General features: G+C 33.9%; 1 pseudogene across 1 annotated transcript; it reads right to left on the bottom strand.

The window, feature by feature from the left end:
- Positions 1-63,450: 63,450 nt before the first annotated feature.
- On the bottom strand, positions 63,451-64,760 carry LOC306671003 (vesicle transport through interaction with t-SNAREs homolog 1B-like; annotated as a pseudogene). The gene has a single exon. The product of its transcript is annotated as a vesicle transport through interaction with t-SNAREs homolog 1B-like (transcript).
- Between the last annotated feature and the right edge of the window lie 511,956 nt (positions 64,761-576,716).

Below are 576,716 nucleotides of genomic sequence, written 5' to 3'. Positions count from 1 at the left end.
TTAGAGATATTCATTCAGTTTTAATAAACCACAGTCATAAATGACTGACATCATTTAATTCCATTGAGAAGTGTCATGTAATCTCTAAATTACAGGTATTAGGAGGTTAACCCAAACAGTTATGGCAAGTATCTGAGTACTTAAAAATTGATACCTTCACTTTAAACCATTTATTATCTATAGCAAACTTTCTAATTTGTCAATATATCTATTTTGAATGACCTTAGAAGGCTGTCATTTATGCAGCAGCAATTTTATAGCATTAGGGTAGTTTCCATGATATTTAATCTGTGTTCCCTTTGAATAGTAGTCCTATCTCTATTCCTAAGTATATATTTCCAGATACAGGATATTTTTCATAGTCTATTTTCCAGTGTTTGTAGATCCTAATCCTCTGCTGTGGTCAAGTCAAACTGAAGAAGGTTTATACACAATCCAAAGTTTTCATAATCAATACTTATGTTGGTTTCCTGAAATTTCTCTGCATATTAAATTTTTTTAAATTAAAGGCTATTAGTAAAGCTTTAAACATGGACATTATTTTTCATTTTCTTCAGATTTTTCTGATATTTTTCTCTGGCATATGAAGCTATGCACACAGATACACATGCACATACACAGACACAAACACACACACAAACACACACACACCATGGATTTATCCCTACTTTGTAGGCTAGAAGTCAGTGTTTCTCAGATGCCTTTTTTCTGGTGGTAAGCAATCTTTTTTTTCTGATTATATTTCTTCTACCATTTACCTATTTTTCCCTAGTAAATGCTATGATTGTAATCATCCAGCTTATATTTTTATCCTTTTTACTGAAAACTATGGCATTTTCTATTTAGTGCTGCCAGCATTTCTCACTAATGTTTTCCATCCCTCTTTTAGATGATTATTCCATTGAAAATGTTTCCCCATCACCAGAAAATTGATTTTAAAATAGTTAATTCAGAAGACATCAAGGTAGAATGAAAGGTGCTATAGTCTCTTGGTTCTTCGTGTCCTCTCAAGGTTCATCTGCTGAAGCCTGAGTCCTCAGAGTAGCACTATGGGTAGTTGGTGGAGCCTTGAGGAGGGAGATCTACTTGGGAAGAGTTCAGATTAGTGGGGGATGCCCTCAAAGATGACTGTAGGGTTCCAGTCTCCTCTTTCTCTTTCATTTCCTAGTCATGAGGTAAGTAGTTTTGCTCTGCCATGTGTTCCTACCATGATGTACTGCTTTGCCATAGGCTCAAAAGTAAATGGGTCAATTAATCATGGATTGGAATATCTAAAACTGACAATCCAAACAACATTTTTTTCTTTATAAGTTACTATCTAAGGTATTTTTTATAGTATTGGAAAGCTGATTAACACAAAGGGTGAGACAATGAGAGAATGTAAAAGCCATTCAGGGTGGAATACTGTGATCATGATTGAAAAATCATAGTGCTAAATTTCTATAAATAAGAGATAATGCTACATCAGAAAATCTTGAAATGTATCCTGGAAGATCATAGATGGCCAATATTAACTCTTTGTGACCTTATATCAGTCACTGAATTCTTCTGGGACCAAATTTCTCCCTATCCAAAAAAATAGTTTTGGGTCTTTGGTAGTAGTCTCAAAACAAAAACAAAGAAGATATATAGAAAATTGGAGGAGTTTTCAAATAACAGAGGAAAAGAAAATTAAAAAAAAAAAAAGATAAAATGGAAACAGTGACTTAAAAGCCTGGATTTTATTCTATAAGCAATTGTTAGTCATAAAAAATGCATTATAGTAATAAAATTAATCATTTACTGTTTTCCTTTAGATAGCTCTCTCTCTCTCTCTCTTTCATAAACACACACACACATACACACACACACATGGTACAATTATGGTAGAGTTAGTATATTATTATTTCCAAGGATTCTTTAGATACTAGACAAATTTAGGGTGTTTGGAGTTGGTCCCATTCAAAGGACAAAGGGACAAAAGAATTCCACTCCTAGTACTAGCCCTAAAATAGGTCTAGATTAAAACAAAATATTTTTAAAAGATTAATTACATTTAAGTAAAACCAAAATGGAAGTAATGGTAATTTGACCTCCAGTCTCTATTTGATGTTATCTACTTTAGCTCTTATCAGGCTAATATCAGAGACAGAGTCTTAGGGCAAGAGAAACTCACCATTAGACAATCAATTTTTCTAGTTCACTAGTTTTACTCATGCCAACAGTACTAAAGTAAGGGTAACACAGGTGGATGGGTTGTCCCAGCAAATGGATATACTGAATGGGCAGTCAATAGAATCTTAGTGCAACATACCACAAAGGTAAATTGTTGTCTAAACCCATTGTTTGTTTTTTGGACTGTTGGTATCAAAGTGAATTTTTGCTTATTATTCCTGCATTTAAAAACTCTGTGTAGTTCCATGAATTTATAACTCTTACAAACAAGAAAAGTACTTAACTGATTATATTTTCAAGCTTGAGATTCCACATTTCATATAAATTTAGTTTTTACAGATAGTACTATGATTCTTCTTTTTGGTCAGCTACATTTTATTGGAAAGATGAACAAAGACAGAGAATGATAGAGAGACGGGCACATGGGCCAACAGTTGGAGTTAGGAAATGAACAGTGGTGTGAATAACACCAGAAACATAGGGTAATTACAAGAAAAATGTCGCTTGGCTCGTGAATATACACAATGAGTTGTAGAGAATAGATTTACTCCTCTAATTACTCTATGTTGTATTTGGGCCAATACTGAAATGAGTTTGCATTCCCTGAACACATACCAACTGTTGGGGTGAGGAGGGACCCATAAACACACTACATGAAGAAAGAAAAATTGTTTTTTGCATATAATCTCCAATACAAAATGCTGTCCTTGGAGCTTGTTCTGCATTATGACAAATCTGGTCAATGTCTTCAATTCAGATTCATCTTCAGAATTAAAAAGAATTCTCAAAAAAAAAGAAAATCACATTGAGTTTTCTTTTTACTGAATTGATCACCAAAAAAATTCTGATTTTGACCATGTACAGATGCAGAGATAGTCAAAGGAAAAGTGAACTGAATTGCCAAGTGACTTAAATTGTCAATATTTTTGTTAATCTGTAAGAAAAAATTAAAACTGAGGTATATCTGTTATAACTGAATGTGTGTAAAGCATTACATACTAAGAAAGAAGATGGATGTTCAAAGAGAAATGCAGACAAATAAAGTAAGGAGAAAAAGAAAATACCCATATTAAGCTACTATTTCTCCAGCATTTATTATGTATTGGGTTCAGTGCAGATCAAGGAATGTGTCTTGTATTTAAGGTTCAAAGTAATGCAGGTTTTATAGTTGCTAATTTCTCTATTTTTATTCTTATTTTTATATTATATTTTATTGGTTCTTTTTAGTTAGACATGACAGTAGGATCTATTTTGATATAGTTACAGAAGAAATAATCCAATCCTCATAACCAAAGGTGGTATGTTTTCTCTGATAAGTGGAAGCTAACACACAATAAGGGGGATGAGGGAAAAATATGATTTGCATTCCCTGAGCACATACCAACTGTTGCAGGGAGGACGGACCCATAAACATACTGGATACAGAAATAAAAACTATTTTTTACATATAATCTCCAATGCAAAATGATATCCTTAGAACTTGGAGTTCAGAGTTGTTAATTTTTTAATGGGTTAATTATAGTTTATTCAACTGTTTTCTTTTTTTATTATTTTTTTCTTTTTTTGTTTATCTTTTAATTTTTTACAGAATGCATTTTGATTCATTGTACAAATGGGGTACATCATTATGTTTCTATGGTTGTACATGATGTAGATTTATACCATTTGTGTAATTATACATGTACACAGGGTAATGATGTCTGCCTCATTCAGAGTTGCTAATTTTTTGTTGAGTAAGTTGAGGCTTGCAGAGTTTGAGAAACCCACTGTAAGAAGATACAAAATTAGGAAGTAAAAGCTTTAGAATTTGGATCTAGACATGTCTGTTCACAAATCCATGCTTCCCTGACTTCTGCTCTATCTCCCTCAACCCTAATGTCCTCCTTAGGCCTTGTCTGTAGTTGGCGACAGGGCTTGGCTGGTCGGGGCTACTGAGAAGGACCTTCGATGGAACAATGGCACAGGCAAAGCAATTATTGCTCAACTGAACTTTTCTTCATAGAAAGTTTCTGGACAAAAAGTAGGTCTAGAAAGCACACTTTAAAAAATGAAACATAAAGAAGAATGACTTTATGACATTTGTTAGTAAATGGATCCATCTGGAGACTATCATGCTAAGTAAAATAAGCCAATCCCACAAAACCAAAGGTCAAATGTTTTCACTGATATGTAGAAGCTAAAACACAATAAGGGGGATAGGGGAAGAAGAGAAGTTCAGGAGATTACACAAAGGGTAATGAAGGGAAGAGAGGGAGATAGGAACAAGTCAAATAAATCTAACATAATTTTCCTATGTAAACATATGAAAATAACCTAAGTGAATCCCACCATTGTGTGCATCCATAGCAATGCAGCTCTAATTAGAATAAGATATATTCATGCTTGTGTAATTTTATTAGAATGGATTCTACTGTCATGAATAACTAAAAAGAATCATTAAAAAAAAAAAAAAAACAGGATGTAGCATTTTTTGTTATACTGGACGCTCACCTTATCGAAAAGCTAGAACAGTTGAAATCTCAAAGTTTACATCTTCAACCCTGAAGCTACAAATCAGAAAAATCCTTCTTAAAATTTATTAGTGTTTTTGTTAGTTTTATTTTTTCAAAATATAGACTGCTATAATACAGAGAATTCCTGGGAATATTTGATTCATGTGAATTTTTCAGGTTAAAAACAGGAGTTGAGGAGAACTCAAAGCTCTGAGGTACCATCATGAGTAGGCTTGGCCTCATATAGAGGTAACATTATTGATCGAAGTTGAGTCTTCTCCAAAGCAAAATGAGTAGTAGGACTAGATGATTTTCAAGATTCTTTCCAGATATAAAATTCAGTAACTGTAAATGCCTTCATTCATACTTTTTACTGTCTTAGAACCATCAATATTTCTTATGCTTTGGCGATCAATCATCTAACTTATTTTTGGATGCCCAGATCAAAAGAGTAATAGAGAAAGGGAAGCAGTCAATTCTGATTTCTCTGTCATCACCTAACAAGGAGGGGCTAAAGATGTAGTTTTTCTGTGATTATAAAGGGATTGCTGGTCTCTATTTTAATTGATGTTTGCAAACCCAGAATCTGCTTTTACACATTGGGCTGACCTACTTATTTGGGAGATGTATAAATTTCCTGATTCTCCCCCTTTATTCAAGTTGCATTGATCTTGTCAAGTGCATCAACCCTAGGAAATAAAGTCTGATCCAGATCAAAGGTACTTAAACCCTAAGCCAGAAACTTCAAAGTAAAAAAGAAAAGTCTTAAATGGAAATATATACTTTGTAACTTCCTTCTCCTTCTCTATTTCTGTTTCTCTCTTATAGCTCCCCACTTAAATATGTTTCATACTGGATAATATGGTGAACATATCTGTTTCTCCTTCATCAATCTGTAGGTTTGTGAAGGATAAACTGTTATTCATCTTTTATCCTTATGGCCAAGGGCTGAATTGAGCATGCAATTAAAAATTCAGTAAGTGCTTATTCAACAAATTACATCAAGGAGTTGAAATTTGTTCTTTGCTAGTTTAAAAGAGAAATTTGATTTTGGGAATTTAAAGAGAGCATGATGATATAAATACTATTTGTTTATTTCTTAAAAACTAACATTTAAATAAGATTAAATCTACTGCCAGAATCACAAAATATATTTTCTTTTTTAACACATAGGAAATTCGAAGATATCAAACAATCATATGATCTTAGATAAAAGACTATGTAGTCTAAGTCACCTTGAATCTAGGTACTACAATCTGACTAATTTCCAGTCAATAATGTATGAGTGAAAAATGTTGTGTAGAACTTCCAGAAACGTTTTTCAAAGAGACCTGACCCAGCTGGAAGGAGATACCTTCTTGCTTTTCCTACCTAAATCTTAGGGAATGTGGAAATCACAAGCTAACCTCAAGTCAAGATTTTAGAGCCAAACACAGAAAGTGTCTGTGTCCTGAATATTGTATTGGCAAATCATGCCTCCTGTAGACTCCCATTCTAGAGAATTTCTTATGAGTCACTATTATTTTTGTTTGCTATTACAGAAGCTGATCTGGTAATGTCTAACTGACATAGTGCTACATATTCTTTTTAACAATAAGTAATTTCAGTGTACTCTAAGTTTTATGCCAATGTATGCTAACAAACAAAAAATAATTATCCATGAGTGATAAAGAATTTTAGTATAAAATGGGAAACTCCTTCTGGAATAATAAAGAAGATCAATATCAGGACTTCATAGGATGACAGTCATTAATTTTTGTACAAAATGTATTTTTAACGATTATTTTAATCTAAAAGGAGATACAAAAATGTGAATGAAGTTCTTTCCTTTCTCTCACATAATACTCCCATTTCAAGCAACAATCCAGTGTGTGCTGTGGCAGGATAACAAAAATGTACATAGAATGAATAAAACCACTTGGGTATTAGTTTGATTCAGCTCTTGGTCCTGCATTTCATCAAGAGATCTGATCATTCATGCTTCAGTTTCTCAAGTGCATTTTACAGAAGGCTGACCACAACAAGGGGATAAAGAAATCCACTTTGGGGAGCAGTAAAGATAAGTGGCTTCAAGCCTAGGCTAGCCAGACTGCCGAAGTTTGCTTCCTGGGTATGTCATGCTAACAGTGTGCAATTTAGCAAGTTTCTTAAACTCCCAATGTTTCCAGTTTCCCCATATAGCAAACAGGAATAACATTGTTAAAGTAGTAACAAACTGTGTTCTGTGAGTATAAAACTGACTAACATATAAATACTCAGAAATGGTAAATTCCATTTTTTCTTTTCCAGCAATTGAATGTGTAGAAATTAATACTCTATCACTTGTCACCTATGTAACTCAGGGGAAGTAACTTAACATAAAGTCCCACATTTTTTTGTCTGTAGCATATTGATCTATTAGTGCTATTTTGAAGACTAATTGTATATGTAAAATCACTGGTTCAGTATCTGGTTCACAGGAAATACTTGTTATTTTCATTCCTTTGCTTTTTGTCATTGCCCATGGTTGCAGTTATTCTTCCCTTCTCCCACCTCCGCCTCCAAATAGGCAGTCATATTATAAGAATGAGATAAAATTCACCAGTGGGCAAATGCATTCTTTATGAACACCTATATGTACTCACACAGATAAACACACAGACACATACCCTCATACATAATCACACACACTATGTCTATTTAGTAAAAACTATACTTGCTAATAATACTATGTGGAAATTTCACAACAGATGACTTTAAGAAAATCAAATGATACACACATACATGATTTCATATTCTTAAACCTATTCTCTAATGCTGCCTACTTAAAAGTCACACACATAATCTAACTGAAAAGTGATACTCTATTTCTCATGGTTGTTTTTTTGTGTAAAAACACACTCTCCCCCTTTAGAGCAGCACTCTCTTGTAGAGTAAAGAGAGAAAACCTGAACTTGACTTAGAGATTAAGCAATCAGCCAGCTGCCTAATTACCTGCAGGGACTTATAGATCATTCCAGAATATAATTCTGCCTGGGAAACTCTCCTTCAAGCAACATTTGTGTTTCTCATGAATACTGATTTTAGTTCAGAATACTTGTCAAATTATAGAAAATTGGATCTCAGTCCATCTCTAAAATGAAAGGATTAGAAACATGATATATTAGGTCTGTTTTAGTTATAATTTTCTATGGTTTTATGATTCCCTGGATGTTCATTTTGTTATAAAAGGTTGGAAGAGAGAACAAAAAGTGAAAATATGCAGAAGAAAACACTTGTAATTTTGAAGTGGAGCAAGAACCAAGTTCACAGCCCACTGACACATTGAGAAAAATCTTATAATACATTATGTCACTTTTGTTACTGCCCCTTCAATAATGAAAGGAAATCTACAACTAAATATGAGAATGTGTTTGGGGACACCTCTGAGCTTCAAAGTGAGTAATGCAACTTTTCTGATATTTCTGAAAGCTGTGGGAAATTTATACGGATAGTCACTCTCTGCACCTGTGCAGATGCATTATTTGTGTAAGCAACAGGGGTGTAGGCAAGAAGGAAAGATGGGAGGAGAGGACATTTGGGGGCATCTGATAGAGCAGACACTTCTCCTAGCTCTCTGTTGCTCATGGAGTCCCAGTTATACTTTCCTACCATGAATTCTACATTTATCAGCCTAAATCAAGAATGTAAAGTATCCATTCCTCACTTTATGTAAATTGAACAAAGTGAAATTCTGACAGGGATAGAATCCTATTAAAGTTTCAAACATATTTCAGGAAGAACTCTAAATAAATCAAGGTCAACAAGGTGTCTAAATCTAGCTTTTCACCTCTCACTTTCTTGTTGCAGCTTTATGTATTTTTGACTTTTCACTTTCTTTAATGCCTTGCAGCTCTCAGTACCACATGTCATCGGCCAGAATAAAACCTGTAAGAGAAGCTGAGAAGAAATGGGACTTAAATGAAGAATTGAGAAACTACACATGTTCCTTTGAAAGAGTTTAGTTCTTTACCAATGACATTTGGAACAAATTGTTCATTGCCAAAGGGAAGGGAATAAAAGTTTGACAGAGTGGGTTATCCATGCAATTCTTAACTTCTAGAGTTCAGTGATATTAAAAACAAAACATATTCCTCTCCCACAGTATTCCCAATTTTTATGCAGTTCTGGACAAGAATGTGTAATAAATAAATGAAGGAGCACAGAAAAGCTTGGGCTTTATGTGCAATGTATACTACAGAGAGCAAAAATAATGTGTACGCATTTTGTGGATAAGTCAAAATAACCCTAAAATACAGAAAAAAATAAACTTCCTTTCTCCACCTCCATTCCAAATGCACTGTTAAACAGCAAAGACTTCTGAGCAGAGGGGGAATGTGAAAAGCGATAAATAAACTCAAATTAAAATTGGGTTTTAAAAAACCTTAATTAGCTACATATGAAGGCTAACCACTTCTTTAAATAACTCAAAGTAGAAATAGCTGATATTGCAGGTATCACAGAAAACAGGCTAGCTGTTTGAAATGTTTATTATTGTAGAACAGAAGGTCAGAGAGAGAAAGGGTATCTTATTACAATTCTTTTACAAATTAAACATGAACAAGCCATGAGAATAGACAGAAAAGGCTGAATTCAGGTGGTTATATTCCTATTATTTTCTTCAAAAAGCATGCCAACACAACCTCTGATTTTTGAATTTTTTTCCGAAATTTAGGGCTTATATATGCTGTCATTACTTGGGTAATTGTTAACTAACATTAGAGAAAATAGGGAAAAAGAGAGGTTAATTTTCCATTTGGATGTTCATCTACTTATCCTCTGGGTTTTCTCAATGTATGCAAAAAATGAATGCAAAAATATTACCTTCAGGAAGAAGAATAGAACCCTAAGACAGTCTGCTGCCTGGAAAAAAAAATGAGCTGAGGGTCAGAGTTCTGAAAAAACTGATGTTTAAAAGTGAGGTAAATGAAAAATAAGAGTAAAAAAGGATGAAATAGAATGCCAAAGTCAACAGCAGTCATGTAGGATTTTTTAATAATTGAGATTATCTATAATCTAGTTATTCTATGTCTTCATTACACCCACTTTTATTGATATTTCCAAATGAATGGTGGTTGGGACAATGAATATGTTGATGCAGGAATAAATAAGTTACTGGGTTTTCTGCAGACCCAGCTGAATAAGAGACAATTCTCAGCTAATCTGTGAATTTCACCAGTTTATTCTGAGGCTTGACATTGTGTCCTGTGCAATTCTTAAGGTGGAGGAGGTGGAGAAAATTCAGGTGAACACAGATGTGAGCCTTGGGAAGAGTCTTAACCATGAATTAATGCCTCTAAAACAGAGGAACATCTAGATTCAAAACTTACAAAACTTCTAGAAGTAACTTTCAGTTGTACAAAATGCAGGAAACAGAATAGCATGCTCAGTACTATGGGACTTAAGATCAGCAGACTACAGAGACACAGCCACATCAATGTTTATAGCAGCTCAACTCACAATAGCTAAACTGTGGAACCAAGGTAGGTACGCTTCAACAGATGAATAGGTAAGGAAAATGTGGTATATATACACAATGGAATGTTACTCAGCCTTAAAGAAGAATGAAATTTTGGCATTTGCTGGTAAATGGATGGAGCCAGAGAATATCAAGCTAAGTGAAATAAATCAATCCACAAATCCAAAGGCCAAATATTTTCTCTGATATGCATGTATTAATTCATAATAAAGAAGGGGGGCTAGAGAAGAATAGAGGTAATTTGGATTGGTCTGAGGGGAGTGTAGAGGGGGGTAGGAAGGATAATATAATGAATTGGTCATTAATACCCTACTGCATATATGACTAAGAATGTGGTGTGGTCCTACCTCATATACAACCAGAAGAATGAGAATTCATACTCCACTTATATATGTCAGAATGCATTCTCCTGTAATATATGACTAATTAGAACAACAACAACAAAAAAGAATAATATGTTAAGTACTATGGGAATCAAAGGATCAAAATCTAGACTGCAGGGGAATAACACCAAAAATATCACAATTTTGTTAACAAATATATTAATATTTTAAAAAGAGAGAAAGGTCTTAGGTAGATTAAAAGATATTTAGTGGCTAGAAACTGCAATGAGTAAAATCTTGTTAGATGCTAATTAAAATAAATGAAGTCTAATGAAGTGTTTATGAGACAATTGAACACTGAGAATTTGATAACATTAAGAAAACTGATAATGTTTGTGGAATCAATAATGATATTATGGTCATGTTTCAAAAGTGCTTACATTCTGACATTTATCAAAGGTGAAAAGATAGATGTTTGTAAATTTTTCACCATTAGTTAAGTGAATAATAGTAAAGATTGGGTAAGATTGACACAGTTTTCTAAGCTTAATAATGTATATATGAAGTTTATTAGACTAATCTCTCTACTTTTTTTCATTTTTTTATGTTGGAAAATTTATGCCAGTGCAAACTATGTAAGACAAAATTATATAATGAAGCAATTTACTCCATGACATAAATTATATTCAGATACTTGTTCTACATTTATTTTTTCTGTTTTATCACTTTCAATACCTATAACTTGAATATTTATATTGGAATTTGAGTAAGACTAAGTTTGAGGATTAAAAACAGGAAGATCACACAGAGTTCACAGAGAAGTTAAAACCATGTGCTTTCAATTTCTCTTTGAATATAATTCATGTCTCTTATTAAGATTTTCAAGGACACTAGAACCTCCTCTGCCTACTGCTCAAATTTTGATCATATTTTCTAAAGTGGTAGTACCAATATGCTCGACTCCTTTACCAGGGTTTATCTTTTCTTATAGCACTGATCCCTAAGGTACATAAGGTCTCTATAAGGTACATAATATTCTCTATTTCTGTGTTCACTGATTTTCTTTTTCTTCCTCTGAAATATGATATTCTTGATGACAGTATTTTGCTTTGTTGGTGGGCATGATCCTAATATTTAGAACAGGGTTAGCAGATTTTAGGCACTGAATACGTATTTGCTAAAATAAATTCTGGAATTCAGACAAAAGTATTCAAGTATTTTGGGCTTTGATGGAGTAATTCTTTTGATAAGGCACTCACAAGTTTTTCGAGTATGTATTCTGTTTCTGGACTGCAGCGATTGTCAGAAAATGTTGTCTCTATCTTGGGCTGAATGTTTCTCATTCTACTCTCCACTCATAGTTCTGAGTGCTTCCTGCAGTGGATACATAAATGTGCTACCATCTGCCATCGCATAGGATGAGTTCCCTTTCTTAGTGAAAGCTTGACCAAGGGTGTACCCTTGCTTGACAATCAGGGCTGCATATTAGTGTTTATTTGTGACCTATAAGTAGTTATCATGCAAGATTAAGCTGCCCTCCTGGAGAGCTGCCAGAACCATGTCTGACGTCTATTGAATCTCTGCCTTTCTCTCTCCTTGGCTGGACTCCATTAGGGCTGGGTGGAATTTCTTTGTAAATCCAGAAACAGAATGGGCATGATAGAATCTCCTTTCTCAGGGTGAGGAACTCTCCACCACTATGAGCGATTCTAGAAAAAGATAGCACCTCAGTCCCAACCCACTCTTTTTTTTAAGGAAAAACTATCTCTATTTCTACACAGATAAAGTACTTCCTCAGGATAACATGGGTTATCTTATATTAACATGGGCTTTCTTATATTAATCTCATTAGAGACAGGAAAACAAGTGGTTTTTTTTTTTTTTTTTTTTTTGTGGTACTGGGGATAGAACTCAGGGCCTTGTGCTTGCAAGGCAAGCATTCTACCAGCTGAGCTATCTCCCCAGCCCAGGAAAACAAATTTTAAAAAATCCAAACTCAATTCAGAAACTGAAGCTTATTCAGATGCACAAACCCTTATATTCCTAGAACAGAAGAGAGTCAGGGACTTTGTGGGTAAAGTCCCAGACATAATCAACAATGAGGTTAAAAATGTTCAACTAACTTGCTACAATATAAAAGCAAAGCTGTGTGTTGCAAAGGAAATCATGGAGAGGGTTCATATCAACAGTATATTTCATAAGGAATTACTGAGAGATTTGGCTTCTAAGTAATTGCCAGAATTACTTTGAATTTTCCAAAATATTTGGAGTAATGATGAAATATCATCAAGATTTTTGACTAGATAAATTCATTTCTTTAACTTACTGCATAGGAAAAACATATTTCATTCAAGGGTACCCCAAGATAACTAACTACATTATCATTAAAAGAGATTAATGATAATTTGAATGTTTTTAAAGCATAGTTAGGCATATATCACCCCGTCAATGTTTCTTAAAATAATTTTCTTGTTTTTCATTTAAAAAACAGAAAAATTACAGTTGCCACAGGATGTGGAATAGAGAAGAGAAAAAATAATTTATTTAGATGTTCTAAATTGTTTCTGGGAGTTCATTATGATTGTAATCTTCTCCCTCAAAAGAATCTACACAAAAACAGATATACAATTTCTATTTTATAAATGAGGGAACCCCAATTTAAAAATACCATTTATGAAGAGATCCAAGATGGTGGAATAGAGGTGATCATGTTCCTGGCTTTTCTGTGGTGTGAAACCCCGAAAGCAGACAGGGCGAACAAAAAAATGGTGGGGAGTTACTTTACTGGAACCTAAAACTGGACATTCAAAGCAGATGGGGACACAGGAAGTCGGATATAATAAAATAAGGAAAAAATCCTCAGTGGCCCAGCAGGTCAGAAGCTCTAGTCAGAGCGATCCCTCCATGAGCATAGTAGATGGACAAGAGAATTAAAAGAACCCATATTTTTGGGAAGCCAGACATGTCTGGGTAGGGAGCATTTAGAGATCTAGGATATTGCCTGCAGGGGCGCCTGGCTCTCCTTACAGTGCTTGACAGAGTTCCACTGAAGGATGATTGCAAAGACTCATCCTAAAAGGATTGCATGCCAGATATATGCCTCCCTAGCTTGGAGTTTTCCTAATAATATATTACTCACTTCAGTCTGAGGATCTTGCTAGAGGTGATGGGAATAATTCTACAAATTTCCAGGAAAACATCATGGAGAAAAAACACATGTTGAAACCCTGTGATGATTAACCTCACAACAGCAGAATGTTTTTATTATGTTAAAAACCAAACACTGCATTTACTGGCACAGCCAGAACCTTTTGGGGCACAGAAATTTATATATAACAATGTTTCCCCAAGTTCTAAGCACAAAGCACCTCCCACAGTAGCTACTAGATATGGACCAGCTTATTTTATCAATGGCAAGCCCTGGTGATTAAGTAAAGATAATCTGTAAGGTTGCTGTTTTCTCATAATCTTTCGGTAAAAACAATTTCTGCCTATGTTTTGGAAACTTCTTTGATTTTATGAGTCACAAGCCTGTCATCAAAGCCTGAAGAAAAATGTATATAAACCCAGCCTTCCCCAGAATAAAGTGGGATTGATTGCACCAGATCTAGAGTCTGTGTCTTTCATTCTCCATCCATCGCCAACGCTATCTCCCCACACCCCCTTACCAGTGTGGAACCCATGGACCCCTGCTGGGGCTGGACCCCCGGCAATTGCCCAACAAACCTGAAGGATGAGTTGCACCAATGGGGAAAAAAAAAATTCACCATCTCTCCAAGTGGTGTGTGGAGCACAAAGGAAGGAACAATTTGCAGCAGTGGCCCAGGGACTAGCAACTGAGTAAGCCTATTCCTGGCAAATCCTAATTTTGCCCCGAAATACAGGTCCAGAAAATACAGGATGCATGACATAGAGTGTGCTTAAGTGACCATAAGAAAAATCAAACTTAGAGAAAGGTTCACACAAGGGACAACTGGTTGAGGAAACCCACCAGCTTCTGCCCCTCCTGCTCCAATCGGACTGCTTACAAGACCAGCTGGGAGAGATGCATCTCGGGAGGGCAGGGTGGGAGAAATTGGAGACTGAACCCGGGACCCGGAAACATGAGGTCTGCAGGTGATAGAGGTGACTAAGAATTGGCTCCCCCACCACACAAATGAAACTTAGGGGAGCCCTGGGGTAAATTCTTCCAATGTGGATCAGCAAGTACTGGGCCCTGGAGATATTCTGATTTAAAATCAATCCCAATCAGTATTCAATGAAGAGCTTGGAAGGTGTGAAACTACACCTAAGTTTGTTGACTTGGGAGATAGCAAAATGGACTGTGGATTTCACTCATGAATACCTTAGAGGATATTTTCTGGAAAAGAATAAATAGATTATGTTGTGTCACAATTTTTTGTTTGTTTTTTCATTTTGTCCTTTAGCTTGCTTAGAAAGAATAATGTACAAATATTCAATTACCTGTTTTTCTGGCCCTCTTTTCCCCACTCCAATCCCTTACTGTAAAATAATGAGTACTTGAAATTATTAAAATGCTGTGTGCTATAATACATAATTTTTGTTCATGCTAAATTACGGGACAATCAATTTAAACATCAAAATATTTTTCCCTGAAGATTTCACTTATCTGACATCTTAATACAAATGACCCCTTAAGGTCATCATAGGGACATTCAGAAGTAAACCTAACTGAGCAACTCACATCACATATCAAACAGTTAAGGGATGAAAAATGGTATTTCCTTAATATCCATCATAATCGTGAGGCAATTATAGGGTCAGTGAAGAAGGTGGAAAATAAGGAATAATTTCTCTTAATCTAAGTAAACCTAAGGTCCTCAGACCTTAGAAACTATTAGAACAAATAGAAACTATTTGTCCTTATTTTGTTAGTTTTTCTTATGTCCATATTTATTTTTACTTTTGTTATTTTATCATTTTCTATTTTTATATATTTATTGTTTCTCTGGTTATTTTAGTTGGTCTGAGTAAATTTTAAGTTTTAGTCATATAATATTAAACTTAAGAGTTGACTCAAAAATATCTACCCTGAGACTTTTTCAAGATTGTAGAATAGAGGAGGTCACTTTCCTGGCTGCTCTGTGGAGTGAAATGGAGAATTGGAAATCCATATGCAACAGAATGAAACTAAACCCATATCTCTCACCATGCACGAAACTAAACTCAAAATGGATTAAGGACCTCGGAATCAGACCAGAGACCCTGCAGATTATAGAAGAAAAAGTAGGTCCAAATCTTCACCTTGTTGGTCTAGGACCAGACTTCCTTAACAGGACTCCCATAGCACAAGAAATAAAAGCTAGAATCAACCACTGGGATAGATTCAAACTAAAAAGCTTTCTCTCAGCAAAGGAAACTATCAGCAATGCGAAGAAAGAGCCTACAGAGTGGGAGAATATCTTTGCCAATCATACTTCAGATAGAGCACTAATCTCCAGAATCTATAAAGAACTCAAAAAACTCTACTCCAAGAATTCAAACAGTCCAGTCAACAAATGGGCTAAGGAAATGAATAGACACTTCACAGAAGAAGATCTACAAGCAATCAACAAACATATGGAAAAATGTTCAACATCTCTAGTAATAAGAGAAATGCAAATCAAAACCACCCTAAGATTCCATCTCACCCCAATTAGAATGGCGATTATCAAGAATACATGCAACAACAGGTGTTGGCGAGGATGTGGGGAGAAAGGTACACTCATACACTGCTGGTGGGGCTGCAAATTAGTGCAGCCACTCTGGAAAGCAGTGTGGAGATTCCTTAGAAAACTTGGAATGGACCCTCCATTTGACCCAGCTATCCCACTCCTTGGCTTATACCCAAAGGACTTAAAATCTGCATACTACAGAGATACAGCCACATCAATGTTCATAGCTGCTCAATTCACAATAGCCAGACTGTGGAACCAACCTAGATGCCCTTCAATTGATGAGTGGATAAAGAAACTGTGGTATATATATACAATGGAATATTACTAAGCCATAAAAAATGATAAAATTATGGCATTTGCAGGCAAATGGATGAAATTGGAGAATATCATGCTAAGTGAGATAAGTCAATCTCAAAAAGCCAAAGGACGAATGATATCACTAATAAGTGGAGGATGACACATAATGGGGGGGAGGGAAGGGTTAGTGTTAGGGTTAGAGTTAGGGTTAGGGAGGGGGGCAAGTATGGAGGAAGGAACTACTGTATAGAGGGAAAAGAGGGGTGGGAGGGGTGGGGGGAAGGGAAAAAATAACAGAATGAATCAAACAACATTACTTTATGTAAATTTATGATTACACAAATGGTATGCCTTTACGCCATGTACAAACAGAGAAACAACATGTATCCCATTTGTTTACAATAAAAATAAAAAAAAATAAAAAAAAAAAAAAAGCAGACAGGCAGTTTCTCAGCAAGGACTGGCCAGGAAAGATGCATCTGGCTAGGAACTCAGAAGGGCCGGAGGAGAAATTGTTTGGAGACAACCCAAGACCAAGAAACATGGGGTCGGCAGGTGATGTAGGGGACTAAGAATTGGCTCCTCTACCACATGATTGGAACCCAGGGGAGCCCTTGGGTGATGTCCTCCAGCATAGACCAGCAACTACTAGGTGCTGAAGGTGTGATGATTTAAAATCTCTAGATGAATTAGCACTCAGCAAAGAGCCTGGAGCCCACCCAAGCCTAAACCCTGCCTCTAGGAACTCAGCCCTATGGGATTACCACTCTTACTCCAGCAATCCAGAGGGTGGAATATCACACTCCAGAAGACCCTACCTAAAACTGCTGAGAAGAGAAGCTGAGAATATTTTGAATTTCAATGGAAAGAATTCTTTAACTTTACATCAAGATTTTCTTTTAATTCTTTTTCATTATTTGTGACCTTAATGGTACATGTACATATATACAGTTTTCTAATTTTATTCCTTCTAATTTCTAGTATTTTTGAAGCAAGTTCTTTCGCATGGATTAGATTTTGTGAGTGAGGATGTTTGATTAGTGTATTTAGTTCTGATTTTTATGCTTTTATTTTTATATTTTATTTAAATTTTTGCTATATATATATATGTATTCTTTGATTCTATCTTTTCTTCTGCTAACAATCAATCTCTATTGTTCTCTCTTCACTCTTCCTTTAATCTTTTACTTCTGTCTTCTCTCCTCCTTCATAATCATCTCATCCTATGTCTCTTCTGCTCACTTCCTATCCACCATTTGAAAATGTAAACACTTTTGCAAACTTGGTGTTTTTATTATAGGCATAATTGATCATATCATTTCTGTTTATTGTGATAATTAACATTGTAGACACCTTGGTAGGGAACTATTTGGTTTACTGGTGTAAATTGTTTGCATCGTGTGTTGTTATTATTTGTCTCCCCTAAACATAGAGGTACTGGAAATCTTCAGGGACACAATAAATCCACAGGGTAGAAAATCTATTGCCTCATATCCATACTGTTAGATGGACAGGCACACAAACAACATGAAAAAGCAAGGGGACAAATCGCTGCAAGCAAACCCAGAAACTCCAATAACAGAATCCATGGATACCACAGTGGAAGAAATGTCAGAGAAGGAGTTTAGAGTGTACATAGTTAAACTGATCTGGGAAGTAAAAGATGAGGTAAGAGAGCAAATATAGATAGGTAGCAAAAGTTCACTTCAATAGTTAGAGATTCTGGAAAAAAAAAACAGAAATCATTGAAATGAAGGAAATAATAAACCAAATTAAAAATTCAATAGAAAGCATTACCAACAGACTAGACCACTTGGGAGTCAGAAATTCAGGCAATGAAGACAAACAATATAATCTTGAAAATAGAGTTGACCATGGAGAGGAGATGTTAAGAAACTGTGAACAGAGCTTGTAAGAACTATGGAATAACATGAAAAGACCAAATTTAAGATTTATCAGGATGGATGAAAGTACAGAGATACAAACCAAAGGAATGCACATTATTTTCAATGAAATAATATCAGAAAATTACCTAGATCTAAAGAATGAAATGGAAAATCAAATACAAGAGGCTTACAGAACTCCAAATGTGCAAGATTACAACACCCACATCAAGGTACATTATAATGAAAATGCCAAGAATAAAGATAAAAAGGTAAAGGCTGTGAGAGAAAAAGTCAGATTACATATAGTAAGAAACCAATTTGGATCTCAGCTGATTTCTCAACCCAAACCTTCAAAGCTAGGAGGTTTTGGAATAACATATACCAAGCTCTGAAAGAAAATGGATGCCAAATAAGAATCCAATATCCAGCAAAATTAAGCTTCATATTTGAAGATGAAATAAAAACCTTCCATGATAAACAAAAATTAAAAGAATTTATAACCAGGAAGCCCGCACTTCAGAATATTCTCAACAAAATATTCCATGAAGATGAAACAGAAAAAAAAAATAGTAAAAACAAATGAAGGGAGGAACTTCACTAAGGGAATAGTCCACCAAAGGGAAACTAATTCAAATTAAAAACTGGAAATAACTCAAAATGATTGGGAACACAAATCATATCTTGATTGGGAGATGCAGGGTTCCATCCAGATCTGGACATAGGCATAGCACAGTGGCCCTCAGTTTCCTTCAAGTTAGGAGGGGACAGTTGGGCTGGAGTGGGTGGGCTCAAGATTTGCCCTCCTGAGGTTTGATATTCCAGAGAAGTGAAATTGATCCTTAACCAAATCTGTATAGCTACCAGAGATGTGTGTATCCCATTTCTGTGACTTGTCCCCACGAGGTTGTCCCTCACACCTTGGCACTGTCGGATGTGAAGATGGGGATTTCGGTCTCTGGTTCTTGCCTGTCATTCTAGGCTGAGAGCAGCCTCAGCTTATCTGGCAATCTGGCAAAGCCTCTGTGGCCTCAGCCTGGGGAACCAAACCAATGGAGCCAAATGCCTAGTCATTGAACCATCTTGGTGGCTCATGTTCTGTTCAGAGCAACCAAAGGATTGTGTTATGCAATGTTGTTTTGAAATCTGAAAATTTGAAAATCAGCAATATTTTTTCCTGTAAGTTTGAAATGTTTTTTATACTCACCTGTACTGTTAGCAACTACTGTACTGGAAAGCAATTTGATCAATATAAAAGTGTTCAAGCTATAAAACAAACAAACAAAAAATAATAATAATCTTGAACATTAATGGCCTAAAATCATCAACCAAAAGACATAGACTGGCAAATTGGATCAAAAAATAAGACCCAACAATATTCTGTCTCAAGAGACTCACCTCATAGGCAAAGACATCCACAGACTGAAGTTGAAAGAATGGGAAAAACCATATCACTCATACGGATTGCGTCAACAAGCAGAGGTTTCTATCCTCTAAAATAGACCAAGTTATGTAAGTTATATAATTGCAATTATACAATTGTAATATTACTTTAATACAGTTTTAGCATCTGTAGAGTTGTTTTGATAACTCCCTTTCCATTGATATTTTTCTGGCTTTTTTTTTATAGACTTGTTAGATTTTTATCAATTTTAGCTGTATTATTTCTTTTCTATTTCACATATTTCTGCTCCGACTCTTATTTTTCCCTTCTTACTGCCAATTTGAAAGTAATTTGATTATTGATATAGCTTCTTTCTGATACAAATACTTTGTTATAAATGTCCATCTGAATTCTACCTCGTCCCAGAGATTTTGACATTTTCAGGTTTTATTATCACCTAGTTCAAAGCACTTTTATTTACTCATCTTGCACTTTCTTCTTTGATCTGTGAGATATTTATACATGTGTTGTTTAATTTTGAAGTAGTTGAGATGTGGGGGGATGTTCTATATTTCAAGGCGATTGATTTCTAGTGTAATAAATCATGCTGGAAACAGTCTGCATGATTTCAAACTTTTAAAATTGCTCAAAGCTTATTTTATGACAGAATATAGTCTATCATTATTTATTTTCTATTTGTCTTGTTTTGTGTATAGTTCTCTATAAATAAGATGTAGGTCAAGGTGGCTGATAATGGTATTAAGCCTTCTATATGTCATTATTCCTTCTACCAAAGTGAGGGGGTTTAAAATCTTCACATATGATTGTGGATTTGCCTTTCTAGTTTATTAATTTTTACTTCATGTATTTTGAAATTTTGTTATTAGGTACATACACATTTAGGATTGTTATACTTTCTTGAAGAAGTTACCCTATTATGGTTATGAAATGTTCCCCTTTATCTCTGAAAATACTTTTTCTTGATATTTATTTTATATTAATAGCTCTACTTCAGATTTCTCATGCTTATTTTCCCCTTCTTTTGCTTTTAACCTATTAGTGTATTGATATTTAAAGTGTGACATATGTATAGAGCATACGGTTAATGTTTGCTTTTTATAAATGTTGAACATTTATACCTGAGCTGTCAGGCTCAGAGAGATTATTGGAATGCTTTTGTTGCAATCATTCATTCTCTCAGGTATCATTTGGGGTACTATACTAGAAAGTGTGTGGAAATTGTGACCCTCCACTGTGTCTACGTAAAGACATGACTTCTCTCTTAGATGCCATTCTTTATTTCAAGCAAATAAAACAAAATTGAATAGACATGAGAGAATTCTACAGAAGAACAGTAAAGAGAGTGGATTCTACACCCAGATATACTTGCATTTCCTCCACTAACTACTATACTAACTACTAAGATTTGCATATAGTGTGAATTTTCCCTGGAAACATTCATGTGCTGGAAGTTTGGTCTCCAATGTGAAAATGTTAATAGTTTGTGGGACCTGTAAGAGGTGGAACTAGTGAGAGGTATTTAAGTCAGCAGGGACATTGCCCTGAGCAAGAGATTACTGTAAACCTTGTAGAACCCCAGTTAGTTTCTAAGAGAGGATTTTGTTATAAACTGAGGACATGTCAGGAATTTGGTCCCTTTGACCCATAGCCAGTTCCCTTTCCATTCCTCTACTGTGTTGTTTAATACAGCCAAGAATGCTCACCAGGATACTGGCATGAAGATCTGGTAGATTATGAAGTTTGAACTACCTGACCAGCATAGTCAAGAGCCAAATAAACCTCTTTACTTTAAAATTATCCAGCCTTTGGTATTTTGTTAGCACAACAGAAAACAAACTAACGAACTATATAAACAACATTTTCTCCTTTTGTAAAATATGGGCAAATTTAGTAACTATAATGTAGGGTTATTGCAAGGATCACATAAATGAATGTACAGAAAACATTTAAAATGGTGTCTGAGATATATTCAATATAACCTCTTTCAGTTCTTGCAAGTATTCAATTGAATATTTTCTGTCTCCAAAAACTAGTTTCTTTTTTGAAAACCAAATGATATGTTTACATTTTAAGTAAATGTTTTTCTTAATATGAGTTCATATTTACTAATTACATTAAACAGAAAGGATTATATGGCTAAGATAGTCTTTAAAATTAATAAAATCAAATTCAGTTTTATGAATAAACAAATAATTTTATTATTTGTATTATTTAGAACTTTCAGAAATGTAAAACTTATTAGATTCATAAAACTTGAACCAGGATTTTATTCTCATGAAACAATTCTCTCTTCTGATATAAATACTTAAATCTATTTTATTGAAGCTTCGTAAATATCATCATGATTTATGTTGATTTGCAATTACTTTGTTAATATGTTAATCAGGAGTCATATAAACATTTCACCAAGTATCTAGTCCAAACAAAATCTAAATTATAATTTGTTAACCTAAATTGTAATTTGTTAATCTAAATTATTAAATTATTGATACTTCTCTGACTCTAGACTCAAATTTGATATTCATATTTTATTTTTAAAAGTTTGTATTCTTTAATATGTTAAATTTCATTAAGAAGTTATTGACTAAGATTTTAAAAAGTAGTTCTTATATATATATATATATATATATTTTTTTTTTTTTTTTTAAAGAACTAGCACATTGAGTTATATCAATTCCTCATCGTTCACTAATCACACTTCCTTGAACAGGGCTGGATGCTCCATATTGTAAAACCTTCTGAGGAACAAGTAACCTTTCATATCTAACAATTTTTTGGCAGTCAGTGTATTTTAACAGTTATTTATAAAGTAATGCCATGTTGCCTGATAAAATGAGGTTAAGACACACGAGTAAAATGACTATAAATCAAGAATACCTTATTGAATGCTCTAAAGGAAGCAAAAAATGTAATGGGAACAGGACAACAAAAATAAAGTAAGGGTGACTGAGAAAAGGTGCATGAGGAAATGTGTGTTTAAGTTAGTCCTTAACAACTGGACTTGGGTTTTTGTTACTAGACAACAGGAGAAATGGTACAAATGAAGATCCAGGGACCAGAAAGAATTGGATGGATTGAAAAATGACATATAATATAATGTAGTGGTGACATTGGTGCCACTTGGGCACAGTATAATGTGAGAGAAGACCATCAGCAAAAGGTCAGGGTGGCATCCTGGAAGCAGAAAGCAACCCCCACAGACGCTGGTCCTGTTGGCTCCTTGATCTTCAAATTCCTATTGTGCATAATTTTTTAATAAAGAAAAAAGACAAATAGGGAAGAGATGTATATGCTTGGCTAAAGAATGGAGTCATTTTTAGTAAGCCAACGGGTGTCACCAAAGGGCTATTGGATCATGCAGATGCACTGGTGATCTCTACTTTAGCGAGATGACAAGGATGGCAGTGGAGAATGGATGTGCCACCATTTGGGTGAGTTGGTCTCTCTCTAGTCTATTGCAGTTGCCTTATCAGAGCTTTTCAAAGTGAAATTTCTGTTTCTATGACTTATAGCCCTCAGAGGTCACCTATAAATCTACAAAAACACAAAAAATAAATATTCATTTATAGCTACTTGACAGAAAACAACTTTTTTAGGTTTCTCTTTTAATGGATGACATATTGTATTAGGTCCCTGGGGATAAGTAACAAAATGCCACAAATAAGGTGAGCTAAAAAAAAAAAAAAAAAAGGAAGAAGAAAAGAAATTCATTCTTGCATATCACTAGAGACTGGAAGTATGAAATCAGGTGCTAATCCTTTTGGAGGCTCTTCGACTTTTCTTCCTTGTCTCTTCCTAGCTTCAGGTGGCTGTGAACAATCCTCAGATTTCTGTAACTTGTAGATGCAAAACTGTAGTCTGTGTCTCTGTCATTCATATGTTCTACACATTTCTGTTTCTGCGTTTTTCCTTAAAAGGACACCAATTATGTTGTGTTTAGTACTAACCCTACTCCCTGATGACCTTTTCTTAAATGTGTAAAAACGTCCACTCCTAAATAAGGTCACTTTCACAGGTGACTGGGGTTAATGTTAGATATACCTTTTTGGAGGACACAATTCAACCCAAAGACCATACTGACAATATTTTCAACCATGATGTTCAGAAACTTCTGTAATGAAAAACACTGAGCTATCTTTAGCTGCTGGTGGTTCCTGAGGTGATGAAGCCAGAGCTCCTCTCTCAGGAAACATCAGATGATTTTTGTTTGATTCTTCCAGAAAAATCTAACTCATCTGTGCTGCATTTTGCCAAAAGACCAAATTGCTAGTTGTATTCTTTCTATTAATTGATTTAAATATCATATTATTTAAGGAAGTCAGTCATAATCTAGGAAAGTCTTATTCACTATATTTATCAAGAATAATTCTCAAATCTTTTATCTCTTTCCTTAAATCTGATTCTTATTTCCAATTGGCTCTTCCTTTACTTTCCAATCATTATTTGTCCTACTTCCAAACACCTACATACGAAGATAAAAATTAGTGTCAACTGCAAACATAATAAATGCGTGTGATTTTCCATTATCTGAATCACTGATGAAATGTGAAACACTAGGCTTACTGGCACCCAAGAATAAAGGTGGCCATCAATGGCTCCATGTTACTAGTAGACTCAAGTTTACCAAAATATTCTCAAACTTAAATAATATTTTCTTAGCTTAATGATGAACCTTTAGTGAAGGAAATAATCAGAAGGAATGATAAATTTACCTATCAAATTTCAATCTATTAAAACTGTCACTTACTTAAACTAGAGTGGATTGATCTGATGGGTCTTGTGGTTCTTCACAGTTATTGTGTGCTGGTCATTGATACCTGCATCACTTCCTGTCTCTCACCTTCTAAAATTAATCTTTAGAGTTATGTCTTTCATCAAGTCACAGACATTTGTCCACCAAAGAAGCAGTGTGATCCTACAAGTGTATAATTATATAGTGAACATTGTAAACATTGTAAAATACAGTCTTCTTCAGATGCTAACAAGTGTTCTTGGGAGCAAAACATTGTAAAACAAAATATTCATGTTATTCATATTTTCATTATATACTATTTTATCTATAATTTAAACCATTGTCACTCACCAGGGTAGTGGATGCAGAGAGAGAATGAGATGAAAAACTGTTATATTTAAATATCATGACAAATCATAATTATTCATTTTATACAAGAAACAGTAAATGTGAGGTTAACTTTCATTATCTACCCTATTCAGGATGCATTCAAATAGAGAAAAAAAAACTAATAAAGTCTACCTCTTTCCTTAAATCTGATTCTTACTAAATGTTAATCATTTGAAGGCTAAATTTTTAAAAGTAGATACCTTGAACTTATTCTTCCTAATTGAAATTTGGGGTCCTTTGACCAAAATCTCTCCAATTGCACCCTTCCCAAACACCTGTTAATACCACTTTACCCTGTTTCTATAACCTTCAGCTTTTTTTTTGGATTCCGCATATAAGTAAGCTCATTCAGTATTTTACTTCACTTAGCATAATGTCTTCTAGGTCCTTCCATGTTACCACACATGATAGGATTCCATTCTTTCTAAGGCTGAATAGTATTCCATGCATATACATGCCACATTTTCTTTATCAATTTATCTTCTCATGGACATTTAAGTTGAGTCTATGTCTTGGTTTTTTAAAAAATGCTGCAATGAACTTGGGAGTGTAGGTACTTCAACACACAGATTTCATTTCCTTAGGATAAATTGAGATGGCTGGATCAGATAGTAGTTTTATGAAAGCTGAAATTGTGAATGGGGATTTTAGAAAATATATTGCAATAAATCACCTAAATTTTACTGGCAAGTTTGCTATATGTGAGGATTTGATTTACTTTATTTAGTTGTTTAGAACCCTACATACTTTTAAGATAAATGCTTCTATTTTCTTTAGACTTAAATCTGCTATCGTATTCAAGCCATCAAAATATTTTTAACATATAAAGCATACCCCTTCTCCTATGTCTAAACTATCAATTGTTAACTTTGGATTTTATTTACTCAAGTGGAGCAATTACATTACCATGATAAGTGAGTTTATACCAGTAAGTATCAACTATTCCTAAATTCAGCAGTGCTCAGTGAATTTTTACTTTTTAGAAAAGAGAAAAGGAGCATTCAGCACATGTTGCCACAAATTTGTTCAGGTGGAACAGGATTGGGTGGCATAATAGTCAAGTAGCATGCATGATGTGACAGCTTTCAGACAGACGATGACATGGAACTTTGAAGAGAGGAGCAGCTGTATTCTATTGTATCCTGCAATTAAAGTTATTAAGGCAGGAGAAAATCATCTTTACTTCCACCTTCATGATTCTGGGCTGTCTCTCTGCATTGTCCTGACAAAGTCTGAGGTATTGTATATTTCAGCATGACAAAATATAATTGATGTCATGAGCATTTTAAAATTATCATTGTATAATATATGCTCTTATAAACCTTATATTTATTACTGTAAATGTTCAATATCTATTCCAAATCACACTGAAGGTCATGAGAGTCTACTTTAAAAGTGTCCTTGGTGGCAAATGAGTCATTTTAAAAATTGAACGTAGAAATTAATTCCACAATGTCAAAGTTTCTTTTGAGTCTCTTCCAGAAGCTATAAAAATAATAGTGTCTTTTAAAGTCACAATGAGTCAAACACCATAGATTACTCAGTCATTTCTATCATTTTACAAGTTATAGTGTAAAAAACTGGAGATAAAGGTGATAGACTCAATCTCTGGAGCATACTTATTTCTGTGCTACTTCTCTATGTCTTGTTAATAAAAATGCTAAAGAATACTATAGTCCTATATTTAATTCAGATATTTGAGCCTTTATGATAAAATTGTTCCAATTCATTAGGAATAAATATGGTTTAGAAAGAAGAACAACACACAGTCTCTGAATTCTGGACAGAACTGGATTTAAATTTTGGCTCTGTCACTGATTAAGGCTGTGACTTGATTCAAAATGAAAAGATTGCTACAGTAATAGGTTTGAGATTATTTGTTCCCTATTATGTATGTGGGGTACATGTACCTGGAAGACACTGGACACTTAATAGTTCCTGTTGATTGGAAGACCAAGTGAGTGATTAGGTCTTGGAAGAAATTTAGCAGGGCATTTGTGTATTTCTTTTAATTATAGTCCTTTCTGATTTTCATTCTTCATATCCTCTTTTCTTTCCACAGCAGGAGGTGCTGAAATCTATTGGTCCACAGATTAGAATATTTGGGCAAATTATTATTTGTAGCAGGGTCTTTGCTTCCTCTTGTTGAAAGGTACATGGACAGTAGATATTTTACTTGCAAGTTTAATACAAAGTAAACATTTCCTCCCAAACTTTGAAAGCACCTTAAGATAAATAATTCATGTGTCCCTGTCCCACAGAACATTGACCTTCAAATTAGCAAAATCTAGTTTAAAATAAAAACCCATTCTGATACATAATAATGGGGTGAAAAACATAATGATAGGTCCAATAGTAGCTTCCTAAACTCTGATTTCCTGCTTTTCAGCCCTCCCTACAGCGCCCAGCCTGACCTGCTGGGATTATGAATTCACCTGGAAGCTGCTGTGTAAAGGATATGTCAGGGGATGATTCACAGCCTCTAAAAAAATGTCACATTTCTTTTGAGGAAAGCTATCCTGCATGGCTATCATTTTATTAAAAAATCATACTGCTTTTATCCGTTCCTTGTTCAAAATTAAGGACTAGGATCTCAGAAAATTTTGAACCACACAATCACCATGCAAAGATATCCAACTCCCAATGTTATCTTCCTGAACTGACTTTAATAAAATAAAAATTACCTTTTATCTCATAGATTTTTGAATCACGCACAGAGCTTTCCACAGCTGTCACTCTCACACAAAACCAAAGTGACTGCCTTTGTGCAGAACAGAACTAATATGCTTCCCCCCATCTCCCTGGTGCAGAGGACTTTCTGCTTTATGGCTAGCAGGAACTTTTGTGCTGACTTTGTTTGACGAAGTCATACCCTGTTGGCCCTAGGGTAATTAGGCATCTCAGGACTCATCTCAGAGCTCTCCTTGTGTAGTCATATAATATCTTCCCTATTTTTCTTTAAAATGAACAATTTTTACTGTTTCCTTCCAGTTCTAGAAGTATTTTTTTTTTTCCTGTGTTTGGGTATTTGATTCTTATTCCTGGATAAAAGGAAAACATAAGCCAACATAAACTTCTGATTTAAAATGTTTCACCAGATCTTTACAAACATAAGTTTGGCCAATCCTTGGTGTGGTCACCGTTCTTTGATAAGACCTAGTAATTGGTCCTATTTATTTGTATATCAATAGATATCTAGGATGGTTTGGAAACCACATTAAATAAAGGAAAATTCAGTCTGCAAAGCAATGAAAGATTCTGACTCTATCATGGATCTGAAAGGAGATTTTTAGAGACAATGATTTTAGGAAACCATTTCTCTTCATTAATATACTCTTAATGTATTTACTTTGAAATGGGTGCTGTATGTGCATGTGTGCATACACCTTGGCCAACTCTGACATCTGCAATTCAGCATTTGATGTCCTAGTTGTCCTTAAGATAACTACTGTAGAAAGAACAAATAAGATGTCCATGCCTTCCATACTAGTGAAGAGATCTCAATGCAGACAGACTAAGCGGTCTGAGGATACAGCTGAAGACTGCTCCATGATAATGCTCTGGAGCTAATAACTTAGGACTTGAGACATGCAGTAATGAGAGATGAGGAATGTATTCTTTGAGTTGAAATGAAGTGTGTTCTCTGTCAGATGAAGAGCTAGAAGGATGGACCCTGGATTAGAGAAGCAAAGATTAGGAATAAAGGCATCAATAAGGAGAATCCTGTGAAGTATATTTCTTTCTTTGCTCATTTTTTTAGAACCTAGGAACAATCATACTTAGAATCATTTACATTTAGTTAATCACTTACATTTGAGTCTTCTCTGTTGATATCATATTTAGCCCTAATTTTCAGTAAAGGGCGTTACCCACATAAAAACTTTTGTTGGGGAGAAACTAAACAGAAAAACAGCAAAGGCTTGTGTGATCTCCAGTGAGATCAGTGATGATGATGGCCTTTTTCTAAGGAAGTGCTTGGTTTTGGATGGAGATCTAGGTGATGGTGAAGTATGGGCATACCTTAGAAAGAACTTTAAGAGGCAGGAGAGCTGATAAGTGAATGGGGTATTATAGATCCATCTATGGAAATGAAACAAACTTCCTGTATTTCCTGAATATACTAACATCTGGAAGGCAGGGCAATATATATTGAATTAGAAATACATGGAATATTATTCAGCCATAAAGAATAATAATATTATGGTATTTGAAGATAAATGGACGGAGTTGGAAAATATCATACTAAGTGAAATAAACCAATCCCAAAAAACCAAAGGCTGAATGTTTTCCCTGATAAGAGGAGGAAGATATATAATGGGGATGGAAGCTGGGGGTGAGAGAAGACTGGAGAACTTTAGATTACATAGAGGGAAATGAGAGGGAGGCAGGGACATGAAAAATGGAGGAATGAGACAGACATCATTACCCTATGTTCATGTATGACTACACGAATGGAATGAATACATCATATGCAACCATAGAAATGAAATGATGTACCCCATTTGTGTATAATGAAACAAAATGCAGTCTGTGAAAACTTAAAAAAATTAAAAATTAAAAATAAAGAACATCCTGTTAAAAAAAGAAATGTTTTCAAAAAAACTTAATCACACTTTAATTTTAATTACTAATTTTTAATTGATCAATATAATTGTATATATTTATAATAAACAACTGATGTTTTAAAAGCTGTGCATGTTGTAGATTGATTTGAATCATTACATGCCATTTTGTGCAGCAAGAACACTAAAGCTATTTTCTTAGTGGTTTTCAAGAATAGAATACATTGTTCATATCTATATCACCATGTTCTGCAATAGATCTATGGAACTTTTTACTGCTGTCTAACTGAAATTTTGTATTCTTGGACAAATATCCTCCCAATCCCACTCCACACTTAGCTCTTAGTAACTCCAAACAAATAGATAGTAATGTCTGATAAAAAAAGGCTTGTTTCAAATAATTTCAGGCTATACTATTTCAAAACTCTGTGTCACTACCTCATTGACAAATACGTTTGGAATATAAATATATATTTATAAATGTATAAATATAAATTCAGGTGAGAAATTTTCTCGATGCTCAAATTGCAACAGTGAGCACAACATTGAAAATTTATTACTGCTTAAAGTTTTTGTCAATTTGGAAAGGCAGACAATAAAAATCAAAGCAATGTGAAATAGAAGAGAGTAATGAGATATGAGGAAAATAAAGCAAGTTAAGGAAATAAAGAGTGTATAAACCAAGGTTCTCCAGAGAAACCAAACAAATAGGAGTGTGTGTGTGTGTGTGTGTGTGTCTGAGTAAGAGAGAGAGATTTATTTTAAAGAGTTGATTTACATGATTGTGGAACTCAGCAAGTATAAAAGTGTGAAATTTTCAAGCAAGGCCAGCAGGCTAGAAATTCTGGAGGTAAAGGATGGTACAGACTTGAGTTCCAAAGGAATTCCTTCCTTTTTGAACAGACCAAAGTCTTTTATCCTAAGACTTTCATCTGATTAGATGAGGCTCATTCACATTATGGAAGGTAATCCACTTTACTCAAAGTCTATCGATTTAAAATATTAATCACCTCTAAAACATACATTCATGCAACATCCAGACTGGTGTTTGAACAAGAAACTGGGTCCTACAGACTAGGCAGACAAAACGAGTCACTATTAAAGCGACTAGGAGATATTATTTTAAATAAGGTGTGTGGGAATTTCTTTCAAAAGATGGGAAATCTGACGGGAGTGGTGGTGCACGCCTATGATCCCAGTAGTTTAGGAGGCTGAGGCAGGAGGATCACAAGTTCAAGGTCAGCCGCAGCAAAAGCAGGGCATTAAGCAACTCAGTGAGATCCTTTCTCTAAAATACAAAATAGGACTGGCGATGTGGCTCAGTGGTTGAGTGCCCCTGAGTTCAATGCCTGGTACCCAATAAAAAATAAATAAATAAATAAATAAATAAATAAATATGGGGAACTTAAGCAGAAATGTAAAATAAGTGAGAGAATAGTCAAAGATACCTGGAAGAAGATTTCTCCAAGCTAAGACTAGAATGTTTGTTTACAAAGAGAAGACCCTGGGAGAGAGGTGTCAGGCAGTGTTCGAAGAACAATTACCTAACATCCACCATGAAGGAAGTAAAGTGAGCCAGGGAGAGAGAAGATAAGTAAAGAAAGAGCAAAGGGCTACTTGCTCTTTTAAGAACTTGCTGTTTATTTCAAAAGTATTTAGAAGTCATGCACATATTAAACTATATATTGCATGACCTGACTCAGTTATTAAAAAATTCATCATGAATATCATGTGATGAATAGATATACAGGGTCAAGAGTGGAAATGGAAGACAAGCCATAATTCTGTTACAATTTCATGATAGTAAATTGGGAGGCCATGTTAACAGCACGATTGGTGAAGAGGTAGATTCTGAACGTATTTGGAGAATAGACAGAAGGTTTGCTGAAGTATTGGGTAGATTGTAATGCACACACACACACACACACACACACACACACAGTTTTAGGTCTTAGCAATAAGATGAATAATATCAAAAGCTAAATAAAAAGAATTTAAAAAAATAAACAAAAATGTGAAAAAAAATAATATAGCCATTTACTAACCTATGGGATACTAGGGTAAAACTCTAGGGAATCATGATTTCAGTCTGGAGCACAAGTTTAACATTTAGAGGCCTATTACATACCCACAATGACAAATCAAGAGGACTGTTGGATGTAATAATATTGGCAACAAGAGAAGAAATTTGGTATCATTCAGGACTAGATGGAAACATCTAGGGACTCAAGAAGGCATAGGCTTGACATCAGATCTAAGACATTCACAAGTCACTTATTTTTCTGGATAAAAGTTAGAAACATTTGTTGATTTCTAAAAAGAAAAAAAAAATTCTTATTGAAACATCATTAAATTTATTGATTAATTATGACCATTCTGTTATATTTACATCCATCTTTTCATTTTATACCTAAAATGTAATCATATTTAAGGTGGGGAATGAAGAGTGGTATTTCAGTGATGAGGCTGGGGAGATGTGAATGAGGCACTTGGGGAGTACCCAGGAATGTTTTATACATAGATTTATGTAACTGTTAAAACAATCTTGGATATGGAATTATTCACATTTTACGGATAAGGAAAATTGGGAGCTTGGTAAAGTAAACAAATTTGTGCAAAGTTATGCTGCCTTTTTCCTGAAAGCAGAGTCCAAAAGCAAATTTGGAAGGATTTTCATCATGTGATACTACTTTTGGTGATTTTAAGGACTTCACAATATAACAGTTACGTGAATTCATTGTGAATATTATATACATGAAACAGTCGACTTTCATATAAACATAAAATCATGGGTTATTGTGGTGAGAAATGTCCATGCCTTTTTTAAGTTCTTGATGTAAAATAAAACCTGGACTGGCATTGGATTTACTTCACACATGCATTGCATGTTTAGTATCCTAATAACACTGGTGTTCGTCTTTACATAAGAGACCTGCTGTAAAACCCCATTATATGAACATTTTCACCCAATTTTTAAGAACTTTTATAACATAACTAGTGGTCCATATGCTTCTTCCATATGTTTGATGATGCTAAAAGAAAGAACAGAGTAATATAATCCAAGTAAACTAGAAATGGCCTACAGCTAAAATTATCTAAAGAATATATAATACCTAACACTGGAATGGAGAAAGATTTATGATTTCCAGTAAAATAAAATGACTAATAATTTCACCAAATTTGAATCACATACTTAGTACTTTAGTGGTAAGACACTTAAGTTTTAATCACTTTAACTTATAGAGTGTGAGGCTATTTGGTGGCATTAAGTCCTGGCAGGGCCTGTCTCAGTACTCTGTTATTATGCACTTTGGGCACAAATACCTGCAAACCCTTATAGTGGGTATTAACCAATGAATAAAGCAGAACCCAGGGCAACTGAAGGCTATTACATTCTTTTTTGGTCTTAGGCCCTGGAGTCATGGCATGTGTTGGGGGGAGACTTAAAGGCAAATACAAAGCAGTATTAAATAAAGAAAAATCAAGAGCATAATGTAAAAATTCATAACCATTATTATATTTGTCTATATTTACTTATAAAAATTGACCCCCAAAACACATTTGGGAACACACTGCCCTCTCTTTTTCAAAAATTGACATGAAAATTCATATGGCATAAAATTAATTGTTCTAAATTATATAATTCACCAGCATTTAGTATGTTCACAAATTTGGGAGCTATAGCCTATACCAACTTTCCAAAATATTTACTCTAGCCACCTCAAAACCTCTCTACCCATTTAGCAGTCACCCCCATTCTCCCCTCCTCTCAAAATGACAATCTATTTTCTGTATTTATGGATTTTATTCAACAACTCTGAGTATTTCATATAAATGGAGTCATATGACATTTGTCCTTTTGTGCCTGACTTCTTTTACTTCAAATAATATCTTCAAACTCTTCCTACATTGTAGCATGGGAAGGAACATGGCACACCAGAATCCTCCTGCCTCAGCCTTCCAAGCCACTGGGGTTACAGGAGTGAGCCACTGTTCCTGGTTCAAAGTTATCTTTTGATAATTTGATATCTTGGATGCCACAAAAATTATAATGGGATGAAGTTTACTTGTTGACATAAATATGTGTACACATCTCTCTATATATAAAGAGTAAATACAAAGATCACATATATACTCTTCATGAAGAGAAGCATACGTATAAAAGTTTTGATTCAGGTGCTAAGATAGTTTAGCATCACAGTTTATTTCAGAAAGAAAGATAAAATAGAATGTATTGAGTGTCAGGAAGACTTGTGCTGATGGGTGAGCTTCGCAACTATAAAATATCCCAGGAAACAAAAGAAGGGAGTAAAGTGCTATGATTGACAGCAACAGTCAGAGAGATTTTTACCCTCATGTAAATATTGAGACAGCTGCAATATCATGCATTTGTGCAAAAACATTCCCCAAACATGCCATTCTTCCTTATTGCCTTTTCTCCTTACAGATGTCTATTCCAATGAATGCAAACACTCCAACTCTGAAGCATTATATGTTACAATTAAGTTAGGAAAATCCTAAATTTTTTAACAGAATTATAGAATGCTAAAGGTAAATTATAGCTATACATATATATGCATTTATAAAAATTATAAATTATTAGAAAAGTTATTACAATATTTTAAATATGAAATACATCATTCAGTTAAGTTCTTTCTGTTGTGCTTTTTCATTTTAGTAGTAACAGGTGGACAACTGGTCAGAAACCCAAGTCACCTCAATGGAGATCCTCTTTCTACTGGAGGAAAGCTACCTATGGCAAATAGTCATGGCCAAATCATATGGGAAGATAGAGGTAAATCATGTAGAAATAGTGAGACATTAATGAATATGACTGTGTGAGAGCAAAATTTAGGAATGTGAAAAATCATAATGACTGTCTTTCTTTGTGCCCTTTTGGAAATTACATGTCCCAGTGCTTGTTTGAGACAATCTTGCTAAGACAGGCCATGTGTAGTAAGTTTCCTATGAACATGAACTGAAGCATAATCTTAAAAGTAATTTTAATGCTGTCCTAAAAAAAAGTTGTACCATTGATAAGGTTTGTGCAAGGTCTAAAGAAAGGAACACATGTATTATTTACATCTAGCCAGGAGAGCTGGTGCATGCCTAAAATGCTAGAAGCTCAGGAGGCTGAGGCAGGAGCATTTCAAGTTCAAAGTTAGCCTCAACAACTTAGTGAGGCCTTAAGCAATTTAGCAAGATCCTGTCTCTAAATAAAAACAAAAAGTTTTGGGATGTAGCCCTGCACTTAACTGTAGGTTAAGTATTCATGTGTTCAATCCCTAGTGCAAAAAAAAAAAAATTTATATCTATTGTGTTTAGTACGCCAGGTAGTTTTCTTCTGACCAATGCAGATAATTCTTAAGTATCCAAAATGTTAAACATTGGAACCACTTTGATAAAATCCGCAGGTAATTTAAAAAATGTTAGCCAAAAATTGAAACCACTTTTATCATTGATCCTATAATTAAAAAGTACTAATAATACCTAACAACACCAGATTCAGCTTCTATTTGTGCATTTCTTTTTGTTTTATTTCCAGTTTTCAGTCCACAGCTGATGAAGTATTGATGAGAGAGAAAAGAGGGAAGAATATCTTAACTTGGAAATTTGAATTCTTATTCAAAGAGCAAGCAATGCTTGGTTATAATGAATACATTGTCTTGAGAAAATTTTCAATGTAAGTATAATTTTCAGAATATGTTAGAATATTACTCTGTTTAAAGACTATATTTGAGGAGTTGTTGAAAGTCAATACATTTCTGAATTGCTTTCTAATTTAGTCTATGTTTCCAACCCAGGACAGGTAGTTTTTTAGTAACTTCCAAGTTCCTGTGATAATTCACTTTCTCATTCAAGTTAATCAGTAACCACTTTGGATTTATATGTGAAATATGTGAGCATGTGTACAAATTCACAAGGTAAGGGAAGCATAGAATAGAACAGAATAGAGTAGAATAGAATAGAATAAGGAAGATCACATGCTGCTACTTCTGATAAAGACTGTACAGTTTTATCATGCACATAAATTAAAAAAATCATCTCCATTGAAGATCAAATGAATTATTAATATTCATAGATTAATTAAAGTGTTTGTTTTACAATTTTTAAAATTAGTCTGTTATCTATGGATTGTCAAAATGTCAAAGGCCCAAAATCAAGATGTAGATTATTGAACATAAACTGTATGATACCCAAGACACAGACACCAAAGCAATTGCCTCTCCATCTCTTTCTTCTCTTAAGTCTGACAGTTTTGCTCTGTAGTGCTTGTTCTGGAATTATTCTCAAGTTTGATTTTGTATTCTTTAAATTAAATGTTCAACCTGTTCTGATTGAAATTTTAATATAAAGATTAGGAGTGTGATTTTCTCATTTCTTATAGTTCTAAATACATTGTACATGCTCCAAAGTAATTCTTCACTAAGCAGAGTGCTTTCTTCCTACAAAATGTAAACGTTTTTCCTTTGTATAAAGTGATAAGTATTTCACTTTGACATTAAATCTCAGTAACAAGAGACTTTATGAAGATCAGGAACCAAACACAGACTTTTCAAAATCAAACTAATAACTATTAACATCCTACTAAGTCAAGGAGAGAGAAGACTATTGATTTAGAAAAGAACTGTGCCAAAAGTGTTAGACATTGATCTATAATTGAATCAATAATGTCATGAAATCCCACTGAGAAATGTTTTAGTTTATGACAGAAGAGACAGTCATCAGTCCTGATATTCTTTAACCTTAGTGATTGAGATTCATTTTCTAACTCTGAGAAAAAGAGATAAATGATTTCTTTCTTCATAAAAAGAAGTACATAGAAGGTAGAAAAGAATGTGACATGTTAAGTTGTAAAATTTCTAATACTAGAAAAAGTTGACATAACTCAAGCAAAAGTTCATATCTTAGGATAGCATTTGTGAAATGAAACAAGAAAATCTTTTATCAACGGCCCCAGATAATCACAGAAGTGCAGGGCAATCAACACATGATTTACTTTAATTGTGAAATACTTATTTTAATTTGGGATATGTCCTACTGTTTACATTATGAGATCTTTAAGAAAACATGTTTATTGAAATTAGTCCTTCTGAAATTATTGGGTTCTTATTTTCAAAGATATTTCTATGAAGTTATTAAAATGCTTATAAAAGTATAGTTAAGAGATTACCTTTTATATTGAAAAACATCTATATATTTTTTGCTGTTTTTATAATTTTTTACTTCACCTAATTTTATGTACAGAGAAATAGAAAATTATAATTTAATACAAATTTCTTTTGCTAAAAGTTACAATTTGCAACGCAAATAAAACTTTAAAGTGGCCATGTGAGAGTTATTAAAAAGCAAATTCTTTTTTTTCTTTTTTTTAAATAATTTATTTATTTTGATTCATTGTAAACAAACAGGGTAAAACTTATTTCTCTGGTTGTACATGAAGTAGAGTCATACCATTTGTGTAATCATAAATGTGCATAGGATAATGATGTTTGTCTCAATCTCTTATTTTTCCTCCCCCCCACCCCTCCCACCCCTCTTTCCTCTATACAATCCATACTTCCTCCATTCTTGCCTCCCTCCCACCCCCCATTATGTATCATCATCTACTTATCAGAGAGATCATTTGTCCTTTGGTTTTTTGGGATTGGCTTGTCTCACTTAGCATGATATTGTCCAACTCCATCCATTTGCCTGCAAATGCCATAACTTTATTCTTCCTTATGGCTGAGTAATATTCCATTGTGTATATATACCACAGTTTCTTTATCCATTCATCAATTGAAGGGCATCTAGGTTGGTTCCACAATCTAGCTATTGTGAATTGAGCAGCTATGAACATTGATGTGGCTGTATCACTGTAGTATGCTGATTTTAAGTCCTTTGGGTATAGGCCAAGGAGTGGGATAGCTGTCAAATGGTGGTGCCATTCCAAGCTTTCTGAGGAATCTCCATACTGCTTTCCAGAGTGGCTGCACTAATTTGCAGCCCCACCAGCAATGTATGAGTGTACCTTTTTCCCCACATCCTTGCCAACACCTATTGTTGCTTGTATTCTTGATAATCACCATTCTAATTGGGGTGAGAGGGAACCTTAGGGCAGTTTTGATTTGCATTTCTCTTATTACCAGAGATGTTGAACAAAAAGCAAATTCTTTATTAGTCATAGAATTGTGTGTTTGGTAATGAAAACATTGGTTGAAAACCTCATGAGTGTCTAGTTAGTTCACTTTGGAACTACAAAATCATAAAGTTTTATAACTGGATGAGAATTCATATACATGGGGTTAAACTTTACAGTTTCATGTATGAGAAAACTAAAGCACAGAGAGTTTAAGATTCTGTCCCAAGTGTTTGGTTTGCTTATGCCTCCAGGTTTAGAACTATAAACTCCTGGTCTTTTCATCTAGTGCTCTTTTATACAGCATTTTTGATTCATTTATTTTATTTTTTTATTATTTTTTTTTTTTTTGGTGTTGGGGAGTGAACTCAGGAGCACTTGACCACTGCACCACTTCTGCAGCCCAATTTTATATTTTCTATTTAGAGACAGGGTCTGAGTTGTTTAGTGCCTCACTGTTGCTGAGGCTGGCTTTGAATTTGTGATCCTCCTGCCTCAGCCTCCCCAGCCGCTGGGATTACAGGCATGTGTCACCACACTTGGTCCTTCTGATATTTTTTTAAATGTAAGGGCAGGTACTTCCCCATTTTAGCAGCAAACACAATCTAGATTCTGATGCCTTATGAAACCTATAGGTTTTTCTTTTTTCTTCACAGTCACTGCCCCTTGAGGCAAAATTTTCTCATAGACAAAATTACATAAAATACATGTTAGTATTTTTTCCATATGGGGGATCAAACCTGGGGTGCTCTACCAGAAAGCTACATCTCAGTCTTTTCTATTTTTTATTTTGAGACAGGGTCTTGCTGAATTGCTGAGGGTCTTGCTATGTTGCTGAGGCTGGTCTTGAACTTATGATCCTCCTGACTCAGCTTCCCAAGTCTCTGGAATTATAGGTGTGCACCACTGCACACAGTCCTATGCCAGTGTTGTTCTTGTCAGAGGTATCATTACCACCAGCAGGAGACTAATAAGTGAAGACTTCGCAGAAATATGAATAATACAAAATGATCCTTCTGGATAAGAGGACAATGGATATAATTTCAATAATAACTTTATCTTCTAGGTGTAAAATTGGTTCATTTTAATAAAATCAGTTCTAAGATATTTAAAAGAAATTCCTGGCCCACTCAGTTTTTGTCTTTTATCCTAGATGCTGTGAATTCTAAGATGGCCCACCAAGATATCCACTTCTAGCATCCCCACCTTGTTTAGTTTTCTCTCCTTGAGGGTTGGAAAAACCTATGGTTGTGAAGGGATGTAACACAGGCATGGTAACATGTGGTGAAAACCTGTGGGAGATACGATAAAGGATAGACTGAACCTGATCACATTAGACCTATAAATGTGAGTTTAAAGTCAATGGCAGAAGAGATCATAGATGCAGAGGAGCAGAGATATACTCCTTCTCCCTGTAAAGGAAAAACTAATGAGCTATGGGGAGGAATGAGTGACAGGCAATGGAGGGTCTCCCCTAAGTGTGGGGATATAATCCCACTCAACAGTCAGCAAAACAGGGACATCAGTTCTTTAAGAACAGGAAACTAAACCCTGTTAATACTCTCAGTGAGCTTATAAGAGAGCCATGAGCCTCAGATGAAATAGCAATCTCAAAGGATACCTTTGTTTCTGCCATATAAGTACAACAGGACACCATGTCAAAATCCTGACCCATAGATTCTGGGATCATAAATTTGTGTTTTCAGCTATTAATTTGGGGTCCTTTGTTATTTAGCAAGACAAAACTACTGCAGGTCTTTTCAATTTGAGGCAGATGGACGCTAAATATGGCCCCTAATGGTTTTTGATTCCTACTTTAATGTGGTTGTGCCATCTGCTTCCTTTGACTATGAGTGTGTCCTGTGGCTTGTTTCTAATAACAGAATATGGAAAGCATGATAAGATGTCACTCCCGCAATTACCAGGCATTATATATGTCTCTGTCTTGGCAAAGTGGAGGTAGAGACTTTCTTACTGACTTTGAAGAAATAAGTTGTAATACTGTGAAAAGGCCCATAGAAGAGGGTCAAAAGGAATTACAGGCAGCTTCTGGGAGTAGACAGACAACAAGAAAATGGGAACTCTGGTCCTACAACTGCAAGAAAATGAATTTCACCAGCAACATAAAACAGCTTGAACCATCTTTCACCACTTGACCCTGATGAAACTGTAGCCCTGCCTAGATTATATCTAGATTGCAGACTATTGAGAGTCTAAGCAGGGGACTTAAGGAAACCTTTCTGGGCTTCCATCATGGTGATATGAATGAGAAATACCACAACAGCTGATGTTCAGTGTATTGTTTCCTGGACCACTAGACTTAGTTTTAAAACTTAAATAAAAGCTCTCTTCTAAAAGTCTTACAAGGTATAAGAAGAATAATTTCTCGTCAAAATAGGAAAAAAAAATCTATACTTATACATTTGAATGATATTTTTAAAGACACTAACCTAAGTTCTTTTTTCCCCCAATTTTCTCATTTCTCTTTTGTCATTTCATGCCTATAGATTTAGTGACTGAGATTCCCTTATATTGAAACAGATGTGATAGAAAAAAAAGTAGAAAATATGTGACTCTCTGGCTTGGGTATACCAGAAAGTTCAGTCCTTTGAAACATGAAGAGGTTTTAGAATCAATTTTTGAGGAAAGATATCAAGGAAATATAGTGAAGATTTGAGAAAAAGAACTGCATATATCTTCATTATACCCTGTATCCTGGCTCATTCATTATTAAAAAAAAAAAAATACTCACAAGCCTAGGCATAAGAAGGAAGATGGAAAGGAAAGGAGAAAATGAATCTTCTCCATAGAACATAGCTAATCAGGAGGTGGGGCTCCAGAGTTTCATGGATTTGTGATGCTTTTGGACAGAATTCTCTAGGAAGTTGAGAAGATATTCACATGCCTGCAATGATTTTGCATTGGCTGAGTCACTTATTATTGTATAAAGGTGACAGAGAGGTCTTCAGTTGTGAGCATCAAGATGAGAAATGATGGAACATTTTCATCAGGAAGTACCTGGACATCTAATCCCTTTCTTTGCTTTCTGATTTTAATGAGACTATGGAAAACACAAACAGACAAAGAAAAAAGCAAGATATCTCAAGATTATTTTTAAAGATAAAACTTAATGAACATATGCCAGTTCAGGTACTATACTAGTTGCAAGGATGTTAGGGTTAAATACATTCAATAACCTAATGAAGCTCCATTCTAGTGCATGCACGTGTATGTGTGTGTGTGTGTGTGTGTACACATAAGACTGTTGATAAATACAAGGTAAACATACAGTATGTCAGATGGTAGTATAAGAGCTACTGAGAAATGAAAAGTAGAATAAGTAACTGGAATTGAATCTCCCAGGAACTTCAGACTTCTGCTTGCAGCACCTACTTAATATCACTCCATGTATGTTGAATGGACATTTCAAACTATTTATGGTCAAACACAATGTGAAGCCTTCAATTTTTCTCTGTGATATTCTAATCCTCTTTCCATTTACTGAACTTTATTGTAACTGAAACCACTGAAGCTGTTAAACACAAGTTTCCATTTTTCAGTACCTATCATCCTAAAAGCCTCTCTGCCAATATCCCCAAAAATCTTTTTATTCAATAAAAATTTGTCACTGACTTTTTTTGACCCATTAGCAACATTCAGCCCATAAACTACCCAATCCTCCAACATTCTCATAACTCCCAAACTATATATTCTCTAAACTATTTTGTAAGTTCTTTTAACCTTCTAGGGGTTCCCCCTCTGCCTTCTCTCTTTTTATATTGCACTCTTTTATTTTGTAATATTCTTATTAAGCCTTACAAATTTATTTCTCCAATGATACATTTTCTTTTTTTGTTTTTTTATTTTTTAATTTTATTTTTATTTTTATTTTTTATGAACTGAATTTTGATTCATTGTACACAAATGGGCACATACTTTCATTTCTATGAATGTGAACAATGTAGATTCACACCATTCCTGTAATCATACATGTACGTATGGTAATGATGTCTGTATCATTCCACCATTTTTCATACCCCTCCCTCTCATTTCCCTCTACGTAATCTAAAGTTCCTCCATTCTTCTCTCATCCCTCACCTACCACCCCCATTATATATCAAATGACACATTTTCTTGAAACCCACAGACTCAGAATACAATTCTGAAAAGACGGCATTTCTGAGGACATTCTTGGCTCCTTTCTCTTTTTATTCTCCATCCAATATTTGTGAACTTTACCTCATAAAATCTCTGTCATCTTTTTATCTTCTCTGTCCCTCTCATGGAGAGCTTCCCACCTTTCTAATTTCTTTCTGTTTCTAGTCTCTCCTCCTCTTGGGTTTCTTCATGTGTACCTGGTAATCTTTCAAAATGATCAACATTATTATTTTAATTTTCCGATTGAAAGTCTTCAAAATTCGTGTCTGAGGTTTTTTTATAATGACAGAATTCCCTGCCAATAGGTTTACATGTACATAACTATTTGAATTAATTATTAATATCTGGAAAACTTAATGAGCATGTACCAGTATCAGGTACTCAATTAGTTAATAATGTCCAGTAAGGTTACTCTTTATATCAAGTGAAATGAAATAGATTAATTAGGACTGTACAATGCAATAGTTATAATTTGAACATAAGATACTGTGAGACATGAAACATGTGAGACACCAAACAAATTTCACATTTTCTGGCCAATAGATAAATACTGTGTTGTCAAAAGTGACAGACAATGACATGGAGGAACAATAAAACCATATATTTTATTTCTAATAATAATCAATAATAGCTATCATTTTAAGATTCAGAAACTGCTAACAAGAAAATAAAACATCCTTTAGAATTTGCCCTCACGCGTTTATTTTGATTTTTCTAATATTTGAGAAGACTCTCACTGATCCTTGCCAAATGTCATCATAAGACATTTCAAAGATATATGAGTTTTCATTATCACATAACCAGAGATTTTCTGAGTAAACATTTTTTTTTTGGAAAAATATTTGTTAGAAAATCTGTACAAAACCCTCAAAGGCCTAAATCTCCTTATTAAATAAAGGATATGTATTCCATCCAAGTCACCAATGCAATTTGAAATTGTCATAACTCAATGTATGTCAGTGTAATATATGAAGGATGAAAATATCTCTGCATAACCATAAATCATTAGCCTAGAAAGCAACATGATATGAGCCCTAGATAACTACTCTTCCAGAGTCCTTCCAAGGGTGATCTGTACAACAGCTAGAGTCTGAAACTTATATTTATTTCTCCAGAAAGAAAACCTAAACAGTTCCAGTATCATCTGTTTATTTAATAACTCCTCAGTGACTACTAGGACCTTTCCTACAAAACTATAATTATTTATGTAACACTTTGAAGTTCATGAAGGAAGTTCACATTGTACTAAGGCACTTGATTCTCTTTGTAGCCTCTGGTGATAAGAAAACCAGTTTATTATATAACTTTGTAATTAATGGACAGGAGATGGGATAAGAGAATGACTTGTTTAAGATTACATGCTTGCAGAGAGATAGACTTGAGGCATAAGCCAAATCTTATGAATAAAGCCTCATATTCTTTCCAATTTTCCATATTTTGGTCTGATGAAATTTGGTCTGATGAAACATTAATAAAGGTGGAAATTGTTTTATTCAACAAATTGTTTTTATTTTAAAATCTATAACTATAATTCTAATTTACACTGGGCTTACCAAAGCAACAGTGAGCTAATTCCTTGATTAAAAAAAAATCCTGAAATGATATTTTGGTATATAACCTGAGTTCTGGACCATTTTACCTTAGGACAGATATCAACTTTTCTCTGCATTTTAGAAAAAGACAGAGATGTATGACTTTTGCTCAGAAAAACAGATGATACCTATTTTTCAAAGCAGACTGAAAATACTCATGGAAAGAATAAAAACAAATAGCATAAAGATCTTATCACATTTCATGGATGGGGCAACTGGTACATGGTTTTCCTTGAATTAAGTTATCCTGAGTAAATTATTAGAAACTAAATTATGAAGACTGAAAATAGTGAGTGCTTTAGTCAACTTTTTCACTGCTGTGACCAAAAGACCTGAAAAGGATAATTTGAGGAGAAAAGTTTATTTGGGAGCTCACAGTTTCAGAGGTCTCAGTCCATAGATGACTGACTCCATTCCTCAGGGCTGGAGGTAAAACATCAGGGCAGAAAGAGTATGGCAGAAGAAAGCAGCAGGGGAAATGTCATTGGGAAGCAGAGAGAGAGAGAGAATTCCCTTCAGGGACAAAATATAAACCCCAAGGCCACAACCACATCAATCTACCTCTTCCAATTATATAAATCTGCCTCAGTTGATCCCTACTAGGGGATTAATGCACTGATTAAGTTAAGGCTTTTGTAACTCAATCATTTTCCCTCTAAACCTTCTTGCATTATTTCACACATGAGTTTTTGGGGGACACCTAATATCTTAGCTATAAACTACAAAAGTTCATGTTCATCTTATAATGCAAAATGCATTTGGTCCTTTTCTAAGAGTCTCCATAGTCTCAACAGTTCCAAGATTGCCAAAAACCCAAGTCTAGTATCTCCTTTCAGACTCAAGGGAAACTCTTAGCACGGGCCCCTAAAAGAAATAAAAAAAAAAAATTACATGTATCCAATATATAAAGGCAGAGATTAAACATTTCCGTTCCAAAAGAAAGACATAGGGGCATTCAACAAAACAAAACAAAACAAAACAGTTATCGGATCAAAGCAAGACCAAAATACAAATGGGCAAGCAAGTCCTGTAGCTACACATACAGCATTTGGGGCACAAGGCATCCTGATGTTCTCTCCAAAGTCTTGTGCAGCTCCACCCTTTTGGTGATTGCAGCCCACGTGACCTCACTATTGACTTGCCTCTCTCTGCTTCCTGGTGCCATATTCCCAGCTGCTATCCTCTGCCACACATTTCCACCCTAATATGGAGTCTCACCTCAGGCCCCAAGGATTGGAGTCAGCCATATATGAACTAAGACCCTGAAATCATGAGACCCCCAAATTAACTTTGTCCCCTCTAACATTTCTTGTAAGGTCTTTGGTCACATCAGTAAAAAAACTGACCAAAACAGTGGGTAGTGGACCAAATAGGACCCTGTCAGACATGAAGGAGTGAAAATGTCCCTCGTAGATAGGATAGTGTTTTGTAATCCATATGAACAAAATTCTCCTTAAGATGGAATTACATTTCTTCTATCCTTTATACATTTATTTTTGATTTTCACTAAATTAGATAAAATTGTTTTTAATTAGCCTGTTAGAGATATGTCAAAGAAGAACTATGGTACATTTGAAATGATAGCAGAACACAAAAGTAATGTGTGTAATGAATATTCAAAATCTAGATTATAAACTAACATAAGTTATCTAATTCCTCAGCACTGCAAGAACTATAAAGGAGATGATTTTGTTCAGGGTTTTAGGAAATTTAACTCTTAACGTTATATCAGAAACCCAAAATTCACTACTTACCAATTTTGATAGGGAGAAAGAAGTGTTTGATTTTCAGTTTCTAATTGTTCTTGTGAGCAGTCCCCACCTACCTATGAACTCTCTAAGGAATCTGGGCTGAGTACTCCACTATTCAACACAGTGAGTGACACACCTACTTCGACAAATGTGGATTTTAGAAATGAACTAGAATACATTCACACCAATGCATGATGTAGACCCTGATTTTTGGTAGAAATAATATGGATTTTGCATATTCAAAAAATTATTTATGTTACTTGTAAGAAAGAGATATAATGAATCTTTATTAATGGCAAGAAGTTAACTTATTACTGATAGAAAACAGCATATTCAAAAGTAAAGGTACCATTGTGTATCATTCAATAAAATAAAACTATCTTGAAGCAAATGGTCTCTAAATTAATTTAAAGATATAATTAAGTATACAGTTTCATAAATACTATAGTTTCCTATTGGTTTTTTTTCCTGCGTGAAGAGTGTGCTAATAAAGTAACACTGGATATAGCATTAAAGGTACCATAGAAAGAGAACACGTTTCCATTTATCTCCTTGAAACTTATCATTTTGAATACTGACAGCTTGCTTAGTAAAATATTAATTTGAGGACATTGGAAATACCGGAATGATTCCTGAAAACATCACATTAAGTAACTGAGCTTGTGATAAGTTTTATACGAAAGCCAACTAAAGTAATTTAGAAAATTGCTTAAAATTGCAGATGAAGATATTAACAATTCTTTTATTAAAGGATAAAGTGACCATAATACCCAAGGCAATACACTGATTAAAGCAGGTGCAATGTAAGATAACCCATAAGCTCCATAATTCCTTGGATAATAGATCAGTGATTCACTTTAATGTGGTTATTAAGCAATATGGAAAATTGGGTCAAATTAGACAGTGAGATGGAGCTGTCCATACATGACATGATTTGCCATGGAGACAATCAAAGTGACATTTCTTAACCTAACTCTCTGGAGATAACATACTTGCCATCAAATTAGTCAGTTACCTAACCTTTTGGAAAATCTACAACTGTGATCAGTAAAAGAAAATTGCATTAAAAATGGGCAATTACAGCATAATTGTAGGGGACAAATTTTCTTTCTAACAGTAAATTGAAACTGTCTTTTTTGCAGAAGAGAGGGCTTAGAAAAAGACACTAATGGTTATTTGCATAAAATAATGTATCTAAGTCAAATACTCATGATGACTGCTCTCGATAACTGTGATAAACTCTAACATTCATACAAGAAAATGTCCTCATAGGAACACTGTAAGGTTCTAATAATTGGTGATATCAATCATATTTTTGTCAGCCTTTCTGAAATGGAAATATTTAATTTTTCCACAAGGCAAAGCATTTATTTTGCTTTGAAAAGATGACAGGAAATAAAGGCATACCTGCATAGAGTGAGTCTGTGTTAGCTATTCATTAGGTCACAGGTAGGGAAACTTGAAACTTGTTATTTTGATAGGGATGTCCTAGACAACTCTTATTTGTAATTAGGTACTTCCTAAGCAAATGCCACTGAAAAACATATAGTAACACTTGGCTTTCTCTGGTCCCTAAATTAGCTGAAGTCTGTAGGTCTTGAGTATGAATCTGACTAAGGCAACCAGTTTTAATTTGTGTAACTACTACTATAAATACACTCATCTTTTTGGTTTCGTGTTTAAATGACCGGACGTCTCAGCTTACTCATGTCTTACTACAGGCAATGACTCCAATCCTGACCCAGAGTTGGCCTCTTACATAGAGAGAACCTGATTATTGCCTTGCTACAATGTTCTTAGGCAGCTAGACAGTTCCCCAAACAGTGACGATGAACATGCATTCACTGTAAACAGAAACTATTTGTATTCTGCCTGGATGAAGAAAAACTTACTTTCTTGGGGAGCTTAAGATCTTTAAATGATGTCACCCTAATTCTTCCATTTCCCTGAAGTAATAACTCTGCCTGTAATGAGGTTCTTGGCTTTCAGTCTTCATCAGTTGTTTTCAAACCTGAACTTACATCAAAATCATCTGGAAGACTTTATTAAAAGCACAGATTGCTGGACCCACCCACAGAGTTTCTGTTTCAGATGAATTGGGGTGAGATCCGAGAATTTGCATTTCCAGCAACCTCTCAGATTATGCTGATGCAAGCTTTGAGAGCGTTTGTTCTTCTAAACTGGCATCTCTGTTCATTCATTTATATTATTCTCATTCATTCATTGACATTAATTTATCATTAATTAATTTACATAAAAATATAGATATCTATTCAATGCGTTATTATGACCATGTATTCTGTCAAGGCATATTAAATAACTACACAGCTCCTGGCTTCTTTTCCACTTTCTCTAGGTCTTCTTGCTTTCTTAATCCCCGAATGCAGCGATGCTTTCTTCCTGGTCCTTATACTCCCTGGAGGAAATTCAATTTCAAGATCATTTCTCCACACAAGTCTTTATTACCTTCCTTTTTTTCATGCAATTATAATTTCCATTTACTCAGTGCAGGTGATATCATTTCTGTGGAATGAAGAAAGCAATCTACTTAAACTAATACATACTAATGCTTGAGACCTGGTTTGAGTGTTGACATTTTAGAAAAGATGCCTCTAAGCCAACATTAATTTCAAAGACCATGACAACATGAAGTGAAAACTGTCAGGGACTTGAGATGTGTTTCCTCTCTTATAACACTGGGCACCTCTAGTCAACACTGTACATGATTCATTTGGGTACAGAGCACTGGACAAAATAAATTGGTGTAGGCTATTTGAATTATCTAATAACTTTGTAGAATTCATATAAAATTTATGTTTTAAAATAATGTATTGGCATATCCACTCAATCAAAAATTGGAAACTTACAAGCCTCATGATAATCAATAAATCTGCCTAAACATCTGTTTTTATTGGGAATGTTCCAATAAAACATTTATACTTTTATAAAGTGAAGTTATGATTCCTGATATGGCTTGAATATTTGCATCATAATCAAATTCTTATGTTGAAATTATAATCCCTAAGGTGGTAGTAATAGGAGGTCTTTGGGAGGTGATTAGGTCTTTTAGGAAGTGTTTGGGTTTAGTGTCCTTAAGAAAGAGACTGCAGAGAGCTACTTTGGTCGTTCCAACATGTGAGAAGGAACCACTGATGAGCCAGAAAATAGGCTCTCACTACATTACCTGCTAGTGCCTTAATCACAAAATCCCGTTTCCAAAAATTTGAGAAATAAGTTTCTGTTGTTTATAAGCTGTTCAGTTTTATACTATTTGCTGCAGTGATCCAAAAGGAGGGAGATAATCCCTGACTTGACAGAAACCTCGTTTCAATGAATTACACTATAGTATTCCCTTCAGAGCTACATGTGAGGAAGCTGAGAAAGAAAGGCAATAGAACATGTGAACACCCAGGATTCATTCACCTGGAGTCCATCACTAAAACCGAAGGCCACCATGCATTCAAGGGCAAAGTACATGGTCTTACAGGGAGGTGTTCTGAGAATTTACATGAGAAAGACATCACTATTCTAAGAGAGCAAGGAAGGAAGGTAACTTTGCAATCAATTAAATAGATCCTCTGGAATAGGAAGAAAAGGAGCCAGGATGGACACAATCTGGCAGGATTCATTGTCCACTTTCTTTCACTTCTTTCCTCTTTTCCTCCCCTCCTTCTTTCTTTTTAACTCCTCTTCATACTTTGTTTCCTTTTAAACATTACTTTATATTATCTTGTTCTTTATTTTGACTCTGCCAAATAAAAATCTATATATTCTCTAATTATCAGTGTTATTTACTCATTTGGTTATTATAGCCAAGGTCTAAACAATTAAAAATAACAATGCATACATACTCAGTTTATGGCAAGTTTTGAAAATCTTATTTCAACTAAAAGACATTTTTTTTTTTTTTTTTTTCTAAAACTGAATATTGTCTGTCCCTAAGGGTAAGATTCTGGGCAAGTGACCTAAAGACTCTTCAGGGTCTCGCTTTTAACACCTAGCAAATCGGTGGATTAGCAAATAGTTGGCTTGGACAGTTTCCAGTTCTAAAGGTTAAAATCTGTCCTTTATTGTTCTGCCTGAAACATCCTTTTTATTTTTTCACAAACAAATTTCCTCAGTTGTAATAAAAGCCTTTGTCTTCTGCTAACTGCTTCCTACTCTATAAATGTTCGTTTTCAGCACTAGCACCTGGGGCAATTTCTTTTACAAGTGGTTACTTCAGTACAAACTGGAAATATTGTAAGCAGAACCAGCCATGCAGGCAGTAAGTGAAAAATTTTTATGGTAAAATTTCACAAAACGTATTTAGTCCATTTACATTCTCCTGCTGAAGCTTATAAAGCAAGATTGGAAAGGCAGATTTTCGCATTTCCTCAGGCAGAGGTCAGAAGGAACTTTCAGAGGAAACTTGAAGCTTAGGCAAAAATCCAAGCACATAAAAGCACAGCCATTTTAAAACTAGTAAAAATGAACAGTTACTCGGTATAGCAGATGGCAATATTTTATGAACCATTTTGTAACATTATAGAAGCCCCAGCATCTACTAAAATTCAGTTTCATGAATACCATTTAAAAAACTATATTGCTTTTATATATAGTATTTAAGGGCAATGCTATTTTGTGATCCTAAAATGGAGTTGGTTAAGATGTGAAAGGGTTGCCTGATCCTTCAAAGGAAGCTAAGTAGCAGGTCATCATAACACTGAGGCCATTTTTTCCATGATAAGATGACACCATGCTACTGAAGTTACCAGATCTCCGTTTTAGGGAATCTTTCTAGTTCAAGTAGGTAAAGTTGGGTCAATCTCAGATTGTTAGAACACAACTTTTTAATGCACCCTTAACTAATTCATATCTAATCTTTAACAATCTAGCTAAGAGCACATTTACAACATTTTGCTATCAATTTAGAACTAGCAACTTATATAATTAGAGGAATAAACTTAGTGAAAGCCTGAGAGGTATTTTGAATGAAGAAGTGACTTCAAGGTGAGAGTAAAATGTCTAGATCATGGTATTCTATATGTTTACAAATTCCTTCTTCAATTTCTGCCAAATAATATGCAAAGGGGAAGGAAGACTTAAGAGAAACAGGGTTTTAAAGTCTGTGGTGCTTTGCTATCCATCATCCTTTACACAAACACAATGGCATTGATTAATTAATGCGTGTGATACAGGATCAGGGAGTAAGAATGTCCCTTTATTGAGCTAATTTTATAACTATGGGGATAGAACTGTGCATAACTATTGTGGTTCATTTTCAGAGACATTACTAGGAAGTAGACATGATTTCCTGCATTTCATAGTTCAGGCTGAGCACCTTAACTAAGCACCTCTCTAGTAAGCCACAAGGCCAGAATTTGAACCCAGTCCTGTCTGACTACAATGTTCCATGTTCTTTTAATGATGTAATTTGAGTTTCCACACAACACAATGCCAGTGGGTACCATTCATCTGCATTAGCTGTGATAGATCTCCCCTAGAGTTTTGCTGTCTCCTGAAATGTTATAGAAAACCATTTTTTAAGAGCATATATTATATTGGGTGTGAAAAAACCTCCTTTGGTAAATATACCACAGGGAATTTTGCTCTTTGATACATAATGTCATTTTCAAAGTTATTTTGAGATAGCCCAGCCTTCCTGCTAGTTTTGTGTTCATTAGAAAGTAGACCCTTGAAGCTTGGGTTTGCAAACTCATGCTAGTAGTTTCAGAAAAGTCCATAGCACTCTGGGTTAAAAATGGGACAGTGAAAAATCAGCAGATTTTATGCATGGATTTCTTCAAATAAGCAATAGTCTAAATCAAGAATCTACCCAACAAGCAAGGATGCCTTGATCTGCCTAATAAAAAGAGATCTGTTTTAATTGGCTGTGTTGTTTCTTACATCATGAAGGAGGAGTGGGGGTGTATCTATAGGGCAAGTATTTTTTACCCCTCAGCTGCCAGGGACAAAACTGCCAACATTAAAAAAACAGATGGACTGGGGTTGTGGCTCAGTGGTGGAGCGCTTGCCTAGCATGTGTGAGGCCCTGGGTTTGATCCTCAGCACCACATATAAATAAATGAATAAAATAAAGGTCTATCAACATCTAAAAATATTTTTTAAAAGAAACAAAAAGAAGCAAAGAAAGAGTTTGAGCTAAATTATTCTTAATTATCTTATGAACAGTTATTTCAATGCTAAAAATCTTCATTCTAGATTTAGGAAAGAGTGCAAGAGCAAAATAAAAGAATAACTTTTAAAGACATGAAGATTTAATAAAAAGGATATTCCTAGGATAAGGAATATATGATCAAAGAATAAGTGGGAATGATTTCCTTTTGCCCTCTTATGTGATTAGTAGCGTTCTAGTTCTCAACCCAACAGTAATGCTTTTATAGAGTATTGAATTCAAAATCTTTAACATCTCTTGGCCTGTTTCACGAAGTAACCTCATATTTTTTTTTCTTATTTTGTCTTCTTCATCTGTCCATTTTGTTTATAGAATAAAATAGCAAAGTTTTGGACAAGGTGAAAGAACAAAATTTATTAAGATGTTATTTTAAGATTATTAGTGGGTTCAAACATATGTAACACACAGTCCATGCCTGCCCACAAAATTTACTTCCTAGTTGAAACTTAATTTTAAAGTAAAATAGCAAATGTGCAATAGGAAAATTCTCTAAACTGCTTTGCCAGAGTGATCCTTTAAAGTGCAAGTCAAATAATGTCAACCTTTATTTTAAAATGTGACATCCCATCTCGCTAGAATAAAATGCAGCATCCTTGGGTGGCCACAGATGACCTGAGCAGATCTTTCCTTGGCTTCACTGTCCCCTCTCTACTTCACACTAATTCCAATCTGGCTGTAATTTTTCCTTGCTTTACCAGAACAATTCAAGCACACTCCTATGTTAGAGTCCTTGAAATCACTGTTTCTGCCACGTTGAAACTTTTTGCTGTAGATATTTCCATGTCTCACTCTAATTTTATTCATTTCTCTGCTTAACTTTCACCTTACTGGGGATTAAATGGTCCTGAATACCATATTTCAACTAACATCCCCCTTCTTTTTCTGTTCCCCTATGCTGTATGGTAGACTAGTCATTGTTCAAATATATTCTCTCCTCATATTTCTGTCTTTGTGGACAAACTTAACTCCTTATGCCTTTTTACTCTTATACTTTCAGAGCACTGCATTGTTGGGCTTGATCTCTGACATTTCTGACATTGCCACATGAAGAACATGCCCATAATCTCTTGATTCCAAAAGGGAGATGAGAGAAATATGAAGCAGAGATATCCCAGACCAATTATCTCAACTGAGTTCTTCCCCATTCAGTTAGCTACCAAATTGCAAATGCATGAATGAACCCAGTTGGAATCTACAGAACTACTTAATCCAAACCTCAGCTGATCCCCAGATGATTCCAGACACTTGACTGAAATCCATGTCTACTGTTGTAGGACACTGTTAAGATTTTAGTGATTATTATTCAATATTTTGTGACAATGCCTAACTTAGATATCCTGTTTTTTTCCATTATACTCATTATTCATGTAATGTATTTATTAATTTATATATTGTAATGATCCTATTCTTTCTATATATGTACTTCTTCAGAAGAGGAACTTGTTCTGTTGTTTAGTGCTGTTTCTCACTATCTAGAATGGGACCTGGTACTCAATAGTCATTCAATACACATTTGTGAAATTAATGACCTACCACGTATTATTGCATTACCTAAAATGTGGAGGAACTTAGAAGATAAATGGACAAAACAGACATAGGTTATGTCCTCATAGAAATCATAATCTCAAAATAGTTTACTGGTATAAAATAATGTATAATTGACTAAATCTAATTTAGAGCCCTAAGGTCATCTAGCCTCATCAACAAAACTAAATTGCTATTGCAAGAAAAATAGTTTCACTTACAGCATTTCCTATGTAATGACATGAAACTATTTCCCTTTATTTCTATCACCCTATTAAAACAACCAATTCTTATACATAATTGGCCTAACATAATATTTATAAATCAATTATCTCTTTGTTTATGCTTTCCAGAGCTCTATGAATAGACTAACTCTATAATCTTCTCTCTTCTCTTCCTCTCATTCTTTCTCAGTCAAGTATCAGTTGAATATGTAATATTTGCAAAACACTACATAGGAAGTGCTCCAAGTTAGTGAAAGATAGGGAAGAAGAACATGGTAAGATCTTTAAGGACTAGAAAAACAATAACTCTCTTAGGAAGACCTCTACCTCCCAGGATGGTCCACCCTTTCAGGTGGTAAATATGACCATCCACATCTTGTCCCAACATGTTTGTGCAAGTTCAATCTATACAACTCTTTTGCCCCATGAAAAGTTTTAACAGTTCCTAAATATCTTGTTCTTTTTTTGTGGTTCTTCCTTTTGCCTATCAATCATATTTGTTCTATCTCCCAAATAGCCACTAGAAACATCTTTAATTTAAAAAATGACTGTTTATAATTACAGGAAATCTTTGGGTAGCCCGGCTCTATTTTGCCTTATAACCTGTGACCTTAATCTGATGCCTTTCAAGTGTTACTTGGGAAGGATCCACTCACTCTCCATTCATGTCTCTTATAATTATGACTGTATCCTCTGTATATCTATGCTAACTTTTATGTGAGTCTATTTTTTGGATGAAAGTAGCTATTGTGTCAGTCACATTTCTCAAAGGAACTGTTAACCTCTCAGACTTACAAATTATTTAAAATAATGTAAATCTTCTAAAGATAAAATTCTATCCCATTTATTTAATATTAAACAGACATCATTACCCTATGACACCTATGATTACACGAATGGTTATGAATCTACATTGTGCACAACCATAGAAACAAAAAATTGTACCCCATTTGTATACAATGAATCAAAATGCAGTCTGTAAAAATTTAAAAAAAAAAAAGTCTGTACAGTGAAGGAAATGAGAAAATCAGGGAGTAAATGATCATGTGGGATTAAATTCATGAAATGTCCAAACTGCTTCATTGGCTCAATAAAGAGTAGCTTATGTTGACTTGGAACACTCAGGTTAATAGCACAAAAAATGCAGAACTCCCACGAGACCTGAGGGGTGGGTGGAGACAGGATGTACAGAGCCCATAGCAAACTGAATCACATGGAGAAGAAAATGAACCCTGGAAAGGACTTGGGTCTGAAAGGAACTTTGATCACCTATGCCAGTCAGTCTGGGGACATGGGGAGTGATGGTGTATGCTCTTTTAGAACACGTTGCTCTCACCTTAAATTTTTTTCAACTTTGGCCACTGTGAAGGCTCAGGAATCCCTCTTGTAATTTCATTCATATAAAATCTTCATTTGGGGTTGTGCAAATACCATGTAGAGTTTTCTTGGTGCTTTATTTGACCTTCTTAAAATTTTTATTTTCAAGACATTGACAGCATTGATCACCTGCGTCTGTTCAGCATTTTTTAGTGAGACTGACATACTGTCCCTATGCTCACATCTATCAACATCGCTCTGATTTATCGGCTTAATAACAGGAAATCATTGGGTAGCCAGCTCTATTTTGCCTGAACGCTGACCTGTGACCTTAATTTGATGCCTTTCATTTTCTTTGTTCTTTGTTTTTTCATACAAGACCAATTAAATTGAAGCATTTTGAAGAGATCAGATGACAAAAGATGTCATATTTAAGCATCCAAAGTTAATTTTTCTTTTTAGCAGGTAAAATATAAGGGTAATTTTATTCAAAAGAAATCATCATAAATCACTTCAATAATACACTTATTAAAGCAATTGACTTATGCCACCTAACAGAGGTTTTTAAAATCAATGTAGAAGTCCACAATTCCATTTCCTATTTATTAATACATTATGCCAGAAAATAGGATGAGAATTAGGATTAGGCATTCCTTTTTTATAACAAATTTCTTTTCTGAATCTGCCTATCTATTCCTCCAAATATGACTATTTATATTTACATCCATTATCCAGTTCTACAAGTGAAAAATTATATTAAAGACTCCTATACTATGTGTAGAAAACCCCAAAATCTCCAGAAATATTTATATCAATACAGAATGTTTTACTAATTGCTCTATCAGAATAGAAAATAAACAGAAAATAATCATTGCCAAATCTGCTGAATGTATGACATCTTTTTTCTATCATTATTGTTGATGGGAAATGTGAACACAGTTCTATGGAAAAGGCAGCATACACACATATATACACACACACACACACACACACACACACATTATGTCAAATCACAGAGATACATTATACTTTCAGACACTTGATTTTATTCATTTGATGAAACAATCCTATTATGTGATTTAAGAATGTTGGAAAATGTCATCCAACTTCCTTTTTGCATACAAGAACAAAACTTCATGAAGAATCCTATCATCACTTTAGTTAGAACATCTTTATTAGAATTACACAGAATAGCTTTCATGTCAGGGAACCAAGGCATTGAGGCATTGTGTTACAGATAGTTATCACAATTTCCTTGCAATTTATGCATAATTCTCAGCTTATTGTTGAACAATTCAGGAAAACAATAGGCTCATATGATAAAGCAATACATAGATTAGGATAAATGGAAAATTAAATCTTCCTGGAAGCACCTTTAAAAATGTGCATAGTCCAGGAGCAAAATGAGTGCTTCTACTTATGCAATCAAAGAAGGATTCATTGGTTGCCCTGCTACCTACATGATTTCTTTATATAAAATTGATTAATAAATGTTTACTGTCACAAGCAACTTTAAAAGATTAGAGTATCCACTGACAGAGGTATTCACAGGTTGCAGCAGCAGGAACAAAAGCCAGTTGTAGGAGTGTCAGAGTGACTTCCCATGAAGGAAAAGCACTTTGCTGTATTCTAAAGAACAATCGAAATTAGTAAAAACAGATATTAAACATCTTGAAGAGAGCTTACATACTCCTCAGAGGTAAAACTGGAGGCATAGGCAAAGACAACATTAGGAAGCACCACTGCTGGATGTCATGTGAAGGGGTTGGGACTGTAGTAGTTGGTCTCCAAGAAACTACACTTCTCACTATTCATATTCTTCTGTTTTCCTTTTTATTAAATATGAGCTGATGTAGTGATTCACTTTTAACAACAGAATACAGTGAAAGTCATATGATGTATCTTCTAAGGAAGGGTTTGTAAAGAAAACTGAAGCATCTGCAGAGTCCTCCTAGAACACTCACTGCTGGTATGCTTCTCCATAGGACCCAGAAACCATAGTATTACAAGGAGCAAGTCACATGCCTGAGCTATTTGGCTTGTAAGGCTTTACTGGTGTCTTTAAGTGGCTACAGTTTTGGTCAACCTCTAACAGAAGACCCCAAGACAGAACAGACCAGAAGAGCTTTGTCAATTCTCAGTATCATGAGATACTGAGACCATAAACCTCTTTCTTTTTAAGTTTTAGAGAGGTTTGTTACATAACCATATACAACTGTAATGATATTATTTTAAAGATTTTAAATCTGGACCATGTTTTAGAAAAATCACTCCAGCTGCATTAATAAAGATAAACAGAGCAAGACCTCAAAAGCAACTAGCTAAACTAGTTATTGCAGAAACTTTGGTTAATATGAAAAGGGTTCCAACATGAGACACTGGAAAGGAACAGATATAAAAGGAAGTGGCAGATATAATCTACAGGATCTAACCTCTTCATATCTCATTGAATTCAGATGTGAACGGAGTGGTAAATAAAAGGGAAGAATCCAGAATAGCATGAAAGATAGTACATTTTACTTTCTTTCTCCATTCATCCTACAGATGTGCATTGGGCCTTGCTATGTACAAGAAAAGTGAGCAGAAAGAGGAAAGCTTTATAACTAAAAAGAACAAATAAAAATTAAAAATTTTTAAAAAGAATAAAATTATCATGCTGTAGTGATGAATTCATACTCATGTTTACAAGAGCACAGTTCACAATAGTCAAACTATGGAACAAGTCTAGGTATCCATCAACAGATGAATGGATAAAGAATATGTGATACATACACATAAGTAAAAATGAAGTTATGTCATTTGGAGGAAAATGGATGAAACTAGAGACCATTATTTTAGATGAAATAAGCCAAACTGAGAAAGTCAAGGGTTATATGCTTTTTCTCATATGTGGAAGCTGGGGAGGAAAACGGAAGAGGTTGGTTGGGGTTCGGTCATCAAAATCAAAGGGAGATCAGTAGAAGAACAGGACCAGGGGGTGGGAACTGTTAAGGGAGGGAGGAAGTGTTGGAGAGTGACATAGGTCAAATTATATTGTTATAGTGTGTGCATGTATGAATGTGCAACCGTAAATCTCATCATTACGTACTGCTATAATGCACCAATAAAATATATGGGATAACTTCCACTTGGCCATGGTGTATTAAAAACAAAACAAAAAGAGGAAAACTTCCTATTCTCACAAACCTTATCATCTAGTGGGAGAAGATACAAATGAATCACATGTTGTCATTAAATCACCTACTGTAGATGAAGGGGAACCAGTAGGAACACAGGCAACCAGATCAAGTGATGGACAGTAGTAGGTGGATAAGGAATCCTTGACTGAATATAGAGATCTCACAGATGGTTAGTATTAATTATTTGTTGGTTCAGTAGAAATAGTCATTCTACACCCTAGACTCAGCAAATGCTAATCACAAAGGTGAATTACACAAGCGAGGAATTAAAAGGAAAAAAGGGACATGAGGCAGAGTAGAAGTGGATGGGGTTAGAGACAAGTCAGTCAAAGCTCATAAGTTAGGCAGGGTGAAATCTTACAAGCCATGTTAACCATTAGAGGACACTCTGGATTCACCCCATAACACTTTTGTAGGTACACATTTGCATAGTCACCTGAGTCATCATCTGTCCACATTTTTATGTTCTACTCAGGTCTTACCTCCTCTGATGTGCTCTTTGTTACCATCATTTACCTGACAGTCTCCTATTATTTTCAATAGTGACCACATGTCTCCTTATTACTCAGCAACATGTGTAGTGCAGATCCCTTCCTCTCCCATGAAAACATCTATCCTTCATGGACAGCATACGTGTGCTGGTTTTCCTCTCCCATGCCCCGGGTTAATCCTGTCTTATCTAGCTACAAAAAGGAGGCAGAAAGAGGTAGTTGAACAAAGGTAATCTTGATTTTGCTTTATCTTCATGTTAGTTTGCTTGTTTCCAAAATGGAGAGTGTGTTTAAAGGTAGGTAAAAGTTTCTAAGTGAAGCAAAGCAATGGAATAAACAGGAGACAGGTTAATTAATTGTGAGTGTCCAATAAATTGCTTTACTGTTTCCAAGGCCAAGAGAAGTGGATTAGTCTAAAATGACAATGGATTTATTCCTTGTACCTGAATCCTCTGGTGGCCCTTTGACTCTAGTGGACAAATTACTTAGCCCCTCTGTGGCCAGGATTTTCATGTCTAAAGTAGAGACAATAATAGTTCAAGTATCAAAGAGTTGTTGGAAGGATTTAATAATGCAATTCAAATAACAACTTCAACACAGAACTTGGCACATGTAGGGCTTTTCATAAATACCATTTGCTGTCCTTATTTCTTCCTAGAAAAACCATCACAGGCATAACTTGCCATTCCTCTTTAGTTAAGCTCAGATTTGAAAGAAGACATTTCAAAGAGACTAGTTATGGCATTTATAATATACTTCTATAGAGCAATAAAAAAACGTACTAAACATGGAGTCAGTATAAACTCTGTCACCTGAAACAAACCCAATGCCACAAATTGTTTAGACACTACTAGTTAAAATAGTGTAATTTTAACTTTTTAATACACCAAAACATTTTGCTTCTTAATTCCTAATAGTTCACATAACATCCATATAAATCTAGTGTCCTTCTTCCATTCTATAATGACACCATCTATCTGGTTGGATGGAACATGTGACCAGATGGAACATGTGACTGTCAGGGCCATTGTGACAGGAGATAGAAGAATAGAGAAAGTGGCAGTTATTACCTTGTCTGATCCAGAAGTGGCACACATTATTTCTAATGACCTTTCAACAAAACTCAGTCATATGGTTCTGACCTCACCTCAGGGAATACAGGAAAGCACATAGTTTTGGTGAGTACCATTTCTGCCACAGTTCTAAGCATGTGTACTTTATGGTTTGACACATTTTTTAAATAGTAGAGGAAAGCACAGAGAAATATTAACTTCATTTTTGAGCCAATAAGCTTTGGTGTATTTTATTTTTAACTTTTCTGTAAAGAATACATGTTATACAATAATCATGAGCATTTAAAATAATGATTACATAATTTGTCATATCCCACAATTAAAAACTAATTAACAATAGCTGAATTCTTAAGAAGTTTTCAAAAAAGTAAAAGATAAGTCAAGAACATTTTAATTTCTATCCTCCAGTCAATGACCACATCTTAAGAAAATAACTGTATGTTTCACATACCCAATACAAGTTCCTTCCTGATACATTTTGCTAAAGATGATCATAAGGATTATGTTCCCCAGTTTGATCTTTTCTATTGCATATCACTGAATAGGGTATTTAATTATTTTCAACTATACTGAAACATATTCCTAACAGTTTTTCCCATTTATTTTTTTAAATGTTACCATGACATCTGAGCATTATGGCTATTTGTTTTGTAAAGAGAAAAATGAATTCCGATCTTTATGTAAATAAAACAGTATTAAAGCAAATTTTATATCATATAAGAAAAGATATGAGTGCACTCGTTTGAATGTGGTGACTACTGAAGCAGTGAAAAAGGTCTTCATACATCGAAAGTTTTGTTATGACAGAGGATCCTCAATATTCTGAATGTACAAAATTCTGAGTTGGCAAAATGACCTGCATGTCTGAGAGATGCATTCCAGAAAAGGAGCATTTTGAAAGACAGCCAGTGTCTTCTAATAGGAAGTGAAGTGTCTCCAAAATGCAGTATTTTAAGAAGTTTATATGGAAAACATCATAAGGGATATAAATAAAAACATTATTAGATGTCATATATGAGCAACAAATGTTTCGTGCAACATTATACATTCATATAATAGTTTTTTCTTTGAAAACAGTTTCCATGTAACATAAAACAATATCACCTATAATTATTGAGTAAAATAATTATTATGTTTTATCTTCCTAAAATCCCAAACTTTATGACTAATAGCCTGCCTACTCTTTATTCTTTCTTTTTTTTTTTTTTTTCCTTGTTAGAGCTGAGGACTGAACTCAGGGCTTTGTACATGCTAAGCAAGCCCTCGGCCACTGAGCTAAATCCCCAACCCCACAACCTACTTTATTCTTAAAGTAGCATGTACCATGTAATAAAGTTGATGTAAATATTGTCAGACTTTAATTAATAACTTGTTAAGTTTATAAAAGAAAATGAAATGGTCAAGTCCAGACATTTCTGCTTCATCTTGGCAACAAACAAATTCAGACTATAAAAGTTTGACCTATTAAAAGTATCCTGAATTTAAAAATCTATATATAGAAACTGTAAATCCCCAAAATTCATTGGAATAAAATACCAACATTGAAAATAATTCTGAAATACTTAGTAGGTCATAGAATGCCAAGCTCTATACAAAAGCCAAATGTATTCCCTGATAAGTAGATGATGATATATAATGGGGGTGGGGGGATGGGGGAGTGAGAGAAGAATATAGGAACTTTAGATTACATAGAGGGAAATGAGAGAGAAGGGGAGGGGTATGAAAAATGGTGAAATAAGACAGACATCATTACTTTATGTACATGTATGATTACATGAATGGTATGAATCTACATTGTGTACAACTATAGAAACAAAATGATATACTCCATTTGTGTACAATAAATCAAAATGCAGTCTGTAAAAGGTAAAATAAATTAATTAAAAAATGGATATTTAACTAATGTTGGGGTGGATAGGAGGATAGAAAACAAAGGAGAAAATGTGTGGCAGGAAAGAAAAGGCCAATTTTTTTTCTTTGTTATCAAACTTAAAGCACCCTACTTGTATACCAAAGCAATTATTAAAAATCTCTTGATTTAAATCTCCTTTAGTTGGGTAATGATCTTCACAATATGTGAAGGTTAAGTGTGACAGTGTTGCAAATAATCTATCTTTATAACAATGGCTACTTTTCCTGTAAAATGAATTGAAAAATTCATTCAATTTGATTGTATACAGGAACTACATTTAAACAATGGTCTTTCAACCTGATGAATATCAGGATTGTTACTTTCTCAAAACAAAAAATAGAAACATTTATCTTTAGTCAATTCTCAATTATCTACGTGTACATTATCTACTTTGTACATGATCTGCAATTTTAAAATTTCAAGTAATTTCTCCCTATTATTCATCTTTTTTCTTTCAGAAAGAATCACCTGATACCTCAGTAGTAAATGAAAACACTCAAAGAAGAAAAATATAATGGGCCGTAGGTCCAAAATTCTTCATCCCAGATCCTATAACTCATTTCACACCCTAATGTAAGTTATTTTTATTATTCAATATTTTGTAATATCCACAACTTTCCTTTTTTTCTTTTTTTTTTGTTGATACAAGTTTTAATAAGTAGCATACTGTTGGATAAATCACTGACAATATTAAGATAAATTCTAGATTATTGAAGGTAACTTTTCCAAAGCTCGTACTTATTTGCAGTTTTCATTTTTGTAAAAAACTTCTGGTTTTAAGGCTACTTGAAATGACCTTTCCTTCCAAAATTTAAACAACTACCCCAGTGCTATTGTTTCAGTAACTGTTTCATGAAACTGGGGTGTAGAAAGAAGCATAGAGACCCCAGATTCAAAAGTCTAAGGCTGTAGGGAACCCTTGACTAGTTGAGATAGAAATGGGCATTGAACCTTGGAACCTGCTAGAACCTTAGGCAAGCACTATCAGATCTGAGGGTAGCAAGACAGTTTTATTATCAGACCCCCAATCTTAGATATTGCCAATGATCCTTGGGTTAGTGGACAGAGAACCTGAGAGTTCAATCCTCCATTTAGCTTCCCAATGTCACCACTCAGAGGAGGGTCTAATAACTTGCAACACTTGGATGTGGCAGTGGTCCTTGCCTTGTGCCACCTTTCCTCTGCTGCAGTATTTATTCCAAAAGACACTCGTGATATTGTCAATTTAGATATATAAAATGGTTTTAATTTGCAGGATGGCAGTAGTCTGGAAACATTGGTAATATATGTTTTTAATAGCACAAACTCTCCTGATTATTATTTTTGGGATGGGCTCAGGGTGCAGGTTTAGCCAGTGGAAATCAGTGACACAAATCATAAGAGACACAGGTCATGCGCAGGAAATGACAGAAATGCTATGGTAACATGCCTCATCATTGCAGTTTTGCACACTGCAATCAAATATGCTCTGCTAAGATAACACACTAAACAGATACAATGACATTGAATGAATCATGTACTATAATGTAATGTCAATAAATCATTAGGTATATATACCTATGATTCTAGTCTTTAGAGTCACATTAAATATTCTTAACTTGTAATTTGGAATACTAATTTATTCAGATGACTCTCAAAGAGGTAGATTAACTTTACCCAGAATAAGCCCTTAAGAAGTTCTAGAGAGGTTGACTATGTAGAGGGGTATGGGGGAAGATCTGGATAGGTTCTTCCCTTCCCTTTAAAGCCAAAGAAGAGTGAAAAGGACTTGGGCACAAGTTCTCAAACCCTCACAGAAGGCAACCAGAGTCCAAATTAAACAATATATGACTATATCATTCCATGGCCAAGTGTAAGAGGCTGGGCCAGTCTTCTGGGAGACACAAAAAATGTATCAGATATGGAACCTTCCTCAGAACTCAGGCATGAAGGGATGAGAATATAAGTACATTTTAGGGCATGTGGTATGGTAAATGGGGTTGGGGATGTAACTCAGCGGCAGTGTGTGCATAGCATGCAGAAGGTCCTGAGTTTTATCCCCAGCACTCCAAAAAACAAAAACAAAATACAGATAAAGCATCAGAAAGCCTGGCAACTAGGCCTATTATGTTAGTTGAACAGGGATGAATTATTTTATTACAAGTTTCTTGCAGTCCTTCAGCATATAGTGTTTTAACTTGAATTGATAGCTAAGAGGATAAGGTGCAAGGGGCTTTCTTATATTAGATAATTTTATAGTGGAAAATGCTCCTGTTTTACCTTGGCTTGTTCTCCCTGTCCAGGGGGCACAACCCTCACTGAAAGCAGCAGCTAGGGAATTATCTGAGATTCTGTCATACCTTATTCTTCCAGGATTGCTGTCACCATTGGATCTTGTTGAAGTCAATCCTTCAGACAAAGAAGCAAAGGCTAGGGCTAGCCTAACAGTAGATGTGATTGCTTCAAGTGTCGGTCAGACAAGGAAAGGAGGACACACTGTCTACAACCAACTTCCTACTTCCAGTTCAACAATGAATCAGAAAATGAAGAACATGTGAGAATTTAAGAAACTGTGCACTGGCACATTTCACAATGGGCATTCTAGCATTGCAGAGCATTTAAAGAGACAGATATTAAATGGTTGGCTGGACTGACATTGCCTTAATGAGAACATCTATCCATTTTTACAGTTGTAAAGTTTCTCCTCTCCATTTTGGTGACCAACAATACTACTGTAAATGTATTTTTTTTTTTTTTAATTTATAAGGTATTGATATGTTACACTACTATGTAAATCTGCAGAAGTCATAAACCGCATTTATTACCTTGGTATATCATACTGGTCTTGTCAATGTTCCTTCATGTCTATGTGGTTTTTCTGGCTGCCATTCCTCCTCCCAGTCTGGCTACACAGCGCCTCCTTTAACTGTTAGCCCACGCGGCAACATGCTTATTCCATTCCCTAACAACATTCATCCACAGGGTTAAGGTTCTGGTCCACAAACCTTACCCTATAGCAAGTTCAATGCTTGAGAAAGCATTTGTAATAAACCAGGCCTCCCAGGGTAGCTAACTCCAATAAGATGATGATAGAAAGCAGTAGCTTGTTGGTTGTCACTTTTCTGGACATTGAACGGAGAATCTTTCGACTTTTGCTCAAGTTTTCACATGTGTTTACCAGTTTGTTCTTGGTACGTTCCAGCTGGTCTTGTTGTTCCCTCAGCTCTTCTATGATTTCTGAGCCAGTTTGTCTGTCTCTGTAGCAATTCGATGAGAATGCTCAACACTTTGAGTGGCCCTGTTTTTTAGGCTTTCAGTGCCTTGCAGAAGCAATACCCTTTGTGACTGTAGCCGATTCATATGCTCATTCTCTAAGGTATATGTGCTAAACTTCATGTCTCCTCGGCCCCCAGGCATGGCTGTCAAAGCAGTGCTTCTCACCTCCTGATGGAGTTTGCCAAGGTCCTTCCTGTATTTTCGCAGCTTAGACATCATGGGGTTACGGAAAGACAGGGGTGCATACCGTAGCTCTTCCTCCATCTCTGCCAGCGTTTCATTTGCTTCCTGGTGCTTTTCATCAAAATCTTTGATCAACTTCTTCTTCTCTTCCGTCCCAACCGTCCCCAGCAGCCGCTCGGCACCCCTTGTAGGTCTTCACAGAGGCTGCGGAAGATTTCCTGTAGCTTCTGAAATGCTCTGAGGAGGCGGCCTAAGTGGCCAAGGTGAGGCCGCTCTCAAGCAGCGGCCGCCGAGATTCTGGGCACTGGGCCCACTCTTAGCCCAGTGGTCAGCTGCCCAGTCCCGAAGCCATCACGGCGACCACCGTGCCACCACCGCCCAGAACCCACAATTTTTCTTCTGTAATTGGTTCAACAATCAAACGTGAAATGCAAATTTTAGCATAACTCTTGGTATTTGCATACATATCCTCATATCCTTTTGATTATTATAAATCCTCCCAGTAGAAACATGTTTTAAGATATCTGTAGAGCTAGGAAAGGGAAAGCAGTGTCTACAGATGTCATTTACTCTTTGTTCTTATTCCTCAAAAATTATAAAAATTATTATGTATATATTAAATACTTGTTCAGTTCAACAAGTACTCTAGACACAAGGTTTTCACAAATTTGTATTCTAAACCCTAAGGGATATCCTTAAGGATGAGTTTATTTTCCTTTTGAGGAAGACTAAGAACATATAGACAAATGAATGAAAAAAGCTATTGACATTCATAAGGATTGTGAAGAAGACAATATTTGGTATCATATAGAGATTGATGGAGGAGATGGTTTCTCTAGGACAGTTGCAGAGAAGTAACAGATCATCCTGAGAAGCAATATTTAGAAAGACCTGAAGGATTTGAAGAATGCAGTTATGAAAAAAGTGCCACTGAGAATATTCTGAACAGAAAAACAAAGACCTTAAGAAGAGTAAAGAAAAAAAGAACATGTGTCTATGTGTGTGCATTTGTGGATATTCATTCCCTCTTTCAACTAGGATATCTATTTGATCTATCCTTGAAAGTAATTTTTTTTTCCTAATTTCTAGAATTTCTAAAAATTATTTCATTTCTACCTGGGAAAGGATAAACAAGTTTACTTTGTTGTTATTTTCAATTCTTCAGTTCAATTCTCTCTTTTGAGATTAGGCTAAATGTCCCTTTGATTGTTATTGAGGTAGTAAAGGAACTGACTAGGGGAATTTTGGAGTGTATGTTGGCAGCAGTTCCTACAACTAAAATTGCTGTGATCCTTTGGAATAGAATTGGAAGAAAGAGAAAGACAGGCAGGCCTGTGGGTTTGGTACCCTGACCCTCATCCTCCTAGTGTTTTTTTTTTTTTTTTTTTTTTTTTTTTTTTTTTTTTTCCATTCCATTTAAAGTGCCAGTGACACAGGACCTGGGAAATGATTTCAAGCCAGGTGAATATCCAGAGTAGACTCCACACACTATTCATTTAATCTGCATATGAAGGACGTCAATAATCTGTAGGTGAAAGGAAATTTTGTATACCAAAATCTTTATGCCTTCTCTCAAGAAAGTCTTACTGATAAACTTAGGACAATCACAAACATGAATCTGAAAGGCTCGAGAATGTGAAATATATTTGAAATGTGAATAAGGATGACGACCCCCTTCAGCCTATTTTTCTTTACAGCTTCCATTCTTCACCTTCTGTCTTCTTCTTTCTCATCTCCAATCCCACTCAGCTGCCCCATTTAATCATTTTAACGCATTAACAAAAGCTGTTTTTACTTATTCAACAAAGGAAAGTTGAACTGGCCATTACTAAGGGGATGCTTCCATTAGGGACACTAAAGGTTTCTACTGAGTTGTAAATTCCAGCTACCACCAACCCATTCTGTGTTTCTTATGCCAATGGACTTGAAGGCAATAAAAAGGGTTACTATACTGAAGGAGGCAATTGACTCTGGTAACCATGAGGGTCTATGCCTCACAAGGGGATTGTAGAAGAAAATGTTCTGGACTCAGGCCATGCACCAGAGGCATTTGGTACTTTATGCCCAGGAGAAACTGTAAATGAACAATGGCATCAACCATAGCCCAACAAGTGAAAGGTGACAAATGTTTCTGACTACACAGCAATCAAGTTTTGGATTATGGATGCCCACATTTCCTCAGGGTTGGGATCAAGTTCACCAGAACAGGCAGCAAAGGACTTGAGTAATTTGGAATGGATGATGGAGATGAGAGACAACAAATGTCAATTATCCACATGAATAATATAGCCCTTTTTTAGGACTTTATGGAATACTGAAAATGATCACATTTTGGTATTAAAACTGTCATTTTTTTTAAAGAAGCAGTCATGATATCTTGTTCATATATATTTGAATGCCATACAATGATGCAAGCAGATCTTAAAGAACAGGGTGGACAGAATCCTACCCAGATCATTAGTCATCCCATACCTCTTGACCCTGTCCATAGCTTCAAGTCTCAGGAATTTTCACTGGTTTCTTAGTTGGAGCAGTCTTTGCAGTGGATCATGCTATTCCCATTGCAATAAATACATAGCAATTGCCTTCACTACCCTGATGTCACAAATAAAGGAAAGTCATGGAAGGTGTTCATGTACAGAAGTCAAGTTGGACCTATAGATTCTAAGGCATGAAATGATCCTGAATTATCCAAATTGCTTGAACTAGATAATGCAAAAAGAGGCCAAAAAATATGAGAAATTGATGGTAAGAAGAGGACATTTCACCAATGACTTTCAAACTTTTCTGACTTTGAAAATAATATCACACTTCAGTGTAAATATATAATACATTCACATGCACTTACATATGCTTGTGTGCAAAATACAACTGGAAGAAAAAAAACCATAGATAATCTTACTACTTGTGATCACTTTGATATTTCCTTTTTATTATATTTATTTCATTTATAATAAATTTCTGATCTTTGTGAACCATAATTATTTCATAAAATAAATTTGGAAGATTTGGATGCTCATTAAAAAAAATCCAAAAGAATCCCTTACAGTAATAGCTCAACAATATTTTGTGAATATTTTTAAAATCATATATATATATATATACATATATATCTGAATATTCTTATGTATGTTTATGTTTACTGAGTTTTGGTATAATGAAAATGTCAAGTTAAAGGTTGAATGTCCCTACATTAGACTGTGTAAGTTCAAATTAGAAATTGAAAAGAAAGAACTGAGGTAACTAAGCATGAATATTACAACTATAGTGAACCTAAAACTTAACCATGTTAGAAAATCTGACATTTTTTCAAATAATGTTTATTATTTGGCATTTGCACTATCTATCTACTTCTGATTTCCTCTGGTATTCATGATAAAGTCACTTTGGGAAATTCCAGGTGGCTTCAGCTAGATCTAGTAAACAAAGGAAGAGCTATTTGTGTTACACCTGGAGTTATATAAAGAACCATTATGATGTGTGTCCTTGGGAGTTGAGATGTGATAGAAGTTGTTGATGGCCAGGTGAGGGAGTGGAGGAGAACTGGATAAAGGAGCAATCTGAAGAGATTGAATCTCTTCTTGTTAATGCTTACGTAAGAGTTTTTGCTCTTAGTTTCTTTGTTGTTCCTTTTAAACAGGAAAGCTCCTTAAGCAACTGGAGATGGCACAAACACACCACAGAAAACAAGGAGAAAAAAAATTAAAAAGAAATAAAGAGTAGGATTTGGGACAATAATTATTTATTTATTTTAAAAATTATCTTTTACCTAGGGTCACATTGTCTCTCAAAACACCGTTGGTAAATTTCACTATTTTCCATAAGATTTTAATAAGTTTTAAAAGATTTTTTTCCCAAAATATTCTCACAAAAATTTAAAGCTCAATTCAATAGCAATCTTTAGAAATGCAATTTTAAAAAGAATTTTCCCTATCTCAAAGTCATAAAGATATTTCCCTGATTTTTTCCTAAAAATTTAAACCTTCATTTTTTTTTTTTTTTTGTCTTTTAAGATTTTGGCCCTTAAAACATTATATTTTCTGTGTGGTATATATAATGCAAGAGTCATATTTTTTTCCCATCCTAATTTTTTCAATCCTTTTCTTATTATTCTTCAATTGTGGTACTCCAGACATATATCAAGATTATATTGCCTCGTGATTTTGTTTCTGTTCTTTAGGTCTGTTTATTTAGAAATCTACAACTATCATAGTCTTAATCACTAGAATTTAATATATCTTGGTGTTTTTGCTAGTTACCTATAGTGCCATAATAGTTTATTTCAGAATTTAGTGACTTAAGATGACAATAAACATGCCTTCTCATGTTTTGTGAGGGTCAGAAATTCCAAAGTTGTAGCACAGGTTTGCAATTTCAGCTAGACTCTCTGAAGAAGTAAAGTCACATAGTCTTCCAAACCAAGGTCATCTGTAGGTTTATCTGGCCTTCAAGGTTTATCTTTGCCTTCAAGGTTGCTTCCTCACATGACTGGCAGGTAGTATTCATTGTTGGTGAACAGTCCCAATCTCTGTCCACATAGGTTACTCCATGTGAATGGGAGTATCCTTGTAACTTATTATCTGACTTTTCCCAGAGTGAGCAATACAAGAAAGAGAGTCAAAAATGAGTTATCATTTTTATGACTTACCCTGGGCATTACAAGCATCACTTCTTTGTAATCTATCCATTAGAGAAGAATTCCTAAATCTCCATTCCATTCACAAGTCATTTGGTTTTGATTGATTTATTTATTTTTTGCCACAAGATTTGCACAAATTCATATGGCTCCTCATTTTGTGAGATGATCATAAGTTTATTTTTTAGTGCAGTATTTAATAACTTACATTGATAGGTTTTTAATGTTTTATTATAGGTTTATTCAGGTTTCTTTTTTCTGATAAATTTAAATCTCAGGGAATTTTATCCATTATATCATTGGCACAAAAGACTTGTATTTGTTATAAATGTAAATGCTTTGCTTTTTACATATTCTGTCATCAAAAACAAACAAACAAGTACAAAAACCCATAAGACCAACAGCAATGGAGTGTGATTACAGCACATTTATCTTTGTGTTAGGAAAGAATAAAGATATTGTTTCTGAACTTTCTCATCCTTTTCAATAGTAATTTTCTTACATATACCTATTTTTCTCTAGGTTACAAAATGTTTCAATATGCTTACTTTTGTTTATTTTTCATTTACTAACAAATCATGCATTTGGAGGAGTCATTGTTCTGCCACATTATAGAACTTATTAATCCTATTATAGCAATGGTTTGGAGATAACTTCAAACTAAAACTATTCAATGGGCATACACCAATGCTTTTCATTAATTTATGAGTCATTTTTACTTATTAACCATAAAATGAATTTCAATGACATTGGCTATTTGTAGCTGTTCTTAGAGATTAATAAAATGTATGTAAATCATACTGTATAAGTGATGCACAATTTAGTACCAATGTGCTAGATGTACCAATGGAATTGACTACTGATGCAAGTAGTACAAATTTGGTAGTGATGTGAATGTTTGGGCTAAATTTTCTATAAAAGTTCTTAAAATCCTTGTAGAAAAAATGTGGAAGCTACCTTATTATGTATTACCTTCAAAAGGGTTTCAAAAAAATTAGGTGCTTTTAATAACTCACTGGTAAATAGAAAGTCACACAGGGATACAGGTAGACGTGCTGAAATTCTTCTTACTCTATCTTTTTACTTTCTGAGGAATGTTACAGTTTTACCTTGGGATGTGTACAATAAGTCAAATTTTTATGCACACTAACAGAGATGTGTATAAACTTATGAATACTTTCTCCATATTGCATCATACTCTAAACCATCTGAATATAAAGGGTTCCAAATGAACCAAACAAATAAGAGTAAATGAAAAGAGAAATATTTTATATAGAGATGATAATAACAAATTTAGATATAAATTTAGGAATATCTAGAAATTTTGCACTCTAACATAAGAAAATTGTATTTCTCTCACAGTTATGTATGGAGTACCAACCCCATTTTAAGAATCCAATTCAAATTATACAAGATTTGCTATAACTCAGCAAAATCACCACTTATATACAAGTATAGGAAAAGGCTCAACTTGACATACACTTACAGTGCCTCACAATATGATTCTTATACCAACTAGAAAGTGTAAAATTTGACCACTGTCTTTAAATATATAATCTCTATACACTTGGTCCATGGTTTGAGTAACTAAGGAAAAATACCTTTTGATACTTTGATTTCATCTTTTCTGCATTCTTTTCTCAAATTTGTGAATTAGTTGCACTAGGAAATTAGGGATATCTGATTTTTAGAACAGAGATGATAATTCAATAGCATTTACAAATGAAATAAATCATAATGGTTGGTATAACAAAAATAATAAGAAAACATGAATAGAAAAATGGTATCATTAAATTTCTACCTAAGTTTATCAAAAGCAGACTACCTACATAATTATCTCTTTTTTAACTGAATTTTTATCTTCTTACATTTGCAACATTTATTTATCACTAGATTAACAGTAGGATAATCTAAAATTACATTTGGCAATACCAGAATATCTCATGCTAGGTACTAGTTCATTTACAGAATCACACGTCTTCTTAGAACTAAATCTCAGAAGGTTTTGATAACTATCAATGTACTATAAATGCTTATAACTCCTATGTAGTTTAAACATGGTAATGAGACATTTATTGTCTGATTACCAGCACAAAGAAATTCCAGCCTTCTTGTATATTCATAGAGTCAAACCGAAAAAATTATGTTTCTCAGACTTTATTCCTCACATGCATAATGAATGATGTCGCTGTCAGCAATCAATCCAAAATAGCATTGGAATAATGTACACCACAGACAGACATGACATGCAGACAAATAAAAGCCAATATTCATTTCTTTAATGAATTTATGAGTCAACATGGACACTGGCATATTAGAATTAGCTCTCTCCTGTCTATGTGCTTGCCATGTGTTTTACTTTTTCCTTTCTCTGAAGGCAATGAATAGGAGAACTAGTCAATAAAAGGACAGACATCTTAAATCAGCTTATAGGATTATAGTAATGTCAAATATTTACTGGGATTACTGTAGAGAAAAGATAACAAACTTTGTCTAATTTCTAAAATTTTGAATGACTAAATCAATAGGCAAATATATAGGGGATAATTAATTTTTAAATTACTAACTATGCATAAAATTGGTATCAGGAATTAGAATGAAGACCAAATAAAATACATACTGTCCTTTTATTAACTTCCTTTTTGAAATATTTGGGTTCAAACTAAAGAATAGCATAAAGTTATCAACTAAAGTAAATAGATAACACTGATATCAAATGAAAAACAAGCAATTATAAAACAACAAATGAGAATATCTCTTTCCTCTGGTGTTTTAATTTTTGTGTTGCCTAATCTTATATATTCATTAGCTAAAATGTAAGGAACCTCACTCAGTAATAGATGCATTCTATTTCTATTTCTGTGATGCAGCAAAGCCGGATAGGACCAAATGCTTGACATCATTTTCCAAAATATTAAGAAATAAGTGACATGAGATATCCTACTATATGAGTTTTCCATGGTGAAATATATTAGTAAGATAGTGCACACCATCTCTCTTTCTTAAAGAATATGAAAAGTTATTCAGTAAAGTCCTATCTTCATTTTACCTTTTTTAATCACAAAATATTTTTTCCTTTTTTCTTCCTCTCTTTTTTTTCCTTCTCATGGTTGTGGGGCTAGAGCCCAGAACCCCACATATTATACACAAGTGCTCTATGACTGAGTTATACTCCCATTTCTTTTTTCTTTATGTATCAATCATGAATATCCTGCAAATCAATATTCTTTTGTGTACATTTTGCCCAAGATAAATGATAGGCAGATTCTCAGGCAATTTATTTTTCAAGTTGGTGCTTGGAGATAAGGTTACATGAACATGATTGTCTAGAATATTAAATGTTTTCTCCTTCTATAAGCTACTTGAACCAATGAATGTGAACCATTTCTATATGTATTTATATACATATGACTTGCAGCCTTGGTTATACAGTCTATGTAAATTCCTAAATTGTTGATCCTCTATGGTGAAAAAGGAATTTTGCAATCTTAAAAAAATATTTGATATGCATTTTCTATGTGATAGTCACTGTGCTAAAGCTTTATTATTTTATGTAATTAAATTCTTACAATGAAAAACACTTGAAGGAAAGGAAGGTCTCATTTAACAGGGAAGAGACTGAAACTTTACACAAGCAGTTGTTCAATTTCAGCAGGTGGAAACAGGCAAACTAGTATTCAACCTGACCCTACCCTGAAGCCCAATCCATCATGCTCTCCTAAGCTCCAAGCACCTCATGATCTCAAAGAAATTCTTTGTCTTCATGTCCCACAGGAACCTTGATTCCCACCTATTCTGATCACACATACTTCAGCCTGCACAAATAGTGCTTTCTCTGCCAGGAATCAATTTCCGCCCCTTTCCAATTTGACATCGTATTCAATATTTTCCTAAAGTAAGTTGTGACCAAAGAACGCTCGCAGAATGAAAAAATTCCCCTATTTCTGTCCATTTAGCACGTTAGAATATCGTACTTGCTTCCATTTTTGTTATGTTGTGTGCTTTTGACAATAATGACCAAGAACGTGACAGATCTGGATTTCCAGATTATGGTTCCTGATAAGCACTCAACACAGGTTTCCTGAGTGAATGGAGAAATGAATGAGATAAGGAATTAAGAGATGAATAAAAATAACTAAATTTGCTGGAAAAGTCATGTTCTGCATCACTTTTTAGTATTTTTGAAGAAGCACGTATCTATGAACCAAGTGTGGAAACATGGACTTTGACCCAGGTGTCACTAAGCAGGTACAAATGCGCTAATGGAGCCTGCAACAACACATATATTTCTTTATCTCTCTGGGCCTCCTTTTCCTTATCTGTAAAGTAGCAAATTCATACATTGATGTATTAATATATTCATTCTTTTCAGTAATCAAGCTTTAATTGAGGAGCTATTTTCTACCAGGTACCTTAAATACTGACTACTGTACCAGGTGTTACAAAATACAAGTTTATTTTGTTAGAGATAATTTTAATAACCTTCTGTTTGGGGGAAATCAAAGGTGCCTAATTGCATACCTGAGACATATTTGGCAGGTTGCTTTACAAATTAAAAATGTTTATTTGAATTTTTAATATTTTTAACAGAAGCTGGAAAAGAAAAAACTAAATATCTTAGGTTTAATAATTTGAGTTAAATAGTCTCTCAACAGAGTCCAATAACCAGAGATAGCTATATAAGAAGATCAAATTTTGTCAAATTTTTATTTCATACCACCAGATATACCAGAATTCCATTAGAATTTTTAAAAAAGATCATTAACTGACTTTTTCTAAAAATTTTGGTCTTTCACCACATCAACATAAATCTAACAGAAAGAAGGAAAAACAACTTGAAGGTATGAATTCTCCAAGATCAATTTTAAACAGAGCCTTCTGCACTTGAGAAGGACTGTCCTATAGTTGAATATCACAGTTCCTTTTCTCTCTTATTGTCACATTACCATGCAAATTTGTTTAGTTGAAAATAAATTTCACTCTCTACCATTATTATTTTGACTTCTGAGTAGTGCAAACTGGATCTAATGGTTTAGAAAGTCCAAATGCTTATTTTACTATGATAACTATTGATTTATAAAGTGCCTTTCCCTGGATTTAAAGTACTTAAGGAAATTATTAACTCTTTACTAAATGAGAATACTCATCAGTGTCCCCTACTCATGGGAAACAGCAGGTGGTCACACCTAGTAAAATTTCAAATTGTTCCAAAGACAACATCTGAAGTCATGGTTTGATGAAATCTGCAGTTATAAATTTCACAGGTGGCAGTCATGGAATATTATTAGAAATTAATGATTGAACAGCTATCATAATGATTTTCTAGGAAAGGGGCAATCCATGTCTCTTTAGGTCAGTTTTCTAACAAGTAAATCCTACTAAATTCTATATAATAAGAAATACAATATCTAACCTATAGACATGACAGTGGCAGAAACATTCAATGTGCTTAAAAAAATGAACAACATTAAAAGCAGCATTATGTTCCTATTAACCTTCTAAAGACGCAATGAGAAAAATGCTGTTTGTTTGAATGTATGAGGGATATACTCCATTGGCCAATGTTTTATTTTCCTCCTTTTCTGTGTATTTGGAAACCCCATATCTCACCCCTCCTTCCAATGGGAAGAGGCCATGTGACTAGTTCACATGACAGATACAATAGGCTGCATCAAGAGTGATGTGTCACTTTCAGGCTGAAACACTCAAAAGCTTTGCTCCGTTTTCCCAATGTTCCAATATGTTGCACCACCTGCTAAAGCAGCCTGGAATCCTGAGTGGCAATGTGAAGATCAACTTCCCTGGAAAGGCATCTGACTACAGTAGACTTTACATGATAGGTAAGTTATCCTTTGTAGTCTTATGCCATTAAAATTTTGTGACTAGTTGCCACCACAGCACAATCTCAATAATTATGAATGACATCCTAATTATCTTACAAGTTTAAAAGATTTTTTCCTAATAAAAATACCCTGACACATGTTTTTGAAAATGTTTTAACCTCTCTTTGTTAAAACAACAGGAACTAAAGATTTAGTCCAAATGTCACCATTTTAGGATGATTTTTTTAGTCTCTTATTGTTGTTTATAAACCTTAATAGAATAACTCAACATAGATTGTAAAAAGTATCTTCATTAAATTTTACTAATCTCTAAAATTAAAGTCATCATAAACCAGATGCTTACAATTTTCCTTTTTTAAAGTTTGTATTTTCTGAAACATCATACTTTCCTGAGATTACTCACTGTTTATTCATTGGAACTTCATTTTGAACACCCTTTACTTGGGCAATTCTGCACTGTAAAAACTTCTGCTTATATATCTCCCACCTCTATCCCTCAGAATACCTATAGAAGACTTGCTATTTCCCTGAATACTCTGAGTGTTTCTACTATCTGAAGTTATAGGAGAAATAATTTTCATGATGTTGAAGATTATCACAATAAATGACTTTTCCAATTATCGGACTCTCAAAATTCTCCTTTGTACTCAATGTAGTGTAAAGCTGTTTATTGCTTCTTTACTTCAGGGTCAGAAACATTTTTCTACCTCTAGTCTGGCAAGCATGTGTGAACAGGTGGAATATTTACTATGCTGTGAATACCCAATATATATATGCAATAAACTCAACCTTTCTGAAATGTTTATTGTGATTGCTTTATTAGCAACCTAATGGTGCTGAACAAACATTTAAAGACTGTTTTCAGTGTAAGTGCCCTAACTAGTAGTCCTTCATTTAGTTCCACTGATCCAGAAGTAAAATCCAAAGATTGTATTACAACATAATGTACAACAATTAAACTCTGTTTTGCAGGAAACAAACAGAACAGATTTTTGATATGTAAATAATTCATCCTGAAGAGATTGTAGTTAGAGAATTGGCAACTAGCTGTGAGTCTTCAGCAGATTTAGGAAATCCAGCAAATCATGAAAATAAAGTATGGTTGAGAGAGTTCTTACAAAATATATAATAATGTAGAAATTTACTCCCTCTTCCTCAACCTCCAGAGATTAGACCCCAGCTTTATAAATACTGTGTAAAAAATTTTCAGAAGTAAAATATGCCTTTCTATTCACTGAGGATTAGTATGTCTTGTCCATTGAATGACTATTGTGAAAGTATTCCCATGGTCTGTGCAGTGAAGCATACAAAATAAGCTCTTGGGAGGAGAGGGAAAATAGAACTTCAGTTTGATTCATATATTATATCTTGCTTAATTTCCATTTTTAGATATAATTTTATAATCATCATAATTTAGTACAACATGTATATCATCTATCTACCATTTTAAATACATGTATTGGCAAAGCCAAATCATTTTTATGACTAAGGGGAAATGCCTAGTAGGTTTTGAGATCCCTATTTTATTACATGGATAGAAATGTCAAGACATTTCCAATTTTTATGTATGAATGAAAAATCATTTAAAAACATACTTTCATTAAAGACATACTTTTTTTCTATTTTTCTTTACGGTTTAAAAATTACTTTTGAAAGAATATGTCCCTTGTATGGTACCTATTATATAAAAAGTCTGCTATTTGCTCTGAGACTGGGTTCATTATAGTGAATAAGAACATAATGGTTTAGACATGTATTTCATTACTGATTCCCCCACTTTTGATGTGTATGATCTTAGATACTTCAGCTAATATGAACACTGCGTCCTTTGGGTAATAATAGTCTATTTCTCTGTATCACTATTTCCTTCTGTCTCTTCTCTCTCCTTTCCTTTTTCTGTCCTTTTAAATGTAACACATTTACTAAATTAAAGCTAGACCTCAATATCAGTAAAGTTTTCAGTTCAGGAGTAAAAGATAGGCGGTAAGGGATCTAAGCAACCTAGCAGCTATGACTAGACATTACACCATGCAGCCTAGAGCAAGAAGGTCCAAGTAATTCCTTATTATTAACATGAAAATTCATTTAAAGTTAATTTGCTGCATTTCTTCATCTAGTAAAGGCGAGAATTATATCCAGACATGTTGTCTTTCCTGTGGATGTACACTCACACATTTTTTCTCAGCAGCTAATGAGATGAACATGGATGTACTATAACAACAAAGAAATTTATTAGCTCTGCACTGAACTGAGTCCCATTTTGCAAGTATCTAACTCTTGATTTGTTAATCCACTTCTCCTGGAAACTATATTCCTGCTTTCTCATTTCGAACAGCATGAGTGGTTTCTCTCTTTCTCCAAATATCTGGTATTATTTTGACCAACAGTTCCTTTGCCAAAGTTCTGAATTATGAACCAGAAAATGTTTCTTTTAAATTTCTGCCATTTCCATTCAAATTTTTCAAGTCTGGCATACATTACTCATAGGCTTTTCAGTGAAATCCAGCAATGGGAGAACAATACAACCAATATCCAAGATTTCTTAGAACTTTCTTCCAACCTCTCCCACACAGGTAATTCAAAATATATCTGGAATGTTGCATAAAACAGCCAAACATCACCTCTGTAAAAATGAATGCACAATACAATTTTTAGTTCTGCAGGACAAAATATCTTGATTGGTTTTGTTGTAATATAATTGAAATAGAAAATATTTCAATCTATCCCACCATGTTCCAGTATTTAATATTTACCAAGTGTGCTGAATACAGCATAAAACCTTTCAACAAAATAGAACTCAAATCTAAATATTGATATTTTCAGCATGCTTTCTGTTGTATGTGCTTGGCGTTAGACAAGAAATGGGATAATGAGTCAAAACTATGTCACTACTGGCCTGAGAGGCTCGCATTTTATAATGGAGATAGACTCTCAAAGCTCTGTCACGGTCAGTCTGTATTTAGCTCTAGATCCCAAAGTCTCTTTACATGGAATACCTGTGACTCTTTGTCTGCAGGTATTGTCCTGGCATGAGGGTGCACTTGGGCCGTGTTCAGGACAGGCTGAAGAACCAGAGAGTTAGTGCTTTTGCCTGAAACAGATAATTTAATGCCTTTAGGGTGGTAACTCTTAGGTGTGTTCTATACATGCTTCTGGACTTCCCAGAAAAACTGGCTCATTTGCCTTCCATGTAATCTGCTCAGTAAAGCATCCTTTGTAGATTTCTTCCTTTCTTTGTTCTACTTTTCATTCCATTGATTATGAATCCTAGGATTCTTTTCCAAATAAAGTACATATGCCAAAATCCTTGTTTAGAACTTGATTGGGGTTATATATTTAAGGCCTCAGCTCCTATTACCTGAATTTCTCAGTTCTCTTCAGTTATCTGACATTCTTTGCCTTCCTATGCATTTTTTCTCACAGTAGAGCTAGGTTTTGTCCCTGGCAGTTCAGGACTCCCACGAATATAAATGTAGAAGCTGCCACTTCTTCTTAAGGCTAAATCCTGGAAGTGGAATAGTATCTTTCCTACTGCATTCTATTATTTAAAGCAATCCATGGAACCTGCCCAGATTTCAATACAGGGGATAACAACAGGACACGAATACCAGAAGGCAAGGTTTCTTGGGGCCACCACTGTGATGAACTACCCACTGTGGGTGTGTAAAGATCATATCCTTGTGTCAATGGCATTAGTGAAAGGGTAGGAGGACAGTCTAATACTTAGCATATGATTTCACTCACTCTTTAATCACTCATTGACAGGGAGATATTAAAAATAGACCAAGAATAATTAACCAAAACTTTTTATTCCTTTCTTTAATTTCTTTATTAGAAATTATGGAACATCTCACATGTGCCCTGAATTTTGCTAGTTGTGGTTGGAGGTACTTGCCCTTACTGAGCTTGAGAAATTTAGTTGTTTTGGTTGTTTTTGTTTGGCATGAGCCATTTGGCTTGAATACATTGTTTGATACTGTTCTCCTGCCTGGATATCACTCAGCCCTTGGAATCATTATTCCCTTTTATTTCTTCTTCTAGTGCATTTAACTTTCTTGAGAGCCATCTTCTCAGATCTCCCTGATTCACAGTTCTTTTATCTCTTCTTTGTAAGTTAGCAGAATCTAAATTCACATTTATTTTTTCTTTGTTCTCACTAGTTCTAAACTCCATAAGAGCAGAGATCCTAGTCTCTTTTGATTCACCATTTCCCAACACCTACCATAGCCTCTGTCACAGTGGTCATTCAATAAATAGTTTCTGAGTGAATTAAGGAGTATAGGGTGAATGACTAAACCTTAATGGTGGGTCCTGCTGATTATATCTTCTATTTCTTAACATTTACTCTCTGGAAACACACAAACATGTATCCTTCATTGCAATTTTTTTTTTTTTTTTTTTTTTTTTTTTTGCAGCAACATAAGCTTACAACTCAATGGTGAAGGAATGCAAAAATAACTAAAATCCTCAAGTATCAAGTCACAACTTTTAATGACTTTTAATAATCTCTTTACCTCCTTTTTACTCTTGTGAGCCTGATGCCTTGAATTCAGGACTCGTGCCATTTATTTCATATGTTTCAGATAGATTTAAAATGTCTCTTTAATCATTGAATGTATATGTTAAATAAGTCAGTTTATTATTTAACCTGAAATTATAATAGAAATGTTTTTGAATTAACTTTTCAAGTTAATAATTTTACATGCAATTGTAACTATTGGATATGTATTCTAAAATGCAGTTACCCTGGTGACAAAATCTAGCACCTGTGTTAGCCAGCTTTGAGTCATTGTAACCAAAATACCTGACAAGAACAACTTAGAGGAGGAAAATTTTATTTTGGCTTATGGTTTCATAAGTTTAGTCCATGGTTGGCTGAGTCTATTGCTCTGGGCTCAAAGTGAGCAGTACATCATGGTAGAAGTGTGTGGCAGAAGAATGCTGTTCACCTCAAGACAGCCAGAAAGCAGAGAAAGAAAAAGGGGCCTCAGGGAAGATGAACCCATCCAGGGAATGACTCCAGTGACTCACCTCCTCTAGTCACACCCACCTGCCTGCAGTTACCACCATTGGGCCATTTAAACTCAGATGGATTGATTAGATCACAGCTCTCATATTCCAATCACTTCACCTTTTACCATTCCTGCACTAACACAGGGACTTGGAGGAGACACCTAATATCCAAACCATAAAAGAATCTCACATTTCAAACTAATTCTACTTGAGTTATTCTCCAGCTATCACTATGTTTGATTTATTTAAGTTGCTCTTTCTATTCTCAAAATTAGGTAAAACACTGAAAAAAGATGGACAGAATTCTTTATAGGTTTACTTCAGGAAAATATGTGCTACCTTCAAATACATATATTGATCCCATTTAAAAATTTAAAAGTCCAGATAACCCCAAGCTAGACTACACATAAATTGATGTATATCATGTTAATATATATAATTACATATACAATTTATAAATACAGAATAAGTTATAGTTTACTCAATCTACAAAGAGTGACTTTGTGTCCCTCTCTTGAATAATCCCAAATGACAGGATATTTTAGATGAAGTATACCCAGCCAATATTTACACAGTTTTCAAAGGACAGGCTTATATAACGAACCTCTGTTCAGTATTTGCCAGAGAATATAAATTCTTTCTCAAGAAAGAATATTGCCTGTCTTATAAATGCTGTGGCTTGCACAAAATCTTGCAAATCCAACAAAGTTTTAGTTCTTAGTAGACATAAAATTTGTCATTCCAATCCTGGGACTGTATATGCTTAACCTTTTACAGTGAGTCTTACATCCTTGAGAGACATTAGCACACTTGAGAGCACACTTGTGTTTTAGAGTGCAGCAGGACCCTTACCATGTTCTGCCCACATGCCCAGTATCTGAAGGCTTAGAGAAAACTACCTGGCATAGTTATCTATCCACCAGACAAGGACGATGATGGCATTATAAAATGAACGCTAATGACATGAAAAAAGGGCAAATACCCTGTAGCAGCAGACAGTATTTTAGTTTCAATATCATCTTTTTTCTTTGTTTTCATTATTATCTTCAGTATTCACTTGTGTACGTTGTGGGACTTAGACCATAAACAAAAGTGCATAACATTGTAAGTGCTTCCTCTTTGTTTACAGAGAGAAATTTCTGAATTTTTAAGGCACATGTATGTATAACAATTTTCAAACCATCTCAATTTTATGTTATTAAACCATCTGTTCAGAATTCTAAAGAACACTAATATATTTTGGTGTGCTTTAAAATCCACATGTGACATTTTAATTAAATGAAATAAAAAATACTTCCCAAACCATTGGCAAATTTGGGACTGTGTTTGAAATTATTTTAAAAACTTTCTTCAATGCCATCTGCTGATTTATTCCCCTTTAATATCATTTGTACTACTTAAAAGACTAACATTGTATTTTCCACTTTAGAAATCCTAGACAGGGGTTTCCATCTCTGATTATAGAATTGTATTCTAGAATTTTCTAATATTTTGTCCTTATTATGTGTACTCAGTACCTTTCTATAAAATGTTTTTCCTTAGAATAATAAATTTGAGCTCTATTCTATGTGTTACTGTACCAAATGTTTTTCTTTAAAATTTTGCCTTTGAGTAGTTTTAAAATCTTCTGTTTGCTACCATTTCTGGATGGTTTTGAGAGCCAAACTTGGAATCATAGTGATTCATGTGATCTGATGCAAAGACTGGATTCCACCAACTGAGTTTTGAATTAGACATTAAGCAAAGCAGCCTTCAAATATTTAAATATTAGTGTGATAGCATCTTACCTATTTGTGGTTTGAGGGCATATTGCTATATCAATGAACACAGCAAATAAATTGGTCTTCCAATTTAAAATCAATGATTCTACATATTGTCTATCTGGACCCAAGCCCTACATAGCAGAAAATGATGGTCATGCTAAATTTATCTTCCAGATTGTTAAATGTGTGCTGCACAAAAGAAGTGGGCAGGACACTTTGACAGATAAGATGTAGTGTATGATTATCTCCTTGAGTTTGACTTCCTGGGATCTCTTTTGATTTTCTTCTAAATTCCATTGGAGTAGCATCACAAATCATAGGTAAATTCAAGGCAGAAAAAGAGGAATTAAAAAAAATAAAATAAAACAGCCAGTGAACATCATAAAAGGAGATAAGGACATATGAATTCCAATGTACTCACTGTGTTTTTAAGGTTTTGAAATTTTTATAGCCTTGAAGTGATCAGATGACTTGTTTGTATCTTGACTATACAATTAAAAGTTTGGCTATCATGATGTTCCTAGATATGGACATTGAGGATTACCCAAGCAAACACAGCAACGGTACATATTTATTCCACAGTCAAGTTACCTTCTTGTTCTTGTGGTACACACACACACACACACACACACACACACACACACACACACATTTTATGGATAATATCTATGATGTGACCTATTTTCCTTTCTGTTTATGTTCTATTTTAAGGTTAATATGCCAAGAGTAACACATGGAAAAAATAGATTTATACAACTTCAATTTTATTAACCTCAACTAAAATATAGTTTGAGGATTATTTAAAGTGGGTTTGCCAGATAAAATACTGGACACCCCATTAAATTTAAATTTAACATAACAAATTCTTCTTTCATGGGAAATACTTATACTTAATACCCTGTGTTATTTTTCTGTAATTCATATTTAATAGCCATCTTGAAGTTTTATTTGCTAAATCTGGTAACAGTAATCTAACTTCATGCAAAGTTTTAAACTTATAAATACCATGTAAGCACCAAAAACTGTTGCATTTAATTTTGGAAGACATTCTTAATCTACAAGTTATAGGATTTTTAATATGGCATAGTCAAAAATAAAACATTCTGAGCAATTGGCTACTAAACATAAGAAACTAAGTATAAGATACATCAGATAGTAGCTATTAGTCTGTGAAAAACTGTCAAATATTTGGCATGCCTAAAATAATGTTTCTGTAGTTTGATACGGTATTCATAGTTTCCAAATGTTTATCCAAATGCAAAGAAATGATTGCTCAAATTCTGGAGTGAGCGAATCCTTTTATTGTCTCCTCCCTACTTCCCTCTCTTCCTTCCTTATTCCTTATTTTCTCTCTTCCTTCTTTCCTCTATTCTTTCCTTTCTTGTTTTTTTTTTTTTCTCTCACTCTTACAGTTGATCTCAAAGATGGCCTCCAACACAGTATTTCCCGCTTATTCAGATGTTTGTATAGGTTCCTCCTGAATTGAATCAAGGTTGTTTTTCTTTTTTTTTTCTTTAGTGTGCCCAATAGAGTACAGCAATTATAGTGGTATATTGCTTCAAAAGTGTGGTCTTAAAAGATATGCACTTCTGTCACATTCTCCTGGACTGCTAGTTTTGGGGGAATCCAATTGTCATGTCATGAAGGTTCAGATGGTAGGAGACTGAGGTCCTCTCCCCATAGTCAATGGGAAACTGAAATACTGCTCAGAGCCTGCAAGCTCTAGAGTAAACCTTCAGATGAGGAAATCTTGGCTCACATCTTAGCTGCAGCCTCATGAGAGCTTTTGAGTCACAACCCCCCACCTAATGCATCTAAGGTGCTAACTGCACCAATAGTGTGAGAAAATAAATGCTCACTGTTTAAGGTAATTGAGTTTTGTGGTAATTTTCTCTGTTGCAAAATATAACAAAACAGTGAGGAAATCTACTTTAAATTTAGATTTTAAAAAATATCCCATGCTAGTTTCTTCCTTTTATCTAAGAACATTTGAGACTGAATCTCTAGAACAGGTTGTGTACTATTTATACTAAATCTATACCATTGCTCTTCTCTCATCTGAAGTAAAGTTCTTCTATGTCCAAATATGCTGATACACAACACTGTAGAAGACCAAACTCTATACTGCACAAATGACACTCAAATATGACGATTGTTGTTTGTTATACAGTTTAATCCTTTTTACTGAAAGTGTTAATTCTAATGATTCTGAGATCTTTAGGAGTGAATCCTTTCCTTTCCATTCCTTTTTTGTTGTTGTTGTTGCTGGGGATTGAACCCAAGGCCTCAAACATGCTAAGCCTGTACTATATTACAAAGCAGTCCCCCCCAGATCCAATATTCTGGTCTTGTATTGATTAATGTATTTCTAATCCTTGACTTGACAATGTCCCCGAATATCAAAATTAATATCATTTGTGTAAAATAAAACAAATATAAATCCTACCATCATTAAGATACCAATAAATTTAAACAGCAAGAAAACAAAGCAAAGCTTCCTTTATTTGGTATCAGACTAGCATGTAACTCTATCCCTCTATTTCTTTATTTATCATTTTGATGTCACAAAATACTTGTTTGGTACATTAACGAGAGATCATTGCATTTGGTAATATTTTTATTTTTCAAACAAAGGATCAGTTTCTCAGGTTAATGCTTCTGTTTGTTTATACTAAATACTGTTCTGGGAATATCTAATCACATTGTTTTGACCTACTAAGCCTAATCCACTGACATTAATGCTTACAAAGTATAGCTGTAAATATGGGACTCTCAGATTTACAAATATCATCTATGTTTTAGATGACCATAGTACATGGTACATTATTTTTTCTTATAAATTTAAAACCTTTCCACATTTGTAATTCATCTAATTTTAAACACATAAAAGTCTTATTATTTTGATCTCTGTTTCATTACTATAAAATGCTTATAAACTAACACATATGCTAATTTTTAAAAATATTACAGAAATATCTATTTACCAAGTGTTGGGTGTCTTTCACTAATTCATTTTGAATGTTCTTCTTTTGAACTGAGATTAAAGGGCTCTTGTAATGTTTTCATAAAAACCAAAGATGTAGGTCTATTTAAACAGTACACTTTAAACAAAGGTTAACTTCTTCATCAGCTTTTCCCTACACAGTTGATATTCAAAGAATTTTGGCATTTTAAGTTTTTTTAGAAATGAGACAAACTGTTTTCTCCTTTTTCTCAGTTACTCAATGAGCATAAACCCCCTTTAACATAGTTATACATTGTAATTAATTAAATATCAATAGTTATTAACTTATTAGTTTGAGAAGAGTTCAAAAAAGTAAGAAACTTTTATCATTCCACTAATAAAAATTTCAAGAGTTCATGAATAAACAATATAAATATTTTAAATAAGCTTAATTGAATTTTAAAACATTCTAAGCATTTTTTAATAAAATATACATCAAATGTTCTAGCTGGTTTATTTTACTTATTTTCCAAACAAGTATTGAATATTCACTACCTGTGTTTTATATGCTGAACCAAATGCTGGCTTGAAAACACTAGTAGTTAGGATCTCTAATTTTGCAGAGATTTTTCTTTTAATTTTTCAGTGCTGGGGATTAAATTCAGAACCTCATACATGCCAGGTAAGCACTCTACTACGATGTACATCCAGAGTCCGACAGCAGTTTTGATTACTGATCTGATATAAAAATGTCCACCGAGGGGTAAAATGGGCCATTTTAAAATCTCAATATTTTAATATTAAAAAAACAAAATGAGAGGGCTAGTAGAGATTCCTATAGAGTAAAGCTGAGAATTCTGAATCTACAATACTTCACTTACTGTATTATAGACTTTCAGTAATATGGTGTAGTATATGATTGCAAATTGAGGGTACATAGCTGGGTCTAGAGAGAGGTGAATTACACTTGTGGATTCTAAGGGAATCCAGTAAAGCATGGATGGGTGAGTATTGTCAGAAGCTGTAGGTATCCATAGCTTTCTTCAACCCTAATAATTATGTCATGCCCCCACTTCCATATGTGTAAGTAAGTACTAGTTTAGCTAGTCACTCCCTTAGCTAGCATCTATTGACTTGTATATTCAAAAATTATTAGTATAAAACTTTGTTAAATACCAACCTGAATATAGTGCTCATTTAATTACTCATCCATGTGTATGATGCCTAACTTGTAGTCTGCTATAAAAACTGAAAGATTAAACTATTGAATATTCATAGGTAGTTCATAAAATGCACCTGAATCTGACATCACAGTTTTGCTGCTCAAACTACTAATTATATCTTATCTTATAGTTAATTGCCATTTAGAATGACCCAAAGATATAAGAAACACAAAGTTTGTTGTTTTTGTGTGAAGGTAAACATATTGTATGATCAGTAAAATTTACTCAGGTAAAAAGAAAGGATGGCAAAGATTGGGTAGAAAATTATAATTCACTTGATGCAATAATTGGAAAATCACGATCTTTCATCTTTTGTTAAAATATAGTTATTTTGTGGTAATTCCTATCTTAAATTTAATTGATGATAAATTATTTGTTAATAAGAGGGAATAGAAGGTATCCAGAATAGCAAATAAATATATAATGTATACATGGAAATAAAGGTAGTTTCATGTTTTAGATATTAGGTGTCCCCCTAAAACTCATGTGTGAAAAAATGCAAGATATTTTAGAGGTGAAATGATTGGGTTACATGAGCCTTGACCCAATCAGTGAATTAGACTCTTTGTTATTGAAGGCAGGTAGGGTGTGGCTTGAGAAGGTAGGTCACTGGGACATACCTTTGGGGTATATACTTTGTATCTGGCAAGTGGAGTCTTTTTCTCTGCTTCCTGCTGTGATGTCCTGAGCCACTTTCCTCTGCCACACCCTTCCACCAGTGATGTCCTGCCTCAACTCAAACCCCAGGGAATGTAATAAACCATCTGTGGATCGAGGTCATAAAACCCATGAACTCCTAAATAAGCTTTCGTCTTCTAATTGTTCTTGTCAGCTCTTTTAGTCAAAGCAGTTAAAAGGCTTACAGAACAGCTAGCAAATGATATTAGCTATATTTTTCCTATGAGCTTGACTCACTATGGTATGAACTCCTTTTTTAACATCCCTAGAATTCCAGTGAGTTAAAATCTAGTGATATGGAGTGTAATAGTGTAATACAATATTACAATACAGTTAAGTATGCTGTAGAAATTAAGGAAAAAAGGAAATAGTCTTTGATCAAAACCATAAAAATTAAGGAACGGGAAAGGTATGAATCAATTTATAATTATGGCATCTACAAAATACTTTAAAAAAGGAAAATCCATCTCTTACATAATTTTTATCACTGCAGTACTATGTGATTTTACATCAAATGTGGCCTAGAAGACAAAATTACTGTTTATTTTAGGAAAGTAACATTGTTAAGATCTATCCTGTGCAATGGGTGGGAGCCCCAGTGGATTACAGTAAAGGAACATGGAAGGTATTTGGGATTTCTGAATAAACACGCATCTCCCAGGCTGTCTAGCAACACTAGCAAACCAGAAACATGTATGTGTTCTGTACCTACACATGAAAAGATGTGTCCCTTTGGCCTTCCCCCTGCCACTTAGCAAATGTTCTTGATGGGTTAAAGGAAAGTTCACTGTCCTGGTGCCTTGGAAAGGCTGGATGGGAAAAAAACAGTCTATTCAAGTGGTATTTTCATTTTTCTCCTTGACCTTGTCATCTCCCTAGAAATTGGGTCAGTGCTGAATTGGAAGCACAGTAGGAAGGCAACACCTCTGTCCTATGTAATCTGACAATTTTCCAAATGGGCAAGATGCCATGTTAGCAGATGGCAAAAAAACAGAGTCCTGCAAGAAAATAAATGTGTACCCCAATTTATAGTCATATTTATTGTTGAATGTTGAAGTTGCAGTTTCTGTAAGTATTGGACCTCCAAGTTTATGGCATGATACAGTTAGTTCAACTAAGACTTCATTCAAATTTAAGTAGACCAAGATTGGCCATGGTGTGCCTAACTTAGTTTGATTTTAATATTAACTGCTTTTGTGGAAAATCTAGTAACTCCTCTGGATGTATATTATGATACATGTCAACCTGATACATATTAATTTCATCCTATCAAACTGGGAAATCAAGAAGAAATTTAGAAAACATTCCTAAAGTCATTAAAAATTTATCCATTGAATTCATAGTTATATAGTACTAGAAACTGGTCCAAATTCTTCAAAAATTTTATCTCTATTCTCATAATAACTGGAATAATAAGTATTCCATAAATATTAGAACATAAATGGTATCTCCCTTTATTCTCAGCCAATGTAGCTCTAGTTTATAACTTGAGTGCAAAATATGCTACATTGTACTTTTTTTAAGAGAGGGAGAGAGAGAGATTGAGAGACAGTGATTGTGTGTGTGTGTTTGTATGTGTGTGTTCACTGGACTGTGAGCTTTGTGAGTGTAATGCTTCAATAATTTTTCATTCTACCAGTCAGTAGATATTTATTTATTATCTTCATCCTACAGGGTATTTGAATTGAAATTAGATCATCTAGTATTATGACTCCATGTGAGAAGTTACAGAAGAAATTCATCTATGAACTAAAGACCTGCTCTAAGGCCCCTGAAGGCTGATGTGCTAGAGCTGCTGAGGCCAGAAGGCTAGGGACACTACCATGAAGATCATCATGAGCAGTTCAGAAGAGGAAAGGTCAGCAGTCCAACTTCAGGAGGTGATAGTTCCCTCATTACCAATGTCATTGAATCAACTCAAGAGTATAGAATTCCTAAGATGCATCCATTTCTCTTTTTTCCTTTTCTTTTTTTCATAACAATAGTTAAAGGTGAAACCTAGTGTAATACATCAACTCCTAATGTATCTGGAATTTCATGAAATGAATTTTTATAGGAAAAATAAACCTGCATTTTTCTTTTTTTGACTCTGTTACTATGTGGAATGGTGTGTTTCAATAAAGTAAAACTTTTAAAGTCCCTTTAAAGAATGACCATTTTCACAGTATCTTGAATTCAATGTTTCCTTTTCTTAACAAAATTCTTCACTATCTTTATCATTCCAAATAGATGAATAAATGCTGTTGATCTTTATAAACTACTCAAAGATGATTCCAAAGTTTCTTCTGTAGTCCCCCAGAACTTATTTGAAATAAATTTCCCCATGTGTTTTCTTCACAGCATAAAATTTTATAATCATCCATTCCCTCATTTTTCTTTCAGAGGAATCAATTTTAAACAAGCAAATTTGTTAAAGATGGTTCTTACATGATGGAATCATTATGAAAATGATTAATGTGAATGTCTGCTACCTATGGAAAGAGAGAAAGAAAACCAGGTACTTCTGCACACGGAAATTGTAAGGTGTTCTATATTTTAGTATTTTCTACTGAATAGACACAGACTACTGATGCAGAAACACCACCTGGTTCCTTATTTTATACCATAAACTGAGAAAAAAAAGCATCCATTTTCACAGCAGTAAAACTAGTTATAAATTCTAAACTTAAGATAAAAATGTACATAATTTCCCTAATACTAAAGTATCCATATTTTTAAACCTGAAAAATTAAAAATCTTAGGTAAAATATTCATATTCAAGATTGGGCTTGTAGTGACTAAACCTGGAGAAAAGAGGTATACACTCATCAGTGTGACTGATTCAGATGTTCATGCTCAGATGGTTACTGAAAAATCAGATTCTTGGAAGGAATCTGGAAAGAACTTCTGCTCATTTTAAAAGATAACTGTAAAGTCAGATTGCTTTGCAGAAAATGTAAATGTAATAACTAAACAACTACAATTCTGATATAGGTCCAATTCATGTTGGGTAACAAAATATAGTTCAATAGTAATCATTATTTAATAATTGTCAGTTATGTAGATGCATTCAATAAGACATGCTTTCATTTGTGGAGTAGATACAAGAATGCTTATCCCTTTGAACTTATAACATGACAGGATATACTGCTTTTCTTTTTGTAGCCACAAGTCTATATCTGGTAGCTGTCCATTGCTATCCTTATATGTATAGAACTCTTCATGACTTTAAGCTCATTTACCAATCTTCCATTATCTGTTTACTATTTTATTTTTTAACCATTTTGTTAATATCACCTATATGTTAGATCTATCACTTTTATATTTTGGATGATATTCACCCCTCCAGCTCATGTAGTCACTAGCATTACCAGTTACACATATATTTTTAAGCATGAGAGACCAAAATTCCTTATCAGAATGCATAATAAATGTCAGAAAATGAGAACACAGTAATAGAAATGGAGGCTGATGGCAATGCTGCATGTGTGGGCTGGTCATGTGGAGGACTCATGGATGAGGCCATTTGCCCCATAGAAGGCTAATGCTCAGTGATCAGCTTTGAACAGTACAGTCAGACTCAAAGTCTAGAATAACAGGTAATAAGGAAATGGGTAACACACTGGTGTGCACGTGTGCACACATGCCTATTTCTCTCTGGAGCCTGATTCTACCCCTTCTGCTACTGCTTTCTAATATTAACACCATCATGATAAGTATACTCATGTAGGCACCACTGGGTAAGGATCCATGTTTTGTTCAGTGAAATCTCAAAACTATTTCTCCCTATCTCTACAAAATCAATACCTGGTATTAAAAAAAATTACTCTCACATTTCTTTTAGACTTCTCCCAGACCTTTTCCTGTTGTTCCTGTAGTCTTCAGTTTCACTTTCTTTAAAATCAGCTAACCTTGTTCCACCTACAAGCATATTCCTTTATACTCTTTAAAATAATGTGAAGCAAAATAAACAACAAAAGTCAGCTCTGCCTTCAAACTTTATTCTCACATATATCATGTATTATATATGCATACATATATATATACATATATATTTTAATTTTAGATTCCAACATCCTCTGAATTGCATTGGATCTTTGCTTCTTAGCTCATTACATTTAATTTTTGTGATCAAGTGCAGTAGGAAAACTCTCCCTAAAAGAAGGCTACTTCCTATTGTTTTGTTGGCCCCATGGTCATTTCTTCCTTCTTATGAATCCTGCAGGAAATTTATCTCTATTGATTATATTTACATCCTTTCCACATTTCCACAGAATTTCAATTCACTATCAACCTTCCCAAATTTCTGAATATTCCTTGGTATTTACTTTGCTGGCTCCACTTGTGATTCCTTGACTATGAATATACTTTATATTTGAAGCATATCAGATTTTAAAACTAAAGAATAATTGCAAGGCCGTCTACTCTGGGATGGAAGCCATCTAAGTGGTATCATATGCTATGGCTAGAATAAGTAACCTCCAAAGACCTGTATTAAAAGCTGGGTCCCCAAGGCAGCACTGCTGGGAGGCAGGGGAATCTTTGGGAAATGAAGGCTTATGGGAGGTCCTTAAGGAATTAGGGCATGCCCTTGAAAGGGATTCTGCCACCCTACTTCCTTGCTTGTTAATTTTACTTCCTACCCATGAGATGAGCAATTTACTCTACCAGGAAAATGTCACCATCACCATTCTGTACCCAGTCAAAAGCTAAAAGCAAATGGGTCCACCTAATCTTGGACTGAAAACTCCAGAACTTTAAATTAAATAAACATTTTTACTTTGTAAGTGAATTATCACAGGTATTACATTATAGTAATAGAAAGCTAACTAACACACCAAATAATAGAGACAACATTTGCACTAAAAGTTCTTGACACCTTGCAGTTAAATCTCTTCTGATTTTTTTTTCAGATATCTGATTTCTTCTTACATCTCTTCATCCACAAACCTTCAAGCCTTCTCACATTTGTTATAATGGAGTAAATATTCATTTGAATGCACTAACACAAACATTGAGCAAGCTATGCCTTTCAATTTCATCCCTTTTTGTATAAAAATTTAAAGGAAAGTGAAGTAAATCAGTAATTATTCTGATTTCATTCAAATAGTTGATACTAATTGGGAAACTGGGTGCTAAAACCCATACATGCCTAACTTCTTTGTTCTCATTGTAACTATTTTATTTTCAGACAAGATAAGTGGACTCCCTTACAAGCACACAATGAATATGTAAACATACTCTCTTGTAGTTACCTTCAAGGGAAGAACAAGGGTAAATTCATTTCTGTCTAATTTTTTGAGTGTTTACTATGTTAGAGGCATTGGGGTTTTGCTTTGAACACAAAGAAGGTCTCTGTCCTTGAGGAACTCATTGACTGTTAGGAAATGCATAACCACAAGTAGATATTTAAGTATAGAATATAATTCATTAATTCAGTCACCTTAAATTTATGAATAACTACTATAAGCTCAGGCATTAGGTACTACCATAATGAACAACATACACATATATATGTGTGTATGTGTATATAATATACACATACATATGTATATACACACCAACTATATATAGTGTATATGTGTGTATACACACACATATATATAGTTAAATATATGTATGCATATAGATATATTCGTATATAGATTATGTGTTGAATATATATATATATGTATATACATTTATTGCCTCAAGGAGTTTTAGATTAGCTAGAAAGACTCACATTGAACAAGTAATTACAAATATGAAAATATTAGAGTTATTGGTTAGAGTTGCCAGATTTAGAAAATAAAATCACCAAAGCATTACGTTAAATCTGTCAAATAAACAATAAGTCTAATATATATATGTATATATATATATATATATATGGCTTATGCAGTTCTATATTTTATTAATGGACTGTCTAATTTGATTTTGAAGAGTCAGAATGTTAAATGCATATTAACTAGGCAGAGCAGTGGTGGAGAGATACAAGGATAGAAATCTTTTTCAGGAAAATTGAACAGGTAGTAGAAAGATCCAAAGATAGAACAAAACATGGCTCACTCAAGCATTAGAAAGAGACTCATGTGGTTGGGTTATAGAGTGTGAGGAGAATGTGAATAAATTTGTAGAGGGAGATGAGGCTAAGATTTTGTAAGATTTAGTTATGTTATTGATTAAGAACTATGAAAAAGTTAATGCTAGCAACATGTATATGTGATGGGAGACTGGATTTCCAGAAAGGATTCTAGGTGTCTAGGCTATTTAGTATACTTAGTTCTAGTGAGGGGAGGATTTCTTTGCTATGTATATCTTTTGTATTACTTCACAGAGTATTTTAAACATACTAAAATGTAACTAAAATAAGGCAATAAAAATGATGAATGTACATTGTTAATGACACTTAAAATCTACTAGAAAATCTAATTATTACAATTTTGAAGTTTTGATGAACATGAATAAAAATCATTCAAATCACTTATGATTTTATTCATGATATATATTGAAAAATATTTGTATACATTAAGATGATATGAAAATATGACTTAATTTTATATATAGAAATTGTTAAGTTTAATGGCTTACTGCCTATAATCATATATTAAAGATTCAAGTGAAAATAGAAATGTAATCTTTATTCATCCATAATCATGGCTTTGTAAATTCTATTTATAGTTCCTATCAGAAACATGAAACCTCAAGTTCAGCTCCTCTCTGTTGTCTCCCTTAGTCTAAAGTGAACTGGTTAGTCTCCATCATTCTGTAGTGACAATGGGTGGTATGGTTTAGATATGAGTTGGCCCCAAAAGCTCAAGTGTAAGACAAAGCAAAAAAATTTAGAACTAAAATGATTAGGTTATGAGAGCCTTAACCTAGTCAGCACATTAATCTTCTGACAGGGATTAACTGAGTGGCAACTGTGGGTATGTAGTATGTGGCTGTAGAAGGTGGGTAGATGTGGGACTGTCCTTGGGGTTTATGTTTTGTCCTTGGTTAGAGGAGAGTGTTCTCCCTCTGCTTCTTGCTCACCATGTCCTGAGCTGCCTGCCTCTGCCACACTCTTCTGCTATGATGTTCTGCCTCACCTTGGGCCCTGTAGAATACAGTTGCTCATCTACAGACTGAACATCTGAAACCATTAGCCCCAAAATAAACTTTTCCCCCTGTCTTTTGCTCTTGTCAGGTCTTTTGGACACAGCAGAGAAAAAGCTGACTAAAGCAGAAGTTGGTATGAGAAGTGGGGTCATTCCCCTGTGACTAACCTGACCATGTGTTTTAGAAGCTTTAGAAGATTTAAGGAATTTGTGAGAGGAATTTTGGAAAGTTTCTCACCAAAAGCATGAAAAGCTTTAGACTATTGTAAATGGAGCTTAATGAGTAATTCTGGTGGGATGTCAAAAGATCAGAATGTTAACAGGACTGTGGACAAGGAAGACTGGGTTCATGAGGTTTCAGATAAGAAGAATGCTATTGGAATTTGGACTAGAGGCCATTTGTTACATTCTGGCTAAGAAGTTGTCTACATTTGGCCCTTATCTTGAGATCTTCTGTGAGGATGAAGTTATAAGTGATAAACTTCCTAATATGGTGGAAGAAATTTCTAGGCAACATGGTATCTAGGCAGTAACATGAATATTACTTGCAGCGTTTACCCAAATTTATTGTGATAATCATCAGAAGAGGAGAGCAAAGCAAAAAGATTTGAAAAACTTGCAGTTTGGTCAGAAACTAAAAGTAAAACTGGGACTAAGTAACACATGGTTGTTAAAGACATTACAGTCAGTAAAAGAACATTAAAAAATGTGCCTAGAGAAAATAGGAAAGATGGCCTGATTGCATCTCAGGTGTTAGCAAGACCACAACTGTCTCAGACTCCATGGTTTAAAAGTAAAAATTTTTTCGAGAAGGGACCAGTGAGGCAACCGGTGTATACTGGGAGAGCTTAGGAAATTGCTTTACCATGCTCAGCCACCCAGGCACTCAGAGGCTGCGGCAGCCAAGGTCCCTGGAGACCTGCCACATTCTTAAAATGGTGATAGACCTTGGTATCAATCATTGGTGCTTGTTCTGCAGGAGTGCAGAATGCTAGAGGTAGGGGTCATGGAGGCTTCCATTGAGGTTTCAAAGAAAGGCCTGGGGGACATGCCTCAGAGTCTGAGTTCCTGCAAGGGGTCCATGATAGAGTGATGCAGGCAGTCCCTGAGAGAGTGATGCATGAAGAAGTGAGAAGGAAGAAGAAACAGCAGTGGAGTCAACCAAGATTAAGAAATTCCAGTACTATAGAATATCTGCCAAGGAAAGCTGTAGGAGCAGTGAAGCCAGGTGGGTTGCAACCAGGGAGGTCACAGAGATGAGCTACACAAGCCCTTTGGAGAAAACATCATAATGCCATGTGCCCCAGATGGTGGATGTGGAGCTATAGGACTTGCTTGCCCAGTTGGTTGTTGGACTTGCTTTGGCTCCATCCCCTCTTCCTGTGCCCCTATTTCTTTTCTTTTTTTTTTTTTTTTTGAAGTGGAAATGTTTACTCAGTGCCTTTATATATTAGATATATGTAATCTGCCTTTGATTTTTATAGGGGGTCATGCTGATAGTTGTCCTTGAGTCTCAGAGGAAACTTTGGACTTGGACATTCAGACAATCCTAGAACTGTAAAGAGTATGGGGACTCTTAACAATAGGCTAACCGTATTTTGCATTGTGAGATGTGCATGAGCTTTCGAGAGCCAGGGGTGAAATATTATGGTTGAGATATAAGGTGTTTCTCAAAAGCTCATGTGTGAGACAATGAAAGAAAGGTTAAAGGTGAAATGTTTAGGTTATGACAGCCTTAACCTAGTCAGTGCATTAATCCCCTGATAGGGGTTAATGGTGTGATAACTGCAGGGAGGTGGGGTGGTGTTGTAGTAGGGGTGGGAGGGTGCTATTGATGGGGGCATACTCTTGGGGACTATACTTTGTCCATGGTGAGGACAGCAGTCTCTCTCTCTTCTTTTCAGCTCCATGTTCTGAGTCACCTTCTTCTGCCACACTCTTTTGCCTTAATATTCTGCTACAACTTGGGCACAGAGCAATGCAGCCATTTATGGACTGAGACCTGTGAAACTATGAATTCCAGAATAATTTTTTCCTCCTTTAATTGTTCTTGTCAGGTCTTTTGATAACAGCAGCAAAATCCTTTAAATAGTAGGATTGCCTTTTTTGCCCAATCTGGTGAAAACCATTTGCAAAGGGCCTTTAATTTGCAACCATTGAAATGATCATTAAAAATCAGATGAAAGGTCTTTTCTGCTTATTTGTATTTATAATTTTATATCCTATTCATATTTATTTGAGACAAAGTTTAGGCAGTTTTTCTCTTATTTAAACAATGCTATTTATAACCCATCATCTTCTACCAATGAATAAATTTATCATCCTTCGAGTCTATGTTATAGACCTAGTCTTTTCACCTTTTGACTCAAGTCACCTACTGAATTTCTGGACAATTTCTCTAATCAGCAAATACCTAGCTCACAAAGATCTTTACTATCACAAGTGCTGCTATTCTTTTAGGAGACTTTAAAATTCCTGTAGCTGAGCAGCCACGAAGCCTGAGTTTACTGATTCCTTTATCTTGTGGCCAGTGAACCTTACCTCCAATCACTTCCTGCTCTGCCCCATCTTCCTTTAAGACTTGTAAGACCTCACCTGAAAATCACTCAGAAGTTCCCTGGCTATGAAAATTTTAATACAAACATTCAATCATCTGTTCACCAGCTCCCACCTTTCCATTCCTCTTACTCAGTTTCTCCTCACTTGCCATTCCTGTCACAAATGCATCACACCCATTTAACCTTGTCAGATTAACAGCACAGTTTTATCTTTCTTCTCCATTCATCTTAGATTTAACTACTTTCATGTAAATAGCCTCAACTTTCCTTTCCATGTTTTCTTTCCATTCCAATTGTCAAGTAGTATCAGTTACCGGCTTTGCCAAAGGCCCTCCTGGTTCTTGATTGCTGCTGGAGCAAAACAACTATGAATATAGTTACAACTTTAGAGTCTCCACGTGAACTAGGTCTGGAGAAGTTTTTGGCGGTTCTACAAATTCCTTACCTACCCTCTCTTCTGCTCTGCAGAGAGAGACTTTATTCATTCTCCTCATGTTCTCTTCAACTAGCTAAGTACAACTTAAGATGTTATTTTTCTTCGTTTGTTTGTTTGGTTGGTTGGTTGGTTTTTTTGCAAGGGAAGGGACGGATTCAGGGGATTTAATCCACAGGCACTTTATGCTTAGCTATATCTCATCTCCATTCCTTCTTTAATTTTTCATTTTGAGACAGGGTTTCACTAAATTTCTTTTTACTTGTGACCTACCAGACTTAGTCCTGCAAGTCACTGGGCTTATAGGCATGCACCACTGCACCTGGGCCCACCTTAAGCTTTTATAGGGAAAACATAAGCAACATCATGGAAACCCTTCCCATCTCCTCAAGTCCACAGCCTCATTTACCTTTACCATCATTCGTTTTCTCTTTTCCTCCTGTTACAATGGCATGAAGGTTCACTTTACAAGGACAAATCCCTTCAGATATGGCAAGGTTTTTTTCTTATCCCTTCCCATATCTTTAGGTGTCCTACTAGGCTTACGCTCCTCTTTTATCATGATTATTTAGTAAAAACTAATAATAATTTCCCTGGTTTCTTCAGATACAAAATTAAAAAAAAAAACAACCCATACCTTTTCCTTGCTTTGATCTCTTATTTGCCAATCATTTCTTTTCCCTTTATAATCTGGATTTGATGAATAGGTTTACTAAATTTGTCTCTTCTACTTCCTTACCTCACATTCATTCCTACAATATTTTAAAATACATTTTGGAGTATCAAAATGCTTGAAGGATAAAACCTATTTTTATATAAAGAACATCATCACTTTGCTATTCAACAATTCAAGCATGTTTCAGATACTTAGACTAATGCACGTAAGTAAATTTATTTCCTAAGGTAGATGAAACAATTCTTTTATAGCCTTGATCCCATTTATATGAAGAGACAATGCAATTTACTAAATGGTGCCCCAGTGACCTGAGAGGTTAATTCAGATCAAATATGCAAGTAGTTTTTAATCTTTGTTGAGAAGTTGATTCACTGTCTCATGTGACTCTAGTGACCTCCATTAGACCCAGGTCTACCAGCTCATGAGGAAATATCTAAGTATCCACAGTTTCCTTCAGTTATCCACTTAAACTAAATTTTAGTTCCAATTTCCATGTAAACCTCATTAAGCAGAAGGCTGAAACCAAAGTATGCAACCCCTTGATCCAAAGTTAACATGAAGTTATACATTTGGGAGAAGCTAGGGTTGGCAATGAGGACTATTGTGAAAATGAAGAATAAATTCATAAAGATTTCTTGTATAGTTTTTAAAAAGATTTTGTTCCTTTTAGTTTTATTTCATTGCATGTTTTGTATATATGTGTGTATAGTACATACACATACACACACACACACACATATGTATAGCCTGCCATACTATGTATGTTATTAATAACACATTACATGTATTATAAGTACACATACACACACATGTCTATCATGTCAACCGATGCTTGAATAAGTGAATGTGAATTTTTGGTGCTCAATATTTACTCGTCAGGAAGCAAGAATTGAACATAGAATTATGAAGAATAGCAAAAAGACCTCAAGAATGAAACCTCAAGAGAATCATAGCAATTATACACTGAACTAATGTAAAAATTGGGAACTAAATATTATTCTTAGGGGAAAAAAATCATAGGAAGAGATTCATTCAGGACTATTAATACCTGTCCCAATCAGACATCATTTTTTTTAAATAGAGTTGCACAAATTATCAGTCTTAAAATATGTTGTTTTGAAGGATATGCCAAATCCTTTTTTTCTATGAATTCCAGGTGGGATCTCAGTCTCCTCTTGTTTCTGTCATCTCCTACATCCTTTTAAGAATATTGTATCACTAGCTTAAGAATATTGTAGTTCTTAGTTGTGAACATCAAAATTACCGGTGGAGCTTTTAAAGATTATAGATAGACAGACTATCCGCATTTCACCCAAACTAGAGTTGAATCTGTAAGGAGGGGTGAGACATAGCTATTCGAACCTTTAAAAACCAACTCTTTGAGAAATTCTAAGATGCACCCAGCATTGAAAACTATTGCTTTTTTAAAGGAAAAATGATTCAGGCCATATTAATATACAGTTGTGACATAATGATTTTGATTTCAAATCTAATAAAAAACATATGAAACTTTATCAGCATTTTAAATAGTTATCTCTCACCCCATACCTTTTTTTAGACTCTTCCTGTTTCACATTATGCCTGCTCTTGATAGAAGAAAAGAACAATCAGAAACCAATATCTCTGGAAATAAATTATTTGAAATCTAATTTTAAAACAATTACCTTATTCAATAGGCATGTTGAACCTACTTTTGTCTGTTCTCAGAAATCACATTTTAATAAACATTAAATTTTACTACAGAATAGACTGCTGTCCACCTAAACATTGCTGACTGTGGAATCCACAGTAGGAAATTTTTTACTTATTGTTATAACCAAAGGCCTAAATAAATCCCATGGTTTGAGTGAAGTTAAAAACATAGCCATAGGATTTGTTTGTTGCAATATTTTATTACATTGAATACTTATCCCCTCAGTTGGAAAAAAAATCAACCATTTAATGGATGCTTTACATTTAGCATTACTGTGAAACTAGTTATGCCCCAAATAATCTCATTGCTCTCCTGCTGCTAAGAGCTATTAAACATCAGCCTGAATTTCTTGACCATCTCTGGGGATTGAGCAAAAACCATTCCTTGTCAGTTCCTGTTCTCCACATATGGAACACCACTTTCTAGCTGGTGATTGCTTTTACACATTTAAGTATAAGCAATAATGAAATGACAGGTTTCTATGAAGATAAGAAATAATTTCAGTTCAGATATTTAAAAAACAAAATAGCTTCTATCAATTTGAATTTGTAATATTTTTGAAAATCAAAGTAAAATTCCACTATAGAAAAGTAATTTAAAGGAGTAGTAATTCCCTAGAAATAAATGTTATTGTTTGAAGTATATAATTTGTAGTTGATAAATGCAAAACAATAGTGTTATAATATTGATATAAAATGTCAGATAGCAACAATAATGACTATTAAATTTATATGTGCATATGTGTGCATTTATTTATATTAGTTTATCTATTAATGGGCATAGCCATTTTTGTTTTGATTCTTTCTTAAATATGTGTTAAAATGTATTTAGCAAAAATTAAATGGAAATTAGGTTTTCTTTTAAATATTTTATGCTAACACCATATAATGAAGTAGATGAATACTGGTGTTATTTATGAGTTCTATCTGTCTATATGTCATCAGCCCTTTTTTGAATAGTAAAAACTAAATGTATAAAAGCTGAATTCCTAATAATATAATGATAATTTTCAAGGATTTCTCAGAATGGTCAAATAATAAATGGATGATATGCTATAGATTCACCTATGTGATGTCCCAAAAATGAAAGATTCAGTGAAGCAATGTCATGCTAATCTTATTATCTCTCATAGACTGAACTGTATACTAAAATGAGACTGGGTATGGTCCAGAGAATTACAGGTAAGACCATAGAGAAAAGGTTAACTTAACTACTGACGAGAGTGTTTTCTTCATTCCAAATATAATGACCTCTCCACCAACTGATGAATCACTATTACTGAAACAAAAACCTACTAGAATTGGATGCTGTACTTTGAATATCAAATGAACACCCAATCACAAATATAACCATATAACATTGGTTGTAGCTATTCAGTACAATTTGCAAGGATTTAGCTACATGAGTCCCATTACCATTAAAAAAATATGAGGCTAAATAGACTTGACCCTGAAAATATCATGTTTCTTATTTTCATAGAAAGTCCATAATTATGTACAACTTCTTCCTCAATAGCCAGAGAAAAAATAAATTTTTACCACTATAACACAGTGTGATCTAGTTTTCACAGCTTCTATTTGGGAGTAAAGCATGACACACATTTAGAAGGTCTTGCCTGGCCTGAATAAAAAAGGAGTTCAAGTAATAAAACAAGTCACTTTCATCCATTTACATAGGAGGCCAGGTTATAGTAAAAAAAAAAAAAAAGAAAAAAAAGGAAAGAAAAAAAAAACTGTTGACAACTTGATATTTGCTTTGATTTGAACAAAAGTTTTAATTTAAATGTATACAATTAATACCAATTTGTTGTTATATTCACGCAGGAAAGTGATTTAAGCCACAGTATTTCTGCAGTTGCTGCTCATCTTTCAGATCTCCTGATCTCTTGTTTTTCTCAAAATGCTGTTTAGTGGGAGCTTGAAATTAAACCTAAAAGAAATACAAACAACCACACCATGTGGTGCTTGGTTCCATGGTAATTCTTAGTATGCGCATTACCCTTCATGTTGAGTTTTCTGTGCTGACAACTTCACCTTATGATTACCATCACTCCCATCAAACATGCTGTCAGAGAAATCTAAGAAACCAAACACATGGGGTTGTGGAATGAAAAATTAAAAGTGGCCTAGCAGCTCTCTCTCTTCTCTCTTTAAATACAAATGCACACATGTGAAAACATGATTAAAATGTACTGGGTATATTTTAATCATTCTTAATTCTCATAAATGAAGAGAATTATACAGCACAGTATTACACTGTAGAAGAAGAATAATTGAATTCATTCTAGCTCATGAATTTTCCTTTCACCAGAACCAGAACCCAGATAACTGTCTTGAAAAGTGACTCAAACAACAGAAAAACTGTCTTAAAAGTTCTTAACTATATTTTTTCACTAAACGTAACTGTAAATTTGATTATTTTTGACTTAAGAATTTTTATCATTTTTAGGTATCTGTTTGGTTTGAAAATCAGTTTAGTTTGTGTGTAGCAGAAAAAATAAATCCTTGCAGGAATTTTTTTAGAACAACTAAGAAGAGTTAAAGGAAAATATCAACATTGTAGTCTATATATGAATAAACTATAAATTCAAAAATGACTTGAGATTCTTTTGCTGAGGTGTCTTTCCAAACCTACTAGTTTAGGCTCACAAAGATGATTAAGGTGAATTTTGGTTTTGCAATTTTGCATTCTGCTTGGTAATTCTACTGTTTTGTGGTCTGCCTTTGCAGTGTGCCTGTACCACACACTGACCACTTTCTAAGTGCTGATAGTACAAATATCACTTCCCCAAAGAGTTAAATAAAGTCTTCTTTTTATAAAGTATTTTAGGAGAACTTTGAATTTTTCTTGGTATATTAATTTCTCAGTATATTAATCATGAAGGGTCAAGCATAGTGAAACTGAAATCAGAAATATTGATTCCACTTTTAACACTTTAAACTTGACTTTTGCTTGTACATTTGTTTGTTTGTTTGTTTTTTCTTTTCCCTTTTTTATTAGTTACCTGATATATGGAGAGAGTAGCAGAATGGCAATATTATGTACTGCAATGAATACTAAAAAATGAGCTACTAAATTTCTGATCTCTGCCTGAATTTCCCCACTTACGTTATTGCCTGAGGCAAGGTATCTATACTCTTTGAAGTCAGTTGTCTTATGTGCAAAATAAGTAAAATGTGTAAGATGATTTCTAAGGCAGGTTTTTAAGGATAGTATTTCATAACATGTAGTGGTGACCTACAACATTCCAAGTGACAAGGATCTCATTTCCTCTAGTCATTAGAGTCTGCCACTACAATTATTAGGTAAAAGCAGATGACATCATTAGAAGGTGTCCTGTGTTCATGATGATGATACCAAGGTAACTGAATTTGCAAGGAAAGGAAGATAGATTTAACAACCAATCTTTTAATTAAATGCCCTATTAAGGCTAGTCTCTATGTCTTTGAGTAGGTTTTCTTTCATTGATATCATGATTTTTTAAACAGTACATAATGCAAAATTTTACATTATTTCTCATAAATTTTAGGAATTTGAACTCAATTTTATGTCATCTAAAGAGTGGTTCTCATCAAATATACAGAAGAGAGGCAAGAGAAGGTCGACAGGGCAGATAATAATGAACAAGATATTAGCAGGGTCTTCAGGAGCCCTTTTTTAGAGAATTCATCTGATTATGTTGTCTTCACTGGCATGGAAGCTCAATATTCAAGCACTTCCCCTAGCAGGTACAAGTTCCTTCACACTTTACTGTATAAAGCTCTGTGGCTTTGTGCCTTCTGGTTATCATCCCTCCTATTAGTCAATATTTTAAAAATGTTTGTCTGGAGGTGACATCAACAATTTAGTACTTTTCTGACTTCTCAAACTGTGGTAAAAGAAAGTAATTGCAAAAAAAATTCACTAATTTGTCATCATTTAAACTTTTAAAACAAATTTTTAATTATATAAAATATAAAAATTAAAAGGGAAATTATGTAATGTTTCCTTTCTAATGCCTTCTTAATGTAAACATTTTTCCCACACAAGCACGCAGAATGTATCATTAATGATTAAACTGAAAATGGAAGCATATAATTCTTTCAAAACTATTTGATACTTAAAACTTAAATTCCCATTTAAAATGGAAGATGGAAATGAAATGATTGTAGACACATGACTCAAGAATCATAATACCAATTTGCCCAAAGATTTTGATAATTAGTTCACATTCCATTACATATATTCAAGATTTAAAATATTTTTTAAAGTTTTTTTTGTGTTTTAACCATAGCACATGTTCTGATTCAGTTTCCTGGAGAGGAAGTGTTTTCAGAATAGACAATATTAACATATTGCTCTAGTATGATAGAAAAATAGGCCATTTATCATCATGTTTTAAAGGAGAGTTCACGGATCAGCTCCTGCATGCTATTTGTGTGTGAGTTTCCTACACTTTGCATTGCTAAATAATTGAGAACATTAGCTCCCAAACCATGAAAAATTCATTTTAACATGATGTATTATTAATCAATTTAATTTAAAGTGATCTGGAAAGTTCCAATTTCAGTTGTGCTGCTTGAAGATAAATTCAGGCAGTGGTTGATACTTATTAAAATTGTGTAACTCTTTATTGCCTACTTTTTATTTTTTCATAAGTGGGTCAAACACTAATGAAAGTGGCATAAAAATGATAGGTTAGCCATCTTAGTCTACAAATTCACACATCTATGTATATGTATGAGAAAATATGATAACAAATTCAGTCAGTCAATGTTTCACCAATTACAATATTATGCTGTCATTTTATCTCATTTTTTCACATTTTTATTGGTGCATTAACGTTGTGCTTAATAATGGATTTGTTGTTACATATCTGGGCATGTGCACAATGTAATTTGGCCAATATCAGTATCATTCCCTGGCACTTCTCCCTGCTGCCATTTTAAAAGTGTGCATTGATATGTATACATACGTGAGAATTTGAAAACTATGTGGAAATCTTGCCACATTCTAATGCTGACAAAGTTCTGATTAGGTTCATGTTTTGGCTTCCAATTTCACAGAGATTATAAAGTAATTATGAAAATATTCAGTACTTGTAACCAAGGTTAGGAATACATCAATTGCTAATATAGTTCCCATATCATCAAACGTACCATCTAAGACTAAATGTATGTTCTAGTCATATTTCTGTCACTGTGACAAAACAGCTGAGATTAAAAAAAAAAAATAAAGAGGAGGAAAGATTTATTTTGGCTCACAGTTTTAGAGGTTTCAGTACATGTTATTTGGGGCCTATGGCAAGGCAGAATGTCATGGTTGAGCACACTGCAAGGCCAAGCTATTCATCTCATCTCAGCCAGGAAGAAAAAGGGAAATCCAGAAGTGGCCAGGGTTACAATATCTCCTTCATGGGCACACCTTCAATTAACTAACTTCTTTCCACTCCTAACTTCTTCGTCACAGGCTAGTGACGAAGAAGTTAGCATCCGATGGACATTTAATATCCAAACTGTAATAGGTCCCATTAATATATACAGCATAAGGCATAGAGGCGCATGCATGTAATTCCAGTGGCTTGGGAGGCTGAGGCGGGAGGATTGCCAGTTCAAAGTCAGCCCCAGCAAAAGAGAGTCATTAAGCAACTCACTGAGACCCTGTCTCTAAATAGAATACAAAATTAGGGCTGGAGCTCAGGACTGTATTCCCCTGAGTTTAATCCCTGGTATCAAAAAAAAATTTTTTTTTAATTTAATTAAAAAAAAACACATAAAGCACTGTATGATCTCTTGCCTTTTTAAAAACTTCTTGTACTGAGAGTGATATCTGACTCTCATGTAATTTCTTTTACATTTCATTTATCCTATGATGTTTGTAAAGATCCTATTTTTCATTCAAGGCACCATTGCCTTAGGACTAGCAATATGGGAAACCCTCAAAATATCAGTCATGCTAGAACTCTCCAATGATTCATAGGATGTGTTTTATGAATTCCATGATGAAAATGAAAGTTCTGGCCACTCCTCCTTTCTTCTTTCCTTTCTTCCTTCCAAAAAGAGAGAAAGGAAATTTTTCCGATCCTATTTTCAAGTAATTCTTTGGCACCCACTGTCCCCTCCACCCTACAACAACAATGATGCCATGAAACCGTGGTGGAGAAACACATTCAACTGACAGGAAGCATTCTGTGCTCAGCATGACCATCTCTCACAATGAGACAGTACTGTGGTGCCACAGTATGTATGATCTTTTCCCTTACCATAAGTTTTTCCTGTGGCCCTCTTCCAGTTTTGGTGTGGAAACTCTTACAAGTTCCAGTCCAGTGGTATGCCCCCCCAACTATCTGAACCTCAAAAGTAAACAAACTCTGCAGTATACAATTTGAAAAATGGGAGTATACATGTTAATTTCATCACAATTTTAAAGCAGCCTCAAAATAATAATTCATAAGCCATAAGGACAAAAAGACCAAGATATGCATATTCAGACACATACTTGTGTGGGATAAAGACATCTTTGGAGAAGGATAAAGAAAGGGAATGACTGTCACTGGGTGAGAAGGGCATAAATGGAGGATCCCTGACAAACTCGTTATCCTGTTTCACAGGGTAGGTACACAATCTATACAACAGCATTTGCCAATCTTACCACTGCAGGGAAATAGTGAAATACTTTTGGTGTATGTCAAAAAGTCACTTGCTCACCATAATTTAATGCTACCTGAACATAGGCCAAAATTATTCCATGTAATTGATAATTTAAGAGATACTTAACCATCAGAAGGGCAGTTGGAGATGTGTGCACTGGTGCAGTGAAAGAAATGTGTTTTATTTATAGAAGGGATTTTACCTCAAGTGTTATGACAGAAAAATAAAAGAACTGTCTTCAATAAAGTTCAGTTGAAATAACTTTTAAAAATATTAAAAAATTTACTCTGGATAATTTGGCAAAGAAAAGCTTGCAGAATCTCTTTTTCAATGAAGTAGACGATGGAAACATATTTTGTTACTAGAATTTTATTATCTATGCTATGCTATTTTCATTTTTTTATGCCTCTATTACTGCATATGTCACATTTACTATCTGCTGACATATGTCTGTATGGGCAGATCACTTGCCCCTAGAGAGCAAGGACCACATTTCATCCACCATGCTACTCTCACTGGCCATGATAAGAGCCTTCATTTGTGTTTGTTGAATTAAATTGAGTTTCAAGATTCCATCTGGTCTTTTGGACTTCCATAATTCAGCATATTAGCTATTTATAATTTTGGCTCATCTTGGCTTCACAGTCTGCCAAATATTGATCATCTACTTTGGACTTTGCCATCCAAAGAATGACTCAACCCAATGGCATGGCATCACCTAAGTACTATTCATTCATGATAATCTCATCATCATTTGTTGAAATATCCAGTTCCCTGGATTGGAAGGATAGCCTGCAACTTGGGCTCTATTAACAACAGGATTTACAGCATTCACTTGTGAGTTGTTGAGCCATGAGCATAGATTTTCACCCAAAAGATTAAAATCCTACCTCTTGTTAATTGAATTTTTATTATGATTTCCCTTAAACACTGCATTTCATACATCTCATACAATGATAATAATTACAAATGGTTATAAGGATTACTATAAAATCCTGACAATAATATGCTCCTATCATTAAAGATAAGTATGCTCTAATATGTCCCTAAATTGACCTGTTTTTATAGGTAAACATGGAGTGCCACTCACCAAAATAAATTTAGGTAAACTTCCAATGAAAATAAAGTAACTTCATTTTATAGTAGTCAAATATTTTCTTAGTAAAGATAAAAGAGGAATGCTTTCTATGATTCTGGTCTTGTTATAAATAAGTATGGTTTTTGTTTTGATGATATAATAATAATTTATCCAGAGAAATCTTATTAATTGGTAAATAAAAATAGTTTTAAATATGAAGAGAATACATGCAGTGGCAAGAAAAAAATATAAGCCCATATTTAAAAAATGAAAGAGATTAGAATTAAACCATACAATAATGTAACTATAAGCTTGGAATGGAACCACCATTTGACCCAGCTATCCCACTCCTTGGCCTCTACCCAAAGGACTTAAAATCAGCATACTACAGAGATACAGCCACATCAATGTTCATAGCTGCTCAATTCACTATAGCCAGATTGTGGAACCAACCCAGATGCCCTTCAGTTGATGAATGGATAAAGAAACTGTGGCATATATATACAATGGAATATTACTCCGCCATGAGGAATGACAAAATTATGGCATTCGAAGGCAAATGGATGAAATTGGAGGATATCATGCTAAGTGAGATAAGCCAATCTCAAAAAACTAAAGGACGAATGATCTCGCTGATAAGTGGATGAGGACATACAGGGTTGGGTAGGAGGGGTTAGTGTTAGGGTTAGGGTTAGGTTTAGGGTTAGGGATAAGGAGGGTGGTAAGAATGAGGAAGAAAGGAATGTACAGAGGGAAAAGAGGGGTGGGAGGGGAGGGGGGAAGGGAAAAAAATAACAAAATGAATCAAACAACATTGCACACCCTTCCCTTCCCACTGAATACCAAAATTTGATGATGCTCAGGCTCTTATATAAAATGGTAAAACATTTTCATATAATCTATGCATATCATCCTATGTACTTTAAATCATCTTGAGATTATTCATAACATCTAAAACAATGTAGATATATGTAAACAGTTGTTATATTGTATTGTTTTGGGAATACTAACAAAAAATCTGTACTTGTTCAATATAGACACAATAATTTTAAAATATTTTTGACCAACAGTTGGTTGAACACATGGATGTGGGACACACAAATAAATAACTGAAGGGTCAACTATAAAAATAAAAATAAGAAAAAAGAATAGTAGCAAACTTTTAACATTCAGTATTAAATGGAAAATATAAATTCAAGAGGAGGGTTTTAGAGGAAGTCAATCTCATTCATGGCATCAAGATAATTCATATCAAGCTACTCTAGCAAATGAGGTGATGAAATCTTAGTTTAAACTAAGTGAAGATTAAAACAAAGCATGACAGAGGAGAAAATGCTAAAACTCTTGGGCAAGCTGTCAAGATGTTGATGAACTTAGCATGAATTTTAAGTGTAGTAAAAGTAACAATGTTCATATGTACAATGAATCAAAAAATACACTAAACAAAACAAATTTAAGTTTATTCACTGGGAATACAGTTCAGTGGTATAGTGTTTTCCTAGTACACATGAATCCCTGGGTTTGATCTCTAACACCATACACAAAAATTGCCATTTTGATATACATAGCTAATAGATTTTCAGACTGGCATGCAAACTGCTTTAGATTCTACTTGGTTTTAAGTATAAATATATACTTAATTACTCTACATGTATCTACACAGGTCATTTCATTCACAATGTACCATATTTCTATATCTAAACATAATAAGACATGTATTGACTTCATTCAATACCATTATATCCTCAAAGAACACATAAACAAATGGCTTTAAGGGAAAAATGAAAGAAAAATCATGTAAAATTAAAACAAATCACTATTTATCAGAAATACATAGATAAAATTGGAACTATGATCAGTGTATAATTGGCAAAAGCAAAAAATTAGGATAGAGTTGATTCTTTTAATTTTCCATTTTACACTGAACTAATGAATGGAAAAATTAAAAACCCAGATATTACAGGACCTAAGAGAAACAGTATATTTTGTTGTAGCTTATATTTGACTTAAATAAACTTACAAGTAAACAAAAACCTCTGCAAGAATTGGAAAACTCTTTCTCTCTTTTTATATAATTGAGTGTTCACATTTATACTAGTCAAAGAATGAGCTAAAAATACTTGAGTGGACAAAAAGGACATAGAAAGGTTGAAAAACAAAAGAGAAGTGTCAGTGGCCTCAGGTTAAAAGACAGCGTGGGACCTGAACTTAGAATGTAGATTGGATCTGTGAAACTGTCATGTACACGTAAACACATTCACACACGTTCTTCTACCACCAAGGAATACATTTCGGTGTTCTAAATATTTTAGTTTGTCCATTTCCTCTATGAGGCCATCAGAGTATGCACTTAGTACTCATCTTCTTCCTTGCTTAGCCTTGAACCTTTGGGATAAAACACATCATAGAGCTCTGTCCTGCTGTGTGCTATGTCCCATGTAAAACAGATTAGTGCAAAGAGCTGACTGATGGCAGAATATGTCATCTAAATGATCACAAAGAACAATATTGGTGTGCATGAGAATCTGAACCCTCAGGGCCTCATTGACTTTTAGTCAAAAGAAGAAAGGGAATTGCTGGAGCATTTATTTTTCCCAGTGAAATTGTAGTAGAAACACAATGGCCCAAGAAAAATACACTGAGATAATGATTTTGTCTAAACAATGCAAAACATGCATGTGAAAACAAAAATTTTGTCTTCTGGCCAATCTTCCTCACTTTGAATAAACAAAGAGACAGACTCCCCTCAGAAACTGATATGAAATGAGCAGTTTTAAGGATTGCCTTGAACACATGTTGAGGGGAGTATCACTTTTGCTAGAAATAGATTTATACTCTATCATATGTCTTTGCTGAAATCCAAGAATTTACAAAATAATAACCATTTGTTTCACTTATTTCAGGCATATGGCAGAACTGTGCCAAATTTGCCACTGCGTTTTGATTCTGATTTGTTTTTGACACAGACCTAGTATTATTATGTTACAAATGAGAACACAAAGTTCAAATGTGTGTTTTTTTTTTTTTTAATATGCTCAAATTTGGAATTTAGGAATAGAGTTGTAATTTGAGATTTAAGGTTATCTATCTCAGAGACTATGGTTCAAATGCACCTTTATCTCCACAATAATCTATTACTACTTTTGTGTAAGCCTTATGCCAGGTGAGGATTTACACAAAGTAAGCAAGATCAGGTGAGAATTTATAAGGTAAGCAAGTTTTGTTTGATAAATGATAAAATAATTGTTGGAGTAATTTCTCTTCAGAATACTTTGAAATATAATGAGTAGTATAAACTGATAAGGAAAAGATTAACTGCAAGGTTATCTTTAGGAAAAAAATTAGGAAAAGGGTTAATATTATGTAGGCCATTTTTAGAAAATAACAAAAATAATTATGGGCCTTTCATGAAAGATGTCTTTTTTTCCTTTCTTTTTCCCCCCTTCGGTGCTGGGATTTGAACCCAGAGGTGCTTAACCACTGAAACACATCCCCAGACCTTTTAAAATATGTTTTATGTTTTATTTAGAGACAAAGTCTCACTGAATTGCTTAGAACCTTTCTAAAGTAGCTAAGGCTGACTTTGAACTTGAGATCCTCCTTCCTCAGTCTCCCAAGACACTGGGATTACAGGCGTGTGCCATCCCACCCAGCACAAGATGCCATTTCAGATTTGATAAAAGATTTGGAAACAAAAGGAAAAGTATGCCTCTGAAATAGCTCATTGCCAGCTCCTGACACTATCTTTCACAGTTAGATCTGGTCATTATTCATCTTAATACCATAATTTCCTATACTAAATGGATATAAATTTCCATGAGTATTTAGAATTCCCCACATTTCTCAATATATGCTCTTTGGTGTATAGCAAAAAGTTCTGAAAATATCTACAATAGAAACTAAAACAAAATAAGAAATTTAATGTGAAAGCTGAGTTTCTTAAACTTTTTTCACTACAGAACAGTATTTTCATTCAACACTTATTAGTAACTCAGTGTTCACTGCAGAATTCGCTACACTCTAGCATATTAACATTCATGTATCATTGTAACCTCTGAAATGTTATTCAAAATGATAAAGTATGTGAATAGCTTGTGAATAATAGATGGGGGACAAATTTTTACTTTGAATAATCAACATTTCTATATTTTTCAAATGCCTATAAAGATAAAAATATTCTGTAACCACTAATTTACATAAAGATGAAGAAAAAGAATATGGAGATTAGTAGACTTTCATCCCATTGGTTTTATTTTCCCTAAATATCTTATCTTAAAGTGCTTTCCAATTAATCAGAGATAAACTTACATCTGAGATATATTTGTCAAATACATTAATACACTGATGTACACAGGCACATGTTTTTTCCAGTTGTAGTTTGATATTTCTTTTACTCAGATAAATAGATTGGCTTAAATATCTTTTGTCTGTACTGTGTCTTTGTGAAATTAAACACTTTTTGCAAGGTTAATACTAAGCTAAACTAAAGTGATTAAGAATCTATTCCCTATCCTTGAACAAAAACCATGGGGTGTTTCATAGGCTTGAGAAGAGCTGAGTTTTTGGAAGCTATCTGAATTTGGAGCAAAAGCAGGCAACTGGTGAAGACAGATAAAACAGAATCCTGTCCATGAATTTAATGGCAAAAACCCAAACTGCTTCAAGTTGTTATCCGTGCCAGCTGAACCCATATCTCTCAATTCCTTCCAACAACTACTGGTGGGAAACTTATCCAGAGAGATTGGAATCAATGTCTGGATTCAGTAAAATGTTGATTCCATTTTTTTCAAACATTAAGATAATTTTGATGTTATGTATATTGTATTTATTTTGTTATACCTTTAACTATAGGAAAGCCTATCACCTCATCTTACTCTTTCTCATCATGGTTTCTTTTTTAAATGGGTCCCTACTGATTATAAAATCTAACACATTCTTCCTCTTAATATACTTGGAAAAACAATGAACATTTGTGTGTGTGTGTGTGTGTGTGTGTGTGTGTGTGTGTGTGTATAAAGATGAAAATAACAAAAAAAAATAAGTTTTTAGAATGAAGTTTGACTATTTGTTCATATCTGGTGCAATAATTCCCCATCTAATTTCTCAGTGATATCACAATCACCTGATTTTCCTCTTTGTGACACTGATATTATGCTTATTGCCCTTCATACCTTTCATCAGATGGGTTTGCAATAATGGCAAGATGCCTCCTTGAGTATATTTGCATGTACATCTCCTTCCTCTATATACCGTTTCCACTACTCAGTTTGCTTTAACACACTATATTGACTTTTCTTATGTGTCAGACACTTGTCTAGGCATTGGTGACAAAGTAAAATACAAAACAGTGATAGTTCTCATTCCCATTCTCACTGAGAATAAAAAGATATATTTCTTTTTTTAAAAGAAACATCTAACCATTGCCTAATTAACATGCAAGACTTGAATGAGAGTGCTTGTTATGCAGAGAAACAAGGTGGGGTCTTGTCATAGAGTGATGGGTAGGCTATTATAAGTTAGGGGATAAAGAAATGTCTCTCCAGATGAAATGTAAATTAAGAACTGAATTGCAAGAAGGAGTTGACCATGTTTAAAGGTGTCAGAGAGGGGAAAATGGTCCAGAAAGAGGAGTAACTAATGCAAAATAAAAGCAATGTAATTGATGTATCCAAAGAAAATAAAGATGACATAGTAGAGACATTGCAAGCTAGAGCAAAAATGTTAATTCACCATGGGAGGGTAGGGAAGAATAGTTACTTTGTATTTGGAAGAGAGGAGGAAGGGAGGGGATGGGGTATAGGGGCAGAAAGGATAGTAGTGAAATGGACATTGTTACCTCATGTATGTTTATGACTGCATGAACAATGTGATCCTACAGTATGTACAATCAGGGGAATCTGAGGTATGTATGATCTATCCAAATGTATAAATGCATTCTACAGTCATGTGCAACTAATTAGAACAAAAAAATTAATAAAATAGTGGTTTAAGATACATTTTAAAAATCAAGGAGAGGCTAGGCAATTTATGTAGGATAAATGTGAAAAGCATTATAGGTGCAATAAAAAGCTACTTGATAATTTTAAATAGATTTGATACATGATGAAAAGATTATAAATATATATATATCCTTTCCACACTAACTAGAAAAGAATCTTTCTTTACGCAAATATCTACATTGAATTTAACTTCTAAAAAGAGATGCTGAAGCTCTGTATTTTCATACTTCTCACTTTGGATCAATAAATTAAACATGCAAATGATGATCGTTATTCCTAGCAGCAGACTTGAGAAACTAAGTATACACTAGAAACCAATACACAAGTACTTGGATTTTCTGCTACTTGTGTAACCCTGAACAAATCACTTTTCTTGGGAACTTTATGCTTAAATCAGTAAAAGAGGGTGTCCGGTAAGATTACCTAGAGAACACTATAAAAATATTCCTTCCCTTGTGTCCCAATTCTCTTCACATCCTATTCTTTTTGGTCATTTTCTTAATGGAAGAAATGAAATATGAAGTAGTAAGAATCAAGGTTATATTCCCAGCTGTATTTCTAACAATTGGGAAAGACTGAATTTTGGAAAAGTTTCTAATCCAGAAATTAGTTATCATCATAGAAATCATTCCTGTAATGTCCAAGATACCTGATGACAGATGTCTAGCAAAACATACTTATTTTAAAAAGACTGATACAATCAATTCATTAGATCTTTGCTGACAATAAAATATATTTTGCTAACTTGATTAAAGAAAAAAAATGCTATAATCTGGAGATGTTTTGAATAAGTGTTTTGATCTCAAATACTCAGAAAAATATGAAGAAAATCAATAATCAAATGATAAGTTCATATCAAAGGAATATAACTTACAGAGCTCTTTACAACTTAGAATCTGCAGATTTTTTCAGTGTCACAACTATTTCTTATCATACACTGGGCTCTATTTAGTCATATCCATATTTTAAAATCTTACAAGATGGGGAAACACAAGTAACTAAGGGGAAAAAGAGAAACAATAATTACAAAAAGAATGCCAAGAATCTACAATGGATTATAGAAAGATACTAACAAATCCTTTTGATAATGCATGATTAGCCTCTAGATACAAGTCACCCATATATACCACAGAGCAAGGTATAGTGCATCCCCATCCCCCAATCTCATTTATCATAGGCCACCTTTGCTAGCTCTTTCCTCCTCAAGGTTGTTTTTGACATTAAAAGAGTATAGGGAGAAGAAAAGCAAACAGAAAAAGATAAACATGCGGATTAGAGCCCAAAACCCAAGCTTTCCAAATCTTCATGACTGCAGTTCTTACTGATAGTTTCAGATACTTAGATGCAGCCATGTATCTGCTGCTTTTGAGCAAAGAGGTAAAACATTTTGCAGGAATTTGTTAAGCAATAGGAAAAACAATGGACTGATTGCCAGGTATTCTGAATTTAGTCAACACTGCAAATTGATGCATGTCTCAGATTTCAGAGTTTCAGAATCTTCATCTACAAAATCAAGGGATTTTACTAAACTAGACTACATCTTTTTATGCATTCCAAAACTGTATATATTTAGAATGAATCATGCAGGAAGTCATAAAATAAATGTTTATGGGCTATAGCCTTTCTCTCTGACTTCATCTGCAACCTCTTGCCATCTATACTTTAGCCATGTTGACCTTGCTCTTCTTGGAACAAGCAAACTTATTCTGAAAGCAGAGACTCTAAACTTTAAGGAATTTCTGCCTGGAATATTCCCCTGGTTTGTTTTATCTCATCATTATTCAATTGCAGCTGTTGCCTCCTCAAAGAAGCCTTCTTTGACTACTTTACTGAAGTTATCTTTACGCTTCCAGTCCTTTCACCAATTTTATTTCACTTAGCATTTGACATCATCTGAAATTGATACCTCACCTCATTCCAGTCAGAGCAAAAGCTTCAGGAAGAGTGCCAAGTGTTGCCATGTTTAACTGAATGCCAATGGCTTGCATGCTATCACATATATGAGCATTTCACTATACCTTAGTGAAGACAGAATGTTTATGCTTTATCTCCCATTATCAAACTAGACTCAGCATTTTCAAAACCAATACCTTAAAATTCTGGCTCCTCTTAACTTTTGAAATTTCCTCAGTTTCCTCTTGGAATTTTAGAGTCATCTTCAGTTATTTTCCTTGTTTCATCTCTCCAATTTATTCTACCACTGAGTCTTTGCTAGTTCCTCTACCAATTTACATATCTGTATTACTCTATACTTTAATTTGCATGTCCTGAAATATCTGGTTCACCTGAAGTTTCAATCTTCCTAACTCTAATCACTTGTATTAGGTTAATGGTATTATTGTCAAAAGCACATATTTTCTCATCTCCATGGTTTACATATGATTTTATGCACTCTTTTTCTTCCACATTGACTGCTTTACTCTTTATTACCCAAACTCCACACACCTTCCAAAACATAGCTGAGACCCACTTCCTTGTATCCAAATAATCCACTAATTCTCAATGATCTCTCCCTTCTCTAAACTCCAATCACAATTACAAACTCAACACATGTACTAAATACAATTTATTGCAAGCAATTGTTGACATGGGGTTGATTTTTCCAATCTGTTAATATGCTCTTGATTAAAAGTGCTACATTCTTTGCCTCCTGTGTACACAGATTCATCATTCATTAAGTGCATGTATCAATGAGAGGTACAGATCACATCATCTAAAATTCTAGGCTGAGGCCTAGAGAGGTAAGATAATGACTACAATTATAATCCAGGTAGTAGCAGGTGCAGAATTTAAACCTAGTTTTATTAACTCCCAGATCATAGATCTTGTCATCTCAAACTTTTCAATGTATTTATATAGTCTCTTATGAATAATTTATTTGAAATATCCAACTATTTCCTAAGCATAATTGTAAAGACCAAGTGAAATACTTGATAATATGACATAGCATATATACATTCCCTCAGAGTAAAATGTTTGTATTATTTAATATTTAAAATAAATAATTTGGATGCAAGGAAAAATTACAGATTTCAAGCATTATTATGCATCACAATCACCTGATACCTGGAATCTCTGTCCCAATTTAACATGCTAAAAACCCTGGTCCACCAAGTGTGTGTGGTGGTCAAGACCGGGGGCCCAGGGTTACGCCACGTGCATCTAAAGCTGGCGACTGGCAGAGAGCAAATGGCGTTCTGATTATGCCTGGAGAAAGGCAGGAAGCGTTTACAATTGGCTGTATGATAATCAGTTCAGCCGCCTAGCGCGTGGACAGATACACTTTACATGTATGCTTGAGCGAGTGATCACTTGACCTTTAACAGGATTGGATGGACATATCTGGTTACAATTGCTTATGCATGAGACTGCTTATATATTGAGGGTGTTATCTGAATAAACAGGAAGTTGCTTCATGAACTTCTGAAGAGTATGGGTCTTTTGTCCCGCTGGTTGGGGCCGTAAGAGCAAGAAGCAGTGGCGAGCCGCTTGGAGCAACCCGGGCTGGGAGCGGCAGTAATCCGCAAGTGTGTATTGCTCAAAAGACTTTGCAGATGTTTATGATGGTATGGGCTTCTAACCATCCCTTGAACTGCAGTGACTGTCTGCAGCTAACTCACTTATGTAATGCAGTAAAAATAGTGATTGAAGGAAAAACTGAAGCCTCCATGAATGTCATTTAGGTATAGTTTTTCGGAGAATTTAATCTGGTTCAGTTCCATAGTCCTAAAGTCTCCTCAGGTCAAGCACTTACTCTGAGACAGCTGTCACTATTATTGAGAAACTGGGAGCAAAGAAAGATAAAGATTTACTTGTTTTGGTCAATGATTTAAAAAAATGGATTATTCAATCATTATGTGGAGAAAGGGTTTTTTCTTCACAATTCCAAACACTACCAATATGTGTATCACACTGATTTTGCTGTGTTAAGAAAAAAACATTCCCTAATATCATATGATTTCCTCCTGCAGAGAAAACAATGTGCAGAAGTCTTTTAATTGGAAACATGAAACATGAGAAGAATAAATAAATCAATAAAAGCAATGTCTGAACACTGCTGAATGATGTTGAAATCTTCCTTCTATGGAATGTAAGCAAGTCTAAACTCTTCTAAGAAACACTCATTAGCTGTGATAGGAGAAGTAAGACCCTTCACACACCTAACCAAATCTCCACAATTTCCAAATATGTAACCACACATGGTAATAGGGATTTTGCAAGTGTGATTAATGTTAAGAACTTTGAGATAGGAAGATTACACTGGTTTATCTGATGGAGCCCAATATATTCAGGTGAGTTCTTAAAAGTGGAAGAAGATGGAAGAAAGAGTCAGAGAAATTAGAATTAAGAAAGAGTTGATTCCCAGTTTCTTAATCCCCAGTTTCTTCCTTGTACAAGGGCCAGGGGCCAAAAGTCTAGGAAGGTGCCAGCTTCTCAAAGCAGCAAATGGCTCTCAGTTTTTAGTCAATTCGAAAATTTGTGCCTTCATCCTGCAAAATCAAGCAACTGAATTCTGCCAACAAGACCAAATGAGTGGAAGTGTTTTCTTCCCTAGAGCCTCCAGAGAGGAATGCAATGCTGACAACTTGATTTTAGTCACTTGGGTGAGTGGTACCAAACTTGAAACCAAAAGAATTGTGAAATATTGATGGAAATTTCTATAAGTTCAACAGCTTGTTGCCTCCGTGTTGGAAAACTAACACACTGGACTGGTAGGGATGCAAGTAAAAGAGAATATTTGATTGTAAGAGAAAAGAAAGAGAGATATTTTTCCTGATTGCCCAATTGCAGAAATGACTTCAGGTATCACCTCTATGAAATTGCCAAGCAGAGTGTAGATTGATATATGGATGCCCAGTGTTTACCACTGGGACATGAGATCTATAACTGTGGTTCAACACCTTTATGTGAAGAATTAATTAAGTTCAAAGCCAATTCAGGATTTAAATAAATAGGCACTTGAAAATTCTGGATAAATAAAAAAAATCACAAGTAAAATTAAAATTGTTAGTGTATAAGAAGAGTTCTTAGTCAAGAACTAAGTGCATTTGCCTTTGTTTTGTTTCAGGGGCACTGGGGATTTTACTTGTTCAAGTATGAATGCCTTCTTACTATTAAGCTCAAAAACTCGGAAGGTAGTCCCCTGTGGTGACAGAACTATGAGCCTGCCTTTACACAAAAGTTCTCTTGTATTCTAGGGTATAATGAAATTACTTAGTTCACTATCATTACGTAAACTACAACATGTACAATAATTAATCAGTTGTATTAATGCTCTGGAATCTAGAGAATTTTCAATTTATATTTTTAATAATTTTGAACAGTTTTATGATAGTATACACCTTATTCTTGCCAGGATAAAATTTTGATTATATTTCCTCTCCTAAAAAACCAGGGTAATATTAATATTTGAAGCATACATTTGTTCTGAGGATTATATGTAGAACAGCGACTTTTGCTTGTAACCATCATAAATTTCAACCCTTATAGGTCTTGTTAATTGGTTATTCCAACTTAATTTTTTATCAATTTCATTGTCTTTTTAAAAGCCCCATTCAAGAGGCTATTCATTTACATAATAGATATAATTGACTATTCATCTATTTTTTTCATTAATAACACTTCAGGCACATGATAGAAATTGAGGTTAGGAAAAAAATTAAACACAGAATTCTTTACCTTCCAATTGCTAGGATTCAGCATCTTCAGAAGAAGATTGTCACAACACGTTACTTAGAGTCTCATTCAGGACAATATGGTTAAATTATAATAGCCAACATTCTCCAAATCTTGGTGACTTAAAAAGTGGGATAGACAAAGTTACATTTTTTTCTCTTGAAAAGTTGGTTATGAGTTCTGGAGTTCACACAATTTATCCGTGACGACTGAATAAGACGTAAGAACATGTGCTTTCAGAAATACTGTAAAACTAGAAAAGAGCCCAGGTGAAAAAGTGTTTCCCCTTGCATTGTTTTGATCAATGCAAATCTCTTGGTCATGCCCAAACTCAGAAAAGTTGAAAGGTATAAACTTTCATGTGTAAGCAAGAGATTCAGGAATATTAACCTTGTATCACTAATGCCTACATCCCACTTCCATAATTAATTCCTGAACAGATATAGCAAACTATCAAGTAAAATTTGGGACATTCTTATGGATTCAGTTTTGAGTCACAGACAGAATGTGGAACATTCTATGTTATTTTAGAAATATATATATGACACTTCAGTTCTCAATAACAGTGACTATAAATAAAAATATTTTTATTTGGTTTTACAAATAACAAATATTTATTGGAAATGTCATATAAGTAAGTTATTTTTAGTGAAAACTAAGATTTATATTATCTTTAAAAAGACAACCAAATTTGTAATGGCATAACCTTTCAATAGCTTGCTATATTATGAACCTTTTATTTTTTCACCCTACCAAATTATCATATACCTTTTATTTATCCATTTGCCATTAGTGGGGACAGAACCCAGGGCCTCAAACATGTCGTGCAAGCGTTCTACTACTAAACTACATTTCCTGTAGTATATGTTTTTTTTGGTGAGTGTGGGTGGGTACTGGGAATTGAACTCAGGGATACTCTACTACTGAGCCACATCCCTAGTCCAGTTTTGTATTTTATTTAGAGATAGGGCCTCACTGAGTTGCTTAGTGCCTTGCTTTTGCTGAGGCTGACTTTGAACTTGCAATCCTTCGGCTTCAGCCTCCCAAGCTGCTGGGATTACAGGCGTGCACCACTGCACCTGACTATCATATGCTTTTTAAAACAAAAATATCAAAGTATATGAAAGTAATTTTTCTCTACTGTTTCTTTTTTTTTTTTTGAAATTGTATTTCAGTGTCCAAACTGATGGCTGAATTTTCCCCTAGTAATAATTTACTGTACTACAATTAGTTGAAATGGTAACAGCACTTAGGATATTTCCTTTCTATTCCACTTGAAGATCACTTTGCTGTCTAGATGTCAGTATCCCTGTTTGAGTGGGACATTTTTCATTTCTCTCACCACTGAGGAAGGAGAGAATCTACAAATATTAATTTCACTATCTCAGTGGCAGAAATGAAAAGAGTTATTGAGACTTAGTCTGATTTCTCCAGTTCAATAAGTGTCTAGAGATCCTAGGATAGGAAGGACTTCAATCCAATTTTATATTCAACTTTATTCCAGTGTGTCTTTCATGGAAAAATTTCTTAACTATTAAGGGACCATGGGCACCAACTAAGTACGTGATAAATTTAGTTTTCAAGTTCTTGGGATTTTAGAATTTGCATAATGATTCAGACCTGATTATATTCACTATCTAGGAAAAAACGACACCCTAATCTTAACATTCTTCCATCCATTTCACATACACTGAACTTATAAAATAAAGCTCATTTAAAAGGGTCAAAGTTCACCACAATTGACAATAATAGATACTCTGCACACCAGTCTCTTCACAGTTATTTAAAGTTTTATTGAGCTGGGTTACAGCTCAGGGGTAGAGCTCTTGCTTTAACATATATGAAGCTCTGGATTGATCACCAGCACTGAAAAATTAATTAAGTAAAATAAAATTTTATTATCAATAGACCTAACTCATGTCTCTTATACTATTGATCAAGTAGGGAAAATAAAAATACTGAAATGCATATGCACAAAAATAAAGTTAGAAAGTTGAATTTTTTCCATGCAAGTCAAAACATGTCTACCATATTATACTATAATAGTACTATGAACTTGGATTTTTTTTCCAATGTACTCCTGTTATAGTTTTACTAATGTGTGCTCTTTAGGTGACTGTTCAAGCAGAAAATGTTCCTAATGAAAAATAATTCATGACAGTTAGGAATTATGGGTTGACTCACCTGATAGTATATTCTGTAATTCCTTGTACTTCTCAATTCTTAGGGTTATTCTAAATTGTGATTTTATAACTTTATGGATGAGATTTTGCTGGTCTCATTTTAAAGGTTATTTTTATTATGTCATTAATTTACTCAAAAGTCTCCAGGGTCTTTCAGGTACAAAGCTCATTATGTAGAAAGTTCCTCCTGGTATCAGAGAGGAAAGGTGTTCTCACACCTTGCACAGTGTCAGGATTCCCATGCACTTTAGTGTCAACCCAGATCAGCATTTAGGCAAGTTGGTGTGCCTTCATAGTCTCATGTGTGACAGTGACAAAGATTTTCCCGTAAAGTGTTCCTTCCACAAAGTGCTGAGGAATATATGATCCATGTATGGAGAGCCTAACTGCATATGGCACATACTGGACATTTGTCACTTATATCCCTTCCCCTACTTATTTACTACTCAAGACAAAATTCATCTTTGTACCTTTAAAAATTCACTGTAGGGCTGCGGTTGTGGCTCAGTGATAGACACTTGCCTTGCATGTATGAGGCACTGAGTTTGATTCTCAACATCACACATAAATAAATAAAATAAAGGTCCTTTGACATCTAAAAAATTATTTTTAAAAAATTCAACTATAAGAACATTGTCTCTTCAATTTTCCTATTTTGCTTTTGCTCCCTGTGAAAAAATTAGAATGTTATAAAATTATCTTGCACATGTACCTGCACATGGACATTGTAATATTGAATATATTACATTTCTATATAAACAAAACAACTTTACATAGCTATATTTTAAAAGCCATATGACATGTTCTTTCTGAGTAGTTTAAATGATTTTAAGAAAACTTCCTTTTTGAATGTGGAAAATTGAACTGAGGGCTTTTCCCAAACTAGGAAAGGGCTCTAAGACAGAGCTCCACCCCCAACTCCTTAAGTTCAATTTTTTAATGAAATATTCTTGACTTACATGACAACTTTAGTGCCTAATCTTGTGTGATCTCACTTCCTCATCCACTGCAGACTCTCTTCCATTGACACACACAGTTGCTCCCCCAGGCAGCAAATAACATTCTCATTTACTCTCATTTCCATCATTTTGTTCATGTTCCTATCATCTGGATAGTTTCTCTGTTTTCTTCTGCCTATTCATGTTTCATTTATTTAAACATCAGGGAGACCTTAGGTAATTACTCCCATCTTCTTTGATTTATCTCACCTTTAAATCCCTACATTTTCATCTGCATTCCAAATAGAATTATACAAATAATTAACCTGGGTATAATTTAGTATTTTTTTGTAATAGTGTTTTCTTCTCAACTAGATTTATGCTTTGTTAGCATAGAGACATATCTTGAAAGTCTCTTGCATATAACAACTTACTGCACAATGAATTAAAGAAAATTGTGGAAGTCAAAATTCTAAACTAATACAAATAGCTTTATCTTCCTGTTTTTCTTTCCCTCTACATCTGTCACCTACCTATATTCTTATTAGCAAGTCCATGAATATAGTCTCAATTTTGTACTTATCTATTGTATAACAAAAATACAAGTGAAATCCAGAACCATTTTACTGTATGCAAAACAGTACAATATGATTAAAGCTACAAAACTGACATGAGTCTTAAAGACTCAGGTACACATCTCTATCCAAAGTTGCCTCAAAGAACATTAATCCATTCCTTTCTATAACCTGTGGTTTTTAGGTAATTTCTACCTCATGTTAATTTCTGTTTTTTATGTAATTTTATGTGTGCTTTATAATTATAGATATATGGGATTCACTGTGATATATTCATACATGCACAATGCATACCTTGGTCTATTTCCTTTCTCTTTTCCTCCCCTCTTCTTTCCCTGACCTCCTTTAGTCTACTGGTCTCTTTTCCATCTTCATGAGGTTCCTTTTCTTTCCTTTATTTCTTTCTGGTTTTCACATATGAGAGAAAATATTGGACCCTGAGTCTGATTCTGGTTCATTTCTTACCAAGTTCCATTACACTCTTCCTCTTTCCCTAACCTGTCAGAGTGTTTCTCAAGACGAGGACATCTTTCACTTCAGAGAGTTTTATATCTCGTAAGAACAGAAACTCAAATAGGAGTTGGCCAAAGTTCAAAATAACAAAGACACTCAACAAGCTTCAAACTTCTTATAATGTTCTTCACAGTAATTATTTAATTCTCCCCCAATATGCTTCTCCTGTTATTTGAGTATGATATACTACATAATCTTCAATCTTTCTACTATGAAATTTTATGTATAAAAATATGAATAAAATTATCCCCAATCTTCCCAAGTATGCCTCCATTTTTAATGTGAAGATACACTTTTTTTCAATGAGGCTTACTGTTTCAGTAGTTCTGAAGTCACTACAAAACCGCTTGAGACTTATAACAAGTTCTTGGGTTCTGTGCCCAGAGATTCTTATTCAGTCAGCCTGGGTTGGAGCCTGGACATCTTTATTTTTAACAAGCTCCCATGGTGATTTTGAAACTTTGAAATGGGTGAGATCTGGAAAATACTGCATTATGCTATTAGTATGGAACAATCGCTGCCAGCTGTTTGACACTTGGAGGATCCATTTAAGTTGTCATCTCAGGGAAGTTCATAATACATCCTCATGACCAAATTAGTATACCTAAAAATGTGAATTTCAACTAGTTCTTGTTTCTGTACTGAATTCATCCACGAAGCATAATTCTTGACAATTTAGCCAGAATCTGGGGAGCAGTGCTATGACTACAACCACTCTCTTTTTCAAACATGGCAAACTATTGCAAAGGTTTTCAAGTTTAATACATTTGAGATGATTTTTATCCCAGTCTATATAGAAAAAATAGAACTTCATAGATTTAATTTGTACTTGACTATTGTACACTGTAGTCAAAGTTTCTGGTACTTCAATATTATATTCTGCAAAATAACAACAATTGAAAGATAATTGTTCTTTATTGTTTCATGATTAAAAAAAAAAAAAACTGTCAATCGTTGCTTCATTTAATAGTTTTCTAGAAACTACCCCATGCCTAACATGGAAAGCAAACCTTTTAGCTAAGTATAGAAAGGTAGATACTTTATCAGATTTCTAAAATCAATTTAATATCTACTCAGTCATGATTCCCACTTTTAATAAACACAGCAATAAAGAGGATACATTCATCGATTTAGGTTGACTGAAATTTATTTATGGTATTATTAATGTTTATTCTGTCTTATGAAACAAAATAATTTGAACATTAACTTAACTATAAAATTCATGAGTTTTACAAGTTCACTATGCACACTATTCATGAACACAGCCTATGTTCTTACCACAGTGAAGACTGTAGGAAAAACTGAAAACAATTAAAGCAAACTTCAGGAACCCAAGAGACTGTTATCCAAATAATCCCACTTCATAGGAAGTTATTGCAACAATGTAATCAAAAGGGTACATTAATTTTCTAACTTGTAAGTAAGACTTGCATCATTAATGGAACAAACATTCTTTATAATTAAACATAAATGTATAAAAAGTAAAAAAAAGCATAAGTAAGTTCAGTGCCATGTAGAAAAAAAATAATGCTGTGAAAATATTTAATTTCTGAATGAGAATGCTCAGGTTTCCTTTTTCCTTCTTGTTTTTGCAACACTTAAAGATTATTGATTGTGGGAATGTGAATTTAGAGTCTATTGTCTTCCATAGAATTTACTTTAAACCACTGACTCGTATATCATAATTTTTGTTTTATTTGTTAATAAAGTATCTTCACTATTTTTATTAGCCTTCAAGAACAAATGTTTGTCCTAATATTAGAGATAATAAATACATGAAGGAAAATTTTATGAAATTTCCAATTGGAAGAACAATGGAGAAATCATACAACTTGATCCAGACTGGAAGACTATTAAATTATCTTATTTTTCTATTTTAAATGAGTTACATGAGATACATTATACTGTGGAATGCATACTGGCTCGGGACATTGCACATCTAACTGTAAAACAAACTCAGTAAGCAAATAAAATAGCAAATAAAATAGGCAGATATTATTCATCAGTGAAGGTTGATAACAGCTATGAATTTGAATCTATAACCAGATGTTCATTGCCCTGTTTAATCACTGGCAATTACTATATCAATAACAATGAGATTCTATAGTTGAGTCAATATTATTAAATTATTAATGATAATGTCATCTAACATTTGTAATATTTATTATGTTACACCTAATAATAATTGAAAGCTTGCTATTTACTAAGCAGTATGCTAAAGGCTTTACATGGATTATCTAACTGAATTTAATTAACATCTTTTTTTAGTCCCATGTTTTTGTATGTATAGTCCATATTGACAAGAGGACAACAAAAATTACCTTGCTTTATTTATCAGATAGACTTCACTACAGACTTTAGAGCATAGACATTCAGTATCACACAAAACACATTGTGCCCTTGGGGGTTTTAGTTCTGTTGTGGTATGATTGAAGCATGTCAGAAATAGCATATGGGAGAGTTTGGAAGAAAAAAGAGTTATAACAAGAATTTCTTCAAAAAACAAAATAGTAATTTATAGAGACCAGAAATCCAGACTTCAAAGACAGACATGTAAGGAGGAAAAAGCCAAAGGGAGAGAAAACATGATCCATACAGGCTAACAACATGATTTCACATTTACAGGCTTAATTTCTTCCATGGTTTAACATTGTCCAATGAGTTTCATCTTATATGTATTGTTCAGCATAGCTATAAAAATTAGAGCTATAATTATCAGATGGAAACTACCTCTTTAAATATATCTTATTTTCCTGTAAGCTAAAATCATAAGATATAAAATTTATAATAAATCAGTTTCAAAATACATATGCAAATATGTGCAGAATTGCTTGCATGTTTTATTAAATTCTCTAAAATTTTGAAAGTTCTCTTATAGTACCTTGAAGGGTTAAAGCAATAAAAGGTCTTAACATTGTGGAAAAATTCAAGATACTATAATGATAGTGTTTCTGGATCTGAATGAAATATTCCCAAACCCACAATTTTTGTGTGTGTTTGCGGGTATGTGTGTGAGTGTGTGCATGTGTGTAGGGACACATTTGAATGTTTCAACAGAGGTGAGCTGTTATCATTGTTAAGTTCTTGGGATATGACCTAAATAAATACATAAGCACGATGCTTAAATTGTCCTTTTTTCAAGGTAATTATTAATATTTTAGAATTCAAACTAATGGAGAGTGGTAAAAGTTTGAAAACTGTGTAAGGAGGGGTATTTGAGCTTTAAAGAAGGATGACAGAAATTCACTTTTGGAGTTCAACTGAAAACAATAAGCTACAAATAGCTATAGTTATCATTTCCTAAGGTAAGATACAAACTGAAATATTGAAATAATTCTCCGAATACTAGATCTATGTTCCAGTGAAGTCAATGGGGAAGCTAAAACTCATGTTACATGTAATTACATGTAAATACATGTAACTTAATTGTAATATTGGTGTATATAATGAGGGAAAAATAAAGATGGGCTGCCCAGTCCCTTCATAAACAGCTCTTCTGCAGCTTATGTTTATGTTTGTCATACAAACCACCAACTGAAAACTGCCTTGTCTTATGGGGATAATGTATGCCTTTTATTAAAAGATATAGGGGCAAAACATTTTATGGATTCCTTTTTATCAGTGACACTACGAACTCAAGATTTATAAATACAGAGCATATAGGCTGATGATCTCACACACAGTAATGTATTTGGAGAAAATGAATCATAACAAGAAATCATAGTCCAAGATGATATCTTCCTATTGTTTTCAAATATCCTGCTCCTATTTCACAAATTATTTCCATTCAAAACTTATAGTAGAGTCTAATTCAGAGTTCCATCTTGACACTAAACTAGATTTCAGTCATCATTTTGTAAAATACCTGTGTTCTTGCTATTATTTAGAGAAGTTTTAAGCATATGCTATTAAATGTTAGTAGATAAGTTCTCTACTATATTTTTAAAGTTATACTAAAGGTATCAGTTGTGGAGGTTTTTGGTTTGAGATAACAGCTAATACCAGTCAGTAAGTTTATTTCCTCATATTTCAATATCATTTTACTGTACATTTCATAAACTGACCCACACACATCAAATCAATTTATATGGTATAATCTCTGGATGAAATTTAAGTGAAATGTAAGTAAAAGTCCTTTCATTACTGAAATGTGTTTTCTAACCTCTGAACAATACAATGTTTATGTGTAATCTTTGCAAACATATTTACATAGGTTGATTTGTTTGCTTTCTTAAATTTTACTGCTACTCAAAAACTAAAATAGCCATGCAAGTGCTATACTTTAGATTTAGAAGTGCATTAGTGAAAATCCACAGATTAAAAAATGTTTAAAAACGTATGATCTACTTATCTGTAGGCTTAAAATAAAATGTCTTTATTGAAGAGTTGTATGATAGATGAATGGATAGATAGGAGGAAAGCAGCATAAATCTAGTGGGCAGAATTGTAAAAACGTAAAACTGTCAACTACTATTTGCTTTCTTTTAAAAAAATGGAGCTAAAAAAATAAAAGCAAGACACATACTAAAAATTACTAAAAATTTCAAGAACTGTAGTTTAGTTTACCTAGAATATAGATTGGAATAGGATGAAGGAAGTTTAGAGAAGGTGCAGAAAAATAAATTTAAATAGATTTAGTGATAATTGTAGTCACTAAGTTGACCATCTTACATGATCAGTGATTGTTTATAACATGTGTTTTCATGTACACATTTCATTGCAAAATTAGAAACCAAGAGTGATGAGACATAAGGGGAAAAGTCAAAGGTCAATGACTCAGTAATTGCAAAAAAATAAAAAAGAAGCACACGGATAGAAGAGAAAATATTTATCATGATCCATAACATAATTACTTTATGAATTCCTTTACTGGTTTTGCTGCCTGAAATGTTTTCCTACTACAGGTGAAGGTTGATATTGCATTAAGATAGATCTTCCTCAGGTGATACTCTCACCATTTGACCTACATGCTTCTAATTTTTCGTACGACTTCCTTTTGCCTAATGATAAAACCCATACTTCTGTTCAAGAAATGCACAATCCTTTGAGATAGAGTTTCATTCCTAAGACTTTGACTTTCTGTACCTAAGGGACCTGTGCTTGTCACCAACAAACCTTCACCCCACTGCCGCTCATACTGTGGAAGGGCTCAGCTTAAACTTTCTCCTGGCTTCACCCAATTTTGCCTAATTTTTTAATCTTCATTTTTCTCATGTGTGAATGGGAATAATATATATAATATCATGTTCCTTGGTTTGTTTTAGGGCTTGAAAATTTCATGACAGTGAGTTACTGCAGAATATAGCACATATATTCAACAATATTTATCTGTTTTTAATGGATTGCTCCAGCATATGCTGGATAGAGAAGTAAATAAATCAGCAAAAATAATTCATACCTTCATGATTTGAGTAGATATAATTGTTTAATAAACAGTAGTTTCTATCAGTATTAATACTGATTCTTCCAAGATTTGGCTTAAACATTTTTCTCCCAGGAGACCTGCCCTTACTTTTCCTCATCTGCAAGTAAAAAGTAACAATGTGGAAAGGTGGGGACCTTCAGAGGTGAACAGTATAGGTGATTAGAGATGGTTAGTGCATTTTTTGTTTGTTTGTTTGATTTTTGTGGCTCTGGGGACTGAACCACACTGAGCAATCACTCCCTACATTTTTTGAGATAGGGTCCCCCAAAGTCGCTGAGGTTGGCATTCAAATCATGGTCCTCCTGCTTCAACTACATCAGTTCCTGGGATTACAGACTTGCACCACTGTGCCTTGAAGGTTAGAGCTTTTTCAAAAGCGGAGGGAAGTACGTGGGTCCTTTTGCCTTTGGGCTACTCTTTCATGTCAAAAGGAATGGAGCCGCCATTTGACTCAACTATCCCACTTCTCAGTTTATACCCAAAGAACTTAAAATCAGTATACTACAGTGACACAGCCACAACAATGTTTATAGCAGCTCAATTCACAATAACTAAACTACGGAACCAACCTAGATGCCCTTCAACAGATGAATGGATAAAGAAAATGTGGTACACACAATGGAATATTAGCCTTAAAGAAGAATGAAATTATGGCATTTCCAGGTAAATGGATGGAACTAGAGAATATCATGCTAGATGAAATAAGATGATTCACAAAACCAAAGGCCAAATGTTTTGTCTGACAAGTAGATGTTGATCTATAGTGGTGAGGGAGAGTTAGGTAAGAATGAAGGAACTTGGGATTTTGTAGAGGGGAGAGAGGGGAGGGGTAGGGTGGTGGGGATGGGAAGGAAGGTAGAATGAGACAGACATTATTATCCTATATACATTCATGATTACACTACTGGTGTGACTTAGCACCATGTACAGCCAGAGGAATGAGATGTTATGCTCCATTTGTGTACAATGTGTCAAAATGCATTCTACTGTTATGTATAACAAGTTAGAACAAATAAAAAATTTAAAAATGGAAATAAAAAGATGCAGCAACAAAGCACCATTTTTGGAAGAGCAGCCCTCGGAAGATGCCAAATGCTATTACCTTGACCTTGGATGTCTCAACCTCCAAAACTGTGAAGAATAAATCTCTCTTATTTACACACTAGACAGGCAATGAACTTTTCTTCTCTGAGTTTGAATGGGCTGAGATACCCAACTGTCCTCTTCTTTGTTTTAACAACTCACAAAGTTTTTGGGATAAGATGATGATTTCAGTTCTCTATTAAGAGAATCAGCATAACTTTATACTCATTTTTTTGGTACCATAGTCCAGCCTTGCCTACCAAGTGATTTCTTGAGCTCAATCACACTTGAAAAATTACTTTAACATCTGCCACTATAAAGTCAACATTCAAGAGACTGGTCATTCTAAAGGAGGAAAAACAATAACATACCATCTTAAAATAATGTACATCAGTTTTTAAAAGTGTGTCCTTAAAATAAAATAGACTGTCTGAATAAAAGATATAATCCCAATGAGACCAGAATCTTTTTCTTGCCTTGATTATTGCAATATCCTGAGAAGAATATCTGATGTAGAGTAGGTGTTCAATAAATACTTGTAGAAGGAAGAGAGGAAAGAAACAAAGAGCAAGCAATCTGAAGTTAGCTCTGGTTTGCACTATTAAAATAACTAGTGTTCTTCTGAATATTAAACTGGCCTTAATAAATAAAGTGCTTTTCAAATATATAAGAATATATATTTCCAAATATGATAAATACATGTTAAAAATGAGTATCTATTTTACTATATATTAAATAACTTTATATCAAACATATTACTTGGGATGTTATGGTTTATGTTTAAGAAAAGTGGTACCTCATTTTAAATTTAAAGATGCATTCTTTTAGGATTAAAAATAAAAAATAAAACCATTTTGTCTCATTAAATCCAAGTTGTCAGAATTAGACTGTTCAGATTTAGGTTAGACTTCTCTACATTAAAGTTGGAAGTAACTTGTATTCTCTTGGTTAATGAAAACTGACATTGTGCTAAATAATTTCTGATGCAGGACACAAGGAAAAGAATAGTCATAAGGCAGAAGTGATGTAACTTTATATGAAGGACCTAATCTCTTCACATAAACTAGTCTTCATTTGCTACTCTTTCTTCTTAGAAAAATTGATTCAAATATCTAGTTCAAAATCTATGACAGAATAAACTGAATGACAAATTTTTAGGGCAAGGAAAAGATAAATATTAAGGTTGACTATGTGTGATTCCAAGAGCCTTGGAAGGGTGCCTGAGCTTAATAATTATGTGTTTATACAAAATCTATTTTTGTATGTGATTAAATATCTCAATTGTTGGCAGGCTTCCCATACCAGTCAGACATCTCTTGGATGTCCAGCAGCCGATCTAGAGCTCTCTGCCTCAAATGTTTACAAGGCTCAGGTAGGTAAAGTAACTCAAAATGGTTTGATTGTGTGAACTAGACAGCTTTGATCAAATATCACCCTCCCAAATATGGGTCCATTTTTCCAGGCATACTGACTTTTCAAATATTTGAATAAACTATTTTACATGAAATCTGATTTTTAAATATTTGAAACTCATTTCTTCTAGAAGAAATTTTGCACACAAAATCAGAGAGATGAAGTATGTTCTCTGACCTGGACTATAAGAAGATTCGATGTGCATATACAGAGTCCCAAAGGCCAACATTTAGAAGCTTAGGGTTTCAATGCCTAGCTATCTCCCTCCTTTGAACAGCAGGTTTTACAATTTAAATGTATTTTATCTCTCTGCCTTTCCCTTCTGAAATATTCTCTTGACAATAGCAGGGCTCCAAAGGGTTGGCTCAGATGACCTAGACTGCCGATGGTGAACAAATACCCAGTAACACATTATCTTTTCTTGTACATAAAGCAAGGTCCAAAGTACTTATCGAGAATGAACTAGAAAGCCAAATAGCCATACTAGAAAGCCAAATAAAGAAAGACACTAATATTTCCCTATGCATAATGTCCACCCTAGGACAGTTTTAGTAATAATTATTAAAGAACTATTTGAAAAAAAAAATAGAACAATTCATTCACTCTATTGAAATGACCTTATTTGGAAAAGAGCATTTATGTGCTCTTGATTAACATGGCAGATTTATTTATAATCTGTCCACTGAAAAACAAATAATCTATTCTCTCCCTGGGACTTATCAGGGATGCTCTTCTGCCTTTCTGCCTGGCCTGTCTTGTCACATGTTCTGACATCTGCCAGTTTTGTGGCAGACACTGCCAGTGTGAAGTCTAAGTTTAAACCGCTCTATCCTCTGGGAATATCCTCAACAGAAATTTCCCTGACACTTAGACAATACAGAGTCTCTCATTCAGCTTTATATAGAGCAACTTACAGAGTAAAATAACCTGTTTGAGGGGTCACATTTTCTTATTTATGGACTCTTGTCTCTGGCTTATTCTAACAGAATTGGGGATGATTTGATTTTCATTATGAATGATCAGCAACCACCATAAAGTTATCTGACCTGTTGGCAGTTACTCCACATCAGATATGTGAGATGTGTCAGATGCACACCAGATATTCACTTAGCCACACATTAAAAACACACACACACACACACACACACACACACACACAAATAAAAAAAACAGAAACAAAATTGTTCATTATTTGAAATGGAATAGCTACAAATAATTCAAACACTAATCACTGGAAGAAACATTAAATAATTTTAAAACTCTAAATTAACTTGCTAAAATGAAAATTACATGACTATAACCTCAAGCTTATTGCCAGTACCAAAAGCAACAATATGATCATCAAAGGAAAACTACCATGTTGTGATTTATGGGTGCCTTTTAAAGATGAGACTTGTTTATTTAGCAGTCGCTGTTCAGTAATTTTCTACTTATTTATTGCAAAGTTTTATAAAGGGAAATAGTTGAATAGGCAAAGCTCTGTGGTATGACTCCTGTGACACAATATCTAATACGTAGGAGGGTTAAGGACAAAGCATGCTACTTGACCTTGCATGATTTGCATATACTCTCTTCTATTTTTCCCCTATTCTCAGAACATAAACACTGATTTATTTCTAATACTAGTGTTTATTCCATCATTTCTCACATCATTAAAAAATTTTCCACTTTTTCTATTAGCTAACCAATTCAAATTCTTCTTTATTTGATTCTAGTTTAAAATTATGCTAGTCTGTCTATACTAAAAATAAAATGTGAGGAGCTGGGGCTGTGGCTTAGTGGTACAGCCCTTGCCTAGCCATGTGAAGCACTGGGTTCCATCCTCAGCACCACATAAAAATAAATAAATAAATAAATGTTACAAAAAAAGAGTGCTTCAAAAAATATTTGGTATCATCTTTTCTCCTTCCTTCTTCTACTCTGAATCCTAATGGAAGGACTACTGTCCTTCCTCACTTTCCTATACTCTCCAAAGTCCAGGGACAAGCTAATGCTGTCCAGGATGGTTAGCAGGAAGCTACATCTTAGATTCATTGGCCTTACAGCCATTAGCACTGACTTCCTCAAAATCACATTTTCTCCCTTAAACTCTTCCTACATTTCTGACTGTCATTTCTCTCCCTTTCATTGTAGATATTCCCTGTTAAAGAAAATGGAATGGAGAGAATGAAATCATACAATTCACTTTTTTGCCTGTCCTCAGTCTTCCAACATGAATTGTAAATGCTGGGAGAACTGGGACTCTAGTTTTTTTGTCATACTAGTTTTGATATTAAGAATGCTATCTGACATATGGTGGAATATCAAATAAATATTGCCTAGATAAACAAATCATTTCAGATGTCATAATAGAAATAGTGGTTACTTATTCTAAATGATGATACTTTATCTGCATCCTTTTCATATTTCTTACTTTCTAACTTATATTGAGGTACTTTGTGACTATAACTTACTTTGTTCATTAACTCATTAAGCTCCATGAGTCAGGAACCAAGCATCATTCACCTCTATTCATCTCTTTTAGCACTTAGTAAGTAATTTTTCACAAATTAGAAGATCAATAATGTTTGTAGACTAGATGAATTAGGAAATGTGTGCCAAATCTCTTTGTAGCAAAGAGAATATTTAATTGACATTAACAGACATTAGAACTCTGAAGTTGTAGCAAAATATCTGCTAGGAATGAGACTTCAAATGCTTAGCTGTTAGACTGCAATCAAACATTACACTCAATAAAGTCCACTAAAAATTAATTACCCACTAAGACATGTTGTATGCATTAAATCTGCCAACAATTGTTTTCAGTAATACAGTAGCAACATAAGAAAGAGAGTAAACACCTACATAGAATAGAAATGAGAATCCAGAGTGTCTCAAACATGAACAAAAATAAATAACAAGTGGAATAAAGGGATGAGACAAAAGAGAATTGAAATATTTTCTATAAATCAAGGATAATAATGTAAAAAATTGATTGAGTTATTACTAATCCAGGTAACTGAAGGTATTTTATTTTAAAAAATAAAAATTAATTGTTCAATTAAGAAAGCAAAACTTCAGAGTAAGAAGTCGATTGAAGGAGACAGGAAATACATTTTATAAATCACATAAAGTAATATTAATTAGACAAATTTTGAATATTAGCTAAAATAAAACAGAGCTGCAGAGTTATTAATGAACATATTGACTGTTAATCTGGGTCACTACAAATATTATTTCACACAGCTACTTATTCATTTTCAATGTATAAATGACAAGATATCCTCTGGCCAAGTATTAACAGGTATTTAAAAGACATAGTCAGAGTTCAGTTTCAAAGAAACTATTTTCAAACAATTATGTATATTTCATGCATCTCACCTTGAAATAAAATTATTGAATTTTCAAGTTGTCAGAAGTAAAAATTTTCTCTTAATTCTTGCTTTAATGAGAATTTGTTTCAAACTTCCTGATTTAACATACATTTCAAGGCATCATTTTCAGGCATGCATTAAGGACACTACAAGAATAACCCAAGAACTGTTCAAGAAAGAGATAGAAATCATTACAGGACATTTAGGATCCATTTTAAAACTCAGGATCAATTTGTTCCCCTAGGTAGAAAAACACTTTTCACAAAAACATAGAGCTCTCTTAAATATATTTTTTAAAGTATTTTCTCATTTTTCTGAAGTTAAAAGTATTGATTTTCGGTATGTTTCAACTTCTCATTTAAATAAATTTCCATTTGAAAATTTTAGCTTGAAAATTTTAGCTAGAAACTTATTCCTTACAAATTCAAATCTGTCTAGTATGTGTGCCATGTAACTTATAACACTGAATCCTTCTTTTCTTTTAATATCTCAAATTCTCCTGCTCTTTTTTTTTTTTTTTTTTTGGGTGCTGGGGATCGAACCCAGGGCCTTGTGCTTACAAGGCAAGCACTCTACCCACTGAGCTATCTCCCCAGTCCCTTATTCTGTTTTTATTCAGGCTACAGCAGTTCTTTTGTGCATTATTAAAACAATATTCTCATTTATTAATGACCACTCCTGTGCTCAGCCCACACTCCCAGTTCTGTGACTATTACATCCACTATTAGCTGCAATCTATGATTTACATTATCATCTTTTATTACTCTAGGTAAAGTCACAATTGGCTTCTTAAAATTTCCTATTGAATATAATAAAAGATGTCTCAGCATGGTATACAAAGAGGTGGTGATTTAGCTTTCTCTTCAGCAGTCTATACTGCAAACTCTTTCGTATATCTTTGCTCGAGCAATAAATATAATGTTCTAAACATGGCAAGAAATTTAAATTTAATATGGAGGATTCCATTATACATGTGGGCATATTGATGGTTCTGCACCCTGTGATTCTGGAATATTCTGTGTGAACACTTGTTTAATTGTGCATACACTACATTCCTCTGTAATTGTGTTTTTGTGCATCCTACCAATGTCTGAGTTCCTTGAAGTCTGATACTGTATATTACTCCTCTGAAAATCTATAGGACAGATGATGTATATTTTATTTTAATGTAGATATTATATAATTCTTATAAATTAACACATTTTAAAGAAATCAACACATAAGTAAATCTCTAATGCCATGACTATACTTTGGTGTATCAACAAGTCTTATAGCATTTGAAATAACTGACAGCCCAGAAACTAATTTACTTGCTAAGCTGTCACCATTGTTGATATCAATTTAGAGATCTCCTTTTAAGCATGGCTTTAGAAAGACACTTGAAAGTTATCAGTAGAGTGTTTTATTTTTCATTTTTTGTATGGTTTATTCGCTTAATCACAAAATGGAAGTTAAAAATTCTCTAGCTACATCTCTGGTATTTTTATATTGGGCCTTCAAGGCATCTCACATTATGCTACGAGCTGCCACAATCTGTGAGTTTTCTCTAGGTATATTTCCAATAAAGAGACACTGACAAAAATGGAGTGACAGAGGGTGACTTTAAAGTCAACCACTCAGTCAGAGATGTGCTCTTAGAAATGCATTTGTGTTTAGGAACCTAATTACATGCCACTGAGTTAAATTTTAGCAAACTAAAATTGTAATAATGTATTCAACTGAAAAAGTGCTACTAAGTTGAGTTATCGATGATTCTTGGAATCATAATAGCAACATATTTTTACTAGAAAAAGTACACATACAAGATAGTACCCTTTCCCCTCACAAGAGAAAAAATGCAAGCAGTTTGCTAGATATTTTTAGTTTAACACTCTGTCATGCATGTGTTAGACAAGAGCATAGTAAACAGCTATGAACTTTGGTCCTCAGTTTTTCTCACATAGGGAGAGCATTTGCTGAACTGTAAAAAAGGAGAAAATAAAAATAACTTCAAAAAAAGCAGGAAGCAAGGAGGCCAGAGATTAGCAAGGATAAAAAGGACTGAGGGAATGGCTACAATGTAATGACTCTTTCAGATCATTTCAATTTTCCCCAGGTAATATTCAATAGCAATTTCAGCTTCAGAACCCCCACACTTTCTATGTGTAGTATTCTTGCCCAGAATGCAATAACTTCTGCAAAACAACCATATGTAATCTCTTTTGTCAAAAACAGCAACAGTGTCTGAAGCATGACATCTAAATATACCTTAAATCACTCATGTGGCTATTCCATTAATAGCACAATGCAGCCAGAGAAACTTCTTCTATGTCAATGGATTGCATCCTTTAATTTAAAACAGGTAGTGAAAAGATCTTTCAAGTTTTTTTTTTTTTTATGACTTCTTTTCCCATTAGTTTCGAAGATATTAAGGAATGAAATGCCTCCTACAACTTTAAGTTTCTGAATTTCTAAGATAATAAGTTTCAAATAAGGACACAATAAATCCTATACAATTAGAATTTTGTTGAACTTAATTTTCTGAATATCTTAGCAGATTTGATGCACCATTTCCAGATAATGGGATACCACAGACTCTTAGATATTCTTAATTCTGTATTGGATGACTGGAGACAAAGACCCTACAACTATATCTATCTGATTAAGAGTGTAAATGTCGAAGGTAAAAGAATAGTGGAATAGAAGCAAACATGTTTGTTCAAATGGAAAACTTGGGTAAAATTTATGGAATCTTCTACAGAGCAGCTCTCCATATATACAAAAATCCTAATACAAAAGACATTGTGTTAAGATCCTTGGCTGCTTTTGTACCTTTACAAGGCTCATTGCTTTTGCAGAATCTATTGGGACTAAGAAACCAATTTAGACCTAAGCAAATGTTCTGTTCTAGTTCAAGGTTATTGTATGGGGATAAAAGAACTATGGATGATAAAACAGGTTCACTTAGAGTGTGGACAACTAGCTTAATACTAAAATTAAGAGAATTAAGGTAATTTAGAATATTAAAAATTGCTCAACAATTAGTATAAGGACTTTGCACTCCTCTAAATGGAGATAGTAATGTGATATGACACTCTAAGTCTCAAGATTAAAGTTAAATAAAAGCAGATATGAAGAAATGGTAAAATATGATCTAAAAACTATTAGAATCCAGGCACATATGAAGGGTAAGTGGGTGAACCCTGCAAACATGGGGACTGCCGCAAGAGATCTATGGATAACAAAGTCACACATGCATTAATAACTAATAATTCTGATTTACTAAAATCTTACCTAAATGTGCTATCATATGCCCTATTACAATATAACTTTTAACTTAGAAAAACAAATTCTTTTAGGGTTATCAAGAAGACTAAATTACTTCCCAGTTTTGGACTATGATTTGTGCCATTCAGTGGTGACATTCTACTTTATTATGAATATTTAATATTCATCATTTTTTATTCATTTTCTGTTTCCTCCTATTAATTCAGCTTTGTCTTCTCTCAATAATATTGGGTTACTTTTCACACACACTACTGGTGCACTTATATTGAACTCCACTTCATAACTTGCAATCAACTTAACTGTAGGCTCTTTTCCAGGCAGTATGACTCTTAAGGCTAAGGTTGTACCTCATTCTTCCCTGTGATCATTTCAGTATGTGCTGATATACTGAAAGTTCTCAATGTTTATGAGACAATCGACAACAGCAGGCTAAGTGGCCAAGAGTATCTGAGAGCATTATGTGTCCACAAGAGTGTGATATGAAGGTTGTCACCCTTTTCCACCTGCCTTTGCTTACTTCTTTCCTTCCTGGAATGCTGGCATTGCTACTTTGAATGCTGCCTATAAAAACTACATGAACATCATCAGTGAAGATTTTAGGAGGGACAGACATCTCTCAAAGCAGGAAGCAAAATTTAGGTCTTGAGTTGAAGACATTGAACCAATTTTTCAGTTTTACTAAGATCCAACATGAAAAATCACCTTACCTAGAATTTCATGTTCTCAGAAGAAAAAAAAAAAAAAAAGCTTGGTGTTAATTTAATGACATCCCTAATACCTCTTTATAGAGATCCTAGCTCAATGATTCTGTCTAATGCAGCCCATGGACTCCAGAGGAGTTCCTATAATACCTGATGGTCCAGACCACCTGCTTTAGAAAAGAAGAAAAAGACTTATGACAGACACGCTCATAAAAGAAGACTAAAAGAATGGTGGAAGCTTTCTTTTGTTGGACCCACTTCAGAAATGGACTATTATTATCTGAGCCACGGTCTTCGTAAGACTGAGTGGAATTATGACATGAAATAAAACTAAAATAAACCATAAATTCAGGCTTGCACTAGGCTACTGAAACTTCCAGGTGTTCTCAAAACAGCCTTCTTTAAGCAGGCTAGGTTTTTTTTGCTAAGATTTTTAATTCTGTCTATCCTCTCCAAGGAAAGAAACTCAGGGTTTGAAAAACTGAGATAATAAAAAGATACCGGGAGTAAATGTAGTAAGTAGCATTTGGTTATTTTATTTCCTTTGAGGAATGGATTTTTTTTATTACACCCAACATTCATGATATTTGTAAGAATGTAAATCACTGCTATCATTCTTTATTGGGGGCTTGTGGTTGTATGCTAGAGTACTCCCCCTGTACCTGTGGAGGATATGGTCCCCTAAGACCAGTAGGTTCCTGGAGGCATGAATGGTACTATTCTATGCTTTTCCTATGCATACACACCTGTCAGAGGGTTCACTTTATAAATTGGGACAATGAGAGATTAATGGTAATAAATTAGAATGATTACACTAATTATTATTATTAATTGTCATAATAAAATTTTCAGCACTGCTAATCTTATATTTTGGGGTCATTATCAAGTGAAATGAGGGTCACTAGAAAGCTAACACTGCTATATCATAACAGTGGATCTGATGACTGAGACAGCTGCTGGGTAACTAGCAAGTGGGTTGTACATACCATGGAGACATGCTGGACAAAGGAAGACTTTCATCCCAAGTGGAACAGAGGAGACAGGGAGAGATTTCTACTCAGAAAAGCATGTGGTTAAAAACTCGCTCAGATCTGGAATTTTAGAGTTGATCTCATAGAAATTGGGAGTAGAATGGTTGTAGGTAACAGAGACTGGGAAAGTAGAGGGAGAGAGGAACAGGGAAACTTTGAGAGCCGGGTGTTAAGTTAGAGTTAGAGGGGAGCAAGAAGTAGTGTGCATAGTAGGGTGACAACAGACAATACAGTACATTTCAAAAAACTAGAAGAAAGAATTTTGGATATTTTCTCCTTATTAGAAGTTACAAATGTTTCAGGAGGTATATGTTTTTCCTGATGTTAAGCATACAAAATAATATTTAAAAATTGTTACCCATTAATATGTATAATTTTAATGTTTTCTATCAGTTAATTTAAGTTTTTTAAAAAGTCCAACAAAAACTTATGAATTGTTTGTTTATGAAATTTCTATTTGCTATTTTTGGACCACACTTGACCATGAGTAAGTGACACTGGAGAAAGTTAAACCACAGTATAAGGGGGTAATATTGTATAGCTATTGTTCAGAAAAAATGTTTATTTTTAATAGGCTTAGTCTTGCTATCTAAAATAATTTTAACATAAAAATTTTAAGTTATATTTACATTGGCTCAGTATTAAAATAAATAAAATTAACTTTCTTGAAGGGGATTAAAAAAGAATGAAGACATCAGTGATGTTGTTAATGTCATCATTTGAAGATTTCAGACTTCATAGTAACTTATTCTGTAGCATTTCATTTGTTTGATTGTTTGTTTATACATACCAGGGATTAAACCCAGGTGTGCCTAACCAATGAGCCACATCCCCATCCTTTTTTTAATACTTTATTTAGAGACAGGGCATTACTAACTTGCCTAGGCCTTGCTGATTTACTGAGGCTAAATTTGAACTCATGATCTTCCTGCCTCAGTCCCGAACCACTGGGATTTTAGGCATGTGCCACTGCGCCCAGCTCTGTACAATTTTAGATGCTTTATCATTTGTGGTAAATTTCAAGTTGACCGCCCCCACAAAAAAAAAAAAAAAAAAAGATTGTTCTTCCCATCAACACAGTAGAAAAGGGAAATCTTTTTTCCCATGTTGAATATAAATTTACCTTGTGACTTGTTTTGACCAAATACATGACTCAATAGTGTAATCTTGCCTCTAAACCTAGTCCTCAAGAGTATTTGCAATTCTAATTAAATTCTTGGGAGCACTACTATCAGCAGCCATGTGATCAAGCTCTGCTTAGACTATTGGAATGGGGAGAGACATGTGGTACAGTGAACTTCATCCGCAGAGATAATAAAGACGAAAATGCTGAACATAACAGCATTTTATATATCACAGCCCATGAACAAGAACATCACTTACTAAAGCAATACAAACAATCCCAACAAAGATCAGTTTAGCCTGAGCAGGTCAGCAGACAAGTGTAGATAACCAGCAGTTTCAGGAACTGTAGTAACAGTTGTGGTTTTGTGATGTGATTTGTAACATATCAAAAATTCACTGATATTGGGCATGGTGACACATGCCTATAATCTCAGTGACTTCGGAGGGTGAGGCAGTAGGATTGCAGGTTTGAGGCCAGACTCAGCAATTTAGTGAGGCCCTAAGCAACTTAGTGAAACTCTGTTCAAAACTAAAAAAAAAAAAAAATTAAAAATATCGGGGATGTGATTCGGTGGTAAAGCACTTGTTGGTTAAATTCCCACCCCCACCCCCAAATATTGACTGATACATATTTTCTTTAATTCAACAATTACTGAACACCCATTTATTTACTTTGAGCTTGATATCATTTTAGGATCTAGAGATAAACAACTGAACATACCATAGTCCCTTGCTTTTGAGGGATATAGTCACATAAATACAAATTTGAGTTCAATAAAACAAGTTACTATGGTCACCCAAGTGCTCCATTTAAGAAATGCCTCTCCAAAAAAGTATTTGCATTCTAGATCCTTTTTTATGCACTTCTCAAAAATTAAAATAGCCAAACTGGTGACTCTATTTAAACATAGTGTGCTAAGGTAGTACCTACCCTTTCCCAATTACTAAATAGATTAGATTGAAAAGAAATTTAATTAAATTATGTTTTACCCTTCCAGGGTAACAAAAACAAAAACAAAGCAAACAAACAAAATCTCTTCTCATTCAAGCAGGGGCAGGAAAGAGCAAAGTTCTTATCAAAATAGTGAGGTAAATTGGCAATGAGATTTATTCCAAATGGACAGAGACCTTGTAGCTTCCAAGGAATAAAATTGTTTCCTTTAGGTACATGCTCCTGCTTCTTACCTTGAGAAGCCGCCTTATTTGCTGGGGAGAAGTGAACTCAAACTGATGCTTAAACATGAAACTATATTTCTTATCACTGCATAACACTTCTCTATGCTAGCCATGTCCAAGGAAAACCTTCTGGTGTTCAAGGAAGTTTAGCTTCATCTGACCCCAGCCACTGCAAGGAATTGTAGCTGAGTCTGTCCTTGACCTTTCTCACTGGATTACTAAGTGTGCCATCTCTGGCTTCAGGTAGTGAGTATTAAAGTCATGTGCAAGTATAGATCTCAGCCTATTCCAAATGATAATGAATTCAGTGATGGGCAATCCACAGACAGAGGATTCTAACTCACTTGGTTACACAAAGATTTAATTTTAACACCCAATATTTCAATTTATTTTCATCAAATCTGAAACAAGATAATCTTTGTATGTGTACATATAAATTAGGAAATGAATGTTTTGTCATAGTTAAGATATACTTTGGGTATTTGAGCCTTCGAGTCTATTACCATATGGAAAATATTTTCAGACAAAAGGTTAAGGCCTCACAATTTATTTTAAGTAGTTTCTTTGCTCAACCTTGGAAGCAACCATCTGTCAGGAGAGGTAAATCTGAATACCAGGAGTTTTATAGCTTTTCAGATTTCTATGTCTTCATAAAAGGAGACACTGATATTTCTAGGCTTCACATACAGATTCCTCAACCTAATTAGTAAATGCAAACACTTATTTGTATAGCCCTGGAAGTAGCAGTATTATTCTTAATATATAAATCAACAAAAGGCCAATTTAATTTCATCTTGTTTGAGCAAAAAGGGATTGTCATGTACTTTTTCATTCTATAATTGAGCATAACACTCAGTAAAGTTAATAGTAACAAAGAAATTAACACAACTATACATGTATTAACATTTGACATTCAAGAGATGTGTTGAGTGATATTCTTTCCAAAATTTCTTCTGAGTAATCTCTTAAATACACAGCCTTTTAGATGGAGTTCACATCATTATTCTATGATAGCCAGATTAGTTATTTGTATTATGGAAAACATAAAGTAGCCCTAAAAGTGGGTGCAAGTAAGATAAATTCTTGAATATAATAAGTAATTTAAAACTCCTCTACTTTGTAGCAGTGAACACAAATTCCTATGGTCAAGTAATCACTAAGGAACTTGGAAGATTGACGTGATCTAAATTTTTTGAGCAACGTTAATACTATATACACAGCTACAGAAGCAATGGTGAAAAATTCAACTTGAAAAATATGTCTCATTCAATGTGCAAAGATTGTAGGAAACATTTGATGTGCAGTTAATTTTTAAACTTTTTGTTTTGCTTTTTCTCACATCAGCAAATGTGCAGTTAATACAGCATGCGCAAAGACTGGTATATAATTATGTATGTAACAGACTGTAAATACCCTTTCAATTTTTTTCTAACTTTTATCTTTTTGTGTGTACAGAATATTCTGGAATAAATACATGACACCCAGAAGTCTCAGGTAGGAATAGACAATTTTTACTTTAACAAAGCCAAGTTCTTGCATTTCTAATCCTTGCGCTCAAATTCAAGAGTGGCCAAAACATTAACATGGCTACTTTTATGATTTATACACCCATAAACACAAACACACACACTCACATGGTTGGACTCATTATTTATTGCATGTCAACTCTGTGTCAGGGATTGTCCAGGATGTAAGGGATGCTAATTATATTCCATGGTCCTCTCCTGGGGATTGGGGCAGATCCTTCCCTTAGGGTAAATGCAATAAGAGTATAACTAAGTTATCATGCAGATATTGGGGGTTGAATGAGACTCAAGCCATCAGAGAGAGTTGGGAAGGAGAAAATAAATTAGTCCACATTCAGTCTAGTGACTGGTTGGAATAAATAGAGAAAATTTTTGTCAACTCAATTGATTCTCAAGGTAACTGGAAGCATTTTCATGTAGTATGAACCTGGCTTCAAAATCAGCTGTTTTTCTCAGATTTTGTTGCTGCCCTAGGAAAGGCTGTCTTTCATACAATTAAGTGGGTCAATTTGATTTAGTGTTGTACCTGTCTTTTCTTTGTGTTGTGAACCAATAAGGAACTCCTGGTAGAATAGATGCGACAAATCCAATGTTCTCTTATTCTCTTCTGTATATGTCTGCTCTTTGTTTTCTTTGCAAGTACTTTTTAAGCCCTGGTTCTATTTGTGATGATTACCTTGCTACAGATTCTAATAACATAATTCATTAACTTGCTTAAGCAGGTATACATAAATTTGCTAAAATGAAAGGTATTTAAAAAGAGAAGCAACAGGCCCTGCATAATGGTACATACCTGTAGTATCAGCTACTTGGGAGGTTGAGGCAGAATTGAAGTTTTGAGACTTATCTGGACAATTTAGTGAAACCCCATCTCAGAATAAGAAATGCAAATAAAGGGCTGGGGATGTAGCTTAGTGGTGGTAGAACTAGCATGCATGAAATCCTAGGTTCAATTCCCAGCACAGTAAAAAAAAAAAGAAAGAAAGAAAGAAAGAAAGAAAGAAAGAAAGAAAGAAAGAAGTAATACCGTCAAACTTCCCATAAAGAACACTTATTCTTTCTCCTTGATGAGGTAAATTTGCTAGTGATATGAATGGACTATTTGACATACTGATCTAGGGAAGGCACTAAGTCCTGTCCACAAAGTTTATATACCCAATAATGAAGTCATTTCTTGCCATGTTTTGGAATGAATAAAATTTCTGGATTACTTTTTTGCCTCTCAATGTGCTATCTTGTGCAAACCCTGGAATATCAATGATACACTGCTCCCAAGCATGAAGAATATATTCATTTCTATCCAGTATGCATACATGTACTTGAAATAATCAGGTGATATACACACTCTTACTAAATGCAGAACTCTCTAATGGTCAACATAACATATTCTATTTCATTGACAACATTCATTGTGAGCCATTAATTTTATTCTATAATTTATGAATAGGTGACTTGGCAATTTTTAAAATACTCTTCCTGCTAATGGATAGATGATGAAATTTGTGAAGTGAAGTTGTATTATTGGTTGCTTAGTGGGATTCATTCTGGTTTCTGAATGGAAATAGAATTAGGCAGGGAAACAAGCAGGAGGCAACTGTAATGCTCCTTTTGAAAGATAATGTCAAAATTAGCCTAGTATAAGTAGTTGTTGAGAGGAATGTTGTTAAGATGCAGCAAAGATTTAGTAGGTGAACTCAATCTTTCTGAGGGACTATGCGTAGTTGAAGAACTGGGAAAAGGTAGGTAGAGAGACAAACCAGGATGAGAGAAATTTCAGTTTTAAAACATGATTGATATATAACATGAAGAATGCTGATGTCACCAAAAAACTACAGCAAACATCAGAGGATTCTCAACATTAGACATGTTGAATCTGAAGTCCCTCTAGCACATCTATTTAGAGATCTGCATCTGGCATTTGGGTGTTGGAGGTGAGGTTCTGGTAAGAAGCAGGAGAAACAGTCATTAGTATAGTACAGGTTGTTAACATGGATGAAATTACCTAGGAAGAGGCTGCAGAAGGAAAGCAGCAAACCTCAGTTGCAGAACTCAGAAGAATACTATAGGCAAGACAAACCAAGAGGTGACTCAAGAGAAAGTGGGGTGGAATTTGAAGAATCAGGAAACAGTGATGACTTAGAAATTCAGTGAACATTTCCAGGTATTGGGAGAGGTCAACAGTGTGAGTGGCAGCAGGGATGTGCATTAATCTTTGAACAAGGAATGTTCACTGTCTGTGGAATTACAAGACCATTGGCCAAAAAGAGCAAGACATACTTCAACAAAACATCTGAGAAAGAAGCCACATGGCTAGGGGTCGAGAAGAAAGTATGGCTACACTGCTCACACACCACTCTTGTGAGAAGTACAAATGTGAACGAAGCAGAGAAAACAGACAAAAGAGCGTGATGGAGTCAAGGGAGGTGCTTTTATTTTGGTGGTTGGCTTCCTTTCCATTTTTGTTTAGATGTAAATTCAGAGTTTCAGCAATGTATTGGGAAAACAAGATAAAATGATCAAGAAAGGTCATGGAGTTGTGGGAAGAGGACATTTTCACATAGCAAAATATATTTCTATACCTATCATGTGTACCTTCAGGAAAGTTTTAGTATTAATTAGAATGACTGGAGCACATTCAGGCACATTATGAAAAGTAAACAGTATATGTTATGCAAATGAACCATGGCCAAATGTCATTCGGCATCTTCCTTCAGTAGGTAGGGTCTGTGTTCCCCTCCCTTGACTCTCAGTGGACTTGACTTCTTTGACCAAAAGAATACAGAATCTGCCAGTTTCTAAGTCTAGGCCATAAGAAATAGGCAGTTTCTATTTCTTGTCTCTTGGAAGAGTCTATCTGGGAGCTTTTTGCTGCCCTATGGGATCACCAACCCTCCTTATGGGATCATGTTGGAGTGGCCAGGGTAGACCCTGTGGTCAACAATCCCAACTGAGCCCAGCCTTCAGCCATCTCAGCCAAGGTTAATCATGAATAAAGCTGCTTTGACGTTCTATGCCAATCCTTCAGACTGCTCATTGACAACTACTGACTTTAGTCAAAGACACATGGAGTAGAATTCCTGAGATGAAAGCTGATCCACAAAATCATGAAATACAATAGTTCCTGCTTTAATTCTCTAAGTCCTGAGGTAATTTGATATGCAGCAGTAAGTGGAACACATTTTTAAAAATATTAACAATTTTATTTCACATATGACTCAGATTAAACAATTCAACATAAACAATACAAAGAACCCTATTAAACATGTCCAATTCACCCCTCAATATCTTCTTGGCAATTTACTTGTTTGAACTCTTTACTTACATGTTGCCTAGGGGAAAAACAAAGTGAAATTTTTCAGGATTTGATTATGTTTCATTCAATAATGATACATGGCTGTTTTACAACAAAAAATGAGAATCTAGTCTTGATTACAGATTTGAACAGCAAGTAGAAAAAATTCATAATTACAACATTAACAAACAGTATTTTTAAACCCCATTGTCCACACTTTGAAGTACTGTTACCTCAAGAAGAAGAACAAATACCTATCTGTGTGTGTTGATAATATTACCTATTTTGATAACACATATTCCAAACAGATTTGTAGAAATGGATTGATTACTTAATGTTGCATAAAATTATAGTGGAACCTACTTGGTTACCACTTCTAAATAATGCTCCTTCTTCAAACAGTACTCATTTTGAGGAAAAAAACAAATACAGATAATAGCCTTGATATTTAAAGTAGGTTATTGAGGTTTTTATTTCTTCATGGAAATTGGAGACGCTTGAACAAGGTAAACAATATAAAAATCTCCACGTAGTCTCTTCTCTTTTTCATTTTGTGTGGTTTCCTGCAGACTATAATAACCAATTGTTTTATGACTTAAATAATGTTGAATGTGAGCATTTTCACTGTGGTAAATTTGGGCAAAAACCACAGGAAGTAGTGATGCAGTAAATGGAATTTTGCCCATTGAGTCAGTATTATCTCCTATACCCAGCAGTGAGTCAGGACTCATACTGGTGTTTGCATTAATTCTTTTGGATAAATGCAATAGGAAAAAACTGTGTATTCTTCCCCTTCAATTTGTACCCACCTTTCTATCACCATTGATGACAGAAATTTGAGTACAGAAAGTACAGGTAAGAGTTTAATAGACATCTTGGTAGATAGGTGGGTAGCTCCATGGGTAGATGAGACCAGCCCTTTCCACAAGTTTTATGAATTCTGAGATTAGAATTTTAATAGTGGCAGTTATTTTGTATGAAATATAATTAATATAAAGCAAATAATGTCCATTCAACCATCTTCTAGCATCAAAGATAGCTATTTTGACATCAAAAGGAAAAAGTTTAGGTAATTAAAAGTTTAAAGAAATAAGATTTATATAAAATTGCTTAGGGAATCTATTTCTGCTTAAATTCTATGTTGGGTGCACACTCATTTGTGTAACAATAGTAGGATGAGTCTATTATTTTATTTTCTTGTAGCTTAAAATAAAATGTGCTTTTGATTGCAATTTTCATTGCTTGGACTGTAATAAAAAATGCTTGGAAATAATGCTATATAAAGCAACCTGGGCTGGAATGCTCTTCTGCTAATAATTATTTCTCTGCTTAAAAAAAAAAAAAACCTAATTAATGTTAGTTCAATTCAAAGAGATACTTTTATGAAAGTGATCAGATACAGAATATTTTGTCAAAACATATAAACTTTGCAAGTCCTTGCTTTTTATACAGTCAAAATATCTTGAATTTCAAGGGATTATATAACAAAATATTTTTTAATTTAGTCTTACTGACTTAATCTTAAAATCATAAAATGATGGGTAGTCTCTAATATTTCATGTAAAAATTGTTGCTCTGTTCTCTTATTAATGGATAGGTAACTGATTTAGTAAGATAAATTAAAAAGACATCAATTCTCCAGTCATTGGACAGATATTTACTGGTTGCCTAAAGCCAAACAAATATAAAGTTATGAAAAAAATTCCAAAATCTTTAGCCTTTAGAAACTTATATTCTAATGGTGAAATATGACATAAAATATGTAAATGAAATATAGTTTGTCAAATTCTAAGTGCTAAGAAAAATAAAGCAGGTTGAAGGATAGAAATCTGACAGTCTAGAGGGAGGAGGGTCCTACTCTAGGTAGTTTGATCAGGACAATTTTTCTGAAAAGGGGACCGACCCCTGGAGAGAACAGAGCAGATGGGGGAAAGAACCATGTTGATAGTGTCAGACAGACAGACTTCTGACTCAAGGGACAGGCACACCAAGGAACTGAGAAGGAGAAGGACAGCTGACATGGCCATGAACCATGAAGAAAGGTAGGGACAGCCATGTGCATGTACACTGATGGACAGGGAGTGAAGCTGATGAGGGCAGGAGGGGGTGGAGGGTGCCAATCCCAGAGGACCCAGAAGGCCATGCTTAGTTCTCCAGAAGATGATAAGCTATGGCAGTGTTTTGAGCAGAGAAGTGACGTTTTGTCTTCAGTTCTGAAAGAAGACTTTGGCTGTTATGCATAATTAGATACATAATGTGGAATTATATTGGTTATTAATAACAAAGAAAAGTAAATTCAGAATTTTTCATGTTGTGAATCATGGTAAGAGAATGAGACAAATCCGGCTCAAAGGTTCAATTTGATAGGTAGTTTTCAAGATATTTGCAATGCATTTTATGGGTCTAATTGTACTCAGTCTTGAGGTCTTGTCATTATTATAAGTCCTAATGTCAAATATGAAAATTAGAGTTTCTCATTAGGGAATTCTGAAAAGTTCTTGGGTGATCTTCCATTAGCCTCACTTTTACTTCCATTTATAGTCTTGCATGTCTTTCAAGGTCTAAATTGCTGTTCATCTAGCTCTCACCCAGCTATGAGTAATTTCTAATAGACAGATCCCAGTTAGCTTTTGCATAGCAAAAAGCATGTGATGTGCTAATTGCATCTCAATTAGCTTACATCATATCTCTTACAGGATTTCAAAACATCATTGTTACCATATTAAAGGCTCAGAGGAAGGAAGACAAATATTTTTCTCTCCGTATTACTGCGAACAGGAGTCAACTACCTGCTTTTTCACCACATCAAAATGTAAAAGAAACGTATAAATAAATAATGGGATAAGGTGCCCTTCTCTGTGGGCTGTAGAGAATATCACAGAGTGCAAGATGCATTTACTTTGGAAGAGGGTACAGATGACAGGCAGTAGGACCATCCAGGAGAAAAAAAGCCATAGGTTCTCTGCTCTGCCCACCTGAAACAACTGTGACTTGTTTCACTTCAAAATAATTAGAATAAATTGCGGTTTCTACCTGAAAGTCACTCAGCTGGTTTCCTTTAATCTCTCTTAGAGTTGGTTCACAAAGAAGATAGCAGAGTGGCATTGAGATCCGCAGTGGAACAGAGTTGAGGGCAAAAATAAAGGGAATGTATAGCAAAACAAATAGAAAATCTTTAGAATTAGATAAGATGAAAACTAATTGCAATTTACACAATGGGTTGCACTTTCTGTTTGAATTTCAAATATATATTTCTTTAAAAAGACACTGACTGTAAAAGGGGGAAGTCATCAAGTCCAGCAACCTATCAAAGTTTAAATTTCTTAAAGAAAAGAGATGCTATGCAGGCCCAGGATATTCACTGTATATTTTTTTTTTCTTTATTTCCTCAAAGTAGTCAGTAAAGTCAATGAAATACTCTACCTTTTATATGAACAATCAAGTGTTTCCCATTAATAGTTTCTCACCATAATAAAAATAATCAAATAAATAAAAACAATACAGGTGGAATGTTTAAAAATCTCATGAATTATAACCTAGTTGGTCAGAAAATATGAAGTAAAGAAAGGATGCTACTTAATGCCTTCTTTTTGATATCATAAATATGTACTGAGCACCTGTTATTTGATAGAAATTATACTACCTTTGAATAAGAAGGAATTGCTTTCATGAAGCTTATACCAAATGAGGAGAGAGATCACACACAATCGAATAAGTCTATGGAAAGATGATTTCAGAAGATAACAAATAGTGTAAATAAATAAAAAAAATAGGAGAAAATGGTTAAGAGTTACAAGTTGAACTGAGTCATACTTTGGATTCAGGAGTCAGGGGGAGGTGTTTTTGAAATGGCAGTTGAATTGATATGAAAAGACAAGAAACAGTCATTAGAGAGTGTACAGGGCAGAGGTCATGGCAAATGCAACCCCTAGGAGAGAAAGTTTGAGACATCAAGAAAATGGAATTGCTGGAATATGGACTGTGAAAATTCATGATAGGAATTTATTCAATAAATGTAAGCAGGGATCAAAATTTTTATTTTATTTTGGTGTGTGGTAAAGCTATTGAAAAGTTGTAATCTGAGCAAAGACTTGATTTATCTTATAAAAGAGTTACTGTCTGAACTCTAATGTGACAAAGGTCAATGTAGAAGTTATGTTAGAGCCCTGATCCAAAGGAAGGACACAGACATCCTAAAGTGTAAAGTGTCAAGGGAAAAAAATCAAAAGAATAAAATATTTCAAAGTCTCTTAAGCACTTTAGAATCATCTACTAACACATATACAATTGAGGTGCTAATTACAGATCATTCTGAGCCTTTGATTAATATTGGCTCCCTAAGGAGTCTTATTAAGCAAATATTTGCATCATTAAGACTAATTGATTTTCTTTTAGAGACATACAGGCTTTTTATAAGCACATGCACCTAACATAAGAGAAGGATCATGTAGAGAACATTATCTATCACAGTTACCTAGACAGCTTCGGAGCCCTGGAAGCTAAACCAGAGCAGAACATATTCACAGCATGATGCAAAATTAGAATTACTTGTCCTTGTCTTCAGTTTCAATGATATTTAACCTGATGATGATGATGAAAATGCTGTTACAGGACCCTTTAGATGACACAATAAAGTGCTGGTTTAAAGTGTTAAGCATCTTAATTTTAGAATTGTTTTCTATTAGTAGTGATAGATTTAGGACAATTCATCTATCACTTTCTTATAGTCTCTTTTGTGATGAATTGCAAGAAGCCATTGTGTTAGGGGTTCAAGAAGAGGCCAAGGAGTAGGATCATAAATTTAATGGGACCCTGATCCTGATTCTGTGCGTGTGTGTATGTATGAGAGTGAGAACACGTGAGGGCTAGCAGGTGAGACAAAAGGAGAAAGGGACTATTATAAATTTAACTGAGTGCTTACCTATTTCTTCATCCACTTACATCATTTGATCAAGATGAGACAGTTCAGATTCTAAACACAACTGCCAGACCAAGGTCAAGGATATTATTTAGTGTAATTGCTATTCAAATGGCAAGCTTTTAAAAAGACACATCCAGATAGAACTGGGTAGTGTGTCTTCTGATCTGCCCTGTACTTTAGTTCCAGGGAGGACAAGCAAGCTTCAGCATACAGAAGAGTGCTTGGCATAGCACACATCTGTTGAAGGACTTAACAGAAGCAGCCCTCAGGCAAAGGATGAAGGAGTCTGGGGAGGTGAGAAGGAGCTACCCTAGCTAGTTTGGTTATATATGGAATCTCTATAATAGCAAAACTAAAAAGGTCTTCAACTTATGACTCTTAAGAAACATCTGCAAAGGTTCTTATCTAGAATATGCTGAAAGCAACACATTAATCACCTATGTTCATCAATTAGTAGAGTTCTTTTTCCTTTCACAAATGATAGAATTAAAATCTAAAGAATTTTTTCCCATTACTGAAGTATAGCTGATGAGTGATTCCTAGACCTCCAAATTTTAGAATAATAAAATAACTGTTTTAAACACCTTAAGATAGCATTTACCAACATGTTCAATACGATAAAGAAAATAAGGTGGGCTGGGGAGATAGCTCAGTCGGTAGAGTGCTTGCTCTGCAAGCACAAGGCCCTGGGTTTGATCCCCAGCACTGCAAAAAAAAAAAAATAAGGTAACTCTCATACTAACTTTCTCAAATTTAAAAAAGTGTGTTGATTTATGCCACAAAACTAATTTTTAAAATTTACTTCTACAAAACATTCCCATACTATATAATACAAATTTTTATTTTTCACCAAGGAAGTAAAGATTGATTTAAAATACAGTGGAGCTGGGTGTGGTGGCTCATGCTGGTAATTCCAGAGGTTGGGGAGGCTGAGGCAGGAGAATCACAAGTTGATAGCGAGCCTCAGGAACTTAGCTAAGGCCCTAAGAAACTCACAGAGACCTGTTTCTAAATAAAGTATAAAAAGGGCTGAAGATGTGGTCTCAGTGGTTGAGTGTCCCTGGGTTCAATCCCCAGTAGCAAAAAACAAACAAGAGCATGTTATATGTGTATATATATATATATATATATATATATATATATATATATATGCACACACGCACTGAGAAAAGACTTGATTTATCTTATAAAAGAGTTACTGTCTATTAATTTTGGTAGTTTTCTTTGAAATTCTGATCACGGGCAATTTTCAAATGTCTGCTCTCTAAAGAAAATTGATCCTGCCTTTCTTTGCTTTATTCCCACTATATTCCCAGTTCTGAGGTAAAACTATAATCAAAATTTCATCATCAACAGATCAGTTTTTATGAATTTTTTTTGGTAGTTGTAGATGGACAGCATGCCTTTATTTTATTTGTTTATTTTTATGTGGTGCTAAGGATCAAACCAGTGCCTCATGCAGGCTAGGCAAGTGCTCTGCCACTGAGCTACAGCCCCAGACCCAATAGAGTAATTTGAATCTCAATATATAGATTGTGTGCCAAAGCTTGGAAACAACTAAATTAGGATAAATAGCAGGTTCTGTTAGTTTTTCAGCAATGCCCCACTGAAACCAGGCTGAATATTGTAAAATCATTAAAGCTGGAAAAGCACATGAGGCTCCCAAGAGGCTTTCCCGAATCTTCCACAAGAAATGTTGCTTAAGGACTAGATTTGCATAAGTGTCTGCTACATCTGCTTGTTGGTATTGTAAAACACTCCAGTGCACTGTCTTTAGTTTGTTCTATTTTTAATCTTTGAGGTTCCCATGTCAAGATATCTCTAGTTCCAGCATTTATGAAAACAATACGTTTTCAAGACATCAATACAATATGTGAAAAGAAATTTAGAACTTTGTTGTATCTATGGATATTTTATCAGCTGCACTCCACTGACTTAACCATATAGGATTTTTTTTTTCTTTTTTCTCATGGTAAAGAGTCTTAATGGAAACAATTAAGATCAGATGTGGGAAAATCACAGTATTATCACAACATCTTCTTTTGCTTTCAATCCTACTCTCCATAGAGTTTGCCCTTCATCCTCATGCTCACAAGATGGCTGCTCTATCTCCAAGCATTGCATCCATAAGAAAAAGGGGAAAAGACCTAAGGAGACAAACAAAAGGCAAAAATATTCAAGCTAATAGTTTTTCCTTTCAAAAGTTTTGTAAGAAGGACCAAGGAGTGACATCAACTGTATCTCATTGGCCAGTTTGATCATATAACCATGTCTAGTTACAAAAATATTTAGGAAGGTGAGCATTTTAATTCAATACAAAACAAAAATTGAAAAGTCAATTCCCTTTACTTAGGAAAAAAGAGCAAATGATTTTGACAACCAACAAAACTTGCCTTCCCTATCTTATTAACAGAATGCTAATTTGTTCAAAATTTTGCTAACTTCTTTGTTATAGAAAGCTTTTTGTCCCTATATATTTACCACTCATTAAAACTTTCTTTTTCTTCATATCCAAAGTCAATATTTTCCCTAGAACTTCCAGTACATTCCTTTTGCCCTTTCTCTCTTTACACAGACAAGGCCAACCTTAGATCTCAGAGAAAATGGCTCAACAATAATCTTGATGGGGACCAGAAATACTTTCCTGAAACATAAAATGAAGAAAAGGTACTTTTCTCTTCTTGGACAGTATGTTAAGACTGAAAAGGGAGAGGATCCCAATCTGGCTAATCACATGCTTAACTTCAAAAGTATCCTGAATTGGCTTCTAATCAGAAAGCCAGGTTCTGTGAATGGCAAAATGACCAATACCTATCCAAATAATCCAACATGCAACCTCATAGAGAGCTATGCCACTAAGGTGGAGATCAATCACAGCAATCTTCTCAATCAATTCAGTCAAGAATGGATTACATAATGTCTCAGCAGCATGCTTTGTTCTTGACCAAAATTGCATGCTGGCTTTAATGCATGGGGCATGTTTCTGTGTCACATTTAGATTGTGTATATAAATTTAGGAACTTTCTCCCTATGATATGCTGGCTTAATGTATGACAGTGAGATAATCATATTTGATAAGCATAAGTCTTAAGACTTATTAACATTAATATGCTAATATTTGTGGTGATATTAACATATGACATCAATATGTTGAAGACATTTGTAGAAAGAACCAAAGTACTAAGTCAAAAATTCATTACTATCAGTAGATATTTGTGAATGGTCTTCGAAGTTATCCTGAGTTGAGTTAAATTTCTGCTATAACTACTTAGCGCCTCTGTAAATTTTTGTTGTCTTTTTCTCTTTTTCTTTTCTTTCTTTCTTCTCTTTTTTTTTTTTTTTTTTTTTTGGTACCTAGACTAGAACCCAGGGGTGCTTAAACACTGAGCAACATCCCATTCCTTTTTTTGTATTTTATTTAGAGAGAGAATTTCACTGAGTTGCTTAGCGCTTTGCTAAATTGCTGAGGCTGGCTTTGAACTTGCAATCTTCCTGCGTCAGCCTCCTGAGCCACTGGGATTACAGGTATGTGCTACCACATGCAGCCCTCTGTAAACTCTTGATATCTCAGTTTCCTCATTTGTAGATTAAAATAATTCCATTTTCCTAGTAGTATTATTATGAAACTTCAAGAAGATAATAAACCTAAAATGGTGGGAGCAGTTCCTAGCATGAATATACGGTTGTTAGTATAATAAACTAAACTGAAAAAAGAATGAAGAAGGGCTAAGTCATCTAAGATTTACCCATATTTAAAAGAAGATGGAGTTTTCAAAATGATGTATGTATTTGTAAAATATACAAACATTGAAATACGCTGACATTATTTTCCACATCATTCTCTAAACATATTTTAAGCCTTTTGAAGAATTCTGAATAATGTCAAATGAGCAACTAAACAGTGTGTTTTATCAGTAGACTCTTATCAAAGCAAAAATAACCTCTTAGAGAACACGTACACTCAAGAAAATACTAAAAGTAATCTTAGGAAGTAAATGAAGAAGATTTATACCAAAGGAAATATTTATCAAAGAAAGTATAGGGACACCATATTAAGATAAAAATAGAGGAACAAATATCACCAAAGAGTGGTAAATGATGGCAAAAAACCTTTCTTATAATAGAAATTACATTAAGGACTAAATGATGTAGGCCTGAGAAATGTGTAAAGCCACATTTGGAGCAGCTCGCCATTGTGTATAACAGGAAGGGGTCACATGAAAAGCCAGAAGCATTACCAGAGCACTTGGGTTTTGTATGTTTCATTTAATGCTACAAACCAAATAGCCATAATATGCTTTCAGCATTTGCTTGTATTTCCCATTATAGAACAAGAATAATATGAAATACCTAACACAAAACAACATAATAGGTACCTGTAATTCATATCAGGCAACATACTTGCACAAATGGAACTCACTCCTTATTGCATCTCAAAGTGTCTTTCAATTTTAAAGCATCCTGTCTAGCTAAAAAGGTTCATTCAATATTTAAACAGCATTGACTTTCATCTTAAATAAATTGCAAATTGTAAAGCTATTTTCTGAACCGAGACAATTCCATGTTTCGAGGGACATATATTGAGCAAATGTACATGTAATTACTCATTTTACATTCCGTTGCTCTCTCTTTCCAGATAACCCTCATTTGAATCTAAAGAAAAGCTTTGGAACTTCACTCTTTAAGTCAGAATTGGTGATTTATCATAACATCCTGTGTTTCTAACACAACCAGGCTTGAATATGTATTTACTGAATATCTTCAATGATTCAATGTAAAGGCAAATAATAAGTTAGTACTGACACAAGTACTATAATGAAATTGCAAAATAGAGACTATCTTCCCTAAAATGGGAGAGAGAAAAATAAAACAACACATAAAAAGGCTTGGCTACTCATAGGATGAAGAGGTAAAATAGTGTAAAGAGTTCCCTGTGAGTCTTCAGTTTCTCAGGTGGGAAAGAACATCTGAAGAACAGCTAGTGTCTTTTCTGGAGTAAGGAAGAAAGAAATCTCTCCAGCCATGGCCATACTAAAGCCCTCATGTGGAGACATTTAGGTAACATAGCAGAGGTCTGTGAATAGAGGGAATGGCATGCTTATATATGATTTAGTTCCATAGAAGAAGGGTTGTTAGACATCCCATTTGGAAGACTTTGACACAAGGCTCAGAGTATTCATCTTACCACCATACAAGGAACACTTTTCATCCCAGACAAGAATGTTGTTCTTTTGGAAAATTGAGAAAAAAAATTTTTTTTAAATATTTGGGATGACATGATAGTTTCCTTTATGGGTAAGTACATTCTTCAGTATTTATGCACAAATAAACATTTCCATAAAATTTACTTTTATTTGATCTCTTATTTGATTTTATTCAATCTACTTTTATTAATCTATTCCAAACTATTTTTAGTTATTTTATTTTATTTTCTAATTATTCATTGCCAAGTTTTACAATGAAATTTATTTGTTTATTGTTTTTGTATCCTGTCATCTTAATAAGTTCACTCTTCATTCTATGTGGATTTCTTGGTAGATCCCATTGAGATTTCTTGACTCAAAATTGTGTTATCTGTGAATAAAGATGGTTTTGCTTCAGTTGTTAAATGCTCAGTTCAAATGTTTATTTTCTTTTTAATTTTTACAGACTGCATTTTGATTCATTGTTCACAAATGGGGTTTTTAAGTATGACATACATGCAGCTATCATGCCAAACAAAAAAAGAAAGTAAACATAGAGTAACATTTAAAAAAAAATTTAACATTTTAGTGGCATATTGTAAACAGACACAAATGTAGAGAGAATAAAATATAACATGCATACCACGTACAACTTCGTCAACTTTTGCATTCTTTCAGGAAACCCCACCTTCTCTGAAGCTAACTAATATTATTAATATTATCCATATTTAAATTGCCAGATTTGTTTGGCCTCTTTTTGTAGTTCATATAAATAAAATTATACATTATCTACTCTTTTAATTTCACAGTCTTTGTTTTGACATTATATGTATGAGATTAATCTACATCATTGCATATTCCAATAATTCATTCCTTTTGTATTACTGAGTGAAATTGAACTCTATGAGAACAATGTAATCTGTTCATCCACTCTTCCACAGATGGGTATTTGAATTTTTGACAGTTTGGGGCTATCATTAATAAAGTTACTATAAACATTTGTTTTTAAGTCTTTCTGGATGCATACATTCTCAATTTTCTTAGATCAATAGTAGTGAAATCATTTAGTCTTGGCCAGATGTATGCCTAAATCTGTAACAGATTGCACACTGAAGCCCAAAGTGGTTGTATCATTTTACATTTCTATCAGTAAAATTTGAGTTTCAGGTGTTCTACATTCTCATCACCATTTTATCATTCAGTGAAAAATAGTGTTGTAGTTTTAATTTACATAGTCCTCAAGATTGTTGGTCAATTTTTCATGTTTGTTGGCTCTTCTTTATATTTTTTTGTTGTTGTTGACCTGGGGATAATATCCAGGGTGTTCTACCACTGAGCTACATCCCCAGCCCTTTTTCTTTTGAGACAGGGACTAAGTTGCCCAGGCTGGCCTTGAACTTGCCATTCTCCTGCCTCAGCATCACAAGTAGCTGGGATTACAGGCATGGGCCACCATGCCAGGGTTGTTTTTATCTTACTTTGTGAAATATCTGTTAATTGTTTGTTGTTTCTCCTTTTCATGCTGGGGATTGAATCCAGGGCCTCATGCATTCTCTGCACATACTCTACCACTAAGCTATATTCCAGACCCTATTCAAATATTTCAACCTGTTTTTAGTTAGCTCTCAATTTTTAATATGCTTATTTTCAGGAATTCTTTATGTCTTCTGAATATATATATAATGAAAATATTCTCAATGTGTGATTTACATATTCATTTTCTTCATATTGTCTTTAGAGGAAGCATAAATTTAAAATTTTATAAATTATTTATTACTATTTCTTCAAAGTTCCTGCTGAGACTGTGATTGTTATTCTGTTGAATTCATATATCAGTTTATAGAGAATGTATATTGTGAATGATATCAACTCCTCCAATCTAAGAACATTTATTTAGGCATACTATTATTTTTTAAAATTTTGTCTGTGTTTTATAATTTTCTATATAGGTCTTAGGCATATTTGTGAAATTTATTATTAGGAACTTGAGGTTGTTAATACTATTGAAAAGTAGGAATATAATAAATCATAGGATTTCTAATTAAATACAAATGCTCATATAGCATCCTGTATGATTCAGTTTCTTGAATTTATTAACATATTTTATAAAATTATGATCTATTCATGTTTATATAACTTTTTACATATTCAATTTCTTGAAATATATTGACATTTATGTACAAGGATATGATCTATCTTGGTCAATATTTCTTGTGATCTTAGAGAAAATGTACATCCTGCAGTTGCATAGACAGGTGCTGGGTAGGTATCATGAATGTCAAACTGACTTGACATTTTTTCTTGTCTACCTGCATCCCTTACAAGAAAGGTGTGTTGAAATCTCCATTTATAATGGTGGATCTTTTTATTTATTCCTCTAATTCTGTCATCTTCCACTCCATTTTTTTTTTTTTTGACGTTCTGTTACCAGGTACAAATATATTTAGAATTATTTTATCTTCTTGATAGCTTCACCCTTTTATCATTATGTAATGTCCACCTTATCTCTGATAAATTCATGAAGTATATTTCATTTGAAATTAACACAGTTGAAAAAGTTTTAATACTTCTGCTGATAGTGCTTTCCCTTTTACCATACTATAAATGTCTTTATGCATTTGTAGTTAAATTTAGTAACCTACACTAGGAACAGTGGTGCATGCCTGTAATCACAGTGGCTTGGGATACTGAGACAGGAATATCACAGGTTCAAAGCCAGCATCAGCAATTTAGCAAGGTCCTAAGCAACTTAGCAACCCTATCTCAAAACATAAAATGGGCTGGGGATATTGCTCAGTGGTTATGAGCCCTGAGTTCAATCACTGGTACCAAAAACATACATATGTATATGTAATTTACATAGTCCATCACTAGGTCTTACTTTTATGTAAACCTGGCTTTTTTTTTTTTTAATTTGCATGTTGATTCTGTTCCAACTTAGTGTAACTGTTGATATGTTTGTAGTTAGGTTTATAATTTTATTTTTTCTATTTATTTTGCATATTCTTTGATCTTCTTTTTCCTTTACTGTTACCTTTCCAATGGCTCAAATAGCTTGTAGTATTATATTTTATCTCCTTAATTCATATTTTACCTATCATCGCTTCTGCTTTCTTATATGCTTTTCTGTTTTAATTCATTAAAACATTCTTTAAGTAGTATTAAAATAATTGGTAACAAAAGTAAACTTCAATTTGGCCTGTGTTATCCCTTTGTGTTCTTGAGGTCTTATATTTTACTTTTCTGTATGCTGCAAATCACAAAGCGCGTGGTATCTTTGGACATGCTTCAGACCACACAACACATTGTATGCCAGACCAGGGCCCATTCTGTCAGGATACTGTTAACGTGAGAGGTAAATCAATCTACTCTATAGACTCCAGGCCTTCTCTGTTGCAGTTTTTGCTAGATTCCTTTCATTGGTGAAATATTAATTCTAAAAAACAAAATATATCTCCTAATATTTTCTTTTCTGCACACAAAGCCTTTAAAAAAAAAAAGCCACTCCTTAAAATTCACTAAATATTATTTTAATGATTAGGAAGAATTCCAAAGTAGGTCCTTTTATTTTGGGTTATTTGTCAGTTATCCATTTTAAGAATTTTTATTCAACTTTGTGTTTATTCAACCATCTTAGATTGTTCTATGTGAAGTAACATAATCCCCAGTGGCAGTCCTAGTTTTACTACACATGAATTTTCAGGAGGAAGTGAATATGCATTTGAGACTTTTAGCAGAATGTAAAAATTGAGAGCCATGAACACAACCATCCGGTTCCTATCTCTACACTTACAATTTGATCTCAAACCATTCTCTTATTAACTTCCAAACCTCAGTTTCCCCAGTCAAAATGTGGGATATTAATACCTATTCCATAAAATTATTTTGGTAATGAAATGGTAAATGTAATAATACTGCTATTATGTGTAATAACACATGATAAAATCTTTGCCCTTGTCAGGTGCAGCAATTTATGTTTAACTTACTTGTGTTAACTCTTATAATTCTCAGCATTAAATCCTCACTAAACAGGTATCCAGAATACATTATTATCCATTGAAAGTGAATATATGGTAGCTAGTATATTACCTACCACATGGCCAAAATTCAAACACTGTTCTCAGTAAACTAATTTCAGCACCTCAAAGTATGATAGTTTGCTTAAACACACTAGAAACTAAGTCAGAATCTTAACCAGGGAGTAGTTAAACATGTAGCATCACCACAAACACACACACACACACACACACACACACACACACACACATGCACATATGCAGAACCGGGAGGGTGCTTTCAAATGTGTGAGCAAATTTCACTTGTGTCTAACAGTCTTATGAAATAGAACAGTTATATCTTTAATATTTATTTACAAACTAAATAAAAGAAGCTGCATCATAGTTCTCTAATTTGCTGAAAATCTCACAAAACATCCAACATGTCAATAGATATCCATGCTGAAGTTTCTCTTTTCTTCTAATTATACCCTGCAGGTTTTCCTACATGAAAGAAATGATTTTCCTTCATAAGTTTTCATTACATTTTTCAAATCCTCTCTAAAAATATCACTTGCCTAGAATATGTGACAGTGATTGGTGATACTGAAAATTCATCACCTTTACATATTCTTTTTCATTTGATTTCAAAATGGAAATTAGGGTTTAATGTGTTACTAGTTTTATATATAACTTCTCACAAACAAAGCAGTAATAAATTATTATACAGACATAATAAGTAATTGAAGGCTCTAAGTAATCATAAATAATGACTATCTTCACTATTCACTATTAGAATTTTAAGAATAGTTTATGATAACATAATAAAGTTCTAATCGATCAAAATTGCACCATCAAAGAAATTTGTTTTTATAAGGATCTATTCCAGCACAAGTGGAAGTTATTGTTTCCAAAATCATGCATGTGTCCTTTATTCTTCTTTATTTAGGAAAAGGTTATGTGAATGTATACATTCAAAATCCAGAGTTTTGGCAAATTCTTCTAAGAAAAAACAGCTGGATTCAAAACATTAAAAAGCATGTCTTAACATATATGAACTGCTGAGTTTTTGTCAAGTATCTTAATGGTTATCTAAAAATTAGTTATCTTGTAAAATGAAGCTACTGAATTTTTGATAATCATGTGCCTTGAATTGGAAGTATTCTCTTCATTATGATTTAAAATGCTTCGTCTATGTTGAGTTTTAAAACAACCAGGGAAACAGATGTCAGACATCTAATGTTGCTATTCTCAATCAGAGATCATTTTTAGTTTAACTGTTCCTCCTCTCAGACTGTAATAAATTTGCTTTCACAGGCATTTCTGGTCACAAGAACTGCAACCCCTAAAAAAATTGAAGCAAGCTGTGATTTGCAAATACCCCAGACATTGTTATGCAAAGACAGCCTCTGTCTGGCTTAAAAGAAAGAAGTTAGGTGTTAATTAGGAGTGTGTTTAGAGAGTTCACTAAGTTCCAAGAACTCCCCCTGAACTTATAAAAAAGCAAAATGTAGTTAACGGTTTGAAAAGGTTGTAGTGACTCAAAGCCTATTCTCTGCCTTTTTCTCTCATGTTTGAGAAAAAGATCTTCTAAATGTAAAGGAAGATATAGTCTCCTTGATTCTTTGCCCACACTCTTTGATGTCTGCCTTAATTTTAACTTAGATGAAGAAGGGAAGTCCGGTGAGTACTGGAAACCTCAGCTGACGGGGCAAGTGGGACTGGGTGACAATGCATTTCATTAAATTCTTCATGTGAGTTCAAGGAGACTTGCTATGTATTTATCTCAGCCATTTTCCAATCCACAAACTGGAGAAGTAAAATACAAATATGGTTTCTTTAATTCTTTCAACTTTCTCAATCCTTCTAAAAATATTTTGACTAACTATTGCTTAGCACATAAAATACTATTTTGTAGCCATACAAAAACCATTTCGTAGACTAAAGTATAACATAAAATCATTCCTCTCTCATCCTATTCCAGGGAATTTAGGTACTGAGAAGACTAGAAAGATCCTATGAACACAACTCTGCCTGCAACATCTACATGAAACAAGGATTCATAACAATATTTCATAATATACTTACATAGCATTTTCTGTTTAAACCTTGCTTATTTTTCTATGTATTTATATAAATCCATTAGCTATGTGCAAGGTCCAGGAAATGATCAGAATATTGACAGTAAATGTTAAGTTAGAATTGTATTTGGAGAGGGGAAATGACATGCTATTGAATTAAAATAGTCTTTAATATTTAACAAATTGTTCTACACCTTTCTTCTGTAATCTCTTGTCAAAAGCCACACGTGCCTTGCTATTTTCAGAGTAAATTTGTAACAATGGAATAATCTAATGGTGTTATTTGGTTATAGCCATCTGTGGCAGGCCAATTAGTGAGCAGCCTGGAATCTAGCTGCAGCACTTTTGAGGCACAGTTTATTTATAACTTGATATTTATGGGGAACTCAGTAGTAAAACTCAGTCTCATAAAGGACCAAAGTTGCTGTTTCTGCAATCCACACTATATTGCACATAAAGGCCACTTCATCAATCATGTATGAACACCAGAGAAAGACCTAAGTTTTCAAGACCATCTTTTTAAAGTTATATTAGTAAGATAACAGTCGCAAATAGTATGCAAAAGACACCAGTGCAATTTATAGTCATATAAATCTGCACAGAGACTAAACATCAAACTGGGGTATTTCATTAGCATCTCTACACAACAATTCCAGATATCAGACAAACCTTTGTGAACCATTTTACATTATAATCCCCAATAATAAAGAAACAGAAGGAAGGAAGAAAGGAAGGAAGGAAGGGAGGGAGGGAGGGAGGGAGGGAGGGAAAAAGAAAAGGAAACATATTGAGAACAAAGAAAGCAAGCAGAGTAGTGGATGGTTACCAGTAGGAACTAGGAATATATGCCTAACTTGTGTCACTCCAACTGAGGGTATGTGAGCCATTTCACAAACTCTCAATATGTAATATGAGTCATTCTTTTTAATTCTGCAGACAGTGGCCAGACTATAAATATATTCTGAGATGTGTACATATGTGTGAAACTATTAAGTCTTAATTTGAGGAATGAATTAGTAATGAAATAATTCTGTTTACTAGGTTGACAAATGTATATCCACATAGTTCAGCACAACTATTGCAATTGAGGTCCTTGTGTAGTTTTAAAAGGACATTCAAGAAAACTTGGAATGGAACCACTATTTGACCCAGCTATCCCACTCTGGTTTATACCCAAAAGACTTATAATCAGCATACTAGAGCAATACAGCTACATCAATGTCTATAGCAGCTCAACTCACAAGAGCTAAACTATGGAACCAACCTAGATGCCCTTCAACAGATGAATGGATAAAGAAAATATGGTACATATACACAATGGAATATTATTCAGTCTTAAAGAATGAAATTATGACTTGCCGGCAAATGGATGGAGCTGGAGAATATTATGCTAAGTGAAGTAAGTCAATTACAAAAAACTAAATACCAAGTTTTTTCTCTAATATGGGGATGCTAATTCAGAATAGTGGGGGTGAAGTGGGGACTAGGGAAGAATAGAGTTACTTTGGATTAGGTAGAGGGGAATGAAGGGAGGAGAGAAACTTAGGTAGGAAGGACAAGTAGATGAATATACATTACCCTGTGTACATATATGACTAAAAGACTGGTGTGATTCTACACCATGTATGACCAAAAAAAAAAAAAAATCAGAAAATGAACTCCATTTATGTATGATGTGTCAACATGCATTCTACTGCCATGTATAATTAGAGAAATAAAAACTTTCTAAAAAAGACATTCAAAAATATGTGTTAAAACATCTTTATTAAATTATTGACGTGTTTTTTGATGAAATACAGATATAACAAAATTATTACAGTATTAAAATATATTGAACATCAGTTAGGTCCCAAACACTTTGATTACATTTGCTGCCTTAAGCTTCACTATTAATCTGTGAGACTGCTAGTATCACTACACTTTTATAAATGAAGAAACTAAGAACCTTGTATAATGAGTAGTTCACTCAAAATTACTTAAATTAATAGTAGGTAAATAAGAAATATGAATCCAGATCAGCTCTTCCTAAATTGTGAATATAAAAAAAAAAAATACCTTTATGCATATGCCTAGTAGGTGACACATATGTGTGTGTATATATATATATAGGAACAAGACAAACACTAAAGATATACAACAGAAGCATAGCCTCAGGAAATGTAGGGGTTTTAAGTTTACATGCTAATTAATCCAAATATATTATGAAGAAAGGTAATTGACACCTTTCCATCAGAATCCTGGTAAAGTTTTAAAAAGTTAAGATTAGGATTCAGAAATCTGATTCCAAATAGAGTAAACCAAAATAGCCAAAGGATTGGTTCAATGATTTCATTTTAGACTTTCTCAGGTGATTCTGATGTTCAAGAAGTTCTGGAAACCACTTGCTCCAAAGGGCTCAAAGATCCACTGCTTTCATAGTTCCTACATGGGCCAAGCCCATTGTACTATAAAAACAGAAAATACAATTTTATGTTCAAATTATTTTTGAGGAATTTGCAGAGGTTATTAATGAAAGTAATTATTACTTACGCACACCATTAAAAAGTACAAATTCAGCCTTTTCCTAAGCATATTATGCTTTTTTTTTTCCCATAAGACTTAGGTATGAATGTCATGGCTGCTATTCAGCAGCATGTGATCTTGGTACAATTATATAAATCATCTGTGTTTCAATTTCTTGACCCATAAAAGAAATATCAGGTCCCACATATCATTACTCTATTATGTGGTTTGAGGAAATATTATTGTGGACGTGCTAGGAAAATATAAAGGTCCAGGTAGTAATAAGCAGTCATGACTATTATTTCATAATAGAAATACTGAAGTTAAAAAATGTAGCAACTTATCCTTATGTACCCTAATCATTTAATTCCAAGGTCTTTTTGTGAACAGACCAAGAATACATGTTTCTGAGAACAGTGAAAATCAGAATTTGTTTTCATGTACAAGTTTCTACAAAAACTAAACAGAAAAAGAGATTATGAATACTACTTTATTGGTTTTCCTCCATGTCTTGCCTGATTTTCTTTAGACAGTAAACCCTTCTTCATTTCCCACACTTTCTATTTATGTTAAAGCGCATTTCAAATATGTGTTAAAAAAATCCTTCATTCAATTAGTTAATGTTAAGCTGGGGGTGTATTTCAGTGGTAAAGAACTCTGAGAGACTGAATTTGATCCCCAGCATTGCATAAAGACAACAATTAATGCTTTCAGACTCATGGTTAAGATTCAACCTCTAAGTCATTAATAATTATCTTAAATATAATATTTTAAACATTAGTTTTCATGTAGAACATGATTAAACAGCAAGAGACAGTCAAGTTGAATTCATAAAGCAAGTCGAAAATCTGATATAAGTCTTGTTAATAAACACTGTGTACATTATACCAGTCTTTCTCAACTGTAGAAAATGTCAGTTACAACTGGAGATTTGTTCCAAGGCACCAAGCCTACATTTCCATAAAAGAAGATATGATATTCTCTCTTGGATAAAAAGATAACTTAAAGGAAGTGGGGACATCAATTGGGGAAAACAGGTGGGAATGAACACCCCCATCTACACACATATGCATGTGAATGGCACTGCACAAACTTTCAGCAGAAATTTTTTAAGATTCCTAAACCCAACATAAATAGAATCATTTTGCACCTTGATGTTGCGATGTTCCTGTCACAGTTTTTTGACTCTTGTTCATAAGGACCTAAGGTATTAATTAACTCAGGTACTAAGTACTGCTACTGAGGTCAAAGAAGTAGAATCTATGTATTAGGGTTTGGAAACAGAGAAGGTGATATGAATGTAGTCACAATGAAAAAATGTTTATCAGAATATAAATGGATACTCTGAAAATGTATCTTCCCATAATTTTATTCAAAACAAATCTAATTCCCAGCAAGAACTGCTAATGGTAAAGAGACATAATACATTATTTTCCCTATTTTATCTGAATGATATTTCTCTGTAGGTGATCAGCCACAAAAAGCCCTGAACCTTTGGTTCTGATGTAGCCATGGCCTCCTTCAAGCTGTGCTGGTATCTATCAGAAGGCATCATCCTCACCTTAGGGAGTATATCATTATGCTTTAATTCCCAATTGAGGCAAAGTGGCCTTATTGTAACCAAAAGCCACACAGGGAGTTTAAAGAGTAATTGTTTTGCCTTCACACTGCCATTCTTGTGAGCATATCAAGCAAATTCTTGCCTTTCTGATTGGTGAAAAGATGGGTGAAAGCTCAAGTTTCTTAGATCGCTTAGAAGGATGTAAAATGTAAGCTAAATTCTCATAATATGATTGACTTGACAAAGTTATCTGCAAATCCCAATGGAGAAACATGATGAATTAGTGAATGAGCATCTGTGAAACTTGAAACGGTTCCCAAGTCATCCAGTAGCTCTGGACAATAAAATATGTCTTTTTGATAGGCATTGCCCACATTTCTAACTGCTATATTATGCAACTGTCGACTACATGTCACAAGACATGATTTTGAAGGCCAAAAGAGTAATATTTCATGGAACCAAAACCAGAAAGCAATTTAAAAGTCAATAGCTCCCACCCTGAAAACAGTTTTGACCTATTTTCAAAAATAAATAGAAGGAATACATTAGATTTATCTCCAAAGCTCCCTTTCTAGGGTCAGTAGATATGTTTGTTGTTGTTGTTTAAATTTTCTCAGGTTATAGAAGGTTGTTAGTGCATCTTGGGAAGTTAACATTCTTTCCCTTAGAGATTACTAAATTCTTAAAGAAAAAATAAAGAAACATAGACAGCCTTTCTCCAAGGTCCCAAGAGGGACTTCCAGAGGACAAGGCTGAACTTTAGTGATTTTCCTTTTGTGTGATCAAAGCCTGAGCTAACTGGCCCACCAGGACCAAGCCTGATCCACTTAGGACCCCACAGAGTCTGCCCTGTGGAGGGGATGAGTAGATTAAAGAGAAACGGAGGTCACTGGGGAACACAGAATGACTACTTAAAGGAACACTTCTATACTTACAATAATAAAATTCCTGAAAACACAATCTTAGACTTGGGTAAGCTTTGAAGTAGAAGTGGTAAAGCACATAATAGGGCCCTAGAAAGTGATTTACAGGAAAATAAATATAACACAAGAAACTTCATAAATAAAACTTTCAGGAATTAGATAATTTACACTGAAGTATGAAAGGAAAACATGGACTAAAAAATGTGTCCTCTTTCCCGCTAGCTCTGTCGTTTACTCTCTGCGATGCTGTTTTCTTAGGCTCAAGGAATTATTTTATTATTAATATCAAGGAAATTTTCAGTACCTTAAAACTCATTTCAGTGACAAAATTTAAGATTCAAATTTATTTTGTTCTTTAGATATATTTTATGGAAAAATATTCCAGATAAACATCTCATGTGTTGACATCTAGGAGACTCAGAAAAATTTTAACACCAAAAGTAGTTATGTTGTAATTCAACAGGAATATTAGTTTTCTTGTTGAAATGTTTCCTTTGTGATAAAAAATGATACAGCTCCTACAGTAGTGTCACACTTGCACACCTATACTTGATATATCTCACAATGAGATGCATTTTGGAGACAGGTTATAAGGAGTAAGAAAAAAAGTGCACTCGAATAAAGCCTCTTTCCCACTGGGTGCAGTTATGCAGGCCTGTAATCCCAGTGACTCAGGAGGCTGAGGCAGGAGGATCACAAGTTCAAGACCAACCTCTGCAACTTAGTGAGAACCTGTCTCAATATAATAAATGAATAAATGGATAAATAAGAAAGATGGGGGAGCTGGGATGTAATGCAGTGACAAAGCATTCCTGATTCATTCCACAATATCCCTCATCACCCACCAACACAAAAGAAAAAAAGGAAAAAAAAAAAAAAAAGAAAGAGAGAAAAAGGCAGTAGAGCTCAAAGGTTAAGAGCTTGAAGTCTTTGCAGGTGTATTATTGAAATCCAAGTCTAGAAAAATACTGACTAGTACCCATTAAGTTATTTAAAATCACAAATTATCAATGGAATATACAGAACCTATAATGAGTACTTATCACATGCAAGTTAATGAGAATTAAGCATAAAAACATATATTAAACTGTATAAAACCTAAAAAGAAGTATTCTATAAATAGTTACTGTTATTATCACATCAAGACAACTTCCGAATCATTGACTTGGATTTTTTAACACATTTTCAATTGCCCACTGGCCATTGTAACTCAAATTGACCTATTAAAAACTGAACACATCATCTCCCAAAACAAATTTACTTCTTCATTTTCTGAGTTCAGGCTTAACCCTTGAAGGAATATTTTCCTCTTCTATTGTCCTTCATTCCTTTTATTAAACTATGACCATGTCATGAAGTATTTCTGAGCAGGCCCTCATTTTCATGGACTACTCTAAGTGCCTCCTACCTTTGCTACAGATTTTTGTTCATCCTTGAATTTTCATCTTTGAAGGTATAATTCAAAGAACATTACTGCCTTTTTCAAAAGTTCTAATGACTATAAAGACTACTGATATTGAACACAATGGGATTTCACCTACATTTTAATGTCTTCATGAAACCTTTCCTCATCCTGTAAGCCTGTATAAAACCACTTTCTCATGTAAGTCACATACATCACACCTTCCTTTGTTAATTTGTCAGTAAGTATTAGGTAAGTTAAATTCCATTACAAACTGAGGCCATACCACTCCTGGGTGTGAAAAGTCATCTGAAATGTCAATGTGTTAATTTTTAAATATTTTTTTCTTATATTTTATTAAGATAAACAAATTAATATGCTTCCAAAGTGATCATCTTAAAAGGCTAAAGAAGGATGGGAGAGCTTGTTTTTCTAAAAAAAACTTAAGAATTTACTGGCATGTATAATTAAATTAATAGAATTCACTGACATATTTTTAAATGAAAGAAATGGAATAGCTGGAAAGTGACAAAAAATAAAGAGCCCACCATGAAAACATATTCAAATGCCAAGAAGTACAAATCACATGTGCTCAGGTTCAGACCACCAGGGGACATAATGAGGTCCTAATAGAAGTAATGAATCAGATTTTGCACTCTTATTTTATACAGTAAATTGTACAAATTATAGCTTCCCTAGATATCTCTGGAGGTCTCAAAGACTTTCTCACTTGTGCTCACAGTCCATCAATCTGCTGGGTACAACAACTTTCTCCATGTCACACTCCATGGTCAAGGCCATGTTCTCACACACCATTTTACTATTTCTCAATCTATATATCTTGCCTTGTCACTTAAATTGCTCTTCGGCAATTAATATCTTTCTAATTTATGAGTTATATTGTGCAAGTTCTCAAGCACAAAACTTCATTTTAGAAGAACTTCCAACCTTCATGTAAATCAACTTATGCAGGTACACATGTGTTCCATTCATTTATTTATCAGACAAGTATTAAATTCCATATTGTACTCAGCTTGCAAAATCTTGCTACTGTTGAAGACATCAAGCATTTTATCACTAAAGATAGATCAAAGAATCATGATTACAACACATTCTATCTTATTTCGGTTCTTCTCTAAGAATTTTATTGAATTAATATGCTGTACAATGAGTAGTAATTTGCAATCATAGCTGTTGTTCCAGCTTGAGCATGCCCATAAGTCAAATTTCTAGTGGAAAGAGTTTCCAGTAATGCATGAGAAATTATATTACTGACAATGACCTACATGCACTTCTCTGTGGGAAATTTGGATACCATTCAGTAAAATTTGAGTCAAACCTTCCTGTTTAAAAAGCAAATATCCTAATTACATGTTAAAACTAAATTAAGAGCATTAACCTCCAGGGTATATAAAGAACTGAAAAAAATTAACACCAAAAAACCCCAAATAACCCAATCAATAAATTGGCAAAGGAACTAAACAGATACTTCACTGAAGAAGATTCATAATCTGTCAATAAATATATGAAAAAATGTTCAACATCACTAGCAACTAGAGAAGTGCAAATTAAAACTATTCCTATATTTCATCTCACTGTAGTCAGAGTGGAAATTATTAAGAATACAAGTAACAATAAATGTTGGTGAGGATATGGGGGTGAAGATACACTCATACATTAATGGTGGTACTGCAAATAGGTACAACCACTCTGGAAAGCAGTATGGAGATTTCTCAGAAAACTTGAAATGGAACCACCTTTTGACCCAGTTATCCCACTCCTTGGCATGTACCCATAGGATTTAAAATCAGCATACCATGGAGATGTGGTCACATTAATGTTTATCACAGCTCAATTCACAATGGCTAAACATGGAACCAACGTAGGTGCCCTTCAACACATGAAAAGATAAGGAAAAATATACATACACACAGTAGAATATTACTCAGCCATGGAGAAGAATGAATTTATGGCATTTGCCAGTAAATGAATGGAACTGGAGGTTATCATGCTAAATGAAATAAGTCAGTCCCAAAAAACCAAAGGTCAAATTGGACAGGTCAGAGTTGGGGTAAGGGAGAGGAGATGGGAATGGGAAAGACAGTAAAATGAATTAGACAGAACTTCTTACTTCCTACTCAACAAGTTGGATGAAAGCTAAGACCCTTCATAGTTCCTGTTAGCGTGAAGGATGGAATGGGATGCTGACCAGACATGTCAGAGAAGGACTTATGATCTCATGGGCAGATAACTAGATTTGAGGAAAGTTCATGGGAGTCAATATTGAATACGTTGACCAAATTATATAGTCAACCAGGAAATATCTTCTACTTTATCATATGTAAGCAAAAGGGAATTGGTTTGTGTTTTTAAGCCTGGTACTGTAGATTCAAAGATGTTTTGTAAAATACTGCACCAGACTATTCACTAAATAACTATTAGTGAATGAGAAGTTATCATTCACTTGGGTGACCAGAGATAACAGCATTTGCTAGATGTTTGCACTTTAATGAAAATACCCACTCCAAAAATACTCTTTCAAATTCAGCTTTACTTCATCTGTTGCCAATTGTCTTTTTGATGTCAGGTTTTAAATATGGCAGAGATAGCTAGAAATTTGTCTGGCCATTTATCTTTTTCTCTTGAGCATACAGCTCAAACACATTTCCCAGTGTCCCCTTTAGTTAGGTATGGTCAAGTGATTCAGGGATTGAGTTGTACCAATGGAATGTTGGGCAAAGTGCAAGACACAGTCTGCTGACCTGCTGGTGAATTTTGCAGGCATTTTCTTTCTTATATTAGGTGGCCTCATGTAAATGTGTCAGCTGGGGATTTCAAAGCATTAGGGAAGAGATCAATAATATACATATTTTCTTCCTATAAAGGGCCTAATAGTAAATATTACAGGCATTGTAGAACAGATACAGGCTCCAATGAATATTTTGCTTTTCTTAACTTTGTTCTGTCTTTTAAGAAAATGAAAACTAGTCTCATCTCTGGGGCTATGGAAAAAAAGAGAGACAGAGAAAAGGAAAGAAAAGAGGAGGGAAAAAAAAAAAAACTTTGGCATAAAGTAGGACTGTACCACTGTACAGAACAGTGACCTTTATCATTAGGATGCAATGTGAGCAGTAAAACCCCTGAAATTTTGTTTTGGTCCTCCACCTACATTAGTTATTCAGTCTAATGCCATTGTGATAATATTTCCAATAAGTTGAATCTGATGATAAATTTCCTCAAATATTATGAATTTATTTTAGGTAAAGGGAAAAATTAATATTACATTGATATGACCTTTGGAAAACAGCAGTACAAACTAAGGAAATTTAAAGGAAATAGGAAGATCCTAAAAGGTTCATAACAAAAATGAAGAAATATATTGCTTTCCTTTATTTTACTGCAGTTCTGAAATAGCAGTCTTATCTTAAAGTATTTTTATTAAGGGATTTCATCATAATTACTGACATATTAAAATATATGTGGAAGAATATATTAACTCAGTGAGTTAGTTTCTTAGTGTGTAGAACATAAGCAATGTACTTTTTATTTCTTTTTTATTTTTAAGCAGTATATTTTTAGTCCTAAAAAAAAAAATCCCACTGAATTTGTAATGATATCTTCTTTTTATCCACTGGCTAAAGATAAGAATGATTTTCATGTCAGACATGGTGGCTCATTCCTGTTATCCCAGTGGTTCAGGAGGCTGAGGCAGGAGAATTGCAGGTAAGGCTACACACAACCTAGTGAGACCCTGTCTCAAAATGAAAAATAAAAAGGGTTGGGAATGTGACTCAGTGGTTAAGCACCCCTGGATTTAGTCCTTGGTAAAAAAGATTTTCAGCGAATGCCTATTTACCTGACTTTCCTAACCCTCAAACTAATGTTCTTTCCAAAATGAGAAGCCATATGATATTTTTGAATCATAATATGGTTTGTGATCTAAGATATGATTTCTCCAAAAGCCTTATAAATTGTGGAGATACTCTATTAGCTCTAAATCACCTGTACTATAAAGCAGCATAAATCCAGACAAGGCTTCAATATTTTGCACTTGACATTACATTTATTTTTATACCCATATTATTCTTGTTAGAAATCAATCAGTCAGACTGATAGGTTGACATCTAGGATTGGCTAAACTATAATACCCAAGAAAAACAAGCTTTCTCCAAAGTGCTCAAGGAGGTGAAATGTTTGGTATTGTTCTATCTCACAAGGTTAAGGCCACTTGGAAGATAAATGCAATTACCTGGACGAATGTCTGAAGGAAAGCAAAATCATGAACCTTCTTTTTAGAATAATATGCAATTGTATTTAACTGATCTTTGTATTTTTCAGCAAGTGTTCTTGCCTTACTAGTAAAATAACAGCATTACTCATTTTTCTAGCACTTGACTATACAATTGCATTTTGATATACAACCTTAGTTTTCTTAATTTTTTATTATAATTTTGTAGATAGTAATTTATACATTAAAGTTTGTAGGGAAACTTGAGTGACATTATATAGCCAGATATAATCATTCATAAAGGTGAATAATATTGCCATTTATCCTATCTATTGTCTCAGTAGAGGTATCAGTATTTTCTATTTTATTATCCAACTATGCTATTTTGGACATATGGCATTCATGTCATAGAATTATTAACAAGGTCAATAGAAATAAAACATTTAGATGAATTTAAAAGACCCTTAAAGTGTTATAAAGAGAAGAGTTTTAAAATATCGACAAACCTACAAAATGTTTAGTAATTAAAATGAAGTGTCTTAAACATTTGTTTGCACAATTATATTTTATAAAACTGCAACAGATTTCTAGATCTAAGTCACAAAGACATTATTATTTAAGATATTCAATTAAAAACATATCAAGAGCTGTATTATGATCAGCTTGTCTACAAATTTTTCTACAAGTTTCTTAATTTTCTCCTCATACTTCCAAATTTTAGCAAGGCACAATAGTTTTACTTTGATGGGGTAAATTTGGTTATATTTATTCATCAGAAGTGAAAATCTATTTTTAGTTGTCAAGTTGTTTGAGCAATAACCAAAACAAATGGGATCATGTAAATGAGCAAAAGAGCAGTGAGGAATTAAAGCTAAAGTTAAAATTTCAAAATAATTTGCTGCAGAGGTATGAAAAGCTATTCAGGAGATATGCCCACCAGCTTGGAAAGTGTGAGAAAGAGCCATGAACTCCACTCCATTTGGTCAAGGGGTGTGTTAAAGTCTTAGTGAAGGGCTAGAGAGGGGACTACCGTACCCTGTATGCTTAGGGTCTCCAAAACACCTACAGAAAACTGGTAGACTTTCTCTTCCCTTTGTCATCTCTCCCTTTTGAAGCATGACAGAAGGGTTAGTAACCATCCTCACAATGTGTGAAGTCACAGGCAGAGTGCTCACAGAAAAACATGCTCAGTTGTTGGTGGAAATCAAAGTACTGTTCCTAGTTTTACCACTGAGCTTTTAATACATAAACTAAAAGTAAATTTCCAACGGATGGTTCCACAAACATTACCACCTAATATTGTTTATTTTGAAATTTGGATAAATTAATAATATTATTACATATGACAACAGCAAACCACTATTGGGGTGAAAGAATAAGTACAATTTCCATTTATTTCTCACTACATACATATTCAAAAAATCAAATTGAAACTACCCCAATCATTAGCCATTAAGAAATAAGGACTGGATTTTTCTTCTGCCCCTCTAACCTTCACATCCTTTACTGTTAATTTCATATTTATTCTTTATGTTTTCTAACTCCAATATTGTTCATGTCATAATTATTACAATAGTGTGTTACTATGTGCACAGTATATGTTGGGGTTTTATCTGATTTAAGGAACTTTCACAAAAGATTATAATCAGTGTGTTGCCCCAAGTGTGCCATAACCAAGTAAGTGAAAAGAAAATGTTTTTGATATCAAAGGTAAATTTTCTTTAAGCACTTAAAGAAAATAAATGTCATTACCTATTAACTGTCCTGATTTATCTTCAATTTATCTATTTTATCTCCTATGAATCTGCTCTGAGTTCAAAATGTTTATGGAAGCCACAGTAAGGACTAGTTTTTAATTGTTTTCTAGAGTATGCAGAGGTATTTTTTTCAATATCATTGAGATTTATTCTGTGCATCTTATTGAGAATTTGATGTGGGCCAAGGGAACTTTAGCTAGTGAAAGTTATAGGGCAAACATTTAAGAAAAGATCCACTTTCATAGTAAATATCTGCATTGCTGAGGTTGTAAATGGGATATCTACAGAAGATGCTTGCTGGACACAACTGTCCCAGAAAACAGAAGTTGTGTACAAAATGAATTTTAATGTAAATATGACTTTAATCTCAAAGAACATGTTTAAATTATTTAAAATAATTTAAACAATGGAAAAGCTTTTCACTAATCAAGAAGCAGTTAATGAAATATTTACATATTTTAAATCATATCATTTAAATAACAGAAACATGCTAAATTACAAAGCCCATTATTCAAAGGCAAATTTAATGATATATTAGATTAAATGTTTTCCAGAAAATATCTGTAGACAAGGTGTATTTTTGGAGTGAGAAACTTAACTAGGTATAGCAGAGACTGTTCCTTATCTACCACCATCCATTTTCTTATTCTTCCACAGTGACAGTATATTAACTGGGCACATTATACCCACCAAAAAGTGAGACATGTTTTTCTAGTCTCCTAACCAAGGTGGTTACATGACTCTTACAGGAAATCTTTTTTTTTTTTTTTTTTTTTTTTTTTTTTGGGGATTGAACCCAGGGGTGTTCTACCAATAAACTACATCCCCAGCCTTTTTCAGGTTTTATTTTGAGACAGGGTCCTGCTAAATTACTGAAGGTAATCTTGAACATGTGAATCCCTGCATCAACTTTCTGAGTCACTGGGATTACAGGCATGCATCACCATGTCTGATTTATAGGAAATTAATGAAAGTGTTATGCATTGTTTCTGCATAAGCCATTATGAATACTCTAAATGACTTTTGCTTCCCCTTGCTCTTCTTGATTCATTTCATACAATGATATTTTATTTTTCCTCATGAACCATTCTGGACCAGGATGAGGGCAGCATCCTAGGTCACCATATTTCAGCAACACAAAAGGAGCCTGAGCCCACAGTAGCTGCCCAAATACTAGTTTGAGCTTTCACATGAAATCTATCTGTCTTATTAAGACACTGCTTTTGGTGTCTGTGTTACACACAACAAAATTATTTTCTAAGAAAAAAAATGACTATAACCTACATTTATATGATATTCAATCTAAGAATATGAGAAGAAAATATGTAAGTAAATTATAGTGTATTCACATAAAAGCCTATTATGCCATCATTACAATTTAAGTCTTTGTCAACAGGAGTACCATCTTATATTTTAAGTCAAAGTGCAGAATATAAAATTAACTTATGATAAGCTTTCAAAAGTAAAACTGTACAAAAAAAAAAAGTATGAAAGTAAATATCCAGAGTATCAATAGTATGTCTTTCTCATGTTAAAGTTTTAGATTAGATTTTCCAAATAAATTGCAATAAGTACTTGGCAAGGATTATTTTCATAATTAGAGAGAAAAATTAATATTTTAAAATTATTTTGTGGCTTTGCCTTGGGTAGTTTTATTTATTTATTTATTTATTTGCTTTTTTTTTTTTTAATGTTGGAGATAGAAACCAGGGCCTCATGCAAGCCTTGTACCACTGAGCTTCATACACAGACCGCCCCCAACTAGCTCTTTTCTTTATAATGTCTTTGATTTTTCTACTATACCACAAAGACTATAGGTCTACCTTTTTGTCTTTAGTTTTAGTTAACTTTCTACATGCTACATTCAGAGATTGAGTGTAGTTCAAAAAATCCTACTATTATGGAAAATACACTAATATATTGACTGAACATTTTTTATTGTAAAAATTCTTCAACTGATCTTCATTACGTATAGGTTAGTAAATTCTTCTTATAATGTATATGTGCGCATTTTCCTTTCTATCCTGCTTCCCTGTGACTAAAACACACCCATATCATTCATTTGTTCAATAATACCAAGCACTTTGGGGTGGTGGAATTTAAGAAAATAAGAGATCATATCCTTTCTTGCTTATAAATATTAGTGAAAACAAAAATGAATAAACATGATGTGAAATAAAACTGAGATTTTAGGTAATAATAACTAGAGGAATGTGGATCATGGGGTTATACTTCTTTAGATTGAGTAGTTAGGGGAAGAAATTTCTCATTGAATAGGTAACATTTGACTGAAACCCAAGTAAAAAAGGAGTCACCCTAGTTGGATGACTTCCATAAACAACTCCTTAAAAAGCAATTATTGAACTAGATTGTAGACTCCTTAAAATTACTGACCAGTTTTTTTTCATGAAAAATATTACCAAAAACAAGTGCAAAATTGCTGCAATGTTTGATGATCAATGATATCTATTGATACATTCATACATAATAATGTATTTTTTCTTAACTGACCAAGAGCTAGAGAAACAGAAATTTGAGGAATTTTTTTTCTTTTCATCTATTCAACATGGGAATTATGACTTACATTGTACTATATTTATAGAAGAAAGAAAGACAAGAATGGTCCCAAAGTTAGTGTGTGCCAGTTACTGCTCTTGCCATTTCATATCTATCCCAATTACCATTACCACCTTTTCAGGCAGGTAGCTGTTTCCCAGCTTAGAAACTTGAAACTTGGCTCCAGAGGAGTTATGTCACCTATCCAAGGTCACTGGAGGATTATATAGTAGTGTTATGATTTAACAACAACAACAAAAAAAAAAAAAAACTTCTGCTTTTCAAGACCAAATCCAACATTGTAGGGATTCTAATGTGTGGTTTCAAGACCAACAGCATCAGCATCACCTGTAAATATCTTACAAAGGCAAATTTTAGGGTCTCCTTTCAGATTTGCTAAATCACAACCTCTGGGATAATGTCCAGCACTTATTTAACAAACCCTCCAAATATTCCAATGTACACTGGAGGTAAACAAACTATAGTCTTGTACAACAAAAAGCAAACATACAATTACCTAATCTGCTCAAAACCTTTTATTACATAATCTACTTAAAAATCTAATGTAAAGTGTCCCTATGTCCATTATGGATGAATTAACTAGAATGAACTAAATATACTTAAAAAATATATTTAGAGGTGACCACAAAGAGGTGCTTTGTCTAGAGCATAAATATTTCACTACCAATTTCCATCTGAAGGTCAAGTTAGTGTGAAACAGTTTCAGAAATATGTAAATAACCTTTACCTACCACAATCGTATAGTTGGTTGGGAAGACAGGAAGGCATTCTCTCTCTCTCTCTCTCTCTCTCTCTCTCTCTCACACACACACACACACACACACACACTTTTTTTCCTTGAGTAGTAGGGATTGAACCCAGCACCTTGCACAGGTAGATAAGCACTCTATCATAGAGCTGTATGCCCAACTTCCAGAATTCTATTTCTCTAACTTCTGTGCAAAAGATAAATCACAGAGAGACCAAATGAAAAATGTGTTAAATTGAATGTAGCAGTTTGGAAATATGAGAGGGTAAACACACTTTAAAATTTTGATGATATCCTTTCCTAACAGATGTTTATATCATCAATCAATAAAATAACAAATAATTTAGATCAATTCATGCCAATTAAAAAATAGTGCTTCTCATTAAATGAATAAATATGAGGTGGTCTCAATTTTAGATCATAAAGCTCCTAGTTGTGTCAATAAGATTTGCAGAAAATATAAAGGAAATCAGTATTACATAGTATTAACACAGGCTCTTTTCCTGGAAGAAACCATGAGGCCCTCTTCACAGGACAAAAAAACCATTTGTCTCAAATTTTTCCATTCCCAAAACACAAAAAAGACCTGCAAACTTGATATAGAAAATCTATGCTTCCTATATTAGTTTTGTAGTTGTTACAATAATCTTATATTTTTTGTTCCAACTAATTAATATATGTATATCACATACACTTTATATATAAAACAAATATTAGTGTCAGTAATGTAGATATTATTTAAACAGAACAAAAATATTGGATGTTAATATTTTTATGGAGTTGAGATTTTAAAATGGGTTTTGATATATGCTGCCAAGGTGTTCAGATATCACTGAGAATTGACCATGGGCTGAGAATGTCAAACCATGGGGTTAAAACCACCCTGCAAGGAAACTAGAGACATAAAAGAAAAAAGAGCCAGATGGGGTGAAAGACATCAAGACAGAAAATGAAATGGGATCAAAGTTAGATTGAAAAGGAGAAGGAGTGAAGGAGGTTAGGTATGAAAAAATAAAAGCTCGTGACTGAGAGGCAACTTCAGAACAAAACGTGCTAGATTGATCATATATAAATAAGCAGTTATTTCTAATTTCTGGAAGCAATGCTCCTCATATAATTTCCATGAATAACAAATATTTTAAAATTACCCATTATTTTTAATGATTTTTGCTGTGACCACACACTATAAAAACATACTCTTTATATTTATGTTTAGAAGTAAAAAGTTACAAAACCACATTTTAGCTTTATTTTCTCATATAACTTGCTTAATCTTTACTCCGTTACTGAATTCTTGGTACATTACCACCCAAGGGCTCAAAACACTTATTCAAAATCTATATCTTGGTTATTCCATTTGAAGTAGTAGAAAAGCTTCAAAATGATAAATCCTGTTGAAGGCTACTATAAACAACATTTGATTCATATATACTGAAACTTGTTATAAGTAACGGATGATTTAGATAGAGCACATTTAGCACTGTCTAGAGATGAACATTTATTATGGGAACACCATAGCAGATGAGACTGCGGTAGATAGTAAACCATCAATCAGATGCAACCCCACAACAAATTGAACCTCATCAACTGCTTTAATATGTCATGAAGCTTCCAAATAGACATCACTGGACCATTTGTTAAGCGAAAACTACTTTTTCACTGACAAAGCAAAAGACATTTGGTATTTTCATTTATATGTAATATCAAAATGAATCGATGCAATCTAGTCATCCAAAATATAATTTCTATGAGAATGGGCCATTGAAATTCAGATCTCAAGTTTTTTACACAAACTGTTCAATGTGATCTTTTCTTTTGCTTTACATGTTATAAGAACAAGGATTGTACTTTTTTTTTCTACAACTGTATAACATTTAATATTATTACTATTTTTAAAATGATATGTTTCTATTAAAGCATAACAGGAAAAATGTTTTTACCACTCACATTTTCTGTTATGAAACTGAATACTAAAGCATTTCTCAAATGGCACTGCAAGAAGAGCAAAAATAAAAATAGTGTATTTAATAGCTCAAATTCTTTACATAGGCAAGATAATTACACAATCAAAAATGCTTCTTACTGCTATAAAAATACTTATTTCAAAGAAATCATAATAAAGCTTTCATTTCTAATATTAAAGAAAACCTTTTCTTCCTTCTGCTGCTTTGATTGCTTATCAGTTTTATTTATAACTGCTAATAATTAACTGTATGTTTATTTCTCCAATTAATATGCATAATTGTGTTTTACTTTTATTGTCTTGGGTACTTGATGGTGTATGCAACCTACCTCATTTGGTCCCTATTTCATAATACTTCTCTCAGTTGAATGCATAACTCTTACATGTGTTATATTATTTTATAATCACTGTTGAAGCATGACCTTAAAAACACATATAAATATGAGAAAATTTTAATACAATTATTGATTTACAACTATTGTGCTTCCACACTTAGTATTCATATAAATGTTGTGTAAGTGCTTTACATATTTTACATGATAAAGTAGATTCCTGAAAGCCAGCTTCTCTTGCTTATTAACTCTCTGAAAATGTTCCTGCATGTTCACAAGGAAGACTAAAACCAAAAGTGTATTATAGAAATGCATCATTACCTTCAAAAAGAAAATAAAGGGACTTTGAAGAACATTCTGAAAGAATTATTCAAAAATGGGGTTCTCCCCATTACAGTTTGCATAGGTGGTATCCCCAAAAGTTCCTGTCAATACAGGAATATTTAGAAGTAAAATGAATAGATTATGAGTTGTAACCTAATCAGACCAACTTAGTTTTAATGGACTGACTGGGTGGTAAGCATAGGCAGTGGAGCACCACCAGAGGAGGTGAGTCACTGGAGGTATGCCCTGGAAGTGTGCATCTGCTCTGTGGCCCCTTCCTCTTTCTCTCTGTTTCCTGCCCCCACCATGAGGGGAGCTGTTTTCCTCTGCTGGACCCTCCCCTCATGATATGTTGTCTCACCTTGGGCCCAAAGCACTGGAGTTGGCCATCTACAGACTGAAACCTCTGAACAGAACCAGAAGCCCCAAATAATCTTTTCTTCCTCTAAATTGTTCTTGTCAGGTATTTGGTCACAACATTGCAAAAGATAACTAAAATACTCTTGATTTGAAATAATTGTCAAATATATAGAAAATTTCTTTATAATTAAAATGTTTTTATGAATTTCTAGACAACAGCCTACTGTAGTCCCAATTCCTTGCAAGTCCTTGCTGACTGTGTGAAACTGCAAAGTATAACCATTGTCTGACTTTGCTGTGTTCCTGTAGCAGATCATAAGAGTAATTAATTAATTCAGTAGGTCAAGATGACTAACTTACAGCTGCTTATGCCCTAGTGGAAGGGACATGTTTACTGTTTGATATAAAAGATTCTGAGTCCCTGGTCCTGGGTCCTTTGCTACAGCATACGTACAAGCACCAACTGGTCTCATCTTGTCATTCTGTGGTGGATTTGGGGACAGAGAAAATGGACTTATCACACCTATGCTCATACTGTTTGATGTGCTCTGAGGATGCAGTTTGTGAAAGGACTTGTTCTGATGGATTGAGTCTTATTGTCAACTTTGCAGAGTCTGGCATTTTAGCAAGACAAATTGTTGACTTTCTCACTCATGGTTCATTGAGTCGTGTTATTCTTTAAAAGGATAGAGATCTGTGACAGTTAATGTTTTTTAGAAAGATAAAATGATAAACTTTATATTAGGAAATTAACATACAAATTTAGAAAAAAATTCTAAAAGGAAATGTTTGAAAATCTTTGTTAGTACATTATGATGAACTGTTACCAAAAGATCCATTTACCAAAATTAATATTTACAGGTATATCTTCAAATTACTTAATGACATGTTCAGCAAGGTTTGGCTTTATTGTCATCATATATGCTCACAGAATCTGAGGGTTAGATGGAAACACATAAATAATGTCTCCTTATGTGGAAGAATCTGCTCCATTCAAACGTATAGTGATGGTAAGAATAAATATCCACAAGATAGATAATTTTCTGATGATTTTCAAATATTCGATTATAATAATTACATTGATTTCTTTAAGTATCAATTTATTAACAGTTTCTTTACTTCTTATTTTTTCTTTGGGGATATGTATTTTTGTATCTTGGGCAACCTTTTACAAATTATAAGCTTTGTATAACTAATGAATAAATATATTTATAGATAATTCTAGTACGTTATTGATGTAACAAATTTTGAGTTAAAGCTATACTATATTTTTAACTAAAATTTAAAAAGTAAATAGTATTTTCTATGCTACTTAAAGTGCATTAGGCATTCAAATGTAATTTGGATTGGCATGTAAATTCATAGTCCTTTATGTAACGTTCTTTGGCATTATTTATCAAGAGCCATAAAATTATCATATCTTTTGAGACAATAATTCTAGTTCTAGAGAATAATCAGATTTATGTGCAAAGATGATCACAATATTAGATACACTCTAAAGATAAGTAAAAGTTATACCCAAAATTATATAACATATTTCCTCATATATAATTTATAATGTATATGCAAGTTGTATTTTATATATAATTCAGAATATGTATTTATTTTCCAATTTATATGTGCATTATGCTATGTAATAGGCATGTTTACCATATGTATAGATGTTTGCATATGTGCATACAGTATTCAAATATATACATATAAATATATACTGGTCTTTTATGTTATACTATAAGCATATATTCATCAAGGAAAATACTAGATAGAATTAAAATGATTCTTCTTAGGTGGTAGAATTAAAGGGACTTTTTTATAAGAAGCTATGATAATTTTTTTGTTCTCTTTAAAGCTTTCTAGTTATTTCCTATATTTCTACATTGCTCAAGCACTACTTTTTATATGAAAAAATAAGTTGATCAGAGACTTTAAGCTTACATAGGATCTAACCTCTGCCAACACGCTGTGATAATTACTAAAACTTGTTAAGAATTGCTATTTGCCAAGACCAGAAATCTCTAGAAAATGCTGAATAAAATATTCAGTATCACCAAAAAATCCATCATTGAAATATTTTATTCACGATCTCCAATATGCTTTTTTCTTAGTTGCCTAATGCTCCTGAACTTATCTTTAGTTACACAGGGTTTTTTCTCTCTCTTTTTTTTTTTTTTTTTTTTTTTTTGGTTATAGGGGCTCACAACATTGCCCAGACTGGCCTGAAACTCATGGTACTGCCTGCCCATACTCCCTGGTAGCTGAAATTACAGTCACACACCAATGCTTCTGGCTCTGGGATTCATTTCTTAAGTTAGAAATGCATTTTCTATAACACTGTCAGATTCAGAATAATTAAATCTTGACTTATTATTTGATTAGTCATAATTTAGATCCATAGAGGTTTTCATATTATAGTTGTTTAAGTTTCTGTCATTACTTTTTGATCAAGGAAAATAATACTTTTCTTCCAAATTCCATTCCAAATGTCTTCCAGTCATATTAGCTTATAAGAATAGAATACATGGCTATTTTTTTTTATTGTAAACAAATGGGATACATGTTGTTTCTCTGTTTGTACATGGCGTAAAGGCATACCATTTGTGTAATCATAAATTTACATAGAGTAATGTTGTTTGATTCATTCTGTTATTTTTTCCCTTCCCCCCACCCCTCCCACCCCTCTTTTCCCTCTATACAGTGCTTCCTTCCTCCATACTTGCCCCCCTCCCTAACCCTAACTCTAACCCTAACACTAACCCTTCCCTCCCCCCATTATGTGTTATCATCCACTTATTAGTGATATCAGAATACATGACTATTAACAATGTCAATGTAGTTTGTTTTTTAATTTGACTTGTTTCCATTTTTATAATGATATCTCTATAACTCAAGTGACATGCATGGGAAAGATCCTTCAATATTAACTAGTTTGACTTTGGATTGATTAATATGCAAACAAATGTGTATATAATCCAGGCTACCATCAACTTCCATTTCTGAGTATAGTCTTGTACTCAACACATATTTAGAAGGTAGTTTTGAAATTAATTTTAAAGTAAAACTGAAGTATGGGGGAATGATGGCATAGTCACACTTCCTTCTCTCAATTTATTACTGCTTTTATGAACTTAATCATTTCCATATCCAGAACTGCATCTTATAGGGAATTCAGTTTAATCTATAATACAATGACTGTAAACGTCTGCTAATTGGTTCTCTTTTGCTTCGATATCATAATAACTGGAACTCGTAAGGAAGATTGATGCACTGTGATATTCTAAGATATGAAAACATGTCAGGAAGTTTGCAGTGTACTGTGGAATAAAATGTTGCACATGAGAATATTTTAATTGATTTCATATACTTTGATATAGTTTCTTTTTTAGCTGTAATGTTCCCGTCTACACTAGACTTCATTTATCAGAAAAATCACATTTTCTAGATCACGGCACGTAACTAAGAAATTGCATTTGTTATACTGTTTTTAATACCAGTAAAATAGATTTTTTAAAAATATTTCGAGCTTTGGGGCAATGGGGTAGGAGGGCTCTCAAATGACTTCAAACAGATTTTACTTTATCCAACCAAGCAATGATTATTGTTTTCATGAAGATGTTTAAAATGGTCAGATCTATCGGGTCTTTTAGGTATATTTTCAGTCTATACCCTGCACAAACTACTAAAAGTCCTCTGCCTGGAATAATCAACCCATAGGAAAGATGCTATTGGATAATTTAAATGTTGCAAGCAATTGCCTATTGGTTAAGTGAAAGAGGAAAATCCTTGTCTATTTTTCTGTCCTATCAACTTTCCGAACACATCCATATACAGTGATATTTAGAAATCAGACCAAATCAATGCCTTTATAATTTTTTAATAAATGAATTTTATTGCCCATTTGAGTTTACACAAGCAAGCACATTAGCTGAGTCCTGACTACAAAAGCTGCCATTCAAGAATAGTATTATATGCAGTGTCTCAATAGTATCTCATTCACCCCTTGTGGTTTGTGATGCTAGAGATGTGACCTTCATTTCTTGTTAGTATTTAACTCTAGATTCTTTAAATTATTTCCACAAGTACCCAAGTTTCATCTTCCATTTTTTTCCTTGAATAGGATTCTGTGGGATGAGAAAACGGTGCTATTGAAATTTAGTGAGTTGTATCCCACATGAAAGTTTATATTCCAAGCTTTTCAACTGTGATAATGACAGATAATTTTATTGAAGCTATGCTGTGATCCTCAGTAGAATTCTTACCATTTCTCCATGTTTATGTATTATTCAGACGAATAGTGACCCTAAAACAGAAAAAGCATCTTATCTCTTAAAACTTTTATTGAGCAGAGTTCAAGATGCATACAGTTAAGTGCTATTCTCTGTGTATTTAATGTAGAGTGAAAAGCTGTTTGGTGCCCATTTTAGATTCACTGGCAACAAGATAGACAAGGAAGCATGTACTAGGAGTCATGAAGATACATATGAAAAATTAAAAGTTTAAAATTAATTTGAACTTATAATGTAATGCGTCACATGGAAATCTAAAAATCAATTTCCAAATGCAACAGCTTGAAACTTTTCCTTGCCATCTGGTTTTGGACCTGGCTCATTCAATTCCAATTTTGCCCTTGTGAATACTCCAATTTTATATATACTATATGGAAATGATAATCTTCATGCTACCTAAGCCAATCTTATTGTGGATTTCTTAAAATATAGTTCTATTTTTCTACCTTATCAATATTCTCCAAGTAGCTTCTTAAGGAAGGACATATTTTATCTTTATTTTAAACCAGATGTGATATTAGTACTTTATTTACTAGGGTGATTAATCATGACTGTATTTTAGTTTGCTAAAAAATAAAAACTAATAATATCCATCAAACAATTTTACATCTTTAATAAGCCTAAAATACAGATTGATGAATTCAAGCAAAGGGGGAAAAAAATCCAGATTTGGCTATGTGAGTTGTAAAATAAGAGAAAAAATAATTCTTAAGATAAAGATGCAAGATAAAATCCTATTATAGATGGAAATTATTTAGTATAACACTGGCTCACAAGCAGTTCTTAATAAATGCTACCAATTAACTTTTAGGTTTAAAGAGTTTGTAAAATAATAATAATCAATATATTTGAATGTATTATTTAGTCTGAAGAAAATAATTATTGGAAGATCACTGTTAGCTGATTTACACATACTATACTATCTTATGTTTTCCACACAAAACTAATGTGGTGAGAATACCTAGAATGACAGAAGTCAAAGTAACTGGCCTCAGAAGGGACAGGTAGTAAAAGCAGAGATGTGAGCAGGAATTCAGTGCTTCCGTTATGACCTGATTACACTCAAACAAGTCTAGCAAATAAGCTACCAGACCGTAAAGCTATTTTAATTATCTTTCAGCTTGAAAATAAGACCGCTGTAATCAAACTTATAAGAACTTAAACTATCTAAATAAATAAAAATATATTAGTATACCAACTGACAATTTAGTTTTTAATAATCCAATCAGATCCAATTAAAAGTTCATTAAATTTACATGTAAAACTGACATGCAGTAGCTGCACCTCATCCTTTCAAAATTATTATTAAATTTTTCTTTTGGACAAATATGCTATTGTTTACAAATTATTTAACTAGTATACTCATCCACTTTCTTGGGATTCTTCTAACAGATGAGTAAAATCATGCTTTTATATATACATAAAGTATTTAAAATTATAACAGTAAAACTTAAAGATCATCCAATAATTTAATTATATGAAAAACTTTTTAGAACATATATATTTAAAACTTCAAGCCACATGATTTCAACTCTATGAAACCTCTCTCAAAATATATGTTATAACAGATAACTTGTATAACTTATAAATGAAATAAACCACATAATTTATATGTACTCATAGTTAAATGTATTAGTTATAAAGTTGAACTATTTATATACAGGATATGTTTATATTTACATATATACCTGTACAAGTGAATTGTGCTGAATTTGTAAGATAGGTGTATATATGTATACACACTGAATATTGACAGTAGTAAATCAAAATTCTTTAAAAAAATTGATGCAAATTACTTTAAATTGTAAGATGAATCACTTAAAATGATTTCACACGACACTTTTTATAAGTAAATAGTTTTCAGTGAAAAAGTGTTCAGCAACAATGACAGCATAAATTAAACCCTTCACTCAAAAGACAACGAACATTCACAATTTGAACATCTATTTTAACATAGAATTCTGCATGATTAGTTTTAAGGTATCAAAAATAAATCTTGCAAATGTAATGAGAAGAGGAACTACAGGATGAAGTACAAGTGACTCAAATAAATGGCACCATATATTGTTTCCTAAATATTGCAGTTATTATAAGACTTGCCTTACCAATTCCCACAATAGCATCTTATTTTCAGTTCTATAAATTCTGGTTTGCTCTGACAGATTCTCAAAGCTATACTTAACTGACTCTGTTATTATTTTCCACTAATTCTCTACATACTTCTATTGGAGTTACTTGACTGTCCCCCAAATATTGGACACTACTTATCTGATTTTGATGTCTGACTCAAAAACATACACTGAATAGGCACTTCAGAGAAGAAGAAATACAAATGATCAACAAATATATGAACGAAAGTTCAACATCTCTAGAAATTAGAGAAATACAAATTAAAACTACACTGAGATTCCATTTCATTCCAGTCAGAATGGCAACTATAAAGAATACAAATAACAATAAATGTTGGAGAGAATATTGGGAAAATGGTTCACTCATACATTGCTGGTGAAACTGCAAATTGGTAAAACCAGTATGGAAAGAAGTATAGAGATTCCTCAGAAAACTCAGAATGGAACCACAATTTGACCCAGGTATCCTACTCCTCCATATATACACAAAAGGCTTAAAATAAGCATACTACAGTAATGCAGCCACACTAATGTTTATAGCAGCACAATTCTCAAGAGCTAAGCTATGGTTTCAACCTAGGTGCCCTTCAACAAATGAACGAATAAATAAAATGTGGCATATATGCACAATGGAATATTACTCAGTCATAAAGAATAGCTATATGATATTTGCCAGTAAATGGATGGATCTGGAGACTATCATGCTATGTGAAATAAGCTAATCCCCCCAAATCAAAGGTTAAATTTTCTGTTTGATATGTGAATGCTAAAATACAACAAGGGGAGGAGAGAATAGAAGTTCAGTGGATTAGACAAAGAGGAATAAAGTTAAAGAATGGAGGATGGGAAAAGGAAAGAGGGTGAAATGGATCTGATATAACTTTCCTAGGTTCATATATGAATATATCGCCACTGAAACTCCACATCATGTACAACCATAAGAACAGAATCCTAATTATAATACATCATACTCCATGTATTTATAATATGTCAAAATGTACTCTATTCTCATGTTTATATAAAAAGAACAAATAAAAATAAAAAATAAAAAAAAAACATGCTTTATAACCTTAGTCAAGTGCCACTCATTTAACAATGGGGATGATACAAACAAAGGTACCTTTCATATAAGATTAGTGCAAGCATTAAGTTAGAGAACTCAAGGAATTACATATCGCTGGGCCTAACACAGAGATTAAGGAAAAAAAACAGAAAAAAATATCCAAATTAGCTACATGAACATACATCATGTAGCTCTATACCTTCCTGTCCTTATTTGTAGTTATCATTTAAAATATTTTCCTTTAATATTTGCCTATCAAAAACCCCAAAACTGGAGATATATCACTTACAGTTCAAATATTATACAAGGTATTTTTATCCAAATGTTATCTTCATGTTTATCACCCAAATTAGGTTTGTCTTGGAAGCATTTCATAAATGTTTGTTGAATGAGGGAATGCATATCTTTTATGTTTCCTACTGTATTCTACAAGCACAGTATGGGAATATAGTAGATCGACTTAAAATATTTTCTTAATTGTACAGCATATTTCTCCACTTTGAATGTACAAACTAACTTCATAGCATCTTGGGGACCTTGAGTGCAAAGTAACAATCAGTAGAGCTCAAATAGTCCATAAAGTCTACCTTGTTATACTTGGCAATCAGCAACCTCAACCCCAAATCCCTATATATATCTCTACATGGGTCCAGGAAGTTCCATAACAGAAGAAAATATTCCTTTGGTAAATCAAAGTCAGTACCAGTTAGCCAGAAGCAATACTCAGGGTTCTATGGATTATGAAAGGTACTTCAGTTACATTTCTGATTGCCTTAAAATAAATTCTTTATTAGCTGCCAACTATTATATTAGAGATTTCATGATGTGCCCCTGTCTCCAGAGCATCATTTTGGACTTTGCCCAGCTTGATACTTTTTCATGACAGAACACTTGACATTGATCTGAAAGGGATTCTACTGAGCATATGTAGGGTCTCTCCTAACAGCCTATATAGTGAACTCTTCAGAAATTGACATGAATGAATTTGTATACCTTACATTGGCAATGAATCAAGAGTTATAAATTGATAGTACTAAAAGAACTCATGAGATCTTTTCATTTTCCTGAAAATACCAAGAAAATATTTACCCTATGTATAAATATGGGCTTATTAGTTTAATATTTTATATGGAAATATAGTTTAGAGCATAGCCAAACAAATACTACTGATAAGTGTCTACAAAGGTTTTATTGTTTTATCTACTTAATAGTGAACTGACTAATTTCCCACTTACATCTCTAAAAAAAAACTACATTACAAAATGAAATCTGAAACACATATGATAAGCTTACTTTGAAGAGTAGTAGATTTTATTAAATAGCAAATTGGGTTAGATTTCAGACTGAATCTGTTAAGTATAAATCATATCTTCCCTAGAAAGTAGTGAGTTGACAACTACCTTCCCCTATTATAAGGCACAGCTACTAACCACTTCTACCCTGGGATACAAAATGTTTCCAGGCCACCTCCCTTTAGCCCTCCATGTAAAAACCACCTAAATTCAGATTACTTCAAACTTATATTTTAAGATGGATGTTACTATCTATTCAATAGTTAAAGATGACTTGAGATATCACTAAAATAGAAACTGAAACCATTTCTGTACCTTGAAAGTCAGAATTCACTTTTTTTAAAAAAAAGAGTATCATATAAAACAATAAACAAGCAAAAATGTCTGCATTAATCACAGAAAGTTAATAAATGATCTGCAGAACAGATTGAATGCTGTAGCTTAGCCAGTTTTATATTAACATGAGATTTTGGTACACTTATCAACAAGATACTTTATAATATAATTTGGATCTTTATAAATTTTTCCTGAAATTACACCAAGCACAACATTTAGTTTAGTTTTACTTTTAACATTATAATTGCCTATTTAGTTGAAGATCTTAGCTAAAGGGAAATTACCTTCTCAAAGGAAGGGAAAAAAAATAAAAGAGGAAAGGCCAAAGAATTATAAGTTAAAAGTCTCTAGAGGGTAGAAACATGTACATATAGAAGCCTTTTGTGCCTTGGATAGAATGAGTTTTGAATATCTACTAAAAAAGTGGCCTTCAAACCCAGGTAGTATAACCAGAGAAATGAAAAATTGTACTCCATTTGTATACAATGAATTAAAAAAAAAAAAAAAAAAACCCAGGTAGAATAAATAAAGAAATTCCATTCTTCAGTAAAGTTGCATGTCAGTTGTAAGGTATTAGATAAGGATTCTGGACCTTTGAGATTTCCATCTAAGTGTGGAATAGTTTTCCTTTAGTTACATTTCTTAACTTCTTCTGGATAATTTGATCCCAAGGACTAGGGATAATGAATGGCTGAAAGTCAACTTTCAAAGAAATCTTGGGTCCTGGTAGGTACTCTTGTCCCTGAAATGCAATGACCTTTAGATATAATGTGCTTATTTTCTTTCCTTTTCAGAAACATTATCTCTTGTTTGGATGACCTTGGTTTCTTAATGAAAGTAAAATTCTTAACAGCTCAAAGATCCCAGTCTTAACTGATCAAGGTCTCTCTTTGATTCATATAATCTTCCATTGACTTGGACAAACAGATATTTAAAACTCTCATCACTTTTTGAATTTCTCTTTCAAAATTTTAATTCCTTTTCAAGTAACAAAGCCTATAAAAATAACTGTACTTTTCTCCCTATTTTCTTAACACTTAAATAACTTTGAAGGTTGAAGGTTTGAATTTGCAAAGTGAGAAAATGGAACTACTCTCAGACAGAGGCCTAATGTGAGCCATGATCCACCCTGAGGCAAAAATTTTATGGCTAAGTTGTAAACCCTTTGAACATGTAGCTTTTAATGGAAGTGCTGACACCATCCTAAGTATGGATTCATGAACCCCACCACTATTATATCTAAGGCATTTTATCACTATCAATTCATCTCACTTTTTAAAATTAAAGAACATTTCCCAGGTCTTTATTTCCCTCCAGAGTTCCTAAACAAATTTTTTGTTTTGGTATTTATGTAGAAACTAGCTAATGACTTCAGTCCCTGGAGAAGAGGATATGGGGCTAGTAGAGACACAAGACATGCACTGTACACACACCTGCAAAGGCTGACATGAATTTGTGTGCTCTTCAGATCATACTTTGCACAGAAATAATCTGTCTTTAGAAAGAACATCCATACCCTGAGACTATTTTCTTCAAAATGGTCCAGCAATCTGTTTCCCAGACAGTACTGTTGTCCATATTTGGTGAAAGTGCTTATTCTATTTGTAAGTAAAATTCAAAGAACTTCCTTTTATCCATTTTTTCCCATATAAACGATACTGTGCTTCAAAACTTTTCCAATTTTTCTCCCATTTATCATGTAATAAAAAATGCATTTAGGTAAATATTGCATGAATTCTCAGGGTATTTTAATCACATGGCAACAAGCATATATTAATAACAAATAGATAATAAAAATGGGATTTTTAGGTTAAAAATGAAACTTTTTCAATTTGCATAAAAATTAGATAAAAATGGTTGTGTATAAGAAATACCTAAGTTTAGTTCCTATAGTTAAGACAAGTCTATTATTCTCAAGAGTCATTTATTTATTGAAATCTCACAAGCATGGAAGTGTTGAATTTATCATGGAATTGTTGAATTTATCAAATGCTGCTTTTCAAATAACTCTAGACAATTTAATAATTTTTCTCTAGATCTTAGTAAAATTGTTAAGCATGGTTCTTGATTAATATGTCTAAAAATATGCTAATATTCTTTTGAATGTATAGGAGAAACATACTCATCTTAGTCTTGGTTTTGTAAATTACTCCTCAGTTGTAGGAAAATAAGGTATTAAATCTATTTATTGGATACAGATGGAGATTAAATCATTTAAACAAATGAAAAACAGGAGTGGTGTTACACATAGTACCAAGAACATTCTACATTTTTCATGAATATTCACATAGTTTGGTTTCCAGATTCACAAGCTCACATTATGAATTACTTTTGAACAACAACATTGCTTTCTTTTTTCTTCATTACACTACTCCCTATGTGAGTCTAACAGAATTTTCCAAATTTTATAATTACTATAAATATATTCATATTTCTACAACTAAAATTAAATTCGAAATGATATAGTAAATTCTTATCATAAAAATTCCCAATATTCAGGGTGAGAAACAGCACATAGTTTCAAGTAAGAAATGTTTAACTAATACCTAAAGCCATTGAATATTACCAGACTATTTTTTATACACTATATCTTATTCATTCATCAAATACTTATTGAGCTTCTACTGGATACAAGACTCCATGTTAACAAAAATTAATCAAAGATAAAGTCTCTTCAAACAACTTACATAATGGTAAAGAAGTAAAATATATGACACATGACAAACACTATAAAAACTGACAAGTAACTTGTAATCTAAAGTACCATAATCCTTTCAAAGATGGAATATTAGTTTCACGATGTAGTTGAGGCACCAAGGAGACAGAATTAGTATAGTGGTAAAGAGTATCCCAAGAAAAAATGTCAGAGACAACATGATCCAGTAATGTTTCTCCAAACCAGGAAATCTTAAGTTATTAAAGATTAAAGTTATTAAATCTTAAGTTATTAAAGATTATCTTAAGTTTATTAAAGAGTACATCATCAGTAAAATGTCAAATTCTATCATTGAAAATATTGATTTCTTACAGATTACCAATTATATGAGATACCAGGTTGTATGCCATACTTGCCAAAAAAAAATTAATTTTTTTTACTGTTAATATAATAACTATAATAATATACAATAATACCGGGCTTGTAAATAATAGATGCCATCCAAGAGTTAAGATTTTTCTCTTCAAATTTTAAGGTCAACAAAATGTCAGCAAACTCCAATAAATTCCTAATAATTGTCACTACATTAAATGGGACAAAGCAGATAGAGGCACCCTCTGAATATCCTGTCTCCATGCCTCAATGCATCCTGAACTGAAATAACTCAATGCCATAGTATGTGCTCATAGTACACATAATACACCCTAGTCATTCACAAGAGGAAAAGATAACTGCCAGACAGGTTTTCTTTGTTGAGAATAGATAGACATGGACAATCAGTTGCTGGAATTTATTAAAGAAGGAAGCAAGTGGGGGTTTATGAAAGGATCTTATGAATCTAAGGTTTTGATAACTTCATACTTTGCTGCCATAATTTAACCCTTATGTCATAACTGGGATGATTGAAGGAACTCAGGAGACTCTTACAGGAGGTTTAAATAAAGTCACATTCAAGTGTGGGTGGAGCAAAGGTCAGAGTTGGACCCTCCCCTCAGTTTGACAGCAAGTGCTCTGATTGATCAGTGTTTATGTTAGACTAGATGGTCAAAGGTTTGACTGTCTTCAGTGTTGGTTTTACCCATTTATGTATTTTAGTCCTATTTTTCTATTTATACCAATTTCTTTCACTTAAACCTTTAATTGCAGCTATAAATATTAAACATAACTCACATTCTAATTTCTAATAGTATAAATGCAGATTTTTATAAAATATATTTGATATACTAGACCCATAGCCATATAAATAGACATACTATACCTATACCCACACATTATACATATTTATAATCCATTTTGTTATATATATATATAGAGAGAGAGAGAGAGACCATCTATAATATGCACTTTTCTCTGTACAGTTATGCTCATTAGATTGAAGAAGTTCATATTTTTAGTCTTTCTTATCAATAAGGGTAATTGAATGTAAAATAATTAGGTTCTTTAATTTTAATGAAGATGATGTCAGCAATATAGTTAGGATTTCCAGTTAGTTTATCATGAATGCAAAACTCTTATGATCACTTATGTTATGCTCTGAACTAATCAGATGAGACATGGTCTTTCCTTAAGGAATTCATATATTGTGATTAAATAGAAAAGAATGTGCCTCTGGGGAAACTTGCTGTCCTACTAACCTATATTTGAGATTCATGTTCATTGATAAGCTTAAAAATGACTTGGTAGCCAACAGTAATCACCATTTCCTCCAAATGTTCCAACAAGTCAGCTTACAGACATCTGTTTTGTACTGCCTGGCCACGTGCTGTTTGGCCCTCTTCTGACAGGCCACAGCAAAGCACTGACCTATGATGTTAGCACTCCTTGGTCCTGCCCCAACAAACCCCTTCTCTCAGGATGATAGTTCCTGTTAATACAACAAAAATGGAAATTGTCAGCGTGGGCAGGTTGCCATATGGAGGTTGACAGCTGCTCAATCAGATTAAGACAAATGCACACAGGCAACATGAGAGCAAAAAAAAAAAAAAAATCATTTTTGAAGAAAACTCAGTTGCTTTGCTATTGTTATTTTTGCCAGGATCTTTAGAAATACTGCATCCGTTTTAAAGATTATGCTATAAGAGATATGCTATAATTAGTATTGACATGAAGCAAATTAAAAAAAAAAGTTAAACAACCTACTTCAAAATTTCCTGTTTGAGCCTTGATTATCTTTTCCTCTGACCATAGCATTTAATTTAATATCTATTGCTCACCCCATACATGCCACATCTCTGCCAGGTATCTTACAATATAATAAAGACCTCTACTTTCTGAAAGAGAAAATAATGTTGAAGAAACTGTCAAAATATGCTTTCAAAGGCTGCATAATATGCCAAGAGAAAAGTAACCGAATTTTACAACCCACTGAAAGATAACACACCACCATCAATAGCCAAGCTCATGAATAAATAAATATTTACAACATGTACATATGCATATCAAGGCAAGGCTACATTGCAGGAACTCAGAATCTGTGGCACATATTTATGCAATACATATACAGAGATAAACAGAGGCACAAAAGAGAGAATAACTTTAAAGTACAGTCAACACATTTAAAGTTTTCCAGTAACTTGTCTGACCTTTCCAAAATACACAAGATGCTTTTAACAATAAATGAAATATGTTGCTATGATTGCTTATTCCTGAACTTGACTGAGTCACATCATCATCATCATACAGCAGAGCTAGCAAATTTCTAGCTGAGCTAGTTAGAGTACATTGGAAAAACTAGTGCTACGCTCAAAGACGAAACATTTCAGACCTGATTTACAAATGAAATCCAGTGCATCTGTATCTAAAGCTGTGTGGAATGAATCAACGCCTAGAAAGACAGAGAAGCATTTTAGAACAAACCTTTCTGACTAGGTTAACAACTTTTCTTAAATTTTATAGCTGTTTAACTTTCTCACTGGGCAGCTGCAGTTCCAAATCTATTGCTAAAGTTTAATGCAGGAAATTAAACTTTGACATGATATAAGTACTAACTGTCTTTGAAAAATGCATATAAGAAATACAGGTTAACACTCCTGACATCCCCTGGAGTCGATAACACCATACATCTCTAGATCCCCAGCCACCAAAAACTGCCATGCAGGCTAACATAAATAACAGCTTGTGGTGTGTAAGGGGGAAAAATCCATTGATAATACCAAGCAATACAGAAATGTGGTGATATAATTTACAAGGCCCCAGATCATTTGTCTCACCCCTCCTCTGTGTAGATCTGAACCAACCATCTAAGCTAAGTGCCTGTTGGAACTTTTCCCTGCAAGGTATAGTAGGTAAAAGATTTGCAATGTCTTTAATGCAATGAAAAGAGAAACTGAAAGATCAAACTGAAGGGGCTTGAGTATTTAGAAAATCCTGCTGAGATGTTGTGATAAATTATTAAAACTTCTTGTTAATGTTCATGCTTCTCTTTAACCTCAGATCATAACACTGACAGTAAAGCAAAGATGGGAGTAGACCCAAAAGTCATTTCTAAAGCTAAGATAAAAAAAAAAAAAAAAAGAAAAAAGAAAAAACATGAGTTAAAAAGAACGCCTGTATGAAGAAAAATCCTCGGCTGTCTTCCATCAAGATTTTTCCTAAAACATAAAATCACTGTAGAGAAAGTCTCTCATGGGATATTTCTGCAGCATCATTTTGGGTTACTGCATTCACAGAACACATACCTTGCTAACTTGTGCCTAGTAGGAACAAATGGCATTCAGGGGAAGCAGAACCAATGGGACTTTACAAAAAGGAATGTTTGAATCCCCCCCACCATCCCCCCCCAAAAAATTCTCTCCGATCTCATTATAATTTTTCAACAGCAGAAAGAAACGGATTATAATGTTCTCAAACCCTGAAAGGCTTTTCTCTCATCCAGCAGATACTTTTTCCCAATAAAGTTAATGTAATTTTCTTTACTAACACAGTAACACTGATAGAGTCAGCCAAAAAAAATTAGTGTTGGTAGCACTGTATTTCCTAACATCCCACTGATCATTTCACAAAATCTGCCAACAATTGAGAGATCTCACATATTCAAAACCTACATCTTTCAGAAAATGCAGCTTCCTCAGGATAACATACATATCCTTGCACTAGAACAGCATGCATTTTGGCCCTGGAGTCTCCCTGCTGGAAATAATCATTGTAATGCTTTGAAAGCCTAGCAAACCCCAAACTGCAAACATATATTTATATCAGTAAGAGAGAAAAACTCTTCTTCCTAGCCACCTACAACACAGATTCCCTTTCCAGAAATAAAATACTGATTTCAAACAGAATCAGCTCCTATCCCATTAGCTGTCCTCCAGATACCATTAACTAGCCTCACTGACTCCTCAACGGATCCTTAACCCAGAACTTTCATCACTTACCCCCCTTCCAAGGTTTTCCTTTCCAGGGGGTCCGGGTCAGCTTGCTCAGAGTTGGTCCAGAAAAGAGAAGCATCAAAATGAAGAGAAGTTCCAGCCTAGTAATTTTCCCCACTTTCTCTGATGATAACATTTCCACAAGTGAATTTCACAAAATTTCTCACATCCTCTTCCCTCCCGGTTATGAAAATAGCATTAATCATTGAAAAACCTGAGGTAGGTGTTGTTTTGCCATCTTTAACAGCTGAAGGAGCAGCTCCCTGATGTAGCCCTGAGCCAAGCTACATTTCTCACGGCTCCGGCTCCTGCTCCTCAGCACGCAGTCAGCACTGCTTCTACTCCAGGAGCTAGAAAATAATTTCTGTTCTCCACTTTGCTTTCAGTGAGAATACATTTCTCAGCGTTCTGGGTGAGCTTGATTGAAAATGATAAAAACAGTAATGTCTGTGTCCAGCAGAAAAGAGAAAAGATGTCAGGATTGTGTGAAAAAGATGAGAAGCAGTTGTACTGACAGCTTTCAGGCTGCCTGTGTGATCCCTAATAGCCGTGCAACCAACCAAATTGCTCTTTTAAGAGTAATAAGGCTTCAGTGAAAGCCGGTATCACAGCCACTTGGGTGGGTAGTGCTGGGCTTGAAAATCACCCAGGCACTGCCACAGATAACGACTGCTTCATTCCAGCTTTAGCATATGAAGGGCTGAGCAAAATATAGTATGCACAGAGGGTAGTTAATCTATTGTGTGGATAGACAGGGATTCCAGCGATGTAGTCAGGACAGACTCAGAACTTGAAATGATTTTATTTTCCTCTAATTCACCTCGTGACATTCAAATGGGATTGCATCTGCACTAATTATTCATAAATGGGTCTGAAATATTTATTAGATGAACAACAATAAGTATATAATTTTTTCCCCAACAATGAAACAAGGAGGACAGACTCTCAATACTTAGAGTCTCTTCTGTATTAAAGGCAGTGTATTTGGGCACCCTTATGTCTCACTAATTGAAGCCACTGTGAATGTTATCAGCAAACTTTTAGAAATACCAAACAGAGTCTATCAAGGCGGAGTTAATCATGCTTTCAGGGAAGCACATTTTTTATTTGTTTGGGTACATCACCATGGAAATACAAAAAGCTCTCTCTGTCTTTGGTAACTATATTTATGAAAACATTTGTGGTCACAAGGTGTGGTTATAAGAAGCAAACACGACTCTGCCTCTTTATGAACAGGACATGGGTAAAATCTGTCAGATAAAAGTAATTGGATCTCTATTACCTGAACTAAATTAGCATGATCAAAAGACTCACACCAATATTTTAAAGCTGTCTGCATCTTAGTATTTTCCATATGGTCACTTATTCCCTTAATCAGTGAGCTACAATGCATGAATTATGCATTTATGTATGATAAAGTAATTGATTCCAATATTATGCAAACCACCAATTATATGATGTTATCACTCTAAAAATGGGATAAATTGCCATTTTCAAATCATATTCTTGGAAAAGGTACTTTGAAAAGAGTTAGTTGCACCATTGCTGTAAGCTATATGTTACATGTGGAAATATAGTTATTAAAATTTGCTCTTCTATAAAAGAAGCAATGTTCAAAGAAAGTAACAGGATACAAAAACAAATTCTCAAACTGTGTCTTACTTTAGAAACAATAATGTCCCTTTACTCAACTTTTAATTTGAAAACTTCTAAGAGAGGTTAGAAAAGATTATATCATGCCCATTTTACAAATAGCAAATTAAAATTTTTATGTATTAGCATATTTTAAAATATGTTGGTATTTAATTCAAAATCTGATTTTCTCTTTGCCAGTCACTTCTCTTGTTTATCTGACACCTTCTCTTTAAGTGCATGTAAACAGCAATTGGTAGAATGAATTGGCAAACTCCCTTACCCCCATCCCCTGAGGAAAACTCTGGAACCAAGCTTATTTGCTGTCTACTGGCTAGATCTCTTGGAAAGCAACAACATGCTCCTCCATAATTTGTGAGTATTTATTTTTTAATGACTTCTTCCTTCTTAGGTTGAATAGGCTTAAATATAATTGAAAGGTATTAGAAGGGATGTTGAACAATTCTTTATGGCCTGTCAGAACCCAGTTAAAAGGAAAAGCATTCTTTACTGGTTTTAAGATATAGTTGGTCAGGTTGACTCTAAAGAAATTCCATGTTTAGATTTTCAAGGTTTGCTTCTTTTTCAGTGGCCCATGTAAGTACCCTACCATAGATCTCTCTGGTGAGTGAACTGAAATGGGATTGGAAGAACCAAATCCCTGTTGCTCATAGAGAGAAGGCCACTGTCTTCCAGAACTCCTCAGGCTTAAGCTTGAAGATCTAGCTCAAGCTTTCCACATACCAGAAGAGAGGACAGGAAATCTCTTCCTATGGAAATGAAAATGGAGTGTGAAGGAAAAGGGAAATACTGAGTGCAGGGAAAGTCCATGTGAGACAGCTCTGTGTGGGTATGAATGTAGAAATGACCCCCTGCCTTAGTTAACATTAGTAGTAAATTACCTATCTTATTACAAGTTCTAAGCACCTTATTTGTATTGGGCTATTTAGTCCTTATAACCCATGGAAGTAGGAATAATCATTAGCTCTCTAGTACATTGTAAATGGAGGCCCAAAGTGCTTAAGTCACACTTCCGAAGTCAGGAAACTTTATTAATAATTATGCTACAACCTCTACTGAACTGTTCTCTTTATGCTCAGTCCTTCCAAGATATCTTGCATGTCAGTAACATTGTTATATGAAAGAATAGCAAATATGACATGGTAGCACTCAGTCTGTGCCAGGTTTGGTTTAACTGCTTTATATATTTTAGTTATTTATCTGCCCAATGGCCTTGTGTTATGGCTCTGTTATTGTTCATGCTTTACAGATAGTTTCTTGTTCAAATGTCACATAGTAAATGCAGGTGGAGCCAAGATTTGAACCCTGTCTGGACTCAGATGTTTATTATCCAGTCTTCATTTTCTATAGTTGGGTGTGAGACTCTGAGGAAACCAGATAAGAGGTGGGTGAGCGACACAATGAGAGAATTAGGGTACTGTGACTGGAATCTCCATTGGTTGTTGGCAGTGCCAGGGAAGTCTATAAATGGTAAAGAACTAGAGAAGGTCCCACTGAGAGAGGTAGTCGTAATAAATGTCCTCGTCATGTGCTTGCTCTCAAAGGAAAGCAGAGGAAAGACAGTGTTCCAGCAAGGCTTGACTCACACACAGTTACAATATAGCACAATAAATGTTTGAATGCAAGCCATAAGGAATTGTTAGGAAGAGTACAGGCAAGAACTATAAATGAGGTACACATTGAAGCACAATGAAAGAGAGGAGAGCTGTTTTAGCCAGGGTATGCAGAGCAGAGATGAAGACCTTTTTACCAAGAATCAAAGGTGATTATTTAAGACTAGGTCAAGTCAGGTAAAATGTGGAAGCTGATCCATGCAGAGGGAAGAGCATTACCATGGTCACAGAGATGCAAAGCAGCCCAGCTTCTTCCAAGAACGACCAGGAAGGTAGTGTGCCCAGAGTGCTGAATGTATGGATGAAATGCAGGAGAGGAGGAAAAATAGGCAAGGGCTAGATTAAAATTTTAAAATAGACTCACTGCCAAAGATCTTAAAATTTACCCTTGGTGACAGAAGGCCAATAAAGGGAAGTGACATGCCCTAAAATGAGTTTTTCAGAATAATATTTTTGGTTGCATTTTGGTGGAGCATGAAATTGGAAGCAGGGAAAACCATTTAGAAATGATAACAATATGGAATATTGTTAAAGAAGAATGAAATTATGACATTTGCAGGTAAATGGATGGAACTGGAGAATATCATGCTAAGTGAAATAAGCCAATCCCCAAAACTCAAAAGCTCAATGTTTTCTCTGAGCATAAGTAGATGTTGATCCATCTGCTTATGGAGTAGGGAGTGGGCTGTAGAGAAAAATGAAGGGGCTTTGGATTGTACAGAGGAGAGTGAGGGGAGGGGTGGGCTGGTGGGGATGGGAAGGAAGGTAGAATGAGACAGACATTATTACCCTATATACACGTATGGTTACACTACCGATGTGACTCTGTACCATGTACAGTCAGAGGAATGAGATGTTATGCTCCATTTGTGTATGATGTGTCAAAATGCATTCTACTGTTATGTGTAACTAATTAGAACAAATTTAAAAAATTAAAAAAACACTTAAAAATAAAAATAATTTTTAAAAAAGTAACTTGAAATTCAAAAGCAAATAAAGAATGCAAATAACCAACAAGAAGAAGAAGATATGATAGCAATATTACAGGCAAGATATAGTTTCAAACTGCAATGAAACAATGAAAAATAAATAGAAAGAGACTAATTTGAAATATATTCTGTAATTCAATGTATTAATTAATTGAACAAACATTATATATATATATATATATATTATATACATCTCATCAAAATGCTGTCATCCAGATGCTATCCTTAAGAACCCAGTGACAAAATCAGTAATGAATGGGACAGTGCTCCAATGTTTAAGTTCTCTTCTCCAAATACGTCCTTATAAGTTTGATTTTGTCTGTTCTGTTGCCATTTCCTCCAACTAATCTCTGACACTAGGTAATAATGATGCAACATGGGTTGTGTTTAATAACTGGAGCACTCCCCTCATGAGTTTACAACCAAAAATATTATTACTAAGATTTTGTAAAGAATTCATCAAATTATCTCAATTTATTATTAAACTCACTGATTATATTCACTTCATTAGATGCTGTTGAAGATTAAATGTTGTTAAAGATTGAACCAATTCTTTTTATGAAAGTTCCATGAGTTTGGAAAATAAGTAACTAGGTAATTCATAATTGATGCAAATTTTACCCATTAAGGGACATTGGGATTTTCTGGAGATGGTTTTTGTTTATTGTAATGGGGAGAGGGGTGCTAGTGATGTACATAATCTCATGGGATGCTATCAAATATCCTATGTTAGCACACAACAGTTGTTACAACAAAGGTTTATCTGTCAAAAAAATTGCCAATAGTGTGGAGATTAAGAAACTCTAAGGTATCCCCAGCTTGTGTGATTACAGGATGATGATTCTGCTGGCCATCGTTCAAGTGGAGTCACAGCAAATGCTCTTTGTGACTAAAGATCACTAGCTGACCACAGGTGACTTTTGACCAGTGTGCTCTCTCACAGCAGTAATGCAAAATAGCCTATTTAGATTCTTCTGCTTCAAAGGAAACTTCTTATTTCTCCTACAATAATTCACCCACAGAGAATCGCTCATCTCCCTGAACACCATACACCAATCATCAGGCCAAAGAAGTGGTGGATTTACTTGGTTTGAGTGCCGAAAGGGGCCCAGTGATGCATATAACTATCAGTAAAAACATTTCTTGTCTAGAAAATTCAAAGTGTCCCTCCATTACTCAAAAACCAGAGAAAATCATCAAGGCAAACTTAGTATGTGAGTCTCCAATTACTTCTCTTATTAACTTGGCAATGATCGGTCTCTACTAACTATAGGCTGCACTATCATTAATATATCTTTAATGTAGAGTCCATCAACAAGTCATCAGAATAAAAACCTTAGCTGGGATTTAATAAAAAATAGAGTGGAAAATTTGCCATAGCATTAATTCGGTAATTCTTAAAAGACAATAGAGCTATTTATTAATTCATATAAACATGCATATATGGATATCATTATTTTGTTATTACTCTGACTCCTCAATATTCAGTTTTCATTGTGCAAGTCAAAATGTAGATCTTAGTGCTTCAATGCTATATTAAAAACATACTTTCATTCTTCGTCTTTACCATATTTTCCTTAAAGAGGAACAAGAATATCTTGACTACAAATGCCAGTCATTTCATAGCCTAAATGAAACAGGGAGGAATAAGCAACTCAGCTTTTGCATGAATTGAGGTAACATGGAATATATATTAATTTTATTTCCAAGATCAAATAGGTATGGGTCCATATGTACTAAACTCAAACATGTAATTTATAAATACTTCAGTTATACTATGGTTGAGAAATAAACTCTGATTAATTGAAACTTCCACTTAACTCATAGGGAAAATTCATTAGTTTGTACTGTTAGTGAGAAATATTTAGTAAGTTTTTTTATTCCTTTTTTTTTTTTCCTTTTCAGGCAATTTCTTCAGAGCAAACATCCCTGGATTTCTCTGATGATTTAGGACCCTGAGGCCCCTGAGTATCACTGGGCTGCACATCAGTTCCCATCCTGTCAGCCTGTGGTTATAGCATACAGGTAGGGCTGAATCTACTGTAATCAAGACAAGCTGAATTTCTTTATCTTTCAAGTGAGCTCTTAATATTGCATTGCATTATTACTATTATTTCCTGTTCATTAAAGAATCAAGTGAAGGCTTATGTCTTAGTTGTAGTCAATTATAGATTTTACTTCATAATATGCTCTTAAAAGCATCAACTGAGAAAAGACAGCTTAAATTTTTGCTCTGTGTAAGTTTGATTTGAAGACTTGTTCTAAATGTTGGTAGACAAAGACATACCTGGGCAAATGTATTAGGGTACCACTCTATGGTTTGGTTTCAACAAATTGTATATAGGATCAGGGTGCGTGAACTTTTTAAAAAAAATCTCTCCTGGTTACCTCTGAAATGCACTCCTACTGGCTTGTTTAACAACTATATTGGAAGAAAAAACTTAAGCATTCTGGGTTTGCTATATAAAACCTAGCTCCTTATTCTTCCATGTATATAATAAAATTGATTCAAGTTTAAAATTTTTAAATGAATGATACTTAATATATTTGGAAAATTTGTGTAAAATTAGTTTTAGGCCTATGTTCACACATATTTACCCAAAGTTGCAAATGATTATATGACTTCTCTGTAAAAAGCAGAATATGGTTCCTGGAGAAATGTCCTAGTCATTTTCTAGAGAATAAACCTTGCAATCTAATCAAATATGCCTGAACCTATAAAAAATAGACTTTTTCTCCATCTTAGATATTTTCTTGGGCTTATGTAAAGTTCATTTAAAGGACAGTGCTAGAAAGCTGACATAGTCTATTGGCTATGCTACATCAATTACATAAAACGTTCCATATCTATAGAAGATATCAGTGGGATGTTTATTAAAGAAATAGAATCTTTTAAAATTTTTATAACAAATGCATACTAATAAGGGATAATCTTGCCCACAAAGTTATAAAATCTAAATAATCTTCCTAGTCAACAAGCACAGATATTAAACCATAGTGTTGCAGATTTCCAGGAGGATGTTTGCAGAGTATGTATTAATATATAAGGTTGCATCTGCTAGTGTTACTCCCCTGAGCATTCTTAGGACCCTCGGGATAGCATAACGTTAGTTCCATTTCAAGTAAAATGGTAAATCTTACAAGGCAGAGTGTCTCTGTATCCTAAGTTTTGAAAATGTCAGATAAAATTGTTGCACAGGTAACCAACTCTTTTTTAAAAGAGCAAATGAATGACAATTTTAGAATAATTTATAAGCTACAAGAGTATAAATTCTAAGCAACATTATTACTTAAGAAGTGCAAAACTGAGCATTTTTATAACATATTTACATGCCCTCTATGTTATTTCTATTAGCAATTAAGAAATACTTTAGGAAGCTGTAGGTCTACTGTACAGCAATCTCTCTCTCTCTATGTGCAACACTCATAGGTCTACCATACAGAAATCACACACACACACACAATTAACCCATTCTTCTCTCATGACAATGTTAAAGAACAGGCAACAAAATTTTGCTCCATGAAATTTGAGTGATCTGGGTTCTTTCTATTTTGTTTCTTTATTAGGAAAGATCCCTATGTCCAAGACAACTCAGTGTCCTAGACGTTCCTTCTATCTATAGACATCATGTCTACAGTAAGGAGGCAAGGTAAAGAACAAAAAATGACAGGCACAAGCAGTGGTTTCTCAGAATGGTTTATGAAAACTGCCCAATGTCACTTCTGCTTACAATCCATTGGCCGCACTTCTGTGATAAGGCCCAAACTAGCTAAAATGGAAGCTGCAAAATGAAACCTTTATTCTGGGTAGCAATGTGCCCAGCTGAAATTCTAGATATTCATTGGAGATGAAAACAAAATATGTTTTGGAACTGGTCTGGTGGCACCAGTGTGTAATCCCAGAGGAAGGTTGATACAGGAGGATCTCAAGTTTAAAGACAGCCTCAGCAACTTACAAGGCCCTCAGCAACTCAGTGAGACCCTGTCTCTAAATAAAATATAAAAAAGGGACTGGGGATATGGCTCAGTGGTTAACTGCCCCTGTGTTCAATCTCTGGTATTAAAAAAAAAAAAAAAAAAGTTTTTGGAGAAAAACTATTACTCTGTTGTGGTACAGCATTATGGATAGACAGGTAACAGATATTCAAAAACAACTTTCGTAACATTTTCTGCTAACACAGCAATTCTTACTACTCTAGGGGCTTACCGTATTAGATGTAATAAGATAAGGCCATAGTAAAATAGCTTACCTAAGAGGGTCATAGAAGTCAGATCAAGGTAAAAGATCACTTATTTACAAAGCACAAACAGCAAACCTCCCTCACCAGTGGAGTCCTAGACATTGTTTCAATAATTTGAATTATATAACTCTGAGTACCTATGCATTAACCTGAAATTTCATATATTCTTTATTTTGAACGACTCATCCAAGTCCTACAATTTAATATGATGCTTCACAAGTATTTTCTTTCTTCATTGTGACAATTCTTCAAGAGCTACCAAAGAACTACTTTGCCTCTTTGATTTCACCCCCAAATCATCTTCAGGCCACATTATCAATTTTTCTCAAATGTAAGTTTCAGATTCCTTATATCTAAGTAATCTACTTCCTTTGGATTTCTGGAAATCATTAAGTTTCTTAAAGTCAATCTTAACATCTGATTCAATAACATTTACTCATCCAAAACATAAGGTTGTCTTCATTTTTTCTTCATAATTCAAGCTGAACTAAGTATAACAGAAATAATCTAGTAGCTATTCACAATACCCTCCCCTTTCTATGCCCACCCCACCTTCCCTCATGGTAGAGGGAAGCACCTTATATATAAAAAGAGAAGCACAACTCAGTTACTTCCCTTCAGTGTCTCAATTCCTTCATCATTGAGTCTAATGATTTTGACAAGAAAAAAGTCACCTGGCTTCATATGCTTTTGTATTAGATGTTAATTTTACATGACCAAAGGGGCAAACAGCCTCTGAAGTCTTCAGAAAGAGGAAATTTCTTTGCTTTTATGTAAATTCATTTAAACTATTGTAAAACAATCTGAAAACAATATTTTAAAAAATTAGGCCTAATGTTATACAATTTAAACACACACATCGATATATTAACATGTATATGAATATGTGCATTTTTAAGCACTAATTCTGAAGTAGGAGAATTTGTTAATTAATCACCCTTAACAGCAAAATAGCTTTCCATTAGTCAAACTCGGGTTAATTAATTCGCCCGATGATGAGTGATATAAGTCTTAGCTCTTCCTTCCGAATACTTACTATTCCATCCAGAAGATTTGCTCAATATATCTTTCAAAGTGCAGCCTGGCTTCTGCTTCTACCCAGGCTGAATATTAGCACTAGATCTGATAACCATTTTCTTGGAATTAAAAAAAGTTGAATGTCATTTTTCTTTGACAGAGGCCTATTTAAAGTTCAGGAGAATAGTGGGCACCATTTAGGATTGAAAAAAATAAATTGTTTAAGGAACACCCACAGCCCACCAGTGAAGTTAAAATAAATTACTTATAAATAACAGAACCAAACATACTAGGAAGAAAAGTCCTTATAATGTTACAATTGGATCCATCCAACATAGTGAGTCACTGAAATGTTTCTTTTCCATAATTTGCAGAATGGAAGTGTCTGACCTTGTGTCAGTAGCTCCATCTGTGCCTTTGGTTGAGTGTCATTTAGCAGCTCACTCCCAGCTGCTTAAGGTGGATGTGGTGAAGGCAGACATCAAGACTTCACACATGGACTCCCAAGTCTAGCTGACTCCAAACTCACACACAATTGCTTATTCAACATCTATGCTTGGATGTAATGGCAGTGACAATCTTAAGATAGTTCCAAGATCTTCAGCCTTTCTTCCTCTGCCACCCCCAAATTCCTCCTATGATTATGTTATTTTATATTGCAAAAGGAAGACCATCTGAATGAAACTGATCTAGCCTCGCTGTATCTTTAAAAGATAACTTTCTCAGTCTGGTATCAAAAGAGGAGCACAGATGGGGAAGTCAGAGAGATGAAAACAAAAGAAAGATTTGATAGAACATTAAGTCTTTCTTTGAAGATGGAAGGACCATGGAAAGTGTCCAGAAAGTGACCTCTCTGTTAACAGCCAGCATGGAAAAGTGGATCTCAAACTATATCCAAAAAGAACTGAATTTTGGGAACAACCTGAAAGACTCTGGAACTGGATTATTTCCCAGAACCTAGAGATGAAAGGCCACATTTGATAAGAACTTGAGTGTGGGCTTTACAATACCCCCAGTTGAGAATCCAGCTGTGTCCACATGACCTAGAGAGCTATAAACTAATATGTAGTTATTATTTTAAGCTGCTAAGGTTGTGGTAATATGTTACACGCCAACAGACAACTTGTACAAATGCCTAATAAGAATCTCTAACTCAATCTGTCCAAAAATCAACTGGTCTTTATTCTCAGTCATGTTTCTGTAGTCCTATCTTTTATTTAATGGCAATTTCACTGTGCTAGTTGGTCAAGACAAAAAAGAAAAACATACAAGCAAACAAAAACCCTGGGGTCATTCTTATATCCTCTCTCTCAAACCATTAGATAAAATACAATGGAAACCCTGTTAATTTTACCTTTATAAAATATCTGAAAGCCAACCAGTTCCCCAGTTCCCTTTCCTTTTGCTGTCCCCACCCTGCTGAGTCACTAATATCTCTCAATTTCAATTTTGAGCATCAACTAACAGGACTCCCTACTTTTCTGCACATTTTGGTAACACAGTAGACAGATGATATTTTTAAAAGTTATATTATATATTTTCTCAGTATCCTGCATCATCTCCCATTTAACTAAGTCTGCATACAATGCCTGGCAGCTGTAAGCTCTCTCTCACCATCCAGTTGGACCTTACCTTTCCTCAGCTCCCCTTCACTCTGTAATAGCCTCACTGGATTTCTTGACCTTCAAAGGACCTGAGGAATTTGCCTCACAGTATTTGTTCTAATGACCACTTTGACTTCAGATTCATCAAACCCTTATTTGCTTTAGGTCTTCACTCAGATTTCACCATCTTGATGAAACTTACCTGCCCTTGTCAAACAAGCACACTGCCATCTCTCCACCCTCACTCCTAGCATTCCAGAGTCACCTTAGCCTGCTGAATCCTTCAGTCATTTTTCCAAGTCATTTATTTTTTTAACATGCTCACTATTTGGCTTCCTTCTTGTGCTTTGCATTTATTTCCTGTCTCTCCCCAAATACAATAAAAGCTCACTGAGGACAGGGATTGTTTTATTTTTCTCCACAGATGTATATGTCTAAGGCACTGCACACTTACAAGCAGAAGGGAAAATAGTGTTGAAAAATGAATAAAATAGAGGTACTCAGGGACATTGACTAAAATAGAATAGCATGAACAGATCTGAGGCTCCAGAGTGCCCCTTCCAGAGGCACAAAGGGACACTCAAAATAATAGGGAAACTGGTGTTATCTTCCACCATTAATCATGACCTTCAATTAAAACAGTGACAACATTAACAAATTTAATACCATGTCTGTCTTTGGGAATTCAGAAGAAAATTTAGAAAGAACATGGAGGCATCCTGGCTTTACTACTTGGGATCAAGTAGGGAGATCTTAAATTATTTAATCATACTCATTTATAATGGAGATAACATGTGTGTGTGTGTGTGTGTGTGTGAGAGAGAGAGAGAGAGAGAGAGAGAGAGAGAGAGAGAGAGAGAGAGACAGAGAGAGAGAGGGAGAGACAGAGAGAAAGAGAGAGAGAGAGAGAGAGACAGAGAGAGAGAAAGAGACAGAGAGAGAGAGAGAGAGAGAGGGGAAGGGAATGGAGAGAAGAAAAAAGGAGGAGGAGGAGGGAAGGTCACTTTGAAGATTAAATGGAATAACAGACTAAAAGTGTCCAGCAGATAGATACACTCAAAGATAATCAATCTCTTTTTCTTCTGTGCATTCTTTGACTTCATATAGTTCAACAACATTAAGGGGTTGAATCTGCGTTAGTGAAATCATCTGAGATGGGCCATCCCTTTTATCTATTGAGAGAAAATTTTCAGTCTCCCTCATCCTGATTCTAGAATAGGGTCAAAATGAAGTTCTTGAAGTATGGGTCAGAGACCCCACCTCTAGCACTATTCTTTGAATTTGGAATTTTGAACTTCTTGGTGTGGATTGGACCCAAACCTACAGTATATATCTCCATTGATCTCCATTGATTTCTCTCAGTTTTCCTTCCGTGTTTCCCACCCGCACAAATTCATGCCATCCAAATAACACTCATTTTTCTAACTCTTGCAGATCCTGAAATAAGACTTCACACAGAGAATCATTCCTGAATTATGCTAAAAAATTAAGTAACTTGGGAAGTGACCCAAGTTTAGAGTTCCTTTATGATGGCATGTCTCAGAGAAGCCTATATCATTTCAGGGATTTTATTCCATGTTTCAGAGTTGAAACTAATTAATATTTTCCTAAAGAGCCCCAACTCTATTCTCTGATGGCATCCATCTGGGAGAAGGTAGGCAGAGTGTCCTAGTACAGCATAAGTGGCTTTGAGAGGCAGCAAGAGGCATTTTCTGAAGAGGGTTTATGGAGGACAAACTCCAAGTTCATGCACTGACCCCTGAGTGATGAAATCCAGTTTCAGAGAAACAAAATGGTTTTCTCAAAACAAATAAATAGTTGTTTGCAGTGTTAATCCCTCATCTGCAAAAGAAGCGGTTTCCATATTTCCTCCTAGCACTAAAAAGCATTTTTGAATATAAGACCAGCCTATCTAATGTCCCACAGACTCCATATGTTAGATAAGTTCCTCTGTGAACTGACTGGAGTTTGAGAGGTGATACACCACTGAATGACTCATTCTGGTGCCTCAGATTCTGCCACAGAGATATATTCCTTTATTCTCAGGATTTTTCATATCTTCTTTTGGAGAACCAGGTATGATATTGCTAAATAAAAATAATGTGCCAATTGTGCTTTACTAATGTTTAATTAGTTAAATATTAATGTAACTTTAATACTGAAAGTTTTCTTTAACCTTTTTTCCTAATACTCCTATTCTACCAAATTACCCATCCAGTAGTTTTAAGACACTGAATCTATGAAGCGACTTCCAAAAAAGTATCCAAATGTTTGGAAAGTTTGGTACTGGCACCATATGTAAATTTCTCCAAAGAAAGTTTGCATTCTAACAGTGAGAGGTCACACAACCATAGCTACATAGGAAATACCTGTTTAATTCTGACTCTATTCTAGTAACTCAATTTAAGCCCTGAGGCAGGATAGAAAAGTAAATAGTAGAATATTAGAAGTACTTTATCAGACATATACATATAGTGACATGAGAGAAAGAGAAAGATGAAATTATCTTTGCTGTTGGGGTTGAGGAGAGCCCAAGGGATTTAACCAAGAAAGTGATACTTAAACAGGTTCTGTGGGGATAGTTAGGGTTCTCATCTGCATCAATGGAGAAAGGGCAGAAGGAATTAAATGAGCAAAGCCAAAAAGATGGAATTTTAGTTTCTTGGATTGCCATAGCCAATGACAAAAAAATATGGTGGTCTACAACAACAGAAATGAATTTTATTACATTTCTGGAAGTCAGCAGTCTCAAATATGGGTGCCAGAAGAGTAGGGCCATGCTGTGGTGGAGACTGTAGGTGAGAATTCTTCATTGACACCCACTTCCGGTGGTTCCGAGCTTTAGTGTTCTTCCTTGTTTGTGTTATCTCTGCCACACCACCACATTGCTTTCTCTTTAAGAATCTGTTGTCCTCAATATGCTTTTGATGAGAACACTTCTCGGTGGATTTAGAGCCTACCTGAATAATCCAGGATGAACTGGAGATCTCTAGTGTAATTATACTTTTTGAGATAAAAGATTTCAGTACTTGAGTTAAATATCTTTTTTGTGGGGATGTGATCATTTTAAGCCTCCCACAGATAGAAATATATCTTATGAATGGCTGGTTGATGGGTTGGGAGGGATGGTGTGTTTTGCCATGACAAATTTTACCTCAATATCCAAACCCCTGTTAACTTACTCTGAAAACATCCCTGGTGGTTCTGATAGAACCACGCATGATTCCTGCCTCTTCTCCCTAGTCAACTTTATGAGATCAAGGAAAGACAAGAAGAAATAATCCATGCATTGGGATATACATTTGTATCAATAACTAATTGAAATAAAGAATATTAGAGTCCAAGTTAGTGTGACTGAATCATGTAATTGGTAGAGTACAAGGGTCAATGTGAACATATCCTTGCTTCAAAATTTCATGAACTATCCAAGTATCCTTCCTGAGAGTCTCTGTACTTAAGATAGCAAACTTAAACCTAACCTTATAGACAGAATCTTTCTCCATGTGTTGAATAAGAATGTAACATCTGGATTAGTGTTCTACCTAATACTACCTTTGATCCTTAGCAAGAGAAGTTATGTGGAATGTTATCTACCTAATAATCAATAAACGTACTGGGCACCATCATTCATTTGGGAAATACTGAATGAACAATTCTTTTTCAAGATAGTTTTCTGCCTTTATGTAATCACTCATTAAAGCACCAACTTTATAGTTAGAGTGTAAATGCTTTGTCCCTATCCCCTGATGACTAGCTATAAGTATCTTTAAATGTACATACATCTTGTGGACAAATGCTGTTCCTATTGCAAAATGTCACTTACAAAAAAAAAAAAAATAGTTTTTGTCTCTTCTACTGCTGTGCAAGTTAGAGTAGCATCCAACTTCATATTTTTGAGCAGGAACCTGGAGTTATTGGCTCCAGGGTAAAAAAGATAAGCACAGAAACTACAAGGCATCAAGGGAAATGATTTGAATGATATATTCAACCTGAGAACTGAAAATGGCTAACTGAGATCATTTAAAGTGTGTAAAATCATTGGTCCAGTGATAACCCTCTTTGAGCTCCTTCTCCAAAACACATGCTCTCTGCCACAAAGGACATCATTATAATTCTTCCCCAAAACAACATGGCTGTTTACATTCAACAAATATTCCTTATATTTTCTACTTCTTTGGAAGTTGAGTAGAGCCCTGTGACTAGATATGTCCAACAATATGTCAAGTAACACATGGATTAGTCTGCTTTCCATCACTATAATGAAACAGCTGAGATAATTAACTTATGAAAAGAGAAAGCTCAACTTGTCTCACAGTTTTGAAGATTTCAGTTCATGATGTCATTTTGGGTTGTGATGAGGCAGCAAATGATGGCAGGGTGCAGACCACAGAACTGGTCAACTTATTGCCAGGAAGCAAAATAGAGTAAGGACAGGAATGGGGTTCCTTGATCCCTTTTCAGGGGCACTCCTCCAATGCTCTGAAGATCTCCCACTAGGCCTCACCTCTTACAGGTTCTACTGATTCCCAAAGTGCCACCTGGGGACCAAGCCTTCCACACATAGTAAGATTGGGGAGGAGGGAGAGGTGGTATTTAATTCCTAGATTAAGCAGCGAAATGCATGTACAGAATTCTTCATTTTCTTCTCCTGCCACAAGGAAATTAGGCCATGTGTTCAGAGAGTACAGTTACAGGACCATGAGGCTTTAGCCATGTGGAATCCCTGAGTGATTTACAAAGCAGAGCCCTCTGCATTCCCTGCTCATCCACTACCCATACATCATAAACCAGAAACAAATTTTGTTTCAGCTGCTGTAATGGTGAAGAGTTTCCATCTAAACAGTCTGAGTATATGAAATAAGAGTTAAGTGTAGAAAAAGAACTAAGAAAAATAGGAAGACTATGGATGCAAAAGAAAAGATGTATGTGCTGAACCTTGCAAATTTCAGCAGGTTCTAACCCTGACAAACCCCGGAAAGGTGATCCTTTAAGACGGTAGAAGTGCTTATTCTATGGCAGGTCATTCAGAAGGGTCAATCCACCCAATGTTCCTGTTCCTACTTACTGCTCACAAAAGCAAAAACTGCTAGCAAACAGTCCCCTACCAAATCAATCAGGATCAATCAGAAGAGCAGCATCTGCTCACCTTATTCTCCTCCTTCCCATCTGAGTTTAGCATGTTTTTTGGCTCCTTCTCATCTTTTCTGATTCAAGGCCGTATTCCTGCACAGCAACTTAAATTGTTGTCTCTATTCCCTCTTGCATGGAACACCTTTTCTGACTCACCTCCTGGCATATGGGCCTGCAGAGTTTCTGGTTCAATCTGGCCCCTTTGGCCTCTAGTGTCATTTTTACCTAGCAAGGGAAGAGCTCCCTGCCTGTGCTTTGCGGTCATTTGAGGGATTAGATTCAGTTCCTTGATGGCTATGTTTGATTTTTCTGAACATTTCTGTTGCCCTTTAGAAGGGCACCTTTCCTAATTCCCATAATAAAACAGGCTAGCGGACAAGAAGCCTGCTTGACTACTGAGACCTTTTGGGTCTCATACAAACTAGAATATACTGACCAGTATTTTGGTCAGTATATTCTAGTTTGTATGTTATTTCTATTCCTGATTGCCTGCAATTTAATATCTTTCTACAGTTTCCTTTTGTCTGGAGAGAGAATAGTTTTTTAATATTTCCAGGGATTTTCTCCTCATATTTTAAAAAAGCCTTTTTGGTGGTCTAATGATAGTGTCACAACAAACCGAATACAAGTACCACCTTAGCAAACACTCTTGTACTTTCTGACATTTGACATTCAGAATTATCTTCCAAAAATTATAATCAGCATGGTTATGTGTAAGAATGTGGGCTAATGAGATCACCACATTGACATAACTGAAATGAAAACATAATGTTCAACTTGGTATAAATATCATGAAAGTAAATTTGGGGAATCATACACCATATTTTTCTTTAAATATTATCTTTCTTTGTCCAGGTAAATTTTCTCCCAGTTCTATGTAAGGATTTTTCTTTCTTGTTTAGAAAATATGAATGATTAATCCTTTGTTATACTTTTATTTTAAACTTCATGCTCAAATTACTCATTTTCATGGAGCATGTTTCCCACATTGAATATCACCTCACAGATCTTTCTTAAATCTTACACGAAGAAGAGAATAGGATGAACAAAGAATCTACATTCTTCAAACGTATTTGTTTTTTTTTCTCTCAAGTTTGCCAGAAGACCCCAGACCATGATAGCCTCTCAATAAACACTTAATTTAACTGTTTCTTCAATAGAGAAGAATAATCAGATGTGGACACATTCCTGAGGACCAAGAGTAGGATTAGTTAGCTGAAGGCAGTCCCTTCACACACTGGTCCATGAGGTACCAGCAAAGTCACTTGCCTACTGATGTCACCCATCAGTAGCCTGTCTGCTTCCTATCCATTTGAATTATTATGTAAAACTGGACTGCTCTTTAAGAAACACCAATAAAAAATACATATGCAGTGTTTAGTATTTTGGTGCTTCTAAATTTGGATTATAAGGAAGGAAGACAGAGAAATGTAGAATGAAACTTATTTCCTGGGATTTCAAAACTTTTACATAAATGATTGTTTTGAAAGCAAGAAGCCATTTTCAAATAGCAGCAGTTGTCTCTTGAGTAGTTTGGTTATGACAGGAATTTTTGCTTTTTATATATTCACTTGTGGAATTCTCACAATGTAAGAGGTAGATGCTATTATCTCCATTTAACCTATGTAAATAATACAGAGTACCTAGCTTAAGAATAGTGGGGTGGAGTGTTACACCTTCTCTGGTCTTTTCAATTACTATGTTGAACTTCATCACACATGGAAAATATATATATATATATATATATATATATATATACACACACATCACACATGGAATATATACATACATATATGTGTACATATGTGTGTACACATACATACACACACGTACACACACACACACACACACACACACAAACAAACTGGAAGCAGAACTTCTCTGTAGAAATTAATCTCAGGCCCCACCCTTTGGGTGTCTTGTTTCCAGTGGGAGACTCTACCTTAGAGGAGCAGACTTTAAGAAATTATTCTAGACCAAGAATTGGGAACTCCCAAGGACAAGCAGTTTTGCAGACAGAGGAAGCCAGTCTGTGTACAATGTCAGCAATTTAGAATACTGGACCCTCCAATAAGAGGAAAACATCTCAGCATAATATAGAAAGTTTAATATATTTGAGAGCATGCAACTATAGTTTTTTTTATTTAGTCATTTGATATTCTCATGTCTACTCGATTATACTTCATTTTCAAAGAATTACTTTGTCTTGAAGGATTTCTTCCACATTTCACAAAGATTAAGGTTAGTACAGTATTGGGGCCAGTTAGTCCAATCAATTTTTAAGACATTTTTTAATACTTAAGAGAATCTAATCTCACTTTAAATAATGAAAGAGTATTTCCAATAGGGCAGACTTCCTCAAAAGATAAATCTGAAAATCCTTTTCTTATTTTTTTCTTCTGGACTCAAGGGAAAGTGAAATATAAGCATACCTACCTTCAGATTTTACCTGCTTTGTGAAACGATTTAACTATAAATATAAAAAGAGTAAAAGGGACATTACATAGCACACTGTGAGTCAGAGGGTCTTCTCAGTGCAGATATGTTTTAATGTATTAACTCTCACAAAAACCCTAAGATGTAGATTGATCATTTATTATACAAATGAGGAAACTGAGCATAAAAAAAGTTGAGATAAAAGAACTGAGATTCAAACACAGGTAGTGTGATTTTAGAGAACACAACTTATCCACTTAGGTAACATACTCCCTTTCAAAATGTAAAATACCAAAAAAAGAATCATTAATAGAGGGAGGGAACCCTGAAATGGAATAAATGTGTTCTGAGTTCTCAATGCCACAAATACAAGACTTCCTTGATGGCTAATCTGCTCAAAGTTGAATTAATCATGTCTCCAAAACTTGTTGTTTGTTTGATGTATTTTTCCTATCAGTCAGGATAGATTAGGATATGGCATAATTGACAAATGACCCAGGTATGTCACTGGATTCTTGGAAAGAGGTTATATTTTGGGTCATACAGGGCTTTATTCCATGTCCTCTTGATTCTGGAATCCAACTTAATGGAGTAATGCCCACTTGGAACATATAGTGTCCAGTGGCAGAGGGAAAAACTGTAAATCAAAGGCATGCTCTAAAAGCTTTCTCCTCCTAGAGAAACACATTGCTGGTCAAGTTTCCTTACCAAAAGGAAGTCACATACCCACAAGTGAATCTAACTGGCCTGGGATTTTTAACTTACACAGAGAAAGGAACAGATCTCAGAGAGTAATAATATATTCAACTATGATCCCATTAAAATTTATTAGAATCATCACCCACACAAGTGAGAAACTGGGGATGTATTCCTAAATTATATTTTTAAATTATCTTTCCACAACCAAAGAACACTCCAGACATCCAGAGTAGTCTTTCTAAATATTTATCTTAACCATTCCCTCTCCTCTGTTACCAATGTCATGCATTATATCTCTATTTCTTTCTCCCAAATTAGTCTCCCTACCAGATATCTCATCTTCCATCCAGCCTCTTTTGGTCATTATCCACAGAGTCACCAAAGTGATTTTAATAAATTAAAATGAATAATGTGTCTCCACTATTTATAATTCCTCAATAATTCTGCATCTTCTACATAGTTGATTCATGAAGATATAAAAAGTGTTTTTTTTTCTTTTTGCATGCAAAGCACATTCTGTACACCTCTGTTGGATCTCCCCAAGACTGCTTTTAAACCACCATATCAATGCCCCACAAAAGATCTTCACTGGACCCCTAGTAACTGTATATAGTTCACTGAGCATATTATATGTTTGTAACTGCTGACCTAGACCATTTTGTCTATGGAGTTTCTGACAATCTGTCTCTGCTAAGAAAAAAATATTCTTTAGGAAGTACCATTTCCCTTGTGAAAAATATTCTCTTCCTTTATGATGGTTTTTCCCAACTCCATACTACAGTATACCCAAATAAGAAGTGATATTAATTTTGTCCATTATTTCACATATCTTTTTGTATAATTATTATTTCCTTATGTGCCTTTGGCAATTATTGGTTGTGAACTATTTGAAGAAAGTATTTATGTATTATTCATTTTTGTATCTGCAGTGCTTACCACATTGCTCACAATATAATAGTTACTTAATTAATCTTGAATGTTTTTGAGTCCTCATTAAATAGTAATGGAGAAGAATGAGAGTGTGGGTATAGATCACATTTTAAAACAGAGTGGAACATACACGAGTGCATGAAAACATGATAGGAAGTGGGCTTAATGAGGCAGAGAATAAGAAAATAGAGAAGATTCTGCTTATGATATGCAAACGAGAAAAAGATGAAAGAGAAGAGAATTTAGGAAAAAAGTTTATTTTTGATTAGAGATGAAATTGTGACAGCAAGCAAGTTTACATTCCAACTTTAACTTTCTGATGCAATATGACAGTGCGTTGGTTTTTTTAATATTTAAAAAAGGAGAACCTCTTGTTTTCATACCTTCCCCTTAAGTTAAAGTTGTTGTGAAGGGAAATGATACCTGACATCAGAAAATGAAACTGGCTTGTGTCTAGAATTTTCTTTTCTTGCAGCTCCTAAGGTCATTAACATCAAATTATTGTTTAAATGTTTATAAGAACAATTATATAGAAATTTTGACTTTTGACTTTATCTTTCTAATTTCTATTCTGTTGGTGATCAAGAATTTCAATGCATTCCTCTTCTCAAAAATGCATTAAAAATATCCTCACTACTCCTAATTTAAATTCCACCAGAGCATACCACTATAATAAAGTTAATGCACTTAAATTACTTAGAGTTAGTCATGTGCAATAAAATCATTTTATACAGAAATTGAATAATTGAGCAGGGGTAAGAAGGATTATAATTTAGTAAACCTTGTGAAATATTTGTATAGTACTCATCCAGTAAGGAATTACTTGAATGTTTCAACAGATTTCATGTACAGAAAACAATCAAAAATTTTCTTGTGAACAAGGGAAGTTCTCCTCGTCCCATAGCAGTTGAAATGATCTCTTATTAAACTTGGTTGTTGCTTTACAGACTCACCTTTGGACTCAAATATTACTTTTCCACACACAATTGTGCAGAAAGGATGATGGAATGGATAGGCTGTAGTACAAGAATGATTTGCTAAAAGCCTTTAAAGGATACAACAGAAAAACAAAAGGACTGGTTTCGACAGTAAGATTGGATTGTGGTTTGATGTGACTTGAAAGAGTTTAAGACCCGTAAAAGAAAAATTCAGTTATATCCCTGAAATATGACTGTGACAGCGTCGAAAATGTGCCAGTTAGAACATGGGGGAAATGCCAATGTGCGGGAGTTGGAATCAGATGAAGTAGTAAATGAAGAAAAAGTTCAGGCTGCTTCAGACAAAATCAAATTTAGAAGCCAAATTTAAAATGATCAAGAGTTTTCAGGATATGTTTTGCCCATAGGATCTAATGACCAAATGATATTTTTGAGAAAGCAGTTGAAAAATTGTCTAAATTCAGACCACTGTGTTATTGCACACTGGGAGAAGCTGTGAATCAATGACTCAAGAAGGAGGAAATGAATGAATAATCCTCTCTCTTACTGCATAAAATGAATGGATTTTATCCATCAAATAGACACTGAGAGGAGACAATGGGAGATGCCTAGATGAGGTTAAGATGATTAGGTTGACCTCAGAATTTTCTGTAGCAGTTGTACTCCCTGGAGTGTTCTGCACTATCAAGGAATGAGCAGGAAGGAATGTTGTGAACATCGGGGAATCAGAATCTGTTCAGGATAGTAAAGGAAAAAAACCCTCAACAGAAAAGAATCTTCGATTCCAGAAATCCTACTAAAGGTTGAGTGTATTGCCAAGGTATAGGATGCTAAATGACATTTTCTATATATATACCTTACCTTATTCTAAAAACAAAGTATCTGAATAAAATATCAGATACCTATGAATTTTTATTATAAAAAGTAGAAATATACTGTAAAGGAAAAAATTGAGTAGGGATTTAAATTGAATCTGCATGGAACTAATACACCTAGAATGGTTTGGCAACTTATTTGGTTGTAAGTTTTCTAATGGCCAATATTAAAAGAGAAACAGTGGTTATAAGATCCAGGGCCTATAAAATAAAAGCTAAGGAGTTGCTTAGAAAAAATGATTATAAGATAAGAAATGACATCCTTCATAAGATTTACATGAAGAATATCCTCTATAATAAAATCTAAAAAAATTCCAGCACCCTTACAGAAGAAAAGTTTCATTGGGCTTTCTGTTTCATATTTTAAAATAACACTAAACACAGGCTGATGGCATTGTAGAAATCTCTATGTCAGGGATACAAAGGCCAAGAGTAAGGCCAAGAGTACATTTTAGCATTCAGAGTTTTAGCATTTCTTGAAGAATAATGAACTGCACATCTTTCAGGAACATTGTCATAAATGTGTCTTCTCCCTATTAAATTTTAAATGGGAATTGGGTGACAAGAAATTCAGAAATGCACTCTTTTGGAAATATCTCAAGTGTAGCTCTTCTATGTTGCTAGATGAGTAAAGAGTCATATATTGTAAGTGGATGCACAGCACATGCTTTAAGAATGAGCTTATTTTGAAAACTGGTTAGTTTTTATTGGAGTTGAGATACCAAAATACTAACAGGGTGTGTAAGAAGACAAAAATAAAATAAAATAAAATAAAACGAAAACAAGAATATCAATCTTAAACTAAACTAAATTTTGGGAAATAGGAAAGATTTGTTCCTATTGTGTATGAGATTCTTAGAACAAACTAATCATTTCCCAAGATAATCCTCAGTTAGGCAGGTGAAAAATTCTATGTTATTTAAAGTACCCTTAATCCAACCAACTAATAAGACAGACTAAATACATATGAATTATTGTAATTTATTGCTACCTCTTACTAAAGGAATGCTACATATCAGAGGCACACATTTTTTTTTTTCATTTAAAGATTGATTGTTTTATACTGGTAATAAAATTAGGTAGCTGGAATTTTATTTTTTTCACAAATATGTCTCAATCAGGAAGATTTCAATGAAATAAAAGCTAGAGTTGTGTCTTATTCTCTTCTTGTCCCAAGGCTAGCAGTAAAGATGGCACCATAAGCATAAGTTTGTATGTTTTCTTACTGTGATTTTTGCAAAGCACAGCATGCACTTAAACTAGAGATGTGAACTAATCTACAATGTGATTGCTCACTGCTATTGCTGGGAGGTTTGGAAACTGAACCTGGGACTTGATACCAAGCAAAAATTATCACTCCACAAGGAAGACTTGCAATCTGACACTAAAAGAAATGTTGAAGACTTCCCAGTTTTCTTTAAAAATTGTTTTAAATGAGAGAACGAAAAGGTGATTTAGTCAGTACAGGGTTTTAAATTCCAAGGGCAAGAACACATGCATAGAAATAACCTAAAAAACAAAGTAACTCAAAGCAATGACATTTATAAATTAATTTAAGTTGTTTTTAAAAAGAAAATAAAAAAATTAACCCATTGTTGAATTTAATACTTTACTGAATTCATTCAGGTGAATTTTGATAAAGTTGGCATAAATCTTAAATGAATCAGTCAATTCAACTGGGCCACTTTCAGAAATTGAGAATACTGGAGAACTGTACAAAACTTATTATTTCTCACTCTAATCTTTATAACTGACATTTTGAATGGCAAATATGTTTTTAAAGAGTAAAAATACATGTTCATTGTTACATATTATTAGAAAATAAAAATTAGATTAGTTGTACTCTTGGCACTAAACGCAGGACCAAACAACAATTGGGAATGCAATTATAGTTCCTATGTAGGCAAAACATCTCTAATCGATATACCATAGCTACTTTTGAACCACTGTTGAAGAATTCACAATACCCTTCTTATAATAAATTCAATGCAAAATGAGGATATAAAGATGTCAAGGCTGTATCTATGAATGTTCACTACATAATGTAACTTTAAAGGCTGGTCCTGAGGAGCTTTCTAACAGTCCATTCAATTAAATATTTATTGAGTACCCTCTAGGGGCTTGGCCTTGGGTGAGCTCCAGAGGGGTATAGACCAGAGAACACATGGTCTTTGAATCTTTGGATCAGCCTAAGAAACAATTCTTTCGGCTTGCAATCTCTCACACAGCAGGAACAATCTTTTTATACTTTCTTTGTTGTATGAGAACAATGTTTGGTACTAAAATAAAGTGGTTCTCTAAAATATGCCATAAAAAAAAGAATCATATTGTTTGAGATTAGAAAATTTTTACAGAGAATATTACTTGAATCTGAGATCTGGAAAATAATATAGTCTGGTACTTAGTGAAGGGAAGCAATGTAAGCAAAGTTGTACATAGGATGTTAGAACTTTAGTCAATGTTTGGCAGAATAAATAGATTATTCTGGTTATAGTGGTAGAAAGATAAATATGATTGTGTATACAAGTACTATGAAGTCAGTCACCTGTCAAAATAGTTTTAAACATAATATTGATTTTTTTCCTAGATAACATTCTATTATAAATTATTTGGAAAACATAAAATCTTAATGATGAAAACCAAATCTCTATTATAATTTTTCCTTGTTGTCTTTTATCTAGTAACAATCCAAATCATGTATACATTCCTACATAATTGTAGATCTTAACTGCAGAAACATAGTTTGCCTCCTTGTTTAATTACAACACTAAAATTTCCCTAATCAGTCAAAAACCTTTTGAGAATATGCTTATAGAGATTCCACAATATTCCAAACTGTGGACTGCCATAGTTCCACTGACTTGTCACACAGTCCAATGACTGTCATCTTTCCTGTAGATGGACACACAGCTTGGCTTATTTTATCGAGACAAATAATCTTCCCTAGAAAATTTTCTTGACACCTCTGATAACAGTCTTAGAACAGATTCCAAGAGCATAATTATGACATAAAAAGATAAAAGTGACTTAAAGACTTCTGGCAAAAACTGTCAGACTTCCCACCAGAAGGGCTATTCCAGTACATACTCACACAAAAAATATAAGGAAAAATCCCTGTTCCTCCCTTGAATAGATTAGTAAAGAATCTTTTCTAGGTTTATGGAAGAAAATGACATCTATTTAAATACACATTTACTTGACAGTAATTTTTAGTAGACATTGAGAAAAAGAAAAAAAAAAAAAAAAAGACTATTTGAGGAAGAGCTGAAAAGTGAATACAAGTGCCTGCTGTTTCAGGTAAAAGTTGTGAAGATCTTTGAAATATGAAACTGTTCCAGAAAAGAAAGCAGTGAAAACTTACAACAGAAATTTTGGGAGAGATGTAGAAAGGGATCTGCAACCAGAGTTGAAACTGAACTGGAAAAGGAAGAGTGATTATCTTGGGTTGCCATGACAAAAGAGCACAGGCTGTGTGGTTTAAACAACAGAAACATTTCTGAAAATGCTAGATTTCCCTTGTTCAACCACAAAGGCTTACAAGTCTGAATCAGACTAATTTGATTTCTAGTGAGGGCCCCCTTCCTGGTTTGCAGGATGCCATCTTTTCTCTGTGCAGCATTGAAGAATTATAAGTTAATTTTGTCCAGAAAGTGACAAAAATCACTGTATACTAAAAGTGACAAAAGTTACTGTGTGGGGCACATACTTGGGAAAGAGAGATCATTCTTCCTGCTTTTGTAAAGTCACAGTCCTATCAGATTAGGCCCCCATCCTTATAAAATCACTTACCCTTTATTATCTTTTAAAGACTGCACTGCGAGATAACAGCCACATTGGGGGGTTAGGCTTCAAAATATGCATTTGAGGGGTGGGGGAAGACCAACAGATAAGTACATTGCAGGAATGCACTCCTCATTAAATAGGAAGAAAAATTTTCATGACTGCTTGGACAGCACTTTCTGAACAGTAAGACTTCTACCTTTAACAGGAACTGCAGCTGCTTTTCAGGAACTCATGCTCATTGTGCAATATATCTATTACATGCAAAGCAAGGGACTTTTACACATCAAAAAAGTAGAGGGGATATCATATAAGGAATCCTGAAGACTGGGTGTGCAGGAATGTGAAGCAGGAATTTAGAGATTTAATTTTAAACCCCAAGTTGGATGAGATACCTAAGGCACTAGCTGAGAAGGACAAGTAAAGGTCTGTATTAATCCCTAGGGAGCTGCTGTATTCAGACAATAAACAAACGTTACGACAATGAAAAGATTAAATTGCAATATTTAGTGCCTCATTGTCATTTTTTTCCTTTTTTAAAATATTTTTCTATATTCCTATTTAAGTGAGAGGCTGATTTTTGGCATGTATATAGTAGGCATCAGTTTATTGAGTCTAAAACAGGAACTATTGATAGTTTAACTTCCAAATTAGCTTAGTAAAGCATTTTATCATTCTTTAATAAATTACAGGCTCTTAAACAATGTTATGTTTATATCTGTGAAATTCTGTACTGCTTATTATATGAAGAAAAATCTTCCTGCCCTCAGGTGTGTAGAAATATCAAGTGCATATGTTCTAGAAATTGAAGAATAAGAAACTAGTGAGAGGAAAATCCCTGCAAATCATGACTCATTTCTTCCCACTAAATGGAAGTTGTATGAACAGTGGTGCAATGACCATTGCCTTTCATTGGATATTCATTACCTCTAACAAAATGCTGAATTTTAAGGGAAATATTCTTCAAGATTTAGTGCAAACATGTATTTCCATGTTTTTCTAGAATCAAAGTGCATCACAAAGAACATATTAAAGAATGAATGGTAATTCTCTGGCATTTCTTTTATGGCTCCATAAATTGCCCTGATCTAATGATTGACAAGTAAGGCAAATTCTGAGACTTAATAACCAACTTGATCAGAAAATAGCTTTTAATTTTCACTTTCATAACATGAGAAAGTTCAATGTCAAAGACAAACTGGAGACCCATTTCAATAAGAATGGTGAGTAAAGAAATATTTTGGCATGTAGAAAACTTTGGAGATATTTTCAAGATCATGATCCAAGCAGTGAAAACCTGAAATGAATACTAAAGCTATACTTGGGTAAGAGACTTACACAAATTCAATTTCTTTTCAAATCTTCTCTAATTATCTAATTACATAGAGAATTTTGGGAAACTTTCCAAAATAAGAAAGGCTTGCAATGTTCATTCTTCTCTATCTCTCCCTCCCTCTCTCTCTCTCTCTCTCTCTCTCACACACACACACACACACAATGTTGTGTGTATACACGTGACTATATATACATAGGGTATATCTATATTTTACATATGTGCATATGTACATAAGTAACATGTATATTTATACCTTGCATAAATATTAGATGTAATACCAATAACATTTAACATTTGTATTTTATTACAAAAGAATGGAAAAATTTTCTGCATCTCATTCTCAGTAAGCCCAGAGCTTACAGATACCCCGGGCTAGCACCTTTATCTCCCAGTCTTTGGGATGGAATGGGATAACAGCTTAGAGTGAGGAAGAGGTTATAAGGGTAGAAGCTCAATCAGTAAACCTATAAAGGAAGATTAGTGGCATTCACATTCTCTCCAAAATAAATTGGTGGATTTCCCTTCTACTTCTCAAACCTCATACCTCTCCCTCTCACCCCACCCAAAAATATCTGATGACAGTCAGATTGTGAACACAAAACTATTTCTGTCTCTGACATGAACATGTGTCTCCTTGTTCAGATCCATCATCGCAAAATGACAGGTTCCAGATGCTTTGTAGCTTTTACTTTGGGGAAAATCTTTTTAAAATAAGTTCCAGGACGAACTTACATTTTTCTCTCACTGTCCTATTATTTTTATTGACTTCTCAAAATCTTCTGTTCCTATGTCAGCTGACATGAGATTATGAGATGAAAATTACTGGTTTAGGAGAAAGTGAGAATATTTATTTGGGGCAAAATTACTGAAAATCTATTTCAGAAATAATGGATTATATAATTATAATTGTATCATGTACAATATTAGCAATGTACTTGTATTAGACAAAAACGTACCTGTGTTTTCCAGCTCATTAGGATACAAAATTGCAATTTTTCAATGTTTCTGTAAGGTTATGAATATTACTACTGAAATACTAGAATCTACACTTCCTTATAAATGAAGAACTTTTGGAACTTGATCTTTACATATATTTCAAGTCAATCATAATGTTTTTCCTCATTTTAAAGCTCAATTCTATTTGACTCCAATTTATACTTTCTTCACCCAATTATTCTTGCTCTATGACAAATTTTATTAAACCATAAAACATTAACTTTACCATTAATTACAATGGAAATCCAGATTCTATTGCATTTTGTACTTTACATCTCTAATGACAATTAAGATGAGCTATGTTTTGATCCAATATTCTCTGTACAGTATGAAGAAATGACTACACAAAAATTAGGCCTTTGAGTATCAATCACTGGGAACCAGTGAGTTTCCTATTAAAAGAAATTACAGTTTTAAACTAGAAAAAGTGTCCAATGGTTTTTACTTATTTATTTCCAGGCACAGAATATTCATCCCAGTGAATCTGGTGCTAGCTATTACTCAGGTAGTTATTCATAGGTTTCTATAGGAGAACAAAACCATTTCTTAGCTTAGGTTTTCATTATTTGACTATAAAGATTATTTGTTTCTATGATAGGAGTATGATTTTAAATACCAAGAACACTGCTAATTTTTCATCATTTTACTATCAATGAATGCACACTGACTTTGATAGTGAGCATTCTAAGGCAGCTGTGAAAAAACTTTCTAGTCCCTCCTAATAGTTTTCTATTAACAGCAACATGGTTCCCTCCCTGCTTCCCTCATTTATACTACTGGCCTTGTTTCCACTTCTTACCAACTCATATGTAGACAGAAATTAACATAAGCATAACAGATATGACAGAATCAGTAAGACACAGGACTACCTTGCTTCACAGGCATCAATCTGTCCATGTGCCTAAAGGAACTACAACTTCAGGAAACACTAATATCAGTTTCTCACCCATTAATTACTCTCACACAGATTGTTACAAGTGTACATACACACACACACACACGCACATGACTCTTGCTCCTGGAACATTCTTTTCTCTTGTTCCTTTGTGTTCACACTACAATTTCTGGTCAAATCATTCACCTTATAGAAGCATAAACTTTGCTGTTTCCTCTCGAAGCCTTCATTGGCAACTCCGCCTCAGTTTGGGACTTGCGGAAGTCCCACTTGCAGAAGTATGTCAGTCAATATTATACTTTCCTGTTTCTGTGATGTACCCTACCAGATTGAAAACTCTCTAAGAGCGAACACAGTGTTTACCACTGTACCCCTTCATCTGGTGCAGTACTCAGCACCTCATATGTGTTCAATAAATATTGCTGAATAAGTAAACAAATGATTGTCTGTGGATTTCAACTGTATAAATACACATTTTCTAAAGTGGCCTCTCTGAGCCACATGTTGTCTATTAAGTACTTCAAATGTGATTCATACAAACTTAAATATACTGAAATATCAAATACATACCAGAACTTAGTTACTTAAGAAGAAAAAAAAACAGTAATATATCTTAATAATTTTAAATGGAGCATATGTTGAAAAGATAATATTTTGAATACACTGAATACAATGTATTACTAAAATTAATATTATCTGTTCTTATTTTTCTTTTAAAGGTGTGGCTGGCATACATGACTTGTGTTCTGTTTTTATTGGGCAGCTCTAGTATAAGTCACATAGCTTCTAAACACAAAGATGTCATCATTCCAATATTATGGCCTCTGTGTCATTCACTGTTAAAGCATTGTCCTATCATCAATGACATTAGAAACCAGTCATATTTAATATCTTCTTAGTAAGTCTTCCTTCATTTGAATACATTGTCTGTTCAACAACATTTTGTTTTTAGACATATTGGGATGACACGAGAATTATATAAATGAAGGTTTAAAACAAATGTATTAAAAATACAACCATTCCAATGTGAAACTATTAATAAGATGTTATCATTTCAGATATTGTATAAAAGAAAAAATAATTCTGGCCCTGCATAACCCAATAGAACATTTCTGGAATGATGGAAATATTCTGTATTGGAGCAATTCCATAGAGTATGTACTAAGCACAAGTGGTTGTTTGAGAGCTTGAAATAAGGTTAATGTGACTAATGAAATGAATTTTACATTTTAATTTGTTTAAAAAGTCACATTTAGCTTACATTTATCATTTTGACATTGTACCTCCAGACAGAAAAGTAATTTCCTTCTATAGCTAACAATATTGAATTTCAAGTTCACTAAATTTGAAGTGACATATTTGAAAATATTTCTATCTCAACTCAAACATGAGCAACTAAAACATAATATTTAACAAACAAAATAGTTTGAACACTGTAGAGAGCCCTACCTGTTGAGTTTCAAGAGTGTTTTCTTATGAAATAAAGATAAGCATATTTAAGTTGCCAGTAAGATTTACTTATATATTAATTATCTGATACCAGCATCGCTTCATGTAGTTAAATATACATGTTTGATTTTTAATTAAAATAAGGACATCCATTAAAAAACAATTAAAAGTGTGTCCCCCCTGAAGCTCTTTATTGTTTATTTTTACATTTTATAAGCATACTGCTTTTGATTTTCTAGGTCAGCGGTTAACTTGGGATAACCTAAGCCACTGGAAGTGATTTGTAGGAAGCTTTTATTGTGTAAAAGCCATTTTTGATTTGGGAATATGCAAAATGAATCCTGTATTTAAAATGCTAAAGCTCATTTTTTTGATTTGCCTCCTGCAGAATGTCCAGAAAATTGGTCTTTAAAGAACAAGAGGTAATTAACATTCAGTTTTATGTGCTTTAATTATAAGTTAATATCTGATTGAATAGATAACATTTCTGCCTGTGGTTTTCATCTGGGGAGTAATAAAATCAGAATCTCAGAGTGGTATGATTCTTACCCAAAGCTTTCACTCTGTAGATTAGAAATTTTAGTCACAGAAACAAACAACACCATAAAAGTCATAGTTACTTCATAGCAAACACAGAGATGTTGAACATCTGATTTTTAGGTTGTGGTCTAGTCATTATTGTCTTAAAAAAATTTTTTTTTTCATTTCACATCGTCTATTTAACATCTGTATACCTTTGTATAAGAATTCCCCACAGCTGTTTGGTCACAGTAGAGAGGAGAGAAAGAGTACCTTTGCTAAGTACCTCTTCTGGGCTGGGCATCATGTCTCATGTGTTTTTATTTGTTTTTGTCTTTTTTTGTAGTGCCAGGGATTGAGCCCTGGTCTGGTGCAGGGTAGGCATACGTCTGCCACTGAGCACTACCACAGCCCAGGTCCATGTGAGTGCCACTTCCTGTGATCTTCAAGTCTACCTTCAGGGCTAGGCCAGGAAACAGGAGCTGGTATAAGTTAAGGAAATCTGCTTCTGGCCAAAACCTGAGGATGGAGACAGAATGGGAGGCAAGGGAGAACAGGACTGAAGTTCACATTGTTTTAATCATGAAGTTGATGCCTCTTTCCATTTCTCAGATTCTTTTCAGAAACTCATGTAGTTTGTAATTTTTTTTTTTTATTCTGAATAACAGAAAAGTGAGAACATTACTTTTTAAAAAAAATGTTTGAAAAATATTTATTTATTTATTTTCAAATACACAAAATTTGAGCCATCTCTTTTAAACCTTTGTACTTCTTCCACCTAGTATAATTTGAGGAATATTAATATTGACTTAACTTATTTATATTTCTCAAATTGTCTTTTTATCAAACAAATTATTTTTTGTGTTTTGTTGTTAGCTTTAAATTGAGATCAAAATTAATCTGTTTCCAAATAACTGACATCTGATGGAAGAGATGACATTTCTACATGATTGAGGTAGCTTTGCACCTGTCAAATAAAGTTCTGATATATTATAAAGGTACTCCTAAAAATATTTTAATTTAGTTTTTTAAAAAAGTGCATGGGATTAAAAAACACATGAGGTTCAAATAATTTGACATTTGGATTCTTGTTTTGGTAAATATAAACAATGAGTAGAAATAATCTAAGAACATGAAGAATATATGCAATCGAGTAAGAATTTTGAATGTGCTTCTATATTTTTCTGGATAAAACTTTACGAAAATTGAGCCAGTGTTTGAGAACTGAGAGTGATCTGGCCTTGAATTCTGCTTTGAGCACTTGCTTTGATAGTAACTGTGGAGTTTTGCTTAAGTTAGGTTTACTTGCTCATCTGTAAAATGGGGACAGTGTTTGAGTTTTCTCATATTAATGTAAGTACAGTACTTAACATAGAAACAATCACATAGTCTTTCCACTATTAGACACATTACAGTTGTATCTTCTGTTGTGCAATTGTTGTTATTTCCCTCTAAAATGAGATAGGCTGGGGTATTTATTATATTAAGTAATTTTACTCAACATCTATGTGAAAAGGGGATGTTAGGTTGCTTCTTCAAGTTTTAATAACACAGGTCTTTGTGTATACAATACTGAATGGCTGCAGCGAACTAACTAGAAAAAATGGTACCTGAGTATAGAGTGAAATAATATTGATAGATTTCTTGAACTTGGGGAGCTTATATTAGGACAAAACATAGAAAATTATATTCTAATAATCACACAATATTTTGTACAGAAATCTATAACCTATATTCAAACTGTCAAAAACTGTTCATTTTACAGATGTGAGTAAATATATTCCTTAATTTAAGGTGTAATTTTGCAAATTCTTTCGTTTTCATTGTTAGGTTAAAGTCCACAAAGAAAAATAAATCTATATGAATTTATGTATATGGTCACAGGGACAATTAGTTAATCCATGTCACAACTTGTATGACTTGAATTTTTCTCCTTCAAAACTCATGTTAATGCTTAATTACCATTATAACCATATTAGTAGATGGGAGCTTTAAGAAGTTTTTAGGTCAAAAGGGGACCATCTTCACAGGTTGGATCGGTGCCCTTATAAAAGGGTGTGTTCTGTCCCCTCTCATGTACTCTCCTCTCCTCCTCTCCCTCTTTGCCCTTCCCTGTCATGTGAGACCTTCCACCATACCACAATGCAGCAAGAAGGCCTTTGCCAGATGCCTGCACTTTAATTTCTTGATTTTGGACTTAGCATCCAGAACCATGGAAAATAAATTTCTGCTCAGTATAAGTTACCTTTCTGTGGTTTTCTATCATGGCGGCACAGAATACACAAAGTAGAAATAAAAAGTAGAAGTAGAAATAAAAAGTTGAAGTGGTAATAAAATGGCACACCTCTGAGAATTCATGTGTTCCTTATTCTAAACAGTTGCCTCCAAAAAACAAATAACAAAAATAAACAAATAATAATAAAAACACCTCTCACTCAGCATCGCTACCTATGTGAAATGCCAGAATTGTATGGAGGAAGTTCCACTGTGGAGGTGATCCTTGGATTGACAGAAAACTCTAAGGCTCTTCCCCAAAGATTTTTCTTTAAAAAGTTGAGTTCCCTGGTGTAGTGGTACACACCTGTAATTCTAAAGACTCGAGGTAAAGAGGTTAAGGTGAGAATTGCAGATTCAAGGCCAGCTGGGCAACATAGCAAGACCATGTTTCAAAATCTAAAATAATTAAAAAGGGCTATGGGAGCAGTTCAGTAGTAAAGGTCTCATAGGTTCAATCGCAGATATCAGAGGGCAGGGACAATTGAGTTCAAAATGTAATTTTAAAACATTACTTGCCTTAAAAACTTCTGGTAATCCATAAATTAACTCTTATTTCCTCACATATATTAATCAAATGGGTTACTGAGTAGAGGTAAAGAAATCATTTAACCAAAATAAAAAATATGAATTATAGGTGGGGTCATACTGCCTACCAACAGTCAGTTTACCTGAGTATCAGGACATATATAATTTGAAAATTTCTATGCCTGAGTATCAACTTGCTCCTAAGGCTTTGCAGTAATATCTTACATTTATGTGTTTATGTTGGACCATAATTGTTAGGAATATGGATGTATGGAGTATATTCTAATTTTAAGTGACATATATGAAAAAAAGAGACAATAGGAATGGCAGATTAAAAAAAAGTCCTGATGTTTTTTAAACACAGAGTTATATCTAGAGACAAACAACTTAGTCACTTCAGAGATATTTTTAAAACCAATATTTATTGAGTCTTATTTTATCTTTAAATACAACGATGGAGCAGTTCATCTCAATGGAATAAAGACCGTATGTATTTGCACAAGCACGTGATTGTGTGTGTGCACATGTGTATAAGAGAAAGAGGGAAAGAAACAAAGAAAAAGAAAGAGAGAAGGTGGGCTGCAGCAGGGAGGAGGTGTGCTATGTGTGCACCCTGTTCAGTGTGCTATGAAGTTACCTATTTTGACACCTGAATACATGCACAGATACACAGTTGTATTGGACAGATAGAAAAGGAGACATGAGATGGGCATGATGGTACATGCCTATCGTCCCAGTGGCTTGGGAGACTGAGGCAGGGGGATCTTGAGTTCAAAGCCAGCCTCAGCAAAAGTGAGGTGCTAAGCAACTCACTGAGACCCTGTCTCTAAATAAAATACAAAATAGGGCTGGGGATGTGGCTGTGGTTGAGTGCCCCAGTGTTCAATCCTGGGTACCACATTCCCCCCCACCACCACAAAAAGAAAGAAAGGAAAGGGGTATGAGGTTCTTAGTTCTGCCATATTAAGTAATGCAAATCAATCCAGTCTTTGAGATTTCATGGATTAGCTTGTATAAATTCTGTAGTGACAGACACTATTTATTAATTTAAACGTAACAGATGCTTTTTTAAACATGGAAATCCATAACAGAGACAAGATCCCCACCAGAAAGGAAAATGTAAGGTTCAAGGATTGAATGCATTCCCTAGTTTGGGGAATATGTCAGTCCTTTGTCACTTTTCCTGTACTTCTGACATTTCATATATCCACACTACACTATGGACAGGTAGCAGTCAGTCAGGGACAAGAGTGAAAATCAAACACATTCTAATTAATATGTCCATCCCTGTTTCAAGCAACAATTCTTGGAATTAAAGAAGATACAATTCAAATAATGTGCCTTGCTCTAACCAAATTTATTATTTTCAGTTTTGTTTCTTCTTTTTCTTTTTGTTATGAAATGATTGGTTCTCATATTAATATCAATAAAAGTAAATTTATTTTAAATAATCTACATGAACATCATTCAGACTGATGAGCCACCTACCAATTGCAGTGGCTATTCAAGATAGATAATGAAAAAAAAATTGCAACATTTTACGTAGGTGGAAAGTCTACCAACTATTTCAGAGTACATTCCTAATCAGCATGATTAAAAAACCCTTGTGAGCAATCAGATGAGTTACTATTATTTCCATTTCACTACTTATTCAACTGAAGCATCTAGCTATGGGGCAAATTTCTCCAAGCTTTCAAGTAATATATCTGGGACTAGAATCCAAATGTCTCTTCTCTAAATCCAGTCTTCTTTATTCAATATTACCTAAAGAAACTAGCAATTAAATTAATGGTAATGTTCTTCCTCCCTCCTCCATTCTTTCTCTTTCCAGATTTTTAAAGGATAAAGTTAATATTATTCCTTCACAATTTAATATACTAACTTACTTATTCAACATTTCTTATATATCAGGGAGTACCTAAGGAACTCAGGGAAAATATGAATACAACATAACTCTAAAGGTTTATCCAGAACAATGAGTAGAAATTTTTCAAAACAAAGTAGGGGAAGAAAGGAAGTTGCTACAATGAGGACAATGATCTCAATTCTTGTGGATTGCCACCTTGCTACGTCACAGTCCTATATGAATGAGTTCATGGCCTCTTAATCAGAGTATACGGAGCTGTAGGAACCTGTAGACACTCTTTATCTTTGCTGTAGCATTTGAAGGAAGTGCCTATGGAAATATTGCATGCTTCTTAGAAGGGATGAATGTATCTGGAGCAATGAAAAGAAAAAGTGATGCAATCCACAATCCTAGTCAGAGAAGAAATATGTAGTTAAAGGGTAGAGTTGTCCTAAATCTTCCCATCAACAGTGAACAGAAGTGAAACACTGTGTGCCACTGGAGTTCCCTTAAATTTACTTCAATATTATGCAAGTAAAGTGGAAATGACCTTTGAGAAATCACCTAGGACACATCCTGACTTCAATAAGCACTATTGCTCCTTCAGCAATTTGACAGTCAATCTCATTTTTTAAGCACATCTGAGGAAAGGGATTGTGTGAAATCCAATAGTATCCTTCTCCAACTGTAGTTCAGAGAATTTCATGAAACCTTCTTATTAGTATCTTCACTTAGAGTCTTTTTTCTTTTCCTTTTAATCTCCGTGTGAATAGAGAATGAAGATCGATAACATTCTATAGAAATTACAATTTGGGCAGTCATATTTAGGTTAATATTCTGTGTCAATTTAAAACATGGAACGAACTTGTAGATATTTTTAAAATAGGCAAAATGTGAAATATACATCAAAGTTACTAAATAGATCTTACTATTGCATGAAAACTTGAAAGCACTGAACTTTAAATTATAAGAATGGTTTTTTTTAGGTCGTGTGAAAGGTAAATATGCTTGTTATATGCATGCATTAATTAATTCATTCATTCCACTACTCACATTATTCACGTTTTTTTTTTTTCATTCAACCATAACTTTCTGAATGTAGATATGTGCTAGAAAAAGCACTGTGTGTCAGCGACCCACAAGAAATGGACACACCATGGCTCACTGTGCAGTGGGTGATCTGAGTCCCTCTATACTCGTAGTAGATTAAAACTTTCAGAGAGAAGTGAACACTTATAGGTGGTATCATGGAAGCGAGGGTATAAAGAGTTTCAGGAAGTGTGAAGTCAACATGGGAAAGTGTCACTGTAAAAATGGGAAAATAGTTATCTCAAGAATCCAGCAATATTGTCACTTTTTAATATAAATTCCTGCAAACAAATTGCAGATAGATTTACACCGTATACTTTGAGAGGAAGAACACAAGTATATGTTTGTGAAAAATGTATGTATGTGTATGTTAACTTTATTATTTCAGTTTTCTGATTTATATGGAGATTTGGGGTTATAGGTTGCCTTACTGGTTAATAAACTAAACAGGCATTTGTTTAAAATGCCGATTTAAAACATTTGTTTTTTAAAATGCTCATTAAATTTGATTGAAGAGAGAAGAAAATTGTAATAAATAATATTACTTTGCATTATAGACTGAATTGTTTATCCCAAATTTATATATTATAGTCCTAACCCCTATGTGACTGTATTTGATGATAGAGTCTTTAAAAGGTAATTAAATTTAAATGAGGCCACAGGGTTAGGGACCTAATGCAGTGAGACTGGTGTCCTTATAAAAGAAAGAAGTGACTGGGTATCTTTCTCTTCACATGCATGCACAGAGAAATGGCCATGTGAGAACACAATGAAAGGGTAGCCATTGATAAGCCAGGAAGAGACTCACCTTGCTACTACCTTGATTTTGAACTTCAGTCCCCACAAAATGTGAGAAAATAAATTTCTGTTGTCTAAGCCACTAGCCCATTATATTTTCTTATGTCATTGGGGGGTTGACTAATATACTTCATTAAGGAAAAATAATTCTAATGAGTAACTTAGAGCATTTCTTCGATGGTAATTAATATCATGTATCCAACCCTTGCTGAATTTGGTCATGCATTTAGAGGTTTATTATTATAACCTCACTGAATCCTTAGACTAGTTTAAGGAGACAAGACAGTTACTTCTGAGACAACATAGTATTGATCTGAGGTACCAAGATTAGTAAATAAAAAATTACTCTCAGGGTACATATTGTAAAATAGGTATCATTAATAAAACTTTCAATTTTAATATAAAAAATATTTTTGAACATTAAGAATGATTAAAATATTTTAACTTACACTGCAACCACATATTTATCATATATCAGCAAAGTATTAGTCCAGTGGAATTTAAAATGACTATTGATAAAGGTGAATATACAAAATTTATTACTTGCTATAATTCTCTATCTGGAAAGAAATATGAAATAGAACAGAGACAGGATAAAGGCTATTACAAATACAGACATTAAGTTTAATGTTTAATTGCATAATCAAATTGCAAAAGGCTTGGTTACTATTTAAAGGACCAATTATATGAACCCAACACTAAAATTTAAAGCTGCAACATCCCAAAATAGACTTGCTGGTGATTAAAAGGAAAATATCCATGAACATGAAGGCTTGCAATGTAATAAGGGTTCAAATGAGTTAGTGATAGCTATCATAAAAATCGGGCAGGACATTCTATTTACAATTCGTAATAAAACTGTCACACATTAAATTTATAAAAGCATTTGTCTTAGAAAAATAAATCTATTTGCCAAGGGCAAGTTAATAACCTCTACAGTTCATTTGAATATATGGACAAAGAGATAGCTTGACTAATAAAGCATATAAGAAAGATATTGAGCAATGTATAGGGTGCTGTGACAATGAAACATCACTCTAAAAGGTTCTATGCTGTGAATGAACAGCAGGAATACCTGCTACATTATCTGAAACACAAATCAATATTGTTAACCAGCAACCTAAGGAACGTGCACACAGAGAAAATTGTATTCAAGTGTTCCATTTTCAGAAACAATTAAAAATACTTCAATTTGAGTTCCAAAAGAGCATGTGGATTTTTAAAATACCTAATTGAATGCAAATCTATTTCCTAAGGATTGGAAGTCATTTACTTATTTGAGGAAACTAAGGGAAGAAAATGTTCTTTAATATATGGGGTTTTACAGAGAGTAAGAAATGAAAACTTATACAACTAGTCCTCTAAGTATTGGAGAAGCTTAGTGGAAGCTTGGAAAGCCTCAGTTATACACTACTTAAAATAAGTGGAGTGATAGCATAAGAATTGAATAAGACCCAGCAGTCAAAATGAGATTGAGCAAGGCCCTTAGACTTTTAGTGTTTTTTTTTTTTTTTCCCCACAGAATATTCATAAAGATTTACAGTGTTATTCTGTATACCCCTTGAAAATACAAACATAATCTTGGAGGTTTAGGAACATTTCAATTTGTGAATATTCACTTTTTATCCTGTGTATAATGCTACATAGAAAGAGAACAAGTAAGTTATAAAACAGGATTGTGGGAGCTGACAAGGCACCTGTAGGGCAGACCTACAGGCTGAGCATTTCAGGCAGGATTTGATATACTCTGGAAGCAGAAAGTTTTCTTCTACAAAAATCTGCAATGTTTACTTGTAAGGGCTGCACCTGAATGGATGAAACCAATCTATAGTATAAAGGGTGATCTTAAAATCAAATAATTGTAGGGCTGGGTATATAGCTCAGTTGGTAGAGTGCTCACCTTGTAAGCACATGGTCCTGGGTTCAATTCCAGGCATTGCAAAAAAAAAAAAAAAAATCAAATGATTGTAGATATTAATTAAACACATCTCCAAAAAACCTTCACAGCAATACCTAGATTAGTGTTTGACTAAATACCTTGGTATGAGAGTCTAGTTAGGATGACAAAACTAACTATTGCACTGTTAAGGTGATCAGCCTCTTTGGCAGACACAGGTGTTTTAATTAGAAATTTGTACCAATCTTAAAGACAGGTATGTTCATGAATATGATTGTGAGCTAAAAATAATGTAATGAATAAGAGCTAAGGTAAGATCTAGTTGTCACACTTTATAGTCATTAAAAATTATGCTACTATCACCTGAGAAAAGAGAGAAAATATTCTGAAAAAAAATTTTGTTAGATATCTTACAGAAAAGGGTCACTATTAGCATACATGAGCATCAACAAGATAGGGTATTTTATTTTGTATACCAAAATAAATGTGAGATAGCATATCCATTCCAAAGATTTGAAATCTCTGTGTGAAATGCTACAAATTCCTTTTGAGTAGGAAGCGATCTGGATAAATTTCTAGTAAATTATATGCTCAACTCTCAGGAGAACACTTAAGGAGAAAAAATGGAGAAGAGGCAACAAATTCTAGAAGCCAAGTGAAAAATTATTGAAAGCAAAGTAGCATGCTCTCAGATATAATGTTATATGCTATGATAGTCAATATATAAATCATTAATAGCTATCCAGAGCTGTCTGTAAAATAGATAATTATAATAGTATTCAAAAGATTCATCTTTAGTAGCAGTAGTTTTTCTTTTACAATTCTAGCTCTTTAGCTTTTTTATTTTGGTTGCCAGACTATAACTATGGGGATATAAATCTGAGAAGCAAGAGCTGATAGGCCCTTTGTTTTCTAATTTTCAAATATAAAAACTAATAATGTATCCTCCATGAACAGTGGTGTACACTTACAGTCCTAGGTACTCAGGCGGGTGAAGTAGGAGGAACCCAAGTTTGAAACCAGCCTGAATAAATTAGAGAAAGCATATCTCAAAATAAAAAAAAAGGGGGCTAGGGATGTGGTTCAGTGCCCCTGTGTTCAATTCCTGGTTTAAAAAAATGTAGGCATATAGTTTTTCTCAGTTTCTTATAAAATTTTGCAATTGAATGAATATGCAGGCCACGAAATGCATAGATGGGGCTCTTAATTGTCAATGAATAGCATTGAGAGTGTCAGAAAAAAACTTGGTTTTTTTTCTATATGATTTAAGCTGTAACAGTAGCTTTTTTGTTCTAATTTTGTATTTTAGTAATGTGCAGAATTTTTCTAGTGTGTAAATTCAGAGTAAGTCAGGGACTTAGAGAATGTGCTTACCTGGTAGTTGCCTAGAGGAGTTACATAATCAGATTTGCATTTTATGGATGCATTATAAAATGTGATTTTGAGGGGCTAGAATTCTAGAGTCAGAAATGCCTGAAAAAAAGCTATTTCAGTACAGAAGGTGTTATGCTGTAGAGAAGACTATGCTTGTCTTAATGCAACCATTTGCTAATATCTTGAAGTAGATACATGGGCCTATGTGGTATGATGGTATAGACTTAAACACAAACACACAGAAAACTGAGGTAATAAAATCCATAGATGTTATCAATAACCTGGTTGCAATATTATAATATTTCAAATTGTTACTGAGAGTCACTAGGTAAAGTACATACAAAAGCTCATTGTATTGTACAATTGCCTGAGAATCTGTAAGTATCACAATAAATTTTGCAATTGAAAACCAGGATTTGGATGTTGAATTGGATGATACTTAAAAAATTACAGTAATGTTCTTATGAACCAAAAACCAACCAAACAAAGAAAACCCAAAACCAGGATTTGTTCTTTGGTGAACTACTGCAGCAACAGTGATGAAAAGTTCAGGCTGACTGGCAGATGTAGGATGACTCTGGTCAAGTGGAAATGCTATTCATAGGGATAAGAAGATGAAGAGAGGACCAGATTTGAGGAAAGGTTTGGTACCTGTGGGGTTTGTCCAGTGGTATAGAGTAAATTGAGTAAATTGGCCTAGAGCTAAAGGGAGAAATTTCAACTGTTTAAAGTCATCAGAAAAAAGTTATTTTCAGCCATGAGACTGTGGAAGACCGCCTGCTTCTACTTCAGGCTACATTTTTATGGTTCCAGCTCTGTCTGGAAAAAAATGAAAATATAACCCATGAAGACTCACAAAGGTCATAAAAATGGCATAAAATATTCCTTTAGTATTCTCAAAGAATCACCCATTGTCCTTAATAAAATTGTCTGTGATAGATGACATTTTCTCTCCTCTGCTCCACCCAAGAGCCTCTTGGAATGAGTTCCTTCCACAAAATTCAATTTCTCTAGGACCAGTCTCCAAAATTCAGGAGGGCTGCAGAATTTAAAATTTATCAGTGATACTGGGTGTCTGAATTTTAAACATTTCTCCGATCTATTATTTTGCAATAGAAAAAATGATCTGAATTTATAAAGACCATGGCTAGATATTGGCTTAAAATTAATCATAATTTTTAAGTGGGAAAAGGTTTATAGATTTAAATTTAACTGTTCAAATAAAAATTACAGCGAATCCCATTTAACTCTTTATCTCTGATGAATAAGGCATTTAAAGATGTCTGTTGCATAGTAAATCCTCAGGCAATTAAAAGCAACTTCCTGGAATAGTAGTGTTAATCACTTTCCCACATTTATGAATTTTAGGTTGAGATCAACAACAGTAAAATGCATCAATAGTAGATCTAATTAAAGTACACAAATACAGAAATGCACTATATACATTTAGGGCAATGCTATTGTCAGCAAATAATGCAGATCCTTCCTTAAAAATATTTGTATCATGATGAGTTCATATTTAGTCCAGTCCCACTAAGGCATGCTTGAATCCTTGAGGATTCAATGGTACTAGTTAGTTAATATATTTCTTTAAGTAATTAAGCAAAATATGCAATTAATTAGAATGCCTTTAATTCCTCCCTAACTGAAAGGTGTATACAAATGTGTATGTCTGTGTGCATGTGATTGTGTAAACTGTAATGTTTCAAAAGAACATATATAACCTTTTTATTTTGGTGCACGTGGGTTGGCATTTATTTTACCACTGAATTATAACCCAAGCCACCATATATAATCTTATAATTGTCATTTCTTAAGTTTTATTTTCTGATATCTATTTAGGTTTTAGCCTTTGGTCTCACAGAGGTAGAGAGGGAGGGAGGGAGAGAGGGAGAGAAGAGAGAGAGGCAAGAACTAAATAGAGAATAAGAGAATGGTAGAAAGATCATAAGGCAATTCTTATCCAAATGATACTCTTAAACTGCAAAGATTCTGAAGAAACAGTCACTGAATTTACACAGTTATTTCTGTACCTTTGATATACTGTGTTATGATCACTACTGTGTAGTGTATTTAAACATGAACACCAATTTCTATCTCTCACTTGTATACTAATGAATATTCTGCAAGTTCCTGTCATGAATTGAATTCTGAATTGAGGAAAAGATGAAAAATGTATTTGAAAGAACTATGTAATTTTTAATTTACGCCTGTATCATAGCAAAACAGATTAAGATATTTTCTCATATCATCTTTTGGTATATTTTATTGGCCCTTATGTAAGTTTTCTAGAAAGACTATTTTCTGTTTTTCTTATTTGTTGATATATTGGACTATAGACACTCAAAATTGTACCCATTCACCTTCTTTACCTAAACATATAATTTTTAGCAAAAGTTAATTTTTCTCTTTTAAGCTTCTTATCAAAACTAAACACTGTTTTTCATCAATGTAAATAATTCTGCATTTTATGGCATTTTCATAAATTTTGGGTATATTTTGAGTTGAGTTGTTTTTAATATTTTTAAGCTGTATATTTGATATTTTATATCATGTAATGCTTATTCTAGGTCCTTTTTTTTCTGTTATAACTAATCTTCAAAATGCAATAAATTTTGTCCAAATTTATGTTAAAAAGCAACTGTTTTTTAAAAGTTTGTTTTATACAGCAAAGTGTTCTTATGCTTTTATCCCATTTTAATCAATTTTAATCTGAAATTTACTGTGAATTATTACCAAAATAATTTAAGCTTTCAACTAACATAATACTCTTAAGTTGCCTTAACTAAAGACAATAGTCCATTAAAGATTACAAATGTAACATACAGTGATCTGTGGTTATTCAAAGTCTTATTTGAAATATGCTTTTTCTTTCATGATTTATTGTTATTGTGTCTAATTTTTTTCAGCTTATGGACCATTATATCCTTCCTCTTACTTTTAATATTCATATCCTTTCCAAAATTTGTAGCTTATTTTAGATTTCTTGCTTACTTCTCTTGTCTATAGAGTTTTTCAACATGATCAAATTCTTAAATCATTATAGTCTCTTTTTTAATGACTTTAATAAACAGCTTTACTTAATCCAGATAACCTACTTTCATATTTTCCTCCCTTATTGCTCCTTCTAATAAATTATTCACTTTAATTGAATTTAAAGTATAAGTTTGAAATTTTAATTGATGACCAGAGTGTTCCTTTATTTTGGAGAGCAGAGTTGTCACATTTTACAAAGTTTTCTGCTTTCCTAATGATCATTACCCAGCTAAAGATTGCTAGGAACATACTTTCAGGCACATGCTCTGTCAACTGCATTGTTTCTGTAAAAACTGAAATATTATTTTATTCTGAAATTGAGTGCTCTAATCTCATTTTTTTCTTAATTTTGCTTTTTGTTTTCTGGGACTGTTTGTGTATTGTTTTTGAAATTTCTTCTCCTTTCAGAAAGAACTGCAAAGACTGTGTCATGAAATCCAACTCTAAGCAAATGGGATCAGAACTATCATGAATTAATTCTAATTTCCATTTCTTCACGAATGTGATAGTCATTAATAATTTATTTGATTCTCCACACTTAGTTCCTTACCTATGAAGTGAAAACTTTATTCATTGCACGCTCTGAGGCAGACACAGTGATAAAGAAATAAGGTGGGGACTAGTTTCAGAATGCTCACAAATGCTGATGCAAGGAGATTGTTTGAGAGTCAGTTCTACCTAGAAATCTCACATGACTACATATCTTTTGAGGAGAGAGTTTGATGACATTTATTTGGAATATATTTTCAAGATTGTTGACAGCCTTGGAAGTTGGAGACAGTGTCTCTCTGTTGAGCAGAGGGCAAATTTGTATACTGTTCAGTATAGTGAAGACTATATTTACCTCTGGGACAAATACTGGGCATGTTTGCTTTCAGCGCCTATGAAAGATGTGTTTCCTAAGGTTGGGCTTCTTTGACTGTGATGCAAACATACTTTGTGCTCAGATCCTTTTGAACTTGATTCCACATTGTCTTTCCTGTGACTTGGGGAACAAAGAGGACCCATGAACATCTGGTTTACACTGCCTTGTCATACCATGAGCAATAAAGTCCTTTTTTCAGACCCAGAAATACTATATTTTCTGGCAACATCCATACATCTATATTATTCTAACTTACCAACTTGCAAATAGAATAAAATCTAGCCCTTGCATAGTTGGCAGTCTGATATGAATTGCAAACTGAAAAACAGAGATCTTTATTGGTGAAATTAAATGATTTTTTTAGATTTTGAAAAAAGATCAGAGCTAGAAAACATTTGACAATTGACAATTTTCTGTGTATAGTTGAAACACTAGAGAAAAGCCCTGCATAAAAATGCAAGGTGGTCTAGATAAGGAACAAGGGTGAGTGCCTGTGAAACACCAATCCCAACAAGCTGGACACGTATAACCTTAGAGATGGTGGTGGAGATATATGGTGGGTTTTGTAAATAATAAAAATAAACTGAAACATTAATTTCTAAAAGTCACATAGGACTGATGCTACTGGACATGAGAGTTAGTGACTATGGATGTAGAAAATTAAACAGTAAATATGTTCTAGCAATTACAGAAAGAAAGAGTTTTTTTTAAATTATCAGTGATGATACCAAAATTCACAGGGGTCAACCTGAAGAAATACTAATAATGGGTCTTTCCTTCAATTAAGAGGAGAAAATGACAAGTACGTCAAAATCAATTTCCATCGAGGTAAGAGTAAAAGGCTGAATGGAATAGACTGAAGATTAGAGTCAGAGTGTTTTTGTAAAAAAGATAAAATCATGATTCATGCATAAATAAAACCGATACATACCAAAATCTATTATTTAATTCATTATGTGAAGAAGGAATCACTAGGAAGACACAGATGTTTCAAAGAACATTTCAAAGGATCACACAGGAATGCTGAAATTCATTTACAAACAGACATAAAGCTAGTCAATATCAACAGGACAGCAATCAAGTGCATTTCTACCAGACAAATTTCATATTTATGTAAGTACTCTAAATTTGCATGGTTACAAAATATCTAAAAAATGAAAAGCAGCAGAAATAAACCTGAGTGGTCCACTAGAAAGTACTCATAGTGATTTTTTTCTATTTAATATTTTTTCACACAATTTTAGGATAGAATATAAAGAAACAATAAAAGTAAGAATAGAAAGATAATGAAATTTCAGGTTAATTTTTATTCTAGAAAGATAGTGAAATGAGAATAGGAAGAGAAAATTAAATATAGTCAGCCCTATATATATATGGGTTCCACATTGGCACATTCAATCAACTACTGATTGATATTTGTGAGGGAAAATTATGTTTATGCTGATGCATACAAACCTTTCTTTCTTGTAATTATTATCTAAACAATATAAACTATAACAACTATTTACACAGAATACACATTGTATTAGGTATTATGAGTAATCAAGAGATGACCAAGTATATGGCAAGATAGCAAAGGTTATGTACAGATACAATGCAATTTTACATAAGGGATTTGAGAATCTGTGGATTTTGGTATCCTTGGGGTTCCTGGAACCAATGAATGCATCATGGATACCAAGGAACAACTGTAGGGTCTCAGAATTTAATTCAACTTTCATTCTGAAATTCTTATCAAAAAGGGGAGTTTATATTAAAGCTTAGTTATGCTCAAACTTTTCTTTTAAACCCAGAACATTTTCTATTTTCTTTTCTTTCTTTCTTTTTTTTTTTTTGCAAATGAAAACTCCCTATGAATTCTGATATAGAATATAAAGATAGCTTCTCTGTTTGAAGCACTGGTGGAGTCACTAGGGTACCCCTCCTTGACCTCTTTTACCCGCAGAGCCCTGAGGCAGTTTTCAGAACCAAGATTTTAATGTATTATATAATTTTAAGGTTGGCAACAATTTCTGTGTTTTATCTGCTAATACCACATATAGTTTTTTCCAAACTCTACTTGCTCGTGAAATTTAAAGTTATATTTGAAATTTGAGTTTATTATATTATTATAGTATTTTGTTGCACAATCCCCCCATGGTTATATGAAACACATTAGCTCCAATATATGAAGGGATTAAATACAATTTAAAATATAATTCATACTTCAAAATTAAAGTTACAAATATCTTTTAAAATTAATAAATAAAATCATAAGGATAATAGAGTGATTTTAATTGTTCTGTTTGGCACTATATTAAATGTCTTCACCTTGTAAGAGGTGAAGTATTATGTGTGTGATTTTCCAGTTGATTCTTTGCACAGTCGTATGTCACTTAATGGTGGGAATATGTTGTCAAATACATTATTAATTTCATCTTTGCAAAAACATCATAAAGTGCATACAAAGTTAGATGGTATAGCCAACTGCATACCTCGTTACATAATTTATTCCCCCAGACTGCAAAACAGTACTGTATGTTACTCTACTGAATATTCTAGGTAGTTTTAACACAATGGCAAGCATTTGCTTTTAAAAATAGAAAAGGAACTGTAAAAATACTAAGAGGTAGGAATTGTTTGATTCTGTTATGACCTTGTGGGACCACCATCATGTATATAATCTATTGCTGGCTGTAACATGGTCATGTGACACATGATTGTATCAGGATATATTTTTCAAGTATGATCTAATTGATATATTCTATTTAAAAGTGCAATTCCTGGTATATCACTTCATTTATGTTTTATAAACATAGTAGGTAGTGGTGGGAAAGGCTATTATAGAATTAGTGAAGAAATGGATACAAAAATACTTTATAGAGAAAGTAGATTTCTTTTGGAACCATTTTAACTGCTATTATTGGAGGAAATCCATAGCATAGTTTTCTGAAATCCAGAGGTAATTTTAGACATCATTTTTATTCAATTGGATTTATGCAGAACATCCATGTAGTCACATTTGGAAGCCTGTCACATGGAGGAAGAGTCATTATGCTGTTTTACTCACCAGAGCTTTGATAAATGGGATCCCTATTGTTTCCTCCTGGAGGCTTTGGGCTCCCTTTGCCTCTATGTCTTCTACATGCTCTTTTATTTCAAACTACAGTGAACTATATGAGTGTATTTAAAAAATTTACCTGAATGCTTAGTACTTAATAAATGTTGTTACTTAGTCTGTGTGACAGAGTGAGTATTTGATGGTTTATTAAATAAAATTTAACTCTTTCCTTTTTTACCCTTCTATTCATTGACAAGAATTGACATACTCTGAAATAACTTAAATTTTAAAAAAAATCAAATCTCAATTTCTCTCTTTTATTTTTTGAAGGACAAATGCATTTTTTATGAACAATGAAAACAGTAATAGGACATAAAATGGAAAAGATTGTTTTCACTGACTTTAACATGTTGAGTGTGTGGTTTTGGTAGACAACTGGGTTTATTTTTTTCACTATGACTTTACATTCCATTATGAAACCATTTCTCTCTTTACTTATGTACTTCGAGCTTCACCTAAAGCTGGATGTTAGCTCTTCTAATCTTCTCCCACATGTAATATTTTTGAAAACTTATCGTAGAGAAAAGATTTTGAAAAAATATACCAGATCTTTGAAAGTCTGAGACTCTAAAAACATCTTGCAAACTCAGATGTCCGCAGGTGACAGAAATGTATGATGGAGTTTAAGAAACGGTAGGGAATTTTGAGCAAACTGAGAGCTATTATTGGTAGAACATGACTATTGCCTACTTCTAGAAAAGTAGCTCCAGGCCTTCTGAAAATGTAAAATGTTCGAAATTCAAACTTGTATATGAAATCTCTTGGCTATTAAATATTGGTAACTAATTTAGAGTAATGGTAGCCATACCACCCAAGCTAAATCTCTGCATGCCAAACTTAATAGGTCGTGGGTTATCAGGACAATTAGAGCTCAACAAAACTGAGACACTCCTAAAGTCTCTTTCAATCATTCATGAAGCTCTACATTCCCAATTCTCTCTAAGCACTTTTTATTTATTTATTTAAGCACTTTTATTATTTATTATCTCTTTTTTACCACACAGCTATAATAGTAGAGGGAAGTTCAAATTTTCCCTCTGAAGTTTCAGTACTTGAGTCTGTTGAACTAATCTGTCTATAGACAGGTTGATGGGAGAAAAGGCACACAAAATTATTTGATCATAGTTTTACATAATATAGGAAGCTTTAGATTGAAGACTCCATGACCCAGAGTAAACTGCACTATGTGGACAGCTGTACAGAGACATGACTGGACAAAAGGGTATGATCTAATAGGAACAGACTAAGCAGGGAGGGGAGCTCTGTCCTCCTGTCTGTCTAGATCTTTCTTGACCTCTGTCAGCATTTCTTCCTTCTGGTTAGGGGGTTTTTATGACCTACAATGAAACAAGGTAGGTCAGAGAATTTTTGTGTGTGATCAATTCTTACATAGAAAGGCAAGGAAACGTTCAGATGATATTTTTAGGTTTTGTAGCTAACTTCTGGAGGAAAAATGAACCACTTTGAGAATGAGAAATTCTAGTTCCGTGCCTTCCTTCCCTTGGGAAAGCCTGAGCATGAGAGGAAGGAGGGCAAGAGACAGAGACTGGAGCCTTTTCTTCTGAGGCCTTCACATTGGGGTATCATTTTCTGGACCCCAACATAAACTGCTGTCTCTTATTTCTAAATCTACTTCGCATTGCTGCATTGAAGCCACCAACAAATACTGTTCAGTCACTGCAAAATTTTTCTCAGCCTACAGTGGCTGCTGATTATATTTCTGAAGGGTTATTGGACTATAATTCTAGAGATCTAGGTCACGTGATTCTGAACAAATAGTGAAAACTCTCACTGGTTGTTTTGCCTGATAGGCTTCTTGTGATGACAGAATAGGATAATGCATGATAAAGTACTTCATAGATTAGAAAGAAATAAAATATAATTCCACACAGTTATAATTCCAGATTAATATTACATGACGGTGACCTAAACCTGCACATAGAATCTATTTGGGTTTTCTCCCTTGCTGATCTTTTAGACTAGTAACACAGTTCAAAAAAAATTGCAGGCTAATATTCCTATACCCTTCCATGTTATTCCACCTCTTACAATATATTTCCTTGCCTGAAAAAGTTAACATGGATTTGATTCATTAAAATTTATGTCCCTTGATTTCTTAAATATTGGAAGAATTAAAATATCTGGTGCCCTTTCTTATAAAATGGATGTAGTCACCCTTTTGATTGCATGCTGTTTTCTGCTTTCTTTTCTTGTTTCAACTAGGTGAACTATAGATTTATAGTAGTAGAAGATTCTAGAAAAATCACTCAATTCAATTTCTCTACTTCCAGAGGTAAAAATGGTAAACTAAAGGTGGTATGTTACTAGATTTTTATACTCCTTTTCCTTTCCAGTCCTTTCTGTATTCTAAGTGTCTCATGAATGGTTTCAGTGGCCCTTGTCTTGAGAACTCTGATCTCCTGATTAATAATCCAGAATTGTGACTAAATTTGTTTTCACTTCACTTACCTTACAAAATAATATTTTATTGTCTTTATGTATTTTTATTCCCATTCAAGTTCTTTGCATAAAATTCTTTTCTCTGGAGTAGCAGATATTATTTTGGGAAGAGATATATATTTAAATGGGTATGTGCATGTGTGTGTGAGTTTTTCTGGGGATCAAGCCCCAGTTCTTGTGCATGCAAGCATGTTCTCTACCATTGATCTCTATCCCCAGCCCAAAGTTGTATTTTCTATCAAGATGTTTTGGCCCCATATCTAAACCCCTTTGCTGTTGCTCTGCAGCCTCAGTTCTCAAAGTGAGGTCTTGAGGCAAGCAAGCCTTAGGGCCCTTTTTCTGCATGGGAGCCTTTGCGTGATCCATTCCCCTCAATCCTCTTCATCTACATTATACCAGTAGAAGACTAGATGTTCCCTTAGGGTCTGTACAAAACACTCATTGTCATTTAGGTTTCTTCAATCTCCTACAATAATGTACTTCATGTCCATCAGACCTTAATATTAACATGTTATAAAATATTTTTACTTCACCGTTAGATTAGATATTGTATGTATTTATCCCTTATCTTTGACTAAAGTTACTCAAAGTCCTGTAATATTTATTAATTTTAGTGAACATAATGAGAACAATAACAGACACTATTTATTATGCAGTTTTCGTATTTGGACAAAGTATGACACATACATTAGCTCATTCAAGACTCAAAGGCATCCCAGGAGGTAGATACTGTTCTGAGTCCTATTGTATGGAAGAGAAGCTGAAGATACTGAGTCAACAGGTACTCGGTAAAAAAATAAAACAAAAATAACAACAGCAACAACAACAAAAACCTCCAGAGCTAGAATTTGAGCAAGGGTGGTGAATTAAGTGTTTTTTTTTTTGTTTTGTTTTGTTTTATTTTTGCATAAAATAATTCATTCTAAACAGAAGCAGCTGACAGGTTTGCCAGTTCACATTTTTTAGTCTACGGGTGTTTCATCACTTACAAAAGTGATTTTCAGGGGCTGGGATTGTAACTCAGTGGTAGAGCACTTGCCTAGTATTTGTGAGGCACTGGGTTCAGTTCTCAGCACTGCATATAACTAAATGAATAAAATAAACTTCCATCAACAACTAAAACAAATACTTAAAAAATGATTTTCAAAAGCTTTATAAAGGCTATGTAAGTTTATTAAGTGATCAAAAGTAAAGTCAAATACATATTTCATCAAGAAACTTTTTTCATGGGAAAACATGAATAAAAATGTTGGAAATTGATAGTTTTTGAAGGTTTTTTTTTTTTTTTTCCTTCCATGTCAGGGTTTGACAAACCATGGTACATTGACAAAATAATGCCACCTGCCTGTTTTTACACATAGAGTTTCTTTAGACCACAGTCATGTCCAGTCATTTATGGTAGTAGAGTCAAATATCTGTGAACCAATTCCTTATAAACCTTCCATCTCCTTCACGTGTGTGTCTGTTGTCTGTCAGGCTCTCTTGTTGGTGTTTTGTCTCTGTGAACACAGACTGATACAAATATATGTTAATTAATAAAATTATCATTGAAAGCATACTAAAACCACCCTCGTAGTATTTTTTATTTCCTGTTATTTTAATTTTTTCATTATTTTTTATTTTTATAGACTGCTAATGACCGTGGAGATTATTTCCCTAGAGCTGTTCATCCTTCCCTCATTGAGTAAGTAGCAGCAAATAAGACTGGTTGATCAGAAGGAAGCCACCAGTCACCCTTGAAATAATAGACCTGATTGATCCCAACCAACTTGCATAATCCCAGAGAGCCCCCAAAATACTCATACTGCAAGATTAATGCTGGGGATGGGTTATCTCATTTTAACATATCTATTTTCCAAAGATCAAATCCCATATTATAACACAGCCAAATATTCTGTGACTGGGTCATTCATTTACTCCAGTTTTGTGCTTATGTGTCACTCCATAGGTGATATTTTTTCACCTTATAGAAAAGCACTATAAATCATAATCCTGACTTTCAATCCCCATAATCTATTTTTTGCTGGAAATAAGACATCATTGCTTTATTTGATATTTTTCTGTCTTTCAATGAAGCATAATTTTCATGATGTTCAGTACCATTTCACAGGGTATATAATGGTAGCTGCCACTGTAGGTGACACCGGACAATCCTTTGCTGGATGAGTGAAATATCAGCAATTAACAACATTTAAGGCATTACAATTTAAACACAAGTCAAACTTTGAAAGCACCCATTAGGAATTTTCTCTTAACTTCAGACTAATTCAACCATCTTAGCTGTATGCTCCTTTATCCACATCTTTGTTTCTTTTCATTTCTTTTTCTTGTACAGTTCTTATAGAAAACAGTTACATAAGCAACTCCAAAAGAAGATGCTCATGACTTCTTTCCTATAGTTGATGCTAAAAATAAGTTTTGCTTTGGAAGTATTTACATGAAAAATATGACACTTTGCTAGAGAATTTACAAGTATGATCCAGTACAGAAATTGACCATTTTACCACCAAACCAAGTGTTATAAAATGCAAGTTGTGAAATCGCACCATCTGGGTAAAACTGGAGATTTGTATTAATTTCATCCAGGACATAAATGTTCTCTTTTTTCCCTCTTCCTGCCTAGAAGTACAGCTGTTCCCTGGCAAAGGAAACCACTTCATCTCCTGCTTGACACCTGCCTCTCCAATTTCATGTCTCCTCCATTCCTTCCCTCAACTAGCTGAAGGCAGATTTTTGTTTAAATGTGGCATTGGAAATTATGAGCACGACTCCAGTTAATAACTCTTGCAGTCTGATGACAAATTTGGTCATCTATCTTCAGTTACGAGAATACAATTATAGATGGTGTTTATACCTCAGCAACTTAATCAAAAGGCTGTGGGGGTGGGATGGGTGCCAGTGATAAGAACTCTGTTCCTCAGTCATTATATTGTGCTCAGTTACAGTCAGTCAGAGAAGGATATGTTCTAAGATACAAAGGCCACCACAGGATAGAAGCTGACATATATATTACCTTATTGGTCTGGGATTTACATAGCTCTGATCATTCAGGTAAGTATATAGAAGAAAAAGCTGTTTAGTTTTTGCCCTTATAATTAAGTTTGAGACTAACATACGATATGATGTTTTGAAATATAACAGACTTTGATTCATGGAATATACTTGTTATGAAAATAATACAAAAATTTATTGGATACTCTTAGGCTGGTGGTCACTTTAAAAAATTTTGTCTTTATTGGATAAAATGGAAAGAAGTTAAAACATAAATTTTTAGTAATAATATTTTCATTTATCATTAGAACTTCTAAAACATTGCTTTAAGTTTTTCAGCTACATTATCTCATTTCATTCTTAAAGCTGCTCTGTTTTCAGTAGTAATATTTGGTATTTATCATTAGAATTTCTAAAACATTATTTTAAGTGTTTCAGCTACGTTAATTCATTTCATTCTTAAAGCATCTCTACATCATTCATTTTACCCATGAGCAAATTGAAGGATAGGAATACTCATAAGACCAAGAAGAGGCTCCTTGGAAAAGGCAGAGCTAGATCATGTCAGATGGCTTCTAAGGTGAATAGTTTGAAGTTATGGAAAACCCAACCTCTTCTGCCTGCAAAACTATTATAGACTCCTTTACGCACTGACAAAATTTCCTTGTACATGTGACATATTTAAAAATTTTGTTCATAGCCATGGGAAATTTGCTCTATGATGAAAAGAAAAATCAAGTTTATATAGATCTAATTTCAGTATAAAATAAATATATAAAATGAGAGGCTACTCAAAACTAGGTATTCTAGGTGTTCCCAAAAGGATCATCAAATAATCTTTGTAAAACATCACTTGTTCTGATGTGATTTCAAATATTACTATAGAGAGATTTTTTCATACATCATTCTAAACTAAAAACAATGTAACTATAGAATTTCTTACTATTATATGATTCTATTAACTTGTAACAGCACTTCATAAAGTGTACTCCACTTTTCCTTGGTCCCAGGAGAACTTCCACAATGTAAGAGAAACTTGGTTCAATAAATTTGGCAATTTTTTTTTTGCATTCCCACTGCAGATGACTTGAATGGGTGAGAATGTTATTTAATATTATTTAACTCAGCATTTTTCAATATATTTGAAGACACATGCTAGCATAGTATCTTGAAACTTGCTTGGAAGCAATATTCTTCAATGATTCTATGAGAAATTATGTCCTAAACTGCAAAGCCCACTTTGGTTTTCTCATTCTACTTTTTGCTTTGTCCAATATATTTTAGAGCTATTGCTCATTTTTTTGTTTCTCTTGCAAAAGTTATAGTTAAGAAATGCTCCATTGTAGAATATTATTATTTTTTAAAATAGAGTAACAACCCTCATTAAATATGACATAGCTAATAATTGAATTCACCTGTATCAACATGATTTAATTGCTTGTAAAAATGTTTTGCCAAGGAATGGAAAGATTGTAAAATAATAAATATTTTTATGTTTTGCTTTAGGCAATTCCTGCAAATCCATTTATCAAAGATAGCAGTCTGTTCACCTGGGTAAACAGTTCAATTATCATAAACAATTACTTAATATAATTCTCTGTTCACCAACCCAAAACTGTTGTGATAAATATTTCAATGCCAAGGAGTTGTCTGCTTTGAAAAATCCACTTTAAACTATCCACGTCTCGAACTCCAAACTGTGAATATCTATTTTAACTCACTGCTTCTGAAATACGGCCAGTATTCTACCATGGTGGTGTTCTCCCTAACTATGTCAGTTATCATCCATTTAGTGATGCTTTATCCAAGTTGTGTGGTAATATTTCAAAAAGTTCAACAATGTTTATATACTTTATTAACTATTGATAAAATAAGGAAGATGTCACAAAAGTGTGTCTATATATATCACCACTAATTTCAAAGAATCCTTATTTTCCATCTCATTTCCAGTAACTTCAGTCTCATAAAAAGAAAATAGAAACAAAATATACTTAGACTTTACAAAATCATTTTAGAAAATATACATGTAGAAAACCCAACAACTATCTGTACTAGTCTCTGAAGAAACAGTATAGACATGGTCAGTGTCTTCATTGAGTTTAGAGGTTTGGTGGGATAACTGACTTTATTAAGGGTGATAAAGATATATAAGGAAAGATAAAATGTACCACTGACACATCAAACAATCCATAACAAAATAGAAATGAGAATGCTTGCAAAATCATCTTAGATTGTGGAAATCAGTGAAGAACTACCAAAGAAAATAGAATTCAATATAGACTTGAATAATGAAGCCAGTCGCAGAGTGGATAGTTTCAGTGAGTCCGGAGGCTGAAGCAAGAGGATCACAAGTGTAAGGTCAGCCTCAGCAACTTAACAAGGTCTTGAGCATCATAGTGAGATCTTATCTCAAAATTAAAAAGTAAAAAGGACTGAGGATGTGACTCAGTGGTAAAGTGCCCCTGTGTTCAATCCCTGATACCAAAAACAAACACACACACACACACACACACACACACACACACACACACACACAAAACATAGTTGAAAAATGCCTAAGAACTATTTTAAAGTTAGAAAAATACTATAGCAAATGAAGCAGCCTGAGTCCTGTTAAAAACAAAACAAAACAATGACAACAACAAAACCCTTTTCTCCTGCTTGAAGAAACAAACACACAACACCACCTTGGTATGTTTAAGGAAACAAAAAGCAAATCAAGGTATCCAGTCATAAAATACATTATACAGGACAGTACACAGTTGGAAGAAATGAATTAGCGTGGTAAGAAATTTAGGCTTTATTTTATAAGTAGTGATAAAATTTTGGTGACATGTAATAGGAGATTTATAATATTTATGTTTTCAATATTTTCCTACTTATGTAATATGGTATTTACGTTTTCTATATCAAAGTCTAGCACTTGAGTCAAGAATGGATTTCAGAATTTCAAAAGTACATGGGGAAAGCTCAGTTAAGAGGCTAATGCAATCGTCCTGGGGAGAAATAATGGTATCTTTGATTGCAGCCATGACCCTAAAGATATAGGGAAGAGGAAACACTGATTACTAATAGATGTTAATGTTAAAAGCAACAGAATATGACAATAGATTGTCTGTGAGCAAGAAGTATGAATGGAAAAGACAACTTCCAGATGTCTTGAATGACTGAGTATGTGGATGTATGGAAATAATCATTCCTCTTGAATAACTAACATGATAGCCCATTGGAAACTGGAATCTGAGTACCATATCATATTTTGTAGGTAACCTTGAGCATCACAGTTGTGGTCCAGGCCTAGTTATCACATCTAAGATGGAAATAAAAGAAGTTTCAGGACCATTAATTTCATCTATATTCCTAATTCAAAAGTTGGAATGCAATGTAATCAAATTAAGGATTTGGCTGATAAGTCAGGTCCATATAAATATATTTATATACTTCATCTCTGTAAATAGAAATAGAGATAATATAAGGGACATTTGAGTATTTACATAAAAGACTAATTACAAAAATAGATGCTCTGGTCTAGAATTTAGTATCCCCAAAGTTTTGCTCAAAGCAAACTTTTCTTAATTGGGTGTGAAAATATTGTACACAACAGGGAATGGAATAGATTTTTCAAAGCTTTCAGGGAATGATGTTGAAGTAGACTACTCCCTAAACATGACTGGAACCACTAAAATGCATAAATCCAGTAATTTTACAAAGTGTCCATGCAAGAATTATAAACGAAAATGAAATGAAAATTCATGTAACATTTAATATTGAATCTTATCAAAATTATAGGGGAAAATGTTAAGCAAAAGGAGGAGTAACTAATTAGACATAGCATATTTATTTACTAATTAACTTTCAAAACCTGCATTAACCTTTCTGTATTCTAGTTAACTTGTGAAGTATAGCCTTACATCTTCAAATGACAAGGAACGATACAATTGAATTATACCTTGTGCCTTGCCTGGCACTTGAAAAGCACTGAAATCACTGCAAATTAAATGACAAGTAACTCAGTCAATATTTCATTTACTGCTTCACAGCTGTTGAAAAGAGTTACTCCTGTGAGCTGATATGCAGGAAATACAAGTCCAGTTCACCATTTCCTGAACATTAAGAAGAAAAATATTCTGGCTTAGAAAAAAGTTCTTCACTGACAAAATACACAGACCGTATAGAGAACCCATTTCTTTCTTCAGTTGCTTCTCCATATTACTCACATAGGATGTACAATTACAATCCACACAGAAAAAAGCATTTCATGAAATTTAGCTCTTTCTCTTTATTTGGTCTAGATACTAGAAGCTCTCAAGACCATTCTAATTCTAAATTCTTTAGAAGGTGAGAAGTATCTAGATCATTAGAGTTTAGCACAGCTGTTGGAATAGAGCTAAACTAACAGTAGTATTAAACTCATGATTGTGAGCCCTCAAATTCAAGAATCCATCTGCACAACAAAGTAAATATTTGGGCTTCTTTCTTTGAATGATGACTAAAAAAAAAAGAGAATAATTTATAAAACTTACATAAATTTGGAAAGAAGATACAGGGCTTAGCATGAATTCCCCAGTCTTTTACACCAGAGAAAAATTATAAATTAAAAATGATGCAAGATGGAAATAGAATATTAAAATTAAAGATTGCTGATTATAGGAAAGTAAATAACCAACGAACAAGAGAAAATAAATCAGTTATTTTTTGAAATGAATGCATTTTTGAATGACTAAATAGAAATTCTTTTAATGAAATGAATATTATATTTTAGGATCATTTTTCCAAAGAACTTTCATTGTGAGTAGATTACAACAACAGTTATTGTTAATCATCTGAAATAGTGAAGTAGTTATACTCATTCAACAAATGCATATGCAGTACCTACAAAATGCCACCAACATATTTGCACTTAGAGAATAAAGCAGACTAAAGTAGACATTGGGTCCTCCCCTCAGGGAGTGTATGTGCTGGATGACTTTCACATCCAACCCACATAATCAAAATGTTAAGTCAATATGGATATTTTGCAGTATAGAAAAAAAATAAAGGTTTAGAATATAAGGTTTAGAATATAAATTATATCAGTAATATCAAAATATTCTAGTAGTGGATTCAGTTTTCTATTTTTAAAGAGATAAATTGAAAATTAAGAGCTTTTCAAGAAAATGCTTCGATGTGAATGATGGTATCTCTACAACATATTTAATTGGTGAAGTTGAAAGGAAATTCTAAAATATACACAAATCAACTTCATAGAAATAGAACAATTCTGTGTAAATAAGTTAAAAGATAATGTTATGCTCGTATGTAACATGAGATAGAGAAGGCACAATCCATTAAAGTCCACAAATTTAGTTTCTCTGTCCTGTCTGGGCTGCATCTTTCATGCCTCTTCTCCTGAGAGAACTCTCTTCAATAAACCTCTGGTTCAAGAGAGCCCATTTCAAGCCATTCCCTTGGAACCCGCCTTTAGAGATAACATATGTAAAGAAGGGGTAACACTAGGGCTTGAAACTAAATGATATTCTCTGAGTAGTTATTTATAATTGTGTTTTGGATAATTTTTGAGTACTTTGCAATTTGAAGAGACCTTGTGAGTGTCTATTCTAATTAACTCATTCTACTCTTAATACTACAATTTGTCTACTGCTATATTTTCCTTTTTGTTGGAATACAATATTCAGATTTCCAATCTCTGGATACCCAGTCCACTGCTTCTTTGTGTTACTGTTTCTATGAATTAATTAGGATATAAGTAGGGTTGATTGAAGAAAAGTTTTCTTTGGTGTGATCATGGAAGATAGGGTTTCTTTTTGTTCTATTTTCTTACATTTTACCCGTATAAAACACTGCACAACCTTTTTGTCCCCCTGAATTCCTGGAGAGTTAAAGCAAGTTTTGTAGAACCAGGTGCATCCTCCACAGAACAGAAAGAAAATGGCAAGACCTGATGGGACTCAAGAAGCTGGAAGATGCAGTGCCAAGTTCAATACACAATATAGTGCTAAAAGAGTCAGAAGGGAATACTAAAATTAATTGTAATCTAGCCTTATTACAATTAATTGTAATCTAGCTTTAGTGGTTCAAGAGAACAAGTTAATCAAGTGTCTCAGGAGTAAATGGGAATTAGGAGTAAATGGGAATAAGAAATCCCAGAAACTGCCTTCTCTTTGAAAGTTATTTTAGGGCATATCTGCAGATTTAAAACCAGTAAAGGCCTACAAGCCCTAGTGTTACCCCTTCTTTAAATATGTTATCTCTAAAGGCGGGTTCCAAGGGAATGGCTTGAAATGGGCTCTCTTGAACCAGAGGTTTATTCAAGGGAGTTCTCTCAGGAGAAGAGGCATGAAGGATGCAGCCCAGACAGGCCAGAGAAACTATAGCCCTCAGCTAGAGACCAAGTTCCTCCTGTTTCTACTAGGAAGCTCTGGACCCTAAGTTGTACCATCTAATCTGTCCAGCTTTGAGGCTGGCCTTCTGTGTTCTAATACCTGTAGCTTATGCTTGAGGCTGCTTGCCTACAGCAAGCAGGGTAGACTGCAAGTCCTGAAGTCACATTTGACCAAAATGGTACCTGAAGTAAGGGGTAGCTGAATTTTCAGCAGCCAACATTCGCACCACCTGAGTTGTGGGTATAAGAATCCATAATGTGATGGACTAAAACATGGCTGGCATTAATTTAGGCAGCACCTTCATAAGATGATTGCTACATTTGGCAATCAGTAAATGCATTAACCAACATCCATTTTCTAACCACTTAAGAAAGAAGAAAAAAGAAATATCTCTAAGTTTTCACAGCCATTTAGGAAAAAATTACCATTTTGGGGACGACTATGGTAATATTTCAGAGTGGTAATCAGCACTTTTGTTGCTTTCTACTCAATATACTTTATAATGCCTGGCAGTTCTAGTACCCCTTAAATAGGCTTCTAATCTCCTCTCATTTTGCTCCACATGTGAATATTTAATTATTCACAATTCCACCCTGAAAGTTGTCCTCATCCATTGGAGACAATGATAAAATATTACACAAGGAAAGACCATTAAATTTTATAGTATCCAGACAGTAAATTTTTTCCTTTTTGAAATGTATAATCATTTTTTACCACTGTAATTCACACAGAAAGAAGCAAAAGTATATGTAAGAGACACAATTAGCAACAATCTGCAAATGAGTTTTTTTATCACACACCATTTGTTTCAGGAATACATTTGAACGTTTTATGTAGAAACATATTTTTCATCATCTCCTAGGATTTCAAGGCTAAGGTGTGAAATGGACTACTCTATTCACTTAGTAATATAATTGAGCATGAACTTAAAGCAAAAGAATTTTCTGAATCAAAAGTTTGAGCCCTGAAGCTTATTTTATAAAATTTCTAAAATTCATGTATATAAACTTGATGGGGACAGAAATTTTCTCTTTTTGTTTTCTGCTATATCTTGAGAACTGGAACAGTGCCCATCACACAGTAAATGCTCAAAAAAGGACATGTTCAATGAATGAAAATATGTTTAGTGAAGTCTTTCAACATTATCTTTTGTTTGCATATCTTGTTAATCTTTCCTTGTTGATTAGTTTTTCTATTTTGTCTTTTTTACTTAGTACATATCCTTCATATTCTGAGAAGTCATGACTTCAGGAAAAAAAAAATTATTCAATAGTAAAATTTCTAGAAAATCCAGTAGGCTAGAAATACTTATGAATCATGACAAAAAATATGCTGCCATTAGTGGTAGCCACATGACCAAAAGATGACCAGTTGAAATAAATCTAAATTAGATGCTACTGGTACATTGTTTCTTCCTTAAAATATTCCAGGAAGCTAAGCTGGTTGGATCATGAAAGATTTGTCTTTCTCTGGAAATGTTTCCCCAAATATAATGCATCCATATCATTATATTTTTAATACAAATTATAAGTTAATATTTACATATTAAAATGCCTTTTCTTACCTCCTGGAAATATCATTCTCATTTAAATAAATCAGGACATTTTAGAATTGGGAAGGACCATAGAATTATATAGTTTCTATCCTACAGTGCAGAAACATTAATGCTTATGTTTGTAAAAGTAAATTTCATAATTCCAGAACTAACATACTAATTGACTAATTATCTCTTATACATGTTTCTAATGCTGATTTAGAGGAAGGATATTAGAAAAGGAAGACCTCACCATGTCCTGAAGTTTACTGTTCCCTTTCTACTGAACTGCAAACACTTGACATCTACTAGGGTATAACTGTCACCTCCAAAACTTATGTGAAAATTCCATTGCCATTGTAACAGTATTCAGATGTGGAGCCTTTACAAGATCACTAAGGAGAAAGGCATGGCGGTGCATGCCTGTAATTCCAGCCCTGAGGAGGCTGAGGCAGGAGGATTGCAAGTTCAATGCCAGCTTCAGCAACTTAACAAGGCCCTAAGCACCTTAGCAAGATCCTGGCTCTAAAAATATAAAAAGGACTGGGGATGTGGCTCAGTGGTTAAGTGTCTCTGGGTTCAAAAAGAGGGGGATCACTAGGCAATAAGGGCTATGTCTTCAGGAATGGACTGATATCATTGTTAAGAGGGGTGGGTTATTTATTACAGGAATGTTTTTTGGATAAAATGGTTGTGTTCATCCCAATTCCTTCTCTGTCTCTCAATTACTCACCTCCTCCTCTTCTGCCAAGTTATGATGCAACATGAAGGCCCTTACAGATGCCAGCACCATGCTTGGACTTTCTAGTTTCCAGAACCATGAGTCATATAAACTTCCATTGTTTATAATTGACCTAGTCAGTGGAATTATGGTATAGCAGCAGAAAATGAATAAAGGTAGCATCTATCAGTTTTTCATTTTGTTGTAATCATAACAAACCTGGATTATTCTAGGTTTCTTCAAAGCACTCATCAGGATATCTCCCTAATTCAATCAGTCTTGCATATCACCATAAAATGCTGAACTCAATACAACAGTTTTATCATGAAACTCTCCTCTGAAAAGGTTTAAAAGTTCCCCTAGTTATCTCTATCACCCAGCACTTCCTTTGAAATTATAGCTCCAGATTAACAGTCAAATCTTTTCTCTTCCTCTCCTCTCCAGAAACACAGTAGTCCAGTCTGGAAGAGCACCTGTGTTCTGCCTGTGTGCACTGTGATCACTGGCTCCTCATTGTGTGCCATGGCTTCCCCCTGCCTATTCCAATTTCATCTTTCCTTCACAGCTCCATTCCTCATTCTCACAATCAAGATGCCCTCTCTGATGATCTGCAATCAGACTGCCATCTTTGTAAGACTTTGCTTTATGATGTGGACACTCATTTGTTACTGTTCAGTGGAGCCAGTTGGCCTCAAATTTGAGGTTGAAGTCACTTAGACATATACTTCACACAGAACATTCGTTATTAACAGGTGTTAAGTAAGTACCCAATTTCAGATTTTTTTCTGAAAATGAAAGAATTTAATTTGTATTCTTGATCAAGTAGAGATCATGACTCTTCCCCATATCTCTGAATCAATTCACATGTTTCCACGAATACTCACATAAAACCAGTTTAGGCACTTACAAAACCTAGAGGTGACTATGGTCAAGAGAAATTTTGTGAAGGCTCCCAAACCTATCTATCTCTATAAATAGAACAGATTTCACAAAGTAATTTCTTGATTTGTGCCTAGAAACAAATAAATTCATCAAAATTCTCCTAAAGAAAATGTGTATGAGCCGGGTATGGTGGTACACATCTGTAATCCCAGTGACTTGGGAGGCTGAGGCAGGAGGACTGTGAGTTCAAAACCAGCCTCAGCAATTGAGCCAGGTCCTAAGCATTCAGCAAGACCCTCTCAAAATAAAATACAAAAAAAGGCAGGGGATATTGCTCAGTGGCAAAGCACCCCTGGGTTCAATACTATGTACCAAAAATAAAAAAGAAAGTGTGTATGTGTGCACCTACAAAGTTATAATGTACATTGAATAGTGTGATATTATACATATACATGTAAGTACACATATCCATAGACTTACATGCATCTACTACATATAAACATGTGTATTGTGTACAGACATGCCAGATAATTTAAATTTAAAATATATGATTTAGCTGTATCCATTGGAATCTGGACATTGTATTTGATATTTCATATTGCAGCAGTATTTATTGCTGGTCTCATTTTAAACACCAAATCTATTTGATTCTCTTCATTTCCATAGCTACCATTCTGTGTAAGATATCTTTCTTGTATTAGAACTGTAGCTTCTAGAACTTAGTGCTGATATTGTTAATAAGTAGATTGATGCAAATCTGAGGGAGGATTTAGGGCTGAAAATTTGCATTTCTAGCAAGTTTTCAATTGACACTGATGCTGCTAGTCCTCATACCACTCTTTAAAATGCCCTAAAATAGACAACTGCAAAAGGCTTCTCATTTGTCTCTCTGTGTTCACCTCTTTACCCTGTTGCAGTTTACTCTCTAAGAGTAGAAAATGATAACTTTTGAAAATATAGATTATTTTTATTCCATGGTTTGCAAACTTTCTTTGCCTTAACTCCACTATATACAGCAGTATTTTTCTCTCTTTCATTTGTTTTGCATCCTTCTAGAACTATTCTGGCAAGAAAAAGATGCTTCATAGTTATATTAGATAGCCCATCCGAGGCTTCCTTTTTAAGTCATAACTAGAATGGGGGTAAGGAAGTATTGAGGGCATGTAGGATGATGTCACCTTTCTATTTTCCATGATGACAAACTTCCTATTCATTCAAGATTCACATCACATTATTTAAATGTATCTTCAAAGGAAGGAATGTTCAGACATGGTTTGTTTGCAATTTGTTCTTTAGATAAATATTTTATCATTGATTATTTTACATGTAATGTTTAGAAAGCATGTAATGAAAAAAATAGGAATAATTATTTTGTGGCTCAATGATAGGTTCCAGTGATCATACCTAGATAATGTATACATTCCTTCATAATTTCAGTATCAAAGTGACTTTGAACTTAAATTTCTTCATCTTTTAGGTTTATATTGTTTATACGTGGAAAGTTTAATTTATTCCCTGCAAGGAAGCACAGCTAATGCATCCTGTAATTAAAGAGATTAAATGAATTTCACTATCACTCATCTAGTTAACAACTTTAAATACTAAATATGTTACTGCTTACCAATTATCAATTAGATAAAACTTCAGAGAACATAACATGTTTAATTTCAAACAACTGAAGTGCTATCATATTAACAAATTGTGACAACTAAGAAACTAATTTTTGCTAATTTAACAATCATAAAATATATAGAGAGGGAATATATAACATTACATATACTGTGGGTGTATTTTTACATTATCTAGTCGTTTGCTATTTTTACACAACTCTCAACTATTTAAATACTTAATTCTCTATATTAACTTAGCAAACATATATTAGCAACCTTAACATTATATTTTTTCCTTTAAAAGAACTAAAATATTTCTCTTTATAATATGAAGGAAAAAATATCCCACTCCAATATTCACAAACAAAATCTTGACAGTTTCTTAGTGTTTTCATTTGCAAGGTTTATGTAGGTATTAAGAAGTACAAAAGAATTACTAATAATTTCAGTATAAGGTCAGATGAGAAGTGTTTAACCATTCTTCCAATGTCTCCAATTACTTTTGCAAGAACATCTTATATTCTTACAAATCTACCATCTTGGAAATTATCTACCTTGCTAAAATATTCTCTGTATACATAACAGTATGTAGTCATAAATCCACAAGATTTCTTTCACTCTACACTACACTTTATAATTTAAATTTATTTTTTTTTACCATTTACAGACTGCATTTTGATTCATTGTACACAAATGGGGTATATCATTTCATTTCTATGGTTGTACACGATTGTAGATTCATACCATACATGTACATAGAGTAATGATGTCTGTCTCATTCCACCATTTTTCATATCCCTCCTATAATTTTTTTTAACAGGGAAAGAAGGTGCTGTAAGAAAACTCAAGACTGGTAAAAAAATGAAGCTTTTACAAATATTTCTAAAACCATATATATTCAAAGAGGTGTCCATAAACTTATTAGAAGGCACATTTCAGTTATTTATAATTGAAAACTGAATTTATTCATATGAAGTACAAGGTATTATATACATAAGAAACATTAAATACAGGAAAATAAATAAAATTATTTCTTTATTTACTTTATCATTAATAGTGAATACTATTCATTAGGACAAATTTTGTAATTAGGAATCTAAATATTCTGAATTGGTGATTAACAGTTAAATAAACCAAAATCAATAAACTAGCCTGATTTCCTCAATGTCTACTGATTTAATATGAAATGCCCATCTACTCTTTATTTGCTTATAGTATTTCTTTTTATTTTTTACATATTTATTTTTAATTAACATAATTTCAGTGATACACTTGGTAGGATACTTCAAGCCTTTACTGTATTTTACACAATTGTGCTCTATCCTATTTTCTTTTTTTTTTTTTTTTTTTTTTATTTTTACAGACTGGATTTTGATTCATTGAATACAAATGGAGTACAACTTTTCATTTCTATAGTTGTACACAACATAGATTCACACCATTCATGTAATCATATGTGTACATAGGGCAATGATGTCTGTCTCATTTCACTATCTTTTCTTCCCCTGCTCCTCTCCACCTCATTTCCCTCTTTACAAACCAAAGTTCCTCCATTCTTCTTTTACCCTCTCCCTTTACCCCTGCCATTATATACTATTTCTTCTTCAGTTTTACCTCCTGTTCCACTTTTTAATCTTCCATTTAAAGCACACAAAATTTTTCACTTGCTAGTTCTGAACTTATTCTTGTCCCTCCAGAATGCACCAAAATTCCATCATCCCCCACATTTTAAAGATCTTCAACAAATTTGATCCTAAATACAAACCCCAACAATCACACTAAGACTGTTCAATAAGATTGCTCATATGTGACCTGATATTAAAAAGTGTTATGGCAATTTTCTGAATTTTTGTCTGTAAGCAAATGTGACAAGTTATACACAGAAGAGGTTACAAGTTCACATATTCTAAATTTAGAAAGATATCCTGAGGGTTGCTTTAAAGTTTTATGTCTCTAAGTCAGCTTTTTAAACGGTCTGTTTTCTCAGTACTAATTTTGAATGGACTATTTTGACTGGATTTCCAAACTTGGTATTAGTTTTCTAGCACTGCCATAACAAATTTCCACTTACTACATAAATTAAAACAAAAGAAGTTTATCCTCTCATAATTGTGGAACACATACATCTGAAATCAAAGGCCAGCAGGGTCATCCTCCTAAATCTCTGGGGAAGAATGCTTACTCACTTTTCCTCCTACCTGGTGGTGGCTGGCAATACTGGGCGTCTTTGGGCTTACCTCCCTCCAATTTCTGCTTCCATTGCCCTGGGGCTTTTTTTTAGCTGTGTCACGTGCCTTGTGTCCAACTTTCCTACTCTTTTCTCTTATAAAGACGTAAGCCACTAGATTGCTCTTTTCTCTTATAAAGACATAAGTCACCCCAATTCAGCATGTCCTCAACTTGATTACTTCTGCTAATATCTTATTTCCAAAAAATCACATTCACAGGTACTGGGAGTTAGGACTTGAACATAACTTTTGGTTCCACAATTCAAACTACCATAGTCTACCCACCTCCAGACCTCCCAATTAATGTTCTTCTCCAGTAGAAAATTCTTTCATGATATCCCATCCCAGTATTACCAAAAGTCTTAACTCATTTCCACAATAACTACCTGTGCAAAATTAGACTTTCACATGTACATATATGAATATACCACAGTGAATCTCCACATCATGTACAAACACAAGAAGAGGATTCTAATTAGAATAAGATGTACTCCATGTTTGTATAGCATGTCAAAAGATACTCTACCATAATGTATAAATAAAAAGAAGAAAAAACCCATCTAAATCAGGTGGGAGTCTATGTGTATGATCTCTCTGGGAAAATACATTCTCATCTGCAGATTGAACTGCAAAATGAGTTACTGTGGAATGGTGAGAAAGCAAAGGATAGGTTTTGCCTTTCAAAAAAGGAAAACTGACTGAATAATAGGCATCATTTTTCCCAAAAAAGCTTATACCTCAGCTATTGATCAAAGCAGAAACAGTTAAAAATGAATTTAGAGTAGCCACAAATATAGAGGTTTTTTGTTTGTTTGTTTAAAAAAGAATGTGTTTACAAATAGGAACTGTTTATTCTTATTTAAAGGTCCTTGGGTAATGTGTTGGATATAAAACATCACATTGATACGGGTTGAAGAATAAGTAGGGAAATGAGAAACTGAAATGCATAAAGATTGCCTTTGAATTAGAGAAGAGAGGGAGATGTAACTGAAAGAAATAGACAAAAGATGTATACATTGTATTTGTTTTATTTTTAAATGGGAGAAACTAAAGCATGTGTACAAGTTAGCAAGAAGAGTCCAGAACATAATATATTCCCCCCAATCCTACTCAGTTGTGAGCTACCTGAGGGGGTGGGACACCTGCCATTTTCTATGTATGCTATTAGCAGTTACAATAACACCTGGCCATGAATTCTGAATGGATGAATGAAAGAATGAAAGAACAAATGAAAGAATTCAGTAGAGCTGGTAAAGTTGAATTCTCTGGAGACTAGTAATCAATGACATGAGTTTTTTAAGAAGGTTTGGAAATGGAAAAGGACAGTTCTTTAGAAAGATAGTGAAGGGAATGTATTAGTAGATTAGTCAGTTGGGTAGCTGAGCACATTACCATTCACGTTTTCTGTGGATAAAAAAAGTCTATATAATAAGAGAGGTGGTGGGAGAAAGGAGAGGGGAGGGAGTGAATGATTTGAAATTATTAAAGAGCTGGAAAAGAGAATTCTCATGAGGGAAGTCGTAGGATTGGCAGGAAGTATTGGAAAGCTTGGCTGTGATCTATGATCATAAAATATGTAAGAAGGATTAAATAGCATTGACATATTGTTAACAACATCCACAATTAAGATAGAGTTTAAGCAATCTGCATGTGATCTTTGAATAAAAAACTATTCAGATACTATTGTTTCTCATATGTGCCCATAGTTGATATTTGTAATTCTTGAGCTGTTTGCATCTTGGCATCAAACAGGTATTCATCCAAATAATTATATTTCAATATAGTCCTCTTTCTGGGAAGAAAATTTCAAATTTCTTATTCCTACAGAAATGACTAGAGATATAACTCTATTGTTGCTGTTGCAGAAGCAGGTACAGAGAGTCAATTGGTTGATTTGTGATGTATTTGCCTATATCAAGTTAAATCTCCAGAGTGTGAACCAATAGGCTAAGATGCACCCAAATTATTTTTAGATTTGTTCCTTGCATTCTCTTATTCTCAGGTCCATTTTTTTGTGAATACATGAGTAATGAGGATGTTAAAAATGTACTAAATATTGAGGATTTCACAGCTTTTAAAAATCTACCCTATATCTTTTTCTTAGTGATGCTTCAGAGTGTGCTGCATCTGTAGCTGATCACTTCATGCTAAAGTTCAGATCACAACCTGACTGATTCTTGGCACCACCAGGATCAATGTGTAATGAAATATTTATGATGTTAAGCTGTCTATTTTGAGCAAGTTAACACTTGAATCTATAAATTTATTTTATTAATGAAGACTTTCAGGGATTTTTAAAGATTCTGTATGTAGAATAAAAAGTTAAAATTACCAAGTATTTTTATTGAGTCTATCAATTTCATTGCTATTTATTAGGACATAATACTTTTTATTTAGAATCAATATTTCCCTACTTGTACATTTTGAATAACACATGTCACATAATGTAGATTGTTTATACATTACAGCAAGCCTTTCCCTGTTATAAAACACCAAACCCCTGTACAGAAACTCACCTCATCCTCATATTTTAGATATGAAATCAGATTACTAGAACATACCTAAACTAGTAAGTACACAGATCATTATCAACTAATGAAGTCACTCATCGCCAAAGCCAGCCACTGTTAGAGGTGAGGAATGTAAAGATAAATGAACACCTTCCCAAATTCCAATCTTGTAATAGGCACTCATAGCAGGTAGTAAATGAAACTGTAGATGAATGGGCAATATCAGAAAAGGGGTCAAGGAAGTCATCAAGCAAGAAATGAAATCTGAACTGGCTTTATAGGACAAAATATATTTTACCTATGAGGCAAGAGACAGTGGACCTTATAGGCAAAGCATACAGAGATAGTGAGTGGGGCAAAGGACAGAATATGGAAAGCTACAGGACAGGGGGTTCTGGGGGGATGATTAATAGGACTTTATTACATAAAGTAGGGTAAGATAAATATAAGTGAAAAATAAGTAAGGAATGGTTTATAGGTGCCCTTTATGCATGATCCTCAGAAGTTTGAGGTATATCAAGGGTGCATCCTGAATTCTCAAAGGCCCATACACTAAACCTTTGGTTTCTAGCCTGTAGCACTATTGGAAGGTGGTGGAACATTTAAGAGGTTGCACTGAGTGGAATGAGGATAGTTCATTGGAGGTGTGCCCCTGAAGGGACCCTAACACCTTCTTTGCTTTCATTTTGTTGCTTCCTGTCCACCATGAGGTACACTTTTTTGCTACACTATGCACTCCTTGCCATGTTGTTCTGCTAAAAATTTTATTTTGCCACATGCTTCCTGCTGTGATGTTCTGTTTCACAACTCATCTCTGAAAACAGGAGCCAAAATAAATCTTTAATTATTTTAAGGCGTTTATCTCAGGTATCTTGTCACAGTTATGGAAAGTTGACTAGCACATAAGTGTAAGGTGTGAGTGTTATTGTTCTAGGGCTGCACTAACAAGTACCACCAACTGGGTAGCCTCATACAATAGATATTTATTGACTTGTGGTTCTGGAAGTTTCTGCATCTGAAATCAGGGTGTTGTCAGGTATTGATTGCTTCTGAGGCCTCTGAGGGATATCTGTTTCATGTCTCTCTCTCAGCTTCTAGTGGTTTGGTGAAAATTCTGGCATTCTTGGTCTTATAAAATCATTACTCTGTCTTTGCTTTCATGTTCTCATGTTGTACTCCCTATATGTATGTCAATATTCAAAATTCTCCTTTATATAAATGTACTAGTTTTTATTGAATTAGAGGCCACAATAATGACCTCATTTATTTTGTCATATATGCAAAAACATTTTTCCAAATCAGGTCACAGTAGTAGATACCATAGGTTAGGATTTCAACACACCTTTTTGGGAAAGAGAACCAACCCACAATAATGTAAAAAGAAGGAAAAAGAGGATTTGGGAAGAAAAGGTTTGGGAAGAGAAGTATATTAGGTCTTGATGATCATTTGACTTGCAAATTGTAATACGTAATCACAGATAGAAATAGAGAAGTCAACAAATTATAAAATTAGAAGTGATGAGACCCAGGGAAAGAATGTTCACAGGTATAGAGGAATACTGAAAAAGAAAACGGGGCAGAGAGACACAAAGTTTCTTAAGTAGGGAGATGATGATATTGGCTAACTCAAAATAGTACAGAACTAATATATTAAAACTGAAAGTTATTAATTTGACAATTAAAGAATCATTAATGGTCTTTTGAAAGACCAGTGTAGTACTAACCTGGTACTGTTTTATATGTATCTCTAAAGAGGTCATGTGTTAAAGGCTTATTGCCCAGGCTGTGGAAGTATTGGACAGTGGAATCTTTAGGAGGTTGGGGCCAAGTAGGTGATTTTAGGTCCCTGGGGTCATGGGGATCATGAGGGGGATCATGGAGCCTGGTCCCATGCCCTTCTTTCTGCTCTCTGGTCATCATTAGGTGAGTAGCTTGCTCCACCATACTGTTTTTGCCAAGATGTGCTACCCAAAGGCAATAGAACCAAGTGATCAGGAGCCAAACCTACAAACCATGAGCCACCCTTTCCTCCAAATAAATTTATTATCTCAGGTATTTTTTCAGTTGATTAACACTCTTGGAAAGAGGGTACCATGTAAAGAAATGTATTTTTGGGGATAAGAAATAAGAGACATTATAAAATTTTAGGAAGAACAGTGGAATAGTGGATTTAATCAGGAATAGAGACGATGAAGTACACTGAATTCCATCAGAAAATAGATCCTCATTTCAGTGACTGGGGTGAAGATTTAAGATTGTTTGCATATCAAGATATTTAATTATTAGGGAAATAAAGAATAGTTGTAGGATGATCCCTGATGGCATCATTTTTTTCTCTTAGGAAATACTTGATCATTTTTCAGAAAAGAGTATGTTGATGGTTGAGTATCACCTTCCTGGATCTCCATGACCAAATGCTATCCACCAACAATTATTAAGGCCAGAGCCTCCTGAGTTGCCAGCAAAGACAGGGGATCCAGCTGCTGGGACATTTACTCTTGCTTCTGGAAAATCGACTACATTAATTTTTGTATGTAAAATTTACAAACTTATCATAGAAACATATTTTGTGATGTTCCTAATTTTTTTAATAAACATCATTTCATAAATAAATCTCCTATGAACTTATATTAAATATATGTTTGAACTTATTTTACATAAAGAAGCTAGAAATTTTAAAAAGCTACTAATTGATATCACTGTAGGGCAAGTGAATGACTTTATAGCAGGTATATTTGTATCTGTATTTCATTTTAGTGCATGTCATTGTTATTCATAATCTTTTATACAATTCTTCCATTTAATTTAGATTAATAGCAAAGAAAGTTGAATAGGCTGAAAAACATTAACAAAGGTTTATTTTGACACTTGTGCTTCCACAGAAGAATATAAAGTATGGAAGAATATTATTGTGATTTTCATCTAAAAGTGTTCCCCAAAAGCTCAAGTGTTAGGCAAAGCACCAATGTTCAGAGTTAAAATGATTGGGCCATGACAGCTGTAACCTCATCAGTCAATTAATCTGTTTGATGGATTAATAATTTGAATGGATTATCAGGTAGTAACATAGGAATGTGGAGTATGTGCCCTTGGGAACTATATCTTATCCCTGATTCTCTCTCTTCTCCCTCTCTCTGTCCCTCCCCTAACCCTCTTCTGGCTACCATGAGTTGAGAAGTTTGACTCCTTCATACCCTTCTACCATGATGTTCAGCTTCATCTTGGGCCCAGAGAAATGCAGTTCACTGATCATGAACTGAACCCCTCTGAAATCATCAGCCCAAAGGCTTTGTTCTTTTCAGTTATTCTTGTGAAGTGGATCACAGAGATACAAAGTTGATTAACATAAATATATATGTAAAATATGATGTATTACTTGTGTTTTTTTAAAGGTGACAGGTATTAGTAAAAACCAGATAAATAAGTCATATTATAATTTTAGATTCAGGAAAGTAAATTTAATTTATAATACTTAAACATTTTTCAATTTTAAAAATGAATCCAACATTCATTTATATATTTATATGTGATTTATTTTACTAACCATTAGAATATATAACTTCTCATCAAGTTTCACGAATAGTATACTGGTAAAGTTTTGATGGATGGAGACATAAGATTTTCTAAGTATTATTTACATAAAATAAAATATTGCAAATAACAACAAGGGTAAATAAAAGTTTTGTTGTGTAATACTAACAGAAAGGTAATAGAATAAGCAATCTTTCATGAGTATAAAATAACTTCTTTTCTAGTAATTTGATATTAAAGGTATATGCTTATAAGTTTCCTCAGATAATACAGGTTTCCCCCGACCAAAAAAAAAAATGTTATGTAACTTACCATTTTAAAATATAATGGATCTCTTTTAAAGAGGCTAAAAAAAAGTATGTAGGATTTTTTGATCTATGCTGAGAAATTCTTCAAGCTCCATGCTAACCCTGGATGAATACATGGCCCCATCACTGGGCAGTCCATTTATAGATCCATTCTGGTATCCTAAACCTAGGCAATTTTGTAGACATACCCATTTGTGTTATATTTGGTTCTATTATTGTATTTAAATTTAAACTTTATAAACTGAATTATTATAAATGAAACAAAAATAGTATAGAGAATTTTTGGTAGATTTGTGAAGTCTTTCACAAAATAACCACTTGATATTTCACAATTTATATCCACTCACACTTTAAAAAAAATACTTGGGATATACTAGAGATTTTGAGTTTGACTATATATCCTTTTAACCATAGGAAAAAACACTATATAAACAGTCTTGACATTATGCAAGATTCTTAGTACTTTAAAGAAATATAAAGCTTCTTTTGAAACAAACAAAAATTCTTACACTTTTTTGTATAGTGTGTATTAAGAATATTATCAAAAGGTTAGATTGTATCTTTAAACAAAATTTTAAAAGACACCTAGGCTAAGGTTTAGAGGTAAAAAAAAAATGGAAGTGTGGCATCAAAAGAGTTATTATATGTGTATTCAAAAGATTGTTAAAGCAGTGCTTCTCAAATATTCATGTGCTGCAAAATCACCTGGGGATTTGTTAAATCAGAGGTCTGAAATGAAGCCTGAGACACTAAATGTCTACCAAGCTCTAAAATAAAGTTGAATCTGCTGGTCTGAGATCACACATTAGATCTAAAATAGTAGAGATTCCTTTTGTCCTTGGAGCAGGTATGTATATTTTCTCAAAAAGACTTGTTTCCAGTTATTCAAGAAACAATGAAATTTAACAAACAAAACATAATAATGGTGTTATCAAAACTGTAGGACCAGTCTGATACTTACATATAAAAAATTCTATACTTAGGAAACATTTTATTGACCATTATGAAAATTTTTTGAGGTGCACAGAACATACAAAACAGAATCAGAATCAAAATTAAATACATCTACTTTTATAGAAAAACCCAAACATTTTTGTCTTGTTAGGAAAAAAGTGATGGAGTGACATGAGGGTTCTAATTTTATATTTTTTGGTCAAATATATATATATATATATATTTGTATATTTGTGTATATATATGTGTGTATATATATATGTGTATATATATATATCTATGTATATCTATATATATTTATCCTGTATTTGTGTTCTGATGTTCAGAACACACCACAAAAATGCCAAACCAGAAAGGAGTACAAAGCCAATCATCAGTGGTATGTTGGCAGCATCATGGGCTCAGAATTCTCGAAACTTCTCTGATTTACTTTTATTTACCAAAGACCCTTCCAAAAGCAGAAAAAAAGTTTGTCATATTTCATGAGATAAGGTCCCTAAACCATTCCAGATTTATCTGGTGAGCTAGTCAGCTAAATGAATAAATCTACTTTGGAAAAAAATGGAAATGATGAACAATGACTTTCAGGCCTCCTTCATCTTCTGCTGTTGCTGGGGTCTGGTGAAGATGCACAGGTATTCAGACCCTGGATGGATAGTACTCCCTTCTGGACTGTCACAGGCTTTTCCTGCTATGAGTAGATTTATTTTTATAGGAAGCAAAACAGATCACCTTCTCATTTAACTTTGCTAAATGTAGGTGAGCAGAGACTCTAATGCTATAGGAACGTGCCATTAAATTGATTTTCAAGTTCAGAGTACTTTTCAAAATTATCACGGCCTAGGGCAAGTGGTTCACTCACCTCCAGAGAGGAAAAAAAAAAATCACCAAATAAAAAAATAGATAAAAGTAAAGGAGGTTAAATCAAAACTAATCTTCTATTAGAAATTATTAAAAGAACATTCTTTGCATTGCATAGGATAAGTTGGGACTCCTAATGAATTAAAATAGGAAACTTAAGAAAATACATATATTGCCACTGATGTTTCAAAAACTGTTCCAATCTTTGCATAGAAATGTTGAAAACTTTGGAGAACCTGTAGGTCACCTATCTCAATTTTCTAATTAAAAAAAATATTTAGAAATATGTGACAATTCTGACCACAGTCCCCATTTTCTTTAACACTATTCTCAAGACCCTGGGCACACATCTGCTCATATATACTCACAATCCTGGAATCCAGAAAATTGGTGCAATTATTAATTATTTTTTTATTTACAATTAATGTATTATTTATAAAGAATCTCTATCATTTCTAAATATATTTGCTCCAAATATATCTTTAATGTTATAAAGATGTTTTAATGTTATAAAGGTGTTTTTCTCTTTTGATATTATACAGATACACGTCACCATTGTATAAGCAGGAAGAAAATTAAGGCTCTTTTATCTCCATTTAATTTCTTAGTATTATAATCCTTTTTTCTTTTTAGGAATGTCAGGGTTTGCTGAATTTGCTTTCAAAACTTTCATGCTCAGGGTAAGCTATTCACTTTAGGGATTTAAAATCAAAACACATTTATTTGGGACAAAGATTTTAGCTGTACATTTGCACAATTCTGAGCACATATTCAAGCTTTAGAATACATATTTCATTTGCAATTGATTGATGTTTGCTATAATCATTTAATTTTTAAATTGGGAAAATCTTAGCATTCATACATCTTGTAATATTTAGTTTTTTACTACTTGCAATTATAAGATTGAAAAAATTCAATATTCAGAGACTTTTAAAATAAGTCCAAATTCAATTTAAAATGTATGAAATAAAAACAGGAAGGTAAGAACTAATGTAATTCTATTTGTTAGGAAAGTAATATAACAAAATTTAATTTTTTTGGCCAAGGGCTATAACATATTAGCTTTGGTACAGAATCTACTTTTGCTTTGAAATATATTAAAGTTTTGAGAGATCAGTGAAAACTCAGAATTAAATTTAATGTTTTTTTGTCCTAATAGAGCAGATAGCCCCCACCATTTCTGTTACAGATATTTAGGATTTCTTGAATTAGTGATACCAATTTCCCATTAATCACTTAAAAGTGACAAGAAGAAAACATTTATTTATACTTGTTATCATATTTATAAAGATGAGTATATTAAGAATTATAGTTGTTTTCTGCTGGAAATGAGAAAATTTACAAAAGAGAATGGAACTTGAAGTTCATAAAATCTTTCAATTTTGATTGGTTTAAGTATATTATTGACTCATAAAAGATGCTAGAAGTTAATATTTTGACATTACTGGTCAGGAAAGAGGAAAATGAGACTGTATATTCATTATTAGCCTAGTATTTAAGCCAAGTCAATGAAAACTCCAGAATAATTGATATATTTGTAATGATTATTGAGGAATGTGTTTGGTGTATGAAAGAGGAAGCAGCTGAGCCTAAAAAACAAGAGTGCGTGAGGTGGAGCATCTTCAGGATTTCAGGATGAATAGAGTCATAAGAAGGTTCTGAATAAGGTATGGGATTGTTAATTTTAAGGGAGGCTCAGAAAGTTAGTAAACATTATTTCTGAGTGTATTTGTGAGATTGCTTCTGGAAGAGACTAGATTTGAATCAGGAGACTGAATAAAGAAGCTAGCTAGTCATCATCTAGTCTATTTAAAGACCCAAGTACAATAAAGCAGTGGAAACAACCATCTTCTGCTTACCTCAGACTTTGAAGCTATGGGTTCTCCAGGCTTTGGACTCCAGGATTTATATAGATGCTATGTTTCCCATGAAGTTCTCAGGTTTGGGGCCTCTGAAGGAGGTTATATTACTGGTTTCCCTGGTTCTTAGAACTTCAGGCTCAAACTAAATCATACCACTGGCTCTCTCAGTTTTCCTGTTGACAAACATCATGTCTTGGGACTTTTCTGCCTCCATAATCACTTCAGTCACTCTGATAATTACCTTTTACACTTATCTATATATCTATTCATCTATCTATCCATCCACCTATCATCTATTTATGTACCCTGATGACCTTGTCTAATCCCAATCCGCTCCCATAGGCCCCACCTCTAAATACTATATTCAGGTTAAATTTCTTTGGAGGACACAGTCATGTCATATCAAAAACATAGCACTCTGCTCCTGGACCCCAAGTCCTTCTCACAATACAAAATGTAGTAACTGCAGACTCTATAGTCCCAAAATCTTAACTAGTTCTTACATTATTAAAATCTCTTAAGTCCAAATCTCATCTGAAACTCCTTCACCTGTGAGTATATAAAATCAAAATAAGCTTTTTACTTCCGATGTACAATGCTGGGACAGTCACAACATACATATCTCTATTCCAAAAAGGAAGAATAAGCAATTGGAAAGGAACATAGAGAACAAAACAAGACCCAAACCCAGCAAAGAAGACATTAAAATTTAGAACTCCAAATCCAGGATCCTGTGCACATTGTGGTGAGACCCCGAAGGTCATGAGCAGTCCCAGCCCCAAGGATTTGCTGGGTGCAGGATATATGTTTACTCTTTCAGATCACACTCTGGTGGGGTGAATTCCCCGCTGAGGCACTGCATTTTGTTGGTAGTTCTACCTTTCCAGAGTGCCCCCTGCAGCTCCTTTCCCACAGTTCTACTAGTTAGGGCCCCACTGGGGACTCTTGTCAGGGCTCTGACTCTGTGATGACCTTCTGCTTGGTCTCTCAGGCTTTCATTTGAAATCTCAATGGAAGCCACCATTACCCCCTAACTCCTGCATTCTATGAACCTGTAAACTCAACACAACTGGTATGCCAAAAGTAGGCCATGGGCACAATGCCTGTGTCTATCTGAATCACAGCTACAACCACAAACTGCTTCACCAACTCAAAGCAGGTGAACAAATCCAAAGGGTATCCAAGGTGGCAAACCCAGAGGGTACCCCAGGGCCTCCTGAAAAGATTCTGCCATGGAAGTTCTCTGGGCCAGCAATGGGAGTAGCAGCCTCAAAGCCTTTTGACATGCCCCCAAGGCCTTTTACTAGTTGTTGGGATTCCTTTCCTTTTTATCTGTACTAATCTCCTTAGCAAGTGGTTTCTTAGTCAAATGTGTTACACACATTTTCTTCACTCCTTTCCTGGCCAGGCTGAACATTTTCTAAATCTATTTTCTTTGGGGTCAAGTGTCACTGTAAGTCAACCAATAATACTCATGCTACAGCCAGAATGCTTTGTTGATTTGAAATTTCTTCCATCCAAAAAACTAGTCTATGTTCTTAGTTCCATTTTTCATCACTATGATGAAATACCTGAGCACAGGTAATTTTAGAAAGAAAAGAAATGTAACGTAGAACTCTGGAAATGAAGGGCAAGGTGATGGCATTGTTGGCATTGCTGACTGGTAAGGACCCCATGGTGGATGACTTCACAATGGCAGGAGTGCGTGTGAGAGGAATAGCAATGGTTTTACCAGACAGGAAGCCTGAGAGCAGCGTTGGGTCAGGGGTCGCTCTTGTTGATAATAATATTCATAAGAACTAACTCAGGGTCTCATAATTCCACCTGAGACCAGGTTATCCCATGACAAAGGCATCACACTAGACCCCAGATCTTAAAGTTGCTATCATTTCTCATACTGCCACATTGAGGACCCAGCCTCCCACACAAGTCCTTGAGGTAAAAATCACATTCAAGCCAAGACATCCATCACTCTTAATTATGGTCTTCTGTAAAGTCTTAGGGAATAGATACAATGCATCCCAAGTTTCTTACCACTCTGTAATAAGACTGGGAGGCCTTTAATCCAGTTAAAAATAAAACCTTCATTTCCATGTGAAACTAGTTCCCTGTCTCATTGTCCTCTGAGCCCTCACCATAATCCCCATAATGTTGCTCTGACAGCATTCCAGGCGTTTTGTAGCCTCCTCCTCCAAACTCTTACAATTTCTGTGTATAACCCAGTTCCTGTAGTACTTCCATATTTTCAGCTATAGTTATAGTAACAACCTTACTTCTCAATACCAGTTTTCTGTATTAGTCTATTTCACACTACTCTACCAAAATGCCTTACTCACGATAACTTTGCAAAAAATAAAATATAAAAATAAAAAGACTTATTTAGTTTACAGGTTCAGAGACCCCATCTGGTGATGGCCTACATGCTGCAAGAGTCCTGAGGGTATCACACGATGATGGACAGGTGCTTGCATGACTGTGTGTGCTGGTGCCTTTTTATTTTTTCTTATAAAGTCACTAGTGCTCAATCACAGGGGCTCCAAATTGATGACTTTATCTAATTCCAAAAACTCCATCTGTAAATATCATGAATTAAGTTTCTGTCACCCTTCTAATATTTTTAAAAGGGGATTAAATTTCAATACATAAATCTCAGAGGCACATACTTAAACCACATCCAAACAATAGCACAACTTTAGATTGTAAAACTGCCCTCTTGCATTTTCTTAGTCATCGTCATCCATTTTATAAAAATTTTAGAATTCCAATACAAATATATCCTCTTTCAATTATATTTGTACCCATCTGTTTACTCATTTGTCTTCTCTGTAAGCTTGCAAGCTTTTCAAGAAGGATCTGCTCTATTTTTTGTACATTTTCATTAGCTAGTACAATGCTAAACACAGAATTGTGTATGATTATGGGTACAAGTAAAGTAGTTCATATAACACATATATTGCATATTATTAGAGACAACAGACTGGTTAACTTGTGAAAACAACAGAAATACTTTCAGTAGTTATTATTTTCAAATATACTTATCATCACAATTATAGGTAATTTCTAAAATCACAAAATGCATGGCTTTTATTTCTGGAAGTCCTCTTTAGAATTAATCAAAAATACATCAGATATGATTTTTCTATGAATTCACCTTAATCAGTCATTTTACTAACTTCACATTCAAAGAAAAGCATTTAGAACAACTTATTATCTTTTATTAATCAGACAGAATTCTAAATAGTTAATATGTGACCCCTCCCCATCCCTTATGTATATCAAGTATCAAGTATCAATACTCAAGTCGCATAAATACACAAAAGATTCATCTTTTTTCCACTATTATAAGATGTTACTTTCTAAATTATGGAATGAAACAGCACACAATAAATTTATGCACTCCTGAACATTCATTTTAAATCACTCATGAAAGTCATGAGCACACACAGTCATGCAAGCACCTGTCCATCACCATGTGATGCCCTCAGGACTCTTGCACTCATGAAAGTACATGTATTTGAAAATATAGCTTCTGTAGATAAGTATTTACTTGTTCCACATTACTGAAAAACATTGTTTGCCAGGAATTTTTATAATGAAAAATTTTTGCAACCATTTGTACATTTATTTGTTCATTCTGACATGTTTCCTCTTTCATTTCCAAAAGTCAAGATATTAATCAAAGATTTTAATCAAATCACAATCCTAAAACAAAGTTTTGTTTTGTTTTCATCAAACACCATCATATATTTTCTGAAATTCTATCTAAAATTCCAGGCTTACTTTATCTGAATGAGATTATTTTTTAAATTTAAAAATCAAAGCACCTTCTAAAGCCGTTCATTCTAATGACTGTTAGCCAGCCCCCTTATATATTTAACATGAGTAAAATCTTCTAAGCATACAAATGCAAACTCAAGTCATCCTTGCAAAGGAAATGACAACTTTAATGGAAGGTGCTATGCTGCAGAGGTAATTATGGCCTACGAGGTACCATATAAAAGGGCAAAACTTCTTATCTTAGGTGTCCACATTTGGCAAGAGTGTGCAGAGAATTCCAAGTAGACAACTCTGAATGGAGAATTAGAAGCGGGAGTACAATCAATATAAGGAGGCTTATTATTATTACTTGAGGTTGGGAAAAAGACTAACCCTTCCAAGTTATTTTCTCATCAATAAATGCTCTAGCACAGAAATAATTCAGAAGGTACAAGAAACATATTGTAAAACTTTAATTTATACACAAATATAAGACACAATAACTGTGATAATTGTCTAGAGCTAAACCTGATTGACGATAAATAAGAATCTTTGATTCTACTTAGAGGGGAGAGAACAAGTTCAGATAGTTCTTTGTGCAGCATTCATAATTAAGCACTTTCTATGTGCTTGATTATGACATTAATCACACTGCTTGCTGAAAATAAAGCAAAATTTTCTGTTTGCCCTTCTTTCCTTTTTAAAAAAAAAAAGTTGGAATTACAATTTAGGTAGAATTTTTTAATTATAAATGTATCTATATTTATTAACTGTTTAAATATAGCACACAATGAGATTCTTAATGAGGCTAAAAATAAGTTTGGTATTGATTGAGTAGCTGATTTTCTTATACTTAGCAATTAAGGACACTATATAATCTACTTTCTAGTTTCTTTAAGCCACTATTAGTACAAAATTCTTCAAATTGATTTGTGTTTACTAGACAAAAACATCAACAGTCATGCAATAATGTAAAGATACTGTGTGCATGATATCATTTTTCAGAAGGTAAAAGAGTGCATTGATTTTTGAACTTTCCTTCAGGAGAAACGTAGGAGCTTGGACAGTTCAGTAGCAAAGCAATACACTTGGAAAAGGGTGAAATACACGATTCCTAGAAATCCATGTTTTTAAAAATGTTTTGAAATTCAATAAATCTAAAAAAAAATAGGATGTAGCTGATTTTAAAAAATCAAGGTGAGCATGAAAGAAATCAGTATTGTTTAATCCACTGAAATAAATACAGAGAAGGTAAATATTGATTTTATGTGGGGTAGTAATGATAACATCCCAAATTTTCATGTAGTAAATTATACAATATTAGTGTTACATCACACAGATATCCTTTGTTTCCATTCTAGAGGACTATCCTACTTTATTTTATGCTCTGTTCTCAATGATACTGGCTTATACCTCTTGGTGACCCATCGATTAAACTAACCAAGCTCTAGACCCAATGGTTCTTTCTGACTATAATATTACATCATCAAATCCATCCCTTACTTGATTCATAGAAAATCAAGCTTGAACAAGTTGCCCCTTGACTGGCTGTGTTGCATAGAGGATAAACTCTAAATTCTCCAATACAAAGCACTTTACACATCACCAGTCTTCTGTTCAAGACTCATTGCTGACCACTTTACTTCCTGTTTATCACTTTACAATTTAATCCCAAGAACATGCCATGCCTATTTTACAATTTCTCTATGTATCACCTCTTTGTATAATTTTCTGTGCTTAGAATATTATTTTATTTGAACCTCTTCAAACTTAATACAAATGCCACCTCTCATATGAAGTATCCCTGAACTATGTTCCTCAGAAGACATTAGTAATTTTGTATACCACAATCATAGTATGCTTGTTTATATGTGTATAGTATTTTCCTTTTCAACTTTCCTACACCACATAAAGAAAATGTCTGATATCTGTCCCAAATATGTATTAGTTATGACTATATTGGATAAACAGAATTTTACTAATGTCTGTAAGGATTTTCCATAGTTAAAATCAAAACTCACACATATATAAAATTAACATAAATTTTTATTTAATTTGTCTGTTAATGAATGAATCAATAAAATATTACAACTTGTTCAAAAGAAAATTCAGTTCTTTGAGGAAAGAAAAACTGAACTTACAAATAGTAATTAAACTGCCTTTTTTGACTGGAGGGAGGGGCATCAACCGTTACACCATTTGTTTGTTTATATATAAGATCCTGTACCTGGCTACTAACAACGTGAAGTGTTGAAAATAGTTCAAAAACAGTGACAGTTGGGAATAATCTGGAAGGATGCACAGACTTCTAGGAACATAGTGTTTTTCTTTGACCATTTTCAAGCATTTTACAGCTTTTCCTGAGAGTAATGAAAAAAAATCTTTAAACAAAATTCATATTTTACACCAAAGTATGTGTTAAATAAAGTACAACAATGGAAAATTTTGTGGCTAAGAGCTCTTGTGTCTGAGATACATAGTACCTACTCTGCCTGAGAGAACTTTGACTTTACTATTTGGGGATATATCAAAGAATGGAGTACCCTTGAAGAGACTAAAAGCTTAATTTGCTCAAGCATAAATTCTTATCGTTAAAAAGTATTTTAATGAGTTTCTTTTTTCTATTTATTTATTTATTTATTTTTTACAGACTGCATTTTGATTCATTGTACACAAATGGGGTACGTCATCTCGTTTCTATGATTGTACATGTTGTCAATTCATACCATTCATGTAATCGTACATGTACATAGAGTGATGATGTCTGTCTCATTCCATGATTTTCTAATATATGATGTTGACTTCTAAGGCTAACACAAGGCAGACAATTAGAGAACTATCACAATGGTGAATTTTTTACAAATTTTATTCTAATCCAGATCACTCAAAATCATTATTCCATTTCAAAACCTGACTCTAGCATCATCTTCTTAATAAAACCTAGGCTCTTAAATGCAAAAAAGAGAAAGAATTCCTTCTTCCTTGGTGATTCACTTCTTTGTAGGACAAATCACACTTAAGCCTTTTATTTGCTATTTGTCTATTTCACCATTTTAGATGCAAGCTTCTTGAGGGCAGGCACTGTATCTATCTGTCTTTCCTTCTCTATCTCATTTAGTTGTTATACAAATGATTTTCAGAAGTTTTTGGTGAGTATCCAATAGAGAAAAATTATTCAGAGGATTGAAAAATTCATCTTTAAACAGATTAATCAGAGCTGCTTCTTCTATTGTTGAATAAGGGGTTTAATATAACAAATTAACTTAAAGCAATGATATATATAGTAGACAAAATACTAAAATTAAAACCATAAATCCATGGCCTACATGAACCTACTACTAAGATCATGTTTCTGTGAATTCATCTTTTGACAAATTCCCACATTTTATTAAGATTATATTTACTATGAATGTATAAATGAATCTAGTTTAATAACAAAACAACTGAATTTTTAAAATAGCATGTAAGATTTTAAAGCATTATAATAATACTAGAAGATAAAAATATTTTATACATAGAATTTTTACTAACTGCTTTTCCTCTTATCACATAACTAAAAAAAACCCTTACATAAAACAAAACTGGTTCAAAGCATTGTATAATTGTTCATTCTCTGCTCAAACTCTGCATCTGGTAGGATTTGTGTGCTAAAATTAATTATTAAGGGAATTATTATGATGAGTTATCTTGCATATTAATGGCTGTAGTTCTTAAAATCAAAATTTGCATTAAACTGAGTTCTCGGGAAAAAAAATTAAACTAAGCTCTCAAGAGAGAAAAAAATTATATGGTCTTTATCATGGACATTGGGATTATCCTGCTTTCAGGCTAAGAGTAGGGAGTGACCCTATGAACTAATACAGATGTTTTAACAGGGTTAACTATTAGTGATACATACCTAGTATGTACAGTCTTTGAGTTGCTTTGTACATTACTACATTCTGGTCTTATAGTCATCCTGCAGGAAAATATTGGACCATGTTCCACAAAAGAGAAAGATTAGACTCAGATAGATCAAATAACTCTCACATAAAACAGATAGTCAGTGCTAGACCAAGAGAAAGTTCAAGACTGGTGTGGTGCTATTACTCTCACTGAAGTAGGGGAGCAGGGAAGAGCTGAGAACATTTAACATGAGGTAGAGGACATCTTCATCTAGGAGTCCAGAGCACCTGATGAAGATAGATTACTTCCTCTTTGATTCTGCATAGTCAGATTTGAGAAACAGCTTATGATAAATCCAACCTTAATTAGAGAAAGAAATCTTCAGATCAGCCATATAATGTTAGCCAAAATGGCAAACAAACACCCAAGAAAGCAGAAGTAGAAATGAATTTAAATTAAAAATAATAAAGTGATCTGTTATCAAAGTATTTAGAGAAAATGTAGTAAGTGCACACAGCTTCAGACCCAGACAATAACTTAAGGCAGTGATCCAACTAGTAAACTCTTGTGAAGTTTTGGGGCAGCCAGACCAAGTAAGATGCATTGAAAAGGTGAAGTTTTTGCACTATAACAAGGTGGAGGTGATAGTAGACTCCAAGAATGAGAAACTAAATTTTTATTTGATATCTGAAGGACCTCAAGAGGGATTTGATCCCTGAAGTTCAAAAAAGCATTCAGGCATGACTCTCAGTTCATGGTTAGATGGTTATGAGTTGCACTTGTGTGTCCAGATGCAGGAGTGCCCCCTTTTGTAAGTTTTTTTTTTTTTTTTTTTTTTTTTTTTTTATCAGTTGAGAAGAAGTCAGAATTCAGTTGGTACCTTCCAGGGAAAGGATTTGATGAGAATTTAATGAAGGGCTGCTCTCAGAACTACTGACAGAAACCAGCAAGGGAGGGTAGAGCCCTCAGACACCTGTGAAAGCAAAGCTGTTAACACTACTCACGGAAGGCAGAGAGGAGGGATGGACTATTTAAACCCGAGGAAAGTTATGTATGCCGAACTACATTTTTGGCAATAAAAAAAATGGGAAAAAACTAGATAGTAAAAGACATGGAATCTTAGTAGACCTAAATAAAATCACTGTACAGATGTGTTGTAACCAACATGAGCCTGTAGTTGAGGTCTAGGATATTCTTTCTTGCCTTTCAATAGCAGGAGTTCGCTTCCTGATCTAAGCAGTACCTGCCAGATGCCCTACTAGCCTACTAGATCTTTCTCTTCTTCAGGGCACATATCAGCCTTTCCCTATCTCCTGTCCAGCCTTATTCTCTCTGATCAAAATCTACTTTTCCTGCTTGACAATTAAAAAAGTAAAAAGAGTCAGGTGTGGTGGTACATGCCTGTAATCCCAGCAACTGAGGAGGCTGAGGCAGGAGGATCACAAGTTTAAAGCCAGGCTCAACAATCTAGCAAAGCCTTATCTCAAAATAAAAAAATAAAAAAGGAAAAAAATAAAAAGAACTTCTGTTGGACACAGGAATACAAAGTAACAATAATAGCTCTTTGTTCTATGCCAGACACTGTGCTATGAACTGTGTAAGACTTTAATCCTCAACACAGTCTCAGAGAAATAGGGAAAAATATTAGGATCATCTCCATTGTATGAGTGCATAAAGAGAGAACTTTTTACAAACCAAATATACTATTGTCCAGGCTTTTATCAAAGAAATCTGAGACTAATGGTAACTTCCTATCAGCAACATTTCCAAAAAAAATTTTTAAAGTCTCTTTCATACTTTTCAAAAATTTTCTAGCTGATCTAATACATTTCTCACTAAACTGATGGATAGATTGTCCACCTTTCTCGTCTTTTACAAAAGGCCTACAGAAAACAAACCCATAATAATGTACACAGTTTTTATATATCATCTTTCAGCCTTTTTATATTCTCCTGCCTATATATGATACTGTGGCAAATAATTGGATATCTATGGTAGAGCTCGGTTTGCTATGTGTAGCCAATAGGGGACAAAATGCTCAATTTACAGGACAATAAAGATATCACTTTCCCCATTGGTTCACAAGAAGTTCACCTTGTAGCTCACACACAAATACAAGAGTAAAGACTTTCTATCTGTAATACCAAGGTGTTCTATTCTGTAAATAGTAGAATTTGGTGCAGGTGGCTATTGAATTAACTATTAACAGTTGATTAGAACTATATATTGCAGAATGTTCTATTTCTCTCCAGAACAAAGAAAATGCAATTTTAAACACAAATCTCAGTTTCTAATATTATGTCTGATTCCATCACGCTATTTTGTGAAATAGAACTATAATTCAAACCTGTAAGTTAATGGAGTTTGACAGGAAGGTACACATCACATTTTGCAAAAGAGCCTTGATTACTTTTGGTGCTTCCTTTTGGTAATAAAGCCTTGACAGCTTCCATTTCTCAAAAGAACAGCTATATTATTTTCTTCTCAATTCTAAGTAGTAACTTAAATTTAAAATAGTTGCAAGTAAACAGGAATTTCTCTACTGAAAAAATAAAAAAGGTGCGTAAGAGGATTTTCTCATCCACTTTCTTCCAATCTTCTATCACTTAGGAAATGTAAAGTAAAAAATGGTTGCAATTTAAAACTTTGGATACTTTAAAATGTTTTAGTTATCACTTAGAGACTATCAGTCAAGGTCCAGGCAGGAAACAGATGGCACATAGTCAACTTAGGTAATGTGAGAAAAATTTAATAAAGCTATTATTCACAAAAGTCTGGGTCATTGCATATGGAAACTACAATGAATAGTGTAGTACCAGGGGTTGGTAACAGCAAAACATCTTTTTTCAGAACTAAAGGACAAACAAAGGCATCAGGTTACTGGAAGAAAGACCTGTGATCTGAAGCCCTTAGCCTGGGAGGATTCCTTTAAGCACTCAGCCTTACAGTGTGGGCATGGGGCAAAGAGACACCCTAGCTTCTTGTGTATGATTCCTCATTGGCCAAACCAGCTGGAGGCCCATTTTGGGGGTCCATGTCAGTTAACTTCCCTGAATACCAAGTAGATTGGAAAAGGTTGGTAGAGAGGATCTGCAGGGCAATATAGAAGATACCCAAAGGAACATTCTTTCAACTTTTTTCTCACTGCAGATTTTAGCTCTTAAATGACACACTTTTGAGTCAGGTATTGTAATTTCTAAGGAACATTCTCTAGTTAGGTCATATTTCAGGAGGGAATGGCATGATCCACTTTGCACTCATGAACCCTACAGTTATTTAAGTTTGCAACAGTCTAAGACAACTAAAAACAGTGTAAACTTGAATGTCAAAAGACCTTAAAGAAGATCTGAGAAGGTAGATCAGAAAGTCACCTGATAGACTTTGAGGTGGAACACATGATGTAGGACATTTAACAACTCCAGAACATCAACCAACTCCAGAACAAGTAGAAATCATTTCCAAATCTCATCACTCATTCCATTCTTTACATATTATTTATTTTCTTGAGCAAACATGCATACCAAATTTCTGTAATTGTGCAGAAATCAGAAGCACCATTTAGCACTATAATTCAAACCTGTAAGTTAATGTTACATCACTGAAACAAAATTTTTGTACAACTATCTCAATTATTTTAATGTTTCACCATTAGTTATAAAATATAACTATTTGTTTCCCTGTAGTGTCTGTGCAATTGTAACACATTTCACAAATTAAACCAATATTTATCAGGTTATTTAAGCTTGTGCCAAACAATGTTCTATGTGCTGGGATAAAGCACTCAAGTAAATCCAACATAAACAGGGCTTATAAATCAGTGAATATTTTTGCTCTTGTTAAAATACCAGGTAACTCGAGAAAAATGTATCTGATTTAGGAAAAATGTACTATTGAGCAGGTGATTTAATAATCTATTTCTTGTTTAATTGATCAGTATTTTTCACACAGTTTCATATTTGTTTTCCCCACGTAAAAAGAAATGGTCCTTGCTTTTAAAGAATTTACATTTTTTTCTTTCGGAAAATGGCTTCAAGTCAAGGCATCACATTGCTCTTTATGTTTTTCCCCATTGTGTATGAATTATAAAACAGTAGACAGTGCTCCATTCAACTAAGATAGAACATTGCTAAGTGAAGCATAGCATGATATATGCGGAAAATATTGTGAAGTTGTACAAAACAGGAATGCAGATTTGCATTTTATTTTTATTTCCAGAGACTAGAGATGAGCTGTGTTGTGCATATAACTATTGAAGCAGTCACTGATGCATGAATGCTTTCTTATTTGTTCCACTTTTATCCACTGCAGTACCCTTGGATCATGTACTTATTTGGCATTTTATTAGAAGGACAAGAAGTACTAGGCTGGCTAAAGAATATAGTTCACGGTTTCTTTAAATTTTTTTTTTTTTTGACGTTTCTTATTGTATTGCACCATGTCAAGTAAGCATGAACCAGTGTGCACAGTATATTGGATTTTCTTCAGGTAGTTCAAAACAAATTAATTCTCTACCCACACATCATTTAAACTACTAATTCCCTGTGCAGCCCAGCAAACTTCAAGCTGTACCTGTTCAGCATTTAAAGTTAAGGCAGTGCACCATAAACACCTGTTAAAGTTTATGACCATCTGCTTCCCCAAGAAATCTAAATTCTAATAATACAAAATTAACAGATGGGAAAGAGCTATCACCTCAGCTCTGAAGAGGGTGACTGCAACCTTTGAATTACCATAGTGCCATTTTGCTAGTAATTGTTTACAATGACCACAGGGACACAGTCAAACAATGATGGCCCATTAGTGACATTCTTTGTGTTTGTTCAGGGAGAGTTTGGATATAGAGTATCTCCTGATGATTTTTAAAACTCCATCTTAAGAAGAATCTTCTTCTTCCCAATGTGGGGGCAAAATAATTAAGATATAATGAAATGTATTTCAACATACGATAATCTTGAGGGAAATAAAAAAAATGCCTTTGAGTCTGGTAATGGCCATGTTTTAAATGAGAAATTAAAGTTCGTTATAAGCTCTGGCATAAAATTAAGTTTAAAAATGGGATGTGGAGAGGAAATTCATGACACACTATGGATCTTCAGAAACTATGCCCTATAATACACACAAATACAAAAGACTCTGGTTACATGGAGGCTTATTCAGGAAAAAACAAAACCATTTATAGACCTCAAGGTTTTGTTCATTTTGCATTTGCAAAATTAGCATGTCTATGTGTTGTTTTCTTTTTCTGATCATAAAAGTAATGCCTGCTCAATATAAATAATTCAAACCATACAGAGTGCTCAGGGAAGAAAGTGGAAGGAAACCATGATTTCATGCTCCACAAACTTGAGGCACAAACATCAATAAATCTCTTTTATTTTTTTCAATTAATAACTTGAGAACCCACATGCCAGTTTTGTAAGGAGTTCAATATCTACCGCATTGAGCTGGCTCCAAGTTGCCCACAAGTCATAGGGACTGAGTAGCCCAGTGATGTCCAGTCCAGGAGGTAAAGAAAGGACCTGAGTCTGAACCCAGTGTCACCAGGTTGCCTGTTCCAATATAAAGGGCCACTGTTGAAATTTGGCTTCCTCAACATGACCAAAGGGACCAGTTTTCACTGGGAAATTCTCAGGGGTATATGTTTCTGCATGGTCAGCTGTAGCCTTGTTAACAGACACTACCCCAGACCCCAGGTCCGCACAACTGAGTTGTCCAGGTTTACCCCTACACCAGATGAATTACTATTCTATTGCTGGCATGAAAATTTGAACAGTACCAGAATATTCTACCAGTATCCCAAACTGGTCTTTTGGCATCTGAGTTATTTTAGGTTAAAGGTCTTTAAGAATTAGCAAATTTAGGAAACATTCTAAAAATAGGGTAGGCATTTTCCTTTCATTATGTGATTTTTATCTATAAATGAAATTTCCATTACTAAAAGGTGCATCTTTTTCCTATACCAGGAAAATGTGACCACATAAAAATTCTCATCAATGGAGAAAACTCTGACTTAAACCTGTATCATCAACATTATTAAATAAACTTTGCTTACTATATTTTTCCTGATCACCTTGTCTCCCTGCCAGTCCAAAACTCATTTTACTTTGTTTAGTCTAAGATTGCAGAAAAGTCCAAGTTTTTAATTACCTCTTGAGTTATTCATCGGTATTTTCTTATGTATGTGTGTGATGTACATATTGACAAATGCACGTTTTGTTTTTTTTTGTGTTGATCTTTTTTTTGCCAGTCTAGTTTAGAACCTGAGGCCAGTAAAGGAAAAGTACTTTCCCATCTCTCCCCAACAATAGAAATTAAAGTAGGCCAACCACAATGATTCTTGGCACAGCTAGAATCATTCACTATCACTTGTGTTTAGCTGATTCACAAAAACAGTCAGGTAAGTAGAGAAGCTTTGTAATGGAAACTAGGAAAGGCTTACATGTGCCCAGACCAGAGGTTGTAGCATGGAGAAGTCAAGATGGGCTAACCAGAAACAGAGAATCTCCTGGTTTTGATTGGGTCAGCATATTTGGCTTTCTCTGGTTGGTACTCAGGTAGAAGAGGGTACAAAAACTAGAGAAGCTGATTGTTATTGATAAGTTCTAGGCTTCAGGGGCCAATTGACACACAAGTGTGGTTTAACTTCCTGGACTAGTTTTAGTTGGGCTGTAGATCAGACTTTTATTTTTATGTATGATCTGGCCATTGTCCCTTTGTATGTTCAGTCTCTTATAAAATCACCATAAATTTAGCATTTTCAATAACACAAAGGGATTTTGTAATAGTTCTAGAGGTTGGAAGTCTTGTAAGGGTCTCACGGGACTAGGATCAAGCTATCAACAGTGTTTTAGTAAACTTTTTCGCTGCTGTGACTAAATGATCTGCCCAGAACAATTTTGAAGGAGGAAAGTTTATTTGGGGGTTCATGGTTTCAGAGATCTCAATCCATAGACAGCAAGCTCCATTCCTCGGGGCTCCAGGTGAGGCAGGACATCATGGTGGAAGAGTGTGGCAGAGGGAACCAGCTAACATCACGTTCAGAAGGCAGAGAAAGAGACTCTACTCATCAGATACAAATATATACTCAAAACCACGCCCCAATTCCTACCTCCTTCAGCCACACCTTACCACTTCAATTATTATTCAGTTAATCCAGATCAGGGGGATTATATCACTGATTGGGTTAAGACTCTTATAACCCAAACATTTGTCCTCTGAAACTTCTTGCATTGTCTCACACGTGAGCTTCTGGGGGACACCTCATATCCAAACCATAGCAAGCAGGCTGCATTCCTTTCTAGAGCTCTCAGGAAAAGTCCATCTTCTGCTCATTTATGTTTTTAGCAGAATTTAGTTGCTTGAGCTTGTAGGGCTAAGGTACTTATTTTCTAGCTAGCTCTCTGCTAAGAGTCATCTGTTGCTTCTAGAGTTTGCCATATTCCTAGGCTCTTGATCTCTTTCCTCTATTGTTTAAGTTTCTATGATATAAGAAACTAAAGCAGATGTGGAAGATGGTTGGGTGTATGGATGCGAATACTTTTGTGTCAGTATTCTAGGCAGAAGAAAAAGTTTGAGATATGTGAGAGCTAGGTGAGATTCAGGAATGAAGAGGTGGTGGGGACTGCCGGAACCTAAAGTACTAGGACTAGAAGAAAGCAAAACTCAATGTTCTTTAAAGATAATAACAATGATGCTTATATTGTCCTGCAAAGAATTTAAGATGTCGTCTTACCCTATACAAAAGTAACTTCTATACCAACTATATATATATATAGGAACACCAAGTGGATTTCAAAACATACAGTCTTTAGAATTACTTATGAGATGAATTCAAATTCTTTTTCCACGATTCACTAGCTTAATGGCCTTGGCCAATTTACTTAACTGGATAAATCTTCATTTTTATCACAAGTAGAATGGAGATCACCATAGTTTACACATACATTGTGAGTATCAAATGGAAAAGTGTATTTTTGCTACTTGGAAAAAATTCAAAATATTGGGAACAATGGTAATTTTCTTTCATACTTCAAATTTGTATCATATATGTTTTGTTTTGTTTTCTTTTTGTGGTACTGGGGATTGAACCCAGGGCCTTGTGCATGTGAGGCAGGCACTCTACCAACTGAGCCATATCCCCAGTCTCATACTTCAAATTTGTTGTATCCAGTTCCAGATGGAAATTTCTAGAGAGATTGTTTAATTCAGTGAATCCTCATTCTCAGAAAGGATAAAGGCCATGTTGTCACTCAACTGGGATGTTAGTATAATCATCAATTTAACAACTGGCTGAGGTCACACTTCAATTTGCACCAAAAGCATCTAAATCATGTTTAAAGTATTGGCATCACTCAACTGCAAGCTATCACTTACCCATACTAAATTAGATGCATACCATGGAAACCACTTCAATTCACAGCAGATTATTTGTTTACTTAATATCTAGTTAGTATTTATAGTGAAGTAAATTGTTTCCTGCAATTGGCTATTAATATCACATATCAATTTATTCAGAATGGTGGTTTCTGATTTCATGACCCTTGAAAGATAAACAGGATAAGGATAAATGGAATCATTTCTACATGTCCTATGTAATTATATTATCTCTAGTTTTCAAAACATGCCTGAAATTTGCCAATTTTTCATTATAACATTTATTATTTCTCCATGCTGAAAGGAGGAATATGATATTTAAAAAATCATAATTTATCTTCAAGAAAAATCAATCAGAAACATGAATTTTAGGAGAAAAGTGTTATTTGGAGTATGCTCTCTCATTTTTCATTTCTTAGACTGGCCCTTTGAGATTTGGATGCCTAGTCATATGGGACAAACAACTAAAAGCAGTCCAAACAAAAAGGTTCATGTGGCAATTTTTAAGAAAAATGTGCATATCTTGACCATAAAAGAAACTGACTCCACATAGAGGTAAATCTACACTGGGGATAATAGTCGTCCCTATTTTCATGTTGTTATGAATAGTAGAATACTTAAGACAAAGGGTCTAAAATCCTTCACAAAGTGACTGGTAAATACAAAGCATTTGATAGCTGTTAAATAATCCATCATCATCATCAATCATTCTTATCATAGCTTGCATAATCAACAACCATTTCTTTTGTTTGAAGCTTTTTAGATGTTCAGCTTCAAACAGGCAGGGATGAGAATTGGATCACCCAAATGAGGGAGAAAGAGAAGCTATCTCAGCGAATCCCAGACTGAGGGCAGGAGAGGGTATTGCTGTCCCCATTCTTTGTCTGCAAGTGAGTTCACATTGCTCTCCCTAAGGGGCATGACCTTCTGTGCTGGGGTGGTTTTATGTGGACAGGGCACTCTCCTGGCTATTCTATGTCCAGAATCTCTGAGGCTGCCTTTTTGATGTCATTAATGTTAGGATATGGTTATGATATGAGTGTTATCTCTTTAAATCTCACATACTTACATGACATGCAACGTGAACACCTGTATACATATATAGTGGTCCCTTGCACCTCAGAGGTGTGTTACAATCATCCCAAACTTCCTGGAATAGACAACACTTTTATGTCTCCATATTTCATGTGGATGTCTCCCAAACACACTACTCACACTTATCTGCTTGCTAAATTCTGGCAGATTTGCCTTTCAGCATTCATATAAGCATCTTCCCTGAAGTCTTTCCTGGTCTAATTGGACAAAATTAATCACATCCTCCTTAATCACTACTTTACAGTATATTCTCAATATGTTTATTTTATTCTTATGAAATTGCCAGTATATACATTTTCTCTGTAGGGTAGATAATCTTTTTGTTTTAACCTAATATAATACCATGAACAACATTTTTTGCAAAGATTTTTACAATGTCAGGTAATCTATGAGCCCCTCCTGATAAAGGGGCCTGTCTTATTCAAAATATAAAGTATTTTTAATATACAGTGTGTACTGTTCCTATATATAATGTATAATATTTTATAGTGGTTAAGCTATGTTTGTAATCTGCTCCAATAATCTTTTGCCGCAACCTATTTTTTTTTTTTTTTTCTTTTTGGTCCTGGGGATCAAGCTGTGTGCAAGCTAAGAAGGTGCTCTACCACTGAGCTACGTCTCCAACCCCTTAATCTCTGTCTTAATTTTCTTATCTAGAAAACAAAAGCAAAACTTGTAACTCTTTACATTTTTAGAAGCATTAAATCAGGTGGCATTTTCAGAACTAATGCATTAAAGGTCAAACAATTTAATAAATTCTACCATTGTTCTTGGATGAAATTAAGATGAATTACCAGAATGTTTACAAATGTAAACATGGGGTCATCTTTGGTAAATAAATAAAATTTAAAATAAATTTGAATGAACTAGTACCATTTTTCTTAGCTACCTTGCTAAGTAAGCATCAATCTTTTGCAAAAATCACAGCAAAGCTAAGTATTGGATTCCTGTTTCTTATGGCACTAACTTGCTGGTTTTTTTTTGATTCATAGTTTCCTGCAGAAGCTTAAAAACTTATATTCTCACTGACCATGCAAACAATAAGATTTTTGAATGGTTTGCTCTCTTCCATGAAATGTGTGCAGGGGCACTCATAAATATACATACACAGAGTACTAAGCAGTAATAAAATAGGGATGTGTTTTTAAGAAAACCAGAAATAATAACAATAAAATGGAAAATGCTAATCTTTCACTGAAAAAATAAAAACCACAACATAATAGTAAAATAATGCTGAACTGAAATTGTATCACCCGTTCCAATCTCTAAATTAGCATCTTTAATTGCAGTTGCCTCAGAAACTGTTCCTACATAGTAGAAAAGGAATGAGCACTGTAGTCAGAAAGATCTAAGTGCAAATTCTTGTTCTACTTACTTGCTATGTTAACTTGGTCCATTTAGCTAAATGGCCTGAAGCTCAATTTCCTTATTTGAAAAATATGGTTAATTGCCTGCTTTTCATAGGATTGTGTAGAACAGTCTTAGTTCTATAATATGTAGAACACATAGTTCTTTGGTAAAATTGTATAGTTCCTGACCATGGCATCAAAAAGTCAAAAAAAGTCATATGACAGACCAAAGATTTACAGTAGACAAGGTCATCTCTATACTCCCACAATATTTTGTGAATTTAAGAGTGATTTCACAATGTTATAAAGGTTTAAAATACATCTCACTAACAAACTGATAACCCTTACATTCATTAATAGTAATTCATGAATAATTTTTGCCCCGAGTTGAGGTCAATAACTCTATATGATCATGTCAGAAAAAAAAAAATCTTGAAACATAAATATCAATTGGAAGAATTAAAGGAAAACTAGTTAAATATCATTAAAAAATAATTGAGGTCTAGGCAGGGTAAATTGAGGCAGAATCAACAGATCTTGTTGACAGGAATTTACATGGAGAGTGACACCATTCTCTGAGAGAATGAGCACCAACCAAGAAGATTAGTTACAAGTAACCAGATAAACTCAAATATGGAAACACCAAATTTCAGCTGAGGACTATTCAAATAAAGATATCTGGTAGCACACTAGAATTGTGGGTTAAAAAAATAAAAATATAAATGAGAATGGAAACCATCCAATTGAAAGACTAACTAGAGCCATGAGAGCAGGTAAGGGCAATCCCAAATAAAGGTGTCTAGAGCAGAATTCATCCAGTGACAATATGTAACTGATGGGTTGAAAAAGAACCTCCAAAGAAGTTACCAGTGGAATTGTCACAAATCACATAGAGCCACAGAAGCCAATGAAGAAGTGATTCAGTGAAAAAAATGGCCCTCAGGGTGAATTGCTACTGAGAAGTCAAGGGAACAAATGAACTTTTTCATTGTATTTACAAATGAGCAGATTATTTGTGATAGTAGGAGTAGCCCAGTAGGAGATGTCCCTAGCCAGCACAAATTAGCCTATGAAGGAAAGAAAGCAAGAAATAGAGACAGAACATATAGCAGCTCTTGCAAATATTTGACTGTGAAGTGTAAGAAAGAAGAGGAGGTAGACCTGGTGACACAAGATTGATGGGTTGCATTTCTTGTATGCTTTGATGAAAATAAAAAAGAACACGAATAAATAGTGACAAAATGGCACCAATAGAGATTGAAGTTAGCAAAATTTGGAGATAATTTATCTTGAAGGAGGGAGTAAGATACAGATGTGGAGAAGTAAGACTTACACAGGAGGAACAACTAGTTAACAGGAAGCTATGATGAGTGCAATGGTAAACCAGATTTAGGGGATGTGGGGGGGGTGAGTGAGGAGGGAAGTTCAAAGATTTGATTTTCTCTGAGAAGTAGTAATTGAAGTCATTTACCAATAGTAATGAGGGAGGTGCTAGGCAAGGGGATTTGAAAACAGTGGAAAAGTATGAAAGTAATCACCTTGGGAGGCAGGAGAGCCCTTACCAGGGGAGTTATAGAATTTCCCAGCCAACTGAGGGCCAGTTAACTGTTGGAAACCAAAACTTTTTCCAGAGCTGCCATCAAGGGTCTAATAATATGCCTGAAGAAGGTCAAGAAAGGTGAGTTTGAAGTCAGAGTTTGTCCTATGTATACACTTGAGTAGGCAAAGAGGGAAGAGAATTTAGGTTATTGGCATGATAATAGTTGGGATGGTAGACTATCACATCTAAGTATTTTAGAAAGGAAACAAAAAAGGAAAGTTTGACAGTTGGGAAAACTTCTGAATATCCAGAAGAATGTAAGCAACATTACAGAAAGAACAACTTGGAACAGAAAGGATGTTGCATATGTCAAATCAAAAATAAATTTTTAAAATTCTAATTTCAGTAGACTCCTGGTTCTGTTGAAGGATATATGAAAAAAAAAAAAAAAAAACAGGTAGAAAATAGGTATATTCTCCTGCAAAAAGAAAAGAGCAGGAAATAAACTTTGTAACTGAAGAGGTGGATGAGTGAATAAAAAGGAAGAAAGCAATGAATGAGTGTTGTTTAAATAAACCAATTCCAAAAAACCAAAGGCTGAAAGTTTTCCCTGATAAGTGGATGATGATATATAATGGAGGTGGGGGTGAAAGAAGAATGGTGGAAATTTAGATAATGTAAAGGGAAATGAGAAGGGGCTCTATGAACAATGGTGGAAAGAGACAGATGTCATTACCCTATGTACATGTATGATTACACAAATGGTATGAATCTGCATTGTGCACAACCAGAGAAATGAAATGATGAACTCCATTTGTGTACAATGAATCAAAATGCAGTCTGCAAAAAAAAAAAAAAAAAAAAAAAATTTAAATAGTATATTGTCAACTAAGGAGGACTCTCCCTGACCAGTTTTAATAACAGGATGACCAAGTTGTTTGGATGATTTAAGTGTCGTTTTGCAGAGAAGCAGCAATAGTCAAAATAACCTCCTGGTGTCCTTCCCAGGGCAGAAGTGCTTTGCAAAGCCATTTGCCCTCTCTAGGTCAGCTGTCACTGTAAATAAACCTGGAACTCCTGTTGATTATGAAGGGAGTTTCACATATGGAAGATATGAAGCCATGCTGGAAGTCACTCTTTAGATACTACATGCATATTAAGATTTCGGTGTATAATGTCTAAGCCAAGAGTTATTTCTCAATTACTCAATTCATTTTATCTAGTCATTTGTATTTGCCTACAGTTTAAACCTGACTATTAGTACTACTTAACTACTAAAAAGAAATTCTTATTGCTATCTGATACAATTATAATCCCAGTAATTTCTTTCTTGATGTACTACTATAAATAATCCAAAGAATATTCCTTAAAATCAGAATAAAGGAATGCTTTATATTAAGTGTACAAGTTGTCACATGCCTATAGGAAATTGTAAGGAATAAAAATGGTCAAGATTGGAATTTGAGTAAACAAGTGGAATAATAGTCTAAATGACTGAGCAAATGTTCTATGCAATCAGGGTTGAATGAAATTCAGTTTTGGAGTAGAAAACAATATTAGGTACAGCAAGGGCAAGCATGAGACAATCACAGATATTTTATATCTCATAATGTTGTTTTCCTCATAATAGTAACATTTATGCATTTTATAATGTTATTGAAGTCTGCATCTTAAACTTTTAAATTTACCTGGTTTACAAGGTATAAATATAGGCTAAATAGGATGGTCTCATTAACATAGTGTTGAATGGGTTCGTGTGAGCCATTTCAGAGTTACATGTCTAAGCTTTTAGTACCTACATATTGATTTTAGATAATTTAAAGCATTAGATAATTGCACATAGCAATGTCTATGCTAACAATAATTGCTGAGTAATATAATTTAAAATACTTATAAAATCTGACTAAGCCTCAGTGCCAGCTATTAAGGCCACCTTGAACAATACATACTTTATTTTATTGCTACCAACCATGGAAGGGCATTAGATTTTATTAGTTTCCAAATGGACACATCAATATTTATTTAAAGGAAATTCGCTATTGCAAAGCACCTCTTTGGAAGCAACACCAGAAACAAGGAAATTGAACATTTTATTGCTCAGACTATCATTTGCCAATCATTTTTTTATTGATACTAAATTTTTGTTTCATTATTTTAAAAGTATCAGTGAAATAGGAAATTATCAGGAGTATAGCTTGACTGTTATGAGATAAACTATCAAGCAAATCATCAACATGGTAGAGAGCTGGTAGAGACATGGCTTATTACTGATTTTATGGTAAACAGTATTTTTTTAAGAGAGAATAAAACTTGAAAAATAGAGCCTAATGTAAACTTGAATTTTAGTTTGGATAACCTTTTTGAAAATCTCTTTGGAATAACACAAAAGGTAACTCCTGGGTCTCTGGGAACAGATCTGTAATTTCTGCAACCTCACTGGATGGCTTTAGACAGTGACTCTTCCAAACTCTAGTTCCCCTTCTATACAGAGAGACTATATCTTTCTTATTTCAAAGTAAAAATGGTAAAATATATTTAATATCTTAGCACAAAGCCTAACATGCAATTAACATTAACTGTTCTTTTAACAGAAAATGACTTAATGAAAATAACTTTTTCACCCCCCACTGGGGGTAAAGTAATTGACAGATTTAAAATTGGGAATGAAATTAAGAACAAGAACTTCACTACTAAATACAGACTATATATGGCTTAAGACAAGAAAATGTCTCTTAAAATATCTTTTCTATACTGTTTGTATGTAGAAAGGGAGTCTTAGATTTAAAAATGTTTATGATGTAATAAAAGAGATAAGAAAAGATTTTTAAAAAGGACAAAAATAAAGCAAAGTAAGAGTGACTGTGTCTGAGACTCCCTGTTATGCTATCTGTATTTTCATCATTATCTACATTTGTTCCTATTGTTGAGTTAAAAACTCTTTATCATTAGTAATGATATTGGTCTTCAGGACCTGAACTCATAATGGTCTCTCCTTTCATTCTATTGAATTTTTTTTTCTTAAATGTAGAATTCTGACAGTTTGCTACTAGCATCAATGAACAAGAAACCTACTTTAATTTAGAAAACTTTTCTATCATGTTAGTTAGGTATAGACCCAAAGAAAATTTGAGGATTTACTTCAGCGTTCTTCACGTTCTTTCACTGCCAGCTTTCTTGAAAGGGCATCCCACACCTGCATCCTACAGTTCTTCATTACCAGCTCAGTGTTTAGCTTTCATAACATGGTTTCCTCCATTTCCACTTGCCTGAAACTATTCCCTGAAAGGTCACCAACTGCTTCCACAAGATTACAAAATCCAATGGAATCAGAAGCAAAAAAGATCCATTTCAGCATTTGATAATAACCATTTTCTACTGAGTCATCATTTCCTTATCTTCTCCAACATTTAACTGTTGCTCAGTAAAGAAGCAAATTTATAAAGGTGGAAAGGAGAAACAACAAGGAAGGTAAATTTTTAGTTTGTCCCCTGTTATCATCCTGCTACAATAGTGGAAGTGATAGGATGCATGTTATGGCTAACAGAAGATTGGGCAATATGAAAGATTAAATAAAATAAGTGGTAGAGTCTAACTCCATTTTCTTGAACTAACCTAGTCACTAACTTGTTCAATAGAGGAACAGAAGTGAAGTTCTTGGATCTTAAGGCTAAATCAGAAAAGTCTTGCAACTTCTCCAAGGTTACTTGCAACACTCTGACTAGGGACTCTGAATTGCCACATAAAAAATCTGAATGTCTCTATGTGTAATAGAGATAGCACTATGGGAAGTGTTGGGGACTTCTGCAGCTGAGCCCAAGATTCAGCCTTCAGTGCAAAATCACTATTTATATGAGTGACAGCACATAGCTACCCCTGATACTGGCATTGGCCAACTGAATTCCATCTAGTAAAGCAATTAACGACCTTTAGAACACAAAAATCATCCAATGTATCTGCCCAAGATACCTGCCCCCCAAAAAATTCAGAAAAAAAATATGGTCACTATTTGGCTACAGAGTTTTCAGGTAATTGATTATACTGCTATAGATACCTGGAACAGGTGGAAAATGTTTCCAGTGAAAATAACTAGAATGGGGTAATTGAAAATTTAACACCACTTTTGCTTAATCCACTAAAAAACTAAAAAATCATTTTAGGAGATATTCCCTATCTCAATAAAGAATTGCAACCAATCTAAGGAAGGATATTAATTTTGAATCTCTAATTTATGGTCCCTAACTTTAGGTGTACTATAGTTATTCACAAGTCATTGCTTGGTCACAGAGCAATAAGCAGAACTTAAAAGAGAGAGCACAGTGTAATTCACAACAGTCATATGAAACATCAATGTATAGAGTATTTGCAGCTACAAGGATTTATAAGGCTGACTAGAGGGACACAGGGGTTAATCTACATTTTAGCAAGGTCCGGAAGTTATAATCACTAAATTGGGTAACAAAACTAATCCTAAATTGAACTAATTCCCATGTTGTCTCAGCCCATCATGACCCCCATTCAGAAAACGGTCCTCAAACATAATAACTGAACAAGTTTAAGCCAATAGTTTTCTTTTTCCTATTAGAGAAAGAAATATAGAGAAAAATACATTTTAGGTTTCTGGGTCATGAATTAAAGAATATATGTGTTTGGGAAGGTTACAAAGCATAAGGGACAGACAGTAATTGGCTAAATAAACAAACAATTGGAAAAATAAATTGACTAGCAAAGGCCAATGTAGACTGGTTATGAGCTACAGAGAGTTCGCAGGAAATGTGATTGCTCTCTTTTCATTGAAAATATATTAATTCAGGGTGTAGGCTGCTGCAATTCAATTATCGAACCATCTAATGCTTCTGACCCTTTTTCATTTCAAACTATGCATGCCATACATGTCCTCAGTCTCATCTACTGAACTCAAAAACTCACTCCTAATCTTTCTTCCTTATTAGTGCTTCCTGTTAGAAATAAAAAGAGACATATAAATACATAAAATTGAATCAAATATCTCCATGACACAAATACACAAGGGGAGAAATGGTCTGGGAACAAAGCTACATAATAAAAATGTGACATGCAGAGATTTTTATGGAGTTGAATATACTCCCCCTACAGATGATATCATCTGTTTCTATATCATTTTCTTTTAGGATGTAAAAGGTCAAACATCTTATGATTGGTGCAGGGTATTTTTAATCTCTGTGTCAAAATGGCACAGAGGTTAAAAGCTAGCTAGAGAATGAGAAAATGACTATTAAAAAGAAAAATAAAGTTTTTAACCTTTTATAAATAGGGCAGTGGAACCTTAGTTATTATCGGAGAGAAAAGTAGTTGAAACATTTTATTGAGTGCATGGGAAATATCCAAAATGTAATTAATACCCCCAAAAAGATCACATCTTCAGAAATGTACACTAGAAATCACATTTCAGGTCTGCTTTGATTACATTTAAAGTGGGGAAATTGATAGAGAATTACAGAGCTATAAATTCCCATCATATCAAAAGTCATATTTTAGAAATGATGGGCAGATCCAAAGGGGAACAAAGGGAAAGGAGGAGGGCTAGGAATAGGAAAGACAGTAGAATGAATGGGACATAACTTTCTTATCTTTATATATGAATTCACAACCAGTGTAACTCCACATCATGTACAACCACAATAATGGGGTACTATTTGGAACAAGTTATACTTATTCTATGTATGTATACTATGTCAAAATACACTCTACTGTCATGTATATATAGAAAGAACAAATAAAAAAAGAAATGATAGGCAAAATTGACTTGCTCAACTAACTTGAATTTCCTCTAAGTTCTTAAAAGTAGACAGTCTTAGACACATTACAGAATCATCTTTGAAAGTAAATTTTAAAAATGATCTTTTTTTTTCTCTCACACATTTATATCTATAATTTCCCCTCTTGAGTCACATAGCCTGGTTTGTCCAATTGTTGCATTTCTCTCAGTAAGAAAAGTTGTTCATATTCCATGACTATCACTGCAAGAACGATTTTCTAGTGAAAGTTAAAAATTATACATTACTTTTTTATTGAGTTCCTGCTGTATGCATAGAAAGCTCTGCTTTGTGTAGTTTACCTACCCAATCTCGAAAGCCCTTGCAACAAATTTATATGTTGGTCTTATGGGAAAGGAAACTACTGTTAAGCCTGCAAATGTTTTTATGACTTGCCCAGACCACAAGGTTAATTATCTTAATCAAATCCCTTAATTCACTTACAATTATTTATTGAGTGGACAGGGTATATCATGTTCCCTCCTTGGTATTACAGAAATACCAGACACTGTTTCTACACCCATGAATTTTACATTTCATTAGAAAATCCAGGCAATCAAAAAGTAGATGGCAAAGAGAAAAGCCTGCAATAGTAATAAAGACTATAAAGGCAAGTAGTAATTGATAGTGAAAAGATGATGATGTCCTGTTTCATGTAGTACTCTTAGAACAATCCAGGGAGACTGACATTTATACTGAGCCCTGGAGGAAGTGTAGTTGCTGGTCAAACAGAGCACAGGGAAGGTGCATCCCATAAAGAAAGAGTAGTGTCTGGAGCAATGTTGAAAAGGTTGACCTGGTCCAGGAACTAAGGGAAATTTGTTGAGGCTGATAAGGGAGGCTATGGAGGTGAGTGACTAAAGAGAAAGTTCCCATGGTGGTAATGTATCAGATAATAAGGGGCTTTGTAGAAGAGAAAGATGTTCTCCTATTCTCTGTGATGTGGAAAAGCCCTAAGTATTTTGGAGCAATTGAGTTGTGTGATCTCATGTACATTTTTAAATATTTTATATGCTCTATGTAGTGAGTGAATCTGTGAAGGATGGAAGTGAACTCAGGAGTCCTCAAAAACACTATCGAAAAGAAGCAGGAAAGAAAAGATAGTGACCCAAGATAAGATGGCTGCAGAGGATAGAGAAAGAACATGAGAATGAAAGATTGGAGAGACTTCTTACAGGTCTTAGTGTTTAAGTTGTAGAAGGATTAGGGGGATGGAGAAAAAAGTGAGAAGGCAACAATGCCAAAGTTTCTTCTCCTCAAGTAGGAAATAGGCTATGATACTATTTAGTTAGATGAGTGAGATAACACAAACATGGGGTAAGGAAACACACTGGGTATTTTAAATATGAGACTCCTGGAGCTGGGGATGTAGCTTAGTTGTACAGTGTTTCCCTTGCATGTGCATGTGCAAGGCCCTAGTTCCAATCTCCAACATTGCAGAAAAAAGGTGGTTAAGTGTGAGCATCAAAATTGGCAATTGGTGGGCGTCATGGTACACATAATCTCAGTGACACGAGAGGCTGAGGCAGGAGGATTGTGAATCCAAAGCCACCCTCAGCAACTTAGCAAGATCCTGAAGTCACTCAGTGAGACTCTGTCTCTCAATAAAATATACAAAAGGGCTGGGGATGTGACTTTAGTGGTTAAGAATCACTGGGTTCAACCCCCAGTACCAAAAAAAAAAAAAAAAAAGTTGGCTGTTGGATGTGTGTACCAGGAACATAGAAATGTCTGAGTCTATGTAAAAGAACATAGAATCAGCAAAACTAATTTCAGTTCAGAGATTTTTCTGAAGTTTTCTTTACATAAGATGCTCCTCAAGGCATCTGCTTCAATGAGATCACCAATGCAGATATAGAGATAGATATTACTATTGCTACATGAAGGAAAAACCACTTTGCTATTGGTTAAATCTGAACTTGTTAGGGACATCAGCAATAATGGAAGAATTTGCTCAGGATGCACATTTGATCTGACACTTGAATGATAGTCATTTATTTTTGGCAGTGGATAGAATATGGAGTGGAAAAAAGAGATGTGAGCATTTCATACTGTGGAGACAAAAGTAACGGCACAGAATGAATAAATAACTTCCACACCCTCTGATAAGTAAGAGCCAAGTACTGGTTCTATAGTTGTGGACAGAGGCAAACATACTCCCTGTTCTCAAGGAGTTTATAATTTAGTGAAACAAACTGGAATTCGCCAGCTTATAAAAAGTGTGATCCCTGCTGGAGGAAAAGATTTTTGAAGTGGTGTGTTAATATAATAAGGGAAGAACTAGACCAACCTGGTGATTACACATTACAACTCTAAGATTAAAGTGAGAGTTTCAGATGAAAAAAGTAGAATGAATAACTTTTCTCTAGGCAAAGAAATAAAATAATATAATAAAACCTTGTATGCAATTGGGTGACTGAATGGAAAGAAGGGAAAGTGAATATGGGGACAGAAGTGGTCCCAATCAAAGATGATGATGTACTAGAGCTGGGAGTGGTAACAGAAGGAAGCATCCAAAAACAAAGGATATGTGAGAATTGGAACTGATGAGACTTGCTGATTGACTATGGGATGCAAGCAGGTTGGAAAAGTCAAGGTTAGGTAAGCTTTCTGACTTGAGCAATCCAATAAACAATGCCATTTATTGAAATATGGCAGACTGGAAGTAGTAAGTTTGCAAACTGGGTGGGAAGGATGATTCCTTAACCCTGGGGCATTTTGAACTGGAATCCTTTTGAAGTCATCAGGTAAACTGCCATATTCTATTAATTAGAACAGAGGACCACAGGGAGATCCCTGAAGCTGATGTCCTCATTGATGTTGTTCAATGTGACGTCTCCAGCAGATATCATACCACTTGATATCTAGGAGGCCTCCAAAAATTTGTTTTCCTCTTTGTGAGTGAGCTATTCCAAATTATTTTAGCAATAGTTCAGCTTTGAATACCTATTATGCAAATATTATCTTCTCTAATTTAAAATATCTTTCATGTTTGAATTAAAGTTTGCAATGTGAACACAAAAACTTTAAAGAAAGGATTCTATATAATATATATTATATAATAACAATTATATATACATGTATATGTATTACTTCATTATATGTTATTACTATATACTATATATATAATTGTTATTACTATTATTATTTAAGCTACTAAAGAAGCTGAGCCAGATCATTGCCTGAGAGATGTATTCCAAAATGTTCCATGGACTATGACTTCTGTTAAAATTAATAGTGTCCTAAGAAAAATTATCAGTATGGTTCCTTTATAAGATACTTATAGTAAAAAAAAGGTAATAAGTTCTATCAAATCATATATTATAAACATGTGATTAACATTGTTTTTTCTAAACCAATTTAAACTGTACATTTCCTTATAGCTCTTGCATTTCTTTCCCCCAGAGTATATTGAAAAACTACTTCTGTGGAACACTAATTTGTAATTCACTAGCCTATGGCATTGCTAGATGATTCTCACCTAAATCTGCTGCAGGGTGAAAAATATAACTGTGAAAAGTAACTTCCATTTCTGAGATCTATCAGTATCATCATCATATCAAATTTCCAAAGTGTGGATATTAGCAGTAGCAAGGTTTAAAAAAAAAAAAAAAAACTTGACAAATACTTACTAAAATAAATTGTTTCTTCTTAAAACCTTGAGAGATCAGACCTTAAAACTTCTTGTTTGGTGCTATAAAATAAAGGTGTGTGCATTTCCCTGAACACTTCTTTCCAAATATTGCTTGTTGTTGGGCAGATCTTTCACAACAGGGAATTTTCAAAACTCAAAGTCATACCTTTAGATATAGCACAACGAAGTAGAAATGTGCCAAATTACCCAGAAACAATTTGGATAGCTGCAACCAGGGCTGCCTGCTGGTTTGTGAACAGTGTAGGTAATTTGCCACTCAAGTCTCCTCTATTTGCCTCAATAAATTGTAGGGTACTTAGAACCCTACTATCTGTTATCCATCTGTCTATATTTCTCTGCTCTGTCAGTGTCTGACAGTAGAAAGGCTTCATCTTGTCTCTCTTCCTCTTGCATCTGGCAGGGAAGATATAAAAGAAATAAGCTGACTTGGGAGGAAGACCGGGTTCACAATTAGTATGTAAAATAGAACTTATCCTTAGTTAGCTAGGAAATAAAGGTGATAAGCCTAAAATAAAAATAGAAAGAAGGAACGTCAAATAAATTACTTTCCTTCTCACCAGGGGACCCAGCAGGATGACCAAAACTTGTATTTTCTAATCAAGGTATTCATAAACAGATATTTGCAACATGTCATCCACAGCTATTTAGTAGAAATACAGCAAAATTGCTTATTGTACCACTTCTGCCCTAGTCTTCCAAGTAGAACTGAATTCTTCCAAGTGTAAGTTTGAATAGGTAGAACTAGATCAAATTGTTCAAGGAAAAGTTTTTAAAAAGAAACAAAAAAGTAATTTGTACTTGTTTATTTTATCCAGATGAATAAACTATACGATCAAATATAAAGTGTATCTAACTCTTTGGGACACACTACTCAACATCTCCTTCCAAAAAATAAAATATTTCCCCTTATGTAAAGATCACTTCCTTAACTTTTTTATAAAGTACATAAAAATGCATTTAAGAACTTTATTTGGCATTAGGTTTAAGAAATGCAATCTGTGAGAGCTAGAAATATACATTAGGAATAATACAGATATTTGTAGCTAAAATTGATTTTGCAGAGGGAATGTTATGCTATTGCTTTCTGAAAAGATCTTGAGATTCTAGCAAAAACAAAAATAAGAGTTAAGATGACAATAAAACAGAAAAAATGTAGTTTTTCAAATGAAAGAAGCTGGGTTCAAATTCTATTTTTTTTTTTTTCTTCTTTTAATTGTGTTACTGGGGATTGAAACCTGGGGCACTCTATTACTCAGCCACACAAGTAGCCATTTTAAAAATTTTTGATACATGGTCTCACTAGGTTGCCAAGTCTGACCTGGAATTTGCAGTCCTCCTGTCTCAACCTCCTGAGTTATAGAATAACAGGTGTGCCACTATGCCTGGCTTTAAATTCTAATTTTACCTCTTAGTAGATACATAGTTTTACCAAAGATATTTAACTTCTCCAACCTTGATTGCTCTTCTATAAAATAGGAATTACACACACACACACACACACACACACACACACACACACACACAATTTATGGTTTATACAAATTAAAAGAGTATCAGTAATGAGCTTTACTTTTGTAAAGTTTTGAATATTATTGAGTGATATTTAACTCCTCTTGTTTGGAAATAGTCATTAAAAAAATAAGAGCAGAAATGAGACAAAAAAAAGAGTACTTGCAGCTGTCTGCCAGGTACTATAAAGTTCTGGGGAATCTAATACCTTTCATCTATTGGATTCATTTTTCAGAATTCAGGGAGAGCTTTTTCTGACCTTTTCCACCATTTCAATGTTTTGCACTCAATGTGCATTTTAAGTCAATATGAAAGTGTATTGCTCTGTTCTCATAAGAGCCCACAGGTTCTGTTAATGTAAAAGTTTATCATATGTTACTATAATTATAGTCACTGTTCACAGGAACAACTCAAAAGAGATAAGGTAGTTTTATCACTGTCCCTGGAACATAGAAGCCATTCAAAAACATGCTTGCTATAATAATGCAAATTGTCCACCAGCCAGAGAACTATTTTCACACACTATCTAGTCAAGATATAAAACACATCATCATTGGCTCCCTATTATACACTGAAGGAAGGAAGGTGGTGTAGACAAAGAAGGGGCTTGCATGGAGCAAAGGAAGCTGTTTCATTGACTTTCAGAATTTATCAATCAGTAAATATGGTAGGACAAAAGAAAATAATTAAAAGCATGTGTAACACAAAACGTTTTGGAGAAACAACATGTGTTGCAGAGGACTCATAGTTTTCATTACTTTCAGAAAGCGTTGACAGATTAAATAAAATCACTATAATTTAAAGGTAGCTGCTAAGAACTATAGTCAAAGGAAAAAAATCAAAATATTCTGGCTGAGTGAGATTTATGTATTTGAACATATGTAATAGCTCTGAGTTTTCAGTGACAGAGGTGAAAAAGAAAAATAAAGGGATGGAAGAACTTTCCTTGCCTAGAAAGTATACTACCCATAAGGAGAAAGAAATATTTTCTTCTTAATTTCTCATATGAATCAGTTACAGAGATATTTATACAATGGGTTTTGGGTAATAAATATGATCCAAGTAGAAGTTTCCAAATAAATTCAGACTTGTTCACTCATTTGCTCTTTTCATTGACTGTAGGTATAAACCAAAATGCCATGATAAAGTCAGGCAGGAGCAATTTCAGAGGTCAGAGAGGCACGGTTCTGGAGGACAGCTTTCTGTTAGCCTCATTATAAACATATGGTGTAGAAAATCTTGTAACCATCTTTCTCAAGGTGAGGTCTGTTTAATATGTTGCTGTTAGCTTGAGAAAAAATGGTTGCATGGTCTGCATTTTTAGAGAAAAAAATTATAAATTTTCTTCTATATGCTAATTATTTTAACCAAACTTTGGACTAGAACCATAAATATTTCAAAATACAGATCAGTAATAAGATACTACAAGTTAGTATTTATTTTATTTATGTTAGATGCATACCCTGAATTTAACACTTGTGTGTATATGTACACACACGTGTGTGTGTATGGATGCATAATTTAAGTACATATATGTATAAATATATTTCCTTGTAATACTCAGAACAGCTTATGGTATGAAGATGAGGAAACTCAGGCTGAAAAAAATTTATACATTGTCTATATTTTCAAAGTGAGTTAAACTGGAAATGAAATACACATATTCTCCTCTGTAATGACTCTCACCTTTACATTTTGTGGTCCTATTATCTTTGATGAATTGTACAGATGTGGGTCAGAGACAGTGTGCTCCAATACCAGGCACCATATGATTTCTTTTACTAAGGTCTACCCTCCTCTCTTTGTTTAACACTTCCTTACGCTATGTATGCATGACTCACCTTTCTGTTTCTCAACTCCATTTTGCTCTGGAATCCTCTTAGAGAATTTTTTAAATAGCAGATATTATCTTTTCCAACAGTAAAATTATCATCAGAAGAGTTTTTAAGAACTGAGAAAATTTTTAAATTTTTTTCAAAAGCAGTCACCTTCACCTCATAAAACATAGGTACAAATCATTGAACATTCCAGCACTGGGGTCTTTTGAGGTTAGCATCTGTTAATTTTCTTCTCATTTCACTGGAGAATTAGTTTTGTTTGTTTGTTTTTTTCTTGGTTGTTAGTATGCTGAGTGATTTTGGATTTTATTATGTGCATTTTGAATATTATGTATGAGTTTCTGAGTCCTGTTAAATGTCTGTGGAGAGAGTTAACTTGTTTGGTTCAGCAGATAATCACCCAATTAGATCCAAATTATGTCTGTTTGATCTGCTATGGACAGTGGTTTTCAATATCAGTTTAGTTTCCCCAGCTTTTGCCATGCTGTTTGTACCTGCTTATGCTTTTGGAAACTCAGAAGGAAGGCCTGGATTTGGATGGGGCCTCTTACATTCCTTCTCTCCTTGGAAGATTTTGGGATGTTTCATTGGGTGGGTCTGCGCAAGAACTGCTCAGGAGTCCCTTTTTTGTGGTCTACTGGCCAGATTTTGCAGACCATGATCATTGCAAAGTTTGTAGTTTGGCCAGACATCAGCTCAAATCAAGGGGAAAAAGAAAATATACCCCCTGCAACAGCACTTGGGTACTTAAATTTTTAACTTTTCTCTTCTGATTGTTATTATATTTCACAATCCTTAGTTTTGTTTTGTTTTGTTTTGGTGTGTGGGTGTGTGTGTATATGTGTGTATTTGTGTGTGTTTGGGGACAGTTTAATATTTTATCCAGAGTGTTTAGGTGTAATCAATTAGAGAGAGGCTCAGTGAGTTTACTTGATGAGCTATCTTGTTAAGGACCAAAATTTTATAACAGACATCATGGTAGTAAAGAGTCTATGTCCTGAAAACTTTTATGGACAGCAATCTATAATAAACTAAACTATCAGGATTCTTAGGAAGAGAGTGGACTCTTATATATTAGAATATTTCATAAATTCCCATTTGGATACTTACCAACATTTCTGAAAGCAGTTGTCTCATCTATACGATGGACAGTAAACTCTCCCTCACTGAGTATATGTAGCATTTATTAGCAGTGCCTGATGAAGAGTAGGTACTAGATGATGTTAACTCCATCACTGTAAAAAAATTAATCTTAGAAGAAATGTATGCTAATGTGCTCACCAAAAAATGCATAGTTCAAAATGAATAGTTTGAAAAATACTTACCTTTATTTTGTAATAACATTATTGGAATGATAAATTGTGATATGTATGGTTATGCTGACACCATACTAATCCCTTTACATACATACATGCATTTATGTATCTAAATATGTATATAAACACAAATGCACACACACACACACACACACACACGCGCACACACACACACACACACACACACCTTAGTCCTTAGCAGTGTCCTGCGCATAGTGGCATAGCAGATAGACAATCGATATTCATAATTTCCACAGAATATTATTCTTCTGACCATTTAAGTTTTCTACCACTTTTACTTTGCATTACAAACACATTTAAATCCTAATTCTATTATATAATACATAAAACATAATATTGAACTCTTTTATCTTATCTACATTATAGAGAGGAAATACTGCTACCTGAGGAGAATTATAACTGTCAATACAGTAAATTGAGTTTAATGCCAAAAAAGAACAAGAGACAAGATTCAAGTGTTATTGGCCAAAATTTAAAAATTGGGTCTGATAGAAGAGAAAAAAATGAGTAGTATACAAGCATATGAATTTCCAATAAGAAAAACATGGAATTTAAAACATTGTTTTAAGGACACCTCTCCTCTAGGATTAGTACCCCTTAGGTACAATATGTGCTAGATAGAAGAGATCATCAAATCTATTTGCAATAAGAAAATAAGGGCAGAAATCTGAGAAATGCTAATTTGAGGTTTCATTTTGGAATGACACAGGTGTACTCTAAATGCCTTTGCAATCATTCTTCATTCAGAGACAGTGACCTTAACTCTACACCAACTTGCATTTTTTCTCCCTGGGTTCCTTTCTCTTCATCCACTTTGCCTAAAACTTAACACAGAACAAGCAAAGCCTATGGCCACCACTGGTGCTCCATTACAATCAGAGCCTTTGTTAATGGACTTGCAACCCACCAGGAATGCTCAGCTCACACACTAATGCAGGAGGTAGGAATTCTACATAAGCAGGCCAAAGTATAACAAGTAACCTCCCCAAATTCTACACATAAGTCTACTGTTGGAATTCACATTTTCTTTACAAAACAAATCTTCACTTATAAGCAGTATTTCAACTTACACTTTTCAAATAAAATAGATAAAGCAACTCAACATTTTCACAAATTTAATAACTTTTGTGCAAAGTGCAAAGAGTACATTGAAAGGAAAATAATGTTGTGAAGCAAAACAGATGAACATGTGTATTCAAGGTCCTATTTTTGAGGTATTACTATCATTGTGGTTTGTGTCTTTGAGTTATTTACAAATTATAGGAAGGGCAAAGAAGTATGTGTATGTGTATAACTGAGTGGTATAAATGCTACTATAAAGGATACACAGAGTGTTTTGTTTCTGTAACAAAATACTTGAAGTTGCATGCTTTATAGAGTAAAAAAGTTTATTTAATTCATAATTCTGGAATTTCAAGATTATAATACAGGTACTGGCCAAGTCATGAAGAAGGTCTCCCAACATATGACACCACAACGGGAGGGACAAAAGAGGTCACATGATAAAATAGTAGCAAGAGATGAAGCCACAATCCTTTCTCCCAAGAACTAATCCTGTGAGAACAGCATTAGTCCTTTTCTAGGACATTGCCCCTATGACCTAACCCTTTCCAGAAGGCCTTACATCTTCATGGTTTCACTACCTGAACACTACCACACGGGGGACTGAGCTTCTAGCACATGAACCTCTGGGGGATAAACTTAAACCACATTAAAACCGCAGCCTGAAGAATGTAAAGGGAGAACAAAGGAGAGGACTTCAACCCAGAGGGACATAGTCAATGGGAGACTTTCCAGAACATCTGGTTGTTAAACGAGTTTGGAGAAGTAAGAGGAGCTAAACAGGCAAAACAAAACAACAAAACAAAGAACCCACCACCAAAGTTGTTTCAGGCAGAATAAACAACTCCAGTCGAAAACAAACAGGGTGAAATCAGAGAATTTTAATTAATTTAACAAAACTCAAGTACAATGTGTGAAAGGGGAATCAGGGATTGTTGAGATTAGGGATTTATCATTGCACAGGTCGGGCCAAGTTAAAAATGAACATGGGCAATCAGAAAATCTTATGGAGAAAAACAAGCAAAGGCAGCAGGAGTTGAGGAAATGTGTTCATTTATTCACACAAAATTAATAGAGAATATACTATGAACAAGTACTTTTCCCTGTGCTGAGGTTAGGAAGTAAAATTCCATGACTCCCTTGAATTTACTCTAGTAGTTTCTCATGTATTCTGCTGGGTTGACAACGTTTGTTGTTGATGTTGTATATAGTGAGATAGCTCTGCAGACCCATTTGCAATTTGAAACTATCCTGAATGGTGCAATAATTCATTTTCAACCATTTGAGTTTTGGAGTTAGGTGGCTAAAGAGTTGGGCTAAACTAGGATTAATTTAGACATAATTGGCTGTGTATGAATGGGAAAGAAAATAGGAAAAAGCTATGAAATTAAAAGGCAATGGTTGATTCAAGGAACCATAAAATAGGTGAGGATAGTGAAATAACTGGTTACAGAATAAGAAAATGAGAAGGTTGAATAGGCTGAATGTTGTAGACAAACATGAATATACCAAAATTTAAGATTTTAGAAATTGGCCTTTCAAATTATAATGGGATAATCACTGTCCTACATGTAAGGATATTTTGAAAAATTCACACTTCATATTACAAAACAAAAGTGATATCAAAGTCAAACCAAAAGATATATATATGTGTGTGTATATATATACACACACATATATAAAACAAATATAAGAAAGATGTTTAACATACATATTTATATAATGATATAAAATAGGTCAATTGCACATGTGACTATATAATATACTATAAAATTAATTTTAATGCCATGTTAAAATAATTTCTCATCATTTCTAAATAGGTTTGTAAAAAGAATTTAGGATATTTCACTATTAGAAAATTACCATCATATCTACAAGAAAATATTCTCTGACCTATCCAGGAGCAGGTGAACAGGTTTGAAAGCCTACTGACTCAGGCAGCTGAGGCAGGAGGATCATAAATTTGATGTTAGCCTCAGCAATTTAGTGGTGTCATAAGCAACTTAGTGAGACCCTGTCTCAAAATTTAAAAAATTAAAAAGGGCTGGGGTGTAGCTCAGTTGTAAAGTGCCCCTGAGATCAATCCCCAGTACAAAGAAAAGTAAATCCCTATCCTAATCTAATAAATGTAATCTTCTTGGACCAATATCTAACATTATATTCATGGATTAAAAAATCTGTAGCATTTGCCATCTAAATTAAGAGAAAAAAGTCAAGAATGATCACTATTTCTATAACACTTAAATATTCAAATTTCTAAGCAGTCAGAAGATGCAAAGAATAATAAATGTGATAAAATAATTATCTTTATTTTCAGATACTTGGATCATCTATAAAGAAAAAGCAAAACATTTTAGACTTATGGAAATTTCAGTAAACTTGATGGATTTCTGTCTGTAGGTTAAATTCTTTTGACAAAGATTTGCCATCTAGTAATCTGAAGAATCTTGAATGTGGGTTAATATTAATAGGCAAGTATTTTTTATAGCACTATGAAAGTAAAAATTGAAAATAATCTGGATAGTCGATTATAGGAGAAGGATAACTATCATAAAATTTTTGAAGTCAGTGTAATAACATGAAGGAATAACAGAAAAGCTTAGGGGGAAAAACATCAAAATACGAAAGCATATTAATGTTACACTATCCACTGTGGAATTAATATGTCTATACAGATGGAAAAGTTGAACACACACATTCCAAATGATTGCTAGTTTAGTTTCATTTGGAATATAGGATTATAACTGTTTATTGTATTTTCCAAAATTTTTACAATGAGGAAATCCTAGTACAATAATATGCTCATGCCAAAGAGGTAGATGTAATCAAAACTGTTCTGCCCTGCAGTTTTTGCCCATAACTGCCATTTGATCTTTTTTTTTTATTATTTTTATTTTTACAGACTGCATTTCGATTCATTGTACACAAATGGGGTACATCTTTTCATTTCTATGGTTGTGCACGATGTAGATTCTTACCATTTGTGTAATCATACATGTACCTAGGGTAATGATGCTTGATCATGTGATGTCTTAATCATTTTTGTATCCCTACATCTAACATACCACCAAACGCAAAGTACAAGTCCAATAAGTCCTCTTGCACTCTCAGAAAAGGAAGCGCTTCCACTTAAATCTCTTCAGACAACCATGTCCAAATTAGTTTAAACTCCATTTTTCCGTGGGAGCTTCTGTAGCAGGAACTCAAGCCTGAAGACTGTACATAATGTTCTCCAACCACATAACCTATTATAACCACATCTATTCTAATATAAGGAAGATAAAATTTCAGATGGAAATGTTAATGAAATTGCAGAAGTCACTCTTTGATTTAATGTGCTCAAATGCACATGAATTATCAAGAAGTTTGACAAATGCTAAGACAGATATGTCTGGAAAACATCCTCTTAAAGATTTTATACTTGAATAGGGGAGAGAGAGGCAAGTTAAAACCCTCCGTGAAATGTGATCAGTTCTACCCAGAGTAAAAACCAAGAGTACCATGAAAACACAGGGGAAGACTAATAATGTAAGCAGGCATTTGGAAAATGTGGGCGATGCTCTTGTGTGCCCAGGGGAGCCAAGAAGGGCTTATAAATAGAGAACTCCTATTTTATAAGGAATTCTCTAAGAAAAGAAGTCAGAGGAGAAAGGCTATCAGATAGAAAGCAAAAGTATACCATGACTCTCCAGTGACCTTAATCTCCAGTGACCTAAATCAGTGGGTCACACTGCACTCCAGCAAGGCTGGTTCCTTCAGGTAACTCTCCCATTTTGAGGTATTGGTGATGCCAACCTGAAATTCCCAACATTTCAGCTTGCATTCAGACGTCACACTGTTAACCTATTTCACGTTATATTTGGCAACTATATGCCTTAGAATTTTTCTTAAATTAACATACAAATGTTTAACAATGCTCACAACAGAAAATAAAAGCATATCCTAAGACACAAAATTAGCTTGAGAATAAGCAAAATAAGAACATTTATAAAAAGCTGCTTTGCCTCCCTCCCCTCCTCAGGAATCAGATTTGATTTAAAACTTTAATGTATTCCTTTTAATATGCTATTTGACTTTTTCGCTCCTTAATGTTATCAAAATCACAATGTATATATTTTAATATATATCTTTCCTAAGGATGAAAAACAATTTTAATTACTGCCCTACAAAGGAATCAAATTCTGCCTAAAAGAATCTGTGTAACTGCTATCATTCAGAAGAAATAAAAACTTCAGTGTACTTCCCTTTAGATGCTCTTGGTATTAGTTATGAGGTAGTCTGATAGTTTCAAATGGCATGAAAGAAATGTAATATGTCAGAATCTTCATAAGAGAAGTTTCACTGTGGAATATAAATATTTCATATAAGACGAAGGCCAGGATAAGCAGGTATTCGTTGTGGCCTTCAATCTGTTTGGCCTCCAATGAAATATTGCAGAATCTCAAAGTATTATCTTAGTTCAACTGCATTATGACTCCATGCTCTCTTTCACTAAGCAAAATCCAAATTCTTTGCCCTTTTTTAATTGCTTATAAATGTCAGATAAAATGGAGTTAACTGTGTAAACAAGATTAACTACAAAATTCTACTTTTAAATTCAGAAATGTGATAGCTATCACATAATGTGATAGCTACATGAGCAATGGTTTAAATGGCCATAGGCATTAGGCACATGGCATGATTTTTATTCTTTTTGTCCAATTGAACAATTCTCAAGTTCACTGTAACTAATAATTTCTACAGAAAAATTTACACATAATATAGAATATACTATGCTTTCATGGAAAAGGTAAGTATTCTGATCTTATAACCTCACTATTTAATGGAATGCCCCATAGTAATTTGACTCACAAATTTAGCCCTATCAGAAAAAATATCCTGAGCCAGGCATGGTAATGCACGCCTGTAATCCCAGTGACTTCAAAGGTTGAGGCAGGAGAATCACACATTCAAAGCCAGCCTCAGAAATTTAGGGAGGCCTTAAGCAACTTAGCTAGACCCTGTCTCTAAATAAAATATTTTAAAAAGGGTTGGGGATGTGACTCAGTGGTTAAGGACGTCTGGGTTCAAACTCCAGTACCAAAAGAAAAGAAAAAGTATCCTGGAGTCTGCAAATAATGGAGCTTGTTTGTTACAAGTCTTTCTCACCAAACTGCCAATATCCAGTGAGGAGGAGAACATGCCAAGCTACATGTCTTAAGCAGTCTCAGTATATAAACATTTCTATCACTCATTCATCAGCAAAGCCTTCGATCACTTCACTTTATGTCCCTCCATGCCCCATTCATTGTTGAGCATGTTTATAAAATAAATTATCAATTGCTAACTCAGCATATTTCATCATATGAAATGTAAGCAAACTTCTTGCCTGTTAACTATGATTTCCAAGTTCCTGAGGCAATGAGCAAATATGGGTTAGGGGAGTTTCTCAAATTATAAACACACAAAAAAATTCAAGTTAAAGGCATTTTCCAATATGGGGGGAAGAGAAAAAGTTTCATGTGAGAGGTGGTAGCTTAGAGGCTTTGCCAGAGCCCAGGGTCCAGAAGGAGAGGCGATGCTGTGCATCTTGAGAGCACAGTCTGTGCCTTCTGACTACACTGACAACACTGAGTGGTAGTTCCACCTGTGGGAGTGGAACCTGGCTTTCCTCAGCCAAGTGAGCATAGCCAACACTACCCACAAGATGATGTTCACAAAATATAAGCACTGGGCTACTGCTTTTTGACAGCATCAAGGGCTCCTGAAAATTTAGTTGTACTGTTTCCACGAAAGGCAGGTATTGAAATAGGCCTGGAGCAGGAACATTCCAAATTTACCCACTTCCATTCCAATAGGAAGAGTTCCCACGAATATTCAGAAATGTCTTTCTATAGTTAGCTCAGAGTGCCTTTTATTTGAAATGAGAATTGCAAACAATTTTTGATTATATGGTCACAGATTACACTCACTGTAGCTTAGTGTACTATAATAAATACTTTTGTTATTTACATTAACCTACTTGGGTTGATGTACTTTAGACTCCATTTCCTGGCTGAATTGATCAAATCTTTTAGGTGCCCCAGAAAATCCCTCTTTAGACAAAATGTAATACTGCTTCAAGAAAGTATGGACTAAAAAAGAAAAACTTTGTTTTAAAAACTAGAGTGGGCACAGGATCTTATTGCTAAGTTGATAAGACTTCAAAAATCTTTCCAACCTGGGTAGAGTTGGCTACCTAAGCCAAAAAAAATGATTATTCCTGGGGTTTTGAGGATTTCAATCCTCTCCATTCAGAAATAAAGATTTTTTACATACCCACAGATGCATGCACAAATGCATACATACCCATACACACAGAGAAATATATGTGTTAATAATATTTTTAAAAGTTCATTAATTTTAGTCAGGCAGAGTGATATAAACCTGTATAAGCCCAGGGACTTGGGACACTAAGGCAGGAGGATAACAAGTTTGAGGCCAGTCTAGCAACTGAGACCTTGTCTCAAAATAAATTAAAAAGTAGGGTTATGGATATGATTCTGAGGTAGAGTGTCCCTGGGTTCAATCTCCAGTACTACAAAATGAATAGATAAATGTTTATTAATTCTATAATTTATGAATATTATCCATTAAGGACTGTTATTAAGACTAAGACGGGGCATGAAATAAGATCTTTGTACTGACAGACACTTCCGTCCCTTTCACCCCCATACCTAATACTTAGCACCGAAGTGGTTTCAATTCCTTTTTACATTCATTGGTTATCTAATGACAGAAACTGATTTATGTTTATAAGTTCCCATTCCTGGGTCCAATTCAGAAACGACCTACACAATAAGAAGTCTATAACATATCTGTAAAAACATATCTACAAATATATTATACCATTTAATTTTGTACTGTATGTCTTCTTTTTCACTTTCATAAATAACATTGCTATGTAGCCTAGACAAATAACCTTTGAAATGCTGTTTGTCTGTCACTTGCAGCTCTTGGAAGAAATTCCCCGTGTTCTTATTTCCTCTTATTTCCAGTGCATGGCTCTCTTATGAGAACATGGTGCCCTCTTAAAACCTCATCTCATTCTATAATATTTAATACAATACTTACGAGGTTCTGACTCAGAGAAAGTAATCCTAAAGGACATTTAGACTAGGAGAGTAAGGCAGACAAAACAAAATACTGTCACATATGATATATCTGAAAGTGAGAACCATAGAGAAGAAATAAGCTGGAAGAAACAAAATGACTTTTGCTTAGTCTCCCAGTGAACTCAATATGGTTTTTGGATAAAAAAGAAAAAAAAAAAAATTAGCCTACCCGTTTCTTTGACAGGGAAAGGAAAGAAAGGAAAATTGTCTGTGATGAAAGTACTTATCTAGTAGTTTTCTGGTTAGGTTTATTTTACAATAATTTTAAGCAGCAGTTACCTACCCATATGCATCTTTGTTTAATGTTTCAGAATGCTTCAGAATATTTCAGTTATTCTTTACACTGAAGATTAAATGTGCTTTTAAGTATTTTTATTGCAAACTAGAGTAAGATAAGTACACTAAACTACACAAAAGATACGTATGTCTTAATGAATTAAAGACTGGCCACTTATGAACACAGCTCACGTAGAGATAGAACTTTGCTGCCCACACCAAAACCTGCTTCCATGGACCACATCCCCATCATGATCCCTCTCCTCCCTCCAAAAGCGTCTATGATTTTAATTTCTATTGTAATACTCTTTCCTAAAAAAAAAATTTATTCTCTAAATTTAATTACATAAACAATCTTCTTTATCCATTTTTAAACTTCACTTTTTATAAGTCTCTTGCAATTGATAGTTTACCTTCATCATTTTCTTCCTCTAGTATTTTCCATAGTCTGGATGTTGCAGATTGTAATCTCATGTGCAGTTTAATACATTCCTTTGCTTTTTACATATCTAGCATATTGGAAGCTTGATCCATAAACTGGATCGGTCTAAATTTCTTTCAATTTTCTGTGAGTATACCTGGCATTGCATGTCCTCATCAAAAAGCATAAAAAATCTAGTTGTCTGTCTTTTTGCAATGTCAAAAGTCATCAGTAGCTGCACCTATTTCTATGAATGCACTGGTACAAGATAGTGATGTTCAAATTTCAATATTTCTTTTGATGTTTTTCTGTGGTATTTTTATCAAGAGACATTTCTCAGGTACTATTTGATTAATGTTACAGTTCTTACAGGAAATCAGAAAAATTTTTTCCTATATTTACCAGTTTTTTGGATATCTGTAATGTTGCAGTTTTCAATAGTTCAAATCAGATTTCTTATCTGTGCTCTCGGTCAAGCTAAAATTTTCAAGCTATCAATACTGAAATAACAATATGTATTTGTCCAGAAAGCATATTATATAAAAATCAATAAAAAACTCAAAGTTGGTGGAAAGAAAACTCAATATATTAGTGTCATTACCACCAAAATACATGTTTGTCTCTTTGGAAAATACACACTTAAAGTAAAAGAGAGGAGATGGTTAAATGTCCATATTTCCAGAAAGTTTCAAAGGTACTTGTAATTTACTATCATAATTTATTAACTTATTCATGGTGACCCACTAACAGGCTGATTCCTTTTTTATACATAATTAGAAGCATGCAGGGTACCTTGAAAAATGAAATCCTTTGTACTCAAATCTCAACTCCTCCAGGACTCTCTAATAATAATCCAATCTGGAAATGGCTCAGTTGGCAAAAGAATTTCTAAATAGTTGTTTCATCATTGGCAGTGAGAATTTACTTTTACACGTCTGCTTATTTTATCCATCTCTTTTGCACTTTGCAATCTTTGCAGTATTATGTTGTATATAGCTTTTGTGCTCCTGTGAACTTTTCCATTTAATCTTTCAAAGTAACATAATTATCCTAAAAAATCACTGAAATTGATTGGCTCACCTCATAAATATCTTTATAGATCAAAAATTTTAAGCCTGATCATTTAAAAGAATATCTCCTTAATTCATCCTAGTTTTTTCTAAAGATGGAGAATCCAAACAATGAAAGAGAAGGCCAACCGAGTATTTCAGATTCTTGCTCTGGCAAACTTGCAGTTGCTTGTGAGTGCGGTCGCCAAGTTAAGTGTTCTGATTTGGAAGTATCTGTCCACTTATCTCCAAACTTCCCCTTAAAACAATTCACACTTTCTCCTTTCAACCACAAGGTCAGTATATGGCTTTCTGACAGTGTAACAATGGGTAAGCTATTTCTCTAGTTCATATAGGAAGGCCTGTTAGGTACATGGCAGGAAAGAATCAGTTAAACCAATTCTTTCTGAGATGTGAAATAGACTCAAAGTACTATCCAAACATCCACATGCTCCTGTTCAGGCACTACTTCATTACACAGTTGGGTTGCGTCCATTTGATCTGGTTCTTGCCAATGAGATATGCTAAAATTTCCTGGTACTGAAAATCATTCTGCTTGAATCACAAATTGGAAGATCTTTCTGTAGGGACTTCAGAAGTATGGGCTCCAGATGACAAATCTAAAAGATGGTATTTCAGTCACCATTTACAGGAAAATAACTTAATCCACATAAAATTCCACATTAGGGAAAGAAAAAAAAAAAAAACCCTACTTTTGTGCTAAACTGTGGAAATTACAAGATCTGTCTTTTACAGATCCTACCATTGCTCACTAACTGAAACAAAGATGAGGGTTTAATAAGTGCAATTTTTTTTTGGTGGGGGGGAGTACCAGGAATTTAATTCAGGGGCACTTAACCACTGAGTCACATCCCCAGCCCTATTTTGTATTTTATTTAGAGATAGGGTCTCAGTGAGTTGATTAGTGCCTCACTGTTGCTGAGGCTGGCTTTGAGCTTGCAATTCTCCTGCCTCAGCTCCCAAGCTGCTGGGATTATAAGTGTGTGCGACTGTACCCAGCAATAGTAAAATTTTTAAGAAGAAGGATGAATTCCAGGAGAAATTTTGGTTTATGACACATTCCTTAGTTCTCATCACCTTTCCTAAACAAAAACATTCATCTTTCCTAATTAATGTTTGACTGTCCATTAAATTGAGTATCCTGAAGTTAAATTGAAGTCTAATAGGATAATTCCTCTGGTGTAAAAAAGAAACTGGAATTAGGGGCAGGTAAACACATGTTTGAATTTAATTCTATATTATTCCACTGGGAAGCTATGGAAAATTATTTCACTTCTCTGGGATGTAGCTTCTTTCCACTACCCTGGGAATAAACATATTTCTTTAAGTATTTTGAGCCCTATCAAGATAAAAATGGACATTCTTAAATTCCCTAATTTTACATACTATTCATTCTTGAATTACATTTTCATGGGACCAAAATCCATAACAGATTCATTTATTCACTACCCTTATTTTTCTATTGATAGTTAACCAGCAACATATTGTAAGAACCAAGATTAGATTATCATACTAGACACAATGCTGCTCAAGAAACAGCATGGTTTATTAAGTTAATAGCAGGTGTTCTATTTCTGGGATTTAAAATAATGCAGATATATATCTAAGTACTATTTTGCTAAATTACATTGACAATTTGAAGACATTTCTGAGTCTTGATTTTCTCAAATGTAAAATGAGGAAAATAAAATGTGATGTTTACCTTAAAAATTATACTGAGTAAGTAAAATGTGATTAGAAGCTCTGGCAATTTCCTGATATATAAGAACTTAATTCCTTTTATAAAATGTTATAGGTATTTTTAATTTCAAAGATCTTCAAATACCCTACATAATGCTGTTAGACAATACTAGTATATACAAATTATTGTGGGCTTAAAATGATAAACTAATTCCTCACATTAGTAACACAAAGAGATTTCTAATTATCTCAAACTATTTTTATCCACAAGCATTGACAAGGATATATACAGCAGAAGGACAATCCCCAAATCCCTATCTAAATTTGAAAAATAATTGAAATAAATGTGTATCCATGTTCAAAGAATTCCTCTGAAAGATTTAATAGTTCATATCAAATATTCCATTTAACATTCCATTCTATATACTCCATCAATCTTTTGATTGACTGACTTGAAGCTCCATTAATGCATCGTACAGTCAAAGTTTTAATGGAGTTTAATGGAACTCATCCAAATCTGTAATAGCATGTTCCTCCTAAATTAACTTATAACCCACAAGTTAATGAAATGAAGGCAACTGTCATTTAACCATGAGAGACTGTGGGGGGTGTCAAAGTACAGGACCTATCACCAGGGAGATAGCCTAGTGACTTGCTCCTTTCATTTCAGTCCTGGGACATTGTAACCCTGAAGGTACATTTAAGATGCTGCTAAACACCACATGAATCCTTCAACAACACTGACTACTGAAGAATTTAAATGGTGTTTTAAAGCTCATTAGAAAATTCAGCTTTGCACAAATTGAACCAAACTTTTCAACAGCAGTTTCAACATCTTATTCTTAATCTTGTCATAGTATTTTCTTCCTCGTGAGAAACTTGATGTTTATTGAATATATCAGTATGCGTGGTACTTTAACTGAACAGCAACTAAATAAATAAGTTATTAAAATGAGATTTCACAATCAACTACATAATACTATATTTATTTCCCTGGATAATACTACTATTGTAATAAAGGAAATGACTAAGTTGCCTAGGAAGGGCTTTGTCCCCTCTCTTGAATTCAACAAAACAGTCATCAAGTGTTTAGGAAATGGGTCATTTGAGGAAAGGCTATGGAACTGAATTTATTTACAAAAGAGAACAGAAGGCTGACAAAGTATATGGTTGAGGTGCTGGAGGCTGAGGGATTTACAATTTCCAACTATATAAAGCAATAGCATATGGGAGGTGTTAAGCAGCTGTTCTATTTCTGCTCAGGAAATAGTTATGCTTAGGAGCTCCAGCCAGCAGAAATAGGACCAACGGATCAAAGTCACAGCCAGGCAAATATTAGCTCATCATATAAAGAGAGCGTTCTTAAATTCAGAGCTGTTGGAAATTGAAATAGGCTGCTGTAGGAGATAGCATGACCTTGTAGTGCTGGTGCTTGACAGAGCAGCCATCCTGGCCACATCTCTATTCTAATGTTTCCCATTTTAGAGTGGAAAAGGAAAATAAGGGACAGGGAGAGATGGAGATGAAGATTTCCACATGAGCATCTTCTGAGACCAGCATGAGTTTTCAGATGGTGTATGACATAATTAACACTCGTTTCCTATTCTATAATGTTCTGAAGTTTATGATTCATTAATTTTATAAAGATTTACTAATCACCTATCAGAAGGCAAATTGGATAAGCATCTACCCTTATAAACCTCAGCTAGAATTTTGTAGACACATTACAAACAACCCAATTAATGTATAATATTGCAAAGAGTATTAAAATGCTGTGAAGAAAAAAAATGCAAATTTGTGAAAACCAAGAGTGTGTACAGTAAAATGATGTTTTAGTACCTGGTTAGGAAGGAGCTCCCTGATGTGGCAATATTAGTTTCAATAGTGAGGGAAGAAGGAATTAGTGGTGGAGACAGAAGGGATGCATATTTCAGAAGTAACAGTCAGTGCAAATGCCCTGCAGTAGAAATGGGCTCCATTAGCCCAAGATCAAAGTGATCACATGGAAGAAGAATGGGAGCTAAAGTCATAAGGATATGAGTTAGATTCTGAAATGCCATTGATCTTGTATTTTTTCCTAAGTTTGGTATTTACACAGGGAGAGATAATGTTCTTATCTACAATTTAAGAGGATGATTTCTTCACAAAAGGGTATGAATATTTGAACTAGGAGAGAATAGACAGAAATGGAGATCTTTAAAATATATCTCAGTTTTATTTTCAAGGAGAAATGAGATTTGGTGGTATCTTGTATGTTAGTAGAAGAAAAAAGAAAGGAACCAAGATTTTTATTAGGAAAAAAAAAAAAAGGTTGGGTATGTAGCTTGGAGGCAGAGTGCTTGCACAATAGGTATAAGGCCCTGGGTTCCATCTCCAGCACTGCAAAATAGAAAAATAATTGATGCTAATTATGTACAAAGAGGTGAAAAACTCAGATAAACACAGATGTCATTAGCATATACATGATACATTCAGAGTAATGCTGAGTGATTGATGAGATATTTTAAATAATGTATGTAGAAGGATTTTTTGTTTATTTTTTTGGAACTGGGTATGGAACTTAGGGTACAGGAAGAACAGATTTTGTTTTTGTTTAAACAAAGACAAGCACTGAACTTGAGACGAATATCATTTTAAGCAATCAGAATAAAAAGCGAGACATCTAACAAAAGAGGTTAGTCATAGAAATAGAAGGAAATGAGAGGGTGGAGTCTTGAAATTCAAGTGATGGATCAATTCCTAAGAAGATAGAAAACAAGTCTCTACTCTCAAAATAAAATAGTGGGTTCATGTAAAATGGGACTGAGAATTACACATTAAGATTTCACTCTGTGGAAGATGCTGTGGCTGAGAGGGAACCTTCACAAGGTTGGTGGGGCTAGATGTCTGACTGAGCTAGGCTAAGGAATAGGATGTGCTTGTGGAATCAAATAGCATTTTGCATTCTTTTGAGAAATTTTGCTAGAAAAGGGAGATGAATGGAAGCATGTAATGGCAGGAAAAGTTTGCTTTTGTTGTTTGTTTTCTTATGTTGAGAAACAGTACAGCATGCGAGCATGCTTGGGAACTCATACCATAGTAGAAAAGATGTATGATTCAGGAGAGGTAGACAGTAAGGAAATGGGCAAAATCCTTCCAGGAGATGATAAGGGATGAGCTAGAATGTGCATCTGGAAGAGCTCTTTGTAGTTAGAACAGAAGCAGCCATGTCCATAGAAAGGCAGGTAGTTGAGGGCAGCAGGAGAGGATAGTGGATGGGGGAAGCAATGTATTTTCTGAATTGCTTCTATTTTCCAAGTGCAGTTAAGATGCAATATTATGAAGGATGAACAGAGTTGGGGTGTTGGTGAATGCTTGATAAGATAAGTGTGAAATAATCATCTCTGAAAGTGGTTTTCCTTATTGCAGGGACCTAAATAAGAACATATATATATATATATATATATATATGCGCCTTATAATCGATGATGTAAGAAACAAAATATGCAGGTACATATATGCACATATATGATTAATGATTACTAAAATAATGTATTAGTCAAACCTAAAATGAGAAAATAGTATGATTTATAACATTGGTAAATTTTGAACATGTTCATTATATTCACTTAATTTTATATTAACATTACCTACATATATCCTGAAGCTTATTTAAGAATGAATATTAATTCATGGTGTATCACAAACTCAGTGTATTTCAATAAACTATAGTTAATTTTTTTATCTCAAATTTTTTATCTTTATTTTGAGAGTGTTTTCTGTGGTAAGGACAGAATTCTAAGGCAGTACAAAGATTCCCATCACATCCTCCAACACACACACACACACACACACACACACACACACACACACACAGAGTCCATGTTATCACTTCCTTTTGAGTGGGGGCAGACTGTGAAAATGATGGGATACTAGTCACGTGATTATGTTTCTCTGGAAAGCAAAGGTAAAAGGATTTTGCAGATGTATTTAAGTCTCTAACAAATTTATTTTAGACTAATAAAGATGAGATTATACTGGTAGAAATGATCTAGTCTTGTGAGTCTTTAAAGGACGTAAGAGATATTTGACCTAACAGAGACACTCTCTAGATTACAGACTTAGTAAAAAGAATTCATTTAGAGCAGGAAATATGCACACATTCAGAAAAGAGTAGAAATTGATGGGATTTGTTTTCTTAATTTCTCTTTCAGTGAATTCAGTGCTAATGTATAGGAACTCACTTGATTTATGGATATTGATTTTATAACCAGCTACTTTGCTGAATTCATTTATATAGTTGTAGTAGTTTTTATAGTTCTAGAAGTTTTTTGGTAGAATTTTTTGGATCTTCTAAATATAGAATCATGTCATCAGCAAATAGTGATAGTTTGAGTTCTTCTCCTGATAGCAAACCAGACAAAGGCAGACACATCAAGGAAAGAAAATTTCATACCAATATCCTAATGAACACAGATGTAAACATCCTCAACATTCTGGCAAATCACATACAAAAACATAAGAAGATAGTGTACCATGATCAAGTAGGGTTCTTCCCAGGAATGTAGCATTGGTTCAACACATGGAAATCAATAAACATAATTCATCACATCAATAGACTTAAAAAAAGAATCAAATAATCATCTCAATAGATACAGAAAAAGCATTTGACAAAATATAGCACCCCCTTCATGTTCTAAACACTAGAAAAAACTAGGGATAGTAGGAACATACCTCGACATTGTAAAATTCATATACGCTAAACCTAAGGCCAACATCATTCTAAAATGGAGAAAGACTAAGGATTCCCTGTGGAACAAGAGAAGGATGCCCTCTTTCACCACTCTTGTTCAACGTTGTCCTTGAAACTCTAGCAAAAACAAAGATATCAAAGGTATATAAACAGGGGGACTGATTTTTGACCTTGCCTCCTTAGATAGCAATGTCTGTGGATATTTTTGGTTGTTATAACTTAGAGGTGGGGAGGAAGAGGAAACTGCCTTTAGCCATCAACTGGCTAAGGATAAAGCTAAACATAAAATGCATAGCATAATCCCCACAACAAATAATTTTTTGAACTTCAGATGAGAAACTCTGGCCTAAACCAAGCATAAAAAGCCTGATCCTCAATTTCCAGCCTTCTTTTCAGCTTTGGGTAAATATATGCTAAGGACTGAACTATGCCCCCTCAAAACTCCCATACTGAAGCCATTACCTCCAAAGTGACTACATTTGAAGATAGGACTTTTAAGGAAATAAATTAGGGTTAAATGAGGTCATAAGTACACATCCCTAATTTGATAGGATTTGTATTCTCTAAGAAGAGGGGAGACCCAAAGCAGTTCTCTGTGGGCACACAGAAGAAAGACCATGTCAGGACACACCAAGGTGGCCATTTACAAGCCCTCACCAGAAACCTATCCTTAGAGACCTTGATCTTTTATGGCTCTCTTCAAATTCTATGAGAAAATGATTTTCTGTTTTTGACTGTCTAACCTGTAGTATTTTGTAATGTCAACCTGAGAAGACTAAGACACCATATAATCCAGTCTGGCTCTGGAGTTGCAAGTGGAAGTCTCCTAAAGATATTTCTGGAAAAGTAATTGTCTTTTTCATGAACTGTAACAAAAGTAGCTAGAGCTTACTTTTTGCTTACTGTTCCCCACCCCCCGGAGTTGTTGTGTTGCCCTACGTCCCTGAGCTGACAAGCAGATACTTTTTAAATTGCCAAGAAAATTCTAAGACATCAGCCCTGCCATTGTTATATCACCACACCAAAGTCAGCCTGTCTCTGAGATTTTTTTTTAATGTATGGTAAGAAACAACTATACTTACTGAGTTTCAAAATTATCCAAAACATGTCTTAATACATAGCCTTTTTTCTTCAGGGAAACAACTATTATCCTGTTTAGATACAATCTGAGAATATGTAAGTAATTGTCACTGTATCTTCAAATTGAAATAAGTAATTTCCAACTCTGAAAAAGACACGAGATAGAGAAGAGAAACGAAGTGCAGGAGGAATAATAATAAGTGCTTTCTATGTGTCTGTAGGAAAAAAAAAAAAGATGATTGTTGCATTTCCGACTGAGGAAAAACACAAAACCTATTAATGCTGGCTTGTAGCTTGGTTTCTATCTGCAAGGTGACAGTGAGGACTTGAGCTGCTCCTCTTGCTGGTTTTAACTCTTAGTTTGGAATCTGACCACTGTCACTACAAATTATCAATGGTGGAATCTGACGTCTCCTACAGCAGAGTATGATTCCTTCTTTTACCTGCAGATCATCAAGAGTTTAGAGTAGTTCTGGTATGTGCTTACTCATTTAAGGTGGCATTTATGAGGACATGTTTCTTAGAAAGTTTTATTTTCTGCTAATGAAATTCCAAATCTACTTATTATTTCCTTTGGCATTTTTCAACATAGATCATGTTAGCAAAGTAAACTGAAGCTTCAATTTTACTATTTTGGGAATTCTCTGTTAAATATATATGTCAAATATCTAATTTAATTTTTCTATTCAATAATGAAGTAAATTATGAAAAGTTAATATTCAGGATATATTTTTCATTAGTTTTATTTACCACTGGTAAGTGCAGTAAGCCAAAGAGAAATACTTAATAATGCCCATTACACAAGAGACACCAACATTATGAACTGTGTTATTAGTGAGGAAGCAATCCCAATGACTGAGAATCAAGAAAACAGAAGTTTTACTGAGTTTTTGTTAAAAATTCAGTAATTTTTGTTTTACCTTAGGGAACTGACAAATCTTTGCAAAGAGATTGATCCAAAATTAATTATTGGTTCTCTGAGAGGACCCATTGCATTAGGAACACATGAACTCTCTTAAAAACTCATCTTTAGTGGAATAAGCTATAGGCAATCACCACTTTGTCCATGAATAAATTCATAGTTCTTCAGATGTATACACTTAACCATATTGTTAGCACTAATAATAGATGTGACTACTGTTATGGTTCAGATATGAGGTATCTGCCAAAGACTCATATGTAAAACAATGCAAGAAAGTTAAGAAGTAAAATGATTACTTTATGAGAGGTTTGACATGAGTGGCTCATTAATCCACTGATAGGGATTAACTGGGTGCCATCTATAGCCAGGGAAGATGTGACTGGAGGAGGTGGGTCACTGGAGGCATGGTTTTGGGGTGAATACTTTGTCCTTGCTTAGCAGACTCCCTCTTTGCTTTCTGATTATCATATCCTCAACTGTTTCCTCCTCCATATACATGTTACATGAGAACATTCTCACACGTTGGGTTCAGAGCTATGGAATTATCTGTCTATGGACTGAGACCTCTGAAAACATAAGTCCCAAATAAACATTTTCTCCTCTACATTGTTCTTGTCAGGACTTTTGGTCATAGTGGCAAAAAAACTGACTAAAAACAAGTACTAATATACACATTAAAGTATACTGTTAGCCTCTATGTGTATTTCAAATAGTACCAGAATTGAGTCAGTTGTTAATTAAAATAATCATATTGATCTTCTGATTGGTCACATTGCCACAAGAATCATGATCCTATTGTATTTATGAGCATGTTTGTACTTCTTGTCAGTTTTCTGAAGTTGGTACTTTTATTATCCCTGATTAGGGTTGAGATTTAAACTAAAGGGTCTAGTTTTAGAGTCTTTCCCTTAACAACAATATTCATAGCATCTCAGAAAACACAATTTCAAAGTTATATAGTAAGTAAAATGATTAAATACTTTCCAAATACATAATGGTATGACAAAAATGAAAATCCAGGCCTGGAATCCTGGTACCGCCACCCCTTCCTAGGAAAGGCCACCATGTAGCAATATACCATGCAGAGATGCAACTTGACTGTAATCTATTATCATCAACAGTAATCCACAGCATTGCTTGACTTCCAGAAATTATAAAAGGTGAACAACAATATGGATAATCCATGCATCTAAAAAGAAGTTCAAACCGAGTAATGCTTTTTTTTCTTGACAAATTTCCATGAAATTGAGATTCTGCAAGTCTTTAATTGACTATTATAAAAATAGTATTGCAGCCTTCAAACATTTGCCATAGCCACAAAGAGGTTTATTTGCCAAGATCTGATCAACTTGGCAGGTCCTCTTCCTCCTGATCCTGCTCCTCCTGCTTCTCCACTTCTTTCATCAGGTACGATGAAAACATAGGAAGTTTAAGGAAAAGCTGTAAATAATGTTTTTTTCTACCATTTGCACCCCTCTAAAGTAATATTCCTATACCTACTGATTTCCTGGCAGGAATGAAGTATTCATGCAATTCCTCCATTTAAATCAATAAATCATATGATCTCATGCTCATACAGTTAACCTACTTTCTGTTGCTAAAACACAATACCACTCAGTAAGACTCAGTAAGATATAAAGTTAAAAAGAAGAAAGATTTATTTTAGCTCAAAGAGGTTCATTTGGGCTAACATGTGTGAACCAAGTTTGAGGGGATGCATCAGGTGATGACCTTCTTGCTATCAGAATCCTGAGGTGGCACAGGGTATCATAAAACAAGAGACAGGGAGTACATGAGACATCTACCTACCCAAACTGGCTTTTTATAGCAGACCCACTCAAAATAACCCATTAACCTATTGATTCATTAACCTATTAATTTTATGAAACTATTCACTGATTCATGAGTACAGAGTTCTAATTACTTCTTCAAGTTACCTCCTGGTTCTCTATCTTAGTATTTCAGAATGGGTAGTAAATTTCAACATGAGTTTTGGAGGGAACAAACCACCTTCAAAACAGTGCTAACAGACATCAGAAAAGAATAAGAACTTTGAAAACTTCCATTGCATTTCATTGCAAAGATTTGTGTAGGAGCCTGCATAGGAAAGTGAGGGTATAGGAAAATAAGTGGGATGGGAAGTTTTAACCATTTATGTTTGAAAATGGTAACATATTTAAGGGAACATTTATGCATCATTTAATGAGTTACAAACCATATTTATCAAATCACATTTGATATTCCCACTACTCATTGTGGAAGATAGAATATATGCTATTCACATTTGAAAGATAAAGAAATAGCATACAGAGATAATGAATGAAATGTCAGTAGTGTTAAAACTATATGCAGGTCTCCAACTCTAAAATGTTTCCTTTTTTCCCAAATAGCTGGATTCCTCTCAGCTTCAGACTTGAAACAAATGAGTGAAGACTGACTAGACATCCTTTCTCCAAACTCTAACTTCCTCCAGCTACTAGTCACAAGTTCCAGAGATGCCAAAATGCAGATCAGGGTATAAAAGTGAAATATGGGCAGTGATATTTATGAATGAACAGAGTACTAAAATTTGGGGATTATCTGTTCTGGTAATCACCAAACAATTTAGGGATATTTGATTACTTTGAAAAAAATGGAGTTTATTTAAATATAGCATTTTATTTAGAAGATATATGAATTCATAGTCAAATAATAAATAGAAATAAGATTTTTGGAGTACTATTTCTAATGTGTTATGTATAGGTAACTCTCCCTGTGTGTGTGTGTGTGTGTGTGTGTGTGTGTTCATGCATGTACAAAGTGGCTTGGAATAGCAATTGCTCTTTTATACAAATTTATTTAATTGATATTTTTATGTTAAAAAAAAGGCAACTAGTCACAAACACTGAGACAAAATGAAGACTAGTCAATTCATTGAAATCATGATGAGTTAATAATCAGATTGGACTTCAAAGACCTGAATGGTATCTCAGTGACTGTTAAGTTTAACATAATTATATCTATTGACAGTATTGTATTTCCGATATGGGTTATGTATTTTAGTGTGATTGTGCTATTTTTATATCCATATTTCTAAATTAATGGTTCATGAAAACATGTTATAAAGGTTTATCAGAACCTAGAAGTTGCTATAGCTATTATGTGGAATAGAAAAAAATAAAAAATAAAAAGAAAGAAAGAAAGTAAGTCTCATTCCAAGGTTAGAAGGTCCTTTTTGCTTACTGTATAGGGAAAACCAGTTTTTCATCTGCTTTCCAAATAAAAATCTTGTGATTTCAAAGCCATTTTTTTCTCTTCCTCACAAGTTACCAAATCAAAGTACCTCAAATCATCTACCACAGGAATTGTAAAATTGCCTTGATTTTAAAAATAAATAAAAGAATTCTGAAACAAAAGTGTGCTGAGAAAAAAAAATCATATTTTTTTTGTGTGTGAATGGGTATGAATGAATATATGTTTTGTATCTGTGTATGTATATATATATGCATAAGCATATTTTCATATACACATATATATTCATATGCATATACATACATACATATATGTGTGTGTGTGTGTGTGTGTGTGTGTGTGTGTGTGTGTGGCTAGAACTATATGATGAAGTCATTTTCACTAAGTCAAAGATGCACTAAAATTACTACTTGTGAAAGCCAGCATGTAGCTGTAGATAACAGTCATCTCAACAAGGAAATTGATGGGTTGTGAGAGATTTTGATGAAAGCCATGAGATTTTCCTTAGCAAAATGTACATGTGTTCAACATTTTGTTTCTAATTTCAAGAATGCCCTAATACCCAGCAAAAGTCCATTCATATTCCACAGGTTAAAATCCATGAAAATGAAAGCATGACTGCTCTTCAGTTGGGGTGACTCAACTCTTGAAGTAAATTAACTTCAACTATGGCGATAAATAAGACCACCCAAGGAATTGTTCATTTTCTTTTCTGTAATCTAAGGATCTCCAACATGCACATGAATGTTAAAAGTCCAATTGTGTCTAAAACCTATAATTAATTCACATAGGGATGTATAAACCAGTCTGAGTGAAATGGCTTACCTTGGTTTCTTTTTATAAATCTGATGAAATGAGCCCAAGAGCGTAGTGATAAGGATGAATCTATTTTTTGTACTTTTCAGAGACAAGTTCTTTTAAGATATGATGAATTCTTCCCTCTTGCCATAATATATTCACAAATGAAGGTTCATGAAATTCATAAATAGCTATAGTACTTCAAATATTGAGGCCTATCATTTTTTCTCTCAAGATTTTTAACACATTCCTCCCTCCACTTTCTATTTATGGATACTTAGAAATGTCTTTTTAAGTCTAGAATAGTTTTATGAGTGCATTAGTTTTAATAATTGACTCTATATCCCCACCACTTATTATAGTTAACTTGATGTGTCCATCTCACTTGGCACAGGGCGCAGATATTTGGCTTAACACTATTTTGGAGATGTCAGTGAGAATGTTTTTGGTTGAGGTTAACTTTTACATCAGTAGACTTAGTTAAGAAGCCCAACATGAGTGGGCTTCATCCAATCCATTGAGGGACTAAATAGAAGAAAGAGCAGTGTAAGAGAATTTGCTGTCTTTGGCTATATTCAAGGTGGGACACTGGTCTTCTCCTGCCTATGGACTCAGACTCAAAGTGGAACTAGCATCATAAGTTCTCTTGGTATTCAGACCTTTGAATATGAACTGGAACTACACTATCAGTTCTCCTAAGTCTCCATCTTGCCAACTGAAAAGCTTGAGACTTCTTAGTGTCCATAACTCCCTTATCTATAAAGTCCCAAGGCTTAGATTGTTTTTTATAAAAGAAGGGAAAAGACCGGGTGTGATGGTGCACACCTGTAATTCCAACATCTTGGGAGGCAGAGGCAGGAGAGATGCAAGTTCAAGACCACCCTCGATAATTTATTGAGGATCTAAGCAATTTAGTGAGACTCTGTCTCAAAATAAAAAAATAAAAAGGATTGGGGGTGTGACTCAGTGGCAAAGTGCCTCTGGGTTCAATTCCAGTATGGCTCTCTCACCATAAAAAGAGAAAAAAGCAAAAAAACAAAACAATCTCATCCTGTGACTAGTTCAATTATAATGCAAGTTGAACTTCCAGTCTCAGAGGGGATTAAGATCAGATTATTGACTGGGTAAAAGAAAAATATTTTTTAAATTGAAATAGGGTCTTTTGGAAAGGCCTTGATGAAGTAGAGTACATTGTGTATAAATTCTGAGTACATTGTGTATAAATCTTTGCTAGGACAAAGACCTCCCTACTGCCAGTGGTACTGGCCTCTCTATGTTCATCTAGGGAAATTTATCCATGGATCTAGAGGATATTTAGATTGTTGCCATGTAAGATAATGTGATTCTGCTCAGAACCTGCTTCCACCATCCCTCTGCTTCAACATAATTCTATAACTATAGTTACAAGTGGACTCAAGCTCTGATAGGTCCCTAAAATGAATAAAAAATGTGACTCATAGGGAAATGGGTTACATTCCAAAAGAACTACTGGAGTTTTCCAAAGTGCACAGACAAACTTTGGTATTGAGAAGTAGAGTACTGCTATAACAAATATTTAAACATTGGGAAAAACAGCTGGGCACAGTGGCATACCTGTGTAATCCCAGCAGCTCAGGAGGCTGAAGCAGGAGGATCTAGAGTTCAAAGCCAGCCTCCCCCAACTTAGTGAGACCATAAGTCCCTAGTACTCAAAAAAAAAAGGAAGAAGCTTTGAAACTGAGTAAAAGATAGAGGTGGGAAGAATTGAGGTACTTGCTAGGATATTAAAGATGATGGAAGGGAGGGCTTAAAAACAAGAGAGGACAAAGACAAAACTGCCATCTTCTTAGAGAATATATATAAATAATAATCATGAACAGAATGTTGGTAGAAATATGAATGTTATATGCCATTCTAGGGAGGTCTTAGAAATGAGGAACATGTTATTGGAAAATGAAAATGGCAATCCTCATTGTAAAGTGCAGATGACTCTAACTCTCTGTGTTCGGGAAACGTTTTCCATTTCTCTACACAAAGATCAGTAATGATACAATTGCTAAATTCAAACACCTATTCTTAGTCTCTATTTTCTTCAGGTTTAGAATCATGTACCTTTAAAAATTGGGGTCTACCATAAAAGCAGACAAAGTTTCAATCTCAGCTCTTTAATTTTTGAACCACAGATAAATGCCATTTTAAGAATAAATGACAAAATACATAGAAAGTAATACAATGTATATTGATGACAATATATTATATTTTTCTTGTACATATGGGTTTTCCTGATTATGTTGTTTCTCTAGCTATTCTTCTTCATGCTTGCTTCTTTTGAACTATTCCTTAAAAGTTCACATTTCTCAGAGTTGGTCTTTTGGTTCTATTTTCATTCTTTACATTATTTTTGGTGGTCTCTTTTATTTGTACGGATAAATTTAAGTCTTGTATTAATGACGCCAGATCTATACTGCCAACTTTGAATGATGACTCCTGAATTCAAATCTTGCATTTCTTGACTGTATTCTCTCCATAGAAGTCCAACAACTGCCTCAGCTCAAAATATTTCAGGCAGAATTAACCTCTTTCTAGCCGGGCTGCACTGTCCTCAATTAATTAATGGCATCAGCACAGTCCTCTGTAGCTCAATTGAATTTTTGATTTCTATGATGCTCTCATCTCCATGTATAACTCATGGTCAAGTTTCATAAGTTCTGTACTTCCAAACATTATTATGTATCTTCAATAGACTCTTCACTACCCTCATTTGGTAAACTCTTGTGCCACATTCACCTTCAAACTGAACCATATTATCTTAAGCCACAGCTAATAATGAGATTGCTGACATTTTTGCACTGAGTTTAATTTCGATTCTTAACTCAGTTAATAGTTATGAAGTGCCTATTATATGTCCCAGAACTTTATAAAATGCCATTTGACAAACGTTCAATGAGGTTGGGCATTTTATAACTTATTTTTTTGCAGTATCTTTTTCCTGAATATTTTACTGAGTCCACTTGTTATTCCATTTGTATATATCTGATCTCTCAGCTATTAAATTACTACACCTTTCCAGTTAGGGTATTTATTTATTCATTGTTAACAACTCTTGACCTTATTTATTCATGCAACCAATATGTATTATTGCCTATTGTGGAATAAGCACATTTTGAGGGTCTGGGAATACAGAAGTTGGCAAAATTTACAATGATCCTCTCCTTAGAGTGCTTACATTCTAGTGGAATTTACACCTCAATAACTGTAGTTTATGTTTACTTCTTTGATTTAATTGTGATTTTTTTGTTCCTGTTTGTTCTTTTTAGATATTCATGACAGTAGAGTGTATTTTCACGTACTATACATGGAGTATAACTTCCCATTCTTGTGGTTGTATCCGATGTGGAGTTATACTGGTGGTATATTCATATATGAACACAGGAAAGCTATGTCTCTTTCATTCTACTGTCTTTTCTATTACCGTTAGTTGTTTTCAACATCTTTTTGGATAAAGTGGATCAGTAGAAGCCATCTTCCCCCTACTCCCTTCTCAAAGCAACAATGAACTATTTGATTTAGCTATTGCTGGTCTCTTCACTAGGACCCAGATAATCACTTAGCTGTAAAAATTGAGTACATCCTCCTGTGTCTATCATAAAATTTAAATAAATTATTTGGACTTCTAAAGATAGAGCTAACTGGGTGTAACTAATTGTTATTGTTTGGATATGAAGTGTCCCCCAAAAGCTCACGTGTGAGATAATGCAAGAAGGTTCAGAGGAGAAATGATTGGATTATAAGAGTCCTAACCCAATCAGTGAATTAATTCTGATAGGGATTAACTGAGTGGTATCTGAAGTGGTACCGTGTGACTGGAGGAGATTGGAATTGGAGTATGGCTTTGGGGTATATATTTTGTATCTGGAGAGTGGAGACTCTCTCTCTCTCTGTGCTTCCTGATCCACCATGATGTGAGCTGCTTCCCTCTGCCACCCTCACCCACCATGATGTTCAGCCCCACCTTGACCCCCAGGAATGGAACTGGCCTTCTATGGACTAAGACCTCTGAAACCTTGAGCCTTCGAATAAACTTTTCCTCCTCTACAATTGTTCTGGTAAGATCCCTCAGTCACAGCAATAAAATAGCTAACTAAAACACTCAACTTGCTTTCCAAATTTTTTTCTACAAATCCTCTCACTTTTCCTTCCATTGTCACTACTTGCTCTTCAGGTTTTTTTTTTTTTTTCACACAGTCCCCTGAGGTTGGACAGTCTTTCCTTCCCAACTCTGCTAGCCAAAATTATTCCCATTTTTTAAGATTCAAATTAGCTTGTCATTTCATATGAATAATTTCATGGTCAGCAAAGTCACAAAGAATGCCTTGATATGTATATATGAATTTCACCAATTTTCTTAGTAAAATTTGAGGATTTTTTTCTATAAGTCTTATCTTTTACAATAGAATGTAATAATTCTCTTCAATTAATCATTAGCTCTCAGAGTTCATCTTACACAGTCCTTGCATGAAGTCAAATAATAAGGACGTGACATTATAACCAAAACATCAGTTCATTGACCTTCCTATTCTGTTTCTGCCAACCCCAAAGTAGTGGGCAACTAGAAGTACAGGAAAAAGAGTAAAAATGTGAAGTTAAAAAAAAAATCATATATATATATATATATATATATATATATATATATATATATATGAATCCTTCCTAGGATTGCCACTCATTAGCAGTCTGACGTTGGACACATATTTCAACACATCAAACAGGGGAACAAGATATCCTGATAATAGGGAACACTGAGAAAAGACACAGGTGGTTATCAGCAGGAAGTATACAACTGGAGATTTAGAAGATTGGTATGAAGGGACAGGAGTGGAGCCCTGACTCTTCTCTTCACTATCAATTTCCCCATTTTTACCCTACTTCTACTTCTGTAAAATGCAGGTAGTAACAATATGGCTTGAAGATAAAGTCATTTAATAGATATAAGCAAATGAAATAGTGCTTGGCTTACAGCAACCTAGCAATTCCTTAAGCTTTATTTATTTATTTTTACCCACAAAACTGTAAATATGTAGTTTATTTTAGTCTATTTTATTTATTGTCCTCCTGAACTCTAATGTAGTAAAATAAAAATAGGATTATGCTCTTCCAAATACTTCTTACTCACTAGTTATAATTGCTATATAAACCTATTATATTACAATATAACTATATTTATATATTTTTTATTAAAATCTTTTTTTATTTTTATAGACTGCATTTTGATTCATTGTACACAAATGGGGTGCAACTTTTCATTTCTAGGTATATATTATTATACATATTATATTTAGCTTTTATTTACATTTCCCAAATTGAGGTACTTCTTGAGGCTTACTTTTATTTGATTAAAACTTCCTGCTAATGACCCAAAGGGAGCCTGAACTCATCACTTTTAGTGGACAAAAAACAAAAGGATACATAAGTTGTTTGTTTATCAGTTATTTATACATAAGTTAGTTTAATCTGTTTCACTGATAAAATAAATAGATAAACTAAATTAAACTTCTCAGAACAAACATATAGTAATTTCTTCCTTAATAATAATATAAAATAAAGAATCAATCAGTGTAGTTTTATAACATGCTCTTAAGACGTGGGTACTCATTCAGATGCCCTCACCCTTAGTTCTGATGGGAGTTAGGAAATGAAATTTCTTACTATCTTTTCTGACATTGTTCTTGTTAAATTTAACAGGGAGACAATAAACAATATTGGTTCTTCAGTGCAGAATGTGCTTCCAGGACTCTATCATTTGATGTCTATATTTCAAGATGCATTCGAAAGTTTTATAACCTCCTTTTACTTCACCCATGCTGGCGGCTGGAAGGGACTCAGAGGTCATCACCCTGCCTCAAGGCAGGGTAAACCTAAACCCACCTAGAGGAAAAAGATGAAGAACAGAAGATTTCTGTCTGCTCTTCTGCGGAACTACCTTCCTCTGTCTTCCCCCCAAGTCCCACAAAGCTTAAAGTACAAAGAGAAAATTAAAAGCAGAAAACAATCAATGGAAGTTAGTCTCAATATTTTAATGCCTATCTTCATTACCATCAATAGATTCTGTTCTTACTAGTTTTCAATTATAATTGTCCAATTTAAGTTTAGATATTTGCACATTTCATTTTAGTTGGAATTCTTTTGATCAGAGTGTTTCCCCCAAACTTCATCCCTTTAACAAAAACAGGAAACTGTTGCTTAGCAATAAGACAAAGGCTTAAAAATGTAAAGCATATTGTAGTCAAGCATAGGCAGTCATAGTAAATGATGATATCTAAAGAAATGGTTGATTGTGGCAACTCAATGAGAAAAGAACTGTTTCCTATTAGCTTTAACAGCAGGGTTTGTTATCATTTGGGTACACGCTCTAATACACTTAGTGTTTTGTGCTACATTTAACAAGATTAAGTGAACACACACTGTTTTGACTCAAATCTTTATCGGAAATCAGAGGCAAGCCTCATTTCTTGCCAAAACATTCTCTTGTGGCTCATTCTTAGAGCAAATTCCATATAAATAAATCTGTTTACCCAGGTGTACCATTGATCAGTGAAAGCATGTTCCTTTCAGGTAACTCTTTGCTTTGCTGAACTTTGAAAACTTTGAAAATTCTGAAAAATAGAGATATCGGAGAAGTGCCATTAAGGACTACAACTTGTAACAAAGTGGAAAAGGCATTATGAACATGGCGAAACTTTAAAAGGACATCAGAAGGATTAACTCTCACAGTGCTTACATGATTTCATTGTAATGCTACAAATAATCAGATTCTAGACAAATAATAGATACCAGGAGACTACCTTAAAAGAGCACAGTACGGCATTGTTCCATGCCTTGGTTTTTCATTCTTGACTGGAAAAGTTTGAACTGCCTAAAATAAGTTTCAGGGAACATCACAAAAGATGTGTCTAAGTCTCACCTTTCAGATGATCTTATTGAAAATTCTAACCTGTCATTCTGTCCTAGGCATCAAATTCTCTTTTAAAGTACTTTTGTAGCATCCTCCATTTTATATTATCTTTTCAAGTATATATACCTGCACTTGCATGGTGAGTGAATGATTGTATATTTTGAACCTAGATCAATATAAACATATATTTTGTAAAATATTTTTTGCATTTTATTCTTGCAGTTTCACAAATATTTGGAACTTTTTATTAGTTTTCCAAATTTGCCAAGTAGCAAAATAGGACCATATGATGCATGAAATGAGTTTATTTTCTATAGTACTACTCGTCTCCTAGGTGCTTTAAAAATCCACAGTTATTTGGGTGTCAAATATCTTTATGAGTCTTTTGGCAATTTCAACTGATTACAGATCTCTATAAATGATTACAACTTTATCTTTTTTATCAGTTTATAGTCAATGACATGACATGATTGCCAGGTCACAGTTGTGCTTTTTGGTAGGCAGAATAAGGGTCCCCAAATATGTCCAGACCTTAATCCTCTGGCTGGTGAATACATCACTTTATATGATCAGAGGAATTTTGCAGTTGTGATTCAGAAAAATGTTCACCTTGTGATGAGGAAAGATAATCCTGGATTGCCCAAGAGAATCTAACCTAATTGCACAAATCCTTGAATTTGGAGACCCTTCCTAGCTTTCGTTTAGGAAGAAAGATGTGAAAACAGAAGAATCAGAACAATACAGTGTGGAAAGGACAGGAATTGCAGTTGTTGCCCTTGAAGATGGAGAAAGGAGACTATGAGCCAAGCAAGGGCAGACTCCAGAAACCGGCAGGCCAGATACAGATTCTCCCATAGAGTGTCCAGAAAGAGGCGTTACCCTCCTAAACTTAAACCACTAAGACACATGTTAGACTTCTGATCTCCAGAAATGTACACTAAGAAATTTGTGTAATTTAAGCCTCTGAATCGATAGAGACTTGATCTGGCAGCAATATAAAACTAACACAAAATCTGAGGGTTTGGCATGTTCCCTCAATTATTGAAGGTATTTGAGCTCCTCTTCATGAGAACCAACTTAGCATGTTTCTCTGCAGACTTGCTTTCTCCCCTTTCCATTAAAGATTTTGAGGTATTCCTATAACACTGACTTGCATACTCAATTTCTTTTACTGGTGGTGAGAGAGTTTGGAGTGCAAATTGTGATTTGCTTCCAGTAGAGCTAGCCTTCTTCTGCCTTCACTTTCTAACTTTACTCCAAAATCTAACTATTTCCCCCCCAATCTCCTTTTCTCCTTTTCCTATTTTTTTAGGAAACACTTATTTTAATGCTCTCTATTTTATGAAGCATTTTCAAGTTGTCATGCTATTTTATGGAAAATAAAACACAAAATAAATACTTTTGAATGGATTCACAGGAATATGCAACACTTGAAGAGAGTCCCAGGGACCCTGTTGCTCCCCTATTGAGCCTCATTCCGAATGACAAATTTTTAGACACTTTAATTCCCTTTCTACCCATTTGTCTACCAAAAATCAAGCAAATCACCAAAGAAATGAAGAAGGAATGCCATTTATCCATCTCCCAACCACTAACAAGAACTTTTCTCTCAATTTTTGTTAACATTCATTTCTTTTCTTTTTCTTTTTTTTTAAATTTTTTTTAAATTTTACAAACTGCATTTTGATTCATTGTAACAAATGGGGCACATCTTTTCATTTCTATGGTTGTGCACGATGTAGATTGATACCATTTCTGAACATCTTTCACTCACAATCCTTTTCCATTAATAAAATTCAGATAGAAGCTTGGTTTTAAAATCCAGGATGGAGTTTTTCTTTTGAATTATCAGAATTCCAAAGAAGCAGAAACAAGATTGCATTTCCCTCTTGCAGTTCTACCTGAGAGGTGATATCTGAATCCTGGGTAAGTCAACAGCATGATCTCAGTAACATCTCCAGCAATGCTGTCCAAGTATTCATCCCACTTAATACATGAGTACCAAAGCACAGAACATTTACATTTAGTTTCAAATCCTGATGATAGCAAATGACAAGGCAAAAACTTGTTTCTTCCATTACAGTGATTTTTCAAGTAAATTATTTAAGTAACAAATTGTCAGATTCCTATTTTAAACTTTACATTATAGTATGTTTTTGTGTGAACAATATTGCCCTGTAGTCACATAACATCCAAAAATAACTCAAGTGAGAGGTAGTTTTAAAATAATATTTCCTCTTTAACATATGCAAGATTAATCTCTGGAGTTTGTCATGACAGATTTTTTTTTCATTTCAAATTTTAAAAATGACAAGGTGCTGTAGGAGATGGTGCATCTCCTTATAAAGTAGGAATTGTGTTTGATGACTCCAAAAAATATATATTAAATGTCATGAGAACTGAGTTCTAGTCTCAGCTACTTGTGAGACATTTGAACTTTACAAATCAAAAACTATTTTTACTACTGATGCATTTTCTGAAAAAGAGTTCCTCATCAGCTGAGTTCTTGAGGGTAAATGTGATATCTCTGATATATTTGTGTCCTGACCTTTCCTATACTGTCATCTATTGAACAAAATGGTGAGTGAATTAATGAATTATCAAAGAATCTTCAGAAAACTTCATTACAACAAATTATACAAAAAATGTACAGTAAGTTATACAAAAGTAGCATATAAGGTCTACCTAAATAAATATTGTCCTTGACCTTTCAAGAGAAAGGAAAAGTGCCTGGTGTGGTGGTGCATGCCTGTAATCCCAGCAGTATGGGAGGCTAAGGCAGGAGGATCTCGAGTTCAAAGCCAGCCTCCACCATGTACAAACAGAGAAACAACATGTATCCCATTTGTTTACAATAAAAAAAAAAAAAAAAAAGCCAGCCTCCACAACTCAGTGAGATCCTGTCCCCTATCTCTAAATAAAATACAAAATAGGGCTGGAGATGTGACTCAGTGGTTGAGTGCCCCTGAATTCAATCCCCAATACCCACCACCAAAAAAGAGAAAGTTAAAACAAGAGAAGAGGGGGTAACAATATAACTTATATGCCTCTATCTCACAGACTGAAGGTAACATCTTTGAGGAACAAAAAAAGCAAAACAAACCCCAAATATTTGTGACATCACTTTCTTTTAAGCTATGTGTTTTAGTGTCAAAGCATATTCATCAAAGACGGTTTTCAAATGTTATCCTATTTATTTATTTGCCTTGACTAAGTCACTGATATATGAAGAAATCTAGGCTCAAACCTGTCAACAGAGCTTTCCAGTGTTACTTATGGAGTGTGCTAACAGCTATTTATTTCTTTGAAGATCCCTGTCCAGTCTCTGTGCATGGCTGAATCATATTTATGATTCTTGTGTGCACTTACATGAATGCATTCTGCCCAAAGAGATGTGGAGTGAAGTGTACCCCATAAAACCTGCCCACACATTCCTCCTTGATCTTTCTACCTTACCACCAGTCTTAGGGAAAATAAAAGGGAGACCTTGGAAGTTGCAGGTCAAACCTTTGTCAGACAGGGCTGCAGTCTCATCTAAGGTTTGTGGTCTTTTTCTAAACTCATGTGGTTCTATGCAGAAGAAATAAAGACTCCTTATTTCATCAACAAGAAAGAGTCTTTGTCCTTCAGATTCTCTTTCAAAGTTGTTTCCTGATTTGGTCAGGCCCATGCAGGACGAATTAAAGGCAACTGAAAAGCCGGGCAGTGTGGCACATACATGTAATCCCAGGAACTCAGGAGGATGGGACAGGAGGATCGAAAGTTCAAAGCCAGCCTTGGCAACAGAGAGGTGCTAAGCAACTCAGTGAGACCCTGTCTCTACATAAAATGCAAAATAGGGCTGGAGATGTGACTAAGTGGTTGAGTGACCCTGAGTTCAATCCCCGGTACCTCTCCAAAAAAGGCAACTTAAAAATAACTGCAAATTCCCTTCGCCTTTGCAAAAAAACAAACTGAATGTCACAACCTCAGAGGTGACTTCCCACCCCCTGTGCCACATCAGCTGATTAGAAGCATCCATAAATTCTGCGCACTCTTGAGGTGAACACAGAAGTAGGGGCGCCATGGTGGGTTGCCCCTGATTGTGTCTGTTATAATTTTCTATACTGACGTGGTGATCAGAGAAAATGAAAGTCTTATCCTTTTGGAATTAAAGACAAAAAATAAAATAAAGTACCATATAAAGTTCTCAGTGTTTCCATGATTAGGTTAGATTGTGTGAGAAATATAGGGCTGTGAAAAACAGCTCTGACATAGTTCAAGCCTGAAATTATTTAAAAACAAAACTAACGCAACTTATGTAGTAAGAATGGAACGAGATTAGAACTACTTTTATTGAAATGCATAAATATCACAAAGAAGTATGAAATGGCAAATATAAATATTAAAATACAGCCAAGTAAATTTCATTAGGTTTTATTTTTTTCATTTGCATTTTTTGACATATTTTTCTCAGTTCGTGAAAAAGAACTATTTACAGGTCAGAGGAGTTAGGTAAATCTTTTGCTTATTTACCAAGAAACAGTATTTATTTCTTATAAATAAATAATAAATACTTAGAAAAGTATTTATTTCTGCACAAAAGCTTGAGGTAAATTTGACTGTTCCTTTGGGAAGCTTTGAGTGTCTTTGGGAAGAAGACAGCAGAGAAAAAGAAAAAAAAAAAAAAAACCTAAACTAATGGAAATTTGATTACATTATTTGTAATATATTTGAAATTATTGGACTTTTCAACATCCATTTAATAGTGTAGACTAAGAAGTTGAACTAGGTCATATTTTGCACTACTGTTTGAATGAAAGATTGCTTTTGTTTCATATCATTTAATTTTTGAAGTACTAAAAAATGTGAGTTTTACTAAATCCCAGGTCATATTTAAATGTATTACCAAAATGAACAAACCAACTTATTCCCCAAAAGGGACCATGTGAGGCAAATACTGTTTGTATTCTCACCTTGCGGATGAGGAAAACAGAGGCCCAGACAGGCTGAGTTACAGCCAAACTGTCTCCCACAACTGTGCTTTAAACCCACACACCACTATCCCTTTCCATAGCTCACCTACATCCAGGACTGCATAGGGATGTCTTCAGCTGCTGTTCATTCTCTAGCCTTGACATATCCACTCAGAAAGAAAAGTGTGAAGGCATGCTTCCTACCATTTTCAGGAAACTTTCTGTGGCTTTTCATTGGCATATGAGTGACAGCATTAATATGACTCATTACTGACTAATATTAAGGTCTTACATATTTTAAAAGAGGGCCTAAAGCCAGGGATCAGTCTCCTCCCCTAGACTAGCAATGAAGAATTACTGCATAATAATAGAGCTTCAGATGTGGGAGGAAAGCAGGACTTCACTACTCTCCTACAAAAACTGCCTATAAGGTAGGTCTTTGACTGGCATTTGGAAAATTGGATTTCTGGAATATTCTCTTCATTTCCTCATTGATAAACAGGTTTTACTGTCTATACTGTGTTTGTGCAGATGTGGTTTATGCTGAACATCTGCTTTTTTTGAGAGTCTAGAATTTGGGCAGTTGATAAACAGAGTATACTTCTGTGATAGGTCCAGTAAAAACCCTGGTCACAGAATCTCTTCACTGTCTCTTCAACACAGCAGTAATGAGATTCCCTGTAACACTTTTCTCATGTTGTCACAATCTGATCTGGAAGGAATTAAGCACACCCTGTGTAACTCCAAAGGAAAAAAGCTTTTGTAAACTGGTATCTGGTTACCTCTGGACTTTGTCCCATGTACCTTCCCCCTTTGTTGATTTTTGCTTTGTGTCCTTCAGCTCTCAGCTGTTCTTATGGTTCAGATATGGGATGTTCCCCAAAAGTTCAGAGGTAAAATGATTGGGTTATGAGAGCCTTAATCTTATCAGCATGTTAATCCCCTGATAGGGATTAACTGGGTGGTAACTGTAGGCAGGTAGGGTGTGGCTGGAGGAGATGGGTACCTAGAGGGCATGACTTTGGGGTTTATATTTTGTCCTTGTTGATCAGAGCTCTCTCTCTGTCCTGGTACCATGTTCCCAGTTGCTTTCCTCCATCATGCACTTCCACCATGGTGTCTGCTTCAACCCCGGCCCTGAGCAAAGAAGCTGGCCATCTATAGACTGAGACCCCTGAAACCATGAACCCCCAGATAAACTTTTCCTCTTCTAAGATTGGTCTTGTCAGGTCTTTTGGTTGCTGTAACAAAATAGCTGACTAAAATATCCATCTTAGCTGTGACTATGACTAAGCTAGGTGCAATGGCAGGACTTGGTATATAATCACTGAACTTGAACGGGTGAGCAGTCTTGGAGTCCCTCAACACAGGAATCTATTAGAGTTTGCACAAAACTTCTGTCATAATCACAATTACTTAGTTACTTTCAACTTTGCAACTATGATATATAGTTATTCATCACTGTGTTTTAATTTTCCTGATCTGAATCACTTTATTCTCTAATCACTAAGGATATTCTGATAGGTGATTGTGGAAATAAGTGATAATTAATCTCTATAATGACTACAACTTTCTGTCTATGATCTGTAAATTGGGAAAAACATGATCTCACTCAAGTCATACTGGAAGAATGTAAAATACTCACTTGCTGCATATCAAATAGTTATAAAATCGGAGAAAAAGCATCAATAATTATCTGCTCTTTGTTCTGAAGTGTTAAGTAACATCGGCTAATGGCATTATATGTGCGGAACATGTTATGATTCTGGGACCATGTTCTTTTCAGCACAGCATTCCCAGGAATGCCAGTGGCTAACAGGTCTCAGTGAGTCCCTCCCCAGGAACTTCCTTTGCCAAAGGGAACTTCATCACACATACCCTACCATCCTGTTCCCCTCACTTCCAAATGGTACCACACTTACCTCACTCCTCAACTTCCTGCAAACAAATCTTAGATTTCTTTCTTTTTCAGGAATTCTAACCTAAGGATAAGTCATAGTACGTAAAGAGCTTATAAGCTCCTGAAGGAAGCAATCAACCTCATCCTTCAAGATATATTTCCAATTTTAAGCTAGTTCTAGTTAAAGAATTGGTAAACTGGGGCCTGATTTTCTTTTCATAAATTCCACTGGAATGAATAGGCAATATTCTGTGATCTAATAGGATATTTTGGTAGAGTTCTCAATTTCAAGCAATTATGATTCAAGCAATTATGCAGTGGGGAATAGTAAAAAAATACTTTTTAAATCTTAGTATCAATCCTATAACATATATACTAATTATATCATTTATAAAAATGATGATTATAGTCTAGAATATTACTATCAAATACTAAGTTAAATTTCTCATTTGTAAGATGGTGAATGCCTACTATTCAGGGTTATTAAAACACAAGTATTTTTTGAATGCCTTCCATATGCCCATCACTGAATATGCCACTGGCAATGATAGAAACATTAAATACAAAATCTTTCCACAAAGAGCTTGAAATCTGAAGGGGATTCAAGAGGTGCATTCATCACTAAATATTGCAAAACCAGAACTGTTCAACAGTGTGATATACCAACTGTCAGACACTGTTGGTTGCTTACACCTTTTTGCTGAATGCTCGCTTTGTTTGGAACATGAATGAATTATGATTGGACCTGCCAATGATAGCAATGCTCTTCCTCACTGCATGGTTGTTGATTTCTCAGTCTGCTTTTTAATTTGAGATGGCCATGAGGCCTGCTTGATAGTCGATAAGATACAAGGAGACACAGTGAGGGCTGGTAGTGTACCCTGCCTGCTCAGCTCCCATCCCTGAAGTCAGAATTGATCATATGACACCTGTAACTACATCAGTTGAGGGTATGTACATGTATTTGTGTATGTTAGTTCTAAAAAAGCATATAAACTATATAATATCATATGTAACATATTACTTCTGACCTTTATATTCAACAGTATTTTCAGATCTCACTTTTTTATGTAGATATATATATAGACATATATATATATATATTCCTTTCTTTTACTTGAGAAATATGAATGAAATTATACCATAATAGATATAAAAGTAGATTCACCATTATAAATAATACTGTACTAAATATACAAATCCACATCATTATTTTAGTGGGCTAAAGTTTCTAGCTTGGCATTTCTGGGACACAATCTTCATTCATTTTTTTTTTCCTAGATACTAACTGGTTCTGCACATCTTATAAAAAAGAATAGATATACATAAACCACAAAATTATAGAAAGTCTCCATTTCTCCATATCTCTTCTAAAATTGATAACTTAAGCTTTCATTTTTTTCAATCCTCAAGATGAAGATGGTATTTCAATGTCATTTTAGTATATTCCCCAACCACTAGCAGCTGAGAACCTTCTCATATTTCTTTTTAAATTTCTTTTAGTTCATGTTATTTTTATACTTCAGATGTGTCAGGTACTTTAGCATAAAAGAGACTTGCAACTAAAATCAAAATTATCTAGAGGTAAAGGTGTAAGTTTTGAAAATATCGTGGTACTAGGACAATGATTGAGAAGTAACCATCTGTTAATTGATTTCAAGAAGATTTAAATGAGCATTCTAGAACATTTTCAAGTATATGAGGAATGGCTTCAGTCATCAAGGTTATTAGCTCGACAGGGTCATCTCCTCTAATAGTTCAGATCCCTCTCTTCTGCTGTCATGAAAGAACCACATTGTTGAGCCGTTGAGCAATTGAATCTCACCAGTTACAAGACTGAATAAAGTCAATGTCTTCTTGGGCATGTTTAATCACCTTTGCAAAGGACATAAGAAATCTCTTATCTAAATTCAATTCAGCTCTAGATATAAAGTTATATGTGAGAGAACCCATATGTATTTTAAATACTATACAAATATAAGATATTATCCTCATTATCTAGGTTTATTGGAATTAAATTCTAGGAGACTGAGTAGGCACTTCAACTAGCCTCTAATTACCAAGATTCATTTGGATAGGAGAAATGAACACAATTTCTTCTGAGAATACCAATAACTGAAGCAAAATTCATCTTGGAATCCCCTTATGGAAAATGAAACTTTAATGTATGCTATCTACTTCTCTAGTGTATGGCTGCAAATTATTTGCTTTTTATTTTGGGTATAAATGACAGAGAATATTTTTCACATCATTTGAACAGAGGCTTTGGTCATCAATACATGGAGATGTGAAATACATTATCATTACCAAAGTCACAGAAAACACAGCTGTGGAAAACACACTGTCAAACTTCAATGAGAAAAAACATCCCCAGATCTTGAGTTTTTTTCTTTTCAATGGCAAATCTTTCTGTTTACTTTCTTTTGTATTTTCAGAGTATAACTTGAAAGCAATGAATTTATCAGTATCTGTAAATTCCCTGAGGCTCAGAAGAGCAGGAGCTACAAAAAATGTTTCTTTCACAAGCTGTTGCTGAACACACAAACTCCTGAATCACTTTTACAATTAGCACTCCTCTTTTAAGTCTAAAGAGATCTAACTGTTTTCAAGGAGTGATGCTCATCTACACTGGAAGCATTAATGAGTTTTTAAATTTTTCTTTCATTTTTTAAAATAAACGTACAATGTAATAGCAACAATTAAAAAAAATAAAGCAGAATATAATCTGACTAAATGTCAGTAAGCGAGGAAGTCTTGACCTGGATCATCCAATCAAAATGGTACTATGTACATTCCTAACATGAGGAAATGTTTTGTATAGATATTCCACATAAGCACAAATACATGCATGTGTGTACACATACACACACACACACACACACACACACACACATCTCTTTGGAGATAACCCATCCTTTGAGGGAAAATGGGCCTGTAAATCAACTTTATTTACACATAACAGCAAGTTATTAAAGATCTCATCTTTTCAGCTAGGCAAAATAATTTCCTAAAAGGTTTCCCTAAAGTAGGTTTTGAACCAGAAAACAGTTATTGTAAATTAATATAACATCACTGGTCTGAGAGGAAAGATTTATGCACGGTACCTCCAAAAACTGGAAACTGAGCAGTTCTTTGTTTAAGATCATTCAATTCATGTCTCTTTTTCTCAAATAAGAGAAATCTGAAGAGCTCCCTTGCTATGAAGAGCAGATTTTCTATTAAGCATAAATAATCAAATACATACCACATAACTGTGGGTAAATGATATTCACATCAATGATGCTGCTTTACAATTCCCCTTATTTAAAATGCTATGAGAACACACAGTTTCTTAAAGTGATCATTTTGAAAGTAGTCATGCATTTTGTTTTAGTAAAGTGGTAAAAACAGATTTATGCATTGAAGTAATGATGTTATTTACATTTTAACACACAAAAAGTTGCATTATATAATTCCATAAGTGTCAAATTCATTCTTTGATAAACAAGATTACTTACAGATTGGTTTTCTTTTATTTATTTCAACTTACTATATTGGCACTATATTTGTGTGAGTTTATTTCTTCTATCTACCCAGGAAAGCCAAAGCAAAGATAAAAAGATATACATTGATTTTCTAAATGAACTTGTCCAAATAGATCATACAACTTATATTGTTTGATATTAAAAATAAAACTATATAAGTTAGACAATAGTTCTATCTTACCTTATAATCTATTTGTTTTCTGTGATACCAATTGGTGACAATTCACCCACTTTCTTTTGTATTAAACAAAATATTGTCAGTGTAAAAAAAAAAAAAAAAACAACAAAAAAAAGTGCCTTAAGAAACACCCTACAAAATGAGGTAGAATTATTAATTTGGTAGCTCTCAAGGAATGAAATAACATATAACTTTGTGAAAGGGTCACAGAGTATTTTTTCCAGTTTCTATAAGTTGCCTCCACACTACTTATTTATAGGGTATACCTGATATTATAGTTGATGGAAGCATGTCAGTCCAAAGCTTCCCTCAAACTGGCCACCTCTCCCATAAGGAAATAGGAAATCATAGTGCCAGATCACCTGTACTCAAAAGCTTTGCCTCAGGAACAGCCTGAGTCCCAGTTCCCTCATTATGTCTAAGAATCTCTGATGATAGAATTTAACCAGAATCTGTCCTGTCTTATCCTCCATCATAAACAACCATTATCTGAAGGTAAATGTAGAAAGAGCTTATTTTTAGGTATCTTAGATTATATTAAATGGACTCTCAGTTCTAAACAAATTTATAATTTTCCCAAAATAATTTATTTTGATAGAAATAAATGTACTTCAACAATTCCAGAATTACACTTCAACATCTTTTATAACTATAAATATAGAGCAGGTAACAATGATTAATATTTATTAGGATCCAATAGGTCTAAATTTATTAGTTATTTGCATATGATACTCTTTTCCCCTAAAGTCAGGAGACTATAATTACTAATTACATAGGGAATAGGAACTGTATTTCTATTTTTATATTTTACAATTAAACTTAAGTTTACCAGGAAGCATGAAGGCACAGCTGCCTTTTCAATAAATGTGTTGACGATAAACATAAGGCTTTCCCCTTGCTTAAGGAATATTTTGAAGCCAACTTATTGCAACAATTAAAAATCAACAGACTGGGAGCTGGGACTGTAGCTATGTGGCTGAGTGCTTACCTAGCATGTGTGAGGCACTAGGTTTGTCCTTAGCACTGCATAAAAATAAAACAAATAAACACATGCAGTTCATACACAACCACAAATAATAAACCATTTAAAAAAATCAACAGACTGATCTTTAGTGACAATTCTCTTAAGTTAATGTTTGTTTGATAGATAACTGAACTCTTTAAGCTTAAAAACAAAGAGCTTAGACCAATTTACTCCATTTTCTATGGTCTTAAATACCAACAATATTATTTTCCCATTTTTAATTATTTTTATGATATAAGACACTATAACTTGTGATTAAAAAATTTTAGATTAATTGAATACCTAAGCTTATAAGGGCAAGAAGTGACAAAATTGTTGAAATCATAGAGTATAAAGACCAAAGAGAAGTAATAATCCTAACTAAAAAGTTAGGATTTAGAATCATAAATTTTAGACTAAATGGTTTCTTCACAAATTGTTAGATCAAGAAAATAACATTAGACACTAAATTTTAACTTTAAAACATTTCTCAAAATTCATGTAAGAAAATAGCTCATTGTAATTTTCCTTACTGATTTAGCATAAAGTGTCTTAAGACAATCTCACTGTACACAGTTCTATCTGATATTTACGAGCATTGCTACTATTATTCAAAGAACTCATAGAAATTTAGAAAAGTGTGGAAAAAAAGATTTTCCATTGACTCTGGTGCCCCATGGACATTATACCAATTAGTGAGTGTTAAAATTTTTGATAATCATTGATGTGGTCCCTAATTTGATGTGTAGGAGAGGTTGTGAGCATGCTCTGATGTTTTTATTTCGAGCAACCTTAGCAAAGAAGTAGTTCCTAAAAGAAAATTTAAGGACATATTAGGTGTGCCAAGTACCAGATGAAGTTATCCTGAGATAAGTAGTGAGAGTCATTGTGGGATAATCAATCCCAGCAGAACACAACAATCGATTATAAATGCCATTCTAGCTAACAAAACTAAACTAAAATGTTTCCTTGAAATCAGGAAAGAATACAGCAGTGACACTAATTGGATACTAAAAAAAAAAAAAAAATTTCTTCAAACCCTGAACATTGTTAATTGGCTTCTCTGGATAGTTTCCACATTTTTGAATTAGGTTTTTTAATTAAGAAATGACTTTTATCTTTAAGCATGATAAATCTCTTATTCATCTTTCTTGGTATTAATCCAAGCTATTTGTTAAACAAAGAAAAACTACCTCATTATTTTTAAAGGCAAGTGTCATTAAGAAGTTAGTGAATATTTCTCTCATGGAAAGAACTTTCTGCCAGCAGTTACATCAGCTAATATATATTTTTAAGGATTTCCACATATGATAAAGATCCCTTAAAAGTAATTCAAAACAGCAAAAGAGAATGAAAAGCAGGTTATTTTATATTTTAGTAAAACTAGGAATACAAATTATCCCCCACCTCCCACCCACAACACGTAGATATGTGACCCAAAGCAGTAAAGATCAGACAGGAAAGTTCTAGGAAGAGGCTAATGCACGAGGGACCATGAACTAAAGATCAAGTACCTAACAAGCACAAGCAAACCTCCTTAAAGGGGTGTTCCAGGAAAAACAAGCTCTGAATTTTCTTTTACTGCAGTGGGACTGGCTAGTGACAGAAAGTACTGAACTTACTTTAAACCCAAGAACGGAGCAGGTAAGGCTAAATAGGGAATTGACACACAAGCTGCATTTGCAGAAACTAAGTAATTAGTATGTATGCCATTTGATTACATAGGAGGGAAATTTGACACCAAAAAGAAAAAGAAAAAAAAAAAAAAAAGAAAAGAAAAGCAATGAAACAAACAAAACCTAACAATAAGAGATAATTGTGAAATTATTACTCATTGGTTAGAGAAAAGTAAATGAAAATTGGAATTACATACAAGAAATTTAATATTGTACACCAGTTATCTTTAATGTTTTCTTGACTCTGACCTGAACAATAGCTTGTCCATGAAGATATCCATCAATTTTGCAATATAAAAGTAAATTAGGTATGTGTGATTTAAAAAAAAAAAAATTAGGTATAGGAGAAAGTATAAGAAAAAGATATAAAAAAACTGAAAATTTTCCAACTGAAAAAGTGCTGCTAGGGAGCAGGTAAAGGGGGTACCCACAAATTTTAACCATGAATTAAAAAGTGTATTTCCTTCAGAAAATCAAGAACACAAGAAAGAAGGTCAAGATCACAAGAACAAAATGACAAAATAATTGGGAGAGACTTTAAACTGACATATGAGAATTTGGTTTTTCAAAAATTATGAAAACAGGAAAAATAAGATTGATATAAAAGAAATACAGGAAAAAATATGCATAACTAAAATAAGAATAAGGAACAAAGGGACAAAAATTGAGAAAAGGGAGAAAAAGAAATAGTTCAGCACATTTTAAAAGAAAGGAATTTAATAATAAACTTCGATCATGTCTCCAAGAAAAATGAAAATAATGGAACACACAAAAAATGTAAAAATGTAGTACAAGAAAACCAGAAACAAAGGAGCTGATTTGTAAAATTAAAAGTAACATTTTGTTCTAGGTAATTCATAGGGTGATCAACTCTGAGACACCTCCTAGCAAAGGTCATAAATTCAAATGAAAGATCCGCTGTGTACAGTAAAAACTTTTGTCTCACATGAACAAGGAAAAATCAAGAGTTAATGTCTATAGGTAGTCTGGTATCATTCAGATATTAGAAGGGAATGGGACATCAGCAAAATCCTAAAGGAAAGTAGGTATCAAGCAATATAGCCTTACACAGCCAACCTGCATATCCAAGTATAAAATAACCAGGCAAGCCGTTTTAACATGTCCACTGTTGGGTAAGTCCTCCAAAGATTGACTAGGGTTGAACTGCAGACAAGTTAGAAATGACTGAAAATTTTAGGCCAAAGAATCCTGCTCAGAGTAAGCAGAAAAAATACAAGATGCACAGTACTCCAAATAGTCCTTAGCATGTACTTATACATATGTATTTGAAACTCTAAACTGGGTGCCCTCTATTTTTATTTGCTGACGGTGTAGACTCTGTGAAGATCATTGAATTTTTTTTTTTTTTTTTTTTTTGGCGGTACTGGGGATTGAACTCAGGGCCCAATGATTGTGAGGCAAGCACTCTACCAGCTGAGCTATCTCCCCAGCCCCATTATTGAATTTTTTAACTACAGGTCTATGGTTAAGACACATAGGATTTCAGAAGAAAACCTAAGCATACTTTGAAGCGGCATTTTAGAACCATCATAACAAAAACTGAGCCTGGGAAAAAGCAGAAGGAAAGTGTGGAAATATCCCGCTTTGTTCATTTTTTCAGACTTTACTCTAATTAAGATCCCCATATACACGTTAAGTTAGTGAAGTGTATATTCTTTTCTCTTGTTCATCAGTTCTTCTAGCAATTGGATACCTAGATCCAGCCAGAGTTCATATAACAACTAACCCAGGGGTAGGGGGAAAGAGATCTCTATCCCCTTCAGTAGCTACACTCCCAGTGCCATAGCAGTGACAGTCTCGCAGCAAGCTAGACAGAGCTTCAGGAGAAATAGGCAGATGAGCTGGTCTTCTCTTTTCAACCATGAAAATTAAAGGGACAAAAATAAGGAAGAACTTAAACACCTAAAATTTTTTGAAAAATTAAAAAGGAAACCACACATCCAATCATGTATAGCAAAGTCTGTATTTTGAAAATAAGAAATATCCATGGATTTTCAAGTATCCACAGACTATTTACAAAACTTGACCACATTGGAGGCCACAAAGAAAACAAAATACATTCCACTATTAGGAAAAGCCTGCAGGAATCCTCTCACCACTCTAAAAACAGTAACAAATAAAACAATCCGGAAATTAGAAACTAAAATCCCTCCTCTTTAGTCACCAAGGAAATACTATACAAGATTGAAAAATATCCAGGAAAATAAAAATAAAGAGATCTCTAAATATCTTTCTAGACATGATCCATAAATCATTTCCTGAAAACGCAGATGCATTTGCCTTATTTTACTGTTGGTGAACTATGAGGTCCAACAGTCACATAGCTATAGATCTAGCAAGGGGAGAAGCTGAGAAGCTGGATTTCAATGCAGGCTTCATTGACTCCAAATTCACATTTGCCATCAATTGCTTTTATATGAGGGAACTGAATTAGAAAATAGCCAGTGTTGGTATGCTGCTTAAAACAGAGCTTGTAGTATCACACAGGACTTCCATGCATTCATGTTTAATCCTCATGTCAATTGTCTGACCTAAATATTTTTACAAGTTAGGCAAATCTCATCTGAAAATCTGAAATCCTCCAAAATAAAAGACCTGGTGTGCTGATGTGACACCTCAAAAGGAAATTTCCACAGTTGCCCTCATTGACAAGTTACAGTCAAAACAGGAATGCTAAAAATATTGTATATCATTGCCTTCAGGCTATAAGTTTAAGGTATATATGAAACAGATTTTGTGCTTTGACACTCCCCAACAAATTTCACGATGAATTCACAAATATCCCAAAATCCTAACAAATCCGATATCTAGAACACTTCTGTTCTCAAACATTTCCAATAAGGGATATTCAAACAGTTCTGTGCTAATTTAGAGGAAAAGAAATTGAGGCACAGAGATGTCAAATAACTTCCACCAGTTGCACAGCTACTGAACTGGAATCTGAACTTGGAGTCTATTTGTCTGTAAAGGGAGGTACTCTACCTGTAAGGTACGGTGTAGCTCCAGAGTTCCATAAGCCACATACCTTAGTATTCATGCCATGAATCTTTGAAATCATTTTACACAGAACACGGTAGCGCTCTCAGTGAATTACATCAGATAATAAGGATAACTACTTAGATGAGTTTTCCCCAGGGTAAATAAAGAGTAAAATGCCAGAGTACAATCACACAGAACAACACACCCGATTGTTACTGAAATAAAAGAACTGCTTTAATCCTGTAGGCAGCACGTGTCCCAAATAAGCTTTTTTAACCAACGCAGATGGTGTAGGTTTGATCCAGAGCTGTTACATAAACACGTTAGTTTATAAATGAAATTGTCCAACCTCGATGACAAATAGCTGTACATCTGCTTAATAATCATTCCTGCACCATTTTTAGAAATGAGTACTGTAATTATTTTCCCTGATTATAAGGAGTTTGGAAATGAATCACACAGATGCTTTGCTATGTACAGTTATACAATTATTTTCCTCCTCCTTTCTTACTATTCAATAATATTTCGTTATTATGTTGAACCTAAAAATTGAACTGGGAAAGGTAAATGTAAGCCAACATACTAAAGACAGTAATCACCCAAATTGCTGCTACTGGGGGAATAATTCTAGCATATGGACTCTATTCCATTGATGGTGAAATTGCTGCTCTCGTGGAATGGTAGGCTTGACCCTTTGTAGAGAAACCACCATTTCCCTCTCTTAGAGGCCTACTAATTTTAATGCCACTCTTTTATCCCCAGAATACAAATCTTAGCTAATAATAAAGTGTTTCATGTTATCCTGGTCCATCTCCTCTACGGCTGCTACACCTCCTTTAAATCAATTCCTTAAATTTTGATGATGTCTTTTGTCACTATATATCTAGTAGATGCCACATGGTTTAAAAGTAAGACAGTGCCAGGGAGTTCAGTATTTATATTTCAGGTGAATGTAATTCTGATGGGGATGAGAAATAAGAAAAACAAGGTGCAGGGAGAAGTAGGTATTTGTAGATGGAACTTTTCCACAATACTTGCATACCTTATAAGAAATTTCTCAGGGGTTCAAATAAATGAGATAATTGGAGATATGAAGAGCAGAGCAGAATCAATATGGTAGGTGTTGTCTGGCATTGCTCTGACAGTGCTATTGAAGGACAGAATCTTAGTCATCTTACAAGCATTCTTACAAACAAGAATGCTTCCTAGGGATAATACCTAGCTTGGTCCTTGGAATCATACAGGAAAGGAGACTTTAAAGTCTACATTGATTATACTGAGTATTTCATATAAGAATTAAAAAGTACATGAAAGTCTGTTTATTAACCTATATAATTTATAGAAGTCAGAATTTGACCTATATAATTATTTATGTTTATTAAAAAATTAGTCATGTATTTAAAGTTAGGATTCAATTATGTAGTGGAATAAAAAAGGCTTGTGTCATTCTGTAAACTTAAGTTTTAATTGCACTTTACCACTCAAAATATGTGATGATGAAACACTAGTGATAAAATAATCCAATATTGATAAAGGCTAACACTAAAGGAAACAAAGATAAGTCATAAACAGTTTTGGGTTTTTTATTGTTGTTGTTGTTGTTGTTATTGTTTTTTTGGTACTGGGATTGAACTCAGGGGCACTCAACCACTGAGCCACTTCCCCAGCCCTAGTTTCTATTTTATTTAGAGACAGGGTCTCACTGAGTTGCTTAGTGCCTCACAGTTGCTGAGGCTAGCTTTGAACTCTAGATCCTCCTGTCTCAACCTCCTGAGAGGCGTGCACCACTACACCCAACCCATAATCAGTTTTTAAAAAACATTCTGGCCAGGTGTGGTGGTACATTCCTATAATACCTGTGGCCCAGGAGGCTGAGGCAGGAGGATCACAAGTTCATAAGCCAGCCTCAGCAACTTAATAAGGTCTCAAGCAACTTGGTTGAGACGCTGTCTCAAAATAAAAAATAAAAAGGGCTAGGAATGTAGCTCAGTGATTAAGGGCCCCTGGGCTAAATCACTGGTACCAAAAAACAAAATAAAGCAATACTCTTTCTAAGACTATAACTGATGATATCTACTCAAGATTCTCAGAGAGAATACCCTTGCAAAATAAAGTTGGTTCCTGTTTTGAAAGTAATTTTTTTCTATGATAATATGACATTTTGCAAATGTTAAAAGTGCAAGTGCTTGTTAGAAAGTTAACCCTAAGCTCGCCTCCAAATTCCTGTGATTTAAATAATTATATCAGACCTTTTATATTCTTATTGGGACACTAGGCAATTATAATAATTTATTATTATAATATGTATATTATTAAAAAAATATATAATTTATATAATATATAATTATAAATAATATAATTTGTTATTAATAATAATAACTAATTCTGACAAGAAAAATTCTAATAATTTGGATGAATTAAGGAACAAATTTAGGAGTATTTGTAATTAAATTTATTTTTAACTGTTAAAGTCATAAAAATCGTGCATATTAATGGGATAATGTGATGTGTTGAAACACGTAATGTAAAAACATTGTGTGATATTTAAATAAGATTAAACAATTATCTCCTCAAATATACATTATTTTAATGGTTAATTTTTTTTTTTTTTTTGGTACTGGAGATTGAACCCAGTTGCACTCTACCACTGAGTTATATACCCAGCCTTTATTTTATTTTGAGACAGAGTCTAAGTTACCAAGTTGGCTTTGATCTTGCCATCCTCCTGCCTCAGGCTCCAGAGTCACTGGGATTACAGGTATGTGCCACCTTACCCGGCAGTGAAAACTTTCAAAGTCCTTTCTCCTAGCTTTCTGAGTTTTACAGCATTATTGTAATCTATAGTCACCCTACTGTGAAATAGTACAGTGAAACTTCTTGATCCTATCTTTAATAAGCATACTTCAATTGCTTATGTGGGTTATTATTAATGTTTTGTCCCTATGGATCAAACCCAGGCCTTGGGCAGCTAAGCACGTGCTGCAGTACCTCTGTAGGTTATTTACATGTAGATTAAATTACTTCCTTTATAAACAGACTTTCATGCACTTTTTAATTCTCATTTGAACTATTCAATGTCATCAATGTACAATTTAAAATCTTTTTTCACTCTATGATTTCAAGGACCTCATCATGTGTAAGTACCTCTCAACAGCCTTTTCCTGTCCCTCTTTCACCTTACTCTGGTAACCACCATTCTACTCACAAGTTCTAGCAGATCAACTTTTTTATTCCACATATGAGTGAAATCATGCAGTACAATACGGGTCTTTCTGTGCCTGACTTATTTCACTTAATACAAGGATCTTCAACTCCACCTATGTTGTTGCAAATGACAGGATTTCATTCTCTTCATGGCTGAATATTATTCCACTGTATACATGTACCAGATTCTCTTTAGCTGCTTAACAGCTCATTGACCCTTTAGGTTATTTCCATTTCATGACTATTGTGTTGCAATTAACATGGAGTAAAGAAGTCTCTTCAATATACTGATTTTCATTCCTTTGGATATACACCCAGTAGTGGGATTGTTGAGTCATATGGTAGTTTTATTTTTAATCTTTGAGGAACCTCCATACTATTTTTCTTGAGTATATTTATTTATATTTCCAACAACAGTGGGCCACATTTCCCTTTTCTCCACCTCTTCCATCACAATCTATCTGGTTTTATGATAATATCTATTTTTATTGCAAGGGGTTGGTATCTCATTGTTTTGATTTACACATCCCTGAGAATTTTCTACTTTCTTGGCCATTTGCATATCTTCTTTTGAGAGATGTCTATATATAGATACATTACTCATTTTTATATATTTGTTTTCCAATATTTTAAAATTTCTTTATATATTCAGGATATCAAGCCCATGCAGATGTATGTACTTTGTAAATATTTTCTCCCATTTTCATTCTATTTAATTCTTTGTTGTGCAGAACATTGTTAGGATGATATAATCCCATTTGTCTCCTGATACATTTGTGACCTATGCTGTAGGAACCACATTTTTCCTTTTTTTTGGAGTCATATTCAAAACTATCTTACCGATTCCAATCACCTAATATCTTAATTTTGTATTCTATAACTTTGCTGAATCATTTATTAGTTGCAATAGTCTATTGGAGTTTTTGTGGTTTCCTATATGCAAGATCATGTCATTTGCAAGAAGCAGCAATTTAATTGCTTCTTTTCCAATTTGCCTACCACTTTTATCTCTTCTCTTCCTTGATTTCTCTAAGTAAGACTTCCAGTACCATGGTGAATAAAACTGGTGAAAGTGGATATCCATGCCTTGTTTCTGACCTTAGAAAATTTTCTGGTTTTCCCCATTAAGTATAATGTTAAATGTTGGCTTATTGTAAAGGGTCTTTAGGATGTTATGTTCCTTCTATATCTAATTTGTTGAAATCAATCAAATCACTTTTCTGTATCATTGTGATGCTCATGTTTCTTCTACTCCAATCTCCTGATACGATGATCACATTTTTAAAATTTTTATGCATGATAGTAGAATGCATTTGTGCATGCTGATAAATCATACATAAATGCTGCATAATTTTGTTGAACCATCTTTGCATTCCTGAAATGCATCCCACACTGGACTGGAGTGAAAAATCTTTTTACTCTGCTGTTGGACTCAGTCTGCCAGTATTTGTTTCTTTTGCATCTATGTTCATCAAGGATATTATAGATCTCTTTTTGGTTCATGTTCTTATCTGCTTTTGGTATCAGGGTAATGCTGGCCTCATGGAATGATGGAAGACTTCCTTCCTCTTCTGACTTTTGGAACAACTTGAAAAGAATTGGCTTTTGTTTTTTAAATGTTTGATAGAACTCAGCAATAAAGTCATCTTGTCCTGAGCATTTTTTTTATGGGAAATTTATAACTGACTCAAACTCATTACTTTCAGTTGGTCTGTTCAGGTTTTCTATTTATTCATGATTCAACATGGTTAAGATATGTATGTTCAGGAATTTGTCCATTCTTTAATATTATCAAATTTGCTGACTTATTATTGCTCATAACAATCATTAATGATCCTTTGTGTTTTTATAGGGTCAGTTATAATGTCTTCCTTTCCAACTGACTTTATTTGACTATTATCTGTCATTTTCTTATCTGTCATTTTATCCCAGGGGTTTGTTTGTTTTACTTTTTTTCAAAGAACCACCTTTTAATTGCATTGGTCTTTTGTAATTTTTAGCCTCTATTTCATGTGTACCTTCTCTGTTCTTTACTATTTCTTCCTTCTACTAACTTTGGGTTTGATTTGTTGTTTTATTTTTCAAATTCCTTGAGATGTAGTGATAAGTTGTTTGAGATCTTTCTGCTTTTTGAGGTAAACATTCATCATTATAAACGTCCCTCTTTTATCTGCTTTTGGCTCACCTCATACTGCTCTTGGATACAGATTACTATCAATTCCTGGTACCTCATTTTGACTGCTGAGTGAGATCATAGTTTCCTGAAAGCTTCTGATGTTTTTTTTTTGACATGTGGCATCATCTGGGTTTCTTTGTGCCTATCCTTTCAAAGGTTCTGAGCAGTATGCCTTTTTTTTTTTTTTTTTTTTTCTGAGTTTGTAGTTATTTTAGGATTTCATCACTGAATGGTTACCAGATCCAGGTTTCTTCAAGTCTCCTGTGGGTGTATTCTCACTGCTTGAGTACTAGAGGGCAATTTAAGTCCAGGTCTGTCCTCTATCCACTATTAGAGTGTTTACAGTGTTATTCAAATTGAACCATGCAATATCTATAAAGGTTAGTCCATTTGCACAAGCTTCTACCTGGGGCCAGGGAAGGACCAGGTGCCTTATTCATAGTTACCAATGTATAGTGGGCACTGCAGGGTTCTTTCCAGTTCTGGGCATTGTCACCATGGATGAATCACCAGGCTCATATGCCATGCATTCGGCCATATATACCACCAAACTATGTCACAGCCTAAGCCTAGAGCTTTCTAAGATCAGTGCTGGGGAATGAGGAGGACCCATACTGTGATGGACTGCCTAATGCTGAAGTGGATTTATGTTTGCTGCAGTGTGCCTCAAGTGATGCTGGCTGCAAAAGGAGTTCAGTAGGCTGGGACTGCATCTCTTCCTTTGGTATCAGAACTATTCCAGAGGATCCATTAACAATTAGGCCTGGGATCGGGGGACTGTTCCGATCTACCCAGTGGTATGTTTCACCATGCCAACACTCTTGCAAGGCAAACTCTCATGCTTTCTATCCTTTTCTATCCCCAGTGAATAGGGTCTTGCTTCATGCTGACCTGCCTGAGGTTGGGGTACTACTGCTAAAGGCAGTCACTTGGTCACCTGGGCTGGGCTCCACCTGAATCTCACAGCCACGAGGACCTATACAACCTTAGAGGTTCGTTGAGGCCCATGGTACAGCTGGTTGAATTTTAGACTGTTCTTGCCTCTGCTTGATGCTGTGTAGGTCTCCATGTTCCATCAGTGAGTTCAGGTCTTCACACAGGATCTTTGATTTCTTCTCTGTGCTGCGTCTCACCATAGCATGCCTGACTTCAGGCTCCTAGAGAAACTCTATGATAATTTCTCTGCTCTTTTTCTTAGCTGGTGGAGCCTTGCCCTAGCTCTACTCTCTGAAGTTGAGTAGATGGTAAAGGCAGCCTTCTGGCTACCTGGCTAACACAATTCTGGTGGTTCAGTGTGCAGATACTGACCTGGTAGTAAGGGTTTGGGGCTCTGCCCAATATCAGGTGTCACTCTGGTGGGTCAAGTGTAGTGATTTAGTTGTTAGACTTGAACTTAATTTCCTCTCCTTCACCCAATAAGAAGGTGTTTCTACCTGCATTTCTTAGAGTTGTTGGGCAGGGTAGGGGTTGTGGGAAAGTCTTTCTTTCCTGCCTTCTTCAACATCTCTTTTCATTTTTGCTATACTTCAAACAGTAACTATGTTCTCTTACCTGGCTTCCTTACCTCTTCTGATATATCAGATGCATGATAGCTGTGGATCCTGTGTATCTCTGAAGAGATCATCGTCTAAGCCTCTTACTTGGGCTGCCTTCTTGCTGTGCCCCTCCAATTTGAATTTGTTTTGTTTTTGTGGTGCCATGATTGAAACCAGAGTCTTGTGCATTCTAGTTCAGTGCTTTACAACTGAGTTACATTTCAATTCAAGTGAAGAGACTTTTGTTAACTGAGTTATGGTATAAAAAATAAGAAAGTTATTCACAGTGAAATGTTTTATCTATTGTTGGTTTGAATTGAAGAGTGAACATGCTAATATAAGAGTGAAACATCTAATTCATTTGACATATCCAAAATTGATTTGGTACATGATCCAACAGTGAATTTACCTATTAGTTTAGAAAACAATGTTGTAAGTGCTATTTATTCATGAACAAAAACCATCTTCCTACTTTATATAAGCAATTTAACACAGTTCATTTTGTTCAGGTGAAAAACAATTTATGTACAATATTTTATCTCTCTGGCCTCTACTTGCTCATACCATATTCATTTCCCAAGAGCATTTGAAAAGCATCTGAAGGAGATTCTCCCACATTTTATCTATTGGTAGGTTATCTCTCATGCAAAAAAAAAAAAAGTTTACTAATTTAAACAGGTTTTGCCCTATATTTTGGAATAGTAAAGAACTCTGATATTCTCTACCTGGAATAGAAATTGGCCCAAATTTTTCAGTTAAATAGTGCTCATGTTGATAATATTGCTTTTGATAGTAGTACCAAAAGTATTCATGATAATAATAGTTTTTGTACTTGACATATCTAAATAAATCATAAATTGTTCTAAGTTTTAAAAAAGATTTATAATTTTTTAAAAGATACATATTTTACATATGGGAAAATTAGTAGAAACAGGCAAATGAAATGAATGCATCCATCTTGCTATGTGTTACATATCTATATGGCCCTGGTTATCCAATAATAATAGATATTCTACCACAGTCTTTGGTCTTTTGAGCTTACCATGTGTTATGGTTTTAGATATGTGGTGTCCTCCTGTTATGGCTTGGATGTGAGGTATCCCCCAAAAGCCCTACATGTGAGACAGTGCAGGAGGGTTCAGAATGCAAATGATTGGGCTGTGAGAGCCTCAACCCAATCAGTGAATGTATCCCATGATGGAATTAATTGAATGGTAACTGAAGGTGGGCCACTGGGGGCATGGCATTTGGGTATATATTTGTATTTGGCGAATGGATTCTATCTCTGTGCTTTCTGGTCATCATGTGAGCCTCTTACTTACACTATATGCTTCTGCCATGATGTTCTGCCTCCCTTGATCCCAGAGGAATGGATAGCCTTCTCTGAACTGAAAACTCTGAAACCATGAGCCCCCAAATAAACTCTAAAATTGTGCTGGTTGGGTCTTTTAGTCACAGTAGAAAAAAAAAAAATACTGACTAAAACAGGTTCAGAAGCTTTTGAATCTTTTTGGAATTGGTTGGAGAAATTTGGTTGGAGATGTGTAGCAGTACAATCTGCAAATGCTTTAGATGTTGTCAGTGGAGCTTAAGGGCTGATTCTGGTGGGAGCTCAAGAAACCAGAATGCTAATAGGACCATGGACAGTGAAGGCAGAGATCAAGAGTGTTCAGAAAAGGAGAACTGTATGGGAAGTTGGAGTAGAGGTCATCTGTATTGTGGTCTGACTGAGAAGTTTTCTGCAATTTACCCATGTCCTGAGTTTCATTGTGAGACTAATTTTAAAAACAATGGACTTCTTAATGTTCTGGAAAAAAAATTTCTAGACAGCATAGCATTCAGGCAGTGGCATGGACATTGCTGGTGGAAGAATAGGAGCAGAAAGTAGAGCAGAAATAATTGAAACTCTTAGACTTGAAAGAAGGGAATAAAGCTGGGCCTATAGAAAGTTGTGGTTGTTAAAGACATTATGGCCACTAAAGAAATGCAAAAGAGTTTGCAGAGAGATAATTAGAAAGATGGCTTGAGGACATTTCAGGAATTGGTAAGATCATATCCATCTCAGACTCAAGGATGTAAAAGTAAAAATTTTCTTGAGAAGAGATCAGTGGGGCACCCTTCTTGCATAAGGCAGGCTAGGAAGTTTATTCAACATGCTCATCTACCCAGGCATTCAGAGAAAGTTGCAGTCAGTTTCCCTGGAGGTTTGGCCTCTGCTTGAGATGGCGGCAGACCTTGACATCAACCAGAGGGTGCTGGTTCTACAGGAATGCAAGAAGCTGGAGTTAGGGGGTCACGGAGGCTTCCACCAGGATTCTAAAGGAACCTTGGAGGCCAGACAAACTGCAGCAGAGTCAGAATCCCTGCAGGCATCCCCCAAGCAGGCAAAGTGTGGAGATGTAAGGATGAAGTCAAAGCTGCAGTAGAGATTAAGAAATGTCAGTAACTTGAGACACCATCCTAGGAAAGAAACACGAATTGAGCAGAGACAAGCCAACAGAAAGGCCACAGAGGCAGAGCCACACAAGCCCTTTGGACAGATCATCATCATGCCATGTGCCCCAGATGCCAGACATGGAGCTACAGGACTTGTTTGCCCGACTGGATGTCAGTCTTGCTTTGGTCCTATCCCTTATTTCTACCCCTACCCCATTTGTCTGAATGGGAACGTTTACTCTGTACCTTTATATATTGGATACTTATAAATCACTTGATTTTTACAGGTGCTCATCATGCCGGTTTGCCCTGAGTCTCAGAGATTTTGTACTTGAACTTTTGAGCAATCTTGAACTGTTGAGACTAGGGGGACTCTTCAAAATGAACTGAATGTATTTTGCATTGTGAGATGAGTGTGAGGTTTTGGGGTCAGGAGCAGAAAGTTTTGGGGGCTAGGTGCAGCACTGAGAGCATGGCTTTGGGGTATATATTTTGTATCTGGAGAGTGGAGTCTCTGGGCTTCTTGATCATCATGTGAGCTGCTTTCCACCACCACACTCTTCTGCCATGCTGTTCTGCCTCACCTTGAGCCCCAAGGAATGGAGTTGACTATGAACTAAAATCCCTGAAACCATGAGCCCCCCAAATTGAACATTTCCTCCTCTGCAGTTGTTTCTGTTATATCTTTTAGTCAGGTCTTTCAGAAAAATCTAACTAAAACACCATGTATCTTCATAACAAATTTTTAAGGGGTGTGGGCCCAAAAGTATCATTTCCAACAAATTCTCTTTCTCACTTAGGAAGATAGTGCATGACCCATCAACAATCAATAGCAAAATGCACTTTTTCCAGATAGAATTCTCCCCCTACATGCACACAAATGGGGATTTTGATATACCTATCCTTAAATCCCTAAATTGAAAGTAATTATCTAATAAAACATTTTCATCTCTGCATTGAGGTACGTAGTAGATAATAGTTGAGAAACATTGTTACAAACAGCTGATAAAGTTTTCTCACTAGTTCTCAAAATGGTATTCCTTTTTATCTACAATTGAAGACACATTCTGTCTGTCTTTCTCCCTTTCATTGTCTCTCTTTCATTCTCTTAGCTTAGCCCTGAGTATTCAGTATAAAATGAATACTAATACTATTCATTTTCTTATTTATAAGTTTGTATGTTAAACAAATATTTTGCTCCTTCTTGCTACATATTTTAGGTTTCAGGAAGTTTTACCTGGCCACTGAGAATATGTCAGTTATTTCTTTTCCTATATACTTTGCTTATCAAATATATTTATGAAATTCATAAAATGCTTATTATAGTCATTTAAAACATGTGCTGCCTTTGATATCCTTGCTCCCCACTAAAATGTAAGTTTCATGAGATCAAGGAACACAGAATTTACTTACTGAATTACAAAATCTAACACAGCATCTATGTTTGTCAAATGACTATTACGAAACTAGTAGAAGGAGGAAAGAACAACTCACCTATAGAATACGAAATTTTCTATATGAAGAAGGAAAAGTTGGAACAAAATACTAAGATCTTAAACAAGTTTACAAAACCTGATATATTTGTCACTACTAGTTGGTGTCCAATAATTGCTGTTTGGAATCAATAAATTCAAACAATCTATAATCACTGCATAAGTTTTATCCTAATAGAAATAATAAATTTTATACATTCTCAAATAAAGTTAAGGTCAAACTCTAAAGAGCTCAATTCATTTCATCAGCTCCTTCAACTTGTTTCCTAAAATAATCACAGTAATGGACTAGAAAATTGGGTGGCATTACCATCATGGTAAAAGAAGCTATGAATAAATAGGTGTTTTCCAGAAAAGATTTCACAATGTGTGAAATGTGTTGTAACATTAGATCTTCCCTGTGAAGCTTCTCTATGAATTTTAAGTTCATCCCATTGTTAGCACCTATCCTATATCCTTTATTTCTACTCTTCGCAAGTTATTTTTAAAGTGTTTTAGTTTACAGTCAATTATTGTTAATCTATGGAATAAACTAACTCGTTTCTAAAAGATGCATTGAAAAGTAGTTCATAATCCCATAACACTTCACAAGCTAGTTGTCTTTTTTTCTCTTTTTCTTTTATTTCCTTGAGTCTTGCTGTTAAGCTGCACGGCCTATGAAAGATATGTACCAGCTAGGGAAATTTCTTGAGGACAAACGTTTAGTATCTACAAGAGAAACTTCTGCTTTTTAAATTTTCTCTTTTCTTTAAACTCATATTGCTCAAGTCGAAGAATAAAAAAGCAACAGCCAAATTAAAGGTGAGAAAAATGGCTGTGTTCACATGCACTCACACATAAAATTTAGTGAACATTTCTGGCTAGTAGCAGTGTAACATCTGCAAAACTATTTTAAAGAATCCATGAATGTTACTCCAATGTCTTTAGCATCAAGGGAACTGAGATAAAACCAGGGCATACTTATCTGTGAGTGATTGGCTCTGGTAGCAGAAGGACCAAAAGCTAAGAAACTGGAACATTTATAAACAAAGTGATGTCCCAAAGCTCCTGCATAGCAAGACTTAGACTCAGTCAAAATAGAATGAATTTAGGAATGGAAAAGTTCTAGGTTTGCCTCCTGGCTCTAATCCTCCAAGTCGACATCAGTTTAATGTGGACATTGCAATTTCTGAAGTTCCTTGCTAACATTTAATAGCATAATATGGAGAAACCTGCAGCAGAGTGACTGGGACGGTTATGTATTTTCATGCATGCTCTGACCAAAGATTACATTAAGACTATCCATAGGAGAGGTGATAGAATGATTAACTGAAGATCAGAAATAACAGCAAGCATGCATTTAATTCTTGTATCACATATGATAGCTTGGTATTACACTTTCAATACAAAATCTACTCATTTTATCCTGGGGATACTCTTGAGGCTTCATTATTAAGAGTGTAGGCACTGAGAGATTTTACAGCTTGTCCAAAATCACATACTAAATGAGTTACAGGGTGAAGGTTTGAACAAAAGGAGTCAGCTCCAGAGTCCATGCTGTCCCACCTCTAAAACCTAGCCTGGATTCCAACAGTGCAGATGTGCTGGACCTTGCTTAAAATTCAAATGACATTGTATTCATTTAAGTGGGATAGGTAACATTTTTTATAAGAGTGCATTAAATTCCAACAAATGTGGCGGCATTTGGGATGGCATAATTTGAAATCAGTGTGGCATAACATCCTTGAAATTCAATGTTAGAGTCCCTGCGGGGCAACTCAAAGAGATAGTCTACATCATCTACAGCTGCTGAAATCAGGGTGCAGGAAGATATCTGTGTAGCAGAATTAAAAGATGCATGAATTGAAGTGTTGAATATCATAGCTAATGTGCCAAAGTAGCATAGAAAAGACATATGAGTTTTTTCCATAGAAATGGAATATATACCAGTATTAGCAATACTAATAATTATATAGACTTTACTAATATGTGACTGCATTTATGTCTCATAATAATCATTTAGAGACATCTATTTCACATCAGTTTTATAGACTAAGGAGCTAGGACTGAACTCAAGTTTGGATTTTCCAACTCACTCAAGTAATACACAGTAGAGCCTAAATTTGAATACAAACCTGTATCTATAAACCTATTTGAGCTTCTTCCCTTGGTGATAGGTGAAAAAAAATCAGGTAATTAATATGAAAGACATTTTTAAAAAGCAAAACTAATTGTTCTATTTAACGAAGTGGACCCAAATTGTTTTCTGCTATTATCACTTATTTTTCTTTCCAATTGATATCTATAACCGTGCAAGAAATGATGGTGTTTCTAAGAAAAAATCTTTTATTTATTTATTCATTTAATTTATTTATTTTGGTACCAGAGATTGAACCCAGAGGTGCTTAACCACTGAGCCATATTCCTAGTCCTTTTTATGTTTTGTTTTGTGACTGGACCTCACCAAGTTGCCGAGGCTGGCTTTGAACTTGTGATTCTCCTGCCTCAGCTTTCCAAGCTTCCGGGATTACAGGCATGCGCCACTGTGCCCTGCCTAAGAACAAATCTTAATTCAAACATACTCCTTATTCTCTATATCTTACAGTGGTTTATGTAAAGTTGAGATTTCTAACCACAAGAACTTTCATTAAAAATTGAAGTTACTGCCAGGCATGGTGGCACAGGCCTGTAATCTCAGTGGTTTGGGAGTCTAAAGAGACTTGCAAGTTCAAGGGCAGTTTCAGCAATGTAGGAAGGCCCTATGCAACTTAATGAGAATTTATCTCAAAATAAAAAATAAAGAGGGCTAGAAATGTAGCTTAGTAATCCCCAGAACAAAAAAGAAAAAAAATGAACGAGTTTAGGGCTATTTCAGGGAAATATTTTCTTTAAAAATCTTTTGAACTCAATCTACTTTTAAGGACTACTGGCTAACCAAAAATAGAATATAGAGATCAGCTTTAAAGCTTATAATATTAATATTTGTAGTAACTCATCATTATACAGCAGAGAAATCCAGTGAACTGTTTCCTACATGAATGTTTTTCAAGACACAGGGGCACAGAAAGTCCTGCAAGTGGTGAGCACACACAAGTCATCCAGAAGGCGGGCTCATGAGTTCAGTAACAGCTGCCTCCCAAGATGTAAGCTGACTGTCCTCCAGGCTTTCGAGGTATTAGTGTACTAGTTTCACACAAGCATGTGTCACCAGAAAATGAGTCATTTAAAATCCATTTGAATGAAATCCAGGAACTATCATAAATCACATATACACTGTAGAGAAAGTCATCTTGATTAGTCACATCACAGCAAAGCCAACCTAGGAGCAGTTTCACACTGTATGCTGAGGACGATTTGTATATACTACTTCAGTATCTGGGGTAGTGCTTATAAATGATCACTACAATGTCTTGTAAAAAATGAGAGTGTGGGGACAATTATTTTTATCAGGCCTTTCCTGGATCATGACCCATACTAATCAGATACTAAGTTTTGAATATTTATTATAATAAATTGAAAGAAATGTGGTCTCTCTAGTTCAATTTATCTGGATCTTAACTCCAGTTTGATCTCTTACCAGCTGGGTGACCTTGACCATATCACTTAACCACTTTAAGGATCAGTTTCCTCATCTTTAGAAATAGTGACTATAATTACCTTAGGAGATTCTATGAAGTGTATGAAATAGTGCATATAAATAAATAATACATATAAATAAATATTCTGATATTTTAAGCAGTCATTAAATATTAATGGATGCTGATAATGTTGCTATTATGAATATTATCAGGAATATTAATCCTTCAATGAGAGGTTGCAACTATTGATCACAAACATGACAATAGCTTTTTAATAGAATTAATTCATTTCATTAATGATACCTTAGGCATTAAATGTATGAAAACCCATCAAATGCTTAAAGTTTAGATGTTCACAAAGTACTTTGACAACAAAATTTCAACTGCAGATAAAATTTAATTAAGATTATTTTAAAATTAAGAAAAGAATCAGACCATTTTATAAACATTTAAATAATCAAATAGAGAACACCCAAATCATCATTCAGAGACATTCTGCATGCAAAGAAGTTGTACTACTGAGTAATGATTAGGAAAATGGTTCAATCTGCCTAATAAAAATCGACCCCATTGTTTATGGCAATTTTGAAAATATGTATTAACAAATATTTTGCTTGTGAGAATGTAACAACTAATTTGTTTTTAAATCTATTCAAAGAAAATCATCTTTCAAAGCCTTAATATACCCAAAGGATATTTTATGAGACAATCTATGATAGAGGAATAGTCAGGTAATAAATGACATTGTTACATTCAATTTAGTGTAACAAATGAAAAAAAGAATAAAATCATGTATCAAAGAAATTATTGAAAAAAACTCCATAAAATATAATAATAATTATTATACTTATTTATGTTTTTGGTGCTGGGGATTGAACCCAGGGCCCTGCACATATTAAGCACACACTTTACTATTGAGCTACATCTTCAGCCCCTATTATAATTATTTTTAAAAATGTAGAGGATTCCTATGAATAATGATCATAAGGAAATAAACCAAAGCAGTTGCATTAGGGAGTTGATTCTTTTATCTTCTTTTTTCATCTCGTAAATTCTTTTGTTTTAATGATGTGAACTGTTTTTATATCAAGAGTAAACAATTTATTATTTCTCACTTGCTATCTCTCATTTATTTTTAAATCTGTGAACATAGCAACCCAGAAAACATATGGCATTGAATTTATTTGTGGACATTATTCCACTAAGGAATAACAAGAGCAAACTGCATTGACAGATTCTTCTAAACATTTTTCCAACAGGAAATTTCCTTAGTCAAATCAATCACAGTCTACAGAAAATTTATTTTTATGTGCTTTATCTTTTAGAAAAAGCATCCATTTACACTTCAGAGTTTTCAATGACATATGAAAATTTTGCATGGTAAACATAAAGCAGGACCATGAAATACTGTTTAATGAAAATATAGCAGTTTCATTATAAACTTTAAAAAAACAGCTGTGAAAATAGATGTAAAAATAAATTGCAAAATCATAATCACATGAATATTTATTTTTAAATTATTTGAAAATGGTCTATTTTGTAAAATTTTAATCACATGAATATTTATATTTTTAGAATTATTTGAAAATGATCTATTTTGTTTCTGGACTAAAAATAATCTAATTTGAATTTCTGTAAGTAAATCAGGGATTGAAAACTCAAAATATTTTCTACATCCAGGAGTTCTTCTAAAAGACAAACTATACTTTTAAGCATGACACATGTGAACTTTATATCCATATTTTTATGATAATTCAACAATACATTGTCTACAGATGGAAAGTAACATGGTAGAGTCTCTAATTTATGAAGTAAAGAGATGAATACATCTAAAACCCAGGAATATCTAATAATATTAAGATACAGGAGATTCTGCCAGATTGCTAAGAGAAGGACAGAAAAAAATATGTTATTTGTATTTCATTTAAAGAGTCATACGTGAATTTTGAAAATTTTACAGGATGCCCATGATAATAACATATTTCTCCAAACCCCTAAAATAAATGGGAAAAATAATAAGATCTAGAATACTTAAGAATACTTATTTTTCTTCTGTCCAGACTTTGGAAAAGACTCCAAGACTTTGCAAGACTCCAAGATTCTGACAATAAGAGGAAATTAAATTATATCCTCTGGCAAGAAGGTAAAGATATACAGAGTTGTGGTGGAGAGAAGGGGAGGTTCATTATGGGTTCTCAAGGTGGATGTGGTTGGAGGAGTTCACTTTTCCAAAGTGCCTCAGAATATAGACGTGTTTCTTGTCAGCAAAAAGATTTCTGTCTTTACCAATTCTGTGAAGTATGCTACATTCAGACTGGTTAGGAAGCTTGATATTCTGTGAGGCCCTTCCTTTTCTGACAGATCATTTATCCATTAATTGATTCGATGAGGAGGAGAGAGAGGAAGAGAGATGCTAATCTTGTGTAGTTTTTTTGCCTACATTCTAGTTGTAGTAGGCATATTTCCTTGTACTTTTGGGTGGAGAAATGAAAAATAACTGCAAAAGAGAAACACATGGAAAATCTTTTCAGGACAGATGTGTTTCAAATCATAATGAGAATGAGGATGCCTTTAACCATTTATATGTTGAAAAGTGCTCCATGATTCTAAAAAGGACTTTTTCTGTTCTGCATATAATTATTCTGGGAAATAGCATGAAACTGCAAACAGACAGAAGCAGAAGGCCCACAGACAAAGAAGACTCCAGGGCCTGCCAGCATGGTAAAAGAATCTCCATGTAAGAAAATGCTAGGTTTATTAATTGTCTGGAGCAACCATAAGACAATAGCACACTTGGGTGAATTAATATAACAAGAATTTATCCTTTCATGGTTTTGGAGGCTAGTAACCCTACATCAGAGTATCAACGAGGCCATGTTCCCCCTGAGAGTCTGGGTGGACTCCTCCCTACCTCTTCTTAGCTTCTAGTGGAGCCATGGGTGCTTGGTCTCTCAGGCTTGCAGCTGCATTCCTCCAAACTCTGCCTCTGTCGCCACACGGTATTCTCCCTTTGTGCTTCTATGTCTTCGCGTGGCCCTTACCTCTGTCATTCTCTTTTGATGATGATACCAGTTGGATTACTCTGTTTTCCATTGATATAATGAAACACCTGAAGTTGTATCCTTTTAAATAGGAGAGATTTCCTTTAACTTACAGTCTTAGATACTGAAAAGTTAAGATCAGTAGCCCCACCTGTTTAGTCTCTAGTGAGGTTTCCCTTGACTATTTCACAATGCAGCAGGGAAACAGGGTGGGAAACAACCTTGTGAGCTGCCCCACTTTCCTGTTCTCAGACTAACTATCTCCACAAACCAACATCAATCCCCTCTAAGGGTCATGCCCCAAAGACCTATTCCCATCATTTCTCACTATCCCCAACCTGGGGGCCAAAACTTCCAGCATCTGAATCTTTGGGGGATATACCCAAACTATATCCAAACCATAATTCTAGACCCTACTCCAGTGTGATCTCATTAAGTATGTGTGGATGCAAAAAATATGACCACATGTATACGTTTAAGAAGCTTTCCTATTTGTTCAGATTAGGTGGATCAGAAACCTGGGAATGAATCCTGTCCCTGATACCTACGAAGTGAACTGGGTCTAGGTTTGGAAATCCTAGAGTACTCAGTTTCATGTCCCGAAAATAAAGACTGCACTATCTTGTGAAATTTAAGGAAATTTGAATAAAGTGCTCTCAGAAATATTTGGCAAATGAAGAGCCTTTTGTACTGTTAAATCCCTCCCCCTTTCATTCTCCAAAATCAGCTTTGGGTGGTGAGGGAAAAGAAGGAGAGGAGCAGATAGTTAGGAATTCAGCACAGTAGAGGCCCACACTAGAGAGTCAGTGAAGGAGAATTGAAAGCCAGTGATCAGGGGCACAGTCAGCACAGTGTCATGTATTAATGCAAAAGAGGAATGAGCAATGAGTCAGCCTTCTGCAGAACAAGTTCCTTAGGGTGATAGTATTTTGCTATGTACATTTTATCTCAAAGTTACATACAGTATTTTTAGTACCTGCAATACTGCATTTCTCTAGTCTTTAAAATCTTCAGACTCATAACTTCTATAATTTAAATTTTTTTCTTTTAATTTTCTTCCATGATTGCCTGATTTTTGTTCCTACCAATTCACCATGGTTTTCTCTGCAACTTGAGAGAAGAATTCTAATGTAGCTATAAAAAAAGGCATTTTCATCTGGGAAAATACAATTACAAAATCCATTTATGAAGAACTTTTCTGTATGATAGTTTATTATACTTCAGGCGCTATTGTGCTTATGAGTTTGATGATGAGTAGTATTAGAGAACCCTCTGGCAATAATTTCAGTATTGCTAGTTATTTAAAAACCAGTGCCAGCATTATTAATGATTTTGGAGAATGTTTTCCCCATGTTAGTTATTACTCATAAAAGAAGATACAAGAAGGTATCTTGAAAAACATAACACACAAGTAGTAGCAATTATTACTATATTACTTAATATAACTGAAATAAACAAAATACACATATGTGCATAAACCTGATCAGAATTCTAATTCTTTTTAAAAAGAAATGACACTTAAAAACAGGATTTTAATTCTGTAAGTTTAATTATTAGAAAAATATGATGACACCCAAGAGTTTGTAGTCCAAAAATGATTTAGATTTCCATACACAAAAAGCTAAAATACCATGTTTAATTATACTTATTTCTGAATAAAAGAGAGTATCATTGCTTCATTAGTCTTGAAGTGGACATTGTGCTATTTTGAAGCCTTACCTTTCATTTTTAATAGGGGAAGGAACCCATGATATATATAACTGTAAATATGAAGAAATTTTTGAGCAAAATTGCATGGGAGGAATCCTAAAATCTAAATTAAATAAAGCAATAGGTGATATGAATACAAAAATTATAGTAATGACAATCAAGGTAATCCATTGGTGGGATTTGAATTCTAATTTTCCAGTGAGCTAAATCTCAAATAATATTAAATAAGAACCACTAAACTGGTCTTTCATTAAACACTGACAGCATCTAAAAGCTGAACAGAGGTTAAAATTCACTGAAGTCTCACTATCAGATTTTAAATTCATAAACCAATAGCTCTAATTTAGTGGTTAGCATGACAGTTCTGAACAGAGCCCAGTAGATGGCAATAGATTGTTATAAAGTCATCAGAAGACTGGGAAATTATATATTGCAAAATTACTCATGAAGATAGAGAATCTAATGAACAAAGTATACTAGATATACCACATGCATAAGTGCATTTTCCTCTACCCTGGTTTTGCAGTACAATTCAAACATTCCTGAAAAGTACAAATACATCCTTTAAAAAAAAAAAAAAATATGTAGGATGGTAACAATTACTCTTAACTCGACCTCAGTAAAATTCAATCATAATTAACAAATCCAGAGATGGTTCAATATGAATAAAATAGATGTTTAGACCTTAAGAGTGAGTATCCAAGTTATCCCGTTGAAAAAATAATGAAATTTAAAATTTGGTAACAGAAATGTGCACTACCAGGTATCGTAAGTTAGGAGTCTTAGATGTCATTTCTTCACTTATTTGTGTGTTTAATTGTGAGCCAGTCATTGAACGTGTCTGTACTTCTCAACTTCATCTCTACAATAGTCACAACAAAATTTTCCCAAACAGCTCGAGTCCTACATAAAATTAAATGTGTTTATAAAAGTAATAGCTAAGAAATAATGACACATATTTTTGTCAACATGGAAGGTGAAGAAATGAAATTTAAAGAAGAGAACATGTCCAAAGATACTGTTTGAGTCAGCTATTTCACTGCTGTGACTAAAAGATCTAACCAGAACAATTGTAGAGGAGGAAAAGTATATTTGAGGGCTCACAGTTTCAAAGGTCTCAGTCCATAGAAGTCCATCTCCATTCCTCGGGGCTCAAGGTGAGGCAGAACATCATGGCAGAAGTGTGTGGCAGAGGGAAGCAGCTCACATGTTGATCAAGTAGCAGAGAGAGACTGACTCCACTCTCCAGATACAAAACATATACCCCAGAGCTACAGCCCAATTCCCACCTCCTCCAGTCACACCTTATTACTTCAATTAATCCATCAGGGACTATTCACTGATTGGGTTAAAACTCAACCCAATCAATTTCTCCTCTGAACCTTCCTGCATTGTCTCACATGTGAGTTTTTGGGGGACACCTCACCATAACAGACAACAGCTGCTTCCATGGAGTTAAAATAAAGGTCAGGAGATAATTCACTGAGCTTGTGCTTTGAGAGTTGTTTTAGAACACGTCTTGAACCTTTCTTAAGAAGTCTTCCTATTTCTTCTATTTTGTGGGATAATGATTATGCACACTGCCTCCAAAGTTAGACCTCCTGACTTCATAACTGACTTCAAGCTGTGTGACTTTGAGTAAATCACTCAAGTGTCTATCAATCAGTTTATTCATCTTTAGGACGGGAGTGATATTGATCATTACCTCAACATGAACTAATTCCTGTTCATTTCCTCCCCCAAAATCAACATAACACCTGCTTATTTCATTTTGTACTTCAAAGCAGTGTTTATGAAAGCTGTTTATGATATATAAATGCAGTAGTCTTTCCATTGACTGATATTTCAATTTGATTTTTGTTTAACTATAGAACTTAGTTTGCTTTATGGTGAATACTTACATAGACATAGCTATCTTCAACCTGAGGTAGACACCCAACAGGATGATACTCAGATACCACATCTAAGAATAGCTTTCAAATGGCATCAGAATCTCTTTTGTGAAGCAGGCAAGGGAAAGATCATGGATGAAGCCCAGCAAGTCTGTAGAAAGTTTTCCATTCCTCAGATTGTGAGAATTGCTTTATTCTTCCACTGAAAATGAGTTGAAACCCATTATAAATTACATAATTCTATCAATTTTCCTAATATCCTTTTCCAAAATGTGAGTACTATGTGGTCTCTTCAAATATTATGAATTTATTTGGCTCATCTTACCTTTTATAATTCAATTTATGATTTCAGAATACTTGTCAAGTTTAGAGGATTATTTGAGGCCATTAAAGAGAGCAAATCCATGTGATGTATATAAAAGCAATAATTCATGACTAAAAACCTTTCAGCAAATCAATTAACTATGAGTGATATGGGAATAGTAGAAAAGGGAAAACTTTTTATTCAAGCCTCACCAACATTCAAAATCTATGAATGTAAAGGCAAATTTGAGACCTGTATATAAATATTTTTTCTTATTTTCAATCAATGAATAATTCATCTATTAACATGTGTGTATGCACACACATGCAGGGGTGTGGGTGTACTATTGTACTGAATTAAATACAAATATAATGTATATAATTTCAAACAGTATGATAATTTTGTTTTTTTTATTTGTGGGCTTGCTTTTGTTGCAAGGAATAAACATATTTAGCTCTGTTTTATCCAACTGGAACATGCAGCGTGACTAGGCAAAAACAAGTCCAGTAAGATGGAATATTGTAAATGGTGTAATGGGTTTGTCTATTCCAATTCTATTGTGTCTCTACCAGCAGGGTCCACTCAGTTCACAGTTCCATTATATAACATTATCTCAAAAGATATTTCAAATAAGAAATTTCTGAAGGTGGCACAGAATGATTAAGCCTCAAACCTGAGATGAAAATGTGTCTTGATTACCAGAACTTCAACAGGTTATGAATTTACACATACAATGCCTAAAAATAAATGAGGTTAGGAATTTACTTTTTCTTCCTCCTTACTGAATATCTGTGAAATTTCTTTTTAACTATGAAAAAAGGCTTACATGGTTAATGCCACTCTCTTTCCTTTGACTTCTCCTGATCCTTGCTCCATATCCTTCCTCTTTGGGAATAGACTGCCCTTATAGAGATACAGTATGGTCTGCTCCTGTGGGCAGCACCATCTTCTTCCATATTAGAGTTCCTCCTTTGTTCTGTCCTTCTAAATGAATGAGTAGATTACTCTTTTTCTGGGTTTCATTGTTGCTTCACAATGAAGTCTTACTCTCTAATCCAACTATGGAACTATCTCCATCTACCTGACTTCTTAATTTATCTCTATTGGTTCTGGACTGATGCAGAACAAAAGGGTAATATTTATTAAAATCACTCCAGTTCTAACAATGATAAAGTAGAAATATCGTTTAGGGATACAGATGTATGTAGTGAAACATGAGGATGTGACTGTGAATAAGATACATTCCAACTTCAGGTAAAAATGAAGGCTTAATCATGTTAATCATGTTCCATTTCTTAAGGTGGATATTAAGTATGCAAGAATTTGTTAAACTATTTCTGAAAAATATTTTTGCAGTTTTCTGTATTTAAGCTGAGCCACTCTCACTTGATTTTTACCCCTGCTGTCGTTAGAGTTTTGTCCTTACAGGAGGTTTCTATTCAATGAATTTTGGTAAAAAACAGAATAGCTTATTTTCTCAGGCACAAGTTAAAAGATGAAGTTTTCATTATTTGGCATCATCAAACATCTGTGAAAAGAAGTACAAGGGTATTAACTATATAATGATTTAATGATGAATTTTGAGAGTTTTTGACCTAACTAAACTAATTCTCCAAGTTTTCCTTTTAATCTGAAAAACGTCACTCCATCTAAAACAATTAGGAACATCCTTGTCTTTGTCACTCTGGAAGGTATTCTCAGGTAGTGTATCAGCACTGACTTAGTCCTTGAAAAGAATTAATCTTTTAAAATCATCCCCATAGCATAGATTCAAACTGCAGCTAAATGTAATAAGCTAATTATGAGTAAGATTCAAGTGTCATTCCTTATTAAATCAATGCTCTAAAATCCTAGGTTTCCTAATCAGTAGACATGAACAATTAACATCTAATTAGTCATCTATCATACTTGCTGGAAATGTTTTAAAAGGAAAATTAAAGAGATTTCTCTCCTCAAGTTTTCACTGAAAATGTGTGATAGGGTCTTTTTCCACTCACATATTCATCCTTTACTATCTCGTAGACTATTTTCCAAGATGGTTATTTTTAACATAAAAATTTCCTGATTGCAATTTACCAGGAATTATTTTTCTGGCTCCAAATGGCCTTATTGATCAACTAATTGGCTTTAAGGAGGACAAAATTGAAATCAAGGGAGATTTGGTTTTGTACAAAGCCATGGTAGCTTACTGCAAGTGCAAGCACCCAAGGCCAGGCCTCCAGTTAATGCTCCATCTCTACACCTCTTTCTCCTTTACAGCTTTAAAAGAGCATGCCTTTATCCTATCCTTTAAGATTTCTGAGTTGCTGTTCCTGCTATCATGTGAGTTTAACTTATAAGAAATTATTTTCTTCTGACTTTAGTAAAACTAAATAACTTAGAAGTTACAAGCTGGGGATCTAGAGTCAGAGTAACTGAACCCAAATCCCAACTGTTGGACTAAGTAATGCATGATTTAGGAATGTCACTTAGAATCTCTGGGCCTTACATTCCTCTTTCATGCCATTAAGTTGACAATTGTGCCAAGAAAGATGATGATAACAAAAATATTGACTCTATAATTAAGAATTTTAGGATCGAAAATCCTCTGAAACACTTACATGTGTTTATGGAAAACTTAAGTGTTCATTAAATGGTATCTACTCCAAATACAGTGTCTTTACAACTTTCATATTTCCTCCAGATTCATTTGTAGGAATCAATGAATACACAAACCTAGAACAGTATGAAATTACTGTTCAGACAACACTACTCTCTGAATTTTGTATGTTTCAGAATGTCTACCTAAGACCATTAGAGAAGATACATTACTAGGAAATGTGGATGTGCTAAATCAGTAAATAAGGAAAGGGGGAAATGAGAAGAGTCCATGGCTTACATGTAGCTTAGTACTGGCAAATAACTTCTGCATATGCACCGTCTCAAATAGAGCAGCCTAGCTAAAAGGCATTGCTACGATGAAAAGTCACAAATGATTTAATCTAGTTAAATGGACATCAAGAAACCCAGGGACACCAGCTTCCTAAACTTGAAGAGTACAAGGGAAAGAGACCTTAGGCTTTGTCGCTTCTTTTTAGTTAAAACTCTGTTCATTTTTAATTTATCCTCTTTCTTAAGCCTCCTGTGATTCTAGGCATTCATAATGTCTTCAGTCTTTTTTTTTTTTAAAGGAACAGTTCCCTTTAATTTTTATTTTTAGTTGTTGAACCTAATAAATAATAAGTAAATAATAAAGCTGTACCTTTCCTTATTTATATGTGGTGCTGTGAATCAAACCCAGTGCCTCATACATGCCAGACAAGCACTCTACCACTGAGCCACAATCCCAGCCCTGCAGTCTTTAATGTTTATATATATTCTGAAAACACAAGCAATATATAAACATAATACTTAATGATCCTGCCTCCTTTCTCTACCATTGTGCATTATCAATTCCAACAACTCTATCTTCTCATTAAGTAACATCTCACATTTAAGAAATGTCCATTTTAATTATAATATAAATTTCAAATCCTCATATATATTCACTGTTCCTATTTTCAAGTAGTGAATATATCTTGAAGGTCTACTAAGAACAATACTTCAAAGTAGATACTGCAAATTGGGCAATGAGGAAGAAATTGTTTCTGACTCCTTAGAGGTCATAGTTTAATGATAACAGAGACAAGAAACCACAGAGTTATTTAAAATGTGATAACTGTTCTGATAGGAGAGATCTCTCTTTCTACTTCATTCTATCCATTATCTCTATTTTCACCCACATTTGCAACCTTTCTTGCTTTTGGATAACTCTCTTGACTTTTAAACATTTTCGGTTCTCTTTATAGTAAAACGTACCCTGTTACCTCATTTCCCTTTAGAAACACATTTCTAAGATTTGTCTACTCTTCCAATATCCAAGTCTTTATGTTCACGGCATTCATCAACATTCAGAATTCAGGCTCCCACTCATCCCTCTCTACCTAAATGTCACTACCTTCAAACAGTTCCCTACTCATTAAATCCAGTGGTTACTTTCCCAGCTGTTATCTTTCTTGATCTCTGACCATCTTTAACATAGAATAATTTCCCTTAAAATACACTGTATTATTTTAGTCAGCTTTTTCACTACTGTGACTAAAAGATCTGACCAGAACAATTTTAAAGGAGGAAAAGTTTATTTGAGGGCTCATGATTTAGGTCTGACTGTATATAAGGTCGACTCCATTCTTCAGGGCATGAGGCTTAAAGGCTCCAGGTCTTAGGGCTCCCGGTGAAGCAGAACATCATGGTGGAAGAGTGTGGCAGAGGGAAGCAGCTCACATGATGATTAGGAAACAGAGAAAGGTCTCCACTTGCCAGATACAAATATATATCCCAAAGTCATGCCCCCAGTGAACCACTTCCTCCAACCACACCCCACTTGCCCCCAGTTACCACTAAGTTAATCCAATTGGTGGGGGTTGATTCACTGATTAGGTCAAGGCTATAATCTGATCATTTCTCCTCCAAACCTTCTTGCATTGTCTCATACATGAGCTTTTGGGGGACAACACATGAAAACCATAACATCTACGATCAGGTAAATTCTGATATTTCTTACTTCACTGAACACTCTCAATTTTTTTCTAGGAATCAAGTTTTAAATAATTGAATTTTTCAAATCTCAAGTGTAGCTGTTATTGTTTGTCATTATGCCAGTTCTGTCCAATAAAAGAAACTTCACTTTCCAATCTTCAGTGAAATTTTAATAATCTAATATCCAAAATGATATCTAAAAAATTCTGTCAGTACAATCAAGTATTAGTTTAATTCCTCACATTCACTGTTTTCTATTTGTCTTCAATATCTGTGTGATTTCAGATTTGGTGTAGCCTCATTTTAGGTACTTGGCAGCCCCACAGGGTAGTGGTTCTTATGCTAAAAGATGCGATTCCAGACTTTAAAGAGTTACATAATCTCATCCACCCCCATGGATTCTGTCAGTACCTTAAAATGATAAGCAAAATATCCATGTCCAGCTAAGACCTGTTCTGAGTCTATAAATGTGTATGGGTGTATTTGACAGCTCCCTTTTTGTGTCTCAAATTCATTGTGTCTATGTCCAAAAGAATAATTTTCCCCTTGCTAATTGAACTTCCTTGGTTGTCACTTATTTTGATGTTTGTCACTACCATCTAAAGAGTTATATGGGATACAGACCTAATTGTTATTTAGATAATTTCCTCTAACACCCACAATGATGTATTTTATTTTATATCTATATCCAGTTTAATATTAAGCCTTAATACTTTACTTCCTTTGAAAAGTAACTTTATCACATTTTGCTTTCACTGTGACCCAAGTTGATATTTGCTAAGATGACTACTGACTCTCTAGATAAGAACTAGTTCCTTATTGCATGTCCTCTCAGGTCTTTGCTCCTTTATTTAGAATAAATCTCAATATACAATTAAAATTTGATTATCTTGTTAATTTACTAAGAATTATTCTGAGCAAGGACCATAACTGCTCTGCTTATAATAGTATTCTACATCCTTGTCAGGTAACTGGTATACCACAGACATGTAAAAAAAAAAAAAATAGTTGTTAAATAAGGAGAAATTAGCCCAGTATTCATGGGTCAGGAAATATCAGAAAAGTAAGGTCTTCCTTACTGGGGTAGATTTATCATATAATTATTTGTTCTTATATTTCTAATGTTTTTAAAAAGTGCATTTGTTCTTTGATTCAAATGCTACTTCTAGGGAACTATGTCAAAGAAGCACTTGTGCTTATATAGCATAGTAACAACTAGGTAGCTTTGGCACAATTTATGCCAGCATGATATTTATTTCTTTATTGTTTCACTTAATATTTCAAACAATTCTGTGAAATAGACACTCTTATCCTTCTTTTATAAGTAAATATAACATATAGTCCAAATATGTAAAAACAGCTAAATCAGGTTACATATTGAATAAAGTAGGGGAACTATTCATTGACTCTGGCAATTAGATTCCAGAAATTTTTTTAACGATTAACATGGACACAAGTGTGTGTGTATGTGTGTGTGTGTGTGTGTGTGTGTGTGTGTGTGTGTGTTCACTAAGCATACATTCAACTGTAATTTTCACAAGTAAAGATATGACCAAATAACCACATACTATGTGTTATACATTCATGCTGTGGAAGAAATACAGTGATGTCATTAAAGTTTTTGCTTGTTTTTTGTCTTGGTAGTAGGGTTTGAAACCAAGGGAGCTTTACCAATGGGGTACACTCCCAGTTCTTTTTTGTTTTTATTTTGAGACAATCTGGCCTCAAATTTGCAACCATCTTCCTCAGTCTCCTAAGTCACTAGGATTATGAGAGTGTGCCACTGTGCCCAGAACAATTTGTGTTTAATGGGAAGAACAGAAATTTCAATCTACAGAAAGATTTCTTGATAAATGAATAAAGCAACTTATACAATAATGCAAGCATGGAGCAGAATTTCAACCTCTATGATCATCTCTCCCTCATATTACTCCAAGGAAAATGTTGTATAACACTGCAAAAGGTCATTTCTATGTTCATTAAGGGTCGTTGATCAGCTGACCATGAAAAAGCTCATCCTGGCTATGCAAGAAAGTCTAATATAGTCCCATAAGCTCTTAAAAGTACAGTGTTCTCCAAGCTGATGGGAAAAGAAAAGTCAGAGATGTGAAGCATGAGAAGAGCTTGACAAACTGTTGTTGCTTTGAAGATAAACTGGCCATGTCAAAAGGAGTATGGGTAGACTCACATAGCAATAGCTGAGGATAGTCCTTAGTTGACAGCAAGAAAACAAGGAGTTGGAAGATCTAGCAGCAACTGAATTCTACCAACAATCTAACTGAAATTCACAGCAAATTCTTTTCTTATCCCTTCAAATAGGAGCTGATGTTGACCAATACTTTGATTTCAACCTTGGAATATCCAAAGGAGAGAAGCCAGTTAAACCACATGAGAACTCAGACCCACATAATTATGAGCTACTAAATTTGAGTTGTAAGCAACCACATTTGTGGTAATTAGTTACAGCAACAGAAAATTTGTATAACATGTAATAAGATCCTTTTCTTTTTCCGTAAGCAATACAGGCTGTGTGTGAATGCAAATGTTTGTAAATGCACAGAAACAAGCCTAGAAAGATATACAATATTGGAGAATATTTAACTCTAGAGTCTTGAGTTTACAGAAAGCAGATAAATAGCAGTTTACATATGTAATTATACATAGACATTTACAGATTGACTCCTTCCCCAGTAGAATGTATTTGCGTGTTATTTATAAACAAAAGATAATGTTATGAAATGTGATAACATGTTAAGTGAAATAAGCAAGACTCAGAAAGTCAATGAGTGTTTACTGATATGTATAAGTTAGAAAAAAAGGAATAAAAGAGGAGTCTCATGAAAATAGGGGGCAGAATAGTAAAATAGATGAAGGGGGTCAAGGGGAACAGGGCAGGGGGGCCAGAATGGGAGCAACTGGGAATGAAATCATATATATGTGCATGTATACATATATCACAATGAATTCCACTCTTGAGTATAATTATAATGTACTAATGAAAAAAATAAATATAAGGGAGACCAGTAGAGTAGAAGAAAGGAATAAGGGAGGAGGAAGAGGAGAGAGAAAGAGGAAGTACTAGGGAATTAACTAGAACAAATTAGGCTGTATGCTTAAATGAATGTCACAATGAACCTCACTATTTTGTGTAATTATAATGCAATAAAATGCTAAAAATAAATTGCAGTGATTTCAGTAAATTTGAAATCACTCTTTTTTATTCTATTTTTACAGATTGCATTTTTATTCACTGTACACAAATGGGGTACGAATTTTTGTTTCTATGGTTGTACCTGATATAGATTCACACCATTCATGTAATCATACATATACATCGGATAATGATGTCAATCTCATTCCACCATCTTTCATACCCCCATCCCCTCCCTGCCTCATTTCCCTCTACGTAATCTAAAGTTTGAAATCACTCTTGATGATTACCTTCTAAAATGGTATTCCGGATCAATGAACATATATAATGCAATTAGTCAAAATCGAGACTCTAAAAATAGATCAAGAAATAATTTCCCAAAGATTCATGGGTTCAAAACAACTGAATGATACAACAGAAATCTGTTCCATTTTGTCTTCTCAATATGCATTTTAGTGGTTAAAACACACATAGTAGTATGCATAAGTCTCTGAGCCCAATGCTATTTGTAGATGTTTACAAAGTGGACCAAAATAACAACAAAATAAGCACATCTTTTTAATTCTTCTTCCTCACCTACAAATGAACACTATCCTGGAAAAATTGCTGAAATACTGGCCAATATATCAATAAAAGAATCCATGGTAACTTGAGCAACAGCTGGCAATTTTTCTACTTGGAATCACATGTCCTAAATAATTTGATGTCTCCTTCCTTTCTTCCTTTCTGCCTCCTTCCCTCCTAATTTTGGTGAGCCATATTCCAATCTTTTGAGTAAATGTAAAATCTATTTGTAGAAAGAGAATCAGAAAATTTTCAGAATTTGAATAAAATGTACCTCCTTGGTATGCACATGAAATTCGCAGGATCTGATAATAGAATTTACAAATGTTAGGTATTTTATTGTTAGTCATTTTTCCAAGCATTCTAGCATTTTCATTTCAACATCAACTATCTACTACTTTTAAGTCAAAGCCAGCTAACTGCAATTTGAAACATTTTCTATAATTTAGCTCATTCATATTTTAGAAAATCTTACAAGTAAGAAATATGTGCCTTCAGAAAAAAACAGACTTGCAGGGATTTGGTAATTACATTTTTTTTTTTAGTACAAAATGCAGATCTATGCTCTTCACTTAAAACATAATAGGTGTTTAGAAGTCAAGATGTCCACCGAGACACTACAAGGACTAAATATATTATCCTTAAAAACTAATTCTGTCATTTATGATTCATAGCCAACTCCTTAAGTAAAGTTACAGATTTTCAAATTATCCCGTAGAGAGAGATAGAAGAGGAGGAAAGGAAAGGCTAAATTCACATCTGTCTCAGCTGCCAAGGAATTGCAGTAATAACCAACTTTCTCAGTGGCCTGCTAAGAATGCTATTTTCATCTGTGTTTCCTAAAAGCACCTCTTTTGGAGAAAATCCACATATCATTTTACTTTACTGGATGCTGGAATGAAAAATAGATGCTCACTGTCACCTAGCTATATTGATTATGGGTGAAAATGTGATCATTTTACATTGCCTTGCCCCACAGCACTGCATTCCGTCAAAGCAGCAGAAGGAAATTAATGCTTTCATATAGTGCCTAAGAAAAATACGAGATGTTGTTCACTTTGCCCTCTAGACAAGGAGGTATATGCAATAGCTGAAAGGTAATAGCTTTTAGAACATGAACTCTAGACTTTTATTAAAATCATTATTTAATGCACAAAAAATAATGAACCCACAGCCATAGTATTTAAAACAAACATTTGTAGTCACTGCTTTTGAGGTCATAAAGTTTACTTTGTTACATGCCAGTATTTCTCAAATTAAAGGTACGGTCTTATTTTATCTATGTCTTAAATAATAATTTATTATATATACATATCAACTAAACATTGTAAAAACTATGAATTATCCATGATGGAAACTTGTTTCTATTTTAATTGACTTCTACTTTACCAAAGAGGCTAATGATCTCACTAGTCTTTGTAGAACATCTATGTTGGTCTCTGCACAGAGTTTTAAATATATATGGATCTAGATAATTTGGCTTATGTAAGGATCACTTATTTTATCTCATTAATTGTTACCATACTATAGGCTTGCCCTTAAAAATATATAAGGAAAGTAATTGCAAGTTCTAGATATCAAAAATCACACTCATAATGTAATATAAAAAATAACATAACTATGCATAGCTATGCATATTGTGCATGCTGATAAATTAGTGTTTTTTGAAAATTTACCTGGTTCACCAACAATATTCTCCAAAAATGTGCACTCTGTTTCTTCAAACAGACTTTGAACTTGAATTCAAATTCTTTAGAGCAGAAATTCAAATTCAAATTGACAAATCAGTTTATATAAAATTGGAGACTTCGTTTTAATCCTGAACATATGTAATAATTCAAACATCATGCTGTTAATATATCCATGTATATGATGATACTGAAAAAGACATATGTGTATTAAGATAGTGAATCAGACTCCAATATGCAAACACCCTGAAACAACTGATCTGTGACCTTACCCTGGCAATAAAATAATAAATAGATAATTGTAGAATTTTCAAGTGTGTCTATTATGGTATAGAAGTGGTGTTCCCTAAAAGTTCACATGTGAGACAATGCAAAAAAGTTCAGAGGAGAAATGATTGACTTGTAAGAGTCTTAACCCAATCAGTGAATTAATCCCCTGGTAGGGATTGAGTGCTAACTGAAGTGATAGGGTGTGGCTGAAGGAGGTGGGAATTGGGGGCATGGCTTTGGGATACATATTTGTATCTGGCAAGTGGAGAGCTCTCTCTGTTCCTGATCATCATTTGAGCTCTTTCCCTCCACCACACTTGTCTTTCATGATGTTCTGCCTCACCTTGAGCCCTGAGGAATGGAGTCAGCTGTCTATGGATTGAGACCTCTAAACCCATGAACCCCAAAATAAACTTTTCCTCCTCTAAATTGTTGTGGGTCTGGTCCTTTAGTCACAGTGGCAAAAAAGCTGACTAAAACAATGTCAAATATACCATGTTCTCTGTCTTAAGAAATGCTTGTTCTTGCTGAAATTAGATTTTTTCATTACTAAGGTTTAGATTTCCTAACTATCCTAGCAAAGATAGATAAGCTGAAGTTAGGTCTTACGGATTCCTTAGCTTCTCATTAGCAACATGACATTGGAAAAATTCTTCACCTTTTTAAGTTCATATATATCAAGCACTGAAATATATTCTGGAGAAATATCTGAGACTTCACAGAACTTACAATCTCATGGACTTCGTATTTAGTTTCCTGTGTCCTACAGGTAAAAACAATCACTATTTTTTTTTTTAGAACTGTTTCAAATTTTGGATATTTTTATATTTTAGAATATTGCAGACTTACAGGTTTAACATTAAATTTTAACCCAAAATTTAAATCCGAAATGCTCTAAAATCTAAAATTTTAATATGCCAGCCAAAATGTTTTGGACTTGAAGCACTTGCAATTTGGATTAGGAATGTTGAACCTGTATTTGGTTAAAGGTCCTCTTGATGAAATTCTCCCTGACCACCTGATTAATTTTTAGTGTTTTTTTTTTTTTTTTAATTTTATTCTCACTCTTAACATCCATTCTTTGGAATTTCCTAACTCTTTCCCAATCAGAACATTTGTATCTTGACTATAGCAATGCTCACTAGGGAGTCTTCTTAGGTTTAAGTAAATATTCTGACTTCTAAGATTATCACATGGCACAGTAGGAACATATCTACACAGCAAGATATTAAAGAACCACAGATGGGCAAAGGGGCTGCATCAAGAGCTCTTCTCAGCAGGAAACTGTGCTGCTGCCCCTAGAATGGTCCATACACCTACCATTCCAGAGGCCATTTAGGGGCCAGGAAATGAGATCCACATCAAGAACAGACAGGGATTTCCCTGAGTAATAGCTTCATCATCCATAAAATTTACGTCTCTTTTAACAACTTTGTGGTTGCTGTACAAAGAACATGCTGTTACAGGTGCACTGCACTCAGGGCAGCCCAAAGTATGACATCCCTCAATTTTTTTTTTAGTTGTTTTATATTTCCCATCAGTCTAGATAAACTGGCCTAATCTAGTTCATTTTTTATCATAAAAATGTTGCTGAATAGTATAGAAGACAATGCATGCTTACCAGGTTTCTATGCGAACAGAATTAGAGTTAAGCGAAGATCAGATTCTCTTATAACAGGGTTTTGCTAATTGTCAATTGTGTGTATGAAATACACATCTACAGCAGAATACTATTTAGCCATACAAATAATGAAATTCTGTCTTTGTAGCAACATGGAGGGAACCAGAAATATTTACGTTAAGTGAAATAAGCTGGGCATAGAAAGACATGTGAAATCACTCACATGAAATATAAAACGTTGATCTCAAGAAGTTGTGAGTAGAATGTTGTTTGCCAGAGGCTGGGGAGAAGAGAGAGGGAGGACGGGAGGAATGGGAAGAGGTTGATCAATGAGTACTAACAGGAGCAAGAAACTCTGGCATGCTGTTGTACAATGGAGGGGCCATAAAAACAATAATGAAGTGTACATTCACAAAGCCAAAGAAAATATTTGCCATGTTTTCCCACGACTATTTTTTTCCTAATGTTTTTGTCTCATTAGACTGTAAACATCACAAACAAGGATACGTGTATGTTTTGTACATGTAAACTTTCCATTAATTAATCTCTACAACAGTGCATGAGATATAGTGAAATAGGGTGAATGAATACATCTCAGTTTTCTTTTCTACAATGTGGACAATAACAATACTGAATCTAGTTGGATTGTTGTAAGGATTAAGACAAAGCTGATAAAATAGAAGAATGTCTTGCATATTACCAATACTAAATAAATACTGTTATTATTTACGATTTACTGACAGTAATGAAATTGACAAATTTAAAAATAACAACAAATTTAATAATAAATTTATTGAGATAAAATTATATGCTTCTCCCTAGAAGTTCCTTCATTAATTTTTCATGTTATATGAGGGCCTTTTGAATTTACAACTCAGTTTGCTTTAGCTAATTTTTTCTGTTGCATCTTTCATTGTTTCTTAAGATTCCCTGTGTTCTGATTTCGCCTTAAAAATAATCAAAAATACATGAACATGTAAATACATTAGGTTCTATTATTAAGTCATGCTGAAAATCCTCCTCTGTTGCCCCAATTCAAATTTAAACATGAGAATATGAGCTCTTTCTGAAATCATGCCACAATTTCTCCATAAAATGCATCAGATTTCTGGGAAAATTTTAAAAAAAATAATTTAGGGTATTTTATAAGTACTTCACTACTAAATACTCTTTGCAAATTATGATGTCAAGTACTTTAGTATCTCAAAGTTATTTGAGTCATTCAGGCTGAAAATGTGGGTCAGAAAGATCTTCTTAGAATATAATTGATTATAAAGTAGCCTAAGTAAACCTGAGGTCTGTAAAGAAAAATGGTTCAGAATCACAGGATTCTCAGATCTGCCTCCTGCATTCATGCACAGGAGGTAAATATCCACTGATGCCAGTCAGTAAGGGTTTTCGTTAGCCCTTTGGAGAATAAGATTATTATACGACAAATAAAGACTTTTTTAAACATCTTTTAAAATTTATTGTGCCTATGATGGTATTTCTTCAGCTCAATGTTTGCTAAATTACTCTAGAAAATCATTTATGTCATTGAAGTCTTCAAATTTATTAGTTTACATTAAATATTAAAGCTTTTCTATTTTTAAAATTTTTGTCTCTGCAGTTTTCATTTCTAATTTTGTTTTATGTTTGTTTTCCTTAATTGATTGGCCAAATAATTATCTTGTTCATGTGCATGTTAATTCTACTATGTGTCTTGTACACAGCTCAAAATATAGACACCATGCACATAAATAGAACAGAAACGATCATATGGTATGTTCTTGGCAGAATTTTGTTTCTATCAAATCAGATTTGACATTCAGTAGACCCCTACCTGAGATTCTACAAGGGTAAGAATAGGTTAATGTTTTCTTCATACATAAGGAACTACTGCGACTTGAACTTGTGTATTTGGGTTAACATATGTATCAAAACATTAATAGTGGTAAGCTTGACATATACCTCTTATTTTACTGCTGCAGAGATATTCACAACAATTTTCTTTCTTTCCTTCCTTTTTTCTCATTTTTGCTTCAGATATTAAAAATTTATTAATTAAAATAAAAATTGCTTCTCTAGCGATTCCTTCATTGATTTTTTCATTAAAAATTGTATTTTGAATTTAAAACTCAGTTCACTATTAGCTACTTTTTTCTATCATATCTTTCATTATTTCTTAGATTTCTTGTGTTCTGAACTCACCTTAAAAAAACTAAAGTGTTTACTTTTCTCTTCTCTCTCACTGTTATGTTCTCCCTGTGCATTTTCTGCATTTCAGTCTCTTACTTGTGTGCACTCATCTTAGCATTGTAAGGGAACTTAAGTTTGTCTTCCACATCATATTTGCCCACAATTTAATTCTGCTTCCTACTGCTTCTAATGCTTACATCAATACCGTGGTTATTATTTACACTGTGTAATCTTTCCTGCCACCTAACTCATGCATCATATTTTATATCAGTTTGCCATTCTTATCTGTTCTACTTTTTCATGAACTACAACTTACTAAATTTTAGTGATAGTCAATGCATCTATAATTTACTGCCATTATCAGAACAAAGTTTTCCTTCAATATCTTGAAAGCCACAGTTTTTTTTTTTTAGTATGCTGATTGATTTTATAGTTCCCCTTTCTCTCCTATTTATTCACCTTGAAATAAGCAATGTTTATAGTCTTGTGATTCAGTGACAGAATATATTTTCCTTTTTGGAGTTTTTCAGACTTCATTTCATTGCAAATAAGCTGGTTTGAGAGAGCAAGGTTTCACTTTACAGGGAGAAGTATATTTTATCTTTGAGTAATCCAGAGAAGACTTAATCCTTCTCTTACTCAGCCAGATGGACACTTGGGACATCCTTCCCCCTTAACTCTTTTAAGTCCTATTATTTTTCACCATTAATTTGTTATCTGTGAAAACAATCTCCAATACATTTCTAACTTAGTGATATTATGTTATTGGGGAAATGTGTCAAAGTAGTAGTAATGTGGGTTGCCTTCCCTGGAAAGCACCTCCCAGCTAGAGGATTATGAATGTTTTGTACCATCCACCTGATCACTAAATGGTCCATGACTATGAGGTAGGTACACCAAAGTGAGAGCTTTGAAGACCTACCTCTAGATTGCTTTTGAGTGGTCCATTGGTTGATGTGTTTGTTTATTTAGAGTGTGTGCATGTGTATAAGAGAGATTTTTCAGATGTTTCTGCTACAATTCTTCCTTAGGAATTCCCATGTCTATGATTACCAGGAATTCTTTCCTGGTCTAGCATATACGAGACCAATACCTATTAATTTATTCATAAATCTGGAAAGATAATTCAGAGACCTCAAATGCCTGACAACTTCAGTAGGAGACCCTACTGAAATCTCTGAATACACTGCTGCAAATTCTTCTGCCTATGAAACTGACCAAGATGAATCCAGAAGAAGATGCTCATGCTAAAAGTAGTTAGAACAAAAATCATATGAAGTAAATTTTCCTTGAGATTATCACTATTCTCACTGTATTTTTTTCTCCATGGTTAGTTCTTGGTTATAAACCTTTATGAGAATGAATATTTATACATATGACTCTTTTCTCTTTAGTTAAAATAGAAAAACCATTAGGACATAAAGCTCAACTGGACATTTCAGGACATAGAGTTTGAAAAACTCCCCATCCGAGTTATTGGAAGAAATGAAGTGGAGGATGTTCATCTTTAAAAATTATGGTTCAAAATGACTTATTGTGTAAATATATATATAATCATATAATGATCAATTTATCAGAATATATCATGTATAATATGCACATTATAAATGCATGTGTAAGTATATAATGGTGATGTGTATTATATTGAGGTCAATGTATCACAAACAAAATTAAGTTTCTAAGCAGGCCTATATCAGTGTTCAGTAAATATTTACCATATATCTGAACTAAAGGAAATCTTATGAATAACCAATGGCAAAATTTGTTTTTTGGGGAAACATAATCTGTTTTAGAATGCTATTTTAATGTTGTTTATAAAAAAGAAAAAACACCCAGGACACAAAGCAGGTAAATGCAAGACTGATCCCCCAAAGGTAAAAACAGGAACGCAAGCCTACGGTGGGTCATGGAATTTCACTGTACAGACTGATCCTGCATAGCAAAGTTTCAGTTGACAGCTGGACAACATCTGATGGTGGTTCTTTAAGACTATATTGTAGGGCTGGGGAGATAGCTCAGTTGGTTGAGTGCTTGCCTTGCAAGCACAAGGCCCTGGGCTCGATCCCCAGTACCACAAAAATAAACAAATAAATAAAGATTATATTGCCTAGTAATTCTGCAGTCAGCTCAGGTTGTGTAAATATACTATGATGTTCACACAAGGACAAAATCACCTAGCAATGCATTTCTCAGAATGTATCCCTGTCATTTAGTGAAGCATGACTGTATTAAATCTTGGGATGGGCAGAATTGGTATCATTTGCATAAAGGCAATAAAACACAATGATAATTACACCAGAAGACAAATAAAAAGACTAGAAAATTCAAATCAACTTCCTTTGTTCAAACCAAAATTTACATATCAAAAGTATCCCAAAACAGACCTAATCAACCATGTTTTACTCAACAGTAAAGGGGGAATAAGTTGTCTCCATTTGGACTGTGATGCAAAATACCTTCATATGTAGAACACTAAATAAAATGTGATTTGAGAGAGATGCATTATGAATGCACAAGTTGACGTCTTCAGTGATTTCTACTTTAAATTGCTCTTTTGTCAAGGTTGACTGAGTCACTAATGTTTGCATTTTTCTACTAATTCTGAAAATAGACAAGTCTTAATGTCAATTTTTTAGAAATATCCTTACATAAGAAATGATTTGGTAACTTCTTAAACAAAGGAAAAAATCACTCACAAGAAATTTCATGAAGTGGGTAGCTGAAGAGACTGGATCTAGTAAAAGCAAAGAAAATAGTTCAAAGAGAAATAATTAAAATTGTGTGAGTCAGGTTAGTTCATCCGGTAGCTTACCTGGGGTACTCAGAGAGAAACAACAACATAGACCCTAGGAGAGACAAAATGGATATACTAAGAGGCTACATACCAGATTTCCTAATTCTTTAACTTAGGGCATCAGAGTTATGATATCAGTAGGGTTGGTGTATACCTCCCCAGTGGCTGGGAGGCTGAGGCAGGAGGAGGTCAAGGACAAGGTCAGCCTCAGCAACTTAGCAAGGCACTAAGCAACTCAGCAAGACCCTGTCTCAGAACAAAAATAAATAAATAAAAAGGGTTGGAGATGTTGCTCAGTGGTTAAGTGCCCCTGGTACCCCGCTTCCCCAAAAAAGTTTTGACACTGATTTGCCATTCACTTTAATTTCAAACACTATATAACACAGCTATGTAAAAGAGAAAGGTTGATCAGACTACATAATAATTGGGTAGGTATGCAGAATCAATAACAAATATAAAGAAAGAATTGGGTTTTTTAAACTTGGTCACCTTTAGGATCAACCAAACAATGAACAAAAATGACAGATTGACACATCACTATCACTCAAAGTTCATAGTTTATATTGGGGTTCACTCTAGGTGTTGTATAGATTTTGAGAAATGTATAATGACATATATTCACTCCTGGAGTTATATAAATAATGTAACTTCCCTAAAAATTCTTCATGTACCACCTAATCACCAATCTGTACTCTATTATCTCTGGTATCCACTGATATTTTAATATCAACATAGTTGTGCCTTTTCAAAAATGTCATCTAGTTGGAATCAAATAGACTTTTCAGATTGGTTTCTTTCACTTAGTAATACACATTTGAGTTTCCTAGATATCTTATAATATAGTTCATTTCCTTGTATTACTGAATAATATTCCATTGTCTAGATGTACTAGTTTCTTTATGAACTCAACCACTGAAGGAAATCCTGATTGCTTCCAAGTACTGGTACTGATGAATCAAGTTGCTGTAAATATTCATGTGCAGGTTTTTATGTGGATATAAGCTTTTACTTGGATAGATACCAAGGAATGAAATTATTGGGTTATATGGTAAGAGTATGTTAGTTTTGTAAGAACTGCCAAACTCTTTCAAAAATGGCTCTGCCATTTTGCAGTCTTACAATGAGAATCCTGTTGCTCCATGTTCTTCTAAGCATGTAGTGTTGTCCATGTCTTGGATTTGGGTCATTCTAAAAGTCATTTGCCATTGTTATTTTAATTTGCAATTCACTAACAACATATTGATGATGAATATCTTCATCTGTTCATCATTATCTTTATCTTTTATTTGGTAAGTTATTTGTTCAAGTCTTTTGCCCATTTTGCTGACATGCTGTTTTCTTATACTTGAGTTTTAAGACTTCTTTATAGATTTTGGTTGGTAATCCTTTATCAAATATGTCTTCTACTACACATATTCTCTACCAGTCTGTCCCTTATCTTCTTATTTTCTTGAATGTGCCTTTCAGGAGCACATACAATAACTTTCTGGGATTCATTTTAACTAAGTCCACCTTATCAGTTACTTCTTTCATGGATTTTGCATTTGGTTTTGTTTCTAAAATGTCATTATTATACTCAAGGACATTTAGATTTTTCTCCCATGCCATCTTCTAGGAGTTTCAAAATTTTATGATTTATATTTAGGTTGATGGTCAAATCAGAATTTATTTTTGTTAGTGGTGTAAGGTCTGTACCTATATTTTACTTTATAGAAAGTCTTAAGAATGTTAGTATCATTCCTTCAACTTTGTTCTCCTTCACTTTTGAATTATTCTGTCTTGTCGTTATACATATAAACTTTAAAATCAGTTTGATATTCATAGAATAATTTACTGGAGTTATTTGAGATCATGTTAAAAAATTATGGATCAAATTGAGAAGAACTTATAATTTGACTGTTGTGATATGTATATGAGATGTCTGCCAGAATTCCTGTGTTAATGCAGGAATGTTCAGAGGTAAAATTATTAGATTGTGAGAGCTGTAATAAAATCAGTCTATCCTACTTTGAATGGATTGACTGGCTAGTAACTGTAAGTAGGTAAGATGTGGTTGGAGGAGGTGGGTCACTACAGGTAACTCTGAAAGGGTGCATCTTCATTATGATCCTCTTATCCCCCTACTTCAATAGCCCATCATGAGATGAGAAGCTTTCTTCTGCTAGACCCCTTTTCCCAGATGTGCTGCCTTCTCTTGGAACCAGATCTATGACATTGGCCATCTGTGGACTGAGTCTTCTGAAACCATGCGCCCCAAATAAACTTTTTCTTTTCCAAGTTGTTCTTATCAGGTATTTCGGTCATAGAGATGGAAAGCTGACTTTAAAAACAGTACTACTGAGCTAGGGTTGTGGCTTTTTGGTATAGCATTTGCCTAGCATGTGTGAAGCACTGTGCTCAATTCTTAGAACCACATTTAAAAAATAAATAAAATAAAGATATTGTGTCCATCTACAGCTAAAAATATTAAAAAAAAAAAAAAAAAAAAAAAAAACACTACTGATAGTTGGGTTATTGCTGTGTTTTACATGACCAAGCAATTTAGAGGTGTTTGGTGCTGGTTTGTGGGAGGAGTTTTACAAGTTTAGAGCTGGAAAGTTGAAACATTTTTAAAATGCAGTAAGAAGCACTTAACTGGTGATCCTTGTGGGAGCTCAGAAGATGAAAATGCTGAAAAGAACATAGTCTGTGCTCATGAGGTTTCAGAGGGAATTGAGGACTCTATTGGAAATCGGAATTGAGACCCTTTATGTTTTATTCTGGCAAAGAACTTTCCTACATTTTCCTCATGTCCTAATACTTTGCATTAGGCTGAATTTAAGAGTGACAGACTACTCTTGTGGAAGAATTTCAAGAAAACACAGCATTCAGTCAGTGACATGGATTCGGCTGGCAACTTTCATTCAGGTTTACTCTGAGAATCAGGAGCAAAAAAAAAAAACAAAAAAAAAAAACAATAAATTATTTAAAAAGCTTGAAGTTTGGTCAGAAAAGTGCATAAGGCCAAGGACGTCATGCTTGTCGAAGAGAGTATAGCTCCTAGAGAGATTTTAAGTACTCTGCTAGAGACAATAGGAAAGATGCCTTGAGTGCATCTCAGAAATTTGCAAGACCACACCCATTGTAGGTTTTAGAATGTGAAAGGGAAAGTTCTTTTGAGAAGAGATTTTGGGGCACCCTGATTACACAGGGATGTCTAGGAAGTTGTATTACCTCGTTGAGCAATGTAATCACTCAGGTCATTGAAGTCATGGTCCCAGGATTTCTGATTACTGCTCAAGATGATGACATACCTTGGTATCATCATATGGGTTGGTTCTGCAGGAATATAGGATTCTAAAATTGAAGAGGTCATGGAGGCTTCTTCATGGTTTCAAAACCTAGCCTAGGAGGACAGACAAAGTGGAGCAGGACAGGAGTCCCTGTAGGACGCCCCTTAGAGGACAAAGTGTAAAGATATAAAAAGCAAAGTTGAAGTTGAAATGGAGAACCCAGAAATTAAGAGATGCCAGTAATGCAGACTGTATGTTAATAAAAGCTGCTGGCTGTGGAAGGACCCAGGCTAAAAGAGAGCATATGTGGGCTACAATTAGAAGGCCAAAGGGGAGGGCTATTAAAGCTTTTTGGATAAAACATTTTACCACCATTTGTTCCATACTGTACAAGGAGTTATGGGATCTGTTTGCCTAGCTGGATTTTGGTGTTTCTTTGGTGCTCGCCCTTCTCTCTGTGCCTCTCTTCCTGGCTGGATTTTGGTCTTTCTTTTGTTCTATCCCTTCTGTCTATGCCTCTACTCCTTCCATTTTGAGTGCCACTATATATTGGATAAATTCAACTTGTTTTTAACTTTTTACAGGAACTCAGCCAAGAGTTTGCCTTGATCCCTGGAGGACTTTGGACTTGGACATTTGGGAAATGTTTCAACTGTTAAGACTATGGAATTATTAGAAATAGACTAAATTCCTTTTGCATTCTGAGATGGTCATGAGATTTTGGGGGCCATGCATGCAATATTACAGTTTGGATATGAGGTATCCCATCAGAATTCCTGAACTAAGCAGAAATATCCATAGGTCAAATGTTTGGACTGAGAGAACTGTATCATGATCAGTCCATACTAATCTGAAAACATGGACTGGATAGTAATTGTAGGCAGGTGGGGCATGGCTGGTGGAGGAAGTCACTAGGGCTTTACCCTAGCGACCCTTCTCCCCTGTTGTCCTTCCCCCTACCTCCTTCTTTCTCCTGACTCCACTATGAGTTGAACAGCTTTCCTTCCCCCTAGATCCTTCTCCCACGATGTGCTGCCTTACCTTGGGCCCAGAGTAATGGAATCGGACACCTATGAACTGTAACCCCTGACACTGAGTTCCAAATAATTTTTTCCTCCTTTAAGTAGTTCTTGTTGTTGTATTTGTTCACAGTGACACAAAAATCACTAAAACACTTGAATATTTTGAGGTCTTCCTATATAAAAAATATAGTATAACTCACCATATATTTAGTTCTTTTTATCTTTCATAAGTCTTATTTGCCTCACAAAGATTTTGTTAGGTTCATAAATGAGTATTTAATTTGGGGGAATGGCTAATAAAAATAATAATATAATTTCTCCTTCTTGTATTCCCTTTATGGTTTTGGTTATGTTTTTAGGTAGTTCTATATATCTCGGATATTCTCTTTTGATTTCTTGCTGTTTTTAAGACAGGGTCTCAACATATTGTTCAGGTTAGCCTCAAACTCATGGATTCAAGCAATTTCCTGTCATACCTTCCCAAGCAGCTGGGATAATATGTATGCATCACTATGCCTGCATCATTCTGATTTCTTTAGTTCTTCTTTTCATTTTTCTATTGTCACATACTCAGGCTCAGAGATTTGTTCCTCAGACATGTTCAGTCTGCTAATGAGCCCATCGATGCATTTATCATTTCAATATTCTTTAGAATTCCTTTTTGAGTCTTTGAATTTTCATCTTTCTGCCTCCATTATCCATCTGTTCCTGTATGTTGTCTACTTTTTACAATAAGTCCCTTATATTCATCACAGATTTTTTTAATTCCTGGTTTAATTATTCCAACATTCTTGACATTTCTAATTCTGATTCTGATGTTTACACTGCATCATCAACATTTATATATTGCTTTGTAATAAGCCTTGTGACTTTCTTGTTGAAAGGCAGACAGAATAGACTGGGTAGAAAGAACTGCAGTAATAATACAGTGGTAAGGTTTCAGAAAGAGGAAGCCCTCTATGTAGTTCTGTGGTTAGTCCTCAGTCTTGGTGAGCTTGTGCCCTTGGATGTGAACCTTACCAAGTGCTTCTCAGCCTCCCCACCCCTTAAATGCAGCAGGTTGACTAGGGTTAACTAGTGCTGGCATTTCCCTTCCTCCTGGTCAAGTGAAGCTTTGATAAAATTCAAGAAGATTCATCTGATTAAATACTTCTTGAGCACAGGTCTTCTGATCTTGATAAGAAGAACAGGATGCTCTGGTGTTTAGCTAAATCATTCCTTTTACCTTTCCCTGCCAAAAACTTAATGCAGTTTTCTTGAATATTTCCTATAAGGATCTGGTGGAGTTTCTAAGAGAAAATTCACGTAAGTGGGGTGGGAAGCAGACAATGCCTGGGTTCCCTGGAGATTTTCTCTCTCCATCTTGTCCACAGTGACCTCCATCAATTCATCAGTTACAGTTTAGGTTTTCCTTCTTCAGTTCTGGTTCTCACAGATGCTTCTGCTAGTGAATTTCTGCTCAGGTTGCTGTTGATTCCTTGTTTCCACCTGTGACTCTCTCCAATTTGGGGAGCACTGTTTTGCCTTGTGATCTGACTTATTGATGGATGTAAGAACAGCTGCTGATTTCTCATCATTTTAAAGGTTTTACCTTGTCACAAGATGGAGTTATGACTTCTAAGCTCCTTACATGCCTGACTAAAAACTACAAGTCTAAAGTTTATTTTGCTTAAAAAATTTCTGTTAGCTTTATGAAAACACACACATGCACACATATTAACGGAGGGCTTTATGTTACATAAAAACTGAATTAGATTATGGATAAGGTTTCAATTCATGAAGATAGCATTTCTAAGGACACAGTGGTACATGAGGTTTTATAAAGAGATAAAGTGTGTAAATGTCATGTAAGCATTGTTGCTGGTCCTAACTTGGATACATTCTGAATTCTTAGCTATTTCATTTTATTAATTTGATTAAACTAAGTTTCTATATGCCCCACAGAATAAGATGTGCACTGGGGATAGGATGAGTCCTTGGAGAATATCCTAATTGCCTCTTGAGCAGCCAGGACTATTACTTATGTGATTCTTTTCCATAAGATGGAAATACTTAGGTCACTTTATATAGACAGAGATAGAAATCCTATAATTTTATTCATTTTGTGGATATAAGATGATGTAGACAGGATACTAGTATGAGACAGACCTTGGAGGAAACTCTATACCAGAAATTACAGTGAAAAATCCTCATGTGCTGCCAATTCTGGTCAAGACAGATTGTGTGCAATTAAATGTAGGATTCAACATAGGGTTAGATTTCAATTTCTGCATCAGCATCTTAATTAACCACGTAATTTTGAGTAAATTTCCCAACCTACTTGTCCCTCAGCTTCCGCATTTGTAAAATGGTTATAGTGTTGTCTCAGATAGTAGTATGAACTGATAAGTTTACACATTGTATAGCACAATTAATGGTATGTGATATGTGTAGTAATTAGAACTCCAGTGTCTGTGGAAGAAATAAGGCTAGATAAACTGAATAACATAACCCTTTTCTTCCTTGAGCTAGAGTCTACATTACTTAGGCCGGCCTCCAATGTGTGATTCTCCTGCCCCAACCTCCTGAGTAGCCGAGATTATAGGTGTGCACCACTGTACCCAGCTTCTTCATACAGCTTTATGAGGGGCTTAGTCATAGCTATTTCTTCTTGTTGCTTCTCAGATTCATATCTTCTGTTTGGCTTCATTCTTAGGCTCTTGCCTTTCTGATTATAAGAAGGCAACAGCTGCTGCTCACATTGTCTCAGAAAAGATGACGACGGTTCTGCTTTTTTTTTTTTCCCTCAGAAATCTCAAGGCCTGAATAGCCTAAGCTCTGCATGAGGACACCCCACACACATCAAAAGATCCATCACTCTCATTAAAAAAAAAAAAAAAATGGATTGGGAGTGAATATGGAAGAGTTTTCCATATGTCCACTGAAATAAATTCATCATGAATGCATTTGAAATGCTTCTTGATAAATATCCAGAGGTGGTAATATCATGTTGCTCTCATTGTTGAGGTGGCCATATTAGAATCTCAGTGGCTAGTTTACAGCAGTGGGGACAGGATCTGCTTCTGAGAAAGGCTACATGCTAACATGAGCTAAAGAGATCAGAGGTTATATTATATCTGCTATGAAACATAGAATCAAAGGCAGGACAAGTAAAGAGGAAATAATTACACAGAGAAAAAACCATTGAAGTGTAGGCTTTAGCCTTCCCAGGTACCCTTCAGATACTGGACCCATTAGGGGGTCAGCTAAACACAAAAATGTGTTATGTAAATATCGCCAGCCAGTGCCTTATGTTCATCTGACTGAGTCTGAGCCCAGAGGTTGGCCTACATATCTTTTATATCTAAAGACTTAATTTTTGGACCTAATATTAATATACAAAAACTCACAAAGTATTGTGGCAAAAAATGATATTGTTTCCTTCCCATGCTTTTACTTTTAAAAAGGATGTTTTAAATCCCCATAATGAATAGTGGTCAACCTCAAAGACTCCTAATGGTCCTGTCAATTCCAAATCTACATACACTTTGGTATACAATGATGGGATTTTGATATTCTTATCATCCTTTTTAAAAAATGTTTAAGTTTCTTCCTTATCTTCACATTTTTCCTAATACTCTGAATGTTGCAGTATATTATTTGCTTATGTTCTCTACAGGGCTTTTATGTTTGTGTCATCTACGACTATCAACTTTTGATGATATATAAATCTTCACTTCAATCTCAGATCTTTCTCCCAGGTCCAAGTTCTATAATTTCATTCCCAAGAAACTCATGGACATGTCTGATATTGAATTTGTTTTCTCCACCACAGAACTACTCTTCTTATCACGTTGCATCTTTCTGGTTGCCATCATTATTCACCCTATCACCCCACTTGGAGCAAGGGAATATTCTCCTTAATTCTTTCTTGCCTATGACATCTAACTTGTTACCAAATGTTTTGTTGATTTTAATTTAGAAAAGCTTAAGCTTATTTTTTCTATTCTGTACTCTATACCTTAGCTCAGGTACTCATGAGTTTATATTTAGAAAAATCATCCATTTATTTATTCAGAAGTATTATTTACTGAGTAACTACTATGTTCTAAGCAATATTCTTGTCAATGAAGCTATAGCAATGTTCTTAAAAGTCATAAAACCTATATGCTAATGGGAAAATCATTATTCAGCTCTTTAATGATTAAAAAATGAAATAGAAAATGAAGAAAAAGTATCAGCAACTTTCATGTAAATAATATGATTAGGATCAATCGAGGTAAAGTGGCAATATTTGAGCAGAGACCTGAAGGATATAAACACAAGTTTTTCTCTCTTTCCTACACCAATCGGTCTCTGCAAACTTGACAATTCCTCCTGGACAATCTCTCCACAGAATATAGGAGTTATTTTTTAAGAGTAAGATTAAATCACATAACTTTTCTACTTAAGAAACTTTCTAACTTGTTTATCATCTTCTTTTTGCTCCTTACTTCATACTGTGTATACTAAACTTACATCATCTAAACTTCTCTTTGATCTGAACACATCATGCTTTTCTATGTCTTCAATCTTTTTTTATCTAAAAGGAACTTTGTCTATTCTCTGCCTATTAAACTTTGATTTAATACTAAAGGAATCATCTCACATGTCACATCCTCTGGTCACCCTTCCCCAACTTCTGGTAATAACAATGGGCACTTTCTCTCTCATACTACTTTGACCTGGAATATAACACACTGGATTGGCGCTATTCATCCTATCTTTATAGCAATAACCAACTTTGAGTGTGTGTCATAGCATTTGATATATGTAGACAGTTAACTAGTTTGTAGAAAGAATCAGTTAACTTAAAATGAAGAAAAGACACTGCAAGTCACAAAAGTCTGTAGCTTGATTCTAATTTTATTAGAAAAAGTTGAATTCTAGCTGAGCGTGGTGGTGCACTCCTGTAATCCCAGAGGCTCAGGAGGCTGGGACAGGAGGATGGAGAGTTCAAACCTAACCTAGGAGAGGTGCTAAACAACTAAGGGAGACCCTGTCTCTAAATAAAATACAAAATAGGGCTGGGGATGTGTCTTAGTGGTCGAGTGTGCCTGAGTTCAATCCCCGGTACCCACCACAAAAAAAAAAAAAGAAAAAAAAGAAAAAGTTTAATTCTATATGCATGGCCATTCCTCTGTATTTGAGCTGTTTGCTGTTGATTTTTTAAAATATTTTCTTTTACCTGCTTTTTGGTGTGTATGTGTGTGTGTGTAAGGGAGAGAGAGCATTCATACATGTATTTTTCATTTCCTATTTGGAATTAGTGACAAAGGAAAGCTGCATAAAGATAAACAATGATAGGTGGATGCTCACAGGATTTTAAAGAGATGTGGTAGCAAACTTGACAGAGAATAACCCATGTGGAAGGGAATTTTAAGTTCTTGCAACCTAGCATTTGGGTGTTTGGAGGTTGATTTCTGTGTAGGGGATGAATGAAATGAAACTTGCCTGCAGGATCTAACTCATTCCCTCTTCTGAGACATAAATGAGTTTCTCAATTTTATCCAATTCTATGGTAGATAGTGAAGCACAGGGAAATACTACAGCAATAAGTTTTCTATTATTTTCGTTACCATTTATTGATCACCTAATTATGTGAGACTGGGCTAGGCTCATATTTTCAAATGTATTACCCCTTCCTTTTCTTGAAGCATGATTTTCATCATTTACAGAAAAAAAATTCAGAAGTTTTGCCACATCTATTTCCCACCACTCCAACACTTTACACAGTTCTGTTGGAGTAGAGGATCCGACACTTGACACAGTTCTGTTGAAAGATCATCCTCCCTCTTGGGGGCCATAGGTGTGGCATGTCTCCATGTGCAGTTGCTTTTAATGCTAATAATTAATATATATCCTTAGATTTAGGTTATAGAGAATACTGGGGAGATTTCATGGTGCTGGGACACAAAATAACATACAATAAAGTATAACAATACTTAGATGAAATCATAAATAAGCAATTATGATTTACTCAGATTTGTAAGGAGCCTGTGATTTCTTTTAGTATACAAATTCTCTAAAAGTTATGTATAGGTATATGAGAGTGTATTCCTCTGAACTTTGATGTGGTGTTTGGTCTTCATTGCTTTCTTAGTGTTTATGATTAAGTTTAAGGATATTTTTCCACTTAATAAAAAATAAATAGGTTAATCATAAGTACAATTTGTATTCTTCCTATGTCTAGTTCTTTAAAGATCAAAATAGAGTTTTAGTCTGCCATTGAGTACATGAAATAGAATAAATATTAACTATAAGCTGATTCCTCTATTCTCTGTTAGAAATAACAAAAACTTTCCACTGTTAATAACTAACATTAGAGTTCTTGGAAAGGGTAACTTCTATAGAAACTTAATGACATATTCTTTCAGGGAAATTAAAACGAAACGGAGCACGGTACCCTCTACCTTGCTGGGAACTGGTTTTTCTATTTAACCCATCATACAGTAAGAACATGTTTCTTGAATAAGATCATTAATTATACTCTTAAAGATTTTTTACTTAACATTTCCTTGTATTAACCATGAAATTATGTAATCAATACCAAAGGAAAACATACAAAAAGATTCTGTGAACAATAAAGATTCAGATTCAGCCTCAGAACACTTAGTGTCTCTGTGTGCTGTTTCTCCACCACACCGACGCCTCCCATCCACCTAGGACCCCTACTGCTGCTAGGGTTGGACCCCAGTAAAGTTCAGTTATATGACAATTATTATATTTATTTTGAAGTGGGTATAAAACTTAAGTATCTGGGATAAAATTCAAGCATCTGCATTATGTTTTGCAAATACAGATTGAGTAAACATGTCATACCTGATTCAGAAAAAATGAAGTTTGTGCATGAAATAAACTGTTTTATTTCATAAAATGTTCAAACTGAATAATTCTCATGAATTTGCATTTCAAGTTATATGAAAGTAACAGCTCATTCCTTTTGTTCTCTTGCTACAGAGCCTAAAAAGTCTTTATTTTTTAAAGAGAAACTATAAATTTCATTTAGTTACTATTTTTTTTTCATAAACAAACTAGCATCTCTAGCTTTAGGCTATATTTTTAAAAGGAATATTAATGAACTAGTTTAATTGCATGAGATATTGACAAAAAATAAGGGACTAGAAAAATTCCCTAAGAATGATTTAAATAAAAATTCTAGTACTCTCAAGAAAAATTGACCTATTTTCTCTGCTGTATTTGCCTAGTTATATATTATATCCTTGGAATATTTAGATCCATTGTAGATGGTTAGAACTGAAAGTTAACAGATAATTTTCCTTCAAATAGGTGAAAATGATGAAAATAAAGATTGACATCTAATTTTAAAATGCCCTCACTTATAAATGTGACATCTGAGTGGAGACTGAATAGATACATATAATCAAAACAATCTAGGAAGCCACTATTGGCACAATTTAGTGGTAATTTATTTTTAAAAAATAGAGAAATATGAAACCCAGCAAGGACAGAAATTAGCTTTATTTATAGAAATAAAACACGACACATTTCTACCACAAAGACTGACATTCTGGTTTCTGAAATAAAATTAATTCAGTCTCCAGTACTTTCTAACCAAAATCTTGCACAAGCTGGTATTGGAGAGCACTAGAAATAATCATAGTTGAGTCTTAAACTCAGAACTCAATGACTAATGTCCATTAAGTCTAGTTACCCTGTCATGTTTGACAGCAATCAAGAACTAAGTATTGAAAATGAAAACAGACATCGTTTTCTGGGAGTCCACACACACTGAACATGAGCAAGCAGGCTAGAAATGGGTGTTTCCCTCAGCTTCCTGGCCAAGGACAGTGAATCCTGTCAGATAAGTCAATCCTCTATATCTCTCTCCTGGACTAAATACTGACTCATTTTTCTTTGGCTATATTTAATTTTACATTAAATAAAAGAAAACAAAATGTGTCCTGTTTCTATACAAACAAGAAACCATTTAAATATTATTCCTATAAGGATCAACTGAGGCCATTTCATTCTCATGCATTCTTGACATGAAATATCTGGGGATAACACTCAGGTGTATGACTGGTCCTATTTCCCTTTTCCCTTTTATTGATGACAATGATACTGGTAAAGTCAATCTTTCAGGATGTTTTGTATAAATTTACTCTGTGTTTCCTCCATTTTTAATTTGAGCCTTGACAGTCTGACTTTACTTTAAAACAATGTAGATTTGCCAATATTATAAATTCCTCTTGGTCCATTTGATTATTATTCCTCAAACTGAATTATAAGTAGAGTTTCATTAAATGATGTTTTTGACAGAAAAAGAATGTACATTTATAAGATAAAATTATTTTAAATAGGTTCTAATTTAAATAGGAAATAGAGAAAATATTTTATATTTCTTTAAAATACTAACATTAGAAGTTATTTCATAAGATATTATGAAATAATATTCCCCCCTACATATTCCAAGCTCCTTGTTTTTATAATGCTTTGATCTTATTGCATTAGGACTTTAAGTTTTCTTTACAATTTTTTTTTTTCTGAATCAGTTGAACACTATGATTCTTTTCAGATTCTTCAAATCCATCTAAATTTATTTCTATGGGAAAACATTACAGTTTAAGTGATGTGAACATTTTTTAAAATATCAGTTCAGATATATTAACAAAAGAATATTACCTGTCTTGTAACCAATAATGAAAATAAAGGTTGTAATGATACTGAATCTACTCTAAATATTATCACAGGCAAGTTGCATAGATTTTCTACTTATTTTTAACTGCCACTAAAATAAGAATATTTTCTATTATTAGAATTTTGAAAAGTGAAGCAGGGCTCCAAGAATAGGAAATGAGGAGGGAGGGAGAGAGGGGTTCTCAGCTGAAAATCTGCATTTGGCCACTCATTTAAAGAAATGGAGAAATCATGGTCTCTCAATCTGGTGATAGGGGTACAGATATCAAGAGAAGCTGAAATCAGTGTTTGTCTTTGATTTCAAAATAGAATCTCTCTAAATTTGCTCTCTCCCCTGTCCCTTCACCTTCCAGGTTATTTCCTATGTTATCCTACTTTTAATTACATCTCAAAATCTAAGGTATTTTAGTATTTGCTTTCACTTTGTCCTTACATCTAAAAGTTTCTTTAAATTTCAGTGTTTCATACCCACTTACATTTCCCAATCAACTAACATAAAATTCCTATTTTTTAAATTATAATAATCAGAAAAAATGTATAAAACCACATGAAGCGATTCAGATCAATCTTTCTAAAAGGATTCCAATACCAAAAATTCATTATAATTTTAAGACACCTTGTGAAATATATATATGATTTCAATTACCCTAATCCGTATCAGCATAGTTTGCTTTTTTGTACATATCAGCAAATTAGTAAAACATAGTCACATTATTCCCAGACATATTTAAGATGCTATTCACACTATGTCTACTGTGTATTATAAAAATAATGTCACATGGGTGAAAAGCAGTAAGTAATTTCTTTAAAAAATTTAGCTCTTTCCTGCCAACAACTAAAACATTGCAGTACATTGATATTGGCTAGAAATAAACAGAGAAATAATGGCTAGTGGAAATAAAGTCAATACTCCACCTTCATGATAAATTCAACCTAGATGTCACAGCTTACATAAAAGACCAAAACAACAATTATAATTTACCAAGGCTGTTTCAACAGTACAACAGTTAAAGTCACTCAGGTTGTAAAAATACAATGTATGGCAGCTCTTTAATTAGAGTTTAAATCTGCTCATCTTGATGCAGTAATAAACTGAGCAACACCAGGTTACAAGCTCTTTTGGAAGACAGCAATTGTACATAATACATGTGGTCCTTTCTGATTCAAGGCCTGATTCTTGGCTCCTGCTTCTGAAACACAATGTTTCATTTTAATGAAAAATACATTACTGTGGTAAGATAAGGTCATCAGCTGTTAAGTATAATGCAATTTCTGTAATAAAATTAATTTTATGGCCCGTATAAAAGACTTTATGTGGGTTAAATACTTTTAATTACTAGCTAAATTTTGTTCCTTAGGATGCATAAATGAAGTAACCCACCTTCCATAAAAAGAATGCATTAGTGTAAAATGTCTAACATTCTTTATGATTTCCATTTTTGTTGTGCCAAAGTTAACCGTAGTCAATTGTGAGTTAATATGGCTTTTTTGGTCACAGGGACAGAGGATCTAGCTGCTGGTGTGTCATGATTAAAAATAGTTGTACTTAAAAAGACTTGTATAGTTCTCTCATAAGATAGTTGTTTGGGGGATAGCAATTCAAATTTACAATTTTCATATATGGGTATAGTCTTATTCAACCTCAATTAATCTAGTAAATGAACACAATTGGTCTCCAGCAGAAGTAAATGAAGTAAAAATATGTTCAAAACACACTTAACACCAATATTGAAGAAAAAGAAAACATCTATATGTGGGCAAAATTGTAGCCATATGTAAATGAAAACATTGTTTACATATACCTGTGAGCTTTAATGGTTTTTGTTTTTTTGCTTTGTGAAAGGTTTTCACTGAGGTACTTCTTGAAGTCATTTTCTAAGTGATAATGGATTTAGGATTGGCACAGAAGTTGGAATTGGAGAGCTCTCAATTTGAATCCCCAACCTTTCCATCAGTTTATAGATTCAGGATAAGTTATTACAACTATTCTGTTTTATTATGTGCTCTTTAAATAATAAGACAACTTCCTCATAATATCATCATGCTTAGACATAATAATAAATACAAACTTCTCAGCACTTAGTCTGCCATTTATATGTGTGAAATGAGTGATTTTACTCCTTTTCTATCAAGTTGAGCAAAGGGAAGAGAGATGTGATCAGATTTTAGGTACTTATTTGTCTACATTATTGGAAGAATCCCTGACCTAAGTGGAATGGTACGTGGTTAAAAATGCCAGTACATTCTATAAAATGTGTATATAAAATATTATAGTCAATTCATTCTTACTGGAAATAATAGCTTTGCAAGTAGCACATCTAGGTTTGATATCTATTGTGCTATTTCTTTCTCTTGCAAGAACATGGGACTTCCACAGGAGATTCATTTTACTCTCCCTCATATAACTCTAGATTGGTTAAAGATGAAGGCAGAACCTTCAGAAACTTCTACATGTGCAAAGGATGCTCAGAAATTGTTTACCTCATCTTGTTTTCTCCAGCCTGCAGCAATGGCCACCTTTCCCTGATTCCCTAGTAATAAGTCTACATTCTTTCTGCCCTGGCCACTCTCAGTCACGAAATCTACTCATCTTTGATAGCAGATGAGCCACCAGGAAGAAGCACTGACACAAAGCATGGGTGACAATGTTTCACAACCAGCTGGGAGGAGATGCTGCTTCAGTAAAGAATTCAGTAGGATAAACACAAGCAAGCTTGTCAGCACATAAGTTAATGCTTGTGACAGAATCTCTTCTATTTCTGTTCATGTTCATTCATTTAGGTCCCTCCTCCCAAATATATTTTGAACGAATCTATGAAATCCCTTTGACACATTTTTTTTATTTATACAGAACTTACCATCGTTTTATTAATTTTTGTTTCAAGGAGGAAATTTTTTAGAGGAATCATACAGTGTAATTTTACCAATTTTTAATCTTTCATTTGATAAATGAGGAAACAGGTCTGAACAGGTAGAGACTTGGGTAGAAAGATAATTGTCAACTTCTACTTTCTAGCTGTGGATATTCATGAACACCATTTGGGGCCATTGACCTTATGTTGGCCACCTTTCATGTTTCTTTGAAGTGTCCTATGAGGAATTTAATAAATAGAATTGTATTAAATTGATTTGTTTTGAATAATTATATGTGATATAAAGGAACATTATTTCTGAATAACTGCTTAAAATACAATATGAAGTGTTCTGGTGCTAAGAGAATTGATAAGAAAAAGACATTTTAAAAATTAATAACTTCAATTTAGTCTAGAATTGTTTGTGTATAATTTATAGGAATTCCAAGAATTTCTATATTATAATCTAAACTTCTAACCTTCCTGCCCTTACTAATAAAAATGATCTAAGAATATAAGTGAAGGAAATATTTTATTGAGTGAATTGATAAATGAACCTCATGTTTTATTTTATAGTCAACCTAATAAATATAAATAATAAAGAAAGAATAGAATTTAACTAAAAATAAATCATTTAGTACTCTTCGAAACATTGATCTACAAAATAGGGAGAAAAAAAGATGATAAGTTTCTACATGATGTTTTAAAGTTCTATTCTTTGTATATAAAAGAACTAAGAATTCAATGTGCTTCAAGGAAAAAAATTAAGCAAATTTTTTTAAAGAAATACTATTATTCAGTCTTTGAGATCAGATTCAAGAGGCAAGAAAAAAAACTTTCTTAGATTGCAATGTTATATAGCAAACCAATCTTTAAATCCATCATAATATCCCCAGAATGCTAAAGCTCTTTATGTGTAAACAAATCACCAGTGATTTAAGCAACATCCATTTTGGTATTTTTCTTATTATCCTACACCACTGGCTTATAAAGTACAAAAGGATAAAGCATAACATGGATGTGAGAATATGTACTGTACAGAAGACAATTAACGGGCTTTCGTTAGCATTGAACTATGTTCCACAAAATAGTTTTCAAGGAGACATAAAGAAGAAAATGGATAAAGGTAAACCAGAAAGAAGTGTCAATTGACATAAAGAACTTACAAAACAACATGTGTTACCAGTTTGAAAAATAAGTTTTCAATTAATAATGAAAGTATAATAATCCAGAAATATATGCTCTTCCATGGTTTAGAGAATTTTGCTTTCTTTCCTCATTTTGTATATCATTACTGGTGTCACTATCAAAGTCTTTCATCTCTCTCATGAATTTAGATGGCAATATTATTCTTTAGTTTATCTATGATGGCAAAATATTCTGTTAAAAATGAGCTAATAACTCACAATGCTAATAGAAATTCAAGAACTTCTATTTGAAGAACAAGTCTTGATGGAAAAACAAATACCTTAAATATGAATATGTAAGAATGTCACAAAATAAATGTAGATGAAATAGAAATTAAAAAAGGTTAATTACATTGCATGAAGTCAGATAATCTAATTGATTCATAATATTTTATATGTAATAAACTTCAAATGTGATAACTCCTGATAAAGTAATTTCTATGCTAGGAAACAAACAGCATGCCAAAGGAAAAAAAGGGCAAATTAATTTGAGTTCTTCCATTTATTTTTGAAAATGGGGGTCTGACTTAAAATGCATTTTATAAGAATATAAAGAACATTTGAAAACATAAGATATAAGAAAGCTTTCATGATAAAGCAAATTGCAAGAAAATAGAAAATTGTGAGAACCAACTGAAATTTAATAAATCAATAAATAATTCCTGTGAATGATTATTAGCTAAGATACACTACAGGCCCTAAAAATACAATTATGAAAACTAATCAAAGGTTATGACCAAATTAAAAGTTGCAGCAATGTAGAAATTATGAACCATAAAATGCTACCTTTGACCCAGGGAATGCAACATTTAATTAGACAGAATATAAAAATTTAATGGCTAATGAGATATTTACCAAGTTTCCTTTATGCAGAGACTATTTGCTTTGGTGACCTTAGGACTCTCTATGAATGTGAAATCCAAACAAAACAATAGCCCTCCTCTAAATTCACCCTTGATTTTCTTACAGCTAATACTTCTGAACTTGTTCTTTGCTTTTGAATAAGAGTTCTCAATTGCAATTAACAGTTGATAGGAAAAAATTATTAAAACTTTAAATAATATAGGTTAGTATGCTTTAATGATCATAAAGAACAAAGTGCAGGTATTTTTAAAGAGGTGACATAAATTATGTTAATTATATAAGATCCATCAAATTATATAATTGACATTGCAGAAAAAAAAAAAAAACTAGCAATAAACCTGTTATCTAACTTCATCTGCTCTTGATTGAAAGAATAATATGATAGGAAATTAAGATAATCTTCCATTTAGTACTGATACTGACTTGGTCCAGTGAGGTATAAGTATATCTTGATGTCATATTTGAAAGCAGACCTACAGTATTTTTGGATGGATTGAGTTCAGGACAAAGGAAAAGAAACATTTCAAGATGACTTTATGGGTTTTGGTTTTCACAATTGAAGAAATGGAATTATTATTTTCTCAAATGAAACTAGGCAGTTGAATATACAATTCTGGAGTTCATCAGAATAATGAGGGCTAAAGACAAAAACTTGAAAGTTGGCAATATACACAAAGAAATTGAAGCAATAGACCATCTGAGAGAAAAAAGGAACAGGTTTGGATAAAAGGAAAGAAATGTCACAATTCAGCCCTACTGCATTACAACTTAAAGATAAGAAATTGGAGTTCAGAAAAAAAAAAACATAGGACACAATAGCTAATGAGGTAGGCAGGACGGATAGTACAGTGTCCCAGAATCCACATGAAACAAATGTTTTAAGGAGAAATTCCTATCCCAAATTCTATAAAAATGGATAGAGAGTTGTGGAATAGGCAAGTCCATATTGTTGTTGACAATAAAAGAATATTTACATAGCAAAGGGAAAGACATTGGGTGAAATCTTCAGTATTAGAAGAAAAGATTTGGAAATGATGGTGTTTAGTCAGCTTTTTCACTGCTGTGACTAAATGATCTGACCGGTACAATTACAGAGGAGGAAAGGTTTATTGAGGGCTCAGGGTTTCAGAGGTCTTAGTCCATAGAAGGAGACTCCATTCCTCAGGGCTCCAGGTGAGGTGGAACATCATAGTGGAAGGGTATGGCAGACCAAAGCAGATTACATCAGGATGATCAGGAAGCAGAGAGTCTCCAATCTCCAGATACAAAATATATACCCCAAAGACAAGCCCAATTCTAATCTCCTCCAGCCACATCCTATCACTTCAATTACCACTCAGTTAATCCCATCAGGGATTAATTCACTGACTGAGTTAAGATTCATACAACCCAATCATTTCTCCTCTGAACCGTCCTGCATTGTCTCACATGTGAGCTTTTTAGGGACACCTCACATCCAGACCATAGCAGATGGGTACAGACTACTGCTCCATAAAGTTTTGCTCTGGGGCTCAGGGAAAGGAGACAGTGTATGAAATAGATTGAATGATCCAGGAAGATGCTTATTGGTAAGAATAATTGTGATATGTTTTTGTATAAAGAAAATGACTAATTAGAAAGAAACTAGTTGACAGTTCAAAGAAAAAGAAAAGTTGGTGAATAAGGTCTATAAATTAGATAAGGGTCCCCGGGGTCAGGTATACAAGAAGACAACTTTGTACTTCCTGTGAACATACCCTGACTTCTTACAACCTTGTCTGAAGCTTGAGACAAGCTGGAGTGATCCCTCAAGATGGCAGAGAGATTTTGATGTATGTCTTGATTTAAAAAAAGAAAAACGAATCCCTCCAGTGACTTTCTATCTCCTTCAGAGTAAAAGCCTCTGATGTTACCAAGACTGGAAAGAAACTGCAATTTGACTCCACTATCTCTCCACCTCCTGTTCTCACTGTCTGTCCAGTGATTACTGTCCGGCCACATATAGTCATTGTCCTACCTGCACGTCCCCTATGCTTACAAAGTTGTGCTCTTAACCATGAGGCTATGCTGTAAGGCTTGTGTTTTCTTATTCCTTGGGTTTTCACTGAAATGTCAATGATTTAGTGAGGCATATTTTAACCACACTAGGTAAAATTCCAATCTATCCTTCTAACTTCCTTATTCATTTTTCTCCTTAGCACTTAATCATCATATGACCTACATGCTGTTTATCTTGCCCATTGGAAGATAGGTTCCACGAGGACATGGAATTTGGTCTGTTGTTCACTGCTGTGAATCTCCAGAAGCTAAATCACTGTCTGTCCTCAGATATTAGTTGCTAAGTAAATTTGTTTAAAAAATAAGGAAAAGATGTCGGGAGCGATGGCACACGCCTGTAATCTCAGTGGCTTAGGAGGCTGAGGCAGGAGGACCGAGCAACTCAGTGAGACCGTGTCTCTAAATAAAATACAAAATAGGACTGGGGATGTCACTCAGTGGCAGGGTGACCCAGAGTTCAATCCCCAGTACCAAAAAATAAGGAAAAGATAGTTTAGGATTTAACTCCAACCTTATCTTTTTTACTTTAAAAATTCCGAATTTACCTAAGCCAAAAAGTCCTAAAACACTGTTAGTGTGTGAATAATGGACAATTGTGTATATTTTAGACAATATTTTTCAGTAAAATTTCTCATATGACAGAAATAGAATGCCAAAATAAATCCAGGTAACTAGAGCATTATACTTTGTGAAACTTTACAAAAAACAGATACATTTCAAACTTTGCAATTGAAAGAAACTATGAGGTCTTAAAGATACTTTTACTATAGCACCACATACGGTTAACATGACAGGATAAGGGAGTCCATAAAAAACAATCTCTTTGCAGTAACTTGTTTGGAGCCTGAAGTATTAATGGATATTCAAGGTAAACCATCATTTTTTCCCAAGGCTCTAGTTTGATTTATTGCTAGGAATTCTAAAGAAACTCAGGAATTCTGTAAACAATTTGTATAAATTTGGTTGTCAATCTCTACATGTTTTCCAAACACTTGGGTAAACAGATTCCTTTTAGTCAATATTGCATAGCTACTATTGGTGTTTATTATGCAGATTTTGGTCTCTAATCTTTCCACAAAATTAATCTAATCTTTAGCAGACCTATGAGTGGTGGTATAGTGTTCATTACCCTTATCTACAGTAGAAGGAACTCAGGAATTAGATGCACACATCTGTGATCACACTTTTGTGGCAGGTCTGGGATTCAAACCAACAAAGACTATAGTCAAATTTATGTCCTTAACATCCTTATTCAACTACTACCTTAGGCTTCCTGGATCAGCCATGTAAACTTGGTGTCCTAGAGTCATGTTATGAGGCAGAGATATTAATGGAAAATATATGTTTCGGAAGAGCTGATGAAGAAACCACTTTAAGTAAAAAGAGAGTTGATAAGAAGTTGTTACCATCAATTATGCAGCCAATAAAATAGCAGTTGCATTTCAAAAAATTTTCATACACCCGGGCTAACATGATTGATTGACCATATCCCTCAAATGATTAGTCTTTGATATTTACATACAATGTTATTTCTTAAATTCTTTAAATTTAATAAACACGAATTTTTTTAAAATTAATTTTTATTGTAAACAAATAGGATATATCTTGTTTCTCTCTGTACAAGAAGTAGAGGCATACTGTTTTTGTAATCATACATTTACCTAGGGTAATCAAATTTTTTTTAAAAAAGCAAAACAGCATAAAGTAACCCTGAAATAAGTGTCTGGAAACCCAATTTCTGATCTCACTTCTGAGTCTGACTGACTGCATTTCTTAATATCTGTGAACCTACTTTCTGATCTACAGAACTGGTGAACTAAACCATATTTATCTATACTTTTCTGTAGATTTTTATAATCTTAAAATAAGAATTTTCCTTCAATCCATGCTGGTTAATTGTAAAAACATTCAATAGACATCTCATATTGTACAAAGTTTTATTAGTATTTTAACATAAAGCTAATTTATAAAGAATATTTCATTTTAGATAGTTCACACAGTTAAAGTTTACTTATCTAAAATAAAGAAAATTTTTAAAAATAATTTTGAGTCTCCATATGCAGTAACCATTCTAGGGTATAAATTTGTGCAAGACTATGCATTTGATCAAGAGTCTCGATGATGACTCATCATTTTTATGCAAGTATCAAGGAATATTCGCTAAAATGGAATAATTTATTAATGTCATATTTATTGAATGGTATGATAAATATGATTCATCATGGCATTCTATGAATATTAGAATGGATTATTAAAGCAATAAAATCCAGTGGCAGAAATATAATGAGATCATGTCACATTTGTATAAAAGCTAGATGACAAATTGTGCATTCTTTAAAGGTTGGTATAATCTTAGAAGGATTTAAAGTGAGATTCTAGAAGCATAAAGCAAAAACAACCTTAAATCCTGTTTAGGGTTCAACTAAGAACACTGAGTAATATCACTTTTGGAGATCACAGAACAAACCCTTTCCTCTTTAAAGCGTATATATAGACTGTGTAAATTCACATAAACACAGCTGGGAATTTAATTATCAATTGGTTAGATGAGCCGATCGATGTGTGATAATATATAACCAGGTTTCCAGAATGATTGAATCTAATAAGCTTAATCAAGAGCAACAGTTTTCTAACTTCTAGGTAAGGAATCACTTAACTGAATTCTGATGGGTAAAACTATATGTCTACACACATTATTTTCAGGTATCAATTTCTCCTCAGTTTAACTCCAAGAATATAGTATATTGTTGCAATATTGGATCTCCTCTAATGTTTTCTCTGATGTCAAACCATCTAATTTGTGTGAATTTGTAATCTATAGTTTCAAGGTAGAGATATCTAAGATTTGTCATAATAAAGCAACAACAATGCTTTAACACTCCTATAACTGGCAATTTACTCATGCCCTTTGATCTCTACTTCCTGAATACTATATTTATGTAAGGGAAAACTTCACCTTATAAATGACTTTGTAAAGAAGGGTACTTGCATCTAGAACACAGATAAATTTGGTTTAGATTTTGATTTAGAAGTTATTCTTTTTTTAATTCATTCTAATTAGTTATACATGAGTATAGAATGCACTTTGATACATAAAACATAAATGGAGTATAACTTCTCACTCTTCTGGATGTACATAATGTAGAATCACACCAGTCATGTAATCATATATGCACCTAGGGTAATGTCAGATTCATTTTACTATTTTTCCTACCCTGGTACCCTTCCCCTCCTTTTACTTTCTTCTACCTAATCCAAAGTAACTTTCTTTCCTAACCCCACCCCTGCATTGTGAATTAGCATCCGAATATCAGAGAAAACATTCGGCCTTTGGTTCTTGGGATTGGCTTATTTCACTTAGCATGATATTTTCCAACTCTGTACATTTACCTGCAAATGCCATCATTTCATTCTTCTTTTAAGGCTGAGTAATATTCCATTGTGTATATATGCCACATTTTATTTATCCATTCATGTATCAAAGGACACTTAGATTGGTTCCATAGTTTAGCTATTGTGAGTTGAGCTGCTATAAATATTGATGTGACTGCATCACTATAATATGCTGATTTTAAATTCTTTGGGTATAAACCAAGGAGTGGGATAGCTGGGTCAAATAGTGGTTTCATTCCAAGTTTTCTGAGGAATCTGAATACTGCTTTCCAGAGTGGTTATACCAATTTGCAGTTCCACCAAGAATGCATAAGTGAACCTTTTCCTCCACATCCTTGCCAACATTTATTGTTGCCTGTATTCTTGATAATTGCTATTCTGAGTGGAGTTATATAAGAGTAGTTTTGATTTGCATTTCTCTAATTGCTAGAGATTATGAACATTTTCCATATGTTTGTTGATTGTATTTCTTCTTCTGTGAAGTATCTGTTCAGTTCCTTAGCTCACTTATTGGTTAGCTTATAGGCATGCAATAGAAACAGTAGCCTCTTCCACAAAGCAACCTGGCAGAGAAGTCTAACACTGTTTCTAGGTGCCCACCTTCCACATTTGCTTCCTTGCCTCACCTAACAGTAGTGAGAGGTCCTGATATTCTTTACTACTTTTATTCTTTTGTTTTGTTTTCCTAAACTAGGTAGTTGACCCTCATGTTGTCAGGTATGGTAACTAAAAATTCCAAAATCATTTAAGCAAAGTTGGTCAATGAGGACATGTTAATAACTGTGTTCTTTGTAACCAAATATGTGTGTGAACTGATAGGTGGGGAGGAGTTGTACAGTTTTAGAGATGAAGTAAACTCCTAGTCTTCTTACAAATACTAATATGACTTTAAGAAAATTTCTCCACTTTTGCCTATTTCATTTTCCTCATCTCTAGAATAAAAAGCATCATCTGAACATTATCTAAGATCCATTCCATGTTTACATATGTATGGATATACCTTCAACCCCTTAAGCCAGCATGTAAACATATTTTGCTAATCATAATCTTCACACCTTAGAAGACTACCAGATAAGATTGAGTGTTGTCAACTATCATCCTTGAGTATACCCCCAAATTGACACCCCCTGTCTCATGGAAAGAGAAAGAAACTGGGCATGAAATTACTTATTATATGATTGAAAAAACCATGTTACAATTTTGTGCTAAGGTTGTAAAACTTCAAGTAGTTTTAAACCTACAATTCTTTGGTGATAATATTAAATCGTTCAAGGCTGCTTGTGTTTTTGATAACAGTTTGTTTGAATTAAATATTTTAAATGGTATTTAACATCAGAGTTGTTCTTTCTATTTTTTCATTAACATTTACATTTACTATGGCATTAAAAGTTATGCCTTTCAAAAACTATAACGAACATTGGCTCCATTTTTTGGATAGGCAGAATTAGACCATGAACCCAAAGGTGTCTACATTCTAACCCATGAAGGCTGTGAATACATGGGAGTACATGGTAAGGGGAAATAAGTTTTCTAACTAGATAGCCTCAAAATAAATATATTACTTTGTATAATGCTTGTGGATCCCCATGAAATCTCAATGGTCCTTAAAGATGGAATGCGAAACTGAAGACGAATTAGAGTCAAAGGAAGATGTGACCACAGAAACAAGGCATAAAGGCATGCATTGTTGCTCTGATGACCGGGAACCACATGGCAGTGATTGCAGGTGTTCTTTTCTAGCTAGAGAAGGACTACCCCCTAAAACCTCCAGAAAGGAATGCAGTTCTGCTGATGCCTGGACTTTATCCCTATGATCATCATGTTGGACTTCTAACCTACACAATCATAAAATAATACATTTATGTGCTTTTCAGCCACTAAGTCATTTGTGATCATTTGTTACAGCATCTATAGAGAACTCACACAATTCTTAAGTCAGATTTTATAGAGGAAAGTTTCTGGCGCAGCAGATTGCATATAAAAAAGCATTAGTAAATAGGTTCTCTTAGATAAAAAATGCATTTACACAAATTTGATCAGCATACACCTCTACTCTTTAATCAGTCAATAAAATAACTTTGATTCAAATATGGAAAATATAGGAAAACAACACATTTTATACCTGTGCCCACTTTTAATCACAAAGGCAACAATGACTATAGGCTCATCTTAAAGTAAATAATACTTTTTGCCAAAAACAATCCCTAATCTGAACAATGCATTCGTACTGAAAGAATTAGAGAATGAAAACATCTTAATTTGCATATATGTAATGTATTCCCTAATTATTAGTTTGGTTTCTGTCCTTGAGTTGCAGGATGCACATGTTTAAAGGAAGTACAAATCTCACCACAATTTATTCAAGTAATTTCAGTTCCTAGAATTGGCTAATGCATCAATCATAGTGGCAAAACTTTAAAAGTTTGACATGAAATTAACTTAGTGAAGATTTTTACACGTGAATTCACTGGTATTGACTTTTCATAATCTTCATAAAGGAGAATAACACGAATTACCTTGGCCTCATCTGGATGACTTCAAACAATGCTATGGAAAATAAAAACCTCGAATCTAGTAGAGTTTTGCAATATTCTTGTCCTTGGGGTGAAACTATAGAAAGAATGTACCTTCAGAATTTCTAATATTGAAATATTGACCGGTGTCCAACATGGGAGTGTATTTCCACAGTGGGGGAAGGAACAACAATGAGATAGCTAAGTCTGAAGCTTCTTATTCTCTGTTATTTCTCTTTCCATAAACAGAGAAATAAACTCTCTCCAGTTAGGTTTCACAGATAAGACCTGGTAATTATCATTCATACCACATTTTAATAGTACAGGAGAGGCATCTATTCCTGACTTGAAAAAAATTTGAAATAATCCTAACATTTATATGTCACCTTAAGCAAAAATCTTGGAGTTGTTATTTATAGTTGTAAAGGGACAAAAATCAGCCCATAGCAGTCAGACTGTGTTTGCACTTGCCATTGTTGGAATAAAAGTCCTTGGTGAACATAGTCAACAATACCCGCTAGCCTTCAAAATTAACACTATCCGAGGCAGACATTTTTTTCCAGAAGACAAAAGAATTCAAGTGCAAATTCCAGTGTTGACTAAAACAACTCTTTCTAAGATTTTGATAAAACTTAGAGAGTTACAACAGAAGAGCGTACAGAAATGTATTATTTTTGTTAAGTTTATGACTATAGATATCCGAGTTTGTTCTACCACTGCATATGCATATTAACCAAATATCTATATCAGGCTTATTTCTACTGCTGATATACACAAAAAAGTATATCTAAATCTGTGAGAAGGAACACTTTTCCATTTACTTTCAAATGAGCATTCAGTGTAGATGTGATTTGTAACAATCAAACCACAGGTAGTTTTTAGAAAGGAAGAATAAATGGAAGTAGCTTATAGTTGTAAAAAGTGCTAATATTCAAAGATTGAAATCACATGTTCTTAAAAGAAAAACTGTTTGTAGCCTGTTCTACTGGAAAAAATTCCAAAATAGCCTGATATGTTAATGTTTTGTTTTGGTTTAGATATGACATGTTCCCCAAAGGCTACTGTATTAATTCAGGAATGGTCTGAGGTAAGATGATTAGATTATAAGAGCTGTGACCTATATCAGTGGAGTAATTCCTTTGATGCATTAATAATTTTAAAGGATTACTGCACTGGGCAGTAAATATAGGCAGGTTGGGTATAGATAAAGGAGGTGGGTCATGGGGACACATCTTTGGGGATTAGTTTTTGTCCCTGGTTTGTCTTTCTCTCTCCCTCTTTCCTTCCTGTCTACCATCAGGTGAGGCTTTTCCTCTGCTATGTTCTTCTTCCATGATGTTCCACCTCACCCTAAACCCAGAGCAACGGGGTTGGCCAATCCTGAATTGAAACTGTGAACTCAAAATAAACTTTTCCTACTCTAAATTATTGTGGCCAATATTTTGGCCACAGGGATTAAAACCTGACTGATACAGGTTTATATGGCTATAGTAGTAAAGAGTTGCTGCTCTTTTGATCTGTGATATTTGCATGCAGTGTTCTCTAACAACTGGGAATTTTCTCTCTATTTTATCAATTAGGTTGCAATAAGTTTCACATAAACATATAAGAATAGCAGCATCACATATAAACAGACACTTTGAATACATGAATTAGCAATAACTACAGGATCTGTTTTGCAAAATTTTTTCTGCAAAATAATTACAATTCTGCACCTGATAATATTGTCCTCCTAAAATAACCATATTAGATTTATTTTTCTACCTCATCCATGTTCTATTCCTAATTACATCCCTTTATAAGCACATGGTACATGCAGTGATCTATGGTACTGAATTTTTAACTACTTGTCTACATTTATGCTTTGCTGTTAGATCTATCACTCTTGATAAATGCAGCTAAACAAAAACATCTGTTTATGGCATAAGACTGGGAACGAAAAGCAAGAAAAAGGATTTAGAATAAATATCAATTTGAATTTTCAGACACACACAAATTCTAATTGAATTGTTATCTCAAAAAGAAAAGACACAACAAAGGACATTTTGGTGAGTATTTGAAAAAAAACTACAAGGGAGCTAGTCTCATTGGTTAGGAGTGATGATCTACAGCTCTGCATAATAGGCTTCCAGGTCTATAAATCTGTTCTGCTCTGTAGTACTTTCCTAAGGAAGTGATATATCTTTAAAAGTTTCATCTAAATGTCACCCTGAAAGCATACTATGTTGAGGATCATTCCAAATACAGAAGAGAACAGTAGAGCCCTCATGAAACCCCATACTGACCTACACCTCAACACACAGCACAGTCCTAAGATTGACAGGAGGAATGTTTAGGCATTTTCACATAATGACTTTGTCCTTAAAAATACTTGTAACTTCAAAATGCTACTATCTTCAAATATGACAAACTGGATTCTTCCAAAGGGATTGTAGTTCACATAAGCAGGATTACTGAAGCAATGAACAAACAATATAAACTGAGGATGGACATCTACATGAACTAAAGAATTACTACTATATCCTTATCACCATACACCCCAGCAGGTACACATGGGAGTAAACCTGTGTACATCTCACATCAGACTGAAGCCACTATGAAGAAAAGATTATAGAAGCTGAAAAATGATGATAACTAAAAATTTTACATATAATTAAAAGAAATCCAGATACTCAGAATATGTTATAAAGTTGTGGCTTCATATTAATGTGTCTTTGGAAAATTAGGAGAAACTCGATAAATAGTCAGAATATTTATGTCAGTACCATAATTTAAATACAAACATGCTCACATACACACCATAATTATAAACACATAATTTTTAGTTTTTTAATCATGGGTTGAAACTGCTCACTCCAAGAATGGCTATTTACTGTACCTGATATTAATTTCTTCCACTCTAATCTATCTATCTATCTATCTATATATATATATAATCAGTTTTCATATTATAAAGTATTACCTGTTACCACCTCTTCACTCATAATGTATTCATATGTTTAGTATTCCTACAGCCTTAAATTATCAGAGATATCTGCAATAGTACAATGATAATGATACCTGTCCCAGAATCCTACAAAAAGGAAAGTCACCTGATGTTTTTTTGTTTAGGTTTTTGTTTTGTTTTGTTACCGGGGATTGAACCCAGAGGTGCTTAACCATATCCCCGGCCCATTTTTATATTTTATTTAGAGTCAGGGTCTCGCTGAGTTGCTTAGGGCCTACCTTTCTAAGGCTCACTTTGAACTCATGATCCTACTGCCTCAAACTCCAGAACTGCTGGGCCCTTTAATGTTAAGTATTTTGAAGGCAATTACCTTATTGTCAGTGATGCATTTAAGAATTTTTCCCTTTTTTTCTTTTTCCTTCTAACTCCTCTATACAGGGTAAATAAGTCTTCAGTATTTTTAAAGAGTGTATGCTTTTCACAATTTTATTCTAGGGACTCTTTTAGAACACATAGTTAGAATAAAATCATTCAATATGATTCTGCCTTAAATATATCACCAAAATTCAGTTAGGAGAAGTAATTTCCGAAATTCTAAAGCACAGTAGGATGACTATACACATTAGAACACTCTATATATTTGATGAAGAGCTAGGAAGAGAGCTTGAAGGTTCCCAAAGCAAAGTAATGGTAACTGTTTAAGGAAGTGGCCTGTTAATTACCCCCATTTGATTATGGTACTTTGGATATATGTTTCAAATTATCGCATAGTTTCCCACAAATGTATACAACTGTTATGTCAAATAATATGCTAAAAGACATTTTTAAAATCACCAATTCGTAAGAAAATATCACATAATTTAAAGAATCCAAGTTTTAGATTGCAACATCAGTAGTAGAACAATCTTATGTGGGCTGCTGATTTCTGTCTAACAATATTTTGCTTCAGGCTATCTAGGTGTGTTTTTAATCCCCCTCCAAAAATGTCAAATGAGTCACCAAAACTGAAACACAATAATAAAGGCAGTCCATCAGGTTTCCTTTAAAAAGCTGGTGGTAAGAATAAATGAGGTTTGCCCTTTTGGACTGATAATCAATCATCTTGAGGATATGATCAAAGTTTCTGCACCTCCCTGGACTCTGGCTTGGGGGCTTAAGGACTGACACAAGATGTGTGGCACAGCAAGATCAAACATAAAGACCACACAGATGACTACAAATAAACTGAAAGCTCCTCTCCCTGACTTTACCTGATGAAACATGCAAAATAAATGCATTTCAAGCATCCATACCCGAATTTATTTTCAAAATAGTTATTACACATCTATACTCATAAGCCTGTCAGGACACGAGAGACAGTAAGAAGGCATTAAATATACAGGGAAACCACTAGAGGTATGCCAGTTCTGATAGAAAAATAAGAACTGTACCAGGATGTAGTTAATCTTCGATTACTGTTTCTCAGTTCCTCTCTAAAGTAACTTTGTGACTACCACTTTTAGAAATTCACTCCTCAAGAAAATTAACTTGACAAGTTGGTAAACAGATTCTCCAAGTACTACAGGTACCATGGATAGGAGAGGAAACCAAGATAGAAGTGCCTCAGGTTAAAGTTTTATATATTTGTGAAAGTATTTAAACATCCTTTTCCTGGAAAAAATTGTGTTTCTGAAAAACAAATTACTTTTTCATCTAATACTGGTGAATATGACATTCTTGTCACTGCAGTTCTTTCAATAATATGCAGGCAGGAATTTTGTTTTAAATTTAAAAAGTAAATAATTCAACTATGAAAATTAAAAAATATAAGTGTATTATATAATCAATTTTATAAATATGCAATAAATTATTCTCTGTTTTCCACATCACCTTCTGTATAGTGACTCTGACCTTAATCAGTATTTCCTTCAGAAAGGACTCTGTATATATTTTGGGGAAAATAAATTCTTCAAATAAGAAATATTTTAAGGTAAACTCAGACATGCCTCTGTCATTATGTGTTCCTGTTTCAGCTATAAGGAATTTTTTTGAGGATAACATCATAATAAATGATACATTAAATCAGTCAATTAATTTACCTACACCAGCTGATTTCACTGCAAAAGCAATCCAATTTCCTGGGCCATATTGCCTACTATGTGGAAAGAACTTCAGATTATATATATATCAGCTTGACTGTATCTGAGTCAAATGTCACCTACACCTGGGAATTAACCACAAATTGTTAAAAAATAACCTAGGGTTGTTTCCCCATTTTTCCTCTAGGATACAGAACTAAATTCAGATAAAATATTTGACATCAATTTAACCTAAATTAACACATTTCACCTGAATGAGTATTCATTTATGAAGGTTGCCCTATTTTTTAATTAAGTATAATGTCCAAATAATCAAGTAGAAAGTAAGTCTATGTCTTAAAACATATCTCAAAAAAATAACCAAATTTCACATCCAGTATGTTTGCTCCTATCTTTGGTGAATTTAGTTTTTAGGTAAGTTAAATTTTTAGGCATTGTAATAAATATTAACATATTTATGAAGATTATTGACTTTGTATTTAAGATTTTTGTAGAGTATTTAATTAAATTAGGTAATTGCTTATTAAAGTATAAGAAGTTCTACAAATCCTTTCTACCAATTGTGCTCAATCTGCTAGCCCATTTGATGTACATCAAAAATGAGAAGACACAGCATCAGGGAACCAGGATTTCAATCTGGTGCTTATGACTGTAATATAAAGTTACTCTCCAAAATAGAGAAGATGAGACTTTAATGAACCCATCCATCTAAATGTACGGCAAACCCAACCAAATGCTGTACATTATATTTTTTTAATATCCCTAGGGCATCTTACATTATACAAGATAAATTGTTCTTTTATGGTCCCTTGAAAATCTGTTATAACTTCTGCTTATATGAAATAACAGTTTAATTATAAATTAAAATTACATGTTTTCATGTAGAATCTATCCAAATACTAAAATACACATATATATCCTTATTCTAATCACACAGTGACTTCTTTGCTTCTAAATGGAAACTTTTGAAGTATAGAACATTTGTTAGGTACTGAAATGAAAGGAAAAAGAACATCTACTATGCAGTTTTTCCCATTTTATGTGTCACTAGAAAACACTCAAACCCTCCTTTAAACATTTTATTTAAATTTAATTCTTGAAGTAAATTTGCAATCCTTAGAAGTGTATAAGTTCAGTAACTTCTTGTTAGAAGCCACAAGTCAGTACATTTAGCTGTCAGATGTTTTAAAAACAAAAACTAAATGGATTATGAACTTCGCTGTAGAATGAAATTGTGTTAGAATAAATTTGGTGGATGGTTTTAATATCAATATTCTGCTTGAGATATTGCACTACACAGCAATTGAAAACATTGTCGTTGTGGGAAACTGGGTAAAGGGTAGGTAAGATTTCGCTATCATTTCTTATAAGTTCATATGAATTTATAATTACCTCAAAATTATAAACTTGTACCTCAAACTTGTATCTCAAAATTATAAATTTATAAATAAAACTAGGACTTTTTCAAATTTAAACAAAAGGTCATATTTATTAATAAACAACACCTTCAACATTTAGAATTTCCACAATTTCATGTTATATGACCATCAGTCACTTTGAATGTGATCGCTTATGTTCCCTGTCTCCCAATACAGAATTAGCTTTATAAAATATCATGTACAAAGAAATAGCTCAGTTTATCATATCAGGTTTGAAGATATGGTTGGTAGATTAAGCAAGGGGAAATTTCATTTTGGAAAACCACAAAAAATAATGTAGCAAAATCTCCTAAGACAAATTGTAGTAGTAAAAGGTTATACAGATTTCTAATCCCTATACTTTGTTTATAAAACAGTGAGAATATTTGCTAAAGTCATTACATCACTGAGAAATTTTACTTTAATCAGAAAATGAGAATATTCCCTGAATGTTGAAACTATTGAACCCCAAATGTGTATCATGCTGACAGTTTATCTCAAAGAATCTCCAGAATGGCTCCATAAAATTACTAGGGTATGAAAAATTACTAATCTAGATTAATTTTGCACCTCTTCCCTAGAGATTAAATACATTATTTTATTTCATCAATTAACTTGATTGTAGACTACAAATCATCTGCTTTCTTTTGTACATGGGTGAAACTCTTAAGATACACTTGATGGCTCGATGACAAATCTTACAATTTTAAGGGTAAAGTTTGGATTTATAGCACTCCACTACCTCTTTCTTAACTTGAAATATAATTGTCACATTTCCTGGAAGATTTCCTTTTCCTTCCCAACCCAATTCAAGGGCCAATTTTTCTATTACAGCTCTTACCATATCAGATAGGATAGTTGTTAGTACATAGCTTTTAAAAATAGATTGAGAACGTAAGTTTAGATATTCTGTGCTTGTGTGTACATGTGTGAGAGAGATTATTTGCATCTCCATTTCATACAAAAACGTATTCCTATTTCTGATGAGATTCTTTAGAGAAAGCCATTATATAAATGATTACATACATTTTATCTTGATAATATTTTTACCACTGCAATTTAAATCATTATATTATAAAAATGCCTTTATTGAAGAGGGAATATCTCTTCACAACTAAATTAAGTACAGGTATTATTGACTAAATTTGTAGCACTTCAGATTTTAGAAATATTAATCTAATCTACCATAACTCTCCCTGCTTTAAAATTGTGCCATGGGTTTGTCAAAGTGCAAGACACCTATGATATGAAAGTATAATATATGTAATGTGACTGAACTGGATCTTTTCCTAAATATTCATTATTTTTAAAGCCCACGATTTGAATGAACGTAGTTGTTGCATGAAGCAAACATTTTTCTTTAGTGTTAATTTGCAATATTCTATAGAACTCAAAAATATAATCCATACCTAGCAAAAGACGCTTATTTTGGCATTTTACCTGCAAGAAACACTGAGTCTATATGAGAGAGAGTACACATATAATTAAAGGAATTATTGCAAACATTTTAGTAACATAGTACAATGTTTAACAAATATGTGAAAAGAATGTCTCCAGAAAGTAGGACCTTATCTCTTGACTCAATTTGTCTTATCAGCAGATTCCCTGAGAAAAAAAGGCAAATTGACCCTTTAGATGGAGATGCACTGAAATTTCTTATAACTGTAGTGATTTATTCACAGCTGCATAGCAAATACTTCATTAGGAATATGATAAAAGTGGATATGAGACAATATGTTGTAGGGTTTCAAATATTTGAAACTACTATTTTCGGACTACGTACTCAATAGAAGAATAAGTAAATGTTTTTTTCTTATGTTTGGTTACTTTAATTATAAGAACAAGCCCATATAACAAGCTGTACAGATCAGTTAGGACAATAAGAAAACTTGCCATTAAAAAACTTGCCACAGGATATCAATATATCACCAAGTTTGCATGTTTAAAATATGGGTAGACTATATAAAACAGTTCTTTTTCAGAAATTGTTCATTCACTTTGTTCTTCTATATCCTCTTTTTAATGAAAATGGTGACAATCCTAGTAATTTCAAAAAACAAAGTCAAACATCATAGTTCTGTTCAGAGAGAGGGCATTTGTGGATTCCTGGTCACTTATTGAGCCTAGTCGCAAGGAACCAGCCTTGGGAGGGCAGAAATGAGAAGGTGAAGAAGACTTGGAAATAACAGGGGCCATCAGGGACTCAAGGAGAAAGCAGAGTGAACACAGCTTTTGCAGGGCCTGGTGGGAAAATAAACTTTGCCAAGAGCTGCAATAGCCCTGTGGGTGTTTATACATTCATAGCCTTGACACATCTACCTAGGGAATGGCAAGCACCAGCTACCTACCGCTATTCCGGAGCCATTCTGCATTCACTTAACTAGTGATCTGCTGGATTTGGGCAGTAATACAGAGTGCAGAAGAGAGGCACACCTGCTTTGCATTTTTTAACAATCTGAGGCAAGAGGCCAATTTACAGAGCCCTGCCAGTTGGCCTGGGGTAGGGAGACGGACTATGAGTGGGCAAGAGTGAAAATTTACAAATGCTTGCCAGGGTGCAAGAAGACATATATATCTTGTTGGATGAAAAAGTGAAAGCAATTAAAGGATAAGGGACACTAACTTGTGTGAATTAAGTTCAGAGAAAAATGGGTGAAGACAACCAAGAGTAAATGCTTTTCTGATGTATGGCATAAATGACTTCGTATAAATACTTAAGGCCCACATATTTTTCTTTTTTTTTCCTTTATAGAGAACTGAATACATACACACAAAAAGAATGCTTATGATAAGTATAAGTCACCAAGATTAAAATGGAAAAGAGCCCCCATGCTTATATCACCCAGCTCAAGGTGAGAAAGTGCCAGAATTCCTGAAGTTCCTTAAGGAGCCCTCTTGTTCACATCTCTCTCCCCATAGATGTCATCATTATCCTGAATCTTGGGTTTGTTTGTTTATTCCTTTGTTCTTACAGTAGTTTTATCATAAAATCTACCCTTAGCTAATATGCTGCTTAGCATTGTATGCTTTTGAACTTTTCAAATGGTCTCAAAAAGCATGTATCTTTCTGGAATGTGCTGTGTTTATTCAACATTTTGTTCCAGAGATTCAGCTTGCTGACATGTGTAGTTCTAGTCTTTCATTCACCTTGTTGTGTAGTATTCCATTTTGTATATGTACCATTGGTTTCCTTATCCTCCTATCAGTATTCAGTGCTGTTACCAAAAACAAGCTGCTATGAACACTGGTATGTATGTCCTTGTGCCTGTGTATCAGGGTTTCCTCAGTACTGTCTAGCAGTGAACTTGCTGGGTGACAGCATGTATAAATCTTCAAACTTATTCTATAATTCCAAATTGTTTTTGAACCATTTATGACAACTGAAAATCTCACCAGTCTCATCAAAGTGTTTCCTTTTTCCATGTTCAAATCATTGCTCACAGGATACCAAAAATTGAATAATTACTTATTGGTTACTATATTAGGTATGATTATTTGCAGATGATGTACAAACTCCTTTTGTGACTTAACACTGTTTGTTGTCTACAACATAAACCTGGGTGCCAATTAAAAAATATGTCTTCCTGTTATTGCATGAAAAAGACATACTTTTTAAGTCACATGAATGCAAGTATAATTTCTACTTTGTTTATTTAAAATTCCATGTTTCCATCAAAATTGCCCCAGACCTAGCAGATGACAGAGCTCTACCAAATTCCACTCTTGGGGATAAGTGTGCATACTGGTTAAGATATGAATAAGCAAACAATCTTTAGCACCCAAAACCTGCCCTGCTATGGGAATGAAAATCCTGTTTTTCATTCATAATATATTAACAGTTTGTTTCATAAAATGTTTTATGGAGACTAAATGAGATAATATGTATAAAGTCTCTCATACAATGCTCAGCATAAAGTGAAAACCCAATAAATTTGATCTATCCTTATTTAGAAACCACTGACTCATAAATCACTAAGACTTAGGGCCACTTTGATAAATAGCTGACAGCTATAATAAAGCTATAATATAACTGTCAGCTATTATGGCCATATCATAAAAATAATAACGCCCATTCTTCCCTTAGTTTTAGCCTAAGTAATATTAAATATTCCTGGTAAAGATAACTTCAGTGGCATTAAAAAGGCCCCATGAATTCTTGGAATATAATAGTGTGCATGTTAGATTATTAGGTTTTCTGAGGTTTAAGAATGCAGATATTTGCCATACATATATCACATGTATTTAGGCATACATCTCTCATCTCAAAACTAAATTCAAGGCCAGACCACCACATCACTACACTTATCTACAACTTATTAAATTGTGTGTATGTAAAGCTAAAAGCATCTTAATATAATTATTCTCAATGCTCATCATCACTCACAAGTCCACAAATAATGATGTTGGATGACCAAGCAGACCATATATTCAGATCCTGTGTCACGACTTGGTACAGAGGAAATGGAAGGCCTAGCCAGTTTTCACCCTTCCACTGAGGTTGCCAGTCTGCACTGATGGAAAGTATCTGTTACAACCTTAAAGAATACATTTTGTCCTTTTCAATGTGTTCTTTATTGCTTCTCTGATATTTTTTCATGAGGAGTATCAACTTTTGCATACTACAACATAGGACTAGCATGGTTTCTACAATTCACATAATTTTGGTGGCTGTTTCAGCTCTTGTGAAGGTATAAGGCATTTGTTTATTTCTTATTTAGGTTACAAACTGTTCATCCAGGGATTAAATTCTATATTCAAGTACAGCATCAATAGTAATCCTATGACTGTTATTTATACATCACTTTAGTCTCAAATGCACTTACATTGCTTATACATGTATACAATTTATCAAGATATAATACTTTAACACTGTAAAGAGAGTCTTTGGAATATTAAAATAGGAAAGTAAAAACAGTACTGGGAATGTGATTAATGAATAAACTAAAACCCTGTGCTCAATTAATGTAAAGCAAAAACTTGACTTTGAGTTTTTTAATAGACATGTGAAAAGCAGAAAATATAACCAGGAACAAGTCTAAACATAGTGCGAGCCAGTCATTAGAAATAAACACCAATGTGAATGAAGAGAAAATATTTCCTTGGTCCCTCATAGACTACTTCATCATGAAGGCTAATGCACAGCTCTGTCAAAAACAATCATGCTGGACCCAGTGTGAAGGGGGTCCAGCGAGGCATTGTTTCTGATGGCCTCCCTTAATCCTGAAATAGACTTTAGATTATATGGCAAAATGGATGACTGCATTTCCTCCAGGCCTTCTTCAATAAATATTATTTCTCTTAGCCAAGCATCTGAAAGGTATCGAGCTGTAGTGAATTTGAGATTGTAGTCCCTGACAAGTGCCAGGAAAGCTGTAATTCTGTTTCCACTTACAGAAGGAGTCTTATACTCTAAAAGTCAACTAAATTGTGTGTAGCACAAGCCTCCTCATATGGAAAGAAGGAACCAGATAAAGCGGGTCCTGAACAAATGACTCGATTTCTGCCTAAAATTGTGTATAGGCAGTGCTGGCAGTCAGAGTGAAGAGTTTCCTCAGAAAACAATTTTGGGTCTACCTTAATGCAGAGGAAAATGGAGGAAGAACTCCACACCCACACTCCCTAAAGCACGGTGGCAATAATTTGTTAAAACAAACAAACAAACAAACAAAATCCTTATACTGAAAATGTCTGCTCAAGGGTTAGAAGAGAAGCAGAAAGGGTGGGAGAAATGAAAGTAACAAAACTACTTGAAATACCTTCCAAAATAAACCTGTGGCAAAATATTGAACTTGGAAATAGACAACTTGATGTATTAAATAATCAGCTGTTAAAGAATCAAAACCTGAAAGAGGGGCTGGGGTTATGGCTCAGTGGTAGAAGCGCTTGCCTGGCAGGCATGAGGCACTGGGTTCAATCCCCAGCATCACATAAAAATGAATAAATAAAATAAAGGTGGTATGTTATCTACAACTAAAAAAATATTAAATTAAAAAAAAAAAACCTGAAAGAGAAAAAGCATTTTTGTTCTGATTGAAAAATTAATAATGTACATTGGCTAAAAGTAGGAAATTGGGGGCATGGATTGAAAAAGATAGTCCATAAGTCTTTTATTTATTTAGTGCTTATAATATAAAATAAATGTGCAAAATTGAAGATTTCTCTCTAGAACTTGCTTCACCAAGGTCCCCATAGGCTCTATTTCACCCTATCATTTAGGACCTGGTTCAGTTTTTTCTTAGGCTGCCTGGCTCCTTAAGCCATTCCCTCTGCACAATGTAATATGAGAAAGTAGCAAAACACAAAAACATTTAAGAACAAGAGAAAATTTTCTACACTTGACTCTACAAACTGATAGAGATGCCTCAGATCAACTGAAAAATGTTGCAAGGGTTTTGCTAAAATCACCCTTCCAAAACTTTACATGAGTGTGACTTGTAAGGCAGCAGGCTGCCACATGAGGGCAGTAGATGGCCAGCTTTCTTAGAAAATAAAATGTGTAAGTTGTTTATGGAAACGAAATTTGATTAAAACAAAATTACCTTCTCTCACAGGTAATAAAGAACAAAACTTCTGTAACATTTGCATACTCCATGGGTTGGCTGTAATAAAACTGAAGTAGCCTGTTTGACTTTTGCTCACATTCAGTGCACCTCTAGTCTGGCCCCTCTCCATTTTCAAATAGTCTAGCTAGGAGTTTTCCAGTGCATAAACATCTGCACAATGTTCATCTCTGCCTAGGACACTGACCCCACCTTAATCTTTAAGGTCTCAGTTTAATTAATTTCTCAGAAACAGCTTACCTACCCACTTTGATAAAGTCAGTTTCTCCCCCACAACGTGCAACTTTCTCTATCAGTTCATGTATTTAAGTCATGGCACCTAGCCTAATTTAAAAATATCTTATTTATGTGCTTTCCTATTTGGGTTTTGTCTATTTCTTCCATTATACGCTAAACTTCTGAGGCTAAAACTCCATCTCTCTGGGTCATTTTTCAATTGTCAGAATTTAGTATTGGAGCAAAATGAAAACTAAAAAAAAAAAAAAACAAACAAAAAAAAAAACTCTTTGTTGACTGTATGAATCTCTGTGACTTTTTTTCTCCACCAAGTTCAACTAAGCCCCACATGACCTTATAAATCCTTAACAAGATCAGCAGTACATGTCGCCCTGTATTTTCTCACCAATAGATCTGAGAACTTGTCTGGAGATTGTATGTTCTGTATAGTTCTGATAGACTTGTGATTAAATACCACTTCTCTTTATTTAGAAACATGCTCTTTGGAGGGTTGGGTGGGACAAACGTAGGAAGAACACAGATCACCAGAGGAAGAATGTTTCATTTGCCCACTTTGTTATAACTTGATTACATCTTTTGGCTCAGTACCAGAGAAAAAAATAAAGCAGTGCTAAATGAGACCAGAAGTTCCAGGCCCAAGAAGATGCACTTGTAAGTAGAGAGGGCAGGAATATTCCAGGGAACAAGAAGTGAACAGAGAGACAACAGAGCACAAGGGCCACATTTCCTATTGTGTCAAAGCTGTTCTTTAATGGACACAAATCAATGGCACCATGGTGTAAGGACAAACCCTGAACATTAGTGTATATTTATTTGTATACGTTAAACACTTTTATGTTTGAAATTTTAATAACTTCTTAGAGGTGGAAGAACCCCATTTTATTTAATAATTTGGATATCTTCCCTTTTAATTTCTAAGATGCAAAAACTGTGTATTAAGGGTGAAAGTAGGATTGAAACAAATTTAAATTTTGTGAAAGCAAAAAAAACACATTTAAGCAGATGTGAATAATTGTATATATAAAATGCAGCATTAAAATACTTTCTTGTGAATCATAGTCCTTAAAGGAATAAAATTTCAGTGGCAGCACTGCTACTCAGTTTAGTTTCTATTTTCATCTGATATTCATACACACCTAGGCACACCTGGACACATCTGCTACTATTTAAAAGACAACTTTTATTAAAGTTCTTATACACACCTGCATGCCATGCATTAAAAATCAAGCTTTTTTCTCATTTCTTTAAAATCTTGTTACTGTAACATAATCAGGCATTCAGAGATTCTATCCTTTCTATAATCTGATATTCTTAGAATATATTACCCAATGTTGTCAAAAGCACACAATGACTATATTAAAGTTTAGAAGAAATTAAATCATCTTCGACTTGTTTCTGGCCCTTTAGAATGTTCTGGATATTTGTGTATGTGTGTGTTATTTCAAGGTTAACACAAACTTTGGAAGACATCCATTAACTGTTGCCTACAAAAGGTTTTCTGATTTTTCTCATGATTTTAAAGTGTCAGAATAATCTGGGTTTAATTCTTGTTCTTTCGTCAATCTGCCTATGTCTGGCATATAAACACACCCCTGATACTGACAGCACAGATTTCAGATGGACATTACACCTTATCAATGCCCATAAACTGAAGTGTGCTTATGTCAAGTAACATCAAAATGTTTGTTTCATTAAAGCAAAATTAGAGCATTCTCTGTTTTCAAATGCCAATAATGTAAGGACTGATCCACTGAAAATGTCAAAGGCAATAATTAAATAAATGTCAATAGAATGCCCTTATAATTTTTAAGCCCAATTTGTATAAAGGTATGAGGTACACACATTTTAATTCACATGATATCAATACCTACAAGTGTTTTCTGGCACTAAAAACGAAAAAAATAAATTCCATCAAGTTCATATTTATTTAGTTAGATAGAAAAGAAATTTAGTCCAATGAGTCTTAGCATTTATTTAGAAAATACATATACGTTTCTAAAGAACCAGCCAGGGTAACATACCTTTCACATACAAAAAGTGGACCAAACAGATGAGAGGCCATAAGTCTTTGACTATACAGGGGAATTAGGAGACCTGTTTCCATTAAATCCAAGGAATTTTAGCTGTGACTTCATCTTTGATGTTGGAGGGCACTGAAATAAAAACTCTAAATTGGTTTTCAATAGAGTAACTCAGAAGAAAAAGAAATATCACTCACTATCCTAGCCAAGTTTCTAGTCATTACAAACCACAGACACAAGGGATGACATTACTTCCTTAGCAGTGAGATTTCAAATCAACTATGTACCTTCAGTTATAAGTTCAGTCATTGTTTTCTCATTGAGTATATGTCTCTACCCTCAGAAGGATGTACAATTAAATGTAGAAGATTTACAATCATAGAGAAAGTTTGGTACTGAAAATGAATAATGGGTATTGGGAAATTTAAAAATCTTTAACATTTAAAATATATACCCCATGAGAGTAATGCTTTTAAAGGTCAAATATTAAATTGAGCAATTAAATAGGCATTTGATTTTAAATCTTCTACTAGTATTATTAACACTACTGGAACATTCAGTAATATTTCGAGACTCACCATTTTTATTGTTCTTATAAAACAATATTGTCATAGAAATTTGTTGATGATGACAACTCAACTGGAATATAATACTATTAGAATGCTGGTGAATTAGAATGATAGTGTAATAATTTCAAATTTAAAATATGCAGATTAGTGATATAGGTAGGCATCCAATTTGAAGTGGTATCTATTTTTTTATTGTTTGGAAAAAGCTAGAAGAATTTGGGGTTCATTGTATTTGTTAATTCCATGTCTAAAAATTATGTAGATAATTAGAAAAAAATTATTTTCATAAAAATAGAAGTATTTTTTAAAAGTTATAAAAACAAATTTCAAAATAGTGAGCATATTTTACATTTGTAAATAAGATCAAATATATTATTCAGTAGCCATTAAATTGCTAAGTTTCTCAGATTTATAAATAATATTTACTAATGAGAAACCTAAGAAAGTTTTGTAAATCTATAATTTTAAAAAGATTGGTTAGCAATGTTAAAAATAATCTTCAGAAGTTTTCTCTGTACAGAGACAAAAATTATAAGAAACCTACATTTTTAATTGAAAGTAAAATATTGTTGGAGTAATAATCTATCCCCTTTCACGCAATTCACAGTATTTAAAGGAACTTCATGTTGTCGTGTATTTTCTTTTCTAAGGCAGGTTTTGATCAGCTCTGCAGATGATACTAATTGATCTGAGTTATCTATCCACCTACATCCTCTATGGAAATAAACTTCTCAAAGCTTTCCATCAAGTTACATACTCCCATTCTCTTCATCAGTTATATTCTAATTACAGAGACTCAACAGGATAAGTTTAGACTGAGGAGTAGTTATGCTTACTATAACATATTCACAAAGAATTCTTTTTCATTTATCAGTCAAATAATGTTCTTTCCTTTTGCCCTGTAGACAGAGTAAAGATGAGATTCATTATGAAATAATCCCCAACAGAGAAAATGTTTATGTGATCCTAGTCATGTGCTCTTTTTTAATGAGAGGTAATTGAAAGTTTCTTTAAATTGCCTTTCTTGAGGGAGTAGGAAAAAAGAAAACAGATGTTTTCATCACAAGCGTCATTTACCAAGCAACTCAAAATGCATGACATTTTATATTAAACAATAAAGCAAGTAGAAGAATATGTGATGACCTAAATTTGTGCTATATAAATTCATTACCATTACTCTCACCTAGACTCCCAGTGGTGCCTAGGAAACGTTTCCGTATTTCTTTCATTCAAAGCATTGCTTTTCAAAATGACTATTCAAATTGTCCCCATACACAGTACTCTCAGTTCTTCTCCACTCCCCAAACTCTTTGCCTTTTCCTTCCTTGAGACAGAAGCCGCAAACAGAAAAGCATGCTGCATGCTTCTCTAAACCAAACGCAAACCAAGTTGCACTGACCATTCCTGCCATCTATTCAGGAGCACTATGAAATCTGTGATTCAGTTTCTTCCTTCTTAAATTATCCTCATATCTCCATTCTCCGGATTCTGGATTTCTTCTAAACTTTACAAGAGGATCATCAACATTCCTGATCCTAAATTCCCATTCTTATGACTTTGCAGAGTCCAATCACATTGCTGCTTTCATAAATCAATCAAAATAGCTGCATTCATTACTGAACTAAAAGAGTCAGTCACCTCTCTTTTTTTTTCTATCCCAGGTATTTCTTCGCTAAGTAAGAACACTGGACACAATCCGGCACACTTTTTTTTTTTTTCTTAAAATATATATTGCTTTTCATAAGTTACAGTCTGGTTTCCCAGGGAGGAGAATATCAAATGCACATTAGCAAAAAAGATTAGTTTTATAAAATTCCCTTGGAATCAATGTCCAGGAAAGAAGGAAAAGCATCACACTAGGTAGTGGAATAATGTGGCAATCTCCAGTCTGTGGAGGTATCTGAAACTGGGATGACATTTCTGAATTGTTTAAAAGCCTAAACCAAATCAGAGCCAGGGACCTGGGCCTTACATCCCCACATCAGTCAGCCAGGATGCTGGCTGAGACAGATGTTTTCAGAAGAGGTCAGCCTTGGTAGGGTACTGTTATCACAGCATCAACCCTACAGTGAAATCCTATTCTCAAAATACTCCTCTCATTTTTTGTAAGCATGCTTCCAAATTGTTCTTCATCGGATCTACGTTTCTACCCAAATTTTATGTTGAATTTTTTCACAATTCCTTCTTCATCCTTATTCTTATATACTTAAGGCAATCTCATCTAATCCATATTGTCTCTTAATAATTACAAATTTATATAATCCAAATTTGTATCCACCAGGCCAGCTATTTCTGCTAATTCTATTCACGTGTTTACAAAACCTACTTGTAGAATTCCATGGCTTATCTTCCTGCACATCCTTCTCTTTTCCAAGCTACCTCATTTTTTTTTTCTCCTTGCTTCACATAGGGAAACTAGAGTATCTCATTTAAATATTTTAACAAAAGCACCTCACTATTTTGCTGAGATCTTCTGGTGACTTCCCAGCACTCTTCTGATGAGGTAGAATGTTCTCAAACTGACACCCAAAGCTCCACACATTATGATCCACATTACTTCCAAAAATGTATCTCTAATGTTCAGGGTTCCTCCCTAACCCCTTTCATGGGACTAATCTTTACTTTTAAATCTCAGCTGAAGGACATTTCTTAAGAAGTCTTCATTTATCCTTCCAGGGTAGTCCAGGGATTTTATTCAGGAATCTCATTCAATTTTGTGTTTACTTAAAAGATACTTATTTACTTATTTAATGTCTTTTTCTCCTTGACTGTGAATTCCCAGAGAGCAGATGAAAAGTCTACTATTTTTCAGTCCAAAACCCAGTTCCTGTATACAGAATAAGACTTCACTCAATTTGTGGTTTTTTGGTTTTTGTGTGTGTGTGTGTGTGTGTGTGTGTGTGTATGTGTGTCTGTGTGGGTGTGTTTGCTGGATAAAGAAGAAAGAATGAAGAATGTTCATTCGGTGATTTGAAAATGTGTTGAATTTTTTTAATTTAGCCCTTCTTTCAACCACAGAACTCAGTGCTGGCATCATAGCAGAAAAAAATAATTTAGATGGGAAATGATTCTTATTAGACAACAGGCAGGATTTAGAATTAGGATTAGTTTCAAAGGCCTTTAGGGAGACAACAGAGATGGATTAGCATATATTACCTGAGGGCAGGAGAAAAATCTCAATGAAAAGTAGTAGAAATCAGAAGATAACACCAAAGATGGCAAAATATTTTGCTTTTCTAAGGTGATATAAATCACTAAGCTCCTAAATAAATATGGATAAATCCATTATGATAAAATATCCAAGTATCATGAAGCAAAGAGAAACAAGATTGACCTTGACCATGGTGAACAGAAGTCTGCCGAGATAAATAATAGTTTGTAGATGTAAAAAGAAAATGAATAACTTGCCCCAAATCACTTGACTAAAAGTGATTTGAATTCAAATTTGAAAAAATTTGAATTTTTTTCTTCTGACCTCCAAATATACAATATTCTAGTATGTGAATATAGTCCCAATTAAGTGTAAAAGTTTATAAACATGGTTGTCAACTGATTTATTTTTCAGTATGAGCACTAATTATCCTGAGTAAGCTTTAGAAATTTAAGTGGAAGGAAAGGAAAAGAAAAATAATTTTGAAGAAAGTTTTCCTTTGAAATTCTGTTCAGACAATACAATGACTTGACAGTTTCAAAAAAGAGAAGCTAAATCTGTTACAGGGTGAAATATATGAGCATTAAAAATGTGCCAACATGTATGGCTTTAGAAATAAACCATAAGATTAGATGGAAACTTCCATCAGGACTGCTGCCTTTTGATGAGAGGGTGCCAATCAATAGGAAGCACAGGCCTCCAGATGCACATGGGAATTACATGGCATAACAAGGTACAGCTGTGCAAAACATACTCTGTGCAATATGGCTTATAGATTATTCAACATTCCTTTATTTAATTGCTATCAACTAATGTGTGCTTTGGAAAGGAAGAACATTAAACACTAAGTCTCAACGGATTTCAGTTAAGGGGAAAAAAAAGGGGGACATGTCTCTTGTTGCTCGTAAACAGTATGACTATTTTATGTCATAGAAGAGAAAACCTACTATAGCACAGCACATCTTCAGACTTCATGCTTCAATTGATGCTTCAAGTCTCGAATTAAAAAAACCAAAGAATCTTATGAGTAATTTGTTATGAATATCATTGGGATAATCCATGCTGAGATAATACTTATATATTTGCCTTGGGACATTGTCTAGAATATTTGATACTGAGAAGGCTAAATATCAAAGAGGATTTTAACACAGGTTCATTAATTTAACAAACAATTTTTTAAACGATGAACATGTCAAACCCTGTCCTAGGAAGAGAAGATTCAGAATAAAGATATTTCAACTAGTTTACTTCAGGAAGACAAATAAAGGTAGTATTTTTTTTTTTTTTTTTTTTTTTTTGCATTTACTAAGCGTTGCTTTGTGGCATAACATATGGTCTATTTTAGAGAAGGATCCATGTGCTGCTGAGAAGAAAGTGTATTCACTTGTTAATAGGTGGAATATTCTACATATGTCTGTTAAGTCTAAGTTATTGATTGTGTTATTGAGTTCTATGGTTTCTTTGTTTAGTTTTTGTTTGGAAGATCTATCCAGTGGTGACAGCGGTTATGTTAAAGTCACACAGAATTATTTGTTGTGGTCTATTTGATTCCTGGAATTGAGAAGGATTTGTTTGATGTACATGGATGCACACTTGTTTGGGGCATAAATATTTGTAATCATTATGTCTTCCTGATTTATAGTTCCCTTAAACAGTAGGAAATGTCCTTCTTTATCTCTTCTGACTAACTTTAGCTTAAAGTCCACTTTATCTGAAAGAAGGATGGAAACCCCTGCTGTTTTACTGAGTCTGTGTGCATGGTAGTTTTTTTTCCCATCCTTTCATCTTTAGCCAGTGGATGTCCTTTTCTATGAGATGAGTATCTTGAAGGCAGCATATTGTTGGGTCTTTCTTTTTAATCCAATCTGCCAGTCTTTATCTTTTGACTGATGAGTTTAGGCCATTAATGTTCAGGATTATTATTGAGATATAATTTGTATTCCCAGTCATTTGGGCTTATTTTTGGTTTTTAACTTGACTTGGTTTCTCCTTTGATTGTTTTTTTCTTTAAGGTAGTTCCTCACTTTGCTGACCTACATTGCTGTTTTCAGTTCCTCCTCATGGAATATTTTGCTGAGAATATTCTGCAGCACAGGCTTTATATTTGTAAGTTCTTTTAACTTTTGTTTATCAATGAAGGATTTTATTTTGTCTCCAAATCTGAAGGTTAGTTTTGCTGGGTATAAGATTCTTGGTTGGCAGCCATGTTCTTTCAGAGCTTGAAATATGTTGTTCCAGTCCTTTCTAGCTTTTAGGGTCTGGATTGAGAAATCTACTGATATCCATATTGGTTTCCCCCATATGTAATCTGATGCTTTTTTCTCCCAGCCTTTAAAATCATATTTTTATTTTGTGTGTTAGGCATTTTCATTATAATGTGCCTTGGTGTGGATCTGTTGTAATTTTGTGCATTTGGTGTTCTGTAAGCCTCCTGTATTTGATTTTCCATCTCATTCTTCAGTTTTGGGAAATTTTCTGATATTATTTCATTGAATAGGTTGTTCATTCCTTTGCTTTGTATCTCTGTGCCTTCCTCAATCCCGATAATTCTTAAATTTGGTCTTTTCATGATATACCATAGTTCTTGGAGATTCTGTTCATGATTTATTATCATCTTCTCTATTTGCACAAATTTATTTTCAAGATTAAATATTTTGTCTTCATTGTCTGAGGTTCTGTCCTCCAAATGATCTAGTCTGTTGGTGATGCTTTCCACTGAGTTTTTTATTTCCTTCATTTCAAGGATTTCTGTTTGGGTTTTGTTTTGTTTGTTTGTTTGTTTGTTTGTTTGTTTGTTTAGAATCTCTACTCTTTGTTGAAATGATCTTTTGCTTCTTGCAGTTTTTCTTTCAAGGCTTATTGCAGTGATCAGTCATTGCCTGCATTTGCTCTCTTATCTCATCCTTTGTTTCACAAGTCATTTTAATTATGTATATTCTGAACTCCTTTTCTGACATTTCTTCTACCATGGTGTCACTGGATTCTATTAATATAGAATCTAGGTTTGTTTGGATCATTTTATTCCCTTGTTCTTTCATGTTGTTCACTTATCTTCCCCTCTAGCAGTGCAGATCTGGGGTATTTCAGTTTCCCCCCTATAGGCTTATAGTGATCCTACAGTTTCCAAAACCTTTTCCTTAAGGGGGAGATCAATATTAGCAGCACCCAGTATAGACAATATGCAGCCCTAAACCAAATAGCCCCTATGAAGACGTTGACAATATTGTCATAATAAACAGAACTGGTTCAATTATTATCTACAGTATAACAAACAGATTTACAATAAGGTCTGCAGTTTCTAATGGAGGACAGAGAGGATGGGGATGGATGGAGGATGTAACTGTTAATGGGATAAGAAAAGAATACATAGAAGTTTTAGGTCATAGAAAGCGTGAAAGTGTAATCAAAAGAAGTTGGTTGTTAGCATCAGAAAAGGGAAAAAGAGACTGAAACAGAAAAACAAAAGGAAAATAGAGCAAGAAAAGTAAAGAAATAAAAACATAAAATTTTCAAAAAGGAGAAAAGAAAAAAAAAATTACACTATAACAGTCATATAGTATTCAAACCTCACAGTCTTTAGTAGCCTGATGCATGAGAGGTACCTGACAAAGAGCTTCAAGTCTCTAGCAGGTGTCTCAGGATGGGATTTGCCTCAGCTCAGAGCCTCAGCTTCCAGGATTATCCATGATGGCGGCTCTGGCTTCCAAATGTGTTGGCAAATGGGGAGCTATAACTTGGGTGGTGTGGGTGTGGTCCACTGGGGGTCCTGGAGACTGGGTGTGGTTGGTCTGGTTGAGGGGTCCTGGAGATGGGGCATGGTCAGTCCAGCAGGGATTCTACAGGTCCTGGCTGTTGTCTCAAAATGGCAGCAGCCATGTGTAACCGAACCTGCAAGTACTGTGACGGTGGACTTCCAGGCAACAGCAGGCAGCTGGCGATCCACTGGCGGTCTGCAGTTGGTCTGCTGGCTACCGATTGGTGATCGGCAGGTGGACCTCGGGTGGTGAGTTGTGGGTAGGTGAAAGGCAGGAGATGGGCAGGCAAAAGGCAAGCAAATGGCGGATGATAGGTGCCTGTCAGTGAGCAATTTGCACTCAAAAAGTAGTCTATATGCTGGCAGACTGCAGGTGATCACAGTAGACAAATGGGGTAAACAACAGGGGATTGATAAACTCCAAAGCCTGTCTCACCAAGAAACAGATATCCTCTGCTTGAAACCTGAGTTACGGAGAGACAAGGAATGCAGCCTCCCTCTAGTCTGACATCTTGGATCTCTGGAATCTCACAATAATGTATTTTAGCTTCAAAGATAAAAGCATGTATAAGTCTAGGATTTTTTAAACAATCACTTTCCAAAAGAAAGGGCAATTTAAGGGAGATTCATGACCTTATTCATACCTTAGCTAAGGCTAGAAGAAATTATTCTTAGGCAAGTTTTATTTTGATTGGAGGAGTGGGAGTAAAAGAAGTCAGGAAACCAAAAAATGAGGTTTCAACACCAAGAGTTTAAGTAGCAAAGTCTACATGTTTGACCCACACTATAATTTGAGAAAATCATAGGCAGTTTGGTTGGTTGGTGCATAGTTCATGAAATGGACTATAATGAGTGATAGCTGAAAACAGGTCAGGTCTACAAATGTCACACCAAGGAATTTTCACTTTTTATGGATGCCACAGAAAGAAATCAAAAGGGCATTAGTGCAAGACAATTGCACATCACAAAAACGTGGATTCAAGTTAGTAATACCAAAGGACAAAAACAAACAAAAAATAACCTGTAGAATGAATTACAAACTAGACTTGTGTAAATAAGCTGAAAAATAAGTATCATTCCCACTCTGAAAATCTCCAAGAAACAGTAGTGATGCCAGTTATTCATTATTTAACATTGTTCCATAATGAAATGGGCTTTTGATACTGTTATTTCAGTTTTGAGAGTAGCTCTCTGCAAGAGTCTATAATGCAATTTCCACATCTTATAAAATCAGTATAGGTGACTTGCTTATCTCAAAAGTACAGAACAAGATAATAAAGACGGAAGCAATTTAGTCCTTCAGAATAAGCCAGGTAAGCTATTTGAGAAGGAGATTATATTGAAATTTCAAACCACTGTTTTATCCAACAGTGTAATCACAAACAAACAGGTATTTAATTTTTTTCAGAAAATGATTTAGAGAAAAACTTAAAGTTCATACTTCTGTCTTACTTATAGCAAAATGCTATCAGGCACAGCTGTCCTTTTCAAAGGCCACTGCAAATCACTCATAGAAATAGTTTGGTAGAGTGAGAAAAACACCTACCAAAGAACACATTTATGGCCCTTTGTAAAATGTGTGCCCCCTCCCGTCAAGGTGAAGTCTCTTTCTTTGGCTCTTGTATCTGGGCTACCCATGTGGCTATCTTTGACCAGCAGAATTTGGTAGAAATTATGTTCTTGGACTTCTGAGTTCAGGTTCCTTAGGTTCTGTTTTCTCTCTTGGCACCTAGTTCCACATAATGAAATATGGGCTTTGCTGCTGGAATTGGTGGACTCACAGAGAAACAGGAAGAGAGACAGATAAAAAGTTCACATGGGGAATCCAATTCCAACATCTGTAAATGAGGCCAAAGAGATCCACCAGCCCCCATTAAAATTCTAGGGCATAGTTGAGCTAGCTCTGCTCACTCTGGCCCAAATTTCAGTTCCATGGAATCATGAACAAGAAACAGCTATTGTTCATAGCTATTAAATTTGGTAGTAGCTTCTTACACAGTGACATTTAAATAGCATGAATGGTACTCTATTTACTTACTTACTGCTTACTGCTACCTCTACTGTAAAAAAAATCCCAGTGGTAGCCCACTTTGCCATCCAGAAATATCTGGCACATCAATTAGCACAAAAATACTAGACCATGTAGGACAGAGGTAAAGTCACAGAGGCAAAGCCCCACAGGATAGACAGAGTGGACATTAAAAGACCTGCAAGTGACCCGTAGACTTCTCAACATTCACACCAAGAAGCAAAAGCAGTAGTGTACCTACCCTGGACAGCAATGTGTGTATGATACAGCTCAGTCAGACCAGAACAGACCAAGCAGCAATTGTTTCATGAGAAAGATTTTAGAATACTCTTTGAGTATGTCCTAACTAATACAAATGCTATTTTTCTTCCCTTAAGAGATCAAAGAAAAAATAAAATTAAATTTCTCTCAATTTTTAAAAACATTGTTGTTATATTCCTTTTGTTATATTCTGAAAGTATTATTTATTCCTACATTTAAAGCTAGTTAGAATGTGTTTGGGTGTGTCTGTCATTTTAAAGTTTAGTACTAAAATCTTACAATTTATCATGCACTGTAGTATTAAAAGAGAAGTTTATCTTTCTCCAAGTAAGCAACATCATCTAGTGTGACACTGAAACTCACTTCAATAGATGCAATAGGAGTGTTTCTTTTGAAACATTATGGTCCTTTTGAAGATTCCAACACCTAATTGTTTATACCAGCATGTCATAGCATTTAATATATTTATTTATACATTAGAAATTTAAAAAATGCTTATAGATTTTCAAATATATATGAGGCACTAATCAAATGCCATGATTTTTCTGAGTACTTACCAAGCCCAGTTGACCAGAACAAATCAGAACAAAAAAAAAAAATTTAATAATTTTCCATGATAACTTCTGGTTTTATTTTAATTGTTTTCTGGCTTCAAAGTATTTGGATATTTGTTTTTAATGAATAAAATTAAATATACTATTTATTGCTAGTGTTATTTTCCTCTAAAGAAAACCTCTTCCACCATTTTTGGTTAAACTATCATAAGAACAATCCATGTTTCTTTGTTACTCAGTTGCTTTATATTCCAGGGCTACATACATAAGTTGGATGATGAATTTCCACTGCTGACATTTGAATAAGAAGAAAGCTGGTCTTTAGAAAGTTGGTCATAGCATTGGTATCAGGAATAAGTCCCCCAAATATGAGCTGGGATAACTGTGATATGACTAATTCCAAGCACACCACCAAATTAGAGACCAAATTCAAAATGCCCAAGCCTTTAAAATGTTAAAATTTTTGATAATTATTTTATTTTGATTATATGAATTTAGTCTAGTCAATTGCTTATGTTTTTAAAAGATTCTAAGATTTGGGAATAGCAGTGACCTTTGGTAAACAGGTTTTCTCCTCCTCCTGTTCTTTCTCTTCATCTGCCTTTTTGCTTTTAAATGTCCAAGCTCTAAAAGTACTTCTGTCTGAACTTCACACCACTGAAAATTTATACCTTACAAGAGCTAAACATTTTTGTCTGAATTTTAATGTATTGCATTTTCCTGAAGATTTCTTTAATGCATGTCCTAGTTCTTTGGAGATTTTCAAAGTCTGTTTAAGTTGTTTCTTATTCATTAGCAACTTCTTTTACAATCTACTAACAAGTCCCTTATGACCCTGGAGTTCTGTCAATTGTAGTACTTTTTAATGTCTTCATTGTTGGGAATACTTCTGCTACTCTTTACCTCACTTAGAAGCATAATGATTTCTCTTGCATATATGACTGCTAAAATGTTATATAACTCTTAAAATACCTACATCTTTCATTATAAGTGTCCTAGGCCCTTCAGATTACCTGAACCTGCCATTTTTCAGAGAGCAAGACCTAATTAACTTCCTGTGGTATTACCCTCCCTCAGATTTGCTGAATCAGTATATATTTGAATATAATTTAATTCTATAGCATGTGATTTATCTCACACATGGCTTATTGTGCTTGGCATTCTTTTTAACTGAGAAATAGATTGGTTTTATAATTTCACTAATTTTTATTAAAATTACAGCTAAAACCAGAACAAGAACAATTCTCATTTCTTTTCCTTTTCTTTACTTTTTCTTTATTTATTTTTTTTTTAAGTTCTGGGGATTGAACCCAGAATGCATGCTAGGCAAGTGTCTACCACCGAAGTACACCCCATTTCACGTAAAAGCTATTTTCCTTTCTTTGTACTGAAAAACAATCCACCCAATCCTCCATCCAACTGCCTAAAACATTTGGTCCTACTATTTTCTTGGCTCTTTGGCTTTGATATAAAAACAAAGTAGGTTGCTTGAGGTTCCCAGAAAACACTGGACCTTCAGCTGTAGAAAGTACTGAACTAGAATTATCAGATTTAGCAAATAAAAGTACAGAGTTCTCATTTAAATTGAAATTTCACATAAACATAATATTTTAGTAAAAGTATATGCCAAATTATTTGAATTTTATCTAAAGTTCAACTTTAACCCATTCAGTCCCAAGTTTTCAATTCTGCAAATATTTCATGAAATTGACACGGGTCTATTAAAACAAGTTGGAAATCACAATTTAGAGTTTATAAATTTATTATCATTAACATTAATAGCAATAATATTAATGGTTATTAACGCCAATTATTTACCTATGAATTTCTCAAAAGAACAGAACTCTAAAACCATAAGTATTTATTTCAAAGTTACCATAAGTATATTTGGAATAATCCTATTTTAATGGAATAACTCTTAACTTCTACTTTTAGTTTTTTTTCCAAAATCTGCAGAATATTTTAAGAAAGTCATCAGTTTCATCCTCAGGAACAAAAAACCACTGTCAGAGAAGGATGTGTTTCACTTTCTTTTGTTTTCTTGTACTTGATTCTTTATGATAATTAGAAAGGGGATATCAGGAATGACCTCATGTGTCTCCTTAGAACGGAGGACCACGAGCTCTCTTTCTCACAGTGCAAACCCTGTCCTTGGCATTAACTTATTCAGATTATAAAGAGTGCCCATCTACTTTATGATAACTATTGTAAGGTCAAGGATTCCAAAAAGAACCAGAGAGGTCCTGTTCATTAGAAAATTTAAGTCTGCTAAATAGGGAGATAAAGATATAAGAATATGCTATTTTTATTGATTTTAGTATTAGCATCATTTGAGTCATATTTCCCTATAAATCGAAGTTCCCATTATCAAAATCAGCCTATTCTATTATAGAATATATGGTGTACCTACATGTACTTCTTTGCTGTCACTAAAAGGGTAAATGTGTTCCTTGGAAGAAAACATATGCTAACCAAATGAAAAATTAGGAGTCTTAAAAAATTAATTCCGTAGAACTTTGGAAATGACATAAACCTCCTTTCAGGGAATTTTTTTGCATTGGAACTCCCACTGTTGGAGAGCCCCAGCTCAGACCTCAGATCTCTCTTCACTATTATTAGCTTCTCAGAGATCCTTGAAAAGTGATAGGAGACCCTTGGGGGTAGTCCTGAGATCTTTTGAGGAGATCCAAAAATGTTTTTCATCAATGACTTTTCCATAAACTCTACTCATGCTTCTAGGTGAAGTCTCCCCTTAGGAAGGTCTTCCCTGACAACCAACTAAGAAAGAGCAGCCTGTTTATAACCTTGCTCTTCACATTTCTTTGCCATTCTCTCACAGCTCCAAATCACATAAGGTACTGGAAAATATAAATGACACATTTCATATTGGGTCTCCTTCACAAGCTACATAAGGGTGAGAGGGGTATTTTTGTTCATTAGTTTTTCCAGAGCACCTTCAACAGTACCTGGTATGCTGTAGGCCTACAGAAATCATTTTCTATTCTTTGAACAGTGAATGTATATCCTCTGTAGCCTATCTTAGAGGTTAGAGTAATAGAGATTTTCTTCTACAGCTTTCCAGTTGAAGGACATTTCTCTTAAGTTGATTCCTCTGATAATTTAAAAACAGAAATGTGTGTATTGGAAAAGTATTCATAACATTAATAAGTAATTCCTAAAAAGAGTTAACTGAATTTTTCTCACTAGTGCAGTCATGGGATTTCTTTTAAACTACCATCTAGTATCTTACATTTTTAATGCCTGTATAGATCAGAAATAAATACCCTCAGCAAAAGGGAAATAATATTACATTAATAATACATTAATAAATAATGTTGTATTAATAATGTTGTAAAATCTCTGTCAAAACTGGTACTCCAGATTCTCAGTAGTAGGTCTAAGTGCCATCTTATGCTTCAGAATGCTTCATTTATTCTGTGGTTCACTAGCTGCCTATTACTGAAGGCCAGGCACTGAGTAGAAAAAGACAAACTAATTGTCACCATTAGTTTGAAAAAATTGTCAACCAGGTGGAAAGAGTTTTGTAGAGTAAATACAGTGACATCAGTTTGGGATGCATGAAATAAAGTGACTGGAATGGTGAGGAAATATCTAATAGAAATGGTGGAGTCTAGGTGAAGACTAGAGACCAGGATTTGGCCATCATTAACTTAGGAGACGATGCTACTCCTTAGTAGTAGTGGCAATGATCACTTAGAAGAAATGGTAAGCAATTGACCTCATTTCTTTGATATTCCTGCAACCAGGAGCCAAACTTTACAGAGTAGTCTAAGTAGGAAACGATTTTATAACTGGAATTTCTGAAGTTGTCCTACTCTCCATGTGCATGGCATGCTTGCTGTGGGCTTTCTCCACACCAATGTAATTGCCAAAATTATTATTGACATGGTAACTTTAGTGTTTACAAATGTATTATTAATAATGAGTTTCATTATTTTGGGGTTACACAAGAGTTGTATTCCTATTTTGTGCAAAATATAAAGGTTTAAGTAAGAAGATATAGCAAGGTAACCACTGCCTAATCTATAGCCCTTTTGATGATCTATAGTATCAATATTTTAATAGAAACAATGATTTTTTCTTATTCACTTGTAATCTTCCCAATTGCTCCATATTACTTTACTGAAAATTTCTCTTCACAATTAATCACTTCCCTTCCCAAAGTATCTCCCTGAACTAAGATAATTGCAGGGAACTACCAATAGTTACATTCTCCCTAATGTCTTTATCCTGCAGACCTTGGTAATGCTTCTATTAAAACTACCTCATGTGATATGTAGAGCATCTATTTTGAGAGCATAAAATTTTTATTTTAAAGATCAATAACATGTAGATATGACAATTTTCAAATATTTAAATAGTTTAACATTCTTTCCTGCAAAAATTTCTTCAGGGAGAATGAGAATAAGAATTCATTTGTGAGAAAGTAGAATTTCTTTTCTATACATTGATTTGCTAACATTCTATAAAAAACCATAACTGAAAAGCACATCAAAGATGCCAAACAAGTTCCTTCAAGACTTTTAAAAAGAAATTGTGTACATGTGTCATAGCAGAAATGTAAGGATATCAATGCTGAGAGGACTGAAAGCAAAATGAAAGAGTTCCATCAAGTGGTCATAGAAAGACATGACAGTTTGCATTTCACCAATACAAAGAAGAAAATAAATACTCTGCTATCTAGTTCGGACACACATTTTCAAATGATCTTGCAAAATGTAATGCCATGCAAACAATAAAAATATTATATAACTTTTAAACATTGTCACTAACTTATTTTCTGTATTATTTAACTGTGACTGAAATAGGATCTAAGTGTTTTTGTTTTCTCATTTCTGTTAATACTCTCTCCATAGAGCTTGCTTTTTGAAAATGCATGGTTGTTAGCACCTTTACTCATGTTTATAGTCATCTGTTTAAATTAGTTAGTCAATACACCACAGGTTAGTTAAACCAAGTATTTGGCCAGCATTGCAAATTCACAAATGAGCACCAAGCAAATTAAACAACTTACTTTAAAGTAGTACCCTATAAATACAAAAGAAAGTCAACCCAGTGTTTTCTAAAAAGCAAAAACAAGCTGTACAAAATAAAAATGAGTTAACTTGCTTCATTTAATGTCCTAAATTAAGTTTTTTCCTATTACCTTGGCAAACTGCACCTCCTTATGAAGACAGCCGAAATGGTCACATACACTTTTAAATAATAGCCCTGTTAAGGGGTTTTAGGTTCTTACTTCTAACTTCAGAAAGAGTCATAGCTTATTTTAGGGTTGTATATGCTACTTTAAAATATGCATTACATATTAAGATTCTTTTATATTGGCTGCTTTATATAAGCAGTAGTTCATTTGAATGACTGCAGTATTAGTAAGACCATTCTGACTACACTCAGCATTCCCCATATTGTATGGAAGCAATACACATTACTAATAGGATAGTATTCAATAATAAATATCTTATATTAAACCTATGGAATATAATTAGATCATATATTACCTAAACAAAATTGTACAATGTATAATGATTACGAACAAGGAATTTGGCATCAAAGAGACTGAATTTGAATCTCTGCCACTTTTTTGCTGTGAAATTTGCAACCATTATGTCTTTATGTAAAAGGGAGAAAGGATGTTTCTGATATGAGTACTGTAGACATTAAATGATGCCTTTCCTAGCAAGAACTTAGATACACAATTGACTTTCATTAAATGGATAATATTTTTGTGGTGAAGAACATGTTTGTGGTTCTATCTTGTCACTAGTACATAAGAGTGGAAGAGAATTTTGTGCGCAAGTTTATTGAATTTGAGAAGTTGAAGATTATAAAATACCAAATAAAAGACTGCTGCTATAAGGGCAATGCAACCATATATTTTGTTAGTGCTCTTGACCTTCTCAATGTAGGTAAACTTTGGACTCACATTTCCACTTTTACTACAACTAACAAAGAGCTGTATAGAGTTAGTTACTTTCATTCACTCCTTTGACTCTTCCATTGATAATAAGTAAGGTTGATTTAAAATCCTCACACCTTCATAAGGTAAGAACAACCCTTCTTCTTAACAGGATAATATAATGAACACAGAAGAAGGAGGGAGAGAACAGGCATTTAGTAATGTGTAAAGCAGTGGAGAATGTGGGTGTAAGATATATGGTAACTATTTCTGCTTTTCATACATATTTTCAGTGTTTGAATTTCTTCCAAAGTAAAATATAAGTAAACAAAAAGAAAAAACCAAAATCCCTTTTAGAGATCCTAAAAGTAAATGAATTTACCACTGACAGATTTGCACTTTAACAAACTTTTGAAGTTATTTCCACAAGATGGAAAATAACTACAGAAGGAAAGCTGAAGATGCAAAAAGAAAATATGCAATGAAAGTGGAAAGTATGTGGATCAATCTAATCATCCCAGTCTGGATGAAATAACAGATAAGTAATTGAGGGACAAAGAAAAGATACCATTGAAACAATGTCTGCTGGAAGAGAGGACAATTTGATTTTTAAAATTTCAATGTCCACATGTTATATAAAAGAATAAAGATTATTGTAGACTCCGAGGTAATAAATTCAGTATCTTTTCTCAGTAATAAATATAAGGTTAAAAGGAAAAGTTGATTTAAAGATTAATATAAAGGATTCAGAAAAGATGATGAAAAATAAAAAAAAATCAGGCAAAGAAGAAATATACAACATAAGATGGTAATGAATTCTTTAATTATTATTATTTGTTCTAAATATTTTTGCATGACAGTGTAATACATTTAGAATTCTATGACCAAATATAATGGTAATCCAATAAATAAAAAAATTAAATTTCAAATTAAATGTTAAACTAAAATAAAAATCAATGAGTAAGAGTCAAGCCTTATTTTATAAGGCTATGGGAAAATTGATAGACAATGGATAGAAAATAAGATAGCTTAAATTTAGCCAAAGGAATGTGGATGCATTGACTAAGTATCTTAAGCATACCTTTAATGCACAAATCACTATGGAGAAAAGATAAAAAATAAGTGGCAAATTATTCAATCATATAACTAAAAGAAATGAGACAATTCGTAGATTTGAATGTTGACGCCTCTAATATCTTGCAAATAAAATATATAGAGCAAAATTATAGAGTACATAAGTCAATGAATCCATCATTTCAAGGAATACATATTGTTTTGAAATACACATGGAACTTAAAACAACCGAATTGGGAGGCACGAAGCAAAAAGCAGCCAATTTCAAGGAATAACATGCAATCGCCACACAATTAAGTTAGATGTCAGAAAAATATCGTTCAAAACACTTGTAGATTTTGAAATACAAAAGCATGAAACACACTAGAAGACAGTAAAGGCTAAAAACAGATGAATTCATCAATTAAGGTAATAAGGAAATGATGATACATAATACGGGTGGGGGTAAGAGAAGATTGGAGGAACTTTGGATTACATTAAAGGAAATGGGGGGGCAGGGATATGAAAGATGGTGGAATGAGACAGACATCATTACCCTATGTACATGTATGATTACACGAATGGTATGAATCTACATCGTGTACAACCATAGAAATGAAAAGTTGTACCCCCTTTGTGTACAATGAATCAAAATGTAGTCTGTAAAAATAAATAAAATAAAATAAAAAATAAAAAAAGATATTAGGGAAAAAGTAGACTACATCCATTCAGAAAAAAGGACATTATGTAAAATGAAAATTAATGAAATAGTAAACACAAATATAAAAAGTTAATATACTCTAAGGCAATTATATATTTAATATTTTTGTCTACTCAATATCAAACTCTTTATCCCTTTTTACTTAAATATATATATGTATGTACATATATCCAGCATATTTATATTAATTTTTTATTTTTATTACTAGATTTATATAAACACCTGTGACATCTACATTTTTGCCTAATTTTTTTACATTCGGGATTGATTTTTGAGACATTTGATTGATATATATAGTCGCCCAGTTTGCCTTTAACATGGAAGTAGTCTCTAAGTTCTGTTTATCAATTGCCCTTTTTCTTTGCTAGCAATATTTCAATGCGCATCCTTGAACTTTGCTGTGCATTTGTGAAAGAGGGACCCTCATGTGAAAAAAATTGAGCTTTTAAGAAGATGAGCATGTCCAAGTTTCCTAAATGTTGCCAAATTTATTACTTACACATCATTTCTCAAGAATATCTAACACAGCATCTTTCTTCATGGAAAAAAAATACATGTCTGCATAGATGTTTAACTTTCCTATGAAAAGGAAAATTAAAAAACACTTAGGGTTTTATCATTTATTCAATTGGAACAATCTCTTCCATAATTTCATGAATGATAAATCAAATGTCTTTGAAAATTAAGCCTTAAATAAGACAACGCTAAAATTTTACTCTACTTGAATTTTGTAAATTTTTATTCCTAGTTGAGTTGCTTTGTCATTATATGAGCACATGTGTGACTGATGTATGTGATTTATCTACTGCATGCAAATTACACAAATATGTTGATATGGACCCTGATCATGGCCTTAGTAAACACCATCCTAAAAAATTTGAGGTGACTGAGATGAGGTGTAGCTATCTTTTCTTATTTGCTACATTTCAAAGTTCATTTGTACTTTATTGAATACATATTAAGTTGACATTTTTTTATACAGAAGTCAAGTGATCTTTAGGATGGTATTGGGCAATTTGCTTGACATATCAGGACACTTTGAGAATAAAAGTAGCCTCAAGAATAAACTAAGACCTTATCCTTGTGCAACCCATGTATCAAACTTATCATCTACCAAGTTTAAATATAAAAGTATGTTATGAGTGTAAATTGGTAGCCTCTAATCCCCAGCAGGTACTAGACCTGTCTTTTGTAGTGTTGTAAGTAATTACATCATTATTATGAAGAATTGTGACATTTGTCAAAATGAGTAAGCTCCTGCTGCCATGGAAGATGCCCTCAGCAAGAAGATGAAGCAAAATTATTGCACTTGAAAGAGTAAGAGGTAAAATGAAGATAAGAAAGGAGTGTTAATTCTTCAATCCACATTTAATAACACACACTACATACCGACCAGCAGTTGCTTATATAAAACACAAGCTGTTTTCTTTTGTTCTGAATCATCGTATAACTGATGGCATTTTAAACAGGCTTTAATACAAAGTGATTCATAATTACCCTCCTGTACCTGATTTTATCCAATATTGGGGTGGGGGTCTTTTTAACATGGTTCACCTTCAGTTTCTGCTTTCTTGTTAAGTTACTTTTAGAACTAGGAAGAGTAAGAATATGTTAAGAAAAAAAAAAAAAAAAAAAAAAAAAAAAACAGCTTTCTGGCACACATTTGAGAGCCTAAGATACTCAGGTAAAATCAAGATACTAATGGTTACAGATTAGTCCCAACCAATATCTTGGCATTTTATTTCAGTCATTTAATTTGTATAATATGACCCACAGCATAAAGACTTTTCATATTCTGGCTTATTATTTTTTTGGAAAACTAAGACAATATCAATATTAATCAAAATAATCTATTTATATTCAGTGAACAGTTTTAATCTTTAAGTTACCCTATATCCATAGCTCTTTCCCAAGTTCTTCACCAAAAAGGCAGACAGAGCCTAGTGCAGTGGCACATGCCTTTAATCTCAGCAGCTGGGGAGGGTGAGGTGAGGAGGAGGATTGAGAGTTCAAAGCCAGTCTCAGCAACTTACCGAGGCCCTGAGAAACTCAGCAAGACCCTTCTTTAAATAAAATATTAAAAAAGGTTGGGAGGGCTGGGGAGATAGCTCAGTGGGTAGAGTGCATGCCTCGCAAGCACAAGGCCCTGAGTTCAATCCCCAGTACTGTGCAAAAAAAAAAAAAAAAAAGGCGGGGGTTGGAAATGTGACTCACTGGTTAAATGACCCTGGGTTCAATAACCAGTACCAAAAAAAAAAAAAAAAAAGGCAGACAGGTTTCAAACTAATGTCTGATGTTGAAAAATGTTCCATCTTTTTCTTATGAATTAGTATCCTAGCTAGGCAACAATAGAGTAAAATATATGATAGAGTTTTTATGCCAAACTCATTCTTACGTTGTTCATGAATAGATTCACTATTTTAGTACAAAGACTTTAAATATCAGGTTTAATTGAGGTCTGATATCACACTTCTCCAGGATTTCTTACTGCAGAATAAAGTTGTTCATCTAAAAAGCACAGTCTGTCCCAAACAGATGCGTGCCATTAAAAAAAAAAAAAAAAGTTTTTTTTTTTTTTTTCCTTTGAATTCACTTGAAGTATAATGTTGAAACTTCGCTTATTATAGTAAATGACCCAAACTAGTAAAATGGAGCTAAATTTTAGTTTATAATAGCTGCAGTTCTCTTTTCCAGGTACCCAGTCTGGGTCATTCTCATTTTATCCGACCACATGGTGTATTTAACAGCACTGTGATCTTGGAAAAATCACTAATTGCAAAGATTTATTCTCATTTTTGCTTCCAATTCCATCCAGTGATAAGGAAAGAATAAGATTATGTGTATAAAATTTCTAAAAAAAAAAAAAATCAAGTAACCAAAGGACAATTTTAAAACTTGAAAAGACAAAATATTTTGTAATTATAACAGTGAACCCTTGTCACTTTGATTAACAATGTCTTGTTTTCTTGGAAGTCATTTTCAAGATCATTATTCTCAGGTTGTATGCAGTTTGAAAATGTCTGCAAAACTGCTGCCTGACTTGTCACCTGGTTTTCTTCCAAAGTGCGAAAAGAACTAGAAGCCTTTCAACAAATGGATTGGGTTCACCATCTGGCCATTTTGTGTTGCTCAGTAAATTTTATACTAAAATGTCTTTCTTCCCACACCAGAACATAAGAAATTTGCTTTCTTGGTCTGATGTCTGATTTAATTTAGTCTTTAATATAATTTGTTGATGGCTACAACTGTACAAACTCTACTTATGCATATACTATAGTTTACAAAGTTCTCTATTAATGAGAAATTGCAGTTATTTCCAAGAAATAATTTATTTTTGAATGTTTTTAATTTATAACTTCCAATATGTACAATACTATTGCAAACACTGTTTTGTTAAATATCTTTAAAATAAATATGATATGTGAACATGTGCATATTTTATATCATTTTTAATATAAATGCATATGTTTTCTCCAAACTTTCAAGCTAAAACTTTCAATAAGGTATATTTTTATATTTAGTCAGTTTAAATTTGGCCAACACAGAAAATATAAATTAGAAAATTACCATGAAACACTTAAGGACAAACATTTTCTAATCTCCTCTGTTACAGTTTAGATCTGGAATGTCTCACCAAAGCTATGTGTTGAAGACTTGGTCCCCAATGTAACAATGTTCAGCTGGGGTTTGGGGGAGGTAAGTGGATCATAAGAATCCCAACATTATCACTGGTTAATACTTTGATGCATTCATAGCTGACTGGATTATTGGAGGTAGCAGAAAGTATAGGAGGTTGGACCTAGTTGAAGTGGGTGGATCCTTGGGGAGCATTCCCTTTCGGACCATATCTTGTTCCCAACCTTTTCCTCTCTCTCTTCATTCCTGGTCACCATGAGGTGAGCATCTTTGCTCCACCATGCCCTTCTGCCACCATGGTCTGCCTTACCACGGGCCCATAACAATGAAGCCAGATGACCACAGTGAACTAAAACATCTGAAATTGCAAAATAAAATAAATCTTCCCACAGTAATGGAAAGCTGACTACCAGATCATCCTAATCGAAGATAAATTTGTAAGGAGACAGACAAAGGAATAAAAGATCAAAATATAACAAGTCCAGAGGCTATGAGTGCATAGGAAATGCAATGTATGCAGGTACAGATTGATATCAGTGCAAGATATGTAGCTCCAGCTATGTATCAATTGCCCTTGTATATATTACTTAATTTTAAATGTTCTAGGGTGCTTTTCTCAATGGAAGGAATTGAAGTTTGGAGAAGTTTAATAGTTTTTATTATTTCCATATATTCTGAATTTTTAAAAATAATTTAGGCATTTAACTATTTTACTTATGTGAAAGTTTAAAAAAAAAAGTTCAAACCTTTAGTAAATCACATTCTCAGACACAAATTCCATGAACCATAACCTCAGAACAAAATCAAATAAACCTGGTATCAGCAAGATACATTACAGGCAGTAGGTCTTAAACATATTCAATTAATTTAAATCTAACTTGGAGAAAATTTTCCATGCTGAATATTCTATATTTTATTTCATCAAACTTTGTTGTGTACAAGCCAAAGAACAACTTGTAGATTAAGTCTTTCCTCTGCAGGAATAGATGTATATAAAATGTTAGCTAATAAATCACATGTTAATATACTAAAGAGTATAGTTCTAGTATTCCCTTAAACATCATTTTGATCTTAATGATATAGCTTAATATTTTATTCTGGAATATTAAATACTTTATAATGCTACAACTTAACCAATTCCTAGAATTATGACAAACAATTCATTATACAGAAAGGCTTTACATTAAAGTGAATGAACATTGGCTGTCTTCCTAATTTGTGTCTCCCAGAAGATTGGCTCACTACCTCTAGATAGAGATAAATAAAATTCAATCTTGAAAATTCAGATTCCTTGTTTGGCAAGAATTTGCATTGCTACCAATTAGCTAAAATAGACATTAAGAAATCTTGGGGGGCTGGTTCTAATTGAACAACTGAGCTTGGAATCAATCTGAAACTATTTCCTCAAAGAAGTGATGACACCATTTCAGGAAGGCATGGGATACACTGTTAAAAGGGAGACAGTGGGAAATGCTGTCATGTTCCTAAAACTTTCCTGGTGGAGCAGGAAGTCTGAATTTTTTTTTCCAATTATCCTAAGCTCATTTCTTCCCTCTGTTTCCTCTTCCTCTCTCCTATACTTCTCCTGAATATATATATTCTGCAACCATTTACAGAGTTCCCCACTAATTCATAGTCCTGGGTTTTATTTCCTTTCTAAGCATCCCAAGGTCTAGGATGTGTTTTGGGGCAGTGTTTATACTAAATTTATGTATTTTTAAAATTTAATATTTATCTTTTTATTTATATTTTTAAAGTATGTGACATGTAGTATTTTTAAACTACACAGATATTTTATAGTATATTTATTTTATAGTATTTAGTATTTATACTAAATGGAAAGTATATAGTATTTTAAAAGTATTTTTTTAAAGTATGTAGATATGTAGATTATTGAAATTAGAGTATGAAAGTGCATTGAGTTAACACAGGAACAGGAAAATGGACACGGTACCGTCCTCTTCCTTTGATATTTCAATGCACTTTTACACTCTAATTTCAACGATCTACATGTCTATATATATACAGTGATTTTGTTTAAACTCTAATTTCAACAATCTATATCTAAATATGTACAATTTTTTTGTTAAAATCTAATTTCAACAATCTACATGTCTGTACATGTACAATGATTTTGTTAAATTCGACACTTTTCTCCGTGTGAATTTCAATACTACAAACTGACAGTTGGAAGCTAGTTGATCATCTTTCCTTGACATCTAGATGGGATAAAGTTAATTGTAATTTAAAACTATGTTTCTTAATGTTTTTGTTTTAATTTGTATGTGAACATACTCACATTCAAAGTGAGCATCTGGTCAACACAGTAAATCAGTCAGGTGGATATGTTCAGAACAATCACAATTTATACCATATGGCTTTCAGCCTAGTAGGGCCAACTCCTTGTGTTCAAAGACCCCAGGGAATCAGGTTGTTTGCAGGTCATGAATGCTAATTCAGTACCTCTTGGGACAGTGCAGGAAGTTGGCAGCAAGGTTGAGAGAAGTCATACCTCCAACTGAGGGAGTAATACCCTCTCATCAGTGAATGGAGAATTGTTTCTTGGTGGGCCAGTGTTCTGCTGTGGTGCAGGGGACAGGAAGAACTACCACTGCTAAATTCAGAGTAGACTGTAAACACTCCTTCAGTTCCTGTCATTATTTTTCTGTACTGTCCGCCAGTCCTTAGCCTAATTTATAAAATCTAGATATCCTTCCCTCATTGCTTTCCAAGTTTGATCTCACCTGGTAAGGTTCACCTTGGAACTAAGTGCCAGGTACATACCTTCCATGTTGATAGTTCATTAATTTTAAAGATATTTTGTAGAACTTTTCAAGCACAGATGTCCAACTCAAATAACTCTAATATCAATGCATTTTCCATTGTTTCTTGAATACCAGTGAGGAATTGTAGTACGCATAGGGGATTAGGAATAAGTTAGTTCTCGGTGAATAGCAAAAGAAAACATGTAAACGCAAAAACTAAAGCCTTTCAGCATTAAGTATTCCAATTTTCAGTAAACACTCAGTTGAAAGAATAATTTAACTAACTGAAAAATGCCTATAATACAGAATCAAAGATTCAAATGTTTGAAAGTAAAATTTTTTTGTGTACAAACTTTCAAGGAAAATACGAACTTCTCTGAAATACAAAAGCTTCAGCAACCAGCATTCTTATCCATTCACATTTTCTAAAACTACATAAATATGAGATGACTTGATGATTCTTTAAGGTATTAGTCAGAAGGAGAAATTAATCATGTGAAATTAGATTGTACACTTAATGCCCAGAATTTCCTGAATCAAATTTTCTGAAAGAAGCTGAAACCAATACATATTGAAGTTCCACAATATCCTTTGTTTTTCAGAAAATCAAGAAAAATGTAAGGTAGCTCGTGTTACACCACAATTAAAGAGATGTCTCAGGGCAGCAACAAACTTGTGATTAACATGTTCAGAAGGAAAAAGCTTTTCATTGAGTGAAAAGCAAATAATAAAATACAGCATTTTTGCTATCAGAAACCAGGTTATAAGAATTCTGAATTAAATTAACTCTCATTAAGCTAACAGAATCTTCATACTGTTACCTACACCACAAAGTCAAGAGTGGAAGATGAGAGGAACAGAATTAGATATTGTAATAATTGAGTATCTTAACTGTAAGAAAGTCTGGCATTTTCTGAACTAACATATCTAGAAATATGCTATCATGTGGTTAATGAGGTTCAGGACATTATACCTCAAAATATGGCAACTTGGTCTTTGAAAAAAACAGCAAGAAAATCTCTGACCTTCTTCTATTCTTTTCCCATGAAAGAATTCTCCAAATTTCAGGTGAAGTGAGGAAGCTGTAGAAGGGCTCAGGCAGCCAGGGCAAGATGGCCCGTGAGGAGGTTGGGGGCAGGGCCAGAACAAAAGAGCATGGGGAGGGTCTTCTGATGGGGCCAACTTCCTGCTTGACATAAGTGCTTGTGGACATAAGCAGGGGACCCAATCACACAGTCACTGCCATACTTATGCTCCTAAGTGGGGATCCACTGAAAAAACTAAAACAGATGGGTGGACAAAGGGGGTACCTATCAGTAATAGTGAGGAGAGTATGGACAGGGGAAGAGGTAAGGAAAGGAGGAAATTCCTGGGACCATAAAAAGAGCAGACCAAAACTTCACCACTGAATTCCCAGCTCTGGGGGCCCCCTCTCTCCAGAGGAGTCTATTTCTGTCACTTTTGCTTTAAAACTACTTCTTATTTGCTATCCCTGTGTCCTGTTCTTCAATTCTTTGCTGAAAGGAGATAACAAACCCAGCATCCCTTGATGGTAATAAAATTAAGTCATAAGACCCTCATGTACCCTACACCTAGAAAAGAATATCACACAGGGACACAGAGAACAACATCAGCTGTTCCTTACCAAATCCCCCCAGTTTATTAGCATTGGATCACACCCCCTCAATTATACTTCTGTGTGGCTACCTCCTCTTCATCCAGTCTGAGCATAGAAATGCAGGTATCCCAATTTCTTGGAGTCTTCATTTCCGAAGGGTCACATATCATGAGAAACTTATATTAAACCCATTTCTAGGGTTTTTTTTCAGTATGTCTTCTGTCATAGGTGTCTTAATCATAAACTTAAGTGACTGATAAGAAATATATCTTCTCCCGTATATTGACAAGTAACATTAGAGAAAAATTTTAATTTTTTGCAATTGATAATCAGTGCAATTTGTGATGAGCCCTCTCAAGCATTAAAAAATCAAAAACTGAATCTCAGAAAATTCTTGAAACTTTCTTTTTTGGTACAGGGGTTAAACCCAGGGAGCTTAACCACTAAGCAACATCCTTATGTTGCTATCTACACTGATAAAATGTTATGAACTCATCATACATGGTTTTTGCACACTTGATATTAATTTTCTGAATAATGTCTATTGTCCAAATTCCTTATAACTGTGCCTTATTCCCTTAGAAATCAATAATTTCTAGTATTTACATAATACATAAATAAGTAGTTTATAGTCAGTATAGCAATACTATTTTTTGTGTTTTTTAAGATTTCTGTCTTTTATTTCTAAAAGTCCTAGGTCTCACCCAATCTATGGAAACATTTATTTTCCATTAAAGTCTTTAATTTCTAATGCAGGTTTGATATAGAACAGCACACATTGTAGAGAGTACATAAGTAAATTTTAGAAAAGTGAAATATCAAACCAACCCATGTGATAGTGGAGATGAATCTAAAAATTGAAATTGCAGCAAATGTCATTAAATGACTGCCTACTATATTCCAGGCACTTTGGAGTTTTACAGTGCTTTAGTCAGCTTTTGTTGTTGTTGCTGTTGTTGTTGCTGTGACTAAAAGATCTGACCAGAACAATTTTAGGAGGAAAGGTTTATTTGAGGATTCACAGTTTTAGAGGTCTTAGTCCATAGAAGACTGGCTCCATTCCCAGGGCGCTAGGCAGGTCTGAACATCATGCCCGGTGAGGGTGACAGAGGGAAGCAGCTCACATCATAATCAGAAAGCAGACAGAGAGAGAGAGATTCCACTGGCCAGATAAAAATATACCCCAAAGCCACACTCCAATTCCCACCTCCTGCAGCCACACCTTAACACTTCAGTCACCACTCAGTTAATCCCTATCATGGGATTAATTCACTAGTTGGGTTAAAACTCTCACAACCCAATCATTTCTCCTCTGAGTCTTCTTGCGCTGTGTCACACATGAGCTTTGGTGGAATACCTCTCATCCCTACCATAACATACAGTGTCCAATTTAATAATCACCTTAAAGTACTATAGCAACCATTTTATAAATGTGAAAATAGAGACTGAAAAGTATGTAACTTATCGAGAGTTGCAGAAATTATAAATCATCAAACTAGAATTTGAACTGAAACCTTTTTTTTGGTCTGCAGAAAATAAAGGATAGGTAAACATCTAGATGGATCTAGTGATAGACAAATATACCAACTTCCATTTACTCCATTATTTGAGTGCTATGCATCTCATTCAATACCAAAAAGCTTTATAAAATACAGGCTTACTTCCATATTCTAAACTAGGCTAGATTGATTTGAAATGTGGCATAGGTATAAGACTCTAGCTGAAACTTCCAATATTTGAACTAATATTTACTATCCAGCGATTCCTCATTTTGAAATATTCACCTTGCCACTACCATATACAAATTAGCTTTGCAAATAACAAATTCCAGTAAAATCAATTCAAAGCTGAATCTAACCTGAATATGCAATTTAAATTATTCAAGAACTGGAAGATACTAACATAATTCTCTGAAAATGTCCAATACTGAAAAAACAAATTTATTGCAGTATTTGATCTCTAAAAATACATGAGGACAAGATACTTTATTTAAATGCTAAAAATATTTGTGTCAAAAAAGACAATGAAGAAGTCAGACAAATGTGATCATGTGTATTTTTCTACATCATTTTCAAGTTTATAGTTTTCTAAGAAAACTTTTATTTAAATCTTTCCCAGAAATTAATATCCTCTAGATTAATAAAACATTGAAAAATGAAGCATGATAAATTCTTTATTATTTGGTTGTACCTTAACAATTTCAATGATTGAGACTAACAAAATTTTGGTCTCTTCTGTGAGTAGCTAATCAACTACATATACTCGACTCAACATTCAAAAGGAATGATCTTGAAAACAAAGTTTCAATTATGTGTCTTTTTTGACAGATTAGGAAATATTTACTGAGTTGCTAAAATTCAAATTAAGGATTATTTATATAGAGAGGGATTTATTGATTACAAATCTAGACAGATTTTGAAGGGCAAGTCCATCCATGATAGCCTTCCTAAAATATGGATTCAACTTTATGCACTTACCAAATTAATATGTATAGATAATAGATATGTCTATTTCTGCAGTTATTTTTAATAAAATAAACAGTTACCTAAAAGTCATCATCCCTCCTGTAAAACGACAAAACCATAGGAAAATTTGGTGTCCACTGCTCCCATCATGGAAGGTGCATAATGTGGAATCTGACACTTTCTGTTCTAAAAAGATTCAAACTTGTTCTTTCTGTTCTTTGGACATTTGCTCATCTCCTTACTCAAAGGTACTCAAAAGATCCTTTTATTTTGGTGGGTTTCCAGATTTTTGTTGGTATTGGTTGAAGTGCAATATGTTGATATATCTTACTTTGGTCTGTTTTGTGTTGGTATGACAGAAATCAGAGAAGTGACAATTTTTGGTGACATTCCTCATGGTTCTAGAGGCTGAAAAGCCTAAGATTGGCTTGCTGGCATTTGCAAGAGCATCCGCCCAAGGTAGAAAGTGAACTAGCAGGCAAGACAAAGAGAAAGAGGTTGACCTGATAGTCTCCTGTCTTTTTAGTATTGTCATGAATCCATTCGTTTCAGTAGAGACTTCATGAGAAACACCCCGCATTAGTTCCTACCTCCTAACATGGTCGTACTGAGGATTAAGTTTCTAACACAAGTCTTTTCGGGGGAATACTTTCAAATCATAGCAACAGATAAAATATTTTTAAATATGCAGATTTATGAATTTGTTTTTGTTTTAGTTGTTGATGGACCTTTTTTTCTTTATTTATACACGGTGCTGACAATGGAATCCAGTGCCTCACACATGCTAGGCAAGTGCTCTAACACTGAGCCACAATCTCAGCCCCCAGATTTATGATTTTTATTATTTCTTTATTTTTATTGTTTACAGACTGCATTTTGAATTTTGACAAGTATTTGAAATAGAGCAATAACCATTTCAATGTAGATATTGATATGTCTTCACCCTTAAAATTCCTTGATCTATAAACTGAATTTTTGTGCCTTTCCTAAGGAAGTGATATATCTTTAAAAGTTTCATCTAAATGTCACCCTGAAAGCATACTATGTTGAGGATCATTCCAAATACAGAAGAGAACAGTAGAGCCCTCATGAAACCCCATACTGACCTACACCTCAACACACAGCACAGTCCTAAGATTGACAGGAGGAATGTTTAGGCATTTTCACATAATGACTTTGTCCTTAAAAATACTTGTAACTTCAAAATGCTACTATCTTCAAATATGACAAACTGGATTCTTCCAAAGGGATTGTAGTTCACATAAGCAGGATTACTGAAGCAATGAACAAACAATAAAACTGAGGATGGACATCTACATGAACTAAAGAATTACTACTATATCCTTATCACCATACACCCCAGCAGGTACACATGGGAGTAAACCTGTGTACATCTCACATCAGACTGAAGCCACTATGAAGAAAAGATTATAGAAGCTGAAAAATGATGATAACTAAAAATTTTACATATAATTAAAAGAAATCCAGATACTCAGAATATGTTATAAAGTTGTGGCTTCATATTAATGTGTCTTTGGAAAATTAGGAGAAACTCGATAAATAGTCAGAATATTTATGTCAGTACCATAATTTAAATACAAACATGCTCACATACACACCATAATTAAAACACATAATTTTTAGTTTTTTAATCATGGGTTGAAACTGCTCACTCCAAGAATGGCTATTTACTGTACCTGATATTAATTTCTTCCACTCTAATCTATCTATCTATCTATCTATATATATATATAATCAGTTTTCATATATAAAGTATACCTGTTACCACCTCTTCACTCATAATGTATTCATATGTTTAGTATTCCTACAGCCTTAAATTATCAGAGATATCTGCAATAGTACAATGATAATGATACCTGTCCCAGAATCCTACAAAAAGGAAAGTCACCTGATGTTTTTTGTTTAGGTTTTTGTTTTGTTTTGTTACCGGGGATTGAACCCAGAGGTGCTTAACCATATCCCCGGCCCATTTTTATATTTTATTTAGAGTCAGGGTCTCGCTGAGTTGCTTAGGGCCTACCTTTCTAAGGCTCACTTTGAACTCATGATCCTACTGCCTCAAACTCCAGAACTGCTGGGCCCTTTAATGTTAAGTATGTTGAAGGCAATTACCTTATTGTCAGTGATGCATTTAATAATTTTTCCCTTTTTCTTTTTCCTTCTAACTCCTCGATACAGGGTAAATAAGTCTTCAGTATTTTTAAAGAGTGTATGCTTTCACAATTTTATTCTAGGGACTCTTTTAGAACACATAGTTAGAATAAAATCATTCAATATGATTCTGCCTTAAATATATCACCAAATTCAGTTAGGAGAAGTAATTTCCGAAATTCTAAAGCACAGTAGGATGACTATACACATTAGAACACTCTATATATTTGATGAAGAGCTAGGAAGAGAGCTTGAAGGTTCCCAAGCAAAGTAATGGTAACTGTTTAAGGAAGTGGCCTGTAATTACCCCCCATTTGATTATGGTACTTTGGATATATGTTTCAAATTATCGCATAGTTTCCCACAAATGTATACAACTGTTATGTCAAATAATATGCTAAAAGACATTTTTAAATCACCAATTCGTAAGAAAATATCACATAATTTAAAGAATCCAAGTTTTAGATTGCAACATCAGTAGTAGAACAATCTTATGTGGGCTGCTGATTTCTGTCTAACAATATTTTGCTTCAGGCTATCTAGGTGTGTTTTTAATCCCCCTCCAAAAATGTCAAATGAGTCACCAAAACTGAAACACAATAATAAAGGCAGTCCATCAGGTTTCCTTTAAAAAGCTGGTGGTAAGAATAAATGAGGTTTGCCCTTTTGGACTGATAATCAATCATCTTGAGGATATGATCAAAGTTTCTGCACCTCCCTGGACTCTGGCTTGGGGGCTTAAGGACTGACACAAGATGTGTGGCACAGCAAGATCAAACATAAAGACCACACAGATGACTACAAATAAACTGAAAGCTCCTCTCCCTGACTTTACCTGATGAAACATGCAAAATAAATGCATTTCAAGCATCCATACCCGAATTTATTTTCAAAATAGTTATTACACATCTATACTCATAAGCCTGTCAGGACACGAGAGACAGTAAGAAGGCATTAAATATACAGGGAAACCACTAGAGGTATGCCAGTTCTGATAGAAAAATAAGAACTGTACCAGGATGTAGTTAATCTTCGATTACTGTTTCTCAGTTCCTCTCTAAAGTAACTTTGTGACTACCACTTTTAGAAATTCACTCCTCAAGAAAATTAACTTGACAAGTTGGTAAACAGATTCTCCAAGTACTACAGGTACCATGGATAGGAGAGGAAACCAAGATAGAAGTGCCTCAGGTTAAAGTTTTATATATTTGTGAAAGTATTTAAACATCCTTTTCCTGGAAAAAAATTGTGTTTCTGAAAAACAAATTACTTTTTCATCTAATACTGGTGAATATGACATTCTTGTCACTGCAGTTCTTTCAATAATATGCAGGCAGGAATTTTGTTTTAAATTTAAAAAGTAAATAATTCAACTATGAAAATTAAAAAATATAAGTGTATTATATAATCAATTTTATAAATATGCAATAAATTATTCTCTGTTTTCCACATCACCTTCTGTATAGTGACTCTGACCTTAATCAGTATTTCCTTCAGAAAGGACTCTGTATATATTTTGGGGAAAATAAATTCTTCAAATAAGAATATTTTAAGGTAAACTCAGACATGCCTCTGTCATTATGTGTTCCTGTTTCAGCTATAAGGAATTTTTTTGAGGATAACATCATAATAAATGATACATTAAATCAGTCAATTAATTACCTACACCAGCTGATTTCACTGCAAAAGCAATCCAATTTCCTGGGCCATATTGCCTACTATGTGGAAAGAACTTCAGATTATATATATATCAGCTTGACTGTATCTGAGTCAAATGTCACCTACACCTGGGAATTAACCACAAATTGTTAAAAAATAACCTAGGGTTGTTTCCCCATTTTTCCTCTAGGATACAGAACTAAATTCAGATAAAATATTTGACATCAATTTAACCTAAATTAACACATTTCACCTGAATGAGTATTCATTTATGAAGGTTGCCCTATTTTTTAATTAAGTATAATGTCCAAATAATCAAGTAGAAAGTAAGTCTATGTCTTAAAACATATCTCAAAAAAAATAACCAAATTTCACATCCAGTATGTTTGCTCCTATCTTTGGTGAATTTAGTTTTTAGGTAAGTTAAATTTTTAGGCATTGTAATAAATATTAACATATTTATGAAGATTATTGACTTTGTATTTAAGATTTTTGTAGAGTATTTAATTAAATTAGGTAATTGCTTATTAAGTATAAGAAGTTCTACAAATCCTTTCTACCAATTGTGCTCAATCTGCTAGCCCATTTGATGTACATCAAAAATGAGAAGACACAGCATCAGGGAACCAGGATTTCAATCTGGTGCTTATGACTGTAATATAAAGTTACTCTCCAAAATAGAGAAGATGAGACTTTAATGAACCCATCCATCTAAATGTACGGCAAACCCAACCAAATGCTGTACATTATATTTTTTTAATATCCCTAGGGCATCTTACATTATACAAGATAAATTGTTCTTTTATGGTCCCTTGAAAATCTGTTATAACTTCTGCTTATATGAAATAACAGTTTAATTATAAATTAAAATTACATGTTTTCATGTAGAATCTATCCAAATACTAAAATACACATATATATCCTTATTCTAATCACACAGTGACTTCTTTGCTTCTAAATGGAAACTTTTGAAGTATAGAACATTTGTTAGGTACTGAAATGAAAGGAAAAAAGAACATCTACTATGCAGTTTTTCCCATTTTATGTGTCACTAGAAAACACTCAAACCCTCCTTTAAACATTTTATTTAAATTTAATTCTTGAAGTAAATTTGCAATCCTTAGAAGTGTATAAGTTCAGTAACTTCTTGTTAGAAGCCACAAGTCAGTACATTTAGCTGTCAGATGTTTTAAAAACAAAAACTAAATGGATTATGAACTTCGCTGTAGAATGAAAATTGTGTTAGAATAAATTTGGTGGATGGTTTTAATATCAATATTCTGCTTGAGATATTGCACTACACAGCAATTGAAAACATTGTCGTTGTGGGAAACTGGGTAAAGGGTAGGTAAGATTTCGCTATCATTTCTTATAAGTTCATATGAATTTATAATTACCTCAAAATTATAAACTTGTACCTCAAACTTGTATCTCAAAATTATAAATTTATAAATAAAACTAGGACTTTTTCAAATTTAAACAAAAGGTCATATTTATTAATAAACAACACCTTCAACATTTAGAATTTCCACAATTTCATGTTATATGACCATCAGTCACTTTGAATGTGATCGCTTATGTTCCCTGTCTCCCAATACAGAATTAGCTTTATAAAATATCATGTACAAAGAAATAGCTCAGTTTATCATATCAGGTTTGAAGATATGGTTGGTAGATTAAGCAAGGGGAAATTTCATTTTGGAAAACCACAAAAAATAATGTAGCAAAATCTCCTAAGACAAATTGTAGTAGTAAAAGGTTATACAGATTTCTAATCCCTATACTTTGTTTATAAAACAGTGAGAATATTTGCTAAAGTCATTACATCACTGAGAAATTTTACTTTAATCAGAAAATGAGAATATTCCCTGAATGTTGAAACTATTGAACCCCAAATGTGTATCATGCTGACAGTTTATCTCAAAGAATCTCCAGAATGGCTCCATAAAATTACTAGGGTATGAAAAATTACTAATCTAGATTAATTTTGCACCTCTTCCCTAGAGATTAAATACATTATTTTATTTCATCAATTAACTTGATTGTAGACTACAAATCATCTGCTTTCTTTGTACATGGGTGAAACTCTTAAGATACACTTGATGGCTCGATGACAAATCTTACAATTTTAAGGGTAAAGTTTGGATTTATAGCACTCCACTACCTCTTTCTTAACTTGAAATATAATTGTCACATTTCCTGGAAGATTTCCTTTCCTTCCCAACCCAATTCAAGGGCCAATTTTTCTATTACAGCTCTTACCATATCAGATAGGATAGTTGTTAGTACATAGCTTTTAAAAATAGATTGAGAACGTAAGTTTAGATATTCTGTGCTTGTGTGTACATGTGTGAGAGAGATTATTTGCATCTCCATTTCATACAAAAACGTATTCCTATTTCTGATGAGATTCTTTAGAGAAAGCCATTATATAAATGATTACATACATTTTATCTTGATAATATTTTTACCACTGCAATTTAAATCATTATATTATAAAAATGCCTTTATTGAAGAGGGAATATCTCTTCACAACTAAATTAAGTACAGGTATTATTGACTAAATTTGTAGCACTTCAGATTTTAGAAATATTAATCTAATCTACCATAACTCTCCCTGCTTTAAAATTGTGCCATGGGTTTGTCAAAGTGCAAGACACCTATGATATGAAAGTATAATATATGTAATGTGACTGAACTGGATCTTTTCCTAAATATTCATTATTTTTAAAGCCCACGATTTGAATGAACGTAGTTGTTGCATGAAGCAAACATTTTTCTTTAGTGTTAATTTGCAATATTCTATAGAACTCAAAAATATAATCCATACCTAGCAAAAGACGCTTATTTTGGCATTTTACCTGCAAGAAACACTGAGTCTATATGAGAGAGAGTACACATATAATTAAAGGAATTATTGCAAACATTTTAGTAACATAGTACAATGTTTAACAAATATGTGAAAAGAATGTCTCCAGAAAGTAGGACCTTATCTCTTGACTCAATTTGTCTTATCAGCAGATTCCCTGAGAAAAAAAGGCAAATTGACCCTTTAGATGGAGATGCACTGAAATTTCTTATAACTGTAGTGATTTATTCACAGCTGCATAGCAAATACTTCATTAGGAATATGATAAAGTGGATATGAGACAATATGTTGTAGGGTTTCAAATATTTGAAACTACTATTTTCGGACTACGTACTCAATAGAAGAATAAGTAAATGTTTTTTTCTTATGTTTGGTTACTTTAATTATAAGAACAAGCCCATATAACAAGCTGTACAGATCAGTTAGGACAATAAGAAAACTTGCCATTAAAAACTTGCCACAGGATATCAATATATCACCAAGTTTGCATGTTTAAAATATGGGTAGACTATATAAAACAGTTCTTTTTCAGAAATTGTTCATTCACTTTGTTCTTCTATATCCTCTTTTTAATGAAAATGGTGACAATCCTAGTAATTTCAAAAAACAAAGTCAAACATCATAGTTCTGTTCAGAGAGAGGGCATTTGTGGATTCCTGGTCACTTATTGAGCCTAGTCGCAAGGAACCAGCCTTGGGAGGGCAGAAATGAGAAGGTGAAGAAGACTTGGAAATAACAGGGGCCATCAGGGACTCAAGGAGAAAGCAGAGTGAACACAGCTTTTGCAGGGCCTGGTGGGAAAATAAACTTTGCCAAGAGCTGCAATAGCCCTGTGGGTGTTTATACATTCATAGCCTTGACACATCTACCTAGGGAATGGCAAGCACCAGCTACCTACCGCTATTCCGGAGCCATTCTGCATTCACTTAACTAGTGATCTGCTGGATTTGGGCAGTAATACAGAGTGCAGAAGAGAGGCACACCTGCTTTGCATTTTTTAACAATCTGAGGCAAGAGGCCAATTTACAGAGCCCTGCCAGTTGGCCTGGGGTAGGGAGACGGACTATGAGTGGGCAAGAGTGAAAATTTACAAATGCTTGCCAGGGTGCAAGAAGACATATATATCTTGTTGGATGAAAAAGTGAAAGCAATTAAAGGATAAGGGACACTAACTTGTGTGAATTAAGTTCAGAGAAAAATGGGTGAAGACAACCAAGAGTAAATGCTTTTCTGATGTATGGCATAAATGACTTCGTATAAATACTTAAGGCCCACATATTTTTCTTTTTTTTTCCTTTATAGAGAACTGAATACATACACACAAAAAGAATGCTTATGATAAGTATAAGTCACCAAGATTAAAATGGAAAAGAGCCCCCATGCTTATATCACCCAGCTCAAGGTGAGAAAGTGCCAGAATTCCTGAAGTTCCTTAAGGAGCCCTCTTGTTCACATCTCTCTCCCCATAGATGTCATCATTATCCTGAATCTTGGGTTTGTTTGTTTATTCCTTTGTTCTTACAGTAGTTTTATCATAAAATCTACCCTTAGCTAATATGCTGCTTAGCATTGTATGCTTTTGAACTTTTCAAATGGTCTCAAAAAGCATGTATCTTTCTGGAATGTGCTGTGTTTATTCAACATTTTGTTCCAGAGATTCAGCTTGCTGACATGTGTAGTTCTAGTCTTTCATTCACCTTGTTGTGTAGTATTCCATTTTGTATATGTACCATTGGTTTCCTTATCCTCCTATCAGTATTCAGTGCTGTTACCAAAAACAAGCTGCTATGAACACTGGGTAATGTATGTCCGTGTGCCTGTGTATCAGGGTTTCCTCAGTACGGTCTAGCGTTGAACGTGCTGGGTGGACAGCATGTAGAAATCTGCAAACTTATTCCTATAATTCAAATTGTTTTTGAACATTTATGACAACTGAAAATCTCACCAGTCTCATCAAAGTGTTTCCTTTGTCCATGTTCAAATCATTGCTCAACAGGTATACCAAAAATTGAATAATTACGTAGTGGTTACTATAATTAGGTAGAATATTTGCCAGATTGAGTTACAAGACTCCCTTTGTGACTTAACAAACACTGGTTGTTGTCCTACAACATAACCTGGGTGCCAATTAAAAAATATGTCCTTCCTGTTATTGCATGAAAAAGACATACTTTTTAAGTCACATGAATGCAAGTAGAATTTCTACTTTGTTTATTTAAAATTCCATGTTTCCATCAAATTGCCCCAGACCTAGCAGATGACAGAGCTCTACCAAATTCCACTCTTGGGATAAGTGTGCATACTGGTTAAGATATGAATAAGCAAACAATCTTTAGCACCCAAAAACCTCCCTGCTATGGAATGAAAATCCTGTTTTCATTCAGTAATATATAACAGTTTGTTTCATAAAATGTTTATGGAGACGAAATGAGATAATATGTATAAAGTCTCTCATACAATGCTCAGCATAAAGTGAAAACCCAATAAATTTGATCTATCCTTATTTAGAAACCACTGACTCATAAATCACTAAGACTTAGGGCCACTTTGATAAATAGCTGACAGCTATAATAAAGCTATAATATAACTGTCAGCTATTATGGCCATATCTAAAAATAATAACGCCCATTCTTCCCTTAGTTTTAGCCTAAGTAATATTAAATATTCCTGTAAAGATAACTTCAGTGGCATTAAAAAGGCCCCATGAATTCTTGGAATATAATAGTGTGCATGTTAGATTATTAGGTTGTCTGAGGTTTAAGAATGCAGATATTTGCCAGTACATATATCACATGTATTTAGGCATACATCTCTCATCTCAAAACTAAATTCAAGGCCAGACCACCACACATCACTACACTTATCTACAACTTATTAAATTGTGTGTATGTAAAGCTAAAAGCATCTTAATATAAGTATTCTCAATGCTCATCATCACTCACAAGTCCACAAATAATGATGTTGGATGACCAAGCAGACCATATATTCAGATCCTGTGTCACGACTTGGTACAGAGGAAATGGAAGGCCTAGCCAGTTTCACCCTTCCACTGAGGTTGCCAGTCTGCACTGTGGAAAGTATCTGTTACACCTTAAAGAATACATTTTGTCCTTTCAATGTGTTCTTTATTGCTTCTCTGATATTTTTTCATGAGGAGTATCAACTTTTGCATACTACAACATAGGACTAGCATGGTTTCTACAATTCACATAAGTTGGTGGCTGTTTCAGCTCTTGTGAAGTATAAGGCATTTGTTTATTTCTTATTTAGGTTACAAACTGTTCATCCAGGGATTAAATTCTATATTCAAGTACGAGCATCAATAGTAATCCTATGACTGTTATTTATACATCACTTTAGTCTCAAATGCACTTACATTGCTTATACATGTATACAATTTATCAAGATATAATACTTTAACACTGTAAGAGAGTCTTTGGAATATTAAAATAGGAAAGTAAAAACAGTACTGGGAATGTGATTAATGAATAAACTAAAACCCTGTGCTCAATTAATGTAAAGCAAAAACTTGACTTTGAGTTTTTTAATAGACATGTGAAAAGCAGAAAATATAACCAGGAACAAGTCTAAACATAGTGCGAGCCAGTCATTAGAATAAACACCAATGTGAATGAAGAGAAAATATTTCCTTGGTCCCTCATAGACTACTTCATCATGAAGGCTAATGCACAGCTCTGTCAAAAACAATCATGCTGGACCCAGTGTGAAGGGGGTCCAGCGAGGCATTGTTTCTGATGGCCTCCCTTAATCCTGAAATAGACTTTAGATTATATGGCAAAATGGATGACTGCATTTCCTCCAGGCCTTCTTCAATAAATATTATTTCTCTTAGCCAAGCATCTGAAAGGTATCGAGCTGTAGTGAATTTGAGATTGTAGTCCCTGACAAGTGCCAGGAAAGCTGTAATTCTGTTTCCACTTACAGAAGGAGTCTTATACTCTAAAAGTCAACTAAATTGTGTGTAGCACAAGCCTCCTCATATGGAAAGAAGAACCAGATAAAGCGGGTCCTGAACAAATGACTCGATTTCTGCCTAAAATTGTGTATAGGCAGTGCTGGCAGTCAGAGTGAAGAGTTTCTCCTCAGAAAACAATTTTGGGTCTACCTTAATGCAGAGGAAAATGGAGGAAGAACTCCACACCCACACTCCCTAAAGCACGGTGGCAATAATTTGTTAAAACAAACAAACAAACAAACAAAATCCTTATACTGAAAATGTCTGCTCAAGGGTTAGAAGAGAAGCAGAAAGGGTGGGAGAAATGAAAGTAACAAAACTACTTGAAATACCTTCCAAAATAAACCTGTGGCAAAATATTGAACTTGGAAATAGACAACTTGATGTATTAAATAATCAGCTGTTAAAGAATCAAAACCTGAAAGAGGGGCTGGGGTTATGGCTCAGTGGTAGAAGCGCTTGCCTGGCAGGCATGAGGCACTGGGTTCAATCCCCAGCATCACATAAAAATGAATAAATAAAATAAAGGTGGTATGTTATCTACAACTAAAAAAAATATTAAATTAAAAAAAAAAAACCTGAAAGAGAAAAGCATTTTTGTTCTGATTGAAAATTAATAATGTACATTGGCTAAAAGTAGGAATTGGGGGCATGGATTGAAAAAGATAGTCCATAAGTCTTTTATTTATTTAGTGCTTATAATATAAAATAAATGTGCAAAATTGAAGATTTCTCTCTAGAACTTGCTTCACCAAGGTCCCCATAGGCTCTATTTCACCCTATCATTTAGGACCTGGTTCAGTTTTTTCTTAGGCTGCCTGGCTCCTTAAGCCATTCCCTCTGCACAATGTAATATGAGAAAGTAGCAAAACACAAAAACATTTAAGAACAAGAGAAAATTTCTACACTTGACTCTACAAACTGATAGAGATGCCTCAGATCAACTGAAAAATGTTGCAAGGGTTGTGCTAAAATCACCCTTCCAAAACTTTACATGAGTGTGACTTGTAAGGCAGCAGGCTGCCACATGAGGGCAGTAGATGGGCCAGCTTTCTTAGAAAATAAAATGTGTAAGTTGTTTATGGAAACGAAATTTGATTAAAACAAAAATTACCTTCTCTCACAGGTAATAAAGAACAAACTTCTGTAACATTTGCATACTCCATGGGTTGGCTGTAATAAAACTGAAGTAGCCTGTTTGACTTTTGCTCACATTCAGTGCACCTCTAGTCTGGCCCCCTCTCCATTTTCAAATAGTCTAGCTAGGAGTTTTCCAGTGCATAAACATCTGCACAATGTTCATCTCTGCCTAGGACACTGACCCCCACCTTAATCTTTAAGGTCTCAGTTTAATTAATTTCTCAGAAACAGCTTACCTACCCACTTTGATAAAGTCAGTTTCTCCCCCACAACGTGCAACTTTCTCTATCAGTTCATGTATTTAAGTCATGGCACCTAGCCTAATTTAAAAATATCTTATTTATGTGCTTTCCTATTTGGTTTTGTCTATTTCTTCCATTATACGCTAACTTCTGAGGCTAAAAACTCCATCTCTCTGGGTCATTTTTCAATTGTCAGAATTTAGTATTGGAGCAAAATGAAAACTAAAAAAAAAAAAAAAACAAACAAAAAAAAAACTCTTTGTTGACTGTATGAATCTCTGTGACTTTTTTTCTCCACCAAGTTCAACTAAGCCCCACATGACCTTATAAAACCTTAACAAGATCAGCAGTACATGTCGCCCTGTATTTCTCACCAATAGATCTGAGAACTTGTCTGGAGATTGTATGTTCTGTATAGTTCTGATAGACTTGTGATTAAATACCACTTCTCTTTATTTAGAAACATGCTCTTTGGAGGGTTGGGTGGGACAAACGTAGGAAGAACACAGATCACCAGAGGAAGAATGTTTCATTTGCCCACTTTGTTATAACTTGATTACATCTTTTGGCTCAGTACCAGAGAAAAAAATAAAGCAGTGCTAAATGAGACCAGAAGTTCCAGGCCCAAGAAGATGCACTTGTAAGTAGAGAGGGCAGGAATATTCCAGGGAACAAGAAGTGAACAGAGAGACAACAGAGCACAAGGGCCACATTTCCTATTGTGTCAAAGCTGTTCTTTAATGGACACAAATCAATGGCACCATGGTGTAAGGACAAACCCTGAACATTAGTGTATATTTATTTGTATACGTTAAACACTTTTATGTTTGAAATTTTAATAACTTCTTAGAGGTGGAAGAACCCCATTTTATTTAATAATTTGGATATCTTCCCTTTTAATTTCTAAGATGCAAAAACTGTGTATTAAGGGTGAAAGTAGGATTGAAACAAATTTAAATTTTGTGAAAGCAAAAAAAACACATTTAAGCAGATGTGAATAATTGTATATATAAAATGCAGCATTAAAATACTTTCTTGTGAATCATAGTCCTTAAAGGAATAAAATTTCAGTGGCAGCACTGCTACTCAGTTTAGTTTCTATTTTCATCTGATATTCATACACACCTAGGCACACCTGGACACATCTGCTACTATTTAAAAGACAACTTTTATTAAAGTTCTTATACACACCTGCATGCCATGCATTAAAAAATCAAGCTTTTTTCTCATTTCTTTAAAATCTTGTTACTGTAACATAATCAGGCATTCAGAGATTCTATCCTTTCTATAATCTGATATTCTTAGAATATATTACCCAATGTTGTCAAAAGCACACAATGACTATATTTAAAGTTTAGAAGAAATTAAATCATCTTCGACTTGTTTCTGGCCCTTTAGAATGTTCTGGATATTTGTGTATGTGTGTGTTATTTCAAGGTTAACACAAACTTTGGAAGACATCCATTAACTGTTGCCTACAAAAGGTTTTCTGATTTTTCTCATGATTTTAAAGTGTCAGAATAATCTGGGTTTAATTCTTGTTCTTTCGTCAATCTGCCTATGTCTGGCATATAAACACACCCCTGATACTGACAGCACAGATTTCAGATGGACATTACACCTTATCAATGCCCATAAACTGAAGTGTGCTTATGTCAAGTAACATCAAAATGTTTGTTTCATTAAAGCAAAATTAGAGCATTCTCTGTTTTCAAATGCCAATAATGTAAGGACTGATCCACTGAAAATGTCAAAGGCAATAATTAAATAAATGTCAATAGAATGCCCTTATAATTTTTAAGCCCAATTTGTATAAAGGTATGAGGTACACACATTTTAATTCACATGATATCAATACCTACAAGTGTTTCTGGCACTAAAAACGAAAAAAATAAATTCCATCAAGTTCATATTTATTTAGTTAGATAGAAAAGAAATTTAGTCCAATGAGTCTTAGCATTTATTTAGAAAATACATATACGTTTCTAAAGAACCAGCCAGGGTAACATACCTTTCACATACAAAAAGTGGACCAAACAGATGAGAGGCCATAAGTCTTTGACTATACAGGGGAATTAGGAGACCTGTTTCCATTAAATCCAAGGAATTTTAGCTGTGACTTCATCTTTGATGTTGGAGGGCACTGAAATAAAAACTCTAAATTGGTTTTCAATAGAGTAACTCAGAAGAAAAAGAAATATCACTCACTATCCTAGCCAAGTTTCTAGTCATTACAAACCACAGACACAAGGGATGACATTACTTCCTTAGCAGTGAGATTTCAAATCAACTATGTACCTTCAGTTATAAGTTCAGTCATTGTTTTCTCATTGAGTATATGTCTCTACCCTCAGAAGGATGTACAATTAAATGTAGAAGATTTACAATCATAGAGAAAGTTTGGTACTGAAAATGAATAATGGGTATTGGGAAATTTAAAAATCTTTAACATTTAAAATATATACCCCATGAGAGTAATGCTTTTAAAGGTCAAATATTAAATTGAGCAATTAAATAGGCATTTGATTTTAAATCTTCTACTAGTATTATTAACACTACTGGAACATTCAGTAATATTTCGAGACTCACCATTTTTATTGTTCTTATAAAACAATATTGTCATAGAAATTTGTTGATGATGACAACTCAACTGGAATATAATACTATTAGAAATGCTGGTGAATTAGAATGATAGTGTAATAATTTCAAATTTAAAATATGCAGATTAGTGATATAGGTAGGCATCCAATTTGAAGTTGGTATCTATTTTTTTATTGTTTGGAAAAAGCTAGAAGAATTTGGGGTTCATTGTATTTGTTAATTCCATGTCTAAAAATTATGTAGATAATTAGAAAAAAATTATTTTCATAAAAATAGAAGTATTTTTTAAAAGTTATAAAAACAAATTTCAAAATAAGTGAGCATATTTTACATTTGTAAATAAGATCAAATATATTATTCAGTAGCCATTAAATTGCTAAGTTTCTCAGATTTATAAATAATATTACTAATGAGAAACCTAAGAAAGTTTTGTAAATCTATAATTTTAAAAAGATTGGTTAGCAAATGTTAAAAATAATCTTCAGAAGTTTTCTCTGTACAGAGACAAAAATTATAAGAAACCTACATTTTTAATTGAAAGTAAAATATTGTTGGAGTAATAATCTATCCCCTTTCACGCAATTCACAGTATTTAAAGGAACTTCATGTTGTCGTGTATTTTCTTTTCTAAGGCAGGTTTTGATCAGCTCTGCAGATGATACTAATTGATCTGAGTTATCTATCCACCTACATCCTCTATGGAAATAAACTTCTCAAAGCTTTCCATCAAGTTACATACTCCCATTCTCTTCATCAGTTATATTCTAATTACAGAGACTCAACAGGATAAGTTTAGACTGAGGAGTAGTTATGCTTACTATAACATATTCACAAAGAATTCTTTTTCATTTATCAGTCAAATAATGTTCTTTCCTTTTGCCCTGTAGACAGAGTAAAGATGAGATTCATTATGAAATAATCCCCAACAGAGAAAATGTTTATGTGATCCTAGTCATGTGCTCTTTTTTAATGAGAGGTAATTGAAAGTTTCTTTAAATTGCCTTTTCTTGAGGGAGTAGGAAAAAAGAAAACAGATGTTTTCATCACAAGCGTCATTTACCAAGCAACTCAAAATGCATGACATTTTATATTAAACAATAAAGCAAGTAGAAGAATATGTGATGACCTAAATTTGTGCTATATAAATTCATTACCATTACTCTCACCTAGACTCCCAGTGGTGCCTAGGAAACGTTTCCGTATTTCTTTCATTCAAAGCATTGCTTTTCAAAATGACTATTTCAAATTGTCCCCATACACAGTACTCTCAGTTCTTCTCCACTCCCCAAACTCTTTGCCTTTTCCTTCCTTGAGACAGAAGCCGCAAACAGAAAAGCATGCTGCATGCTTCTCTAAACCAAACGCAAACCAAGTTGCACTGACCATTCCTGCCATCTATTCAGGAGCACTATGAAATCTGTGATTCAGTTTCTTCCTTCTTAAATTATCCTCATATCTCCATTCTCCGGATTCTGGATTTCTTCTAAACTTTACAAGAGGATCATCAACATTCCTGATCCTAAATTCCCATTCTTATGACTTTGCAGAGTCCAATCACATTGCTGCTTTCATAAATCAATCAAAATAGCTGCATTCATTACTGAACTAAAAGAGTCAGTCACCTCTCTTTTTTTTCTATCCCAGGTATTTCTTCGCTAAGTAAGAACACTGGACACAATCCGGCACACTTTTTTTTTTTTTTCTTAAAATATATATTGCTTTTCATAAGTTACAGTCTGGTTTCCCAGGGAGGAGAATATCAAATGCACATTAGCAAAAAAGATTAGTTTTATAAAATTCCCTTGGAATCAATGTCCAGGAAAGAAGGAAAAGCATCACACTAGGTAGTGGAATAATGTGGCAATCTCCAGTCTGTGGAGGTATCTGAAACTGGGATGACATTTCTGAATTGTTTAAAAGCCTAAACCAAATCAGAGCCAGGGACCTGGGCCTTACATCCCCACATCAGTCAGCCAGGATGCTGGCTGAGACAGATGTTTTCAGAAGAGGTCAGCCTTGGTAGGGTACTGTTATCACAGCATCAACCCTACAGTGAAATCCTATTCTCAAAATACTCCTCTCATTTTTTGTAAGCATGCTTCCAAATTGTTCTTCATCGGATCTACGTTTCTACCCAAATTTTATGTTGAATTTTTTCACAATTCCTTCTTCATCCTTATTCTTATATACTTAAGGCAATCTCATCTAATCCCATATTGTCTCTTAATAATTACAAATTTATATAATCCAAATTTGTATCCACCAGGCCAGCTATTTCTGCTAATTCTATTCACGTGTTTACAAAACCTACTTGTAGAATTCCATGGCTTATCTTCCTGCACATCCTTCTCTTTTCCAAGCTACCTCATTTTTTTTTTCTCCTTGCTTCACATAGGGAAACTAGAGTATCTCATTTAAATATTTTAACAAAAGCACCTCACTATTTTGCTGAGATCTTCTGGTGACTTCCCAGCACTCTTCTGATGAGGTAGAATGTTCTCAAACTGACACCCAAAGCTCCACACATTATGATCCACATTACTTCCAAAAATGTATCTCTAATGTTCAGGGTTCCTCCCTAACCCCTTTCATGGGACTAATCTTTACTTTTAAATCTCAGCTGAAGGACATTTCTTAAGAAGTCTTCATTTATCCTTCCAGGGTAGTCCAGGGATTTTATTCAGGAATCTCATTCAATTTTGTGTTTACTTAAAAGATACTTATTTACTTATTTAATGTCTTTTTCTCCTTGACTGTGAATTCCCAGAGAGCAGATGAAAAGTCTACTATTTTTCAGTCCAAAACCCAGTTCCTGTATACAGAATAAGACTTCACTCAATTTGTGGTTTTTTGGTTTTTGTGTGTGTGTGTGTGTGTGTGTGTGTGTGTATGTGTGTCTGTGTGGGTGTGTTTGCTGGATAAAGAAGAAAGAATGAAGAATGTTCATTCGGTGATTTGAAAATGTGTTTGAATTTTTTTTAATTTAGCCCTTCTTTCAACCACAGAACTCAGTGCTGGCATCATAGCAGAAAAAAATAATTTAGATGGGAAATGATTCTTATTAGACAACAGGCAGGATTTAGAATTAGGATTAGTTTCAAAGGCCTTTAGGGAGACAACAGAGATGGATTAGCATATATTACCTGAGGGCAGGAGAAAAATCTCAATGAAAAGTAGTAGAAATCAGAAGATAACACCAAAGATGGCAAAATATTTTGCTTTTCTAAGGTGATATAAATCACTAAGCTCCTAAATAAATATGGATAAATCCATTATGATAAAATATCCAAGTATCATGAAGCAAAGAGAAACAAGATTGACCTTGACCATGGTGAACAGAAGTCTGCCGAGATAAATAATAGTTTGTAGATGTAAAAAGAAAATGAATAACTTGCCCCAAATCACTTGACTAAAAAGTGATTTGAATTCAAATTTGAAAAAATTTGAATTTTTTTCTTCTGACCTCCAAATATACAATATTCTAGTATGTGAATATAGTCCCAATTAAGTGTAAAAGTTTATAAACATGGTTGTCAACTGATTTATTTTTCAGTATGAGCACTAATTATCCTGAGTAAGCTTTAGAAATTTAAGTGGAAGGAAAGGAAAAGAAAAATAATTTTGAAGAAAGTTTTCCTTTGAAATTCTGTTCAGACAATACAATGACTTGACAGTTTCAAAAAAGAGAAGCTAAATCTGTTACAGGGTGAAATATATGAGCATTAAAAATGTGCCAACATGTATGGCTTTAGAAATAAACCATAAGATTAGATGGAAACTTCCATCAGGACTGCTGCCTTTTGATGAGAGGGTGCCAATCAATAGGAAGCACAGGCCTCCAGATGCACATGGGAATTACATGGCATAACAAGGTACAGCTGTGCAAAACATACTCTGTGCAATATGGCTTATAGATTATTCAACATTCCTTTATTTAATTGCTATCAACTAATGTGTGCTTTGGAAAGGAAGAACATTAAACACTAAGTCTCAACGGATTTCAGTTAAGGGGAAAAAAAAGGGGGACATGTCTCTTGTTGCTCGTAAACAGTATGACTATTTTATGTCATAGAAGAGAAAACCTACTATAGCACAGCACATCTTCAGACTTCATGCTTCAATTGATGCTTCAAGTCTCGAATTAAAAAAAACAAAGAATCTTATGAGTAATTTGTTATGAATATCATTGGGATAATCCATGCTGAGATAATACTTATATATTTGCCTTGGGACATTGTCTAGAATATTTGATACTGAGAAGGCTAAATATCAAAGAGGATTTTAACACAGGTTCATTAATTTAACAAACAATTTTTTTAAACGATGAACATGTCAAACCCTGTCCTAGGAAGAGAAGATTCAGAATAAAAGATATTTCAACTAGTTTACTTCAGGAAGACAAATAAAGGTAGTATTTTTTTTTTTTTTTTTTTTTTTTGCATTTACTAAGCGTTGCTTTGTGGCATAACATATGGTCTATTTTAGAGAAGGATCCATGTGCTGCTGAGAAGAAAGTGTATTCACTTGTTAATAGGTGGAATATTCTACATATGTCTGTTAAGTCTAAGTTATTGATTGTGTTATTGAGTTCTATGGTTTCTTTGTTTAGTTTTTGTTTGGAAGATCTATCCAGTGGTGACAGCGGTTATGTTAAAGTCACACAGAATTATTTTGTTGTGGTCTATTTGATTCCTGGAATTGAGAAGGATTTGTTTGATGTACATGGATGCACACTTGTTTGGGGCATAAATATTTGTAATCATTATGTCTTCCTGATTTATAGTTCCCTTAAACAGTAGGAAATGTCCTTCTTTATCTCTTCTGACTAACTTTAGCTTAAAGTCCACTTTATCTGAAAGAAGGATGGAAACCCCTGCTGTTTTACTGAGTCTGTGTGCATGGTAGTTTTTTTTCCCATCCTTTCATCTTTAGCCAGTGGATGTCCTTTTCTATGAGATGAGTATCTTGAAGGCAGCATATTGTTGGGTCTTTCTTTTTAATCCAATCTGCCAGTCTTTATCTTTTGACTGATGAGTTTAGGCCATTAATGTTCAGGATTATTATTGAGATATAATTTGTATTCCCAGTCATTTGGGCTTATTTTTGGTTTTTAACTTGACTTGGTTTCTCCTTTGATTGTTTTTTTCTTTAAGGTAGTTCCTCACTTTGCTGACCTACATTGCTGTTTTTCAGTTCCTCCTCATGGAATATTTTGCTGAGAATATTCTGCAGCACAGGCTTTATATTTGTAAGTTCTTTTAACTTTTGTTTATCAATGAAGGATTTTATTTTGTCTCCAAATCTGAAGGTTAGTTTTGCTGGGTATAAGATTCTTGGTTGGCAGCCATGTTCTTTCAGAGCTTGAAATATGTTGTTCCAGTCCTTTCTAGCTTTTAGGGTCTGGATTGAGAAATCTACTGATATCCATATTGGTTTCCCCCATATGTAATCTGATGCTTTTTTCTCCCAGCCTTTAAAATCATATTTTTATTTTGTGTGTTAGGCATTTTCATTATAATGTGCCTTGGTGTGGATCTGTTGTAATTTTGTGCATTTGGTGTTCTGTAAGCCTCCTGTATTTGATTTTCCATCTCATTCTTCAGTTTTGGGAAATTTTCTGATATTATTTCATTGAATAGGTTGTTCATTCCTTTGCTTTGTATCTCTGTGCCTTCCTCAATCCCGATAATTCTTAAATTTGGTCTTTTCATGATATACCATAGTTCTTGGAGATTCTGTTCATGATTTATTATCATCTTCTCTATTTGCACAAATTTATTTTCAAGATTAAATATTTTGTCTTCATTGTCTGAGGTTCTGTCCTCCAAATGATCTAGTCTGTTGGTGATGCTTTCCACTGAGTTTTTTATTTCCTTCATTTCAAGGATTTCTGTTTGGGTTTTGTTTTGTTTGTTTGTTTGTTTGTTTGTTTGTTTGTTTAGAATCTCTACTCTTTGTTGAAATGATCTTTTGCTTCTTGCAGTTTTTCTTTCAAGGCTTATTGCAGTGATCAGTCATTGCCTGCATTTGCTCTCTTATCTCATCCTTTGTTTCACAAGTCATTTTAATTATGTATATTCTGAACTCCTTTTCTGACATTTCTTCTACCATGGTGTCACTGGATTCTATTAATATAGAATCTAGGTTTGTTTGGATCATTTTATTCCCTTGTTCTTTCATGTTGTTCACTTATCTTCCCCTCTAGCAGTGCAGATCTGGGGTATTTCAGTTTCCCCCCTATAGGCTTATAGTGATCCTACAGTTTCCAAAACCTTTTCCTTAAGGGGGAGATCAATATTAGCAGCACCCAGTATAGACAATATGCAGCCCTAAACCAAATAGCCCCTATGAAGACGTTGACAATATTGTCATAATAAACAGAACTGGTTCAATTATTATCTACAGTATAACAAACAGATTTACAATAAGGTCTGCAGTTTCTAATGGAGGACAGAGAGGATGGGGATGGATGGAGGATGTAACTGTTAATGGGATAAGAAAAGAATACATAGAAGTTTTAGGTCATAGAAAGCGTGAAAGTGTAATCAAAAGAAGTTGGTTGTTAGCATCAGAAAAGGGAAAAAGAGACTGAAACAGAAAAACAAAAGGAAAATAGAGCAAGAAAAGTAAAGAAATAAAAACATAAAATTTTTCAAAAAGGAGAAAAGAAAAAAAAAATTACACTATAACAGTCATATAGTATTCAAACCTCACAGTCTTTAGTAGCCTGATGCATGAGAGGTACCTGACAAAGAGCTTCAAGTCTCTAGCAGGTGTCTCAGGATGGGATTTGCCTCAGCTCAGAGCCTCAGCTTCCAGGATTATCCATGATGGCGGCTCTGGCTTCCAAATGTGTTGGCAAATGGGGAGCTATAACTTGGGTGGTGTGGGTGTGGTCCACTGGGGGTCCTGGAGACTGGGTGTGGTTGGTCTGGTTGAGGGGTCCTGGAGATGGGGCATGGTCAGTCCAGCAGGGATTCTACAGGTCCTGGCTGTTGTCTCAAAATGGCAGCAGCCATGTGTAACCGAACCTGCAAGTACTGTGACGGTGGACTTCCAGGCAACAGCAGGCAGCTGGCGATCCACTGGCGGTCTGCAGTTGGTCTGCTGGCTACCGATTGGTGATCGGCAGGTGGACCTCGGGTGGTGAGTTGTGGGTAGGTGAAAGGCAGGAGATGGGCAGGCAAAAGGCAAGCAAATGGCGGATGATAGGTGCCTGTCAGTGAGCAATTTGCACTCAAAAAGTAGTCTATATGCTGGCAGACTGCAGGTGATCACAGTAGACAAATGGGGTAAACAACAGGGGATTGATAAACTCCAAAGCCTGTCTCACCAAGAAACAGATATCCTCTGCTTGAAACCTGAGTTACGGAGAGACAAGGAATGCAGCCTCCCTCTAGTCTGACATCTTGGATCTCTGGAATCTCACAATAATGTATTTTAGCTTCAAAGATAAAAGCATGTATAAGTCTAGGATTTTTTAAACAATCACTTTCCAAAAGAAAGGGCAATTTAAGGGAGATTCATGACCTTATTCATACCTTAGCTAAGGCTAGAAGAAATTATTCTTAGGCAAGTTTATTTTGATTGGAGGAGTGGGAGTAAAAGAAGTCAGGAAACCAAAAAATGAGGTTTCAACACCAAGAGTTTAAGTAGCAAAGTCTACATGTTTGACCCACACTATAATTTGAGAAAATCATAGGCAGTTTGGTTGGTTGGTGCATAGTTCATGAAATGGACTATAATGAGTGATAGCTGAAAACAGGTCAGGTCTACAAATGTCACACCAAGGAATTTTCACTTTTTATGGATGCCACAGAAAGAAATCAAAAGGGCATTAGTGCAAGACAATTGCACATCACAAAAACGTGGATTCAAGTTAGTAATACCAAAGGACAAAAACAAACAAAAAATAACCTGTAGAATGAATTACAAACTAGACTTGTGTAAATAAGCTGAAAAATAAGTATCATTCCCACTCTGAAAATCTCCAAGAAACAGTAGTGATGCCAGTTATTCATTATTTAACATTGTTCCATAATGAAATGGGCTTTTGATACTGTTATTTCAGTTTTGAGAGTAGCTCTCTGCAAGAGTCTATAATGCAATTTCCACATCTTATAAAATCAGTATAGGTGACTTGCTTATCTCAAAAGTACAGAACAAGATAATAAAGACGGAAGCAATTTAGTCCTTCAGAATAAGCCAGGTAAGCTATTTGAGAAGGAGATTATATTGAAATTTCAAACCACTGTTTTATCCAACAGTGTAATCACAAACAAACAGGTATTTAATTTTTTTCAGAAAATGATTTAGAGAAAAACTTAAAGTTCATACTTCTGTCTTACTTATAGCAAAATGCTATCAGGCACAGCTGTCCTTTTCAAAGGCCACTGCAAATCACTCATAGAAATAGTTTGGTAGAGTGAGAAAAACACCTACCAAAGAACACATTTATGGCCCTTTGTAAAATGTGTGCCCCCTCCCGTCAAGGTGAAGTCTCTTTCTTTGGCTCTTGTATCTGGGCTACCCATGTGGCTATCTTTGACCAGCAGAATTTGGTAGAAATTATGTTCTTGGACTTCTGAGTTCAGGTTCCTTAGGTTCTGTTTTCTCTCTTGGCACCTAGTTCCACATAATGAAATATGGGCTTTGCTGCTGGAATTGGTGGACTCACAGAGAAACAGGAAGAGAGACAGATAAAAAGTTCACATGGGGAATCCAATTCCAACATCTGTAAATGAGGCCAAAGAGATCCACCAGCCCCCATTAAAATTCTAGGGCATAGTTGAGCTAGCTCTGCTCACTCTGGCCCAAATTTCAGTTCCATGGAATCATGAACAAGAAACAGCTATTGTTCATAGCTATTAAATTTGGTAGTAGCTTCTTACACAGTGACATTTAAATAGCATGAATGGTACTCTATTTACTTACTTACTGCTTACTGCTACCTCTACTGTAAAAAAAATCCCAGTGGTAGCCCACTTTGCCATCCAGAAATATCTGGCACATCAATTAGCACAAAAATACTAGACCATGTAGGACAGAGGTAAAGTCACAGAGGCAAAGCCCCACAGGATAGACAGAGTGGACATTAAAAGACCTGCAAGTGACCCGTAGACTTCTCAACATTCACACCAAGAAGCAAAGCAGTAGTGTACCTACCCTGGACAGCAATGTGTGTATGATACAGCTCAGTCAGACCAGAACAGACCAAGCAGCAATTGTTTCATGAGAAAGATTTTAGAATACTCTTTGAGTATGTCCTAACTAATACAAATGCTATTTTTCTTCCCTTAAGAGATCAAAGAAAAAATAAAATTAAATTTCTCTCAATTTTAAAACATTGTTGTTATATTCCTTTTGTTATATTCTGAAAGTATTATTTATTCCTACATTTAAAGCTAGTTAGAATGTGTTTGGGTGTGTCTGTCATTTTAAAGTTTAGTACTAAAATCTTACAATTTATCATGCACTGTAGTATTAAAAGAGAAGTTTATCTTTCTCCAAGTAAGCAACATCATCTAGTGTGACACTGAAACTCACTTCAATAGATGCAATAGGAGTGTTTCTTTTGAAACATTATGGTCCTTTTGAAGATTCCAACACCTAATTGTTTATACCAGCATGTCATAGCATTTAATATATTTATTTATACATTAGAAATTTAAAAAATGCTTATAGATTTTCAAATATATATGAGGCACTAATCAAATGCCATGATTTTTCTGAGTACTTACCAAGCCCAGTTGACCAGAACAAATCAGAACAAAAAAAAAAAATTTAATAATTTTCCATGATAACTTCTGGTTTTATTTTAATTGTTTTCTGGCTTCAAAGTATTTGGATATTTGTTTTTAATGAATAAAATTAAATATACTATTTATTGCTAGTGTTATTTTCCTCTAAAGAAAACCTCTTCCACCATTTTTGGTTAAACTATCATAAGAACAATCCATGTTTCTTTGTTACTCAGTTGCTTTATATTCCAGGGCTACATACATAAGTTGGATGATGAATTTCCACTGCTGACATTTGAATAAGAAGAAAGCTGGTCTTTAGAAAGTTGGTCATAGCATTGGTATCAGGAATAAGTCCCCCAAATATGAGCTGGGATAACTGTGATATGACTAATTCCAAGCACACCACCAAATTAGAGACCAAATTCAAAATGCCCAAGCCTTTAAAATGTTAAAATTTTTGATAATTATTTATTTTGATTATATGAATTTAGTCTAGTCAATTGCTTATGTTTTTAAAAGATTCTAAGATTTGGGAATAGCAGTGACCTTTGGTAAACAGGTTTTCTCCTCCTCCTGTTCTTTCTCTTCATCTGCCTTTTTGCTTTTAAATGTCCAAGCTCTAAAAGTACTTCTGTCTGAACTTCACACCACTGAAAATTTATACCTTACAAGAGCTAAACATTTTTGTCTGAATTTTAATGTATTGCATTTTCCTGAAGATTTCTTTAATGCATGTCCTAGTTCTTTGGAGATTTTCAAAGTCTGTTTAAGTTGTTTCTTATTCATTAGCAACTTCTTTTACAATCTACTAACAAGTCCCTTATGACCCTGGAGTTCTGTCAATTGTAGTACTTTTTAATGTCTTCATTGTTGGGAATACTTCTGCTACTCTTTACCTCACTTAGAAGCATAATGATTTCTCTTGCATATATGACTGCTAAAATGTTATATAACTCTTAAAATACCTACATCTTTCATTATAAGTGTCCTAGGCCCTTCAGATTACCTGAACCTGCCATTTTTCAGAGAGCAAGACCTAATTAACTTCCTGTGGTATTACCCTCCCTCAGATTTGCTGAATCAGTATATATTTGAATATAATTTAATTCTATAGCATGTGATTTATCTCACACATGGCTTATTGTGCTTGGCATTCTTTTTAACTGAGAAATAGATTGGTTTTATAATTTCACTAATTTTTATTAAAATTACAGCTAAAACCAGAACAAGAACAATTCTCATTTCTTTTCCTTTTCTTTACTTTTTCTTTATTTATTTTTTTTTTAAGTTCTGGGGATTGAACCCAGAATGCATGCTAGGCAAGTGTCTACCACCGAAGTACACCCCATTTCACGTAAAAGCTATTTTCCTTTCTTTGTACTGAAAAACAATCCACCCAATCCTCCATCCAACTGCCTAAAACATTTGGTCCTACTATTTTCTTGGCTCTTTGGCTTTGATATAAAAACAAAGTAGGTTGCTTGAGGTTCCCAGAAAACACTGGACCTTCAGCTGTAGAAAGTACTGAACTAGAATTATCAGATTTAGCAAATAAAGTACAGAGTTCTCATTTAAATTGAAATTTCACATAAACATAATATTTTAGTAAAAGTATATGCCAAATTATTTGAATTTTATCTAAAGTTCAACTTTAACCCATTCAGTCCCAAGTTTTCAATTCTGCAAATATTTCATGAAATTGACACGGGTCTATTAAAACAAGTTGGAAATCACAATTTAGAGTTTATAAATTTATTATCATTAACATTAATAGCAATAATATTAATGGTTATTAACGCCAATTATTTACCTATGAATTTCTCAAAAGAACAGAACTCTAAAACCATAAGTATTTATTTCAAAGTTACCATAAGTATATTTGGAATAATCCTATTTTAATGGAATAACTCTTAACTTCTACTTTTAGTTTTTTTTTCCAAAATCTGCAGAATATTTTAAGAAAGTCATCAGTTTCATCCTCAGGAACAAAAAACCACTGTCAGAGAAGGATGTGTTTCACTTTCTTTTGTTTTCTTGTACTTGATTCTTTATGATAATTAGAAAGGGGATATCAGGAATGACCTCATGTGTCTCCTTAGAACGGAGGACCACGAGCTCTCTTTCTCACAGTGCAAACCCTGTCCTTGGCATTAACTTATTCAGATTATAAAGAGTGCCCATCTACTTTATGATAACTATTGTAAGGTCAAGGATTCCAAAAAGAACCAGAGAGGTCCTGTTCATTAGAAAATTTAAGTCTGCTAAATAGGGAGATAAAGATATAAGAATATGCTATTTTTATTGATTTTAGTATTAGCATCATTTGAGTCATATTTCCCTATAAATCGAAGTTCCCATTATCAAAATCAGCCTATTCTATTATAGAATATATGGTGTACCTACATGTACTTCTTTGCTGTCACTAAAAGGGTAAATGTGTTCCTTGGAAAGAAAACATATGCTAACCAAATGAAAAATTAGGAGTCTTAAAAAATTAATTCCGTAGAACTTTGGAAATGACATAAACCTCCTTTCAGGGAATTTTTTTGCATTGGAACTCCCACTGTTGGAGAGCCCCAGCTCAGACCTCAGATCTCTCTTCACTATTATTAGCTTCTCAGAGATCCTTGAAAAGTGATAGGAGACCCTTGGGGGTAGTCCTGAGATCTTTTGAGGAGATCCAAAAATGTTTTTCATCAATGACTTTTCCATAAACTCTACTCATGCTTCTAGGTGAAGTCTCCCCTTAGGAAGGTCTTCCCTGACAACCAACTAAGAAAGAGCAGCCTGTTTATAACCTTGCTCTTCACATTTCTTTGCCATTCTCTCACAGCTCCAAATCACATAAGGTACTGGAAAATATAAATGACACATTTCATATTGGGTCTCCTTCACAAGCTACATAAGGGTGAGAGGGGTATTTTTGTTCATTAGTTTTTCCAGAGCACCTTCAACAGTACCTGGTATGCTGTAGGCCTACAGAAATCATTTTCTATTCTTTGAACAGTGAATGTATATCCTCTGTAGCCTATCTTAGAGGTTAGAGTAATAGAGATTTTCTTCTACAGCTTTCCAGTTGAAGGACATTTCTCTTAAGTTGATTCCTCTGATAATTTAAAAACAGAAATGTGTGTATTGGAAAAGTATTCATAACATTAATAAGTAATTCCTAAAAAGAGTTAACTGAATTTTTCTCACTAGTGCAGTCATGGGATTTCTTTTAAACTACCATCTAGTATCTTACATTTTTAATGCCTGTATAGATCAGAAATAAATACCCTCAGCAAAAGGGAAATAATATTACATTAATAATACATTAATAAATAATGTTGTATTAATAATGTTGTAAAATCTCTGTCAAAACTGGTACTCCAGATTCTCAGTAGTAGGTCTAAGTGCCATCTTATGCTTCAGAATGCTTCATTTATTCTGTGGTTCACTAGCTGCCTATTACTGAAGGCCAGGCACTGAGTAGAAAAAGACAAACTAATTGTCACCATTAGTTTGAAAAAATTGTCAACCAGGTGGAAAGAGTTTTGTAGAGTAAATACAGTGACATCAGTTTGGGATGCATGAAATAAAGTGACTGGAATGGTGAGGAAATATCTAATAGAAATGGTGGAGTCTAGGTGAAGACTAGAGACCAGGATTTGGCCATCATTAACTTAGGAGACGATGCTACTCCTTAGTAGTAGTGGCAATGATCACTTAGAAGAAATGGTAAGCAATTGACCTCATTTCTTTGATATTCCTGCAACCAGGAGCCAAACTTTACAGAGTAGTCTAAGTAGGAAACGATTTTATAACTGGAATTTCTGAAGTTGTCCTACTCTCCATGTGCATGGCATGCTTGCTGTGGGCTTTCTCCACACCAATGTAATTGCCAAAATTATTATTGACATGGTAACTTTAGTGTTTACAAATGTATTATTAATAATGAGTTTCATTATTTTGGGGTTACACAAGAGTTGTATTCCTATTTTGTGCAAAATATAAAGGTTAAGTAAGAAGATATAGCAAGGTAACCACTGCCTAATCTATAGCCCTTTTGATGATCTATAGTATCAATATTTTAATAGAAACAATGATTTTTTCTTATTCACTTGTAATCTTCCCAATTGCTCCATATTACTTTACTGAAAATTTCTCTTCACAATTAATCACTTCCCTTCCCAAAGTATCTCCCTGAACTAAGATAATTGCAGGGAACTACCAATAGTTACATTCTCCCTAATGTCTTTATCCTGCAGACCTTGGTAATGCTTCTATTAAAACTACCTCATGTGATATGTAGAGCATCTATTTTGAGAGCATAAAATTTTTATTTTAAAGATCAATAACATGTAGATATGACAATTTTCAAATATTTAAATAGTTTAACATTCTTTCCTGCAAAAATTTCTTCAGGGAGAATGAGAATAAGAATTCATTTGTGAGAAAGTAGAATTTCTTTTCTATACATTGATTTGCTAACATTCTATAAAAAACCATAACTGAAAAGCACATCAAAGATGCCAAACAAGTTCCTTCAAGACTTTTAAAAAGAAATTGTGTACATGTGTCATAGCAGAAATGTAAGGATATCAATGCTGAGAGGACTGAAAGCAAAATGAAAGAGTTCCATCAAGTGGTCATAGAAAGACATGACAGTTTGCATTTCACCAATACAAAGAAGAAAATAAATACTCTGCTATCTAGTTCGGACACACATTTTCAAATGATCTTGCAAAATGTAATGCCATGCAACAATAAAAATATTATATAACTTTTAAACATTGTCACTAACTTATTTTCTGTATTATTTAACTGTGACTGAAATAGGATCTAAGTGTTTTTGTTTTCTCATTTCTGTTAATACTCTCTCCATAGAGCTTGCTTTTTGAAAATGCATGGTTGTTAGCACCTTTACTCATGTTTATAGTCATCTGTTTAAATTAGTTAGTCAATACACCACAGGTTAGTTAAACCAAGTATTTGGCCAGCATTGCAAATTCACAAATGAGCACCAAGCAAATTAAACAACTTACTTTAAAGTAGTACCCTATAAATACAAAAGAAAGTCAACCCAGTGTTTTCTAAAAAGCAAAAACAAGCTGTACAAAATAAAAATGAGTTAACTTGCTTCATTTAATGTCCTAAATTAAGTTTTTTCCTATTACCTTGGCAAACTGCACCTCCTTATGAAGACAGCCGAAATGGTCACATACACTTTTAAATAATAGCCCTGTTAAGGGGTTTTAGGTTCTTACTTCTAACTTCAGAAAAGAGTCATAGCTTATTTTAGGGTTGTATATGCTACTTTAAAATATGCATTACATATTAAGATTCTTTTATATTGGCTGCTTTATATAAGCAGTAGTTCATTTGAATGACTGCAGTATTAGTAAGACCATTCTGACTACACTCAGCATTCCCCATATTGTATGGAAGCAATACACATTACTAATAGGATAGTATTCAATAATAAATATCTTATATTAAACCTATGGAATATAATTAGATCATATATTACCTAAACAAAATTGTACAATGTATAATGATTACGAACAAGGAATTTGGCATCAAAGAGACTGAATTTGAATCTCTGCCACTTTTTTGCTGTGAAATTTGCAACCATTATGTCTTTATGTAAAAGGGAGAAAGGATGTTTCTGATATGAGTACTGTAGACATTAAATGATGCCTTTCCTAGCAAGAACTTAGATACACAATTGACTTTCATTAAATGGATAATATTTTTGTGGTGAAGAACATGTTTGTGGTTCTATCTTGTCACTAGTACATAAGAGTGGAAGAGAATTTTGTGCGCAAGTTTATTGAATTTGAGAAGTTGAAGATTATAAAATACCAAATAAAAGACTGCTGCTATAAGGGCAATGCAACCATATATTTTGTTAGTGCTCTTGACCTTCTCAATGTAGGTAAACTTTGGACTCACATTTCCACTTTTACTACAACTAACAAAGAGCTGTATAGAGTTAGTTACTTTCATTCACTCCTTTGACTCTTCCATTGATAATAAGTAAGGTTGATTTAAAATCCTCACACCTTCATAAGGTAAGAACAACCCTTCTTCTTAACAGGATAATATAATGAACACAGAAGAAGGAGGGAGAGAACAGGCATTTAGTAATGTGTAAAGCAGTGGAGAATGTGGGTGTAAGATATATGGTAACTATTTCTGCTTTTCATACATATTTTCAGTGTTTGAATTTCTTCCAAAGTAAAATATAAGTAAACAAAAAGAAAAACCAAAATCCCTTTTAGAGATCCTAAAAGTAAATGAATTTACCACTGACAGATTTGCACTTTAACAAACTTTTGAAGTTATTTCCACAAGATGGAAAATAACTACAGAAGGAAAGCTGAAGATGCAAAAAGAAAATATGCAATGAAAGTGGAAAGTATGTGGATCAATCTAATCATCCCAGTCTGGATGAAATAACAGATAAGTAATTGAGGGACAAAGAAAAGATACCATTGAAACAATGTCTGCTGGAAGAGAGGACAATTTGATTTTTAAAATTTCAATGTCCACATGTTATATAAAAGAATAAAGATTATTGTAGACTCCGAGGTAATAAATTCAGTATCTTTTCTCAGTAATAAATATAAGGTTAAAAGGAAAAGTTGATTTAAAGATTAATATAAAGGATTCAGAAAAGATGATGAAAAATAAAAAAAAATCAGGCAAAGAAGAAATATACAACATAAGATGGTAATGAATTCTTTAATTATTATTATTTGTTCTAAATATTTTTGCATGACAGTGTAATACATTTAGAATTCTATGACCAAATATAATGGTAATCCAATAAATAAAAAAATTAAATTTCAAATTAAATGTTAAACTAAAAATAAAAATCAATGAGTAAGAGTCAAGCCTTATTTTATAAGGCTATGGGAAAATTGATAGACAATGGATAGAAAATAAGATAGCTTAAATTTAGCCAAAGGAATGTGGATGCATTGACTAAGTATCTTAAGCATACCTTTAATGCACAAATCACTATGGAGAAAAGATAAAAAATAAGTGGCAAATTATTCAATCATATAACTAAAGAAATGAGACAATTCGTAGATTTGAATGTTGACGCCTCTAATATCTTGCAAATAAAATATATAGAGCAAAATTATAGAGTACATAAGTCAATGAATCCATCATTTCAAGGAATACATATTGTTTTGAAATACACATGGAACTTAAAACAACCGAATTGGGAGGCACGAAGCAAAAAGCAGCCAATTTCAAGGAATAACATGCAATCGCCACACAATTAAGTTAGATGTCAGAAAAATATCGTTCAAAACACTTGTAGATTTTGAAATACAAAAGCATGAAACACACTAGAAGACAGTAAAGGCTAAAAACAGATGAATTCATCAATTAAGGTAATAAGGAAATGATGATACATAATACGGGTGGGGGTAAGAGAAGATTGGAGGAACTTTGGATTACATTAAAGGAAATGGGGGGGCAGGGATATGAAAGATGGTGGAATGAGACAGACATCATTACCCTATGTACATGTATGATTACACGAATGGTATGAATCTACATCGTGTACAACCATAGAAATGAAAAGTTGTACCCCCTTTGTGTACAATGAATCAAAATGTAGTCTGTAAAAATAAATAAAATAAAATAAAAAATAAAAAAAGATATTAGGGAAAAAGTAGACTACATCCATTCAGAAAAAAGGACATTATGTAAAATGAAAATTAATGAAATAGTAAACACAAATATAAAAAGTTAATATACTCTAAGGCAATTATATATTTAATATTTTTGTCTACTCAATATCAAACTCTTTATCCCTTTTTACTTAAATATATATATGTATGTACATATATCCAGCAATATTTATATTAATTTTTTATTTTTATTACTAGATTTATATAAACACCTGTGACATCTACATTTTTGCCTAATTTTTTACATTCGGGATTGATTTTTGAGACATTTGATTGATATATATAGTCGCCCAGTTTGCCTTTAACATGGAAGTAGTCTCTAAGTTCTGTTTATCAATTGCCCTTTTTCTTTGCTAGCAATATTTCAATGCGCATCCTTGAACTTTGCTGTGCATTTGTGAAAGAGGGACCCTCATGTGAAAAAAATTGAGCTTTTAAGAAGATGAGCATGTCCAAGTTTCCTAAATGTTGCCAAATTTATTACTTACACATCATTTCTCAAGAATATCTAACACAGCATCTTTCTTCATGGAAAAAAAATACATGTCTGCATAGATGTTTAACTTTCCTATGAAAAGGAAAATTAAAAAACACTTAGGGTTTTATCATTTATTCAATTGGAACAATCTCTTCCATAATTTCATGAATGATAAATCAAATGTCTTTGAAAATTAAGCCTTAAATAAGACAACGCTAAAATTTTACTCTACTTGAATTTTGTAAATTTTTATTCCTAGTTGAGTTGCTTTGTCATTATATGAGCACATGTGTGACTGATGTATGTGATTTATCTACTGCATGCAAATTACACAAATATGTTGATATGGACCCTGATCATGGCCTTAGTAAACACCATCCTAAAAAATTTGAGGTGACTGAGATGAGGTGTAGCTATCTTTTCTTATTTGCTACATTTCAAAGTTCATTTGTACTTTATTGAATACATATTAAGTTGACATTTTTTATACAGAAGTCAAGTGATCTTTAGGATGGTATTGGGCAATTTGCTTGACATATCAGGACACTTTGAGAATAAAAGTAGCCTCAAGAATAAACTAAGACCTTATCCTTGTGCAACCCATGTATCAAACTTATCATCTACCAAGTTTAAATATAAAAGTATGTTATGAGTGTAAATTGGTAGCCTCTAATCCCCAGCAGGTACTAGACCTGTCTTTTGTAGTGTTGTAAGTAATTACATCATTATTATGAAGAATTGTGACATTTGTCAAAATGAGTAAGCTCCTGCTGCCATGGAAGATGCCCTCAGCAAGAAGATGAAGCAAAATTATTGCACTTGAAAGAGTAAGAGGTAAAATGAAGATAAGAAAGGAGTGTTAATTCTTCAATCCACATTTAATAACACACACTACATACCGACCAGCAGTTGCTTATATAAAACACAAGCTGTTTTCTTTTGTTCTGAATCATCGTATAACTGATGGCATTTTAAACAGGCTTTAATACAAAGTGATTCATAATTACCCTCCTGTACCTGATTTTATCCAATATTGGGGTGGGGGTCTTTTTAACATGGTTCACCTTCAGTTTCTGCTTTCTTGTTAAGTTACTTTTAGAACTAGGAAGAGTAAGAATATGTTAAGAAAAAAAAAAAAAAAAAAAAAAAAAAAAAACAGCTTTCTGGCACACATTTGAGAGCCTAAGATACTCAGGTAAAATCAAGATACTAATGGTTACAGATTAGTCCCAACCAATATCTTGGCATTTTATTTCAGTCATTTAATTTGTATAATATGACCCACAGCATAAAGACTTTTCATATTCTGGCTTATTATTTTTTTGGAAAACTAAGACAATATCAATATTAATCAAAATAATCTATTTATATTCAGTGAACAGTTTTAATCTTTAAGTTACCCTATATCCATAGCTCTTTCCCAAGTTCTTCACCAAAAAGGCAGACAGAGCCTAGTGCAGTGGCACATGCCTTTAATCTCAGCAGCTGGGGAGGGTGAGGTGAGGAGGAGGATTGAGAGTTCAAAGCCAGTCTCAGCAACTTACCGAGGCCCTGAGAAACTCAGCAAGACCCTTCTTTAAATAAAATATTAAAAAAGGTTGGGAGGGCTGGGGAGATAGCTCAGTGGGTAGAGTGCATGCCTCGCAAGCACAAGGCCCTGAGTTCAATCCCCAGTACTGTGCAAAAAAAAAAAAAAAAAAAGGCGGGGGTTGGAAATGTGACTCACTGGTTAAATGACCCTGGGTTCAATAACCAGTACCAAAAAAAAAAAAAAAAAAAGGCAGACAGGTTTCAAACTAATGTCTGATGTTGAAAAATGTTCCATCTTTTTCTTATGAATTAGTATCCTAGCTAGGCAACAATAGAGTAAAATATATGATAGAGTTTTTATGCCAAACTCATTCTTACGTTGTTCATGAATAGATTCACTATTTTAGTACAAAGACTTTAAATATCAGGTTTAATTGAGGTCTGATATCACACTTCTCCAGGATTTCTTACTGCAGAATAAAGTTGTTCATCTAAAAAGCACAGTCTGTCCCAAACAGATGCGTGCCATTAAAAAAAAAAAAAAAAGTTTTTTTTTTTTTTTCCTTTGAATTCACTTGGAGTATAATGTTGAAACTTCGCTTATTATAGTAAATGACCCAAACTAGTAAAATGGAGATAAATTTTAGTTTTATAATAGCTGCAGTTCTCTTTTCCAGGTACCCAGTCTGGGTCATTCTCATTTTATCCGACCACATGGTGTATTTAACAGCACTGTGATCTTGGAAAAATCACTAATTGCAAAGATTTATTCTCATTTTTGCTTCCAATTCCATCCAGTGATAAGGAAAGAATAAGATTATGTGTATAAAATTTCTAAAAAAAAAAAAAAATCAAAGTAACCAAAGACAATTTTAAAACTTGAAAAGACAAAATATTTTGTAATTATTAACAGTGAACCCTTGTCACTTTGATTAACAATGTCTTGTTTTCTTGGAAGTCATTTTCAAGATCATTATTCTCAGGTTGTATGCAGTTTGAAAATGTCTGCAAAACTGCTGCCTGACTTGTCACCTGGTTTTCTTCCAAAGTGCGAAAAGAACTAGAAGCCTTTCAACAAATGGATTGGGTTCACCATCTGGCCATTTTGTGTTGCTCAGTAAATTTTATACTAAAAATGTCTTTCTTCCCACACCAGAACATAAGAAATTTGCTTTCTTGGTCTGATGTCTGATTTAATTTAGTCTTTAATATAATTTGTTGATGGCTACAACTGTACAAACTCTACTTATGCATATACTATAGTTTACAAAGTTCTCTATTAATGAGAAATTGCAGTTATTTCCAAGAAATAATTTATTTTTGAATGTTTTTAATTTATAACTTCCAATATGTACAATACTATTGCAAACACTGTTTTGTTAAATATCTTTAAAATAAATATGATATGTGAACATGTGCATATTTTATATCATTTTTAATATAAATGCATATGTTTCTCCAAACTTTCAAGCTAAAACTTTCCAATAAGGTATATTTTTATATTTAGTCAGTTTAAATTTGGCCAACACAGAAAATATAAATTAGAAAATTACCATGAAACACTTAAGGACAAACATTTTCTAATCTCCTCTGTTACAGTTTAGATCTGGAATGTCTCACCAAAGCTATGTGTTGAAGACTTGGTCCCCAATGTAACAATGTTCAGCTGGGGTTTGGGGGAGGTAAGTGGATCATAAGAATCCAACATTATCACTGGTTAATACTTTGATGCATTCATAGCTGACTGGATTATTGGAGGTAGCAGAAAGTATAGGAGGTTGGACCTAGTTGAAGTGGGTGGATCCTTGGGGAGCATTCCCTTTCGGACCATATCTTGTTCCCAACCTTTTCCTCTCTCTCTTCATTCCTGGTCACCATGAGGTGAGCATCTTTGCTCCACCATGCCCTTCTGCCACCATGGTCTGCCTTACCACGGGCCCATAACAATGAAGCCAGATGACCACAGTGAACTAAAACATCTGAAATTGCAAAATAAAATAAATCTTCCCACAGTAATGGAAAGCTGACTACCAGATCATCCTAATCGAAGATAAATTTGTAAGGAGACAGACAAAGGAATAAAAGATCAAAATATAACAAGTCCAGAGGCTATGAGTGCATAGGAAATGCAATGTATGCAGGTACAGATTGATATCAGTGCAAGATATGTAGCTCCAGCTATGTATCAATTGCCCTTGTATATATTACTTAATTTTAAATGTTCTAGGGTGCTTTTCTCAATGGAAGGAATTGAAGTTTGGAGAAGTTTAATAGTTTTTATTATTTCCATATATTCTGAATTTTTAAAAATAATTTAGGCATTTAACTATTTTACTTATGTGAAAGTTTAAAAAAAAAGTTCAAACCTTTAGTAAATCACATTCTCAGACACAAATTCCATGAACCATAACCTCAGAACAAAATCAAATAAACCTGGTATCAGCAAGATACATTACAGGCAGTAGGTCTTAAACATATTCAATTAATTTAAATCTAACTTGGAGAAAATTTTCCATGCTGAATATTTCTATATTTTATTTCATCAAACTTTGTTGTGTACAAGCCAAAGAAAACTTGTAGATTAAGTCTTTCCTCCTGCAGGAATAGATGTATAAAATGTTAGCTAATAAATCACATGTTAATATACTAAAGAGTATAGTTATAGTATTCCCTTAAACATCATTTTGATCTTAATGATATAGCTTAATATTTTATTCTGGAAATATAATATACTTTATAATGCTACAACTTAACCAATTCCTAGAATTATGACAAACAATTCATTATACAGAAAGGCTTTACATTAAAGTGAATGAACATTGGCTGTCTTCCTAATTTGTGTCTCCCAGAAGATTGGCTCACTACCTCTAGATAGAGATAAAATAAAATTCAATCTTGAAAAATTCAGATTCCTTGTTTGGCAAGAATTTGCATTGCTACCAATTAGCTAAAATAGACATTAAGAAATCTTGGGGGGCTGGTTCTAATTGAACAACTGAGCTTGGAATCAATCTGAAACTATTTCCTCAAAGAAGTGATGACACCATTTCAGGAAGGCATGGGGATACACTGTTAAAAGGGAGACAGTGGGAAATGCTGTCATGTTCCTAAAACTTTCCTGGTGGAGCAGGAAGTCTGAATTTTTTTTCCAATTATCCTAAGCTCATTTCTTCCCTCTGTTTCCTCTTCCTCTCCTCCTATACTTCTCCTGAATATATATATTCTGCAACCATTTACAGAGTTCCCCTAATAATTCATAGTCCTGGGTTTTATTTCCTTTCTAAGCATCCCCAAGGTCTAGGATGTGTTTTGGGGCAGTGTTTATACTAAATTTATGTATTTTTAAAATTTAATTATTTATCTTTTTATTTATATTTTTAAAGTATGTGACATGTAGTATTTTTAAACTACACAGATATTTTATAGTATATTTATTTTATAGTATTTAGTATTTATACTAAATGGAAAGTATATAGTATTTTAAAAGTATTTTTTTAAAGTATGTAGATATGTAGATTATTGAAATTAGAGTATGAAAGTGCATTGAGTTAACACAGGAACAGGAAAATGGACACGGTACCGTTCCTCTTCCTTTGATATTTCAATGCACTTTTACACTCTAATTTCAACGATCTACATGTCTATATATATACAGTGATTTTGTTAAACTCTAATTTCAACAATCTATATCTAAATATGTACAATATTTTTTGTTAAAATCTAATTTCAACAATCTACATGTCTGTACATGTACAATGATTTTGTTAAATTCGACACTTTTCTCCGTGTGAATTTCAATACTACAAACTGACAGTTGGAAGCTAGTTGATCATCTTTCCTTGACATCTAGATGGGATAAAGTTAATTGTAATTTAAAACTATGTTTCTTAATGTTTTTGTTTTAATTTTTATGTGAACATACTCACATTCAAAGTGAGCATCTGGTCAACACAGTAAATCAGTCAGGTGGATATGTTCAGAACAATCACAATTTATACCATATGGCTTTCAGCCTAGTAGGGCCAACTCCTTGTGTTCAAAGACCCCAGGGAAATCAGGTTGTTTGCAGGTCATGAATGCTAATTCAGTACCTCTTGGGACAGTGCCAGGAAGTTGGCAGCAAGGTTGAGAGAAGTCATACCTCCAACTGAGGGAGTAATACCCTCTCATCAGTGAATGGAGAATTGTTTCTTGGTGGGCCAGTGTTCTGCTGTGGTGCAGGGGACAGGAAGAACTACCACTGCTAAATTCAGAGTAGACTGTAAACACTCCTTCAGTTCCTGTCATTATTTTTCTGTACTGTCCGCCAGTCCTTAGCCTAATTTATAAAATCTAGATATCCTTCCCTCATTGCTTTCCAAGTTTGATCTCACCTGGTAAGGTTCACCTTGGAACTAAGTGCCAGGTACACTACCTTTCCATGTTGATAGTTCATTAATTTTAAAGATATTTTTGTAGAACTTTTTCAAGCACAGATGTCCAACTCAAATAACTCTAATATCAATGCATTTTCCATTGTTTCTTGAATACCAGTGAGGAATTGTAGTACGCATAGGGGAATTAGGAATAAGTTAGTTATCGGTGAATAGCAAAAGAAAAATGTAAACGCAAAAACTAAAGCCTTTCAGCCAGTAAGTATTCCAATTTTCAGTAAACACTCAGTTGAAAGAATAATTTAACTAACTGAAAAATGCCTATAATACAGAATCAAAGATTCAAATGTTGAAAGTAAAATTTTTTGTGTACAAACTTTCAAGGAAAATACGAACTTCTCTGAAATACAAAAGCTTCAGCAACCAGCATTCTTATCCATTCACATTTTCTAAAACTACATAAATATGAGATGACTCTGATGATTCTTTAAGTATTAGTCAGAAGGAGAAATTAATCATGTGAAATTAGATTGTACACTTAATGCCCAGAATTTCCTGAATCAAATTTTCTGAAAGAAGCTGAAACCAATACATATTGAAGTTCCACAAATATCCTTTGTTTTTCAGAAAAATCAAGAAAAATGTAAGGTAGCTTCGTGTTACACACAATTAAAGAGATGTCTTCAGGGCAGCAACAAACTTGTGATTAACATGTTAAGAAGGAAAAAGCTTTTCATTGAGTGAAAAGCAAATAATAAAATACAGCATTTTTGCTATCAGGAAACCAGGTTATAAGAATTCTGAATTAAATTAATCTCTCATTAAGCTAACAGAATCTTCATACTGTTACCTACACCACAAAGTCAAGAGTGGAAGATGAGAGGAACAGAATTAGATATTGTAATAATTGAGTATCTTAACTGTAAGAAAGTCTGGCATTTTCTGAACTAACATATCTAGAAATATGCTATCATGTGGTTAATGAGGTTCAGGACATTATACCTCAAAATATGGCAACTTGGTCTTTGAAAAAAACAGCAAGAAAATCTCTGACCTTCTTCTATTCTTTTCCCATGAAAGAATTCTCCAAATTTCAGGTGAAGTGAGGAAGCTGTAGAAGGGCTCAGGCAGCCAGGGCAAGATGGCCCGTGAGGAGGTTGGGGGCAGGGCCAGAACAAAAGAGCATGGGGAGGGTCTTCTGATGGGGCCAACTTCCTGCTTGACATAAGTGCTTGTGGACATAAGCAGGGGACCCAATCACACAGTCACTGCCATACTTATGCTCCTAAGTGGGGATCCACTGAAAAAACTAAAACAGATGGGTGGACAAAGGGGGTACCTATCAGTAATAGTGAGGAGAGTATGGACAGGGGAAGAGGTAAGGAAAGGAGGAAATTCCTGGGACCATAAAAAGAGCAGACCAAAACTTCACCACTGAATTCCCAGCTCTGGGGGCCCCCTCTCTCCAGAGGAGTCTATTTCTGTCACTTTTGCTTTAAAACTACTTCTTATTTGCTATCCCTGTGTCCTGTTCTTCAATTCTTTGCTGAAAGGAGATAACAAACCCAGCATCCCTTGATGGTAATAAAATTAAGTCATAAGACCCTCATGTACCCTACACCTAGAAAAGAATATCACACAGGGACACAGAGAACAACATCAGCTGTTCCTTACCAAATCCCCCCAGTTTATTAGCATTGGATCACACCCCCTCAATTATACTTCTGTGTGGCTACCTCCTCTTCATCCAGTCTGAGCATAGAAATGCAGGTATCCCAATTTCTTGGAGTCTTCATTTCCGAAGGGTCACATATCATGAGAAACTTATATTAAACCCATTTCTAGGGTTTTTTTTCAGTATGTCTTCTGTCATAGGTGTCTTAATCATAAACTTAAGTGACTGATAAGAAATATATCTTCTCCCGTATATTGACAAGTAACATTAGAGAAAAATTTTAATTTTTTGCAATTGATAATCAGTGCAATTTGTGATGAGCCCTCTCAAGCATTAAAAAATCAAAAACTGAATCTCAGAAAATTCTTGAAACTTTCTTTTTTGGTACAGGGGTTAAACCCAGGGAGCTTAACCACTAAGCAACATCCTTATGTTGCTATCTACACTGATAAAAATGTTATGAACTCATCATACATGGTTTTTGCACACTTGATATTAATTTTCTGAATAATGTCTATTGTCCAAATTCCTTATAACTGTGCCTTATTCCCTTAGAAATCAATAATTTCTAGTATTTACATAATACATAAATAAGTAGTTTATAGTCAGTATAGCAATACTATTTTTTGTGTTTTTTAAGATTTCTGTCTTTTATTTCTAAAAGTCCTAGGTCTCACCCAATCTATGGAAACATTTATTTTCCATTAAAGTCTTTAATTTCTAATGCAGGTTTGATATAGAACAGCACACATTGTAGAGAGTACATAAGTAAATTTTAGAAAAGTGAAATATCAAACCAACCCATGTGATAGTGGAGATGAATCTAAAAATTGAAATTGCAGCAAATGTCATTAAATGACTGCCTACTATATTCCAGGCACTTTGGAGTTTTACAGTGCTTTAGTCAGCTTTTGTTGTTGTTGCTGTTGTTGTTGCTGTGACTAAAAGATCTGACCAGAACAATTTTAGGAGGAAAGGTTTATTTGAGGATTCACAGTTTTAGAGGTCTTAGTCCATAGAAGACTGGCTCCATTCCCAGGGCGCTAGGCAGGTCTGAACATCATGCCCGGTGAGGGTGACAGAGGGAAGCAGCTCACATCATAATCAGAAAGCAGACAGAGAGAGAGAGATTCCACTGGCCAGATATAAAAATATACCCCAAAGCCACACTCCAATTCCCACCTCCTGCAGCCACACCTTAACACTTCAGTCACCACTCAGTTAATCCCTATCATGGGATTAATTCACTAGTTGGGTTAAAACTCTCACAACCCAATCATTTCTCCTCTGAGTCTTCTTGCGCTGTGTCACACATGAGCTTTGGTGGAATACCTCACATCCCTACCATAACATACAGTGTCCAATTTTAATAATCACCTTAAAGTACTATAGCAACCATTTTATAAATGTGAAAATAGAGACTGAAAAGTATGTAACTTATCGAGAGTTGCAGAAATTATAAATCATCAAACTAGAATTTGAACTGAAACCTTTTTTTTTGGTCTGCAGAAAATAAAGGATAGGTAAACATCTAGATGGATCTAGTGATAGACAAATATACCAACTTCCATTTACTCCATTATTTGAGTGCTATGCATCTCATTCAATACCAAAAAGCTTTATAAAATACAGGCTTACTTCCATATTCTAAACTAGGCTAGATTGATTTGAAATGTGGCATAGGTATAAGACTCTAGCTGAAACTTCCAATATTTGAACTAATATTTTACTATCCAGCGATTCCTCATTTTGAAATATTCACCTTGCCACTACCATATACAAATTAGCTTTGCAAATAACAAATTCCAGTAAAATCAATTCAAAGCTGAATCTAACCTGAATATGCAATTTAAATTATTCAAGAACTGGAAGATACTAACATAATTCTCTGAAAATGTCCAATACTGAAAAAACAAATTTTATTGCAGTATTTGATCTCTAAAAATACATGAGGACAAGATACTTTATTTAAATGCTAAAAATATTTGTGTCAAAAAAGACAATGAAGAAGTCAGACAAATGTGATCATGTGTATTTTTCTACATCATTTTCAAGTTTATAGTTTTCTAAGAAAACTTTTATTTAAATCTTTCCCAGAAATTAATATCCTCTAGATTAAATAAAACATTGAAAAATGAAGCATGATAAATTCTTTATTATTTGGTTGTACCTTAACAATTTCAATGATTGAGACTAACAAAATTTTGGTCTCTTCTGTGAGTAGCTAATCAACTACATATACTCGACTCAACATTCAAAAGGAATGATCTTGAAAACAAAGTTTCAATTATGTGTCTTTTTTGACAGATTAGGAAATATTTACTGAGTTGCTAAAATTCAAATTAAGGATTATTTATATAGAGAGGGATTTATTGACTTATTACAAATCTAGACAGATTTTGAAGGGCAAGTCCATCCATGATAGCCTTCCTAAAATATGGATTCAACTTTATGCACTTACCAAATTAATATGTATAGATAATAGATATGTCTATTTCTGCAGTTATTTTTTAATAAAATAAACAGTTACCTAAAAGTCATCATCCCTCCTGTAAAACGACAAAACCATAGGAAAATTTGGTGTCCACTGCTCCCATCATGGAAGGTGCATAATGTGGAATCTGACACTTTCTGTTCTAAAAAGATTCAAACTTGTTCTTTCTGTTCTTTGGACATTTGCTCATCTCCTTACTCAAAGGTACTCAAAAGATCCTTTTATTTTGGTGGGTTTCCAGATTTTTGTTGGTATTGGTTGAAGTGCAATATGTTGATATATCTTACTCTTGGTCTGTTTTGTGTTGGTATGACAGAAATCAGAGAAGTGACAATTTTTGGTGACATTCCTCATGGTTCTAGAGGCTGAAAAGCCTAAGATTGGCTTGCTGGCATTTGCAAGAGCATCCGCCCAAGGTAGAAAGTGAACTAGCAGGCAAGACAAAGAGAAAGAGGTTGACCTGATAGTCTCCTGTCTTTTTAGTATTGTCATGAATCCATTCGTTTCAGTAGAGACTTCATGAGAAACACCCCGCATTAGTTCCTACCTCCTAACATGGTCGTACTGAGGATTAAGTTTCTAACACAAGTCTTTTCGGGGGAATACTTTCAAATCATAGCAACAGATAATAATATTTTTAAATATGCAGATTTATGAATTTGTTTTTGTTTTAGTTGTTGATGGACCTTTATTTTCTTTATTTATACACGGTGCTGACAATGGAATCCAGTGCCTCACACATGCTAGGCAAGTGCTCTAACACTGAGCCACAATCTCAGCCCCCAGATTTATGATTTTTATTTATTTCTTTATTTTTATTGTTTACAGACTGCATTTTGAATTTTGACAAGTATTTGAAATAGAGCAATAACCATTTCAATGTAGATATTGAATATGTCTTCACCCTTAAAATTCCCTTGATCTATAAACTGAATTTTTGTGCCCACAGGAAATTCATATTTAAATCTGACATTTAGTATATTAGTATCTCATTAAAAATACAAGAGTAATACCTTTATTAGAGATTAAGAAAGTTCTTAATAGGATTCATAAGCACAATAAAATACCCCTGCATCTATGTATCTACCTTCAAGTTCCATGAAGCAAATTTGTCAGAATTGCAAGTGGAAAAGCATTAATTCCACAATTCATGGAGAATATTTTAACTCCATTCCCTTTGCTAGACAAAGTTAAGGGATATAGATAACACAGTCATGCTGTTTGACAGAATGATAATATGAAGAACTCAATAGACCTATATAGAATATTGATAGAAATCAATCACTATACTGAAAGACAATTAAGGATCAACAAATATTAAAGAATTGTCATTGGTTAGAGCCTGATATTTCACAAGGCAATGAAATTTAAAATAAATGATAAAAATACATAAACCCAAATACTTATATTTGAATACACCCTCACTTCGAAATATTCCATTTATCTAAGAATTCATGAATTAAACCATAACCAGATGAAATTACTACACACGCAATTGGAACACAATGTAAAATACCATGTCAAAATAATTACAATGACAAGAGTATCTAGAAGTTGAGTTTAAAGGTCTTTCTGTCCCAAACTTGCTAGGTGACCTCATCAGTTTTTAAGATGTTTTTATGATCTCAAAAGAATAGAGTGGGAGAATATCTTTGCCAATCATACTTCAGATAGAGCACTAATCTCCAGAATCTATAAAGAACTCAAAAAACTCTACACCAACAATACAAATAATCCAATCGACAAATGGGCTAAGGAAATGAACAGACACTTCACAGAAGAAGATGTACAAGCAATCAATAAACATATGAAAAAATGTTCAACATCTCTAGTAATAAGAGAAATGCAAATCAAAACCACCCTAAGATTCCATCTCACCCCAATTAGAATGGCGATTATCAAAAATACAAGCAATAGGTGTTGGCGAGGATGTGGGGAGAAAGGTACACTCATACATTGCTGGTGGGGCTGCAAATTAGTGCAGCCACTCTGGAAAGCAGTGTGGAGATTCCTTAGAAAATTTGGAATGGAACCAACATTTGACCCAGCTATCCCACTCCTTGGTCTATACCCAAAGGACTTAAAATCAGCATACTACAGAGATACAGCCACATCAATGTTCATAGCTGCTCAATTCACAATAACCAGATTGTGGAACCAACATAGATGTCCTTCAATTGATGAGTGGATAAAGAAACTGTGGTACATATATACAATGGAATATTACTCTACCATAAAGAACGATAAAATTATGGCATTTACAGGCAAATGGATGAAATTGGAGACCATCATGCTAAGTGACATAAGCCAATCTCAAAAAATTAAAGGACGAATGATCTCGCTGATAAGTGGATGATGACACATAAGGGGGAGGGTGGGGGGAGTTAGTGTTAGGGTTAGGATTAGGGTTAGAGTTAGGGAGGGGGACAAGAATGGAGGAAGAAAGGACTGTTTAGAGGGAAAAGAAGGGTGGGAGGGGTGGGGGGGAGGGAATAATAGAATGAATCAAACAACATTATCATATGTAAATTTATGATTATACAAATGGTATGCCTTTAACCCACGTACAGACAAACAACATGTATCCCATTTGTTTACAATAAATAAAAAAAGAAAAAAAAAAAAAAGAAATAAGCCAATTCCAAAAAACCAAAGGCCGAATGATTTCTCTGATAAGTGGATGATGATACATAACTGGGGGTGGAGTGGAGGGGGGACAAGAGAAGAATGGAGGAACTTTGGATTGTGTAGAGGAAAATGGGGTGGGAGGGGATGGGGGAAGGAAAGATAATAGACTGAGACAGACATTATTACATGTAATCATACATGTATGATTACACAATGATGTGACTCTACTTTGTGTACAACCAGAGAAATGAAAGGTGTACCCTATTTGTACACAATGAATCAAAATTTTAAAAACATATATAAAAAAATTAAATTAAAATAAATAAAATATAATTAAAATACAAACAAAAATATAAAAAAAATATAGCGTTCTGAGGATTATTTGCCTTTTACATTGATAATGAATTTAGTGATTTATTGCACAGAAAAGCGACATGCCTCATTTGAACAAATTAAATGGAATTAAATGATGAAAATAATTGTGTATGAATACACACACACACACACACACACACACACACAAATGTTTTCTAAGTGACTTAACAAACACTCCCCCAACTGAAAAGACTGTCCATACATAACACTGAACTCTATGAAAAATTGATTTTCAAAAAATCTAGTATAAATAACTAAAATATTGAAACTGCAAAACAAACTTGATCTGTATATATATATATATATATAACACATGTGTACATATATATAAATATATATACACATATATATATGCACAGCCATCCTATTTTCTTGTAAATTTTTCTGTACATCTAAACTACTCTAAAAATACAGTCTCTTAAAAATAAAGCTGCATGTTTTAGTTTTATTCTGGAGCATTTAATGTTTCCTGATTGATCTTTGGACCTACAGAAATCCTTGCTTAGAACAAGTACAAAAATAGTAACCACTGTGACTGAGAATAGAACAATTGTTCTGAGGATCCACATTTTTACTATATTCATAATTAGTTGTCTATGATGAAATTACCTGTAGTCTTAACCTGAGGTATCTAAAGTAGAAAGTATGTAGCATTGTGAATCAAAATTACCAAGAATTAATCTTACTTCTACCACTTCAATTTTCCCAAAATGATAGAAGGCAATTTTTCACAGGAGATGATTTCCTGTGATCTTTTCATCTCCAACCCCCTCATTTATCACTCATGGCACTTTCATGTTGAGTTCTGTTTTCTTTCCAACTGTGGTGACATAGTAGAAGCTCAAATCACTTCTCTTGAAGGTGTATGAGTATTCTCAGGCGGTGAATGGTATTAGTCTAGGAGTTAATCAATGCTCTGGTCATTTCTATACAACTATATTAAAGGAATATGGAAGTATAGGCTATGCCATAAAATGAATATATTAACAATTTTCATTTATTAATTCAGTACTTTACATAGTTCCCCCAAAGAAAGCAATGCTTAACATCATATTTGCCTGCTTTCATTTATTTCTAAGGAGTAAAATGGCAATTATATAAAGGAAACATTAAAAATGTGGAATATCTTTATTTTACATAATTTAGCCATGTCTGGATTTTAGTTATCACTAAGGTATGTCTGAGACATATTTCCTAATGTTCCAATTTTAGTATTTATATATAATGTCCACACCTAAGACATGCATACATGTAACTAGTGTGTAATCAAGCATGAATTTCTACCTTTGAAGCCTACTTCATATTACATGGTAAATAAATCCTCACCTCCTTTCAATAATTTTTCTTCATTAGCCCTCAAAGCAGGAGAATGTCCATTTGACTCAAATCCACCAAAGAGGCTGTGATCATATTCCATAATTATGTTCCAGAATAATAACAATATGTATGTGCCAAATATGGTATTGTTTTATGTATCAACTCTTCATATGTGTGTGTATATACATATATATGCATGTATGTACATATGTGTGTGTGTGTGTGTTTGTGTGTGTGTGTACATATATAATCATTTGTCTTTAAAACAATCCATGCAAAGAAAAAGTTTTGGAGAGTAACAAACTTTCCCCAAATCACATATTTCAGTAAGTGGACAAGATTTGAATACAGGCTGTCCACTTTCAGAACCCATTTGACTCATCACAATACTCTTTCACCTCCAAGAAAACTTGTTTTTCACAACAACACTGGTAACACTGCCATTAACAACTAAGATCTGGTAAAAGACTTGAACAATGAGAACTATGTTGGAAGAAAAATGGTTCTAAGTCAACCGTAATTACAGTTGAAGCTTGTGGAAAACTTACAAAATACCTAAAATTTTGTAAATGAGGGTAAGCCTAAGAAATAATTCATTATTTTCCTTATTAAACATCATGGTAAACCTTAGAGTGAAACCTTGTGTTTAAACTCCAGGGCTCTGTCCTATATCTTTGGCTAATAGGTTTAGATCATATTTGTATCAAAAGTTGAACATACTGAAGGATTGAGTTTTTGCCTTAATCTTTTTATCCTCAAACTAACTTGCTGCTGAACTTATTTTGTGGAAAATTCACTAAAGACTGAATAGAATTAAAAGTGATACTTGTATTGTTGGTGCATTCTTCTGAGAAGTGTCTTCTGAATTATTTTCTTCAGTGTTGGCAGAGAACATTATTCTCATTGGTGTTCACTTCAGCAACTATTGACTGTTGCAAGTGACAGTATGATGATGACCCTAAGTGTCACATGTCTGAGCCATTTCTCTATTACATATTATTCCCCAGTACCCTCTTTTTCCAGGGACTCATGCCATTTAAACTTAAATAATAAATAATACCATAAATTCACAAGAATCTGAACAATGGTGGGAAAAAAATCAGTACACTATAGTTCAAGAATCAGAAAATCCATAGAATTATATTTTTCTTCTAACCTTCACAACAAGTACTGCTATTTTCCATAAAGAACCACTACCTCAAAAAGAGACTGTGTTTATCTCATAGAAAACTATCGGGCACAGTTCCTCCTATTTCATGCTATTCATATTGCATACTTTTTTATCTAAATGTATTTTGTAAATTTGAAATTCAATGCCTAAAGCAATGCTTATTTATTAAATAAATGAAAATTTCATCACTATCATTCAAAAGATTTTGTTCCCTCCCAATAGAAAGTCATGATCCATTAAGGTTTTAATAGATGAAGGTTTTAATGGATCTATCAACCATTTTAAATGTACACTTATTGGTCTACATTTTGGAGAATATGAGGTTAAGAAGATGACTTTTATACAAACAAAAAACCAAAAACATATTTCTGAGCAGATGGCCTGAGAGGCAAAGATATTTTTTTTAGAGAGTAAATATATTCCAAGTATTTATATATTTAATTATGTTATATTTGAAATAAAATGTTTGAAAAACAAAAGTAGGTGTTTTAAAACAACTTCATTTCTACCAGCACACAGCACCCACATCCTTCATACACACAAATTAGAGAAAAGTTAAATAGAAAATGTTATTAGTTATTATAATGTGAAACAACTTTCAAGACAGAATAGATTATGTAACCTGAAATAATTAGTGAACATGGCATAAGGAGAATAAATTGTAAAGAGTAAATAAATCTAGGTAGGCAGAACAAGAAGACAAGGAAACAGATACTTCTAACCAAGAGACACAGACATGAGCTCTCAAAGTTCAAACAAAAATGTGTGCTGTGAAGGAAAAGTTGGGGTACAGGGAAAAGTCCAAAGTTTTAAATACAGGCACATATGCATAAACATCCATGTTTCTTCTCATTGTCATCATCATGTGATGACTAATGTCATTGTCAACTTGAATGAACTAAAGGATGCCTAGATAGCTGGGACAGGATCATCTCTGGTTGTTTATGAAGGTGCTTCCAGAAGAGATTAGTGTTTGAATTAAAAACTGAGTGAAGAAGATCCACTTTCACCAATGTGAGTGTGCATCATCTAATCCTTTTTCTAAGCTGAACCTTTTCTTCCATTAATTGAAATTCCACCAAAAGAGCTTGTACTGGCAAAAAGACAGTTATACAAACAAATGAAATAGAATCGGAGAGCCCAGAAATGGTCCAAAGGTATTTGACAAGGGTACCAAGTTCTTTCAATGAGGGAAGAATAGTCCGTGACATCAATAACAAATGGTGGTGGTAAAGTTGAATATTCACATGTAAAAGTATGAAAACAGACCCTTACCTAACATCAAGCATAAATAAATAAATAAATAAATAAATAAATAAATAAATAAATAAATAAATAAATAACTCACCCAAATGGATCAAAGACCTAAATATAGACAAAGAAAAGCTATTAAACAGTTAAAACTTAAAAACACAGGCTACATAACATTGGATTTGACAAAGATTTCTTAGATATGATAACAAAGGAACAGCCATGAAACAAATTAACAAATTGGACTTCTTAAAAATGAAGCGTTTTGCGCACGCCTGTAATCCTAGAGACATGGGAGCCTGAGGCAGAAGGATGGAGAGCTGAAAGCCAGCCTCAGCAAAAGCAAGGTATTAGGCAACTCAGTGAGGCCCTGTCTCTAAATAAAATACAAAATAGGGGTGGGGATGTGGCTCAGTGGTTGAGTGGCCCTGAGTTCAATCCCTAGTACCAAAAAACAAAAACAAACAAACAAAAAACGAAGTTTGTATATTTTAATGAGGATGATTTTACATTTAAAAATGTATTTCTAATAATATTTTTAACAGAATAAAAAAGAATATCCCAGAATGGGAGAAAATTATATATCTGACAAGAGATTAATATCCAAAATAGAGAATTCCAAACTCGGAAACAAAATAAATCAAAACATTCAATTAAAAATGTACAAAGGATTTATATAGACACTTAAAATGAAAAAAAAAAAAATACAAATGGCCAGTAAGCAGATGAAAAGATGCTCAACATAATTATTCATTGAGGAAACACAATGACATACCCACCATGCCTATTAGGATAGCTATTAAACCCACATTTTAAAAAATTACAGAAAGTAACCAGTTACTGGCAAATCTGTAAAGAACTTGGAAATTTGTATACTGTTTTTGAGTATATAAAATTCTCTGATCACTCTGGAAAACATTGTTCTTTTCTCAAAAAATTAATATAAATTCAATGGATTAGACAAAGGGGAATGAAGGGAAGGGAGAGAGGATAAGAATAGGAAAGAAAGTAGAATGAATTGGACATAACTTTCCTATGTTCACATATGAATACACAACCAGTGTAACTCCACATCATGTTCAATCACAAGAATGGGATCCTAATTAGAATAAGTTATACTCCATGTATACATAATATGTCACAATATACTCCACTGTCATCTAAAAAGAAATATTTTTTTTAAAAAGTGGAATTACCACATGAGCCAACAATTACACTTTTTGATCTGTATCTAAAAGAATTTAAAGCAGGTAATCAGATTCATACACTCATATTCACAGAAGTATAATTTATGATAGCTAAATGTAGAAGAAATACAAATTCCATTATAGGATGACTAGAGCAGCAAAATGATGTATATATATAGGAATATCATTCAGCCTTAAAAGGAATGAAATTATGACATTTGCTACAACATGCACAGAACTTAAGGATACTATGTTACATAAAATAAGTCAATCACAAAAAGACAAATACAATATGATTTGTGTGAGTATTTAGAGTAGTAAAAAATCAGAGTTAGAAATTAGAAGGATGGTTTCCAGGGGCTGGGAGGGAGGGGAATGAGGAGTTACCTTTTAGGAAATATACTATTTCAGTTTAACAAGAAGAGTTTTACAGAAAGTAAAAGTATACTACAAATTTAAAAGTACACTTCTCTCATGGTACTAAATATGCAAATGCTCTCAGCTCTTCCTCTTGAATGCTAAATATTATTTTATTTAGAGATCCTAATCTATGTTATAGTTATTTTCCAGTTATCATGCCTCTAACAACTTAAAGAAGAAATATTATGTTTATTGCAATTAAAAAATAAATTATGATGGGCATTTCTCTTTTATCAAACTGGTTATTGCACAAAAAAATAGAATAAAGTAGAAACCAACTTAATAATTGGTCTGATAACTCCTTTCAAGAAATATTTCACATGTGGCTACTTGTTTACGTAACACTCTTCTACTATCATCTATACATCTTCAAAGAATATATTACACCTGTTCAATATTATAAAATTCTTGTAGATAACCTTTACCAAAGTGTTAGTGTTCTAATTTTATCTTGAAGTGGTATTTTCAAACAATGCATCAATCATTCCAGGGAAAAGTATTCAGGTATCCCACTACTAAAAAGGTCATAGATTGTTACCGTTTTAAAAGAGCATATAGAATTGACCACAGCAATGTTCAACAAAAAATAAATGAAACCAACTAGAGAAAAATTGTTAATAAGCAATTAAATACCTGTTTTCTGGACTTTCTGCAGGTGAGTTTTTTGTGGGTATTATCCTTTCAACTCTACTGATGTGCAAAAGGAACCAAAAAACTTTAATAAAGAACTTAGTAGTAAACCTTGGTATATCTATTCTATGTCATGACTATATTTTAGTTGATATCAAAACATCAATGTTTATAGCAACACAATTCACAATAGCTAAGGTAGGAAACCAACTAGATGCCTATCAATACATGAATGAATAAAGAAAATGTGATACATACACACAATGGAATATTTCTTAGTCCTAAAGAAAGATCACTTTGTGGCATTTTGCTGGTAAATGGATGAATGTGGAGACTATCATGCCAAGTGAAATAAGCCAATCCCAAAAACCAACGGTAGAATGTTCTCCCTGATATGTGGATGCTAACACACAACAAGGGTTGGGGGGATAGAAGTTCAGTAGATTAGACAAAGGGGAATGAAGGAAACGGAGGGAAAGGAAATAGGAAAGACAGTGGAATGAATCTTACCTAACTTTCCTATGTTCATATATGAATATATCACAGGGAATCTCACCATTATGCACATCCACAAGACTGGGATCCAAATGAGAATAAGATATATCCCAGGCTTGTATAAATATATCAAAATAGATTCTACTGTCACTTATAACTAAAAAGAACAAATGAAAAATAATCTTTAAAAATTTAGTTGGGAAATCTAGAATGTGAGTTACTGACACTAAAAGGAGTCTCAGTAAAAAAAGAAAACAGTTACTATTAAGTCATTATACATAGCCTTTTCTTTAACCTGGAATTAGCAGATGAGCACAAAGTAAGTATTGGAGGATATAACACCAGATGGTAGATATTATCACCTCAAAACCTGGAGGAACTTTGATTATAGCCTCATTACAATCTTTAGCCTAAAGACAACCATTCACTATATAAGTTTATCATAACTTTACTTCAAAGCTAAAGAATATTTTATCTATTTTTGGATGCTTTTACACATTTACTTGTGCCAGTCTATAATGTATACTTTCCTTTCAGAAAATGTGCTTTTCAGTTCACTGCCAACTAGTAAAAATTACCATCTGGTCATGTTAAAAGCAGCTCTTCCCTCTTCTTCCTTTCACTTCACCCCAATCCACTCAGAATCAAATTCTTCATCTATGTCTAAAGCTTTTGACTCAAGGTCAGAAGAAGTAAAAATATTGCACATTTTTTCTAAGCAAAAAGAGCTGAGTCTTGTGTACACTACACTACTGTACACTTAAGCTTTCTTGTTAAATTAAAATTGGAATCTAAAACATGTAGGGCAACCTTTTCCTGATTACTGATGACAAAATGATTTTGTTTGACTCCATTGCATTCTATTGCATTAGAAATGCGCAGCATGTAACCCTCCTCGCATTGTGGGTGCTAGTGAGTGTATTTGATTTTAAGCTGGAAAACATTTCCATCAAATTGCAGCTTAAATTAAGCTAATTCTATCATTTCTAGAGTAACCATTGAATACCACTTGTGAAGGTCACAAGACTTGCTCTCTCGCTTAATCTTAAATTCTGAGGACTTACATAGGTACATTAAAATGCTCTTAAGCTGATTGGATTTGCTGGCAAGGTTGAAAGGTGACCAGCAGGCAACTTCCATAGCAAGTGTCCAAAGTGTTATGAAACTTTGCATTCTTCCTAGACGGAAGGTACCACCAGTGATCTATTATGCAGAATGTAAAGTGAGATTGAAATTACAAATGTCGTTTAGAAGAACTCTGAAATCCATATTCTTGAAATAAGTGACTTAAATTTTAAGAGTTAAATGACTTATGTTGCATGATAGTTATAGTATTTAATTGAAATACTGACATACAAGAAGTCATTTATATAAAATGTAACTAATATCTCTTATACATAGATGTTCACTATTTGGATAAATATCGATTTGATCAATTATTTCAAATGAGTCAAAAACTAACATTGTTTAATGAACTCGATGTAACTAAATCAGTCTTCAACAACCATGTGGATTACATTTTAATCTTCAAAAAAACCCTGTGATGTAGATAGAGGATACATTTCTTTTGTATACCTGGGAATACTAAGAAATTGTACAGTTTAGGAATTAATTCTTAAGTAATTCCAAGTACAGCTAGGTTTCAGAGCAAAGTTCGAACTATAAGATAGGGAATTCCTTCACGAAATTTCTTCATCTCTGAGAGGCTGGCTCTATGTAAGATCTTGCCAAGAACACATAGTCCTTTCTTCATTGATCTACACTCTACATAAGATGTTGCAAAATGCTAATATAATCTGTTCATTAATTTCTAATATTAAAATTGAAAGCTAATATTTGGGCTAGTTTTAATGTTATTATTAATCAAAGGATTAGCCATCTAATTTCTAGTACAAGAAGTATTTTATTTGAATACTTACCATGTGAAAAAAGTTCCCCAATGTTTTCAACATAAAATAAAAATGTAAATACTAATTTATTTTCATGTCAGTGAATATTTCACGATACAGTTTTATTATTTTTTAATCTCATTAATAATTTTTGTCCCTACACTGTAGAGTTTATCTTCCTGAAAATGGTGAGAGAAGTAGAACAGTCATTGTTAGGAAATCAAGAGAGTCAAGATAAATACACAAGACATTGGAGATTTTTTGAAGTCAGAAATGTACATGTTCAGCCAGATCCTTTTCCAGTTTAAGTGAACATCGATATTTTAGCCTTCTAGATTACCATTGTTTGTGTTTATATAATTTATACCAGTATTGAGTGTGCTCAGCTTGGTATCTTCAAAGAAACTAACCCTATTTCATACGAAAACTCTCTATAACCAGAGGTATTTCATCCATTTTTGTCACAATATTTTTTGTAAGTTCAAGAGTAAGTTTGACAGTGTACACTCAGCAGAGAAATTTTTTAAATCATATACATTTGGCACCAACTGAAAATCAAAATTGAAACAACTTCACAGATGTTTTGTAGAATGTTAGTGGATTGAATAGCAATGGGTTGATCTGCAAACCCTAAAGGTGCTGAAATGTTTTCTTTTATCATGGACTGGCCTTGCTCTGAAAGCAAGAGGGGAAGGTTCCCAGTGTAAAGTAAGTTCTGCATACTCCTAAAGTTTATACATTTTAGGATTTCTGAGATCTCATTTGATAAGAGAATGTAAGCACTTTCTTTATAAAATTTTAAATCTAAGGTTAGCAAAGACTTTTGCTCAATATAATTTGGAAATTTAGAAAGAGAAGAGTTCAACTGATACTAATTTTCATCCAACTAATGGTTGCACAAATAGCTACTGCACATGCTTGACAAGCACAATAAAATTTGAAAATTGTCACTTACTGATATTTAATTTTAATGATTATTATTGTAATTTAGTATTTATAATCTTTTCCAAGGCTCCCACATGTATTTTAGGAAATAGAATTTATTTAAAAACAGTGTGGGAAAATCTATGCAGCTCAAGATAGAATTAAATGACATATTCCATATATTGTATTAAAGGATATCAACATGATCTCTAATGACTTTATGCCATGAAAGAGATTAATAATTTAGCTAAACATAATACATTGCTTTTCAAGGCTTAAGAAGTAAAGAATGTAGCTAATGAACATGATTTGATTTTTAGGATGCTAAGGTTCATAAAAGGATCAGTTGATACAGCCGAAGTTGATAGAGGACAAGTTGACAGAGGGTAAGAAGCATATACTTTGTTTTTTGTGTATCTCATAGGCAAGGCATTTAATACATGCTTTGTCTAAGTCTTCATTATGAACTCTTGTGTACCAAAAGGGAATTTCCATATTTCTGTCATTAGATGAGAATACAAAGGGGACTGTCATCAGAACTATTCTCTATTTACAATCTCCACTAGACAAACTCACCCACATTGAGAATTCCAACACTATACATTGTACCTATCTCAACTACCCTACTCCCTGTGGTCTACCTAAAGAGATGGAACTAGCATTCCATTGTCTATTTTGGACATGATAATTACCATAAAATTATATATACAAGTCCATTACCCTATCTATATACGTTACATATGCATATTTCCCATGTTAAAATTTTATTCATTCCTTTTTCCCTCTCCAGTTACTGCTCCATGCTTCTATCTTTACAATAACTTTTCTTGAAAGTTTCTTTTAACTTTTTATTTATTTTTAATTTTTTTACAGGTTGCATTTTGATTCATTGTACACAAATGGGGTACATCATTTCGTTTCTATGGTTGTACATGATGTAGATTCATACCATTCATGTATCATGTGTACATAGGGTAATGATGTCTGTCTCATTCCACCATTTTCTTACACTCCCCCCATTTCCTTTTACCTCTTGTATCTTGGCTCTCGTTCTCAAACTCATTTTCCCAGTTGATCTTCATTTACCTGTTCCATAGAAACTTATTTAATCACTTTCTCCAAAGATAACTACTCTACTAAATCCAATGTACCTTCCATGTCCTCATATGATTGAATTTATCATCAAAAAATGATCTGACCCAGTTGAAATACTGTCCTTGAAATATTATCAGAACAACAGCTTTCCCCTGAAATTTTATCTGAATATCATTCATTCTTTATTGATTCTTTTCTTTCCTCTTCTGCCACTTCTTTTCATTTGTCTTAGCCAAATTCTCATATTTTTTACCTAAAAAAAAAAAAAAAAAAAAATGGGAAGGTACCAGGTATCAGTTGTCGGAAATATTCTTTACTATGTAATTATTTTTAGCACACTATTTTATCAGTTACTGCTGAAATACTTCCATGCACCATTATCATCCCTAAATCTAGTAGCTTAAAACCATCATTATTTTACAAAGATCCACATTAGTGGTTCTGCTGGTGTAAGCTGATCTTCCATTTGCATCTGTGTTCAGATGGCAGGTCAGAGGAGTGCTGGTTGACCTAATTTTGCCTCACTTGAGAGATTTCACCTCTGCTCTGCAGGTTTGTCCTCCTCTAGGGAAGCTAAACCGGCCATAGTCCTCACAATGGAGGTGCGCCATCAGAAAAACAGAAATCTATATGTACTCATTCAGGATTCAGCTTCAATGAGTTTGCTCCAGGTCAGTAATGCTCCCTGACATTGTTTCATGGCAAAAAACAAAATTTAAAGAGATAATTGATGAAAACAACTTTTCCTTTAGTTTGTAGAGTCTTTGTACCTGATGTTTTTATTAGCATCAAAGATGTCATGGAAATTAAATGTGCCTTTACTTCAACAGTGAAATTTTATTGCTGTTGAGAATTAAGATTGAGCATAACTCTCAAGGACCATCTGGATTAAGGCCGTGCATGCCAAACATTTCTTATCAAATGTATGTAACTAACATACCTACTTTTAAAAATTTAAGATGGATTTTCATTTCTTTAAAATTTTATAGCTGTTCATTAAATTTCCTAATTTTTGCTGTATTTGAATAATGTTGAACAGTACAACTAATTAAAATAAATTTTTTTAAAAAAGAAAAGTGTCTTATATGTTCCCAGGTACTTTTATCAGAAAGAGAGACAACAGGCAAGAATTAGCCTCATTAAACCTTTGATCCATTGCTTCTTAGCATGTTTTTCTGATATACTTGCTATTAGGAATATCATACTATTATATACACAAAAATATTTAATAATGCTTTTATAGTACAAGAGTTATTTAATGAATTACACTATAAAGAAAGCAGGGATAATCGAGAATACCTAGGCTACATCATTGGAAAAGAACTCTAAAACCATTTCTTTAATACAATCAACTAAAAATAAAACTAAAAAAAAAAACACACAAGTCTTCACTTTTTCTGTTTTCTGGTGTGCGGCAACTCTTTCAACAGGTATGTAGCCAAGAAGCATGTGCCCTGCCAGTCATATGGTTTTTCCTCTGTTTGTTCTTTATGAGTCTTTATTGTTTCTAGTTCATGTTTCTGGATATTACACAGTTTATGTCTCACATGGCCTATGTCACAATGGAAACTTATTAGATGTGTGTGTTTTTTTTTTATCATTTACTTTTTGAATTTTTAAAAATTTGTTCTAATTAGCCATACATGACAGCAAAATGCCTTTCAACTCATTGTACACAAATGGAGCACAAACTTCTCATTTCTCTGGCTGTACACAATGCATAGTCATACTGTTCACGCAATCATATATGTACCTATGGTAGTAATGCTTGTCTCATTCCACCATTCCTCCTGCCCCCAAACCCCTTCACTCCCCTCACTTCACTCTGCCCAATCCAAAGTTCCTCCATTCTTCCCTAGCTCCACCCAGTTATAGATCAGCATCCACTTATCAGAGAAAACATTTGGCCTTTGTTTATTCTGGAATTGGTTTATATCGCTTAGCATGATATTCTCCAACTCCATCCATTTACTTGCAAATATCATAAATTCATTCTTTTTATGGCTGAATAATATTCCATTGTGTATATATATCACATTTCCTTTTTTATTTTTACAGACAGCATTTTTTCATTGTACCACAAATGGGGTACATCTTTTCATTTCTATGGTTGTGCATGATGTAGATACATACCATTCGTGTAATCATACATGTACATAGGGTGATGATCTCTGTTTCATTCCACCATTTTTCATAACCCCCTCTCATTTCCCTCTATGTAATCCACATTTTCTTTATCTATTCATCAGTTGAAGAGCTCCTAGGTTGGTTCCATAGTTCAGGTATTGTGACTAGAGGTGCTATAAACATGGATGTGACTGTGTCACTGTAGTATGCTGATTTTTAAGTCCTTGGGTATAAACTCAGGAGTGGGATAACTGGATCAAATGGTGGTTCCACTCCAAGTTTTTTAAGGAATCTCATTACTTCTTTCCAGAGTGGTTGCACCCAATTTGCAGTTCCACCAGCAATGTATGAATATACCTTTTGAATATCCTCATTGCATATTTCCTAACAATTCAAATTTGATTTTCATTGACAACTAATGCATTTGCAGAAAAGTGAATGTGTAAGTATACTGCTCCACACTCCACAATTTTCACAAACTGGACACACATCTGGCAGCCAACAGTCACAAATGCCACTTCATTCCCAGAAGATCTGCCAGCTTTCTATAATGTGTATGGAGTTAAATACAATGAAATTTTTTTGTGTTTGGTTTCTTAATTCAATATTATATTTTTGAAAACCATTCATATTACCTATGATTGTAGCTCATTCTTGCTGCTTCATAGTATTACTTTGCCTGAAAATGCAATATTTATTTATTTTTTCTGGATATTTGGTAGTTTCCAATGTATATCTAACACAAATATTCCAGTACACTCTTTTTTAAACCATGTATACTTTCTAAGTTAATGGGGTCATACGCATATACATATCAAATAGTATAGATTTTAGGGTATATTTGGTTTAGCTGTTTTTTTTTTTTTTTTTTTTTTTTTTTTTTTTAACTTTTAAAACATTTGTTTCTGCTATTCCCATTTGCAGAGACATTGAGAAATCTCTACGTCCCCAGCGGAGATTCAGAGGCATCAATTAAACCAGTTTTAGGGGACTGTAAGATTTCTTGATTTGACTGCTAGCTACATGGGTGTGTTCAGTGTGTAGAATTCATGGAGCAGTAATTTACACATGCATTTACCTACAACTATATTCCATGTTCATCAATTTTTTTTTCAATTTTATTACCTGCCAATGGTGCTTTCTTGCTTCATATGCACTTAGTTTCTACTCAATCCTGCTTCTCAGAATTGCACAATGTTTAGTCAGTTTTCTTTTTTCTGCTTGTGACGAAATACCTGGCAAGAACAATTGTAGAGGGAGGAAAAGTTCAATTTAGGGGATCACACTTTCAGAGATTTCAATTCCATACCACGGCCGACTCCATTCCTTGAGGTTCAAAGTGAAACAGAACATTACGGTGGAAGAGTGTGTCAGAGGAAAGCAGATGGGGACATCATATCACGAAGCAGAGAAAAAGCACTCCGTTCAACAAAGTAAAATCATAAACCAAAAGGCGTGTCCTGAGGGACTTACCTCCTTTTACCACACCCTGTCTGTTTACAGTTACCACTCAGTTAATCCCTATCAAAGGATTAATCCACTTTTAGGGTTAAGGCTCTCATAATCCAATCATTTTATCTCTAAACTTTCTTGCATTGTCTTACACATGAGCTTCATATTAAACCATCACACACAGCATCAATTGACATTTCATGGACCAAGGAAAGGTAGGAAGAGAACAGACTCCAGTTTGTGTTTAACAAAAAAAAAAAAAAAAAAGAAAGTCCCTGGTTATATAGAAATCAGATTAATGCTATTTCCTGTCTTATATAAGTAATTTTCTCTCCCAATTATAGCCAGATGGAATTTTGATGCATATTTTATGCTAATAAATTATACACCACAGATCCACATGTAATCTTTGATTTAATCCTGTATAATCATGTTAGTCTTTCCTCTTTATCAAGGAGAACAAGTCAGAGAGGATGGCAATTTTCTTAAGATTTTTTTCAACCACAGTTTTAATTCATGTCATAACTGTTGATATTGAGCCACTTCATTGAAAAAACACTTATAATAGCAGATGAATACTAGAAAAAATAGTTAAATGTGGAAAATGAGAAATATCAATAAAAACATTTTTAAATGATCTAAACAGACTTCTGAAATTTATTAGTAGATAACACTGCTCTCCTAATATGCAAATATATCTAGTGTTTATTTTTACACAAATAATCTGATTAAAATTTTGGTTTTTCAAAAATACCTAAGCAAAAATCAAAACAGTATTAAGTTGGTACAATATTCTTTAATTAAATTTTTTGTATGCTAGATCTTATTTACCCAATTTGCCAGTATTCATTTATTGTACTTACTTGAAAACAAATCAATCTAGGATAGTGGTAGTTCAGATATTTGCCAAATACTTTACATCTGTTCAATTCTAATCCTAAAATATCTATCTTCTTTCAAACTTGAAATAGATAACATGAATCTTAAAATAGTTCAGTGTTTAGAAATCTCATTTGTATAACAACCAAAGTTTTAATATAAAAGTTGTTCTGTTTCTGTATAAACGTTTTAGAAAAGTTATCTTATAAAAAATATCTGTATATTTTATAAGAAATGAACCAAGTACCTTCCTGTTGGTATTAAATAAGTATAAAGAAAACTAAAGTCTACAAAGTTACTGAAAGCAAATATATCTACATATTTTAACCTCTCAAAATAATAGAAATACAATAGAAATATAGAACAACAGTAAGGTTTTCAAGAAGTAATTTGAGAAGTTAAACTCAAATAATTAATATATTATAAATATTAACCTAACAGAATTATTGCTGCCACAGGAAAATTTAAAACATTGTTTTGCCAAAGTTTCATATGAATTACTACATGGAATGATTGGGATATGTTATAAATTCTAAAATTATTTTCTCCATTGATACTACCATTAATTTTGAATAATTTTTTAAATTAATGGATTTAATCCCCAAACAGTCCCTACTTTAAAAACCTTCTACTCTCATTTCTTCAAATGTATCAAGCATTCAAAACAACTGAGTATGTACTCTTGCCTCTCTCCACGCTGACAAAATTGCAACAGCAAATGTGATTTCTCTTTGTACTTCAGTCGTCTCTGAACCAAATATTTTTTTAATTCATTTCCTATTTCTGCACATTTTGCACTTTCCACACTCTGTGTTTTATAACTACCAAGTGCCTGAGACTATTTTCTCTTGTGTTTAACATTCTTATACACTCCTTTTACCCTTTATATTCTGCATTCATCAAGTGCAGTACATTTTGCAAACATAATGAATTCATCATGGCCAACCCCAACCACCTTTCAGTTTAGCAAATTACAAGCTATTTGAAGTATTTGATACTCTTCATCACATATTGCTCTTATTCTTTATTTTCCCCTCTTAAAAAACAGCAGACAGGAAAAAAAAAAAAAAAAAAAAAGAACAAAAAACCTTCCTCCTGCACCAGTTTCACGACATACAACCATATGACCATGACTTTTTTCCTGCCGGTTCTACTTCCTCCACTTTAACTTCTCATCAGTCCACTCCATCACCTTTATTGGTTTCCTCTTTTACCACTTTTTTTCTCTAATATGGAGAACTTCAGTTTATTCTTCTGCCTTTTAGATTTTCTCATTCTCCCCACCCCACCCAAGATCTGGAATATTATTTTTATTTAATGACTCAGAATCTACTGCATCAAGAAACTTCATATCAACATTTCCATCTGCTGCCAAAGCTACTTTCATTCCCATGGCCTGCTGTCATTTCGAATTTATCTAAAATCAAATGTTAACATTCTCTCTACAAAGTTAGCTCCCTGTCCCTATTTCCCTGTTTTCCAAAATTGTCGTTTTCCCAGGCATTATTTGGACTACCATTTTTCCCTAGCTTCACATTTAGATAATAAATTCTACCCATTTTTTCTCTTCTCCCACCCCGACCCCCAAGTTCTTACATCTCTCCTTATGCTGCTTCACTGTCCTCAGACTTTCTGCAATATAATCATTACTGTTGCTCCTTCACAGGATTGCCAGGTTAGTCTTCCTAAAAGCCCAGTTCTGTTCTCATACTTCAGTGAAAGATTCCTTAGCCCCAGTAATCAAATCCTGGATAGTTTGGCTAAGATTCAACCTTTCTAGACAGATCATTGACATGTCAACACAAATGTGTCTGACATCATAAGTGGCCAGCTCTCCATATTACCTAAAGAACACTTTCTCTTTTTCTGCTTTTCATAGATCATCTATCAGTATTTAAATATACTTGCTCTCAATCTTAGTATGTACTAACACAATTAGTCTTTCCCTAGGGCTCAGGCTATTTTCTTTAAGAAATGACACTGAATTTACCTCCATGAAATATTCCCTATTTTCATGAAATGCAAATTGACCTTTCTCTGAACCACTCTCACTCTGGCTCTTTTATATGCATTCTGTATTTTTGTTACTCACAAAATGGACATAAATATTATCTGCTCCATGTTGCTACTGTTTTAAAGGTACAAAGAATTGCGGGGGCACCAGGCTCTCCTTGCAGTGCTTGACAGAGTTCCACTCAAGGATGATTGCAGAGACTCATCCTAAAAGGATTGTAGCCAGAATGTATGCCCTCCCTAACTTGGATGTTATTCTGTGGAGTTTTCCTAATAATATATTACTTACTTCAGTCTGAGGATCTTGCTAGAGGTGATGGGAATAATTCTACAAATTTCCAGAAAAAACATCACGGAGACAAAACACATGTTGAAACCCTGTGATGTTAACCTCACTACAGGAGAATGTTTTTATTATGTTAAAATCAAACACTGCATTTACTGGCACAGCCAGAACCTGTTGGGGCACAGAAATTTATATATAACAATGTTTCCCCAAGTTCTAAGCACAAAGCACCTCCACAGTAACTACTAGATATGGACTAGCTTATTTTATCTATGGCAAGCCCTGGTACACCACTAAAGGCAAACCCTTAGAGAAGGTAGATATAGATCTCCCCGTCTCCTACAGGGTGGTTTAATCCAGATGATTGTTTTGTTTATGTGTGGTGGTAAGGTAAAAAAATAAGGTTTCACAATATTCCTTCCTTCCTACAAAGAATAGGTCACCCCTATAATAAATGTTGGTGCACAATACCCTGTTCTGGGAAAAGGAGCTACATAAGACAATGTAATTATTTAGTAAAAAAACTTAGCCATGGGAACCATTGGGACTGTTGCCCTCCTGTAACTTAGCAATTTAGATATTAATCAGATGGACCTAGTAGAAATGGTCATGTGAGATTATTTGTCTATCGCTTTAACCGCGAGAATAATAATAGTCTTAGGTCACATAGAGTTTAGATATTAAGGAAATAAACATTGTATTAGCTCATTGACTTAATTAATATTTGTAATCTGTACGTTTACTGATTTCGGTAAAAACAATTTCTGCCTATGCTTTGGAAACTTCTTGATTTTATTAATCATAAGCCTGTCATCATAGCCTGAAGAAAAGTGTATATAAATCCAGCCTTCCCCAGAATAAAGTGGGATTGACTGCACCAGAACTAGAGTCTGTGTCTTTCATTCTCCATCCATTGCTGAAGCTGTCTCCCCGCGTCCCGTTTACCAGTGTGGAACCCATGGACTCCTGCTGGGGCTGGACCCTGGCAAAGGATCAAACCCAGGGCCTTTCACATGCAAAGGAAGCACTCTAACACTGTTATATTCCCAGCCCATTTTTATTTTTTTACTGAAGAATTTATTATTATAAGCACATACTCAAATATTTTATTAGTAGCCTTCAGAACAATTTTTATAATTTTAGGAAATCTAAAAACTCTTTTACCAGAGAGAATGATAATTAATTATAACATGGAGCACCTTTCAACACCTATGTGTATTTTATCTCATTTAGTCATTAGTTAAAGCAAACCCGATTTTATCACTATTTTATAAATGAATGGACAGATTTTGGAAGGCTCAATTACTCAAGTTCACATCATTAGAAATGAATGGGGTCAAGATTAATATGAAGTGGTAAAGCTACAGAGACTCAAAAACACATTTCTGTACATAAAAAATAACCCATAAGTCATCCAGTCATTTGAATAATTATCCATCAGTCATCCAGTGGGAGAGGATCAGCTTTATGAATTCTCTTGATGAATTAACTTTTAGTCTTTGTTCTATGCATATATTTTAACAATTCTATTCTGATAATGCCATTAACAATTCTGCATGTTAGGTAGGATAAACAGGTGTGGTCCTATCAGAGCCACACTTAATAAGCTACCACAGTTAGTCCCAGACTGCCTTATAGAGACTTGGGTTGTTTGCTTATTGCAAACAGAAGTGTTTCTCCATCTCCAGTGTACAATAGAGTTACCTAGAGGACCTATTATTAAATAGTGCTAGGGTCTATCTCCTGAGTCTGACTAAATAGATGAGGGGAAGGTTCCTAGACTTAGTATGTCAATATAGCTTTAATACTGACCAAGAAGCACACTTTGAGAACCACTATTCTAAATGATTTGATTTCAAGAAAATTTTGATAGTTTCCTAAGTGTCTCCCAACATGCAACTCCCCATCCCTATAATCCCTAACATAATCAGGTAGATCATGTCTTAAAATTTACTTATAATAGAGTGACATGTCAAAACTGGCAGCATAAATACAATTTTTCTGTCAAGAGAAACATAATTTTCATTTTTCTGAAATTGTCTTTTTGTTTTTACTGCTTATTCCATGAAGTCATGTTTCCCTGCCATATCACCATTCTTATTGTTTCCTCAATTGAAACAATGTCCTGAACAATGGCCAAAACTATTTTTCCAGGACTCCACACTCACAGTAGTCTTTGAAACTTGGGCTGCCAAAAATCCAGTTATACCATATTTGTGTTACATTGAGTGCTTTTCTTTTAATCGATCATTTCTATACATATTTCATAACCCTCTTACAGATGCCTGAGTGTGTCTTAAATTTTAGTTCTTAAAGTATCTTCCTTAAATAGTCTTTTCATAAACATTTATTCAATAAGCATTTATTGGGACCCACAGGAGACAGGAAAAAAAGACACATAGCTGACTTAGCACCATTTCTTATTTCCACAAGGAAGATGGTGAATCATCTAAAACTGGGCCAGACAGATACATTTCTATGCACACATTTTGCTTTATTTTCATGCAGTAATCCTTAATTTCAATGCATCAGGAGAAAAAAATACTCAACATTTATTTTATGATACTATGTTCTATTATGCACATGCTGGACAAGTATGATTATTCAATTATATAGTGTTTTCCTATTAATTAAGTGGTTAAAGGATGTATTTTGTAATACTTCCGGTCTCCCTTTTGTGAATAGGGATTCTTAATCTTTACAGATAAAATAAGTTAAATGAATTTTAATATTTCAGTGTATACATGCTCTATTTTCCCATGACTTGGCCACTAACCAGAAAATTTCTAAATTAGATGTATAACATTTATTAGAATTTCTATTTCCAAATAGTTAATTTTAAGTGAATTTTCAGTATTTTATCTGTTTAAAAGTTATGTTATTATAAAAATTTGGCTTTCTCACAAAAAGTACAATGAGTTCAACTATGCCTTATTTACAGATTAATAAAATGAGAAATGAATATTTAATTGTTTGTTCAATTTTACCATCAGCAATGAAATTAGGATTTGGGTTTAAGACTTAAGTATTGTTCTTGCTTTAATGTCTTTTGCTCCACATTTGTGGTACATTTTTCTATTAGATGTTACTAAAAGTTACCATGCTGAATCATTAGGATCATATTCAGAAGACTCAGAGATGAAAACTCATTAGGATATTTTGATGTGCAAGACAGGTTTTCTACCCCAACCCTGCCAATTTCTTTCTTTTTTTTTTTTTTTTTTTTTTAGGAGCACTTTACTACAGAACTATTTTCTCAGTCCTCTATGAGTTAAGGTCTCCCTAAGTTGTTGAGGGTCTCACAAATTTAGTGAAGCTAGTTTCAAACTTATGATCCTCCTGCCTAGGCCTTCCAGTTAGCTGTAATTAAAGTTATGTGCCTCTGCCTAGCTGCATGACAATATTTTTTTCTTGATCCAATCACTATGATTTCACTGGGAAATTCTTACCAATACCCTTTTAATTCCTTGCCATTAAATATTCCAATTTAATGATGGATAGTGCATGTAGCTATTTGGTGGTATAATTATAATAAATTTTTCATGCCTGAAGCACTGAAAATATAGGGAAACTGCATTAATTGAAAGAAAATGTTTTTCATTTTACATGAATATTTTAAATATTCTCCATCAAAAGTTTTTAACATATATTCAAAACTGTGAAACAAATAAGATTAAAAATATTTTGGCTAAAGATTTTTTTTGTAAGTATATAGTAAATATTAAAAAATAAATTACTTGAGATTATTAGATTATTAATACAGTATTCAGTATGTTTCCTCTAAGATTAGCATTCTAGTTGACAAGAATATGTACTTTAAACTTGGAAATAATGCACTTACTTATTTGATTAAAGATTGCACAGTGAATTTAGTAAAGACATTGCAGTCTTGTAATGTAATATAAACTCAATTTTCCACTTACAAACAACTTTAAGTCAGGAGAAACATTCTTCAGAAAATTGTCTTTCCTTCCACCATAAATAATCCTAATAAACAATATAAACTGTTTGGAACACTTATTTTGTGTAAAAATGACAATGTGTTGCCATGTCACTGAAAACATAAGGAGGTACACAACATTATCATGAAAATTCTGGGTATCCTCATCTCACACACAAAAAAATAAAATAAAAATAAATAAACGTGAGCTTCAGGTTTTACTGAATTCAACAATTGTTTCCCATCACCTATTATGGGTCAGGGATTATCCTATGCTTCAAGAATAAGTTGCAGAACAAGATGAACATTGCTGTCATTCTTGTGAACTATATATTCCACTGCATATGTCATCTAAAGTTAGAATTATAAGTGACCAAGAAAATATAAGCTATGTGAGGAATGAGTAGAAAAACAACTAACCCCAACCTAAGAGACCCTCAAAGGCCTTCCTAAGAAAGGAGCACTTGTGTTCAAATCTGAAGGATGAATAGGACCAAAACTCTAAGAATGGGAAACAGTGGAGAGATAGCTATGAGGGTTTGGTTATCCACATGCAAAAAGTTAAAAAATTAAACAAACACTGAATTTTTTATCTTAACCAAATACAAAAATTATCTCAAAAATGAATGAAAGACCTTTACATAAAACCTGAAACTGTAAAATCCCCAAAAGAAATCAAAGAGGAAAATCTCCTTGATATTGGCCCTGAAAATGATATTTGGATATCACACAAAGGCTCTCAATAAAATAAAACTAAACAAGTGGTACTTCATCAACCTAAAATGCTCCTTTGTAGCAAAGAAAATAATCATTCAGATGAAAAACAGCTAACAGATTGAGAGAAAGTAATTGCAAACCGTATATCTGATTAGGGGTTAATATGTGAAACATATAAGGAACTCAGATAATTAATATTTTAAAAATAGGCAAAGGATATGCAGAGAGGCTTTGAAGTAGAAGATGGATCTATGAAAAGATGTTCATCATCAGGGAAATGAAAATCAAAACAAAAATGAGATACTACCCTCACACATCCTAGGTTATTATTTGAGAGAAAAACAGAGAAACAGAGAGATGCAGAGAAGTGTTGACAAGCTTATGGAGAAAGGATATTAAAATGATGAATGAATAGAGTATGGAGTTTCCTTAAAAGCAAACCATATGGCCAAGTAATCCTTATGTTGCTACATATATACCCAAAGGACCCTCTAGAGATATCTGCTCTCCCACATTCATGGCTGCATATTTGCAAGTTAGGTAAACAGCCTAATTGTCCATTGAGGATGGATGGCTGAAGAAATGGCAGTATATAGGAATCCAGTAGGGTGTTATTGACCTTAAGAAAAGAGATACTATCATTTGTGACATCATGGACTGATGCTAAAAGAAATGAACCACAGAAAAAAATATTGCTCATTTATATGGGGAATTAAAAAAAATGAATACATAAAAACCTAGAATGGTGGTAACTAGGGTTGGAGGAAATGGGAAGAAGTAGTTTAAATGATACAAATTCGTAGTTATGTAGGATGAATGAGTCAAGGTATCTAATAGGTATATGAGAGTGAAGTTAAGAAAATTTCTTAACATACTAAAAATTTTCTGAACATGTATTTTATATACTTTTAACCCAAAGCATATGTAAAGAAAAAGAGAGCACTATGAAAACTGATGGATATATTGATTTGCTTCAGTTATAATTTTATTAAATATATATATATAAATATAATATAGTATACCCTAACTATGTATAATAAAAATATATACACACATACCAAAATATAGGTAACCAAAATTAAATTTACACATTAAAATTTTCATAAGAAATAAAAATTTAAAAATAATGAGGAATTCATAATTGCTTAAACTATTTCAGAGAATGAATAAAGACAAAAAGGAGAAATGAGATAATATAAGAAGCCTACACTCACCAGTGAAGCCTATGGGCATCATAATAAATTCCACAGTGCTGACATAAAGACCATCAAAGACTTGGGCTTATTTAAGTTGTTATAAGATATGAATCAAAACAAAGCAACAAATATTGACTCTAGTACATATTATCCTAATTAGGTGTTTTTTAATTATGCATGCTTGATCTTTATCATGACCATTAAAACAAAATAAAATGACCATTTTTTTTTGCATATTTGGAAATTTCACATAATACTTATATTTGAAGAGGCTTTTCAAGACTCGGGCTATTCTTGGACTTTTTGAATCTTTATAAATTGTTCAACATATTTTAATAGAGTATTTTGTGCATGTCAGGAACCCTGGTGAGCACTGAAGACACTTCAAGTCTATATTGATTCATAGGAATTATGCATTCTAAACGTTGCTTTCATTAATATCTACTACAATGTCTTATAAATGAATATCTTACTAAAGCAATTCCTTAAACTTTCTGCCATCTTATTTGTGTAACTCTAATAATTTATTTAAAGAGGCTAAAAGAAAGCTTGCTTTTTAATGCATGGTAACTAGATAATGGAAAAGGCAAGATTCTGCCAAGTAATCTAACAATCTTATTTCTAATTGGGTACCTCTTTGCCATCAAAACAAGTTAAAGGTGAATAACTATATAAAGAGTATATAGTAAGGACCACACCCATGGATACAAAAGACACACAACTTGCTATACTAAACAAATGCATTTTTGTAATTTTAGATATATTTTTAATTCTGATAGGTTCTGTAATATGTAGTTATTTTTACTGTAAACTAAATAATATACATATAATAAGCCAGATATATCAAGATTATTTGAAAAGAGGGGTCACTTGGCCTCAGTTATAAAAGAAGTTGATGTAATGCTTCTATTAGTCAAGTCAAAATACCTTATTCACTTCCATACAAAGAAAAACTCTACAAGTAACTGAGATTTTCTCAAGATTGGCATTTAGACAATTCTAAAAAAAGTCCTGGGATAAGAACGATCTCAAGCTGGCAGTGTATACTGGCATGTGCCTCATCCTGCTGACAGTCATTTCATTTTGAGATACTTACAAAACAAGAAAAAAAATAAAAAGGAGAGTTTAATATGTTCCAAGTTTAAATAATGATATTGTTATATTTCTTAAGATTTAGCATATTATCTCAGAGCAAAAATTGTGCTTTTCTTCCACCTACTCAATAGGCTAAAAAATAAAGCCTTTATACACATGCAACCATAGAAATCAAAGACATGAGTCTATAAAGCAAAACTCAGTGTAAATAAGCATCAGTGTATTGACAAAAATCCATCTATAGAGAACTGAGGTCAAATTAACTGGGTACAAGAAACATATAACTCTAGAAATTCAAGAAGATAAGGAGATAAAAGTTACTAAATAAGAAAATATAGATCCCTTTATTCTACAACATAAAGTTTTGAACTAAACACTGATTTTTAGTGAAGGAGTGTCTATCATTTGGGAGAGTAAATAAGTAAAGAAGGTGGGGATTAGGAAGCAGGCAATAAGACTTGAGTGCCTGTTACACATCAGTTTTTGTGTTTTGCAGTTTACATAAATATCTCTGTTAAACAATATAGCATTGAAATTGATGTTTCTCTATTTTTTTCCAGGGATCTGACTGCACATCACTTATGCTATATTGGATGGTTGAGGCATGATTCAATTCCAAATGTAACAGCTACAAACAGTTTGTTTATATGATGTTTTCCATCTACAGATAAATCTATATCCAAAATAACTATAAAGGTTCCCTGAAAGTCCAGAAAAATCAGTTCACATCAAATGTAAATAAAATTGTCTAAAAACATTTATTTTATAATTTTTAATTTACCATTATTTTAGTTACTATTATGGGGAACTTTGTCCAAGTTAAGAATGAACTTACATACTTTTTGTATATAATAGTTTAAATAAATCTACTCTATACTAAAGGTGCTAATGAAAAACTATTTCACTTTTATGAAATTATGTCTTATGATTTTATGCAATCAATTTTAGGCATGACCCGTTTATCTTAACAGGATTATCTAATTGCCCAGTCATGGAATGAATAGTATAGATAGTTCTTAAGATGGGTTAATTAAAGTCCTGCCTTCGTAATAGTCAAGTTAAGATGGACATATTTGTCACCTCTTGAAGGAATAATAAAGATTGCTTAATTTAAGGAGCAACAAAATGTGAAGACATAATTACTAACTTGTCATTATCCTACTCCGGGATATCAAGATAAATTCATGGTTTTACTTCAATGTCAAAAGATAGAGCATTAACGTCTTCAAAGTACTATTTAGTAGTATAGAACAAAATTATCTAATACATTTATTTAATTTATCAATATTTTATTCCATCAAAAGAATGTAGGAATATGTATAAGAGTCCTCAAAAATCTAAACCTGTTCCTATCAGGTAATTATTAAATCTCTTGTCATGTACCTTAGTTATCCTCTGTCTTTGGTAAAATGGAAAATGTTTAGAAGATGCTTTACTATTTTCTACAGCACTTTGCCTAAAGAAGAATATGCACATTAATAAAATTTAGCAGAGAAGAACTGCTGAAAAAGATCAGAGAATGATTAGTTTGTAACGGTCAAAAGATTCACAAATAACATAAGTACACATAATTACAAAATCATACATGCAGCAATTCTTGTGCATATTGCATACTAAATGGCTAATACACAGTAAAGGTCTCACATTTAATATGTCAGCGATTACTCTAGAGTAAGAGAATTACACATGTCTCTTAAGACACAATAATCACTGAAATATAGAAGAGCTAACATGCAAACTGGCAGCATTTCTACCACACAAATAGTTCAAAACATTTGTTTGATCAAGAGTAAAAACATATCTTATAGGAAGATATGAATTTGATATTTGTGAATTAAAGAATATTGTTTTAGTCATCTATTTTGCTCTGTGAACAAAAAGACCTGACAAGAACAATTAGAGGAGGAAGAGTTTATTTGGGGGTTCATAATTTCAGAAGTCTTAGTACAGAGACAGCTGACTCCATTCTTTGGGGCTCAAGGTAAGGCAGAAGATCATGACGGAAGAGTGTGGCAGAGGAAAGCAGCTCAAGACTTGGTCCAAGAAGCAGAAAAAAAGACTGAGCTCAATTCACCAAACATTTAACCCAAATGCATGCCCCCTGCTGCAGTGACCTACTTCCTCCAGCTACACCCTACTGGCCTACAGTCACCACTCAGTTAATCCCTCTCAGGGGATTAACATACTGATTAAGTGAAGGTTCTCAGGTTCTCATAAACCATCAATTTTACCTCTAAGATTGCTTGAATTCTCATGCATGAGATTTTGGGGGATGCCTTATACCTAAAGCAAAACAAATATATTTTCAATCAATGACAAGCTTGGGTAAAAATTTTAATTGCTAAAAATAGAAATAAGGAGTATTGACTGGGTAAATTTTGATTAAAAAAATGAGTTGTTAGATAATACTATGACTTCTTGTAGCCCCTATTTTGGAAAGAATATACTTATAATAGAAAATTTAAAAATACGAATTTGTCATAGGGATATATATGTATAAAGTGGAGGAAAAGATACAAATTTGAGATTACATATATAATGTAATTGAATTTACCAGTGCAAAAAGTAGTGATTTTGGTAAGTCATCATCAGAATGTTCAGGGGATCAAAATTAAAAAATATATATTTAATGGGTATAGAGGAATGGAATAATAAAAAATATTTTTATATTTTAAATGACAACGTGTTTAATGAAGCTATACGAATGTTAAATATGTAAAAATGTTCCACCATGTTTTTTGTTCCTATACCTCTCAATTGATTTATTAAAGGTTTTAATTACTTTGCAAAAGCCAGGCATGATGGTGCATGTCTACGATCCCAGCAATGTCGTCTGAGGCAGGAGGACGGCACATTCCAGGTAAGCCTCAGCAATTTAGTGAGACCCTAAGCAACTTAGTGAGACTGTTTCAAAAATAAAAAATAAAAATAAAGGCTTGGGGATGCAACCAATTGCTTAAACACCCCTGGTTCAATCCCCAGTACAATATATTTATTTTATAAAATTACTGTAATAAAAGCCAAGAGGATTTGAAATATAAGAAACCATCAAACTGTCCCTATATTTTGAGCTAAGCTATATCTCTTATGACTTGTTCAAATTCCTCTTCTCTTTAAAACATACTTAGATCTACACCTGAAAAAATAAAAAAAAAAAAAAAATGTGCCCCATAAACAAGGTGAATTATCTCCTTTGAGCCACATGCAGAACTTGGTAAATGATTCCCTACTGTGCATTAGTGTTATTGGTTGATTGTCCTGTGTTGGTCAGTTTTTCATCCTGACCAAAATATCTGACAAAAACAACTCAGAGAAGAAAAAGGTTTATTTGGCTCATGATTTCAAAGGATTCAGTTCATGGTTGATTAGATTCAGGTCCATTGCTCTGGACTGAGATGAGTAGAACAACATGGCAAAGTTGTGGCAGAAGAAATATGTTAGTTAATGGAAGGCAGGAAGCAGAGAGAACACTAAATGGGCAAGGGACAGATATAGTCCAAGGCCACACCCCATCTGCCTGTAGGGGCCACTCAGTAGTTCATTTAAATTATTCATTTATCAAGTAGTTTAATCCACTGATGAGACTACAGTTCTCATAATCCAATCTTTTCATCTCTGAATATTGCTGCATTTCCACATACATCAGCTTTTAAGGGGACATCTGAAGTCATAGGTTGAAGTCCCACAACCTAGTAACTCAGGAAATAACCATATTTGGAAATCAGGTTTTGGAATGATTAATTTAAAACAGGCCATCAGGTAGGTCCCAATCCAAATTGACTATGTAAGAGGGAATTTGGACACACAAAGGGACACGAGGGCATTTGTCTATGAAGGGACAGTCATGTGAGGCTAGAACTGTGAAAAGGCTGCCACCCCCAAGTCTAGGAGTGATCCCTTCCATTATGATTCTCAGAGGAAGATAATCTTCCTCTGTATACTTTGATATTGGACATCTAGCCTGCAGAACGATAAGAAAATACACCACTGATGTTTAAGACACTTGCTCCACAGCGGTTTTTATGGAAGTCCTAGTAAACCAATAATCAGCACAACTTTTTGTGTCTTAACGCCCTTAATGGATCTTGTATAGTAAACACTTACCAATGTTATCATTATCAAATGTTTTATCATTTTCTTTTTATCAAGCTTTTTATTGGTTCTTTTTAGTTATAGATGATAATAAAATCCATTTTGATATTATTATACAAGAATGGAATATATCTTATTCTAATTAGGACCCTATTCTTATGGATGTAAATGATGGTAGGATTCACTGTGGTTTATTCATATATTACATAGAAAAATAATGTCAGATTTATTCCACTGTCTTTCTTTTTCCTACTGACCTCCCTTCCCAATTTATTCTCCTTTGTCTAATCTACCAAACTTATTTTCTTCTTCATGCAAGGCCTCCATGTTATTGTGGGTTAGCTTCTACATATCACTGAAAACATTTGACCTTTAGTTTTTTGGGATTGACTTATTTCACTTAGCATGATAATCTTTAGGTTTATCCATTTATTTTCAAATGTCATAGTAATTCCTCTTAATGTCTAGGCAATACTCCATTGTGTATATATACCACATTTTATTTATCCATTGATCCTTTTATCAAGTCTTAGAATGATAATCTTTTTAAAAAGTTTCAAAACTTAAGACTAACAACCTTTAGAAAACTGCCAATTAAAATAATTAAAATTAGTTCTAATTTTTCTGTTTTCAGCAGTATTATGAAAATCCACATCAACTTGCCCATTTTAAAATTAAAAATAAGATACATTTAACTTGTGACAAAACCAATCTCACGCAGAGAATTTCTAGTGTTACTCAGTTGAAAGAAGCAAAGAAAAGGAAGTAGGTTTAGGAGGAGTGATGGTTAATGAACTTTTGTGACTCATATAAGATACCCACTGCTAAAGTTGGAAAAAAAAAACTGTCATTCACAAAACAAAATCCCCACAATCCTCCTACTTAAAATAACACATTTTCCTGGCAGTTGAAGGAAGAGAACACTTTTTTTACAAAACACAATAAAAATATTTTCACATTTGGAGCATAATTGCCACAAAATTATGCAAGGGAAAAATTCACACTCTAAAGAACCAAATAAGAACCAAAAAGGACATTCAGAAAATATATTAACTTGAATCCATAGGAATATATAGTGCTTAGATTTCAAACTTTTCAGATGTGTTCAGCCCAATTATTTTGCAGACAAGAAATATTTTTGAGGTGTTATGAATTATCCAAAGTGAAAAATGTACTAGCTAATAAGGACAAACTTAGAACCCAATCTTAGTTACATTCAATCTTAGTTACAATTCTTAGTTACATTCTTGGTTATAATTTTCTCTGTGTCTTTCCCTCTTAATCAAAAGTGTTTGTTCTTACATTTGAGTCTTAGGCTACAACTTCAGTAAAGAGGCAAAACACACACATGTGCATGAGCGGGCACACACACATGCACATTTCCTTTCAGCATTCTGAATTTACTAATCCTACTGTTTCCTGGACATCATTGTTTGTGGTGAAAAGTCAGCTGTTAATTATGACATAATTCTCCTATAATGCCATGAGTTATTTTTGTTGTCAAAATTAAGTTCCACAAATTTTTACTTCAACTAGTAATAATGAGCAATTTCTAATTTGAAAACTAAAAATCACTCAAATCTAAGGAATTTAAAATATTACATTGTTAGTGTTTGTCAAATATAAATTATGGATTTATTTTCTTGACACAAAGTCAGTGTTTGTGATATATGAGAAAAGGAATATGAGTTGGACAACAGTATCATAGATTAGTATCACTTATGAAAAAATCAGTATTTTTGTGTCAATGCAAAAATAAATCAATTCTAGTATTTTTGCTGACACATTTTCTATCCCTTATTTGAAGATTCCCAAAGAAATATATTTTAAAGGATATGTAATGAGCCTTTTGGCATAAAGCATATTTCTACCTTTTTCCGTAGTCTAAGTTTTAAAATTTTTTATTACAAAATTTCCTATTCCTATATTCCTCAAAAGCCTTCAGTATGATGAATGCGATTTCATCTGAAGTGCATTCAGGGGATAAGATTAGAAGTGAGATGGCAAATGGTTTCACCTCTGCTCTCATATTTTCATTAAACCCCAAGCATTGTAAAGGAAGTATAAACCCTTATGAAGAATTTTTGCCTGAAGCAATATTAAAATCAATTGAACTATTCTTCATGTAGAAGTAACAGATTTCAATATGCAATCTCATAAATTTACAGTGGAGCACAGTGTTTATAAGATACTTGATTCTATTATGGCTCAACAACTCTTTAACAATGTCCCCATGTTTGAGCAAGTTATTCAACTTCTGATAGTATCAATTTCTTTATCTGTAAAATATATATAATAAATACAGTATCAACATACATACAGTAGTGCTAAAGTTAATGAAATATCATCTAAAGATAAATCACTTAGCATGATGTTGAGTACACAATACATTCCAGCAGGAATAGCAATTACTACAATTAATACAAAATTATGTTGTAAATTTTTGAAGTTGGTTTCAGCTCAGTTTGGTAAGCAAATAGTACTACTGTTCAATTTATTACAGATAATTGGTTAGGAGTTAAGAGTGAAAAGGGACTAGGGTCCAGATGATGCCTTCAAGTATCAGAAATCATCACCATGTTTTCTATAATTCTGTCATATCCCTTTGGTTCCTTTTGCAAATCTTCACAACTATAAATTCCCAAGTTTAATAAAAACAACTATAATTCCCAAGTTTAACAATAGTCTCTAATATATCACCATTATTTCAATACAGGAAACTACTTCAGATATTTTAATTTTTCTGATACTAAGTATATGTTAAATACTAACACTGAACAAGCTATCTTCATATTCATTTCTTAATTAATTCTGATCCCCACTTAATCATTTAGAAAGTATCCTTTGAAAATTAGAGAAGAGTCAGGCATCATACATAAGATTAGCTAGCTAATGAGTTAAAAAACATACTAGGAATAAATTTATGCAAAATTAATTTACTATATTTGAACTGACTAGGACATTTGCACATTAGGTCAAACTTCAGGTAACTACCCAAAAGACATATTGAAATTTCCATGTTCTTTACATTATTATTCATAATAACTGAGAAATAGAAACAATGTCCCTCAACTAATAAACAGATAAAGAAAATGTGGTACATGTATGTACAAAATGGAATACTAAAATAAACCAAGAACATAAAAATATTGCCAATTCATCACACTCATGTGGAATCTAAAGAAGCTCATTCCATAGAAATTAGTGGTAGAATGGTGGATAGTAGAGGCTGGGAAATGTAGAATGGGGAAATGTTGATCATGAGTACTAAGTTACAGCTAGGGGCAGGAAGTTTCAGTATGCTATTGCACGAATAGGCAACATTAACCATACATTTGAAAAAGCGAGAAGAAAGAATTTTGACATTTTTTGTCATAAAGAAATATTACATGTTTTAGGAGATAGATGGTTAAGTTAATTTAAACATCACTTAGTGTATGCATGTATCAAATCAGTATGTAGTAACCCATTAATATGTCCAGTCATTATGTTTTATCAATCCAATAAGACTAAATTTGATTTAAAAAATTACAAGAAAACTTATAAGTACTGAGGGAGAGGGGAAAACTAGCAAGTCATACGTTGTTTCACATGTCAGTTTCCTTATACCAGAATAGAGCAAAAGTATGTTTAGCTCACAGAAATAGAACCAATTTCTAGACGTTTTCTTAGGTCTCATGGATTCATGTTAGGGTCATTTTATTCTCTTCCTGTGTAAGTTTTCTGAGTTTGTTCTCGTTTGTTCTCCATGCTCCAACCTACAGGATTCCTAATTTACTGTAAAAACTCCATTTGCTATAACTTAGGTAATTATTATTGACATGGTTTTCTTTTTCATGGAACATTAAAATTGTCATTCAATTATGAAATGATATTACTTGGAATGTTTTCAGATAAAAACACAAAAGGATAGTTTGCCTACTACAAATTCCAAGTACAGAAAAATTGTTTTCAAATATTGTCAATTATAAACAGCCATAAACACTTCTTTAATTTGTGATACTGGAGGGGAAGCAATCATTTATCAGAATTTATGGTTGGAGATAACATTAGATGTGAAGATACAATTTCACCATATTACTCTGGAGTCAAATATAAGAAAGTTTATATATGTGATATGTAAGAATCAATAAAGTACTTGTTATTTATTGAACTATTTTTAAAAAGGAAATACAATAAACATTCCAAATGTTTAACCATTTTTCTTCATTTCTGTATTTTCTAAATACTGTATTAGATACTTAAAAATGATTATGAATTTTTAACAATTTTATCTTTATAGACTGTGTTTTGATCATTGTACACAAATGGGATACAACTTTTCCTTTCTATGGTTGTACATGATGTAGATTCACACCATTCGTGTAATCATGCATGCTCACAGGGTAATGATGTCTGTCTCATTTCACTATCTTTCCTTCACCTGCCCTCCCCCCACCCACATTTCCATCTACACATTCCAAATTATGAAATTTTAAAGTAGAGAAATAGTTCTCCAATTGAGATGCTGCCTTAAAGTTACTCTGGCCTAGAAACAGTTTAAACTTGATAGTCATTAAATTGCAAGAAACTAAAGCTAAAGGAAATAGAATAACTCACTTAATCTAAACCCCTCACTTTATAAGAAGGAAAAAATTCACAGAATATTAAGGCCTTTAACCTAAGTTGAATTAAACTTGAGAAGACTGCTTTTTATCCTCTTTGTTTTTATTCTTTATGGTAAAGTTTTACACACAAATAGCTCAGGTAGAGATCTGAGAATATATAAGTGATCTAGATTAGCATGTATTGTATTATGTCACTACCTGCTTAAGACTCTTAATATTTCCTCACTGAGAATACATCAAATCCTACCACTGGAACCCTTTCCCACTACCCTGCAGTTTTCTAAAATCTTGACCTTCATCCTTTGACCCCTCCCAAATCATATTCTTCTTGTTTCTTCCCTTGACCCCCACTGCCCCTGAGGCTGGACAGGTCACATTCTATTAAAATCATTAGATACCTACAGTTTGTAGCAATAAGGGACAAAATTAGCTCAGAGCTCAATTTCTAAGATTTAACAGAATATATATTCAAAAGTATGGCGTTACCTTTTCTAATATTTGTTCCCTTTAACCATCAGGATGACGCACGCAAACCATTAATGAAACACTTTCTTTTAACCTTTAAGATTCCATATCAAGCAAAATTCTCCTACTTCTTAATGGCAATCCTTACCTTAGTCATTACCTTTACTAGGAGGGGTCAAATATTGGACATAAATAAATACATAACAATTAAACTGATTCCTGTTTTACAGTGTATTAACTGAACATTTTTGCGTCCATCAATTTGACAAGAAAGATGACTGAATATTAAACTCAATATACAAGTTTAACTAGCTATTTAGGAAAGGAGTTCAGAGTAGAGTGGAAGAAAGAGCTCAGATACAATCATTTATCTCAAATAGCTTTACAAAGACTGAGAAAATTCCCATTTTAGCAATTTTTTTTCAAATCTACCTACTTTTGGGAACACATCAATGGAATAACCAGTGTTACTGTCAGGAAATGCTCTACATACATCTCTGTATAATTTTTTTAATTTATTTTTTTATTTTTTACAGACTGCATTTTGATTCATTGTACACAAATGGGGTACATCATTTCGTTTCTATGGTTTTACACGGTATAGATTCATATCATTCATGTAATCATACATGTACATAGGGTAATGATGTCTGTCTCATTCCACAATTTTTCATACCCCCTCCCTCTCATTTCCTTCTACGTAATCTGTGATGTTTTAATTTTGTATATGATGTTGCTTAGCCCTCCTTTAATGCTATCTGAAAAAGAAATTACTTATCAACTGGGAAATCAAATTCCATGTTTTGACACAAATTCTGTATTTGAGAGTATTATCTGTAACATGGATAAAAATCATAAATATAGTGGAGAATTTTAAATAAATTATAAACAACAAATTGGTAATTGCCTTAAAAGTCAATTGGAAGAATTATTTCTCTACTTTTAAAAGTCACATAGAAGGCTTTATTTTTAAGCACTATATAAATTACAAAATAGCACTCAACTGGGTATGGTAGCACAAATCTGCAATTCAAGTAATGAGAGGCTGAGGGAGGAGGAGAGGAAATTTGAGGCCAGCCTCAGTGATTTGATGAAAGCGTCTTAATAAACAAATAAATAAATACTTTTATAAAAAGGGCTGAATGCCCCTCAGTTCAATCCCCAGAACTGCAAAAAATAATAAGAATACAAAAATCACTCAATGACTTTGACTTTATAGTACACTAAAGTCAAAATTTTTCTATTAAAGTTTATGCGTGGATATGTGTAGGCAGCTTGTAAATATTAAAAATTACCCTTTCAGGGGCTGGGGAGATAGCTCAGTTGGTAAAGTGCTTGCCTTACAAGCACAGGGCCCTTGGTTTGATCCCCAGCATGGCAAAAAAAAAAAAAAAAAAAAAAAAAAAAAATTACCCTTTCATGTTTTATTAAATTATTTAATTATGAATTAAGAAAAATATCACTAAAACGTTTATGATTTAGGCTTTTCTTTTTTCCTGAAAATAAGTGTTATAAATTGATAAGATTATTGGGATAGGAATTTCAAATAGGTACAAAGAAAAACAAAATGAAAAACCATGTATATGTATGTATTATATGATTACTTCATTATCTGGAATTAAAACTTTAATATGCACCATCTAAAATATATTAGTAAAAAACACTAGATTTCTTTCAGGTTAGGTTGTGAAATATTTATATTTGTAGATCTTGAACAATTAAGATAATCTCTTGTATCATAAAACAAATGACTTAATAATGAAATGAAAACTCAAACTTCATGTTATTAACTAAATTGCAAACTATATAATAGCCTCAATTGTATAATTGTATAATGGTCTAAAATAACATCAAGACCATGATATCCATCAATTTTCCCATAGTGATAACCATAGTTAAAATAAAGAAATCCATTTTCTCAGAAAAGCCCAATGTACATTGTCCAACTTAGGTTTTTCTTTTTGTTATTTTACTGAAAATTGGGTCAATATAGTGACAGTCACTAACGGGAAATAAAAGATCTGCAGTTCCACATGTATTCAAACAGTGAATACCGACTGAGCGACTGCTACTTGCAGTGGTGCCCATGGAATAAATCAGAATTCTTGCCTTCGTGAATCTTATATTTCTTTAACTTTACATCATTCTGGAGAATGTATGACACATAGACTCTCATCTGTTTTCACCAACAGTATGCAACAAAGAGTTTCTAATCATTGGTGTTTCTACATATATCTCAATGATCCCATATGGTCTTTATGATATTTCTAGGGAAAAGCTAAGGTCTTTTTATACACACAAATTAAACATGATGCCAAAGAAACAATGATCAACATAAAAGTTACTGGAAAGTGAAGGGTTATGGAAAATAATATTCCTATAAGACAGCTCCCAAAGAAAAATGGAGGGATAGTGTGGCTTGGGAGGAGGGAGGGGAAATTAGCCAAACATTAAACCTCTCCCAATACATCCTTTCCCAATAACAACAACCCTGTGGGGAAAAAGCAAACTTTCGTCATTTCATAAGTTCATCCCTAGCATCCCCACAGAAAGCAAACATTTACCCGCTCCCTAGCCCAGTAGATCTTGAAGGAAGGAGGCAAATACTGAAATTCTGGGCCCTGTATTTGTACCCTTCCCCATTGCAGATAAGTCCTGGAAAGCAAATAGTGAAGCTCTAGGTAACAATGAGTCCCAAAGGAAGGAAGATAAGCAGTGAACACCTAGTCATGAGCTTTTCCCAGTGATAATGAGTTTTGAACTTTTTACAACTACCTTCCTAAGTTAAAGTTTTAACCTGCACAACTAGCCCCTGATTGTCCAAACCGCACATCCACAGTCTCCAATGAAACTATAAAAACCCAGACTCCTTCTGTAACCTGGGGGCCACCTCCATAGCCAGAAATTGGCCTTCCCATGCCTGATCAAATACTTCACTGTAGAAAAATGGAAAGCTTGCTTATGGTTTGATTCCTCTCTCCTGCCTCCATCATTTATAGCCCATGAGCTTACAGAAAGTAAAATGGATCATGTCTCATGGCTGTGGAATGGCATTAGGATGGTACCTCTTCCGCACTGCAAAAGCCTCACAATTCAGAGAGCAAGTCTTATGAATTTTGAAGAGAAGGCAGGCATCACAGAAATACCCCAAAGTTACATGACAGACTCCAGCAACATAAAATCTGGTACAATGGACACAGATTTACAAAGCTTCACTACTGATCACAATGATTACTTCCAAGAGATGGGAACCCCATAGTTCTGAGCAACCAGACAAAATCCAAGGACCAAATTGAGATTTTCATAAGGATCTGTATTTCCTCAACTAAACTAAGTGCCTTGGTATACATGCTCACCCTAAGGGAGACAAACTCCATATAAAAAACTCCTGTGTAAGTGAAATATTAGTGTTGGTTGAATACCTGGTATACCCTAGAAACCATGATAGGCACTGAATATATATGACAAAGTGTGATGGATCCCATGATTGACAAATACAAAATATAACTTCTATTTACTTGAACACAAATCATATACTATCATAGTCACAGTCTTTTTTGTAGCCTAACATATGCCTAATGTAATATGAGTCATAGTCCATTTTATAAATAATAAAAGTTGTTTCAAATGGTTAGGAAAGCATACAGCAAGGGTGAGTGGCACAGGTTAGAAGGACATGATTGGCATCAGTCCATGCTCTAAACCCTCATCAACATCACCTCTTACACTGGGCATCCTTACTTAGAGTCAGCAAAGGGTAAGCTTGTAATCCCAAAATATGAGCAGAAATGCCATTTATGGACCACAATGTAGCTGTGCAATTTATCTTTACAAGCATTTCTTTTATGGTCACTATGTTTTGAGATCAGTTCTCCTTTTTAGAAGTACAAAATGGAAAACTGGAAGAGGTTATATTGACACTCAACTGCTCTCAAACCCATGTGCACAAACTATTATTCTTGTGGAGAAATTGATATTCTACTCATAGCCCTTACTGTAAAATAAATTCTGAAATTTAATTAAACACTTGTCTTGAAAACAGAAGCTTAAGTGGAAATTTCTCATTGGTACTCATAATAATAAATGAAATAATAATGTTAAGCCTACATCTATTCTCTTGTACATATCTAGTGCCTGCTAGAGCTACTTCCTTTCATGTTAATTCACAATGATGCAAACCATGATCTGAGTTTATTTTTATTAGCCAAAAACTAAACAGCGAGAGAGGATAAAGGACAAATTTATTGATTGTTTTTCCCATATTTTCTTCTGCTAATTTTTACCCAAGGGCATTCTTACCCTTAACTTGAAGGTTGTTCTATGTTTTCTAATTTCCTAGCTTCTTAACTTCCTCACCTTAACAATAACAAATTTGAAGTGAATCAGTGCTTGAGAGCTTTTTATGTTACTTGTATTACTGTATTAAATTTTGCACACCTGCATTTTTGCATAGAATTGCCTGGTTTTCAGCTAAGTTTTTTCACAGAACATTAGCTCCCCCAGATGTTAAGAAATATCCCTTTATAATGTTCAGAAAATTCTGAGGTGGGGGGAAATGAAGATCCTTTTTTAGTTTTCCTTGGAACTTTACCATCTTCAGCAAATGAAAATTTTAAAGCAGAGCTATAGGACACTTGTTAAACCCTATTGAATGCATAACATTAAGAATGAACCCTATTGTAAACTATAGAATTTAGTTAACAATGTACAAATATTGGCTCATCAGCTATAAAAATATGCCATACTAACACAAATCAATAAAAATAGGGAAAATGGTATATGGAAGGGGAGAGACTTGGAAACTTCTTTTTTCTCAAAAGTACTTTTTAAAAATATATATATTTTAGTTGTAAATGAACACAATGTCTTTATTTTATTCATTTATCTTTATGTGGTTTTGAGGATCGAGTCCAGAGCCTCACAAGTACTAGGCAAGTTCTCTACCACTGAACTACAGCCCCGGTCCTCAAAAGTACTTTTTAAAAATAAGTTAATTAATTTTAAAAGGGAAGAACACATTTTTTACATCTGATTAAAAAACTTACTGAAGTATGACATGTTAGAGACAATTGTGCTTATATAGCTTTCTAGATTACTTTCCCATTAGAAACAGTTTTATTATTTGCTGTGAAGCACAATAAAATCAGACATCTAGAGAATTTTAATTAGTAAAAAAATTTTCACCTCCAAAATCAAAGAGTCTGCTCTTTAGAATAAAACAGCTGGTTTTATGGTTTGTTCAAACACAGTTCAATAAAAAGATAAATGTACTAAAGAATATTCTTATTTAATTTCAGTCCATGTTAATACAGCATTTCAAAGTATTTTGATTTAGAATTAAGACTTATTTCTAAGCACTATGGATATATTGTGATAGATATTTAAAATGTAGAACATTAGAAGTCCTGTCTTTTTTTGATCTACTGTCTTTTGTAGTTACCAAAAGGTGAATTTATTATATTTCTTGACTTTTTCACATAATTATGCTAGCCATCCACTTATACATGTTAAGCTAAAATTTTTATTTTGCTTTCCTCTAGAAAGCAAAATGCACAGAAGTTGTTCCACCATAATTACTGAGAATAATAAGTAAAATATATTTAAAGAACAAGAGAGAGAAGTTTTAGAAATTCTCTTGGAAATGAAAGTTCAAATGGAAAGGAAAATTTTTGGTTTCATTCTATCTTATTTGAGGAGAAAAATGAAAGCCATAGAAAATGTTCTTTAAATTAGTAATGTCCATGTATTTCTAATATCATAATTGGATAGTACATAACTTGTTTTAAAGGCAGAGCATTAGTTCTCAGGTGATTCCATTGCATTGCAAGCCTCCATGTTAACAGAGGCTGATTTCTCTGCTAGAATCACCATTGCTTTCTAATGTCGCATATTAACTAAAATTATCTGATGATGTACGGGGTTTACAAATTATGGATACACAGGCCAAATGTGCTCCATGGATTGTTTTCTATGCCTGAGGGGTAGAAATTATTTTTACATTTTTAAAGCAGGGAGAAAAATGAGGAGAAAGGGGAGACAGAGTCTGGGTAGGGCCAGCAAAACCTAAAATATTTAAACAATATGTTTGCCAATCCCTAACAAAATAAAACAAATACTTGATAAGTTTACTGAAAGAGGATTACCATTTCCAAATATTTCGGAATGGAGAGACCTACAAAAGTAATTTTAATTTAGTACAACAGGTCTTTTAACAGGCTTTCCTAGTACTACACTGTTAGCCTATCCCCAAAACACATTAGAACTGTGTTATAAATAGGATTTCACATTCGACTCACATCTTTTTTTTTTCTTATGTTTTGTAAGATATTAACTTGTGCATGTACACTTTAGTTCTCCAGGCAGGTGAACATGTTTCCTCCGACATGTCACAAATTTGAAGAAATGTTGAGGTGTAGACAAGTGAGGAGAAGGTGAAGAGGAAAGTAAGGGACCAGGCAAGAGGAAAGAAATCTGATCTCTGTTTCTTGAAATTTTTTCATGTTTTTTTCTTCCTTTTCTTTGCACAAATGATAGGTTCCAGTTTTGCAAAGGGAAGTGCCGGTTGTAGGATAAAAATTGTGTGTTTTTTTTTTTTTTGAGAGATAACACTGAATTCAGAGACACTATAGAGATTACAGATCAATTTTGTCAAAAGAACTTATTGAGGAAATTGAGTGATACGCATATACTCTTACTGTATCTGCATAATGATGATAAGACCACTGGCTCAGATTCCCAGCTGGCACTTAATGTACCTTCAGCCTTATTCTTTCTCAAGGACGAGATACTTGTTTGCAAATGATTTAGCATGCAAAAAGGATTAAACAGGAGAACAAATGTATTATATATAAAGTTCAGATTACAAATGAATTAAAGTCATTCTAATTCAACTCTAATTTATAATGAATTCAAACAGCTTCCAGAAGAGTCATCTGTGGAATATGAAGAACCATCTGAATTGAATTTTGGGGTGTTTTGTCATAATAGTGTTTCCAGTCCAGCAAACCAGAGGTCATGGAGCACCCTGTGTGTTCAGCAGCAACAGGTGAAGATGGACAACAAAACCGACCTCATCAATAAAGGGACTTCTTCCCAGGACACCAAAATTAGATGTTAGTTTCTACCTTTTTGTTAGATTTTGTTTGTTTATAAGGGAGTGTAACATTTAAGGAGAAAAATAAGCTTTCTTCCAGTGCATGTTGAGGGACTATGTCAAAACAAGTCAGCAGCCTTCACAGCCACCAAGTCTTTCAGGCGTCATAGTGGATGACATGTTAAATCAGTACCCTCAAGAGGAACCTCTGAGCAGCCATAGCTGGGTAATGCTGCTGGAATAAAGTTCACCAACCAAATGGAAAAGAGTATTTGTGCATATCCAAAAAGAATAATGATTACTAAATTCCAATAAAATATTCCAAATTAGAAATAAAACTATCCAGCAAAGATTGAGAAATAAGGACATAAGGTATAAGGTGTGGGGGAGAGGTGGGTGACACATTGATATTCAAAGACAGCGTGCTGTTATTTCAGCAAAAGTACATAATATGTAATCTGACTTGAAACTGACTCACTGTGTCAAGAGGGAACAGTGAACTTTTTGTTTTGGTAATGAGTATCTTTTAAAAAATCTGTAAGCATTTCTGCGTATAAAAGAGTTACACATTTTTCATTCCAATCCTTAGGATGTAAACTTCAAACTATTAAGAATTTTATCAAGTATTATGAATGGCTGTTACAACTATGCAGAGAGAAAGATTCTAACAGATGTTGACTATACATTAATTTCCTCTGGTAAGAATTAGATTTGAAGGTGTTTAAAAATGATTAAAATCTGTTTTAGATTACAGTGTCTAAGTAGTAGTATATTGACAAAAGTACTCAAATCAAAAGACATGGTATTTTCAAAATAGAAAACTTGTTTAATTTTCTGAGTATAATTTTATTATAGTTCAAATAAATCCTATGAAATCTCAGGCTGCATGGAGAGGTCATGCTCAGTGAGGGTGATTGACACATTTCATAATTACCATAGAATTGGTGACTGCTGTCATAAGAGTCTTATTGGATCCTACAGGAAGGCTCAAGGAAAGATGGTCTCAAGTGAGGAACCATAAGTTAGAGATGGAAGGAAATACTTGAGTTTGGAGAAAAATTGATTGGTTGAATTTGCATGGAGTTAAAGCAATATTTTTCCAAATGTGTATTAATAATGAAGGAATAAAAAATATAAAGCATCAGAAAGGCATTTCAGTATCAGTAGAATCATGACTCTCTTTCCATTCATCAGAACAATTAAAATTTTTTTTCTAGCCTTACTTTGTACTTAATAAGCCACAGTATCTAGGGGTTAGGTACACAAATTTGCATTACAAGTAAAAGTTGCTTGTGTCAACTGACCACATACACAAAGGATTGGTAAAATTTCACTAAACATAACACCAAGGTTGTTATTCTCATTCATTTTAAGCCCTTTCCAATATGGATATTGTACCTGGCCTTGCCAAGGTTACCCAGTGTCTTCCATTCACTGATTCCAGTGGGTAATTTCAATTCCTCCTCCACATTGGCTTCCTTCCAGCCTGGCTGCACATACAGCCAGAAAGATCTTTCCCATCAAATATGATTTGTACTCCCCCTTCAGAATATCTTAATGGCATCACCTTTCTCTAAACATCACTTCAAAAACCTGAAATATTTGACCCGTTCTTAAATCTCCAGCCAGGTCCAAGGCCATCCTTCCATTTGCTTTCTTGGTTCCAACTCCATTAACCTTCTCTCTTATCCTCAAATAACAGTACACTTTCTGCTGGAGTTCCTTGTATTATTGAGTGAATGGTCTGTTGAAGATATTTCCTTTGACCCCCAAAATTATTACTGATGATACTGAAAATAAATCTGTTGTTTTAATGTCTCTCATTCTGTGATACCCAGGTTTATGTTCCCACCCTGTATACATACTATAGTGGACACTAATTTTCATTTGCACTATGAGGGTCTCTGTCAATGCTTTCTTACCACAGGGCTTCATCTAGATCAAGGACTAGTAAAAAGTTGAACAAAGAGCCAAAGAGGAAATATTATAAACTTTATGGGCCAACAGGCACATTTGAATAACTGACCTCACCAAAATTTAATATACTTTACACTTCAAACTCATAAGATACAAAAAATATAGTTCATGAACTATACAAAAACATGCAGCAGACTAGATCTAACTCTTGAGCTGCAGTTTGCCAAGTCCTGAGCTAGATTTATGACTTTAAGCATAGTCTATAGGCCTATAATTCTCCCTCACATTTCTAGCCAAGGTTATTCAGTTCCTATTTGATTTCTTCATTAGATTCTAACAGGTATCTTAATTTAATGTAAAAAAAAACAAGTAAAATCAGTTAGACACATGCACATATCTGCACTTCTGTCACTTGTAATTCATCTTGTCATCAAGCTTTCCCCATGACAATAAATGACCATAATCCACAAGACCCTAAATCCAAACACCCTGGTATGATTCTTGATCATTATATACTATCAGCTCTACTTTCAGAAGTAACTTCCAATCTCAAATGATTTTTTTTTCCAATTTTTTTCATTAAAATCAGAATTTCAACTAGAAAGTTGGAAAAATCTGATCAAAATCAGTATGATCCTTCAACTGGGCAGAAGCACTAGTCAAACAAACAGTCCCTCTTCCTCCACTATCATATCCCTCCCCACAGTGCATTTGCCATATTGAAGATAGTGGAAAATGTATAAGAGTAAATCTGATTATCTCATCTCAGTCATAAAACTTTTGATTGAATTTATCTCCAAGCATCACCTACGAAACTAATTTGGAACTTCTTGTATTTATCCTGTATTCTCCATCAATATTCCATGCAAATTTTCCTTGTTTTCTTCCAAAGAAAATATCTGGTTTCTATTTAAGAAATCTTAATATTTTCAATTCTATTTGCTCCAAGCACCCTGTATCTCCAAAATGCTTGCCTCTTCCTTCATTTTAGTATCAACTGAGGCATAATTTTCAAAGATAGAGAAATTCTTTGACTCCCTATGGCTAGATCAGTGTTCCTGCCAGTTATACTCAACCATATTATAATATCTTATCTTCCTTATAGTAAAATTCACAGCTCCTAACACATCAACCTTGTATATTTGTGTCTTCTTTCTCTTTCCCTCCCAAATTGGAAAAAAAAAATCATTTGAGATTGGAAGTTACTTCTGAAAGTAAAGCTGATAGTATATAATGATCAAGAATCACACCAGGTGTTTGGATTTAGGGTTTAAAGTTGCATTATAACTTTATGCTTTTTATTGTTTTTGTTTTGTTTACTAATTTATGTTATGGATTTGAGTCTCTGCCTACTTCATTGCTATACCTCTGGTGCCTGGCACAAAATTCATGAGTGAACTTGACCACCCTGCATATGCTAATCCTTTTTACTAATTTTATACCACTTTTTCCTTCCCTGTATTTTTCTCACTCTTATCTTTCTTTGGGTTTTCTACTCAATATTGAAATATACATCATTTTTTCCCTTGGCATTTTCCCTTTTATTGTGTTATGAGAGGTTAATTTTCCCCAAGAAAACCCTCTTTGAGGGGAAAACAAAAGTCATGAAGGCAAAATATGGTAAGACACCTTCCTGGCAGGAAGATAATTCCCCAAGGACCCCAAAATTTCTAGTTATTCCTAGTCTCCAAATTTGAAGTCAATAAGTGCTTCTATTTTCATGCTTCCTTGACCATGGAGATGAAAAGTATCTACTTAAAGCTATTAACTTATTACCACTGTCTACACTTAAGCTCAAAAAACACAATTTAATATGGTTTTGATTGATGTGACAGTAATTTGAAAGTGGTTTTATCAAAGTTCTCCAATAGAACAAGTGATCTTTCTAATTAGTATCTTCAATTAAGTACCTAAATTTGATGAAGAATAAGTTACACATTAGTACTAAATTTGCATTGGCTCACTGTACTAAAAAGCTTTCAGATGAATTGAAAATTGAATATTCAGTAATGGGAAAGAGAAAGATAAAAGCATTTTAATCACTTTAAAGTAGAATTTAACATTACTTTAAAACAATAGTTTGTAGTTTATTATAAGAGTAGTAAAGCAAAATTTTTGAGTTCCAAGTAGTAACCCTTCAAAGTAGAAAGTGAACTACCAAAAAGACTCAAAATCCCCATCATTTTTATATCTTACTCCAAAACAAAGCCAAAGATCCTGCAGTAAGAAAAACCCTGCATAATTTCCATTCCTTCTCTCCTTTGCTGCTACTTCCTTCTCTCTGCTACCACTCTCCAGAGGTGCTTTGCTTGAGCTATATTAGTTTCTTCTGTGTTCATGCAAAACACAGGAATGATCCCATTCAAGGATGATGTACATCTGTGCCCTCTTGGGGATAAAAAAAAAAAAAATACACACACTCCTCACACACTCCACTGTGTGGCTCAGGCTTTCATTAACCTTACTGCCTCAGGCTTCTGGTTGCCATCTTCTCTTTGTGGCCTCTTTTGACTATCCAATTAAAATTTACCCTCTCAGAATTCACTGATCCCCATCACAAGATTATTCTCACCATGTTACTTACCCTTACCACACGTCACACATTGCGAATCGTCTATTACTGTATTCCCCACATTAGAATGCAAACTTCATGATGGCAGAGATTTGGGACAGTTTTCTTCCCTCAGACTAACTCATGGTCCAAGGTAAACACTTTATGAAAACGTCTTGACTAGATGAATATACAGTTCAAATTACTGAGGAATTTATAAATAAAAAAGATACATGCTAACAATTATAGTGCCGAGCGAGAAAAACAGTGTTGTATATATGAAACCATGTCATCAACAAGAGACCATGCTACAGTAGAATGAGGAATTCAGGAAGAGACATGAAACAGATGATATGTGAATTGAAGGACAAAATAGATGGCCAGAATGAGGAGAGAGAATACCTTGCAAACAGCATCAGAAGTTTGCCACAAAGATAATAAGAGGAAAGTCATCATAAGAAAAACAAAAATAAGATACATTGTATCTCAATTACTAGGTCATGTATAATAAACCAAAAATCCCAAGGCAGTTTATGCTGTGATAAAGCTACAGTTGATAAACATGTGGCTGATACGACCATATATAAATCTTAGAGCTTCCTAAATGTTGAGAAAAAGCTTTTACACAAGATAGGATGATTTAGGGAATTAAAGTTGCTGATGGCGGGGACCATGTCCCTTGTAGACCAACACTAGAACGCTGTGTACGGCATTCCTAACAGAAAAGTGCCAGATTATTTTAAGTCTCTTAAAACCTCAGTTGGCAACACTGAAATTCATGTGTAATTCATGAGCTTTTTAAAGGACACCTAATAAGTGACAGAGAAGTGATTCCCAGACTTATCTTGATGCTGATGTTACAAGTTCAAGAGGTGGAAAGAAACAATATCATTACGAAAAAGCAATCATTTCTGCCAGCAGCAAGGGTACCCAGTCCAAACAGGACATTTGATGTCTCTTTACCTCCCTTGCCCAGGATCTGGTGTTGACTTTGTACACAAAGAACTGAAGTTGTTCTTTTTTTTTTTTTTTATTAAAAATCATAAATTTACATAGGGCAATGTTGCTTGATTCATTCTGTTATTATTTTCCCTTCCCCCCACCCCTCCCACCCCTATTTTCCCTCTATACAGTCCCTCCTTCCTCCATTCTTACCACCCTCCTTATCCCTAACCCTAAACCTAACCCTAACCCTAACGCTAACCCCTCCCACCCCCCATTATATGTCATCATCCGCTTATCAGCAATATCATTCATCCTTTAGTTTTTTGAGATTGGCTTATCTCACTTATGATTGTTATGTCTTGCTGATTTATGCTTCCCTTAAGCAGTATGTAATGTCCTTCTTTATCCCTTCTGACTAGTTTTGGCTTGAAGTCTACATTATCTGAAATGAGGATGGATATTCCAGCTTTTTTGACTGTGTCCCTGTGCATGGTATGTTTTTTCCCATCCTTTCACCTTTAGTCTATGGGTATCTCTTTCTATGAGATGAGTCTCTTGCAGGCAGCATATTGTTGGATCTTTCATTTTAATCCAATCTGCCAGTCTATGTCTTTTGATTGATGAGTTCAGGCCATTAACATTCAGGGTTATTATTGTGATATGATTTGTAATCCCAGTCATTTGACTCCTTTTTGTTTTTTGACATGATTTGGTTTCTCCTTTATTTGGCTATTCCTTTAGGCTAGTTCCTCCCATTGCTGATTTGCATTGTTGTTTTTCATCTCTTCCTCATGGAATATTTTGTTGAGAATGTTTTGTAATGCCGGCTTTCTTTTTGTAAATTCCTTTAGCTTTTGTTTATCATGGAAGGATCTTATTTCATCATTAAATCTGAATGTAAGTTTTGCTGGGTATAAGATTCTTGGTTGGCATCTGTTTTCTTTCGGGGCTTGGTAAATGTTGTTCCAGACCCTTCTTGTTTTTAGGGTCTGGATTGAAAAATCTGCTGATATTCTTATTGGTTTCCCCCTGAATGTAATTTGATTCTTTTCTCACATAGCCTTTAAAATTCTGTCTTTATTTTGTATGTTAGGTATTTTCATAATAATGTCCTTGGTGTGGGTCTGTTGTAATTTTGTATATTTGGAGTCCTATAAGCCTCTTGTACCTGGTTTTCCATTTCATTCTTCAGATTTGGGAAATTTTTGATATTATTTCATTGAATAGATTGTTCATTCCTTTGGTTTGTTTCTCTAAACCTTCCTCAATCCCAATAATTCTTAAATTTGGCCTTTCCATGATATCCCATAATTCTTGTAGACTCTGTTCATGATTTCTTACCATCTTCTCTGTTTGGTCTCAATTTTGTTTTCAAGATTAAATATTTTTTTTTCAATGTCTGAGGTTCTGTCTTCCAGGTGTTCTATCCTATTGGTTATGCTTTCTATAGTGTTTTTAACTTGGTTTATTGTTTCCTTCATTTCAAGGATTTCTGTTTGTTTTTTTTTTTTCAGTATCTCTAACTCTTTATTGAAATGATCTTTTGCTTCCCGTATTTGCTCTTTTAACTGTTGATTGGTGCGATCATTTAATGCCTGCATTTGCTCATTCATCTCCTCCTTCAATGCCAGCATTTGCTCTTTCATCTCCTCGTTTGCTTCCCTGATTGTTTTAATTATGTACATTCTGATCTCCCTTTCTGACATTTCTTCTGCTGTGCTGTCATTGGGTTTTATTGATATAGTGTCTAGTTTGTTTGGGACATTTTCTTCCCTTGTTTTCTCATATTGGTCAGATGTCAGTGGGACTCTGTGATATTGCAGATTTCCTCTATTGGCTTATAGTGTCCCTGTAGGTTTCCAGTGTATCACTTCCCAGCCTTCAGTAGCCTGAAGTCTTGGGTTAACTTGATAATGCAGTGCTTCCAAAGAAAGCTGCCCCTAGCCTGCTACTGGTTCCAGGGAGAGAGACCTGAAGAGGTCTCCTGCTCCCCTGCCCTGGTCCCAGAGGCTGCTTGCGGGTCGGAGGTCTCCACTGGCTTGGGGACTTGTGGCTGGCTCTGTGTAGAAAGGCTCTCACTGGGCGGTCTGCTCCGAGAAGCTAGCCTAGAAAGGCACTTCCCGCCGGAGGGAGCTGGTGTGCTTGGGGAAGTCCCTGGCTGCCCTGTCCTGGTCTCTGAAGCAACCTGCAGGTGGGCTGGAGCTCGCTGCATGCTGTCTCAGGGACTTGGAGCTGGTTCTGTGCAGAAAGGCTCTCACTGGGGGGCCTTCTCCGAGAAGCTGGAGAATCTGGCCCTGTGGGAGGAGCCCACCACCAGAGTGCTCAGGGCTGCCTGGGGGAGACTCTAGCTGCCCTGCCCTACTCTAATAAGCCGCCTGAATCCGGGCCTGCCGCCCGGGCCGAGCTTCACCGGGTGGGGGAGACTCACCCCGTGGTTCTATTTTAGTCCAAATCTCTCAATGCCTCCCCTTCTTGAATCCTGGGTTCTGGAGCGACTGGAGATGCAGTCACCCTCTAGTCCGCCATCTTGGATCACCCCATGGGAAAAAAAACCTGAAGTTGTTCTTGAAACATCATTTTCACACTTCACCCCACTGGTGGCTTGAGGTTGGCCACTGGGTAACAGGCACAGAGGAGAAGTGCCCGCTTGACACATAGGACTGCTTTCCTCAGTCCCTTTTCTCCTCTTTCCCCTCCCCAATCTCTCACTCTCTCTCTCTCTCTTACTAAAAACTTCAGATGAAGATTAATTTTGAGAATTTATACTCTTTACTAACAGAGGACCCTTGCTTCTGGATTTTTGGTCCTTGTTCCTATCACTTTGCTTGTTTGAAACTGTTGCAACCACTTATTTCTATTCCTCTTTCTATCTCTAACTATTTGTGATCTCTTTATTCCAAATTTGGCTTCTTTTTTTCCTCTATGAATATGTAGCTAGGGAGAGAGATGAAGCTAGTATATTACATAGATGATTATGTCTAATAAATTAATTATTCTTCACAAATTGCATAAAAAGTTCCAAATAAAAAAATAAATTTCTAAAATTTTAATTCTAAAGCAAATGACCCTACAGTCCCTGAATAAGTGCAAACAGAACAAAGATCAATAAAAATACTTAAGTCACATGAAAATGACCTTTAATTTTTCCTAAATAAGTTTTAATGTAAAGAATGTAAGAACCTTCATTAAAATGAGATTTTCCTTAAATAGCAAATTAAAATCTAATAAATATTACATATATAATAATAGTATAATAGATATATTATATAAAATATATAAATATTATTATCTAATATTAAGTATTAGATATTAGATAATAGTAAATATTAGTTACATGGTAAGAAAAGTTTAAAAAAATACTATAAGTGCCACCCAAATATTGAGTATTGTATTGTAATTTCATTAGCAAGAAGTATAAATTACCATATTCTTTCTACATAAAAATGGAATACTCTACAACTTGCCTTTGTTCTATAGCAATGCCTTTAATGATTAAATACTTGTAATACACTAAAATGATGATGATGATGATGATGATGATATACAGGAGATCAGAGAGAAAGGGATGGGGAAGAAAAAGGGGGGAAGGAGGAAGAGAAGATGCTAGAATGAAATTGATCAAATTATGTTATGTGAATGTATGAATATGATATTATGAATTCAACTATTTTTATATAATTATAATGTACCAATAATTTTTTTAAAATCCTTTTAAAACATGAAAATATTATACAGTGATTTTGTTTGAAAGTGCTTATTCTAAATTGTTAAATTTCTATCTGCAGAAAAAATTAAATGGCTTATTTTTAAAAGAACAATTCAATATGAATTATTATTACAAGATATTATAGCTTACAACTCACTCACTATCCTCACATAGATTAAATAAAATGCTTGTACTACTGTTAGAAATATAACCTTCAGGTGTCTGGAAAGAATTTGAAATGCAGGATGAATTTATACAGATCTACTTTTCAGAAATTGAAATTTTGAAGACAAGTTTTTGAAACATTATTATCATTAAGACATCCACTTGCCTTCTCAAATTACTACTTTTCATATTTACTGTATGATATGAACCTTTTAAGTTGTGGAATGGTGCACTCCATAAAATTTCTGACTTCTTTTGTAGAGAGAAGCTTTTAGGAATACATTGAGATTTTAAATGCTGCTGGAGGTGGGTAACCATGTGGGTTTTAAATTTTGGATATTTGCATTTATAATTGTAAGAAGTTTCCATTAAAAACTAAAACTTATATAACATAATTCTGCCATAGATTAAATTAAATTCAATTAAATTCTGCCATGTATATGTATATGTATAAATTATAATCTAGCACAATGGAATGCTTTACATTTGAGAAAGAATATCAGAAGCAAAGAAGTCTATTACAGAGAACAGTTCATTTTCACCACTACTTAACTTGATGACATTTTAAGGTCATGTCTTTTGGGATACACAAATAATGATCATTCGATAGTCACTGCCAAACGACTGAGCTCACTTCTCTTAAAACAGTATTCAATTATAAGATGAAAATAATTTATCAAGCAACCTCAAAAAGCAAACTCTACATGGCTTTGAAGTTCTTATAGGTATTTTTCCCTTACCAGCAGTAATCTTAAGATATTAAAACTAAAAAATTGGTGAGCTGAGATTTTCTAATAAAAAGCTATATCTATAAACTTTCAATTCAGAATTGCATTGACCTTCAGTCTGATACTGATAGAATTAAACAATCACTTGAATTTCTCAAATGGAAGAGTGAAACAAAATTCCATACCCTGGGAAAATATTGAGAGGGATGAGAGATGAATGAGAGGGAGACAGAGGGAATAGGGGGAAGAGAGAGAGAGAGGCAGACAAGAGACAGAGAAAGAAGAGAGAAATGAAGAGCTCTTTATTTTTCCATCCTTCTATACTTGAATAGTTTTTTCTCTGATCATGAAACTGAAAAGTGAAATTTCCAGACACTACCAGATTTTTTTTTTTATAATAGCTGACCCAAAATATGGTTGTGAAAAGCGAAGATAAATTGAATTATCCTAAAAATTCTAATTTGCCAAGTTTCACTTGTTCTTTGAAATTTCAAATTTTCTTACATCTAGCATCTGAGTTGTTATTTGAGATTTCAGCATGTAATCTCATCATGGAAACCAAGTTGTGTAAATTCTCTGTATATCCATAACACATTTTTAAAAAACTACACCATTTATAAAAACACTAAAATAATGTTAACTTGAAAACACTGGCAAATGCTTTATGAAACAGACTGACATCCATTTCTATTCTTTTCATTATTGTTTCAGAAAAATAAACACACCTGTATTATATGTGAAAAAGAAATAGCACTCCTTTACTAATGCCATGAAGGTGGAAATTTGAGAATTGCCAAGCAATACTTATGAAGTTTATTTGCTTCTTAAAGTCATACTCATTGCCTTTACTTTTAGCAAGCATTCTTCTCAATCCCAAATTGCCTCAAATTGCCTTTGCATTCACACTTATTCTTGTGACTAATTTTTTTTTCTAATGCTTTCATTACCATAATACATACATCATATTATCACTTAAATATGTTTTTTGGGAAAGAAATAGGACTGCTGTATTTGGAAACAATTTCTCAGTTCTGAATATAATATATGCCTCATGCACTTCCTGGCAGGCTATAAATGGGTTGGACTCTCCAGTCTCTCTCTCTCTGACCCCTCTGTTTATAATTTTGTCTGTTATGTTATCAGTTATATTTATTCTTATTGCATGACAATTCAGTTTTATCTAGATTATCTCAATACCTAACTTAATGTTTAAAAAGAACTATGCAACTTCCTTATGCTAGATACTTGAAAGACAAAAAAAATCTGAATGTTTATATTGTATTTTATTTGTAGAGTGGATATATTTTCTTTTTTCTTTGTTTTAATTAGGTATATGTGACAGTAGAATGCATTTTGATACATTATATATAATGGAGTATAATTTCTCATTCTGGTTATACATGATGTAGAATACTACCGATCATACACTTTCTTTTAAAGTTTACGTACCTTCTACTTTATCTTAAGAATTGCCTTCAATTTCCCATACCAAACAATGTCTATTGTGCAAACAACGTAAGCAGTCTAGATAAGAAGAGAGGCCAAAACAGGAATGTTACTCTAAAGACAAGCACCTATTAATCCAAAAGTCAAGCAATGAATGTCTTTATGAAGATGCTTTTCTTGATAAGTAAAAAAATCCACAAGTAGCATGATTTTAGCCCATGTTCATCTCTTTCCTCTTCTTTTGACCTTGATGCTTCCATCTGCTATATCACATTTGTTTAAGTGGTGATTACACGCAATTCAAACAATACTGAGTATGACAACTCATGCACATTCTCAACTACACAGATTTTTGTTTTCGGTTCTTGCAACCTAACTACCATTTTTAACATGGTTTCCATGGGAAAGAATATCTAAATTTCCCAGTCAGTGACAAATAATTAAAACATAATCTACTCATAGAAATATGGTTTGGCTTTACTATTGTGCCTAAGGAATCTAAATTTATATGAAAATAATTTCATTACTTTTTATAAGCACATTTGCTATAAGCCTCATACTTTATTGAGACTTGATCATAATCCTGGACTTTAAAATGGAAATTACCAAAGTTGAAAGGACAATTGCAAACAATATAGAAAAAACATTATTTATAGATTCCTAAAGTATTTTATTCTTACCAATAAAAAAAGAGCTAAAAGATTTTATTTAAAATATGGCCAGTGATATAAAGTTTAATTAAAAAACTTTATTTTTCTCTGCTTCAATATCCAAAAGTGAAAAAAATATGTAATAATCAACAGCTTTACAGATCCAAATGATAAAATATGTAGTTTACGTTACATTTGCAATGATAAGGTTTGTTCATAATATACTTAAAAAATCTCTGTCACTCAGTCTAGCTATTGTACAGAAAGTAAGATTCCCTTAATTATAAAGTTAAAACATTCCATTACATTTTCTGCTAAGTCATTTTTCCTTTGAATCATTGTCTATTTTAATTTATTCTTTTAAAAAGAAGCCAAATTACTTAACTTGCATTTACCATTAGAAGGTTTACTAATGTCAAGCTTGAAATTGATTTCCCGGTGTGATTTTTTTTTTTCTAATAAATTATGGTCACTATCAAAGGAAAGTCTATCTAAGCAATTAATATTAAAAGTAAATTAAAATAGAATGAATAAATGTTTTGAACACAGAGGGAAGATACTTATTTTTCATAAATATTTTACATATCCAAAAGCTATTATCCATCAGATAATAATAAAATATTGTCCATCAGATAAGAGGAAGGACTTTGGCAATCCTGTTCCATACTAAGTGTCCTGCTAGATCTCGGCAAACAGTAGGGAGGCCATATTTTAGTGAACAGATACACTGCCAGAAGAATAAACAAATCTTCAGTCAATAGAATTATGATACATCAACTGCCTACAGATTCTTGTTTTAGACCATTGGTGAAAAATAAACTACATATTAAATATAATTTCACACATTATTTATACCATAAAAGGAAAGGAAAATGAATATTAAAATAGATGATAATACCAATTCTTATTGGTATGAAGGAAACTCTTTAAAGTCAAGGATTTCTAATTATTAAAATTTATTATCTGTGTATATATGTATATATACACATACATACATACTTATTCTCATACATAGATACACATGTACCTTTATTTTTGAAACATCTTCCTATTTCGGTTAAAAAAATTCATGGGACAAAACTACATATAGCAAACAATGTTTTGAAGGAGTTCTTCAAAAGGGTTAATAAACTTATTTGAATATGCAAATATTTATAAATATTTATCAAGTACTTTGGAAACCAAAAGCTCAATTCCATCACAATTATATAATACCACAACACATTTTCAACTGCATCAGGAGTAATATACCTACCCCTAGGCTTTTCCTGTTCAAATATTTCATTTCAAATTCTGACAAGTATAGAAACTACATCAAATACACAGTCCTCCATAGGGGGAAAATAATTCTAAGGGAACCAGAACCTTTCTTAATCATATAAAATAAATTTTAATTTGTATCTGAGCAGGCACCACATTCCAAAAAATACTTATTGTGAAATACACGCACAGACACTAGCACTTGTGTAAACCACTCCATAGAGTTATTTATCCAAACCACATACTGTAAACCTTATTACAAAATCTATGACCTTTTTCTACTCTCCAAAGGACATTTCAAGGTGCCACAACACACAGTTCTACATCATCACTAATTCACCTCCAAACACTTGGCAGAGCAATGAGAATCATTAAATATTTCATTTAAATTCTGAAGAACGTCACATCAAAAATATTCTTCAAAATTTAAATCTATATCCTGTAAAGATTACTAAGGAAAACAGATTCAAAAACTTCTCTTCAAAAATATCAAACCTTTAAATGTTTTGCACTCTTCTAAAATCTCTCTCTTGCACACACAGTATCTACTACATCAAAGCAAAACCAATTTCAGAAAGATGGTTTTGAACTTGATACACCAACTGGCACCTAATTCTAGTTCAATTTAACTGACTCAAAAACATAATGGTATACTTTGACAAAATCTTGGGGAAAGATTGCAACAAATTGCCTGAACCAGCAAACCAAAGACTGATATAATTTCATCTTAAAGTGGAACTCATATCCAGTGTTCGAATGGTAGAACATGCTTGCACCTACCTTGGCCTTGTCCATTCCCCAGCTGACCCCAAAAGATCACAGTCATCATTAGCAGCACCTGAGTCCATGTCCACATTCTTCTAGTGACACTTCCTTGTCTTCTGGCCATTGCATTTTAAACTCTGCATATTGAGTAGAGAGGGTGTGAAAAGGATAATAAATTACATTCTTAAAGGAATATATTGCCATTCAAATCTCATTTCTAATATGCTTTGTGCATTTATGAATTATCCTGCTTACAAGGACATACATTTAAAAACCACACCTCCCTTTGGAATTCACGATAATGATTAATATGAAAGCTCATTCATCTTTAACTTCATATTCTAAACAGTCATCTGAATGATATTTTTCAATATCCTTTTGCAAAATAGGCCATTAAAACTATGAATGCTTAAAAAGTATCACTAAATTACCTATTAGAGTTCAATCAAGCAAGAAATTGTGCTCAGACAATATTTCCAACTTGTTATTTAAGCAAGTTGATGCATTATAAACACCATGTCATTTCCATGTATATATACAAAGATGACTGTTCAATATATTTATGTAAGGTTAGCATAATATCTCATAAAATATTCTTAAGTTTTGAGTTAAATGTGATTTTTGTTAAATTGGTAAATTTAGCCAAATAGACTCATCGTACACACAAAACTAATATTGTGTAATTAAAATTACAGGTGAACATATAGAAATCACAAAACTCTCAAAATTTTATATATATATATATATAGTGTGTATATATGTGAATATATATGTGTGTGCATTGTGTGATCTCCCACAGGAATTCCCATATGTGCATCATGATACATTCAGGTATACATATTAGTTTGCCTTAATATGATAAAATACACTTGAATGTTCATTTTTATGCTGTCTTCATGCTGATATATGAAAACACTTAAATATCTACCAAAGAGATATTCTGTGCTTACAAGGATGATGATATACAGAAGCTAAAATTAATAAATATAAACAATTGTAGCAACATGGATAAGTATTTTTTTACAGAAATAACACATTGTAAAATAGGCTCAGTGTTATACCTTTCATGAGTAAATATGTAAAATAGTTAAAACTATACATGTTATATATGTATAAACACATAATACATTATAGTACAGAAAAGAATCTCAAGATTACAATTAAATAATTAAGAATTTTAAACCAGGGATAACTATTCCTAAATCCCAATTTGTTCAGTTGACAAAGTATAAAAGATAAGGAAAGTAAATTTGATGATTTCTAGAATAAATCCCTTGATTTTGTGGAAAACTTGGAAGGGAATCCAGAGAACTAGAAGTTGTCTTTTCTCCCTTTCTCCCACATCAAGAAAGAGCAGGATTTAATTACTCACTTGGCATTACTTGATTTCAGATTCATACTATCAGACCTAAAGGTAAGTTCAAGAACAATCTAACTCAGTTTCCTTATTCTAAACAAGCAAACAGGCTGAGAAGGTTAAAATATTTCCAAGTTCATGTGTAATATTTAATGATGAAGACAATGATAACCTTAGTACTAATGTTTTCCTTAAAATATACTAGATTCAATTTAGTTTACTGTGTTAAATGCCTCAATTTTTGCCTCACTTAATTTTCAGAAATTCTAAGCACTTTGAAAGCACTATTTCACAGCTGAGAAAGCGGTGACTTAGAGAAAAGCTGCACAATTCACAATCACATGATATCACAAACAGGGTGACATCAGAGCCTATGCTTTGAATAACTAATAACTACCCAGGAATTTAATTCTAGAATAATCTGTGGTAGTGAAGTACCCTTACAAAAATAATACCAAGAAGGGCAAAGAACTCTCTTGAATACAGAACCAAGGTATTTGATACAAAATTCAAATGTTCAAATTGAAAATCATTAGAACCCAAGGCCATTCAACTATTGCAATTAATTCTTAAAATCACCAATTCTTTCTGGAGTAAATTGTGTTCAGAGAAAATCCCCCAAACAAGCTAGTATCAATTTTATTGCAAAAAAGATGAATAATATTACAAAAGAGCAAATATGGTAACTATTTGTTAAGTGAGCATGGAATAAGACAAGAAGCTGTTGTGAAAGATCAACCCAGATGGTATACACATCTATCTGTGGATGTAAGTATACAGTCCTTCAACTACTGATTGTTAAATTCTTATTCTCTTCTAATTACTATATAGTGAGTTTTATCTGGTTCCAAAATGTTAAAATTCACTCTTAAATTGCCTTTTAATGAATTATTTTTATGCAATATTTCCTTAATTCCTGCTAACTTATAGTAGTCATTTTATAATGCATATGAGGCATAATTTTTACTCTTCTGTATAGAAATATATTTGAGCAACCTTAAAACACTCTTCAGAAAGGACTGGCAAGTAAAAACACAGTTCCACTATCTATTTTAGTAGCAATTTTAAAGAACAGATGACTTTCAAAATGCACTTGTAATGAAAAGAAAATGTAACCTTCCTCTCTGTTGATGCTTGCAGAAAACTAATATTTCATAAATGCCAGGTTACTATGATATATTATCTATATGCTGTCCTTCTCATTTTATAAACATGAAAATCAACTTTATAAATAACTTTGAAATTAACAACTGGGCTTATGCAATGTAAAAGTCAATGCACTTTTTATATTAATGAAGAAACAAAAATCTAAAAAGATTCATGCTTGATGAACCAGAAAATACAGTAACATTTAGTATGTACCATAAATATGCACCATTGATTTCTCTAATTTTTGAACACTTTGTATATAGAATTAAAGTAGATGAGAAATATCTATTGTATATAATCTTTATATACTTTTACTCGTACATATTACTCTTTAAAGACTGTAATAAATCCTAAACCATGAATAGTTAGGCTCATTATGCTTTTCTGTCAATAAAATAGGTTTGCTATTCTGTCAGCAAAGAGGTAGTTTAGGCCTTCAAATTGGTAATGACTGTTTAAATACATCTTGATTCAATGATGTTCATCTTGCTCTTTCAAGTGTTTAAGTCACCAGGGGGAATGCTTAAGAATGTAGTGTATATTACTTCCTGTCTTTTATAATAGCAAATTCAGTTTGGTTATGCAAGAATTGTAGAGTAAACATCTGTATGGGATGTTTTAATGGAGTTCTATGATTCCATTTATAAAGCATCTATCTCCACAGCATTGTTCTCTCAGATGGAGTCCAGTGTGGCCACCTGGTCAGAAAGATGGTTTTACATCTAGAGATGCTAAATAGAAAGAATAGTCCTGAATTAAGTGTTAGTAGAACATCTATTATAAAAGCAAGTGGGAGCTTTTCCGCACAGAGCCAACACCAAGCCCCGGACCCAGCTGCGGGCCCTGGCCCGCAGGTGGCTTCTGGGACCAAGGCAGGACAGGGAGAGGCTTTCCCCAAGCAGCCTGGCTCCCTCAGGCGGGGGCAGGCCCTAGCCAGCTTCTAGGAGCAGGACCGCCCAGTAAGAGGATTTCCACACAGAATCAGCCCCAAGCCCTGGACCCAGTAGCGTGCTAGCGGCAGCTTTCTTTGGAAGCACTGCATTATCAAGTTCCTCCAAGACTTCAGGCTACTGAAGGCTGGGAGGTGATATACTGGAAATCTACAGGGATGCTATAAGCCAATAGAGGAAATCTGCAATATCCCACTGATATCTGACCAACATGAGAAAACAAGGGAAGAAAATGTCCCAAACAAACCTAGATACTGTATCAATAAAACCCAATGACAGCACAGCAGAAGAAATGTCAGAAAGGGAGTTCAGAACGTAAACAATTAAAACAGGGAAGCAAATGAGGAGATGAAAGAGTAAATGCAGGCATTGAAAGAAGAGATGAAAGAGCAAATGCAAGCATTAAATGATTGCACCAATCAACAGTTAAAACAGCAAATACGGGAAGCAAAAGATCATTTCAATAAAGAGTTATAGACCCTAAAAAAAAGAAAAAACAGAAGTCCTTGAAACGAAGGAAACAATAAACCAAGTTAAAAACTCTATAGAAAGCATAACCAATAGTATAAAACACCTGGAAGACAGAACCTCAGACACTGAAGACAAAATATTTAATCTTGAAAACAAAATTGAGACCAAACAGAGAAGATGGTAAGAAATCATGAACAGAATCTACAAGAATTATGGGATACCATGAAAAGGCCAACTTTAAGAATTGTTGGATTGAGGAAGGCTTAGAGAAACAAACCAAAGGAATGAACAATCTATTCAATGAAATAATATCAGAAAATTTCCCAAATCTGAAGAATGAAATGGAAAACCAGGTACAAGAGGCTTATAGGACTCCAAATATACAAAATTACAACAGACTCACACCAAAGCAAATTATTATGAAAATACCTAACATACAAAATAAAGACAGAATTTTAAAGGCTATGTGAGAAAAGAATCAAATCACATTCAGGGGGAAACCAATAAGAATATCAGCAGATTTTTCAATTCAGACCCTAAAAGCTAGAAGGGCCTGGAACAACATTTACTAAGCCCTGAAAGAAAATGGATGCCAACCAAGAATCTTATACCCAGCAAAACTTATGTTCAGATTTGACGACGAAATAAGATCCTTCCATGATAAACAAAAGCTAAAAGAATTTACAAAAAGAAAGCCGGCATTACAGAACATTCTCAACAAAATATTCCATGAGGAAGAGATGAAAAACAACAATGCAAATCAGCAATGGGAGGAACTAGCCTAAAGGAATAGCCAAATAAAGGAGAAACCAAATCATGTCAAAAAACAAAAATGAGTCAAATGACCGGGAATACAAATCATATCACAATAATAACCCTGAATGTTAATGGCCTGAACTCATCAATCAAAAGACATAGACTGGCAGATTGGATTAAAAAGAAAGATCCAACAATATGCTGCCTGCAAGAGACTCATCTCATAGAAAGAGATACCCATTGACTAAAGGTGAAAGGATGGGAAAAAACATACCATGCACACAGACACAGCAACAAAGCTGGAGTATCCATCCTCATTTCAGATAATGTGGACTTAAGCCAAAGTTAGTCAGAAGGGATAAAGAAGGACATTACATACTGCTTAAGGGAAGCATAAATCAGCAAGACATAACAATCATAAATATCTACGCCCTGAACATTGGCTCATCCATGTACGTCAAACAAATTCTTCTCAATTCCAGAAATCAAATAGACCACAACGCAATAATACCAGGAGATTTTAACACACCTCTCACACCATGGATTAATCTTCCAAACAAAAATTGAATAAAGAAACCATAGATCTCAATAACAGAATCAACAATTTAGACTTAACGGACATATATAGAATATACCATCCAACAAAGAACGAATACACTTTCGTCTCAGCAGCACATGGATCCTTCTCTAAAATAGACCATATTTTATGCCACAATGCTACTGTTAGCAAATACAAGAAGATAGAGATACTACCTTGTACTCTATCAGATCATAATGGATTGAAATTAGAAATAAATGACAGAATAAAAAACAGAAACTTCTCCAATATCTGGAGATTAAATAATACACTATTATATGATGAATGGATAACAGAAGACTTCAGGAGGGAAATAAAAAAATTCTTAGAAGTAAATGAGAACAAAGACACATCAAATCAAAATCTCTGGGACACTATGAAAGCAGTACTTAGAGGAAGACTTATTTCATGGAGCTCATTCAACAAAAGAAGTAGAAATCAACAAATAAATGACTTAACACTACAGCTCAAAGCCCTAGAAAAAGAAGAGCAGACCAACACCAAAAGTTGTAGAAGACAGGAAATAGTTAAAATCAGAGCTGAAATCAACGAAATTGAAACAAAAGAAACAAACCAAAAAATTAACAAAATAAATAGTTGGTTCTTTGAAAAAATAAACAAAATTGATAAACCCTTAGTCACACTAACAAAGAGAAAGAGGGAGAAAACTCAAATTACTAAAATTTGGAATGAACAAGGAAATATCACAAGAGACACGAGTGAAATACAAAACATAATTAGAAGCTATTTTGAAAATCTATACTCCAACAAAACAGAAAACCTCGAAGACATCAACAAGTTTCTAGAGACATATAAATTACCTAAACTGAACAAGGAGGACATATACAACTTAAATAAATCAATTTCAAGCAATGAAATAGAAGAGGTCATCAAAAGCCTACCAACAAAGAAAAGTCCGGGACCAGATGGGTTCTCAGCCGAGTTCTACAAAACCTTTAAAGAAGAGCTAATTTCAATACTCCTCAAAGTATTCCATGAAATAGAAGACGAGGGAACCCTCCCAAACTCATTCTATGAAGCCAATATCACCCTGATACCTAAACCAGACAGAGACACATCGAGGAAATTTCAGACCAATATCCTTAATGAACATTGACCCAAAAATTCTCAACAAAATTTTAGCAAATCGCATCCAAAAATATATTAAAAAGATAGTGCACCACAATCAAGTGAGTTTTATCCCAGGGATGCAAGGTTGGTTTAACATCCGGAAATCAATAAATGTCATTCACCATATCAACAGACTTAAAGTTAAGAATCACATGATTATTTCGATAGATGCAGAAAAAGCATTGGATAAAATATAGCATCCCTTCATACTCAAAACACTAGAAAAAATAGAGATAGTGGGAACATTCCTTAATATTCTAAAGGTCATCTACGCTAAGCCCATGGCCAATATCATTCTAAATGGTGAAAACCTGAAAGCATTCCCCCTAAAAACTGGAACAAGGCAGGGATGCCCTTTTTCACCACTTCTATTCAACATCGTTCTTGAGACTCTAGCCAGAGCAATTAGAAAAACCAAAGAAATTAAAGGGATACGAATTGGAAAAGAGGAACTCAAACTATCCCTGTTCACTGATGACATGATTATATATTTAGAGGAACCCAGAAATTCCACCAGAAAACTTTTAGAACTCATAAGTGAATTCAGTAAAGTAGCAGGTTACAAGATCAATGCTCATAAATCCAATGCATTTTTATACATAAATGATGAATCTTCAGAAAGAGAATTTAGGAAAACTAGCCCATTCACAATAGCCTCGAAAAAAAATAAAATACTTGGGAATCAATCTCACAAAAGAGGTGAAAGTCCTCTACAATGAGAACTACAGAACATTAAAGAAAGAAATTAAAGAAAATCTTAGAAGATGGAAAGATCTCCCATGTTCTTGGATAGGAAGAATTAATATTGTCAAAATGGCCATACTACCAAAAGTGCTATACAGATTCAATGCAATTCCAATTTAAATCCCAATGATGTACCTTACAGAAATAGAGCAAGCAATTATGAAATTCATCTGGAAGAATAAGAAACCAGAATAGCTAAAGCAATCCTTAGCAAAGAGAGCAAAGCAGGGGGTATTGCAATACCAGATCTTCAACTCTACTACAAAGCAATAGTAACAAAAACAGCATGGTATTGGTACCAAAATAGACAGGTAGATCAATGGTACAGAATAGAGGACATGGACACAAAACCAAATAAATACAATTTTCTCGTACTAGACAAAGGGGCCAAAAATATGCAGTGGAGAAAAGATAGCCTCTTCAACAGATGGTGCTGGGAAAACTGGAAAACCATATGCAACAGAATGAAATTAAACCCCTATCTCTCACCTTGCACAAAACTCAACTTAAAATGGATCAAGGACCTCGGAATCAGACCAGAGACCCTGCATCTTATAGAAGAAAAAGTAGGTCCAAATCTTCAACACATCGGCTTAGGATCAGACTTCCTTAACAGGACTCCCATAGCACAAGAAATAAAAGCAAGAATCAATAACTGCGATAGATCAAACTAAAAAGCTTTCTCTCAGCAAAGGAAACTATCAGTAATGTGAAGAGAAAGCCTACAGAGTGGGAGAAAATCTTTGCCACTCATACTTCAGATAGAGCATTAATTTCCAGAATATATAAAGAACTCAAAAAACTCCACATCAAGAATACAAATAATTCAATCAACAAATGGGCTAAGGAAATGAACAGACACTTCACAGAAGAAGATGTACAAGCAATCAACAGATATATGAAAAAATGTTGAACTTCTCTAGTAATAAGAGAAATGCAAATCAAAACTACCCTAAGATTCCTTCTCAGCCCAATTAGAATGGTGATTATCAAGAACAGAAGCAACAATAGGTGTTGGTGATGATGTGGGGAAAAAGGTACACTCATACATTGCTGGTGGGCTTGCAAATTAGTGCAGTCACTCTGGAAAGCACTATGGAGATTCCTCAGAAAGCTTGGAATGGAACCACCATTTGATCCAGCTATCCCACTCCTTGGTCTACACCCAAAGGACTTAAAATCAGCATACTACAGAGATATAGACACATCAATGTTCATAGCTGCTCATTCACAATAGCCAGATTGTAGAATCAACTTAGATGTCCTTCAATTGATGAATGGATAAATGAACTGTGATATACATATATATATGTATATATATATATATACACACACACACAATGGAATATTACTCAACCATAAGGAATGATAAAATTATGGCATTTGAAGGCAAATGGATAAAATTGGAGAATATCATGCTAAGTGAGATAAGCCAATCTCAAAAAACCAAAGGAAGAATGATCTTGCTGATAAGCAGAAGATGACACATAATGGAAGGTGGGAGGGATTAGTGTTAGGGTTAGTGTTAGGGTTAGGGTTAGGGTTTGGGATGGGGGCAAGAATGGGGGATGGAAGGACTATATAGAGGGAAGAGAGGGGTGGGAGGGAAGGGAAAAAATAAAAAATAAAAGCAAGTGGAAGCTTCCAGTTTGTAGAAAAACTTCAAATCCAGACCACCTCCAAGTTGTATCTGCAGTCAGTTTCAAAATCTCTTCTGTCCACTCTAAATTGTTCTACTTCTCCCAGATCATCTAAATAATTTCATTCCCAGTGAGCAAACTTGACTAGTGAGCTTAAGTATAGTATGTAGGGAGAAAGTTGGTTCTCAGAGTTTGTTTCTATACCAGATCAGCAATGCTACTTCATTGTCATCTAAAAGGGTTGCTCCACTCAGCTTCCAGCATCAGTTTGTACAGTAACTTCTTTCAAGAAGTTTTGCTCTGTAGCAGTTTCCTTCTAAGTTCCTCTCTTGGCAACAGGCCTCTTAATTGAAGTGCTTCTTCAGTGAGAGGTAGGCTGTGCCAATGAGCCTCCAGGTTGATGTTCCTTTTACTCAATTTCTCCATTATAAAGCAACCTCTCTGATCATCCTTTTAAAACTAGAGCCTAAAGTATCAGATGAGATCAGGAAGTGACCACAGCGCACAGGTCATCAATTCCTCTTTTCAGCATATTAGGAACACAATGTAAGCCAGAAAAACAGTAGAGCCCATTATAGTTCTCGAGTTCCAGTTATTAACATTGATTTTTTTCAATGGGAAATTTTCATTAGAAGTCATCATGTGACTTACATTCAGTAATAACTTAGATTAAGATATATACTGGAGCCTTACTTTAATATTTCCTTAAGACTAGGTACCATTGACTCATTTTTAAAGTGAATCTTTTTGACATTGATAAATTCTCATAGACTGAGCTTATCTCAGTTCAAACTATATATATCCTTTCATACTGATGGCCAAAGTCCAATATAAGCCAAATTAATATAACAACATATAAAAATTGCAGGTATAGATAGAGTATCTGGCTATATTTTTACTTTTTTTTATGAGTCCAAATATAATACTCTAAGACACTATGCTTTAGAATCAAGAAATCAGGCAATTACAGGAAGCTTAGATACTGAACCCATTTAACTTTTTGACAAATTTCTTTAAAATTCAATCTCTACATTTTTGAGAAATAAAAATTCTGATTCCTGCAATTTTAAAGTATTAAAATTGTACTATATCATTAATTCCAGAAAATCTGATAAATCACTTAGCAATTTGCAGTATTAATAACCAGACATCTTGAAATGTACTATAACATGCACTCTGCCTTCCAAAGTATGGTGCATAAATGTTGTTTCAGAGTAATTCAGTATGTCTGGTAAAATGCAAGCCCTGTATATTCAGCAAGTCCTGAGGACTCGCTAAATGAGAACCTCTGAAGGTGAGGCCTTAGAAAACACAGTAATAAATCATCCAGGTGATCATTTTTCATTCTGAAGTTAGGAATAACTGGATTATAAAACTGTACTTACTTTAAAATTACAGATACATAGATTTCATATAAACCTATAGTTTCATCATCTTAATGAAAGGAAGTTCTTATTCAGTGAGACTTTTCAGCAGAAAAAATTAGTGACAAGTTAGATCTGGATAATTTTAAAGAATATGACTAAAAGAACTCAAAGCTACAGTTTTGGCAATAATTACCCTAAAAATTTAGAGCCCATGGGAACCATAGGGGCTTCAAGTCTTTCCAAAGAAGAGGGTAAATTTCCTCCTATACATAGGAACTTCTGAATTCACTTAACACCATCCCTGCCTACCCTGATGCTCTGTCAAGCAGGCTTAAAGTTGAGCTATTCCCAGATGAGATTATCTGTCCCATATCTCCTTTATTAAGATAGGATAAGGAAACTTTGAGCCTTAGAAATGACATGAAGTACACAGAATGGGACTTTAATAGATCTTATGGTAAATATTTGATTAATTCACTCAACAAATATGTGACAGATATTGCATCTAGTTTGCTGTAGTGATGAACAAGAAGCCAGACAGGGCCCCTGCACACCTGGGGTTTTCACTCTAGAAAGGGAGACAACAGCAGAAATGCAGTTTAAGAGAGAAATTATTACAAAATATGTTCACGTGCCAAGTTGATCAAGGGAGTGAACAGACAAGAGTTTTGGGGGAATATTAAATAGATGATTTTAGTTTGGATTATACAGAACTTATTCATGTTACATAACTGTGTATTTCAAAGAAAGTGATAAATCTAATATATTGGAATCATTTTTAATATGATTATTGAATTGGATGGTTTTAGCATGTGCAAAAAAGACACAAAAACGACTTAAAATCTTCTTAGATACCAGAATGGTTGGTGGTACACCTTACTGATGTATGGAAAAATAGGGAACATTATATTAGTTACCCAAATGCTGTTTCCAAATAAACAATGGTTTCTCAAAGAGAAGGTCTGAGCCAGAATCTCAAACTGAAAATCATTAGCTCTATTTTATAAAACTAATATTTAGTTCTATTGGGTAAACATCAAAGGGTGGTATAGCTGGATCCTATGGTAGTTATGGTTTCAGTTTTTGGAGGAAGCTCCATATTGATTTACATAGTGCTGTACTCTGGAAGTTTTAATGAGGAAAAAAGAACCACTACCTCATCCTCTGGTGTTAGGTATGTGGAAGATAAGGGGGAAAAAATGTCTTGTTTTAAGAAGGTGAGAAGGAAAGTTGTCCTTTGACATCAACCAAGTTTTACTTGAAGATAACTAAAAAGGCAATGTAGAACATAGCAACAGTCATTTCTGACAGTTTCTTATAGTTTAGTAAGTTAAAAAAATAATCAAGTTATAACACAAAGTTATATAATCCAATAGCATAGAATCTCCTTTCAAAATTGTCCAAATCATGTAACTCCTAACATTCTGAACTTCTTTTCATACTATAAAATTTACTCCATCTTGTTCAGTGAGCAAAGTTCACTAAACACACACACACATGTATTTTATCCAGCTGAAGTTCTCACTTTGAAAGTACATTGAAAGTAAACAAGGTATTCCACATTCTTCAAGAATGGATAGTCTGAAGAATTGTAACATGTCTTTTTAGAAAATAAATGAATTTCATTATAATAAGAGCTCAACTCTACAGCTCAGCTGAGCATCATTTGCCAGGGGCAAAGTGTAAGTAACCCAGGGCTGCTGAATCAAACCAAGTGAAAGTAATCTGCAGTGAAGCTACACTCTTGCTTGCCTGGCCAAGATACAGCATCTGAGTAGGAGTTCACTGACTCAAATTCTGTGGAAATTATGTAGATACTTATTAAAATGAAAGATTTAGGGAGAAACGTGGGCATAATATCTGCAGAGTAGATAAGTGTACACTTGTTTTTACACGCTAGCTTGCATTTTTGAATTGCTGTTTTCTACAGAGCTAACTTAAAAGGAAAAAAATGAAAAATTTAAAAAGCTATTAAAACATACATACAAGAGCATATTTGCCTTTGCCACAGATCTTCAGTCATTGCCCTATCTTCTTCCATCTATATATTCCAAACAAGATAAACAAATGCATTTTCCTTTGGGAAAATCCACAATGAAAGGAAAAACTAAAATGTGTTAAATTAAAACAGAATGTGATTTGCTTTTCTTTCCATATTTCTAGGTGTTCCTAGTTTTGAGGTCTGAGTGATCAATCTCTGCTATACGTAGGCACCGTGGCTTTGGGTAAATTGCATAAGAAGCTTTTTACATGTAAGTATGGAAAAGGGAACAGGATGATAAACAGGCTTTGTTTGACTCTGTATCCATGTGCAACATATATTCTGTGCTATCTGCTAGTGTTAGCTTGTGATTACACATGATACTATGTAGAAGAAATAGCTTAATGAGAAATGGTCTTAAAGAAACCTAGACATGCTGGTTGACTCAGTTAATAATTAGGTGAATGACCTTGCAATAATTATTTAAACTCTCAAAAATTCTCCTCAACGGGAAATTGAAGGGGATAGATCCTACCCCCAGATTCTATGGTTTGTTTTTTGTTGATGTTGTTGTTTGTTTTGTTTTGTTTGGTACTAAGGATTGAACTCAGTGGCACTTGATCATAGCCACATTTCCAGCCCCATTTTGTATTTTATTTAGAGACAGGGTCTCACTGAGTTGCTTAGCACTTTACTTTTGCTGAGGCTGGCTTTGAACTCCCAACCGTCCTGCTTCAGCCCCCAAGCCACTGGGATTATGAGCATGAACCACCATGCCTGTCTATGTGTTGATTTTTAACTTGCTTAACTGTAAACTTAAAATATTATTCCATGAGACTTCTAACTTCTTTTTCAAACTCAAATGGAGAGAAATAGACTTCCAATTTAGTTGGAAATAACTGAACTAAATAAATGTATGTATAATCCATAATTTTATATGTTATATCCAAGTAGTTCTACTTTTTCACCATAAAGCTCTTTAAGTGACAGGGGTAAGGACTGAGAGAAGGAATGGTCATCCTATTGCCTATCTTCCAGCTCCTTTGGTGTCCTGAGTGTTATTCACAATCAAAAGTTAGAATCCCATCTGTAAAAGATTGCCAAAAGAGAAATTAGGCTAATTTCTCAATTAAAGTGTTAAGTTTAAAATTTTCATTTCTGGTGTAAGCACTGGGATTCTGGAAATAGATTCCAAATGAGTTACAGGAATTGCATGACCATTTGAAGTTGTTGTATGATATCTGTGAAATTTAAATGATCTTCATTTAAAAAAAAATCTTTTTACTATTAGGGCCAAGTAAATGAATCACATTAGTGAACTTTTAAATTATTTAAAATGTTTAATAGAGATTTTAAATCATAACCTATGACTTATTGAAGTTTTTTGCAGAATTCAACTTGCTGCCAAGATTCAATCAGATTAAACTTCTGAAAGATTATTCCTTATTAACACTGCAAGAACTTATAAACTGGTCAAAGTTAGAAGATATGCTTTTAGTGAAAAGTACTGGAAAACATGAATTTTACTTAACAGTTATTTAGAGACTTTTTTTTTGTTGTTGTTGTTGTTTTACAAAGAAGTTTTGAGAATTTAGGGAACTTTAAAAGAAAAACTTTTAAAGTTACTGAAAAATGATATTTTGAAACTGATGAGATAAATCATAAATGCCAGAAAATAAAATAATATAGTCATAAAAATATGGAAGGTGATATTTGTCATGAAGCTGTAAAATTAATTTCAACCAGATCCTTTCCATATTTCAGGGAAATTTTGTGAATTTCATTCCCTTTCTAGAAAAACCTCTCTTCCTTATAAACATCAGGCTCCCTAAATACCTAATGATCAGCCTATTTGACAGATTTGTTCTGTATGCCTATGTGTAGTTTACAGAAGATTAAAGAAACCAAACTCAAATGTGCACACATTTGAAAGCTTTCATCAAAAGAAGCATTTTTATTTTTTGAAAACATACTAATTTAATTTTCGGACCTATTATAAAAGTTAGAGAGTTGGAGTGAATTCAACCTTTTTATAAGCTCATTTGATTTTGATCTTATGGCTCAGGAAACTGTCCGCTGTCGCCAATTTTCCACTCTATTCCTCCCCAGCAGCTTCTGTTACTGCTGTGCACGTTTCATCTGATTCCACTAATCAACTGTTTGCATCTTAACAATGCTTTGTGTATAAATTGTTGGTAAATGTATGACTGGAATGGATAATAGAAATTGGATTAGACATAGGTATCCTGGACTGGGATTGTAACTCAGTGGTAGAGCACTTGCTCAGCATGCCCAAAGCCCTAGCTTTGATCCCTAGGACTGCTAGGTAAATAAGTGCATATCACATTGCCCACATTTTGGTCTTTAATTCAAATAAATAAACCTAATCTTTCAACCCCAACCTTCATTCAATGTATTGATCAAAGGGATCCCAGTTCAGGTACTCTCAAACTCATATAGCAATGACTTTATAATCACAGAAAGATTATAGTAGACTGAACACAATTTTGAGGCTTCATCCAATCTCATGTAATCAGAGAACACTTTTTTGCATTTATTAACTCTCAAAAGATATTTCCTTTTAAACATTCATTGTATAATCATTTTTCATAAAATAAATCAAAGAAATACAGATTTCTTTATTGTGGTAATTGACTCTTTAATAGTCACTTCTCAATTATTTCCTAGAACAGCAAATTTAGTTCTATACACTATAGGAAGAAAACTCAAAACCAGAACAACAACAAACAATAGTGTCAGTGCATGGTAGTTTCAAACTAGTACAGTAACAAATTAGTATAAACTCTGATTTAAAATGATCTCTTTTCTAATGGTTCTGGGTTCTGGAGGTTTGAAGTCCAGAACAGATCTTATTGGGCTAAAATAAAATTATTAACATGTCTGTCTGTTTTGCTTTGCTTTTCCTGGAAGCTTCAGAGAATAATTATTTTGTTTGTACAAGCTTCTAGAGGCCTAGTGTATTACTAGGTTATTGACCCCCACCTTTAACTGTGAAGTACATCACCCACTCTGTTTCCATCATAACTACCTTTAACTCTCCCTTGAACTATCTCTTTTAAGGTCATTTGTGATTACAGTGAGCCCACCTAGAAAATTCAGGATCATCTCTCCATTCTAAAGTCAGATGACTAGCAAACTTAATTCCACCTGCACCCCTAATGTCCCTATGCAACGTAACATAATATATCCACAGGTTCTGGAGATTAGGATGTGGACATTTTTGAAGGGTACTTATTCTACTGATATACTCAGTGATCAGAGTTAAAATTATATACAATGCAGTGCTATCTATGGCAATTAAATAGTATATTTATAAAGATTTCTATCAAAACTATTTTGAATTAGCCACTAGACTGGGATTTCATTTTTGTATATTCTATAAAAATTTATGTCCTTGATGTTAACTCAT

The sequence above is a fragment of the Sciurus vulgaris genome (genome assembly GCF_902686455.1).
Source record: "Sciurus vulgaris genome assembly, chromosome: 10".
NCBI lineage: Eukaryota > Metazoa > Chordata > Mammalia > Rodentia > Sciuridae > Sciurus > Sciurus vulgaris.
The sequence above is the reverse complement of the archived record's forward strand: the minus strand, read 5'-3'. Positions and strand labels throughout refer to the sequence as shown.